The 484,974-nt window shown below is 35.9% G+C and overlaps 1 protein-coding gene across 1 annotated transcript; it reads right to left on the bottom strand.

Annotated features, from left to right (window-relative positions):
* Positions 1-208,340: 208,340 nt before the first annotated feature.
* Positions 208,341-484,215, bottom strand: LOC148956676 (uncharacterized). Its single transcript, XM_089091698.1, has 19 exons — positions 484,071-484,215; positions 467,907-468,026; positions 465,380-465,545; positions 454,742-454,908; positions 432,168-432,296; positions 367,416-367,538; positions 362,090-362,209; positions 326,563-326,667; positions 297,615-297,736; positions 292,789-292,943; positions 288,345-288,448; positions 285,775-286,026; positions 265,637-265,937; positions 262,596-262,811; positions 247,286-247,496; positions 240,279-240,431; positions 216,803-217,001; positions 212,651-212,934; positions 208,341-210,177 (listed from the first exon to the last, which is right to left on the bottom strand). Exons 1-19 carry the CDS (start codon positions 484,213-484,215, stop codon positions 210,133-210,135), a joined length of 3,117 nt encoding a protein of 1,038 aa, XP_088947824.1. The 3' UTR covers positions 208,341-210,132.
* Positions 484,216-484,974: the final 759 nt, after the last annotated feature.

Here is a 484,974-nt window from a genome sequence, read left to right as displayed (position 1 = left end):
GAAAAATCATACGGAATCTGGCAACTGAGTCTCTCAATCCCCGTAAAGCTCTTTTAAAATATACAAAAACTACTTATCTAGCACACAAAATTTCGTTTTTAATGACCACCAAGTCAAGAAAAACCACTCGGAATAAGGCAACGGAGTCTCTCCAACCCCGTAAAGCTCTTTTAAAAGATACAAAAACTACTCATTTAACACAAAAATTTCGTTTTTAATGACCACCAAGAAAAGAAAAACCACCCGGAATCCGGCAACTGAGTCTCTCAATCCCTGTAAAGCTCTTTTAAAAGATACAAAAGCTACTTATTTAACACAAAAATTTCGTTTTTAATGACCACCAAGTAAAGAAAAACCACACGGAATTAGGCAACTGAGTCTCTCAAACCCTGTAAAGCTCTTTTAAAAGATACAACAAATGACCACCAAGTAAAGAAAAAACTACACGGAATCAGGCAACTGAGTCTCTCAAACCCCTTAAAGCTCTATTACAAGATACAAAAACTACTTATTTAACACAAAAATTTCATTTTTAATGACCACCAAGTAAAGAAAAACCACACGGAATCAGGCAACTGAGTCTCTCTATCCCCGTAAAGCTCTTTTAAAAGATACAAAAACTACTTATTTAACACAAAAATTGCGTTTTTAATGACCACCAAGTGAAGAAAAACAAGACGGAATCAGGCAACTGAGTCTCTCAAACCCCTTAAAGCTCTTTTAAAAGATACAAAAACTACTTATTTAACACAAAAATTTCGTTTTTAATGACCACCAAGTAAAGAAAAATCACACGGAATTAGGCAACTGAGTCTCTCAAACCCTATTAAGATCATTTAAAATAAAAAAAAACTACTTAATTAACAAAAAACTTAAGATTTTAATTACAACCCATTAAAGGAAAACAACTCGGAATTAGACAAGTGAGTATATCAAACCCTGTAAAGCTCTTTTAAAAGATACAAAAACTACTTATTTAACACAAAAATTTCATTTTTAATGACCACCAAGTGATGAAAAACCACACGGAATAAGGCAACTGAGTCTCTCAAACCCCTTCAAGCTCTTTTAAAAGATACAAAAACTACTTATTTAAAACAAAAATTTCGTTTTTAATGACCACTATGTGAAGAACAACCACACGGAATCAGGCAACTGAGTCTCTCACTCCCATTAAATCTCTTTTAAAATATACAAAAACTACTTATTTAACACAAAAATTTCGTTTTTAATGACCACCAATTAAAGTAAAAGCACACGGAATTAGGCAACTGAGTCTCTCAAACCCTGTAAAGCTCTTTTAAAATATACAAAAACTAATGATTTAACAAAAAAATTTAGATTTTAATGACCACCTAGTAAAGGAAAACCACACGGAATCAGGCAACTGAGTCTCTCAATCCCCGTAAAGCTCTTTTAAAACTGTGACAAGCTAAACTACGATAAAGCACTACTCTCGTGGAACTCACTCCCCATTTAACTCAACCCCCGTGCAACTGAACCCCCTTGTAACTGAACCCCTGTATAACCGAAACCCCCGTGTAACTGTACCCCCTTTAACTGAACGCTCATGCAACTCAACACTCCATGCAACCCATCTCCCTCAAAACACATTTCAGTAAGTTTATCGTAATCTCGTGGACCTCAATCCCCATTTAACTAAACCCCCGTGCAACTGAACCCCCCTGTAACTGAACCCCTGTATAACCACCACACGGAATCAGGCAACTGAGTCTCTCAAACTCCTTAAAGCTCTTTTAAAAGATACAAAAACTACTTATTTAACACAAAAATTTCGTTTTTAATGACCACCAAGTAAAGAAAAACCACACGGAATCAGGCAATTGAGTCTCTCAAACCCCTTAAAGCTCTTTTAAAAGATACAAAAACTACTGATTTAACACAAAAATTTCGTTTTTAATGACCACCAAGTAAAGGAAAACCACACGGAATTAGGCAAATGAGTCTCTCAAACCCTGTAAAGCTCTTTTAAAAGATATAAAAACTACTTATTTAACACAAAAATTTCGTTTTTAATGACCACCAAGTTAAGAAAAACCACACGGAATCAGGCAACTGAGTCTCTCAACCCCCGTAAAGCTTTTTTAAAAGATACAAAAACTACTTATTTAACACAAAAATTTCGTTTTTAATGACCATCAAGTAAAGAAAAATCACACGGAATTAGGCAACTGAGTCTCTCAATCCCCGTAAAGCTCTTTTAAAACTGTGACAAGCTAAACCATTACAAAGCACTACTCTCGTGGAAATCAATCCCCATTTAACTCAACCCCGGGCAACTGAACCCGCTGGTAACTGCACCCTTGTATAACCGAAACCCCCGTGTAACTGTACCCCCTTTAACTGAACTCTCATGCAACTAAACCCTCCATGCAACCCATCTCCCTCAAAACACTTTTCAGTCATTTTCTCGTACTCTCGTGGAACTCAATCCCTATTTAACTCAACCCCCGTGCAAATGAACCCCCTTGTAACTGAACCCCTGTATAACCGAAACCCCCGTGTAATTGTACCCCCTTTAACTGAACTCTCATGCAACTCAACCCTCCATGCAACCCATCTCCCTCAAAACACTTTTCAGTCATTTGCTCGTTAAATTGACAATACTCTCCAAAACATCACTTGCGTATTATACAGTGCATGACAATGGCAACTCCTCTCATTCACAATTCACAAATCCCACTACCCCTTTTTTTGCAAAGGTTCATCAAACATCTCTGATTGTAAATTCAATAAAAAATTTTCCACTCCCTAATTACACCTTTTTTACAAATGCTAAACAAGAAAAAAAAACTGTCTGCTTTTCAAAAACTTGTCCGTTAAAACTCGAAACAAGACGCGCTGGTTTTATAATACAGGTATCACTAAAAAAAGACATTGAACTTTGAAATTGCGTAAATCTCTTGACAAAGAAAGAAATCGTGTAACGACCAGTAGAATAGGACTACCAGAAAAACCTGTTTGGTACGGGGGCCCCTTAGAAATGGTAGTTCCTACTCTACTAACGTGATCGGATTGAAGCTACCCCCCCCCCCCACACACACACACAAACATAAACGTCGTGTTTTCCTGAGATGTATTCAATAGATATTTTGAAACAGTCCTTTTATTCAAAATAGTCAAGATATCATATAACAAGGCTTTTTATGTTGATACAAAGCACCAGACCCTGAGGGTGATGGTTGTAAGTTTTGCCCCTGGGGCATTTGAGGTTCTTATGGAAAGGCTTGTTGTATAAGCTTTAAAGATGCTTCATGCGGTTGGAATTGCAGAATTAATAGTAGTAGTCTTAGCTTTAGTAGCAGGAGTAGTAGCAGCAGCAATAGTAACAGAAGTTGTAGGAGTAGAAGTATTAGTATTATGATGCAAATACTGTATTTTGGTTAGTTCAACATCCCCCTCAACAAGCGTTGTAAGTTTTAATTTCACACACGAAACTGTTCCTAAGATATTGCTGAAATGCCCTTTTGACAACCTGCATACGGATGGCAGGTCGTCATCCGTACAACAGAAATATTTTCTAAAAATTTCACCTTCATACCTTCATAGGTTGTTGATATCATAGCTAGCCAGAAGACACTGCGTGTATTCATTTAATGCTGCTTCTACGGTTACTGTAACTAACGACACTAGGGGGATTAACTTGAAACTTTTATAGAACGTTCAGGGGGAGTTTAAATTAAACGAAAAAACTACATGCATGCAGGTATTAAAAGGGCATATAAGTACTTTAGGGCATGAAAGGACATAGGCAGTGATGCTCTTTCATAGCTAGTAATATTATTAATATTTTAAAGGAGCTAATGTGATTGATAATTAAAAGTTCGAGTTCCCTCTTAAGAGTCAAAAGTGATTGGAGGGCAATCAGCCCTCCCCTTTAGCTCATAATTTTTCCAGACAATTCCAATCAAAATTTTAAGACAACCATTTTGTTCAACATAGCTGAATGGTCTAGCAACTATATCAATAGGATTATTGGGTAGGTCAACCCCTCACAGTTACGTAATGTGCACATTATGCTCAAAAAATAAACGTTGCTTTAAAATTAAATCAAGACACATTGTTTGTAGGCTGGTTGCCAATAAGACATCTCAGCAATATACCAAGAACAACTGAGGTTATTAAGTTCAAATTTTCGGGCTACTTCTATTACTGCTTCTGCTCTTAAAATTTTACTAAACCAAAAGAGTGTAATTGTATCCAGGCTGTGAAAAAGCATGGATATACTTTTTTGGGAATGGTATTAACTTTTATTTATCAGGTCAAATAGTTGATGTATACAACTAAATTAAACACTACTTTGTGAGTAGAGTACTAAGTTATACTTCTAGCAGACTATGTTCCTTCCTGTGCTAGTTGGGGAGATTACGTTCCTTGGCACCTTTCCAGAGCATGTACTTATGGATTTGCTCGGTTTATCTTCTCTCCTGTGCTATTTGCTTGGCTTATGTTCCTACCTGTGCTATTTGCTTGGCTTAAGTTCCTTCTCATGCTATTTGCTTGGCTTATGTTCCTTCCTGTGCTATTTGCTTGGCTTACGTTCCTTCCCATGCTATTTGCTTGGCTTATGTTCCTTCCTGTGCTATTCTAAGGGTTTAAAAGCGTGCAGTACGAGCGGGGATTCCCCACTGTTTCCTGCACATTGCGAAAAGCGAGATATTTATTATAAATTTGGAACAATATCAATCTATTGAAATGGTTAACGATAACAAACATGTTTTCAACCAGAGGGGTTTTTGAAGCACATTCAGCATGAAGTGTTTAATTTTTTTTTTTTTTGGCAACTGGCATTTTTTTCTGATAACAAGTACCATTCATTGCGGTCATAGCTCTAAAAAAAGGTTTTAGCATTGGCGAATTGGACCGTATGAAGGTGGAGAAAAAGAAAGAGGGTTTAGCATTTGCTAATTGGACTATACGAACGATATTAATTTCTGATTTTTTGGACAATTGCCTCAACTTGAGAGTAGTTTGTTATTAAAAAATTGGATGCTACAATCAGAATTGTTTGATTGAAATTTGCAAAAAGGGATAAGGGATTCGCGAATTGGACTGTACGAACGATCTTATTTGAATAATAGAGGAAAAAACAGAGCTAGATAACATTTGCGAATTGGATCGTATGAAGATGCAGAAAAAAAGGGTTAAAGTGATTAGCAGTTAAGGTAACCCTGAAGAGCATGTTAATTCATACCTTATTTATAATAAATTTGGAACAATATCAATCTATGAAAATGGTTAACGATGATAAAATGGTCTTATGACTTGACCTAGCTTTACTTCTTTGATGTGTTCCGTATAATACACAAGTGGCGTTTGAACAGTGTTGTCAATTTAAAATAGAGTCTAACGTTATAGTATACTAAAAAGTTGATACTAAGAGAGATGTAGATGGCAAGAAAAGAATTTTAATAATGGATTGCTTTACTTCTTCGATGTGTTCTGTATAATACACAAGTGGCGTTTGAACAGTGTTGTCAGTTTAAAATAGAGTCTAACGTTATAGTATACTAAAAAGTTGATACTAAGAGAGATGTAGATGGAAAAAAAAGAATTTTAATAATGAAATTCAGAACAAACCTTAGAAATCCTTGCAAATCAAGTAGTAAGGTGTATGTGAGTACGAACCATCAAGGATAATAAGCACCAATGACCCTAGCCAGCATAAACATCAACCCTCCAAAGGTCCCCTATCCCCAAACTCGAAGGGAACCCCTCTCCAACTTTATGCCCCCCCCTCCCCATTTTTTTTTTATTTTTTTTACATGTCTTCGAATGAGATGAAACATACTCAAATTTAGTAGTATTTTGTCGTGGTTTACCTTGTCACAGTTACATTCTCTTGATTTTTCAAAGTTCATTTTGGATTTCTTTCATTGAAATGCAAGAGTTGGAATATTTCAGTAGTGTTTTGTTGTGCTTTACCTTGTCACAGTTACTTTCTCTTGATTTTTCAAAGTTCATTTTGAATTTCTTTCATTGAAATGCAAGAGTTTGATTATTTCAGTAGTGTTTTGTCGTGATTTACCTTGTCACAGTTACATTCTCTTAATTTTTCAAAGTTCATTTTGTATTTCTTTCGTTGAAATGCAAGAGCTGGAATATTTCAGTAGTGTCTTGTTGTGCTTTTCCTTGTCAAAGTTACATTCTCTTGATTTTTCAAAGTTCATTTTGGATTTTTTTCGTTGAAATGCAAGAGTTGGAATATTTCAGTAGTGTTTTTTTCTGCTTTACATTGTCACAATTACATTCTCCTGATTTTTCAAAGTTCATTTTGAATTTCTTTCGTGAAATGCAAAGTTGGAATATTTTAGTAGTGTTTTGTTGTGGTTTACCTTGTCACAGTTACATTCTCTTGATTTTTCAAAGTTCATTTTGGTTTTCTTTCGTTGAAATGCAAGAGTTGGAATATTTCAGTAGTGTTTTGTCATGGTTTACCTTGTCACAGTTACATTCTCTTGATTTTTCAAAAATGAACTTTAAAAAATGAAAAATGAACTTTTTTTCGAAAATGAACTTTAAAAAATTAAGAGAATGTAACTATGACAAGGTGAACCGCAACAAAACACTACTTAAATATTCCAACTCTTGCATTTCTACGAAAGAAATTCAAAATGAACTTTTAAAAATCAAGAGAATGTAACTGTGACATGGTAAAACATGACAAAACACTACTGAAATATTCCAACTCTTGCATTTTAACGAAAGAAATCCAAAATGAACTTACAAAAATCAAGAGAATGTAACTGTGACATGGTAAACCACGATAAAACACTACTGAATCATTCCAACTCTTGCATTTCAATGTAAGAAATTCAAAATATTCTTTGAAAAATCAAGAGAATGTAACTGTGACATGGTAAACCACGATAAAACACTACTGAAATATTCCAACTCTTGCATTTCAATGAAAGAAATCCAAAATGAACTTGGAAAAATCAAGAGAATGTAACTTTAACATGGTAAACCATGACAAAACACTACTGAAATATTCCAACTCTTGCATTTCAACGAAATAAATTCAAAATGAACTTTGAAAAATCAAGCAAATGTAACTGTGACAAAGTACACCATAACAAAACACTACTGAAATATTCCAACTCTTGCATTTCAACGATAAAAATCCAAAAATGAACTTTGAAAAATCAAGAGAATGTAACTGTGACAAGGTACACCACGACGAAACACTACTGAAATATTCCAATTCTTGCATTTCAAGTAAAGAAATCAAAAATAAACTTTGAAAAATCAAGAGAATGTAACTTTGACAAGGTAAACCACGACAAAACACTACTGAAATATTTCAGTTCTTGCATTTCAACGAAGGAAATCCAAAATGAACTTTGAAAAATCAAGAGAATGTAACAGTGACAAGGTAAAGCACAACAAGACACTACTGAAATATTCCAACTCTTGCATTTCAACGAAAAAAATTAAAAATGAACTTTGAAAAATCAAAAGAATGTAAAAATCCAAAATGAACTTTGAAAAATCAAGAGAATGTAACTGTGAGAAGGTAAACCATAACAAAACTGTGACAAGGTAAAGCACAACAAAAAAAATTTCAATGAAAGAAATACACAATGAACTTTGAAAAATCAAGAGAGTGTAACTGTGACATGGTAAACCATGACAAAACATTACTGAAATATTCTAACTCTTGCATTTCAACGAAAGAAATCCAAAATGAAATTTGAAAAATCAAGAGAATGTAACTGTGAAAAGGTAAACCACGACAAGACACTACTGAAATATTCCAACTCTTGCATTTTAATGAAAGAAATTCAAAATGAACTTTAAAAACTCAAGAGAATGTAACCGTGACAAGGTAAAGCACAAAAAAACACTACTGAAATATTCCAACTCTTGCATTTCAACGACAGAAATTCAAAATGAACTTTGAAAAATCAAGAGAATGCAAGTGTGACAAGGTAAACCACAACAAAACACTACTGAAATAATCCAACTCTTGCATTTCAATGAATGAAATTCAAAATGAACTTTGAAAAATCATGAGAATGTAACTGTGATAAGGTGTAAAAAATCATGAGAATGTAACTGTGATAAAGAAATTCAAAAATGAACTTTAAAAAATTAAGATAATGTAACTATGACAAGGTGAACCGCAACAAAACACTACTGAAATATTCCAACTCTTGCATTTCTACGAAAGAAATTCAAAATGAACTTACAAAAATCAAGAGAATGTAACTGTGACATGGTAAACCACGATAAAACACTAATGAAACATTCCAACTCTTGCATTTCAATGAAAGATATTCAAAATAAACTTTGAAAAATCAAGAGAATGTAACTGTGCCAAGGTAAACCATGACAAAACACTACTGAAATATTCCAAATCTTGCATTTTAACGAAAGAAATCCAAAATGAACTTACAAAAATCAAGAGAATGTAACTGTGACATGGTAAACCACGATAAAACACTAATGAAACATTCCAACTCTTGCATTTCAATGAAAGAAATTCAAAATGAACTTTGAAAAATCAAGAGAATGTAACTGTGCCAAGGTAAACCATGACAAAACACTACTAAAATATTCCAACTCTTGCATTTTAACGAAAGAAATCCAAAATGAACTTTGAAAAATCAAGAGAATGTAACTCTGACAAGGTAAACCACGACAAAACACTACTGAAATATTCCAACTCTTTCATTTCAACGAAAGAAATCCAAAATGTACTTTGAAAAATCAAGAGAATGTAACTGTGACAAGGTAAGCACAACAAAACACATTTCAACGAAAGAAATCCACAATGAACTTTGAAAAATCAAGAGAGTGTAACTGTGACATGGTAAATCACAACAAAACACTACTGAAATATTCCAACTCTTGCATTTCAAAGAAAGAAATTCAAGACGAGCTTTGAAAAATCAAGAGAAATTCAAAATGAACTTTGAAAAATCAAGAGAATGTAACTGTGACAAGGTAAATCACGACAAAACACTACTGAAATATTCCAACTCTTGCATTTCAACGAAAGAAATCCAAGATGAACTTTGAAAAATCAAGAGTTTGTAACTGTGACAAGTTAAACCACGACAAGACACTACTTAAATATTCTAACTCTTGCATTTGAATGAAAGAAATTCAAAATGAACTTAGAAAAATCAAGAGAATGTAACTATGACAATGTAAAGTACAACAAAACACTACTGAAATATTCCAACTCTTTCATTTCAAAGAAAGAAATTCAAAATGAACTTTGAAAAATCAAGAGAATGTAACTGTGACAAGGTAAACCAAGACAAAACACTACTGAAATAATCCAATTCTCGCATTTCAATGAAAGAAATTCAAAATGAACTTTGAAAAATCAAGAGAATGTAACTGTGAGAAGGTAAACCATGACAAAACACTACTGAAATATTCCAACTCTTGCATTTCACTGAAAGGAATTCAAAATGAACTTTGAAAAATCAAAAGCATGTAGCTGTGACAAGGTAAACCACGACAAAACACTACTGAAATATTCCAACTCTTACATTTCAACGATAGAAATCCAAAGATGAACTTTGAAAAATCAAGAGAATTTAACTGTGACTAGTAAACCACGATAAAACACTACTGAAACATTCCAACTCTTTCATTTCAAAGAAAGAAATCCAAAATGAACTTTAAAAAATCAAGAGAATGTAACTGTGACAAGGTAAAGCACCACAAAACACATTTCAACGGAAGAAATCCACAATGAACTTTGAAAAATCAAGAGAGTGTAACTGTGATATGGTAAACCACAACAAAACACTACTGAAATATTCCAACTCTTGCATTTCAACGAAAGAAATTCAAGATGAGCTTTGAAAAATCAAGAGAAATTCAAAATGAACTTCGAAAAATCAAGAGAATGTAACTGTGACAAGGTAAATCACGAAAAAACACTACTGAAATATTCCAACTCTTGCATTTCAATGAAAAAGATCCAAAATGAACTTTGAAACATCAAGAGAATGTAACAGTGACAAGGTAAACCACGACAAAACACTAGTGAAATATTCCAACTCTTTCATTTCAACGAAAAAAATCCAAAATGAACTTTGAAAAATCAAGAGAATGTAACTGTGACAAGGTAAGGACAACAAAACACATTTCAACGAAAGAAATCCACAATGAACTTTGAAAAATCAAGAGAGTGTAACTGTGACATGGTAAATCACAACAAAACACTACTGAAATATTCCAACTCTTGCATTTCAAAGAAAGAAATTCAAGACGAGCTTTGAAAAATCAAGAGAAATTCAAAATGAACTTTGAAAAATCAAGAGAATGTAACTGTGACAAGGTAAATCACGACAACACACTACTGAAATATTCCAAATCTTGCATTTCAACGAAAGAAATACAAAATGAACTTTGAAAAATCAAGAGAATGTAACTGTGACAAGTAAAACCACGACAAGACACTACTTAAATATTCCAACTCTTGCATTTCAATGAAAGAAATTCAAAATAAACTTAAAAAATCAAGAGAATGTAACCATGACAATGTAAAGCACAACAAAACACTACTGAAATATTCCAACTCTTTCATTTCAACGAAAGAAATTCAAAATGAACTTTGAAAAATTAAGAGAATGTAACTGTGACAGGGTAAACCACAACAAAACACTACTGAAATATTCCAACTCTTGCATTTCAACGAAAGATATTCAAAATGAACTTTGAAAAATCTAGAGAATGTAACTGTGATATGGTAAACCATGATAAGACACTACTGAAATATTCCAACTCTTGTATTTCAACGATAGAAATCCAAAATGAACTTTGAAAAATCAAGAGAATGTAACTGTGACTAGTAAACCACGATAAAACACTACTGAAATATTCCAACTCTTTCATTTCAACGAAACAAATCCAAAATGAACTTTGAAAAATCAAGAGAATGTAACTGTTACAAGGTAAAGCACAACAAAACACATTTCAAGGGAAGAAATCCACAATGAACTTTGAAAAATCAAGAGAGTGTAACTGTGATATGGTAAACCACAACAAAACACTACTGAAATATTCCAACTCTTGCATTTCAATGAAAGAAATTCAAGACGAGCTTTGAAAAATCAAGAGAAATTCAAAATGAACTTTGAAAAATCAAGAGAATGTAACTGTGACAAGGTAAATCACGAAAAAACACTACTGAAATAATCCAACTCTTGTATTTCAACGAAAGAAATCCAAGATGAACTTTGAAAAATCAAGAGAATGTAACTGTGACAAGTTAAACCACGACAAGACACTACTGAAATATTACAATTCTTGCATTTGAATGAAAGAAATTCAAAATGAACTTTGAAAAATCAAGAGAATTTAACTGTGACAAGGTAAACCACAACAAGACACTACTGAAATATTCCAACTCTTGCATTTCAACGAAAAAAATTCAAAATGAACTGTGAAAAATCAAAAGAATGTAAAAATCCAAAATGAACTTTGAAAAATCAAGAGAATGTAACTGTGACAAGGTAAACCATAACAAAACTGTGACAAGGTAAAGCAAAACAAACAACATTTCAACGAAAGAAATACACAATGAACTTTGAAAAATCAAGAGAGTGTAACTGTGACATGGTAAACCATGACATAACATTACTGAAATATTCTAACTCTTGCATTTCAACGAAAGAAATCCAAAATAAAATTTGAAAAATCAAGAGAATGTAACTGTGACAAGGTAAACCACGACAAGACACTACTGAAATATTCCAACTCTTGCATTTTAATGAAAGAAATTCAAAATGAACTTTGAAAAATCAAGAGAATGTAACCGTGACAAGGTAAAGCACAAAAAAACACCACTGAAATATTCCAACTCTTGCATTTCAACGAAAGAAATCCAAAATAAACTTTGAAAAATCAAGAGAATGTAACTGTGACAAGGTAGACCACGACAAAACACTATTAAAATAATCCGACTCTTGCATTTCAATGAAATAAATTCAAAATAAACTTTGAAAAATTAACAGAAGGTAACTGTGATGAGGTAAACCACGACAAAATACTACTGAAATAATCCAACTCTTGCATTTCAATGAAAGAAATCAAAAATGAACTTTGAAAAATCAAGAGCATGTAAGTGTGGGAAGGTAAACCACAACAAAACACTACTGAAATAATCCAACTCTTGCATTTCAATGAATGAAATTCAAAATGAACTTTGAAACATCATGAGAATGTAACTGTGATAAGGTAAACCACGACAAAACACTACTGAAATAATCCAACTCTTGCATTTCAATGAAAGAAATTCAAAAATGAACTTTAAAAAATTAAGAGAATGTAACTATGACAAGGTAAACCACAACAAAACACTACTGAAATATTCCAACTCTTGCATTTCAACGAAAGAAATTCAAAATGAACTTTGAAAAATCAAGAGAATGTAACTGTGACATGGTAAAACATGAAAAAACACTACAGAAATATACCAACTCTTGCATTTTAACGAAAGAAATCCAAAATGAACTTTGAAAAATGAAGAGAATGTAACTGTGACATGGTAAACCACGATAAAACACTACTGAAACATTCCAACTCTTGCATTTCAATGAAAGAAATTCAAAATGAACTTTGAAAAATCAAGAGAATGTAACTCTGCCAAGGTAAACCATGACAAAACGCTACTAAAATATTCCAACTCTTGCATTTCAACGAAAGAAATCCAAAATGAACTTTGAAAATCAAGAGAATATAACCTGTGACAAGGTAAACCACGACGAAACACTACTGAAATATTCCAACTCTTTCATTTCAACGAAAGAAATCCAAAATGAACTTTGAAAAATCAAGAGAATGTAACTGTGAAAAGGTAAGCACAACAAAACACATTTCAACGAAAGAAATCCACAATGAACTTTGAAAAATCAAGAGAGTGTAACTGTGACATGGTAAATCACAACAAAACACTACTGAAATATTCCAAATCTTGCATTTCAACAAAAGAAGTCCAAGATGAACTTTGAAAAATAAAGAGAATGTAACTGTGACAAGTTAAACCACGACAAGACACTACTGAAATATTCCAACTCTTTCATTTCAACGAAAGAAATCCAAAATGAACTTTGAAAAATCAAGAGAATGTAACTGTGACAAGGTAAGCACGACAAAACACTACTGAAATATTCCAACGCTTTCATTTCAACGAAAAAAAATCCAAAATGAACTTTTAAAAATCAAGAGAATGTAACTGTGACAAGGTAAGCACAACAAAACACGAAAGAAACGAAACGAAAGAAATCCACAATAACTGTGACAAGGTAAACCACGACAAGACACTACTGAAATATTCCAACTCTTGCATTTCACGAAAGAAATTCAAAATGAACTTTGAAAAATCAAGAGAATGTAACTGTGACAAGGTAAAGCACAACAAAACACTACTGAAATATTCCAACTCTTGCATTTCGACGAAATAAATTCAAAATGAACTTTGAAAAATTAAGAGAATATAACTGTGACAAGGTAAACCATGACAAAACACTACTGGAATATTCCAACTCTTGCATTTCAACGAAAGAAATCCAAAATGAACTTTGAAAAATCAAGAGAATGTAGGTGTGACAAGGTAAACCACAAAAAAACACTACTGAAATAATCCAACTCTTGCATTTCAATGAAAGAAATTCAAAATGAACTTTGAAAAATCATGAGAATGTAACTGTGACATGTAAACCACGATAAAACACTACTGAAATATTCCAACTCTTGCATTTCAATGAAAGATTCAAAATGAACTTTTAAAAATCAAGAGAATGTAACTCTGACAAGGTAAACCATAACAAAACACTACTGAAATATTCCAACTCTTGCATTTCAACGAAAGAAATTCAAAATGAACTTTTAAAAATCAAGAGAATGTAACTCTGACAAGGTAAACCATACCAAAACACTACTGAAATATTACAATTATTTCATTTAAACGAAAGAAATACAAAAATGAACTTTGAAAAATCTAAAGAATTTAACTGTGATAATTTAAGCAACGACAAGACACTACTGAACTATTCCAACTCCTACATTTCAACGAAGGAAATTAAAAATAAACTTTAAAAGATAAAGAGAATGTAACTGCGACAAGGTACACCACTACAAAACACTACTGAAATATTCCAACTCTTGCATTTCAAGGAAAGAAATCCAAAATGAACTTTAAAAATCAAGAGAATATAACAGTGACAAGGTAAAGCACAACAAGACACTACTGAAATATTCCAACTCTTGCATTTTAACGAAAAAAATTCAAAATGAATTTTGAAAAATCAAGAAAATGTAAAAATCCAAAATGAACTTTGAAAAATCAAGAGAATATAACTGTGACAAGGTAAACCATAACAAAACTGTGACAAGGTAAAGCACAACAAAACACATTTCAAAGAAAGAAATACACAATGAACTTTGAAAAATCAAGAGAGTGTAACTGTGACATGGTAAACCATGACAAAACATTACTGAAATATTCTAACTCTTGCATTTTAACGAAAGAAATCCAAAATGAAATTTGAAAAATCAAGAGAATGTAACTGTGACAAGGTAAACCACGACAAGACACTACTGAAATATTCCAACTCTTGCATTTTAATGAAAGAAATTCAAAATGAACTTTGAAAAATCAAAAGAATGTAACCGTGACAAGGTAAAGCACAAAAATACACTACTGAAATATTCCAACTCTTGGATTTCAACGAAAGAAATTCAAAATGAACTTTGAAAAATCAAGAGAATGTAACTGTGACAAGGTAAAGCACAACAAAACACTACTGAAATATTCCATCTCTTGCATTTCAACGAAAGAAATTCAAAATGAACTTTGAAAAATTAAGAGAATGTAACTGTGACAAGGTAAACCATGACAAAACACTACTGAAATATTCCAACTCTTCCATTTCAACGAAAGAAATCCAAAATTAACTTTGAAATATCAAGAGAATGTAAGTGTGACAAGGTAAACCACAACAAAACACTACTGAAATAATCCAACTCATGCATTTCAATGAATGAAATTCAAAATGAACTTTGAAAAATCATGAGAATGTAACTATCACAAGGTAAACCCCGACAACACACTACTGAAATAATCCAACTCTTGCATTTCAATGAAAGAAATTCAAAATAAACTTGGAAAAATAAAAAGAATGTAACCATGACAAGGTAAAGCACAACAAAACACTAATGAAATATTCCAACTCTTGCATTTCAACGAAAGAAATTCAAAATGAACTTTGAAAAATTAACAGAATGTAACTGTCAAAAGGTAAACCACGACAAGACACTACTGAAATATTCCAACTCTTGCATTTCAACGAAAGAAATACAAAATGAACTTTGAAAAATCAAGAGAATGTAACAGTGACAAGGTAAAGCACAACAAGACACTACTGAAATATTCAAACTCTTGCATGTCAACGAAAGAAATCCAAAATGAACTTTGAAAAATCAAGAGAATGTAACTGTGACTAGGTAAACCATGGCAAAACACTACTGAAATATTCCAATTCTTGCATTTCAATGGAAGAAATTCAAAATGAACTTGGAAAAATCAAGAGAATGTAACCGTGACAAGGTAAAGCACAACAAAGCACTACTGAAATATTCCAACTCTTGCATTTCAACGAAAGAAATTCAAAATGAACTTTGAAAAATTAAGAGAATGTAACTGTGACAAGGTAAACCACGACAAAGCACTACTGAAATATTCCAACTCTTGCATTTCAACGAAATAATATCAAAATGAACTTTGAAAAATCAAGAGAATGTAACTTTGACAAGGTAAAGCACAACAAAACACTACTGAAATATTCCAACTCTTGCATTTCAACGAAAGAAATTCCAAATGAACTTTGAAAAATTAAGAGAATGTAACTGTGACAAGGTAAACCATGACAAAACACTACTGAAATATTCCAACTCTTGAACTTCAACGAAAGAAATCCAAAATGAACTTTGGAAAATCAAGAGAATGTAAGTGTGACAAGGTAAACCACAACAAAACACTACTGAAATAATCCAACTATTGCATTTCAATGAAAGAAATTCAAAATGAACTTTAAAAAATCCTGAGAATGTAACTGTGACAAGGTAGACCACGACAAAACACTACTGAAATAATCCAACTCTTGAATTTTAAAGAAAGAAATTCAAAATCAACTTTGAAAAATTAATAGAATGTAACTGTGACAAGATAAACCACAACAAAAATCTACTGAAATATTCCGACTCTTGCATTTCAACGAAAGAAATTCAAAATGAACTTTGAAAAATCAAGAGAATGTAACTGTGACATGGTAAACCATGACAGAACACTACCGAAATATTCCAACCCTTGCATTTCAACGAAAGAAATCCAAATTGAACTTTGAAAAATCAAGAGAATGTAACTGTGACATGGTAAACGACGATAAAACACTACTGAAATATTCCAACTCTTGCATTTCAATGAAAAAAATTCAAAGTGAACTCTGAAAAATCAAGAGAATGTAACTTTGATGAGGTAAACCATGACAAAACACTACCGAAATGTTCCAACTCTTGCATTTCAACGAAAGAAATTCAAAATGAACTTTGAAAAATCAAGACAATGTAACTTTGACAAGGTAAACAATAGCAAAACACAACTGACATGATCAAACTCTTGCATTTCAACGAAAGAAATCCAAAAATGAAATTTCAAAAAGCTGGATGATTTAACTATGACACGGTTAATCATGACAACACACAACTGAAACTTTCCAACCCTTGGATGTCAACGAATGAAACCCAAAATTAACTTTGACAAATAAAGAGAATGTAAGTTCGAAACGGTAAACAACTACGAGAAACTACTGAAATATTCCAGCTCTTGCATTTCAAGGAAAGAAATCAAAAATGAACTTTGAAAAATCAAGAGAATGTAACTGTGACAAGGTAAACCACGATAAAACACTACTGAAATATTCCAACTCTTGCATTTCACGAAAGAAATTCAAAATGAACTTTGAAAAATCAAAGGCATGTAACAGTGACAAGGAAAACCACGGCAAAACACTACTGAAATATTCCAACTCTTGTATTTCACGAAAGAAATTCAAAATGAACTTTGAAAAATCAAGAGAATGTAACTGTGACAAGGTAAAACATGACAAAAACCTACTGAAATATTCCAACTCTTGCATTTCAACGAAAGAAATCCAAAATGAACTTTGAAAAATCAAGAGAATGTAACTGTAACAAGGTAAAGCACAACAAGACACTACTGAAATATTTCAACTCTTGCATTTCAACGGTAGAAATCCAAAAATGAACTTTGAAAAATCAGGAGAATGAAACTGTGATAAGGTAAACCACGACAAAACACTACTGAAATATTCCAACTCTTGCATTTCAAGGAAAGAAATCCAAAATGAACTTTGAAAAATCAAGAGAATGTAACTGTGACAAGGTAAACCACGATACAACACTACTGAAATATTCCAACTCTTCCATTTCACGAAAGAAATTCAAAATGAACTTTGAAAATTCAGAAGCATGTAACAGTGACATGGTAAACCACGACAAAACACTACTTAAATATTCCAACTATTGTATTTCATGAAAGAAATTCAAAATGAACTTTGAAAAATCAAGAGAATGTAACTGTGACAAGGTAAAGCACAACAAAACACTACTGAAATATTCCAACTCTTGCATTTCAACAAAAGAAATCCCAAATGAACTTTGAAAAATCAAGAGATTGTAAAAGTGATAAGCTAAAGCACAACAAGACACTACTGAAATATTCTAACTCTGGCATGTCAAGGAAAGAAATCCAAAATGAACTTTGAAAAATCAAGAGAATGTAACTGTGACAAGGTAGACCACGACAAGACACTACTTAAATATTCCAACTCTTGCATTTCAATGAAAAAAATTCAAAATGAACTTGGAAAAATCAAGAGATTGTAACAGTGACAAGGTAAAGCACAACAAAACACTACTGAAATATTCAAACTCTTACATTTTAACGAAATAATTCAAAATGAACTTTGAAAAATTAAGAGAATGTAACTGTGACAAGGTAAACCACGACAAGGGCACTACTGAAATATTCCAACTCTTGCATTTCAACGAAATAATATCAAAACGAACTTTGGAAAATCAAGAGAATGTAGCTGTGACAAGGTAAAGCACAACAAAACACTACTGAAATATTCCATCTCTTGCATTTCAACGACAGAAATTCAAAATTAACTTTAAAACATTAAGAGAATGTAACTGTGACAAGGTAAACCACGACAAGGGCACTACTGAAATATTCCAACTCTTGCATTTCAACGAAATAACATCAAAATGAACTTTGGAAAATCAAGAGAATGTAGCAGTGACAAGGTAAAGCACAACAAAACACTACTGAAATATTCCAACTCTTGCATTTCAACGAAAGAAATCCAAAATGAACTTTGAAAAATCATGAGAATGTAACTGTGACAAGGTAAACCACGACAAAACACTACTGAAATAATCCAACTCTTGCATTTCAAAGAAAGAAATTCAAAATCAACTTTGAAAAATTAAGAGAATGTAACTGTGATAAGGTAAACCACAACAAAACACTACCGAAATTTTCCAACTCTTGCATTTCAACGAAATAAATTCAAAATGAACTTTGAAAAATAAAGAGAATGTAACTGTGACATGGTAAACCACGATAAAACACTACTGAAATATTCCAACTCTTGCATTTCAATGAATTAAATTCAAAATGAACTCTGAAAAATCAAGAGAATGTAACTGTGATAAGGTAAACCATGACAAAACACTACCGAAATATACCAACTTCTTGCATTTCAACGAAAGAAATTCAAAATGAACTCTGAAAAATCAAGAGAATGTAACTGTGACAAGGAAAACCATAACAAAACACTACTGAAACATTCCAACTCTTGCATTTCAACGATAGAAATCCAAAAATGAACTTTGAAAAATCAAGAGAATGTAACTGTGACAAGGTAAACAACGACAAAACACTACTGAAATATTCCAACTCTTGCATTTCAAGGAAAGAAATCCAAAATGACCTTTGAAAAATCAAGAGAATGTAACTTTTACAAGGTAAACCACGACAAAACACTACTGAAGTATTTCAGGTCTTGCATTTCAAGGAAAGAAATCAAAAATGAATTTTGAAACATCAAGAGAATGTAACTGTGACAAGGTAAACCATGATAAAACACTACGGAAATATTCCAACTCTTGCATTTAACGAAAAAAATTCAAAATGAACTTTGAAAAATCAAAAGCATGTAACAGTGACATGGTAAACCACGACAAAACACTACTGAAATATTCCAACTCTTGTGTTTCACGAAAGAAATTCAAAATGAACTTTAAAAAATCAAGAGAATGTAACTGTGACAAGGTAAAACACGACAAAAACCTACTAAAATATTCCAACTCTTGCATTTCAACGAAAGAAATCCAAAATAAACTTTGAAAAATCCAGCGAATGTAACTGTGACACGGTAAACCGTAACAAAACACTACTGAAATATTCCAACTCTTGCATTTCAACGAAAGAAATCCAAAAATTAACTTTGAAAAATCAAGAGAATGTAACTGTGACAAGGTAAAGCACAACAAGACACTATTGAAATATTCCATCTCTTGCATTCCAACGAAAGAAATTCAAAATGAACTTTTAAAAATCAAGAGAATGTAACTGTGACAAGGTAAACCACGACAAAATACTACTGAAATATTCCAACTCTTGCATTTCAAGGAAAGAAATCCAAAAAAAACTTTGAAAAATCAAGAGATTGTAACCTTGACAAGGTAAACCACTATAAAACACTACTGAAATATTCCAAGTCTTGCGTTTCACAAAAGAAATTCAAAACGAACTTTGAAAAATCAAGTGAATTTAACTTTGACAATGTAAAGCACAACAAAACACTACTGAAATATTCCAATTCTTGCATTTCAACGAAAGAAATCCAAAATGAACTTTGAAAAATCAAGAGAATGTAACTGTGACGAGGTAAGGCACAACAAGACACTACTGAAATGCTCAAACTCTTGCATTTCAACGAAAGAAATTCAAAATGAACTTTGAAAAATTAAGAGAATGTAACTGTGACAAGGTAAACCACGACAACACACTACTGAAATAATCCAATTCTTGCATTTCAATGAAAGAAATTCAAAATGAACTTTGAAAAATTAAGAGAATATAACTGTGACAAGGTAAACCACGACAAGACACTACTGAAATAATCCAATTCTTGCATTTCAATGAAAGAAATTCAAAATGAACTTTGAAAAATCAAGAGAATGTAACTGTGACAATGTAAATCACAAAAAAAACACTACTAAAATATTCCAACTCTTGCATTTCAATGAAACAAATTCAAAATGAACTTTGAAAAATCAAGAGAATGTAACTGTAACAAGGTAAACCACGACAAAACACTACTAAATTTAAGTATGTTTCATCTCATTCGAAGAAATGTAAAAAAAAATAAAAAAAAATGGGGAGGGGGGCAAAAAGTTGGAGGGAGGGGGTACCCTTCGAGTTTTGGGATAGGGTACCTTTGGAGGGTTGATGTCTCTGCTGGTTAGGGTCGTTGGTGCTTATGATTCTTGATGGTTCCTATTCACATACACCTTACTACTTGATTTGCAAGGATTTCTAAGGTTTGTTCTTAATTTCATTATTAAAATTCTTTTATTTCTATATAAATCTCTCTTAGTATCAACTTTTTAATATACTATAACGTTAGACTCTATTTTAAACTGACAACACTGTTCAAACGTCACTTGTGTATTATACAGAACACATCGAATAAGTAAAGCTATCAATTATTAAAATTCTTTTCTTACCATCTACATCTCTCTTAGTATCAACTTTTTAGTATACTATAATGTTAGACTCTATTTTAAATTTACAACACTGTTCAAACGCCACTTGTGTATTATACGGAACATATCGAAGAAGTAAAGCTAGGTCAAGTCATAAGACCGTTTTATCATCGTTAACCATTTCCACAGATTGATGTTGTTCCAAATTTGTAATAAATAAGTTATGAATTAACATGCTCTTCAGGGTTACCTTAACTGCTAATCACTTTAACCCTTTTTTTTTCTCCATCTTCATACGATCCAATTCGCAAATGTTATCTAGCTCTTTTTTTCCTTATTATTCAAATAAGATCGTCCGTACAGTCCAATTCCCGAATCCCTTATCCCTTTTTGCAAATGTCAATCAAATAATTCTGATTGTAGCATCCAATGTTTTAATAACAAACTACTCTCAAGTTAAGGCAAGTGTCCAAAAAATCAGAAATTAATATCGTTCGTATAGTCCAATTCGCAAATGCTAAACCCTTTTTCTTTGTCTCCACCTTCATACGATCCAATTTGCAAATGCTAAACCCTTTTTTAGAGCTATGATCGCAATGAATGGTACTTGTTATGAGAAAAAATGCCAATTGCCAAAAAAAAGAAAAAAAATACAACACGCCATGCTAGTAGAAAGGACCCTAGTACTCCCACGCCCACAATACCCCTTTGAATCCCGATCCGGACACTTTTTTTAAAAACTCCCACGCCCACACCATATATGGGCATAGAGTCCCTAGGGGGAACACGTGGTTAATCAAAGTGGGTCAATGACCTCTTTTTCCCAGGTCGATTTATTTGTTGTTGTTGATGTTTTGGCCAAGTTCATGCTAGGGGCGAATGTCAAGGTGTCCAGGAATAGGAAACAGTTAGATCACGTGCTTCCTTCTCAACCAATCAGAGACTCGGATACATCTCCTTTCTCAGCCAATCAGAGGCATGCTTATATATGGTTCTCCCCGTTACATAACAATTCCCCCTTGAGATTTCATATATAACGGACATGCATTGTGATTAAATTATCAGAAAGTATTGTGACACAATGGATATAACACTAAATATTATTGATGAGGTTGAAGCCTTGACAGCCACAATTAGCAATGTGAGTACATTTTTAATTTTTATTTTCCAAATAATATTATTTTCCTTGGTTACCCTCCAGGATATCTAAGTCCCCCCCCACAATACAAAACACCACCATGTTATCTTTATACTCGATAGAAAACATAAAATATGTTCTTTTTACCACATAAACCTAACCCATCCCCCACTGTTTTACAATGATAATTCTCATAATAGAAATAATTCTCTTTTTCGATAAATTTTGGCTTTTCTGTATTGTAATATTTTCTCTAACTGAGACATCCGTCGCTCTGTTGTTAATAAGCTGCTCTGGTTTTGACACAAGGCTCTCCAGCGCGAGGTTAAAATTAGCTGTCACCCTTTTTAAAGCACTTCCTGTACAAGGTTTCTCAGATCAAAATGGTTTGTTTTTCCTGTCTAATTAAAACAGTTTCATGCAGACAATTGCAATTTATTAAGCGCAGGCCTATGCAATCTCTATTTGAAGAAGTGAAACGAGTTATTTTCAAATTAAGGTCTAACAATATATTTAGGACATTGGCGAAAGGGGGGAGGGGGCCATGCCTCAATTCTATCGCCATCATTTAAAAATAAAAAAAACATAACTGTTTCTTCGCGTTAGGGCAGTAAGAGGACCGAGGGTTTCTAAAAAAAAGATAGCTTTATTATGTGTACATTTACATCCACGATTGTAATTTTTGCCTATAAGCTGCTAGGCTAACAATCTTTTTTCTATTTTAAAGACCTATAGAAGGGAAAAATTTAAAAAATTTTCTCAGCAAGGTAAAAATAGGGTCATATCTTGCAAATTTTACCTTTTGCTTTGCTTTTGGCGTAGGGGGGCTTTCTTAGTGATAAATGCGTTCTAGACAAAATTATGGTTAGGGGGTACTAATTTTCCTTCTGTAGAAAAGGGGGAAATTATTTTCCATACTAACTTTTTTCTCTTCTTTAAGGCAAATTGTGAAGAATACCCGTTGCCTCCCAGTAAGAGAGCTAGGGTCCAACATAAAACCCATGTGAGGGTGTCAGTTATACAATATGGCCGCTGTCCGATGCCCTCTAGCTCTACACTGCCTGCCCAAGCTTCATCGGCACAGGCAACATTACAGCCAGGCCGAAAACCCAAAAGAGAGTGGATGGATGCTTTCAATGCCACAGTTGCGGAAAATTGTGAGGTAGCTTGCCCGTCACCCTCTTATCCTACATTGTCGAGGGTCTCAGGAACTACACAAAATCATGAGGTTGCCCTCGAACACACGCTACCTGGACTATCCAGCACCCAAGTGCAGCCAGGATTTGCAAATGTGAGCATTTTGGCCTCTAGTTATAGAAATATATATCTATTTCTTCCAATGTTTTTTTTTTAGTCTTTTCTTTTCACCATTTTTCAACACTATAAAAGTGTATCTCAGAGATAATAAAATATTAACCCCTCGCCCCCAACCATTTTTTTAAATTTCTCTGCTCCCCCCTCCCTCAGAGATATATAAATATAATTTTTTTGTTTTTGCATGTCAAACCGCTCTTTTTCTAATCTTTGCTATTTTCTCTGTTCCCCCACTGTTGCTATCTCTTCGATATCTCATAATAATATTTTTAGGTAATTTCAATTTTACTGATATCTCTCCACTATAAAATTCAAAATGCTATTTTTCACAATTGAATATTATAGTTTTAGGGGAAGGACAGAGATTATCCCATTTATCTATTGCACATATGGATTCTAATTTGCGTAATATTTTTGAAAGCTTTCAACTTGCCATGATCTTAGGGGAGACATTGGCAATATGAGTTAACGGTTTCCCATTTAATTGTATTTTCCTGCTGAACAGTCTTGGAACAGAACATACGCGGCTTACAATAATTAAGCTAATGAGTCCTAGACAACCTGTAGGGAATTAGAGAGAGAAACGACTTGTGGTGTAAAAATATTTTTTTAGGACATTATGTAAATGGCTGGGAGCTGCGATGGCGGCCGGGAAGCGCCGGTAGGTCCGAGAAGCGCTGCGGAAAGCGCTGCGGGAAGCGCTGCGGGAAAGCACTGCTGGGCCGGCTCGGAGGGGGAGTATTAAATAGTGGAAATTGAGGGGAGTTTTTTGAACAAAATCAAATTGTCAATTCTATGTAATGTGTTTTGATTGTAAATATCTTATGTTAAGTTGGAAATTGGAACTTTCAGAATATCGATAGTTGTGGGGAACAGTGAATTAACCAAATGCTACTATGTGCATACTGCTACTACTACTAAGCGCGTTTTAAATAATACGTAAATAATATTCCAAATTTTAAAAACAGTAGGGGTGATTTGAACACTTTGAAAATTAGCCTTTTTTTCATTTATAGGTTGCATTGGTCCTATACTCGTCGTCATCATCATCATCATCCTCATCAGTTGGTGAAGGAGAGGAGACCATTCAGGACATTGAAATACCGGCTATCAACGAATGGCAGGGTATTATTAATTCTATTGAAATACCATCTAATATTGATGAGTTTTTGACTGATTTTTTAAATGTCGATTATAGCGCAGTTGAGCAGGGGGACTTGAGTCCAAACACCTTACAAATTTTAGAGGATTTTACAAACCAATTAACTGGGAACCCTCCCCCCACTGATAACATTTCTCCACTTCAAACAACTGAAGTGGAGCATTTGCCATACCCCAAATATTGTTGAACAATGTGGAGGGGGTGTTGATAATATACAAGAGGGGGAGGGGGGTAATGACCAATTGACAACATTTCCAGACTTTCAGCTGTCTAACACAACTTTAAATGCAATAGTTGTCTACACTGCGACTTTTGGGGATCCATTTAATTCACTTATGGGGGGTAAATTTGTGTTTGATCCCGTAGAAATTGTTCACGACTATGTAGATAAAATTCGTGCACTACTGGAGAACCAAATTCAGTTGTGGGGAGGTAGGGATTCAATTAAGGTTTCTACTGTTTTAAAGGTGTTTTATTTAAATGAGGGGAAAAGCGAAGTTTACCATCATTATATAAACTCGGAGATGCGCGTGATTTATCCGATTTTAGAAAATTTTGAGGGTTTTTTCATGTATTTTTAGGTCAAATTATTGCGCATCTTGAGAATTTCAATTAAAATGGGAGCCGCTCTGTATTTTTATTTGTTGAAAATTTAAGTGTAAATATCTGTAAATTTAAGAAAGATTTTATTTTAAGCGGGGGGCATGGGGGAGGGAGGGCAGTTGAACTAAAATATAATCCAGATTTAGTAGGTTATCGCGGTGTCCAGAAGATCTGTTTTGAAACAGATCAAAAGTGTTTCAAGTATGCTTTCATCATATCAGAATTTCAGCTTCTAGCAGATGACGCTACCAAGACGAATTTAGATGATTGGGCTGTACATGGGAAGGAAGGGTCCAATTTCCCAATTGTAGATTTCTCGTGTTTAGAAGGAAAATACCCAGTAACGCTAAGATCTATTGATATTTTTGAAAGGGCTAATGCCCATTTAAATATCGGTGTTACTGTGGTTCAGTATGAAACTGAATTTGAAGATGAGGTTCTTTTAAAAAAGAAGGGGGTGGTTTTCCCAGTAAGGGACCCGTCAATTGAATTAGTCAAACACTGGGTTTGGTTGTTGTATACACCACCATCTAGTGACTTTGCCAATTCAATTGGCCATTTTAATCCTATTACAGACATCAGTAAAGCTCTGGGGGAGGGTAAGAAAAAGGGGGTATGTTTCTACTGTCCGACATGCCTCACTCGATTTTGGACTGAATTAAAGTTGCAAAATCACATGAGGCATTTTAGACGGCAAGGCTACCAGGCAGTGGAAACGGTTTCAGGGGATAGGGCCATTTTACGCTTCAAAAATTTTCAAAACACCCTCCTCCAGTGCAACAAAATATCTTTGGATTGTGAAGCTAAGCTGATGGAGAGGAACGATCCTCGATTTCCAAACCGAGTCAAAGAACATCAATTTATTGCAGTGTCCTATGCTCATGCGCAAAGAGACAGTTCTAAAACCATGCGGTTGTTGGAAATAGTAGAAACATTGGATGAGGGGGAGTGCATGGTCAAGGCACTGACTAAACAAATTGGCACAGCTAATGGTGCTATTTCTCGATTGAGAAATACCCATTATCCTATGGTTTTGTCTGCAGAGGATCGTCTCGCGATTAAAAATCAAAAAATATGTTGGGTTTGTAAGGGGGAGTTTGAAGAGGGTGATAAGGGGACTAAAGGGAAAAGAGGGGAAAAGGGGAAATATCAGAGACCGGAACCACGTCGAGCAGGAACTCTCATCGGGGGTTAGTAATTTAATGGGGACTGCACATCAATCGTGTAATTGAAATGTTAGCCAACAGTTTTTTATCCCTGTTTTTATCCACAACTCAAACTATGATATAAAATTTATTTTACCGGCACTTGCGAGTATGCACAGAAGGGGAGGGGGAGTCGATAGTCCATGGGTAAACAGTTCATTTACCTATAACATTATTCCCAAATCGGCCGAGAATTTGTTGCTTCTCGAGCTGAAATGGCAGGTAGTAAATAATGGGCATACGTGTTGGAATAAAATAAGGTTTTTAGATTCCTTTAGTTTTTTCCCAAGGCATTGAGTCAATTGATTCAAGTGCAAAAAAGTGACAATTTTGATAGCTTTCCCTTACTTAAACAGCACTTTCCAGACAGTGAAATGTATGACCTGTTGACCTGCAAAGGTGTATACGCATACGACTCTTACTGTTCTGACGCTCGCTTAAGCGAGGTGAAACTAACTCCAATTGAAGCTTCTTACAATTCAATCACCAGCAGTGAATGCACAGCCGAGGAATATGAGTTTGCCAAGAAGGTGTGGTCTAAGGGGAATTTTAAAAATAGGTGGGATTATTGCAGACTGTACTTGGCTAGTGACGTTTTAACTCTGTTGGATATAGTCTGCAAGAACCCAGACCAAATCTATTCAGAGTTCGGGTTAGATATAGGCTACTATTTTTCCACACCCCATTTGGTGATGGATTTGATTTTAAAAATTAGTAGGGAGGAAATAGGCCTAATCACAGATGTAGATCAGCACTATTTTGTAGAGCATTCAATGAGAGGAGGGTATGTTTTTCATGGGGATCGCGTCTTGTCGACCGATCTGAGCGGGCAAAACAGCACCGGTGCAAAGTCAAATGCAGTGTTCTTGGACATGAACTCATTGTACCCCTTGGCAATGTGTCACTACTCTTTGCCGTGTGGGAACTATCAATGGCTTGAGAATCCTTGTGAGTTCTCCGACATTACCACCGTCGAGGATAATGGGCCACAAGGATGGTTCTTTGAAATTGACGGGCACATTCTTCTAGCGCTTCACGACTCCGTCAAAGATTTTATTTTTTCCCTGTATCAATTGACCCGTGAGCAGGGACTCATTGAGCCCCTACAATCGATCATTGGTTGAGGATATGGGGATGCAATGGACTCCCTCTAAGCAAAAACTGATAGCTGATTTGGACCCTAAGGAGAATATCGTTGTTCCCCATGTGCTTTTGCACTGGACGGTTAGCAATGGTTTCAAGATCACTAAAATACACAGGGTCCAGCAGTTCAATCAGAAACCTTATTTAAAGACATTTATCGACACTTTTGTCGATAAACGCTCTAGGGCAAACTCCAAAGTAGAGAAGGAAATGTACAAACTCATTCTAAGTTCAGCATTTGGCAAAATGTGTGAAAGCATACGTAACAGATCTCACTGTGATGTCGTGACTGATCCTCTAGAGTGTGCACAAACTATTGCCAACCCCAATTTTACATCATTAACGAGCATAGAGACTGGCATGGTTCTGCTACACAGGTGAAAGAGAAATGTGGTACTGAACAAGAATATAGCAGGAGGTAGTTCAGTACTAGAAATTTCCAAAAAGCTCATGTTGTCGTTTTTTTACAATGTGTGCAAGGTGCAATGGCCACAAGAGGGGGAGGTTCAAGTTTACTATGGTGATACAGATTCTCTTCTGCTAAAGGTAAATGGGACTGAAAATTTATTGGATGATCTAGAAAAGGGGGAACACATCAGCTCGCGGATGGATTTAACCAACTGGAATCAGACACTCTACCCCGAGTTGGGAAACGTCAAGCCCCCAACCAACTATTACCATCTATGCTTCTCATCTAACCATCTATGTCGCTTCTGAACTACGCTGACGATATATTGAATCTCAGCAGGACTGTCTCGGGTATAGAGGAAAATTTTGATATTTTATGTATTGAGTATAGGAAAATCGGATTGAAGTTTAATGCTGAGAAGAGTGAGGTTGTCGCATTTGGTAAATCGCGTAACCGGCCCTCCCCGAATAATGTTTGTATAGATGGTCATCCGATACCTCTATCGCCAAGTATCAGTTACCTTGGACTTCCGATTGGGAGTGATCTGAGGCATACCCGATCGCTTTTGCTAGAATTTGTTGGTTCGAAGCTTCGTAAGACATATGGTATGCTTGTTCCCTGTAAAGCTCGATACAAAAGAAGTATATTATCAAAAATTTACAATGCATTTGCTATGCCCCTTTTGCTTGCTTTTTCACCCTTTTGGAGTATATTAACTATCTCGGATAAGAAGACGCTACGACCGTTGTTTTTTTCGGTATGCCAAGTTCCTCCTTGGCATACCTCTTTGGGCCAGAAACCGGTGCCTGGTTTCTGTATATGGGGTCACAGATCCTTTTAAAGCAATCGCGGAACGGAGACTGCGATTTGAGAAGTCGCTGGATCCGACGAATACCTTGTTTAGTGCCTTTATGTAAATTGTTACCGTCTAAAGTTTTTTTTTTTTTTTTTTTTTCCTTTCTATTTAATCCGAGTTTACATCATGTGTGTATTTCGGGAAATAAATTTATTGATTGATTAATGTTAAAATCAGAGACGGGGAGTGATTTGATATCCAGGGGGGTATTCCCGGGTCCCAAAGTTTATTGCGTTGAAACTCATAGTGGGGATGAAAAGCAGGCGTGTAAAGGGGTGCCCACACACTTTGTAAAGAGCAATTTCAACATGAGCGTGAACAGAGACTGTGTAGAAAGTAGCCTAGTGCCGAGAGCACAAGTGCTTGCAATTCGCTCTCTACAGTATAGAAAGTATACTGTAAGAGTGGAAAAAAAATGTAATGTCGTGTATATCCGACAAAGTCTATGTGCTCGAGAATGGTGTGAGTGTCCTGCCTCATGGCCACTAACGTATTTCAGACCGAGTTGAATGCATAGACTATCACCATCAACTTGGTCTGGATAAATTAACCTAACCAACTAACCACCACCACCACCAACCCGTTCATAAATTAACTAACCATCCAACCCGTTCATAAATTAACTAATCCAATCTAACCACCTTAACCTAACCTAACCCAACCTAACCTGCAGTGACGACAACTATTGTACAGTTTTTTCCACTGCAGCTCCGGGGGGGGGGCCCTTCCAGCGGCCGGCCCCGGGGGTGGGGGGGCCTTCCCTGCGGCCACTTCCGGGGGGTGGGGGGTCCCGCCCGCGGCCTACCTTCGGCCCCGCAACCCTGAGGGGGACCCCACTTTTAAATTCGTAATGTTCAACTGTGCTAGTTCATGTTCCAAGTGTTTATCTGTTGTTTTCAAGTGTTTTTTTTTGTTGTACAGAAAAGTGTGCTACTCTGTACTAATGTACATAAAGTGTTTAAATACAAAAAGTGTTTAAAGACAATAAGTGTTGTTCTTGCTGTTGATGGACAAAAAGTGTTTTTTTTTATGTTGTACATATAGTGTCATTTTTATCATTGTTCATGTTGAACAAATATAGTTTCCATGTTGCAAATAAATGACCATGAAATATTCTTATGTTGTTGCTCTTGTTAACGTAGATAGATCAATGGGAAAATTATTACTACTAATTATTCATTGGACACGTATGATTTACAGTTAGTTGTGGTCCAACTTTTGTCAACAACAGTAGCATGTATCAATGTAAAAGACCGTTCAGATCGATTCTGTGTAGTCCCTCAATGTCGGGGAAAACAACACTCTTAACTAAAATAATTCAAAATTGCGATAAAATGTTTTTGAAAAAGCCGAAAAAAATCTACTATTGCTATAGTATTTGGCAGGAGTCCTATGATCAAATAAAAGCTATTGCAACAACCATACCAATACAATTCATACGGGGACTTGATGTTTTCAATAGTATTGAACCAAACTCGTGGCTGATTATTGATGATTTGGCTGAATCCATTGAACAGTTCTCACAGGAAATGCTACAACTGTTCACCGTTCACTCCCACCATGACTACATTTCCATAAACCTAGTTCTACACAATCTGTTTCATCAGAGCAAATGTATGCGAACCCTTGCTTTGAATCGCACCATTTATATTATCTATCGAGTTGTTCGTGATTCTAGCTCGCTAATAACTCTCAATAAACAAATATATCCCGGCGCCCCTAAATTTCTGTTGTCAGCGTACACTCAGGCGACTAGCAAGCCCTACGGTTACATTTTGCTGGATCTTAATCAGAGCACGCCCGAGAATCTACGTGTAGTCACCGACATTTTTGACAATGAAATTACAGTATATCTTCCGGTGAACAGTAGAAAAGACTATTAGTTGACGTTATGACACTGAAGAAACTACACGAACAACGGCATTTATTTTCCGTTTTAAGCACTTCGAAACCCTTGCTTAGGAAGGCCATACTCAAACATGGTGTTGACAATGATTTCATTAATCTAATATCTGAACTTTGTTTAAATTTAACTGAGGGCAATGTTCAACTGCCAGAAGGTGTTAGACAACAGACAAAGCAACATCGTTCCACTGTACGCGCCTTGGCTTGTAAAAACAAGGTAAAAATTTTTCAAATAAAACGTCTCCTTCAAGCGGGCGGTAGCTTTTTCACACTTTTACTGCCAATAATTGCAGGACTTGTAAACAGTTTTCTCTAGAGAATGGCAAAACCCTATAAATTGACACCATTGGAACTTGTCCTCTCGCCGTCGAAACATTTTGAAGACAATCTAAGCAAATTCATTAATGACGAGAACATTACCGATGATGAAAAACTACTTTTACTCCAAGATGCATTGTAACGTGTGGCCAAACATAGACCTTATTGTGAAAGACCCGCCGCAGCTGTCACCGATCCCTCTAAATAGAAATCCTCTTTTGTAGAATCTGCACAATCAAAGGAGAAGGAATTGAATTCGATTGTATCGAAAATTGGAAACCTATTGCCACTCACCAATCGAGAACAGAGTAAAAGAGTAATATCATATCTCTTGTTGGAAACTGGTGGTGATCAAGTTCAAGTCGACAGCACAGGGAAGTGAATTATAATTCAGGGAAAAAGTTATAATCTAGTTGATTTAATTTGTGATATGGTGACGAATCGTAAAGGACTTTTATCATTTGACAATAATCTATACACCTTTCTAAGTGTATCAAACTTTCCCAAAAGTCTTATTGGCAATAAGCAAATTCTAAAGAAACTAAGAGAATATAGTCCTCCAAGAACGACAACACCAACACCATACAAAAAAAAAAAAGATAATACAATATTTGAAAATACTAGCAACAGCAGCAATGATTTTGCAGCACCTCCGGATGCTAGTCTAAAGCGGATACAAATTTATTCACCCTCCAGTGTGCAAATGGAGAGTGGACGATCCACTGAATGCTTAGGTTCAAAATAGATGACGTTATTAAAGGTGTCTATGATAATTTTGGTGAAGTGGAGAATTTTAATTTTCCCAAAATACTGTCTAAAGCATTTCGTAATCGCAAATTTAAAAATTCGAAAGAGTAATTACAAAATGAACAAATATATACACTGCATCAGGATCACCGGCTTTGAGGCAAAAAAATGTTGACGATTTAAAGCCTTTTACCCTCTGCATATAATACAAACGGATATTTTAACCTTAGACACAATTCAACGGCGTCACAATGCACCCTACAAATATATTCTGGAGGCAATAATTATCTTTCGTCGCTATGCCTATGCCATTCTATTACGGTCAAAGAGAGGTGTTGAAGTTGCTCGGGCCATTGAAAGTATTCTTGGAACAGGATTCGTATAGAAAAATTCAATCGGATCGTGGCAGTGAATTTGTTAATCCCCATGTGCAAAAGGTTATATTGAAAAATAATGCAACACTTTATCATAGTCACAGCCCGATAAAGGCTGCATTGGCTGAACGATTAATAAGAACGATTCGTCTATTAATTTCAAGATATTGTATCCTGAAAAATACACCGGCTTTCATTCATGATTTTGATAAAATCATGCGGATATATAACCATCGACCTCATCGATCTCTGTCCAACTCAAGCCCTCGGGATGTTCACTGCAATGAAAATACATTTGATGCTTTTCTAAAGCAATATTCCAATGGTGAAAAAGAAAAAAAAATGTGAAGAAGAAATTCAATGTCGGTGATACTGTTCGAATTAATAGAACCACCAATATTTTTGAAAAGGGGGACTACTTATGGAGCACTGAACTTTTTAAAGTGTCTTAAATTTTGAACTACGAGACCACGGCGTATCGACTTCGAGAAACAAAAGATTATGACATTCTCGGCGTTTTTTATGAATTTGAAATGCAAAAAGTTAGAACCAGATGCGAAAGGTTTTACATCTACAAGAGATTAAAGAGACGTACACGTAGGGGCAAGAGACAGTTGCTTGTTCGCTGGCTAGGATACAACTCAGATATTGATTCTTGGGTCAGTGCTGAAGATATTAACAATGCTCAATGATTTCTATGTGACTTTCATGTACAATGTTTCTGATCCTCTCTACAATGAATTGAATAGAACAAGTGATTTTTGGACGAAACTCTCCCCCACCATCAAATTCGACGACGGAAAGTATAAAGTGGCTCTTGTCGACTGTATTCTCAAAAATACCTACGACATCCTGAGAAAGGATCGTAAATACGAAATAAAAATTAGACCCTATGATTGGGCCCCACCATCCTCAAGTGATCAAGAACAAATTCAAAAAATCAATTGGATGGATTATCCATATATTGAATTACCCTACGAGGAACTCACCTGTATGAATGATTTATGTCGTTCTATTAATAAAAGAATTTCCGCTCGTAAAAAAGGAGCTTTTCATTTCAACTATTCAAAGGAGGAGGGCAAGATCTACATTAGTTCACCTATTGCCAACGAAAAGATTATTCTCAATGATAACTTAAAGAACGTTCTTGGCTTTAAGCTCAATATAATCAATGGTAAAAGTGCCGGAAACACTAATTTCATTTTTGCTGACTACCCGCCTGCCTTCTCCACGGACACTTGTATATTTCTCTACGCTTCATTTGTGGAAACATCTCGGGTTGGTAATTCAAATGTTCCTCTCCTACGAGTTCTTGAACGAAAAACAAATCGAGAACATATTCATCACTGCAATATAAAGCATCTTCAATATATTCTCGTAAACACTTCCTATTTGGAACTCTGTCAGTTAACACTAAGAACTGAATTGGGTGATCCCATAGCAATTTCAAAAGGTTTGAATGTGATTACATGCCTTTTCGCCCCATCATTCAAATTCAATAAGATGTCTAATAAAAAAGTGGTATTCACCTGTCCTGATATTAACTGCTATGTTAATACTCTTGGCCCAAGACAACAGGGCAATGGAATGGACTGTTACAAGTGTTGCTTGTCACTGTCTGGCTACAGTCTTGGCAGTTGGTTTGCTAAGCTGTTTTGCTCTTCACTACCACTGGCTAGAAAATATCTTGTACCGGTTGCGACAGATTTTGCGTCCTCTACACTATACGGTTGGGGCTCTGGCAAGGATTTAAAAAAAAGTACTATGGAAAATCTTAGGTCCAGTTTGCGAGCCCTTGGCGAGAGATTAAAACGAAATGGTAAAGGCTTAAAAAGGTCGAGAAACAATGCATCACTCATCAGTCTCCAATCAGGTCGGAAACGAAAGACACCACCACTCTTGTCAAAAAAAAGAAGGAAAAAGTCGATACACGGTGTAAACAGAAGAAGAAGCCCCAGGAAGAGAACTTTTAGATCGAAACTGGATTTCTTCTCTTAAGATGTCCTACCTACCGCATAAGGATTCTCAACCTTTAATCACCGCCTCATTGAATCTATTCAATGATGAAAATGTTGATGTGAGTGTCAAGCATGGATACTATGAACAATTTTATCCACAACAATCACTCTCCGATAATATCCACTTTCAAATTTATTCCAATGAAGACTACTTTATGGACATATCTTCAACATTTATAGATTTACAAATGAAAGTCCGGTAATCCGATAATACAATGCCAATTCGGACCGATGGAATATCCTATGAAAATTGTATATTACATAATTTATTTCGTCAAATTAGTGTCTACATCAATGGCACGCAGGTGAGCACAAGCAACAATCTCTCAAATTATACAAGCTATATGCAATTCATGCTGATGACACCCAAGTCATACAAGGAATTGAGAGGCACCTCCAATGGATATGAATATATTACTAATACTGATAGTACAGATGCACTTAAAAATGCTACAACTAGTGAATTACATCTAGTTGGAAAAATATATCATGAAATATTTAATATACCCCAATGGTTGCCGCCCAATGTTAAAGTGGATATAAAATTGAAACTTGCACCATCCAATTTCATATTGAGAAAAGAATTTGCTGCCAATCCCAATGTAAGTCTCTCCCTCACCTCGGCAATATTCCATGTACGCAAACAACAGGTCGTGAGCTCTGTTGCTTTGGCCGTGGAAAAACTGAGAGCCAATGGAAATAATATTAAACTACTTGTTCCTCATACAATCACCAATCAACGTCATGTTGCAATAGGCTCACGCACCTTCACCGATTCATCCTTTATCAATGGCGAAATTCCGTCAAAACTCGCTTTGGTATTTGTAAAAAGCGCTAGTGCAATAGAATCGTGGACTGAATACCCACATAAATTCGAGATGTTTAGACTTTCATCTCTTGTGTGCAAAGTAAACGGTATCCCACTCTACAATCTATCTTTTGATAAATCCTATAGAACATTGTATGAGTTGACCATGAAAACCCTAGATAATGACTCGCAACTATTTTAAAATTGTATAAAAGAAGGAATGTCTACTAAGAAACTAGGTACCATTGTTTTGGATTTTTCAGTTACGCAGTATATTACCTGCGTGTTTACAGGGAGTTTGCGCTTGGAGTGCTAATTTACTAACATTGTGGCGGAACGTCTAACACACCCTGTACTAAATCAATATGAAAACTATTGGGAAATCACTCCCGAAGGCAGTGTTCTACTAGACTTGACGCCCTGAACACCAGTCAAGTAATCAATATATTTAATATGGACCCCTACATGTCCCAGTACAAATCCTATTGTCTACCCTCGGACTTTCATGGAAAAATTCAAAGTGTCAAAAATAGCTTAATTATTGTTAATAGAAGTCCGTCGACTGTGCTGACGGATCATTGGCTGTGCATCTTCCAAACAATGAAGACGATTGAATTTTTTGATCCTCTTGGTCTATCCTATACATTTTACACACCCCACATCAGCAACTATATTGAGAGCAGTGGGAAAACTATTATTAAAAATCGGAGGAGAGTGCAGGATCTGATGACTAAAAGCTTTGGCCTCCATGCACTACTATATTTTGTGTTCCGATGTTGTGGTTATACTTACAAGCAGTTTCTCAACATTTATAGTGACAATCCACGTCTGAACGACTTTCTATGGGGAAATATCCTCTCAGACCTATACAGTATTGATTTCAGTGCCCTAAAACTAAATTGCTTAACAAATGTTTGTGAATTTGTTTATTAATAAAATGCATATATATACAACAATGTCTTTAAATCTTCACTTTAGATTTCTTCTTCTTCGATGTATAGGCAACTGTCGTGAACCACTAATGCCGGTAAATCATTTGGATTCATTGTATATTGATCTTGATTGACTGCAAATTCAGGGTCACATTTTCCACAGTACAATGTAACTTCACTCTTGTCATATCTCTTTGTATAGTCAATGATACTATTTGCATTCATATTATGAAATTCGCGAGTTTCAATCTGTCTATTTGAAGCAATATTACATACAGTGTTTTCAAGTGATGAATCACATTCGGTAACTGCCAAATAAAAATCACTTGGTTTATAGTCATAGTAGGCAGTGTCGTCACATCGAAGACGTAGAAACCAAACTGTCTTGTTACTCCAACAGTTGAATCGTAGACCAGATTCCTCTTCCCAGAATAATTTAAATCCGCGACGATACCAATCTCGTAGAAATAAACTAAAATCACGTTTGGGATTCTTTCCAATCATAGTGGAGTAAGTATTCTCCCACTGATCACATTTATCATAGTGAGAATTGGAGCACAGGTGCCCTCTAGGATGAGAGTCACACACCTCCTCAAGACATGAATTACATCCTTTAATTTATACTGCATAGCCTCTATGTAATTTACAAGGATTACATAATTTACACTTTTCACTATAGTCATCAATAATTGTACAATTATCACATTGATTCCAACTGCCAAGAGTGTACATGCACAATGGACATGTATAGATCGTTATTGGTTTACGATGTCAACTCTCTCACAGCTAAAACGAAACTGATCCTCGTTCGATAAATTCAGTGAGGGGAATGGTGAGAGGAGTAACTCTGTGACGTAACCTCTTTCGAAGAAGGAGCTATCTACACTGAGTCCATTGGAAATGTTTTCAAAAGTATATCCATGATATTATTCTGCTTTGTTCCAATTAATATATCAATAAAATGAGTGTAAGCATTTGAATCACATTTTAAAAGTTTCATACAATAGTCCAATGGGGGAGAATCATTCCTCATTATATTGTCAAGTGTTCCCTGATGAGAGAATATCTTGCTTTGAAAAGATAACTCGAGAAAATCATCATCCAAAATCAAACGTTTTTCCATAAACACTAGATTTGATCTAATTCCCTCTTTTTCAAATTTATTCATTTTTCAATCCTTTCACTCTGACTGCTGACTCTAGACTGACCCTGATTCGTTAGCCCTAACCTAACCTGCCCCGAAAAGAAAGGGAACATTTCCGATTTCGAAACAATTTTATTGAATAATTACAACCACAACAATAATAAGCAAGTACAATTAGCGATACAGTTTATTGTCTTTGATATGTTTCACTAATGCACTTAAAGCACATTGAAGTCTATTCAAACGTGCTATATCGACTTTTGCAGCAAAACATAATTGATCCTCCATTTTAAATTTGCTCAAGGATATCACATATCTTGCATATACTTCATCCCATTCCAGACAAAGCCGTGATCCTCTCGTGATTTCCACCGCAATGTTTGGTGCTCTTGTATTATTACCATCAACTCCACTATCAACTTCTAAGAGGGTAAACATTCCACTCATCAACACACATATATATATCCAAATGAGTAAAGTCAAACTATTCTTCTCACTCCTTTGAATTCTATTCACAGACTAATAAAACTATAGCAAAAATCCTTTCCTCATATTCTCTGCGTCGCTAATATGTAAGTGAGCCTCTGATTGGCTGAGAAGGAAACACGTGATCTAACTGTTTCCTAATTCCGTTAGATCTTAAAATTCACCTCGAGCATGCACATGGCCAAAACAACAACATCAATAAATCGACCTATGGAAATGTAGGTCATTGACCCACTTAGATTAACCAATCATTATCCCTGGGGATTCCATGTCCATATTTGGTGTACTGACAGAGTTAGACTAAATTGTAGATGGCGGCAGGGGTGAGGGATCGGACCTCTCGACCCCTTTCTACTCATGCTGAATGTGCTTCAAAAACCCGTCTGGTTCAAAACATGTTTGTTATCGTTAACCATTCCAATAGATTGATATTGTTCCAAATTTATAATAAATTTATAAGAGTTGATGTTGTTAAAAATTACTGAAAAAGTTTCTCCGACATATAAATAGCAGACCAAACTATAAATTCCTAAAGGAAAACCGGAAAGATTCAAACTTTTATTTTCTTTTTCCTTGAAAAATACTTTGTCAACATAAAACAAACAGAAATTAATTAAAAACTTTCTCCACAAAATAAGTTTTCAAAATAAGCGAAGAACTCCATTAAACAAAAAATGAACAGAAATAGAATCGAACAATCCACCAAGCATACGACTACTACAAATAAGTGTCAATAAATAAATGAAACCCAAACCGAACAGAAATTAAAATAAATACCAGAGTCAAACTCAAAACAAGCAGAAATTATTATGAGTAGGGTTCAAAACTCCCTATGCTTTCTATAAGCCAGAATATAATTTGTAGTCTACTGAAAAAATTCTTATGCATGTTTTCACTTTTATTACTTTAAGAAATCAAAAATTAATTAAGGTTTTAAGGAATAAATATCAACATATGTGTATTAGACTGACAATGCACATTTTTTTTCATTAAATTCATTTGAATTTTTTTCATTAAAGTACAAATTATATTCTGGCTTTTAGAAAGCATAAGGGTTTTGAGCCCGACTCGTGTTAATTTATGCTCGTTTTGAGTTTGAATCTTCTATTTAATTTAATTACTGTCCGTTTTGGGTTTCATTTATTTATTGATACTGATTTGTGGTAGTTGTATGCTTGTTAGATTATTTGATTCTATTTTTGTTCATTCTTGGTTTAATGGAGTTCTTTACTTTTTTTGAAAAACTTATTTTGTGGAATTTTTTTTTAAATAATGTCAAAAAAGGCTATGAATATCAAGGTAAAACTTCAGGGAATGTTTAGGTTGATGTTAAGTCATATTAAAAGACAATATATTTATCTAGGTTATTATAATGGGGGTGTCTTCTTTATGTTAGGAGTGATTGAGGGTATTCCAACTGCGGACTAATTGCGACTGCGACAACTTATGACTATGACTACAGCTGCTTGCAAGTGCGAATACGAATGCGACTTGACATCCAGATTATCAGGAGGGGGTGTCTGCTATATCTTAGGAGTGACTAAGGGTATTTACTTGAAATTTTCAGGATCACTATTGCTGCTACTACTATGACTGCAACTGCGACTACTTACGACTACATTTATTTCTAAATGCGATCATGACTACTTGTAACTTTTTGCAAATTTGACTTCTTGGTATTTGGAATCCGGCTACTCACAACCAGGACTGCGACTACTTTTTGTGACCCTGACTTCTTGCAACTGCAGCTAGTTAAGACTTTGAATACTTCCGACAGCGACTACTTGCGAATGCGATAACCTATGACTATGACTGCAACTGCTTGCAATTGTGAATACGGATGTAACTTGACAGCATATATGTTTATTTTCAACTGGGACTACTTACAATTGTGACTGCGATTAATTGGGACTGCGAGTGCAACAACCTACGACTACAACTCTGGACTTTAACTGCTACTACTTGCGACCGTGACTACTGCTATTAGCTATACTGCTACTGCTTCAGCTGCGATTGTAACTGTAAATACTGCTGCAACTTCTGCCATTGCAACTATAACTATTGAACTAATCAAAAGAGCTTATCTATATCCTGCTTGTCAAAATGGCAAAGTGCTTCCAGATTGTCAAAAGGGCTTGCCTGTAATGTCTCAAGCGTGTGAAAATTTGCCTTATTTTCGTCTCCCCCAAGACATCTGATCCAAATTATGGGATGACCGTTTTGTTCAGCAAAGTTGAAAAGTGCAATACCTGTTTCTCCGGGGATGACATGACCCCAACAGCCCTTGCGGAAAGGGCTACAACTTATGGAATTCGCATATTGTTTACATATATACTTGTTATTGGGAAATATACGAAACGTTTTCGGGGGAGGAGGTATTTTTCCACGGTGAAAATATTCCATTGTTAGGGAATTTTCTGGGCGGGGATTTTCCAGGGTGAATTTTACACAGGGAGGAGGGGATGGGCAGGTATATTTGGAAGAACGGACAGATATTAAATAAAGAAATAAGTTTTTAAACTGAAATTAAGTAGCAACATTAAAACTTAGAAAGGGCAGAAATTATTCCGCATATGAGGGGGGCTACCCTTTCCTCATCTCTTGCTCCTTACGTTTATGTTTGACTTTTTGTATAAATTCCTTACGAAGGACTCATAAAGCACAGGAGTCGTTGAACTGGAATAAGAAGTTTTTTTTAAAGCACTAGAAAATTTTATTGTAACGAAAGAAAGTTGAGGAAGAGGCACCCCACCCATACACGGAATTATTTCTATTAGATTTAAAGTTTAATCATACTTCTAACTTTCAAGTGAGAAAAGTGTGTTTTTCTTATATAGTTGATTTCAGAAACGCCTATCGGTATTAGAAAAGTAAAAATCGCAGGACATTAGAGAGTGGCTTATAGATTCCAAGCAAGATGGGAGACCAAATATGGATAGCTTTTGGTGGGGTGTAAAACTCCCTGCTAGTTGGTGCACCTGTTAATTTCCACGTAGATTACTCAAGCCCTTTGCGGTTAGCGTCATGAAATTTCTTAGCGTTGCATTTCGACGGGATTTTTTCGTTGCTCTAGCATAAAGTAACGTTTATGCAAAAAAAGCTTCGTCTAAATTCTAAGAAAAAATTTTGCGTGTTCTAATCTGTTAGCTAGTCATAATTTAAGACTTAGCGCCTGAATATCTGTTCTCAGCTTAATTTTTCTCGCTTCCTGGTTTTTGGACAAATTTTATTTTATGAGCTAGTGATAATTTGGAACTTTTGAGTTTTCCTCTTAAAATTATTATAGCGGAATCGCAAGACCTTTGGAATACATCACAAAATTCTCTTTTTATTGGTTTTTAATTAGCTCACGGTAGTCGCGTTTAGAATTTCTGAAGTGTATTGAGATATATTTTTATGCGTAATTTTAACGTATATTTCTATCGGGTCAGAAGGAGGGCCTGGTTAGATGAAAAGGCTTGGAAAAGGACAAGGAGGACTTAGACATACGTTTCATATGACTAATAAGGGTAAAAGACACTAAAATTATGGGGAAAAGACTTTTGCTCTTGGAATAGGCTAAGAGATGTTAGAGGAACTTAAAGTTTCAGAGCCTCGGAAAAAGATTATGGTCTTGGAGGTATGTCGGATAGGACTAAGTAAGGGTGGAAGACACTAAAAACGTCTGAAAAGGACTTTTTCTCTTGGAATAGGCTAAGAGATGTTAGAGAAGTCAAGAATTTCAGGAATTGCACCAAGAGGCTTGGAAAATGACTAGAAAGATTCGGAGGTACGTTAGATGGGACTAAATAAGGGCAGAAGGTACTAAAAACGCCTAAAAAGGACGTTTGCTCTTGGAATAGGCTAATAGATGTTATACAAACTTAAAATTTTGGAAATTCCACCATGAGGCTTGGAAAAAATGGAACGGGAAGAAGCCAGGGAATTGAAGTCGCATGGATGAAAAGAGGGTTAATATGACCGAGAAGCTCTGAAAAGGCTAGGGCAACTCTTAAGCCAATGGAAGTTGCATGAAAAGGGAATTTAAGTTGCATCGGTGACAAGAAGGTTTGTGAGATCATGAGTCTTGGGAAAAGGCTACATCAAGTCTTAAGCCTAGGAATTGAATGGAAAGAAGCCAGGGAATAGAAGACGCATGGGGGAGGAAAGGTCTTATGAGCGAAAGAGGCATGGCAAAAGGCTAAGACAAGTCTTAAGCCACGGGTTGGAAGGGAAAGAAGCCGGGGAATTGAAGTTGCATGAGTAAAAAGATGGCTTATGAGACCAAGACGCTTGAAAAAGGCTAGACAAACTCTTAAATCTGGGAATGAAAGGGAAAAAAGGCAGGGAATGGAAGTCTTATGGGTGAAAAGACGTTTTATGGGAGGCAGGGAAAAAGGATAGAAAAATCTTTAAGCCAGGAAATGGAAGGGAGAGATACAAGGGAATGGAAGTCTCATGGGTGAAAAAAGACTTATGAGACAAAGAGGCTTAGAAAAATGCCAGAACAAGTCTTAAATCGGAGAATGGAAGTTGCATGGGTGAAAAGAAGGCTTATGATATCAAGAGGTTTGGAAAAAGGCTAGAACAAGTCTCAAGTCAGGAAATGATAGGGAAATAATCTAGGAAATGTAAGTCGCATGGGTAAAAATAGGGTTTATGAGGCCAAAAAGCTCGAGAAAAGACTAAAAGTCAGGAAATGGAAGTCACATGCACGAAACTATTGTTTATAATACCAAAAGGCTTGGGAAGAGGCAAGAACAAGGCTTGGGTCAGTGAATGCTAGGGAAAGAACCCAGGGAGTGGAAATCACATGGGTAAAGAGAGTTTTTACGAGAGTAATGGGGCCCCCATGGTTTCTACCGGCCAGTACCCTTGGAATACAACCGGTCTTTGTTTCTACCGGTCCCAGGTGTTACGAAAATGTTTATATTTTGAAAAAACACACCCTGTTCTCGTGACCAGATGTAGTATGGATGACGCAATTTTTTTTTTGTATAAGAAAAGAGTTCAGTGTGCCAACATCAAAAATATTGTAACGGGTGCTTTTAGACTATTGGATATTGAAAGTGCTTGCAATATTGAAATTGAGCTTAGAGTGCCTAAAGTAGCAGTGGAAATTACAAGGGTATCGTTAGGCAAATTCAAATCGGAGGAGCAATTATGCTTTGTGGCTAAAGTGAATATAATGCCTATACAGAGATTACAAAACGGATTAAATGCATTAGTGAAATATATTTAGGGAAATATCTATAAAAAAGGAGTAAGTTTGTTACTAGCGGAATTCGTGGTCTGTAATTGGTAGTGTCAAGATTAGAACTGGCAGAATATGAGAACCAAAAATTCTTACGGAATCTAGTAAAATTGGAAAAGTGGTTAATTTTAGATGATGATTTTCTTGAGTTATCACTTCAACGGAAGCTTCTCGAGAAATGCTTAACGATATAATGAGAACTGATTCCCCATCTTTGGACTATTACATGAAACTTTTACGTCGTGGTCCAGATACATTTACTCAATTTATGAGACAATATTAATTGAGACAAAACCAAATCATATTGTGATTTTGCTTTTAACCACTAATTAGACGGCCATTTTGTAAGTCAACAGAACTCATAACATGTTATTTTCCTGCATGAAGTATTGCCGAGGTGAGAGAGACTGCTACATCAGGTGCAGTGCCAAGTACTGTTCACAAAATAAAATTGGATGGTGCGAGTTGTAGCTTTATATCAATCTTAAAATTGGGAGGCAGCTACTGAGGTATATTCAATATCTCATGATTTAATTTACCAACTAAGTGCAAATCTTTAGTTGTCGCATCTCTAAGAATGTTGCTAGTGTCAGGATCCGTTTTATTTTCATATCCAATAGCCATACCTCTCAATTTCCTATAAGACATTTGAATCATACACAAGGACTGTATATAACATGTATAATTTGAAAGATTGTTGCTCGTGCTCACCAGTGTTCCATTTATATAGACACTTATTCATCTAAAAAAAATGTGTAGTGCACAATTTGGATAGGATAGCCCCTCGGCTGCATTTGATTTTTTATTGTTACGTCTCTTAACAATGACACGGAAATATATAAATGTTGAATTCAAATCTATGAAATAATTATCACTGGAATAAATTTGAAAATGGACGTTTTCAGAGAGCGTTTGTTGCGGATAAAATTGTTCAAGAAGTAACCATGTTTTACACTAACATCAGCATTTTCTTCATTGAACAGATTGCAAGAGTTAACTGAAGGATTAGACTCTTTATGTGGTAGATATGCCATTTCTTGGAATAGAAATCGTTTTTCGATCTAATAATTTTTACTTTCTTTTTCTTGTTTGATGCTTTTCTTTTCCGGGCTGAGTTGAGACCGATGATGATATCTTTCTCACATTTTTTACAACTTTCCCTATTTGTCGTGATTTCAATCGCTCGCTGGGGGACGCATGGCGGGGCTGATATTTTTTGAAACACTTTCTTGAAATTCCTTCCTAAAGCCCCAATCTTGTAGTGTAGAGGACGGGAAATCCACGGCAACCGGTGCAATAATTTTTATATCCAGGGGTAGTGCAGAGCGAAACAGCTTAGCAAATCAATTGCCGAGACCGTAACCAGACATTGACGAACGACTATTGTAATAGTTCATTCCATGACCCAATTATCGTGGTCCAAGAGTAGCAACATAGGAATCAATATCAGGACAAAAAATGAGTTCTATTAGTCATCTTACTGAATGGGTCAAGAATAACATGTAATTATGGTCAAACATTTTGTTCTTGCTAGAGGATAACCAAATTCATTTCTTAATGTTAACTAACAGAGTTCCAAATACGAAGTGTTGACCGGAATGTATTGAAGGTGCTTTATATTGTATTGGTGAATGTATTTACTAGAAATGTGTCGTTCAAGAATACGTAGGAGGGGGCATTGCTATTACCGACTCTCGACCTCTCGACAAAGGATTCAAAAGAAATGTACAATTGTCAGATGAGAAGGCGGATACATAGTCCACATAGATAACATGTCGCTTACCACTGAAATTCATTACTTTAATAATACGATCTTTAAAACCGAGAACCTCACGTAAATCCTCATTGAGGTAATTTTTTCTTTCACAAATGGGCTGGTAATGTAAATTTTCCTCTGTTCCGATGAATAGTTGAATGAGAATCCACCCTTTTTTTCGACATGCAATATTTTTGTTGATAACTCGACACAAATCACTCATATTGCTATATTATCTATAGGGTATAATTGCATAAAGTTAATCATCAGAGTCAAATTTGCCACTGCATCCTGTCGGAAAAGTCAAAGATTTTCTTTTATATCATATGTACGATCCTTTCTTAGGATAACTTATGTATTTCTAAGAATACAATCAAGAAGAGCAGCTTCATACCTTCCCTGAAATTCAATGGTTGGAGAGAGTTTTGTCCAAAACTTGCTCGTTTTATTCAGGTTTTCATAGAGAGGGTCAGATACATTGGACATGAAATTCACATAATAATCATTAGACATTGTGAACGTCATCATTGGCAATTCAAGAATCAAAATCAGAGTTGTATCCTAGCCAGAAAATAAGAATATTTCTCTTACCCTTGCGAGTTCAACTCTTTAATACCTTTGCTATTCACAATCACAAAAACTGCCAAGAGTCTCATCATCTTTCATATTTTGTATTCGATACTTTACAGGTTTACTGTCTAAGACCACTGACACTTTAAAAAGTTCTGCAGAACATCAGTAATTTTTTTTTTCTATTTTTCTATTTATTTGTTTTTAGAAAAAAGTAATTTCTATTTTTCAAAAATATTTTTTGTTCGATTTATCCGAACAGTATCATCAACACAAAATTTTTTTCTCCCAGCCTTTTCATTAGAATATTATTTAAGAAAAATGTCAAGTGTATTGTCTCTATGATGAAATTCAAGAGGACTAACATTGGACAAGAATCAATGAGGGTGTTGATTATAAATCATCATGATTTTATCTAAATCTTGAATAAATGAAGCAGCATTTTTCAATGTATAATCTCTTGAAATTCAAATTCCAATAGTTCGTATCAAATGTTCAGCTAATGCCACCATTATTGGACTATGAGTATGAAAGAGTACTGTATTATATTTCAGTGAAACCTTTTTTACTTATGGATTAACCAATTAACTTCCCTAATCTGTTTGAATTTTTCTATATGAATCCTCTTCAAGAATGCTTTCTATACCTACGGCATATGCATAGTGACTAAAACCCTTATTGCAAGTAAAATATACTGGTACGGTCTGTTGTGACATCTATGAATCTCGTGTAGAGTCAAAAGATCTGCTTTTAATATATGCAATGGAAAATAGTTTTATTTTTTTATGGTCCCGACCTCTAGTTCTATGGTTTAGATGAAGAGTGTAACTAGGCTCTTCTGTAAATACTCTTTTGCTATCTTCTTTTCAACTCCGGTGACTCTAGAAAGTTGAGTTGGAGAACTTAAACTTCCCACTTCTCAAATATATTCATAGACCCGTTTAAAATCTTGATCTATTTTGAACGTAATCGTGGTGTGATGCGCCCGCTATCCCTTTGCGTTTTAAACGAGATGGCAATATGCATTCGTTTAGTACACTTACCAGGCCAACTTAGCATATTATTCATTGATATATCTCGTGATATTTCTCCAAACTGCCTTAATCCTTTTAAAACAAGTTTATTGCCAATAAGACCTTTAAGAAAATTTGACGACTTCAAAAATGTATATAAGTGACTATCAAAGGATTCAAGTCTTCTAAGATTTGTAATCAAATTTGATAACAAATTAAATAAATTGTAGCTCTTGCCCTAGATTATGACTTCATTCTTTTTCTTGTCAGTTTGTTCATTTTTAGCAAGATATGTCAAGAGTATTTTACTTTGTTCATGATAGGATGGGGTTAATAAGTCTACAGCACTTGTTAATAAATCTTCTTCTTTCTTGACTTTCTCAAAGTTTCAAAACTTTCAGTATTTTCAGAAGTTTGATCAATGACATATACTTAGATTAGTCTTTCCTGGTAAGGATTATCTTTGTTGACACGCCGAAGGGCATTTTGAAGCAACATTAATTTTTTATAATCGGTAATTGTTTCATTATTCATAAATATCTCAAGATTATCTTCAAAGTGCTCTTTTGGTGTAAGAGCGATTTCAATTGGCGTAAATTTATAGGGTTTAACATTTTCTAGAGAATTCCTAGAGAAGTCCGGCGATTATCGGCATTAAGAATGAGAAGAAACCACCCACTGCATGGACAAAGCGTTTTCTTTTGCTATTTCCTTTCTTTTTGCTGGCTAGGGCACGTACAAGTGGACTATTTTACTTTGTCTGTTGTCTAACACCTTCTGACAGTTGAAAATCGCCTTCCGTTAAATTTAAACGAAGTTCAGATAGGAGATTAATGAATTCACTGTCAACACCATGCTTGAGTTAGCTTTTCTAAACCTCGGTTTTGAATTAGCTAGGACTGAAAATAAACGTTTGTTTTCATGTAGCTTCTCCAGCTTCAAGATAGCGACTAACGACCTTTTTTACTATTCATGGGTAAATATACAGTAATTTCACTATCAAAAATAACCATAAGGCTTATTAGTAGGTTGATTGTTTGCCGAGAGTAAAAAATTTTGGTGTGACCAGACTGTGAATAATTGTAGCCTTTCCTGAGACCATTCTTCAATAGGTTCAGCTAAATCATCAATAATTAACCACGAGTTTGGCGCGATACTATTAAATACGTGAAGTCCTTGTATTAATTTCATACTTGGTGCAATACTCTTTATTTTTGTCATATGACTCTTGCCACACACTATAGCGATAATAGATATGTTTCGGATTCTCTAAAAACGTTTTATCACAGTTTTTAAATATTTTCATTAGTAGTGATGTTTTGCCAGATATTGAGGATCCGCAAAGAAATGATCTGAATGGTGTTTTAAATTGATCCATAATCCTCCAATATCAAATCACAACTAACCAAACCTAAACTCAATCTGATGATTAGATACTCAAAAATAGAATGTAAACGGTTTTTTAATGTAAATTAATGCACAATAAATTAAACAAAAAACATTTAAAAACAGCCATATGAACATATTTACAATAGCAGTGGAAAACACTGAAAAATAAACACTTGGGGAGGCCGCTGCAGCGGTCAAAGGACAACCCGAAAAGTGCATGTGGCGGGCCGGCCACTGTGGCGACCATTGGACGTAAAGATTTGCACGTTGGGGCGCAATCTGTTTAATAAATACTCAAAAAGTATAATATGCATTTTTCTTTAATGTAAATAAATACACTATAAATCTTAAAAATAGACGCTTAAAAAATAATCACATGAACATATTTAAAATGGCAGTGGAAAACACTTAAAAATAAACACTTTGGGAGGCCACTGTGGCGGTCGAAGGCCAGGCCAGAAGGCGCATACAGCGGGCCAGCCACTGCAGCTGCCAGCGGAAGGAAAAGCTGCCCTTGGTGGGGCGGTACAAGAAAATTATAAAACATTTTTCAAATACCGCTTTGCGCAAGAAAAAATATAAGCGAATTACAATATATAAATGTAAAAACGTGTAAAAATGAATAGAAAATCACTAGTAAAAATACAAATTACTAAGCTGGAGACGGAATACACTATAATTTGTTCCTCCCTCGGCCATTGGAGCTTACACACATTGTAATAAAACTCCAACGTGAGTTTCTTTGAAATTTCTAAAAATGGCACTGCCAGCGGCAATTTTTTATTTAAAACTACTTTTATTTTCTTGCTATGCAAGAGGACCGTATTAGAGTCTATGATCATGAACAATGTAAAGTTTGGATCTGCGATGATTCGGGCACATTCTTTTAGATCGGTCGCAACGACTCCTATTGCGCTTACTATCGCACACCTTTCCAAAGGTCGAATTTAAAATAAGTTTAAAGATCTGTTTTTAGACCTTTTTTTTGCTTCACATCGTTTATTGATAAAAGTTTTAACAGACGTCTTCATAAAAGGCTTTTGATCAAATTAGAGGGCTCTATGAATCTTTGTAGCCTTGAAACTGTTGGACAGCATCCACCGCAAAAAAAAACTTGATGTACAACAAGATTCCTTTTCGGAACAAGGTTGGCAATAAGCTTTTGTTTTGAAGGCGTCCAATGCATATGCCCATCCTCTACCAAAGATAAATTATAGGGAATAAAAGAGTCCCTAGGCACCGGTCAATTTATGCACTAGAAAACAAAGTCCTTTACCGAATGATGAAGTTCCAAAAGAATTACACCATAAATTTCGAAAATCATCTGTGTGGTCCATTCTCTCAACAGTGTGAATATTTGGGAAATTCGGAGCAGAAGGATCGTCCAGCCATTTGTAATTCCCACTCGGCAAATGAAAGTGAGACATTGTCGACGGATAAAGGGACTTTACATCCAAGAAAACCGCATTCGACTTTTCACCGGAGCGTTATCCACTCTGGTCAGTTAGGATGCGATCCCCGTGAAAAACATACCCTGTCCGCATTGATCTCTCTACAAACAAGTGCTGATCCACGTCGGTGATCAGACTTATTATTGTATCACTTATTTTTAGAATTAAATCCATCACCAGATGAGGACTTTAAAAATAATAGCCTATATCCAACCCAAATTCTTCATAAATTTTATCCGTGTTTTTACAGACAATATCCAACAACGTCAAAACATCCCTCTTCAAGTACATTTTACAATAATCCCTCCCATTTATACACACACCCCTTAGCCCAAACCCTCTTGGTAATTTCCTAATCAGTAGTCCTGCATTGACGACCGCAAAGTGAATCATGAAACTCTTCATGGGCAAAAATATTTTCTTACATAGGCTCTAGGCGGAGTTGTAGTTCTCGTAAAGGTATATGCCCTTACACGTTAATAAATCATACATTTCATCACCTTGAAAGTACTGTTTGAGATGGGGGACCGATTAAAATCATCACTTTTTTTGTACTTGAATGAGTTAAATTAAAGATTTGGGTAAAAACTATAGGAATCTAAAAAAACAGATTTTATTAAAGCACGTATTATTATCTTCAATTGCTTTCCATCTAAACTCTAATCAACTTCCCAGATGATTTGGGTATGATTTTATAAGAAACAGAACCATTTACCCATGCGCCATCTACAACTTCGCCCTCCTGCAAACGTGCCATCGCAAGTAATATGAATTTCAAATCGTAGTTGGAATTGTCCATGTAGACTGGGAGAAAGTATTGCTGCTTAACATTTAAATTACACAATTTATGTGAAACCCCCCGTAGGTTACTCCCTCCCGATTAAATAGGATTAACTATATGATCAAGGTCGTGGACTTCCTTATTCCCACTACCCTCAACAATGTTTTTCTTACAGACACAGCATATATCTTAATTTTAATAGCCAACTCGTCTTCTAGTAATAGAGTAATTGAATAATGTGCGTTGCGCAGCCGTGAAATTACCTTATTAGCTGTTTTAATAAATGCAACCATAGCTGCGCGTACCAAATCTTGCCCATCCAATGCCTCAAATACATCTACCAATTGTACGGTATTACTAGGGTCATTTCGCGCATAGGCAAAAGAGATTGCAATGGATTCATACTCTTTGACACGATTCAAATTTGCTGGATTACACACATTCGTGAGCGCAGCTTCAATGTCAAATACTATTTTGTCGCTTTGCAAGAGCGTGGTCTGAAAGTTCTTGAACCGCAAGATGGCTTTGTTGCCCGAAACCTTCTCCAAGGACTGGTACCCATGACACTTGCAGTTTTTTAAGTGATTTTTCAAATTTAACTCTGTATAAAATCTAGATAAACACATTGAACAGTAATAGCGTGTAATTTGCTTCAACCTTCGACTTAAAAGCCTGCTAATATGTGAAACTGGAAAGAAATAACTAATTGAATCAGGATCTTCGGCAGGCTCGTAAAGAAGCTATACGCAGTGTTTCACTGACTCAACGGACGGAGCCCTCAACTAATAAAAAACACCCTTTTTGTCTGTAAGTCCCTCCTTTTCATACTCTTTGTCTTACTGCAACACTGTAATTCCAATCTTTAAATGTTCATTGGCACTCTCAAAATTGTCAACCCCCTTAAGTGTTACTGGATATTGACCCTTTAAACATTTAAAATCAACTTTTCAGAAAATTCTGCCCCCTCTTCACCCCCATGAGCTGCAGAACCATCCAAATACGTCTTAGTGGCATCATTCGTTGCTGGTTTATGCCCCACGACAGGGACTGAATACTTGAAACACTCTAAGCCTGTATCTAAAGAAAATTGTTGTACACCCTTACACGCCCTCAAATCGGCATTATATGTTGTCCCCTCTCTTTTCTGCCTCCTCCCGCCTCTTAAAACATTTGTTTTTCATTTGGTAATATTAACCTCTTATTTTTAAATATTCCACACAACCAACCCGCTCCCAATTTCATTATATCCCTCCATCCTATTAAAAATGTCCCCCACCCAATCCGAAAAAAATGTCCTCAAAATTATACAAGTCAGGGGGAAGTGTTTACATTGCCGTTTGCAGGTGATACAGATGCAAATCACCTGTCCTTGCATTTAAAAGATCATTTTAAGTTTATTTGATGTCTTTATACTATCGCGCTCTGCCGCCTCTCGAATATGGTTTTCAAGAAGTACCCAAATCTTGCTGACATAGAAGCGTACAATATCGATGGGATTCGTATGGATACTACCACTTGTAAGACTATTAGAAAGGTCTCTAAACTCAGCCCTAAAAACAAGAATATTGCGCAAAATGGTATTAGCTAAAAACAATTCAGGCAAAACAGGGGGTGAGCCGGCACCCCTTTGTTCCTCCATATCACTGTGATGGGTGGTTACTGTCTCGTCCTAACTTACTGGCACTTGATTTAACTGATTGTCCAAAAAATCAGCATCGAGGCCAGGTTCCCTCACTACAGAGTCTAGATCAAGGTTGGGGAAAAGTATGCTAATCGGGCTCACCCCCGCACTTAAATATCCCTCACGTTCACTTTCCTGTGGAGGCGTACATACATTATTACGAAATTATGATGGTGACGAAAACACATTCTCGATGTAAGTTTCTGGTGTCGGTATGTGAACCTTTGAGGGGTGTTTACTGTCTCGTCCTCACTTACTAGCACTTGATTTAACTGATTTTCCAAAGTGGTATCTGTTGAAGGTAAAACTCCTTCATTATTGATCGAGAACATGACGTCTGAAATAAATTCAGTTATCCAGTTGTTTTCTTGTAATCTTCTAGTTCTCAATTTGTCTGAGAACTACGAGTTAGTTGTTTCTGGGTGTAGAATTAGACGGGTTAAGACATATAGATATTTGGGGATTATTATTGATGAGCTTTTATGTTTCTGTAGTCATTCTGACCATCTTCGTATAAAATTAACCCAAAATTTAGGATATTTACATCGATTAAAGTATGTTTTTCCTTTTTCAATTATTAAAATCCTTTATCATTCTTTAGTAGAATCTTACCTAAGATATTGTCCCATTATTTACCTAAATACATATCCTGAGCATTTTAAACACCTCCAGACATTGCAAAATAAAGCCGTAAGAGTCCTTGGTATTTTCTTCCATCGTCCTGCAAGACTTCAAAATCTTTCTGAAACAAAAACTTTATTTTTATGTCTTCATATATTAGACCTTAATCAACTTAGGGAATTGCAATTATCGCTCTGGCATTATGATATTCAGTCTGATTTATTTTTATGAATCACAAATTCTTGTCAACCCTATTTGCTCAGTCGCTTCTTCGTCGGCTCGTTTTGGAGCGTATAGAATCCCTTTGATTAATTGTGAAAGAGATAAATTTTCAATAAGATACAAAATCCCTTCTATATTAAATAGGCTAAAATAAATATTAAATTTAAAAATCTTAATAGCCGATCACTTTTAAAGACTAAATTAGTAGAATATATTATTAACCTTTGATGACGGGGAGATTCTTCTTGATAATTTGTTCCTTAGCATTATTTTTTTATTTTGCCGTGCTGAGGTAGCCTCCTTTGTCCTTCTCCTTCAATATATTATGATGTTTTTTGGTTTATCTTCTTTATCTTTATTTTTGGAATACTTGAGCTCATTGTAATAATTGCTAGTCTTTCTTTCGAGCTTAGCTCCCTGTTGGTTTTATTTAATCATTTGTGTTGTTTATATTTGTATGAAATACAATTTGTCTTATCTTATCTAATAACTTACGCTCAACCTCAACATAAAACACTGACTAATCATATTTGAATATAAAAAATAGAACATCTTTTCTCGCGAAATCAAATGATTTACTATGCGCCAATTTTATTGACTAAGGACCTTTTCCGCACGATTACGGATATAAATAACACTCTTCTCCACAGAACACATGTTTTGCTAATTATAGGGTTAAAACCGCTAAGATAAGAGACCGCAATAGATTTGAGACGATTCAAATTTGATTGATCGTATGCCATTGTTTAAACGTAGATCTGTCGATGTGGGCAAAAAGATACCTTTTTCAAATAACAATATTTATTAGTGAAAAGATAATTTTTGAATAGATAAATTTATCACCGAGGGGTGAGGGGGGAAGAGGCTTTTACATGCTAATTTCATATAAGGAATAATATGAGCTGAAAGAAGATTATGGTCATCTTAATGTGTGGAGAGGGAGGAGGTGGGGGTATAGAAAAAGATGGTTATGCCATTTACTGACTTTCTTGGACATGCTTTTGAAATAATAGACAAGAAAGCTCTAATAAAAAACTAAGAGGAGCTCACCGTCATGTAAGAAGCTGCGCATTCGCATTTTAGTTTCCTGGTAGCATTTTTTTATAAATGATCTGTCTCTCTTGAAATTCAGAATGAGACTGTTGCTAGATTCCAATTTTATCTTCTATTTACACCAGCCTGGTCACAAAAGCATTGCTTGGGGCTTCTTTTTTATAGTAGGCATGGGACAAAGGAAGGATAATACAGGGGATATGGACTCCGGGGTGTCTTCTAGAAAACAATAGACATCTAGACTATATAACGGTTCTCTCTATACAAAAAATGGCTACGAATTATTAAAACCGAAATGGCCACCCTGATATATATGAAAATATTAGGCTAATATTGGGTTTAATGTAGAAAGAAGTATTTAATGGAACAGGAAGGGCTTTTAATGGGAAACCAAAAGGTTTTTGGGGGAAAGCATAGGTTTTTTAATGGAAATGAATGTTTTTAGGGGAAATCATAGTTTTTAAATCAAAATGAAGTTTTTAAGTGGAAATGCATATTTTTTAATACTGATGCACGATTGCTTCATCCATATTACACCTGGCCACGGGAACATTTGTGTCTCCTCAAAATATATACATTTTCGTAACACCTGGAACCGGTAAAAACAGGGAATTGTGGTATTCTGGGGGGTACTGGCCGGTAGAAACCATGGAGGCCCCACTACTTGTGAGATTGAGAGGCTTAGAAAAGGGCAAGAAAATGTCTTTAGTCAGGGAAAAGAATGGAAGTGGCGTTGGTGAAATGAGTTTTTATGAGACAAAGAGGCTTAGAAATGAGCTAGAACAAGGCTTGAGTTAGTAAATGTAAGGGAAGAGACGCAGGGAATGGAAGTCACGTGGGTGAAATCAGATCTTATGAGACCAAGAGGCATGAATAAAGGCTATAACAAGTCTTAAGTCTGGCAGTGGAAGGGGGAGTAGCCAGAGAATGGAATTTGCCTGGGGAAAAGAGGGTTTATAAGAACAAAAGGCTTGAAAAATGCTAAGACAAGTCTTAATTCTGGCATTGGAAGTTTCATGTTTGAAAACAGTGCTTAAGAGACAAAGAGGCTTTGAAAAGGCTAAAAGAAGTCTAAATCAAGGGAATGAAATTCACATGAGTGAGGATACAGTTTATGAGATCCACACAATTGTTAAAAAGCTAGAACAAGTCTTAAGCCAGGGATTAGAAGTCGTATGGGTAAAAAGAGAGTTTAAAGCGAGAGGTATAGACAAACGCTAGAGAAAGTCCTAAGTCAGGGAATGGAAGGGAAAGAAGCAGGGGACTGGAATCCTGCTTATTAGCAGGAGTCACTCCTTTCTTTCAGTTTATTTCGAACATGTACGTATTTTTGTATTTTTCCGAAAATGAACCACAGAAAGCTTCAAACAGCAACTTTAGTAAAGACAACTTTTTAGCAATTTTATTAAATAGAAATCTTCTCCTCTCAATTGCAGAAGAAGTTCAAAACCTGGAACTGAATCAAAATTGAGAATTCAAAATCGGAAAATTGAAAAATCAGAATGTATTACAATACTATATTCTTATTATATTATTGGAATTTAAAATTAGTCGTCAAAAGTTATTAATATATGGAAAATTGTTTAATTACGATGTTTCCTTTTTTCCCAGGGGTGATTGTATTGCACCAATCATCGTTGAACGTCGGGAGAGGGCTGATTTGAAAGAAAAGTACCGTATTTACTGCCTCTTTTAAATAACAAAAGAGATCGTGACGCAAAAAAGGGTATTTTATTATGCCATTTTATGCCATAAGACATCAAATTCATTCAGAGAGGTGCGAAATCTCAGAAAAAGGAAATTCTAAGATATTCAATCCACTTTTAATAGTCTCGAACCCCATACCAAAAGTTGGTAGTCAATGAGAAAATATTTTATTTTACTGTAAAATGTTTCCTTTAATTTGGGACCCCTGGTGGTTGAAGGTCTTCATCATGGCTGGGTAGTTTTTAAAAAAGCAAGTAGTGAGACGGTTCCAGACTCCAGAAGTCTCATAAGAAATAAGCTAACGATTTCTGGAACTCGGATATGGGGTGTATAAGTGGAGCTACTAGTCCCTCAAGATTTCGCACCTGTGCAATACAAGTACATGCCCTGTTTCCGTGACCAGGCGATGCAATCTTGTTTCAGAATTAGAAGTAACACAGCTGGCAATATTCCCATGAAATCCGAGATTCCCTTGACCAGGTGTAATAGAGGATGACGCCATCATGTGTAACCATAATAGATTTATTTAGGGTGACGTAATCATAAATGGATTTATTGGGAATAAGTTAATGATGGCACACACCTTAAGCAATGACAGCGCACATGTTGCATAATGATGGCATATCACTTATGTAATGACGACGTACTTCTTACGTTATGACAGCACACACGTTGCGTAATGACAGCGCACACGTGGGTGTTGTGTAACGACGGCGCACATCTCAAGTAATGGCTGCGCACACATCACTCTCACATAATACTTTTTTTAGATTTTATTTTCATCGAAACATTAAATGAGTTTTTTTTCTTACAAAGCGTTTTTTATCTTTCTTTCAAGGATTTTTTTCCTTTCTTTCAAGTCATTTCTTCTTTAGTTCTTTGTCCTCGTTAGGACTTGAAAAGTCAATTTCCATTCAATGGAACAACGCCCCAATCGCCAGGACCAACAGACTGTTTCCAATAGGTTGTCCTGGCTAATATTTTCTAGAAATTAATAAAAAAAACTTTCCGGAAAACAAGTTTTTCAAAGAAAAGTAAATCCCATTTTGAAGTTAAGCTCAGCAGATACAAATACCTTTTAAAATTCAAAACTCAAAACGACCAAACATCACTATTAAAGAATAAATGAAACCCAAAACGAACGGAAATTAAACAAACAATCATAGAAAAAAACATACAACAAGTAATAATATAAATGAATAACTATATTTTAAAGCGAGTAATGTTTAGATTGAATATGAAAATCAAGCTTAAAACTAAAAAAAATATTTTCCTATTGAAGTATAAATGAAAATTAAAACGAACAGAAATTAAATAAACAATCAATGCAAACAAACATACATTAGATACTAACGTAAAACAATAAATAAATCTTAAAACGAGTGAAACTTAAATCGAATATGCAAATCAAGCCTGAAACGAACAAAAATCACCACAAACAAGAATTTTGGTATGACCTCCTTCTCTCACTGTAAAAGTCTGAAACCTGCTGCGTCATTAGCGCTTTACTGAAAACCAATTTTATGACAAATGTTTTCTTTTGTACTTAATATTGAAAATAAACATTAAAATTATAGTAACACATTGAACTGATGTGCTTTCAGCAATTAATATCATTATACATCAATTATTCAGTTTAATTTATTAGCTCTTTTTAAAGTTGTTAAAGACGAATATAGTATCCTTACAAACAAGTGTTTGGATACTACCTCCTTTCCTAACTGTAAATAAAAACCAAAATCCAGCTGCGTCATTGGCACTTAACTGAAAACGGATTATATTACAAATATTTTCTTTCCCAGTTCTTACAGCATTGAAAATAAAAATTCAATTACAGTGAAATAAATTCTTGAACTGATGGTTCTTTCAACAATTAATATCATTATAAATCACATATTCGATTTGATGTTGTTTATACTTTCCAAGACTGTTCAAGACGGATATAGTTTTCAGTAAAGCGCCAATGACGTATTAGGTTTTAGACTTTTACAGTGAGAGATGGAGGTCATACCCAAACTCTTGTTTATGGTGATTTTTGTTCGTTTCAATCTTTATTGGCCTATTCAATTTAAGTTTCACTCGTTTTAAACTTTATTTATTATATTTACATTAATATCTATTGTATGTTTGTTTGCATTGATTGTTTATTTAATTTCTGTTCGTTTTAAGTTTCATTTATACTTCAATAGGAAAATGTTTTTTTTTGTTTTAAGCATGATTTTCATATTCAATCTAAGCATTACTTGCTTTAAGATCTATTTATTCATTTATATTATTACTTGTTGTATGTTTTTGCTATGATTGTTTATTTAATTTCTGTTCGTGTTGGGTTTCATTGATTCTTTAATAGTAATTTCTGGTCGTTTTGAGTTTGAATTTTAAAAGGAATTTCTATCTGCTGAGCTTAAGTTTAAAATGGTCTTTACTTTTATTTTAAAAACTTATTTTTTCGGAAAGTTTTTTTTTAATTAACTTTTGTTCGTTTTGATTGCAAAAAATTTCAAGTTCTTAAAAATTCCTTATTTCAAAATCAAACTAAAAAAAAAATTAAATATTCATCAATGTATCAAAACTGGTATTAAAGTAACAATATCAGAGTTAAAAATGGGTTTTTGTCAACCTCGGAGTTTTATTATCTGATGTTTGAACTATTTTTAACAAAATTGTTATCTTAAAATTTTTATCAGATGGGTTTGGGGAAAAAGGGCGTGGAGGAACTAGATTAATTTTCGGTCTCTTTCGACTATTTAAAAGTGAACTAGAAATTTCTATTTTCAATCAAATGAGCCCTCTCTGAAGTTTATACGAGTATCCCTCCCTTCTATAAGAACCATATATATCCTCAGAGTATAACTTACAACTCCTGTCCCTAGGCCCTTTGGGGCTGTGTCGACCCTGGAGTTATAAAATCTGATGCTTGAATTATTTTTAACAAAATGGTCACCTGAAATGTTTATCGGATGGGTTTATCCATCCAATACACCCTAAGGCGTGGAGAGCGGGAGGGGCTAGTTGCCCTCAGATCTTTTTACACTCTGAGAAAATGAATTACAAATTTTAATTCCCATCCAAATGAACCCTCTCTGAAGTTTATACGAGCATACCTTCCATAAGAACCATACATGCCTCCAGAGCAATACATACAACGCCTGCCCCGGCCCTGGGGGGGATTCGACACAGGAGTTTTTCTTATCTGACCTTTGAACTATTTTTAACGAAATGACCAAACGTAAAGGAGTTTTTGTTATATGATCTTTGAACTATTTTTAACAAAATTTCTACCTCAAATTTTTTTATCAGATATAGTTGGGGAAAAAGGGCGTGGGGGGAGGCTAGTTGCCCTCCTATCACTTTTGAATTTTAAAAAGGGCACTAGAACTCTCGATTTTAAATTGATTAATTCGCCTCTTAATTTTATATGACAACCCCTTTCATATGAAGTGCCTCTGGGAAAAAAATAAATGGAGTGTGGGGGGAGGCTAGTTGCCCTCCATTCACTTTCCGCTCTTAAAAAGTCCTTACTTTTCTGCAAGGCCGTAAACAAAACACGATTTCATATATGTGTATCAATGGGCTTAACAGTAGATCGTGCGATTTGCTCAAAAGGATGAAACTAATAATCAAAGGGGGGGGTAGTATACTTGGAAATAAGCACTTTTTTCATGATGAGTTTATAATAACCGTAAATTCAAAGGACAGAAGGAGCCTAATGTGTGAAAAAAAGTTCAGGGGAAGGGTGTCCCACCTTCCAACAGGATTCAGAAAAGGCAAAAAAAAAGGCTGCTGGCTTATTGAGAATTTTAATTTTAAGACCTAAGTAAGAAGAACTAAATGAAAAAAGAAAAAAAACTTGTTCCCCTAGAACAAAATATAAAAAATGACTAGAGAAGAGTCAAAAGAGTATTTTCCGGGCCATTTTGCTTGGAAGGGAACTTGTAACCTAAGATAGGGATCATTCAATTTGAAATTTAAAATTTTAGCGCCTTTTCTAAGGGCCAAGGGGATGAAAAGGTAATTATACAGCATCAGAAGGGGACGGATCTAGACAAAAATCTTGGGAGGGCCTAATGTGACAAAGGCACCAATAAGTAAAGTCTTGGGGGGAGGCCAGAGAGACGAGGGTGCCAATAATTGACCAAACTGACAAATTTATTTTAAAAAATAGTTAAAAAACAAGAAAAGACAACAAGGAATAAATACACCAGAAAAAATCTTAAGGGGAGGTCAGGGTCCCCCCCTAACCTCTCCTCCCTTGATCCACCACTGGTCTAAAGTCCCCATTTTCACCCTCTCCCTCCTACAGCTTTCATTATATTGAAAGTAAAATTTCTGACAATCATTTCCTTCAAAAGTCTTATGAGTATGCTTTTAGAGTTAATATCACCCCCATAACCAAGCAGTGGTGGATCCAGGGGAGCGAGGGGGCGCGCGCCCCCTAGCGTAGTCTAAAGTAGTGTAATTTACTTAATTAACTCAAGTTTGCGTGAATGAAACTTGCTCCTAACTCAAGTTTATCGGATAAACCTATTTTGTGCCCCCCCCCCTAAAGTTTCTTTATCAGATCAACCTGTTTTGCCCCCCCCCCCTAAAACAAATCCTGGATCCACCCCTGTAACGAAGGGGTAATAGCCCTAAATTATTTAAAATGCGTTTTGTTCCCCTGTCATGGTTGTTTTTAGTTGTCGAGTAGGCTAAGGAAGGTTTGCAAGGTCAAATACCAGTTTTTCCTAAACATATTTTCCAGAAATACTTCTTACACCTGATGAAATCAATTGATATTATGTAGAACCAAGTTTTCAAATTACGTGATAGATATTAAAATTGACTTGGTGGATCGAGGGGAAAACAAGGAGAAATGACGGGGAGGGGACAGAAAGACCTCAAGTTCTTATCATAGGGTGAGGGCATTGATGAATCCATCCTAAAATCATTTAAGCCATTACACGTATTGGTGCTTTACTGAAAACCAATTTTATTAAAAATATCATCTTTTGTACTTAATATTGAAAATAAACATTAAAATTATAGTAAAATCTTGAACTGATGAGCTTTCAGCAATTAATATAATTATACGTCAAATATTCAGTTTAATTTATTAGTTCTAAAGTTGTTCAAGACGAATATAGTTTCACTACAAACAAGAGTTTGGATAATGCCCCCTTCCTTAACCGTAAATAAAAAACGAAAAGCCTACTGTTTCATTGGCGCTTCACTGAAAACAAATTATATTACAAATATTTTCTTTTCCAGTTCTTACAGCATTGAAAATAAAAATAAAATTCAAGTGAAATAAATTCTTGAACAGATGGATCTTTCAATAAATAATAACAATATATATCAAATGTTCAATTTGATGTCGTTTATACTTTCCAAGACTGTTCAAGACGCATCGTTTTCAGTAAAGCGACAATGACGCAGTAGGTTTTAGACTTTTACAGTGATAGAAGCAGGCGATACCCTAACTCTTATTTGTAGTGATTTTTTTCGTTTCAAGCTTGATTTACATATTTAATTGAAGTTTCACTCGTTCTAAGATTAATTTGTTCATTTACATTAATATCTATTGTATATTTGTTTGAATTGATTGTTTATTTAATTTCTGTTCGTTTTAAGTTTCATTTAAATTAATACAAAATATTTCTTTTCGTTTTAAGCTTGATTTTCATATTAAATCTAAGCGTTACTCGCTTTAAGATCTATTTATTCATTTATATCATTACTTGTTGTATGTTTTTTCCTATGATTGTTTATTTAATTTCTGTTCGTTTTGGGTTTCACTTATTCTTTAATAGTAATTCTAGTCGTTTTGACTTTGAATCTTATCATGTTTTTGTATCTTCTGATCTTAAGTTTAAAATTGCCTTTACTTTTATTTGAAAAACTTATTTTTCGGAAAGTTTCTTTTAATTAATTTTTGTTCGTTTTTATTGCAAAAAGTTTCAAGTTTTTAAAAAGTTCCTTATTTCAAAATAAACTAAAAAAAAAATCAAATCTAATAAAAAATCAAAAATCTAAAAAAAAAAAGTATCAAAACTGGTATCAAAGTAACAATATCAAAGTGAAAAACGTTTGCCCCCTTTGGAATGAGCCCCCTTTGAAGTTTATACGACGACCCCTTCTATATGAAATGCGTCTGGGAAAAATAATAAATGGAGTGTTGGGGGAGGCTAGCTGCCCTCCGATCACTTTTTACTCATCAAAATTGAATTACAACTTTCAATTTCCAATCAAATGAGCCCTCTATGAAGTTTATACGAGCATCCCTTCCGTAACAACCACATATGCCCCCAGGGCATAACTTACAACGCCTACCCACGGACCCTGGGGGTCTGTGTCGACACCGGAGTTTTTGTTATTTGAACTTTGAACTATTTTTAACAAAATGTCTATCTCAAAATTTTTATCTAATGCATTTAGGGCTTGGAGGCGGGGGGGGGGGCTAGTTTCCTTCCAATCTCTTTTGACTCTTAAAAAGTGAAAATGTGCTTTCAATTTCCAATCAAATAAACGCTCTCGGAAGTTTATACAAGCATCCCTTCCATAAAAACGATATATGTCCCCAGAGCATTACTTACAACGCCTGCCCCCGGGCCATGGGGGGTTGCGTCGACACAGGAGTTTTCTTATCTGACCTTTGAATTACTTTTAATGAGATGGTGATTTAAAAAATTTTATCGGATAGGCTTGGGGAAAAAAGGGTGGGTGGGGGGGGGGACTAGTTGCCCTCGGGTATCTTTTGACTCTCAGAAAGTGAGCTAGAACTTTCAATTTCCAATCGATAAGCCCTCTCTGAAGTTTATACGAGCATCCATTTCATAAGAGCCATATGCACCCCCAGGACAACACTTATAACGCCTACCCCCCGGGCCCTGGGGGGTTGTGTTGACATCGAAGTTTTTTTATCCAATTTTTTAGCAATTTTTAAAAACTGGCTATCTAAAATTGTTAGCGGATGGGTTTGGGGAAAAAGAGCATGGGGGGGGCTAGTTGCCCTTAAAATCTCTTGACTCTTAAAAAGTGAACTAGAACTTTTAATTTCCAATCAAATGAGCTATGAAGTTTATACGAGCATCCCTTTCATTAGAATCATACATGCCCTTAGGACATAACTTAGAACGCCTTCCCCCGGGCCCTGGGGGTTGTATTGACACCGGAGTTTTTCTTATCCGACATTCGAACTAATTTTTTTTAACAAAATATCTATCTCAAAATTTCCCTCAGATGGGTTTGGAAAAAGAAGGTGTGGAGGGGGGCTTGTTGCCCTCAGAACTCTTTTGACTCTTAAAAAGTGAACTCGAACTTTCAATTTCCAATCAAATGAGCCCTCTCTGAAGTTTATACGAGTATCCCTTTCATAAGAATCATTTATGCCCCAGGGCATAACTTACAACGGCTTCCCCCGGGTCCTAGGGGTTGTGTCGACACCTGAGTTTTTGTTATCTGACTTTCAAACAATTTTTAACTTAATGCCTTAAAGGGGGGGCTACTTGCCCTTCAATCTCTTTTGACTCTCAAAAACTGAACTAGAACTTTCAATTTCCAATTAAAATAGCCCTCTCTGAAGTTTTTACTAGCATCCCTTCCATAAGAACCATACATTTCCCCAGGGCATAACTTACAACGCCTGCCTTCGGGCCCTGGGGGACTGTGTCGATCCCGGAGTTTTCGTTATATGGTCTTTGAACTATTTTCAAAAAAATGGCTATCTCAAAGTTTTTATCAGATGGGTTGGAGAAAAAAAGGGTCTGGCGGGGGGGGGGGCTAGGTGTTTTGACGATCTGTTTTGACTCTTAAAAAGTGAACTAGAACTTTCAATGTCCAATCAAATGAGCCCTCGTTGAAGTTTATACGAGCATGCCTTCCATAGGAACCATATATGCCCCCAGGGCATAACTTACAACGCATGCCCCCGGGCCCTGGGGGTTTGTGTTGACAATGGAGTTTTTGTTATATGATCTTTGAACTATTTTGAACAAAATAGCTAAATTTTTATCGGATTTATTTGGTAACAAAGGCCGTGGGGGGGGGGCTGGTTACCCTCCGATATCTTTTGACGCTTAAAAAGTGAACTAGAAAATCCAATTTCCAATCAAATGAGCCCTCTCTGAAGTTTATATGATCATGTCTTCCATAGGAACTATATATGCCTCAAGGACCTAATTGTAACCCTTGCCCTGAAGACCTTGGAGGGGGGGAGTGTCATGCTCAATGATATAATTTCCAGAACTTTCAACTACGTTGAACAAAATGACTATCTCAAAATTTTGATTGGATGTGTTTGGGGAAATGGTGGGTGTGGAAGGGGTGTTAGTTGCCTTCCAATCACTTTCGACTATTAAAAAGGGCACTAGCCATTTAAATTTCCAATCGAATGAGCCCTTTTTGAAGTTTCTACGACAACACTTTCTATAAAAACCTTGTATGTCCCCAGGGCATAACTTACAACCCTTGCCCCGAGGGCTGTGTTGGAGGGGGGGGTGTCATCCTCAAAGACCTAATTTCCAGAATTTTCAACCACGTTGAACAAAATGGCTATCTCAAATGTTGAATGGATCTGTTGGGTGATAACGTGGGTGTAAAAGGGGGGCTAGGTGCCTTCAAATCTTTTCCTACTATTAAAAAGGGCACTAGCCCTTTGAATTTCCAATCGAATGAGCCCTTTTTAAAGTTTCTACGACAGAGCCATCTATAAAAAGCTTATATACCCTCAGGACATAACTTACAGCCCTTGCCCTGAGGGCTGTAGTGGAGCGTCCTCCTCAAAAACATAATTTCTATCTGGAAATCAACTACGTAAAACAAAATGGCTATCCCAAATTTTGGTTGGATGTCTTTGGGGAAATGGTGGGCATTGAAGGTGTGTTCGTTGCCTTCCAATCACTTTTGATCCTTAAAAAGGGCAATAGAACACTCGATTTCCAGTTGAATGAGCCCCCTTTGAAGTTTTTGCGACGACCCCTTCCATATGAAGTGTCTCTGGGGAAAAAAATAATAATAATGAAACATTGGAGTCGTATGGCCTTTACTATAGGCAACGCTATAGCGTTGCCTCTGATTAGCCATGTCTTGATGCCTACTGCAAAATACTTGATCTTCAATTCAAAATCAACGCCGGGCTCCGGCATCCGCTACGCGGCAGGCTTCTATACATGGATTCTCATTGTCGCTTGTCTTCTAACCATAGACAATTTGAGGCAATTTGTTGTCTTTTCAAAGATATTTGATTATCAAAGTAAGTCCAATTTCTAACAACGATATCTACTAAGCTTCAAACTTTTGGTTTTCTTTTTCAAGTTTTCTGAATTGTTGTAATCCATTGCTAAAATATATACAAAATTTTTTGCAATTACCAGCGGCCAGGCCCTGACACTTGGCACGCGGAAGGCTTCTATATATAGATTCTCATTGTTGCTTGTCTTCTAACCACAGACAATTCGCTATCTTTTCATTTTGCAGTCTTTTCAAAGATATTGATTATTAAAGCAAGTCCTATTTCTAACAACGATATCTACTAAGCTTCAAACTTTTTTTTTCTTAAAGGTATTTGAATTGTTGTAATCCCTTGTAATCTCTTATTAAAATGTACAGATATGGTTGTCTGTTCTAAGGTATTTGATTATTGAAGCTAGTCCGATTTCTAACAACGTTATATACTGAGCTTCAAACTTTTGATTTTCTTTTTTAAGTTTTTTGAATTGTTGTAATCCGTTGTTAAAAAATTCATATATAGAAGCCTGACTGTAAAGTCAGATGATTTGAAGAGCTCATTCCGGTGGTTTTAATTTGGGGGAAGCCAAGAGACTGTGTCCCCTTAGATTTTTAAAGAAAACTTTTTACGGTATTTCAATTGAAAATGTTTTTTGGTATTTTCAATGAAAAAGTAAAAAAACGACAAATTTCACCCCCCTCCCTAGATATTGAAAATTTTATACCAAAAGGTAACTTATAAAGTTACCTTTTTATTGGGGTTCTTTAAGTTCAATATCTGTGAAGGTTTCTTGCATCTGTTCTCCAATAACAAGTTAATTACAATTACAATTTCATTAACAACTCCTTAAAAATCAAACTATTCAAAAAAGGAGTTCCACCTAAACTATTTTGACAGCATTTTCGTATTATTTACTATCCATGACCTAAGCGAAGCTTTAAGCCAACAGGACAATATGGAGTGATTAAAGGTTGAAACTTATGATTCTCCCAATTAACATAAACTTTTAAAATAATACAATTATTTACCCTTGTGGTAGTGTAGTGGAGTTAACCGTTCCTACGGATCGTGGGATTTCAGGTTCAGTCCCTCACATCGCAAGGGAAATTGTCTTTAAAATAATTAATCGCGTAATTTTTTTTAATTATTTTTAATGTATATACGGTTCATGTGCGATTTTGCCTGCATCATAGAAACTAAAAACCCCTACTGAGGCAAATATGATGTTGCTTTTTAAGTGTATTCATAAATATGACGTCACTCACATGAAAATTTTTTTTTTCCAAAATTAAGGTTCTTAACGAATTTTATGAAACTTCTGACCTATATAGATCGTTTCTTAGGCAATAAATTTTGTTGGCGTCGAAGATTGCGGTGGCATTGTTCTTATATTGTAAAATTTCTTTTGTTCTTCACTTTCATTTTGACTCGGCCTGATTTTTGCTGTCGCTTCTCTTCTAACAGCGCAATTTTCTGCTTTTCACTCCATTTTGACACGTTCTCGCGATAATCGCTTTCTCGCGATTGCTTGCAATTCTCACTGCCACTTATCTTTTAACTACATATTTCCTTGTTCACCTTGTGTTATATAATTAAGTTGCATATACAAGTTAGTATAGGCAAGAGTTCGTTCTTTTTTATAAGAAACTTGTATTAGTGACTACTGCATGAGATCCTCTTGACTAACACAGTCTATGATGAACTATATCGATCCTTTATGTAATAAAATAAAATTAACGTGTATAAATATTGTCGAAAGATAAACGTGTTACAACCTGCGATTATGATCATCATTCATCAAGTTTGTACATATAAATGCAGTTTTTTTTTGTAAAAAGCGATTCTATTTTAAAAAAAAATTTTGTTTTTTAATTACAAAAGGCACTAGATGTCGCAATTTCCTTTAGGATGAGCCATTGAACAGCTCTCTATGATTTTCCAGTGCCCAGCTATCTGAGTGAAAAAAAACGGAAAGAAAAAAAAGATGCCCTCTATGCAGAATATCGTATTTGCAGCCACTTTTCTTGATTTTCAAACCAATATGGGACTGTTAGTTTCTTATATGAGGGTGGCTGGACAAGGTGGTTCTATCACAAAAAAAGGTTTTCAAATATATATATATATATATATATATATATATATATATATATATATATATATATATATATAATTGACCATTTCCATGGTCAGTATGATTTATGTATATTATATTTTCTATATTATATATATAGAGAGAGAGAGAGAGAGAGAGAGAGAGAGAGAGAGAGAGAGAGAGAGAGAGAGAGAGAGAGAGAGATGCAGAGAGAGAGAGAGAGAGAGAGAGAGAGAGAGAGAGAGAGAGAGAGAGAGAGAGAGAGAGAGAGAGAGAGAGAGAGAGAGAGAGAGAGAGAGAGAGAGAGAGAGAGAGAGAGAGAGAGAGAGAGAGAGAGAGAGAGAGAGAGAGAGAGAGAGAGAGAGAGAGAGAGAGAGAGAGAGAGAGAGAGAGAGAGAGAGAGAGAGAGAGAGAGAGAGAGAGAGAGAGAGAGAGAGAGAGAGAGAGAGAGAGAGAGAGAGAGAGAGAGAGAGAGAGAGAGAGAGAGAGAGAGAGAGAGAGAGAGAGAGAGAGAGAGAGAGAGAGAGAGAGAGAGAGAGAGAGAGAGAGAGAGAGAGAGAGAGAGAGAGAGAGAGAGAGAGAGAGAGAGAGAGAGAGAGAGAGAGAGAGAGAGAGAGAGAGAGAGAGAGAGAGAGAGAGAGAGAGAGAGAGAGAGAGAGAGAGAGAGAGAGAGAGAGAGAGAGAGAGAGAGAGAGAGAGAGAGAGAGAGAGAGAGAGAGAGAGAGAGAGAGAGAGAGAGAGAGAGAGAGAGAGAGAGAGAGAGAGAGAGAGAGAGAGAGAGAGAGAGAGAGAGAGAGAGAGAGACGAGAGAGAGAGAGAGCAGCAGCAGCAGCAGCAGCAGCAGCAGCAGCAGCAGCAGCAGCAGCAGCAGCAGCAGCAGCACGAGCATATATATATATATATATATATATATATATATATATATATATATATATGGATCGGAGGTTCCACAAACAATTCCACAATATCCCAACACAACTTTTATTGAAATATAAGTCAAATATTTTAGAAATATAAGTCAAATATAAGTCACAAATTTTTAGGCGATTAGAAAAATTTCATTCTAGAGGGCCTTTAGATATTGCTGCATTAAGGAACGGACTAATGTTTTTCACCCTGTGTTCTTTTTTTGTAGAAGATGATGCTACCTCAGCAGCAACTGATTTGGCTCAAGTAGCACGCCACAGAGAAATAGGTTTAAATCGGCCCCAGCCCCAGAGATATGCATCCAACAGGACATCGACTGCTAAATATAATTTATTGACATTTTTCCCCAAGTTTATGTTGGAACAGTTCCGGAAGTACTCCAACTGTTTCTTCTTATTAATGCCTTATTTCAGGTAATTCGTTTTTTTCTTTTTCTTCTTGAATCCTCTATGACTCTTTCTACTCCTTTGACTTCTTTTGACTCCTTTGACTTCTATCTAATCCTTAAAATTTTTGGTATATAACCATAGCTGGGTATAAAGAAGAATTTTTGTAAGAAAAATTGTGGCCTGCATTTGAATATGCATTTGTACTAGCGAACAACTTGTTCGCTAGTTGTTCGACGCTAGTATCCGTCGATGGCAGTTCTTATTTTTTTGGATTTTGTGCAAATCTCGGATATTGGCGAATAACTCCCTTTTATGGTTGTTAGGTATTTGATTTTAATTCTTTTAATTTTCGGCTTTTATTGAATTGTATACATCTTTTAAGTTTTTGGTCTTTTTCTTTGGTTTTTTGGTTCACATTTTCACATTGACTTTCCGCATTTGTTTTTGGATACACTATTTCGTTTCGCGCTGAAGAAGAAAGGCAGTCGTCCTCTCGAAATATTCGCTTTGTTGTGTTTTTTTTTTTCAGTACTTTTATTTGGCCTATGAAGAACCCCATTTTTGCTCGTTTTTCTTTCTTTATGTGATGTCAGGCCAATGTGGTTTAAGAAATTATCTTAAATTTGAACTTTATATATTGCACATTAGGGGGTGGGGGTGGGGGGTGGGGGTGGTGGGACTGGGTAAAGCATTGTATATATTAAATACGTAACCTAACCTATATACTTTTCCCCCCTCTAAACCCCAAAAAAACACAGTTTAATATCGTATACGCAATGAAAACCTTGCTGTTATTGCCTGCTCTACAACAGTTTAGACGTGAAAACGGGTTTTATCATTGCCTAGTCTATAGTGACTAAGCCGAGAGGCCCGCATAAAAGGATTGTACCCTGTTTTATTACCGGGTATCTGTCTCTCCCGTTTGACTGTAGCATTTCCCGTTTGACATTCCGCATACAGTATATAGCAGTGCCCGCATAATGTAACAGTACCCTGTTTTTATTATCTTCTTAAATGTATTTCCTAATTCACAGAGTGACCAGTTTACCAGAAATCAGAGGGAAATCTCAAGTTTTGTGTGCACTCTGTCAATACCAGTCAATTAAGACAGAACTTTATTATAGTTTTGTTTTCAGGCATATCTTATAGAAGAAATAGATTTAAATTTTTGAAACTAGCACATTCGATTGAAACTGAAATATATAGTTCTTACTTTAAAATTAAAAAAATAATTGAAGAGTAGCCAGATCCCCCCCCCTCTTATGGTTTCCTGCAAGGCCGTAAAGTACAAAGATTTTCATTTTGTTATCCATGGATTCATAATAAATGTGGAATTAGCTCTGAACATTTAGGAATTTATCAAAAGGATGAAACAAATCCGCGAGGGAGGTGGTAGGCTGTCTTGAGATGGGTTGAATTTTTTCCTAGATCAGTCGGAAACAACCGTAAATCCCAAGGTCAAGATTAACTTAGTATACGAAAATGGTTCTGTATCACGGTGCCTCCTCCCCCCATGAATAGGGTCCAGTAAGGGTAAAGAAAAGGCTTTAGAGACGAATTCAAAGGTATTTTTCTAGGCTATTTTACATAGAAAGGGGACTTTCAACTTGAGATGGGAATCAAACAGTCTGAAATTACAAATTTTACTGCCCTTTTTAAGAGCCCAAGTGATTAGAAGGCAACGAGACAAACTCCTGTCCAATTTTCACCATATGTTGCCCTGCAACCGTCATCATCTTGACTGAAAAAATTTCATAGTTATTTTCTTCAAAAAGTCAAAAGGTCTAATAAGCATGCCTTTAGATTTGACATCATCCCTTATAACACAAGAGATAATAGCCCTGTATTATATAAACTACTCAGCTTTTTACTAATGGCTTTTTACTCTTGGCTATCCAATAATCTAAGATATCTAAAATCTGGATTACGAAGCCAAATCCTAGAGTTTTCCAAGTGTTGTCTGGAAATAAGTCTTGTACTTGATAAAGTTAATGGACAGTATATCTATCTCAGTTTTAAATTATCTGCTATATTTTGGAAATTGCAAGGAAGATCAATAGAAAACTTTCTACCCTCTCCCTCCTTTTCTTACTTTTCTGCAAGACCGTAAAGAAAACACATTTTCATTTGTTTATCCATGGGCTTAAAAGTAAATTTTGTGATTGGTAATGTCAATGGAAAGCATGTGTACCTAAGTTTTTAAATTACCTGCTATGTTTTGGAAGCAGCTAGAAAGATCGATGGGAAACTTTCTAACCATCCCCTCTTTCCTTACTTTTCTGCAGGGCCGTAAAGAAAACACATTTTCATATATGTGTATCAATGGGCTTAACAGTAGATCGTGCGATTGGCTCAAAAGGATGAAACTAATAATCAAAGGGGGGTAGTATACATGGAAATAAGCACTTTTTTCCATGATGAGTTTATAATAACCGTAAATCCAAAGGACAGGAGGAGCCTAATGTGTGAAAAACAGTTCAGGGGAAGGGTGTCCCACCTTCCAACAGGATTCAGAAAAGGTAAAAAAAGGCTGCTGGCTTATTGAGAATTTAAATTGTAAGACCTAAGTAAGAAGAACTAAATGAAAAAAGAAAAAAATACTTGTTCCCCTAGAACATAATATAAAAAATGACTAGAGAAGAATCGAAAGAGTATTTTCCGGGCCATTTTGCTTGAAAGGGAACTTGTAACTTAAGATAGGGATCATTCAATTTGAAATTTAAAATATTAGCGCCTTTTCTAAGGGCCAAGGGGATGAAAAGGTAACTAGACAGCATCAGAAGGGGACGGATCTAGACCAAAATCTTGGAAGGGCCTAATGTGACAAAGGCACCAATAAGCAAAGTCTTGGGGGGAGGCCAGAGTGACAAGGGTGCCAATAATTGACCAAACTGACAAATTTATTTTAAAAAATAGTTAAAAAACAAGAAAAGACAACAAGGAATAAATACACCAGAAAAAATCTTAAGGGGAGGTCAGGGTCCCCCCCTAACCTCTCCTCCCTTGATCCACCACTGGTCTAAAGTCCCCATTTTCACCCTCTCCCTCCTACAGCTTTCATTATATTGAAAGTAAAATTTCTGACAATCATTTCCTTAAAAAGGTCTTATGAGTAAGCTTTTAGAGTTAACATCACCCCCAATTCCAAGCAGTGGCGGATCCAGGGGAGCGAGGGGGCGTGCGCCCCCTAGCGTAGTCTAAAGTAGTGTAATTTACTTAATTAACTCAAGTTTGCGTTAATTAAACTTGCTCCTAACGCAAGTTTATCGGATCAACCTATTTTGGCCCCCCCTAAAGTTTCTTTATCAGATCAACCTGTTTTGCCCCCCCCCCCTAAAACAAATCCTGGATCCACCCCGGTAACGAAGGGGTAATAGCCCTAAATTATTTAAAATGCGTTTTGTTCCCCTGTCATGGTTGTTTTTAGTTGTCGAGTAGGCTAAGGAAGGTTTGCAAGGTCAAATACCAGCGTTTCCTAAACATATTTTCCAGAAATACTTCTTACACCTGATGAAATCATTTGATATTATGTAGACCCAAGTTTTCAAATTACGTGATAGATATTAAAATTGACTTGGTAGATCGAGGGGAAAACAAGGAGAAATGACGGGGAGGGGACAGAAAGACCTCTAGTTTTTATCATAGGGTGAGGGCATTGATGAATCCATCCTAAAATCATTTAAGCCATTACACGTATTGGCGCTTTACTGAAAACCAATTTTATTAAAAATATTATCTTTTGTACTTAATATTGAAAATAAACATTAAAATTATAGTTAAATCTTGAACTGATGAGCTTTCAGCAATTAATATAATTATACGTCAAATATTCAGTTCAATTTACTAGTTCTTTCTAAAGTTGTTGAAGACGAACGAATATAGTTTCACTACAAACAAGAATTTGGATAATGCCCCTTCCTTAACTGTAAATAAAAACGAAAAGCCTACTGCGTCATTGGCGCTTCACTGAAAACAAATTATATTACAAATATTTTCTTTTCCAGTTCTTACAGCATTGAAAATAAAAATAAAATTCAAGTGAAAAAAATTCTTGAACTGATGGATCTTTCAATAACTAATAACAATATATATCAAATGTTCAATTTGATGTCGTTTATACTTTCCAAGACTGTTCAAGACGCATCGTTTTCAGTAAAGCGACAATGACGCAGTAGGTTTTAGACTTTTACAGTGAGAGAAGGAGGCGATACCCAAACTCTTACTTGTATTCTTTACAAACTCTTTACTTGTGATTTTTGTTCGTTTCAAGCTTGATTTGCATATTTGATTTAAGTTTCACTCGTTTTAAGATTTATTTATTCATTTACATTATTATCTATTGTATGTTTGTTTGCATTAATAGTTTATTTAATTTCTGTTCGTTTTAAGTTTCATTTATACTTCAATAGCAAAATATTTTTTTTTTCGTTTCAAGCTTGATTTTCATATTCAATCTAAGCATTAGTCGCTTTAAGATCTATTTATTCATTTATATCATTACTTGTTGTATGTTTTTTCCTATGATTGTTTATTTAATTTCTGTTCGTTTTGGGTTTCATTTATACTTTAATAGTAATAGTAATATTTATTCATTTTTATTATCACTTTGTGGTAAAGCTTTCTAATTTAGTGAATTGTTAATTGAATAAAAATATATTAAGACGCAAAAATAAAGTTTCAAAATACAACTTTTTAAGATAAAGATACAAATCGTGGAATGTGTGGGCTTGGAGGGAGCTTGATCAACAACCAATTTCCTGGCTAAATGCGTCAATGTACCGGAAGGAGGTAGTTAGTTTTTCATATATACACCCCGATTTTTTAGACTGAAGCAGACTTTTGACTTGCCGGACGAACCTCTGCCCGTTTATTTTCTCATTAGAAATACCTTGGGATCTTGTCGGATCATTGTAAGTGTCTGTATCTTATTATATATTATTGTAGTTTTTGAGACTTGTGGTCTACTTGGGGCAGCCAGTCCCAGTAGCATATCTATATTTGTAATTATTATATGTAAACTAAATAAAAGCATTGTATTTAAGACAACCTCTCTGCGATCTAGCTCTAGCGCCTCGAACATACCCTGTCGGTATGCCTCATTAGTTGGGTCATAGCCTATGGCACGCTACCAAAGTTTAATTACCTTAGGGCCAGAGTTTATCTCCCCTATAAAGGGAGAATAAAGGCATCTACAACAACACCACTCAAATACCATAAATATACACCTCACAACAACTGGTGGTCGCTAGAAAAACTGGGTCGAGAAGGCTAGATAAACATAGTACATTGAAATAAAATGGCTTTACCAGAGGAAAAAATGACTTCCCTATCAACAGTACTTGAAATCGCAAAAATTATACCAGAATACGCGGGAAATTCAGATATAGATGAGTTCATCTAGAAATTAAAAATGTTCGACAAACTAACTGAATCGTTTGAGGATAAGGTCAAAGATTAATGCGTTGCAGCCAGATTAAAGGGAAGCGCCCTTAAATATTTTGAGGCAATTAAGGAAAAAGAACCCAAGAACATCAGTACTCTAATTGAATCTTTTAAAACAAGATTCATAGAGACAAGCATCTCCGAGAGGTTAAGAACAGAGGTAGTCACATTCAATACCTCAACTAGTATCAGGGAATATGCAAACAAAATTTGAAGATCCGTGTGTTTACATTCAGAGAAAGGCGGAGATGACGAGACAGTACAGAAAGTACAACTACATACTTGTATCCAAGGGTTACCAAAGAAGTTATAAAGAGTAATATTATCACGAAAACCTGAAAATTTAGAGCAGGCTATAATACTAGTCGAAACAGAGGTAAAAATTGACGAGGCTATGAAAAAATTTGATTTGACTTACTTTTTGACTTATGTCTCCTGCCGGGCGCTGCTCGGCGTAGAGAGTGACGTCTGCCTCCTCCATCCTCTTCGGTCCATGGCAAGCGTTTGCACATTGCTCAACCTGATATTTGTCATCGCCAGGAACTCGGACAGGCTGTCCGAGCCCAAGAAAGTATAAAATATGAAAGGGGACAGAAAAGGGTGAGTGTTGAGGAGCCAAATCGTGAACCAAGAAGGCGCGACAGAGGCCGAGGGTCGCCGTCTAGGGAAGTAGCTGACAGATTTCACGACCTTGAGAGATTAGCAGCTAATAATTATAGAAAATATGGGCACCCACTCCCACCAATGACAGATAGTTGGGGAACCAACAATGACAGATCAAAAATATTTAAAAGTAACCAGGAAACAAAAAAACAATTTAAGAGAAAATTTTATTGCTATTATTGTAGCAAACCAAACCACTATGCAGCAGATTGCTGGCATAGAATACGCAAAGAATGCCAGACGTACAAGACAAGACACCAGTTCAGAACGCAGGGGGAGAGAAATTTAGGAAGGCAGGGAACAAATAATACTTGGAAAACACCTAATAATATTCCTGAATTTAGGCGTAGGAGGCAAACCGTTGACAATACCCAGGGTCAAAATAGCAGCGCTGAAGAAAACTGTGATAATCCCAGAAACTTTTGGCCAAACAGTGGGCATTTAAACGGAGAAACCAGCCTGTAAGGGTCGACAGAGCTGTTTCCTTACAAAGACCCCTATATAGTTTAGAATGTTGTGATACAAATGCAAATAATAATAATCTACCAATTCTGCGTTGTTTTAAAATTGAATGTTTTCAAAATTTACCATGTTTACTAGATACAGGAGCATCTAAATCATTAATTCGAGAGGAAGTTTTTAAGAGGTTTTCTCCTAGTGTCAAAAATCGCGTAAGCAGATGCCAGAATACCATGACATCAGTGACAGGGCACAAGCTGACAATTTTGGGAGAATGTCCACTGAAATTTAGTGCAGGGGATAAAGAAATAAAAGTAACATTAATAATATGCAAGCAGCTATCATTTCCTTGTATTCTAGGAGTAGATGCCATCAGAAAATATGGGATCGTATGGGAACCCATATCTGATACAATAACCATAAACAAGACAAATGAAAATAATAGGCAAATTTGCGTAACAACAGATAACGAAAGTGACGATTCGAATTATGACCTAAAAATAAGCGGAAAATAGCCATAGAAGGGGGAACGACAGCTCAAATTCTAGCGACATTAAATGCAAAAGAAGGAAAGATTAAAACAATGGATGCCATGATAGGAGGGTACACCATAAAAGAATACCCAGTGATTTTCGTGGAAAATCAAGTCATAAAAATTGAAAATGGTATAACATTCTTAAAACTATCAAATCTAAGTAATAATAAAATAAAACTGAACCAGGTAAAACTTGGATCAGTAGAAAAGATTTCAAATTCGGAAATAAAATCTCTAAACAGTCCAGAATTAAGCGTACACTTCACTAGCCACGAACGTTTATCCTCATTAAAACTGCAATCACAAGAAAAGTATGGAATGTCAAAAACGGATTTTTTGAAACAATTTGATTTAAAACATTTACCGGAAAACGTAAAAACTAGGGTGGAAAATATTCTTTGGGATTTTAAATGGACTTTTGCAAGACACAAAGCAAATTACGGATTAACTCACTTAATCACGCACAAGATATCAACAGAGGGCCCTCCAATCAAAAAGTCACAGTATAAAACACATTATCATTTAAAGCCATGAAAAGAAAGCCAAATAAAAGAAATGTAAGATCAGGGAATAATTAAAGAAGGTGTTAGCGATTGCTGCTTTCCATTAGTAATAGTCAGGAAAAAAGATAACACCTGGAGATTATGTATAGACTTTAGATCACTAAATGCCGTCACGGTTAAGGACGTGATGAAGTTACCAAGAATTGATATGATTTTAGATTCGTTAGGGGGTTCAAAATATTACACTAGTTTTGATTTAATAGCAGGATATTGGCAAATCGCTTTAGATGCAGAAACAAAGCATAAGGCTACAGTAATCTTAGACGATGGAAAAACGTTCATATTTGAACGTATGCCTTTTGGCTTATCATTTAGTCCAAATTGTTTTAGTCGACTAATGAATTTGGTGTTAAAAGATAACAAACCAGGAAGGAAAAGAGAGACCTTGGCTTATTTAGATGATGTAATTTTGTTTAATGAAAACCTGGAAGACTACTTGATCGGACTTAGCAAAATACTGGAAAGGTTTGAAAAAACAGGCTTAAAATTAAAAGCAGAAAATTTAAAAATAATAGCAACAAAATTAGTTTTTCTTGGACACCTGATAAACCAGTGTACTATTTCACCATAATTTACAGTCATAAAAAATTTACAGCTTCCTAAAGATCAAAAAAGCTGCAGATCAATTTGTGGTGTGTTAAACTCTTTCAGACGATATATTAAAAATTATGCCACAATAGCATAACCTTTGACAAACCTTTTGAAAAAATCAGGCAAATTCGAATGTCCAGAGGACGCAAAACAAGCGCTAAATGAAACAAAAAGGCAATTATTACTGGCACCAATACTAAAACTACCTGATTTGTCACAAGACTTCTGTTTGCAAACAGATGCTTCGGGGTACGGTATCGGGGCCATATTATTAAACAAATTCTTAAGGAGTAGAACCAATAGTCCAATACGCGAGCAGTTCACTGTCGGAGGCAGAAAAAAAAATACTCGACAGTTGAAAGGGAATGCTTAGCAGTGGTAGTTTTTACAGAATATTTTCGACAATTTTTACTTGGAAAAAAATTCATTTTACGCGTAGACCAAAAATCACTAATTTGGCTACATACGATGCAAAATACTTCAGCGCGGCTTATACGGTGGATACTACGTCTGCAAGCATATTCATGTACCCCAATATATATAAAGGGCCGTACAAACATTTTACCAGACTATTTATCACAAAATCCAGATACGGAAGGAAATTTGATAACAACCATCCATAACGAACTGGGAGGGCTAGAAATACTGTCTAATGAAAATGTTTCGAATCATCAAGATAAAGATAATTTTTGTTTAGCGATGGAATCCTTTTTATCAAAAGGAACTGAACTTCCAGAGCACTTTAAATATTTTTTAAAGGACTTAGATAATTTTGATCTGGACGAAAGTAAAAATCTTCTAGTAAGATATCATAGACCATCACAAGAATATAGAAAAAATGACCTAAAAATTATTCCAGTAATTCCAAAATCTCTGGAAGGAGAAGTTTTACAGATGGCACATGCAACAAATGGCTGTCACATGGGAGAAGCAAAAACTATTGGGACACTGAAAGGGAATTTTTATTTTCCAAAAATGTACTCAAAAGTAAAAGCTTTTATACAGAGCTGCCAAGAGTGCGCCAAACAAAAGTCGCCACCAAGGACACCTAAGGCTGAATTAGGTCAATACCCCACCCCTTCAGGGGTAGGAGAATTAATGTCAATAGACATTTGGGGAACAGGAGGAAGTTTACCATTTTCCAGGAAAGGAAACAGGTGCGTACTAACCATAGTCGACCATTTTAACTCATATTTTACGATTTTCCAATTAAAGATGAAAAGACAAAAACCATTGCGAAAGTTTTGGTCAATCGCCTATTTCTGGAACACGGGATTTTCCCTAGAGTTTTACTTAGCGACAATGGGCCATGTTTTAGAGCCAAATTATTAGACAAAATTACAGAATATCTGGATGTTAAACGATGGTTTACCTCGTTTTATATGGCTGCAGCTAATGGAAAGGTTGAACGTAAGCATAGGGAATTAGCTTACATGCTGGGAATACAGACAAGAGAGGAAAATGAAAATTGGGATGAACATTTACCATTTGTAGTTTTTGCAATAAATACGGCTTTTTCACGAACCTTAAAAGAAACGCCATTTTTTTGCAACATATAAGAGATCCCAGAATTTGTTTAAAAGAAATACAAAATGACAGAATATATTACAACCTAGACCAATATAAGCAAGAGATGGTGATGCGAATGAAAAAAGCTATGGAACAAGTTAAAGACAATCTGGAAGATGCGAAAACAGAACAAAAAGAAAAATATGACAGAACAAGGAAAAATAAAACGAGTTACTGTTCAGGAGATTTGGTTTATGTTTACAAAACGAATCTGGAAGGAACAAAAAAGTTAGACCGAAATGGGATGGACACTACAGGATTATAAAAATTCTACCAAATAACTTAACATATGTTCTAAAGCATCAGTATAAGGAAAAGAAAGAAGTAGTACACCATAATAGAATGAAAAAGGGATCTTTTTTAAAACAGAGCCTATACTTTCAGAAGAAGAAATAGAAGACACGATTTCACCAGTATATATCAGAAGACCATATGAATTTTATGAACTTTTTAATGACCACAAAAGTTGGGAGGAGTGGAAGGAGTAATTAGCCCAGTCTTGGCAACAAACTCTACACAACAAACAAGAGAAAAAGGGAAATATTCGATGCTCATTAGATACTAGCGAGGAAGAAAATCAAACACAAAATAATGGTTTAAAATTAGATAAACCTAGGGAAAAATCCACAGAGGAAAAAAAATCGGAAAAAACTAAAGAATCATCTGATCTTTATACATTAGACTCACGTACAGTCTTAACGCAAAAATGGCTTTTGGAACAAACTCCATCTACCAGACGCGAGCAAACAGAATGTGACGCTGATAATTCTTCTACAGAAACCGATATAACTAAACCTGGGTCATCGTCAAGAAAACCCTCTTGAAGAAAACAATTATGGAGAACAGTAAAGAAACCAAAAGGGCAGCAACAGGTTCCTTTGTCAGCAGCACAAGTAGCTAAAACCATTATGAAGAAGGCCAAACATCAGGAGAAACAAATATTAAAGAAATTTTACGAGGCAACAAAACAGCACTTGGACTCAGAGCCTTGTAAACCAAATTATAGAGACCATGGAAAAACTTTCTAACATTATAAAGAAGAAAAGCAAAAAATTGGGGTCCAAAACTCGGACCAGGAAACGGAGAAAGGCAGAACAAGCGTAGCCCCCAGCAGATTAATATCTGAATAAAACGATTGTAACGAAAAAAAAATAATAAATAAAAATAAAACGAGTAATAAGCCTCTAAAGAAATATCTATATTTTATTTTTTAATCGGTATATAAATAACATCAAGTTTTCCTTCAAATATATATTGCCAGTAAAAATTATTACCGTCACGTTCTAACGCTAAATTATTAGCTCCGATCTGAAGTGACATCATAGGTTCCTGCAAACATTTTGTTTCCGACACGAGATAAAATTTCGTGAATGGTGTAGCCTACTGACAAGACTTGTCAAAAAGAGTAACCTTCAATAAAAGAAAATAAGTAAGCCCACGTAACTTTTAAATAGGTGTAGTGAACCTAATTAAATTATACATGTTTAGAATCAGCATTCAAAGGCGATTCTTTTGATAAGTATATTAAAAAAATATATTTTGGGGGGATAATAAAAAAACGAAGGAGGTTAGTCTGCTGAAATAGGGTCATTGGAAGCTAGCAAATTTCGAGTTGAGCTCAATCACTGCTGGTCTCTCGTTGTTAAGTACATGCAATGCATCTACTGACCTTTGACTCTTTGAGGTGACACTTTCAGTCGAATTTGAAAAAAATTGTTTTGGAGAAATTTAAGTATAATTATAATGAGAAAGGCGGCAAGAGTTTACATTAGGTGGCCACTACATGTACAAGCTAGCTGTAATCTTGTTATAAATAGTAGAAGATATGATAAATTAAACACTTACCTATAAGGACGGTAAATAAAAACCAGAAACCGTAGATAAAATGGGTCACAATTTAAAAAGTTAACACCGTGTAAAACAAAGTTTTCTCGGGTATAGTTAATTTCACATATTAAATAAATTCACAACACACCATTAACAGAAATAACAGGGCGACGACATTGCAGATAAAAAACACCAATAACAGGACCATTTGCAACTAGAAACGAAACTGCAAAGCGTCTTGTTATTGGGGGGATCCACCAAACTAACTGAATGGATATTGGAATCGGTCAAATTGGAGAAGGTTTGGCCTGAATGTTTGGGTAAAATCCGTCGTGCTAAAATAAATAGCAGTGAATGTTTTATCCGGGCACAAAACCCATAAACTTGTAGAATAAGGTACTAGTCAAAATATCACGAAAAGGACAAATAGCACTCAGTGACTGTATAAAACTAAGGCGCAAATTTAACTGAGGATAATTCCAGATGCGAATAATATAAAAGATTAGAGGGAAACCACAAAAAAACCTATCTCAAAACAACTTTTGGCACGACATAGGCATTAAATTTTGGTAAAATACCACAGACAAGGAATATGTGTCTGCGATGAAAACCGCACAATTTTGTGGGAATCAGGATATCGTAAAAATGTACATTTTAATGAATAAATGAGAACTAGCAAATGCGGGGCAAAGCTTAATTGAAAATCAGCTGGAAAAAAATACAGGTTGCAAAAATTAGACCCCCCCCCCCACCTCTTAAAAATATGGAGAAAATGAATTTGACCATAGAAGGGCAATCAGCATAAAAACTTGTTAAGGGTTTTTGAAAAATACGTGAAACATAAATATGGGCTTAGGAAAGACCTATTTTACTGAAAAAGCAGAAAAGACTTGAAAAAACCCTTAAACTCCATTGAAATAAAGAATCAAAAAAAGAGAAGGGTTCAAGTTGAAAATATAGTCAGACGAAATTAACAAAGAAAAGAAACTGAATGGAGTCAGTTAAACTCTGTTATACGCACTTATTGAACTTGCTGAACGAAACTAGTACGAAAAATGTACTAAATAGGTACAAAATGAGTATCATTAATAATACAGAGCTGTGTGCCATAATTACTGTGTGTTATGTGTGTTACAAATTACTGTGTGCCATGAAGGCCAGGTATTTTTTTCTGCAGAAGGGCCACATTTCTTATAAAAGAGTATCCCAAAAGAAAATTGTGGCAACAAATCGAAAAGTGTGAAAATAATATAAATAATTAATTATTGTGTGTGCAGGTTCATAATAGTCCTTTTAGCTATAGCCATGACAGGAGGACCTGGAAACGTTATAAGGAGCTACCAGAAGGCAGTCATGGTAAGCGAACCTTCAGAGTACAGGCAAAATCATTTGATAATGGTATAACAGGTATAAGGGGAACAGTAAAAATTTTTTTAGCTTATCAGATCTAAGCTGTAAATGGAGCTTTATCTAAAAAGGACATTAAAGCTGAAAAAAGAGAGATTGCAGACAAAAACTTTATAAAACTGTCTCAAGTACCAAAAAAAATCGAAAAGAATTAGAAAGCTTAAAAGTCTGAATAAACAAACAGGCTTATAAGCTAATGACAATTAAAGACACAAGTGGGTTCGAAATAGAACCAAAGTTTTAAAACAATATGTATATAGTCGTATATGGGAAAAGTTATATAGTTGTAACAAATGTAATTGAGAAAATATCTACTGTTATAAATATATTTCGAAAACCTTTTATAGACAGAGAATTGTATTAAAAAAAAAATTATAGAAACGTAAATAGAAAAGTTGTATTATATGAAATATTGCCAAGCCCTTATGTAGAGGCTAATCACAGTTATCAGCTATAGTGCATAAATCTATTTGTTGGAGTTGTTTTTGTTTTGTAAATATTTTAATTGTAGTTAGGACTTATCATATAAAAGTCTTGACGGACTTATTTAAAAGTTGTACAAAAAAAATAAATATTGCAGTGATTAAATAAATTATTAAAGTACATAATTATTATTTGTTTTTAACAATTAAATTATGTATCAACATAACTTTTGTTAATATATATATATATATATATATATATATATATACATATATATATCCTAAACAATCCTATAAAAATAGTTTATTAAATGTTGAGTATTTGTGTTTTTTTTTATTTTTATATAATTCAAGAAGTATTCTACATTAATACTTCATAAGTAATTAACAAAAAAATAATTGGAATTAGTTCCAATGCTTATCTACACCGTGTATTATTTTTTTAATGCTTTAAGTTTTAAATAGTAGTTAAATATCCTATCTAGTTTTGCGAATTTAAAAAAAAAATACTTGTGTAAGCTATTACAAAATGCTTATATATATGTATACTATGTTTTTTTCAACTTTAAGTTTTAACTAGTGATTTAATGTTATACGTAAATGTTTGACCTCGAGTCAACGTATTAATAATTTTTATTGTGAAATAATTTGTTTAGTATTAAGTTTGAAAGAATAATCCAGCAAGAAACATAATGTTTCGATTTAAGCGGGATTTTATTTTTGGCGTAATTAAAAGAGAGAAAAGTAAATAAAAGTAATTAAACTTCACGAAATTGAGTGTTTCTTTCTGCTATATATGTAAAATTTTATGCTTTATATGTATTCTAATGTGAATAATTATTTTAGATACAGCCTTAGCTATTTTTTTTGGAAATTAAATTTTTCATAACATCCTTTTGGAGCCATTTCTCAATCATTTCTTTGACGCATTTTTGGAAAGTAGCAAATTTCAAAGCCAGTTCAATTATATCCTGATACTATCATCTCATACCATCAGAAACCAAACCATACTTGATCAACTGATATTTGGAAACTATAGACTTTACTACAAGTTCATCAAAAGTGAGATAAAATCAGAACTTAATTTAGGCCTAGATATTAAACGGTAAAAAAATAAACGGTAGAAAAATAAACGGAGAAAAATAAACGGTAGATCAACCACATCATACAGATAAATTAAATTATTAAGGGGAATTATATTTACACTCAAATAATTCATAAACTTTTCTAATATGACTTGAAATCTAATTCAAGCAAAACAAGTAACATTATTTTTAAGCTACTTTGAGTAAAGTTAAAACAGAAGAGGCATATGAAGAGGGTGTAAGAGTAATTGTTAGTCATAAAGCCACAGAAAAAGGGGAGCAAGGATGAACTTCAAATTGAAATCCTTCGACAAAAAAAAGAACATGGCCTATATTGGACTAGAAACATGACCCTAAGGAAACCCATTGAGGGTATATGTACATAATGACCCAAAGATGGCAGCATAATAGCTGTAAAAAAAAAAATTATTAAGTTATTTTAAAAGTAAAATATTGAGAATTGGGACTATTCTTCTTCAAATGGGGAGTACTGTGGTAAAGCTTTCTAATTTAGTTAATTATTAATTGAATAAAAATATATTCAGACGCAAAAACAAAGTTTCAAAATACCACTTTTTAAGATAAAAATACAAATCGTGGAATGTGTGGGCTTGGAGGGAACTTGCTCAATAACCAATTTCCTGGCTAAATGCGTCAATGTACCGGAAGGAGGTTGTTAGTTTTTCATATATATATACCCCGATTTTTGAGACTGAAGCAGACCTTTTGACTTGCAGGGTGAACCTCTGCCAATTTATTTTCTCATTAGAAATACCTTGGGATTTTGTCGGATCATTGTAAGTGTCTGTATCTTATTATATATTATTGTAGTTTTTGAGACTTTTGGTCTACTTGGGGCAGCCAGTCCCATTAGCATATCTATATCTGTAATTATTATGTGTAGATTAAATAAAAGTATTGTGTTTTAGACAATCTCTCTACGATCTACCTTTAGCCCCTCGAATATACCCAGTCGGTACGCCTCATTAGTTCAGTCATAGCCTAAGGCACGCTACCAAAGTTAAATTACCTTAGGGCCAGAGTTTATCTCCCCTATAAAGGGAGAATAAAGGCATCTACGACTAAAACACCCAAATCTCATAAATATACAACTTCACAACAACTTGTTGTATGTTTTTTCCTATGATTGTTAATTTCTGTTCGTTTTGGGTTTCATTTATTCTTTAATAGTAATTTCTGGTCGTTTTGAGTTCGAATTTTAACTGGTGTTTGTATCAGCTGAGCTTAAGTTTAAAATGGCCTTTACTTATTTTTGAAAAATTTATTTTTCGGAAAGTTTTTTTTTAATTAATTTTTGTTCGTTTTTGTTATGGATTGCAAAAAGTTTCAAGTTTTTAAAAATTCTTTATTTCAAAATCAAACTTTAAAAAAAATGAAATCTTCATCAAAGTATCAAAAGTGGTATCAGTGTAACAACATGAAGATGAAAAAATTTTGCCCCCTTTGAAATGAGCCCCCTTTGAAGTTTATCCGACGACCCCTTCTATATTAAGTGCCTCTGAGAAAAAAATAAATAGAGTGTGGGGGGAGGCTAGATGCCCTCCGATCACTTTATACTCTTAAAATGTGACTTACAACGTTGAATTTCCAATCAAATGAGCCCTCTATGAAGTTTGTACGAGCATCCCTTCCATAACAACCATATATACTCCCAGGGCATTACTTACAACGCCTACCTTCGGGCCCTGGGGGCTGTGTCGACACCGGATTTTTTGTTACCTGAGCTTCGAACTATTTTAACAAAATGTCTATCTCAAACTATTTTATCTGATGCATTTACGGCGTGGAGAGGGGAGGGGGGGGGGCTAGTTGCCACCAAATCTCTTTTGACTCTTAAAAAGTGAACGAGAACTTTCAATTTCCAATCAAATAAACCCTCTCCGAAGTTTATACAAACATCCTTTCCATAAAAACGATATATGCTCCCAGAGTATTACTTACAACGCCTGCCTCCGGGCCATGGGGGTTGCATCGACACAGGAGTTTTTTTTATCTGACCTTTGAATAATTTTTAATTAAACGGCTATTTTCAAAATCTTATCGGATAGGCTTGGGGAAAAAAGGGTGGGTGGGGGGTGGGGCTAGTTGCCCTGGGATATCTTTTGACTCTTAAAAAGTGAACCAGAACTTTCAATTTCCAATCAAATGTGCCCTCTCTGAAGTTTATACAAGCATCCATAAGAACCATACACGCCTCCAGGACAACACTTACAACGCCTACCCCCTGGGCCCTGGGGGGTTGCGTTGACACGGGAGTTTTTTTTATCTTAATTTTTAACAATTAAAAAAAACTGGCTGTCTCAAAATTTCTAGCGGATGGGTTTGGGGAAAAAAGAACATGGGGGGGGGGGCTAGTTGTCCTTAAATCTCTTGACTCTTAAAAAGTGAACTAGAACTTTCAATTTCCAATCAAATGAGCTTTCTTTGTAGTTTATACGAGCATTCCTTCCATAAGAACCATATATGCCCCCAGAGCATAATTTACAACACCTGCCCCTGGGCCCTGGGGGTTGTGTCGACACTGTAGTTTTTGTTATATGATCTTTGAACCACTTTTAACAAAATGGCTATCTCAAAATTTTTATCATATACATCTGGGAAAAAAGACGTAAGGGGGGAAGGGGGTAGTTACCCTCCAAATTTTTTGACGCTTGAAAAGTGAACTAGAACTTTCAATTTCCAATCAAATTAGCCCTCTCAGAAGCTTATACGAGCATTCCTTCAATTAGAAACATACATACCTCAAGGGCATAACTTATAACCCTTGCCCTGAAGACCTTGAGGGGGGAGGGTCTTGCTCAAAGATATAATATCCAGAACATTGAGCTTCTTTGAACAAAAATGGCTATCTCAAAATTTTGATTGAATGTGTTTGGGGAAATGGTGGGTGTGGAAGGGGTGTTAGTTGCCTTCTAATCACTTTCGGATATTAAAAAGGGCACATGCCATTTAAATTTGAAATCGAATGAGCCCTATTTGAAGTTTCTACGACAATACTTTGTATGAAAACCTTATGTGCCACCAGGGCATAACTTACAACCCTCGCCCTGAGGGCTGTGGGGGGGGCTATCATCCTCAAAGAAATAATTTACAGAATTTTAAACCACGTTGAACAAAAGGGCTGTTTCAAAATTTTGATTGGATTTTTTTAGAGAAAGAGTGCGCGTGAGAGGGGGGTTAGTTGCCCTCCAATCACTTTCGACTGTTAAAAAGGGCACTAGCCCTTTGAATGTCCAATCAAATGAGCCCTTTTTGAAGTTTCTATGACAAAGCTTTCTGTAAAAAGCTTATATGCCCCCAGGGCATAACTTACAACTCTTGCCCCGAGGGCTGTAGGGGAGTGTCCTCCTCAAAAACATAATTTCTATCTGGAAATTAACTACGTAGAAAAAAATAGCTATCTCAAAATTTTGATTGGATGTGTTTGGGGAAATGGTGGGTGTGGAAGGGGTGTTCATTGCCTTCCAATCTTTTTTTACCTTTAAAAAGCGCACTAGAACTCTCGATTTCCAATCGAATGAGCCCCCTTTGAAGTTTTTACGACGACCCCTTCCATATGAAGTGCCTCTGGGAAAAAAAATAATAACAAGTAATTAATAAAATATCGGAGCCGTATGGCCTTTATTATAGACAACGCTATAGCGTTGCCTCTGATTATTATTATTATTTATTTATTTTTCACCAGAGACACTTCATATGGAAGGGATCGTCGTAGAAGCTTCAAAGGTGGCTCATTCAATTGGAAATAGAGAACTCTAGTGCCCTTTTTGAGCTTCAAAAGTTATTGGAAGGCAAATAACACCCCTTCCACGCCCACCAGTTCCCCAAACACATCCAATTAAAATTTTAAGATAGCCATTTTGTTCTACGTAGTTAATTTTCACGTAGAAATTATGTTTTTGAGGAGGATACTCCCCCCACGGCCCTCAGAACACGGGTTGTAAGTTATGCCGTGGGGGCATATAAGGTTTTTATAGAAAGCTTTGTCGTAGAAACTTCAAAAAGGACTCTTTCGATTGAAAATTTAAAGGGCTAGTGCCCTTTTTAACAGTCGAAAGTGATTGGAGGGCAACTAACCCCCTTTCGCGCCAACCTTTTCCCTAAAAAACCAATCAAAATTTGTTGCATTTTGTTCAACGTAGTTGAAAACTCTGGAAATTAGGTCTTTAAGGATAACAACCTCCCCACAGCCCTCAGGGCAAAGCTTGTAAATTAGGCCCTGGGGGCATAAAAGGTTTATATCGAAAGAGTTGTCGTAGAAACTTCAGAAAGGGCTCATTCGATTGGAAATTTAAATGGATAGTTCCCTTTTTAATAGTCGAAAATGATTGGAAGGCAACTAACACCCCTTCCATGCCCACCATTTCCCCAAAAACATCCAATCAAATTTTTATATAGCCATTTTGTTCAACGTAGTTAAAAGTTCTGGAAATTTCCCCAACAGTCTATAGGTCAAGGGTTATAGGTTATGCCCTGGGGGCATATATGGTTCTTATGGAAGGAATGCTCGTATAAACTTCTGAGAGGGCTCATTTGATTGGAAATTGAAAGTTCTAGTTCACTTTTTAAGCGTCAAAAGATATCGGAGGGTAAACAGCTTCCCCTCCCAAACGCTTTATTCCCAAATGCATCCGATGAAAATTTTGAGGTAGCCATTTTGTTAAAAATAGTTAGAAGGTTAGACAACGAAATTTTGGTGTCGACAAGACTCACCAAGGCACGGAGGCAGGCGTTGTAATTTATGCCCTGGGGGCATATATGGGTCTTATGGAAGGGATGCTCGTATTAACTTCAAAGAGGCCTCATTTGATTGGAAATTGAAAGTTCTAGTTTACTTTTTAAGATTCAAAAGAGATTGGAGGAAACCTAGCCCCCCCCCAACCTTCACGCCCTTTTTTCCTCAAACCAATCCAATAAGAACTTAAAGATAGCCTTTTTTAAAATAGTTCAAAGACCATATAACGAAAACTTCAGGGTCGACATAGCCCCACAGGGCCCAAGGGAAGGCGTTGTAAGTTATGCCCTGGGGGAATATTTGGTTCTTATTGAAGGGATGCTCGTAATAACTTCAGAGAGATTTCATTTTATTGGAAATTAAAATTTCTAGCTCAGTTTTTGAGAGTCAAAAGAGATTGGAGGGCAACTAATCCCCCCCTTCCCGCGCCCCCTTTTCCCCAAAGGTATCCGATAAAAATTATGAGATAGCCATTAAGTTAAAAATTACTCAAAAGTCACATAACAAAAACTCAGGTGTCGACACAACCTCCCAGGGCCCAGGGACAGGGGTTGTAAGTTATGTCCTGGGACATATATGGTTCTTATGAAAGGGATGCTCGTATAAACTTAACAGAGGGCTCATTTGATTGGACATTGAAAGTTCGAGCTAACTTTTTAATGGCAAAAAGAGATAGAAGGGCAGCTAGCCCCCCCCCCCCACGCCTTCTTTTTCCAAACCCATCTGATGAAAATTTTGAGATTTACATTTTTTTTTAAATTATTCAGAGGTCGGATAAGAAAAACTCCGGTGTTTATACAGCCCCCCAGGGCCCAGGGGAAGGCGTTCTAAGTTATGTCTTAAGGGTATTTATGGTTCTTATGAAAGGGATGCTCGTGTAATCTTCATAGAGGGCTCATTTGATTAGAAATTGAAAGTTCTAGTTTACTTTTTAAGAGTCAAAAGAGATTGGAGGAAACCTAGCCCCCCCCCCTCCCAGCCTCCATGCCCTTTTTTCCTCGAACCCATCCGATAAGAACTTTGAGATAGCCTTTTTTAAAAATAGTTCAAAGAACATAGAATGAGAACTACAGGGTCAAAACAGCCCCACAAAACCCGAAGGCACGTGTTATAAGTTATGCCCTGGGGGAATATTGTGTTTTTATGGAAGGGATGCTCGTAAAAACTTCAGAGAGAGCTCATTTTATTGGAAATTAAAATTTCTAACTCAGTTTTTGAGAGTCAAAAGAGATTGGAGGGCAACTACCCCCCCCTTTTCCCCAAAGGTCTCCGATAAAAATTATGAGATAGCCATTAAGTTAAAAATTACTCAAAAGTCAGATAACAAAAACTCAGGTGTCGACACAACCGCCCAAGGCCCAGGGACAGGGGTTGTAAGTTATGTCCTGGGGCGTATATGGTTCTTATGAAAGGGATGCTCGTAAAACTTAACAGAGGGCTCATTTGATTGGAAATTGAAAGTTCGAGCTAACTTTTTAACGGCCAAAAGAGATAGAAGGGCAGCTTGCCCCCCCCCCCCACGCCTTCTTTTTCCAAACCCATCTGATGAAAATTTTGAGATTTACATTTTGTTGAAAATTATTCAAAGGTCGGATAAAAAAAACTTCGGTGTCTATACAACCCCCCAGGGCCCAGGGGAAGGCTTTCTAAGTTATGCCTTAAGGTTATTTATGGTTCTTATGAAAAGGATGCTTGTATAAACTTCATAGAGGACTCATTTGATTGGAAATTGAAAGTTCTAGTTCATTTTTGACGATTCAAGAGATATCCGAGGCCAACTTGTCTCCCCCCCCCCCCCCCACACAGACCCTTTTGTCCCCAAGCCCATCCGGTAAAATTTTTACAATAGCCATTTCATTAAAAATAGTTAAAAGGTCAGATACGAAAAATTCCTCAGTCGACGCAACCCCCCAGGGCGCGGAGGCAGGCGTTATGAGTATTACTCTAGAGGCATATATATTTCTTATGGAAGGGATGCTCGTATAAACTACGGAGAGGACTCATTTGATTGGAAATGGAAAGTTCTTGTTCACTTTTAAGAGTCAGAAGAGATTGGAGGGCAACTACCCCTTCCCCCCTCTCCACGCTCTAAATGCAAGAGATAAAAATTTTTAGATAGACATTTTGTTAAAAATAGTTCAAAGCTCAGATAACAAAAAACTCCGGTGTCGACACAGCCCCCCAGGGCCCGGGGGTAGGCGTTGTAAGTTATGCCCTGGGGCATATATGGTTATGATGGAAGGGATGATCGTATAAACTTCATAGAGGGTTCATTTATTTGGAAATTGAAAGTTGTAATTTACTTTTTAGGAGTAAAAATGACTGGAGGGCAGCTAGCCTCCCTCCCATTCTATTTATTTCTTTTTCCTAGAGGTACTTCATATAGAAGGGTCGTTGTATAAACTCCAAAAGGGACTCATTCGATTGAAGCCCTGTGTACCAGTAGAGGTGAAATGAACCAAAATGGTACAATTGTACCACGTCTGGCATCACTGAAAGGCATTGCAATTAAATTATGTACCGTGCCTATTAGAGCTAAATTATTTTGATAAGTAATTCAGCTGATTCCTGCGGGCGGAATAAACCACCAGCAAGTCTAATCAGCTTTCAAAAATTGTTAATAAACTTTTACAGAAAATGTCTTCTTTCTTCAATTTTTTCCGATCTGATAGTTTTATTTATAATTATTTTTCTATAAAGAAATGTCAAAAATTATATTAACATTTGTTTTTGTATAACAACTTTAACGAATTTTAAATGATTATACAAGCAATGTAGAAAGTCGCAAAATATTTTCCAATTTTTCTTTTATAAAATCCAATTCAAACCGAGAGTAATTTTTTTACTACGGATTTGTGAAACTTTTTACAAAAGAATTGCTGAGTTCTGGATGCATACAAACAGGTTTGTCATTACGAGCTGTTTCTCTGACCTGCCATCACGGTCAGGTTCTGTGATACTCTTAATCTGATGTTTTGATTATCATTAAGATTCCTTAACTTTAGGGGGTTTTCTCCCCCTTTTTCAACATCAGGGAAATTTTCTCAGGCTCGTAACTGTTGACTGTTATTATTAATCTTTATGAGTGTTATATATTTGGAATCAACATGAAGTTCAAAGAAGGTAAATATATCACAAATGCTTCAATTGTGCATGGAACTAGAATAACCAGCTAGTTCAGAAAAAATTCCTTCCCCCTACGGAAAAAAAACTCAAATAAAATTCTTAAATTTCGAAAGTCTTATTTTCCATGGGGGAGTATTTTCTGGGAGGGGTACTTTCCACGGGGGGTATTTTCCTCAACAGGGGGAGGGAAGATTTTCTGGGGATGTTTTCCGCGGGGGGGGGGGTATTTTTCGGGGGAGGTAATTGTCGGGAAGGTAAACACCGGCCATCATTAAGGGGAAACTTTCAGCATGTGTTTAGAGGGGTATTGAAAAAACCCAAGGTTTCATGTGCACTCTGCTATTAAGGCTACTACTGCTGCTGGTACAACAGCTATTGCCACAACTCAAATTAAGGGTATTAAGGTGAAGCTTTCAGGAAATATTTAGGGGGTTTTGAATTAAGTCAAAGCACACTAGGAGCATCTATGTTGTCAAAAGGGTGTACCAGCAAATAGCAAAATCTATGCTACTTCTCTGCTACAACTACTATTACTACTACTACTACTACTACTGCTATTAATGCTATTATTGAGACTAATGGTATTAAAGTGAAATTTTTCTTATCCAACCTTTGAACTATTTTTTTTAAACAATATGTCTATCTCAAAATTTTCATCTGATGAGTTTAAAAAAAGAAGGCAGTGAGGGGGGGCTAGTGGCCCTCAGATCTCTTTTGACTATTAAAAAGTGAACTCGAACTTTCAATTTCCAATCAAATGAGCCCTCTCTGAAGTTTATACGAGCATCCCTTTCATAAGAACCAAATACGGCCCCGGGACATAACTTATAACGCCCACCCCCGGGCCCTGGGGGGTTGTGTTGACACCTGAGTTTTTCTTTTCTGACTTTTGAACAATTTTAAATTAATGGCTATCTCAAAATTTGTATCGGATGCATTCGGGAAAAAAACAGCTTGGGTAGGGAGTTAGTTGCCCTCCAGTCTCTTTCTACTCTCAAAAACTGAAGTAGAACTTTCAATTTCCAATCAAATTAGCCCTCTCTGAAGCTTTTACGAGCTTTCCTTCCATAAGAACCATATATTACCCAGGGCATAACTTACTTAGCCTGCCTTCGGGCCCTGGGCGGCTGTGTCGACCCCGGAGTTTTCGTTATATGGTCTTTGAAATTTTTTTTTAATGGCTATCTCAAAGTTCTTATCGGATGGGTTTGAGAAGAAAAGGGCTTGGAGGTGGGGGTGGGGGCTAGGTGCCCTCTAATCTATTTTGACTCTTAAAAAGTGAATTCGAACTTTCAATATCCAATCGAATGAGCCCTCTTTGTAGTTTATACGAGCATATCTCCCATAAGAACAATATTTGTGCCAAGGGCAGAACTTACAACGCCTGCCCCGGGGCCCTGGGGTGTTGTGTTGACACCAGAATTTTGTTATATTGTCTTTGAACTATTTTTAACAAATGGCTATCTTAAAATTTTTATCGGATGTATTTGGGAAAAAAGGACGTGGGGGTACCCTCCAATATCTTTTGACGCTTTAAAAGTGAACTAAACTTTCGATTTCCAATCAAATTAGCCCTCTCTGAATTTTATAAAAACATCTCTTTCATAAGAACCATATATGGCCCCAGGGCATAACTTATAACCCTCGCCCTGAACCCCTTGGGGGGGGGGGTGTCATGCTCAAAGATATAATTCCCAGAACACTAAACTACGTTGAACAAAATGGCTAGCTCAAAATTTTGATTGGATGTGTTTGGGGGAATGGTGGGAGTGGAAGGGGTGCTAGTTGCCTTCCAGTCACTTTCGATTATTGAAAAGGGCATATGCCATTTAAACTTCCAATCGAATGAGCCTTTTTTGAAGTTTCTGCCACAACGCTTTGTATAAGAACCTTATATGTCATCAGGGCATAACTTACAACCCTTGCCCTGAGGGCTGTGGGGAGATTGTCATCCTCAAAGATATTATTTCCAGAATTTTCAACCACATTGAACAAAATGACCGTCTAAAAATTTTGACTTGATTTGTTTGGGGAAATGGTGGGTGTGAGAGGGGGGTTAGTTGCCCTCCAATCACTTTCGACTGTTAAAAAGGGCACTAGCCCAATGAATCTCCAATCGAATGAACCCTTTTTGAAGTTTCTACCACAAAGATTTTTATAAAGAGCTTATATGCTCCCAGGGTATAACTTACAACTCTTGCCTCGAGGGCTTTGGGGAGTGTCCTCCTCAAAAACATAATTTCTATCTGGAAATCAACTACGTAGAAAAAAATGGCTATCTCAAAATTTTAATTGGATGCGTTTGGGGAAATAATGGGCGTGGAAGGGATGTTCGTTGCCTTCCAATCTTTTTTTACCCTTAAAAAGGACACTAGAACTCTCGATTTCCAATCGAATGAGCCTGTTTTGAAGTTTTTACGGTGACCCCTTCCATATGAAGTGCCTCTGGGGAAAAAAATAATAATAATAAATAATTAATAAAACATTGTGGCCGTATGGCCTTTATTATAGGCAACGCTATAGCGTTGCCTCTGATTATTATTATTATTCATTTTTTTTACCGGAGTCACTTCATATGGAAGGGATCGTCGTAGAAACTTCAAAGGGGGTTCATTCGATTGAAAATCGAGAGTTCTAGTGCCCTTTTTGAGAGTCAAAAGGATTGGAAGGCAACTAATACCCTACCACGCCCAGCAGTTCTCCAAACACATCCAATCAAAATTTCAAGATAGCCATTTTGTTCTACGTAGTTAATTTCCAGATATAAATTATGTTTTTGAAGAAACTCCCCCACAGCCCTCAGAGCACGGGTTTTAAGTTATGCCCTGGGGGCATATAAGGTTTTAATAGAAATCTTTGTCGTAGAAACTTCAAAAAAGATCCATTTGATTGGAAATTCAAAGAGCTAGTGCCCTTTTTAATACCACTAACAGCCCTCTCGTGCCCACCTTTCCCCCAAACACATCCAATCAAAATTTTCAGATAGCCATTTTGTTGAAGGTTGTTGAAAATTCTGGACATTAGGTCTTTGAGGATAACAACCTCCCCAAACCCCTCATGGCAAGGTTTGTAAGTTCGGCCCTGGGGGCATATAAGGTTCTTATAGAAAGTATTGTCGTAGAAACTTCAGAAAGGACTCATTCGATTGGAAATTTAAATGTCTATTTCCCTTTTCAATAGTCAAAAGTGATTGGAAGGCAACTAACATCCCTTCCACGCCCACCATTTCCCCAAACACATCCAATCAAAAATTTGATATAGCCATTTTGTTCAACGTAGTTGAAAGTTCTGGAAATTTCCCCCACAGTCCCTAGGGCAAGGGTTATAAGCTAAGCCCTTGGGGAATATATGGTTCTTATGGAAGGAATGCTCATATAAACTTCAGAGAGGGCTCATTTGATTGGAAATTGAAAGTTTTAGTTCACTGTTTAAGCGTCAAAAGATATTTGAGGGTAACCAGCTCCCCCCCCCCCAACCTTCTTTTCCCAAATGCATCTGATAAAAATTTTGAGCTAGCTATTTTGTTAAAAATAGTTCAAAGATTATATAACTAAAATTCCGGTGTCGACACAACCTCCCAGGGCCGGGGCAACAGCGTTGTGAGTTATGCCCTGGGGGCATATATGGGTGTTATGGAAGGGATGATCGTATACGGGATGCTTCAACGAGGGCTCATTTGATTGGCAATTGAAAGTTCTAGTTTACTTTTTAACAGTCAAAAGAGATTGGAGGAAACCTAGCCCCCCCCCTCCACGCCCTTTTTTCCTTAAACCCATCCTATAAGAACTTTGAGATAGCCTTCTTTTTTAAAAATAGTTCAAAGACCATAGAACGAAAACTTCGGGGTCGACACAGCCCCCCAGGGCCCAAGGGATGGCGTTGTAAATTATGCCTTGGGGGAATATATGGTTCTTATTGAAGTCATGCTCGTCAAAACTTCAGAGAGAGCTCATTTGATTGGAATTGAAAGTTCTAGCTCAGTTTTTGAGAGTCAAAAGAGATTGGAGAGCAACTACCCTCCCCCCCCCCCTCACGCTCCTTTTCCCCCAAATGCAAGGGATAAAATTTTGAGAAACCATTAAGTTAAAAGTTGCTCAAAAGTCAGATAACATAAACTCAGGTGTCGACAGAACCCCCCAGGGCCTGGGGGCAGGGGTTGAAAGGTAGATCCTGGGGCATATACGGTTCTTATGAAAGGGATGCTCGTACAAACTTAAGAGAGGGCTCATTTTATTGGAAATTCAAAGTTCGAGCTCACTTTTTAATAGCCAAAAGAGATAGGAGGGCAGCTATCCCCCCCCCCAAACGTCTTCTTTTTCCAAACCGATCTTATGAAAATTTTGAGATAGACATTTTGTTAAGAATTATTCAAAGGTCGGATAAGAAAAACTTCAGTGTCCATACAACCCCCCAGGGCCCTGGGGAAGTCATTCTAAGGTATGCCCTAAAGGCATGTATGGTTCTTATGAAAGGGATGCTCGTATAAACTTCATAGAGGGCTCATTTGATTGAAAATTGAAAGTTCTAGTTCACTTTTTAAGAGTCAAGAAAGTTAAGGGCAACTAGCCCCACCCCCCTCACGCCCTTTTTCCCCAAACCCATCCGCTACAAATTTTGAGTTAGCCAGCTTTTTTGGAAATTGTTCAAAAGTTAGATAACAAAAACTCTCCCCCCCCAGGACCCGGGGGATAGGCGTTGTAAGTGTTGTCCGGGGGTTGTATATGGTTCTTATGATTGGAAGTTGAAAGTTCTAGTTCACTTTTTAAAATTCAAAAGACATCCAAGGGCAACTAGCCCCTCCACCCACACACCCTTTTTTACCCAAGCCCATCGGATACAATTTTTATAAGAGCCATTTCATTAAAAATAGTTCAAAGGTCAGATGAGAAAAAATCATGTGTTGACGCAACCCCCCAGGACCCGGAGCCAGACGTTCTGAATAATGCTCTAGGGGAATATATAGTTCTTATGGAAAGGATTCTAGTATAAACTTCGGCTAGGGCTCATGTGATCGAAAATGGAAAGTTCCTTTTCACTTTTTAAGATTCAAAAGAGATCAGAGGGCAATTAGCCCCCCCCCCTCTCCACACCCTAAATGCATCAGATAAAAATTTTGAGATAAAAAATTGGGTAAAAATAGTTCAAAATTCAGATAACAAAAAACTCCGGTGTCGACACAGCCCCCCAGGGCCGGGGGGTAGGCGTTGTAAGTTATGCCCTAGGGGTTAATATGGTTGTTATGGAAGGGATGCTCGTATAAACTTTATAGAGGGCTCATTTGATTAGAAATCGAAAGTTTTAATTCCCTTTTTAAGAGTCAAAAATGATTAAAGGGCAGCTAGCCTCCCCCCACACTCCATTTATTTTTTTCCTAGAGGCACTTCATATAGAAGGGGTCGTCGCATAAACTTCAAAAGGGGCTCATTCAATTGGATATCGATAGTTCTATATCGATATCGATAGTATCGATAGTTCTGCCCTTTTTAAGAGTCAAAAGTGATCGGAGGGCAACTAGCACCCCCTCCCCCCACGCTCTTTTCCCCAAATACATCTGATAAAAAATTTGAGGTATCCATTTTGTTAAAAATAGTTCAAAGGTCATATAACAAAAACTCCTTTATGTATGGTCATTTCATTTAGAATAGTTCAAAGGTCAGATAAAAAAAAACTCCTGTGTCGAGACAACACCCCCCCCCCCCAGGGCCCGGGGTGGGCGTTGTAAGTATTGTTCTTGGGGCATATATGGTTCTTATGGAAGGTATGCTCGTTTAAATGTCGGAGAGGGCTCATTTGATTGGAAATTGAATGTTCTAGTTCAATTTTAAAGAGTAAAAAGATATCGGAGGACAACTAGCTCCCCCCCCCCTCCAAGGTCTTTTTCCTGAAACCCATCCGATAAGAAATTTGAGATAGCCATTTTTTTTAAATAGATCGTATCATGAAAACTTCGGGGTCGACAAAACCCCCCACGGCCCGGAGGCAGGCATTGTAAGTAATGCTCTGTGGACATATATAGTTCTTATGGAAAGGATGCTCGAATAAACTTTAAAGAGGGCTCATATGACTGAAAATTGAAAGTTTTCGTTCACTTTTTAAGAGTCAAAAGAGATCGGAGGGCAACTAGCCCCTCCCTCTTCACGCCCTATTTTCCTCAAACCCATCTAATAAGAGCTTGTAGAGAGCCATTTTTTTAAAAACAGTTCATCGGTTAGATAACAAAAAGTTTGGTGTCGACACAACCCCCCAGGGCCCGGGGGGCAGGCATTGTAAGCTATTTCCTGGGGCCATATCTGGTTCTTATGAATGGGATGCTCGTATAAACTTCAGAGATGGTTCATTTCAATGGACATTAAAAGCTGTAGTTCAGTTTCTCAGACTGAAAAAACATGGGAGGGCAACTAGCTCCTCCCGCCCTCTCCGTCTTTCGGTTTGTCGGATGGATAAATCCATCCGATAAAAATTTAAAGTGATCTTTTTGTTAAAAATAGTTCAACCATCAGATATTAAAACTCCGGGATCGACACAAAGCCCCCAGGGCCCAGGGACAGGCGTTGTAAGTTATACTCTGGGGATATATATGGTTCTTATAGAAGGGATACTCGTATAAACTTCAGAGAGGGCTCATTTGATTGAAAATAGAAAGTTCTAGATCACTTTTAAAGAGTCAAAAGAGACCGACAGTTAATTAGCCCCCCTCCCTCCCCCCCGCCCTTTTTCCCCAATCCTATTTTTTCATCAGACAACAAACCCATCAGACAACAAACCCATCAGACAACAAACCTATCAGACAACAAACCCATTTGACACAAACCCATCTTTTTACTTTGATATTTTTACTTTGATATCAGTTTTGACACTGTGATGAACATTTTATTTTCTTTCAAAAAAGTTTGATTTTGAAATAAGGAATTTTTAAAAACCTGAAACTTTTTGCAATCAAATACGAAAAAAAATTAATTAAAAAAAAAACTTTATGAAAAATAAGTTTTTCAAAGAAAAGTAAAGGGCATTTTAAACTTAAGCTCAGCAGATACAAATACCTGTTAAAATTCAAACTCAAAAGGACCAGAAATTACTATTAAAGAATAGATGAAACCCAAAACGAACAGAACTTACATAAAAATCATAGCAAAAACATACAACAAGTAATAATATAAATGAATAAATAGATCATAAAGCGAGTAATGCTTAGATTGAATATGAAAATCAAGCTTAAAACGAAAAAAAATATTTCCCTGTTGAAGTATAAATATAACTTCAAACGAACATAAATTAAATAAACGATCAATGCAAACAAACATACAATAGATATTAATGTAAATGAATTGATAAATCTTAAAACGAGTGAAACTTAAACTTAGATTGAGTATGCAAATTAAGCTTGAAACGAACAAAAATTACTACAAACAAGAGTTTGGGTATCACATCCTTCTCTCACTGTAAAATTCTAAAACCTACTGCGCCATTGGCGCATTACTGAAAACTATGTACGTCTTGAACAGTCTTGGAAAGTAAAAACTACATCAAATTGAATATTTGATGTATAATGATATTAATTGTTGAAAGATCTATCAGTTCAAGAATTTATTTTACTGTAATTTTATTTTTATTTTCAATGCTGTAAGAGCTGGAAAAGAAAATATTTGTAATATGATTCGTTTTCAGTAAAGTGCCAATGACGCAGTAGGTTTTAGACTTTTGCAGTGAGAGAAGGAGGCGATACCCAAACTCTTGTTTGTGCTGATTTTTGTTCGTTTCAAGCTTGATTTGCATATTTAATTTAAGTTTCACTCGTTATAAGATTTATTTATTCATTTACATTAATATCTATGTTTGTTTGCATTAATAGTTTATTTAATGTCTGTTCGTTTTAAGTTTCATTTATACTTCAATAGCAAATTTTTTTTTTCGTTTTGAGCTTGATTTTCATATTCAATCTAAGTATTACTCGCTTTAAGATCTATTTATTTATTAATATTATTACTTGTTGTATGTTTTTTCCTATTATTATTTATTTAATTTCTGTTCATTTTGGGTTTCATTTATTCTTTATTAGTAATTTCTGGTCGTTTTGAGTTTGAATTTTAACAGGTATTTCTATCTGCTGATTATAAAGATCCAAGGGCTAGCTGCCCTCGGATCTCTTTTGACTATTAAAAAGTGAGCTCGAACTTTCAATTTCCAATCAAATGAGCCCTCTCTGAAGTTGATACGAGCATCCCTTTTATACGAATCATATTTGTCCCAGGGCAAATCTTAAAGCGCCTGCTCCCGGGCCCTGGGGGGGGGGTTGTGTCGACACCTGAGTTTTTGTTATCTGACTTTTGAACAATTTTCAACTTAATGGCTATCTCAAAATTTTTATCCGATGCATTAGAGAAAAAAGGAGCATGGGGGGGGGGGGAGCTAGTAGCCCTCGAATCTCTTTTGACTCTCAAAAACTGAACTAAAACTTTCAGTTTCCAATCAAATTAGCCCTCAGTAGAAATGACCCTAGTACTCCCAGCGGGGCACCATATATGGGCATAGAGTCCCTAGGGAGAACACGTGGTAATGTCAGTCCCACGCCCACACCAAATATGGGCATGGAATCCCCAGGGAGAATGATTACGTAATCGAAGTGGGTCAATGACCAAATTTCCCAGGTCGATTTATTTGTTGTTGTTGTTTGGCAAAGTGCACGCTCGGGGCGAATGTTAAGATCCAGGAATAAGAAACAGGATCACGTGTTTAGAGATGAAGAGATTAACGCGGGAAAGGGTTTCATAGTAATTTGAAATGTGAAAGCGCAGGGATGCCAAAAACAAAAGGAACACGCTGAAGTTACGTTTAGGGGTTATTTGGGAGAAACCGTTTTAGACATTTTAGGGAATTATTTCGGCGAAACAGTTAGAGACATTTTAAAAGATGATTTTAGAAGAGGTTTTAGAAGAGGATTTGAGGGTGAAACTCTGTGGTCGTTATAATACACAAGTTCCATTTTAACAGTGTCGTGAGGTCCCCTACCCCAACCCCAAAGGGCTCCGATCCCCCTACCCCAACCCCGAAGGAAGCCCCCCGGTCCCCAAAGGTCCCCCGGGCTCCCAAACGACCACCCGGCCCCCAAGGGCCCCCCGGACCCCATTAAATTATCAGAGAGTATTGTACCACAGTAGAAAATACAATGAATATTATTGATAAGGAAACTTCCTCTACAATGATTAACAATGTAATTTCTGTTTTAGTACATTTTCATTTTTTATTTTCAAAATAAAATTATTTTCCTTGGTCACCCTCCAGCATATTTAGGTAAGTACTCCCTCCCACTCCAGTACAAACTCCTCCACTATGCAATCTTTATACTCGATAAAAAACGTAAAATATGTTCTTTTTACTACCTAATCCTAACCCCCCTCAAAACACTCCACTGTTTTTTCAAGTATAATTCTCGCAATTGAAATATTTCTCTTTTTTCGATAAAATTTTTGCCTTTCTGTATTGTAATCTTTTCTGTAACTGACTTCTGTCAATTCTTAGACATTTTGCCGCTCTGTTTTGACATAAAGCTCCGTGCTAGCTTATAAATAGTTTTGTCCCGCTTGTCCTGTTTTGTTTACATTAGCTGGTTTTAGGCAATCTAGGTTTTCAATGCATTTTACGTAATTCTGTGTTTATCTGAAAAGAGCGGAGAACTAATTTTGTTTGCAAAATTAGCGATAGATATTTAGGGCATTGGAATTCTATATTCTAAGTAAGAGCGAAACAAGTTATTCCCCCAAAAATAATTGCTAACAATATTTTTATGACATTGCTGAAAAGGGGGGCGGGGGATTGTTTTTCTCCATCAAATTAAAACGGTTTTTCAGACAATTGCAATAATTAAGCGCAGACCTACGCAATCTGTATTTGGAGAAGTGAAACGAGTTATTTTCAAATTAAGGTCTAACAATATATTTAGGACATTGCTGAAAGGGGGAGGGGGACATGCCTCAATTCTATCGCCATCATTGTAAAGTGAAAAAACCAAAACTGTTTCTTCGCGTTAGGGCAGTAAGAGGACCGAGGGTTTCTAAGAAAAAAAGATAGCTTTATTATGTGTAGTGCAGATACCATTTACATCCAAGATTGTAATTTAGGCCTATAAGCTGCTAGGCTAACAATCTTTTTTCTATTTTAAAAACCTATAGACGGGAAACATTTAAAAAATTTTCTCAGCAAGGTAAAATAGGGGCATTTCTCGCAAATTTTACCTTTTGCTTTGCTTTTGGCGTAGAGGGCTTTCTTAGTGATAAATGTGTTCTAGACAAAATTATGGTTAGAGGGTACTAATTTTTTTATTTTGTGAAATAAAAGTTATGCGTAAATTGAATAGCATTTGATTTCTGAGTTTAGTATATATCTCGCAAATTTTACCTTTTGCTTGGGGGAGCTACCACCCATCAAACATGACTTTAAATATTAAAGTTACTTACGTACAGAATAAGTAAATGTATAAATGCTTCGAAATTCATAGGAAAAATTAGAATATTCGCATTTTGTAGATTGTGACTTTAGCCTGAATTTCACACGTTGAATTTCAATACATAATTACCATAATTATTAAACTTATATCCAATTCAAAAATCGTACCAATTTTTCATGTGCTAATACTATTCAAACTGAACATTGGTATAATAATACTTTGAGTTATTTCTGAAAAAAGTTGAATTTATTATAATCAAACTATGATTTTCAGAGTTTAGGTTGCTTTCGACAAAGATTTATCTTTACTTACGGCAAATTTCCACAAGGTGATTGATCCATGGACCTTCTAAATATGATAGAAGCTACTACACCCTGCTTCAATCCCTTTTTACGTATTCAAACTGAATGTTCGTATAACAATGCTTTGAGTTATTCCTCAGAAAATTTACCCCTCCGAATATTTACTCAGAGGGGCGGGTGCTGAAATGTAAAACGTTACTTATTTGCCCATCATTTTCACAGTTTTCAAGTTGGGATCTTCGAACACACTCCCTCCTTCTCAGTTTATTCTAAGAAAGTGAGCTGTATTTGTCAGAATTTCATAAACATTACACATTTATTTAATTTAAGCACTTTTTTTCCGATATAATAATGTTTGGTGTGATTGACACAGAATATATTGGTCTGAAATGTAATAAGTGCTTTTCTACACAAAATTATGGCTAGAGGGTACTAATTTTTTATTCTGTGAAATAAAAGTTATGCGTAAATTGAATAGCATTTGATTTCTGAGTTTAGTATATTTCTCGCAAATTTTACCTTTTGCTTGGAGGAGCTACCGCCCATCAAACATGAATTTAAATATTAAAGTTACTTATGTACAGAATAAGTAACTGTATAAGTGCTTCGAAATTCGTAGGAAAAATTAGAATATTCACATTTTATAGATTGTGACTTTAGCCTGAATTTCACACGTTGAATTTCAATACATAATTTCCATCATTATTAAACCTATATCCAATTTCCCAAATTGTACCAATTTTTCATGTGCTAATATTATTCAAACTGAACGTTCGTATAATAATGCATTCAGTTATTTCTGAGAAAAGTCGAATTTATTATAAGCAAACTTTGATTTTCAGAGTTTAGGTTCCTTTCGTTAACGATTTCTCTTTACATATGGTAAATTTTCACAAAGTGATTGATCTATCGACCTTCTAAATGTGATAGAAGCTATTGAACCATGCTTCAATCTCTTTTTACGTATTCAAACTGAATGTTCATATAACAATGCTTTGAGTTATTCCTCATAAAATTGACCCCTCCAATTATTTACTCAGAGGGGTGGGTGCTGAAATGTAAAACGTTACTTATTTAACCGTCATTTTCACAGTTTTCAAGTTGGGAATTTTCGAACACACTCCCTCCTTCTCAAATTATTCTATGAAAGTGAGCTGTATTTGTTAGAGTTTCAGAAACATTACATATTTCTTTAATTTAAGCACTTTTATAGTTTTTGTTGAAGTTCTAGTTTAGTTTAGTTTTAGTTAATAGTTAAGAGCTTTAGCTTAGAGTCTTAGCTTAGAGTGTTTGTTAGAGTTCTAGTTTAGTTTAGATATAGTTAAGAGTTTAGAGTTTTACCTTAGAGACTTAGCTTAGAGTTTTAGTTTAGTTTAGTTTTAGTTAAGAGTTTAGAGTTTTTTAGCTTAGAGTTTTTATTAGAGTCCTAGTTTAGTTTTAGTTAAGAGTTTGGTGTTTTACCTTAGAGTCATAGCTTAGACTTTTAGTTAGAGTTCTAGTTTAGTTTAGTTTTAGTTAAGAGTTTAGAATTTTAGCTTAGAGTCTTAGCTTAGAGTTTTTGTTAGAGTTCTAGTTTAGTTTAGTTTTATTTAAGAGTTTAGGGTTTTTAGCTTAGAGTGTTAGCTTAGAGTTTTAGTTAGAGTTCAAGTTTAGTTTAGTTTTAGTTAAGAGTTTAGAGTTTTACCATAGACTCTTAGCTTAGCCATAGACTCTTAGTTTTAGTTAGAGTTGAAGTTTAGTTTAGTTAAAGTTCATAATTTAGAGTTTTAGCTTAGAGTCATAGCTTAAAGTTTTACTTAAAGTTATAGTTTGGTTAAGTTTTAGTTAAGAGTTTCGAGTTTTAGCTTAGAGTCTTACCTTAAAGTTTTAGTTAGAGTTCTAGTTTAGTTTAGTTTTAATTAAGAGTTTAGAGTTTTACCTTAGAGTCTTAGCTTAGATTTTTAGTTAGAGTTCTAGTTTAGTTTAGTTATAGTTAAGAATTTAGAGTTTTGGCTTAGAGTCATAGCTTAGAGTTTTAGTTAAAGTTATAGTTTAGTAAAGTTATAGTTGAGAGTTTAGAGTTTTACCATAGAGTCATAGCTTAGAGTTTTAGTTAGAGTTCTAGTTCAGTTTAGTTTTAGTTAAGAGTATAGAGTTTTAGCTTAGAGTCTTAGCTTATAGTTTGTGTTAGAGTTCTAGTTTAGTTTTGTTATAGTTAAGAATCTCGAGTTTTTAGCTTAGACTCTTAGCTTAGAGTTTATGTTAGAGTTCTAGTTTAGTTTACTTCTAGTTAAGAGTTTAGAGTTTTAGCTTAGAGTCTTAGCTTATAGTTTGTGTTAGAGTTCTAGTTTAGTTTAGTTATAGTTAAGAGTTTGGTGTTTTATCTTAGAGACTTAGCTTAGAGTTTTAGTTTAGTTTATTTTTAGTTAAGAGTTTAGAGTTTTAGCTTAGACTTATCTTAGAGTTTTTGTTAGAGTTCTAGTTTAGTTTAGTTTTACAAAGAGTTTAGAGTCTTAGCTTAGAGTTTGTTTTGAAATTCTAGTTTAGTTTAGAGTCTTAGCTTAGACGTAGAGTTTTAATTAGAGTTCTAGTTTAGTTTAGTTCTAGTTAAGAATTTAGTGTTTTTAGCTTAGAGTCTTAGCTTAGAGTTTTTGTTAGAGTTCTAGTTTAGTTTAATTTTATTTTAGAGTTTAGAGTTTTAGCTTAGAGACTTAGCTTAGAGTTTTAGTTTAGTTTAGTTTTACTTAAGAGTTTGGAGTTTTAGCTTAGAGTCTCAGCTTAGAGTTTTTGTTAGAGTTCTAGTTTAGTTTAGTTTTAGTTAAGAGCTTAGTGTTTTTAGCTTAGAGTCTTAGTTTAGAGTTTTTTTTGAAGTTCTAGTTTAGTTTAGTTTTAGTTTAGATTTTTATCTTAGACTTAGAGTTTTAATTAGATTTCTAGTTTAGTTTAGTTTTAGTTAAGAGTTTAGAGTTTTACCATAGAGTCTTAGCTTAGAATTTTAGTTAGAGTTAAAGTTCAGTTTACTTGCAGTTAAGAATTTAGAGTTTTAGCTTAGAGTCATAGCTTAGAGTTTTACTTAAAGTTATAGTTTGGTTAAGTTTTAGTTAAGAGTTTCGAGTTTTAGCTGAGTCTTGGCTTAGAGTTTTTGTTAGAGTTCTAGTTTAGTTTAGTTTTAGTTAAGAGTTTAGAGTTTTACCTTAGAGTCTTAGCTTAGAGTTTTTGTTAGAGTTCTAGTTTAGTTTAATTTTAGTTAAGAGTTTTATGTTTTACCTTTGAGTTTCAGTTAGAGTTATATTTTAGTTTACTTTTAGTTAAGAGTTTTGTGTTTTAACATAGAGTCATAGCTTAGAGTTTTAGTTAGAGTTCTAGTTTAGTTTAGTTTTAGTTAAGAGTTTTGAATTTTAGCTTAGAGTCTTAGCTTAGAGTTTTTGTTAGAGTTATAGTTTATTTTAGTTTTAGTTAAGAGTTTAGAGTTTTTAGCTTAGAGTCATATCTTAGAGTTTTTGTTTAAGTTCTAGTTTAGTTTATTTTTAGTTAATAGTTTAGAGTTTTAGTTTACAGTCATAGTTTAGAGTTTAAGGGATAGTTGTATTTTGTCGTAGCATTAGTTAAGAGTTTAGAGTTTTAGCTTATAGTTTTTGTTAGATTTCTAGTTTAGTTTAGATATAGTTAATAATTTTTATTTTTAACTTCTAGACTGATATTATAGTTTTAGTTTAGGTTATTTTTAGTTAAGAGTTTCGAGTTTTTTAGCTTAGAGTCTTAGCTTAGAGTTTTTGATAGAGTTCTAGTTTAGTTTCGTTTTAGTTAAGAGTTTGGTGTTTTACCATAGAGTCAAAGCTTAGATTTCTAGTTATAGTTTTATTTTAGTTTAGTTTTTTTTAAGAGTTTATAATTTTAGCTTAGAGTCTTAGCTTAGATTTTTTGTTAGAGTTCTACTTTAGTTTAGTTTTAGTTAAGAGTTTAGTGTTTTTAGTTTAGATTCTTAGCTTGGAGTTTTTGTTTAAGTTCTAGTTTAGTTTAGTTTTAGTTAAGAGTTTATAGTTTTAGCTTAGAGTCTTAGCTTAGAGTTTTTGTTAGAGTTTTAGTTTAGTTTAGTTTTAGTTAAGAGTTTAGAGTTTTAGCTTAGAGTCTTAGCTTAGAGTTATAGTTAGAGTTGAAGTTTAGTTTAGTTATAGTTACGAATTTAGAGTTTTTTAGCTTAGAGTCGTAGTTTAGATTTTTTGTTAGAGTTCTAGTTTATTTTAGTTAAGAGTTTAAAGTTTTATAATAGAGTCATAGCTTAGAGTTTAGTTTAGCTTAGTTTAGTTTTAGTTAAGAGTTTAGAGTTTTATCTTAGAGTCTTAGCTTAGAGTTTTTGTTGAAGTTCTAGTTTAGTTTTGTTAAGAGTTTAGAGTTCTACCTTAGAGTCTTAGCTTAGAGTTTTACTTAGAGTTGAAGTTTAGTTTAGTTATAGTTAAGGGTTTAGAGTTTTAGCTTGGAGTCTTAGCTTAGAGTTTTAGTTAGAGTTTTAGCTTAGTCTAGTTTTACTTAAGATTTTAGAGTTTTACCTTAAAGTCTTAGCTTAGAGTTTTAGTTAGAGTTCTAGTTTAGTTGAGTTTTAGTTAAGAGTTTTAAGTTTTACCTTGAAGTCTTAGATTAGAGTTTTAGTTAGGGTTGAAGTTTCGTTTAGTTTAGTTATACGTAGTTAAGAGTTTATAGTTTTAGCTTAGAGTATTAGCTTAGAGTTTTAGTTAGAGTTATTGTTTAGTTTAGTTTTAGTTAAGAGTTAAAGCTTAGAGGTTTAGCCTAGAATCTTAGCTTAGATATTTAGTTAGAGTTGAAGTTTAGTCTAAACTAGCATAACCACAAAATTGCACAATATTGCATAAAAATACAAAAACCATATGTTAGATTAGGCTAGGTTAGAAGTTAGTTTTCTTCACGTTTAAGTTAGGTTAGATTAGGTTAGTTTATCATGAGCGCTCATGATAAGCTAACCTAATCTAACTGGTAAAATGTCGACATGGGGGGATTTTCCGGCAAGTTAGGTTAGGTTAGGTTAGGTTAGCCAACGTACGCGCGCGTACGTAGGCTAACCTAACTTAACCTAACCTAACCTAACATAACTTGATCTAGCCTAACCTAATCTAACCATACTCGCCGGAAAATCCCCCCATGTCGACTTTGTACCAGTTAGATTAGGTTAGCTTATCAAGAGCGCTCATGATAAGCTAAACTAATCTAACCTAACTATAAGCACAAACTATAAGCACAAACTCTAACACTAACTATAAGCTAAGACTCTAAGCTAAAACTCTATACTCTTTACTAGAAGTAAACTAAACTAGAACTCTAACAGAAACTCTCAGCTAAGAGTCTAAGCTAAAAACTCGAGACTATTAACTATAACTAAAATAAACTAGAACTCTAACACAAACTATAAGCTAGGACTCTAAGCTAAAACTCTAAACTCTTAACTAAAACTAAACTGAACTAAAACTCTAACTAAAACTTTAAACTATGACCCTAAGGTAAAACTCTAAACTCTTAACTATAACTTTACTAAACTATAACTTTAACTAAAACTCTAAGCTATGACTCTAAGCTAAAACTCTAAACTCTTAACTAAAACTAAATCAAACTAGAAATCTAACTAAAACTATAATCCAAGACTCTAATGTAAAACTATAAACTCTTAACTAAAACTAAACTAAACTAGAACTCTAACAAAAACTATAAGCTAAGACTATAAGATAAAAATCTAAACTCTTAACTAAAATTTAACCAAACTACAACTTGAAGTAGAACTCTAAGCTATGACTCTAAGCTAAAACTTTAAACTCTTAACTAAACTAAACTACAACTATAAATAAAACGCTAAGATAAAACTATATGTTAAAACTAAAAACTCTTAACTAAAACTAAACTAAACTAGAACTCTAACTAAAACTCTAAGCTAAGACTCTAAGCTAAAAACTCTAAACTCTTAATTAAAACTAAACTAAACTAGAACTCTAACAAAAACTCTAAGCTAAGACTCTAAGCTAGAAAACTCTAAACTCTTAACTAAAACTAAACTAAACAAAAACTCTAAGCTAAGTCTCTATGGTAAAACTCCAAACTCTTAACTATATCTAAACTAAACTAGAACTCTAACAAAAACTCTAAGCTAAGACTCTAAGCTAAAACTCTAAACTCTTAACTATTGATAAACTAAACTTAAACTTTAACAAAAACTCTAAGCTAAGACTCTAGGCTAAAACTCTAAACTCTTAACTAAAACTAAACTAAACTAGAACTTCAATAAAAACTCTAAGCTAAGAATACAATATAAAAAATATAAGCTAAAAAAAAAAACTAAACTAGAAATCTAAAAAAAACTAAAATATATGCCTCTAAGCTAAAACTATAATCTCTTTAATAAAAAATAACCATAATATAAATCTAACAACAACTATAATATAAATATCTAAGCTAAAACACCAACTCTAAACTAAACTAAACTAGAACTCTAACAAAAACTCTAAGCTAAGACTCTAAGCTACAAAACTCTAAGCTATTAACTAAAACTAAACTAAACTAAAACTCTAAGCTAAGTCTCTAAGGTAAAACTCCAAACTCTTAACTATATCTAAACTAAACTAGAACTCTAACAAAAACTCTAAGCTAAGACTCTAAGCTAAAACTCTTAACAATTAACTAAAACTAAACTAAACTAGAACTTCAACAAAAACTCTAAAAGTGCTTAAATTAAATAAATATGTAATGTTTCTGAAACTCTAACAAATACAGCTCACTTTCATAGAATAAACTGAGAAGGAGGGAGTGTGGTCGAAGATCCCAACTTGAAAACTGTGAAAATGATGGGCAAATAAGTAACGTTTTACATTTCAGCACCCGCCCCTCTGAGTAAATATTTTGAGGGGTCAATTTTCTGAGAAATAACTCACAGCATTGTTATATGAACATTCAGTTTGAATACTTAAAAAGGGATTGAAGCAGGGTGTAGTAGCTTCTATCACATTTAGAAGGGCCATGGATCAATCACCTTGTGGAAATTTGCCGTAAGTAAAGAGAAATCTTTGTCGAAAGCAACCTAAACTCTGAAAATCATAGTTTGATTATAATAAATTCAACTTTTCTCAGAAATAACTCAAAGCATTATTAACATGAAATAACTCAAAGCATTAGCATATGTAAAATTGATACAATTTGGGAAATTGGATATAGGTTTAATAGTGTTGGAAATGATGTATTGAAATTCAACGTGTGAAGTTCAAGCTAAAGTCACAATCTATAAAATGCAAATATTCTAATTTTTTCTATAAATTTTGAAGCACTTATATAGTTACTTATACTGTACATAAGTAACTTTAATATTTAGTCATGTTTGATGGGCGGCAGCTCCCTCAAGCAAAAGGTAAAATTTGCGAGAAATATACTTAACTCAGAAATCAAATGTTATTCAATTTATGTATAACTTTTATTTCACAGAATAAAAAAATTAATACCCTCTAGCCATAATTTTGTCTAGAAAAGCACTTATCACATTTCAGACCAATATATTCTGTGTCAATCACACCAAACATTATTATATCTGAAAAAAATGCTTAAAATAAATAAATATGTAATGTTTCTGAAACTCTAACAAATACAGCTCACTTTCTTAGAATAAACTGAGAAGGAGGGAGTGTGTTCGAAGATTCCCAACTTGAGAACTGTGAAAATGATGGGCAAATAAGTAACGTTTTACATTTCAGCACCCGCCCCTCTGAGTAAATATTTGGAGGGGTCAATTTTCTGAGGAATAATTCAAAGCATTGTTATACGAACATTCAGTTTGAATGCGTAAGGGATTGAAGCAGAATGTAGTAGCTTCTATCGTATTTAGAAAGTCCAAGGATCAATCTCCTTGTGGAAATTCGCCGTAAGTAAAGATAAATCTATGTCGAAAGCAACATAAACTCTGAAAATCATAGTTTTATTATACTAAATTCAACTTTTCTCAGAAATAACTCATAGCATTATTATACGAACGTTCAGTTTGAATAATATTAGAATATGAAAAATTGGTACAATTTGGGAAATTGGATATAGGTTTAATAATGTTGGAAAGGATGTATTGAAATTCAACGTGTGAAATTCAGGCTAAAGTCACAATCTACAAAATGTGAATATTCTAATTTTTCCTACGAATTTCGAAGCACTTATATAGTTACTTATTCTGTACATAAGTAACTTTAATATTTAAAGTCATGTTTGATGGGTGGTAGCTCCCCCAAGCAAAAGGTAAAATTTGCGAGAAAGATACTAAACTCAGAAATCAAATGCTATTCAATTTATATATAACTTTTATTTCACAGAATAAAAAAATTAGTACCCTCTAGCCAGAATTTTGTCTAGAACACATTTATCACTAAGAAAGCCCTCTACGCCAAAAGCAAAGCAAAAGGTAAAATTTGCGAGAAATGCCCCTATTTTTACCTTGCTGAGAAATAGTTTTAAATGTTTCCCGTCTATAGGTTTTTAAAATAGAAAAAAGATTGTTAGCCTATCAGGTTATAGGCCATAAATTTAAAATCTTGGATGTATATGATATCTGCAGTATGCATAATAAAGCTATCTTTTTTTCTTAGAAACCCTCGGTCCCATTACTGCCCTAATGCAAAGATACAGTTTTGTTTTTTCACTTTACAATGATTATGATAGACTTGAGTCCTGTCCCCCTCCCCCCTTTTCGCAGTGTTCTAAATATAGTGTTAGACCTTAATTTGAAAATAACTCGTTTTACTTCTCCAAATACAGATTGCGCAGGCCTGCGCTTAATTATTGCAATGGTCTGGAAAACCTTTTTAATTTGATCTAGAAGAACAATCCCCCTCCCCCCTGTTCAGCAATTCCATAATAAAAGTGTTAGCAATTATTTTTGGAGAATAAAATTTTTAGCTGTTAAATAATATATAGAATTACAATGTATTAAATTTCTATCGCTAATTTTGCAAACAAAATTTGTTATCCGCTCTTTTCAGATAAACACAGGATTACGTAAAATGCATTGAAAACCTAGATTGCCTAAAACCAGCTAATGTAAACAAAACAGGACAAGGGGTGACAAGACTATTTATAAGCTTGCACGGAGCTTTATGTCAAAACAGAGCGACAAAATGTCTAAGAATTGACAGAAGTCAGTTACAGAAAAGATTACAATACAGAAAGCAAGAATTTTATCGAAAAAAGAGAAATATTTCAATTGCGAGAATTATACTTGTAAAAACAGTGGAGGGTTTTGAGGAGGGTTAGGGTTATGTAGTAAAAAGAACATATTTTATGTTTTCTATCGAGTTGAAGGATAGCATGGTGGAGAAGTTTGTACTGGAGTGGGAGGGAGGATTTACTTAATTATGCTGGAGGGTTATCAGTGAAAATAATTTTATTTTGAAAATGAAAAATTAAAATGTACTAAAACCGAAATTACATTGTTAATAATTGTAGAGAAAGTTTCCTTATCAATAATATTCATTGTAGTTTCCATTGTGGTACAATAATTTCTGATAATTTAATGGGGTCAGGGGGGTTCTTGGGGGCCGGGTGGTCGTGTGGGAGCCCGGGGGACCTTTGGGGACCGGGGGCTTCCTTCGGGGTTGGGGTCGGGGGATCGGAGCCCTTTGGGGTTGGGGTAGGGGACCTCACGACACTGTTCAAATGAAACTTGTGTATTATAACGACCACAGAGTTTCACCCTCAAATCCTCTTCTAAAACCTCTTCTAAAATCATCTTTTAAAATGTCTCTAACTGTTTCGCCGAAATAATTCCCTAAAATGTCTAAAACGGTTTCGCCCAAATAACCCCTAAACGTAATTTCAGCGTGTTCCTTTTGTTTTTGGCATCCCTGCGCTGTCACATTTCAAATTACTATTAAACCCTTTCCTGCGTTAATCTCTTCATTTCTAAACACGTGATCCTGTTTCCTATTCCGGGGTCTTAATATTCGCCCCAAGCGTGCACTTGGCCAAATAACAACAACAAATAAATCGACCTGGAAAATTTGGTCATTGACCCACTTCGATTACGTAATCATTCTCCCTGGGGATTCCATGCCCATATTTGGTGTGGGCGTGGGTTTGACATTACCACGTGTTCTCCCTAGGGACTCTATGCCCATATATGGTGCCCCGCTGAGAGTACTAGGGTCCTTTCTACTGCCCTCTCTGAGGTTTTTACAAGCAACCCTTCCATAAGAACCATGTATTCCCCCAGGGCATAACTTACAACGCCTGCCATCGGGCCCTGGAGGGCTGTGTCAACCCCATAGTTTTTGTTATATGGTTTCTGAACTATTTTTTTTTAAATGGCTATCTCAAAGCTCTTATCGGAGAAAGAAAGGGCTTGGAGGTGTGGGTTGGGCTAGGTGCCCTCGAATCTCTTTTGAATCTTAAAAAGTGAAATAAAATTTTTTATTTTCAATCAAATGAGCCCTCTTTGTAGTTTATACGAGCACACCTTCCATAATAACCATGTGTGCCCCCCGAGAATTACTTACCCCGCCTGCCCTCGGTACCTGGGAGGTTTTTTTGATACAGGAGTTTTCGTTTAATAACCTAGGAACTATTTCTAACAAAATAACTATCTCAAAATTTTTATCGGAGACATTTGGGAAAGAAGGACGTGGGGGGGGGGCTGGTTACCCTCAAATATCTTTTGACAGTTGAAAAGGGAATTAGTACTTTCAATTTCCAATGAAATGAGCCCTCTCTGAAGTCTATATGAGCATCCCTTCCACAAGAACCATATATTCCCCCAGGGCATAACCTATAACCCTTGCCGTGAAGACCTTGGGGTGTCATGCTCATAGATATGATTTCCAGAACATTCAAGTACTTTGAACAAAATTGCTGTCGCAAAATTTTGATTGGATGTGTTTGGGGAAATGGTGGGCGCGGAAAGGGTGTTAGTTGCCTTCCAATCCCTTTCGACAATTAAAAAGTGCACTAGCCATTTAAATTTCCAATCGAATGAGCCCTTTTTGAAGTTTCTATGACAACGCTTTGTATAAAAACCTTATATGGCCGCAGGGCATAACTTACAACCCTTGCTCTGAGGGCTGTGGGGGGGTTGTTATCCTCAAAGACATTCCAGAATTTTCCAGAATTTTCGACCACGTCGAACAAAATGTTTGTCTAAAAATTTTGATTGGATTTGTTTGGGGAAAAGGTTGACGTGAGAGCGGGGTTAGTTGCCCTCTAATCTCTTTCGACTGTTAAAAAGGTCACTAGCCCTTTGAGTTTCCCATTGAATGAGCCCTTTTTGAAGTTTCTAAAACTAAGTTTTCTTGGTTAAAGAAAGACCTAATTTCCAGAATTTTCAACCACGTTGAACAAAATGGCTATCTCAAATTTTGATTGGATGATTTTGGGGAAATGGTGGGCGTGGAAGGGATGTTCGTTGCCTTCCAATCACTTTTGACCCTTAAAAAGGGCACTATAACTCTCGATTTCCAATCGAATGGGCCCCTTTGAAGTTTTTAAGACGACCCCTTCCACATGAAGTGCCTCTAGAAAAAAAAAATAAATCATTAATAAAATAGTCGACCCGTATGGCCTTTACTATAGGCAACGCTATAGCGTTGCCTCTACTACTACTACTACTACTAACAACTCACCGCAACACCAAGCCGCCCGAGGCCAACACAGCTACGCACGCTCCTTCTCCATCCCAATCTATTCAAAGCCTCGCTTTTTACACCCACCCACAAAGTTTCCATTTCCTTTAAATCTTTATTTATGACGTCCTCCCAACCCAGTTTAGGATGACCTCTTTCCGTTTAGCCCTAGACGGTTGGCTGAAAAGAACAATCTTCAGCAATCGGTCATCCTTCATCCGCACAACGTGCCCTAGCTACCTCAATCTTTCTTTCATTATAGCCCTAGAGTTCGGTATTGAACCACATTTTTCGTACAGTCTATTGTTTGAAATACAGTCAGTCAGTCGGTTACCCAGAACAATCCTTAAGCAATTTCTCTGGAAAACATCAAGCAAATCTTCATCTGTTTTTCGAAGCGCCTATGCTTCAGAGCCATATTTGACTACTGTCGTCACTGTAGCTTCTAATATTCTAATCTTGGTTTGCAGACTTATCTTCCTATTCTTCCAAACTTTTTTTAATTCTGAAAAAACACCCTGAGCTTTCGCTATTCTACTTTTGACATCTTCACTGCTCCCACCATCTTTACTAATAATACTACCAAGGTAAGTTAAGCTGCCCACCTGATAAATCTTTTCATTACCCAACGTCACCTTTTCATCTTCACTTATTCTTAGCCTTAGTGACTTAGTCTTCTTAACATTAATTTTCAAACCTATTCTAGCACCCTGAACTCGCAAAACCTCTAAAAGTTCATACGTTTTGCTCACACTTTCCTCTTGGATGCTTAAATCATCAGCATAATCTAAGTCCAGGAGACTTTTTTCTCCCTAATTGATTCCGTGGTCTCCCATTGCCTTTCCTGTGCTCCTTAAGACAAAGTCCGTCAAAATAATCCATATAAAAGGGGATAGAACACAACGCTGCTTAACTCCTGATTTAATACAAAACCAGCTCCTAGCCTCATTTCCTAACTTAACCGCAGCAGTGTTATTCTCGCACATAGCAGTAATCACTTTAATGTATTTGTCTGGTATACCATACAAGGATAAACCATTTGCTATAGCTCTTTTATCAACATAATAGAACGCTTGCTCATAATCTATAAAACTAAGGACCAAAGGTGTTTGACACCTCAGGCACTTCTCAATTATTAACCTAAGAGTGAACGATGCATCCTGTACCTTTTCTAAAACCGCACTGTTCTTCTCTTAAAACTTTGTCTACGGCTTTCTCAGTCTAAAAAGTATCATATTACTAAGTAATTTGCTACCTACAGAGACCAGACTAATGCCGCGATAACTACCACACTCACTTTTATCACCTTTCTTATAAAGCGGGTTAATTAAGGTTTTCCTAAAATCGTTCGGTACTTCCCCTTTTTCAAAAATTATATTCATAATCTTCAGCAACTTATTTCTAACCTCAGAGCCATCATATTTAAGAAACTCATTTACCACCCTATCAGAACCTGGAGCCTTATTAGTTTTTAGTCCTTTTAGTACTGTCGCTAATTCCTCCTCACAAAACAAATCTTCGTCCACATCCAAGGTATCAGAAACTTTTTCGTTTTCCTCTACATCTCTTCCTTCAACTCTATCTTGGTTAAGGAAACTCATTTACCACGCTATCAGCACCTGGAGCCTTATTATTTTTTAATCCTTTTAGTACTGTCGCTAATTCTTCCTCACAAAACAAATCTTCCTTCACAGCCAAAGTATCACAAACTTTTGCATTTTTCCTCTGTATCTTTTCCTGCAAATCTATCTTGGTTTAGAAAATTCTCAAAATGTTCTGCCCATCTCTCTTTAACTCTTTCTTTATCGCTAATTGTGGCCCAATTCCTATCTTTAACTGGGCCAAGTCCGGATTGACTCCTCCCTCTCAAGTTATTAACATGCCAGTAAAATATTTTACTATTATGCCGTCTAGCTGCATCTTCCAGATCTTTGGTAACTTTACCCGTGGCCTCCACTTCACTCCTCCTTAGTTCATATTTTAATACTTTCTCCACTTTCTTTAAATTCCTTTTGTTTTCATATGATCTATCACTCAGATTATTGCCTCTGATTATTATTAATTAAAAAAAACAACAAAGAAAAGTAAAGACTATTTTAAACTTAAGTTCAGCAGATACAAATACCTGTTAAAATTCAAGCTCAAAACTACCAGAGATTACTATTAAAGAATAAATGAAACCCAAAACGAACAGAAATTAAATAAACAATCATAGCCAAAAACCTACAACAAGTAATAATATAAATGAATAAACAGATCTTAAAGCGAGTAATGATTAGATTGAATATGAAAATCAAGTTTAAAACGAAAAAAAAATATGTTGTGCAATTGAAGTATAAATGAAACTTAAAACGAACAGATATTAAATAAACAATCAATGCAAACAAACATACAATAGATATAAATGTAAATGAATAAATAAATCTTAAAACAAGTGAAACTTAAATTGAGTATACAAATCAAGCTTGAAACGAACAAGAATCACTACAAACAAGAGTTTGAGTATCACCTCCTTCTCTAACTGTTAAAGTTTCAAACCTACTGCGTCATTGGGGCTTTACTGGAAACCAATTTTATTACAAATATTTTCTTTTCCAGTTCTTACATTATTGAAAATAAATATAAAATTACAGTGAAATAAATTCTTGAACTGATGAACCTTTCAACAATTAATATCATTATACATCAAAATTTTCAATTTGATGTTGTTTATACTTTCCAAGACTGTTCAAGACGCATATTGTTTTCAGTAAAGCGTCAATGACGCAGTAGACCTTTACAGTGAGAGAAGGAGGCGATACTCAAAATCTTGTTTGTAGTGATTCTTGTTCGTTTCAAGCTTGATTTGCATATTCAGTTTAAGCTTCACTTGTTTTAAGATTTGTTTATTCATTTACATTAATATCTATTATACGTTTGTTTGCATTGATTCTTTATTTAATTTCTGTTCGTTTTTAGTTTCATTTATACTTCAATAGCAAAATATTTTTTTTCATTTTAAGCTTGATATTCATATTCAATTTAAGCATAACTCGCTTTAAGATATATTTATTCATTTATATTATTACTTGTTGTATGTTTTTTTCTATGATTGTTTATATAATTTCTGTTCGTTTTGGGTTTCATTTATTCTTCATTAGTAATTTCTGGTCGTTTTGAGTTTGAATTTTAACAGGTATTTTTATCGGCTGAGCTGAAGTTTAAAATGGCCTTAACTTTTCTTTGAAAAACTTTTTTTTGGAAAGTTTTTTTAATTAATTTTTGTTCGTTTTTGATTGCAAAAACTTTCAAGTTTTAAAAAATTCTTTATTTCAAAATCAAATTAAAAAAAAATCAAATCTTCATCAAAGTATCAAAACTGGTATCAAAGTAACAATATCAAAGTGAAAAATGTTTGCCCCCTTCAAAATAAGCCCCCTTCGAAGGTTTTACGACAATCCCTTCTATATGAAGTGTGCCTGGGAAAATAATAAATGGCTTGTGGGGGGAGGCTAGCTGCCCTCCGATCACTTTTTACTCTTAAAAAATGAATTACAACTTTCAATTTCCAATCAAATGAGCCCTCTATGAAGTTTATACGAGCATCCCTACAATAAGAACCACATTTACACACAGAGCATAACTTACAATACCTACCCAGAGACCCTTGGGGGCTGTGTCAACACCGAAGTTTTTGTTATCTGAACTTTGAACTATTTTTAACAAATTGTCTGTCTCAAAATTTTTATCTGATGCATTTAGGGCGAGTGCTAGTGAACCTCCAATCTCTTTTGAATCTTAAAAAGTAAACGAGAACTTTCAATTTCCAATCAAATGAACCCTCTCCGAAGTTCATAAAAGCATCCGTTACATAAAAACGATATATGCCTTCAGAGCATTACTTACAGCGCCTGCCTCCGGGCCATGGGGGATTGCGTCGACAAAGAAGTTTTTTTTATCTGACCTTTTAATTATTTTTAATGAAATGGCTATTTTAAAAATTTTATTGGATAGGCTTGGGGGAAAAAGGGTGTGTGGGAGGAGGGGGGGCGCTAGTCGTCCTCGTATATCTTTTGACTCTTAAAAAGTAAACTAAAACTTTTAATTTCCAATCCAATGAGCCCACTCTGAAGTTTATACGAGCATCCCTTTCATTAGAACCATGTACGCCACGAGGACAAAACTTACAACACCTACCCCTTTGGGGCTTGTGTTGACACCCGAGTTTTTGTTAGCTAATTTGAGAAAAATTAAAAAAAAACTGGCTATCTCAAAATTTGTGGCAGAGGGGTTTGGGGAAAAAAGGGCAAGGGGGAGGGCTAGTTGCCCTTAAATCTCTTGACTCTTATAAAGTGAACTAGGACTTTCAATTTCCAATCAAATGAGCCCTCTATGAAGTTTATACGAGCATATCTTTCATAAGAGCCATACATTTCCTTAGGGCGTAACTTACAACGCCGTCTCCAGGGCCTTGGGGGGTTGTATTGACACCGGAGTTTTTCTTATCCGACCTTTGAACTATTTTTTTTTAATGTGTATCTAGAATTTTTCAGCAGATGGGTTTGGAAAAAGAAGGCATGGGGGGGGGAGCTAGTTGCCCTTGGATCTCTTTTGACTATTAAAAAGTGAACTTGAACTTTCAATTTCCAATCAAATGAGCCCTCTTTAAAGTTTACATGAGTATCCCTTTCATAAGAACCATATATCCCCCAGGGCATAATTTACAACGCCTTCCCGCGGGCCCTGGGGGGTTTTATCGACACCTGAATTTTGCTATCTGACTTTTGAACAATTTTTACCTTAATGGCTATCTTAAAATTTTTATCGGATGCATTCAGGAAAAAAAGGGGCGTGGGGGGAGCTTGTTGCCCTCCAATCTCTTTTGACTCTCAAAACCTGAAATAGAACTTTCAATTTCCAATCAAATTAGCCCTCTCTGAAGTTTTTACGAGCATCCCAGGGCATAACTTACAACGCCTGCCTTCGGGCCCGGGGGGCTGTTTCCACCCGGGAGTTTTTGTTATATGGTCTTTGAACTATTTTTAAAAAAATGGCTATCTCAAAGTTCTCATCAGATGGGTTTGAGAAAAAAAGGGTGTGGAGGGGGGCTAGGTGCCTTCCAATCTCTTTTGACTCTTAAAAAGTGAACTATCAATTTCCAATAAAATGAGCCCTCTTTGAAGTTTATACGCGCATCCCTTCCATAAAACCATATATGCCCCCAGAGCATAACTTACAACGCCTGCCTCCGCGCCCTGAGGGAGTGTGTCAACACCGGAGTTTTTTTTATATGATCTTTGAACTAATTTTAACAAAATAGCTATCTCAAAGTTTTTATCGGATGCATTCGGGAAAATCGGGCGTGGGGGGGGGGGGGTAGTTACCTTCCAATATATTTTGACGCTTAAAAAGTTAACTAGAACTTCCAATTTTCAATCAAATGAGCCCTCTCTGAAGTTTATACGAGCATTCCTTCCATAAGAACCATATATGCCCCCAGGGCATAACTTATAACCCTTGCCCCCAAGACCTTGGGGAAATATCCTGTCCAAAGGTATTATTTCCAGAAGTTTCAACTACGTTGAACAAAATGGCTACCTCAAAATTTTGATTTTAAGTGTTTGAGGAAATGGTGGGCGTGGAAAGGATGTTGGTTGCCTTCCAATCACTATCGACTATTAAAAAGGGCACTAGCCATTTAAATCTCCAATCGAATGAGCCCTTTTTGAAGTTTCGACAACGAAGCTTTCTATAAAAACCTTATAGGTCCCCACGGCATAACTTACAAACCTTGCCCTGAGGGGTGTAGGGGTGTGGGGAGAGGGGTTGTCATCCTCAAAGGACTAATTTCCAGAATTATCAACCATGTTGGACAAAATGGCTATCTCCAAATATTGATTGGATGTGTTTGGGGAAAAGGTGGGCGTGAGGGGGAGGGGGTAGTTGCCCTCCCATCACTTTCGACTATTAAAAAGGGCACTAGTCATATAAATTTGCAATCGAATGAGCCAATTTTGAAATTTCTTTGACAAAGTTTTCTATAAAAAGCTTACATACCCCCAGGGCATAACTTACAACCCTTGCCCTGAGGGCTGTGGGGGAGTGTCCTCCTCGAAAACATAATTTCTATTTGGAAATCAACTACGTAGAACAAAATGGCTATCTCAAAATTTTGATTGGATGTGTTTGGGGAAATGGTGGGTGTGAAAGGGGTGTTAGTTGCCTTCCAATCACTTTTGACCCTTAGAAAGGGCACTAGAACTCTCGATTTCCAATCGAATGAGCCCTTTGAAGTTTTTACTACAACCCCCTTCATATGAAGTAACTCTGGAAAAAAAATAATAATAATAAAACATTGGAGCCGTATGGCCTTTACTATAGGGAACGCTATAGGGCCTCTGATTATTTTTTTTCCCAGAGGCACTTCATATGGAAAGGGTCGAGTAGAAACTTCAAAAGGGGCTCATTCGATTTGAAATCGAGAGTTCTTTTTTCGGAGAGGGCTCATTTAATTGGAAATTGAAAGTTCTTGTTCACTTTTTAAGAGTCAAAAGAGATTGGAGGGCAACTAACCCCCCCCCCCCTCCACGCCCTAAATGCATGAGAGAATTTTTTTTTGATAGACATTCTGTTAAAAATAGTTCAAAGTTCAGATAATAAAAACTCCAGTGTCGACATAGCCCCCCAGGGCCAAGGGGTAGGCGTTGTAAGTTATGCCCTGGGGGCATATATGGATGTTACGGAATTGATGCTCGTATTAACTTCATAGAGGGCTGATTTGATTGAAAATTGAAAGTTGTAATTAATTTTTTAAGATTCAAAAATGATTGGAGGGTAGCTAGCCACCCCCCACACTCCATTTTTTTTCTAGAGGCACTTTATATAGATGGGGTCGTCGTGTAAACTTCAAAGGGGGCTCTTTCGATTGGAAATTGAGAGTCCTAGTGCCCTTTTTAAGAGTCAAAAGAGATCGGAGGGTAACTAGCGGCCCCCAAGCCCTTATTTCCCAAATATATCTGATTAAAAATTTGAGGTAGCCATTTTGTTAAAGATAGTTCAAAGATCATATAACAAAAACTAGTTTACGTATGGCCACTTCTTTAAAAAATTTTCAAAAGTCAGATTAAAAACTCCTGTGTTTAACCCCCCCCCCCCCCACAGGGCCTGGGGCAGGCGTTATCAGTATTGCTCCGGAAGCATATATGGCTATTTTGGAAGGTATGCTCGTATAAACTTCGGAGTGGGCTCATTTGATTTAAAATTGAAAGTTCTAGTTCACTTTTAAAGAGTCAAAAGATATTGGAGGGTAAACAGCTCCCCCTCCTCCCATCCCTTTATTCCTCAAACCCATCCAATAAGAACTTTGAGATAGCCATTTTTTTCAAATAGTTCAAAGATCATATAATGAAAAATTTGGAGTAGACACAACCCCCCAGGGCCTGGAGGCAGGAGTTTTAAACAATGCTCTGGGGGCACATATAGTTCTTATAGAAAGGATGCTCGTATAAACTTCTGAGAGGGCTCATATGATTGGTAATTGAAAGTGTTCGTTCACTTTTTTAGAGTCAAAAGTGATCGGAGGCCAACTAACCCCCCTCTCCACGCCCTATTTTCCTCAAACCCATCAAAAAAGAACTTTGAGAGAGCCATTTTTTCAAAATAATTCAAAGGTCAGATATTAAAAACTCCGGTGTCAACACAACCCCAGGGCCCGGGGGGTATGCATTGTAAGCTATGACCTGGAGCCGTATGTTGTTCTTATGAAAGGGATGCTCGTATAAACTTAAGAGAGGGTTCATTTGAATGAAAACTTAAAGTTATAGTACATTTTCTCATAGTGAAAAAACATCAAAGGGCAACTGGCCCCTCCCTTTGGGCTATCGGATGAACCTTTGGGTTTATCGGATGGATAAACCCATCCGATAAAAATTTGAGGTGACCATTTTGTTAAAAATAGTTCAACCATCAGATATTAAAACTCCGGGGTCGACACAACCCCCCAGGGCCCAGGGACAGGAGTTGTAAGTTATACTCTGGGGATATATATGGTTCTTATAGAAGAAATGCTCGTATAAACTTTTGAGAGGGCTCATTTGAATGAAAATAGAAAGGTCTAGTTCACTTTTAAAGAGTCAAAAGAGACCTAAGGTTAATTAGCCCCCCCCCTCCGCCATTTTTCTCCAAACCCATCCGATAAAAATTTTCAGATAACCATTTTGTTAAAAATATTTCAAACATCAGATAATAAAAACTCTGAGGTTGGTACAAACCCATTATTTCACTTTGATATTGTTACTTTGATACCAGTTTTGATACTTTGATGAGCATAATTTTTTTTTAAGTTCGATTTTGAAATAAGAAACTTTTAAAAACTTTAAACTTTTTGCAATCAAAAACGAACAAAAACTAATTAAAAAAAACAATTTCCGGAAAATTAGTTTTTCAAAGAAAAGTAAAGGCCATTTTAAACTTAAGCCCAGCAGATACAAATGCCTGTTAAAATTCAAACTCAAAACGACCAGAAATTACTATTAAAGAATAAATGAACTCCCAAAACCAACAGAAATTAAACAAACAATCATAGCAAAAACATAGAAAACGTAATAATATAAATGAATAAATATATCTTAAAGCGAGTAATGCTAAGATTGAATATGAAAATCAAGTTTAAAACGAAAAAAAAATTGCTATTGAATTGTAAATGAAACTTAAAACGAATAGAAATAAAATAAACAATCACAGCAAACAAACAACAAGAGATATTAATGTAAATTAATACATAAATCTTTAAACGAGTATAATTTAAATTTGATATGCAAATCAATCTTGAAACGAACAAACATCACTACAAACAAGAGTTTGGGTATCACATCCTTCTCTCACCGTAAAATTCTAAAACCTACTGCGTCATTGGTGCTTTACTGAAAAATATATTCGTCTTGAACAGTCTTGGAGAGTATAAACAACATCAAATTGAATATTTGATGTATAATGATATTAATTGTTGAAAGATCCATCAGTTCAAGAATTTATTTCACTGGAATTTTATTTTTATTCTCAATGCTGTAAGAACAGCAAAAGAAAATATTTGTAATCTAAATCGTTTTCAGTTAAGCGCTAATGACGCAGTAGGCTTTTGGTTTTTATTTAGAGTTAAAGAAGGAGGCAGTATCCAAACTATTGTTTGTAGTGAAATTATATTCGTCTCGAACAACTTTAAAAAGAGCTAATAAATTAAACTGAATATTTGATTTATCCTGATATTAATTGCTGAAAGCTCATCAGTTCAAAATTTTACTATAATTTTAATGTTTATTCTCAGTATTAAGTACAAAAGAAAATATTCGTCATAAAATTGGTTTTCAGTAAAGAGCCAATGACGCAGAAGGTTTTAGACTTTCACAGTGCGAGAAAGAGGTGATACCCAAACTCTTTTTTGTAGTGATTTTTGTACGCTTCAAGCTTGATTTGCATATTCAGTTTAAGTTTCACTCGTTTTAAGATTTATTTATTCATTTACATTCATATCTATTGTATGTTTATTTGCATTGATTATTGATTTAATTTCCGTTCGTTTTAAGTTTCATTTATGCTTCAATAGCAAAATATTTTTTTAGTTTTAAGCTTGATTTTCATATTCAATCTAAGCATTTCAGTAGAAAGGCCTCATGAGCTCCGACGAGTACCACGTGGTTTATGGTTTTCTCACTGAGAATGAAAAAACAGGAATTTTCTCACTTGAAAAACCAGGAATTTTCTCACATTGATGGATGTTTTCATGGATGGTTATGTGTGTTGGTCAATTTATTTGATGTTTTTCATGGATGTCAACATCAAAGTATGGATGTTTTATGGTTCGTTGTCAGTGAGAATGTAAAAAACAGGAACTTTCTCACATTTATGTCTGTTTTTATGGTTTTTGTCAGTGAGAATGAAAAAACAGGAACTTTCTCACATTTAAGGATGTCAACAGCAATTCATGTTCATGTTTTATGTCTGTTCGTTGTCAGTGAGAATGAACATGCTCGACGCGAATGTTATGAGATTGTTTGGCGAACCTAACCTGTGAACTTGTTCTACATAATCGACGGGGAAATTATTGATTCACGAAGGGGGAATTAAGAAACATTAAGGTTTCTTTGATCTTTAGGCGAACATAACCTGAGAACTTGATTTACATAATCGCTAGGGGAAATTATTGATTCACGAAGGGGGAATTAAGAAACATTATGGATTCTTTAATCTTTAGGCGAACCTAACCTGAGAAATTGATTGACATACTCGGTGGGGGAGAATGTATTGATTTACGAAAGGGGGAATTAAGAAACAAACATGGCTTCTTTGATCTTTTGGCGAACCTAACCTGAGAACTTGATTTACATAATCGCTAGGGGAATGTATTGATTCACGAAGGGGGAATTAAGAAACATTATGGCTTCTTTAATCTTAGGTCTGAGGGATAAACGTTCTTTAGGTCAGAGAGAAAAATTAATATTCTATTTTTAAATAGGGCTTCATTGATCTTTAGTGTCAGGAATCATAAATGACATCACTTGTTATCTTGGAATTATGTGGGAGTCTAAAGAGATAGAAATTCTATTTTTAAATACGGCTTCACTGAGCTTTAAGTCGGAGAGATAAATTGATATTCTAACGAAACCTTAATAGTTTAGCTAGGAACATTTATGAGATAAAGAGATGAACGTAGGAAAGGGTTTCCTAGAAATTTGAAAAGTGAAAGCACAGAGATGCCAAAAAACAAAAGGAACACACAGAAATTACTTTTAGGGGATTATTTGGGCGAAACGGTTTTAGACAGGTTATGGAATTATTTCGGCGAAACAGTTAGAGACATTTTAAAAGATGATTTTAGAAAGGGTTTTAGAAGAGGTTTTGAGTGTGGTCGTTATAGTAAACAAGTTCTATTTGAACAGTGTCGTGAGGTCCTCTACCCCAACCCCAAAGGGCCCCGATCGCCCTACCCCGATCCAAAGGGCTCCAATCCCCATATCCCAATTCCGAAGGAACCCCCCCGTTCCCCAAAGGTTACCCGGGCTCCCACCCGGCCCCCAGACCCCCAAAGGCCCTCCCCGGGCCCCGTCTTTCGTTGATGTATGTTGTCTGAAACCTATGATTTGGGGTGTATGGGTTGCTATTTTTGACTTGTCTGAGTTGGATTTCTTAGTCTTTCATTAGTCTGTGTTGTCTGAAACCTATGATTTGGGATGGGTGGTTTGCTATTTTGACCTTTCTCAGCTGGATTTCTTAGCCTTACATAGGTGTGTGTTGTCAGAAAATTATGATTTGGGATGTGTAGTTTGCTATTTGGACTTTTCAGAGCTAGAATTCTAAGTCTCTCATAGGTGTTTGTTGTCTGAAACTTCTAGTTTGGGATGAGTAGTTTGCTATTTCAGACATTTATGAGCTAGGCTTTCCTAGTATATCGTAGGTGAATGTTGTCAGAAAATTATGATTTGGGATATGTAAATTACTATTTCGGGCTTTTCTGAGCTAGATTTCTTAGTCCCTCATAGGTGTTTGTTGTCTCAAACCTATAGTTTGGGATGAGTAGTTTGGTATTTTTGACTTTTCAGAGCTAGGTTTCTTAGCCTTTCATAGGTGTGTGTTGTCAGAAACTTATGATTTGGGATATGTAAATTACTATTTTTGACTTTTCTGAGCTAGATTGCTTAGCCTTTCATGGGTGTTTGTTGTCTGAAACCTATAGTTTGGGATGAGTAGTTTGCTTTTGGACTTTTCAGAGCTGGATTTCTTAGCCTTTCGTGGGTGTGTGTTGACGCGCGCTTACGTAGGCTAACCTAGCCTAACCTAACTTAATCTAACCTAACCTAACCTAATCATACACCTAACTTTTTGTCTGTCTCTCACCTAACCTAAGCTAACCTAAGTGAAGCGTACGTAGGCTAACCTAACCTAACTTAACCTAACCTAATCTAACCTAACTTAATCTAGCCTAACCTAACCTAACCATACCCCACAGAAAAGGTTAGGTTAACTTATCATGAGCGCTCATGATAAGTTAACCTAACCTAACTTAACTTAAACATGTAGAAATGTTTCTATTTATTTATTAATATTTATTTATACCTAACCTAACCTATTTTTTTGGAGGTTAGATGAACGAGTTTGAACGATTGTCTTTAATAATAGAAGGAGTCACTCATTTTCTAATTTAAAAATTTGATGGGTAAATTCATAAGACAAAGGAGCTAAAATTTAATTTAAAATTAGAATAGAACTTTGAATTTTTCATCTCTTTGAGAAAAAACCAGAACTGAAGTGGAACCTTTTTTATTTTCTTGGAAAAATTAGAAGAGAACTTTGAATTGTGTATGTCTTTGAGGAATTAAGAACTGAAGTGGAAGCTTTTTTCATTTCCATTGGTAAAATTCAGAATTGATTTAACTTTTTTTACCTTCTTTAAGAAAATTCAGAAGAGAACTTGAACATTTTGCACTTCTTCGATAAAACTCAGAATTAAAGTGATGCACTTTATCTACGTGTCGAAGATTCAAAATCAATGCATAAGCTTTTCTATCTTCTATGAAAAATTTGGAACAGAACTTTTAAATTTTTCATCTCTTTGCAAAAAAACGGAACTGAATTTAAGAAAATTAGAATTAAAGTGAAACTTTTTATCTTCACTTGAAAATAATCACAATCATAGTTTAACTTTTCCTATCTTTTACAGAAAAATTTAGAACTGAACTTTAAATTTTTTCTTTGAGAAATTATGAACTGAAGTGGAAGTTTTTTCATTTTCATTGGTAAAATTCAGAATTGACCTAACTTTTTTCTCTTCTTTAAGAAAATTCAGAAGAGAACTTGAACATTTTGCACTTCTTCGAGAAAGCTCTGAATTAAAGTGGAGTTCCTTATCTTCATGTTGAATATTCACAATCAATGTATAACTTTTTCTATCTTCTATGAAAAATTTGGAACAGAACTTCAAATTTTTCATCTCTTTGAGAAAAATCAGAACTAAATTTAAGAAAAATTATAAATAAAGTGAAACTTTTGATCTTCATTGAAAATAATCACAAGTATGGTATTACTTTTTCTATCTTCCACCGAAAAATTTAGAATTGAACTCTAAATTTCTTTATGTCTTTGTGAAATAAAGAACTGAAGTGGAAGATTTTTGTTTTCTCTGAGAAATTAGAATGGAATTGTGTTCTTTGGTAAAATCCCGAAGAGAACTTGAACTTTTTTATCTTCTGTGAAAAATTTGGAACAGTGTTTAAAATTTTTCATCTCTTCGAGACAGATCTGAACTAAAGTGGAAAATTTTTATATTATTTGGAAAAATAGAAATGATCAATAACTAATTTCTTTTTCATTGAGAAAGTTCAGAGGAGAACTTGAACTTTTCTTCATTTCGTTGAGAAAATTTTAAATTGAACTAGAACTTTTTATCTTCCGGGAAAATATTCACAAGTATGGTATTACTTTGTCTATCTTCCACCGAAATATTAAGAATTGAACTTTAAATTTCTTTATGTCTTTTGTGAAATAAAGAACTTAAGTGGAAGATTTTTATTTTCTCTGGAGGAATTAGAATTGAATTGTGTTCTTTGGTAAAATTCCGAAGAGAACTTGAACTTTTTTATCTTCTGTGAAAAATTTGGAACAGTATTTAAATTTTTCATCTTTTCGAGAAAATATTCACAGGTATGGTATTACTTTTTCTATCTTCCACCAAAAAATTAAGAATTGAACTTTGAATTTCTTTATGTCTTTGTGAAATAAAGAAGTGAAGTGGAAGATTTTTATTTTCTCTGTTTAAAATGTAATTTAAGATTTTTGTTTTTTCACATACAGCAGATATACAAAACTTTTTTTAACCAATTTGATAGAATTGCCACTTGAAATAGAAATTTTCATACTCATTGGAAATATTCACAACACTTGTCCTAATTTTTATTTAGTACTCCAAACATTATAGACTTGATCTTTAAATTTATTTCTGTCTTTGTGAAATAATGACCTGAAGTGTTAGATTTTGATTTTCTCTTGTGAAATTAGAATTTAATTGTGTTCTTTGGTAACATTCAGAAGAAAACTTGAATTTTTCTTCACTTCGTTGAGAAAATTTTAAAATGAACTGGAACTTTTCATCTTCGGGGAAAATATTCACAAGTATGGTATTACTTTTTCTATCTTCCACCGAAAAATTTAGAATTGAACTCTAAATTTCTTTATGTCTTTGTGAAATAAAGAACTGAAGTGTAAGATTTTTATTTTCTCTGGTGAAATTAGAATTGAATTGTGTTCTTTGGTAAAATTCAGAAGAGAACTTGAATTCTTCTTCACTTCGTTGAGAAAATTTTAAATTGAACTAGAACTTTTTATCTTCCGGGAAAATATTCACAAGTATGGTATTACTTTTTCTATCTTCCACAGAAAAATTTAGAAATGAACTTTAAATATCTTTATGTCTTTTTGAAATAAAGAACTTAAGTGGAAGATTTTTATTTTCTCTGGATAAATTAGAATTGAATTGGGTTCTTTGGTAAAATTCAGTAGGGAACTTGAACTTTTCTTCACTTCTTTGAGAAAATTTAAAATTGAACTAGAACTTTTTATCTTCCGTGAAAATATTCACAAGTATGGTATTACTTTTTCTATCTTCCACCGAAAAATTTAGAATTGAACTCTAAATTTCTTTATGTCTTTGTGAAATAATGAACTGAAGTGAAAGAATTATGTTTTCTCTGAATAAATTAGAATTGAACCGTGTTCTTTGGTAAAATTCCGAAAAGAACTTGAACTTATATATTTTCTGTGAAAAATTTGGAATAGTATTTTAAGTTTTTCAATTCTTCGAGACAGATCTGAACTAAAGAAGAAAATTTTTATATTATTTGGAAAAATAGAAATGATCAATGACTAATTTCTTTTTCATTGAGAAAATTCAGAAGAGAACTTGAACTTTCCTTGACTTCGTTAAGAAAATTTTAAATTGAACTTTAAAGTTTTTCATCTCTTTGAGAAAAGTCGGAACTGAATTTAAGAAAATTTAGAATTAAAGTGAAACTTTCTATCTTCATAGAAAATAATCACAATCATAGTATAACTTTTCTTATCTTCTGTGGAAAAATTAGAACTGAACTTTAAATTTTTTATGTCTTGGTAAACTTAAAACTGACGTGGAAGCTTCACCTACGAAATACTAAGAAACCGTAGCTCAGAAAAGCCTGAAATATCCAACTACTCATCCCAAACTAGAAGTTTCAGACAACAAACACCTATGAGGGACTAAGAATCCTAGCTCTGAAAAGTCCAAAAAGCAAACTACACCTCCCAATTCATAATTTTCTGAAAGCACACACTTATGAAATGCTAAGAAATCTAACTCAGAAGAGTCAAAAATAGCACACCACTCATTCCCAAATCATAGGTTTCAGTCAACACACACCTACGAAAGGCTGAGAAATCCAGCTCAGAAAAGTCAAAAAATAGCAACCCACACATCCCAAATCATAGGTTTCAGACACCACATATCTACGAAAGACTAAGAAATCTGGTTATAAAAAGTCGGAAATAGCAAATTGCATACCTCAAATCATAAGTTTCAGACAAGACACACCTATGAAGTACTAAGAAACCATAGCTCAGAAAAGCTTGAAATAGCAAACTATTCATCCCAAGCTATAGGATTCAGACAACAAACACCTATGAGGGACTAAGAATCCTAGCTCTGAAAAGTCTATAAAGCAAACTACAAATCACAAATCATAATTATCTGACAGCACGCACCTATGAATGGCTAAGAAACCTAGCTCAGAAAAGTCAAAATAGCAAATTAACCATCCCAAATCATAGGTTTCAGACAACACATACCAATGAAAGGCTAAGAAATCCAGCTCAGAAAAGTCAAAAATAGCAACCGACCCATCCCAAATCATTGGTTTCAGACAACACACATCAACAAAAGACTAAGAAATCTAGCTTAGAAAAGCCCGAAATAGTAATTTACATATCCCAAATCATAAGTTTCAGACAACATTCACCTACGAAATACTATGAAACCTTAGCTCAGAAAAGCCTGAATATAGCAAATTACACACCTCAAATCATAAGTTTCAGACAACACACACCTACGAAATACTAGCAAACCTTAGCTCAGAAAAGCCTGAAATAGCAAACTACTCATCCCAAACTATAGGTTTCAGACAACAAACATCTATGAGGGACTATGAATCCTAGCTCTGAAAAGTCCAAAAAGCAAACTACAAATCCCAAATCATAGGTTTCGGACAACACACACCAACTAAAGTCTAAGAACCTTATAAACCGAATCATAGGTTTCAGTCAACACACACCAGGCTTCAGACAACAGACACCAACAAAAGAATAAGAACCTTATATCCCAAATCATAGGTTTCAGTCAACACACACCAACAAAAGACTAAGAAACCTAACTTAGAAAAGCCCGAAATTGTAATTTACATATCCCAAATCATAAGTTTAAGAAAACATTCACCATTGAAATACTATGAAACCTTAGCTCAGAAAGGCCTGAAATAGCAAATTAGACACCTCAAGTCATAAGTTTCAGACAACACACACCTATGAAATAGTAAGAAACCTTAGCTCAGAAAAGCCTGAAATAGCAAACTACTCATCTCAAACTATAGGTTTCAGACAACAAACACCTATGAGGGACTAAGAATCCTAGCTCTGAAAAGTCCAAACAGCAAAACTACAAATCCCAAATCATAGGTTTCAGACAACACACACCAACGAAAGACTAAGAAATCTAGCTTAGAAAAGCCCGAAATAGTAATTTACATATCCCAAATCATAAGTTTCAGTCAACACACACCCAAAAGCCCGAAATAGTAATTTACATATCACAAATCATAAGTTTCAGTCAACACACACCCACGAAAGGCTAAGAAATCCAGCTCTGAAAAGTAAAAAAGCAAACTACTCATCCCAAACTATAGGTTTCAGACAATAAACACCCATTAAAGGCTAGGAAATCTAGCTCAGAAAAGTAAAAAATAGTAATTTACATATCCCAAATCATAAGTTTCTGACAACACATACCTATGAAAGGCTAAGAAACCTAGCTCTGAATAGTCAAAAATAGAAAACTACTCATCCCAAACTATAGGTTTGAGGCAACAAACACCTATGAGGGACTAAGAAATCTAGCTCATAAAAGCCCTAAATAGTAATTTACATATCCCAAATCATAATTTTCTTACAAAATTCACCTACTATATACTATTAAATCCTAGCTCATAAAAGTCTTAAATAGCAAACTACTCATCCCAAACTAGAAGTTTCAGACAACAAACACCTATGAGAGACTAAGAATTCTAGCTCTGAAAAGTCCAAATAGCAAACTAAACATCCCAAATAATAATTTTCTGACAACATACACCTATGAAAGGCTAAGAAATCCAGCTCAGAAAGGTCAAAATAGTAAACCACCCATCTCAAATCATAGGTTTCAGACAACACATACCAATGAAAGACTAAGAAATCCAACACAGAAAAGTCAAAAATAGCAACCCAAACACCCCAAATCATCGTTTCCAGACAACAAACAACACCTAACGCCGGGGCCGGGGGAGGGCCTTGGGGGGTGTGGGGGGCCGGCTGGGAGCCCGGGGAACATTTGGGGACCGGGGGGTTCCTTCGGAATTGGGGTATGGGGATTGGAGCCCTTTGGATTGGGGTAGGGCGATCGGGGCCCTTTGGGGTTGGGGTAGAGGACCTCACAACACTGTTCAAATAGAACTTGTTTACTATAACGACCACACTCAAAACCTATTCTAAACCCCTTTCTAAAATCATCTTTTAAAATGTCTCTAACTGTTTCGCCGAAATAATTCCATAACCTGTCTAAAACCGTTTCGCCCAAATAATCCCCTAAAAGTAATTTCTGTGTGTTCCTTTTGTTTTTTGGCATCTCTGTGCTTTCACATTTCAAATTTCTAGGAAACCCTTTCCTACGTTAATCTCTTTATCTCATAAATGTTCCTAGCTAAACTATTAAGGTTTCGTTAGAATATCAATTTATCTCTCCGACTTAAAGCTCAGTGAAGCCGTATTTAAAAATAGAATTTCTATCTCTTTAGACTCCCGCATAATTCCAAGATAACAAGTGATGTCATTTATGATTCCTGACACTAAAGATCAATGAAGTCCTATTTAAAAATAGCATATTAATTTTTATCTCTGACCTAAAGCACGTTTACCCCTCAGACCTAAGATTAAAGAAGCCATAATGTTTTTTAATTCCCCCTTTCGTGAATCAATACATTCCCCTAGCGATTATGTAAATCAAGTTCTCAGGTTAGGTTCTCCTAAAGATCAAAGAAGCCATGTTTGTTTCTTAATTCCCCCTTTCGTAAATCAATACATTCTCCCCCACCGATTATGTAAATCAATTTCTCAGGTTAGGTTCGCCTAAAGATTAAAGAAACCATAATGTTTCTTAATTCCCCCTTCGTGAATCAATAATTTCCCCCACCGATTATGTAAATCAAGTTCTCAGGTTAGGTTCGCCTCAAGATCAAAGAAACCATAATGTTTCTTAATTCCCCCTTCGTGAATCAATAATTTCCCCGCCGATTATGTAGAACAAGTTCACAGGTTAGGTTCGCCAAACAATCTCATAACATTCGCGTCGAGCATGTTCATTCTCACTGACAACGAACAGACATAAAATAGGAACATGAATTGCTGTTGTCATCCATAAATGTGATAAATTTCCTATTTTTTCATTCTCACTGACAAAAACCATAAAAACAGACATAAATGTGAGAAAGTTCCTGTTTTTTACATTCTCACTGACAACGAACCATAAAACATCCATAATTTGATGTTGACAACCATGAAAAACATCAAATAAATTGACCAACACACATAACCATCCATGAAAACATCCATCAATGTGAGAAAATTCCTGGTTTTTCAAGTGAGAAAATTCCTGTTTTTTCATTCTCAGTGACAAAACCATAAACCACGTGGTACTCGTGGGAGCTCATGAGGCCTTTCTACTCATTTCTCGCTTTAAGATCTATTTATTCATTTATATTATTACTTGTATGTTTTTTGCTATGATTGTTTATTTAATTTCTGTTCGTTTTGGGTTTAATTTGTTATTTAAGAGTAATTTCTGGTCGTTTTGAGTTTGAATTTTAACAGGTATTTGTATCTGCTGAGCTTAAGTTTAAAATGGCCTTTACTTTTCTTTGAAAAACTTATTTTTATGAAAGTTTTTTTTTAATTGATAACAAGCAATACCAAGGCTAAGTATGTTGAAATGTAAACTTCAATTTGCCCTTTATTGAAAAAAAAATTTAGATGTTTTCAGTTTTTTAACTTTAATAAATCTAAAATTATCTAGACTTAAGGAATAAATATCACTATATGTAAATTAAACTTTCAAAAAAGTCGTTTGGTGCTTTTTCAATAATCTTGCTCGTGATGGTGTTTTTTCTTTTCGATATTATGAGAAATGGACGTTCAAATCAAAATGAAGTTTGTTCTTGTCATCTGTAGGCATGAGGAGTATCTGCCCTTCTCGTCTTAGTTTCTGCTCGTTTTGAATTCAAATCGATTATCTATTGTGGTTTCTGTTCATTTTTTGTTTGCTTTATTTATTGATGATGATTTGCGGTAGTTTTAAGTTTGAAAAGTTATTTGACTTTATTTATGCTCTTTTTTGAATTAATATATTTCTTTACTTTTTTTGAAAAGATTATAATACGGCTTATTGGTAGCGGACCTCAAATCCTGCGGAGCAGCTGCAATTCCTTTTTTTGAAGGTAGTTTATACGGCAAATGGCTGTCCAAAGCCTGTAATCTCTTTCTAGCGGCCGTAGTCACGTGTTTACATGGCAAACTCCTATATGACCTACTACGAACGCTTTTTTCTCACACCCTTTTTCTTGTATGTATGCATATGGGTTCGATTAACCTGAGAGGCAATCCTTTAACCTGATTCTAACCCACGTATCTATTTCAAGGCATTGTTTCCTGGCTAGGAGACATACCCCCCCCCCCCTAAAAACTTCATCAAGCCCGTTATAGGTACTTCCTGGAGGATTTCTTATGTAACCCCACTCTCTTTTCCTATAAGGTAAACTCCCATGCGACATACGACGTCAAGGGACATGGGGCATACTACGACCTTGTATGGGACCTTTTTCAAGACATTGTGTAGACTATTTCTCAATTCCTTTTTAGTTTTTATAACAACAATTTTACTTCCCAACCTTATTACTAGGGATTCATTGCGCTAATGTTGTTATACTATGCCCTTCTTGAGGGATATCCTATGTAACCCAAAAAAATTTCGATTCAGTTTGAAAAAGTCTGCTGCGTGTTAACATGGATGATCACATTGGGTTATAAACATCTGTTTATTGCGACTCTTCTAAATGTAAGTGGCATTATCATGATTTCAGCAGTTCTTATGAGCCTAATACAACAGATTTAGATATCGTGGACTCTAGAATAGACGAGAAGAATCTTGAAGAAATGAGGAGAAGAATCGTGGTTGATATGAAGAGAAATTTATACAGGGCACATGGAAGATCACACAAAAAGAGGTTCGTTATGTCAGAAAAGGAACAGGAACATCGAAATAATACACATAGAAAAAAGGGATCACTCAACAGAGATATCTGGAAATCATAGGCAGCGCAATAGCGCTGCCTAAGTAAAGAACGATGTTGGCGCAATGTATTATCTATTTTTTTTCTTTTAGACCAGAGCACTTCGTATCGAAAAAGTTGTCGTAGAAACTTCAAAAAGGGCTCATTTGCTTGGAAATTGGAAGAGCTTGTGCCCTTTTTAATAGCCGAAAGTGATTGGAAGACAAATAAAATCCCTTCCACGCCCACCATTTCCCCAAACTTCAAAAAGTCAAAAGCAATTGGAGGGAAAGTAACCCACCTCTCAAGCCCACCATTTCCCCAAACACGTGCAATCAAAATTTTGAGATAGCCATTTTGTTCAACGTAGTTTTAAGTTCTGGAAACTATGTCTTTGAGGATGACAATTCCCTCAAACAGCCTTCTAAGCAAGGGTTATAAATTATACCCTTGGGGCATATAAGGTTTTTATAGAAAGTGTCGTCATAGAAACTTCGAAATGGGCTAACTCGACAGGGAATTCAAAGGGCGAGTACCCTTTTTAATAGTCGAAAGTGATTGGAGGGTAAATAAACCCCTTCTCACGCCCACCGTTTCCCCGAACACATTCAATCGAAATTTTGAGATAGCCATTTTGTTGAACGTAGTTGAAAGGTCCGGAAATTATGTCTTTGAGGATGAAAAACTCCTCGGAGCCCCCAGGGCAAAGGTTGTAAGTTATGCCTATGTGGTATATAAGGTTTTTATAGAAAGCGTTGTCGTAGAAACTTCAAAAAGGGCCATTCAATGGGAATTGAGAGGGTTATTGCCCTTATTAATAGTCAAAAGCGACCAAAAAAGAGGCTGAGTCTTTTTTTCTGAAAAAAATATCAATATAAAACGAACAGAAATTAATTAAAAAGAGTTTTTCCACAAAATAAGTTTTTCAAAAAAAAAGCAAAGAACTCCATTAAATCAAAAATGAACAAAAATAGAACCAAATAATCTACCAAGCATGCAACTACCACAAATTAGTATAAATAAATAAATGAAACCCAAAACAAACAGAAATTAAAATGAATGACAGAGTCAAACTCAAAATGAGCAGAATTAATATGAGTAGGGCTCAAAACCCCTGTGCTTTCTAAAAGCCAGAATGTAATTTGTACTTTAGTGAAGCAACTCTTTTAAATGTTTTCATTTTTATAACTTTAAGAAATTGAAAATTAATTAATATTTTAAGTAATAAATATCAGCGTGTGTATATTAAACTGACACTGCACATTTTTCCAGTAAATTCATTTGAATTTTTTTCAGTAAAGTACAAATTATATTCTGGCTTTTAGAAAGCTAAGGGGCTTAGAACCCTACTCATATTAATTTCTCCTCGTTCTGAGTTTGACTCTGTTATTTATTTTAATTTCTGTTTGTTTCGGGTTTCACTTATCTATTATTACTGATTTGTGGTAGTTGTATGCTTGGTTGATTATTTGGTTATACTCTTGGTCTTTTTTTTTTTTTTTTTTTTTTTTTTTTTTTTTTTTTTTTTTTTTTTTAGAGCCATAATGGAATTTTTGGTTGTGTTGTTTTGTTAGCCCGTCGGCGGGGGATATTGTTTTGTATTTGTCTATTTATATTGAAATATATGTTGGATGTTGGAGTTGGCCTAACGAACCGAAAGATTCCTTGTCGTGTGGTTTTTGTAAATTATGTGTAAATAAAGTTATACTCCTGGAAAAAATGGAGTTCTTTACTTTTTTTGAAAAACTTATTTTGTGGACAATTTTTTTTAAATAATCATTAGAACGATGTTGGCACAATGTAGTATCTATTTTTCCATACCAGGGCACGTATCGAAGGAGTTGTCATAGAAACTTCGAAAAGGGCTTATTCAATTGGAAACTGCAATGGATAGTGCCCTTCTTAATAGTCGAAAGTGTTTGGAAGGCGACCAAAACCCCTTCTACGCCCACCATTTCGCAAAAGACATCCAATCAAAGTTTTGAGATAGCCATTTTGTTCAGCGTTGATAATTTCAAGTTAAAAATTATGTTTTTGAGGAGGACATTCCCCGACAGCCCTCAGAGGAAGGGTTGTAAGTTGTGCCCTGGGGGCATATAAAGTTTTTACAGAAAGCATTCTCATAAAAACTTCAAAAAAAGCTGATTCGATTGAAAATTCATAGGGCTAGTGCCCTTTTTAATAGTCAAAAGTGATTGGAGGGCAACTAACCCCCCTATCACCCCCAGCTTTTCCCCAAACACATCCAATCAAAATTTTGAGATAGCCCTTTTGTTCAACGTAGCAAAAAATTCTGGAAACTAGGTCTTTGAGGATGACAACCCCCCCCCCACAGCCCTCAGAGCAAGGGTTGTAAGTTCCGCCCTGGGGGCATATAAGGTTTTTATAGAAAGTGTTGTCTTAGAAACTTCAAAAGGGCTCATTCGATTGGAAATTGAAATGGCTAGAGTCCTTTTTAATAGTCGAAAGTGATTGGAGGGAAACTAACATCCCTTCCAAGCTCATCATTTCCCTAAGCACATCCAGTCAAAATTTTGAAATAGCCATTTTGTTCAACGTAGTTGAAAGGTCCAGAAATTATATCTTTGAGCAAGACACTCCCTCCACAGTCTTCAGGGCCAGGGTTTTGAGTTATGCCCTAGGGGCCAATAAGGTTTTTATAGAAAGTAATTTCGTAAAAACTTGAAAAAGGGCTCATTCGATTGGATATTCAAAGAACTAGTGCCCTTTTTAATAGTTGAAAGTAATTGGAGGGCAGCTAACATCATTCTCATGCCCACCATTCCCCCAAACAAATGCAAACAAAATTTTGAAATATGTATTTTTTCAACGTAGTTGTAAGTCTTGAAAATTAGGTGTTCGAGAATGATAACCCCTTAGAGCCTTCAGGGCAAGGGTTTTAAGTTACGCCTTGGAGGCATAAGGTTTTTATAGAAAGCGTTGTCATAGAAACTTCAACAAAAGATCATTTGATTGGAAATTGAAAGGCTAGTGCCTCTTTTAATTGTCGAAAGTGATTGGAGAGCAACTAACCACCCGCTCATGCCCACCATTTCCCCAAACACATCCAATCAAAATTTTGAGGTGTGTATTTTGTTCAACGTAGTTGAAAATTCTGGAAATTCAAAGAACTAGTGCCCTTTTTAATAGTTGAAAGTAACTGGAGGGCAGCTAACACCATTCTCATGCCCACCATTCCCCCAAACACATGCAATCAAAACTCCGGAAGATTATTTTTTTGAGGATGACAAATCCCTCAAACCCCTCAGGGCAAGGGTTGCAAGTTATGCCCTGGGGGTATATAAGGTATTAATATAAAGTGTTTTCGTAGAAACTTCAAAAAGGGCTCATTTGATTGGGAATTTAAAGGGCTAGTGGCCTTTTTAATAGTTGAAAGTGATTGCAGGGCAACTAGACCCCCTCTAACACCCACCATTTCCCAAATACATCCAATCAAAAGTTTGAGATAGCCATTTTGTTCAACGTAATTGAAAGCTCTGGAAACTAGGTCTTTGAGGATGGCAACCCCCCCCCAACAACCCTTAGGGCAAGAGTTGTAAGTTACGCCCTGGGGCATGTAAGGTTTTTATAGAAAGCGTTGTCTTAGAAACTTCAAAAGGGCTCATTCGATTGGAAATTGAAATGGCTAGACTCCTTTTTAATAGTCAAAAGTGATTGGAGGGCAACTAACATCCCTTCCAAGCTCATCATTTCCCCAAACACATCCAGTCAAAATTTTGAAATAGCCATTTTGTTCAACATAGTTGAAAGGTCCAGAAATTATATCTTTGAGCAAGACACTCCCTCCACAGTCTTCAGGGCCAGGGTTTTGAGTTATGCCCTAGGGGCCAATAGGGTTTTTATAGAAAGTAATTTCGTAAAAACTTGAAAAAGGGCTCATTCGATTGGAAATTCAAAGAACTAGTGCCCTTTTTAATAGTTGAAAGTAATTGGAGGGCAGCTAACACCATTCTCATGCCCACCATTCCCCCAAACAAATGCAAACAAAATTTTGAAATATGCATTTGTTCAATGTAGTTGTAAGTCTTGGAAATTAGGTCTTTGAGAATGATAACCCCTTAGAGCTTTCAGGGCAAGGGTTTTAAGTTACGCCTTGGAGGCATAAGGTTTTTATAGAAAGTGTTGTCATAGAAACTTCAACAAAAGATCATTTGATTGGAAATTGAAAGGCTAGTGCCTTTTTAAATTGTCGAAAGTGATTAGAGAGCAACTAACCCCCCTCTCATGCCCACCATTTCCCCAAACACATCCAATCAAAATTTTGAGGTGTGTATTTTGTTCAACATAGTTGAAAATTCTGGAAATTCAAAGAACTAGTGCCCTTTTTCATAGTTGAAAGTAATTGGAGGGCAGCTAACACCACTCTCATGCCCACCATTCCCTCAAACACATGCAATCAAAATTCTGGAAGATTATTTCTTTTGAGGATGACAAATCCCTCAAGCCCCTCAGGGCAAAGGTTGCAATTTATGCCCTGGGGGTATATAAGGTATTAATATAAAATTTTGTCGTAGAAACTTCAAAAAGGGCTCATTTGATTGGAAATTTAAAGGGCTAGTGGCCTTTTTAATAGTTGAAAGTGATTGCAGGGCAACAAGACCCCCTCTAACACCCACTATTTCCCCAACTATATCCAATCAAAATTTTTAGATAGCCATTTTGTTCAACGTAATTGAAAGTTCTTGAAACTAGGTCTTTGAGGAAGGCAACCCCCCCCCCCCACAGTCCTCAGGGCAAGGGTTCTAAGTTATGATAAGTTACTTTTTAATAGTTGAAGGTGATAGGAGGGAAACTAACACTCCTTCCACACCCACCATTTCCCCAAACACATCCAGTCAAAATTTTGAAATAGCCATTTTGTTCAACGCATATGAAAAGTTCAGAAACTTTCTTTGAGCAGGACACTCTCCCTGCTCTAATAGTTCTAAACTTCTTTGAACTAAAAATAGTTCAAAGTTCTTTAGAGAGGGTTCATTTGAATGGAAATTAAAAGTTGTAGTTCATTTTCTCAGGGTGAAAAAAGATCGGAGGGCAACTAATCCCTCCCGCCCTCCACATCGTTGGGCGTATCGGATGGATAAACCCATCCTAAAAAATTTCAGGTGACTGTTTGGTCGAAAATAGTTCAACCATCAGATGTTAAAACTCCAGGGTCGACACAACCCCCCATGGCCTAGGGACAGGCGTTGTAAGTTATACTCTTGGGATATATATGGTTCTTATAGAAGGGATACTCGTATAAACTTCAGAGAGGGCTCATTTGATTGAAAATAGAAAGTTCTAGTTCACTTTTAAAGATTCAAAAGAGACCGAAGCTTAATCTAGTCCCCCCACGCCCTTTTCCCCCAAACCCATCCGATAAAAATTTTTAGACAGCAATTTTGTTCAAAATAGTTCAAACATCAGATAATATAAACTCCGAGGTTTACACAAACCCAATTTTTCACTTTGATATTGTTACTTTGTTATCAGTTTTGATACTTTGATGAATATTTGATTTTTTTTTAAAATTTGATTTTGAAATAAGGAATTTTTAGAAACTTGAAATTTTTTTGCAATCAAAAATGAAAAAAAAATTAATTAAAAAAAGCTTTCCGAAAAATAAGTTTTTCAAAGAAAAGTAAAGGCAATTTTAAACTTAAGCTCAGCAGATACAAATACCTTTTAAAATTCAAACTCAAAACGACCAGAAATTACTATTAAAGAATAAATGAAACCAAAAACGAACAGAAATTAAATAAACAATCATAGCAAAAACATACAACAAGTAATAATATAAATGAATAAGTAGATCTTAAAGCGAGTAATGCTTATATTGAATATGAAAATCAAGCTTAAGAAGAAAAAAATATTTTCCCATTGAAGTACAAATGAAGCTTAAAACGAATAGAAATTAAATAAACAATCAATGCAAACAAGCATATGATAGATATTAATGTAAATTAATAAATAAATCTTTAAACGAGTGAAACTTAAATTGAATATGCAAATCAAGCTTGAAACAAACAAAAATCACCACAAACAAGAGTTTGGGTATGACCTCCTTCTCTCACTGTAAAAGTCTAAAACCTACTGCGTCATTGGCGCTTTGCTGAAAACTATATGCTTCTTCAACAGTCATGGAAAGTAAAAACAACAAATTGAATATTTGATGTATAATGATATTAATTGTTGAAACATCCATCAGTTCAAGAATTTATTTCACTGTAATTGTATTTTTATTTTCAATGTTATAAAGACAAGAAAAGAAGACATTTGTATCATAATCCGAGTTCAATTAAGCGCCGGTGACGGAGTATGCTTTGGTTTTTATTTACAATTGGGAAAGAATGCGGTACCGAAATACCTGTTTTCAGTGAAACTATATTCGTCTTTAACAACTTTAAAAAGAACTAATAAATTAAACTGAATATTCGATGTATAATGGTATTAATTGCTGATGGCTCACCAGTTCAAAATGTTAGTATAATTTAATGTTTATTTTCAATATTAAGTACAAAAGAAAATATTTGTCATAAAATTGGTTTTCTGTAAAGCGCCAAAGACGCAGTAGGTTATAGACTTGTACAGTGAGAGAAGGAGGTCACACCCAAACTCTTGTTTGTGGTGATTTTTGTTCGTTTCAATCTTGATTTGCATATTCAATTTAAGTTCCGCTCGTTTTAAAATTTATTTATTCATTTACATTAATATCTATTGTATGTTTGTTTGCATTGATTGTTTATTTAATTTCTGTTTGTTTTAAGTTTCATTTGTACTTCAATAAGAAAATATTTTTTTTCGTCTTAAGCTTGATTTTCATGTTCAATCTAAGCATTACTCACTTTAAGATCTATTTATTAATTTATATCATTACATGTTGTATGTTTTTGCTATGATTGTTTATTTAATTTCTGTTCGTTTTGGTGTAATTTCTGGTCGTTTTGAGTTGAATTTTAAAAGGTATTTGTATCTGCTGAGCTTAATTTTATAATGGCCTTTACTTTTCTTTGAAAAACTTATTTTTCGGAGAGTTTTTTTTAATTAAAAATAATAAAACATTCGAGCCGCCTTTACTATAGGCAACGCTGCAGCGTTGCCTCTGAAATCATCTACTCCATGTGTGAGAAATTCCCAATTTTCGGGCAAGCTAGAATGACGTGTTTCTTACTCCTGTGATAATTGGCACGCAGACGGAAAATATCTATTTCCAGAAATTGCACCTGCTCATTAAGTAATGCTTTTAAAGGAGTGATACCAAATAAGATTGTTGATTATTCCTAATGTATTTTTAGTAATAAAGGCGAAAGGGGACTACAAGATGCCTAAATTGTGTAAACTCTTAGGTATTGAAGATTCGTCCTAAACAATAAATCTTAAAAACACAGATCTTCGTAAATAAAATTTCTATTAATTAAAACAAATTTACAACATTATTAAAACAAACAACAAGCAGTTAGAAAACACGACAAATATAAAATAAAACGTGAAAAAGCTTATAAGGAATAAAGTATAAGAAAAAGGAACCATGCATTAAAGAAAAATACATCCTAGCAATCATTTTCAGACGGGCAAGGTTGATATTAGATGCAAATTTAAGCAATATTGAGGTATTTCCGAGAACCCTTAACGAAAATATAGCATTTTTGTGCCAAGACTATGAATATGACCCACCACCGTGACAATATGCGACAGACTCCACCCCCTAGCAATCATTTCTAGAGGCCGGGGATGATATTAGAGATAAGTTTAAACCATATTAACAGCTTTTAACGAAAGTGCATCATTTCTCTTAGTATATGTGAGATTTTCACTCCTCCCTCCACAAAAAAATTCTTTTAACAGCTCCACCTTAACTTATGAGCTCTAGAATATGTTACCTCAGTAGTAATGTATCAATGCTTCTGAGCAGAGTGTCCCCCCATATAGCTACAATGCTTCCGAGCAGAGTGTCCTCCCATATAGCTATAATGATAAGTAGCGGACAGTACACCTGCCATACAAGCAGACAGTGTAATGACCGGAATTCAACTGTAATGGGATCAATTTTCAAAAACCTAAAAATTTTCCAACTAAAGTTACCCAAGTAAAAGTAAAACCACCCAAAATATGAACTTGAAGAATTAAAGTAACCTACAGATCGAGCAAGACTCAAGCGTCCAATTTAACATAGTGAAACAAATGTATCTAATTTAAACATACATTGTAATAATCTTTCCCACAGAAAATCTAATAAATAAATCCGCCTTTGTGTCGCCAATATATGCAATAACTATCAGTTTGACCAAATTTTATATGACAGGCGACTAACAATGTAATTTAAACCTTAAGAGCTTGAAATACCAAACCATCAAGAGATGGTAGAATTTATTACACAAAAAAATATAGTCACTCGAAATACAAAATATTTTTGTATAATCTAATTGCATCATTCTGAAAAATAACTGTGCATCTCAATTTAATTAAAAAGCTCATTAGCGAAAAGATACAGTGTAAAACTTTGTTCGTTCTGAAAATATCAGAATAAACATCTCAGTGTAATTAAATCGTATTGTCCTTTAACAGTTTTCACAGAAATAAATCATCAGCCTTCCAGGAACTAAGTGACACCTTACAAGCCAAAAGATACAGTGTAAAACTTTGTTTGTTCTGAAGAATTCCAAAGTGATATCTTAAAAGTCATAAATCTTAATGAAACCCAAGTAGCTCATTGGTTCATCATTACCCAATAGTAATATAGGCCATATAGTATAACCAATAGAATCTGTAAAATATACTTGTTAGTAACGCCCGAACATAACCTCTGGCGAAATTGGGAAAAGTAGATATCTAGAACTTAGCAATTTTGAGTCAGTCTTCACACAGTCTTTTTACAGTCTTCTTACAGTCTTTGTTGAGTCTTTTTCAGTCTTAAGAGAGTCTTATGCCAGTTTTGTTACAGACTATCATGTGAATTTTATGCAAACCTAAAAACAATTTTATTGAACGTTAGTTGTATTGTCCAAGTGGACCATTTTGACTAAGTGTCTTTGACTGTAAAGTGTCTTGATATTACAATCAAACTCTGTACCGGTTACGTAAGTAAAAAAATAAACACATTACTTTCTTATTTTATTCCCTTTATGCTAGAATTTCTCAAGGTAGATAGTCCTTGTGGCTCCACTAACTCTCAAGGGAACCAGGAACCCTTCAATTTCAACTCAATATGGTCATTAATATAAGCTCCCTATTTGAACCACTAGTTTAAGCTCCCCACCCAAGAGATTACGTCCCCACTCAGGTATGCCGCACGCAAACCGTCAACTAAGAGTTTAACAAAATTTCCCCATTCAATTAATTAATTGAGATTTCCATATGAGGAAACATCAGAAAATATAAGAACAAATCACTTTTTTTATTAACCCCCCCCCCCTCATTAGAATGTTTTATTGAAAACCCACGTTAGAAGCTACTTTTTTATTAACCCCCCCCCCCCCTCATTAGAATTGGCGCAGTCCGGTTTAAAGGAGCGAAAACACAGGGACAATATTGAGAAATATTACGCATAGGGAAAGTGTGATATTTTGTGCATGCCTTAAAGTGCCATATTTTGTGCATGCTTTGAAAGTGCTATATTTTGTGCATGCTTTGAAGTGCAATATTTTATTAAGCCTAAGTCCCATTAAAATAGTAACAAAAATATAATTTAGACGAGTCAAAATTGATTTTTATCAAAAAATCAAAATCAGTGCCAAATTTTAATTTATTTTGAAAAAAAAAATGTCGTTAGATCAAAACGAACAATTATTAAAGCAAAAACTCATTGCAAAAACAGTGGAAATTTCAAAATCGCTTTCTTCATATAACGGTGATTCAGATGTAGATGAGTTTATTATCCAATTAAACCAATTCGTAGAAGTAACTCAACGAGCTTAAAATCATTAGTAGGCATGTTATTAATGAGACTTAAGGGGCAAGCATTAACATTTCTAAAACAAATAGAAAATACAATAGGGGAAGATAACAACCTTCCAGTAAACTCAATAGAAAAACTGCTAAAAGCGTTCCAAGAAAGATTTGTTGAAACTAGTTCAACACACAAATTAAAGCACGGAACTGTATGTTTCGACGAAACCCAAAATGTTAGAGAATATCAGCACAAAATAATGGTGTCCATTGAAGCTAAATACAGAAAAGAAGCTGGTCCTTTATGTAATAAAATTGTACTAAATGCTTTCATGCAAGGATTGAGCCCCAAACTGTACCGAATGTTAATATAAAAAAATATTCAAACATTAGAGCTAGCAGTCCAGGAAGTAGAGAGAATGATCGAAATTGACTCAATTGTGGCAAACCACAATAAGTCAAGAATAAATAATGTAGAAAATTCAACTCCGGGACGATTACGAGCAATTTCCCCAGGATTGTTTTAAAGAGATAATTTACCCAAACCGAACCAAAATAGATCTCCAACCCCTACAAGGCAAAAAACGGTGCGTTTCGTACCCACGAACACGACAAACTACGTAAATAACCCCCCAGTTATATGCTATGCATGTAATAAACAAGGACATATCGCCAGGGAATGCCGTACGAGAAGAAACTATATGCCAACAACCCCCAGTTTTAATAACCGTTTGTTCGGGAGAACAAATTTAAATGCCAATGGGTCAGGAAGCTATAGAAATAACCCCCCACGTCCCAAATCGTTCCACAACCCGTACCAACAAGGATTTGCGTATTCAAATTCTTCCCAATATACGCCTCCCCAACCCTATTCAAATCCATCCCTCAACCGACAAAATAATTATCGGTTCCCCAAACCAAATCCGCGACAACACTCGTACCAATTTAATTCAAGGACAGTGTATCGGACTAGATTTAACAGGAATACGAGCGATAACAGAGGATATTTTTTCCCAACGGGAAACGAAAGAAATTTTTCGGGAAACGAAAGAAATTATTCGTCGATACAAAACGATCAAATGCCGCGAGCCGTCGGCACAAGAAATTTTAACCCACGCAATAACATGTGGCAACCAAGAAAATCAAATGTCAATCAACTCGGAACTTCAATTGCTAATGAACCCAATTCACTTCCCTCCGAACCCTAATGTCAAACACCTATTTATCAAATAAATGCACAGGGAAACGAATTAGGCCCCCAAGAAAATTAACCGGGACCCTGGAGGCCATTATTTTTTATAGGTCCCTTCTAATAATTTTACCTTCCTTTAGTGACAATAATGACAAATTACCTATATTAAATAATTTTAGTGTTGCAAGTATTAATTTCAAAGCGTTAATAGATTCCGGTGCATCAGCTAACATAATAAATTCGAAAGTATTTAATAGACTACCAGTATATATTAAGTGACGGAAAAACTTCAATATTCCGAGTTTAACAAGTGTCACGGGTCATAGGCTGGAAACTATAGGGTCCATACGTCTAGATGTGACAAAAGATAATAGAATCTTTCCTACAAACTTCATAATCTGCAAAAATTTCCCATATGAGGCTATAATTGGTGCTAATTTTCTAAAATCTAATAAAGTTTTATTAGATATAGCAAATAACAGACTCGTGTATCCATACGATCCTATTCTCCAACGCGTGGAGAGAGGGGAAGCAACAGTGAATAGAATAAAATCTTTTGTACCCTATATCACGCCTTTTGGGAGAAAATCAAGTAGCAAATGGATCGAGTCAATAAAAGCAAAAATAGGGAAAATGCAGGAGTATAGACAAACAGAAATAAAGAAAATAGCTGAATTATGGAATGAAATAATAAATCTAAATACTATTGTAAGGGGACAGGACTTTTATTTACCCTTACAACCAACCCCAAAAGTGGAAGACTTGACGTAACCAAGCGCCAATCTTAATTTAATAGAAAATGACTCGAAAGAAAAACACTATGGATTCACGGTGCGTAAGACAAAAATCCCCCCAAAAACGATGCAAAGAGTTCAAATCTCACAAATGGTCACCCCTGTAAATGACAATTCCGAAATTTGGTTTGCATCCCCGTGTAAAGAAATCCCAGAAAATCTGTTTTGTGAAGAACAAATCATTTCATATGAGAAAGGAGAAGGTTTTATTTGGTTGACTAACACACATGAAAACGATACGATTACATTAAAAAAGGGAACATGCCTCGTTGAAATACAAGTTATTTCTGAACACGAGTTAAACAAATGGAAAAACTCCAAGGAAAGCTTAGTTAATAGCATCGGTGTTAGCAATCCAAAAAATAGGTACCCCCTAACAAAACCCCAATTTTTGGAAAAATTTAAATTAGATCATATCCATGATACGCAATTAAAAGAAAAATTATGTGAATTGCTCTGGGATTTTAGATATATTTTCCACTTGCGAAGAAGATATTGGATTGATACCGTTCTATGACCATTCTATCCAAACTACAGGGTTGCCTGTAGCTAAACAGCCCTATCGCATCCCTTACCCCTATAGAGATTGGTTAAAAAATAAAATCTGGGAATTAGAAAGAAACAATATCATACGGCCAAGTATAAGCCCGTATTCAGCCCCCGTTATACTAGTGCCAAAAAAGAACAACGACCTCAGGCTTATAGTAGACTATAGAGCCTTAAATAAGCAGGTAGTTAGTGACAAAGTTCCCCTGCCCCGAATTGACGAAATTCTGGATTCCATTTCAACCAAGAATAAAATTTTTATATCTCTTGACCTCACGCAAGGTTATCATCAGATTAAGATAGCAGACAATGACGTCTATAAAACGGCCTTTTTGCCGAAGGAATGTGGTTCTTATGAGTATTTGAGAGTACCCTTCGGACTCAAAACTAGCTCAAGTGCATTATGTAGACCTCTGTTACACTTATTACGAGGTATAGAAAATATTATCCATTTTGTGGATGATGTGATTTGTGTGGGAGAAACACCAGAGGACCATTTAAACACATTAGCCAAAGTTTGTGAAAAATTCAGAGAGGGCAATCTAAAATGTAGACCTGAAAAGGTAAATCTACTTCAGTCCGAAATAAAATTCTTGGGAATGATAGTGACACAAGGCCCAATATCACCGGACCCTGAGAAGATAAAATGTGTAGAGAATCTTAAGCCGCCAAAAACTATGAAACAACTAAGAGGCATTATTGGTTTATCAAATTATTTTAGAAAGTTCATACGCAACTACGCCCAAATTGCCAAACCCTTAACGGACTTGACTAAAGGGGACGGCAAAACTATCACCTGGTCGAATGAAGCACAAACTTTATTAGATACTCTCAAGAAAGCAATTACTTCTTAACCAATTTTGTCGTTGCCAGACTTTGAAAACAATTTCAAATTCGTGGTTACCACTGATGCTTGAGCTTTAGGTATCGGTGCAATCCTTTCCCAATTAATCCCCGTGGAAAACTACCCCGAACCCTTACAGGAACCCCCCAAGTGTATAGAAAAAGTCATATGCTATTCAAGTAGAACTTTAACTAAAGGCGAAAGAAGTTATTCAGACACGCAATTGGAGTTACTTTCTATAATTTATCATTTAGATAAATTTAGACATTATTTAGTAGGTTGAAAATTTAAGTTGCGTTCGGACCATAAAAGCTTACAGTACCTGAGTACATTCAAAAATCCAACTGGAATCTTAGCTAGATGGATAATGAAAATCCAAGACCTGGATTACGAATTTGAACATGTGACAGGTAAACAAAATGCCCCTTGCGATTACTTGAGTAGATACCCTGAGAATAACCCGTCAGACAATGAAACTAAACAAATAAATGTCATTAATCCCAGTAAACGAAAACACAAGAAGAATAAACCGAAAATCCTAACAGAAGAAAATGAAATTACTCGTAGCCCCTTATCCCTAGCTAACATTAAAAGAAACCAAGTTAAGGAAGAAATGTCTTTGACTATCATTAATTATTTTGTGAATTCTGATAATCTCCCTAATAAGTTCAAAGCCCTGAGACGGGAAATAGACAATTTTTATTACGATTTGAACGAGGAAATCCTCTTCAGGGTAGTAACAGGCGAAGCAGATAGAAATCAAACCTTAATAGTCCCAGTACTACCTCAAAGCTTAATAATACCTGCCTTTGAGTACTTCCATTCGGAGATAGGTGGGCACTTAGGAATAACCAAAACATTTCACAAGTTAAAACAGTATTTTTATATACCATCAGCGTTAACAAAGCTTAAGGATTTTATAAGTACATGTGAAGCGTGTAATTTAAGGAAAAATCCCCAAACGTACCCTAATCCCCCGATGGGAAGATTGCCAGTAGCAAGGTTTCCTTTCGATATTGTTTCATTCGACCTATATGGTACGAGTGGAGGACTACCTGTTTCTAATAGAGGTCATACTTGCGTTCTCTCAGTAAAAGACCATTTTACCGGCTTCACTTTTGCCAAAGCTTTGGAAAATCAAGGCGCATACGCCACGAGTAAAGCGTTAGAAAAAATATTTTTAAAATTTAGCGTTCCTCGCCAAGTTATTAGCGATAACGGAACTAATTTCGTTTCTAAGGTAACAAGAGATTTAACGAGCTTCCTTAAAATCGAAAAATTATTAACCTCCCCCTACCATCCCCAAGCTAATGTAAAAATAGAAAATTGGCACACAATATTTTCCAATGTTTTGAGTATTTATACAAAGGACAATCGAAACGATTGGGATCTATATCTACCTTACCTAACCAATGTAATTAATACCGCATATTCAGAAACGACAGAAGAAAAACCCATTTTTTCTTTTGTTCGGACGCGATTTTAAAATACCTTATCAAGAAATAATAGAATCAAGACAATACTACAACAATACAGAGGACTATAAGCAGGATTTTATAAATAGGATGAGAAAAACCTATAAAATGGTTAGACAAGAGTTAGAAAAATGTAAGATGAACCAAGAGTTGAGAAACGAGTCCAAAACCAAAGGAAATATAACTTTTAAAGTGAGAGATTGTGTGTATCTAAAAAATGAGGCAAAGCTAGAAGGCAAGAAACTTTCCAATAAATATTCGGGACCCTACAGAATAATCAAAAAATACGACAATGATTTTACTTTTAAAATGACAAATCCAGACAATGGAAGAACATACAAGGCACATGTTAGCCGTATAAAAGGAGCCAAATACCCCGTTACGTGGGCGCCCGAACCCTCAACTTCACATTCATCAAACGCGGAAAATGAGTTCCCTAAGTCAAGACTAGCCGACTTAAAACCTTTCAATTTCAAACAAAACTACTTTGAGAACCATAGCGAAGAGGAGAATTTCGAAGAATTTTTGGCCATGAAAAACCTAGTCATCCCTAAAAGAAAATCCTTAATACCTGTACCAATAAGAACACCAAAAAGCCCAAAGAGTTCATCTTCAGAAAGTTCGGAAGAATTAGATTATACGTTGTCCCCAAAAATCCAATTTTTCCCCGACAGAATTTCAACCCCATGTCCCCAAAAAGATTTCCTGATGACATGGTATCCCCAGAAACCCCGATAGAAAGATCCCTGTCGTTACAGGAGGAATTAAACAGAGCTGTGGAAACCCCAGGTGCAAAAATGAGGAAAACTCCACCTAGGGACACAAATAAAGGAAATACAAAAAACTTGAGAGAAGCCATGGACACTATTAACTACCCTATAAAAACAAGGCAAAGCACTTTGCCTTGGACCCAGGAACACCCTGAAGATGAAAATCTAAAACAATACCACCACATAACGGTATCCAAAGTAAAACCCAAGGAATCTCACTCCTGGAAACACACCATGCTACGAAATATACCTCACCCCCCGAAGATATGGCATTCAAGCAATGGAGACACTCCCCAAAAATATTTGACTCCTCCCAGAACTCCTAAGAATCTTTTAACTCCCCCGAAACAGGACTTCAGCATGAGGAAATGGAAAATAAACCCTCTACTTCAAAAGAAGATGAAATATATGAAGCAAGGGCAGGTGACACTCCGAAATTCTGAAGGACCACCCCAGAAAGCCCTAACGACGAATCTTCAGGAACTAGTTCTACTGAATCCGACGATGAGCCCCAAGAAGCACAAAAACAAAAACCTACTTCGGCTACCGCGCATGCAAAACAGGCTAAGGCAAAAGGCCAGAAATTCCTTTTGAAACAATACAAGAAATTTGACCTAATCTCTATGGGAAAGTCAAAAAAGAGTAAAACGCCAGAAAGTGAACAGGAAGTTACCGCCAAATCTGGCAGAATAAGTAAGAAACCAGATAAATAGAAATATGTCTAGGAATCAAGTACCCCAAAAAAAAACCCTTATAAAGGAATATTATATCGAAATGAGCAGTTTGAAAAAAAAAACCTTAAAAACAAGAATGTATGAGTAAGACATTACAATGAAAGTCACCCATAAAAGGTCGAAACAAGTTAATAGTTAATTTTTCCAGATAACTGAATTCCGGCTTGATAAAAACCCCAAAGATAGAAGAAGAACAAGAATTGTTCAACCCCTCCTCCAAAAAGAAAAGTACCTAGAGCCACCCCGTTACAAACAGAACAAATATGGATCAACTATTTCAAATACGATCGAAACTATATCACACTAATCCTTGGAAACTATGTCACACCAGTAACTTCGTTATGCGTTCCAAAAATTCACAAAAAAAAACTAATGGTAATTTGTTAGACTTGTTTACGTGTTCCCCCGACAAAATCAAATTGCTTTCTCTCTTTAAAGTAAATATAAGGAATATAATTCGATTAACCCCGTGTACTGCGTCATATCCTAGAAATTGTTTTGTAATAAATAATCCAAAAATATCCAATCCAAACCACGTAAGCGCAACACACACACAAAAAAGAACGAACTCCAATGCAGTCCAATAATTACAAAGGCTAAAATGATGAAATTTGGTCACCCCCCTTTACCCCCGTGCGTTTTCATTTGTTTTTCCTCAAAAATGCACGCACTAACCAATTAATACAAAAAATATCCTTAATACCGATAGAAGGCACAGTTGTCACATTAAGATTGTTTACTTGCTCCGACGTGCACCATGCGTGCTAGTTGGCCTTCACTCAAACTCAAAGAGTAGGAGACACGCTAGTTCTCCCTTAAATGTTAATACAATTTCTTTTCGTTTCTTAGAGAAGGGTAACTAATCATTATAAGAATTCTTAATCAATTAGAAGCACAAAAGCAGGCCTTACTAATCCTTCAAATCCTTTCTTGTATTTAAGAATTCACAAACCAATTTTCCAAAGTTGGGGTAGTTAAATTATATTTTTTTTTTGCAAAAGTAGACCGTCATTTTCGCAATAACTTGTTATCGTCATTAGTATTATTACGATAACTAATCATAAGACACGCAATGTTCCATTAGAGCATTGGCGCAAATCAATATCCCAAAATGTAAAAATAAATCAAAATTGTAGAACTTAAAATACTAATTTTGATATGTAGACTTCAACCTATAGAAATGCGATAGGACATTTTGATAAGGGATAAGTCCATAGGTAGAAACCAAAGATTTTCTCTTTTGTTTCCTCTTTTAGAAATCTCAATATGGTTATTTATATAATTGATCATATATTGATCATAGATTGATGTGGTATAATCCAGAACATATAAAATAAGTATAGTATTCTCTTTCAAAAAGAAAAATATCGTCAGAAATTCAACGCAAAATAACCTTAAGCGCAAAAAATAAGCCAAAATTGTAGAATTTAAGGTGTTAATTACGTTATGTGAGTTTCAACCTGAAATTCCTTAATAGGAAGTATATCCACAGATATAAACGAAATTCGAGGGCAGTTTAATTCTTAAACTATAAAAACAAGCCCAACAAATACGTAGAACAAATACGTAGTGGCCCAGCCTATTTTGTGGTCTAGCTTATTCGGTTAGATGAATTTCTCGAGTGGCATAGTCAAATATTGATTCACATATCCTCTGAGTCAAGAGTGACAAGCATTAAAGAAAAACCTTCCATAAAGCAAAAATACGCGAAAATAGCTATCAAAGTTCCAAAATACCGTACCTGGGAGTCACAAGTAAGATAGAATTAATACAAAAAAAAGGGGACGCATATTGATTAATTTTTTCAATTTTTGATGACCAACTATAGAGAAATATATTTAACTGATAAAAAAAATTTGTTGTACCATAGATTAAAATCGTAACCAACGATCAGCTAAATGACACATTAATTTTGCAATAGTTAGCAAAAACAGTAGTATGCTTACATTCGATAGGCAAAGGGCAAAATATTCGTCAAAAACCCTAAAGAAATTGCAGCAATGAATTCAACCAAGATTACCTTAAAGCAAGTCAAAACATACAAAAGAACCACGCAACTAAAGTATAAGAAATAACCTGTAAAAAAAAACTTTTTCCTAGGTCAGACAATTTCATAACTTTGGAGAGGTTTTGAACTGTGATTGGAAGATAATCACGACCAGTAAAACCAAATGCGAAGCTAATATTGAATAAAATTATTCACTTAGGATCCAGCAATCAGTCGTATATTATATATATATATATATACGAGACAAGTAATTTACTAAAACAGCCTACCAGAAGGGTAAAACATAAAACCAATCAGTTAATTCCTAAAGTATCGTAATTCCCAAAATATTTAAACGACAATCACATAGCGTGTATCGTAAAAGTGACCCATAAATTCACTGTGGCGCTATAAAAAATGGCAATGTGCAGTTAGGCTAATGGCTATTTGACAATAGCAGATATATTCTGCTTCAGAAATGTAATTCAATTTCTGTGGGATCTCTTAAAGGACGCAAACAGCGCAACATATCGCTAAGACGAGTAAGACTAAATTAAACCAATATAGGCCTGTCAAAATACAGACTAATAACCAAAATAATTCAGAAATCAATTAATGCAAAAAAAAATAACCAATTACTGTAAAAAAAAAATTCTTCCAAAAATTATAGTAATTCATAAATACACTTATGACAAGACAGTATTTAATAGATTTTACTAACCTTGTAAGCCAGTTACGACCTCAGGTCCCTAATAATCCTTAACCCCCCGAGAAATATAGCATAGTAAACCACGTGTTATTCACAAAATTCACGCTTTGCGAAAGCACGGTATTCAAGAGTTCATAACATACATATTCACTAGCGAGCATATGTACTTAACTAAAATTAATGAAATAAAAACATTTATAAGAAAGTATGAACGACTAAAGGGTAACTTCTAATGTAATCAAGCGAAAGTTGTAACCATAAAAGACAGGAAGTTAACAGATTCCAACACCGATAAAGCACTTTTGCTCTTTGTTCAGAAACATGTTTCAAAAAAAAAACTAAATTGGTAGATAGAATAAAGATAAATTTTGAAACTTTCTCTTTAAATCGAGCTCCTATAGAAGGTTAATCTAGAAAAGATTATCACAATAAAATACTAAAGAAAAAGAATCACAGATACTATAAATAATATTCTAATCAAATTTATGAGCCCCCCCCTAGTCGCGCGGCACCTTAGTGCGGCGCCTTTATTGCATCAAACGTAAATATATTTTAATTTTCATTTGGGAAATATAAAGGAATTAAGTTTATATGCCTTACGACAAACTACAAAACCTTTAGGTAATACCACAATTGATAATAGGTATCTCTGCCACGTGCCAATAACTCTGCCACGGGAGAAGGATGATTTGACACCTTAGAAGTAAATGAGTTACACTTCAACTCACTTAACTCCCATTAATTAAGGATATACAAAGCTGAAGAAAATAAAAGAATAGATACTTTAGTCGCGTCACAGCTAAATAAAATATAAAGATAAATGAAAAAGCATTACAGTTTAATAGCTGAATTTTTGAAAGCCTTAAGAAATAAGTCTATATTTTCAAAAAAAGGGGCCTTAATGAAATTAGTTGAAACTATGGACATTTTAAAAAGATTGTTTAAAAAGAAAAATTTGCCTCATTAACTATAGATTACTTAAGAAAAAAATTTTGTCATAAATAATGATTCAACAAATATAGAAATCGAATGCCACATTAAATTGTAATAGAAAACTTTAGAGTTTCCCTCAAACTGATCGACAGATATTGCATTAAGCAAAATATGCTAACGAATAATATAATACAACCCTTTACTCAACCACTTAAGCTCAAAAACACACTCAAACCAGGTAAAAGATACTTTTAGCTAAAAATCAGTAGTAGTACCCCTCACGCTTCGGACGGTAACAACAAAATTTTTTTCTATTTCTCGTTAATTAATAAAAGTTCAGTATACATGGCAATTCTAATTCATATAAGCAAAATAAAATAATAGTCAGCGAAAAACCCCATGAAATACTCTGAAAATGGAATAAGAGCAATAATTCAAAGGTCTATACGATATACGATAATGAAGACGGATGAACCCCCGAACATAGGAGGTTTGATTCAGGAATGTGCATGGTGTATATTATCCCACCGTGCAATCACTTGACTTTCACCCTCTGTTGAGAAAAAGTTACATGGATACGAGACTTGAGTGCACAACAAGACGTTGCTTGGCAAGCACTACAACTGCCTATTCGTCAAAATTCTTAAACAAATGGCCCTCCAGTGTGGCACAACCCAGGCCTGCATCTCCCAAACCAATTATTAGTGTATTTAATGCACTTAAATATACCTGAAAGCGGCAAAATAATATACTATTTGAACTCAAATTTCTCAGCTCAAATGTTTCATCATGGGAAAATTATCGACTTCTTGATATGCTTACATCTCCAAGTTCTAAGGCGGATCTGCCGGATGATGCACCCATATTGAAACTAAAACCCAGTAGTAGTGGAAGAAATTTTATATATAAATAACTTAGTTGAAATAAATAATAAAAGAACCTCCCAATATTACCTAAAGTGTTATATTTATGTAAACTGATTATGATGGTTATTCAAAAAGTACATTATATAAATAAACTAATGAGTATCAATATTTATAAAACTATGAATTAGAGTGAATATCACGGGAACTAAACTCATTATTAATATATTGACAAAAAAAAGGTAGTTTCTCTAAAGTCTATATACTTTTAAGCCTAAAAAACGACCGCAAAGTCGTTAAACTAGAGTACGTAACTTTAGGGAATCGAATTATGTTCGACTACACAAATAGCTAGGTGCAAGGTGGCACCGGTGAAAAAGTAGTTTAACTTCGACCTGAAGTTACCTTGTTTTCCATTCAGAGTATATATTCATTATTAGTTAATATGGAGCTTTAGACGACTCGAATTATGTTGAACGAATAAGTACCCGATGTATTGAGGAAATGCCGGTGAAAAAGAAGTTTGACCTCGACCTAGAGTGACCCATGATCATTACAAATCTTGAAAAAAATTATTAACTAGACAAAGATCAATAGAAACTACCTTTCATTTCAGAACAATGGCCAAAGCAATTATTGACACAGAGTTCATATGTATAAAGCACGCCAAAGAAAATGTTATATACTCAGCGGCAATTCTCATTGTGAGTAAATCAGGGGAAGAAGTCCTCGCGAATAAATGGAACGTCAAAAACGATTCAAGAAAATATGACGAAAAACCATATAGTTTCGGAATACAATTGGCAAATAAACCCAAATATCGATCCGTAACAGGAAAATTGGGAATAAAATACAATGCGAGAAAGGATTAGTACCTTCAATATATGTAGAAACCATGTGGCTAACGATGTTAGCTGTTAGCGTAATAATACATTCTATATTCAAAACCCAAAAGAATAAAATCAAAAAAATTAGGAATAGATTACATTGCAAGATAAATTAACACATATTAATTTTAGAATTAGACAGGAAGGTGCGATTAACGGATGCCATCATAATTTTCATTGTTCACGCAGTGGCCCAAGACGTTATAAAGCAGGGAGTCATACCTAAGCGTGGGAACTACCCCCAAAATAGTCATAATGTATGAGAAATATGAATTCTCCTATTCACAAGGAGACCGGAGATTATCAAATACGAGAAACCAATGTGGAGCGTCTTCAGCTCATTTCAAGTGGAATATTTAGTCGTTTGCGATACTGGAGCTCATTGATTCCCCCAACCATGAGAATTTTGTTGATCCAAGTTATGGAAAATTTATGAGACCACGGAGACAGGACCCGAAGAAAGATCACATTGTGCCAAATGAGACGCAGAACATAAACCCAGAATTCCCTGATAAACCTTAAGCCAAAAAAGTAAGGGAGGACATGATCGAGCGAATGGGAGTAGAGGTCCTCATTTGTGCCATGTCCAGTCCCAAATTTCCACTTATTCTTTTTTGTGCAAACCCATGCAGCTGCAAAAATATATTTTTAAGCAGCATGGACGCGCATAAACAATAAAGGCTTGAAAATTTATAGTAAATCAAGACCTCTCATAAAACCCTATAACCTACCTCGCATTTAGTTATATAGTAGAAAGGTAAATGTTAAAGTAGATGAGTGTTGAATAACATTTAAAAACGTATTGAATATTAAACGTGTGCCAAATGCACATACATATATAAGTATACATATAATTACCAAATCTTGAGAATCTTATATATTGTTATTTTTCGTAAACATAATCATTTTTCTTATGATTGCCTAGGTTACTACGAGATGCAACCTAGTATAGTAACCTAGTATTGCTGCAATATGCATGTAAAAGCACGAAGATTGATACTCGTCTTGTCTTTGAATTTAACCGTACCCACATAAAAATTGATATTACTAGTACGACTAATCACGACTATCAGTTGAAACAATAGTCCCCTTATAATGTTGTATAAATCGTATATTATTGCTCTATGTGTTTTAACCTGTGTAATTATAAAGAGCATATGATTCTGCCCAGATATTTATATTCTAGGAAGCAGAATAACCAATGCAAATTAATTATTGATGTACCAGTATGCAACACGGATACAGGCCAGTAGCATCTACTCATCATTCGTCAACCACCGATAAGTACTCACCAAGAAAACCCCTGAAGACAATACCCTGACGACAACCCAAATCACCAAAGCCTAGTACCAGGTAATTTTATCTCAAGCAATATCGGAAAACCGAGAACCCCATATATAAGTATATATCTGAATTAATGATTACCTAGAGAACCACTCCGACCAGTCATGTCGTAAAACTCCTTAAATATCCGTCAAATTGCTATCCTTAGACGGCAAGGTCCTTAAAATTTGATGTTTGGAACACCAAGGATAACCCTAGAGTCAATCCCTCAAGGATTATATATCTTAAGCCCAAAATCAGAGACAATATGTTGAACCAAGATCAAAAGCTTAAGTTTTGACTCTATACAATCATTATTAGATGTCGCAAACCCAAACCACCTCCATGAGAAGAAGAACCAAACATGATCAATTTAATGAGAAATAAAAACTGTACGTGCTAAAATTTTTCACAAAATGAAGTGTTCAGAGAAGAGAACCACCCGGTTATTATTATTTTAATTTCCATAATTAAGCACTCAATGATTCTGTGTCATTTGACCGGTAATCAAGGACAATGCGTCGAGCCCAGGCCCTAAGATCACGTTTTGATCCTGACATAGATAACGTTAAATGTCGTAACACAGCCCAAAGTCCAAATGAAAGATGGACTGAACGTAAACAATTTACGGGAAACACAGACTGTACGAGTAGTAGATTTTCCCGAGGATAAAGTGTTCAAGAAGAGATACCCAGCCCAGCGATTAAGATACCCATTTCATGTAATCAGTTCCCCAAGAGTATGTTCCTAGTATACAATACAAGAAGGACTGAACGTGAACAATTTACGGGAAACACAGACTGTATGAGCATTAGATTTTCCCGAGGATAAAAAGTACCAAGAAGAGATACCCAGCCCAGCGATCAAGATACTCGTTTCATGTAATCAATTCTCCAAGGGTCATGTACCTAATAGACATTGCAACATCCCTGTGACATCAACCCCTCGTATTTGACATGACAAACCATGCATGGACAATTTTGTGCAACAGTCATACTTATGAACAATGTAAACGCTTATCCCAAGCAGCAAGTGCCAAAAAGATGAAACACCACGAAGACAAACTATAAACAATTAGCTGACACAGTAAATAGTTCAACGGAAACCCAAAATAAAGTAGCAACGTATGTGAATATTATAGACACGTAGAATGATGAAGTAAGTGTGAAGTCTTATATATCTAACTTGTAACTTTAATGAATACTGAAAAACTTATCAAAAAAAAAGATGAAAACCAGTGCAAGCTACCTTATCCCAGTGTTGCAATCAGATATTAAGTTAAAAGATATTAATGTGTAAAACTTTTTTTTCTTGCAAACTATTTTAATTCATACATATCAGTGTATTGTAGTTAGATATTTTAGATGTAGTTAGATGTTTTTGAAGTCAGATACTTATCGTACCAATATAGCGTCAGGTGGAAGCATAAACTAACATTAGAAGTAGCGAATATGTACCACGTTAAGTAATAAAGTAATTACAAAAGAAGAACTTAATTAGTTAAAACCAAGCAGAAGTATTAGCATATCAGGTGAAGGAATTTTAATATTAGGTGAAGGAATAAAAATATAATCGTATCATTATAGCGTCAGGTGTAAGTATAGTCAAGTATTAGAAAAGGCAAATATTTACCATTTTCAGTGATAAGATAGTCGCATCAAGTGAAGGAATCTTAATATTAGGTGGAGGAATAATAATCATCATATAATCATATAACATAATATATTAGTCAATAAAAACTAGTTAGCCCTTTCGCCAAATAGAGTAAGTAGGAGATGGACTTTAAAGTAATGTCTTTATATATGTAATCTCATAAAGCAATCGGGAATATAAAATTTTTTTTTTGACAATTTACCTAAGCTGAAATAATTCAAGTAATAAGTACCAAGTTAAATTCTTTTAAAGAAAGATCAAAATTTAAAAGAGTAGAAGGAGTAGGATAACACAACGATGAGGACATCGTTAAGAATGGGAAGGATGATATGTAATGAGATCAATCTTCAAAAACCTCAAAATCTTCCAATTAAAGTTACCCAAGTAAAAGTAAAACCACCCAAAATATGAACTTGAAGAATTCAAGTAACCTACAGATCGAGCAAGACTCAACCGTCCAATTTAACATAGTGAAACAAATGTATCTAATTTAAACATACATTGTAATAATCTTTCCCACAGAAAATCTAATAAATAAATCCGCCTTTGTGTCGCCAATGTATGCAATAAATATCAGTTTGACCAAATTTTATATGACAGGTGACTAACAATGTAATTTAAATCTTAAGAGCTTGAAATACCAAACCGTCAAGAGATGGTAGAATTTATTACACAAAAAAATATAGTCACTCGAAGTACAGAATATTTTTGCATAATTTAATTGCATCATTCTGAAAAATAACTGTGCATCTCAATTTAATTAAAAAGCTCATTAGCAAAAAGATACAGTGTAAAACTTTGTTCGTTCTGAAAATATCAGAATAAACATCTCAATGTAATTAAATCGTATTGTCCTTTAACAATTGTCACTGAAATAAATCATCAGCCTTCCAGGAACTAAGTGACACCTTACAAGCAAAAAGATACAGTGTAAAACTTTGTTTGTTCTGAAGAATTCCAAAGTGGTATCTTAAAAGTCATAAATCTTAATTAAACCAAGTAGCTCATTGGTTCATCATTATCCAATAGTAATATAGGCCATATAGTAGAACCAATAGAATTTGTAAAATGTACTTGTTAGTAACGCCCGGACATAACCTCTGGCGAAATTGGGAAAAGTAGATAGCTAGAACTTAGCAATTTTGAGTCAGTCTTCACACAGTCTTTTTACAGTCTTCTTACAGTCTTTTTTGAGTCTTTTTCAGTCTTAAGAGAGTCTTATGCCAGTTTTGTTACAGACTATCATGTGAATTTTATGCAAACCTGAAAACAATTTTATTGAACGTTATTTGTATTGTCCAAGTGGACCATTTTGACTAAGTGTCTTTGACTGTAAAGTGTCTTGATATTACCATCAAACTCTGTACCGGTTATGTAAGTAAAAAAATAAACACATTAATTTCTTATTTAATTCCCTTTATGCTAGAATTTCTCAAGGTAGATAGTCCTTGTGGCTCCACTCGCTCTCAAGGGAACCAGGAACCCTTCAATCTGATTTCAACTCAATATGGTCATTAATATAAGCTCCCTATTTGAACCACTAGTTTAAGCTCCCCACCCAAAAGATTACTTCCCCACTCAGGTATGCCGCACGCGAACTGTCAACCAAGAGTTTAACAAAATTTCCCCATTGAATTAATTAATTGAGATTTCCATATGAGGAAACATCAGAAAATATAAGAACAAATAACTTTTTTATTAAACCCCCCTCATTAGACAACCACCGTAAAAATTCGTGATGTTTCTGTTCAAAGTGCGTGATGTTTTCATGCTAGTAATTCGTTTCCTTTGTTTGAAGTTGTGAAATTCTTTTTGTAATTTAATTTGTTAGGCGTGGTTGACTTATGTTTAACCTTGAATACGGGTATAAAAACTCTGACAATTTGTTATCTTCTCAGTTCAGAATTGGCATTTGAGATATAATGATGAATTCAAACAAAAGGAATATTAACGAAAGCTACACACAAGAAGTAAGTTATTCTTTTATATTCATAGTGTGTAAAGAAATTAATTCTATTAAAATTTATACAGATCCCATTATAGTTAACTGATAGTTAAATATTTTTTGAATCTGGATCTCCAGAGGTCAGTAAAGAGCAATATCAAAACATGAAAAAAGTATGTAAACACTTTATTTAAATGGATTGCGAGCTGAGCACATGAGTTAAATCATACCTAATTTTTATTCCGGCTCAAAGTTCCCCACAATCGTTCTCCACCGGCCCAACGTGCTACAGTCATCCCCCCCTCCCTCCACCCCATCCCTCTAACCCCCTCCCTCCAAAATCCCCCCTCCAACCCCTCCCCCCCCCCATTTTTTTTTTTTTTTTTTTTTTTTTTTAACTTTTTTTTTACATCTCTTAGAATGTGATGAAACACACATAAAACACAAGAAGTTCATATTTGATATTTTCCAACTTCAAAATGGGAATGATATAGATATGTGTGTCGCAACTTTTACTATTAGAAAAATAATATTTGTAGTGATCATTTTTTTTTTTCTGACAGTTTTTTTTTAACTTTTTTTTTCTGGCAGTTTTTTTTAATTTTTTTTTATGACAATTTTTTTTTGTTTTTTTTCTGACATTTTTTTTTTATTTTTTTTCTGACATTTTTTTTTAACTTTTTTTTTACATCTCTAAATCATATCAGAAAAATAGAATGAAACTCAATTTAAATTAAAATTTTTAAAACTTATTCTTGTGCATACTATTGATGAGGACTGATGGTTCTCTTTAAATATTTTTTTATGAAAAAAAAACTTTTTTTTTAGGATTTTTCAGAGCTCCCCCTACCCATTAAGAAGATAAGAAGGGGTGAACCAACACCAGTGGTCAGCAGACTGACGGTTCTACAACATGGTCGTTGGTCGAAACCATTGATACCATCAACATTAACCGTAAACCCTCTAATAGCCAACTATCCAGCTCCCCCATCCAGCATCCACAGCAATATGTCACAACCATCCGGAACCATCGTACACCAACCAGCTGTCAACTGGTCAATTCCTACATCCAACACTCACTACAAGATAACACAACCACCCAGACCCATCATACACCTGCCAACTGTCAACTGGTCAACTACCACACTCAACATGCAAACCATACCCCCATCCAATGAAGCTGATGTGCTCATGGAACCAGTCACCTCTCTCCGTGATAACGTAAGAAAAATTATATCCTCTTTCTCTCTCTCTCTCTCTCTCTCTCTCCCTCTCTCTCTCTCTCTTAACTCTGTATATATCTATCTCAGTGTGCGTGTTATAAAAAAAACCACAATTTAAATTTTATGATCTAGCTTGAATTAAGAATTTAAAAAAAAAGTAATAAAAGGGTAGCCGTTCTACAGATTTAGATCATTAAACACTGAAAATATTTTTTTCAGCTTATTTTAAGTGTCACATCACCATATAAAAATAAAAATATGGCATAATTTCTCTTTCTTATACCAGTTTACACTATAATAATCATATTAAACACACACACACACACACACACACACACACAAACACATACACACACACACACCCATACACACACACTCACACACACACACACACACACAAACAAACATACACAAACATACACAAAAAAAACCTACACAAAAACACAATAAAAAAACCAAACTAAAAAACACAAAATAAAAAACAAGAAAACCCAAACAAAAAAAAACTAAAAAACACACACAAAAAACCACACTCAAAATCTTACACACACACACACACACACACACACACACACACACACACACACACAACACACACACACACAAATACACACACACACACACAGACAATCTAAATGTTAATTTTCCGGTAAATGAAAAAATAACTTCACATTCATTTTTTAGATAAATGTACAGGAACTCCCACCACCAACACAATTCGAAGATAATATCCATGACGAATCAGAGGACTGGATTACAAATTTGTTAACCGATTGGTTTGGTGATGATTGTAGTCGTAGTAGTAGTATGCTTCTCAGTCCTGATACACTCGAGGGTTTGTTGAGTGAGTTGGGGGATTTCACACCACGCAAAAACCCCATCATTGAGCAAATCGGTGGAGGACAAGAAATCCCCGTAATGCCACCTGCGATCCCCAATTTTAATTTAGTTGACTCTGCCTTGCACAATGTATTAGTTTATAGGGCTGAGTTTGAGGACCCACTTAATTCAATAACATCAGGTAGCATCATAACGGATCTGGTAGAAATAGAACACTCCTATGTGGGCAAGATTCAAGCTCTTCTTGAAAGAGTGATTCAGGAGGGTGGATGAAGGGATGGGATTAAGGCTGCCATCGCACAAAAAATAATTTATGTCAATGAAAAGGCGGATGAGGTGTATGGTCGTTATTTACGTACTGAAATGCTACCACTTCATCCGGACCTGAATAATTTTGAGGGTATTTTTATGGAATGGGTTGACAATATAGTAACAAAATTAGATAACTATACTGAGTCGGGTAGTGGGTCGGTGGTTTTATTTATTGGGAGTTTGGATATTAATGTGGGTAAATATAAAAAGAACTTTATTTTAAGGGGAGGTGGAAGTGGGGTGGTGGGGGAAGAATATAATGAAGATTTAAATGGGTGTAAAGGTGTACAACACTTCAATTTCGATACAGGGCTTCAATGCTTCAAATATGCATTTCTTGTGGCAGCTCACAAGCCTCTGCAACGGTATGCTACTAAGACACTGTTGGACATTATGCAGCTAATGGGAGTCCAAATTTCCCTAAAGTAGATTTTAATTGTTTATATGATCAATATCCAGTAACACTTAATGGGATAACTATTTTTGAGCGGGCTAATGCACATTTAAAAATTGGTGTTACTGTGCTACAATATGAAACAGAATTGGAGGGGGGTGACCGTAAAAAGGGGGTTGTATTTCCAGTGAGGGCTCCGTCCATTCAATCAGTGGAACATTGGGTTTGGCTCCTTTACAAGCCAGCCAGTGATCCCGATTCAATTGGACATTTTTTTCCAATACCAAACATTAGTCGGGCTCTGGGGGAGGGTAAATGGAAACAACGGGGGGGTAAATGTCATTATTGTCCAACATGCCTTTCTAGATTCCGGTCAAAAATTAAGTTAAACAATCATATGAAACATTGCAAGCGTCACGGATGTCAATCTGTGCAAACGGTTAGCGGTGACAGGGCCATCTTGCAATTTAAGAACTTTCAAAACTCAATCCAACAGAGTAACATGGTGGCCTTAGACTGCGAAGTCGCTCTCATAGATGTGTATGATCCATTGATATCAAAGCTTGTTAAAAAAACATGAGGTCATTGCATTCTCTTATACTCAAGCCCAGAGAGATTCGAGTAATTCCATCCAATTGGTAGAAGTAGTTGAGAGATTTGGTGGTGAGGATTGTATGCTCTCAGCCGTGACAGCACTCATTAAAACAGCAAATAAATCGATATCACGGCTGCGAAATACATCCTATCCAATGACTCTATCGGCAGAGGACAAGTTGGCCATTAAAACTGAAAAAATATGTTGGGTTTGTAAGGGGGAATTTGTTGCGGGAAACGGAAAAGAGGGAAAGGGGAAAGGGGGTACGGGGAAAGGGGGTAAAGGGATGGTCCGCGACCACAATCATTTGGGCAACCCGATTGTATCGGGATTGAACACTAAACATTTTTCCAATTTGACTAGATTCCGTAAGATCTTCTGTTTCTCAAATCCAATCATTCTTGATACTCCCACTACCAACTATAGACTAAAATAACAATCGCAAGTTTCTACTTTGTGCATAATCTCAATACCTATTGGACAACACCACCACCACCACCCACCATAGAGAGAGAGAGAGTGGAGTAAAAAATCATCTAGAGTGTCTAATCAAAAAAAAAACATTATAAGAAAAAATATTTTCATTGACAGAAATGTAATAAAAGAATATATTTTCACTCTCCTTGCGTTAGATGAGTCAATCCATTTTCCTCAATGTGCTTCATAATAGCATTCAATCCATGCTGTAGTCGTGATAAATACATTATATTCACTTTTGTGGCAAAGCATAATTGTTCATCTGACTTAAATTTACTCAATGATATAACGTATCTGCCAAACATCTCATCCCACTCACATGTTAGTCGGGAATCGTTTCCAATTTCAACTGCTATATTGGGGCATCTAGTCTTCACAACATCACTGTCGGCTCCTTCGAGGTGTAATAGTGTGAAACTACTCATTCTCACAATATTTGAACGTTTATTTCTCCAATTTGAAATAATGTAAACTGTTCAAATTCAACTTATTGACTGAGATACTAACTCGGTATTGGACTTTTTATATCCACGCTCACTTGCATGAAAACATCACTAGCATGAAAACATCACGCACTTTGAACCGAAACATCACGAATTTTCACGGTGGTTGAATTCCGGTCATTAGACTGTCTGCTTGTATGGCAGGTGTACTGTCCGCTACTTATCATTATATCTGTATGGAAGGACATTCTGCTCGGAAGCATTGTAGCTATATGGGGGGACACTCTGCTCGGAAGCATTGATACATTACTACTTACCCCATGCAATTCAAACCACAGTGACGTTATTGACTGCCCCTATGACAACCCTTTCATCATTCGTAAGACACTTTCAGACATTTCTTGTTAAAATTATACTTCAATCCGGTGATTAAAGTTTTTGTAAGCCAAGTCTATCATAATAACATCTAAAAAACTCCTCACCGGAACCATGGAATTACACACCTGCACCCCTGCCATCCCCTTGGCACCACCCTTCATCACCCCAATGCCATTTTCATCCCTTTCCCACCGAAACAACAGTGGGAACTCGCCATGTCATTGCTGGAACGTGATACTCCAAGCCATTGACGCTACAGTGCCCCACTTTTACTGCTCTGTGTCACCCTCTGACATAGCCCCATCACCCCCAAGGCATTTTCAGACATTTCTTGTTAAAAATCATACTTCAACCCATTGATTCAAGCTTTCGCAAGCTAAGCCTATCATAATAACATCTAAAACACTCAACACCACCATGGCATTACACACCTAATCCTCCGTCATCCACGTGGCTCCACCCCTCATCACCCCTAGAGCATTTTCAAACCTTTCCTTTCGAAAATTAAGCTTCTGGCTCTAAATTAAACACTATTTTATTATTATTATTATTTGAGCAGCGGGAACTCGGCATTTCATTGCTAGAGCGTGATATTCCAAGCAATTTACACCACAGTGCCACACTATTACTGCTCAGTGACACCCTCTGACATTACATCACCATCTTCAAGACATTTTCCAGACATTCTTGTAGATACACACGTGAAACCTACACACTTAGATTCGTTGATGTGCTGTATTTGATGCTGTAAGTTTTACAAAGACGCGTCACACCCTTTGGAGGTGTTTTCCCCTTTTTCAAAAATCAAATTTGCTCCAATAAAATACAAAACTTAGATTACAGGCAAACTTCTCGAAGAATTTTCTACTGATACAGTAAATAACCATGATTTTCTAAGATTTTTTCCTGAGTTTTCACAAATTGTGAAGTTCTTTTGACTACTACGTCATACTCATCAATTTTACCAGCTTTAATTTTCCATTTTTTACGTATGTTCATTGAAAAAGCAACAAATTCTACATTTCTTGTAGATAAATGCATGAAACCTTCGCACTAAGATTCTTTGATGTACTGTATCTGATTCTGTAGCTCTTACCAAGACCTGTTACACTCTTTGGAGGTGTTTTCTCATTTAAAAAAATATCAAATTTGCTTCAATAGAATGCAAAACTTAGATTACAGGCAAAATTGTCAAAGATTTTTTCACTGATACAGTGAATAACCATGATTAAATAAGAGTTTTCACAAATTGTGAAGTTCTTTTGACTACTACATCACACTCATAAATCTTACCAGCTTGAATTTTCCATTTGTACATATTTTCATCGAAAAATCAACAAATACTACATTTCTTGTAGATAAACAAGTGAAACCTTCACACAAATATTCTCTGATGTAATGTATCTCATGCTCTAACTCTTATAAAGACCCTTTAAACCCTTTAGAGGTGTTTTTCCATTTTTTCTAAAATTAAATTTGCTTCAATAGAATATAAAACTTAGATTTCATGCACAATTGTCAAAGATTTTTCACTTATACAGTCAATAACCATGATTTTCTTAGGTTTATCCATGAGTTTTCACAAATTACGAAGTTCTTTTGACTACCTTACACCCATAAATTTTACCAGCTTGAATCTTCTATTTTTTAACATATTTCCATCGAAAAAGCAGCGAATTCTACATTTATTGTAGATAAACACATGAAATCTTCACACTAAGATTCTGGGATGTACTGTACCTTATGCTGTATTTTTTATCAAGACCTGTTGAGACTTTGGATCTGTTTTCCCATTTTTCAAAAACTAAATTTGCTTCAATAGAATACAAAACTTATATTACAGGCAAAATTGTCGAAGATTTTTCACTAATACAGTGAATAACCAATGATTTTCTAAAATTTTCACTGAATGTTCACGAAATTGTGAAGTTCTTTAACTACAGCATCCCACTCATCAATTTTTACAGCTTGAATTTTTCGTTTTTACATATTTTCACCGAAAAAGCCACAAGTTCTACATTTCTTGTGGATAGACTTGTAGATAGACGCGTCCACACTAAGATTCTTTGGTGCACTATATCTGATGGTCTAGCTTTTACCAAGACCTGTTACTCCCTTTGGAAGTGTTTTCCCCTTTTTCAAGAATCTAATTTGCTTCAATAGAATACGAACTTAGATTACAGGAAAAATCGTCAAGGATCAGCACACAACAAGTACCATGAAGAAAATAATTTTCACGAGGAAAAAATCAATTTAAATATCCCACGAAGAGAAAAATCAATCTGTAACACGTTTCACGAACAAAAATCAGCATTCAAGATGTTCCACGAACAAAAATCAGGACGCAACAACTTCCTTGAACAAAATAAGTTTCAGTAGGAGAAAAAAAAAATCAATTTTTGAGTTTCACGAGGAGAAAAATCAACATGTAACAAGTTTCACGAACACAAAATCAGCATGGAACAAGTTCCACGAACAAAAATATGCATGCAATAAGTTCCATGAATAAAATCAGTTTCACGAGGAGAACAATCGATGTACAAGTTTTGCGAAGAGAAAAATCAACATGCTGACAAGTTTTACAGAAAAAAAATCAGCACGCTGTATGTTCCACGAAGAAAACAAAATCAGCATGCAAAAAGTTCCATGAGTAAAATCATTATCGCGAGGCAGAAAAATACATTTCCGAGTTTCACGAAGAGAAAAATCAACATGCGACAAGTTACATGAGTAAAAATCAGGACTGAACAAGCTTTACGAGTATAAAACAGCACGCAACAAGTTCCATGAAAAAAATCTGTTCCAAGAGGAGAAAAATCCATGTTTGAGTTTCACAAAGAGAAAAATCAACATGCGACTAGTTTCACGAGCAAAAATCAGCACGAAACAAGTTCCACGGACATAAATCAGCACGCGATAAGTTCCATGAAGAAAATCAGTTTCAAGAGGAGAAAAAAACCAACGTACAAGTTTCAAGAAGAGAAAATCGACATGTAATCGTTTCACGGACAATAACCCGAATGCAACAAGTCCACGAATAAACAATCGGCACGCGAGAAGTTCCACAAAGAAAGTCAGTTTCAGGAGGAGAAAAATCAATGTACATGCTTCATGAAGAGAAAAATCAGCACCCAACAAGTTTCATAAACAAAAAAACAGCATGCAACAAGTTCCACGAGATTGTTCTAACTGGGGGTGAGAAGGGGTGTAAGTGGAATAGGATATCATAGGAATAAGATAATAGTCAAAGAACTTCACAATTTCATTAAGTGTCAGGGGAAAATATTAGAAAATTATGGTTGTTCACTATATCGGTGAAAAATCATCGACGATTTTGCTTGTAATCTATGTTTGTATTCTATTAAAGCAAATTAGATTTTTGAAAAAGGAGAAAACACCTCTAAAGCGTGTAACGGGTCTTGAATTAGAACACCAAATACAGTGCATCAAAGAATCTTAGTGTGGAGGCTTCATGCGTTTATCTAGAAGAAATGTGGAATTTGTTGCTTTTTCGATGAAAATATGTAAAAATAGAAAAAAATTCAAGCTGGTATAATCGATGAGTGTGACGTAGTAGTCAAAGAACTACACGATTTTGTGACGAGTCAGTGAAAAATCTTAGAATATCATTTGTTATTCACTTTATTAGTGAAAAATCTTCGACAATTTTGCCTACAATCTAAGTTTTGTACTCTATTGAAGCAAATATTATTTTTGAAAAAATAGGAAAGCAGCTTCAAAGGGTGGAAAAGGGTCTTGATAAAAAGTACAGCATCAGATACAGTACATCAAAGAATCTTAGTGTGAAGGTTTCATGCATTTATCTACATGAAATGTAGAATTTGTTGCTTTTTCGATAAAAATATGTAAAAAATTGAAAATTAAAGCTTGTAAAATTGATGTGTATGAGATAGTAGTCAAAAGAACTTGACAATTTGTGAAAACTCAGGAACAAATCTTAGAAAATCATGATTATTCACTGTATCAGTGAAAATTCTTTGACAAGTTTGCCTGTAATCTAAGTGTTGTATTCTATGGAAGCAAATTTAATTTTTGAAAAAATAGGAAAACACCTCCAAAGGGTGTAACAGGTCTTTGTAAAATTTAAAGTATCAGATGCAGCACACCAAAGAACTTTAGTGTGAATGTTTCAAGCGTTTATCTACAACAAATATAGAATTTGTTTCTTTTTTCGGTGAAAATATGTCAAAATGGAAAATTCAAGCTGGTAAAATGGTCCACCGTGATGTAGTAATTAAAATAACTTCCCAATTTGTGATAACTCAGGGAAAAAATCTTAGAAAATCATGGTTATTTCCTGTATCAGTAAAAATTGTTAGAATTTTTCCTGCAAACTAAGTTTTGCGTTCTATTGAAACAAACTTGATTTTTGAAAAAATGGGAAAACACCTCCAAAGTTGTACCGGGTCTCGGTAAAAGTTACAGCATCAGATACATGACATCAAAGAATCTTAGTGTGAAGGTTTCATGCATTTATCTGCAAGAAATGTAGAATTAGTTATAGCATCAAATACAGCACATCAAAGAATCTAATTGTAAAGGTTTCACGTGCTTATCTGCAAGAAATGTCTGAAAAATGTCTTGAAGGTGATGATATGATGTCAGAGGGTGCTGCAGAGCAGTAATAGTGTGGCCCTGTAATGTGAATTTCTTGGAGTATCACGCTCTAGCCATGAAATGCCGAGTTCCTGCTGTTTAAATAATAAAAAAACAGTATTTATTTTAGATTAAGAAGATTATGTTTGGGGGGGAAAGGGTTGAAAATGTTCTAAGGATGATGAGGGGTGGTGCCAAGTTGACGACGCAGGGACAGACGTATATTGCCATGGTGGTGTGGAATGTTTTGGAGGTTATTATGATAGGTTTGGCTTGTGAAAACTTGAATCAATGGATTGAAGTATAATTTTTAACGATAAATGTCTGAAAATTTCTTTGGGGTGACGGGGCGATACAAGAGGGTGCCACAGAGCAGTAATATTGTGATACTGTGGCGTGAATTGCTTGGAGTATCACGTCCTAGCAGTGACATTGCGAGTTTTTGCTATTCAAACAATGAAAAACAGTGTTCAATTAAATTCAGAATCTTATTTTCTGTGGGGAAAGGTTGAAAATATCCAAGGGGTGATGAGAGGTGGGGCCAAGTAGATGGCAGGGGGGCAGATTTGTAATGCCATGGTTATGTGGAGTTTTTTGGAGGGTATAATGATAGGCTTCGCTTGTAAAAACTCGAATCACCGGATTGAAGTATAATTTTTAACAAGAAATGTCAGAAAATGTCTTAGGAATGATGAATTGGGTGTCAGATGGGCAGTCAATAATGTCACTGTAGTATGAATTGCATGGAGTAACATGTTCTACAGCTTAAAAGTTAAGGTGGAGGTGCTAAAATAATTTTTTCGTGGACGGGGAGTGAAAATCTAACATGCACTCAAAGAAGTGATGCGTTTTCATTAAAAGCCCTTAATGTGGTTTAAACTTACCTCTAATGTTATCCCCGTCCTCTGGAAATGACTGCTAGGGGATGGGGGCTGTAGTATATTGTCATGATGGTGAGAAATATTAATAGTCTCGGCTCAAAAACGCTGTATTTTCGTTAGGGTTCTCGGAAATACCTCAATATGGCCTAAATTTGCATCTAACATCAACCTTGCCCGTCTGAAAAGGATTGCTAGGATGTATTTTTCTTTAATGCATGGTTTTTTGTGCTTATACTTTATTCTTTATAAACTTTTTCGCGTTTTATTTTTTGTTTGTCGTGTTTTCAACACGACAAACTGACAAACTAATAATACTGTAAATTTGTTTTAATTAATAGAAATTTTATTTACAAAGCTCTGTGTTTTTAAGATTTGTTTTTTATGACGAGTCTTCAATAGCTAAGGGTTTACACAATTTAATCATCTTGTATTCCCTTTTCGCCTTTATTACAAGAAATACATTAATAACAATCAACAATATCATCTTGTATCACTCCCTCTAAAAAGTATTATTTAATTAACAGGTGGAATTTCTCGAAATAGAATTTGCATAATTATCTCAGATGTAAGAAACCCATCATTCTAGCATGCGCGAAAAATTGGAATTTCTCTCACATTGGGTAGGTTATTTTCAGAATATATTAGCCAGAACAAAATATTGAAAGTAATCTGCTGGTCCTGGCACTTAGGGTTTTGTTCCATTGGATGTAGATTGACCTTTCGAGTCCTAACGAAGACAAAGAACTAAAGAAAAAAATGTCTTGAAAGAAAGATAAACCAGCCTTGAAAGAACGAAAAAAACTCTTTGAAAAAAAAACACCTTGAACGTCTCAACGAAAAATAAAATCTCGAAAAATATTATGTGACAGTGATGTGTTTACTGCCAGTACGTAAGATGTGCGCTGTCATTACGCAACACCCGTGTGTGCGCCGTCATTACACAACGTGTGCACCGTCAATACGTAAGATGTGCGTCGTCATTACGTAAGATGTCTGCCGGCATTACGCAACATGTGCGCTGTCATTGCGTAAGGTGTGCACAGTCATGAAGTTATTCCCAAGAAATCCATGTATGTTTAAGTCACATTTAGTCACACTACGATGGCGTCACCCTCTATTACACCTGGTCACAGTGTCATGGGAACCTTGCCAGCTACATTCCTTCTAATACTGAAACAAGATTACGTCACCTGGTCACGGAAACAAGGCATGAGCTTGTATTACACAGGAGTAACGGCTTGAGGGACTAGTTGCTCCACTTATACACCCCCTATCTGACTTCCAGAAATCGTATTCTAATTTCCTATGAGGCTTCTAGAGTCTGGAACCCTCTCACTACTAACGCATGACCTGGGTGTTCTGCTAGATTTAGATGAACTGGTATATCAAAGAGACTGGCCAGCAGATCACAGTAATTAGCCTTAAGTAAAAAACGGCATTTTTTACCTTAAGTAAAATGGCTATAATTGTTAGCATTATGTAGTTTGTTAGGTTAAAAATTTCTACTAGAGTTAGATGGTTGACGTAAGTGTAAATCTCTTTTTAGTTCTTTATTTGTATGCCTTTTATATTGGCAGATGTAATGGCTTACGTAAATTCCAAAGATAGACGATAAACGTTGGTATATGGTCTTTATTTAATAAAGTGAGAATACACATAGAGAAAATAAGGTAGCACAAGAACAACTAGCTACGACGAAGACGAAAGATGGACGGCCATTCCAAGTATACAATTGGCCCCGACCCACCAATATCGGAAGTCCCTGTGATTGGCTGTTCACTGGCCTGAGAATAAGAAATTCACACGATAAGCTTTGGCCCTCCCGGAAGACCCTCTAGAGAAGCTATTGTTGACATATTCATTGCTAACTCTGTTAGTAACGAGACACCAGGAAAAGGCTTCTCGAATTTATGTTTCAAATACTTTACAGATTCTCCCTCCTGTTTTAAGTTAAATTTCCCAAATTTGGCTTATCCCCTTCTAATTAAACCCTCAAACTCTAATTGAATTCAAAACATTCCCTTCCCAAATTATTCACTTCTCACCTACTAACATTCTACAGCATGAACTAGTAAACAATAACATAATACAAACACTACACAATACTCGCATAAGTAAAAACTTACATAGTATAAACGAACCACACTAACAACAGTAGTTGGAAACTGGATATTTTAACACTTCATTTTTCTTTGTATACTTTAAAATAGACTTGTTCCCCATCCCCTGAATTTGATGAGGACAAGAAAAGTTGGGATTATGTATAAGCTTCGGATTAGGGCAAAAGGAAGGAACGAGAAAGTCTGATGAATCCTGGAAGTACCAGCGACAAATAAATGAAATTGCATAAACTTATAAATGATGGAATAGATGTTTCAACCTATACAGTTTTATTGGCCTACCCTGCTGCAATGACGTCAAGGTATTATTACCAATAAAAGCCTCGGGGTTATACTGCTGCAGAACGCCTGGGTTTAGACCTATTTGGGTTCGCTCTACTAACTTGTGGTTCGACAAATGGCAGTACTACTGTTGATATCTCTACATAACTATTAGCGCTACGCATTAAAACCATCCCGTGAGGCATCAACCTCATCCTACTGGACCTCAAAACCAGCCCCCTTTCCACCTTTTTTTATATCTCTACATAACTATTAGCGCTACGCATTAAAACCATCCCGTGAGGCATCAAACTCATGCCACTGGACCTCAAAACCAGCCCCCTTTCCACCTTTTTTTATATCTCTACATAACTATTAGCGCTACGCATTAAAACAATCCCGTGAGGCATCAACCTCATCCCACTGGACCTCAAAACCAGCCCCCTTTCCATCTTTTTTTCTCATCCCACGGGACCTCAAAACCAGTTCCCTTTTCCTGGGTATTCAAACCACCCAGCGAGGCATCAGTACCATCTCGCAGTGCAACAAAACCATCCCGTGAGGCATCAGTACCATCCAAAGGGGACCTCAAAACCAGCTCCCTTTTCCTGGGTAGCCACACCGGCCTGCGAGGCATCAGTACCATCTCTCAGTGCAACAAAACCATCCCGTGAGGCATCAGTACCATCCCACGGGACCTCAAAACCCACTCCTTTTCCATGGGTAGCCAAACCGCCCTGCGAGGCATCAGTATCATCTCGCAGTGCATTAAAACCCTTATCATTGAGTCCAAATTTCACCCTCGTCAGTGCAGAAGGAAATTCATCGGAAAAAGAAGACGTGTCTCCTTTCCCCACTATCTGTTCTATCTCTTCGTATTATTTTGCAACCTTGTACGCATCACCTAAACAAAAAAAAAATTTCTGCACTATTCTCTAACAAATACCGTTTGTAGTACGGTCTGATATCCTCCTTGAATAAATTAAGAGAAAGTCTTCCAAGGACTACACCATCATCCCTGGCTTCTAAGGACACCCTACATGACCTTCCTAATTTTTGCATCCTTCTATAGAATAGATATACCCTTTCATCCTTAAATTGAGCCACGCCTACAAACTCTGCAACCATTTTGCCTACTATTTTGCCTGGAGCATATGCTACAAGTAATCCACGTTTTAAACTTGACAAATTTATAATCAAGGGAGTCAAATAAAAGAAATGGAAATATGCCATTTATCCTCCACTGTTTTACAAAATCAAAAGCAACCTTTTTTTATATCCAGATTCCGCCGGATCAAATATAGAAATAGTAACTGACATATTGATATCAAAATTTGAAAAAGCAATTACTCTAAAAATTTAAATATTGATTTTAAACACCATTTTTTTAATTACGGACGCTAGATTTTGGGTAATAAACTTCAGTTCTAACGACAAGGGTCTAATAAAATTTACTGGGTTGTTTAGCCGTTTAGCACTTACGAAAGATAGTCTGTCCCAAATCCAATTGCAGTTGGTCTCAATTAAAGCACTAGCATCAAATGGAGTCACAATTGAGAATTAATTTTTGATTATCGAATTCAAAATGTTAAACATTGGTTGGAAACTGTCAAATACAGACGTCACACGTCGACTGTATAAAATCAGGTAAAAAAAAACACCAAACGTTGAATGGCTAAGTGAAGGTAGAAATCAACCGGAGACTTTCAGTTGTAGAAATTTGAATTAGTAGGTATAAGCTATCGCGAGAAAATCCATATTAGACATTGTGTAACAGCCTATTTCAAAATGTTCATTTAAAAGAAGGTGTTTTTCAAGAAGGCGCTTTGAATAGAAGAAAGTTTAATAGCTCGTAACGTTTCGATGTCTTATTAATCAGTCTTTTGCAGTATTTTCGGCTCAATATCACAAGTAATTTTGGAAGCGGGCGAAATAGCTCTTCAATATATTGCCAGTATTTAGCGTAAGATGTTGTAAGTACTTATAACGGTCACTCAAATGTCACTTGGAGGTTTCTCCTAGTGATATATGCTCCACTAGTTTTAACCGCTTGCCACCACTCTGTAAATCTCTTTTTATTTGTATGCCTTTTATATTGGCAGATGTAATGGTTTACGTAAATTCCAAAGATAGACGATAAACGTTGGTACATGGTCTTTATTAAATAACGTGAGAATACACATAGAGAAAATAAGGTAGCACAAGAACAACTAGCTACCACGGAGGCGAAAGATGGATTACAATTCCAAGTATACAATTGGCCCTGACTCACTAATATCGAAAGTCCCTGTGATTGGCTGTTCACTGGCCTGAGAATAAAAAGTTCACACAATAAGCTTTGGCCCTCCCGGAAGACCCAGGAAAAGGCTTCTCGAATTTATGTTTCAAATACTTTACACGAAATTGAATATAATATGCTTAATCGATTAATTTAAAGATACTGTCTCTTGCAAATTCATCTTTATATCTCCTTTGTAAAGTACCATATGGCACCTTTGGGTGCCATTTCTGGATTGGAAAGGCTGGGGAGGATAATGAGGGTGCTATTGTAATCTCTATGGTCGATTATTCTTATCTAGGGGCTTACAGCTGTCCTTATTTTATACTTAATCTCCACACATCCATCTCCTAGTAAAAGAAAACTAAAAAACGCGCTTCGGAAAAAAAACTACTTAAAAAAATGTCATTTATTTATTTATATTTTTAAGGATGCAAAGATGTAATGTAATATAAATGTAATTAGTATTTACGTATTAATTCAAAAAGACATCAATGATGATACACTCCTCCAGCCTCCAACACTTTATTTACTTAAAATTTACTATTTTCTGTAAAATTCTAAAACCTAGCACTAACTGCGAAGTGCCGATTTCCACCGATTCGTACCATAAAACAATTTTCTTGGTTGAAATAGGGTCAAAATATTGCCAAGCATACATTCTTAAATAATCGAACCCCTATACTTTTTAAAAGGTCATTGACAAACCCTTCCAGTTTCAGATGCAGTGATGTATTTTTCCCCCATATATACGCAACCTCCGCAAAAGAACCGTCCTAGCCGAGTGGTTAGCGCACTAGACTTGGAATCCTGAGAACTTGGGTTCGAGTCTGGGGTCAGTTGGAATGGGGTCAGTTAGCTCAGCTTGAGTAGACCCATCTCTAAATGGGTACTTGGAGAAATCTGGGGGGGAAACACGGGAAGCGTCGGATGATTTGCCCGACAGTTTATATAATTATCCAGTATGATCTTTCCCTATCTCACCCATTATAAAAACCCGGACCAAGGTGCGAGTGCTCCAGAGAACGTTTTTGCAGATAGAAACATAGGCAGCATCAGATCTTTTCACGGGTAGACAAGTCAGACTGTGATCTATTCGGAAACAAGTGGAAACCCGCTATTACGAATAATGCACTTTGTTGGAAACAATCGGAAACAGAATAACCCGCTAATGCAGAAAGAAGTGGGAGGAGCTTTTTTTTCGCACCGAGAACGAAGACCAGAAATGATATGCGATAAACTAACTGGATAATTCTATGAACTGTGATTTGCCCCAACCACGCATTGTACTCCTGGCTCAAGAAAGTGAGTAGTATGCGCCTTCTGGATTTGCTCGGTGGTATAGCAATTTCAACGTTATTCTGTAGAAGCTCTACACCTTTTCATAGAGCTTCAGAGCTCCCTCACATGGCCTTATACTTCTACGAGACATATAGGTAAACATTTTTTTACAGGGCATATACACCTTTTCAAAGAGATTCAGAGCGATATACATTTGCAAAAAAGGGGTAATTAGTGATTGAATAATTTTTTAACGTGAAATCTCTGAATAAAATATTTTTGGAGCATGTACTTGACGATGGATAAAAGGGTTAAGGTGATTAGCAATTACGAGCAAGGATCCCTCCACTGGTTCCTGGCAGTAGGCTACGCATATCAAATTGCTGTACTGTGGGTTAGTGTAGAGTTGGAATATTTCAGTAGTGACTTGTTGTGCTTTACCTTGCCACAGTTACATTTTCTTGATTTTTCGAAGTTCATTTTGAATTTCTGTCGTGAAATGCAAGAGTTGGAATATTTCAGTAGTGTTTTGTTGTGCTTTACCTTGTCGAAGTTACATTCTGTTGATTTTCATAGTTCATTTTGAATTTCTTTCATTGAAATGCAAGAGTTGGAATATTTCAGTAGTGTTTTGTTGTGCTTTACCTTGTCACAGTTACATTCTCTTAAATTTTCAAAGTAAATTTTGAGTTTCTTTCGTGAAATGGAAGTATTGGAATATTTCAGTTGTGTCTTGTTGTGGTTTACCTTGTCACAGCTATATTCTTATGATTTTTCAAAGTTCATTTTGGATTTCTTTCATTGAAATGCAAGAGTTGGAATATTTCAGTAGTGACTGGTTGTGCTTTACCTTGCCACAGTTAAATTTTCTTGAATTTTCGAAGTTCATTTTGAATTTCTGTCGTGAAATGCAAGAGTTGGAATATTTCAGTAGTGTTTTGTTGTGCTTTACCTTGTCACAGTTACATTCTGTTGATTTTCATAGTTCATTTTGAATTTCTTTCGTGAAATGCAAGAATTGGAATATTTCAGTAGTGTCTTGTCGTGGTTTACCTTGTGACAGCTACATTCTCATGCTTTTTAAAAGTTAATTTTGAATTTCTTTCGTGAAATGCAAGAGTTGGAATATTTCAGTAGTGACTTGTTGTGCTTTACCTTGTCACAGTTACATTCCCTTGATTTTTCGAAGTTCATTTTGAATTTCTATCGTCAAATGCAAGAGTCAGAAAATAGGGATCTTAGTCCACCAGCCTGAATGGTGGAAATCGACTAGATCGGTATTATGGTCTTAGTCCACCAGCCTGAATGATGGGAATCCAATAGCTAAGTATTGGGGTCTTAGTCCAACAGTTTGTATGGTGGAAATCCACTAGCTCAATATTGGGGTCTTAGTCCACCAGCCTGAATGGTGGAAATCCACAGCTTTACCTTGTCACAGTTATATTCTCTTGATTTTTCGAAGTTCATTTTGAATTTCTGTCGTGATATGCAAGAGTTGGAATATTTCAGTAGTGTTTTGTTGTGCTTTACCTTGTCACAGTTACATTCTGTTGATTATCATAGTTCATTTTGAATTTCTTTCATTAAAATACAAGAGTTGGAATATTTTAGTAGTGTTTTGTTGTGCTTTACCTTGTCAGAGTTACATTCTCTTGATTTTTCGAAGTTCATTTTGAATTTCTGTCGTGAAATGCAAGAGTTGTAATATTTCAGTAGTGTTTTGTTGTGCTTTACCTTGTCACAGTTACATTCTGTTGATTTTCATAGTTCATTTCGAATTTCTTTCATTGAAATACAAGAGTTGGAATATTTCAGTAGTGTTTTGTTGTGCTTTACCTTGTCACAGTTACATTCTCTTTATTTTTCAAAGTTCATTTTGAATTTCTATCATTGAAATGTAAGAGTTGGAATATTTCAGTAGTCACTTGTTGTGCTTTACCTTGTCACAGTTACATTCTCTTGATTTTTCGAAGTTCATTTTGAATTTCTGTCGTGAAATGCAAGAGTTAGAATATTTCAGTAGTGGCTTGTTGTGCTTTACCTTGTCACAGTTACATTCTCTTGATTTTTTGAAGTTCATTTTGAATTTTTGTCGTAAAATGCAAGAGTTGGAATATTTCAGTAGTGACTTGTTGTGCTTTACCTTGTCACAGTTACATTCTCTTGATTTTTTTATGTTCATTTTGAATTTCTTTCGTAAAATGCAAGAGTTGGAATATTTCAGTAGTGTTTTGTTGTGCTTTATCTTGTCACAGTTACATTCTGTTGATTTTCATAGTTCATTTTGAATTTCTTTCATTGAAATGCAAGAATTGGAATATTTCATTAGTGTCTTGCCGTGGTTTACCTTGTCACAGCTACATTCTCATGATTTTCATAGTTCATTTTGAATTTCTTTCATTGAAATGCAAGAATTGAATATTTCAGTAGTGTTTTGTTGTGCTTTATCTTGTCACAGTTACATTCTGTTGATTTTCATAGTTCATTTTGAATTTCTTTCATTGAAATGCAAGAATTGGAATATTTAATTAGTGCCTTGTCGTGGTTTACCTTGTCACAGTTACATTCTCATTATTTTTCAAAGTTGAATTTGAATTTCTTTCCTTGAAATGCAAGAGTTGGAATATTTCAGTAGTGACTTGTTGTGCTTTACCTTGTCACAGTTACATTCTCTTGATTTTTCGAAGTTCATTTTGAATTTCTGTCGTGAAATGCAAGAGTTAGAATATTTCAGTAGTGTTTTGTTTAGCTTTACCTTGTCACAGTTACATTCTGTTGATTATCATAGTTCATTTTGAATTTCTTTCATTAAAATACAAGAGTTGGAATATTTTAGTAGTGTTTTGTTGTGCTTTACCTTGTCAGAGTTACATTCTCTTGATTTTTCGAAGTTCATTTTGAATTTCTGTCGTGAAATGCAAGAGTTGTAATATTTCAGTAGTGTTTTGTTGTGCTTTACCTTGTCACAGTTACATTCTGTTGATTTTCATAGTTCATTTTGAATTTCTTTCATTGAAATGCAAGATTTGGAATATTTCAGTAGTGTTTTGTTGTTCTTTACCTTGTCACAGTTACATTCTCTTTATTTTTAAAATTTCATTTTGAATTTCTTTCGTTGAAATGCAAGAGTTGGAATATTTCAGTAGTCACTTGTTGTGCTTTACCTTGTCACAGTTACGTTCTCTTGATTTTTCTAAGTTCATTTTGAATTTCTGTCGTGAAATGCAAGAGTTAGAATATTTCATTAGTGGCTTGTCGTGGTTTACCTTCTTACAGGTAAATTCTCTTGATTTTTCTAAGTTCATTTTGAATTTATGTTGTGAAATGCAAGAGTTGGAATATTTCAGTAGTGACTTGTTGTGCTTTACCTTGTCACAGTTACATTCTCTTGATTTTTTTATGTTCATTTTGAATTTCTGTCGTAAAATACAAGAGTTGGAATATTTCAGTAGTGTTTTGTTGTGCTTTATCTTGTCACAGTTACATTCTGTTGATTTTCATAGTTCATTTTGAATTTCTTTCATTGAAATGCAAGAATTGGAATATTTCATTAGTGTCTTGACGTGGTTTACCTTGTCACAGCTACATTCTCATGATTTTCATAGTTCATTTTGAATTTCTTTCATTGAAATGCAAGAATTGAATATTTCAGTAGTGTTTTGTTGTGCTTTATCTTGTCACAGTTACATTCTGTTGATTTTCATAGTTCATTTTGAATTTCTTTCATTGAAATGCAAGAATTGGAATATTTCATTAGTGCATTGTCGTGGTTTACCTTGTCACAGCTACATTCTCATGATTTTTCATAGTTCATTTTGTATTTCTTTCCTTGAAATGCAAGAGTTGGAATATTTCAGTAGTGACTTGTTGTGCTTTACCTTGTCACAGTTACATTCTCTTGATTTTTCGAAGTTCATTTTGAATTTCTGTCGTGAAATGCAAGAGTTGGAATATTTCAGCAGTGTTTTGTTTGGCTTTACCTTGTCACAGTTACATTCTGTTGATTTTCATAGTTCATTTTGAATTTCTTTCATTGAAATGCAAGAGTTGGAATATTTCAGTAGTGTTTTGTTGTGCTTTACCTTGTCACAGTTACATTCTCTTAATTTTTCAAAGTTAATTTTGAATTTCTTTCGTGAAATGGAAGAATTGGAATATTTCAGTAGTGTCTTGTCGTGGTTTACCTTGTCACAGCTACAGTCTCATGATTTTTCAAAGTTCATTTTGGATTTCTTTCATTGAAATGAAAGAGTTGGAATATTTCAGTTGTGACTGTTTGTGCTTTACCTTGCCACAGTTACATTTTCTTGATTTTTCAAAGTTCATTTTGAATTTCTGTCGTGAAATGCAAGAGTTGGAATATTTCAGTAGTGTTTTGTTGTGCCTTACCTTGTCACAGTTACATTCTGTTGATTTTCATAGTTCATTTTGAATTTCTTTCATTGAAATGCAAGAGTTGGAATATTTCAGTAGTGTTTTGTTGTGCTTTACCTTGTCAGAGTTACATTCTCTTAATTTTTCAAAGTTCATTTTTGAATTTCTTTCGTGAAATGCAAGAATTGGAATATTTCAGTAGTGTCTTGTCGTGGTTTACCTTGTCACAGCTACATTCTCATAATTTTTCAAAGTTCATTTTGTATTTCTGTCGTGAAATGCAAGAGTTGGAATATTTCAGTAGTGACATGTTTTGCTTTACCTTGTCACAGTTACATTCTCTTGATTTTTCGAAGTTCATTTTGAATTTCTGTCGTGAAATGAAAGAGTTGGAAAATTGGGGTCTTAGTCCACCAGCCTCAATGGTGGAAATCCACTAGCTCAGTATTGGGGTCTTAGTCCACCAGCCTGAATGATGGAAATCCACTAGCTCAGTATTGGGATCTTAGTCCACCAGCCTGAAGGGTGGAAATCAACTAGCTCAGTATTGGGGTCTTATTCCACCAGCATGAATGGTGGAAATCCACAGCTTTACCTTGTCAAAGCTATATTCTCTTGATTTTTCGAAGTTCATTTTGAATTTCTGTCGTGACATGCAAGAGTTGGAATAGTTCAGTAGTGTTTTGTTGTGCTTTACCTTGTCACAGTTACAGTCTGTTGATTTTCATAGTTCATTTTGAATTTCTTTCATTGAAATGCAAGAGTTGGAATATTTTAGTAGTGTTTTGTTGTGCTTTACCTTGTCACAGTTACATTCTCTTAATTTTTCGAAGTTCTTTTTGAATTTTTTTAGTGAAATGCAAGATTTATACTATTTCAGTAGTGTTTTGTTGTGCTTTACCTTGTCACAGTTTCATTCTCTTGATTTTTATATCTAATTTTGAATTTCTTTAGTTGAAATGCAAGATTTGGAATATTTCAGTGGTGTTTTGTTGTTCTTTAACTTGTCACAGTTATATTCTCCTTATTTTTCAAAGTTCATTTTGAATTTCTTTCGTTGAAATGCAAGAGTTGGAATATTTCAGTAGTCACTTGTTGTGCTTTACCTTATCACAGTTACATTCTCTTGATTTTTCGAAGTTCATTTTGAATTTCTGTCGTGAAATGCAAGAGTTAGAATATTTCAGTAGTGGCTTGTTGTGCTTTACCTTCCCACAGTTACATTCTCTTGATTTTTCGAAGTTCATTTTGAATTTTTGCCGTAAAATGCAAGAGTTGGAATATTTCAGTAGTGACTTGTTGTGCTTTACCTTGCCACAGTTACATTCTCTTGATTTTTCGATGTTCATTTTGAATTTCTGTCGTAAAATGCAAGAGTTGGAGTATTTCAGTAGTGTTTTGGTGTGCTTTATCTTGTCACAGTTACATTCTGTTGATTTTCATAGTTCATTTTGAATTTCTTTCATTGAAATGCAAGAATTGGAATATTTCATTAGTGTCTTGCCGTGGTTTACCTTGTCACAGCTGCATTCTCATGATTTTCATAGTTCATTTTGAATTTCTTTCATGGAAATGCAAGAATTGCATTTCCATGCAATTCTTCATTTTGATGCAATGTTCATTTTGAATTTCTGTCGTGAAATGCAAGAGTTGGAAAATTGGGGTCTTAGTCCACCAGCCTGAATGGTGGAAATCCACTAGCTCAGTATTGGGGTCTTAGTCCACCAGCCTGAATGCTGGAAATACACAAGCTCAGTATTGGGATCTTAGTCCACCAGTCTGAATGGTGGAAATCCACTAGCTCAGTATTGGGGTCTTATTCCACCAGCCTTAATGGTGGAAATCCACAGCTTTACCTTGTCAAAGTTATATTCTCTTGATTTTTCGAAGTTCATTTTGAATTTCTGTCGTGAAATGCAAAAGTTTGAATATTTCAGTAGTGTTGTGTTGTGCTTTACCTTGTCACAGTTACATTCTGTTGATTTTCATAGTTAATTTTGAATTTATTTTAGTGAAATGAAAGAGTTGTAATATTTCAGTAGTGATTTGTTGTGCTTTTCCTGGTCTCAGTTAAATTATGTTAATTTTTTTAAATTCATTTTGAATTTCTGTCGTGAAATGAAAGAATTGGTATATTTCAGTAGTGTCTTGTCGTGCTTTACCTTGTCACAGCTACATTCTCATGATTTTTCAAAGTTCCTTTTAAATTTCTGTCGTGAAATGCAAGAGTTGGAATATTTCAGTAGTGACTTGTTGTGCTTTACCTCGTCACAGTTACATTCTCTTGATTTTTCGAAGTTCATTTTGAATTTCTGTCGTGAAATGCAAGAGTTGGAAAATTAGGATCTTAGTCCACCAGCCTGAATGGTGGAAATCCACTAGCTCAGTATTAGGGTCTTAGTCCACCAGCCTGAATGGTGGAAATCCACAAGCTCAGCATTGGGGTCCCAGTCCACCAGCCTGAACGGTGGAATCAAAGTTCATTTTGAATTTCTTTCATTGAAATGCAAGAGTTGGAATATTTCAGTAGTGTTTTGTTGTGCTTTACCTTGTCACAGTTACATTCTCTTAATTTTTCAAAGTTCATTTTGAATTTCTTTCGTGAAATGCAAGAATTGGAATATTTCAGTAGTGTCTTGTCATGGTTTTACCTTGTCACAGCTACATTCTCATGATTTTTCAAAGTTCATTTTGGATTTCTTTCGTTGAAATGCAAGAGTTGGAATATTTCAGTAGTGACTTGTTGTGCTTTACCTTGTCACAGTTACATTCTCTTAATTTTTCGAAGTTCATTTTCAATTTCTGTCGTGAAATGCAAGAGTTGGAATATTTTAGTAGTGTTTTTTTGTGCTTTACATTGTCAGAGTTACATTCTGTTGATTTTCATAGTTCATTTTGAATTTCTTTCATTGAAATGCAAGAGTTGGAATATTTCAGTAGTGTTTTGTTGTGCTTTACCTTGTCACAGTTACATTCTCTTAATTTTTCAAAGTTCATTTTGAATTTCTTTACTGAAATGCAAGAATTTGAATATTTCAGTAGTGTCATGTCATGGTTTACCTTGTCACAGCTACGTATCTCATGATTTTTCAAAGTTCATTTTGAATTTCTGTCGTGAAATGCAAGAGTTAGAATATTTCAGTAGTGACTTGTTGTGCTTTACCTTGTCACAGTTATATTCTCTTCATTTTTCGAAGTTCATTTTGAATTTCTGTCATGAAATGCAAGAGTTGGAATATTTCATTAGTGTTTTGTTGTGCTTTACCTTGTCACAGTTACATTCTGTTGATTTTCAGAGTTCATCTTGAATTTCTTTCATTGAAATGCAAGAGTTGGAATATTTCAGTAGTGTTTTGTTGTGCTTTACCTTGTCACAGTTACATTCTATTGATTTTCATAGTTCATTTTAAATTTCTGTCATTGAAATGCAAGAGTTGGAATATTTCAGTAGTGTTTTTTTGTGCTTTACCTTGTCACAGATACATTCTCATTATTTTTAAAAGTTTATTTTGTATTTCTTTCTTTGAAATGCAAGAGTTGGAATATTTCAGTACTGACTTGTTGTGCTTTACCTTGTCACAGTTACATTCTCTTGATTTTTCGAAGTTCATTTTGAATTTCTGTCGTGAAAGGCAAGAGTTGGAATATTTAAGCAGAGTTTTGTTGTGCTTTACCTTGTCACAGTTACATTCTGTTGATTTTCATAGTTCATTTTGAATTTCTTTCATTGAAATGCAAGAGTTGGAATATTTCAGTAGTGTTTTGTTGTGCTTTACCTTGTCACAGTTACATTCTCTTAATTTTTCAAAGTTCATTTTGAATTTCTTTCGTGAAATGCAAGAATTGGAATATTTCAGTAGTGTCTTGTCGTGGTTTACCTTTTCACAGCTACATTCTCATGATTTTTCAAAGTTCATTTTGAATTTCTGTCGTGAAATGCAAGAGTTGGAATATTGCAGTAGTGACTTGTTGTGCTTTACCTTGTCACAGTTACATTCTCTTGATTTTTCGAAGTTCATTTTGAATTTCTGTCGTGAAATGCAAGAGTTGGAATATTTCAGTAGTGTTTTGTTGTGCTTTACCTTGTCACAGTTACATTCTGTTGATTTTCATAGTTCATTTTGAATTTCTTTCATTGAAATGCAAGAGTTGGAATATTTCAGTTGTGTTTTGTTGTGCTTTACCTTGTCACAGTTACATGCTCTTAATTTTTCAAAGTTCATTTTGAATTTCTTTCGTGAAATGCAAGAATTGGAATATCCGTTCTTCAACTGAAAGTAAGGAGCAACATCAAAACTTAAACCTTGGATACACAATACAGATACTTTATTCAAGAAATTATGAAAAAATCGCAAGTAAGTAACAAACTCTACGCTTTTTCTGCATCAATTGTCGGATATGTTGAGTAAAATATGCAAAGTCGACATAGCTTTATTTCATTTTTTAAGGTTAATTTAGACGAGGTTTGCGGGGGGGCACGTATCCGCGTCTAAATTAACCTTAAAAAATGAAATAAAGCTATGTCGACTTTGCATATTTTACTCAACATATCCGACAATTGATGCAGAAAAAGCGTAGAGTTTGTTACTTACTTACTTACATTTTTTTCCATAATTTCTTGAATTAAATTTCTGTATTGTGCGTCCAAATGGGGAATTCAAGAAAGAGTTTGTTACTTACTTGCGATTTTTTCATAATTTCTTGCATAAAGTTTCTGTATTGTGTATCCAAGGTTTAAGTTTTGATGTTAATCCTTACTTTCAGTTGAAGAAACGATATTCCAATTCTTGCATTTCACGAAAAAAATTCAAAATGAACTTTGAAAAATTAAGAGAATGTAACTGTGACAAGGTAAAGCACAACAAAACACTACTGAAATATTCCAACTCTTGCATTTCAATGAAAGAAATTCAAAATGAACTATGAAAATCAACAGAATGTAACTGTGACAAGGTAAAGCACAACAAAACACTACTGAAATATTCCACCTCTTGCATTTCACGACAGAAATTCAAAATGAACTTCGAAAAATCAAGAGAATGTAACTGTGAAAAGGTAAAGCACAACAAGTCACTACTGAAATATTCCAACTCTTGCATTTCACGACAGTAATTCAAAATGAACTTTGAAAAATCATGAGAATGTAGCTGTGACAAGGTGAACCACGACAAGACACTACTGAAATATTCCAATTCTTGCATTTCACGAAAGAAATTCAAAATGAACTTTGAAAAATTAAGAGAATGTAACTGTGACAAGGTAAAGCACAACGGAACACTACTGAAATATTCCAACTCTTGCATTTCAATGAAAGAAATTCAAAATGAACTATGAAAATCATGAGAATGTAGCTGTGACAAGGTAAACCACGACAAGACACTACTGAAATATTCCAACTCTTGCATTTCAAGAAAGAAATTCAAAATGAACTTTGAAAAATAAAAAGAATGTAACTGTGACAAGGTAAAGCACAACAAAACACTACGGAAATATTCCAACTCTTGCATTTCAATGAAAAAAATTCAAAATGAACTATGAAAATCTATATAATGTTACTGTGACAAGGTAAAGCATAATAAAACACTACTGAAATTTTCCAACTCTTGCATTTCACGACAGAAATTTAAATTGAACTTCGAAAAATAAAGAGAATGTAACTGTGAGAAGGTAAAGCACAACAAGTCCCTACTGAAATATTCCAACTCTTGCATTTCACGACAGAAATTCAAAATGAACTTTGAAAAATCATGAGAATGTAGCTGTGACAAGGTAAACCACGACAAGACACTACTGAAATATTCCAATTCTTGCATTTCACGAAAGAAATTCAAAATGAACTTTGAAAAATTAAGATAATGTAACTGTGACAAGGTAAACCACAACAAAACACTACTTAAATATTCCAACTCTTGCATTTAAATTAAATAATTAAAAATTTAAATATGAAAATCAACAGAATGTAACTGTGACAATGTAAAGAGCAACAAAACACTACTGAAGTATTCCAACTCTTGCATTTCACGAAAGAAATTCAAAATGAACTTCGAAAAATCAAGAGAATGTAACTGTGACAAGGTAAAGCACAACAAGTCACTACTGAAATATTCCAACTCTTGCATTTCACGACAGAAATTCAAAATGAAATTTGAAAAATCATGAGAATGTAGCTGTGACAAGGTAAGCCACGAAATGACACTACTGAAATATTCCAATTCTTGCATTTCACGAAAGAAATTCAAAATGAACTTTGAAAAATTAAGAGAATGTAACTGTGACAAGGTAAAGCACAACAAAACACTACTGAAATATTCCAACCCTTGCATTTCAATGAAAGAAATTCAAAATGAACTATGAAAATCAACAGAAAGTAACTGTGACAAGGTAAAGCAAAACAAAACAATACTGAAATATTCCAACTGTTGCATTTTACGACAGAAATTCAAAATGAACTTCGAAAAATCAAGAGAATGTAACTGTGACAAGGTAAACACAACAAGTCACTACTGAAATATTCCAACTCTTGCATTTCAACGAAAGAAATTGAAAATGAACTTTGAAAATTAAGAGAATGTAACTCTGACAAGGTAAAGCACAACAAAACACTACTAAAATATTCCAACTCTTGCATTTCAATGAAAGAAATTCAAAATGAACTATGAAAATCAGCAGAATGTAACTGTGACAAGGTAAAGCACAACAAAACACTAATCAAATATTCCAACTCTTGCATTTCACGACAGAAATTCAAAATGAACTTCGAAAAATCAAAAGAATGTAAATGTGACAAGGTAAAGCACAACAAGTCACTACTGAAATATTCCAACTCTTGCATTTCACGACAGAAATTCAAAACGAACTTTGAAAAATTAAGAGAATGTAACTGTGACAAGGTAAAGCACAACAAAACACTACTGAAATATTCCAACTCTTGCATTTCAATGAAAGAAATTCAAAATGAACTATGAAAATCAACAGAATGTAACTGTGACAAGTTAAAGCACAACAAAACACTACTGAAATATTCCAACTCTTGCATTTCACGACAGAAATTCAAAATGAACTTCGAAAAATCAAGAGAATGTAACTGTGACAAGGTAAAGCACAACAAAACACTACTAAATTTTCTAACTCTTGCATTTCAATGAAAGAAATTCAAAATGAACTATGAAAATCAACAGAATGTAACTGTGACAAGGTAAAGCACAACAAAACACTACTGAAATATTCCAACTCTTGCATTTCAATGAAAGAAATTCAAAATGAACTTTCTGAGTATTTTTAGTTTTCTCTCCAAAATTGACCCCCCCCCTCCCCTGTTCGCAGAAATGGGGGAACGAAGGGCCTCTGAGCCTTGCCCTTGAGGCAGATCCCATTTATTTTCGATTCTGAGCTTTTTTTATTTTCCCTCCAAAATTGACCCCCCCTGCCCTCAGAAATGGGGGGACGAAGGTCCTCTGAGCCTTCCCCTGGAGGCAGAACCCATTTATTCTCGATTCTGAGTATTTTTGATTTTCCCTCCAAAATTGACCCCCCCAGCCCTCAGAAATGGGGGAACGAAGGGCCACTGAGCCTTCCCCTTGAGGCAGATCACGCTTTATTTTCGATTCTGAGCATTTTTGATTTTCCCTCCAAAATTGACCCTCCCCTCCCCTGCCCTCAGAATTGGGGAAACGATGGGCCTCTGAGCCTTGCCCTTGAGGCAGATCCCATTTATTTTTGATTCTGAGCATTTGATTTTCCCTCCAAAATTGACCCCCCTCCCCTGCCCTCAGAAATGGGGGGACAAAGGGCCTCTGAGCCTTCCCCTTGAGGCAGATCCCATTTATTTTCGATTCTGAGTATTTTTTATTTTCCCTCCAAAATTGACCCCCCCCTGCCCTCAGAAATGGAGGAACGAAGGGCCTCTGAGCCTTCCCCTTGAGGCAGATCCCATTTATTTTCGAACCTGAGTATTTTTGATTTTCCCTCCAAAATTGAACCCCCCCTCCCCGGCCCTCAGAAATGGGGGAACGAAGGGCCACTGAGCCTTGCCCTTGATGCAGATCCCATTTATTTTCGTTTCTGCGTATTTTTGATTTTCCCACCAAAATTGACCCCCCCCCCGCCTTCAGAAATGGGGGGCCGAAGGGGCTCTGAGCCTTGCCCTTGAGGCAGATCCCATTTATTTTAGATTGTGGGCATTTTTGGTTTTCCCTCCAAAATTGACCTATCACGTTAAAAAATTATCCAATCACTAATTACCCCTTTTTTGCAAATGTCAATCAATGAATTCCGATTGTAAAAGCATGTTTAATCATGTTACCTAACCCACAGTAGAGCAATTTGATATGCGTAGCCTACTGCCAGGAGCCAGTGGAGGGATCCTTGCTCGTAATTGCTAATCACCTTAACCCTTTTATCCATCGTCAAGTACATTGTCCAAAAATATTTTATTCAGAGATTTCACGTTAAAAAATTATCCAATCACTAATTACCCCTTTTTTGCAAATGTCTATCGCTCTGAATCTCTTTGAAAAGGTGTATATGCCCTGTAGAAATGTTTACCTATATGTCTCGTAGAAGTATAAGGCCATGTGAGGGAGCTCTGAATCTCTTTGAAAAGGTGTAGAGCTTCTATAGAATAACGTTGAAATTGCTATACCTCCGAGCAAATCCAGAAGACGCATACTACTAAAGTGAATCAGGAGATCGGTACTTGCGCAACGTCGATCATTGGTTCAGAATGCAATTCTTTTATGCAAAAGGGAAGGTTATTATAAGTCAAATTTTAAGAAATTCTAATATTTTATCCAGTATTTTGTGTTTTCGTACAAGCTATTCAGGAAAGGCAGGTAGATATTTCTTGGGGGGATTGAGAGCTCCAGAGCCTGAAATCACACTATGGAAAATATTCAAACCCATTGTTAGGAAGGTCCTTCAGAACAATATGGAGAGGGATAGAGGTAAATTCAGTACCTAGTCTTTTTAGCACCACCCCTCTTCGGGTTACATCGATGTTTTAAAGCACTTTTTCCTTTACATCGCCTTTAATAATAATTAACAATTGACGAAAATAATATAAATGCTATTTAATAAAATTATGTATTCTTAAAGTCACCAAGCAAAATCTTTACAAAAAAAAGAGATTCAATCACGTTTTGTTAGAGAGGTTATTATCGATTATTAATTGGAAATCGGCGCCTAGATGTCGCTTGATTCTTTGCATTCTTTTTTTACATTATTAATTTTTATTTACGATTAAAAGAGTATACTAGATCGAGTCTTTTTTACGCATTTTCCACTTTTTTTGAAAAGAATATTGCTAAATCTGGCAGAATTTTGTCTTAAAAGGTTATTACCCCTAAATCACAAAAGTGATAGGTGAACCTTATCACCGATTCGGCCTTGCGTTTGATTTGCTTCCGCATAAAAGACTGAGGAAAACACTGCAAATTTCATACTCTCGCGTCATCGGAAAGCTGAACAATGATAATCAAGTCGTGATCAGCAATTAACAAAAGTTTTTTTTTTAATGTGCTTTTTGCAGGTTTCCAAAATATTTGTTTAGAATGGATTGATAAATATGGGGGAAATTCTTATGAAACATAGGCCGTTGCTTGGCAGGGGCCATAGGTTGGTGAATCCTGGTGTTTTAAGGAGATCTGTATAATTTGGTGTTATACACCATACATATGAACAAAGCAGCCTAAGTTCGTGCTGGTTGCAGTAGAGGGAGGGTATACTAAGAAAGCATTTAAATAGCAAGCAAAGAATAGTTCAAAAAAGAAGCAAAATCGATGTTTTAAAATTTATAGGAATCTGCACCCCTCAATCCAGTTATATTGCTTCAATTTCTCCTAGAAAAGTGATATTTGATGTAATTTTTCATTATTATTATTATTATTATTATTATTTCCATGCTCTTAAACACGCTCCCGAAAGGAATGGAACACCAATTCGTGGTGAGTTTAGAAATAAATAAAAAATACATAAAACTTTTCCGCTTTATGTATAAATCATGGTTGTCGCTCCATTAAACTGCAATGTAAGATTTGTGACCAACAAACCGACTATTAAAGACGAAAATGTACAATAATATCTTGTAAAATTCACGTATGTGTATTGCATTTTAAGATCACTCGTATTGTCGAAAACTACCATTCTTGTCAATTCGCGTTTTCCATGTTAAAATACTCATTGAATGACCGTCATCTTCAATAAACTTTCCGGTCTGTGGAAAAATTTACTAAGTGAGGATTAAAGTATTCCAATTGTGATTTACCAACAGAGGCAGTTGTAGGGGGGCAAAGGGGTTTTTGCCCCGGGCACAGAAATTTTAGGAATGAAAAATTTAGCAAAAATGATCTAACGGTCATAATTATTTGGATTTTTTGAAATTAATTTTTATTAAAATAAAATAGAGGGCAAAGTTAACAACTGAAAATAATTGATAAACTATCCATAAATTAAAAAATAATTAAATATTGATAATTCAGATAATTAAATAACTTAAATTCTAAATTAGAAAATAATTAATTAATAAATTAGAAATAATTTTAATAAGAAATGAAAATTGTTAAAATTTCGATTGCAAATTTTGTGGGAGATAAGGGGAGGGCGCTAATCAAGATTTTTCCCTGGTGCAAGAGATACTAGAACCGCCACTGATTACCAAGAAACAATGCCCTCCCTAGTTCATATTTGATTTTCATAGAAGTATGCATGAATCTGCTGATAAGAAATAGATAATGGCTTATAAAAGACTGTTCAATGTCGGATTATTTTTCTTATTACATTTTATGTAGCAATTGCAATGCTTTTCCTTCTTCATGAAGAAACGAAATAAAATCTAGCTTTCTTATTTTTGTGTATATGAACAATTTGTCATACAATGAAAAATTTCCACAAAACAGAGCATTTTAATGGTTGGTTCGGATGTTTATTATTGTTTGCTCATATTCAGCAAAATGTTGGCTGCGTCAGAGGTTTATTCTTAAATTTTCTTTTCTTGTTAGAAGCCAAATGTAGAAATTGGATAAAATTTCTACTTGCTCAAAGCCGATAGGTTAACCATATTAAATATACCCAAACAACCCTTTAAAACACTATCAGTGGTAAATTTAACTGACCCTTTATTTATAAGCTTAAATTCATTTATAAGAAAAAATAAATTGTACTAAATTGAAATTCCCACTTGGGAATTCCAAATTCAGTTATTAAGACCTTCTTAGGCTGCCAAAAAAAACCGTAAATGATTGCAGTAAGCACTGTTGAACCAACTCCTATGTCCGTATCTTATGAGTAAAACAGGTAAACAGTGGCTTATTTTACTCCTGTAAAGTAACCATCAATATGAATTAGGGCAACTCTGCTCCTCAACTTTGATTTCAGCCTAATAATATTAACCAAGTATCCTTTCACCGAAATTGAGGTCTGCTTCTTAGGTGAGTGTCAGGCGGGGGGGGGGGGGGGCGGGGGGAGCGTGTGTCCACCCATGTTTTAAATAATGCTTTTTTCGTTCTATTTTCGTTCAAAACAGCCTTTTTTTTTGGTATTTTTATCGATTGAAATTGAAAAAATGACTGATTTACCTCCCCTCCCTCATATTTTGAAAAGTAGTGGTTCTCTTTCCATACATGTTAGTGTCAATTTTTCTAATTGTTTTTAGGGCTTGTACCATTAGTACTTAGTCAAAATAATTACTGGAAAAAAATAGTTTTTTTTTAAGGTTTTTGTAAGCTACCTGCCATATTCAAAAGAATTAAACAGCGTGATTTATTAACTTTCGACTTTATGGTATGCTAGTATCAGAAATGACGCTTCCTTTGTATAAATACCATTTTATGGCCTAATTAAGTGAGTGTAGCATTGTTATGACAGGCTTAATATGTTTGGAATGCTCTATTGAACCCATGACATAATCTTTGGTACCCTTTAAGTTTGACGCAAATGACTCACAAACTGGGGAACGGGCATTCACCTTTTTTTAGAATCATCAGAGAAGTTATACTTTTAATCAAATTGTCCTATTATGGTGCTAGGCTAATCCCCCCCCCCCCAAAAAAAAGCTCCCCTTAGAAAATCACCCCCTTCGCAGAACATACCCCCACATGCAAAAATTGGCAGCAAAAGTGAAAGAATGGCAAACAAAAATAATTACGAAAAGAAGAGATTTTTGAATATTCTACCTATATCCCAAAATACATGCAGAATGTATAATGTAGAACATCTATAGGCTATTATTAGTTTTTATATTTCTATTAATTTTAATTCTTTTTTCGTGTTTTGTGGGCTGAGCAATCATATCAGGGCAACAAGAACGTTAAAGAAAATAATTTAAAAATTTTTAACTAGTGGCCACGGTAGAAAAGTTACCTTATGATGGAAGTACACATATATGACATGCTGGGACCAGGGGCGTCGGTTTTTTGTTTTCTTTTGGGGGGATCAGGGCAGTTGCCTCCCCTGTAATTTGAAGAAAAAACATTATATAGCCCATGCCCCTTGACTATCTGAATGGACCCTTCTTGTCCTCCCCCCAATAAAAATGCTGTAGCAACATCGATGGCTGGGACTAAAAAGGACCAGCAATTACTTTCTGCGAACTTGGTCAGGCACCGACCAGAGGTGTCACTTGCAAAAATACTTGGAAATGGAGCAATGGATTTAATCGACTGGCTGGTAACTTTTACCGACTGATTTGGGATTGCTATTAGAATTACGTCAATTTTTTTCTTTATCGACTGATCTTCTTTCATTGATTCTACGTCAATCTATGTGCCCTAATGGATAAGTTGAGCCAGTAAAATAGTGGTGCAAATCGTTCAGTTCTTATTATGTCCAACTCACTGAAAATATTGGAGGAAGAACGTCCCCACTCCCTCCATGCGTGGTGCACTTGTTGACAAATATAGTGCGTGATACCAGTTCAACCCTTTCGATCGAGAACACATTCGCTGAGCCTAGATCAGTTCCCCCGTCTGAAGTACCTTTAAGCGGCAATTCTTTCCTAATTTTATTTGAATAACATGGAATCAAAATCTAAGTCAGCACCAAGCAAATTTAAACTGACAGAGCTCCTTATTCAAATACGCAAGCAATAGCGAAAGTTTTCAAAAATTCCTCAAGCCCTGATCACAAAAACGGTCCACTAGGCGTACATCGGAAGTTTTCCCGTCTGAAGTAGGCTACCTTTATTTCTATGGACTTCTTAGGGACGTATACGCCACTGTCGGTATGAGTTTCTTTTAAATCGATCGGCTGTCTCAGAATTTTTTATCGATAGCCACTTGGTTCTCCATTGGACAAAATCGCGGTTTGATGTCACAAAATGGCAGAAAACACCACTTTCCTGCAGCAAAATTTTTTTGGTCACCTTAAAAGGGTTCTAAACCTTAAGTTCTGACCTTTACATCCCATGATTTTCATGTTTTCAGTCATCTCAGTGGCCTTCTCAACTTCTCAGCAGTTTAAGACCAGTAGTCCAAGATTTTAAGGAAGCTCATGATAACTTTTTTGAATAATACCTTGCATCCTTAACGGATTTCCAAATCATGTATCTTTTACCAGTTTGCTTTTGTGAAGACCAATAAATATTCCTTATATTAGTTTAGCTTTACTGATTCATGGGAATTTGTTTTCAAGTTAGTTAAAAGTACTGCCACCACAATTTAGTGCTTTCACAAAATTGTTAATTAATACTTAGTTTCACACACCACCGAAGCAATAATTGAGTGACTTGCTATTTGGCCAGTTTTTTCTTGTATGATTATTACTTCTATCTCTACTTAGTCTACCACTCTAATATCACAAGAAGCAGAAAAAAATTAGTACAGCCCTAGTAAGCCAAAGCTGTAACCCAAGTAAGATAGCAAACACTTGAAATCCCAAGTATATACCATTAAAAATTGTGTACTTAATAGTAAGAACTTCATATTCTCTTAATTTTCTGTCATAACAACTACAAGGGCTAAAGAAATATATGAAAATTTGTTCTCATAATGCTGTAACACTTTTATTCCATGAAACAACGTGAATCCTCAGGTATATGCTTAAAGCCCAGTGACGGGAACCAAGTCTCAATATCATCGTGGAAAACTAGTTCGTCCTCCTTATAAAACAAGCCCACGAGTTCCTCCTTTAGGTAGCCTAAATGCACTCATTTCCTTCTGATTTAGCTCAACATCCCTCTCAACATTCTCTGAAGTTTCATCTTATCACCCTTAGCTTTTAATTGTATCCCCTTAGGCATGGGGATTAAATCTTTTGAGTAATTTGCAGAATTTTTTTTCAAAATTATGATAATTGTTGAGGAGGGGTATCTAAACAAGGCAAATAGGGATGCAATGGCTGTCCTCTGATTATTTTCGAACATCTCCCTGAAATTCCCTGAAAGTGTCAACTTAATACTTTCAGCCACCTTTGATATATTGCTGATACACCCTTTTGACAACTAATGCATACATTTTTTTTTTAGTTGCGAGTAAATGTAGTCGCACTTACAAGTAGTTGTAGTCACAATCACGAGTAGTCACATTTACTGTCACAAGAAGTAGACGTCGCAAGTAACCTAAGCGGGGGTCACAAGTAGTCACAGCAGCAATCACAAGTTGTCGCAGTTGCAGTCACACTAGTAGTGGCCCTGAATGTTTCAAGTTTATGTTCATTAGATATTGTTGACGTGTTTTTATTCTGTTAGATTTCTCCCTCAATGTTTCCTGAAAGTTCTCTCCTCAATACCCTTAGTCTTTTTGGAGACTGAGGATTGAACGTGCCCTCCTTTCAAAACAGCAAACCTTATACATACACAATGGATAACAATGGATAAAATTCTTTCTTAATACCCTTAGCCTTTTCAGATACACCTAGGATCAAACAGTCCTACCTTTTATAATAATAAATTCTGCTTGTAAAGATGGGCAAATTATATAATTGACATTTCCTATCCTGGGGTCGGCGGGGGCATGGCATACCAGGAGGCATGATTGTTAGAGCTTTAGCTTATTTCGAACAAATATCTTTTCATGGGAGGAATTTAAAAAGGGCAAGGCTTGTTGCCGTCTGACCACTCTTCAACATCCCCCTGAATTTGTCCTGAAAATTTCGACATTGTACCCTCAACCGCTCATTAGATATTGTTGACGTGTTTTTATTCTGTTCGATTTCTCCCTCAATATTTCCTGAAAGTTTTCTCCTCATTAACCCCTTAGTCTTTTTGGAGACTGAGGATTGAACGTGCCCTCTTTTCCAAACAGCAAACCTTATACATACACAATGGATAACTTTAATAGCTTACAAACGTTACCTAGGCTGTGGAGGGTATGTTATCCTTACTACTTCACTTACTTAGGTCCCGACCATCCTCGTGGGGGGTTTTGTGGCTACTCCTCTTGCTAGCTCATGCATAAGGGCTCGGTACATTGCTCTGTCCGGTGCGATACGTGATAAGTGGGCTATCTTGACGTTGTCGAAGTGGAAGTTCTCCATCCATCATCTTCGTGGCCTGCCTCGTCGACGAAGGCCATGGAGGGATCCTTTGAGGGCAATTTTCGGGAGGCGGATTGGCTCCATCCGCTTGACGTAGCCGAACCAGCGCAGTTGTTGTTTCTTCATTTTACTCAGAATGGTTTCGGTGGACTGGAGCCTCGGACGAACTTCCACATTTGTGATTCGGTCATTGAGTTTGATTTTAGCAATACGACGGAGGCATCTCATCTCAAAAGACCCCCTTGGTCCGCGCCTCCTACTCAATGGAGGTACCCAACATATATGTAGGACGTTCGCCTATCCGCCACTTGGGGACACGCTAGTCACCTGGGGGAGGCCTCTGCCGAGAATATGACTCAGCAGTGACTCACCATTGAGACATCCCCTCAACGTGCTCTGGAACTTTCCACTTAATACCCTCAGCCATTCTTAACATATAGCAGATATCCCTATTTGACAAACAGGACGTACATTGTATCTTTTGATTTGGTCCAACATACCCCGAAGTTTCACCCTAATTCCTTTAGCCTTTTTCGGATATACCCAGAATCAAACATTCCCCCTTTTCTTAATGACAAATACTGCATACAAACACCGGGCAAACTGAATAATTTACAATCCTTGAGCAGGGGGCTTTTTCAAAATTTTGATAAATGTTTAGGGCATGGGTATCTAAAAAGGGGAAGGGAGCTGATCAGCAACCAGCCCCCCTCCATTTGATTTTTTAGTGGTTACCCTCTGATTATTAAAAGAGTTTATCCCTTAAAATACTTTAAAGTTATCAAATTAACACCCTCTTCCGTCCCTTTGATATATTTGATGTGTCCTTTTGACAACCAGCATGCAAATAGTGTGTTTCGATATTGTTCGAAATACCTCTAAAATTCCCTTAAAGTTTCACCATAATACCCGAAGCCTATTTTGTGATCCAGGATCAAAGATGTACCCTTTCCGCAAACAAAAGAAATTATAAGCAAAACAATCGGTATCTTCCATAACTTAGATATTAGTACACTAAAGGGTAGTTTATAAAGGAGCCCATAATTAGATCTCTAATTAGATCTCGAGCCCATAATTAGACCTCTAATTAGGTCCATGTGTCAGGCCCAGCCTTTCCATTCCAAAAATGTCAAACAAATTGTGCTTTTTAGTGTACTATTTGGTACTTTATGACGGCCTTCCCGAGTCTAATATATATAAAAAATATAAGATTTAAGAATTAGCTTTGGGGCTTAAGTTTTCCAGTATAAGGATTCAACAATGGTAATTTTAAGGGTGTATTTTTTTATTTACTAAGATGTCATTTTCAAATCACATGCAACTGAATGACGCAATGCACGGGGCTGTTGGAACAATGCGTAGTTCAACTGCAAGATTTAGTTCTCTACGATGGGCGCGGGAATTAATGGAAGGGGAAGGAGGATATACAATTTAATATTAACGGTAAAGCTGTCAAAAAATCCGAGCCTATTAGACTCACCATCAACCACCTAAAAGCTTGTCTACAGTACACTACTGTCGTCTGCAGCAACTAATTGCTGACAGCCTTATTAAAAACTGAGTCCAATGATGTTTATTTGAGTCACGTGCATAGTTTATTTAGGTATTTTGTAAGGTTTGGAATTTAACTGAATCATGTGTTTTCTAAATAGTAACTTTTCTTCGTATTCACTTGAAGAAAAATGTCCCATTGACGACTTAGGGAAGGAATGGGCTATCTTTACTTTATAACTGCTTGGTACATTCCCCCCCCCCCCGTCCATAAGATGGAAGAGCGCATGCACTTTTGGTCCCAGGACTGGGACAGCTGGGCTACTACACATTCTGTAAATTGTTAATTCAGAATAAGTGCGTCGGTAGGCTCAGCAGTGTAAGATGGCCACCAACTTTTGATTCCTTAACAGCTCCATAAACACTAGATTTGTCTAAGACTCAACTTTGATGTGTTTTATAACGTTACTAAAAATATAATTTCTATAAATTTTATTTCGTTGTAACAGGTTAATAAAACAACAAAGGATAGAGCGTTTTACTTTCTTTCTTTGGCTCAGAATCAACTTTAAAAAAGCAATGAAAAGTAGAAGAAGAAGGATAAGGTATTGAAAAAAGAATTGATTTTCATCTACGTCTTCTTATAGTAACATAATAATAGAAGGTCAAGACAATCTTAACAGTGGAAGCAGCTCAAGTTTGACCAAATTAATTAACAAACATGATCCAATTAATGGTCCAGCCTCGGCTTAGGTTCATTTTTGTGATGGCCCCTTTCAACACGAAAGACTTGATTTTTGCTTAGACTAACGGGAGAAAATTTGGAACACAATCATCAGAATTTTCAGACATCTTTAGAACACATTTAGGCTTAGGCCTTTCACAAGTATTCCAATACAACTTTCCCCAAAGGTGATTTCAGAGGAAGGTTGAGGCAGTATTCACCCCGGGTGCACAAATTTTAGGGGCGAAAATCTGAAATAAATAATCTAACATTTATAATCATTTTGTATTGAAACTTTATCGTTATTAAAATAAAGTAGAGGACGTATTAAAATAAATTAGAGGACGTATTAAAATAAAGTAGAGGACGTATTAAAATAAATTAGAGGACGTATTAAAATAAAGTAGAGGACGCATTAAAATAAAGTAGAGGACGTATTTGGCAGTATGTTACTTGCTTATTGTATTACTCAATTCTTACTGTAAATACAAGCAAGTTGAAGAGGCCGGAACTGCCACTGCTTCTCCCCTGAAGAATAGCCCATACCCGTTAACTATCTGGATGTGGAACCCTTCTTGACCCCTCCCAATAAAAATGCTGGAGCTACGCCCCTGCAGGTTTTTGCTGATTTTCCCTTGCCAATGTTTAACCCACTACACGGATTCCCTTGGTATTCATTGCAAAAGCGTTTACTGGCATCCTGTTGAGACATTTTGTGTCCTTTAACGCCTATCATTACCAATATGGCAAAAGCTGCATAAGCCCTATGGACCATGTGAGGGTATTTTTCTGCATTTCGCTTGTTTTAGTCATTCTTTAAAAGAATTATGTGTATTGTGTATTATTTGTTGGTCGAAATAAAACTATTGAATTGATTTGAATAATCGGGAAGCCTATGCTGCCTGATAAATGCATGAACTTAGTTTTAAAGAATCCCTTTCATAATTTTTATCATTACCGCCACGTCATTGATCTCGTCATAGTTACACTTATGAACTAGCCAAAAGGACAGTTTGGACACTAGTGTCCTAACCCAACATGGGACATGTGTTATCAAAAAATTCAAAAGCTGTAAAAAGACTTTTTTTCTAAATTGACCCTCTTCTAAAAGGGAAGTGTCCGTTATAGGTCCTTTATCCATGAATCAAAACATATGACTTGAGGTCAATAAGAAAACAAATTTCTATAGTTGGATCTCATATTGCTTTTCCAGTATCCATGAAATATTAATGATATCTTCAAACAGTTTGCGATAACCAACTGTAAAAAGCGACTCAGCCCAATAGTGATCGAAACTCTAAAAAATGCATTCTCATACCAAGTGATGCATCGAAAAAATTGACTTTTTATGCTGACACCAATTTACACAAAATGTGCCTTACTTTTAAAAAAGGATGAGAACTAAAAAGCCAAACGATCTTAGTGAAAATTACACCGTCAGATTCAGCATATCAGAGAACCGTACTTTAAAGGTTTTAAGCTCCTACCTACAAAAGTGCGGAATTTTGTATTTTTTGCTAGAAAAAAAATCACGGTAATAAGTACATAAATTATTCCGTAGATGAGGGAGCTGCCTTCTCCTCAATCTCTCGTTCATTACGCTAAAGATTTTTTAGTCCTTTAAAAAATGTCTTATTCTTATTCAATGTGTCTTGGGTTTCAGAAGTTTTTCTTAATTTAGTTTGTCAAAAAGTCAAAATTTTGCGTAAAGAGTTAGTAATTGAGGAGGGGCAGCCCCATTATGTGCGGTATAATTTTTTTTCGTTTAAAATTTTAATGTACATCTTTCTTTTAAGTTGAAAAAACTTGTTGTTTTTTATTGTTGTTTTTTTATTCAAATAGATAAGCATTAGAATTATCATCATACCGCTTTTCCTGTCCCCAGAAACTCACAAACGAGAAAATTAAGTGTCCAATGTTTATTATTTTTACTACCCATAAATGAATAAATTACAATATCAAAAACATGAGTATCCATACCATCTACCGGAATCTCAGTTGTCGTCAAAATCTGGCTTTTTCATGAATTAAGCTAATTCAGAATTTCTTTTCTTCATCAGAATTTACCAGAATTTTCTTAATCAGAAATTACCAAGTAATTTTAACTCACGCCTCCACTTAAAGGTTATACTTTACTTAGAAATGATAAAAATGCCCGTCAAAATGTTAGTTTGTCAGTTCGATGTGATTACTTGGAGGACAAATTGCATAGGCAAGAGTTCATAGAAAAATATTTTTCTAACACTGTAAATCAAACAGATATTTAAAGCTTAGTGTTGAGGCTTAAAAGACCAGAGAAATATAGGAAGATTGAGTTCCAGGCACTAAAATTCAGTCTCGTTCTGTTAGATTCCCTGAAAAAGAATATTACGCATCTCTACCCTAAAGTGGTTGGGTTGTATTTAGCTCCAAATGGTTTAACTAGAATGTAAGATTTTACTTCCCATCATGCTTGGTTCGAATCTAAAACCCAATTCGATCATTGTGCGGATGAAAAGACTTCCCCTCCCCTTCCCCATGAGTCAGACTGCAGGGAACGACTTTTTGATTTTGTCCTTGTTTTTTGCATGCTACCAAAATCCTTTTATCGAGAGAAACTGGTAAGGCTCTAACATTTATTTTGTTGTTATGGAAAGTGTGAACCTCTGGCCAGATTGATGAATATAATATTACATTTTAAAAAGCTTGCAAATATTTCTTGCCTGAGGCCAAAAAGGATGATTTTGGCTTGTCTTTCAGTCAAAACTTACCGTGTGTGAGCTGAAGCACAGTTTAGTTCTATGCCAGATATCAGAGAGGATTATGCGAAGTTGTTTGACCAGGCTTCTGTTTTTTTTAGCAACATTTCTGCTTTAAAATGGAGAGCTCCATTTGGGTGGTCAATTAGGGTAGGCAGCAGTTTCAAATTGAAACAAGATTTGATTCTAAAAGTCCTTAAAATGCCAGGGACATCAAAATCTTTTTTGTCCCTGGATCCATCTTAAGATGGATATATATATATATATATATATATATATATATATATATATATATATATATATATATATATATATATATATATATGTATATATATTCATTGCTTTAAGATTGTGAATTTTGTAGGACAGATCACATTTTCGTCATTGTTGCTAAGTTGAACAATGAAAATATATACAACAAATTTCATTCGCTATATTTTACAACAAATTTCGTCCGTGAAAACCGAAAAATTAACAGTATATTGAATTCCAATGACAACCCGATCTTTAAAGGAAAGCTACATCTTCTTAAGCTGGGTGGTGCTACATGTTTTTAGCTTATTTTTTGCTAGTCTCACCCACTTGTCTGTGTCAACATTTGACACCCACTAGAAGAATAAGCTTCTTAACTGCTTGTGGAGGTGCTTTACTTAACAAATCGATTTCTGGGTGTTTCTTATTTTTAAAACACACTTGGTTGTGCAAGTTTACAAGTGACCAATTCAAAAACAGACTTCCTTCCACTGTCTTTGGTATTTTTGAATTTACAATGTTTTGTAACTGCAGTGACCAAATATTTTCTGATTGCAGTAAATTCTAAATTAGTGTCATTTTTTTCTGTCAAAAAGTCGTTAATGAAATTTCAATATATTGAATTGTTTGGAGAAAATCATTGCTCTGATGGACCCTGGGAAAACCGTATTACATCACAAATAGAAAGCAAGTAATTATCCCATCACCAGCTTCTTTACAGAAAGACAGTTTCTGTAGAAACTGTATCTTTCGTGCCTTGTGTGTACTGAAATTTGCAACTCTTTTCAACCCATTTGAGTTGAGAAGCAAATTTTGCCCTTGTCCTCCCCTTCCCTGTTAAATAAAGATCAAAGCTGGTTTTAAGCTGAAGCAGCACATCTTAAAGGAACGTGTTATATTTTTCTTTTAAAGATGTTTTTTCCTTGGGATAGACAGTTTAAAAGATTTATAGGGTTATATTTTTTTTAATACGCAATTGACGGCAAAAAAATAAAACCGAAGTATTGCTTCCCAACACTTTATCCGGCGCGAACGGCCAAAGGTTACTGCGACCCTTCGCACATTCTAAGAAACATAAGCCTTGATTCAGTTTACTTTTGAGCATCGCCTATATATATTTGTGAAACTTCTGAATGATTGATGTAAATCAATATTTTATAATAAAAAAAAAAAGCAGTCGGAATGTGGGATTGTCATATTTATGTATTTTCCAAGACTTTTTCGTAGTAGTATAGAAGAGATCCCGATTTTTCGACCTAAGACCCCAAAGAAATAAACTTATGGTCTGCATGAGTCTGCCCTAAATAGGAGCGACTAAAAAAACAAATATTGGTGAATTAAAAAAAAGCTACGGAGTTTGTAAGCTTATTTCTTTATCTAAAGACTTATTTAGCCAAGTCTCTTTTTTCTTATTTTTAGGGGAAAGATGTTAGTTTTTTAGTGATATGAAACAAGGACAGTGAAAAATTGCTCATACCAAAGCGAAGGAAGGAAAATAAAGAGAGGAAAATGGAGAAGATTGTATCAGGAGCGCCTTTTAATATATAATGAAATTGCATGGTCAATGCTCGACATCCAATTTTTTGGATCCGTTGCGCTGAGTCAAACAAATATTTTCAGCTCTTTTGCTTATTTCCTTCACTGTAACTGAAAAGTTACAATTATATATTATACATATTAGATACTTTTTCTTTAACAAAGACTTCTTTCTTTCTTTGGTAGAATGTGTCAGTTATGTGAATGCAGCACAAAATAAAAAGAGAATAAGGAACGGACTACACTACAGTCAAGGAAATAAATAAAAAAAGTGAATCAAGAACTCCTTTTAATCATTTTGGAGATAGTTAGAACTGAACTATAAAAGCTGGATGTTTTTTTTTTATCCAATGCACCGAGTCAAACATACTTTTCCTTTACTTATAGTATAGTCGATCTAAATTAATTTTATGGGTTACCTCCAACAAACTGCAAAATTTTTATTTTTTTATTATTCAAACCGGGATAAAATTTTGTTTAAAAAACATATATGACATACAAAAAATCGGCCAAAATTGATCGTGCTGAAATTGACGTTTTTTCGTCTTTTCTTCTAAGATAAAGACATAAAAAAAAGTAACTTGTGCTTTTAAAAAGTCGGTGGTAGGGAAATCTTGTTCGTAGATCACGAGAGTGGACTTGTCTCAGGTCTTTGAAAACCCCTGAGGTCCTTACCCCCCCCCCCCATACACACACGTGCGATATAAAGTGTGCATTAATATACGTTGGATATTTGGTGAAAAATTCTACAAAAATTATTAAGAGTGCCATCTAACCTTAATGTCTCAACTAAGAATTCCTAGTTTGGTTGATTGATCCTTTCAAAAGTTAAACTGCAAAAACTGTATTAGGAAGGTCAATTTTGTTTTTCTAGCATTTTGGACATTGGTGTGTTAAGCGACAATGTATTAAAATCTTCTTCATTCAGCTTTGGAAGAAGGTAAGATTTCAAACTTAGATGTACTTTGGCCTACGTCGTGGCATCACAAGCAACCTAGGCCAGGTTGGAGTCGAACGATTCAGTCAAGACCGAGACGGAATGGAACAAGACCATCCCGGTAAATGCAATATTTTCTTTTTTTCTATGATCGATCTACCTTCAAGCAAAGAGAATTGTATCCTTTCTATACTGGAATTCATTGCGCATCTGACTGAACGGTATGGATTTACTTCAGTCGTAACCTTTGACCAGCCGTTGTGATGGAAGCCCATCAAGATTATTTCTGCAAAAGGACCTGGAAGAAACGTTACAAAAGTAGGGATTAGACTAGGAGGATTGCACACTCTCATGCGTTTAGTCGGTGCCATTGGATCTTTGATGGATGGATCTGGACAAATACAAATCTTTGAATTGATGTACGCTTCCGATACAGCTCCTCATCTTCTAATTGGTAAGGCTATTTCTCAAGTACTATGAGCCAATACTATTGTATAAGCAGCACTTAATTCGATTCTCACAAAGGAATTTATAGACGAGGATTCAGATGCAGAACTTGAGTTGAATACAGAACTCTTGCATTAACACGATTGAGCTTAGTAAAATCAAAGATCTATACGTGAATGGAAAGGATGGACGAGTTTCTCTTGATCACATCTCCCAGAAAACCTTGAAAACCATCCCTTGAAAACCATCCAAGCTAAAGCTGATGCTGACTTGCTTATTGTCCTTACAGCGGTTGGATCTTCGAACACTTGGGATACTGTAGCTATCGGTGACGATTCCCACTTGTTGATGTTGTTACTGTATCATTGTAGTCCTGAGCACAAGGTCTACCTGTACATGAAGCCTAAGGCATCGAAGCCATTATTAAGAAGATCGGGACTGAAACCTCCGAACTTCTTCCTTATGCTCACGCGATTCTTGGCTGCGACACAACTTCCCGTCTACATGGACTTGCCAAAATGATTGCGCTTAAACCGCTGAGAGACAAAGAACAGTTTAGGGAAAATACTTCAACGTTTTCTAGAATTGATGCTTCGAAAGAAGAGATAAAGCAGTGGGAGAGGCTGCACTTTCTATATTGTACGGTGGAAAATCTACTGATAATCTTGACATTTATCGACACCGAGTCTTTGACACCGGTAAATCGACGTGGACGAGACTTTCTTCTCTGCATTGACAGTCCATTTTTTTCTGTATGGATTCAACTTTGCGTAATGTTGTTCTCGGGCCTATATCGAGATTTTATTTATGGGCTTGAGGAGGCGAGGGGCTGAACATGAACATGAACATGAACAGGGGCTGAACATGAACGTTCAAAACAAAAACAAAGTGCATATTCGTGTTCTACCTGCAGAGAAAACTGGTCCATTTCACCTTATCCAATTTTGGTCGATTTTTTGTGTGTTATAGATAATTTTTTTCCAGTTCGAATGGTACCAAATCAAAAGTTTTGGCTAAACCTTTGATTGACTGTACTACTAATGCATCAATTGGTTCTTGAGCAGTTTCCTTTTTTATAAATTAAATTTGTTAGCCAAAATTTTTTCGTTTCTGTGACAAACATAAACAAGGAGGGCAAGAAAATTATTACAATCAAGAGGGAGAAAGCTTACCATACTTTTTAACATAGTCGAAACTACACAAAAAGAGTTCAACATAAAATTTGCTCTCCTCTCCTATTCTGATCCAAACAAACTATATTCCTACATTTTGCAAACTTGGAAAATTATTAATATAACATCCCTAAAGAACTTAAATGGAAATAATATAATCAAGTTACAAACAACAGTTTTAGCATTAAGATCTTATAGAAAACTACAGACGAGCCACCAATTCGAGGAGAGGAGGGGGCAACTGCCCTTTAATGTTCGAATAAAACACCCCTGGCCATGTTAGAAACGGCCAAAGTATTAAACAAAATACTTAATCCAACATAAATTTACTTTCATTATTAGAGATATTCTGAAAATGACCGAAGACTGAAAATGAACGAGACTTTATCGAATGTATTAAATATTTGTACTAATCATTCTATTCGTAAATATACCTTTCACAAGGGATTTTCTCTCGGATGGCAGCCTATGAGGGCTTTATAGCCAAGAAAATGACTCAATTTTGCTCTGGGTTAGATTCTGGTGGGCTTGAGCGACGCTGTGCTGTTATTAAAGGGTCAGTTTTGCTCCAAATTTGTTCTAACTTGCCCACTTTTTAGAAAGAACATTTGAATATTTTAATATTCAAGTTCTTTTAAGCTTAGTAGAGCAAAGCCACGTTTTCAAGACGGAATACTACCTCCAAAGTGTCCGTAAAAACTCCATAGATTGGTGGAGGGGGTCATCATAAGGGTAAGATATTTTAAAGCAGACTAACTACCGAAAATAATTTCCTAAATTTATTTAAACAACCACGTGGTGTGCAACACAAAGCGAAAGTATTTTTACTGATTAAACAAAACAGTGAAATTTTCAAGAGATAAAACCAAGAAAAACTTTGTTGTCGTTACAAAAATTTAAATGCCTATTTTTCAAGGCCGTATCCAGGGGGGGGGGGGGGTTTACCGGTTTTTAACCCCCCCCCCCCCCGAAATTTTTGACCGACTCGAAAATAAGTCGAAAATTAGTAAAACCTAGGTAAAAATCAGTAAAATTAGTCGAAAACTGAGTCAAAAATTAGTAACCCCCCCCAAAGTAAAAAATTAGTAAACCCCCCCCCCCTGAACAAAAATCCTGGATACGGCCCTGCTATTTTTACATACTTTTTCCTATTTCAAAGGATGAAAACCTCACACTTTCCCAGCAAGGCCATATCCAGGGGTGTTAGGGAGTTTGAATCCCCTCCCCCGACATTTTAGTCTGATTTATAAAAACATAACAAAAGGAATATAAAAAAATTTTTGATGTGTTTTTAAAGTTTTATTTTGTAAAACTCCTCCCAAAAAATCCTCTTGCAAACCCCCCTTCCCCCCTGAAAAAAATCCTGGACATGGCCCTGCCTCCTACGCAGTATATTTCAACCCCTCAGCATATTCCACTGTTCTACATACATTACCTTTCTAGCTTTCATAACACACTCCAGGCTCTTACACTCGAATTTTTCGGAAGGGGCATCATTGTGAAAAATACAAAACGTACTCATTATACAAAAAAATAACAGTAAATTATAGATACCTTAGAAAAATTGATATTTGATAGAGGAGAGATGGCAGCCTTGCACGAAGTTCCTCAACAGTACATGTCTAATGCTCCAACAGAAAATACATCATTGAAAAAAAAAGTTTCCCTACTTTTTATTCTGGGAAGATCTCTTGCGATGAGAATTAGCCCCTCCTCCTCTGGGTGACCAAGATTTCACTAAAATCGCAAAATTTGTCACTCCTGAGAAAATGAGAACTTTTTTCCAACCACTACTCCCTCTAGAAAAATATTTACTGGTGTTTACTTTGCCTACTCCCGACCTAGTAAACTTCACGCGGGTATTCCTGGCTCTTACCTGAACCAACAGTGAAAATTCTTTAAGAAACATGGGAGACGATCAGCTCCAACCGATGTCACTCGCACAATTTAAGACTAAAGCCAAGGAAATTTGGAGAATGTAAATTATAAACTAGTTAGACTTTTGAGCTTTCAACTTTTGGTAGGCTTAACCATATTAATTTACATTTTAATTTATGACGTTTATAATTAGTTAATGATGTTACATAATTACCATATGACTGCATAAGTGGTTATTTTAAGTAAATATTCCCCCCTTGAATAGGTGATAGTTTCAATCTTTTCCGTTCAGGGTCAATGATTTGTATCATTGAACTCTTGTTTGCATGCTAAAATAGTCATAAATATAAATGTTCTCGTGAATTATGTCTACTATAGTAATGATGCTGCAAGAATGGGTGAAGGTATGGAGGTCAAGGTTTCCTACCTGCGTTGTTGGAAGAACTATAGGCTAGGCCTTTATTTTTCCTCCAGCCTAAGCAACTTTATCCAGGTCAGCTAAGTTTTCCAGCTCACCGTTTGAATTACTAGAAAAGTATATTTCAAGGATAACTATTTAATTTGTCAGGAAAGAAACTAAAATGCTTGTTTCGCCTCGATTTTTTGGTTAAACTTGTAAAAAAAAAGTAAGTGAGGAGCGATATTGAAGTGTAAAATAAACAGGAACTATTCTTTATATGAGAGTAGCTGCTCTCTTTTGAACCCTTCGCTCTTTACTTTAAACTTTTAGTGTTTGTCTCTGTTCTTTAAGTACAGACTACTGCTCCAACAAAAGGGCCACAGACAGGGCTGTTTTCGGGGGGGGGGGGTAAAAAATTAAAAAACACATAAAAATTTGTTTATATTCATTTTCGTTACGTCATGACGAGTTGAACAAAAATTTTTGGGGGGGGGGTCAAACCCCTCCCCCCTGTATACAAACTTGGTCATTGTTGACTTTTTTTGAGAAGGTTGTTAGGAAGACAAAGTTTTTTTTTCATTTAAGTTTAGTTCTTCCACTTTGTAGATGCTTCCATGTACATATGTGGAAAAAAAACATGTACCTATGTAAAAACCTTGTTCTAAGGCTTTTGTAGAATAGCTGCCTTTTTTGGATATGGTAAAGCATTTATAAATAAGGTATTCGAGGAATATCATGGCTAGTCGAAACTCATTTTTATTAGAAAATGTTACATTGCAGCGAAGAGGACAGAAACAAGTGAATGACAATCTGAAGTCCATAGTTGATTTGTAGATACAAAAACATTATTAGAGGATCAAAATTTTTCCACGTGCCATTTAGCGTTAGATTTTGGATTATAGTTGCTTCTCAATAGTCTCAGAAAATAACTAGGCGCTTCAAGTTTCCGACGGCGTACCGCCACCGACCGTGTCAGCGGCGGTGCACTGAAGCCTCTTCGGCGGCGGTGCACCGAGTGTTTTACGGTGGCGCACCACCGGTTTTTGGCGCAACTTTGGGGACTAGTCTATAGAGATAAATCGAACGCCATTCATGCCGAAGGAACTAAAACGAAAATATAAATCACTTCTTATGCCGAAAAAGTTCTAAAATCGACAAGACCTAGACGTGAATACCCCCCCCCCCCTCCCCGATAAAAAAGATGAAGAAAAAATACATCGGTAGTGATAATTTTTATCTTTGAAACAATTTTCATCTTTGAAACTATACAATTTTTTTAAAGTTAAGTCACCTGTATTTTCCAAAATTTTCGGTAGTTTATTTGTGCGTCTATCTACAGGCGAAACAGAAATGCAGCACAAAGGTAAGCAGTATTTAATAAACTGTATTCACAAAACAATATACAAATAAAACTAACCCAGTTTGCACTTTAACCATCAACACTTGGCCTATATCTTTATGTTAATTAAAAAAAACTAGAGAAAAACCAGATATGAACCAAAATTCTGATCAAATTAGGACTGCCAATGGATGATCAATGGAGACATTAAGACTGCCAAACTTTAAAGAAAAATAACTGCCGAAACACTGGGCCTAGTTTTTTTATTTCTTGCATTTAAGAACTTCTTGTTCTTAATACATTCTTGCTTACTTGCACCAATTTAATAATCAAACGAAGTTTCAGAAAAAAATAAAAGCATTAGCAAACATAAGTTTACTAGAAAAAATTCAATTCAATGTAACGTATTTTTATTTTTAGGCCACATTTTCCTTTGATATAACAACAATATAGGATAAAACATCAAAGGAATTTATTCATGATACCAAAAAGTTTACTTGGGGGATAGGGGAAGGGGGACTACATTCTATTACAAGTTGTTCAAGTTTTGCATGAGTTTGTACTGTGTTACCCTAAACTCGTTCAGAATGTTGAGTCCTTGTCTCACGGTCAAAGGACACTCTCCTTCTCTGCCTTACCCTCTGTAAAAATTTGTTCAATAAAAATTAGCAAGCATCAAAACAATAATACAACTGTTAACTATCATTTTATGACTTAAATATATTCCTCTTATAACCACCTCACTTTCATCATGAGAAGAATACAGAAAAGAAAGTAATGACCTGACATTCATTGATGCAAGTGACCTTATCTTACATAATGTCGCCTAGCTGCAATCTTAGTGTCTTCACATATTCTATCAATTTCCAGCCTACAAACTAGTTTGGAGGCCGTATAGGATGACAAAATTGAAGGGAAGCAAAAGTGGACTCAGACTGTTTTCAATATTTTAAAGGAGTTGCATGTCAATTTTTTTTAATTACCTTTTTACTATTTCGAAAATATTAAAAGGCCTGCCCAAAACCAAGAGCCCTAGCTCATTGTAACTTAACCTGAAAATAGTGAATCAAAATAATTCAATTTAAAGTAATGAAATATATTGAAAAGACTAGAAAAGCAATTTTCCAATGAAAATGCCCTTAAAAATATTGTCAAAATTCGGAGGGGGTAGGGGAGAGGGTAGAAAATACTAGTTTAGCCAAGTTAAGAACGTTTACATACTGGGATTTTGTAGTTTAATCATTTGTTTTAATTCTCTAAATAATTACTTGGTGAAAAAGTTGAAAAGAATAATTTTCAAACCTCTACAAAATTGCGAGTTAAGCCCTTTTGGTTTTGTGCAAGTCAAATGTGAATTATGAGAAAATAGCAATTAAATGCATTGCTCATAATATCTTGGCAATAGTAGAAATAACAATTGATTTATAGCCATTTACCCATCAGTATTCGTAAATAAACAGTTGATAAGTCAGACTCTTAAATTCTCTATTAATAATTCTAGTATTTTATTTTGGAGATTTTTCATTTCAAAGAAATGCAAGGGAGGGAGGTTTTTTGCCTGTGATGGAAAAGTGCCTAATGTAGTTTATACATTAGAGTTGGAGGTTATGACATCATGCACAAGTTCTGAAATTACATTCTTCATACAAATTTACAAAAAATTATTCAAATATATAGAATTTATAGCACCATCAAATAGATTACATCTTTATGTACATTAATATCCATCTCACTTATTACAATCACAGCTATCAATAGACGCGAGATCAGGAGCAAGACGAGGAGCAATCTTCTAGATTTTCTTTGTTTGCAATTAAACATATTCATTAGTTCCTGGTCTTGTCAGTGGCTCCATTGTCTGTAAAAAGTGCAATAATTACAATAGTTCAAAACTAACTATAAAATTCAAACCTGCTTGCTTTTTCAATCTGTTAGTAGATTAGACATTTAAAAAAACGATATAAATACATTTATTATATAGCCAAGTTTCTTTTCGTTTGGCTGTGAGTTTTGGATTTCGAAAATTTAATATAACACCAGAATTATTGAAAATGTGGATAATTAGATTACATCTAATTTTTATTTTAGATCATTATAGCTTTTTATCAATTAAACGTGTTCATTGGTTTGCTTACGATTGTATTGTCAAAATAATAGAATGTCAGAATGATTAAATAAAGTGAAAACTCCTTATACGATTAAATGCTCGATTTTCGAATATTCTATTATGTTAACTTTAATAGTGTCATCAGTGAGCAATTCGATCTTACAAACTAAACACGTACTTACTGGCTCTTCGAGGTTATAAATGTTTCATTAGGGTTGATTTAAAATATTCAACATCAACTAATCTACCTTACTTAGCTTTAACAGATTTTGTACTACATTTTGAATCACCCCACTTAAAGCAGGTCTTATTTGCCGATGAAACAAAACAACGAGCGTGTGCAGTTCTTGAAGGCTCTTTAAAACTGGGTATCTATAAAAATTTTCGTTATCTTTTTCCTAGACACACCGAGCATAGTGAAACACACTTAGAATGAAATATTACATTTCTAAATTGAAAATCCAGTGGATGTTATTTAAAGTTTTTGATTATTTTATCTAATCACGGCTAAATTACTTTAGGAAACGAATCAAGAAAAAAAAACCAGACAAACGTCCTCGAGAGTCATTGCTAGCGCACATGGTATCAAATCGACATTTCAGCTGCTGGGTCTTTGGCAGGGATAAGACTGTCATCCAAAGTTGCTGTAGTGGGGATGGATCCTTGGGCCCCATGCTGCCAAGTGCTGCCATCAACCTCCTGTGATACCACATAGTCAGTAAAAGGATCATGTTGTATACGAATAATATTCATATTCTTCTTTCATAGGGGTCATTTTACTCAGTTAATTCAGCATCCAAATGGCTTAGACCTGTTATTGCCCGTCTACGGCTGTTTTGTGTTGATTTTGGTAGTTTTTAGCAATTTTAGTGCATATTGCAATGGTAGTGTTAATAAAGGAAGCAGTTTTATCCCTTCTTATACCTTTATTCGTCTGTTATTTCTTCCTTTTTCGCCCTCTTCTCTCTTTTACTTCAATTCTCAGAGTTTTTTCACTATTTACATGCTTAATAATAATAATGGTTACTTGAAAAATTACCTTTTGAATTTTTGAATCTATGCCCGGTTTCTTTTTTTTTCTTTTTGTGGTCTACCTCACCTCGTTTTCAAAATTGTTATTATTTTGTTTATGCCTCCATCTACTGATGAAAGAGAAATACATTAAAAACATATTTAATAAACTATATATTCGCAAAACCCTAAGCCAGTTCTCGCTTTTATCACCAATATAGAAAAGGAAAATTCCGGTGTAATCGCCAAAAAAATATCGACCCAATTCTGTTTTTTTTATTTCTGGCATTCAACACCTTCTTATCTTGATTCCTTCCTTTTTACATACAACGCTCAAATAATAAAATGAAATTTCATAAAAAAAAGATAAGAGCATCTAAAAACTTAAATTGACTGAAAAAAGTAAAATTTAAACTTACTAAAACATTCTTCTTTTTAAACTTCGCACCATTTTCATTGACTGTATCGTCAACAAGAAAGGAGCAAAAACTTACGGTCTATAAATTTTACGGGGGTAAACAAAATTTAATCAGGGGGGGGGGGATATTGAAAAAGGATTACGTAAGAAATTATCTGGATTGCTATATTGTTTGATCGATTCGTGAAAAAAAAAAACAATTCATCTACGTGCTTCAGTTTTTTCTCATCTTGTCAGACACGGACTCTTTTTTTTATCCATTAATTTTAAGGCCCAGTTGATAATGTCTGTTTTTACATTTTGTATAAAACGCATAGCAAACGCAACCCACATAGACTTTTGATCAAAATTTTTAGACAACTATTTGATTTAGCATAGCTGAAAGGTCCAATAAACTATGGCTTTGGGAATGATAGGACTCTATATAGTCTCTGGTGAAAAAGTTGCTAATTACACACTTTGTCAAAGCATTTGATATTGGGAAATGTACGGTTTTTTCTAGGGGATAGATATCCCAAGGGGTGGGGGAATTTTCATGCATGATTTAAAAAACGGTCAGAAACTAAATGAAAATAAAGAACTTTTTTCAACTCCATATATGAGGGTGGCTGCCCCTTCCTCAATCCATGCTTTTCACGCTAAAGTTTGGCTTTTTGTCACAATCCTTTAGAAAAGAGTGCTCAAACACAAGGGCCGTTGAACTTGAATGAGAAGCATTAAGAACTTTAAGAGTTTTACATAAATTCAATTCACATATAAAGATTGAAAAAAAGACAAAATATGGAGAAGGCTTACATCTTCGGGCACAGAACCAGCGTAAGGTCTTCCATTTCGCATACTTCCATTTTTCTGCAAGACTATCCTATCTTCAGTTGTTTTTCTATAAACAGGGTTATCAAAATTCATTCCAGAACCTCCTTTTCTTAAGATGAATTTATAAATAGCAAAGCCAGCAACAACCAAAACAGCTAAGAGAGCCATCAAACCCAGAATAAGCGGTAACGATGAGTTTTCACTTTCGATTTCTTCAGTAGATGATGTTGCATTCTCCATACCAAGCTGCTGCTTTTGAATTTCTTCTGAAATGAGAGTTTTTTTGTTTTCATTCTACAAACTTTGACCTTTAACATTCCATTTCTATACGTTATTCTTATTTCTCTTTGGAAAAAAAAAATGTTTCATGATACACTGAGTATAGATATAAACGTATATATATTAAAACTAATTACTGTCCATTACAGATGGTATTTAGGAGAGGAAGGGGCAAATATTATATGCGGCATAAATATTGTTGTACACACAGAATCTGCCCTTAGAATCTGGAAGGTATTGTATGAAATCTACTACTTCCACATTCCCCCTGATCCTGCAAATTTCTCTGACACCTTCACTAAAATTCAGACCTGTACATACCTATAAAAACAACTATATCATTTTTTACATGAATTATAGTCAATTGTAGGTGGGAAAACACACTAATAAAGCACTGCAGACACTACACACGAAAGAGAAAGAAAGAAAGAAAGAAAGAGAGAGAGAGAGAGAGAGAGAGAGGGAGAGAGAGAACATCTAACCGTTGTGAAATTTTCTGGTCATGAATAAGTTCACTGAGCATAAAAAGGTGTGTTAATGGCTCCTAACTGATATGACCCAAAATCAATAGACTTAGCACGACTTTTCTGAAAATGATTAGGTATAATTATCGTTACACATATATTTTTCTGACCTATTTTTGTCGTAATGTACAGTTTGTAATGATATCCTGGCAGAAACAGAAGAAGAATGAAAACACGATTTTTTTTTTCTCTCAGATTGAAAGCTAACTATACATCAAAACTAAACTGGTCTGTGGAACTCGGCATAAATAGAAATTCAATCAGCACAAGATAAAGAAATCTGAGATAAGAGATGGCTGAATCATCAAACAGCTGCTTTATTATTTTGCGTTTTTGTGGGGGGGGGGTGGACTCTAGACAATACTAACCAATGGAAAACCAACCAGCGCAAGTTCTCCGCATTTTGAGATGGTTTTCAAACTGAGGGTTTTTCCAATTAATGAAAATTTTCCGCAAACTTAGAGTTAGTTTTTTCAAAGGATTTTCGGAGTATTTTGGGCATATTAGGCAAAGAGCATATCAACAACAGTACAACATATTTGAAATGTTCTCTTTCCTAGAAATAAGGAACAATCAATCTACCTTTTGAAAACTGGGTTCATCATTTCAATGAATGGAAATGAGATTTTCATTCACAAAAGAAAATTAAAAAAAGCAAAGAAATTTATAAATTAGAGCGTAAAAAACATTTTTTTGTAAAATTTTTACTCTTAAATAGCTCGAAGCTCAAAGAGGAGGGGCCCTTTGGGAGGGTCAAAATCTTTAAGGAATTTATTGAGATTCGATCTTAGCGCACTCTGATGACATGTCGATACCATCTGGTCTCTTTCCAATGATACAGATATTGAGTTGCCCTGTATCACACTTTTATCGATCGACGATACAATGTGAATGATTCCTGTACATCTAAAACCTTGTTTTTAATGTTCGCAAGTCAAATACTTAACATTTCTAGAAGTTAAACTGTTTTTCGCATTTTTACTTCACATAGACTATTATTAATTTTCAAATTTCAGCAAACCAACTCTTTCATATTTCAAGAAATCTACACAGTTTTACAGATTTACATTTTTAATTCTTGATCTTTCAACATTTCAATAACTTGAGTTTAATATAATAATAACAAGAATAATAACAAGAGTTTAATGTTTCTTCATAATTTCAGAATTCTAATGCAGTTAATGTCTCCATTTTAACAACTTAAGGACTTCATCTTTCAAAAAGTTCACTTTTTTCCCATTTGCGCTGTCCTAACACTTTTAAGTTCCACAATATGACAACTCTTAGCCTCAATATTTCAACATTCATCATCTCTTTTAATTTCAAATTCTAAGACTTCTAATGCTCGCATTTCGACCAGTCAATGGCTTCATGTTTGTTCTTTTTTACAGAGATTTGTTGAATTTGTCAGCCATTTTCGACAACTTCCGAGTATTTAATTACTTCCTAAATCTATCAATATGTGCACCTCTAATGACAGTGCAGTAATACAGCAGCAAAATTACCCCCTCTTGCATAAATAGAACAACTTAAACGGGGGATTGGGCACAGTAAAATATAAAACACACTATTATTGGAAGACTTAATAGAGCAGCGTTAAGAAGTTTATCATGGCTGCAGTAATTTAGATCTGAATCTTAAGTTACCCGTGGCTGTGGTAACTTAAGAAATATCTGTGTTATGTTCTTACATAACTTTTCAGTTCCACTTTTGAACTAAGATAATCAGTTTTTGGAATATCGACACCCAGTTCGAAGACTCACGGTCACCGAGAGGATTTTTTGACCCGTATAAGTATTCTTAAAGTAGTTTCAAGAAATAAAGACACTGAATTCCAAAGAAAAAAATGCTGTGAGTTATATTTACGTGGGTTGAAAAACTAAGATTTCTCAAGTCCAAAGACAGAAATGACGACAAATATGGGGTTCGAACTAGAGGTCCACTACAGCCTATAACCTACTATACAGTCATAATTACAGAAGACAAAACCAGAAAAAGCTCATAGGTGCTGCAGGTTGTACTGGTTTGATTTTAACCCAACAACCGGAAAAAATTGCAGGTGTTTTGAGTGTTGTATTACGCGTCAAAGTACAGAAAATCTATCTTAGTACATTTTAGTATGGACTGGGTCCAATTGGCTTAAGAAAAGAATTAGTGCTCGATAGTTTAAAATTTTTTTGTTTAGAAATAATGTCCATTTTAGCGACCATCGGTAAAGTTTTTATTATTCTTTTTATACGGTTCTTGGCGTTTATATGGTTTTTATACGTTTTTTTATACGTTTATACGGTTTTAATCTCAGATCCACCCATACACCGAGTTAGAATTATATTTGTTACTTATATTTTTACTTAGGGAAGGATCTAAACTTACTTTAAAAACAGGAAAGTTGTCCTTTTTCAACATTTTTAATCTGAAAACCCGAAATACACCGAATTTCAAAGATTGAATTCGGTAGATGGATAGAATTTGATATAGGCCTATTAAAACTGTAGGAAAGCAGAAAAATAGCATAGCGAAACAAGCAAAGGGAAAATAAACCTTAAGTGTATGAGCTTGTCTAGCAAGACCGTATCCAGGGGGGGGGGGGTGTTCAACTGCTTCCCCTGAAATGTTTGTCTGATTCGTAAAAACATAAAAAAAGGAATATAAGCTAAATTTTGATGCGTTTTTAAAGTTTTGCAACCTCTTAATGAGAGATTTGGCAAGGTGTTAATGGGTTTTTTCTACAAGTGTGTCCACAACCCTCCCACCGATGAGCATACTCTTCTTGTGCCGTGGTTTGGCAAAATAAGCTTGGTTTTTATACGGTTCCTCTTCTTTCAGTTTAAGGATTCATCAATTTTGGCTCTTACTTAAAAATAAGCTTATTAAATGCATAAATACGGGTAATAATAGCTGAAGTAGCAGAAAAACAAAATAAAGCATGTTTTTTTTCATTTGGTTCCCTGTTTTAACTAATTTATATGTAGAAATCTTAAGTGTTTTTGAAAATTCGACGGAAATTATTTGTGCCAAATTCAAAGCTTTTTTTTCGGAGAAGAAAGTGCAATACTGCAAGTACAATCTTCTGAGTAGGTGCCTGGTTTGCCTTCCTGCTCAACAGTTGCCACATTTATTCTTCTGTGATCTTGCATTTCATACAAATATACTTCACTTTTTTTTTGGACCAAAGTTTTTTTTTTAATTAATTGCAGAAAAAAAGGACCGAGAAATGAAGATTTATCAGTTTATTACTTTCCTTTGTTGTAAATATATATCAATGTTATACTAATAAAAAAGGCATAAAAGATACAAGTGGCTATGAAATGGGGTTATTCCAACTACTCACCTTCATCTATGCACGTTAAGTTGTCATGTTGTAGAGCTGAGCCACTGGGGCAAACACAAACGGTGCTAGGTAAGTTATTCTTTATGGGCTGAGGCACACAAAAATGGGAACATCTGCCGTTCAAAGGCTGACATAAATTTGGACCAATTGGCTGACGATATTGGTGATAAACATGTATAGCCATGGGATTTTGAAGAGTCTAAAATAAGATAAATAAAAAAAAACAAAATACAGGGACGGTGTAATAATTACGTCAAACTAGTTATCACAAAAGACGATATTAACATTATATATTAAGCTAACTTATATGTTAAGCTAATACATACTAAATTAACGGAACACCAACACAAAAGAAGAAAGCCCCCCCCCAAAAAAAATTAAGAAAACTTGGACGAACTAAAAAAAGGGAGAACGCGCAACAGCTTCTCCTTCCCTACAATCGAATCTCCTGGAAATAAAAAAACTGGTCTGATGCCAGGATGGTCAATTTCAATGCATCCAAAACTAATAAGCTACTCATCACCCAATCAAATGTCTCGCATCAACGTCGCAACTTTGTCTTCAAGAGCAAAGCTTTGAATTAAGTGGACAAACTTCGTTTCTTGGGAATTCATATCTCTTCAAGCTTCTCGTAGGGTGCACATCTCGAAATGCTTCGGTTCAATTGCGCGGAAAAAATCGGGGTGATTCTTCGTTCTAAGGATATGTTATCATACAGCAAGCTTACACCTATTTATAAGTCATGTAACAGGCCTTTGCCGAAAATGGCTGTATGTTTTTCACGCAGGGGCTCCTAAAACTCAACTGGCACCGCTCCAGACGACAAGGGTTGAAGCGGAGCTGTAGCACCAATCAGGTAACTTCGCAACCTCTTAATGAGAGATTTGGCAAGGTGTTAATGGTTTTTTTCTACATGTGTGTCCACAACCCTCCCACCGATGAGCATACTCTTCTTGTGCCGTGGTTTGGCATAATAAGGCGGCAAAATGAGGTCGGGTTACCTACACGAAAAGCCATCCCTGATTCTTCCGTCCGAATAGTTAGCATTCTATAAACCCGTATCGAAAGATTAATCTTTCAAAAAACTAAAATAAATATATTTTCCCAATAGCCTCTGAGGAAAAATCGTGAGGGGTTTAACCACAAGACATTAAAGATACAGTGGCAAAGACGTTTTTGAGAAACTGGACCTTTCTAGTCTCTCATTCAGAGAAGAGTCATTGAGTGGGAACTAAAGAAGTAAGATCACGTCTCAGGCTCTACTTGTCTCAACGAATTTGGATTGGGGACCCAATTCAGTTATGAAAATAACAAGGGAAAAACTGAAAATACTGACATTTTTACGAATACATAAAGTGTTCATCCTTCCATGTGAATTTGGATGAACCCATCTACCTCTGAAAAGATATAAGTTTAACTGTGAGTTCAAAGATGGATCTTCGTCTTTTGTTGCATGTTCGTGCTCTTAGTCATCTACCAGTCTTCCCAAAATCAAAGATATCCCTTCATAGATACAGATAGATACATAGGGGTGAATCTTATAAATGGTAAATCTAGTAATTTCAGTTGTTATGCGTCCGTATTCTAGGCCATCTTTCATTTCCTCCACAAACAAAAACATAATATTGATCGAATTTTGCTGTTTTTATTTTGTTTGGTGCTTTATATGTATATAACACACACACACACACACATAAATATATATATACATATATATATATATATATATATATATATATATATATATATATATATATATATATATATATATATATATATATATATATGTATATGTATATATATATATATATATATATATATATATATATATATATATATATATATATATATATATATATATATATATATATATATATATATATATATTATTGGGATGTAAAGTACGGGGTCACCACTTATTGGTGCAAAAATGGCGCAAAAAGGGTGTTATGCCACTTTTTGGACCTTTAACTTTTGCCTCGGCTTGTCTTTTGTCATTAAGAAAGACATGTCTCCGAACCTCCAAAATATATATATATATATATATATATATATATATATATATATATATATATATATATATATATATATATATATATATATATATATATATATATATATATATATATATATATATATATATATATATTAGTACCGGGAGCAAGGCGGCTTCGCCGTCGGGCCCCGACACTCGGCACGCGGCAGGCTTCTATATATAGATTCTCACTGTCGCTTGTCTTCTAAACGCAGACAATTTGAAAACTTTTTTGATGTCATGACGTCCAAATGGACCTTAAATTGGAAGTGGTGCCCTTGTAAAATTACTTTTTTTTATTGGACCTTTAACTTTTGCCTTGGCTTGTCTTTTGTCATTATGATAGAAATGTCACCGAACCTTTGTTTCTTATAATTGTTCAGGTGGTGGGACAAAAACTTTGTCCCACCACCCCTAACGTAGTCTAAAGTAGTGTAATTTACTTAATCAACGCAAGATTGCTTTAATTAAACTTGCTCCTACCGCAAGGTTATCGGATCAACCCCTTTTGTCCCCCCCCCCCTAAAAAAATCATGGATCCACCCCTGGGCATGGTAGGCATTGATGACCTTATCAATGTAGAAATCCGAAACCCAATCATCATCGCTATCATTTTCCATTTGTTTGGTTTGTTTTACCTCGGCTTATCTTTCGTCATTATGAAATACATATCGCCAAACCTTTGTTTTTTCAACTGCGGTATGGTAGGCATTCATGACATTATCCATGTCAAAATCCTGAACCCAATCACCCTCGGTATCATCTTTAATTATGATACGTTTAAATTATTAATGCCCTGGTGGATTTTGATTGACTTGCACACATGTTTGGTATTGCATGTCTTCTAACCACGCGTTTCTTTGCTCTTCATTTTCATTTTCGACTTGCTCACATGCTCGGTGTCACATGTCTTCTAACCGGGTGTCTGCTCATTTTCATTTTTGACAAGCCACCACTGTTCTTCTAGCTGCGTGTGTATTTGCTCTTCGTTTTCATGTTTGACTCACTCACTTGCTCGGTGTCGTATGTCTTCTCACCGCGTATGTCTTTGCTGTTCATTTTTATTTTCAACACGCTCTAGTTGCCGTTTTCGCACATCTTCTAACCGCGCGTGTCTTTGCTGTTCATTTTGATTTTCGACACGTTTTTGGATTTTGATTACTTCAGATACTTTAGCAATGGCCTTTTCTTTAGCTGCCCGTATTGATGTTGTCGAAACTGATGGTCCAGGTTGTCGATTTTTACAATAAGTAATGCTTCACTTTTTTACACGTGTTTTAAGAAAAAAAAAACATGAAAAAAATATTTCTTTGTTTTTTTTTTTCCAAAACGCAATAAGGACAATTTGTCAAAACAGGACGAAGGCAGTTGAAAGGGGCCAGAGAGAGGGAAGTTTTTTAATTCGAATTAGTGAGACATTGCAATACAGTGCTCAAAGTTTACTTAAAGAAAATGAATTTACAGAATAATAATAAAAAAAGCCACGGTGGAAATCATACATCTTTTGTGAAATATTTGGTTACTAATTTTTCCTTTTAGAATCCTACAACTTCGGACATTAACTTCAAATTTATAATATTCCAATAAAAAAACCAAAACCAACAATATATAAGAACAACGCATTTAATCAAACATCCCTTGTTCCGAAATGGGTCATTTGCGATATACGAAACCCTTGCTCATGAGGCTACATGGGTTTTATTGCCTTCGAAGTCAAATTATTATGAATTTTCCGACCGTTCTGACTGAATTAGGATCCAATGCCACAGGGGGGGGGGCTGGAGTAATACCTGGGAGACAAATGAAATTAAAAGGGCTATCACCTACCCTCGATCGTTTCTTTTTAATTTAAAAAGGGCATTAGGTCTCAAAATATGTGGTCAAATGAGCCTACTCCCTCTTCAACTTTCTGAACAGATATTTTGTATAATAAAGCCCGAATAAAAAATAAAAAGCGAGAACACATTGCTGTGTACCAAGTGTAATCTATCACTTTGACTATGATTCGGATTCAGACATTAGATCGAATCGAGCAATTTTCTTGTACAAGTGGAAGGTGTTACTAATCGCCTTCAAACACTTTCTGCTTCAATCACGTATATAATAAAAAAAAACCTCATGAAACTTCAAAATAAAATAAACAACCTCAAGAAAACCAAAGTTCAATAACACCACCCCCCCCCCCCAAAAAAAAAAACAACAACAGACAAATCAATGCAGCATAAAATAACAACTTAAGTCGTTGGAGAAATCAAGGACAACGACTTGACTGCCCCCAGTGGAGAAATAAAACATAACGTAGATCATAATTTCCCGTTCATTACTTTTTAATTAAAGCTAGCAAACCGTTATTGCGACCTTTAGAGCCAGAATCGTACACACAAACAATAAAGAAAACGATATTTTCAGCTTGAGGACCTTTTTCCAGTTTCAATTAATTTTAGATCATCAAAATGAGATTAAAAGGCTGAATTTGTTTTGTTCAAGAGAGCAGTGATAATTTATGGATAATATACCTATTTTTCCTTTTCTCTTCCTAATAGCTTCTAGAAGTTAGATTCCCTTACAAGAGTCTTAATTAGAAAGACGTTTAAAATTCTAAGACTTTCTTAATTAAAGATAAATATATAGCATGGATACTTAAGAAGAATCCGAAAGTATGTGGCCGACTTACATGAAAAAAAACTGAATCATTCATCATCAAAATGAGTCTAAGCTCGAATATTTCCAGTCTTTTTTCTCTTGTATATAACTCCCAGACAATTAAAGAAAGGCGGAGCATTGAAAAGGACAAAACAACCAATTTTATTAATAAAACAATGACAACCGACATGTAAGTGCTTCCTATGCAAAAACGTCAAATCACTTATAAATCAATAGCTGGGATACTTCACAAGGAATATATCAACTAACTTATTCGTCATTTTCTCTTACAAGTAACTCCTAGAGATTAAAATCTCAAAGAAAATCCTTAATTAAGTCTTAGATAAAATACATATAAAATTGTTTCCCTCTGTCATAATTAGGCATAGATATTTAAAGAAGATTAAGAATTGAAAAATATGTGACTGACTAAGCTAAAGACCTCAAGCAGTGAGAAAGAAATATTTTTATAATTAGTCCACATAATAAAAACTTCTACGTTCTTAAGATTTTCTAAGCTTTTGTCGGTTTTCAACATAAAGGTACTACCAGAATATTGCTTGTCAGTTGACTATAACCTGAACCTACAGATACTATAAGAGATGCAATAGATACTAACAGGCACAGGCATCAAAGATACTAAACATACTTAAGGTGATAATACTAAATACTAAAGATACGGAAACTAGACCAGACACTACAGAAAAAACAAGTAGATAAATAGCCATCAGGTATCTAACAAGAATGGAGGTAATCAACAGTGGTTTGAAGAAGCATAAAAAAAGAAAAGAAAATAGGGAGGCTTGCCTGTTTCAAAGGCCTTCGGCTTTGCTGGTGTTATGGAAGAGAGTAAACGCAAGGAGCTCACCAAAACACTACTGTCTCTAGTGCATAAAAATAAAGAAAAAATTATGGTTTTCAAGCGGTGAATCTCAGCAGCAGTTCAATTAGAAACAGGGGGCTACTCCTTGAGACAGATTTTTGAAAAATGAAGCTTAGACTATGTAGAGTGAAGCCAAAAGGGACCTTTGAAATATTGTTGATGTGTGGTTTCTTAGCCATATCAACACAATTAATTTATTCTGACTCAGTGAAGTTTTGGGCACATGGAAATAAAACTGTGTGATGAAAATTTGAAGAATAATAGTACAAGGGCTTGAAAAGTTAAGAGGAAAGCTTTATGCTCACATTGGTCCGTATAATACAAAGGTTTCGTATTATTTTAAGAGATTCATAGGACAACCTGAAGCAAACCTGCACGACAACAATTCAGTTAAAAGGAGGTTGTTAGTCTTTGCCCTGAATGTAAACACATCAACCTGAATATAACAACATCAAAGACAATCTCAATTTACTTGTGTTTATCATGTGATTGTGTTTACTTGAGGTTGTGTTTATCATTGCCGGCACAGAAACAAAAATCAAGCTTAGTTCTACATGGAGGGAAACAAAATAGAATTTTTTAAATACAATTAATTCCTGCTGTTTCTCGACCATATTGACACTATCGAAAAAAATTGATTAAGACTTTGTGATTCCTTGGTCACAGTGAAACAAAAGTTAGATGATCGAAATTTCAGAAACAGTATTAGAAGAACCCGAGAAGCTAAGAACAAAAAACTAATTGTGTTTTCAGTAGCCGTAAAACAAACATTTGTCCTTCTTTTTTTTTAATTCATAGGATATATTAATTTAGCCAAGGGGAAATAGTTAATCGTTGCTCACTATATTAACACTCATCACACTGAATATCACAATATCGAACTACTTCAATGTATTATGATTTTGTGAAGCATTGCCCATAGATACAAAAACATCATAGCTAACACGTGGCTAACTTATTAGTCAGAAACAGTGCGATATTCTAGCTGTACTACACATTTGCGTTGGCAACTGCCTGCGTGGAATCTCACCAGGATTGGGCTTCTAGAGTTTCCTGGTCACATGATAACATATCAAAAGATATTAAAATATTTGTGAAGAGAGGTCAAAATTTAGTAAGTAAAAAATTGTGGAACATGTCTTTCCAAAAAGTAATGTTAAGTTTCAACCTGATATGTGCGGTATTTCTCACCAATATAAATGTCATACCAGGATGAGGCATTGTAATAACCGTGATTTCAAAAAAGACCGCCAAAAGATCAGGTCGTAATAAAGCAAGGAATTATGGTTAAATAAAGTACAAAAGTTTTTTATATCACGAAAAAAAAAACAACGTGGGTATTGGACACTTCTAAGGTGAAATGTACCCTCCTCCCTAAGAAGAACTAAAAAACAAAATACAAGGATAAAAAGAATGTTTCAAACTGCAATTATTTCAAATTAAGTTACGTCAAACTAAGTCAATTTGCATCTTTTTCTAAATAGATATGACACTTTCTGAAAACGAAACAGCTGAGCAAGAACTTATTTTTACGGAAATCAAGCACAACTCTGGAGGATGAAAATAATATTTCGTTATAGACATAAATACAGTGCATTACAGTTATTTTTCAGCTCCCTGCTTTGAAAAATAAGCTTGCCTTAATCTTACCTTATTAGAAGCAGAAATTATTCTTATCACTGAAATAAAATATTGAATTTTAATGATGGTTTTACTAAAATGGCAAGAATGAAAATTTTACTGTCGAAAAGGCTAGAATCACAGCATTTTATGACCGACAAGCTATTTTAAAAATTGCCTTTTATATTTTCCAATCCTTAGGAATCATGGAGATGACACCATTACTGACAGAGAGACTAGGTGAATAAACTACTTGATAACTTTTTATGCTCTTTATAAATATAATAATCATTTGAATCGCAAATTCACCCCCCCCCCCCCCTTGGCTCATACATAACCCTAATCGATACATTCCTGTGTTGTTTTGCATCTGCCGATGCTTTGTATTTTTTGTGAAAGGGTTCCTTAATCCTTCAAGACCATTAGACCTATATCTGATAGTAAGAGAATTGCAGATCTGTTGGATATTGAATATTATTTTAAAATGATTTATGAATGCAGATAACAATGGAAGTAAACATGATACCGAGATTAATAGAAACATGCACCGTGTTACAAAGTAAGACTTTTTTGTTTATATGTTCTTTTTCATAGTTTTGTACCAACCCATATCCTAGAACCTATATTGGACCATCAGGAGGAGGGAGGTTGCATTTGCAAGTGAAACATTTATTACGTCTAGGCATCGAAGTGTGCGTTCACCTTTCCCTGTACCAGTAAAAGAATCATGTATATCTTTACCCACTCATCTTTTCCAATGAACCTTTTCTTAGTACTTCACAAATGCTCTTTAATATTTCATTTTCAATTCAAACCTTAGCCAGAAACGGGACAAGTGTACCAAGAAGCTAAATGTGTCATTGCACGCGAGCATATGGTTAAAATTGAAGAGAATTGATCCGTGGCGATTTTTCTCAGGGAACTTCAAAACGTTTTTTTTTTTTCAACATATAGGATTAAAATTCTTCAAGTGATTCTCAGACATGCTGGGTGTAATAACCATTTTTTTTCGTTAGGGCTATCGGGGAGCGAGCGTCACTTCCCGGTGAATGCTAGATTTGAGTCATTGAATGAAATTTTGTTCACAATTAAAAATGTGTATAAAATGTCCTATTTAGGGCAATAGGGACATATAGAATAAATGCGTATTTGATGTACATAAGATGTTTAAAATGCGCATAAAAATTTTGGTCTAAATGACCGATCGGCTGAATTATGAAAATCAAAAGAATTTCTTCCCATTCGCGCAGCTTTCTCTTTTTGTTAATGCAATTTTGTTTTTGGAAAGTTAAAATATAACGTCTCTAGGAAACAGCTTGAAGACTAAACGTATTCAAGAATTTTTGCTACTAAGGTGTTATTGAGTTCCGGATTTTGTCTAAATTTCGTTGCTATTGTTACAAGTTTCAAAGACAACTTGTGAATACTGTAAGTCTCTATTAATCGAAAGTTTACTCTTTTCTTGGAGTCCAGAGTACTGATGTCATTAGTCTTTGAGAAATGTATTTGATTAATGAAATACAAAAGTGGCGGCACCTATGCTTTGAAAATATTGCACACGATTTGATAAAATAACCCAAAACAGGATCACCTCCTGAAAAGACACTCTTCTAGGCCTTGACCAATGCTGCTTGATATCTTTTTGACTCTACCTCTCTTTGCCCCCTTATTCACAGTTGTTACCACAATTGGTAAACAAAGAATGTAAATAAAAGCATTAAAAGGCTTGGATCTAATACAAAGTTTCCTCGAATTACATAAAAACTTAGGGGGAGACTAGCCCCCTATTATACTAATATGCAGGTATTTGGAAATTGTATAGCAACAATATATTCAATAACTTTAAATATGTTTAACAGCACACACACATTTAGAAAAAATATTTCTCTGTGTATCACTTTTTATAACTACTGTTTTATTTTCGTCGTGACATCACGACCTAAATCTGAAAGCCCATTACAGTTCAGTATTATTGGCCAAGACCAGAAGTCTGTGGCAGTGCACACCGATGAGCTGAATTCCCCACTCCGAGTTTCTTTAGAGCAGGAATTAACTGTTAATCAGTCCAACCCCCTCCCCTTATGTTTAGCAATCCTACAAATTTCCTTATATGGGTCATTGCTGCCCCCCGATGACGAATTTAAGCCTTACTTCTACCGATTTGAAACTAATTTGAAAGAAAAGTTTAATGAAAGAAAGGGGAGCATATTCGATTTGCAAAATTTTTCAAGCGAGTGGAAATATGGTTTTAAAACTTTAGCCCTGACTAGGATTTTAATTTGATAGTTAAGACGTGTAATAGTGGTTCAAATCGAAAAGAATTAATGAAATGTTAATACACGCCTGCAGGAGCGAATGGATTCTTAGGGTCAGGTCCGAAATCTCTTAATCTTAATGATTCTTCCCACAATTTCTTAAATTTTCCATATATTTCGCATATTAGAAAAAAAAAGAACAGCCCACCAACTTGGAAAAAATTCCTACGCATATGACTCTCTGATATAATTAAATAAAAAAAACAAGTTTTTTTAACTGAAAGTAAGGAACGACGTTAAAACTTAAAACGAACAGAAATTACTCCGTATATGAAGGGGGCTGTCCCCTCCTCAACGCCTCGCTCTTTACGCTAAAGTTTTTTTATTTTTTAAACAAATATAGGTGTTATAACTTCAAACATTTGAGTTAATAGCTAGGCGGTGAGGCGGGGCGAGCCCCCGGCCTATACGGACTACTTTCTGTTCGTGTTATGTTTTAACGTCGTTCCTTACTTTCAGTTAAAAAACTTGTTTTTTTTATTTAATTTTTGAACGTTTTTGAATTAATGCAGGTTTTGATTTTGGCTCACCGTACATGAATAATTAAAACAAAATTTGCATATTATATTTGGTTAAATGGCTTTCTCGAAACTTGTTTAATTTTATTTACGAACGTTTTTATTAGTAATAAATATACGTAACTTAGAATTAACTTACGTAACGAACTTCTATATTCATAAATTTTTAACACGTATATTAGGGGATTCGCCCCCTAGTCAATACCCTGCTCTTTAAACTATAGTTCGAATTTTTTTTCCAGTTCTTTAAAAATGACCTCTTAATCACAATCAGTTGATCAGTTGAAAAACTTGTTTTTTTTTTTTATTTAATTCCTGATTTTTTTTTAATAATGCTGGGAAATCCGGCGCCCCCTTCATATCAATGTCCCTTCCCCCGTGAAAACTTCCTTCATGGAAAGATCCTTCAATACCTCCCCCGCCCCTCTCCTTCCCCCACCTCCCAGAAAAAAACAACTCAGCAAAATTAATTAAGAAAACAACAAAAAAAAAATATAATATAAAAAATATTAAATTTAATAAAAATAATAACACACCCTGGAGCCTGTGGGGGATTAAATCATCCTAAAAGTCATATTTTATAATATTTTCGACCATGCTGAACAAAATAGCTATCTCAAAATTTTGATCGGGTGACTTTGGAAAAAAATGAGCGTGAGAGGGGGCCTAGTTGCCCTCCACTTTTTTGGGTCACTTAAAAAAGGCACTAGAACTTTTAATTTCCGTTCAAATGAGCCCTCCCTCGATATTCTAGGACCACTGGATCAATACGATCACCCCTGGGGGAAAAAAAAAACAACAAACAAACAAACAAATAAACACGCATCCGTGATCTTTCTTCTGGCAAAAAATTCAAAATTCCACATTTTTGTAGATGGGAGCTTGAAACCTCTACAGTAGGGTTCTCTGATACGCTGAATATGATGGTGTGATTTTCATTAAGGTTCTATAACTTTTAGGGGTCTTTCCCCCTTTTTTCGAAAATCAGCCAAATTTTCTCAGGCACGTAACTTTTGATGGGTAAGATTAAACTTAATGAAATTTATATATTTGAAATCAGAATTAAAATCTGATTCTTTTGATGTATCTATTGGTATCAAAATCCCGTTTTTTAGAGTTTCGGTTACCATTGAGCCGGGTCGCTCCTTACTTACAGTTCGTTACCACGAACTGTTTGATTAGTAGAGAAAGTCAAAAGATTCATAAATCGTTATAAGAAAAAACACGAAGTTGGAATTTTTTGTAAAGAAGAATAGTAATTTTTTCCAAGGGAGAGAAAAATTTAATTCTACATCACAAGATGTCCTGTGTTTTTTTCCTTTTTGAATTGCTTCAAAGAAATAAAAATCTTCAAAGAAGCCTTTTCTAAAAGTAGATTAAATAGCATTTGCATTGTAAATTCCTTCAAAAGAAAGAGAAAAGAATACTTAATATATGTTTTAAGAGAGAATAGCGGAGAGAGTAACTAAAGTAAAGAATTTATAGCTTCCAGCATTTGCTTTAAAAAGACAAAAGATAAAAGGATCAAAATCCTCCAGAGCCATTGCTGGCTCATAGGGCGTTTCAGTTAATGGGTCTTTTTTTTTAACAGGGACAGGTAGTAAGCTTGTTACCCAACCTTGCTGGGTAACAAGGGTAACTGGTAACCGGACCCCTAACCGTGGGCCCTGTATTACCAAGCAGAGCATCAATCCACTTTGATACAACATATTTTTTTGCATTGAAAAACGAGTTAATATTATCAGCCAAATGCAAATAATTGTGGCAACTGTTGGAATTTTAAAATTTGAATCAAACTGTTGGTGGCAACGAACTGTAAGTAAGGAGCGACCTGGCTCAATAGTAACCAAAACTCTAAAAACAGAATTTTGATACCAATAGATATACCAAAAGAATCGGATTTTTATGGTGATTTTAAATATATAAGTTCCATCAAGTTCAGTCTTACCCATCAACAGTTACGAGCCTGAGAAAATTTGCCTTATTTTCGAAGAAGGGGGAAAACACCCCCTAAAAGTCATAGAATCTTAACAAAAATTACAAAATCAGATTCAGCGTATCGTAGAACTGTACTGTAGAGGTTTCAAGCTCCTATCTGCAAAAATGTGGAATTTTGTATTTTTGCCAGAAGAAAGATCATGGATGCGTGTTCATTTGTTTTTTTGTTTGATTTTTTTTTTTCAGAGGTATCCTATCGATATAGTGGTCCTAGAATGTCGCGAGAGGGCTCATTCGAACGGAAATTAAAAGTTTTAGTGCCCTTTTTAAGTGACATAAAAAAAATTGGAGGGCAACTGAAACCCCTCCCACGCTAATTTTTCCAAAAGTCACCGGATCAAATTCTGAGATAGCCATTTTGTTCAATATAGTCGAATAATCTAATAACTATGTCTCTGAGGACGACTTAATCCCTTACAGCCCCGGGGAATGGCTGCAAGTTACAAACTTTGCCCATTGTTTCCATATAGTATTGGTTATTAGGAAGTTTACAGACGTTTTCAGGGAGGATTTTTTCTGGTGGGAGGGCTCGAAGGGAGGGGGTTATGTGGGAAGATCTTTCCATGGAGGAATTTTTCATGGGGAAATAGAATTTTTTATGAAGGGGGCATCGTTTTTCTCAGCATTATTTAAAAAACTATCAAAAATTAAATAAAAAAGCAAGTTTTTTTCAACCGAAAGTAAGGAGTAAAATCATAATTTAAAATTAACGGATCTTATTACGTGTATGAGGGGGTTCATCCACTAGTCAATACCCCGCTCTTTACGCTAAAGTATTTTTAGTACTTTCAAACGATTTATTCCAATTAAACGGCCTTTGTGATTCAGGCGTCATTCTTAAATAATTGGAACAAAATTCGAACTTCAGCGTAAAGAGCGAGGTATTGACGAGGGGGAAAACCCCCTCATATACGTGAAGGTTTCTGTTCGTTTTAAGTTTTAATGTTACTCCTTACTTTCAATTGAAAAAACTTGTTTTTTATTTATTTAATACTTCTCAAAAACGTTCTAGTATAGGTCACAAGAACTATCGTTTAGGCTTGAAGAAAACTTTTGTTATCTACCCTTTAAGCGACATGTAAGAAAATATTGTCAAGTGAGGATTACAAAGTGAACATTGCGCTTTATCTTCGTTCTCAAAACGAAAGAGCATATCTTATTGTTTTTTCAAAAGTAGTTGGAAAACTCAAAAGCAACACAATTTGGACAATTAATTATATTTGCCATTGATAAGACATATTAAAATATAGGCCACTAAATCCTTTCAGAAAATTATTTGCGTCAGCAGTAAAAGAGCGATAATGTACAACTATATCGTCAAATCCAAAAAGCAAGGGCTTACATCAAATTTATTTTGAAAAGAAGTTGGAAAGTTAGAAAGAGCCCTCTAGAGCCGTGAATCCCAACGTGGGGTGTAGGCCACATCAGTGGGGCATGCCAGCACTTTGGTGGGTCAAGGGCAGGACATGGTCAAGGACATTTGGCAAGGGCATTTGGTGGGTCAAGGGCAGGGCAGCACGCTCTGGCTGACTATACTTTGGAGCCTTAATTTTGAAAAAATACGTTTTTCATGTGAATAGCCTCACATTCAAATTCACTTAAAGATAAAAAAAATAACCATAATAATAATGCAATAACGCCATGCATTGTATAGAAGGTATTTTATACAGACGATATTTTTCATTAGCATAAAAACTGTTTAGAGGACGACCTGAAAAACACCAAATTAATGGCTTTTTTAAGCTTCCTTCAGGCGAATACATCTAAATTTTGAATGAAAAAATTTAAATATCATGAGGATCAGGATTTTAGAAATACTTAGGTGAGGCATGGCCCAAAATCGGTTGGAAACCACTCATCTAGAGGGTCTTTATTTATATTAAAGTAAAAGGGCATAATATCAAACAGTTCGTGGTAACGAACTGTAAGTAAGGAGCGACCCGGCTCAATGGTAACCGAAACTCTAGAAAACGGGCTTTTGATACCAATAGATATATCGAAAGAATCAGATTTCAATGCTGATTTCAAATATATGACTTTCATCAAGTTTAGTGCAACCAATCAGAAATTACGCGCCTGAGAACATAAGCCTTATTTTTAAAGAAGGAAGAAAACAGTCTCTACAAGCCATTGAACCTTAACCAAAGTAGCACCTCCGGATACGCTGAATCTGTTCAGCGTATCAGAGAACTCTACTACAGAGGTTTCAATCTCCTATCTGAAAAAACTTGGAATTATGCATTTTTTGCCAGAAGAAAGATCACGGATGCGTGTTTTTTTGTTTTGTTTTTTCTTTTTTTTTCAGGGGTGATCGTATCGACCCAGTAGTCCTAGAATATCGCGAGATGGTTCATTGGAACGGAAAATAAAATCTCTAATGCCATTTTTAATTGACCAAAAAAAATGGAGGGAAACTAGGCCCCCTCCCACGCTCATTTTTTTCCCAAAGTCACCCGATCAAAATTTTGAGATAGCCATTTTGTTCAGCATGGTCGAAAATATGATAAAAATGTCTTTTAGGATAACTTGGTCCCCCAAAGTCCCCAGGGGGAGGGCTGAAAGTTATGAACTTTACTCAATTTTAACATATAGTATTGGTTATTGGGAAGTATACAGACCTTTTCAGAGGCGATTTTTTCTGGTAGGTGGGGGAAGGAGAGGGTCGGGGGCTATATGGAAGGATCTTTCCATGAAGGAAGTTTTCATGGGGGAAGGGAAATTGCCATGAAGGGGGCGCCGGACTTGCCAGCATTATTTATTTGTTATTGGGAAGTATATAACCATTTTCAGGAAGGATTTCTTCTGGAGGGGGGGGGGGGGCTAGAGGAGGGGGTTACTCTGGAGAATATTTCCGTGGAGGATGTTTCTTTGGGGTAAGGGACATTTCTATGAAGGGGACGCCGGATTTCCAAGCATTATTTAAGAAACGATCAGAAATTAAATAAAAAAAAAAACAAGTTTTTTCAACTGAAATGTAAGAAGGAATATTAGAACTTAAAACGAACAGAAATTATAACGTATGTGAGGGGGTTCTCCCCCAAGTCAATACCTCACTCTTTACGCTACAGTTTTTTTTTAGTGCTTTCAAAAGAGCGATCTATTCTAATTAAACGGCCTTTGTGATTCAGGGGTTTGTTAATCAAATTTTTTTTTAACTTTTAACGTAAAGAGCGTGGTATTGACTAAGGGGGGAACCCCTTCATATAAGTAATAACATATACGTAATAAAAAAACAATAAAAAAACAAGCGATACGGCTCAATAGTAATCGAAACTTTTAAAAACGAAATTTTGATGTCAATAAATGTATCAAAAGAATGTGTTTATAATGCTGATCCTAAATATATAAATTTTATTAAGTTTAGTATTACTTATCAAAGGCTACGAGCCTGAGAAAATTTACTCGATTTTTTAAAGAGGAAACATCCTTGTAGGGGAAACATCCCCTACAAGTGAAAGAATTTTAATGAAAATCACACCGTCAGATTCAGCGTATCAGAAAACCCTATTACATAGGTTTCAAGCTCATATCTGCAAAAATCTGCAACTTTGTATTTTTTGCCAGAAGAAAAATATACGAATATTGAAGTTAGTTACGTAAGTTAATTTGTAAAGACACTCATTTAGCAAAATAAAAGTAAAATTTTTATGCAAATGAAAGGTGAATTAATTAAAAAACGATCAGAAATTAAAAAAAAACAAGTTATTTAAAACTGAAAGTAAGGAGCTACATTAAAACTTAAAACGAACTGAAACTATTCCCTATATGAAAGGGACTGTCCCCTCCTCAACGCCTCGCTCTTTACGCTAAAGTTTGACTCTGTCTCACAACTTTATTTTTTTAAACAATAAAAAACTTTAGCGTAAAGAGTGAGGCGTTTAGGAGGGGAAAGCCCATTTCATATACGAAATAATTTTTTTCCGTTTTAAGTTTTAATGTCGCTCCTAACTTTCAGTTTAAAAAAATTGTTTTTTTTTATTTAATATAGGAGAAGGGGTGATACGCCGTGATTTAGATTTTTTAAATTTAAAATTAAGAACTTTTTTAATATAAATTCGCGAGAAAAAAAATTACAAATAGCCTAAATCCTCATTTTCACTGTTCCGTGAAATTATGAGGCATGTCCTTTTTACTTGGGCAGTATATTCCGACTAAGTCTCAGTTTTAAAGTCGTCTAGGTATCGTATCAACCTCAACATCTTCAGAGATGTGCTCTTCTTGAGCTCCAAATACATAAGAATAGCACAAATAGTCTTAAATGCCCTAATTTCTTTTGAGTACTTTGCATTGCTTCAACCTCTCTTTTCTTAATAATATGATATCGGCTGCAATTATTTATGACCTTATATTTGGGGACCATTCATGAGAATATTTCTTAGTGGAAGTGTTCATTCTTACTAGTATTTTCTAACCGTTTATTCAACTCCTTTCCCACTTCAAAGATAGACTCTCCAGTCCACCTATTTTGTTACGACTCTTATTGAGAAGATGAATAGCCATAATTATCCCATGCAGTTACAACCATGATCACCATGAAGAAGTAACTTTCAGTAATGTAGAATCGATGGTATATCATACATGTACAACGTATAAACAAGCAAGCTCTAATGACACGGAAAAAAAAAACTTTTCTAGAGTTAGGGCCATTCCCAAAGGAATTCGTTCTAAGCGGAAAAAGCTGACAGAGCAATAAATGTTTCTAAGACACTAAGATTTCTCCCAAAAAATGTCTCTTCTAAGTGGATAGGTTGCTACACATTTTTTAGGTTTACTGCATGAGAAATCATGGATTAAATACGACACCCTGAGCTTTGCTTATTTTCGCGATACTGCAGGAATGTAGCATCGTCAAAAATTAATTTTGTAGCAATATTTTTGCCCTTGGGATCTCTTTCCCATCAGATTCTACTGTATTAATCAGATTCAAGTTTGAAAATTCAAATATCAGATTCAAAATTTGCCGATTACACAAGATTATTTCTGGTAGTGGCAACGAGGGGGAGGGGTATAGTATAAAATCACAAAATAAGCACATTATATATTATGATATATCTCATACCAGAGGCACCTGGGCCCTAAAAAAAGACAACAAAGCGAAAAAAAACACTCACAAAACAACGAAACAACAGCCCCGTCTCCATTAAAATGTGCCTATCATTATTAAAATTATCTTCGCTTACTCTGCCACCATTCTTCAAAATCTTTCTCTGGAATGCTTTTCCATACGGACACTTCCTCGCACTCTTAATATTCAACTGACAATCGTTCTTCAAATTTTCACTCATTCTTTCCCTTGTACTTCAATCCCAAAACCTCTTCCTTCAAGTCATTTTTATAATTTTCCATAAAGCGCTGTAGATTCACATTATCCCCACACATCAGACAAAAATAAGGACTACTTCGTGACCTGAACCTCCTTAAATAATTCCCCTTTTTTTCTCCAAGTGGCACAAAATTCCACTGGCGGCAATAACGCAATTAATACACTCCTAGTAAAGCCTGAAGGTAATACTCCTCTCTCCATTTCTGCTTGACCTTTACATAAAAAGTGAGATATTTTGGTTGCATACAATTGCATTTTTATTAGGCATGAAAAGGTAAATGCTGGGAATATTGTCAATGTAATTTGAGAGACACTGGTAAGACGGTCTATCACTCATTACACAAGTTTGTATAAAAAAACATGGGTTCACACACCAAGACTCAGTTTTCAAAACTTTCTATTTGCTCTTTTACTGGATGAAAAGAAAAATAGAAAGTTTGAAGCGTTGGAATTTTTGTTAGACTCTGTCAAATATTTAAAGTCTAGTATTAACACACCAAGACAGTTGCACACAACAGTTATCCAGTAACCAAGTCAAATTAAAGCTTGATAATTACAGCACGAACAAGATTAATTAATCTCAAACAGCAGCTAATTATATAAAAACTGGCAGCAAGTTTTGTCGGACGAAAGGCATTAAAAAGAAAAGAAGTAAAAGTGTATACTCGTAAGAGGATTGGAGGGAAATGGTTGCCCCTTCCAATATACAAATTTTGACAGTTTTTTAGCTAGTAATAAATAAACAAATAAAATTAATCGGCAAATTAAACTATTATCCCCTTAATCCATACTCCCCCCCCCATAAAAAAAGAAAATTTCCCTGAAACTTTAAACTTGATTCTTCTTCCGTGACCCAAAATATGGTTGACTTACCAGAAGTCCTTATTAAATTCATTACATTCTTAATTAAACCTACTAATTGTATAATGAGAAATATTCACTGTATAGAAAGGATTCAGGTACCCATCGTAAAACGTCACACGATTATTTTCAAAGATAAGGGTTATCAACATATCCAATTATATAGGTAAATATTCAGCAAAACTAAGTGTAAATGGCCTAAGATTAAATCTTCATTCTACACTTCAAGAAAACAGGGCTATCGAATAGGGAAGGGAAGAAGGCAATTGCCCCCAACCTGATTTTGAAAAATACCCTATTTGTGAATTTTCATTTCTTAAAAATGATAAAAAACACCCCCCTTTCTTTTTTTTTATCTTCATAAAAAATGAAAAATTATAAATTCGCACCCCCAGTAAGTAACAAGTCAGGAAAATAAAAGATAGCAAAACAGAGTTGAGAAGTTTCGAACATATAATGTTTAATTAGCATTTTTAGACGTTTAAAAAATCGTGTATTTTACATTATTATTTAACCGATATTTTGATTACAAAAAAGGAAACAGAAGATACAAAACTTGACTTTAGAGAACTAAAACATGCCAAAATTATAGAAAAATACCAAGACACAGAGATCGAGCAAATTCTAATTCAACAAAACTCACTGCCATCTAACCTCGAATTGAAAACTAGGCCACAATATGCTTTGCAATTTTTCAAAGTCTTTTTGTCATTTCGTTAAGTGGTTTTGCTATGGGAGAGTTTCTTTATTTTAACCGTATGTTTTACTGAGTGTTTTACATTTATTTTTAGCAGCATTTTGAAAGACTCATTTTCAATAATCAAACTATAATCATATTTAAACAAGAATCGGAATTGGTATATTTAGAGACCTGTATTCGCAGAGTATTGGTTCTTCCGTCACCCTTTCTCATCCAACGTCACCGAACATCGTCATTGGGCAAAATTTCTCTTATCTGATATTTTAGAGTGGAATTGAATTAAAAAAACCACCAATTAATAATGAAGCAAAACTGGTAATATAATAATAATAATAATAATCTGTATTTAAAAGCCAATTAAAGCCATATACAAAAAGACAAATACTAAAGAAAAATTAAACTTCATTTGACATCCTTCCCATCAATACAAAATTTCCTACTGCCACAATACAACGGGGAGTCCTAGACCTCATTAACTCGCAAAGCAGCCTATCTTCCCCCTCCTGGATAATTAATCCCCTTAAATGAGAGAGTTGCTTACACCGGAGGAGGAAATGGCCCAACCCATAATCATTTTCCCCACATCTCAAGCAACTACACCCAGCCTCCGGACCTTCCCTCATTTTCCTTGCAACCTTATCATAAATTGGAAGACAATTTGATGGAATCTGAATCCAAATCCTCAGATATTTAATGGGCAATCCCAGCTTGAAATAAAACTCCTGACCAAAATTCTTTTTTACTTCTCTATACGAAGTAAGACTCGGAGATTTGTCCACAGCTGCTTGCCATAGTTGCACTTCTTGGTCTTCAAGTCTTGCACTAAATTCCTTGAAGAACTTTTCATGATCTTCTATATAGTTGGCTAAAATCCAGGGCAAAATGTCAGCAATTTAAGAAGCACGCTTCACATTCATTTACTAAAAACCCAGGCATCAACTCAAAGGAGACAACCAGTTAGTTTTGAAATCCCGCTGACTTGCAGTAAATAACAATTGAAACAATTAACATTACTTAAAAAACATAGACCGCTTGTCTTCTATTATTAACTAAAAAATAGTTGTTTTTTTACTTATTAAATAAAAAAAAGTTTTTTAACTGAAAGTAAGGAGCACCATTAAAACTTAAAACGAACAGAAATTATTCCGTATATGAAAGGGGCGGTCCCCTCCTCAACGCCTCGCTCTTTACGCTAAATTTTGTTATGTTTAAAAAATAAAGTTTTGAGAAAGAGTCAAACTTTAGCGTAAAGAGCGAGGCGTTGAGGGGGGGACAGCCCCTTTCATATGCGGAATAATTTCTGTTCGTTTTAAGTTTTAATGGCGCACCTTACTTTCAGTAAAAAAAACTTGTTTTTTTATTTAATTTCTGAAAGTTTTTGAATTAATGCAGGTTTTGATTTTGGCTCACCGTACATGAATAATTAAAACAAAATTTGCATATTGATTTTACTTTTTTTGGCTAAATGGCTTTCTCGAAAGTTGTTTAATTTTACTTACGAACGTTTTATTAGTAATAAATTTACGTAACTTACCAATTAACTTACATAAGAAGCTTCTATATTCGTATATTTTTATTACGTATATTAGGGGGTTCAAAGGCCGTTAATTAGAATAAATAACTTACGAAAGTACTAAAAAAAAAAAAATTAGCGTAAAGAGCGAGTTATTGACTAGGGGGCGAGCCCAATCATATACGTAATAGTTTATATTCGTTTTAAGTTTTGATATTGAAAGGTTTTCAGTTGAAAACTTGTTTTTTTTATATTTGATTTCTGATCGTTTTTTAAATAATGCTGGGAAATCCGGCGCCCCCTTCATAGCAATGTCCTTTCCCCCACGGAAAGATTCTCCCACGTAACCCCTGCCCCTCCCCACTACCAGAAACAATCCCCCCAGCAAACGTCTGTATACTTCCCAATAATCAATACTAAATGTAAACATTTGGCAAAGTTCATAACTTGCAGCCCTTCCCCCGGGGACTGTGGGGGATTAAGTCATCCTCAAAGACATAGTTATTAGATTTTATTAGATCAGATTTTTCGACATGCTGAATAAAATGGCTATATCAAAATTTTGATTGGGTGACTTCGGGAAAAAATGAGCATGAGAGGGGGCCTAGTTGCCCTCCTTTTTTTTGGTCACTTAAAAAGGGCACTAGAACTTTTAATTTCCGTTTGAATGAGCCCTCCCGCGATATTCTAGGACCACTGGATCAATACGATCAACCCTGGGGGAAAAAAGACAAATAAACACGCATCCGTGATCTTTCTTCTGGCCAAAAATACAATTCCACATTTTTGCTGATAGGAGCTTGAAACCTCTACAGTTGGGTTTTCTGATACGTTGAATCTGATGGTGTGATTTTCGTTAAAATTCTATGACTTTTAGGGAGTGACTTCCCCCTTCTTCGGAAATAAGGCAAATTTTCTCAGGTGCCTAACTTTTGATGGGTAAAACTAAACTTGATAAAACTTATATATTTGAAATCAGCATAAAAATCTGATTCTTTTGACGTACCTATAGGTATCAAAATTCCGTTTTTTAGAGTTTCGGTTACTATTGAGCCGGGTCGCTCCTTACGTCGATACGATCTATTGGGCCGATTCGTTACCACGACCTGTTTGATAGGTGAAGAACAAATAAAAATCTGAAATTAACAAATATTACTTCGTAGTAGAAGGGTGATCAGGACGTATACTTCATAAAGGATTCCGGATTAACTCCCATAATCTGTTTCTAAATGCTAGATAACTTTTTTTCTATCACCATGGAAATTTTTTTTTCTATTTCACATGATTTTCAATAGAAACAACATCATCAGCATCAACATTTTTTTTTCAAGACCACAAGGAAAGAAATTAGTGAAAATAAAACGCAATAAGAATCAATAAAAAGGAGACATAATAAAAGATGAAAACAAATCAAGTTAGGTTGTAGTGTATAGTGCATTTACATGAACCTTTCTGCATCATATAGTACAATTCACTAAAATAAAAGAGCAATGCGTCATTTCTTCCCTGTCTAATATCTATATTAATAAAATAACACAACAGGTAACGCGATTTTTGAGTCATTGACGCATTCCGGGCCAATTGAAATACATAAATACGACTAACAAAACGTAGTCAATATATTAACAGGAAAAGGGATTAATGGTGAAGCTAGTATTTTCTTGCCTTGACGAATCAAATTAATTTATAAAAGAAAAAAAACTTTCTGATTTCTATCCTGAATTCTAATCTATTTCTGATTTCTATTCCGTCTCAGGTTTTTGGCATTATGTCTTTGTGTTGTATTGGCATTATGTCCAGTTTGATGTGCGAATAGTCCTGGTGATCATTGTTTTTTATGATTTTTGAGTATTTATTTGGAATAATATAGAATATTACAATATTTACTAAACCTTCTCTTAAAGCATCTAAGCGAAAGTTCTTTGGGATAGCTTCCAGTCATTCCACATGGTGACTGCACGTCAATGAAAGCTCTCATTTAGGTAATCCTTGCAGGAAGTTTCTTACTGTAGGTAGTCTTCAGAACCAGCACAATGGCGAGTACATTTCTTTGGCTTAATTACAAAACAACATTACTGTGTTAATTGGCGAAAAACTTGCATATTATCTAACAGTTTTTTTTGTGTGTTTTTTTTTACCATAGCATTTGATTGACAAAGATCCATCGTGGATTTCTTTGCACGGGTCTCCATCACAGGTTGTGTGGCCAAAAAGACACAATTATTCACACTAGCCGACAAACTATAATCGAGTGACCGTCGTTCCTTTTGATGTTTTTTTTTTTTTTTTAGAGTGATCATATTTTTATTTTATTTTCTCGTTGGTTGACAACAAACTATTTTCTTTCTTTTTTTGAATTTGCATTAAGTCATATGCTTCTAATGCAAGCTACATGTTTAGGATGTAGACAGGTGACTGACACGCTTCATGTGACTGCTAGTTTTCAAAAATTCAGAAACAGTATTTTCGTGGGGTCTTCGAAAACATTAAAAGTAGGGTTTTTCAAACTCCCCAGAATTCCGATTCCTCAGTACTTCAGGATAATAGGAAAGATCCATAGGAGTTCCTTGAGACAAAATGAGATTACTTCATGTCCTATTTATTCATTTATTTAAATAGCTATCGCGACACTAAAACACGAATACAAATTATGCTGCTTGCACACAACCTGACCAAAAACAGGTCAGGTTGTGTTTTGACAGGTTGTGTTTGTCACATGTAATACGATGGAACAGATATAGAGTATATTGTGTAGAGGTTTCCGCAAGGATAAAAGGAGTTGAGAGACATTTTAGACCTTTTCTAAAAATGGCATTTCTATGAAGTTACACTAACTTTTAAAGTGAATTATATCTTGATTTTAATCATTGATACTATTTTCACTCTTCACATTTTATTGTTTATTAGCATTATACATTTATTAATAAAAAAACAAATTGAATTTATTATTAAAATAACTATAAAAAATTTACCACTAACTTCTAACTTAATTAAATTTGCATTATTGCTGCTAAGGATTGTCACGGATGATAACAATATTAATAAAACAGGTCAAAGTGCTACTTACGAAATGTGATTCAACGACAGGTTTGGCATCCTTCCCAGTGAACTTGTTTGCTTTCATTATCGTGTGAAGAGTCCAGTCTGACCAATAAAGCGTATCTTCGAAAGTTGTAATACTAAACGGATGCCCTACTATGTCCTTCCTATTTCGGATTATCTAGGGGGAGAATAAAAGAGCTTACATAGACAAGCCACATACTCTGCACAGTGATGTCCGTTAGTTATCAAGACACCTCATTTGCATTAGACGAATAAATGATATTTACGTATTGTTTTATTGTTATTAATATTACAATAGCACATATATGAGAAAAATATAGGATGTGAAGAATCCTTATTTCAGAAATATCATTAAGACCAAATAGCCGACAGAAAACGAATTAGCCTTATTTAATGAATATGCTCCTACTTTATACAAAAGAAGATTTTTTTTTTAATTCAAGACAGAATAAAAATAAATTTAAATAATAAAAATAAAATAAATAAAAATAAATAAAATAAAAATGATAGTAATTAAAATGAAATTTAAAATTGAAAAAAAGATAATTTGATATCTCAAACTCTGGAATTTTATTACTGTGGTTATTTTTAGGTTTTTTGACACTAGAAGAATAAATCAAAATAGGTAGCACTAACTTTAAATCCCTTAACTTCTCCCCTTAAAACCAATAACTCTTAGCTCGAAGTCCCGCCTGGGATTCTGGGCGCAACTATGAATTTGCTTCTGCGCTTGCTCTTTTGTAATAGTTGTTTTTGGTGATTTTTTCCTCTGGTGTTTTCCTCCGGCCGAAAGCATCGAATCAGGAGATCGGTACCTGCGCAACGCAGATCATTGGTCAACATACAAAAAAGTAAGTTTTGTCTTAGAGGAGGTTATAAAAGAAGAAGAAATCCATCAAAGCATAAAATAGTACTCCATTACCAAACTAGTACTCTTCAATATTATCAAATACTAATAATTATCTAAAATATTATCCCAACAACTTCAAATAAGTCCATTAGTCGCCATTATAATAACAAAAAAACACCACGGCTTGTTAGCAAAAACTCTGGTATATTCTCTTTGTGAGGATCGAAAACCTACTCGTTGTTTAGCTGGAAAGACTCACTCGGTAGGATAGCATCGGGTGCTCGTTGTCTTACATTATATGAGTGTATTCTGTGCTGTACTGAGCGAGTCAGCAAGAGCTTGCTTAGGAGAATGGACAAAACGGGTACCCGTTTTTTACCTCTACATGATTGTTTTCATAAGGAAGGATTTAAAGGAAACTGGAACTTCAGGGGAGGGGGTAAAAAGTGAAGATTTGAATATAGATTAGTGTGGCAGAGGAGCATGCTCAGCTATGTTGGTCTTATGCAGCTGTAGGTGTATATCATTTTAAATCCCTTAATTTGGATTTTGTAACACCTTCGATGTTGTAACACCTTCGTGAGTGCTAAATTAATATTACGTGGTTTACTTTGAAAATTCGGCAAGACTTGTTCGCGAGTTTTTGGCAATGATTAAAAACTATTTAAATTCTACTACGCTCCATCTGGTCTTTAAATAGAAGCACTTTCATTTAACGGTAGTTTTTTTTTACAATAAATAATGTACGCCTTCGGTGGCGCTATCATTGAACTGGGTTAACTTCATTTCACTGCTAAATTCATGAAAAACCAGCAGCAATCATGAATTTAAAGTAGAGAAAGTCATTCCATTCCGTACAACTATCCCGATTGAACAACAGAACTATTGATGTTGAAGAATTATTACAAATCTCTACTAGAAGCGATCCACTGTGCTTTTTTTAGTCCGGTCATGTCCTTTTTAGGACATATCTTCTCTTTTGCTTTTTATCTCCATCGCCAAGGTGGTTTCTTACTACTACTAAAGAATTTTGGTTCCTGATATTTCTTACCACCAAAAAAGAATTTTGTAATGTCTAGTTTGTAGAATTTCAAACAAGGAAAAAGTCACCCCGACATAACTAAGTTTTTTTGTGTGTTTTTTTTTAGTAACAATGCAGATTTTCTGTAGCTAATAAGAGAAAATAAACCAAGAGCCAAGTCATTTATTTTTTTCTCCTTTTATAACATTTTTCCAACAATATATGATCAATGTAACAATTGATGGTCTCCCTTTATTACCTTTTTTTTCACCGTAGTTCTATTTTTTTTTTTTTTTCTTCAACACTGAGAACAGGCAGTGAGATCATTCCGAATAGCTACCGTTTATTTGCTATTATTGGATTTATCCATTTTTGTTTGTGAAGGTAAAAGCTTCGAAATCTTATTCTTCTTATTCGTAATTATTTCCTACTGTTATGCGAATCAGAAGTAACGGATCTTAGAAATTTTACGAATTTATGTTGCAGTAGCAACACCCCCCCCCCCCCCAGACACACAAAAATATATGCAATAGTCAAACGACTTATTGCCATTATTACCATTCTTTGCTAACATAAATCGTTAGTGTTGCTTAGTACTATTAAAACAATACAACCCTGCCGTAATTTTTTATTAATATAATTGTATATTACTCGCTTTTATCAATTCTTCAGCTCTCTTAGCCATATCATTTTTTGTTCGCGTGCGTGATTTATAAAATCTGGGATGTTTTCAATGTGTATCTTCTATGTCTATACGAACCAGAAGTTGTCGATTTAAGAGGTTTTGCGTTTTCCAGTGCATTAGGAATCAAATCCAAGATTAAAAATAAAAATATACTAAAGTCCAACAATTCTTTAATCTTTCCTGGACTCATAAATACAAAATTAAAAAAATAGAAAAAAATTGAAAAGTGAAAAACGAAAGTGGAAAGCAATTGAAAAGTAAAAAGAGAAAAACTGAAAGTTGAAAGAAGAACACTATATACGCTTTATATCTAGTTATCTTACACATCTCATTAGTATCTCCTACTACTACACGAGTCAGAAGTTGGTGATTCTGTAAAATTTACAAATTTCCATTGCAATAGGAAAAAAAAATGGCAAATGTCCATGAAAAGAAACATGCCAAGGTCAACATTCATTTTTTTTTTCAAAGAATCATGTGCACAAAATTTAATTTGATCATCTTATATATATAAAATATCACGTTCGCATCTCCAGCTGTTACGGATTACAAGTTAGTGCTTTTATAAGTTTTGCGAATTTTCATGCTATTAGCTACTGCATATACCAAGTGCCCATAAAAAAAGGGTTATACTGAAGTCCAGCAAATCCTTAATTTTTTTTTTCTAACAAAAAAACGAAAGTAAAGAACAGTAGAAAATATCAAAGAAAAAGAATATTAAACAATAAAATAAAATCTTTATCGAAGGCTCGAGATAGTCAAGCCAAAAACTATAAGAAAAAAACATGGAAACTTAATTTGATATATTTTTCCAAGACCACAATGCCTTTTCTATGACGAAACAAATAAGAATTCCAAATAGCGATAGGTCCTTTTATTAGGCAGTGAAACAAATATATACAAAAGCTTTAGATATTTCGATGACACAGTCAGTCATCATCATCAGTAGAGTTACTCTACTTATTATGATGACTGACTATGTCATCCAGATATCTAAAGCTTTTGCATATATTTGTTTCACTGTCTAATAAAAGGACCTCTGCTGGTTATGAGGATTTCTTTAGAGAAAAAAAAACCATTTCTTTGGGGAACATTAAAAAAAAATTGATGCTATTGTTTTTTAATTAATTTTTCACTTATTTTAAAAGGTCGATCGAATTCAAATTCAAATTAATTTATTTAACATAAAAAATACAAACAAATTTACAGCAGCCATCTACAAAAACCCGAAGGTTTGTTTACGATGGCTGCAAATCCATTATTATAAAGATCTACATCCACATAACAATTATCTCTTTGCAGGGAAAAATCAGCATTTGAATTAAATCAACATAAAGAACATCTCCTACTCTAAAAGAATTACACTCTATAAATCGCAAGTAAGAAATATCGCCCATCATCCTTACAACATCAACTATATAAAAAAAAAAAAAAAAAAAAAGAGATACTTCTAACTAAATCAACTATGACAAAATCAATAAGTATCAGCTAGGCTATAGAGCCGACTCCGTGCGCTTTGGCTGGGTAATTTCACGAAAATGCGACCTTTATCTGTCCAAACAATTTTCATACCAAACATTAATCAAATTCAAATTTCTAATCATTCAAATTATAACCCAATAGGTAACGCTTCAATCTACTCTTGAGCTGGCTTACATTATCAGCTTGTCTAATAGCATCCGGGAGGGAATTCCACACCCCCGGTCCCGCAAAACGAGGCAGAAACGCAGCACGTCGAGTATTCCGGAGCTCAGATGCAAGGTCACTCGCATGTATAGTCTCCTAACCGTGGTAAGATGAATTGGCTTTTAAAATTTCCGAAAATACCTCCAGTGAACACTTATTTAAACATTGATAAATAAAAATTGCTAACTGATAATCCCGTAACTGACAAATATTTAAAATTTTCAAGCTTGTAAAGTAATTCAACGTGCTATTTTCAAACTGAATATAATTACCTAAAATACGAACTATTTTATTCTGTAAAGTTTGGATCTTTCTAAAACTTTAAATAAAACTACTAGTCTTTAGCACATGAACTTACGATAAATATGGGTTAGTAATAGGAAGATATGCAAAAAGTAAAACATTATAGAGTATTTGGGTTTTGAATAACTTTATCTTACCCATCACCCTCAAGATTTTAATTTCCACAAGAGCATAATATTATTTCAAACTTGAATTAAAATCAAGACTAAACCCAATGCATTTAGCATCATTTATATGCTTTAAAAACTCACTATTACAAACAAATTCATTATCTAAAACACGTGAAACTCAATTTCTACAAATCTGTTTTTGAAATGTTCACTATCAAATAACTTGAATTTTTAAAACTTATCATTTCAGCGAGGGCCTTATTTGTCTTCTCAATTAACTGGTTCAGACAAGTAGCTGTAATCGTAAACACCGTGTCACCAGCAAAAGACGTTATCAGTGCATCTTATATATAAAAACGCATGGTATCAACTTAAATTAGATAAAGAAGTGGGCAAAGCACGGAACCAGCTTCCTAGTTTCTTTCGATAATATATATTCTATATACTACTTTAGTTCCAAAATTATCAAATTTTGGAAATAAACACATTTTTTCTCAGTGCTATATTCATTCCTGTTATTTTTTATATCTTTCATTATTCCACTATTAATGTTCTTACAATTTTCAATTATTTTTAATAATCACACAACGCTGTTTTTATCACTTATATAGTTTACTACAGTTCATCTCATTAGCAAAATAAAAGGGAAGTATTTTAGAAGCTATTCTTCCTCTATCTCTATCCATGTATCTCTATCTAAGTATTGTCTCTATCCATCTTGTCCTTCCTGCACATGCATATCATTCTTGTTTCCTCCGGGAAGTAGTTTCCTTACCACTAGGCTTAAAGGACTAAAATATCCCCTTCTATTCTGATTTCTATTTTCTTCGGTGAAAATGTTTTTTAGCGTAATTTTGTACCAATACCGACAAACAAATAACATTTCCAGAAAATAGAAGGGTAGTTAATCAACAAATTCTTATTATCAAATTTAGAAAATACTCCTTTTAATTAATAATATTTTTATTTTTTATTTTTATTTTAACAGTCAGTTACCTCTTTCGTTATTTCACTATTACTATTTTATTGGTTTTATTATCTTATATATTATTTATACAATCTTTTTTTTTTTTTATCGCCCCTATTGTTTATTTACAGTTAATAATAGCCAATGCTGTTATTAACTTTGAGAAAATCTATTAGAAGTTCAATAGATATCCATGACACTTCAAAGCAGCAATTTTCAGCTGTTATCCTCTGTTTCATTTCATCCGAATCATTTTTTACTTCTTCAGGAAAGAGTTTCATTACTTCAAGGACAGAAGGCTCATGTCATTCCTCCTATTAGATGAAATACATTATGCAGTATTTCAATAGCCGTAAAAAAGAAATCATCAAAAGTCAGGCAGTTTAAAAATTTTCCCTGTGGGTCATAAAGGCAAAATAGTCAGTGAAAAATTGCTTAAAGAAAAATTAGGTTACGACTTTCATAGTATAAACTAATAATGGCTAAACTTTTTATAAGTGAATTAAAGCGTTAGTGGGTGCTGAATGGAAATAAGAAGAATATTGAACAGTAAAGAGCATAATAAGATGGTTAAACAAAGGATAATGAAAAATAAGGAAGATACTCAACCTAATTAAAAAACTTTTATGCCACCGGGGAAAAATTACCTTAAGTCGTATATTACTTTTTTACCACCGAAAAATAGCATTGTATATTTCAGCTAGTTGGACAAATGGCACAGAGGTTTCTTAGAGGAAACAACTTCCTGGAAGAGATAATTAGGAAACCCCCCAGTTAGGAATTAAAAATTGACATGAAGGCCCAGAGAAGACACTTGGAGTAGATTGCAATTACAGGAGGTTAGGTGCCTTATTGAAAGCCTTGTTGAGAATCTAAACATATTTTAAAATCAAAAATTAATTTGACAGGTGCAATAAGGTTTTATTACATCAAATCATTCCTTTTCCTTCTTGGCTTCTTCCTTTGACTTGATGTTTTGATTGACGATTTACCATTGTATCCTTTTTATAAGACTTAGAGCAAGATAAAAGAAAGACTAATAAAAGATACAAAAAAATTAGAAACGATATAAGAAAAAAATAGAGTAAAAAGAAAATTCAACAAAAATGATATTTGAGCAGTAAGAATCCATTGTATGTAATACCGTATGCGGGAGGGGAGGGGAACTAATACAGGACATCAGTATCGGGTCCTTTTTACGCTTTTTTCTAACTAAATTGGAAGATTTCGATTAAAATGGTCATATTTCTTAAGTATTTTTGAAAAGGTTTCAAATTTTTACGATTTAGGTACTATCCTAACTTTTAAAAGGTTTCAAACCATCTGCTACTCCCCCTATCTGGCTACAAATTCTATTCAATCAGATAAACTATTTTGATCAATCCTTACAATTCGTTTGTCTGAGCCATCATAGTTGCAAGAACCGATGAGATGTAGTTTGGCGTCGATCCAATAAACTTTCTTCTGAACATAGTCTAATGTAATGCCGTTAGGCCATGCTACGTCTTTGTCGATGATAGTCTGTCGATTCGATCCATCCATGCCAGCCCTTTCAATTTTTCCCGCAGGATTACGACCCCAGTCTGACCAATACAGCCATCTATAAATAAGTAGGGATTATAAATATCGAATTGTTGCCATTTAGTTAATAATTTAACTGACCTTTTTTAGTTTCTACTTCTTTTGACGACGGGGGCGCGAATAGGAGAAAAAAAATTCATGTTTCTCCTCCTTTTGTTGGCAAAAAACTGTAAACTACTACCAACAGTAGGCTTAGAAGTAAATAAGTTCAACAGTAAGCGTGGAAAATGAGTTTTACATCTCAGCTGAGATTTACCATATTTTAGTGCATTTAGTAAGTCAGTAGACTGTGTTTAACTAAAGATCTATTCACATAAGTGTTTGGAAAAATTTTGGTGGAAAAAAAAAATTAAACATGCTTTAGGAACAATAAAAATGATCTTCTGAAAAATTCTATACTTTCAAACCGTAGCCTTTAGGTTTACTCTATTCACAACAGTGTCTTAGCTCTTTTTTTCGGCCTCTTTTTTTATTTTTTTTTGAAATATTTTTCATTTTTTTTTTATTAGGAATTTTAGGAATATGAAGGAATATGACAGACCTGATGAAGTTATGATTGTAAGCATTCAAAAGTTGAAATTTCTTGTCGAAATGGGCAAAAGCGTCTCAATTAACTCAACAAAGTTTCCGAACTGAAAAAAATACTATGCACACACAGAAACAGACGAAAAAAAAAAAAAAGTATTTTGAAAAATATATCGTGAGTGAAAACTTTTACTAGCTCAAAGCTTAAAATTCCACAAAGGAGAAGCAATAAGGCTTTCAAAAAGAGACATATTTCTCCAGAAGTTGCGTTTTCTTAAGGAATGATATGATTGGCTAATGAACATACGTCAAATGAAAAACGATGAAATTAAAGCACAATTTTCACCATGGAATTACACAATCTGTATTGTTCTCTTTGATACCAATAGCAAATGAAGAAAAAACAAGTTTTTTTCATATGAAGTTAAAGAGTAAAATTAAGGCTGAAAAAGATTATTCTGTATATGAAGGGGCTGTCTCCTCCTGAAACACCTGCTCTGCACATAGAGGTTTTACTGCTGCCTTTCTAGAAGCATTTTTAGAAGCAAAAAATATAATAAGTGTGTTATTGCAAGTGTTTTATTTACCAAAAGCATTTAAAAACATCTAAACGGACAATGTTATTATGTGAAGCAAATGCACTTCTATGCACCCTTCACTTATTTAGTCGTTGCTAAGAACTGTTTTTATTCCATTCCATTTCCACTTGTGTTTGAAAATTCGTTTTGAAGCATTGGGGGCAAAAAGTCAAACTTTAGGATAAAAGGTGGAGAATTGAGGAACGAACTTAACTTATATACAGAATAGTTTCTGTTCCTTTTAAATTTTGTTGTCACTCTTTTCTTTCATTTGAAAAAAAAAGTTTTTTTTATGTAATTTCTACCCGTTTTTAATACCATGCCCAAAGTTTCACTAAATAAGAGGGGGCTTAAACCCCTCAGTCCCCTCATTTAACCTAAAATTTAAGAAGAGCTCATTTGAAGCATGTAATTTTCAAAATAAATTATTTTTTTCCAAAACAAGCTTTTGTCTCTATAATAAGAAAGGTCCTTTATACCCCCTCAGTGCCCATACCACACGATTTATCCTATATTTACCTATGTAACATTATTTCTAATGAAGGATGGTCAGAGGTCAAATCTACAATGATTTCACTTATTCATTTAATTCATCCGAAGCATCATTCGCATGAAATTTGAACAAAATGAGCTCAAAACGCTTTTTGGACCATAGCTTCTAGAACTTTCACTCGATAACATTTCGGCCCAGTCCGGACCGAGATCACGGTTTTGCAGAAATATGGCTAAAAAATGCTTGCTCTTTTAAGGGAACTAGAAACTTTCGGTCGAATGAGCCCTCTCAAAAGATTCTACGAATTCTGGTTCAATACGACCACTTCTGATATATATTAATAAAAATAGAAAAACAAATGGGTTTAGAGTTTTCATTTCTGTTGAATTTGATTATATGGTTTTCACCAAGATGACACTCCTTTTTCGGCATCTTTACCCTTTTTTTTAAACTGTTCAAATTTTCATGTGCTATTTAAACTGATGAGCAAATTCAAGATTAATGGATTTTGCGTAAATGAATCGACTTGAATTACCGATCCAAGCACAATGAGGTGCCAATCCAAGGCTCTGTCAACTATGAGGGAGGCTACAAATCCCCCCTTTAACCCCGTTTTTACACTCAAATTTAGTACCCGAATGACAAGAAAGTTTCTTTAAAAGCAATAATCATCCCTAAAAAGATGTGCCTCTTCTTAGTGTCCCAATCATGACTGATGATTTACGGCTTAAAAATCCCGACATTTAGATTTCAGAGGAGTTGTACAGAAGAATACTGAATGAAGAAAACATATCTTTCTACCTCAGAGCGATAGCTGCAATATTTTTATTTTTTTTTAAAGGAGAAGGTTGAGCAAAATCTTACATTTGATACAAAAAGGAAGACTACACAAAGCTCTAGTTGAGCCTGCGAGACGAGAAACTGAAAAAGTCAACACTAAAACAGAGCAAAAGGTCTACACTTTGGATTTGCAGGCGGTGCTTTTGTTGTCAATCATGCATAGCAGAAAAGAATCCCTTCTTTTTGATCGCCCCTCGTATATTTCAATAAGACTTTCACCCCATTTGATGCTATGGAGCAGAATCTCAATCTTTACGGCTTGTGGAATGAGGCTTTACAACAACGTGACGCACCGTGATATTGGCAGCTCGTGTCACAAGGTTATTAGGATGAACCGTGATGTGAAGTTATTTCTGTTCTATGCTGATAATTGTGGTACAAACTACAAAAATTGTGCCCTTTACAGTGAGTTTATGATACTTGTGAATCCGAAAGGTGGGCCTGATAGCATTGTCATCAACTAACGAGCGATGGGTCACACCCCAATGACTGCAGACTCAGTGCATGGATCTATCGAGTCCAAGTTTCAAAATAGAGGTGAAAAGCAACAAGCATGTCAAAGCTGTGAGGATGTGCTTAGACGATTTTTGACGGTGGAGTTCCATCAAATCTCCATCCCTGGTGATGAAAAACGTTGGAGTCAAAATTGATAAAAATTAGCAGAGTCAGCGAACTTTGACATTTATTTTAGTTGCATAATCGACACGATTACTGTCTTAAGCCAATCCCAACAGTTTTTCACTTAAGACTCTGTGTCTAGTGTTGGGCAATGGGTGAGAAAAGTGCCTCAAAACTTGAGAAACTTTGAAGACTGTTATCTCGGAACAATGAAAAATGTATATATGCGTTTTTACTTTGGGAAGCCGAGAAATACAAATTACTTTTAGTGGCGTATTTAGTGGGGAGGGGGGGAGTATTCTTTCCAAGAGCATCCAAAATCAACTAAATGTTTTCTTCTTTTCTAACGGTCTCTTTCAATTGAATGAAATTGCTGAGTTGTTATTATTTCTTTTTTTTTTTTTGTAAATTTAATAGAAAAAAATATGTTTCCTTTGAAGACCCTAGTAGCTTCTCGGCATTTTCCTTTGTATTCCGAAATTGAATGTAACTATAATTAGAGGATCTCCCAAAATCGACAAAAGCGCAGTTGAAGATGTTTTAAAATCATAAAACTCTTTTCCTTTGAAGTTTCAGTCTCTCTTATTCCACAGAGGAAACTAAACCACAGAGGAGAAAAAACCTGGACAAAAGTTTTCTGGGTGATTGAAGACAGTGTATATGTTTACAATCAGGGAAATGTTCTGCGGCTCATGGCTTAAACATATTAAATTATTTTTCATTGAAGAAAACCCTTAAAACAACTCCCCGTTGCATTTCTCTGAAAAACTTTTCGAATTAAAACTCTATCGAATTAATTACTATTTATCAAAGAGAGAGAGAGAGAGAGAGAGAGAGAGAGAGAGAGAGAGAGAGAGAGAGAGAGAGAGAGAGAGAGAGAGAGAGAGAGAGAGAGAGTAGAGAGAGAATGAGAGACTGAGAGAGAAAAAGAAAAGAGAGAGTGATATATTCAAATTGTCTTTATATTGTGGGGTTTGTAAATTTACAATATATCTCCCCATCTTGGAAAACTGATGTCTATAAATGCACTTTCTCATATTATGGCCTACCCCTCACAAAGTGTCTCCTAGTCGCCTCCTCTTAATATCAGATATGTGTGCTTCTGTGCAGCGTTGCCAACGCTTTGAGATAAATTGTACCAGTTTTCCGACCAAAATTGTACCACAAAAGATTAATTTGTACCATGTGAAGAGTAGGTTAAAAATTCGCTGCTCGCGTCGCTTTGTGACGCTCGCCGGTAGTTATTTTTAATTGATTTCGCTGAAAATGAGAAAAGGTTCTTGGGTAAGAGCAGGAAAAATAAACCCAAGGTAGTAGCAACCTCATAGCTTGAAATATGAAGAATGCTTCTATAGACTCTCTCACATTAACAAAATAGCCGACCCAAACCACTAAAAGCATTTTAGAAGAAGGTTTCAGTAAAATTTCTGAAAGCGTTCTCGAATCTGATTGTCGTGGTTATGCCTTCCTTTAGAAATTTTGGGCATTAAGGCTAATAATGGATAAAGTAAGGAGTCCAATAACGTAATGTCAACAACTTATAATCACCCTATAGGATGAGTAACGAGCACCAGAAGCTACACACAAAACATATCAGCAATCACGCTATGACAGTGGCGAACACTACGGATTCCCATTGGCCCACGAGCTAGGCTACCCACCGACTATTTACGCGTTGAACACACAATTCACTGGTCATTCTACATAAGTTCTTGGTCGATTCTACTAATCAGAGCTAAATTAATTTAACAGAAGTATTTCGACTATATTGGACAAGAAATCAGGTTGAACCGCACAAAGGTAATGAATCTGTAACATTAAAAAAAAGGGGAACATTTATGCTAGTTGGTCATTTTTCTTTTGTTTCTTCTTGTAGCCCAGCTTTTCATATCCCCTTCTGCAACTTTTCCACTTTGGATGCAGAACCGTTTTCAAAAGTGGTTTTCAGTTCTTTGAGATGATCCGTTTTGCACTTAGAAGCCCGTTCAAGGTGGTGAAACCGAGACGATTTCTAATGCTGGTTTTGTTCAGATTGAAAGCTGAGAAAGTTCGCTCAGCAGCAGCGGAAGCGTTTGGGAGAACAAGTAGGCTTAAAATGAAATGCCCGAGCAGAGGAAACCGCTTAGACCTATTAACATCTTTTTGCCAGCTGGATCTGAGTCAATCGAAGTACCAATCTCAGAGCAAAAGGGTAATCTCTTTTACTCTTGGAAAATATCTTCCAGATCATTGTCAATCAGTATATTCAGAAACTGTGCCAGAAGCGGTGCTAGGTTTGGCTGATTTTACTATACTCACATAGAATAGCGTGGATGAAGAATAAAAATCTTGGAACGACAATTTGTCTATCTGCAACAGAAATCTGACACAAATTTAGAAGACGTACTTTTAGTAGAGAATAGTTGGAAATGAGTGTTGATAAAAATTTACCAACCAATCTTTAACCAATTTGTTGCAATTTTAACTTTCCGCTTCTGAACTACAAGTGTGGTGCTAAAATCAAAAGAAACCCCATGTCAATAAAAAAAAACAGGCTTTGTTATAGAAAGATGTGACTATGGTGTGGCTTGGGCATATGTCAAAACTTAAACAAATATTAATTATTGTCGATGAATCCATGAAATCAAAAACGTCTGAAAAAAAAAATGATAATAAATTAAAGCTTAAAAACAACAGAAATAGACACAAATAGGATTTAGGCTGCAGTATCCCAAATCCCCACACCCCATAAAAAAAAGTGTTGCACTTTACTGAGGACGATATATATTTTAAACAAGTGTCTAGAATAAAAAAAAATCAACATTGAAAACCTACAATACTGACCAAATTTCAAGAGAAAAAAAAACAATTTTTTGACAGTAATATATTTGTGACAAAAAAAAACTAAATTAATTTCAGAATGACGCCTACTTTCGTCACAGTATATTTTAATTCTAGTCAAGACTTTTAAATTGATAAATAATTTTTAAAGGAATCTGTCCAGTTTCCAGTAAACAACAAATGACACTTCAACCTTTAGGTTGGTTTGGAGGATAGCAGCCCCACCCTTATCTGTGGTGTTCTGCTATATAATTTTAGTTGCCATTTTTGTGGTATATTCTAAACCATTTTAAACGCCCTGGGTATAAAACATTTTAATTTGAAAACGTATGCTCTTCAATTTTGTAAAAATAATCTAGGCTACAGTCAATCTGCTTTCGAGATGGAATTCAAAGTATTTCGTATAATGATGAATTGAACACCTTTGGGAAATCTTTTAGAAACGAAAACAGCTATAGCTTAAGGCTTAGAAACAATAGAGCCATCATAATGAAGAATCCTTATTTCTTTGGAGATAAAACAAGTTTTAAATAGGCTACTTTTCAAACTTTATGACCCATGTATAAGTTCTGAACAGGCTTCAGTTTCTTTTCAGTGGGGCACAACTTACTAACAGACAAAATTATTCAAAGTACAATTTAAATACTTATTTATAAAAAAGTAAATAATGCGTTTGCTTACCAATAACTTGCTTGAGTGTAATCTTTGAAAGGTAAAAATAATAATCCGGCGAATTTTTTACTAAAACGTAATGGACAAAAGGGGAGATGAAAACATTAATCAACTTTTGCGCTCCACTGCAAATATATACTTTTTAATAAATTAATAAAGGTATGTCGTTTTTCACAATTACTTTCCCTTTTGTTCTATACATGCAATTTTAGTTTATTTGTATTTTCCACTTTCAAAGAGACTGCATTTTTTTTTACATCTGACGTCATTTATACAGCATTTTCTGGGGATAGCACGTGTATTTTATCCGACAACCAATCCAAACCGTTTCAAGTGGTGATCCTTCTAGCCTCTGACGTCATTTATGACCCGTAAAACGCTAAAAATAAGTAATCTGTGTTTGTGAGATATAAGTGATTTTGGAAGGCTCGAACGCACTGAAATAAAAACTAAATACCAGTTACATTTTTGTTGTGCAGAACAAAAGCCAACTTCCAGAATTTCAAGAGCGTACAATCACGAATCATAAGTTAGCCTTTTCACGGAAAATGTAAAGTATTCTCGGCAAATTACTTTAAATACCTAATACACGACCACTCAATGAAGATAATTTACTTAGCCGAGTACCATATTAAGTGAACTAGTAAGTAAATTCGTAAACCTCATATTGAGAAAAACATGGTGAAAAAACCCCAGAAATTTAATGGTCAGTTTAACAAAAAACCCACTAAAATGAGTGCTAACCTAGAAAAAAAATGCCATTTCGACAGTTGGCATAAATTTCGCCGCTATTGAATAAATACAGCTGTTTTCTAGCTTGAAAAACAATATGTTTTTCTAAACCCCATACAAATTAGATTATTTTAGAATATTTTAAAAACAAAATCTATTTTGTTATATTCTTGCAGAATATTTTAAAAAGAAAAGAAGAGAAACATATTATGTCATACAGGGCCGGATCGGGACCGATTGTAGTTTTCTTCGCTGGGCCCTTTCTATATATTAAATTATTGAGTAAAATTCTAATATATATATATATATATATATATATATATATATATATATATATATATATATATATATATATATATATATATATATATATATATATATATATATATATATATATATAGTACCAGGAGACCAACGGCTTACGCAGCAGGCTTTTAAATGTTGAATCTCATTGTCACTTGTCTTCTATCCGAGGCTGTTGTCCCAGTGAAGCAACAAGTTGATTTAAATGATCCTCCACTTCCTGCATTTTCATGCAGCCTTTACCATAGTTGTTTGTGTCTCAAAATATTTCTTCCAAGAGATCCAAGGGGTATACGAGAGATCCCATGATCTAAAGGATGTGCAAGGGGCTCTTTAGCAGCTTCATCGAGGTCTAAAAAGTACATTTGGCCACATAAATTTGATTCAAAATTACCTTCAGGGGTTTGTGATTGATGTGCAACTAAATTGATTTTGTGATAAATTTGTCCATCTACTTTGAAGCTGAAAACCATTACGATTATTTATGGTTTGATCACCGCTTGCGTTGAATGAAGCTAAAGCAAAACATCAATTCCAGTTTCGTATTTGTTTTTGGAGCTCTTTAAAGAGCAAATGATGTCCTATAATAGGCCAAATCCATTCATTTGTAAATTGTGGAGGTGGCAATGCAATTCGACCAAGCAGGCAGCAACCTTCAAATAAATTATCTTGTTTGCTACTTTTCCTGCGGGAAAGTAGCTGACTTCACAGTGAATATATACAATATTGAAGGGTCCTAATGATTTGTAATTAAACCTTGCGTAGTTGACGGCATCTTTGTAGTTTTTTACTGGGTTTTGCGCCTGTGGCGCCAAAGATTGCGATGGCATTTTTCTTCTCACGTAATATTACTTTCTTCCGCACTTTCATTTTGACTTGTTCTGATTCTCGCTATTGCTTGACTTCTAACAGCACAATTCTCTGTTCTTCACTGTCATTTATGACACGTTCTGATATTTGTTTTCGCGTGTCTACTAACCCTAAAATTTGTTGTTCTTCACTTTAACTTTTGACACGTTCTGATTCCCACTGTTGCTTGTAATTCTTACTGCCGCAGGGTTTCTAACTACACATTTCATTGTTCTCGCTGTCTTATTACTTCTAACTAAATTATTTCTTTGTTCTTCATTTTCATTTTTGATTCGTTGTAATTCCCCCTGCCACTTATCTTTTAGCAGCATATTTCTTTGTTGACTCGTTGTAATTGTCATTTTCACAAGAATTATAATTGAAAATTTCTTTGTTCCTAATTTTTGTTTATCATTGCTTCAGACATTTGCTTTAATGCTCCTTGGCTTAGCTGCTCGGATTGGTCTTGTCACTTTTTATGGTCTAGGTTGTTCATTTTCGAGCGTGCATTTACATCTCTCATGCTGTTCTCTTTATTTTGTCTCATTTGATGACCCAGTTTGTTCCTTTTGAGCTTACGTTTTTGTCTTCTTTTGTCCTTTTTTTTCCTCATTTTTAGCTGTTGTTAATTTACTTTTTTCTCCTCTAGATATTATGAAAATCCTAAAAATGCCCTTTAAAATTTACATCACCGAATATGAATAAATGAATTTGCACGTTTCTGAGCTTTTTTCAATAAACTGGTTTTAAAATTGTTTGAAAATCTAATTTCCTTGCGTCTTCACTTTCAATCGACATAACTGATAAACAATTTAATCTTTCCCGATTCATTGCTGGTATAAGATAGTTTTGTTTTATTGATTGGTTTTAGCCTGGAAAATGATCTCTCTCCAGAAGCAACGCTTACTGGAATTGTTAAGAATATTTTACAATTACGAGAAAATCTTTTGTTCATTTTGATGGCAGCGCGGGGCCCTTTCAAATACGGGCCCAATTGGACCCAATCGTTCCAATTGCCCTTTACCCGGCCCTGATGTCTTATTAACAAGAAAATAAACTTGCGTCATGTCAGTATTAATACGAATGACAAAAATCCATTTTCAACTCAAAATTTTCAAATGTTTTACGAAGGGAAAGCTTTTTTCAGCCCCTCTTCCATTCTGGTTTGCACGTAAGTGAATTATTTTTATTTTTAAATCCCAATATTGTGGACCAAAATTTCCCATTAGAGAATTGTTCATACCTTCTCCTTTGTTCAAGTATACCTATTATATATGATTTTTTAAAATATTATCACAATTTATTTATCTAATATAATATAATTGTTGTTGCATTGGCTGTGGTATTTTCTAAGCTATTCCAAATTTTTAATTATTGAATATTTTAGTTTTGAAAATTAATGTTCTTTCATTTTAAGCAAAACAATCTAGAGTGTAACAAAGCTCCTTTTGACTTGTCTCACGCCAATCTACCGTATAATAATCCATTTAACACCGTTTGGGAATTTCTTAAAAACCCAAGCAGCCACAGTTTACATTATAATGTAACCGAACAATAAAACAATTCTCATACGTCGTAGATGAAACAGATCTCGGAGAGGCAATTTTTCACATTTAATGACCCATAAAAAAAATGAGCAGGCTTCAGATTTCTTCCAATTTCTATTCAGTGGAACGCGACTTAGTAACAGACAAAACAGTCCATAGCATCTTCTAAATACTTGTCTACAAGAACATTAATGGAAACTGAATATCCGCTAGACATTTTTGTTACGTCAACGATTAATATTATACGACAAAAAATTAGAACGAAAGAAAGGAAATTTATTATGTTCAGTTATCAAGATAATAAACTAACACTATGTTTTTAACTGCAATTGTTTAATATAAGTACTTTATGCACGTCTTCTTTCTTATGTTGAAAATAATTAAACATTTTCTAGAAGGATATTCAGCATTACAAGTACAACAGAAAGGATGGAAACTCAATTGTGATGAAAAAATTCCCCTAGAGACTTTTACTTGCTTTGCCACATAGTCAGATCAGCAAGGAGACTAGCCTCAGAGAAACAAAACTGGTTATAAATTTGTTATTTTGTAACACGCCAAGCTAATGCAGCATCAACCTCGCTGTTGCTTGATGATTATAGCCTCATGTAGAGTTCATTACACAGCTGCTCTGAATAAGGGAAAAAGGCACTACCTCTATACGAATCGGCCATATTGCTACCTTCATCAAAGCCAATTCCGAAAAACATGATTATTTCCAATTCGAATTCGAAGCATGGTCTAATAATTTGCTCCGCAAGTTTTACCCCAGTTAAATCATTTGTGGCGTCCTAGCACGAAAATCGTTCTTCAATCCAGTTATTGTTGCAGGAACAAGGTGCACTTTTGAAGTTATATTACTCGTCTCATTAGCCCCACTCTGTATTTTCCAGTCTGTTTAAAATTATGTTCCGAGTGACATTTCCAACAATGTTGATGATGTTTTTCTGTACTTGAGGAGACCCACTACGCGTTTGTTGAGGGCAATTGAAAATGCACCTCCAATTTTATGTTTCTCCTATTTAACATCAATTGCAGCAAATCGGGGGGGGGGTGACTTTTTCACGATGACCACATCTTTCCACGCAGTCTTGTAAGTTCAACTGCAGGTCAATTGGAATGTATTTTTTTTTCTTTAAACAGCATCATCATATATTTGCGTGCATGGCACTGTCTTCGTCATGATATTTGAAGTCAGCAAGATCGTCTTTTGGTCAGATCCAGCTTCAAAATTAAGTATCCAAACCTGCTCAGGTCTCGGATTCACCAAACAAGAAGCAGTATTTACAGAATGTGATTACGATAAATATATATGTGCCTACAGCTTCGACGACGATAAATATATTAAACAAATCGGCTTTTTTTTGTTGGAATTCTAAATAAGTAAAATCTATCCAATTTAATGTTGCGCACAAAAAATTGTAAGTCTGAGAAAATTTGCTGCTGGATTTTAGAAAAAGCACCTTTAAAAGGTAAAGTGAAATGACATCGTTTCTATACAATCCTAAAAAGGGCTTATCCCAGATTTGCCTCTCAATTACTCAGACTATCTGTCTTGGATTTTTCTACAATTAGCCATGTCTTGATGCCCTGCTGCAAAATACTTGATTTTAATTCAAAATCACCAGATTTTCTTCCTATAATAGAACAGCCATGAATAATTTTTTAAGGGAGGGGGAGGTGTCGAATAGGGACAAAATTCTTCTATCAATTGATGTTTAAATGGTTTGAGTTCAGTGGCGGTTCTGGCCTCTTCTGCGCCTGGGGCAAAATCTTGATTGCCTTTTTTGAATGATTCTAACAACAAAAATGGATAATTCTAGACCCGCTAATTCTGGAAACAACGACGTTTGGTTACCAGACCCTCTACATTCTACACAACTACTTCAAGATACTCATATTTTTTTCTTTGCTTCCAGTGCCTGTACTGTAAGTCAATATAAAGCAAAATGAATGCAAGCATATTGAGCGGAAGGTTTACTGACTGTTGATTTGATTTATAAAAAAAAGAAACTTCATTATAGTAGCCTACTCTGTGCCAATGAACTATTAAGTACTCTATTTAATTATAATTTGGAAATTCAGTAAGGTATTGCCACAGTTCATATAATTATCCAGTAAGCTTATTGCAGATCATTTCTGGTCTTCGTTCTCGGTGCGAACAAAAAGCTCCTCCCACTTCTTCGTGCAGTTATTAATAGCAGGTTTCTACTTGTTTCCGATTGTTTCACGCCTGACTTGTCTACCCGTGAAAAGATTTGACGCCGCTTATGTTTCTACGTTCTCTGGAGCACTCGCACCCCGGTCCGGGTTTTTATAATGGGTGAGATAGAGAATGATCATACTGGATAATTATATGAACTGTGGGTATTGCTGTCTATAGAACTAAATTGTTCCATGCTTAATGATTGCAATCTTTTTCTAGCCTTAAAATGTTAAAAAGATGCATAAGCCTGCAATGACAAAAAAACATCCATTAATAATCTCTTTAATTAGGGTGGTTTTGTCAGGAGTAACATGAGTGCCTAGTTTTGCTGCAAAAACGGGAGCACCAGGAGCCAAAACACAATTTTTGGAGCCAAAACACCAGGAGCCAAAACATCCATTAATAATCTCTTTAATTAGGGTGGTTTTGTCAGGAGTAACATGAGTGCCTAGTTTTGCTGCAAAAACGGGAGCACCAGGAGCCAAAACACAATTTTTGGAGCCAAAACACCAGGAGCCAAAACATCCATTAATAATCTCTTTAATTAGGGTGGTTTTGTCAGGAGTAACATGAGTGCCTAGTTTTGCTGCAAAAACGGGAGCACCAGGAGCCAAAACACAATTTTTGGAGCCAAAACACCAGGAGCCAAAACATCCATTAATAATCTCTTTAATTAGGGTGGTTTTGTCAGGAGTAACATGAGTGCCTAGTTTTGCTGCAAAAACGGGAGCACCAGGAGCCAAAACACAATTTTTATCAACCATACGCACAGTTTCGATGAATTAACAAACAAAAGATTGTTGCCCATTTGGTGCAGCCATTACGATATTTGGAAATATATTTCATTCAAGATATCACAGAGTCACGCTATATCAAAAACAAAAAAAAAAGGTCACACCAGTTCTAACCTGACCAAAGTAATTAAGTATGCAATAAGAGAGGCTGTAGTCTCGAATACAGACTGTCTGAAAACCCTTGTCTAATTGTGTGAGATAGATCTTAAAAGTGCAGAACTTGAATAGATGCATGAAAGAAAACAGCAATTTATAATAGAAAAGACATTTCGTTGCTGTGAAGCACTTCCAATGAATTATAGAAGCAAACAAGAAAAAATCGAGACGATTCCTTCAAGGAAGAGATCAAGCCCCACAAAATTTTTATTGTGGCATAAAACAGGGGCAAAATTTGTGGAAAAATTTTGTTTACGCCTCTGCAGAACAGCAAAATGGGTCATTTAATATGTTTACAAACAGCTAACATTTCAGTTTTGAAATTTTAGCTTTAGAACTAAAAATGAACAGTTTCCGTCGAGACATTCATAACGTAAATATGAAAAGTGAATTTAGTCACCAAAAGTAAAATAAACAGTACCGCAGGAGGGTTCTATCAAGGAAGGGTTAAAAGCCCTCCCCTCCCTCCTTAGTGATTTTAAAGAGAACTTGTCTTATAAGCTCTTGCCTGAGTTTCTGCTGGAGCATGACTACTGTTCAATGTGTGTTGCAATGCAGGGAAAGAATGATGTCCAGTAAAATGCATTCGATATTTCAAGTGGTTGATAGTTCTATCGAATTGCTAGGCATCTATTTGAATTGCTAGGCATATTCAGAGCTATTCTAGTTTAATAAGTTATTTTGGGGTTTAGAAATTCATAAATTAACGATTTTACTTGGTTAGTGTCTTCAATTATTTCTAATTTGTTTTAATAAACTAAGAATATATAATGAAAGATAAATACAATAAAGTATAAGAAACATGACAGAGAACACAAATACGCTTTGCTGTCTAGGGTTTTAGCAAAAGAAAGATTAAAACGGTTAGGACATATATTCTACAGACTACCTGACGGTTTAATTTTGACAATCCTACTGGAGTGAAGCGAAAAGCAAGACGAGCTCAATGTGCAGTAGAGAGGAGTTACGAGAAAAGTTTCAAGGAAGGTGGGGACTCCAAAAGAAAGACATGAGCAAAGGTCTCAGTAGAGTGTAGTAGCGGAGAAGTGGTAATAGATGAGCTGCTATCGGGTAGCTGTGCGCCAAGAGAAGCTTTAAGCGGTAATAGTAATGTCAGTGAATCACTTTCCTTGCTTTTGAAGTAGTCTTCTTTTTTCCCTTCTCCATTTCGTTTCTTTTCCATTGCTTCCGTTTTAAGTACTCTCAGAGAGAGAAAAATAGACACAAAAACGCAAAAAGGATGAAGGAACAAAAGAGCAAGAAGAAAAGGAAAATCAGAGCCGTAAAGATGGTTAATTTACCAGCGATCACGAAAAGAAAGCAACAGAAATATATCTAATTTATTGTTTTTTTACGATAGGGGGAAGGGTTAGGACCTGAGATTTCCGTCTTTACCCCGATTTTTTCAGTAGACCAGAAAACAAGAATCAATTTCGACAAAACTGAAAACTTTATACTTTCTTTAGTGTCCTTGATTCGCCAAGTAGGGATATCACCTAAGGGTCATATTGTTTTGGCCTTTGTGCATTGTTTTGTTGATTAATTGTATTCATTTACGCTTCCTTTGGTTATTTGTTGCGTAACTAACCAGAACGAGCAGTAATAACTAAATATAAGGTTAAAATACAAAATACACGAAGCCCCTTTGCTGCATTCGCAGGTAATTTCATGCAGCAATGCCTTTCCTTCCTAACGCAGCATTTTCAGGTTGTATGCAATACAGTAAATATTTTAAATTATTCGACGGCAGATCCCTTTTGATGTTTTTAATTCAGAGGTAAAAATAAGTCATGGAAATTATTGAAAAGAGATTTTGATTATTCTGTTTGTGTTCTGTCCTGTTCCTTTCAAGTTTTTAGTAAATTCTAAATTTACCCTAACATATTTTCAATCTTTCAAGCTTCACCAAAAAGATTTGAGAGAAACAGATAGTTCAAAAATAGACAAAAAATCAAATAAGTGTAAAAGATGGAAACAAAACTAACCCGTCTAAAGGGTTTACTGCAAGGCTTCTTGGTTCACGCAACTTGTCAGAGATAACTACTCGTCTGATTTTTCCATCAAGAGTTGACATTTCAATAGTCTTTTTAGTATTATCTGACCAATATAGGTGATTGTAAATCCAGTCGACTGCAAGACCATCTGTTGAGACATCGCCATCTATAATTACTTCTGGACGGTACCCTTCGTCTAAGGGAGATCTAAAAACAATATTCTGGTGATCAACGAATCATACTAAAATTTGCAAATCCCAATTTTGTTTAAATATTTTAATTAGCCCCAAACCTGTTTAACAGACGGACATCACATGGCCTTTTTGTCATATCCCCTTCGCCTCTAAAATCACAAGGTTCATACAATTTGCTGCATGATTTCTTATTTTCATACAGTTCACCTAATTGTTGGGTATTTTTCTATATTTGGCCCCAAAAAAACTGTTTGCCCCTCACTCAAAAGTGAATTCTTAAGAAGAACAGTTCATACAAAACTTATAGCGAAAGGGCAAGGGAAGGAAACCCAGAGATTCAGAATTTCATTTGAATGTTTTAGTTTAACAATACCCATCTGATTAGATGGGCATTCTCCTCCCCCTCCCCCTTTGGGTTCATCCCTCTTCCCCAAAAAATATCAGGTTATCTGCAATTAGCCTAAAAGTTTCTTGTTTTCATACAGTTCGCCCAATTGTTGTGAATCTTTTTATAATTGGCCCCCAAAAAAACTGAAGGCTCAAAAATTAGTTTTTACACATAACAGTTCATGCAAAGAAAAAAAAATGCATAAAGTCTAGAGAATGAATGACAGTGATGAACGATGTAAAATTTGCCCCATAGTTTCTTGTTTTCATGCAATTCACCCAATTGTTGTGAATCTTTTTATAATTGGCCCCCAAAAAATTGACGGCTAAAAAATTAGTTCTTACAAATAACAGTTCATGCAAAAAAAAAAAAAGGTGCAAGAAGGAATGGCAGTAAGAGAGCGAGGGACGAATATCCAACTTTGGTGGTTGTCAATGCAAGATGGTATGCAGGAATTTTTCTGGGGGGGGGGGACAGGGTGTAACATTGTTTTTTTATAATCTAAATAATTTAATATTTTCGAAAATTAGGGATTTCATGCGGGTAGGGATCCGAGGCCTCCCAATCTTAACTCCATCCCCAACCCCCTGCGAACGTCTATAGTTCAAACCAGGCTTGGTAATTGAGTTATCTCTCAAGAATTTTTCAACTTGACATAATACCTTTTAAACTGGACTTATTTTCAAGCTAATTTAAACTCACATGATTAAGTCTAATGTACAAGTACATTTTGCATTCACAGTCATATTTCAATTCACGATCAAAAAATATTTTCATAGTAAACCAAATACGCGTTTGACGATGGATTTTTGGCAATTTTACCAATTTTCGGTTTTCCAGCAGGAGACAGTTGCATCACCTATGGTCTTTTGTGTGAGTCTTTATTTATCAAGTATGACTACGGCTTCAAAGAAAACATGAAGAATTTAAATTTAATTTGACTAGTTTCACTAAAATTTAGGTTTATAAAATTTAACTCAAATTAAGTTTAATAAAATGAGGAATTTAAATTTAAAGGAACTTTTATGCTGTTTGCGATGGCGTCACTGTAAGGAATAGTCCAAAAAAAATTCTGCATAAGAAATAATATAGTTTTCCATATGTGAATTTTTTCGTTCATTTTTCTCTTTTTATTTTTCTTTGTACATAAAATTTGCGTCTTTTATATTATTTTCCTGCTGTTTATTCAAGATTTTTTTCTTTTTTTTTCTGATGAGGGTTTCCAGATGTGAATTCAAAATCGTCAGTATATTCCACAAGGCCGTACCCAAGATTTTTTTTTTCGGAGGGGATTTTACTAAAAAAAAAATCAGGGGGGGGGGATTACACAAAAAAAACTAAAAAAACGCATACAAAATTTGTTTATATACATTTTTGTTACTTTTTTTACGAGTCAGATAAAAATTTCGGGGGGGGGGAGTTCAAACCGGGTACGCCCCCCCCAGGATACGGCCCTGATATTCCATTGTCAGTCTTGATTAAAAATTTACCTGTTACTTATATGTTTCTATATTTTCATATATACTCCTTTTTTAGGGTCTTAATCTAGCTTTTGATAGTATAGCCTACTGTAGCCTAATTGATACCATCTGTGCGTGTTTGTTTTTTTCAAGTTATAAAACCAGGTAAACCAAATTGTTATTTGAACGAATAAACTCACACAGGTCTATCAAAAACAATTCATCGAGTCATTTGCTGCATTAGATTTTATACTTATGCTCCTTTCGCTTGGTTCCCATAGTTATTAAAGCTCTTTAGATTAAGGTTGCATCTAGGAAGAACAAGATGAATCCTAGCTCCTCTTATATCCACTCCTCTGGGACTAATGGAAGTTTTTCTTGAATAGAAGAGGCTCATAGGCCAACTCTTCTTGGATTATTGAAAAAAAAATACTGTCTTGGTGTTTATGATCTATGAGCCCTTTCTTATGAAACAGTATTTGGGTTGGTACTTTTTCTTACATTTTTTTCTTCAGTATTGTTTTGGGAAATCTGTTGGTGTGTTTTGCTTCATATTTCAAAGATGGCAGCATAAGCACGCCATAACTGCATTGTCATTGCATTTATATTGTCATAGTCACCGAACTGAGTATAGACCCAGGCCTACAATACATACATCATCAAACTGAGGCTCAAACGAGGCTCACAACATAGACCAAACTTGCAAACGAAAAGCTGCAGAAAATTGCTAATAAACTGCTTTTTGGTTTGTTTGTATGTTGTTCTTTTGTTTACATTGAGGGTGCTTTCGGATACTATCTATTATGAAAAATCTTTGGATTCCATTTTTGCACAAAATTTTCCCTTTTTCCAGAATCGTTCAAACAGACATAAGGTGCTTAAAATACAAGGAGATAAATACGATAAACAGAAATAGGATAGAATATAAATATTGTAATATGACGCTTAGGTGATAGATAATAGTATACAAAGATAAAATAAGATACTTACCTGTATATACGATCTGTATGAGAATCTGACCAATAGAGCATGCCCGTTTTGAAGTCATAGTCGATAGCGCATACACTTTTTGTGTCATTTACCAACTGCGTCATGTCCTGTCTGTCCAAAGATATCCTTCTAATGTCCACTTTATGTGCAACTAATAAAGAGGCATGTCCTTCAATGGCCTTGCACTTCCTTTTATCATTAGGATCCTTTTTGTATCCGTCGACGCAATCACATTTGAAGGATCCCTTCTCGTTTATGCAAATCTGTGAGCAAATTCCCACTTCAAGGCACTCGTTTACATCTGGAAAAAGGATTCTCTTGGATTTCATGGAATTTTTATTTAAAGCGACTGGGAATTTAAATGTTCATTCAATTCAAAAGATAACTTATTTCTTTGTTTGATTCGACCCTTAGAAACTTGATCCTGGAACAACAGGATCACACACAGGAGGTTTTTATTCTATATAAGAGTATAAACAGTAGAATATGTATACGTAAATGTTAAAGTGTGTAAATGTTAATATGCAGGAATATTATTAATATTTAAGACTGTAAAACTATCAGGACTATTGACATGTCATCTTTTGAAATGATGGTTTGATAAAATCAAAAAGAATTATCAAATTAAATATGACTTGGAGAGTTTTCCTATCAGATAGCAGATAATTATTCTTCATCACTATTTTACCCTACAAAGCTTAAAACTTACCACCAAAAATAAAATGAACACTCAGAAGTTATCTCAAAAACAAAACTTAAATTCAGATACACTTATACTTGGAAAACATCGATTAAGAAGTCAAATAGTTGTACTAAGAATGGGATAATTTGCATTATTCGCGCTTAATAAGGCCTTGATTTTTGTTTACAAAATCACATATACGATTGATCCGTATTTCCCCTTAATTCTTGCAATTTTTAATAGGTTACATATTTTTTGCATATACCGTACAAAGGATTATCAAAGGATTAGACGAAAGATTATCATAATTTATTCCGAGTCATTATGAATAATGTCAAAGAGGCGATTTTCGACTTGGACGAACTAACAGACGATGACAAAAGGAGTGATACTATTTATCAGATATGTGGTGTGCGGCTGTTCCTCATTTGTCTTTTCAATATGTTAGTTTTTCCGTTTCTGCCTGCATCATCGGCTTTAGAAACTTGCAGGGGGGGGGGTATATCATGATGTAATTGGATTTATTGTTTTAATTTACTGTGGAATAAACCTATCCATCATAAAATTGCCGCTCTCCTCGCATGGTTTTCGTCTTTTGTGCGTATTTGTATTCGTTTAACTAAATAGCCATCGCAGCACTCATCACTTGTTACATACATTTAAAAAATATGACACGAAGAAGTTTACAAATCTGTTCGCATGGCGCTTAACGGATGGTAGGTTGTTGTGATGCTTAGTAATTCTTGTTTGCTAATAGCGCTTTCCCGAATCTCACTATTAAACCATATTGTCGAGCGAATAAAGTAGGCTAGTTCAAGAGCTCAAGGGTACTTTTATTGTTGCTGAAGCGGGGTCCGAATTTTATTTTAGTAGCACGAAGAAACAACTTTTGATAAAGGGCATTCAAGACCCATTTCGCGGTACATTGAACCCTTTTGCGCCCACTTGTCGACAGCACTTCAGACTCACCCACCACCAATTCAAATTAAAAATACCAACAATTCAAGGCCGTATCCAGGGGGGGGGTTACCCGGTTTGAACCCCCCCCCCCCCCCGAAATTTTTTACCGACTCGAAGATAAGTCGAAAATTAGTAAAACCTAGGTAAAAATCAGTAAAATTAGTCGAAAAGTGTGTCAAAAATTAGTAAACCCCCCCCCCCAAAAAAAAGTCAAAAATTAGTAAAACCCCCCTGAACAAAAATCCTGGATACGGCCCTGCAACAATTGTATACATCTATTATAGTAAAAGTAAGCAATTTTGTAATAGTAAAGGGGGGAGATTTTTTCTGATATTTTTTTTTTTTTTTTTAGAGCCTGCTGACACCTTTGCCCGTTTACGCCGTTAACCCATTTTCCACCCACTTGTTAACAGCACTTGTATGAACCATTTACAGCTTCATGTGTGTCTACAGGGAGGGAGGTCAGGCCCCCTCCCTACAGAGAAAAAACACCAATGCGTGTATTCATGAGCGGTTGATAAAAATGCTCTATAAAATGAGCACAACCTAAGATCAGGAGTAAAAGTAATTAATTTTCTTTAATTAGTCTGCTTATTTTCCGATAGTCCGCTTTGATAAAAGGGGAAAATGTTACCGATACTTAAACGATTGAGCTAGATTGAAACCGACTACCGAAAAGCATGGAGTATTAAATAAATCCCCCCCCCCCCCCAAAAAAATGACAACAAACGGATAAACTGTCAAGAAAGGTTCAACCTAATTAGTCGACCCTAAGATAAGAAGGGCACGAAAGCCATTCAGTTCGTTTCAGGTTTCTCTTCGTTCTTCTGATGCATGCAAAAATAGCTTTCTTTCTCTCCTGGTAGTCTCCGATGTTCAAAGGACAAACGATCTGGAAAACCACTCGAGATTCTTTTTGCAAAATGGAGACCGGATCTCATAGGATGAAGCACGGATCTTCATTTATATGGAACTGAACTACGCTAAGTTGAACAAAATGAACAAATGCTTTTGTTAAAAAGTTAGAATTCCCAAGGAAAGCTACCAAAGCTATGAAACATCCAGAAGAGCAATAATTTTAAATGAAGACTTGGCGGTGATGCACCAGAGATTTAATTTATTTTATTCAATATAGGAGAAAGCCACAGGCTTGTCGCAATAAAAATGTAATTTAGTGTCACTGCATACTATGTTGAAGCGATAAACAGGTAAAAAGCCATAAATCGTTCAAACTCATAGAAACGGCATGTTTCATTTCTTCTATTTTTGTTCTTTTCCTACAGAACAGGCTTGTTTCTCACATGGTAATCCCACTGGCTCAGAGTAAGGGCAAATCAAGAAGTTCCGAATTTTTTTTTCGTAAGAGGAATAGCAGATCTCACAGAAGAAAGCCCAGATCTTCCCTATGTGAATGCCTTGACTAAAGTGAATTATGGTTTGCAACAATACACAATTGCTTCAACAAAAATGCTTTCTATGAGCACTTAGTAACTTTCTAATATTACTGATGAAATAGTACATTGTATCTATGGAAACATCTTAGACGAGGGGCTTTCATTTTTTATTTTCTTATAAAAGTGACAGATAGCGTGTGAGATATTTATTGTTTAATTCTCCCAGGAAGGTTTTTCTTTCTTTTGAAAAAAAAATTAAATATTGAGTAGCTTGGCAGTAGAGCTGCCACTTCTGGGATGTACATAAGGCCAAAGAGAAAAACAGAGTACTCTAATATGCCAGGGGCGCCAATTAGGATTTTGAAAAATCGCTTTCTTGGTGTTTTAATCAAAAAGAGAAAAAAATACCCCGCCCTGAAATAAATTTTTTGTATCTTTATTTCAAAAAAGTAATAAATTATAATTCTTTCTCCTGTCCCAACCCCAGCCCTCCGCTAGTAGGCGCCAATTTCCAGTACTTCCGTGCTATAATCTATCAAATTTTGGGCCAGAAAATGGAAAACAAGATCTGAATATTTTTAACCCCGTAAAAGGAACAAAAAGTTTCTGTGTAATAACGCTTCAGTTAACCCAGTTTGGCGAGCTTTTCATTGAAGAAAAAAGAGAAAAAAAGGTAAAGCCAGATTTTGTGTTTAATCGTGGCTTTTACCCTTTAGAAATTGTATAATAAAAGAGGAAATCTATTAACCATCTTACAATGGGTGCTCTTACTGTTTTTTATCACGCTAAGAAAAGCTGACAAAGGGCACTTAACAACATTGAATACAGAAGTTGTGTCAAGCTAAACAACCTTTAGACGTCACTGTGGGAAATTCAATTAGCCTTTCTTATTGAAAGTAAAATTCTATCAACGCTCATTAGAAAATTCCTGGAAAATAGGACTCGTTTGTGTTCGTACCTAAAAGAGAGTATCCATTGCTTATTTTGACCAGTGCATAAGCGATTACCTTTTATTAATTCTAATATAATTTCACTAGAGTAGAAATGTTGTTCAATTGACCAATTGATCAACCACTCATTTTTACCAGCGAATAAGTGAGAACATTTTATTTGTTTTGAACATAATTTTGCCAACCGGAGAAATTTTGTTCAATCAATGCAAATTAGAAGCGAACTAAATATTTATCAGCGTAGGAATAATACTTTTATTTTTTTGGGTACCATAACATTCAACAACTGCAATTCAGTTCGCCTCAGAGCTAGCTCAAGCATTGGGGCATTGAGACTTTCGGGGTATTTTTGGGACCATTGGGATATTTCGGAATATTTTTACCACTGAAAAAGCAGGAACAGCCGACCGATTTTTTTTTTTTTTTTTTTTTTAATTATTTTTTTTTAATAGATTTAACCCTACACAGGCAATTGTTGTAAAAAAACAAATCTGTACTTTTCGAGCTTGGACTGCCATCTTGCTGTGAAAAAATACTGCTTTTATCAACATCTTTCGTTGGGGCTGAAAGATGGCAGTCGATTGATACCTTCGGGGAGCTGCTGTGTGACATGTGCCCTAAACAGTGAGTCACCAAACCAAGGGATAAGAAAAACGAATAAAAAGGTAGGCAATTTCTAAGCTAGAAACTGGAAACAAAACGAAAAGGTAGGAGATTCCTTGCATGTCATATGCGTATAAAATATATACCGTTTAGAATTACTGTAGTTGAAATTCACGAAATAAGCAAGAATTTGGATCAGTAGCAAGATAAACTTCCTCCTGTTGTAAAAATACAACATCGGACGATCGTGGCTCAAAATTATGAAACAAACAACTAAATAAGAAAATAAAAAGGGTGAAGAAAACAATATAATTTTACATCAGCTATTATGTAGGAGGAGTCCCTCCTACATAGTAGCTCAAAGCACCCCTCAGGAATGGTGGATCATTGAGTAGCCAGGGTGTTTCATATGTCTAATTTTTGTTTTCTTTCTAGATGGCGGAATATTACGACAAACTAAGAAAACGAGCTCAAAATCGCCGAATTGACGCAGAAGAGGCGGCCAAGTATATTTTTGACATTCGAGAAGACATGTTGTCTGATTTGTCCGACGATGGTGATGACAATGATCCAGACTTCCTGTCTCCAGAAGATCTTATCGATGATCCTGATGCAGACTTGTTGCCTCTACTGGACAATCTCCACTTCTTCTTGGAACAGGATGACGTGGAGGCTAACACTGAACCCAGTGACGATGACTCGGGGGAAACTCCACCCTCCAGTCAGCAACAGCAACCGGTAACAGCAAGTACTGGAAAATCAAAGAAGAAGTCGAAAGTCCAAGAAAAATTCGACTGAAGAAAAGTAGAGATAGAAAAAGTTGATCTTTCTTAGGAAGGAGAACCTTGCCAAGTTCCAGGCATCTTGGAGACTCCAGTGAAATACTTCCAAAAATTCTTTGACGATGAACTTCTTGAGCTGATAGTTGAACAAAGTAACGTCTTTGCACTTCAAACTGAGGGATGCAACCTCTGCCTCACTGCCGAAGAGCTAAAAGTTTTCATGAGCATTATTCTATTATTGGGAGTGATAAAAGTTCCCTATTATCGAATGCACAGGGAAGCAGCCACCAGATACCCTCAACTTGCCGACAAGATGGGCCAACAAAGGTTTGACAAGATCAAACATTTTCTTCATTTCAACGACAACAATAAAGCTAAGAAACCTGGAGAACAAGGATTTGACAAGCTATACAAGATTCGACCCGTCCTGAGTCATATCCGTTCCAAGTTTCTTGAAGTCAGCCCCGAAGAACACCATTCAATTGACGAGCAAATGATTCCTTTCAAGGGGTGAAGCAACTTGAGACAATATCTACCGAAAAGCCGACGAAGTGGGGAATAAAAGTGTTCACAAGAGCCGGTGTGTCAGGTTTTGTATATGATTTTGAAGTTTACCAAGGGAAGGGAACTCTTGTTGAAGATGACATAGAGCCAGATCTTGGAGTTGGAGGCAACATAGTTTTACGGCTGATGAGTACCTTGCCAGAGAAAATGAACTACAAAATTTACTTTGACAACTGGTTTTCGAGCTTGAAACTAATGAGTTTGCTCAAAATTAAAGGATTCCCTTGTATTAGTACGTTGAACAAAGCGTGACTGAAGAGCTGCCCGCTCCTCACAGATGGTGAAATGAAGAAACGAGAGAGAGGAACGTCAGATTACAGGACTGACATTCATTCTGGCGTTATTGTAGTGAAATGGTTAGATAACAACACGGTTTGCTTGGCTTCAACGTATGCAGGAATAACGCCACAGGATACGTGCAGACGCTGGAACGTTAAGGATAAATCCAGGTTTTAAGTTTCAAGGCCAGCCATTGTTTATTAGTACAACCGTCATATGGGTGGCGTAGATTTAGCAGACATGCTGGCGGAGATGTGCCGAACTAATCTTCGGACACGAAAATGGTATATGAGAATCTTCTGGTGGCTTATTGACACAGCAGTCTGCAATAGCTGGCTTCTTTTCAGGTCAGACGTCAAAGCGCTGACTTCAAGGACAGACGAACCGATGATCTTGAGAGCCTTCAGGTCTGAAGTTGCTGCAGGGTTGTATGCCTCGGCGCGTGTGATACCCCAACGTAAACGTGGTAGACCATCCGCAGATGTTGAAGATAGTCCCAGCCCCAGCCCCATTCGAAGTCGCAATCGAATCTGACCGGCAATATCTGCTCAAGCCGATGGACTTGATCACTGGCCGAAAAAGACTGAAAAGCAGAGCCGCTGCAAAGAGTGCAAATCGGGATATACCACTTTTGAATGCGAAAAATGTGACCTTCCACTGTGCCTTACTGCCAAAAACAATTGTTTTAAAGCCTCCCACACCAAGTGAAAATGCCCCATTTTTATATATTCGAGAGGCTAATGTCGTATTTTTACAACATGGTCTAAAATTTACAATTTTGAATAAATCATGCAAAAATAAAATTTTTCGTCAATAGTCTGACCTAGAGATTACATGGGAAGCGTTGTAGATTTTTCCTGGTATTCGTTCATATAGTGGCCTGTCAAGGGTTAAAAAGATGTGAACCAAATACACTTCAATATCTGGACTTTTTTCTTTAGGAAATATGACACTCAGGTGATAAACGAAATTCAGATCCCGTCAGATCCTAACTCAAATATTTAATTCTGTCTGAAAAAGTTTTAATAAAATACTAAACATCTTGGCAACAGTTCTGTCACTTCCGCAACTTCTCTAATTTTAATGTCACGCGAAACCTTCTTGGCAAGGTTTTTGATTAGCGAAGAACTGGTAAACCTCTTTGCGAATATCTTTTCTGAGAAAACAACCCAATCGCTATTAGAGATAGTGTTGGGCGGTAATTTGATTATACGATATATCAATATATGGACATTTTTACATTCGATAATCGATATATCGATTTTGATATTTCTTATCATTTATTTTTTTTAGCTCAGGTTAACTTTAGGGTTTGGTAAAATTCAGTAACAAAGCAATTCAATAACAAAACAAGCAATTAACACAATTTTTCCCAAATTGTTAATAAAATACAGAAAAAATTCTATTACATGAATGAATATTACAAAAATCCTGATTTGGAATTCCTCAGGATCAGGATAATGAAAAATAAGTCACTGGCTATTTTTGGCTATTCAAATCAGCAACGTGTAAATATTTTCCACTGAGAATTAGTAGAAGAGGGGGATTTGTCCTCATTTAAGGGATAATTTTAGTTCGCTTTAAGTTTTAATATTGCTCCTTCCATTTAGTTGAATTTTTTTTTTTTATTTAATTTCTAATCGTTTTTCAAATAATTCGAGAAAATTTACCTTTTGAAAAAAGGCGAATGGCGATTGGAAAATCCCCCCAAGCAAATTCCTCCTTGGAAAGCTCCTCTCGCGTAAGATCCCCTCATCATTCAGACAATTCCGTCCCTGCTGAAAACTCACCCAAAAAACTTCTTACGGACAATTCCGCCAAGAAAATCATTTTTAGCCTACTTTCGTTTGAAAAAAGACTAGTTTTTCTTCAAAACAGTTTTTCAAAAACATTTCGGACATTTTTCCTTCGTTGAAAATTTTTACTGGAAATTCTCTCAAATAGCGACGAAGACCACACTGCCTTTCCATCATAAACAAATAAGTAGAACAACAGGGAAATGTTTATACAAGACAGTGGAACGCAACTTTAAATGAATATTTCGACCCTATATCCAAGGGCCGTACTCAGCAAAACATACGAAGAGAATAAAAACAATATAAAAGAAACTTACATTAAAATTCAATCATTAAAACTAAAAAGTGTTTTTAAAAAAATGTTTTAAAACAGCCCTAATATCATTACTTCAAGGAAGTTCATTGAGGACTCATTGACTGTCCTGATTGAACTTCCTTGAAGTAATGATATTAGGGCTGATTTAAAACATTTTTTAAAAAACACTTTTCAGTTTTAAAGATCTAATTTTAATTTGATTTTCTTTTATATTGTTTTTATTTTCTTCTTTTGCTTTTCGTAGGATGGACGTTGTGTATACGGTCAAAAAATTAATTCAAATTTGTATTTCACTGTCTTATATAAAAATTTCATTTTTTCTCTACTTATTTGTTTATGGAAATTCTCTCCTCCCAATGTCTCAATGGAAAGTTTTTCCCCGTCAAATTCCCCCATGGAGAATCTCTCCCACGGAAAATCTCCACCCACCCCCACGGAAAGATCCTCCGGACAATCGCAACTCCTTTGAAAATCTTCCCTGGGCAATTTTCTCGGAATACCTCCATGTGTAAAATTAAATTTGCAAAGATAAAGTAAATAAAATAAAAACAATTTTGTATAAAAATTCTAGTAAATTCCCCCGTGCATAGTTTACCTTTGAAAGTTCTTCCGCGGAAACTTCCCTCCCCATGGAAAATTCTCCCTTGGTAAATCCTTCCACATCAAATTCACTCTCCCCCAAAAACATCTGTTTACTTCCCAATAACAAAAACTATATGTAAACACTAGATAAATTTCATAATGGCTATCTCAAAATTTTGATCGGAAAAATTTTTGACTTTGGTAAAAAAGGAGCATGGGAGGAGGAATATAGTTGCCCTTCAATTGGTTTTGTTGCGAAGTGGGGAGCTAGAACTGTAATTTCCGTTCGAGCGAGCCCTCTCCCGATTTTACATGACTATTAGTTCGATACGATCATCCTTGCAAAAAAAAAAGAAGAAAAAAAACAAAAAAAAACAGAGCAAATAAACACGCACCCCTGATCTTTCTTCTGGCAAAACATTACAAAATTTCACATATTTTCAGGTGGAAGCTAGAAACCCTTACAGTAAGTTTTATAATTTTTCTATAATTTTTATTAAGATGAATTGACTTTTTAAGGGCGCTACCGTCCTTTCTAAAAAATCATACAAATTTTAATATCTATAAAATCAGAATGATCGTCAACACTGTCTTCTTCAACACTTTGAGTAAAGTGCAAATTATGTTCTGGTCTTTAGAAGGTATAGGGGGAGGGGGTGTCAGCCCTTCTTCTTCTAGTTTATGCTCATTTTGAGTTTCACACGGTCGTTTATTGTAAATTATGTTCGTTTTGGGTTTCTTTTGTTTATTTATTGCTGTTTGTGGTAGTTTTAAGCTTGAAAATTATTTGAATTTATTTCTACTCATCTTTGGTTTACTGTAACTCTTTACTTGTCTTTGAAAAACTTCTTTTGTGGGAAAATTTTCCCAAAAAGAGCATTCTAAATCTTTTCAGTTTTCCTTTATACGGATCTAGATTTTGGCTTACTATTTATAAGTTGGACAAGATTTTTCAACAATTTCTAATAATATACGCACTTTTGAAAGAGTGGACACACATGGTGTCTCTTGATTTAGTTTTACGTCTCCTCAATATTCCCTAAAAAAAACAAAACTTCATACCCTATTCTGTTTCAAAAACGTTGTATCTATGTTATTTTGGCCACCTGGATGCACTTACACTCTTTTGATTTAGCTCAAAAGTAAGAGCAGAAGGTAGTGACAGTAAAGCCCTGAGAGTTTCAACTTAATACCCTTCGTCGTTTATGAGATATTGCTCAGAATTCTTCTTGAGAACCAGTATGCACATAGTGCCTTTTGATTTAATTTCAAAGCAACATAAGTTTACTGTGAAAGTTTCTACTTTGTGCCCTATCCTAGTCATAAGATATCCCACCTGAATATCTTGAGGTAGTCATGGTAGCAAAAGTAATAGTAGGAGCCTTAGGAGTAGTATTAGTGATAACAGCAGTAGTAGTGGTAGCATTAGCAGTAAAAGGTAATTGTATTCATTAGTGCATTTTTGGTCTAGTTCAACATCCCCTTCTCATGTCCTGATAGTTTCGACTTAATAGTTTCGACTTTCGACTTTAAGCTGTTTCTGCAATATTGCTGATATGCCCGCAATATTGCTGTCACGCCCTTTCAATAACCAACTTGAACATAATGTGTTTTATTTTAGCAAAAAATCTTCTTCAATAGGACCTGAAAGTTCGACATTAACACCATTAGTCTTAGTAATAGTAATACTGGGTCTAAGCGTTCCCCCCCCCCCCAGAAAATACCCTCTGCGGCTGGTTGGTTTCCAGTCACTTTTGACTTATAAAGAAAGGAATAGAACTCTCAATTTCTGATCGAACGAGCATCCTCCGAAGTTTCTAAAACCATGAGGCGGAGGTGGGGATGAGGAAAGGGCAGCCCCCTCGTATACAGAATAAATTCTGCTCATTTTGGGGTTTAATCTCACTCTTTACTTTCATAATAACAGCATAGACCAGAAATGTTCAGAGATATAAAGAGGGATTAAATATCAATTTAACATTTTTGATCCACTTTTTTAAAGTTCCCCCCTCCCCACCGAAAAAATACCCCCCCCAAAAAAAAATTAAAGTCCTGAATAAAGCCCTGGGATTATAAATCAATTTCTAACTCCACTCTCTTGTCTCTTTCTTAGAACTAATTCTGTATTCAAACAGTTCGTGGTAACGAGCTGTAAGTAAGGAGCAACTCAGCTTAATAATAACCGAAACTCTAAAAAACAGACTTTTGATATGAATATCATAGGCAGCGCGCTAGCGCTGCCTAAGTAAAGAACGATGTGGGCAAAATGTGTTTTTTTTTTCAGTCAGGCATTTCGTATCGAAGGAGTTGTCGTAGAAACTTCGAAAAGGACTTGTTCGATGGGAAATTGGAGTGGCTAGTGCCCTTTCTAATAGTCGAAAGTGATTGGAGGGCAACTAGCCCACACCCCATGCCCATCATTCCCCCAAACACATCCAATCAAAATTTTGAGATAGCCATTTAATTCAGCGTAGTTGATTTCCCGATAGAAAATATGTTTTTGAGGAGGACACTCCCCCAGAACCCTCGGGGCACGGGGTTTAAGTTATGCCCTGGGGGCATATAAGAACGATGTTGGCACAATGTACTATGAATCCTTTTTTTCCTTTAGAGCAGGGAACTTCATATGGAAGGGGTCGTCGTAGAAACTATAAAAGGGGCTCATTCGATTGGAAATTGAGAGTTCTAGTGCCCTTTTTAATAGTTAAAAGTGATTGGAGGGCAACTACCCCCCACGCCCATCATTCTCCCAAACTCATCCAATCAAAATTTTGGGATAGCCATTTTGTTCAGCGTAGTTGATTTCCAGATAGAAAATATGTTTTTGAGGAGGACACTCCCCCATAACCATCAGGTCAAGGGTTTTAAGTTATGCCCTGGGGCCATATAAGGTTTTTATAGAAGGCGTTGTCGTAGAAACTTCAAAACAGGCTCATTCGATTGGAAATTCGAAGAGCTAGTACCCTTTTTAATAGTCAAAAGTGATTGGGGGGCAACTAGCCCCCCCCCCCCACGCCCATCATTCCCCCAAAAACATCCAATCAAAATTTTGAGATAGCCATTTTGTTCAGCGTAGTTGATCTCCTGATAGAAAATATGTTTTCGAGGAGGACACTCCCCCATAACCATCAGGTCAAGGGTTTTAAGTTATGCCCTGGGGGCATATAAGGTTTTTATAGAAGGCGTTGTCGTAGAAACTTCAAAACAGGCTCATTCGATTGGAAATTCGAAGGGCTAGTGCACTTTTTAATAGTCGAAAGTGGTTGGAGGGCAACTAGCCCCCCCCCACGCCCATCATTCCCCCAAACATATCAAATCAAAATTTTGAGATAGCCATTTTGTTCAGCGTAGTTGATCTCCCGATAGAAAATATGTTTTTAAGGAGGATAATCCCCGACAACCCTCAAGGCAAGGGTTTAAAGTTATGACCTGGGGGCAAATAAGGTTTTTATAGACGGCGTTACCGTAAAAAATTCAAAAAATGCTAATTTGATTGGAAATTCAAAGAGCCAGCGCCCTTCTTAATAGTCGAAAGTGATTGGTCCTATTCGTCCCCCCCTCCATGCCCATCATTCCCCCAAATACATCCGATCAAAATTTTAAGATTGCCATTTTGTTCAGCGTAGTTTATTTCCACATAGAAAATATGTTTTTGAAGAGGACACTCCCCCACAACCCTCATAGCATGGGTTTTAAGTTATGCCCTGGGGGCATATAAGGTTTTTATAGAGGGCGTTGTCGCAGAAACTTCAAAAAAGGCTCATTTGATTGATAATTTAAAGGCCTAGTGCGCTTTTTGATAGTCGAAAGTGATTGGAGGGCAACTAGCCCCCCCCCCACGCCCATCATTTCCTCCAAAATATCCAATCACAATTTTGAGATACAAATTTTGTTCAGTCTAGCTAACTACCATATAGACAATTTGTTTTTGAGGAGATAACTCCCCCATAGCCCTAAGGTCAAGGATTTTAAGTTACGCCCTGGGGCTATTATAAAGTTTTTGAAGAAGGCGTTGTCATAGAAACTTCAAAAAAGGCTACTTCGATTGTGAACTCACAGCGCTAGGACCTTTTCTCATATTAGAAAGTGATTGGAGGGCAACTAGCCCCCCCACGCCCATCATTTCCCCGCCCACATCCAATCAAAATTTTGCGATAGACATTTTGTTCAGCGTAGATGATTTCCAGATAGAAAATATGTTTTTGAGGAGGACACTCCCCCACAACCCTTGTGGCAAGGGTTTTAAGTTATGCCCTGAGGGCATTTAAGAACGATGTTGGCACAATGTACTATGAATTCTTTTTTTCCTTTAGAGCAGGGCACTTCATATGGAAGGGGTCGTCGTAGAAACTTCAAAAGCGGCTCATTCGATTTAAAAATTGAGAGTTCTAGTGCCCTTTTTAATAGTCAAAAGTGATTGGAGTGCAACTACCCCCTCCCCACGCCCATCATTCCCCCAAACACATCCAATCAAAATTTTGAGATAGCCATTTTGTTCAGCGTAGTTGATTTCCAGATAGAAATCATGTTTTTGAGGAGGACACTCCCCCACAACCATCAGGGCAATGGTTTTAAGTTATGCCCTGGGGGCATATAAGGTCTTTAAAGAAGGCGTTGTAGAAACTTCAAAAAAAGCTCATTCGATTGGAAATTCAAAGGGCTAGTACCCTTTTTAATAGTCGAAAGTGGTTGGAGGGCAACTAGCCCCCCCACACCCATCAGTCCCCCAAACATATCCAATAAAAATTTTGAGATAGCCATTTTGTTCAGCGTAGTTGATTTACAGATAGAAAATAAGTATTTGAGGAGGGCACTCCCACACAACTCTCAGGGCAAGGGTTGTAAGTTCTGGCCTGGGTGATATGAAGTTTTCATTGAAAGCATTTTCGTAGAAACTTCAAAAGGGCTCATTCAATTGGAAATTAAATGGGCTAGTGCCTGTTTTAATAGTTGAAAGTGATTGGATAGCGACTAACGCCCCTCTCACGCCCAGCATTTTCCAAAACACATCCAATCAAAATTTTGAGATATCCATTTTGTTCATCGTAGCTGGAAATTAGGTCTTCTAGGATGATAACCTCCTCAGAGCCCTCACTGCAAGGGTTGTAAGTTATTCCCTGGGGGCATATAAGGTTTATATAGAAAGTTGGTGCATAAATCATAGGCAGCACGATCGCGCCGCCTAAGTAAAGAACGGGGACACTCGAGAATGAGACAAGAAACGGGGACTAAGTAAAGAGGAGGACACTCCCAACAATCCTCAGGGCAAGAGTTTTAAGTTATGCCCCGCGGGCATATAAGAACGATGTTGGCACAATGTATTATTTATTAATTTTTTCCTTTAGAGCAGGGCACTTCGTATCGAAGAAGTTGTTGTAGAAACTTCGAAAAGCGCTCATTCAATTGGAAATTGGAGTAGCTTATGCCCTTTTTAATAGTCGAAAGTGATTGGAAGGCCACTAACAACCCTCTCACGCCTACCATTTCCCCAAACACATCCAATCAAAATTTTGAGATAGCCATGTTGTTTAACGTAGTTAAAAGTTCTAGAAATTCGGTCTTAGAGAATGACAACCACCCTAACAGACCTTAGGGTAAGGGTTCTAATTTATGCCCTGGGGCATATAAGGTGTTTATAGAAAGCGTTGTAGTTTCCAAATTGGCAAAAATTCGATTGGAAATCGAAAGGCCTAGTGCCCTTTTTAATAGTCGAAAGTGATTGGAAGGCTTGACATTTTTGTAGTAAAGATCGAAGTGGCAACAATGTATCATTTTTTGTTGTTGTTGTTGTTTAGACCAGGGCACTTCTTATCGAAGGGGTTGTCATGGGAACTTCGAAAAGGGATCATTCGATTGAAAATAGAAAGGGCTGATGCCCTTTTTAATAGTCGAAAGTGATTTGAGGGCAACTAATCCCCCTTCCACTCCCATCCTCCCACGCCAACCCTCCCATTTCTGCTCTTAAAATTTAATCAAATCAAAATAGCGTAAGTGTATCCAAGCTATCAAAGTAAGTAAACAGATTTTTTTTGCAGATGGCATCAAATTTCCCATTTCATGTCATCAAGAGGAGGTATAGAACTAAGCTAGACAGCGCTATTCTTGTCTAGCCTCTCAAGAGGACTCATGCCTCTAAAATCTGATAAAAATTTTTCTTCAGTTTAAACATAGTTCGTGAAACTATAAAGTCTTAAAAAACGAAAAAGTGTAAACTGTTATTTTCTTTTTCACCGAAAAAACTATGTCAATATAAAACGAACAGGAATTAGTTTAAAAAACTTCTTCCAAAAAATAAGTTTTCAAAGAGAAGCAAAGAACTCCATTAAACAAAACATGATCAAAAATAAAATCAAATAATCTACCAAGCGTGAAACTACTACAAATCAATATCGATAAATACATGAAACCCAAAACGAATATAAATTACAATAATTAACCGAGTCAAACGCAAAACGAGCAAAAATTAACACAAGTTGGGTGCAAAACCCCTATGCCTTCCCAAGGGCAGAACATAATTTGCACTTTACTGAAAAAATATAAATGTTTTTACTTATATAGTATTAATAAATCAAATAAAATTATCATTTTGATTATTAAATATAAGTATCTGTATATTGAACTAACAATTCACATCATTTGTATTTTTTCAGTGAAGTGCCAATTTTGTTCTGGCCTTGCGAGGGAATAGGGGTTTTGCGCCCAACTTATGTTAATTTCTGTTCGTTTTGAGTTTGACTCGGTTAATTATTGTTATTTCTGCTCGTTTTGGGTTTCATTTATTTATCGATGCTGATTTGTGGTAGTTTCACGCTTGGTAGATTATTTTATTTTATTTTTGCTAATTTTTTGTTTAATGGAGTTCTTTAGATTTCTTTGAAAAACTTATCTTGTGGAAAAAGTTTTTTAAATTGACATACCTCAAAAGAATCAGTTTATATACTGATTCCAAATATATTAGATTCATTAAGTTTAGTGCTTCCCATTAAAAGCTACGAGCCTGAGAATTTTTGTCTAATTTTGTAAATAGGGAAGAAATGTCCCCTAAAATCCAAGGAATCTTAATGAACCCCACCATCAGATTCAGCGTACCAGAGAACTCTACAATAGAAGTTTTAAGCTCCTATATACAAAAATATGGAATTTTGCTATTTATGCCAGAAGACAGATCACTAATGCGTTTTTTTTTTTTTTTTTTTTTTTGATGGGTTATAGTATTGAAATAATGGTCCTAGAAGATCAGGAGAGGGTGCATTCGAACAGAACTTCAAAGTTCTAGTGCCCTTTTTAACCGAACAAAAAGATTGGAGGGCAGCAACTAGACCCCCTCCGACACCGAGTTTTTTTTCCAAAGTTATTTGATCAAAATTTTTAGATTGCCATTTTTTCAGTATAGTTGAAAAATCAAACAACTGTGCCATGAGAGGTAAAATGACCCCACAGTCCGTGGGGAGAGGCCTGTAAATTATGAAATTTTCCCATTGTTTACGTGTAATATTTGTTATCGAGGAGTAAACAGACATTTTTAAGGAGGGGGGGGGAAGATTTGTGCTTGGGGTGAATTTCCATTCCATAGGGAGAATATTCCTTGGGGAGGGACATTTTCGGGGGAAGGGGGATTTTCGAGGGGAAATTTTACACTGGGAAGATTTGACAGAATTCCTATATGAAATTCTTTTTAATTGGCCTACATTCTCTTTGCAAACTCAATTTTGCATGTAGAGAAGTTCCGAAGGAAATATCCGGGGGCTATTTTCCGCGTATTTTGATTTCTGGTAAAAAGTTCCACGGAAGGGGGCATTTCCGGGGTATCCAAAAACCAATTAGAGATTAAAGTCTTTTTCAAATAAAAGTATGCTAAGGAGAATTTTTCAGGCTAAGTCGTCCGCAAGAGATTTTACGGGGAGAGGGATTTTCAGTGGGGATGGAACTGTCTGCAGGGAAATATAAGGGGGGGGGCACTTTACATTGGATGGAATTTCCACGAAGGAGTTTGCCGTGAGGGGGGGGGGTATATTTTCATGGAGGGTGAGCCAGATTTACCTGCATTTTTTGAAAAGCGATCAGAAATTAAATTAAAAAAACAAGTTTTTTTAACTGAAGTTTTTTTGCTCCTTACTTTCTGTTAAAAAAAAGTTTTTTTTTAAATTTAATTATCTTAAAGCTCAATGAGAGTTGGGATGTTATTTAATTAAAATGCACCCTTTCCCTCCCTCCATCCCTTAACTCAACATTACCCTCAACATTTTCTCAAAATCTCTTCTGAATATGCATAGCCTTCGTAGTAGTAGTAGCAGTTGAAGTAGTGGTAGTAGTAGCATACATATAGTACATTTTGGTTGGACTGACATCCCCCTTAACATGCACTGAAAGTTTCAACCTAATAGTCATAACCGCTCCGGGGATATAGCTGTTAGACCCTTTTAATAGCCTGCATCCACTTAGCGGCTTTCGACGTAGTTCCACATCCTCCTCCACATTTCCAGAAAGTTTCACTGTAATAGCCTTAGCTTCAGTGTTAGTGCTAGTCGTCGTCGTCTCAGTAGTAGCAGTAGCAATAGCAGCAGCAGCTGTATTAGTAGACATAGTTATTGAATCGTTTTAACTATGCTGAACAACATGGTTATATCAAAATTTCCATCTGATGTCTCTGGGGAAAAGGAGCCAAGGAGGAGGGGGGGGGGGGGGGTTCTGGTCGCCAACCAATCACTTTTGACTCATTATACGAGCACTAGAACCTTCAATTTCCAATCGAATGAGCCCCTTCCGACGTTTCTACTACAACTCATCACATACGAAATACCTTGGTGAAAAAAAAAATAATAATAATAATACATAGTGGGCACTTCGCTCTTTACGTAGGTAACGCTATTGCGCTGCCTATGATTAGCACAATAACATTTTCTGGCCTGAAAAAAAAACGATCTAAATAGGTCAGGACTTTAAGGAAATTCGTTGTTTTTCCCAGGGATGGTCGCATCGAAATTTTGATTACATTTCGACATCACGCGGAATTCCCATTAGAAATAGTGGTTCATGTTAATTTTTATCAATCAGGATAACTTGAAAAAGTGGAAAGTGCAAAAGAAGATCCTCCTGAATTAAACTTATAGCCTCAATTAACTAAAACAAAATTAAATAGATAAAAATTACAATTTTGTAATCAGTTTTGAATAGTCACTGCGGGATATCTTTAGACGAGCAGTTACTATATAAATCATGATTGCAGTTATCTCTGCAACCTAGTAAAGAACGAACCACGGCCCACAGCATCCAAAATATAAAAAACACGTTTTAAATAAAACTGGCTGGTGAGGAAAAATTGCCATTTGTAGCTTTTTGATGAATGATAACCCCTATGGTAGCTATTATTTCGATTAGTATTTTTAGCAAAATGTTATTTTGAAAACCAATATATGGGGATTTTGAAAAATGGCGTGAAACCCCTCGAAAATGCTATGGATCAAAATATTTTCCTCTTATATAGAACATTCTAAATATTCACTTGTTTAGAATGTCTCGATAAAAATATCGAACCGGCAGTTTGTGAATCCGCACTAAAATTATTTCCCTTGTTTAGAGCGTCCTAAAACTTCTCCTGTTTAGAATGTCCCGGTCAAAAAAATATCTGACCAGCATTTCTGAACCCACAATAAAATTAATTTTCCTCTTGTTAAGACCGCCCAAAAATCTTATTGTTTAGAATGTCTCGATAAAAAAAAATATTTGACCAGCAGTGTTTTAACCAACACTTAAAACAAAACCAACACATTTTCTTATTAGAACGTTCGAAAAATTCACTTGTTTCGAATGTCCCGATAAAAAAAATATCCGACCATCAGTTTGTGAACGCACGCTAAAACTAATTTCGTCTTGTTCAAAATGTCCTAAAATTCTCTTGTTTAGAATGTGCCGATTAAAAAATATTCGACCGAGAGCTGGTAAACCCAAGCTAAACAGTATTTATCCCTTGTTCAAACGTCATAACAAATCTCGTCCGATGTAATTTGTAAGAAGATACAGATAATAAAAAGAGAAATAAAATTTAATACGATTCTCAATGAAAAGCTGCCAACATATAGCAACAGTATATCTGTCGACGGAGACTTCTTGTAGAAACAAATTCAAAGATTTGAGTTATTTGAGTTATCTGCAGACTGCCTTTGTTTAAGAAGATGAAGACAAAAGATGATAGGTGACATTAAAGAAGGGAATTTGCGAAATAATGTGTGGAATCACAACTGAGATTCAAAGCTAAGAGACATCTTCAGACAAAATTATATTTAGGTAAAGAAGATGCGACGCCTTATATCTTGCAACAAGAGAAAATATTTAAAATACAAGATAAAAAGCTCTTTTTCAATAATTTCAGTAATTTCCAATAATTTCCTATAATTTCAGTAATTTTTTCAGTAATTTCCTTTACAACAGTTCGTTGGAAGGAGCTATTCACCAAAACTCATTTTTGTTTCTTCAAACTTTGATCTCAAGATAAATCTCATCGTTAAGAGTCAATCGAATAAAGAGACGGAACATAACAAGCGTTTTGATGTGCCTAACACCATAGATAACATTTGAAAAAGCAAATTAAAATTGTTATTAAAAACATTAGCTTTAATATTTATGGATATATATATATATATTTAGCCCTGCAATAGTAACTGATACCAGGCTTTCAACGTCGTAAATAGTTAGTAGGAAAAAATTATATCTTTTTTATTTTTATTTTATGATCCAGGAATTTATAACTACGCCCTATCTAAAAAAAACCATAATCTTCAATCAATTAAAAAAAAGTTCTATCAGACATATAAATATGCATCTTATAGTGATTTCTGAAAAAAAATAATCATATTGTATTTTAAGAATTTATACCATATGCTTTCATAATAGTAATAATAATGACAATGTTAAAAAATATATTTAAATCTACTAGAGAGAACCACCTATTTAACTTACGCACAGGATTTACTTATGAATTACTCCACATAAAGTGACCAAATGCTGACTCACCTTTTTTTTTCCACGACCAAAAAATTGACCCCGGATTACCTACACCTCACTAGGTCTAAATAAAACACGGTGTAGCCCTTCATTAGGAAAATACCATACAGAACAAGTATACTGCATCCTTGTCCCTTTGCACAATGTGTCCAATGACCAACTGATTCGTAAATGGAAGGAATACATTTTTTCTTATTTCTTTCCAAATAAAATGTAGAAAATTACTTACCTTCACAGCTGCTGTTTCCTTGAATCTGATATCCTTTCTGACATGCACATTTAAACCCAATAGGAGTATCAATGCAATTGTGCTGGCAGCCACCATTATTCACTAAGCATTCATTTGTGTTGCATCTACCCGCTGGCTCATCTGACCAATCACCACAATCGTTGACCTTGTCACAAACTTTGTCACTTTCTATACACGTGCCATTGTTGCACATAAATTCACTATCAGGATGGCAGCTAGAGGCAGAGGTAGCTGAAACAACACACATTGTTAAGAATAAATCGGTTACATATACAACCCAGTTGAACAAAGAAAAAAATTAAATAAAGCCTCCTATTCAACTGAGGTCGGTGTTTGTAATGAATTTAAACGTTCACACATATATATCAACTTCTGAGCCATATTCACCTATTGTTTTTAGCCTACTAAGACACTCATTTAAAACTGACTTAATTGAAATTCAATCATACATTCTTAAATGTAATATTATTTTGGGAAGGCTAAATAACAAGCTTAAATAACATCATAATAACAGTATTTCTTAGTTATTTTATTTGTATTATTAATATTGTTATATTGTAAAGTATTTGGAATATAAATTCGAGAAGCCTTTTCCTGGTGTCTCATTTCTAACAGAGTTGGATATGTATATGTCAACGAGAAGTTCTCCAGGAGTCTTCCGGGAAGACCAAAGCTTATCGTGTTAACGCTTTCCTTCCCAGGCTAGTGAATAGCCAATAGCTGGAACTTCTGTTGCAGGAGAATTCGGCCAAGCGTAAACTAGTAAAGTGAGTCCATCTTTCGCCTTCGTCTAAGTTGTATGTTTATCTGTTACGTTCTTCTTAACTGTACGCTCAGTTCCTACCTGCACTGACTGTACGTGAATTTTCACGATATTGAATAAAGACCAATACATCGAAGCAAACGCTATTGACTATCGTTGAGAACTTAAGTAAACCTTTACATCAGCCAATATAAAAGGCACATAAAGTCAGAAGTAAATTGTAAAATAACTTTCAAGCTAAATGGGAGAGAACAAGACCCTAAACAGAAGAAAAATTAAAAACTAATATAATAATAAATTATCAATAACGAATTTTAATAAAAGCGATACCGAATAAATTTTGTTTATATTTCTTTAAATGTCCTTTGAATGATGCAAACCTGAGTTTTAGTCGAATTTTGTTTTCTGAGCATTACATATATGATAACAAAAAAATAAAATATATATGATAACAAAATACATATATATATATATATATATATATATATATATATATATATATATATATATATATATATAACTCAGGTTTGCATCATTCACTACCATATATAATACATATATATATATATATATATATATATATATATATATATATATATATATATATATATTATATATATATATATATATATATATATATATATATATATATATATATGTGTGTGTGTGTATATATATATATAATATATATATATATATATATATATATATATATATATATATATATATATATATATATATATATATATATATATATATATATATATATATATATATATATATATATATATATATATATATATATATATATATATATATATATATATATTATATATATATATATATATATATATATATATATATATATATATATATATTGAAAAATCAGCAAAAAAAAGATAAAAACATATTTCACTAAACCACTTCAGAAAGCGTGGCTTTTCTTAGCCACGTTTAGTTAACTTGGGAAATCAACAGTTTGTAAATGTTCTAATTTTACGGATAAAAAGCGGTATAGAATTTAACCAATTAGTGTTGTTTATTTTTTTCATGGTTCAGTGTGGCAACACTGACGAAAATGTGACACTGTCCTCAAAACTTCAGAATTTTGGAAGAAAAAATGCTAGAAAATCGCGGTCTTCAGATATGAATAGACCCAGTTGGAGTCCAAAGGCCAAAAAAAGTTACCACTTTGATGTCCTTGATTACTCAAACTTTACAAAACAAATGATGGAGACAAGTCACAAAGTAGATCATTAATGATTTTGAGACCTACTTTGGAAATGGGGTTGGTCTAGGCAGGTGAATTTAGGAGTGTAGTTCTAGACCATGAGACCAAAATATGATAATCTAAATTTTACAGGTTTTTGAGGCTTGATTGTATCTTATAGGGGAAAAAAATATGTTTTAAAGTATATTTGAGTGTTTATTAACATTAATTTTAGCAGATGCAACCCGTGAGTGCTGTACTCATATATTCTTTGTCAATCTTAAGGTCGGAGATTTCCTGTTCTGGCGATTTGTCAAAATAATATTAAAGTTCGGGCTTTCCAGCCCTCCTCTCATGAAAATTTTGAAATAATGGGCTAAAATATTTCGCATTTTCCATTTCAAAATTCCTCACGTGATTCTCTATCTGTTTTATTTTCTTTGTTCCTGTATGTTCATTTTACTTTAAAGAAATAAACCGAATTACGACTGCTTTTTGAAAAGAGGATCGTAACTGGAAATGTTTCGGTATCAAGAATACAAGGCCAATCATAAAACAATTATAGTTTCAGTTTACTTGGGCAATTTTCTTCGTCCGTTCCATCACTACATTCTTGCTCGCCACTGCATTTCAAATGGCCCGGGATGCAATTACCATTAACACATTTGAACTGGTCCAGCCTAAAAAATAAAAAGCTACTTATTATTTGAGCTTTTTTTCAGTGAAAAGATGCGGAGTGTTCTAGAACACCCCAAATATATCGTATCGTAATCTTTGCAATTATTACAAAACGTTCGTAAATGATAATAATCTCATAAGTATGAGATTGTGAATATAAGATAATAAAGGCTCATAAGTATTACGAAGAAATAGTTAAATTTGTGTTCTATTCAATGCCGTCACTAGAATTTGAGAACATAAAAATCTACGAATTTCGATTCTCTGGCTATATTTTAATAAAAAAAAACAAATAACAAAAGATTTGGAAGCATTGCATCTGTCATGCAAAATGAGGTGATAAAAATGAAACTTTTCTTCTTCTTCTCTCTCTCTCTCTCTCTCTCTCTCTCTCTCTCTCTCTCTCTCTCTCTCTCTCTCTCTCTCTCTCTCTCTCTCTCTCTCTCTCTCTCTCTCTCTCTCTCTCTCTCTCTCTCTCTCTCTATTCTTTCAGTCAGAACCAGATGCTCTAGAAAAGTTACAACCCTTTTCTATAACAGTTACGAACAAGCTACTCTGTATATCATCAAAGGGAAAGAGAGGGTGAGCCAACCTATGCTGCCACTTATACCGTATATGCTGCGGTATAATACCGCAATTTAGAGGATAACACAGCACAAATTTTCTCATTATAGTGCATACCACGATTATACAGCGCAATGGCTTCGATTACCGTACATATGGTTTAAATGGAATTTATAGCGAGTAATGTCACCTCATCATGGAAAGCAGGGTACGGAGAAACGGGGGTGGAATTCCAACTAATAAGAAATATGGGCCTTGAAAATCTGGATGACTTGGATAAAGCGGTTTATTGGCGCCATATTATTACAATGAAATATCCTGCAAAAAAGTCATGTTTCCAAATATTTTGAAAAAGCTATTGTATATTTTTTGATTGTCAATGTCAAGTATCATTGCCAAGCACCTTTTCAGTGTTTTAAAGGAAGTTAACACTGATAGGCAAAATAGTCTTAGTTGAATAGCTCTTTCGTAGACATAAAAAGTCAAATTAGGCTGAAACGTCAGCTACAAGATAGTTTTAGCCGTGACAAGGTGGAGTTAGAATAGGGACTTACTAAGCGAGTCCTTAAAGTACAACTTCAAATCACTGCATTGTTATGAGTCAGAATATTCTTTATAGTGCGGCCAAAATAGGCGCTGGCAAATCTCATGACAGGCTGTCTAATTCCAGTTGACCTTTGTCTGCCCTTCTAAATAGTTCTTTTCAACGTTTACATTTCCTTTAATATGATGATTACTATTAAAACTTAGTCATGATCATAGCAACAGTATTTTTTGCTAGCCTTTTCCTCTTCCACATTTTCCTCTCATTTTCCTGACAACGCCATATCTGAGGGCCCTTATACTGTTATACACTATTCCTCCAATAAAAGTTAAAAAGTGAATTTTGACATAAAGAGATGAACACAGGGTCACAGAAAACCCAGTAGGTGTATATGGGACCAGATGCCATCTTTTCAATCCTAGTTGTCACGTATCCAAACATCTTCAACATTTGGTTTCGATGCATACTTCAGTCATTTTAACTAGAGATTCTCCAATGGTGGAGTCAAGCTTTAGAATAAGAGAGGGGACAATTCATCTAGAAACAAAATTTTACCTCTGTGTTGGGTGCTTGTTATTACAGACAAAGGCATCACTAACCCTTTTCCTTTGGGGAGGAGAGAATACTTGGATACGTCCAAAATAAAAATCATGCAGATCATTTTTTTAAGCAAATAGTACACTCCTGCAAAATATGTATTCTAAATGATAACCAAGCATGTCTCAAGGCTCTTCAGAATATAAAGAGCCGGCCAAAAAGCAAGTTGGAATGTTATGAAGCATCGAATAGTGTAGCATCCAAAGGAAATAGGATTACTCTGATGTGGGTCCCTGACACTCGTGTAGTGAAGGCAATGAGATAGCAGATAAAGCAGACAAGGCTGAAACATCACTAACAGGCTATTGATCAGAACCCTTCATTCCCATCTCTTAGAGGTGGTGGAAAGCGGAGATAAAGAGGTAGAGCATTGAAAGAGTAGAACAGAATTAGCATAGGAAGGTGGGATGTGACGAAACAAAGAAGGACTTCCAAAGTTTCATCTCACGCTGAATAAATGCGTACTTCGGCTAAAAAGGTCAGAAATATGAATGGTGACAGAAGCCATAATTTGAATTGGAAGTATCGGGAAGCCCCTTAAGCGTATAAGGGATGGCTGATTCCCCGTTTTAGCAGAAATGAATAATGCCCATGGAAACAAGGAGACATCCAGCAGAAGAATGTCCAGCAAGGAGTAGACATCGGCTGGAGTTTTTTTTTATAAGTTAAATATTGAGCTGTAGAAAACAGTAGAGGAAGGAAGTTCGACACCTGGCAAAGTTTATGACAAGAGTGAGGGGACCTAATCTTTTTATGGTTCCTCCAACCAACAATTAGTTGGTTCTTTTTTTCAGTTTTTATGGCGTGTGGAGGCAATGCGCATGTGAGGCCTGAGCCTCGACCTAGAGTAGGTCGAGGCCTAGACCTACTAGGCCTGAGCCACGACCTAGAGTACGTAATGGCTGGGTCTGCCCAGCCATTCAATTAATTTCAAACATTCCCGCAAACCGATGAAACTATGTTATTCTTTACGTGTGCATCTTTAAAACCTATTCTAGGAACGCCCCTAATGTAACACTATCACTAAGGCACGATAGGTCAACAATTAAAAAAAGGAAACAAAATAGCATTGGTGAATGTCATTTTGCATATATGATGTGGCGGAAACAGTTTTTAAATTTAGCATTGTTATCTTTTACATAGCGTCCAGACTATCCGGTATCTTAGAAAATGGAAGGAAGAGCCGGGATTGTGAAGAACTGTGAAGTGCCAGAAAAGGGAGGCCAAATGCGATAAATAAATTTATGATGTGGTATAAAGCGGAAAAGAATAGATATTCATACTCACAATTTTCAGTCCCAGTTTTCTAGAAAACGGATAGATTGGACGAGCCACTAGTGATTAAGATCAGATGAGAATGCCGGAAATCGGCAAAAAAAAATTTAGCATTAAGGACTGTATTTTCCCCTTGCATTGGGGGGGGGGCAGGGATACCCCTTTTCCTTGCCATTTTCCACCCTTTTTTTTAGCAGATTTCAGGGTGAAATCTACCTCTTAAAAAAAATAAATAAATAAAAAAAAAGAAAAAAGAAATAGTTACAAGACATTTATGGATTTTTACAAAAACTGACCTTTTTTAAAATAGCAACGACCTAGGCAAATTAAAGGAATCAAAATTCATGGCAAATTTTGCTCCATTTCGGTGGGAAGGATATCACAAAACACTGCTTTTTATTTTGACCGGCATCACTTTAGATATGCCGGTCGAGTGGCAGCACTCGGCTCAAATATTGAAGCCCCAGGAACATCAAATTGAAAGTATTTTTTCCCAGGGACTCCAGCGGAACCCTTTCTTGTTTACAAACAAGCTCGACAATCGTTTGTAACACAAAATGCAGCTGATCGTCGAGAAATACAGCAGCCAATAGGAGCCTATTCTGCCTATTAAATAAATATAGGCTTGTGGGAATATGTAGCAATTAAGTAATAAAAGTGGCATTTTTAAATACGAAGGAAATGAGGATTCTATTGGTATATCAATAGTTAACTAAAGGAATAAATATAACAGAATTGAATTGCCTAATTGATTTTTCGAAAAAGACATTTTTTTTTAGGTAATTCAATTCACTAAAAAAATTTAAGTTTTTAATCTTGAACAATGTTAATGATATCCATATTTATGCATATTTTGAATTTATGGCAGCGTTAGTCTTTTGCTATAGCAACCAGACAAGTCACACTTACTGAGCTCCATAAAGATAATTTCTTTCGCTAATATTCTACTGAATATTCACACACGTTCTTAATTTTCAAACTTTACGCCTGCTAGGCGTATCACTAGCTAAGAGGTTATGTTATATATGGATGTGTTAGTTTCCATTTTATCCAACTTAAAGAATCAGATTCCATTTTTAGTTGGTACTTTAACAAATAGACCCTCCCTTTTCTTTTATTAATACCATTAATACCAAAAGTTACTCCAGTAAATAGAAATGCAACAAATGAACTCATACAAGTTAGTTCCTGAGATTAGAATTCGGATCAGGGTTGGAAATTCATATTAAAATTCCTTATTTGTTCCTGGGGAAAGTTGTTGTCTTCCCATTTTTGTTCTACTGTGGATTTATGTTCGGTTATAATAATCACTAACAACTCACCGCTGGAAATAAATACAATTACACGACGGTAAAAATTAACCTGTAATCATTTGTCGGGAAATTTTTTTCGTCAGAAGCATCAGGACAATCGGGTTCACCATCGCACTTCCAGTTCATATGAATACAATTGACGTCATCTGCACAAAGGAATTCACCTTCAGAACATCTTGTGTCGTTTGAATTTTCAGGACAATCCTGCAAGGAAACGAACTCCCAGAAAAGCTTCTTTAAAAACTAATAATCTCCAGGATAATTTTCCTGTTTCTTTCAGCCAAAACAATAAAATACGATGTTGAGAACTTTAGGATTAAGGGAGGATTTACCTGTCGGAATTTGAATTTCACGATATACGAATTTTTTTAAGATTTTAGCGATTTTGCGTTTCTACATATCAAAAATTATTTTCGTTTTAACACTGATAAAATTAAAAAACAGTTTGTCAAAAAAAAGCATAGAGAGCAGTATTAGCACTTAAAACAAGTATATTGAGAAATAAAACATAAAAAAATTACATGAGTAAGGAAATTAAATCCAAAATGAACAGAAATTCCACCAAAAAATGAATTCAAACTTATAATAAGTGCAAATTACAAATTGCCAAATGTGTTACAGCTCTTTCGAACCACTGAAAAGAGTAATTTTTTCATTTGGTCTTTACTAGGTTAACGATAATACGTTGACAATGATACAAACTATGCGCGCTTTATTATGTTTGGTCTTACAACTCAAAAAAAAATTATTACAAAGGTTCGTCGGAGAATCCTCCTTTTCAAGATATTTTCTAGTACAAATTGTTTAATAATTAGTTTTTTTCCACTAACTGAGGCATTAAAAACGTTAATCTGAAGAAAAAAAAATATAAAAATTAATGACTTCAAATTTGGTACCAGAAACTAGAACTGAAGAAATCAGACTTTCTTTATCTCTGTTTCATTTCGGCACAAAAAAAAATTGAAAGCCATTTCTTCTTAAGGCTAAGAGCTTTTAGAGAAGCCCAGACTCACTTTACAGGAGGTTCAGAAACTCGTGTGTCCCCTAAAACAAAAACCATTACTTAAAGACATCCAAATTCGACAAATTCTTTGCCAAATGAATTCTTAAAAACACACATTTTCTTTGTATAAAACACACACAAAAGAAAAAAAACTTCCCTGTTGAAATATTCCGGTGAAGGCCAACTTGTCTTTCCTAAAAAGAACAAGAAAAAAAAAAAAAAAAAAAAAAAAAAAAAAAAAATCTAGAAAATCGTCCGTATTCAACAATGTTGCACCCCTTTTCCGCACGTGTAACCAAGGATAACTCAGAGATAAACTCTGGGTGGGATAACTGATGGACTACTTTCACGGATTAATTTCCTCACATCATCAATTATTACAAAACTTTTCAATTAAAATTTTATCGTTTAGGGTGAATTGTGACAAGGAAATTTATTCTTCTTTTCAGAGAGATCGTTCTTTCGGATTTCATTTTTTTAATTTACCCCTGTCGTATAAATCAATAATGAGGAATAATATAGCAAGTGATGACTATGAGAAAACAGGAAAGTGATAGGTAATTAGTGTGATTGTGCTAAACTGGACCATGGTCAATTATGGACAAATAAAAGCAGAATTCAATATGAGTAGCTAAGTAATTTGTTATAATATGTTATTCATAGTTCACGTATGTTATTGGTTTGCTATTAAATATTTCTAACAGTACAGCAAATTCTTATAACGAATTAGTTGACAACTTCTCTATTAAAAGTTTTTGCTCAAAAATCTCCGTGGATAATTAAAGTGGAGATTAGAGTTGAAAAACCGGATAATCTACTCTCTTTAAGAGAGTAATAATGATGAATGTACACATTTATTGAGCCGTTTTCATTTTCTTGAAAGAGGCTCAATAAATTTTTCTGAAAATTAGTACACTAATATTTTTTTGCTTGAAAATATAATCTAGATAAGCCACGACTTGGGAGATCCGTTTTTTCCAGGGGTGATCGCATCAAACATTATTTGGTATCAATGACGTCATGCGAAAATAATGCAAGATGACGATTCGTTATAATAACATCAACCTGAACAATAAAATGTCCATAATTCAAAAAGACAGGAACCTGGACGATCCTAAAAGACAAGACCAATCCAAACCCCTAAAGTAAAAGGCATGGAAAAAATGTCCGATGTAAGTATCAACGAAAATGAAGTAAAAGAAAATCTGCGGTTAGAAGACATGGAACAACAAGCATCACGATGAATCACAAATGAAAGAGCGACACCAAGAATCACATCGAACCACAGACAAATGTATATACAAAGGAATTTGCAATCAAAAGAACAGCACTGTCGCGATGTCCGACAGCAACTAGCGATGGCACAGAATCCGGTACTAAACTACAAAGATGCCGTAAACAGCGCAAGTTTTAATTACACGTCATAAGCATTCTTCAATGTTGTATGTATTCACTGAGGAGCCCACCATTTAGTTGAAAAGAGTAGCAAATAAAGGTGATTCATGTGGATATTGCTGCTTGCATGGTCGAATTGTATTGCCATTCGACTGTTTCCAAATGAATTGGTTCGCATTTTTTTTTACGAAGTCACTCACTCGCAATTTGATTTCAAAAACAAATTCGACACATAAATATATTTTTTTCGCTTCAGCTTCATTCAACGAAAGTGATGATCGAACAACCAATAGTTATAAGATTTTTAGCTTCAAAGCAGCTAGACCAGTTTATCTCGAAATTCATATTGGGACACATCCAATACAAACCACTCAAAACGATTTCAAATCAAATTCATATAATCAAGTGTACTTTTTAGACACCAACGAATGTTGTTAACGAACGCGGAGCACATCCTCTCAAACGGAATCAGTCGTGAATTGACGGTTAAATTGGAAGAAATATGGCAGGGCCAGAACATTTATAACAAAAGAAACACGAGGATGCCAGAAGCTGAGGATGATGTAAATCCACGTATTGCTGCGCTGGGACTACAACTTCCAAATATGCAGATATACCTACAATTAAACCCACAACAAACATTCACAAGATACACACTTACGCACATTTGTACACGAATACACACGGAAGCACATATATGCTGGATTTGATCGTGTTGTTTTCTTCAGGATCATCCCCCTTTTCTATACTTATCTAAATTTTCTTATGCTAATAACTGCAATGGATAACCTAAAGATAATAAATAATGAACAATAATAAAAAGAGAAATTATTTTTATGCACCTAATGTTCTAGATTCTACCTGTTTTTTAGTTTTTTGGTTCCAATGAACAAGTTTCGCTCTTTACTTGCCCTTCATTACCGTGAATGGTTTGAACAATTAAGCTAAACACATATCATTGTAACATTTTAAATCCCTAAATTCTACAGTGCTGACATGATCAACTCAAGCATAAGTTTTCCCATAATCTTATCACAATATAATGCTTGCCTCAGCTAAAATGAAATGGGGCACAAACATCATGGGAATTATCTAATAAAACTCCAAAGATAGTGGATTAGTGGATAATAGGCGAATATGCAAAATGGAAAACAGCTGTTATATAAATTGAAAAAAATTGGTTTTAAGCAAAGAAAATGCTAGTACCCCATCTTGATACACAAGGGAAACTGTGATCTGCCTCTTTCTTTATTTGCCTTCTTCATCCTTTTCACTGCTAGAGGAGCACTGAAATAACATAGATTTTTAAGGGTTAATTTGAAAGATAATTTTTATGTCTATGTGCTTTCTGATAGTAAAAAATTTGCATTAAAATAAAACGAAATTTTTGAAAAAAGTACATCTTCATATACCAGACGATTCAACACACGTAACGTTGGACAAAATAATATAACACACATGTTTTGAAAAGTTGCTTCTATGAAGCATGATGCCTCATGTGAGTGATTAAGCTGCCTTTTCCCTGTGGTTTGACCTTGACTATGTTCCAGCTAAGAAAAGGCCAAAAGTTTTTCTCTGTAGCAGCGCTGTTTGCAGTACTGTTCCTGAAAGGCAAACTCGTGAAAGGTCTACCCTGACGCCATGACATTTACAGACAATTAGAATGAACGTTACAGCACAGACAGCTTTGGAAAGTAGCCAGTAGGACTGGAATCTACTCCGCAGCCTGATTTCCTGTCGTTCGTTCTTTGCTAGGTTCCAGCAAAGAAAAAGCCGAAGGCTTTTTCCTGTTTCAGCGCTGTATGTAGTCAAGGTTCTTTTTATGAAAACTCGAGAAAGGTCTACCCTGACGCCATGACGTTTAATGACTTTTTGAATGTGTACCACTGTCCAGAAGGCTCTAAGGATTTGTCAGTAGGACTATAATCTATCAGACAAAGCGTCAAGTTCCAACATGCTTGCCAAGTACCCTAAGTGATACAAGAGTATTTTGAGGAATGGCACTAATTTCTAGCTGATAGGAGTCTTGGCTCCCTTTTCCAAGATTTTGAAATAGGACTTTTTAGGGCATTTTTATTATAAATTAATTTAAATGAAGCAAAATGGGCAACATAGATTTAAAAAAAAAAACTTTTTTGTATCATTATAAAGAAAGACTCGAGCAAAAATATTTACTTCCCCCGGACATTTTTACGAATCGGTTTGCCACTCGTTTTACGATTGGCCCAACATCTTTTACAAAAAACTTAAATGCTGGTTTACCAACTTTACCTTACTTTACTTAAAATTTGTATTATATTTCGAAGTACATAGTTTGTTGCAAATTACCAACTTAACTTGTGTAAAAAAAAACTAGTGTACTTGCAAAAGTATTTCTGTATATTCACTAAATTTGTGGTAAATATATTTAAAGTAAAGCGATACTTAAAGTTTGTTGTATATTCACTATAAAAAATACATTGTAGAAGAGAGTATACCAGTTCATCAGCAAAATCAGGGCAGTCCTTGTCTCCGTCACAGTGCCACCTCAAAGGGACGCAATTTCCACCACCACAATCAAATTGTTCAGATGTGCATGTTTTCTGGGGACAGTGATCACCTATTAAAAGAAACCAAAATCAAAATGATGAAAAGAAATAAATTATAGGCATAAGATACATAAATACATAGTAGCATGTCCCAATCAACATCTATTAAAGTGAATTAAAAAAGAGTTACACTACTAGTCTCTTTACATTAATAACTTTATTTTGGCATTGAAGTTGAGATGCTATCTCCTTCTTCCATGAGAAGCACTTATTTTAAACTTTAGAAAAAAATATAACAGTTTCAGAGCAAGCATTGTAAATGAAAAATATTTCAGTAATTTTATTTATTTCATTCATTTTAATTAATCTTAAAATTACTTTCTAAATGAGAAATATTTTCCAGATGCTCAGACGAAATGTGTTCTCTAGATAGACCATCCTTACGTTCCTTTTTTTGGAAGTATTTTTGGAAAAGAATAAATTTTATTTATCAGATGAAAAACATATTTTTTATTGACTAGGTCCAGACATTCTTCTGCTTCATTAAAAAGCTTCTCCTGGACTACAATATAATCGCTTTTCGAGCTAAGAAAGCTAGTTACTTATAAGCCTCTTAATTGGAGACTTTTCTACTCTTGACAACCAGCATAAGAGTAAGCTAGGATATAAATATTATTTAGCACCCAATATGAAAGAAAAACTGGAAATATTTTTCTCTGCAAAAGTATTACTTTGAAAAAAAAAATAGTTAAAAAAACAGAAAAATTCAAGTGAAAATTGGCAGCTGTCACAAGATTTGGAAAGTTTATAAAAAGAAATGGGAAGTTTAAAAAAACATGGAATTGAATAAGATATTTGGTATTTATGTACAAATTCAACCGAGGAAAATGACTAAAAGCAATACTGTACCCATAATCAACACGCCCTCTTTACTTACTTTTGATAGGAATCATGGAAGCTACAAATATGTTTGATTTTACACATGATAAAAACACGATCTATTAACATTCCAATTGTATCAAAAACATGTTGTATCATACATGTTATATCACAACAAACACAAATTACTGTCTCTTCGCCCTTTTAACAGCCCCTCCACCGCCAAAAATAAATATTGAAAGTTTAAATCGATCACGCAGCCACAAAACAGGTTATACTGAACAAACCAAGTATAACAATTGATACCTTTCAACGATGGCTGCTAGCTGCAAAAAAATATGACGTCTTTTGAGGAGGAGCCGGCGTTTCCCCCCGGAAAATTGCCCCGTGGAAAATCCCCTATGGAAAATTGAAAGACCTCCCTCCTGCCCTCTAGTTAGATAGTCTGAAGGCAAAGGGCTGCAGGGATAAGGAAAACAATGAGTGGAAAATTAGAGGAACGTTTCTTGTAAGACCTATCTGTTAACAGGGGATAATTTCCGTAATTTACGGTAGAAGCTCCTGAAACTGTGTCAGTCATACCAAGATAAATATTATCGTCAAATCTAACTAAGAATGGTTTTTACGAAGCTGCTGCAGTCCAGTGCAGGGTTGCCACCGGTGAAGAAAAAATCCCTAGATTTTGGAGATTTTGTGGTTGATTTAGTGATTTTTATCAATAATCTAGTGGTTTATGTGCTGACTTAGTGATTTTTTACTTTAAGCAATGTAAAAAATCACTAGGAATAGTGATAAACCTCTAGGGATGGCAGCCCTGGTCCAATGACTATTGGACTCTCCTTCAAAATAGGAGGATTGAAGCCTGAGTCGTTCTATGGTAATGATTTAGTCGTTCTGTGGTAATGCAGTAATGATTAATCAACAATTGATTGTTTTCTTTGTGTTTTTTTTTTCGTCTTGCAAAGTATGAGAGATTTTTCAAGAGGGGTTGTGGGTGAGTGCTGCAAGTATTGTTGAATGTGTGTGAGTTTTTTTCTTTGTTATTTTTCTTTTTGTTGGCATGGCCCATGTGGCTTTAAAGCTTTAAAAGTCTCTCTATCTATTACGTGCGCTATATTATGTGCGTCCTTCTATGATACTATGCGTATTCTTATTCTTGCAATTGTTATGTTATTTTATTGTTATGCATTATTTTTGTTATTATTATGTGTGTTTTAATCATGTGTTATGATTTTGTGTAGGCCTAAACGTGTTTGTTTGTTTTTTTTTTTTTTTTTTTTTTTTTTTTTTTTTTTTTTAGCAATGGCCCAAAGAGGCTTCTGTAAAATTTTCCAAAAGTTATGCCCTGGGGCATATATGGTTCTTATGGAAGGGATGCTCTTATAAACTTCAAAGAGGGCTCATTTGATTGGAAAATGAAAGTTCTAGTTCACTTTTTAAGAGTCAAACGAGATTGAAGGGCACCTATCCCCCCCCTCCACGCCCTTTTTTCCTTAAACCCGTCCGATTAGAACTAAGAGATACCCATTTTTTTAAAAATAGTTTAAAGACCATATAACGAAAACTCCGGGGTCAACACAGCCCCCCAGGGCCCAAGGGCAGGCGTTGTAAGTTGTGCCCTCGGGGAATAAATGGTTCTTATGGAAGGGATGCTCGTAAAAACTTCAGAGAGGGGTCATTTGATTGGAAATTGAAAACTGTAATTCGGTTTTTGAAAGTCAAAAGAGATTGGAGGGCAACTAGCCCCCCACGCCCCTTTTTCCCCAAATGGATCCGATAAAAAAATTGAGATAGCCATTAAGTTAAAAATTATTCCAAAGTCAGATAACAAAAACTCGGGTGTCAACACAGTTTCCCAGGGCCCTGGGGCAGGCGTTGTAAGTTATGCCCTGGGGCGTATGTGGTTCTTATGAAAGGGATGCTCGCATAAACTTTAGAGAGGGCTCATTTGATTGGAAATTGAAAGTTCAAGCTCACTTTTTAATAGTCAAAAGAGATCCGAGGGCAACTATCCCCTCTTCCCATGCCTTCTTTTTCCAAACCATCTGATGAAAGTTTTGTTAAAAATAGTTCAAAATTCGGATAATAAAAATTCCGGTTTCAATACAACCCCCAGGGCCCGCGGGAAAGCGTTCTAAGTTATGCCCTAAAGGCATGTATGGTTCTTATGAAAGGGGTGCTCGTTTAAACTTCATAGAGGGCTCATTTGATTGGAAATTGAAAGTTCTAGTTCCCTGTTTAAGAGTCATGAGATTTAAGGGCAACTAGCTCCCCCCATGTCCTTTTTTCCCAAATCCATCCGCTACAAAGTTTGAGATAGACAATTTTTTAAAATTGTTCAAAAATTCGATGACAAAAACAGCGATGTCAACACAAACCCCCAGGGCCCGGGGGGTAGGCGTTGTAAGTGTTGTAATATCAGGCGTTGTAATATCACAAAGTTATTTCGCACTTTTAATAAGGTTTGGAGTTTTTCGTTTAAGCATTTATTAAAATCCCGTTCAAGCTTGGGGTCTTTGGAACCGAACTCTGTAAAGTAATGCCTTAACCATTCTTCTTCTGGAATGTCCGATGAGCACGTTTTTCCACTGGACTGGGATCTCTTCAAGAACCTACACATCGCTTTCAGGTTTTTGGAGGCTTGCTCTGGAACCTTGTCAGCTTCTTCGCTTTTCAGTTTTCTGTTGGATTTAGGTAGTACATCTTTCTGCTCTGAAATAGTTGGAAGATCATTCCAGTTCTGGGCTTATCGGATTCCTTCCAGATATTATATCACAACGGATTTCTGTACGGATTGTACCCAGAGACCCGTTTGAGCAGGACACTCCCCACACAGTCTTCAGAGCAAGGTTTATAAGTTATGCCCTGGGGACATATATGGTGCTTATGGAAGGAATGCTAGTATAAACTTCAGAGAGGGCTCATTTGATTGAAAATTGAAAGTTCTAATTCACCTTTTAAGCGTCAAAAGATATCAGAGGGTAACCAGCCCCCCCCCCCCACGCTTTTTTACCCAAATTCATCTGATAAAAATTTTGAGATAGATATTTTGTTAAGAATAGCGAAAAGATCATAAAACAAAACTCCAAGGTCGACACAACCCCCCAGAGCCTAGGAGCAGGAGTTGTAAATGATGTCCTGGGGTAATATATAGTTATTATAGAGGGAATGATCTTTTAAACTTAAAAGAGGGCTCATTTAATTGGAAATTGAAAGTTCTCGTTCACTTTTTAAGAGTCAAAAGAGATTGGAGTGCACCTAGCCCCCCCCTTCCAAGCTCCTTTCTCCTTAAACCCGTCCGATAAGAACTTTGAGATAGCCATTTCTTTTAAATAGTTCAAAGACAATATAACTTATACTCCAGGGTCGACACAAGCCTCCAGGGCCCGAGGGCAGGCATTGTAAGTTGTGCCCTGGGGGAATATATGGTTCTTATGGAAGGGATGCTTGTAAAAACTTCAGAGGGCTCATTTGATTGGAAATTGAAAGTTCTAGTTCGGTTTTTGAAAGTCAAAAGAGATTGGAGGGCAACTAGCCCCCCACGCCCCTTTTTCCCCAAATGGATCCGATAAAAAAATTGAGATAGCCATTAAGTTAAAAATTATTCCAAAGTCAGATAACAAAAACTCGGGTGTCAACACAACCTCCCAGGGCCCCGGGGCAGGCGTTGTAAGTTATGCCCCAGGGCATAACTTACAACGCTGGTTCTTATATATGGTTCTTACGAAAGGGATGCTCGTATAAACTTCAGAGAGGGCTCATTTGATTGGAAATTAAAAGTTCAAGCTCACTTTTTAATAGTCAAAAGAGATCCGAGGGCAACTAGCCCCCCTCCCTACACCTTCTTTTTCCAAACCCATCTGATGAAAATTTTGTTAAAAATAGTTCAAAATTCGGATAAGAAAAACTCCCGTGTCAATACAGCCCCCAGAGCCCGCGGGAAATCGTTCTAAGTTATGCCGTAAAAGCATGTATGGTTCTTATGAAAGGGGTGCTTGTATAAACTTCATAGAGGGCTCATTTGATCGGAAATTGAAAGTTCTAGTTCCCTTTTTAAGAGTCATGAGATTTACGGGCAACTAGCTCCCCCATGCCCTGTTTTCCAAAACCCATCTGCTACAAATTTTGAGATGGACAATTTTTAAAAATTGTTCAAAAATTAGATAACAAAAACTCCGGTGTCAACACAAACCCCCAGGGCCCGGGAGATAGGCGTTGTAAGTCTTGTCCTGGGGGCGCATATGGTTCTTAAGAAAGGGATGCTCGTATAAACTTCAGAGAGGGCTCATTTGATTGGAAATTGACAGTTCTAGTTTAATTTTTAGGAATCAAAAGAATCCAAGGGCAACTAGCCCGCCCCCCCCACACCCTTTTTCCCCAAGCCCATCTAATTTTTAAAATAGCCATTTCATTAAAAATAGTTCAAAGGTCAGATAAGAAAAACTTTTGTGTCGACGCAACTCCCCAGGGCCCGGAGATAGGCGTTGTAAGTGATAATCTGGGGGCATATATAGTTCTTATGGAAAAGATGCTCGTACAAACTTCGGAGAGTGCTCATTTGATTGGAAATTGAAAGTTATAGTTCACTTTTAAAGAGTCAAAAGATATCGGCGGGCAACTAGCCCCCCCCCATGCCCATTTTTCCTCAACTCCATCTAATAAGAACTTCGAGATAGCCATTTTTTTAAAATAGTTCAAAGATCATATAATGAAAACTCAGGGGTCGACACAACTCCCCAGGGCCCAGAGGCAGGCGTTGTAAGTAATACTCTGGGGGTATATACAGTTCTTATGGAAGGGATTCTCGTATAAACTTCAGAGAGGGCTCATATGATTGTAAATTGAAATATCTTGTTCACTTTTAAGAGTCAAAAGAGTTCGGAGGGCAATTAGGCCCCCCCTCTCTCCACGCCCTATTTTCCATAAACCCATCCAATAAGAACTTTGAGAGAGCCATTTTTTCAAAAAGGTTCAAAGATCATATGACGAAAACTCCGGGGTCGACAAAATCTTTCAGGCCCCGGGGCAGGTGTTGTAAGTTATGCCTGGGGGCATATACAGCTATTGTGGAAGGGATGCTCGAATAAACTTCAGCGAGGGCTCATTTAATTGGAAATTCAGAGTTCTGGTTCGGGTTTTAAGAGTCAAAAGATATCAGAGCGGAAACTAGCCACCACCACCCCCCCCCACGCCCCTTTTCCCCCAAATGCATCTGATAAAAATTTTGAGATAGCCACGTTGTTAAAAATAGTTCAGAGGTCAGAAAAAAAACACTCCGGTTTCGACACAACCACTTAGGGCCCAGGGGCAGGCGTTCCAAATTATGCCCTGGGGGCATATATGGTTCCTATGGAAGGGATGCTCCTATAAACTTCAGAGAGGGCTCATTTGATTGAAAATAGAAACTTCTAGTTCACTTTCAAAGAGTCAAGAGACAAAGCGACAAAGCGTAAAGCACTTTTACACAGTGAGAGAAGGAGGCGATACCAAAACTCTTGTTTGTAGTAATTTTTATTCGTTTCAAGCTTGATTTGCATATTCAATTTATGCAAATCGTTTTATGAATTTTGCATATTCGTTTTAAGATTTATTTATTCATTTACATTAATATCTATTACATGTTTTTTTGCATTGATTGTTTATTTAATTTCTCTTCGGGTTAAGTTTCATTTATACTTAAATAGCAAAATATTTTTTTTTTCGTTTTAAGCTTGATTTTCATATTCAATCTAAGCATTACTCGCTTTAAGATCTATTTATTCCTTTACATTATTACTTGTTGTATGTTTTTTGCTATAATTGTTTATTTAATTTCTGTTCGTTTTGGGTTTCATTTATTCTTTCATAGTAATTTCTGGTCGTTTTGAATTTGAACTTTAACAGGTATTTGTATCTGCTGATCTTAAGTTTAAAATGGCCTTTACTTTTCTTTGAAATACTTCTTCTTCGAAAGTTTTTTTTTAAATTAATATGTTTAAAAGACCATCGGTATTTGGTACACCGACTTGGTATTATTTTTATTCCAGGTCGCCCTCTAGGCATTTCTTATGCTAATGAAAAATATTGTCTGTATAAAACACCGTCTATACAATGCATGACGTTATTGCAATACTATCATGTATCTTTTTTGATCTTTCAATTAACATGAATGCGACGTCATTCACATGATTTTTTTCTTCAAAAATATGTGTCTTAAGTATAGTCAGCCAAAGGGTACATGTCCTGTCCATGTCAAACCAAAGATTCCCATGCCCCAGGGGAGGGGCTTACCCCCACGATGGGAAACACGGCTCTAAACGAACTTACCGGCAGAGGTAATCCCGGAAAATCCTTCCCTTGGCGCGTTCAAGAGAAGGTATAACAAGTACCTCAGTGTTAGAAAATAGGTAACTACCAGGACTAGCGACAAATTGTCATTTGTGATGGAGCCATGAAGCCTGTATTAAAAAAAAAATCCCAAACTCAAAATTTCCCAAACCAAAGACCCATCTAGTTATGTTTTTTCAGACCAGAAAATCTCAGTGTGTCAGTTTTCAAAAAAAAGATATTGAACCTTGTTGGGGTTCCACCCCTGTTTCTTTTCTTTTCAGATAAATGACCCTAGATTCAAGAATTTTCATTCAAAGCTAGATTCAAGCTTTGAAGTAAATTCTATTTTGGAGTTCCTGGTCTGAGCCATTGAAAGATAAAATTAAGAAAAAGCAGAATGAATTTTGAATGTTGATTGAAAGGATTGGCTAGGGCTAAGCAAGGGTCCATCCCTACGCAAAGCTTGTGTACAGAACGAATATTATTTTTGAGTTAGTCCACATTTAGACCCCGGCTGGGGAAATCTATTCTTTTTGTTATATGTGTGTGACCTTTGGAAGATTACAAGTAAGATATTTTCTACAGCTGTGTAGACTAATTTTTCCAGGAACCCAGACAGGGTAGGAAAAAAGTTACGAGATACCGTCATTATTGTATTGACAGGGGGGTTCGTTACCTCCAAGGATATAGTTAGAGATTTTTATAGTGGTGACCCGGGCTGGGTACACCCTTGGCCTTAGAATTTGCCCATTGGACCGCTCGATCACGTTATCATAACCTGGGGCACGGTATATTGTAAATTGGGTACTAACACACCCTATATTAAAAGAACCGTTGGGGTAAACGCGGGCTTCCCATTATAATATTTGGCGCCACCAGGGGCTTTCCCCTCCAGTAAGTGGTGTAACACCATTTTTGCGCCAATATGTGGTGACACCCGTACCTTACCACCCGAATAAACCTTTTTTGAAAAAATACAGATATATAAATGTATACACAATTGCTCGCTTAAAGAGAAGTAGATATGTGTAATTGTCATTATTGGATTTGGGTTTTAGGATGTTTGACCTTTCTTTTAGCTTTATCATGAAAAACTCAAGAAGCAAATATATTTGCAGAGCTATTGAGCTGAAAAACTCAAATTGCACAAATCTTTCTGGAAATATTGAACTTCAATTTACCGAATTTTGTCCCTTTTTTACAATGCTATCTTACTTCTTTTAGGTATAATCTTAAATTCTTAATCTGAAACGTTCATTTTTCGTATCGTTGATTACCTTAGGAATGATTTTAGAACCATATTCTGTTTTTGTGGCACTCATTTTATGCTCGTTTTATTACAAAGGTGTTGAAACCAGAAATTGTTCACCAGAATCATCAAGGACGTGCGACGCTGCTAATCTAATGCGTGAGGAGCAGACTGAAGAGGAGCGGACAGAGTTTGAGAACCGGAGGGAAGCCCAAGAACAAGAAATAGAAAACTTGTTAAAAGTGATATTGAGTCCTCTCTTACCACTATTAGAAAATAGGAGCCCCAGCTTACAGAGCAAGTCGAAAGATACATCTTTGTATGAATCCACTTTATTGAAGAGAACGATGGGAAATAATAAAATACCACCAACAAACAAAGATATTTCCCAGATCAACCATGATAGGTATTTGGATCGATACGTACATTTGTTAATTATGCTGCCCCTACCATTTGTTGCAATATTGTGGTGGAAAATTAAAAGATATCTAAAATCAAAAAACCATGATGATATGGTTGGTGCGGGGAGAAACGGATTTAAAAACCATGATAGGGTTTCATGCTACGCAAACTCAGCTGTTCAGTGTCTCTTCAGCATAGAAGATAACCTATTCAACGTCCTTCCTCACTTACGAGGCCCTGTTTCAAAAGAAATAGAACGACTTGCATTTTCATCTTTTGGGAAAACGGAATCAACGAAACAGCTTAGGAAATTACTTCCGTCTGGATTTGGTTTTGAAGAATCAGTCTGTCAGTGTATATGCGAATTTTGGGACACTTTGTTAAATTGTATTGATGATCAAAACGTACCGATATGTGGCGATCCATTATCATATCAAAGCCCACTTAGTAAAATATTTCATTTTGAAAACCGGAAATATTTGGTATGTGACATCTGTCAATGGAGTGAAATTGAAGATCACCAAATTTCGGGAAAAATTTTTTATTTGGCTATTCCAACATTAGGTAAGTGTGATATTCCTTTCAACGGGGTTCTTAATCCCAGTCCAGTTGGCAGATATTGCCCAAATGGACATGGGCTGACGTCTCACACAATATTTACCAAAACCAGTACCTTTCTTGCATTGAGTTTGAATAGAAATGGATCCGGTTCCAAAAATAAAGCCAAAATTATAAATATTGATCTTGATAAAATCAATTTGGAAGCTGAAGAAGAATCTAGTGTTATAGATAGCTGTTACCATGACCTCTTGTTATCATCAGTCACGTATAAAGCTGTTGCTGTTGCAGTGCACTTGAATTCATTGCATGATGGCCATTATTTTGTATATAGAAGGACGCCCAAAGGGGGATGGTACTGTTATAATGATCAAATGGTAAATAAAGTTGATCTTAACGACATAAATGGTTTTGATAAAAGTCATCTGTTGCCGCAAATGACTTTTCTGGTCCTTGAGAAGTGTTAAGTTTTTGAAAAAGCCACATAAATAAACCCATGTGTTGGATAATCTCTAATGCAGTCATCATTAACTAGAGAGTGCAGAGCGCTTCGCCCAGGGCCTGGCACTAGAAAAGTGGCAGTATTTTTTTTTATGTTATTCTCTAATCACGCATTAGCATAATTAGCCTGTTATTATTTAGTGTTAAGTCAGGTGGTGGCAAATCCATAATTTCAATTGAATTAAGAAATTCTGGCAAGAATTGAATACTTCCTTGCTGTTTATTGTGGTTGCAGCGGTAGCTGAAACCTACTTAAAGACCAACATGGCCTATAGTATCAAACAAAAAGCCTGAAACCCCAAATTGGTGTCGGATCCAAACAATGAGTACACCATTGGAATCACCTTGGCCGAAAACCCTATCCAAAAAACAAACAGTCCCTTGGCTTGAACAACAAGGGAAATCCATTGGCTTGAACAACAAGGAAAATCACTTTTTTTCAGGGAAGCATTTTTTTTCTCGGTTTTTGTCCCTTCTCCACATCTAGCGGAGCACTGGAACATCAGCGACGTCATTACTTACTCCCTCCATTTACCCGTGCCGCAGCCATTTAAACATTTGCCTCTCAATTACTTGGACTATCTGTCTTGGCTTTTTCTCTTTCTACAATTAGCCATGTCTTGATGCAATCTACTGCAAAATACTTAACAACTTCAATTCCCGCCATTTACCCATGCCGCAGCCATTTAAACATTTGCCTCTCAATTACTTGGACCATCTGTCTTGGCTTTTTCTCTTTCTACAATTAGCCATGTCTTGATGCAACCTACTGCAAAATACTTGATAACTTCAATTCAAAATAGAGGTCGAGGCCAAAGGCCTCGACCGACTCCGTTGATTTTGAATTGAAGTTATCAAGTATTCTGCAGTAGGTTACATCAAGACATGGCTAATTGTAGAAAGAGACAAGCCAAGACACATGGTCCAAGTAAATGTTTAAATGGCTGCGGCACGGGTAAGCCTTTTTGACGGTTCATGTTAAATAAAATTGCTACATCTACTCGGTTTTGTAATTAACCAAACATAAAATTTAAAATAAAGCCAATTTTTTGAGAAAAACTGCATTTTCGTATACAAGATGATGAATGACGTCATAAACGAAGGATACAACCATAAATGACGTAAAAAATGTACATAAGACAGCATAAAAATGCAAGATTTTACGGCCAATTAATACGCTAAAAGTAAAGGATGCGTACAAAGAACTAAGTGAGTGCCAAGACGACTCGATAGTGATAGTCAAAGTGTTATTTATAGTGAAGTACATTTTAAAGTTTCTGCTGATGGGAAAAAAATTAGAAATTTATTTGGTAAGAGCCTGCACAATGTGGCTGAACTCAGGGATAAATATCCCAGAATGTATTGTGATTGTTGTGAGCAGATAATCGTGTTTGCCAAAAACAAACACTACCCATAGTAACTGAAACATTAAAATAAAATCCAACTTTTGACAAAAACTAAATCATCATATCCGTGATGATGCAACACACTTATCTTTCGACAAGATAATATAATAATATTGGGCCTTATTTGACTGACTTCGCTGCCTGATTCTCTGTGGTTGTTCTTACACTATTCCAACTATTTCCTGTGTGTAATGTATTTATCGTGGTTGCAGCGGTATATTGACTAAAACTGTGTTGTTACAAACAACTTTTGTGAATAACTTCCATGATGGTGAATACAAATACCTTTTTATTGAATGCCGACAATTCTTCAAGTAAGCCCAGCACCATTTGCTTCAAACTCAATATTTATTAAAAGAAAAAAAACTGGACGATCAAACGTGACAAACCAATTCGAACAGCTAAAGCAAAGGACATAGAAAAAATGTCTGAGCTAATAATGAACGATGATAAAGCGCAAAGAGATATGGGAATAGAAGACATACTGCAAGCTAGACCACGAAACGTGACAAGACTAATCCGAAAAGATAAAGCAAAGAGCATTAAAACAATGTCTGAGGTAATGATGAACAAAAACAAAGAACAGATAGATGCACGGTTAGAAGACATATGTATATCTTTCTACTTGATTTTTTTCTATTTATACGAGCAATAATAGTGTAGCCTATATATGTCTTTTTCTCGAAAACGGCTCAATATTATTTTTTTTTGAAAATTGGTATCCTAAAATTTTCTGGTGTGAAAAACGATCTAGATAGGTCACAAGTTTGAGAAAATTCGCTAAGAGCCTTAAATTTGGAAAAAAATTCTTATGAGCAACATCATATTTATGAGCATATTTAAGAGCATACATTCCATCAATTTGGAGAAAGCTAGGAAAGAAGTCGTTTGTCTCTATGACGTCATGCAATGTTGTACAGGATTTTGAATGAATCTGAATAGCTAAGGCAAAAGACATTGAAAGATGCCTGAGGTATCGAAAATGAAGCGAAACGAGAACTGCGGCTAGGACATGCGAAAACAAGCATCAAAACGGATCCCCAATGGAAATAACGGACAAATAAATCTGCGATTAGAATATAAGCGACAGGGATGATCACATCGAATCGCAAATGAATTCTGAGATTAGAGAGCAAACAGTGAGGATCACAACGAGTCCCAAGAGAATACGTTTCAAATACATTTGAAATGTTTCCGCTTTTTTCACTGTTATTTAACACAAGAATAGCAAGACTTTCAGGAATGAATATCAGTATATATATTAAACTGTAAATCCACATTCATTTTTTTTTTCAGTAATCTTGAATATGATAATCTTGAATTGTGATTTCTTTTTCGATATTATAAGAAATAAAAACACTGCTCGAAATGAGGATTATTTTCAGTAAAGTGCAAATTATTTCCTAGTCTTTAGAAGACATGGTGGGCGTCAACCCTATGCCTCTTTGAAGCTCTAAACTTTTCTGTCTGTGAAAAACTTCTTTAGTGGAAAAGTTTTTTTTTAATACTACGCACAAACAGCTACAGCGCGTAATGTCAAACTACAATATGGAAACTAACACGTTTATTTAGAGTTTATGAATCAGAGGCTTGAGGTTTGATTCCTATTTAAGTACACACGACTGACTCTAGCTATTCCTAAGCGTGCTTTCACAGCTTCTTCCGGCTCCACTCTTTGCTCTAACTCCTCTTAAATGCACCATCGAAATTAAAAGCTAAAGCTACAATATGTACAAATAGCTACAAAGCGCAATATCGAACTACAACATGAAAACAAACAAGTTTCCTTAAGTGTATGTGGTAGCAGTAAAAGTATTAACACCAATTGTAGTATTAGTACTAGTATGCACACAGCGTCTTTAGATTAGTTCAACATCCCCCTTAGAATGCCCTGAGAATTCCAACTTGATACCGCAGACCATTCCTGGGATATTGCTGATAAGCCCTTTTGACAGCATGTATGCACAGAGCGTGTTTAGATTTGGGTCAAAATCCCCCCAAATTTTCCCTGAAAGTTTCATCTTCATGCCCTTAGCCTCGGCAGTAGTAGTAGTCGTAGTAGTAGTAATAGTGGTTGTGGCAGAAGCAATAATAGTAGCAGTATGCACAGAGTCCCTTTTGGCTAGTTCAACATCCCTGCCAACATGTGCTGAAAGTTTTAACTTAATGCTCTAAGCTGTTCCTGAAAAATCACATTCTTTTGGCAACCTGAATGCACATATTGCTTTTTGATTTAGTTCAACACCACCTAAATATTCCCTGAAAGCTTCACCTAAATACAATCAGCCTCAGTAGAAGCAGTAGTAATAGCAATATTAGTGGCAACATGCACATAGCGCCTCTTGGTTAGTTCAACATCCCCTTCTACATCCACTGGACGTTTCAACTTAATACGCTAAACCGTTCCTAAACCATTGCTTATTTGCCATTTGGACAACCTTTAAAGGACATACATATAGTGTGTTTTTACTTAGTTGAAACTCCCCATAAACATTCCCCGAAAGTTTCACCTAAATACAATTAGCCTCAACATTAGCAGTAATAGTGGTAGTAGTATACATATGGTTAGTTCAAAATTCGCCTCAACATACCCTGAAAGTTCAAAATTCATAAAATTTGAATTCGCCCTAAACAATTTCTGAAATGTTCAACTTAATTTCACAGCCTCTGTAGTAGTTTCAAGAGAAATAGTAGTAGTAGCAGCAGTAGTCGTAATGGAGTAATAGTAGTAGTAGTAGTATCGTGCACATATTCCCTTTTGCTCAATTGATGATCCTCCTCACCATTCCTTGAAAATTCCAACTTAATATTTTAAGTCACTTCTGAAATACGGCCTTTTGACATTCCACATGTATATGGTGTGTTTTTATTTAGTTCAACTCTCCCTCAACATTTCCTGAGAACTCCACCTGAATGCTCATGGCCTTTTTTGACACAAAAGATCAAACATGCCCCCCTTTCCTGATAACGAATCTTATATGTAAAGAATAGATAAATAGCATAACTAGCAGCTTTTGTCCCAAGAGCTGTGGGAAGGAGGGGGGGAGCGTATCATCCCCAAAGACATAGCAATATTGTAGCTATGATTGCATAGCTATGACATAGACATAGCTATGATTGTAGCTATAGCTGTTAATTTCGATGAAACAATTAAGAGGCGTTAGAGCAAAGAGGGGAGCTGCAAGAAGCTGTGAAAGCACGGCTTCATCAAACAGTCCGTGGTAACGAACTGTAAGAAAGGAGCGACCCGGATCAATAGTAACCGAAACTAAAAAAACGGAATTTTGATACCAATAGATACATCAAAAGAATCGAATTTTTATGCTGATTTCAAATATATAAGTTTCATCAAGTTTAGTCTTGTCCATCAAAAGCTAAGTGCCTGAGAAAATTTGCGTTACTTTCGAAAGAAAGAGGGGAACACCCCCTAAAAACCATAGAACCGTAATGAAAATCACACCATCAGATTCAGCGTATCAAAGAACCCTACTGTAAAGGTTTCAAGCTCCTATCTGCAAAAATGGGGAATTTTGTGTTTTTTTTTGCAAGAAGAAAGTTTGTGTTTTTTTTTCAGGGGTGATCGTATCGACCCAGTGGTCCTAGAATACCACAGGAGGGCTCATTCGAACGGAAGTTAAAAGTTCTAGTGCTCTTTTTAAGTGATCAAAAATGGAGGGCAGCTAAGCCCCCTCCCACGCTAATTATTTTCCAAAATCCACCCGATCAAAATTTTGACATAGCCATTTTGTTCAACTTGGTCGAAAAATACAATAACTATGTCTTTGAGAATGACTTAATCCCCAACAGTCCCGGGGGAAGGGCTGCAAGCTATGAACTTTGCCCAATGTTTACATATTGTATTGGTTATTCAGAAGTATAGAGACGTATTCAGGGGGGATTTTTTCCGGTAGTTGGAATCACCTTGGCTGAAAACCCTATCCAATAAACTTACAGTCCCTTGGCTTGAACAACAGGGGAAATCCATTAGCTTGGAACAACAAGGAAAATCACTCTTTTTTTCAGGGAAGCATACTTTTTTGGTTTTTGTCCCTTCTCCGCAGCTAGCGGAGCACTGGAACATCAGCGACGTCATTACTTACTCCCTTCATTTACCCGTACCGCAGCCATTTAAACATTTGCCTCTCAATTACTTGGACTATCTGTCTTGGCTTTTTCTCTTTGTCTTTGTCAACAGTCCCGCGGGAAGGGCTGCTAGTTATGAACTTTGCCCAATGTTTACATATAGTATTGGTTATTGGGAAGTATACGGACGTTTTCAGGGGCACCTTTTCTGGTAGTGGGGGGTGGGGGTGGGGGCGGAGGTTACGTGGGAAAATCTTTTCGTGGAGGAAGTTTTCATTGTGGAAGGGACATTGCTATGAAGAAAGTGCCGGATTTCCCAGCATTATTTAAAAAACGATCAGAAATTAAATAAAAAAACAAGTTTTTTTTTTAACTGAAAGTAAGGAGCAACATTAAAACTTAAAACGAACAGAAATTATTCCGTATATGAAAGGGGCTTTAGCCTCCACAACGCCTAGAAGAACGCCAACGCCTAGGAAGTACCTAGCGATTTTAAGAAACCTTAATTAAACTCCTTTGTTAGAAAGGTGATAGGAACTTGGTAATTATAGAGACATGAGCTTGGTTTAAGTAGGAAGAAACTTAGTAAGATGATACTTTTTAGACTTAGAGATGATGCATATAAAGTTTTAAGACAAGAACAGCATTGTTTTAGGACGGGGAGAGGATGCAACTTCCAAGTTTTCCCTCTTAGATAAATAATTCATAAGCGCCTGAATCACCAGACCCCTTGAACAATAAGTTTTATTTGATCACGAATAGGCGTTTGACCCAACCAATAGAAAAGCGTTAGTTATGGTCCTATCATTATATGATGCACCAGACAAATACATCAAATTGAATTACTGCTATCTGCAAGAAAAATATTACCGAGGTAAAGGCAGTAACTCCTTCTTGCCTTTACTATCTGCAAGAAAATATTTCCCAGCATTATTTAAAAAACGATCAGAAATTAAATAAAAAAAAGTTTTTAACTGAAAGTAAGGAGCAACATTAAAACTTAAAACGAATAGAAATTATTACGTATATGAGGGGGTTCGCCCCCTGGTCAATACCTCCCCCTTTTCGCTAAAGTTTTTTTTAGTACTTTCAAAAGAGCTATCTATTCTAATTAACCGGCCTTTGTGATTCAGGGGTTTTTGATTCGAACAAAATTCGAACTTTAGCGTAAAGAGCAAGGTATCGACTAGGGGGCAAACTCTCTAATATACGTGATCAAACTTACGAATATAGAAATTTGTTACGTACGTTAATTCGTAAGTTACGTCAGAATATCATTTCGAGAAAGCCATTTAGCCAAAAAAGTAAAATTAAAATGCAAATTTCGTTTTAATTATTCATGTACGGTGAGCCAAAATCAAAATTAATTCAAAAATGTTCAGAAATTAAATAATAAAAAACTAGTTATTTTAAGCTGAAAGTAAGGAGCGACATTAAAAATTAAAATGAACAGAAACTATTCCGTATATAAAAGGGGCTGTCCCCTCCTCAATACCTCGCTCTTTACGCTAAAGTTTGAATCTGTCACACAACTTTATTTTTTAAAACAATTAAAAAATTTAGCGTAAGGAGCGAGGTATTGAAGAGGGGATAGCCCCTTTCATATACGGAATAATTTTTGTTCGTTTTATGTTTTAATGTCGCTCCTTACTTTCAGTTAAAAAAAACTGTTTTTTTTTATTTAATCAAAGAAAGTAAACAGTTTTTTTTGCGAATGGTTTCAAGTTTTCTATTTCCGGTCAACTAGAGGAGGTATGAAACTAAATTAAACACTACTTTTTGTGTACAGATTTTTAAAAGGGTGTGTGTTGTCAAAAAATTTCTGAAAATTTTCTCCAGCATACAAATAGCAGGCCAAACTATAAAGTCTTTAAAAAACGAAAATATTTAAAGTATTATTTTCTTTTTCCCTGAAAAGACTGTGTCAATATAAAACGAACAGAAATCAATTAAAAAACTTTTCGCACAAAATAAGTTTTTCAAAGAAAAGTAAAGAACTCCATTAAACCAAAAATTAGCAAAAATAAAATCCAATAATCTACCAAGCATGGAACTACCACAAATCAGCACCGATAAATAAATGAACCCAAAACGAACATAAATTACAATAAATAACCAAGCCAAACTCAAAACGAGCAGAAATTAACATGAATAGGGCTTAAAACCCCCTATACCTTCTCAAGGCCTGAGCATAATTTGCACTTTACTGAAAAAAAAAATACAAATGAATGTGCATTGTCAGTTTAATATACATATACTGATATTTAGCAATCAAAATGTTAACATTATTTGATTTATTAAAGTTATAAAAGTAAAAACAATTATATTTTTTCATTAAAGTAAAAATTATGTTCGGGCGGTGGAAAGACATAAGGGTTTTGAGCCCTACTCATGTTAATTTCTGCTCTTTTTTAGTTTGACTCGGTTGTTTATTGTAATTTCTGTTCGTTTTGAGTTTCATTCATTTATCGATGGTGATTTGTGTTAGTTTCATGCTTGATAGATTATTTGATTTTATTTTTATTCATTTTTGGTTCAATGGAGTTCTTTACTTTTCTTTGAAAAACTTATTTTGTGGAAAAAGTTTTTTTTAATTAATCATACAGAAGAATTGAGTGTCCTAAATAAAGATATTAGCAAAATGGAGTAGTTTCTGGAGGTTTTGAGAGTTCAGCATTACCTTGATAACCTTGATAACCGTTACCTTGACACGGTTATCAAATGAGTCCAGTGTTACCTCTGTATAGATGCCATAGCTCTGCTGTGATGTTGACAAGTTTTGGTCTGGTGAGTTTGGTCGCGGAGCGCATCTACCATCCACCGTAAGTAAATTGGCAACTTCTTTTGGTGACCAGGGGGAATCAACTTTTGGGGGGGGCGATGTTTTGTTGAGTTACAAAATAATCCTTTAGATATTGCAAGTATAATTAATAATTCAGTTGGAGGTAGAAATCAGAAGAATAATGATCATAATTCGGCTGATAAAAGTATGTTTCGCAATTAAATGGTTCTGCCTCCTCTAAATGAGATGGTATTTTCTCTGTGCTTCACCATTCATTAATATTCAGGGACTTTGCTCGTCTTTTGATGAGCTGAAACGGATCGTTAGCGGTGGAACTCCTCATATTATTGGATAATGTGAAACTTTCCTGGATTCAAACAAGGATATGCTTTTAAATATTCCAGGATATAGGATGGAAAGGCTGAACAGAGAACAGATGGCGAGAGGTGGCATTTCCCTTTATATTGCAGATCGTCTTACATACAATGTCCGAAGTGATTTGAGCAGAAATGAGGAAGGAATCTTTGAACCCATTTTTATTGAGGTTAAGTCAGGGAGTAAGGATTTAGTAGTGGGTTTGGTTTACAGGTTCCCTAGTGGATCTATTCCTTCGTTTATGAAAATTCTGGAAGAGGTTTTGGACTCCAAAAGCATCCCTGTGAAATAATCCTTATGGGCGATTTCAATCTCACCTGCTGGATCAAAATTCTGCTTCAGCTATAGATTTTTTGTCGATGATGTTCTCTTCGGGAACTCTACCTTCAGTTTGTATACCAGCCCGAGTTACTGAAACGCATGCGTCTGTTATTGATAATATTGTTTCGTCACTAGATGTCTAAGGTAACTCGGTACTGAGTAGTCATTTTTCTGACAATTTCCCAATTATAGCCCGATATAAGAATGCTGATCAAAGGCAGCGTATAGCATCTCCATCTAATCTCCCATTTTTCCGTTTTAGTGATACTGAGCCTACTTAATTCTCGTCTGACTGATCAGCCATGGGATAGTTTGGTTTCTAAATCATATTTTAACTGCTCTTTGGTTTCTTTTATGATTTAGTAAAAGAGGATATACTAGAGGTTTTCCATCAGGGTCCAGTGCCCCATACTTAAAAAAGGATGGCACCGCTTAATCCATGGATGACTTTAGGTCTCCATAAAAGCTGGAAAAGGAAACATTATTCATGGAAGCTTTACAGGGCTTCATCATCTGTAGCTCATCATCAACGGTTCATATAGGAGTATATTTAATTCTCTGTGTTGGAAGGCTAAGTATCAGTATTATCATAGGAAACTTTCTGAATGTGAAAAGGATCTTAGGAAGTCATGGTATTTAATTAATTCGGTTCTTAGACCTACTCCCCCTCTGCCTTCAGTTCCAACAACGCTGTAAAAACAAACGCTGTCGATGGTAAAACCATCCATGGAGAAGAAGATGTTCAGCTAAAGCTTACCTCTTATTTTGCTAATATAGGGAAGACAACTGTTTCCTCTGCAGCTTCTCGTTGCGATTCCAGAGCCTATCATGGACCCTCATGTTTAAAGTCAATGGTCTTGAACTCTGTTTCTGAGTTTGAGGTAGCTCGTATCGTGAATAATCTTAAAGGATCATCGTCTTATGGGCCAGACAGAACTCCTACCAGGGTTATCCGTGCCTTTCTGCCAGCTATTCTGTCACCATTGGCTAAGCTTGTCAATCTGTCCTTCGAGATAGGAATTTTCCCTGAATCTCTGAAGCGAGCTAAGGTTATAGTGTTGTATAAAAGTGGTTCTCGGAGTGATCCTGCTAATTATAGGAAAATTTCTCTCCTATCTGTTTTCAGTTCTATCTGTTTGAGAAGGCTAAGCTATCCAGGCGTCTTAGTTTTCTGGATGCAAAAGAAGTTTTGCATAATCTCCAGTTTGGATTCCGAGCGAATCACTCTACAGAGCATGCTTGCGCAGCTCTTTTAAATTTCATTCATTCAGCAATAGACTCTGGTCATACCCCGGCAGCTTCATTTTTGGATGTTCGTAAAGCTTTTGATTTCATGACTCATCGGATTCTTCTTTGGAAACTATCGCATATTGGTGTAAGATCAGATGCCTTCTCTTGATTTGAATCATACTTTTCTGGTAGGCTTATTTCAACTGATCCGCTTTTCGGAGCCCTTCGGAAGTAGGTTTTGGCGTCCCTCAGGGATTTATTCCTGGCCACGTTTTATTTCTAATTTATGTCAATGATCTAACTTCGGCAGTCAGATACACCAGGCCTCTGGCATGCTGCAAGCTTTGTCATCCTGATGTTCGTTCGTGTGCCAATACTACTTCGAATGAAGATTTTCTCGTTGTTTTTGCTGATAACACCACTCTTGGGACCCTTGGGAAGACGAAATATGATATCAAGTCTAACCTTGTGACAATATTCGAGAGAGTTATTTCATGGTTTGATGCGAATTACATGGCCTTGAATGTTTATAAGTCACATTTTCTTATTTTTTCTCGAATCGGTATAGCTTTCCCTCAGCTTACACACCTTCAAGTGTCACAAGGCTCCTTGTGTAGACCAGAGAATCGGATGGTCCGATTTCTTGGCATCCTGCTTGGTGAGAACCTTTCATTTAGAAACCATATCGCCATGATTAGGGTTAAGATCCCACGGAGTTTGAGTATCATTCGAAAACTTGGACACACATTTCCTGAATTTATTCTGAAGCTTCTCTTTTTCTGCCTTGTCCAGTCATATGTTTTGTATTGCCCATTATATGGATGTCTACTTTTCCTTCTACACTGCAGTCACTTTCTGTCATGCATAATAAAGCACGGTGTCTGGTTATGGACACAAACCGTTCATCACCAACACCACTCTTAAATCTACAGTCTATTTACATTCTTTCTTGTGCTTCTTTCTTCAGCTTCATGGCAATCTTCCAAAATCTCTTCAAAAAACTCCTGTGTTTATTTCTGATTCAGCTCCATATAGCCTTCGTTCTTCACATAATATCTACATTCCTCCTACCTCTACTATTCGGTCAGATTTCAATCCCCTCATTGCTTGTCAACAGGTCTGGAATTCCCTACCTTTTCAGTGCAGAGATGCCACTCGTTTGGGAATTTTAAAAGGATTCTTAAGGACCATTTGGTTAAGAATAAAAAGAACAGCATTTTGTTTTTATTGATTTATAATTGTATTTTTTTTTTCCTCTGAGGAGGTAATGTCCCGTGAATGTTTATTTCATGGTGTATGGTTGTCTCCTGTGCGCTTTGACTCTCAGGCCTCAGGTATGTTCTCTCTTTAATCTTACCTTTATAATCTTTTTAATGTTTAGGTATATGTTATTTGCCTGTTGTTCTCTTTTTTTGGTTGTTGCTTATTTTATATTTTGTTTTAATCTCCCTTTTATCCCTGGCCATGAAGCCTTTTGAGGGGGAATAAGAGTAGGCTATTGTATTTCCCTATTGAATTTATAGGTCAATAAAACTCTGAACTCTGAACTCGTCTATCCATATAGGGCCAAACGAAAAGCAAGTCGTCCCTGAATGGGGAAGAAAGAGGTAGAACGAAGGAGTCAAAAGAAACTAGAACCTTCGAAAGGGGAAGAAGAGTAAGGGTTTTAATAGATAGGGCTGGAGGAGTGTGTGTAGCTGTTTTGGCTTCATGCGGCTTGATGGTGATTTATTTCACCCCCCCCCCCCAATTCACATGAATTTTTAATTTGTTTTGTAATACACTTGTTTTCCCAATAAACTTTTACTGTTAGGATTAATCAAAATAAGTTTACAATCCCTTAATCATCTTCAGATGGCGATTCTTCCTTACTTGGCCGTTTTTTTTGTGTTTTTTATATTTTTCAAAACGCGTTTTTACATTTTTTTTTCATTAATATGGGCTGGAATTCGTTCTTCATTAGATTATATCTGACGTCGTAACCATGATTAGCCATGAGGTACATAGTGTTTCCATAACTTACATTTTCCACAAATTTTCTCTATTTTTAGTGTTTTTTTTCTAAGTTTCCCATCCTCTGCCATGGAAAAAGATTGTTGTGTACAAACCCGCAAGGATATATTGCACTTTTATTTTGAACAGATGGTTGATTATTAGATATGTATTTTATCTACCCAGTAATTAATTTCTTTTTGTCAATTTTTAATAAAATAAAACTCAGTTTAATCTCCATGCTATCATTCTATGGACTTAATATTCCATCTTGTTTTCATCTGTGTTTAGAAACATTGCCCATAGAAATGATTTAAAACTTTAATATAGCCTGCAGCAAGAGAGAAGCAAACGTGTGATTACAAAAGCGATTCATGATTTGGGTACCTCAGAGATTTGTCTTCGAAGTAAATTTATTAGCAATTTACTTAATGAACAGTACAAAATTAAAAAAAAGAAATAATGGGATTATGTTAACCTAACGGGAATAACCGGGATGAAAAATCCGAAAGTTAGGTAAAAATGAAAAAGCGAGAGAAGATTCTCTGTAGAATTTAAAAAGCGTGAGGTGTTTTTTCTTCACCATAAAATTTTCACTTACAATAGAGTTTTTATTTAAGTATTTAACCCGGACAGTTTCTAGGGTTTGTGACACCTGGGGCGAAATCAACATTTTAGACCGAAAAACTCAAGAGATTTCCATAATAATACTACGAAAAGAGCGGTCTTGCCGTGAAAGAAAATCAATTTCATATATAATTTGTTGTGATAAGTTTTGTCGTATGTCTTCTAACCGAATACTTCTTTATACTTCATTTTCGTTCATCATTACCTCAGACACTTTCCATGCCTTTCCATTTAGCTGTTTGGATTCATTCATCATCTTGTATCATTTTGCATGACATCATAAATGCTAAAAAAACTTCCTTTTCAGCTTTTCAATTTTAAGTCATTAGGGGGAAAGCAACAGTTTCAATTGAATTAAGAAATTTTGGCCTGAATTCATTTCCTCCTTCCTGTTTATGCTTCACATAAACATAACTTTTATAGGATTTGTATTCTCTTGGGGGGCTAGCGACAGTCTAAGCATTAATTTTAATTAATTATTTTTACAACGGCGCTAAAATAATACGTTCCTTCATTTCATTGTCATTTGATCTGTATTCTACCTCAGATTTCGTTGTGCAGTATTTTTGTTTGCGATTCAATGTGATTCTCTCTGTCGCTTTTTTCATGCTTTTTGCTTTAGCTGTTTGGAGTCATTCACCATCTTCTATAATTTGGCATGCATCATATTTAAGTATAGTGTGATTCTTTAGTTTTAAGTCATGAATGGCAACCCAGCAATATCAATTGAAATAAGAAGCTCTGGCGTGAATTCAATTCATCCTTCCTATTTATCCTTCACAGATGCATAATTCTTATAGAATTAATGCTCTATTGGGAGGCAATCGATAAGTAAAATCAATAAAAAAAGCATTAGTTCTACTTAATTCTTTTTTGAGCGGCGCTAAAATGACATGTTCATTCATTACATTGTAATTTCGATTATAGTACAGTCAATCTAGCGTCAAATAGGACTCGACCGCAAACAAATTGCAACAGAAATTATTTTTACACCATCTTGTAGAGAAAAAGAAACTGTACAACATATAAAAAGTTGAGAAACCCAGCGGGGTGAAAAATAAGTGTTTTTTAGCGTTTTCCGTTTTTTTTTTGTTGTTTTTAGCGGAAATTTTCCGTTATCCTAGAGCTTAGCATTTACTTCATGGGAGACATGTTTCTGAACTAGTTTTGTGTGCTGAATTCGAATATCATATCAGATTCAAGTTATGTCCCACCGTTAGTGTTTCACATTCATCACCAAACAAGAAATTCGTATTTCGTGGCCATATTTCCCTTTTTTATCCTTTGGGGCGAATGAAGTCAGGAATAACGTCGCCCTATCGACTGAATACTATATTTTCGGAAAGTTCCGTAAATTCTAAGATTGTCGTTGTTGGAACCCTTGGTCCCAGTTTTGTCAGATAAATGTCCCTCCCCGATTCATTTCTTTGGGCCCCTTAATTATTTTCCTTCCTTTTGTAATAAATGTTAATTTTCCTATTATTTTTTGACGCCATTTTGGGTCCTCTTAACTGCGTACGTGTTTAATTCACCACGAGGGAAAAAGTGCGCAGTTAGGGAAATTGGCCAGTATATTAGGAGCCCTGGAATTGGTTGGAAAGATTCATTTACCACCCCTAGTAACCCCACCGCGTGCTGCGGTTAGCGGGCTGGGAGAATTTGTCCTTTTTTAGTTCTTTTTATACGTGTAACTGTGAATATAGTAAGAATTTTTCTATGTACCTATTTTACTTTTCAGCTTAGGCCGAGACTAAAGGGTTAATTAGAAAATCTTATCGGTAAACTTTGGCTTTAAATGTGGCCATAGACCACATCGCGATACCTCATTGACACTTTAAACTCACTTGGGCTTTGTTCTTCATACTCAGAAGTAACGATGTTTGAAAGAAGTTCAGCGGTCCATGCAGTAACTGACCTGGATGGAATGATGTCTCAGGGATTCATCCACCATATCGCTGACAACGTTGACCATGCCATTTACACCATTGACGGCAGGAACACCTTCCATGGCATGGGGATCATCGCCTCAATAACCCCCACGCCCAAGTATTTGCCGAGGAAAATTCCCCGAACAAGTCCGTCAACGGCAGACATAAGAGACGCATACAAAATCCGTGTGCTTCATGTCAGATGTGACGACAGTGTTCTTTCAAAAATCAGATACGTTCGTATTCCTGACTTCACTGCACTGGATCCCAGTGCTAGTCTTGATACTCTTTGACTTTCGTCGTGATATCTGAAGACTCCAAAGCCGGGATGGAATGGGACATATCAGACTGTCATGGTTGGAAACCATCCGGGGAAAGCGTCTGTAACGTTTCTCCCAATGATTGACCTGTCTGCCAGTGATGACACCTGTGTGTTCTCTACCTTGATGTTCATCGCAGACCAAGCTAAACGCCATGGATTCGCCCCAGTCGTGACCGTCGATCAGCCATTGTGGTGGAAAGCTATGAAAATGGTTGAGGCTTCTGAACCAGGAAGTGAGCTCTCAGCAGTAGTTCTGAATCTCGGTGGGTTTCACACAACCATGAGCTTTATTGGATGCATAGGATACACAATGGAAGGATCCGGTCTCCGCGAAGTTCTGGAACTTGCATATGCCCCAAACACCGTTCCCCATCTCCTAAGTGGAAAGGCTATTTCACGAGCTGTTCGAGGTCTCTTGCTAGTTGATAGTGCTCTACATGTCGTGCTGCTCTCCGAGTTATTTGAGGATGATCCCTGTTCAGAACCTGAAACAAAGTTAGGCACCAAAGAAGTTGCAGACCTTAAAACACTATACAGCAAGCATAATGAATGGAGAGGCAACAATGACGGAGGTTGAAGAAAATCCTGCACTCAAGCGGATCAAAGGTTTCGTCAACCAGAAGATACTTGATCTGTCTCAGCACAGAACTTCAAAGCTGTGGTTTCAGCTTATGAATATGGTTGGGATACTTCGTTCTTTCATCAAAGCTGAGCGGATGGTGCTTTGGGACTTACACCTAAAGTCTGTGTCTGAAATGCTACCTTTTCTTGCGGCCTGTGGTCCCAACAACTATGCCAAATCGTGCCGAATATACCTTCAGAAGATGGTGAAGCTTGAAGAAACCCATCCTACTGTTCACAGTTCATTCCAACAAGGAATGCACGCCGTCAGACGATCTGATCGCTATTGGGCTGGCTTGTCGACGGATCTAGTTGTTGAACAAGAGCTTATGCACTCGTTGAAAACAGCAGGCGGACTGACTAGGGGTACGGGCATGACCGAAACCCAGAGGTCACTGTGGGTTTTAGCACGCCCAACCTGCTCTGCTGTTAACCTCCTAATGGAAGATCTGACGCAAATTCTCTATGGGATAAGCGAGCAGCACAAGGAGAACGCAGGCCCCAGACAAGAACGAGACTTCAAGGATACGCAGGCGATGGTCACGTACTTTGAAAATGGCTCACCATTCGGAGGGAATACCCAGCTTAGAAGCATTGCTACCGGTTTGACTGCATATAAATCTGCAAACGTTGACTGTGCGAAGGCTGTCGGGCTAAAAATCCTTGATGCTATGACTGGAAAAGTGGCGAAGTATTTTGTCTGCCGAAGAAAGGAACAGGCAGTCCAGATAACAACAAAGCAAACAGCTGGAGGAGATTACAAGCGACTGGATCCAGCTCTGCTATTCCAACGCTTCATTGCGTTAGCCAAAAGGACAAGACTTCCTGAATCAGAGTGCTTCCGGTATGAACTTTGTTCGTATCCCGCTGCTCTGTTTGACAGCTCATTTATGCCGAGAGTGCCGAACAAGGCCGAATTCGCCGAGGCCATTGCACTTGCATGCAAACTCGAAGAAATTCCGTGTGTGCTGAACGACGGGACACACTACGTACTTGACGGCGGATCTCTATTGCACCCAGTCCCATAGATAAAAAATGACACGTATGCGGGTATCATACAGAGCTACTCTCTGTATATTTCGCGGAAGTACCCTGGCGCAACTGTTGTTTTCGATGGGTATGATAGTGGACCTTCCATCAAAGATATAGCCCATTCGTATCGTAATCGAACGATTGGTCGCGAGGTTTTCTTCACGAATGACATGCGTCTGAAAGTTAAGAAAGAAGAATTTCTCGGGAACAAGAAAAACGAGTCAAGATTCATTAGTGCGCTTGCAGTTCATCTCCGGCAAAAAGGCTATTTTGTAGTCCAAGCCCCCAGTGATGCAGACGTGCCTATTGTAAAAGCTGCTATCGAATCAGCTAAACAGAAGGTAACTGCCGTTATTGGAGAAGATACGGATCTTCTGGTCGTTCTCTGCTACCACTGTAATGTCTCCACTAACAAGGTGTACTTCGCCCCAGAGCCAAAGAAAAATAAAGAGCGAAGGTGCTGGGATGTTCATGAAATGAAAAAAAGATTAAGCCAAGAAGTATGTGGTCTGATCCTCTTTGCCTATGCATTCCTTGGGTGTGATTCTACATCACGTGTCCACAACATCAGAAAAGGTCTTACCCTGAAAAAAGTGATAGAAGGCGAAAGTTTTCGAGCATCTGCCAAGGTCTTTATGAAGAAGGCAGCAACAAAAATCGAAGTCAAGGAAGCCGGAGAAGACGCACTTCTTATAATATATGGTGGAAAGAAGGGGGAAATCTGAACGAGCTTCGAAAGCAGCTCTTCGAAAGAAAGCTCGTCACAGCAACGGCTTTTGTTCACCCAGAGCAGCTACCTCCCACATCCAACTCTGCAGCATTTCACAGCTATAGAGTTTACTTTCAGGTACACGCCTGGAATGACGACCGTAATCTAGAATTGGACCCTCAAGAGTGGGGCTGGAAGGACCGAAATGGTACATTCTACCCTGTGATGACTGCACCTCTGCTCGGTGCACTTGTGTCAGAAACGGCATGTCTTGCACTCTCGCGTGCAAAACTTGTCAGGGAGCAGAATGTGATAATTCTCCCGAATCAGAAGATCTCGTCGACGATCTCGACAACGAAGTTTCAAACTACACTGCCAGTGATTAATGTCGCAAGTCATTTGAAAAGTTGCCTGCTTTTTACCAATGTGATTTTTGTTACCTGTGATTTTAGTCAGTTAATACATTAAGAGATGATTGATTATTTTGAAGAAATCTTTTGGTGATGAATGTGAAACACTGTCGGTTGAACATATCCTTGATTTGATGTGATATTCGAGTTCATCGCATAAAACTACTCAAGAAATGTGGTCAAACGACTATGTTATAATAGAATCGCGAACTTTGTGAATGGTGATGAATGTGAAACACTTTTGGTTCACCGTATCTTAAATCTGATGTAATATTCGAGTTCAGCACATAAGACTACATCAGAAATGTGTTTCCCATGAAATAAACTCTAAGCCTTGAGAAAATCGAAAATTTAGGCTTAAAAACAAAAAATAAAACACAAAACGCTAAAAAACACTAATTTTGCACCCCGCTAGGTTTCTCAACTTTTGATATGTTGTACAGTTTTTTTTTTCTCTACAAGATGGTGTAAAAATCATTTCTGTTGCAATTTGTTTGCGGTCAAACCTTTATATTGACTGTACTATTAGTCCTCTAACCGCATTTTCGTTTTCAACCTTTTCGTTTGAAGTTCATTATAATTCTTGCGTCGCTTGTTCCATGCCTTTTGCTTCGGCTGTTCGGGGTCATTCGTCATCTTGTATAATTTCGCATTCGTCATAGTTACCAAAACAAGACGATCACCCCGAGGAAAAAATGATGTAAGTTAATCTTTAAATATATGTGAATGTGAGGTCATTCAGATTAAAAATAGTTTTCCAGAATTAAGGGTCTAAACGAATTTTCCCAGAGTCGTGACCTATTTAATTAATTTTTTTCAGGCAAGAAAATCTCACTGTGACAATTTTCAAAACAAAATTATGGAGCTGTTTTCGAGAAAAAAAAAATATTCTTACATTAACTACTCTATAAACGATTGCTATAGTGGGAAATATTCGGTTGAAGGCGAAAGAACTGAGGTGCAAACGTCGCAAATAGAAGTACTTACTGTTTAGTTTTGATTTTAGTGTGTAGTTAGATGTATGTAATCACGACTTTTGTACATGACCCTTGGGTTTTCCAATACAAATTACCTTATATTGTAATAATATCGTATGCATAAATCTATAACTATTGCTCGCTTAAAGAGAAGAGAAATATTTTTTGTTATTAAAGGCTATACCTTCGTCTGACCCATCTCCACAATCATCTTCTCTATCGCATACCCAATGTTTTTGAATACACCTGCCATTTTTACAAGTGAACTCGTCGGTTGTACATGTGCCGTCTGCAAGAGAAATCGCGATATAAAAAAAGACGTAAATTGTAACATGTTCAGTTTTATCAGAAGCAAGATGAACACTATATTTACGTATACCAAAAGAGCATTATATATAACAAATTCAGCTCACACTTGCACATGCTTTATCTGAAATGAATCAGGCAATTACGCAGGGCGGGCATGGGGAGCACACAAAAATCCAAATAAGAGGTCCAAGAAATTCGAGAAATTGTATGATTTCTGTACATGGGCTTGTACTGAATGTTCAACAGGAACGCATTGATTGTCACATGCTGACACACTGATCCGAAAATTTTTAGAGGAAACGGTTCAAAAGTAGTACTCAATAAACACACTTTTTACCTCCCCTTACACCCCTTCTAGGGGAGACTTGTGTGCACCTATGACTTAAACGGGGCTTTCTTAAAATTTAAAAGTTAAATTGGGTCATTTTTCCATTTGTGATCTCTCTGTAGAGCTTTTGTTTTCCAATTACAAAACAACAGCGAAAGAAGTAAAAACTATTTTTAAACTAAACACGATTTAGTTTGAAGATTGACGGAGCAACTTGAGGATATTAGTGAATAGTAATTTCCCAGCCTTGGGAACAGTTTTCTTTCTCTTCTTCGTGTAGAACATTGGCCTCGATTTTCCTTGCATTTGGAGGGTTTCAGTTTGAAATTAGATTAAATCTCCTTCCACGTGGTTTGAAATTGATTCAAGGCGAAGAATCAAAGGGTCCCTTCCGAGAGAAAATAGGGTTATCCTATTATTTTAAATCATATACAGGTTGCATCAAATTTCGGGGGAAAATTGAATGCATCATTTTAAATATCATTCTGGAAATTAAGTTTTTGTGAAAAAGGGAAAGAATGTGTGAACATAGCAAAAATTTTATTAGAAGGGAAATGAAAGATACCAAAATTTAGCAAAATGAAGTTCAATATAAGGAAGTTCATTAGAAGAGAAATGGAATACACCAAAATTTGGTAAGATGAACTTCCCCAGGAGTAAAGTTAACTCCCAGCGGGAAGTACGGAAACGACATCTCAGAGGAATTAGGAGGGATCACCCAAACCAAAGATTAAGAAATTCGTAAAATACGAAAAATATATTAGTTAAATTAAGCTTTCTTCAGCCATCAGGAAAATATTTGGATATTGTCCCACAAAAAAATTAAACCAAGATACATAAATATCCCCAGTTTAGAGAAAGCATGAGAGAAAAATAAACAGACGTGAACTGCTTATAGTGTAAATTTTTATTTCGGGAAAGTTTCAATAAAAATTCTTTAAAAAAAATAAGTGTCTGATTCCGAAATAATTGCCTAAAATTTAAACTGCAATCTAATGTTTTACTTCTTCAGCTGAAAGAAAAAACTTTACAAATATAATAAACCCATAAGAAAACCATGCCAGCTAAAGACGACTTGAATCCTGATGACAGTTGCAGCAATAGCTGCAACCTAGTAAAGAACATACCACAGCCCGTAGTAACCAAACGTTTAAAAAATGTCTAGTAAGAAAATATTGAATTTTGTAGCTTATTCAGGGATGGTAATTATTATTTCAATTAGTCTTAATAGTAAAATATTGTTTTGAAAGCGAATTCACAGGAATTTGAAAAAAAGAAGCCTGAACCTCTCGAGAATGGCGTAAGATGGAAACGAAAAGACACCATTGGAAATACCACTACTGTCAAAACCCTATTTAGCGAACTTACAGTCCCCCCCCTTGAACAACAATGAAATCATTTTTGCATGAGTAGCTCTGATTGTCCTCCTTTATTTTTCTGCTTTTTTTTTTCTTCGTCACTAGCGGGACTTTGAAATATCAGAGTTGTTTAAGGGCTCATTTAAAAGGCAATTTTTGCATATTATAATCTACTTGTATAAATTTGACTTGACAATACCATCATAAAGTATCATATGGCGCCCAAAAAGTGCACTCTGTGTGTCATTTCAGGACTGGGAAGACTGAAAAACGAAAAAAGTTTTAGTATAATCTCCATGGTTGAAAACCCTTTGCCTGATGTTTACAACCCCTCTCTTCTACTTTCCTCCTCCCAGCCCCCTTGATATTTTTCATAAATCGTCTGCGGACTAACAGAAGACGTCTTGGTACTGGGTTGGGAATCCTTTGTTCGAGTGGCACGGGTTCGATTCCGGGCGTGGCTGGTTATTTAATTTGGAACGGGGGTCAGTGCCGTAACTCTGTAAGCTCAGCCGGAGTTAATTGGTCTTGACAACGCCCTCATAAACTGCTCTACAGCAGAAAAATGACACTTTTTTGTGCCATATATGGATTTGAAATGCTAATAAGCATGAAGGGTGTATACTCTCCGTCCCATCTCCCTAATAAGCTTCACGAATCCTGGACTGAAAAGGGGAAGTAGCAGTCCACTGTAACATTGTAGAGATATGTTTAATAGCTCATATTAAAGCTCTTGTTCAGATCTATATCAAACAGATCGTGGTAACGAACTGTAAGTAAGGAGCGACCCGGCTCAATAGCAACCCAAACTCTAAAAAAAGAAATTTCGATACCAATAGACATACAAAAGTAAATAAAGATCTATGCTGATTTCCAATATAAAAACTTCAATAAGTTTAATATTATCCCTTAAAAGCTGCGAGCACTGAGAAAATTTGCCTGATTTTCGAAAAAAAGAGGTAAACACCCCAAAAGTCATAGAATCTTAATGAAAATCCAACCATCAGATTTGGCGTATCAGAAAACCCTACTATGGAGGTTTCAAGCTTCTATCTGCAAAACTGTGGAATTTTGTATTTTTTGCCAAAAAAAGATCACGGATGTGTGTTTATTTGTTTAGTTTTTTTTATTTTTTTTTTATTTTTCCCAGGGATAATCGCATCGATCCAGTGGTCCTAGAATATCGGGAAAGGTCTCATTCGAACGGAAATTAGAAGTTCTAGTGCCCTTTAAAGTGACCAGAAATATTGAAGGGCGACTAGTCCCCCTCTCACACCCCTTTTTTTTCAAAATTGTCCTATCAAAGTTTTGAGCCATTTTGTTCAGCATAATTTCACCATTTCACCAAATTTTCACCAGGATTGAATTTTCTAGGGGTTAAATCCGTGGGGAGGAGAGATTTTTCCGTGGAGGTGGAGCCAGATTTCCTGGCATTATTTAAAATACAATCAGAAATTAAATTTTAAAAAAAAACAGATTTTTTAACTGAAAATAAGGAGCAACATTTAAACTTCAAACGAACATAAATTATTACGTATATGAGGGGGATTGCTCCTTCTCAACACTTTGCTCTTTACGCTAAAGTTCGAATAATGTCCCAATTTTTTAAGAACGACCCCTGTCACTATGTTCGTTTCATTAGAACAATAAAAAGCTTTTTCTGAAAGTACTAAAAAAAAATTAGTACTTAGTAAAGAGCAAACCATGGTCCATAGTAACCGTAAATCTAAAAACACGTTATGAAAAAATGTCGAGTGTGAAAAAGTGCCATTTGAAGCTGATTTAGAAGTGGTAAATACTTTTTCGATTTAATTAGACTATGCTTATTTTAATTCGATTTAATTTAATGATTTAATTAACTATCTTCGTTTAATTAGAACAATAAAAATCTTTTTCTAAAAATACTTAAAAAATTAGTATAGTAAAGAGCAAACCAAGGCCAATAGTAACCGTAAATCTAAAAACACGTTAAGAAGAAAAATGTCGGATGAGAAAAATTGCCATTTGAGGCTGATTTAGAAGTGGTAAATATTTTTTTCGATTAATCTTAAAAGCGAAAGTCTATTACGAAATGAAATTTACAGGAATTTTACGAGACAAAAAACCACTCTAAAATGCTCTTATTTTGAGCCTTCGCAATTTTCTCCTCTTGTTTATCTCTGGTTCAACACACCCATACATTCCGTTAGGGTAGAAATTTGAACTGATTCGATAGAACAAAGACAAGAAAGCTTTATAGCTTCTTTGGCCTTCGCTTTCCGGCTCGTGAATTAAGGCCTTAAGTTGTAGCTTAAATTATATATTGAACTTTTTGCTGACTTCTGTTTTGTTGGGGATTTTTTATAAACCTTTTTTGTCAAACGATTTTAGGTCTTCTAATATGTGGAAGTCGAAGAAGTAGAAATAACGAAAAAATACATTTTTTCTGAGAAGCTCCAAACTTTGCGTAATAATGCGAAAGAAAAATTGAAAAAGTAATGATATATATTTTTTTAATTATATTAACTGCAAACCCAAAATTAGCTTAATGTCCCTTAGTTCTCTAAAATCTTTATATATTTCATATAGGATAATATCAGAGGCAACGCTGTAGCGTCGCCTATAGCCATAAGGCTTTAATTTTATTATTATTATTATTTTTTCCAGAGGCACTTCAGATGGAAAGGGTAGTTGTATAGACTTCGGAGGGGGCTCACTCTATTGAAAGTCTGAAATCCTAGAAACCTTTTTAAGAGTCAAAAGGGATCGGAGAGCAACTAGTCCCCCACGCCCTCTTTTCCCTAAATTCATGCGATCAAAATTTTAAGACGGCCATTTTTTCAAACAATCCGAAAAAACCGATTCCTATTGATTCGCAAAAATGGCCATAGAATGATTGCTTCCAAAGTCCAAAACCCAGAACGAAACACAAACGTGCATAGTGCAACTTGCATAGTCATAGGCAGCGCAATATCGCTGCCTAAGTAATAACGATGTTGGCACTTCGTATCGAAGTGCCTTCGAAACACTTCGTATCGAAGGAGTTGTCGTAGAAATTTCGAAAAGGACTCATTCGATTGGAAATTGGAGTGACCTGTGCCCTTTTTAATAGTCGAAAGTGATTGGAAGGCAACTAACACCCCTTCCACGCTCACCATTTCCCCAAACACATCCAATCAAAATTTTGATATAGCCATTTCGATCAAAGTAGTTGAGAATTCTAGAAATTATGTCTTTGAAGAGGACACTCCCCCCAGAGTCCTCAGGGTAAGGGTTGTAAGTTATGCCCTGGGGGCATATAATGTTTTTATAGAAAGCGTTGTCGAGGAAACTTCACGTAGGGACAGTACGAATTGAAATTGAAAGTGCCAGTACACTATTTAACAGTAAGGAGTTATTAGACGGCAGCTAACGCCCCTCACACACCCACCATTTCCCCAAACTCATCCAATCAAAACTTTGAGAAAGCCATTTTGTTCAACGTAGTTGAAAGTTCTGGAAATTAGGTAATTGACGAGGAAACTCCTCCCACAGTCCTTAGGGCAAGGGTTGTAATTTAAGCCCTGGAGGAATATAAGGTTTTTATAGAAAGCGTTGTCGTAGAAACTTCAAAAAGGGCTCATTTGATTGGAAATTCAAAGGGCTAGTGCCCTTTATAATAGTCGAAAGTGATTGGAGGGCAACTAACCCCCTCTCACGCCCACCATTTCCTAAAACACATCAGAACAAAATTTGGAATTCAGCGTAGTTGAAAGTTCTGGAAATTAGGTCATTGAGGATGACAACCCCTCCCCCCCACCACAGCCCTCAGGACGAGGGTTGTAAGTTATGCCCTGGGGGCATATAAAGTTTTATAGAAGACGTTGTCGTAAAAACTTCAAAAAGGATTCATTCAATTGGAAATTGAAACGGCTAGTGCCGTTTTTAATAGCTGAAAGTTATTGGAGGGCAGCTAACCCCCCTCTCACGCCCACCAATTCCCCAAACACATCCAATCATAATATTGAGACAGACATTTTGTTCAACGTAGTTAAAATTTCTGGAAATTATGTCTTTGAGGATGACAAACCCCCCACACCCCTCAGGGCAAGGGTTGTATGTTATGCCCTTAGGGCATATAAGGGTTTTATAGACAGCTTTGTCGAAGAAACTTCAAAAGGGCTCATTCAACTAGAAATTGAAAGGGCTAGTGCCCTTTTTAATAGTCGAAAGTGATTGGAAGGCAACTAAACCCCCTCTCACGGCCACCATTTCCCCAAACACATGCAATCAAAATTTTGAGATATCCCTTTTGTTGAATGCAGTTGAAAGTTTTGGGAATTGGGTCTTTGAGGATAAGCCCCCACCCACACACACACACCCATCAAGGCAAGGGTTGTAAGTTATACCCTTGGAGCATATGAGGTTTTCATAAAAAGCGATGTCGTAGAAACTTCAAAAAGCGCTCATTCGATTGGAAATTGAAAGGCCTAGTGCCCTTTTTAATAGTAAAAAGTGATTGGAGGATAACTAATCCCCTTTCACGCCCACCATTTTCTCGGACACATTCAATAAAAATTTTGAGTTAGCCATTTTGTTCAACGTAGTTCAAAGGTCCAGAAATTATGTATTTGAGGAAGACAAACCGTCCACAGCCCCCAAGGCACAGGTTGTAAGTTATGCCAGAGGGGCATTTAAGGTTTTTATAGTAAGTTTTGTAGTAGAAACTACAAAAAGGGCTCATTCAATTGTGAATTGAGAGGGCTAGTGCCTTTATTAATAGTCAAAAGTGATTGGAGGGCGAATAACCTGCCCCCCCCCCGCCCATCATTTCTCCAAACATATCCGATCAACATTTTGATATAGCCATTTTTTGGAAGGAAGTTGAAGGGTCCGGAAATTATGTTTTTGAGTATGCCCTCAGGGCATACTCATAGCCCTCAGGCCCACATAGCCCTCAGGGCTAAGATTGTAAGTTATGTCCGGGGGGCATATAATGTTTTTATACAAAGCGTTGTCACTAAAACTTCAAAAAGGGGTCATTGAATTAGAAATTGAGAGGGCTATTGTCCTTTTTAATAGTCGAAAGTAATCGGAGGGAGAATCATCCCCGCCCCATGCCCATCGTTTCCCAAACATTTCCGATCAACGTTTTGATATGGCCATTTTTTTCAACGTAGTTGAAAGGTCCGAAAATAATGTCTTTGAGGATGACAACCTCTCCCCATTGCCCTCAGGACAACGGTCCTAAGTTACGCCCTTGGGGCATATAAGGTTTTTATAGAAAGTTTTGTCTTAAAAGCTTCAAAAAGGGCTCATTCGATTGGAAATTGAGAGGACTAGTTCCTTTTTTATTGGTCGAAAATGATCAGTGGGCAAATGCCTCCCCCCCCCCATGCTCATCATTTCCCCAAACACCTACAATCAAAATTTTGAGATAGCCATTTTGTTCAGCCTATGAGAAAGGTTTGGAAATTAGTTTTTTGACGATAAAGAATCACCCCATATTTTAGGGCAAGTGTTAGAAGTTATGCCCTGGGGAGATATAAAGTTTTTATAGAAAGCGTGGTCATATAAGCTTCGGAGGGGGCTCATTGGATTGGTAATCAGACGCTCTAGTGCTATTTTAAGAATAAAAGTGATCGGAGGGCACCTATCCCCTCCCCTTCTCACACACGTCGTATTTTCCCGAAATGCATCTAATAGAAATCTTGAGATGGTCATTCTATTCAAAATAGTCTAAATATCATATAACACGGCTTTTGGGGTTGAAAAAAACCCCAGAGATTAGGGGTAAGGGTTATAAGTTATGCCCAGTTTGATATTTAAGGTTTTTATGGAAGGGATGGTTGTTTAACTTTAGAAGAGGCTCAGTCTTTCTCCCTGAAAAAGACTATGTCAATATAAAACGAACAGAAATTAATTAAAAAAACTTTCCACAAAATATGTTTTCAAAAAAAAGTAAAGAGCTCAATTAAACCAAAAATGAACAAAAATAGAATCAAATAATCTACCAAGCATATAACTACCACAAATCAGTGTCAATAAATAAATGAAACCCAAAACAAACAGAAATTAAAATAAATAACAGAATCAAACTCAAAACGAGCAGAATTAATAGGAGTGGGGTTCTAAACCCCATGCTTTCTAAAAGCCAGAATATAATTTGTACTTTACTGAAATAAATTCTTTTAAATGTTTTCACTTTTATAAATTTAAAAAAATAAAAAATTAATTAAGATTTTAAGGAATAAATATCAACATATGTATGTTATTTGAAGGTTGGTTAAGAATGTTTGAAAAAATTTTCTGGGGTATATATTTTTATTTTTTGGATATTTTGGATTTTGTTTAAGTTTATTCCATTGGTGGCACTATATAGGGGTATGCCAGATTATGGCATGTCGCGCTCAAATTGCCTGGGTAATGAAATTTAAGCGCAGAAACCCATTTAGGCAATGAGTTTTCTTCTGACGAGCCCCGATATATGGTGATCACCTTGGGAATATAATGTTTTTGTAGATTTAAGGTGCTATAGCTAGGTTTTGGAACATTGACGTATGCTTATTGATGCTGATTTTGCTCTATTTTGGACTTGAGTTTCGGATTGTCGGATTGGTTATACTTTTTTGTCCTGGGGAACTGGATGGATGTGTTGGGTCTAGACCTTGTTCAAGTGCTAATTTTTTTAATTTACTAAAGTTGGAAGACAGTTTTTTTTTTTTTTTTTTTTTTTTTTTTTTTTTTTTTTTTTGCCAGGTGATTACCGTAATACACTATTAAAATTATAGTAGCATTTTGAACTGACGAGCTTTCAGCAATTAATATCATTAATTGCTTGATATTAACAGCAATTAATATCAAATGTTCAGTTTAATTCATTAGCTCCTTTTTAAACTTGTTAAAGACGAATATAGTTTCTTTACAAACAAGTGTTAGGATACTGCCTCCTTTCCTAACTGTAAATAGAAACCAAAAGACTACTGCGTCATTGGCGCTTAACTGAAAACGGATTATAATACAAATGTTTTCTTTTCCAGTTCTTACAGTATTGAAAATAAAAATATAATTACAGTGAAATAAATCCGTGAACTGATGGATCTTTCAACAATTAATATCATTATACATCAAATATTCAATTTGATGTTTTTTATACTTTCCGAGACTGTTCAAGACGCATATAGTTTTCAGTAAAGCGCCAATGACGCAGTAGGTTTTAGACTTTTACAGTGAGAGAAGGAGTTCATACCCAAATTCATGTTTGTGGTGATTTTTATTCGTTTCAAGCTGGATTTGCATATTCAATTTAAGTTTCACTCGTTTTAGGATTTATTTATTAATTTATTTTAATATCTATTGTATTTTTCTTTGCATTGATTGTTTATTTAATTTCTGTTCGTTTTAAGTTTCATTTATACTTAAATAGGAATTTTTTTTTTCGTTTTAAGCTTGATGTTCATATTCAATCTAAGCATTACTCGCTTTAAGATCTATTTATTTATTAGTAGAGGTGACCCTATAACTCCCAGGACTCACCCCTGCTGCCACCTACAACTTTTATACATAGTTTATGTCTGTTTGTTGTCAGTGAGAATGAAAAAACAGGAATTTGGTCGCATTTATGGATGGTTTTATGGATTTTGTCAGTGAGAATGAAAAACAGGAGCTTTGTCACATTTATGTCTGTTTTCATGGATGGTTATGTGTTGGTCAATTTATTTGATGTTTTTATGGATTTTGTCAGTGAGAATGGAAAAACAGGAACTTTGTCACTCCCTTCTTGTTGTTGTTCGATGCAGGTGTTATGAGTTTCCGGGAAACAGTATTTGTTGTTGTTGTTCAAGCCAAATGTTATCAGTTTCCAAGGTAACAGTATTTGTTGTTCTTGTTCAAGCCAAATGTTATGAGTTTCCGGGGAACACCTGTGCTGTCAGTCATTAATCAAATTGTTTCCGGGAAACAGTTAATTAATATCTGACAGATGACGTAAAGTTAATTAATGTCTTTGGATTTCGAACAGAAATGTTTCCGAGGCAAAGTCTAGATCACACATGACAGATGATGTCATGATTGATTGAATTGTCTCCGGCGCGAAGTTTATTAATGTCTGGAGTTCTTCCAGAAGAATCGTTTCCGAGGCAAAGTTTAGATCTTAGCGACGAATTGTTCTAGCGCGGGAATCAGGTTTCCAAATAATTGAAATGCGCCAGCGCAAGGATGCCAAACAAAAGGAACATGCTGAAATTTCGTTTAGGGATAATTTTGGCGAAACCGTTTTAGCTATTTTATGGAATTATTTCGACGAAACAGTTAGAGACATTATAAAATATGATTTTTGAAGAGATTTTAGAAGAGAATTTAATGGTGAAACTCTGTGGTCGTTATAATACACAAGTTCCATTTGAACAGTGTTGTGAGGTCCTCTACCCAAACCCCAAAGGGTTCCAATCCCCCTACCCCAACCCCGAAGGAAGCCCCAGTACTCAAAGGTCCCCCAAGCACCCAAAGGGCCCCCAGACCCCAAAGGCCCTCCCCGGGCCCCCAAAGGCCCTCCCCGGGCCCCCAAAGGCCCATCGAGCTCCCAAAAGACCACCGGGGTCCCAAAGGCCTTCACCCGGTCCCCAAATGTCCCCCAGGCTCCCAACTGGCCCCCCGGCCCCCCCAAGGCCCTCCCCCCGGCCCCCAACGTCCCCCCGGCTCCCCAAGGGCCCCCGCCCCCCAAAGGCCCGCCCCCCGATCCCCAAAGGTCCACCGGGCTCCCAAAGGACCAATCAGTCCTCAAGGGCCTCCAGACCCACAAAGGCTCTCCCCGGGCTCCCAAAGGACCACCCAGCCCTTGGTTTAGTTTTAGTTAAAGTATAGAGTGTTTTAGCTTAGAGTCATAACTTAGAGTTTTTGTTGAAGCTCTAGTTTAGTTTAATTTTAGTTAAGAGTTTGATGTTTTACCTTTGAGTTTCAGTTAGAGTTTTAGTTTGGCTTAGTTTTATTTAAGTTTTTGTAACTTTAGCTTGGAGTCTTAGCTTAGTGTTTAATTTAGAGATGTTATTTAGTTTAGTCTTATTTAAGAGTTTAGAGTTTTAAATTATAGTCTTAGATTATATCTTCCTTTAGAGTTTACGTGTAATTTTTTTAAATTTAAGAATTTATAGTTTTACCTTAGAGTCATAGCCTAGAGTTTTACTTAAAGTTTTAGTTTGACTAAGTTTTAGTTCAGAGTTTAGAGTTTTAGCTTAGAGTCTTAGCTTAGAGTTTTTTTTTGTTATAGTTTTAGTTAATTTTAATTTTAGTTAAGAGTTTGATGTTTTAACATTGACTTTAAGTTATAGTTATAGTTTAGTTTAGTTTTAGTTAAGAGTTTAGAGTTTTTAGCTTAGAGTTTGTGTTGAAGTTCTAGTTTAGTTTAGTTTTAGTTAATATTTTAGAGTTTTAGCTTAGAGTCTTAGCTTAGAGTTTTTGTTACAGTTCTAGTTTAATTTATTTTTAGTTAAGAGTTTGATGTTTTAACTTTGAGTTTCAGTTAGATTTCTAGTTTAGTTTAGTTTTAGTTAAGAGTTTAGAGTTTTTAGCTTAGAGTCTTAGCTTAGAATTTTTGTTGAAGTTCTAGTTTAGTTTAGTTTTAGTTAATAGTTTAGATTTTTAGCTTAGAGTATTATATTAGAGTTTTTTTTAGAGTTCTAGTTTAGTTTAATTTTATTTTAGAGTTTAGAGTTTTAGCTCAGTCTTAGCTTAGAGTTTTTTTTTGTTAGAGTTCTAGTTTAGTTTAATTTTAGTTAAGAGTTTGATTTTTTTAAATTTGAGTTTCAGTTAGAGTTTTATTTTAGTTTTAGTTAATAGTTTTGTGTTTTAACTTAGAGTCTTAGCTTAGAATTTTAATTTGAGTTCTAGTTTAGTTTAGTTTTAGTTAAGATTTTAGAATTTTAGCTTAGAGTTTTTTTGTTAGAGTTCTAGTTTAGTTTAATTTTAGCTAAGAGTTTGATTTTTTACCTCTGATTTTCAGTTAGAGTTCTAGTTTAGTTTTAGTTAAGAGTTTAATGTCTTACCTTAGAGTTTTTAGTTAGAGTTCTAGTTTAGTTTAGTTTTAGTTAAGAGTTTAGAGTTTTTATATTAGATTTTTTATTGAATTTATATTTTAGTTTATGTTTAGTTAATAGTTTATATTTTTATATTATAGTATTGTCTTATATTTTTTGTTATTTTTCTTTTTTTTTTTTATTTTATTTTATAGTTTTATTTCTTAAATTTTAGTTTAAGTTAGAGTTATAGTTTAGTTTAGTTTTAGTTAAGAGTTTAGAGTTTTTAGCTTAGAGTCATTGCTAAGAGTTTTTGTTCAAGTTTTAGTTTAGTTTAGTTTTAGTTAAGAGTTTAGTGTTTTAGCTCAGAGTCTTAGCTTAGAGTTTTTGTTTGAGTTCTAGTTTAGTTTAATTATAGTTTAGAGTTTAGAGTTTTGGCTTAGTCTTAGCCTAGAGTTTTTTTTGTTAGACTTCTAGTTTAGTTTAATTTTAGTTAAGAGTTTAATTTTTACTTTCATTTTATTTTAAGTTAGAATTTCATTTCATTTTCATTTAAGAGTTTGTTGTTTTAACTTATAGTATTAGCTTAGATTTTTAATTTGAGTTCTAGTTTAGTTTAGTTTTAGTTAAGATTTTAGAATTTTAGCTTAGAGTTTTTTTGTTAGAGTTCTAGTTTAGTTTAATTTTAGTTAAAAGTCTGATTTTGTACGTTTGAGTTTCAGCTAGAGCTCTAGTTTAGTTCTAGTTAAGCGTTTTATGTTTTACATTAAAATCATAGCTTATACTTATTATTTAGAGCTCCATTTTATTTTAGTTTTGGTTATTAGTCTAGAGTTTTAGAATATATTATTAGATTAGAGTTTTTTTTTAGAGTTCTAGTTTATTTTAGTTTTAGTTAAGAGTTTAAGAGTTTTTGTTGAAGTTTTAGTTTATTTTAGTTTTAGTTAATAGTTTAGAGTTTTAGCTTAGAGTCTTAGCTTAGAGTTTTTGTTAGAGTTGAAGTTTAGTTTATTAATAGTTAAGAGTTTAGAGTTTTAGCATAGAGTCTTATATTAGAGTTTTTGTTAGAGTTATCGTTTAGTTTACCTTTAGCTAAGAGTTTAGAGTTTTATCTTAGAGACCTAGCTTAGAGTTTTAGTTTAGTGTAGTTTTAGTTAAGATTTTAGAATTTTAGATTAGAGTTTTTTTTGTTAGAGTTCTAGTTTAGTTTAATTTTAGCTAAGAGTTTGAATTTGAACTCTGAGTTTCAGTTATATTTCTAGTTTATTTTTAGTTAAGAGTTTAGAATTTTAGCTTAATGTCTTAGCTTAGAGTTTTATGTTAGAGTTCTTGTTTATTTTAGTTTTGGTTAAGAGCTTAGAGTTTTAGCTTAGAGTCTTAGCTTAGAGTTTTTTTTCTAGAGTTCTAGTTTATTTTAGTTTTAGTTAAGAGTTTGGAGTTTTACCTTAGAGACCTAGCTTAGAATTTTAGTTTAGTTTAGTTTTAGTTAAGAGTTTAGAGTCTTAGCATAGAGTCTTAGTTTAGAGTTTTGTTAGAGTTGTAGTTTATTTTAAATGTAGTTAAGAGCTAGGAGTTTTACCTTAGAGACCTAGCTTAGAATTTTAGTTTAGTTTAGTTTTAGTTAAGATTTTAGAATTTTAGCTTAGAGTCTTAGCAGAGAGTTTTTGTTAGAGTTCTAGTTTAGTTTAGTTAAGAGTCTCGAGTTTTTAGCTTAGACTCTTAGCTTAGAGTTTCTGTTAGAGTTTTAGTTTAGTTTACTTCTAGTTAAGAGTATAGAGTTTTAGCTTAGAGTCTTAGCTTATAGTTTGTGTTAGAGTTCTAGTTTAGTTTATTTATAGTTAAGAGTTTGGTGTTTTACCAAATGATGTTCATTCTCACTGACAACAAACAGACATAAACTATGTAAAAAAAGTTGTAGGTGGCAGCAGGGGTGAGTCCTGGGAGTTATATGGTCACCTCTACTTTCATTTATATTATTACTTGTTGTATGCTTTTGCTATGATTGTTTATTTAATTTCTGTTCGTTTTGGGTTTCATTTATTCTTTAATAGTAATTTCTGGTCGTTTTGAGTCTGAATTTTAAAAGGTATTTTGTATCTACTGAGCTTAAGTTTAAAATAGCCTTTACTTTTCTTTGAAAAACTTATTTTTCGGAATTTTTTTTCTAATTAATTTTTGTTCGTTTTTGATTGCAAAAATTTTCAAGTTTTTAGAAATTCCTTATTTCAAAATCAAACTAAAAAAAAAAAAATATTCATCAAAGTATCAAAACTGATATCAGAGTAACAATATCAAAGTGAAAAAATGGATTTGTGTCAACCTCTGAGTTTTTATTATCTGATGTTAGAACTAGTTTTAACAAAATTGCAATCTCAAAATTTTCATCCGATGGGTTTGGGGAAAAAGGGTGTGGGGGGACTAGATTAAGCTTCGTTCTCTTTTGACTCTTTAAAAGTGAACTAGATCTTTTTGTATTCAATCAAATGAGCCCTCTCTGAAGTTTATAAAAGTATCCCTTCTATAGGAACCATATATATCCCCAGAGTATGACTTATAATGCCTGTCCCTGGGCCTTGGGGTGTTGTGTCGACCCTGGTGTTTTAATTTCTGATGGTTGGACTGTTTTTAACGAATGGTCACCTGAAATTTTTATTGGATGGGTTTATCCATCCGGTACACCCAAAGGCGTGGAGGGCGGGAGGGGCTAGTTGCCCTCCGATCTTTTTTCACTCTGAGAAAATAAACTACAACTTTTAATTTCCATTCTAAAGGAACCCTCTCTGAAGCTTATACGAGCATACCTTCCATAAGAACCATATATGCCCCCAAAGCAATACTTACAACGCCTGCCCCAACCCTGAGTGGGGGGGGTGTCGACACAGGAGTTTATCTTATCTGACCTTTGAACTATTTCTAACGAAATGACCATATGTAAAGGAGTGTTAGTTATATGATCTTTGAATTATTTTTAACAAAATGGCTACCTCAAATTTTTTATCAGATGTATTTGGGGAAAAAGGGTTTGAGGGGGGAGGTTGCCCTCTGATCACTTTTGACTCTTCAAAAAGGCACTAGAACTCTCGATTTCCAATCGAATGAGCCCCCTTTGAAGTTTATACGACGACCCCTTCTATATGAAATGCGTCTGGGAAAAAAATAAATGGAGTGTGTTGGAGGCTAGCTGCCCTCCATTCACTTTCGACTCTTAAAAAGTGAATTACAATTTTCAATTTCCAATCAAATAAGCCCTCTATGAAGTTTATACGAGCATCCCTTCCATAACAACCATATATGCCTCCAGAGCATAACTTACAACGCCTACCCCCGGGCCCTGGGGGGCTAAGACGACACCGGAGTTTTTTGTTATCAGAACTTTGAACTATTTTTAACAAAATACCCATCCCAAATTTTTATCAGATGCAAAAAATTTTATCAGAGGGCGTGGAGAATGGGTTTGAGGAAAAATGGGCATGGAGGGGGGGGGCTAGTTTCCCTCCGATCTCTTTTGACTCTTAGAAAGTGAACAAGAACTTTCAATTTCCAATCAAATGAGCCCTCTCCAAAGTTTATACAAGCATCCCTTCCATAAGAAGTACATATGCCCATAGAGCATTACGTATAACGCCTGCCTCTGGGCCCTGGTGGGTTCCGTCGACACAGGAATTTTTCTTATCTGACCTTTGAACTATTTTTAATAAAATGGCTATTATAAAAATTTTATCGGATGGGCTTGGGGAAAAAAAAAGGTGTGTGTATGGGGGGGTCTAGTTGCCCTCGGATATCTTTTGACTCTTAAAAATTGAACTAGAACTTTCAATTTTCAATCAAATGAGCCCCCTCTGAAGTTTATACGAGCATCCCTTTCATAAGAACCATATACGTCCCCCAGGACAATACTTACAACGCCTATCCCCCGGGCTCTCGGGGGCGTTTTTGATATCGAATTTTTGAACAATTTCCAAAACACTGGCTATCTCAAAATTTGTAGCGGGGGGCTAGTTTAACTCTCTTGACTCTTAAAAAGTGAACTAGAACTTTCAATTTCCAATCAAATAATCCCTCTATGAAGCTTATGCAAGCATCCCTTTCATAAGAACCATACATGCCCTTAGGGCATAACTTAGAACGCGTTACCCTGTTCCCTGGGGGGTTCAATTGACACCAGATTTTTTTCTTATCCGACCTTTGAACTATTTTTTACAAAATGTCTATATCAAAATTTTCATTAGATGGGTTTGCAAAAATAAGGCGTGGGGGGGGGAGGGCGAGATGCCCTCAGATATCTTTTGACTATTAAAACGTAAGCTCGAAATTTCAATTTCCAATCAACTGAGCCCTCTCTGAAGTTTATACGAGCATCCCTTTCATACAAAAAATATATGCCCAAGGGCATAACTTACAAAGCCTGCCCCCGGGCCCTGGTGGTTGCGACGATACCTGAGTTTTTGTTATCTGACTTTTGAGCAATTTTTAACTTAATGGGTATATCAAAATTTTTATTGGAGGAATTTGGGGAAATGAGGGCATGGGGGGGACTAATTGCCCTCCAATCTCTTTTAACCCTTAAAAAGTGAACTAGAACTTTCAATTTCCAATCAAATGATCCCTCTTTGAAGTTAATACAATCATCCCTTCCATAAGACCTATATATGCCCATAGGGCATAACTATATTCCCCCAGGCACAACGCCTGCCCCCGGGCCCTGGTGGGTTGTGTCGACCCCGGAATTTGTGTTATATGATCTTTGAACTATTAACAAAATAGCTATCTTAAGATTTTTATTGGATGCATTTGGGAAAAGAGGGTTTGGGGGGTGGGGAGCTGGTTACCCTCCAATATCTTTCGACCCTTAAAAAGTGAACTCCAACTTTCAATTTCCAATCAAATGAGCCCTCTCTGAAGTTTATACAAGCATTCCTTCCATAAGAACCATATATACCCCCAGGGCATAACTTATAACCCTTGCCCCTGAAGACTGTGGGGGAGTCTCCTGCTCAAACATATAATTTCCGGAACTTTCAACTACGTTGAACAAAATGGCTATATCAAAAGGAACTAGCCAAACTATATCAAAAAAGGGAACTAGCCATTTAAATTTTCAATCGAAATGAGCCCTTTCTGAAGTTTCTATGACAACGCTGTCTATACAAAACCTTATATACCCCCAGGGCATAACTTACAACCCTTGCCCTGAGGGCTGTTGGGGAGTTGTCATCCTCAAAGACCTAATTTCCAGAACTTAAAACTACGTTTAATAAAATGGCTATCTTAAAATTTTGATTCGATGTGTTCGGGGAAAAGGTGGACCTGAGAGGGGGGTTAGTTGCCCTCCAATCACTTTTAACTATTAAAAAGGGTACTAGCCCTTTGAATTTCAAATCAAATGAGCCTTTTTTGAAGTTTCTACGACAAAACCTTTTATAAAAACTTATAGGCCCTCAGGGCATAACTTAAAACCCTTGCCCTGAGGGTTATGGAGGAGTATCCTCCTAAAAACCATAGTTTCTATCTGGAATATAACTACGCTGAACAAAATGGCTATCTCAAAATTTTGACTGGATGTGTTTGGGGGAATGATGGGCGTGAGGGGGGGGGGGGGTTAGTTGCCGATCAATCACTTTCGACTATTAAGAAGGGCACTAGCCCTTTGAATTTCCAATCGAATGAGCCTTTTCTGAAGTTTCTACGACAACGCCTTCTATAAAAACCTTATATGCCCCCAGGGCATAACTTAAAACCTTTGCCCTAACGTTTGTGGGGGAGTGTCCTCCTCAAAAACATATTTTCTATCTGGAAATCAACTGCGCTGAACAAAATGGCTATCTCAAAATTTTGATCGGATGTATTTGGGGGAATGATGGGCGCGGGGGCCAGTTGCCCTCCTATCACTTTCGACTATTAAAAAGGGCACTAGCCCTTTAAATTTCCAATCGAATGAGCTTTTTTTGAAGTTTCTACGACAACGCCGTCTATAAAGAACCTTATATGCCACCAGGACATAACTTAAAACCATTGCCCTGAGGGTTGTGGGGGAATGTCCTCCTCAAAAACATGTTTTCTATCTGGAAATCAACTACGCTGAACAAAATAGATATCTCAACATTTTGATTGGATGTGTTTGGGGGAATGATGGGCGTGGGGAGGGGGGCTAGTTGCCCTCCAATCACTTTCGACTATTTAAAAGGGCACTATCCCTTTGAAATTCTGATCGAATGAGCCTGTTTTGAAGTTTCTACGACAACGCCTTCTATAAAAACCTTATATGCCCCACGGGTATAACTTCAAATCCTTGCCCTGAGGGTTTTGAGGGAGTTTCCTCCTGAAAAACATATTTTCTATCTGGAAATCGACTACGCTGAACAAAATGGCTATCACAAAATTTTGATTGGATGTGAAATAATAAATAAATAATAAAACAGTGGAGCCGTATGGCCTTTACTATAGGCAACGCTATAGCGTTGCCCCTGATAAAAAGTCAATTTAAAGCCCCATAAAACTTTAACGCAAAGAGGAGAGGGTTTAGGAGGGAGAAATGTACAAATAGAGAACGAGGCCAGAAAGAGCAAACAAACGGCAGGTATCCGGGACCGATAGTCCCAGTCCATCCTCAGTCCCAAAATGGGCGAAGAATAGAAGGAAAATGACTAAAATTGAGGTGAACAAGATAGAACTAAAGGAATTAAAAAAGACGGAAAAGAACAGAAAAGGCAGTATTATTCATCTTTGATTGATTTTAATTGATTAATTAAATAAACGAATAAGGTATAAAACACACACAAATTTTCAGTCATAGGTAAAGCTATGAAGTGTTGACAAAGCCGTCACGGTGAAGAACATGTTGAAACCTTCTTAGGGAAGCCACGAAGACGGCTTTAAAAATACATGTAAAAAAAAACACAAAAAAAACATACAGAACTACGAGGAGTAAAAATAAATAAAAACCACAGAGAAAAATAAACTAAACTGAAAAGAACCAAAGCAAGAGTAGATAAAAGATAAAATCTAAAAAAAGACCGAAGCTTAAAGTCAAAAGGACAACACATAAAAACAAAAATACAAGAACCAATACCAGACATGAAAAGAAAAAAAGGTGTCTATTTGGAAAAAGCACGATTTCTAAATGTTTTTCTTATGGTTGTTTCAAAATTATGAAGTTTTTAAGGCAGTCCCACATTTCCGTCCGTATTGTCGGGTTTAATTATGAAAATTAAGTGTCCACTTGATAAATTTAAACGTCCAGATTTCTCTTTCTTTATTGAGATTTCCTCATTTTATGAATAGGAATGAAATTTTGTGTCATCAATATGAACAAAGTAGCTTGGATTATCAAAACTGTGGAGGGCTACCACAAAACTGAAAGTTTCCGGCTTATTTTTGGAGCTTCGAAGAATTTCTAAGATAATTCAAAGATAATTTATGTTTCCGCGGAATGTCTCCAAGCTGCCTGTGAGTCCAAACGTCCATGCTCCTGCCAGTAGTGAATCAAATAATTTACCAAGCATACAGCTACCACAAATCAGTATCAATAAATGAATGAAACCCAAAACAAACAGAAATTAAAATAAGTCAAACTCAAAACGAGCAGAAATTAATCTGAATAGGGTTCTAAACCATATGCTTTCTAAAAGCCAGAATATAATTTGTTCTTTACTGAAAAAATTCAAATGATTTTATTGAAAAAATATGCATTGTCAGTTCAATATACATATGTTGATATTTATTCCTTAAAATCTTAATTAATTTTTGATTTCTTAAAGTTATAAAAGTGAAAACATTTAAAAGATTTTTTTTCAGTAAAGTACACATTGTATTCTTACAACCCTTGCCCTGAGGGCTGTGAGGGGGGGGAAGAGTTGTCATCCTAAAAGACCTAATTTCCAAAACTTTCAACGACGTTGATAAAACGGCTATAATTTTTATTGGATGTCTTTGGGGAAAAGGTGGGCGTGAGAGTGGGTTAGTTGCCCTCCAATCACTTTCGACTATTAAAAAGGGCACTAGCCCTTTCAATTTTCAATCAAATGAGCTCTTTTTGAAGTGTCTACGACAAAGATGTTAATAAAAAACTTATATGTCCCCAGGGCATAACTTATAACCCTTGCCCTGAGGGCTCTGAGGGGTTTGTCATCCTCAAAGACCTAATTTCCAGAACTTTCAACTACGTTGAACAAAACGGATATCTCAAAATTTTGATTGGATGTGTTTGGGGAAAAGGTTGGCGTGAGAGGGGGGTTTAGTTGCCCTCCAATCACTTTCGACTATTAATAAGGGCACTGGCTCCTTTAATTTCCAATCGAATGAGCCCTTTTTGAAGTTTCTACAACAAAGCTTTCTATAAAAAACCTTATATGCCCCCAGGGCATAACTTACAAACCTTGCCCTGAGAGATGTGGGGGGAGTGTCCTCCTCAAAAACATAATTTCTATCTGGAGATCAACTAGCCTACGTAGGACAAAATGGCTATCTAAAAATTTTGATAGGATATATTTGGGGAAATGGTGGGCGTGGAAGGGGTGCTAGTTGCCTTCCAATCACTTTCAACTATTAAAAAGGTCACTAGCCATTTTAGTTTCCAATCTAATGAGCCTTTTTCGAAGTTTCTACGACAACTCCTTCGATACGAAGTGCCCCGGTCTAAGGAAAAATAAATAAATAATACATTGTACAAAGATCGTTCTTTACTTAGGCAGCGCGATTGCGCTGCCTATGATATATGCAGCCCACAGCCGCCAAAAGTTTATTCTATAAATTAAGATTGTTTCTCCTTCTTGACAGAGCATATGTACACGGAAGGTTAGACAACGGATTGCAGTCGAAAATTTGACGAACATCAAGAGATATTTTTTGTGCTGAGTTAGCTCGTTTAGCATAAAAAGAGGACCAAACATCAGTAAGAAAAGCTTTCAGGCAGATAGATGGTGAAAAGGATAACTGTGTAAAGTTTCAAAGAGACTGGCTATTCTTGATGTTACGATGATAAGCTGCCAGAAATTGGAGTAAATGAAATTTTTCAGTTCGAAGAAATCAAACACTGGTCATTCGTTTCCTTGATCTATATTTTTTTTTTTTACCGTACTGATGACGTACTGATGGGAAACACCGGCAGGGAGTAGGCTTCTTACTCTCCAGTAAGGCTAGGAGATCACTAATCGCAGCAACACCCATCTCAGAACGTTTGATCATGATCCACCTGAAAGGCTCACCAGCGAATCTTACAATCATCCAAGTATATGTACCCAACTCTAGCAGAGATGATGAAGAATCCGAAAACTTTTATCTCCAACTTCAGTGTCTAGTGGACTCCGTACCAAAAAAAGATATAGTCTTTGTCATCGGGGACGTCGGTGACAACCCATCTGGCAACGAGGACGTGATGGACAAATTTGGCCATGGCCAGCTGAACAAGAGAGGTGAGCGCCTAATGGAATTTTGCCGAGATAGTGATCTTGTTATCACTATCACATTCTTCAAACACAGAGCCCGACGTAAAACAACCTGGACATCCCCAGATGGAAGGACTCAGAATCTAATAGATTATATCCTCGTATCTAGACGCTGGAAATCTTCCATCACAAACACAGTCACTTTGGCTGGCGGCGACTTCGATAGCGACCACTCGCTTGTTATGACTGACTTTAAAATGCGTCTAAAAGCGGCCGCGAAACTCTCCAGAAAGCCTCCCAGATTCAGAGTAGTCCTCTTAAAAGACCAAACTACTCGACAAAATTACACCGCTACTCTTTCCGAAAGAATTTCTGAACTCCTCTCTACATCCCCGCTAACTCTATCAAAAGATGACATCGACAATCTTGTGAAGAGTAGCTCGCAGGTTATATGCGATGTCGCCCAGTCGACCCTGGGAGTCCAAAAGGCGGACCAAAAACCTTGGATCACGGATGAGATAATCTCATTATGTGAGGAAAAACGCAACCACACTAACAAACTAGATAGAGAAAGTCGGGATATGTACAAACGATTGAAACGTGTGGTAGAGAAAGCCACTCGCCGTGCTCACCGCTCCTATATAAGGGAACAATGTGAGCAATGCAAAATGGCATTCAAGAAAGGTGACTCCCACTTCATGTACAGGCGAGTGAGGGAACTAGCCAAAAAAAGGGACTGAAAGCCTGTACCCTCCTTGATGAAGATGGTAACCAGATCCAAACTACAGACGGGATCCAAACCAGATGAAAAAAGAACACTTTGAGAGCAAATTATACTCAACGATCCTCCCAGACCCATCGATGCTTAACAGCTTCCCCACAATCGCCGTAGACCCAAGCCCACTCCCACTTCGATCTGAGATAGAATCGGCTATCAAGGGTTTAAGGACAAACAAAGCTGCAGGCTCAGATGGAATCCAACCGGAATTACTAAAAGTAAATTGCGACCCCCTTGTTGACCTATACCTAAAAATAGCTACTGCTACTTGGGAAGAAGGTCACTTCCCCTCCTCATGGTGTGAAGCCATGATGGTTCCAATCCATAAGAAGGGCTCAAAAGCAATCTGTGATAAATACAGGCCTATAAGCCTTACGAGCCATGCCACTAAAATATTCACTCGAGTAATGCTGGAGCGTATAAGAGCTATATCTGCAACTGTGATTCCTGAATATCAGGCTGGTTTCCGCCCAAACAGGTCAACGATTGATCAGATGTTTACGGTACGTCAGATTATGGAAAAATATCTTGAACTCGGACGTAGTATTTTTCACCTTTTCATTGACTTTAAGCAGGCTTTCGACCTCATATGGAGAGAAGGTCTATGGTAATTTCTTCTCCATTTTGGTATACCACAGAACTTAGCTTGGTTGATCAGAGATATGCACTCAAAATCCAGAAGCCTCATCATGACGGAAGGAGGCCTTTTCAATAGCTATGAAACATCAACTGGTGCCCTGCAGGGTTGCTTGCTTTCAACGGAACTGTTTAACTCGTTCTTTACCGCTGTCTTCTCAATCCTTAACAACTCATCAGGTGTCCACATTGGGGGAATATCGATTGATAAATTAGCTTATGCAGACGACATAGACCAAGTAGCTGAGAACCTTGGGGATCTTCAGTCCCAGGCCGACAACATCCAATCAACCACCAGCTCCTTTGGAGGAATGACCATCAATTCCTCAAAGAAGAAAGCCATGCTCTGCTCGTGAAAGTCGGAAAACCAAGAAACCTTAAGCCTCCAGCTCGGTGGTGACAACATAGAATGGGTCGAAGATTTCACCCATCTTGGTAGCCTTATAACGTCCGATAACAACCACTTAAAAGATATTAAGAGGTGCCTGGTGCTTACATACTCTAGCTTTAAAGCCTTGATGCCGGTCTGGAGGAACAAGAAATCGTCGACACTACTGAAAACAAGTGTCTTCAAAACACTGATTATCCCCATTGCCATGTACGCCTGTGAATCATGGACCCTCAAAACAGATGACCAACGTCGCCTAGCCGCATTTGAATCAAAGTCACTCCGCCGTATTGCTGGCATTACGCACCTGGACAGGATCTCTAATATTAGGTTGTTTGAAAGCCTCAAGATCAAACACACCATACTTGATAAAATAAAACTGCAACAACTTAGGTGGCTAGGCCACATCCAGCATATGGAAAATTCTCGTCTGCCAAAAGTATTCTTCGACGGTCGCGTGCATGGTTCTCGCCCCAGAGGTCGGCCCCCTAAGAGATGGAAAGACAACTTCTCTACACTCAACCTGCCGCAACTTTTACGCCTGACTGAAGATAGATGCTCATACAGACGCCACATCAATAACATAGTGAATGAAGAGGCCCCAAAACGACCTTCGAGGACGGATGGGACTTAAGTCAAGTAAGTCAGATTAGGTATAGATTCGCACCAGGATATTTGCTCTTCAGTAGGTAATGCTACTTTGCTCTTTTTAACTCCAACTTACCGTGTGCAAGCCACAGTTTATTTCAAGGTGGAGGGGCCCTTTCTCTAACATTTGCACAGTTTTGACTATTATCCGTGGTAAATTGTTGAGCAACAAAAATCCTAATAATTACACAAATATATACTCTTAAATGCGAACTTTGCAATTTTTAAAAATTTGTTTTTTTGAAAATTTTTGAAGTATATTTTTAGAACAATTTTCTCTGCCGAAAGTAAGGAGCTATATTTAAACTTAAAAGAAAGAAATTAGTCCGTATACTTCCTCAACCCCACGCTGGTTACGCTAGTTTTTAGTGCTTTAAATAAGCTTTTTATTTCAATTCACAGACCCTTGTGGTTCAGCAGCCGATCATATAGGATTGGGACAAAAGGTAAAACTTTAGTGTAAAGAGTGAGGGGTTGAGGAGGGGATAGCCTCACTCATATACGGAGTAATTCCTGTTCTTAGTCCCATAAACTCCGAATTTCTTGCTGTTATATTATACACTATTATACTTACAATTATATAAATTACAATTATATAAATAATTGCAAATTGATTGGTCGTTTCCCAATTTTTTAGATTTTCTGCTTGAAAAGTAAAATGCTTGATTGTAATTAAAATTTGAGACACAATTGGAATAATGAGTTAAATTTTTCGATGAACAGTAGTTTTCTTGATTAAGTTTAGTAATATTTGTACTACAGAATTTACCGTGGACAGAGATCATTTTTTCATAGCTTCGGATACAATTGGCCCGAGCTGCTCCGTACTTACAATTCATTACTCGTTACCACGAACTGTTTGACAAGAAGACCAAAGATCAAAGAGCAAGTCTTTCAGCATATAAAGAAAGGAATAATTTTCACTAAGGGAAAATGTTCGTTACAAATAAGTTCTTGCTATGAACTTCCTTTGCAGTTTTGAATTTTAACAGTAAGTTTTGCAGCATCATTTTAGGTGCATTAGATGATTAAAGAGTTCTAATTTATCATCGTCAACTCTGGATTGAAGAGCTCGGGATCGAATATTCTGAAGATATTATTTCAATATACAGACAAGTAATCTCGGTGACAAGTCATCTACAAGCAGTTTAGCGACCATACCTGCAAAGCTTAAACGTGGGAAGCGGCACTATGGATTGGCACTATGGACCCATACCCTTGAGAGGTTATACCCGATTCTGCTTAGGATATGTATAAAGTAAACGACGACGGTACTTATGTATTATACTGTGAACAAACCAGTTTACGCTGTGTAAAACCCGAGAAGAAACCGGTTTTATCTGTCTGTATTAAGAAACAATTAGCCTACGCTCAGTGGAAAACATGTGCGGGTGACATAATACATTAGAATTACATTATTTGGGCTATATATTTGCATATTAAGGAGGTGGGTACGTTAGGTTACCCCGATACCACCTAAGAAACAAATATATAGCCCAAATTTGTTTCTAAAGTATTACATTTTCATCATGTTTTGGTCATTTTCATTAGGATTCAACTATGCTCAACAAAATGGCCGTCTCAAAATTTCCATTAGACGCTATTGGGGGGCAAAATGGGCGTGAGAGGGTGCTAGCTGCCCTCCAATCTTTTTGGTTACTTAAAAGGGCACTAGAACTTTTACTTTCCGTTCGAATGAGCCCTTTCTCGATGTTCTATAGGATCATTGGTTCGATATGATCACCCCAGAAAAAAAACACACATCCGTGATCTTTCTTTTGGCAAAAAAAAAATTACAAAATTCCGCATTTTTGCAGATTTGAGCTTGAATCCTCTACAATAGGGTTCTCTGATACGCTGAATCTGATGGTGAGATTCGAAAATCAGGCAAATTTCCTCTGGTTCTTTTCCTTTGTTGGGTAACACTAAGTTTAATTAATATTATATATTTGGAACCAGTATAACAAGCCAATTCTTTTGATATATGTATTGATATCAAATTTCCGTTTTCTAGAGTTTTGGTGACTATTGAGCCGCGTCGTCCCGTCGTTCCTCACAGTTCGTTAGCACCACTGTAGAACATTCTCTCTACTGTGCACCACTAAGTTAGCACCACTGTATGTTATCTCTACCGTGGTTAGCACGAACAAGGACGTACGCAAGGGGGCCTACGGGCCCGCCCCCCCCCCTCCGAAATCTCACAATTTTTTTCATTTTCCCATAATTTTCTGATTTTTCTCACAGAATAATGGGTTTGAAGGATTTGGCCCCCCACCCGAAACAAATTCCTGCGTACGTGCCTGAGCACGAACTGTTTGAAAACAAAATTGTCTCACGAGGATCCGTGTCTGTTGTATAGGCTGTCTGTCCATACGGCCAACGAATAATCAATTTTCCAGAATGGCACTATAAATGTTATTTAATGAGAGGCTGGCCTGGACTATAACCCCTAAATTTTCAGAAGAATTTCAAGATTTATCGTCATAACTTTATTGACTTTTACAAAATATGAGACACTGGAACTGCGTTAAAAGTTGTTGAGTTGATCTTCCATTTTCCTCGTCCAATGGACTTCTCTTTTCAGTTTGAGTCAGTTGAAATGATAACTCAGTCATGGCGATTTTTGATTTTTGACGATTTTTGACAACGACATTCGTTGCCATATTTTTTTTTTTTTTTTTTTTTTTTTTTTTTTTTTTGCAATAAAATCGTTTTGCAACTTTGTTGGTTTATCTCTCATTCAAAAACCTTAAAAAGTTATGGGTAGAGAGTTAAACATATTAGCTCAGACTAGCCTAAACTTCAGGCTAATGTGTCAGATTGGAATGCAGTTTTAGAAATTAGTCAACAGTACTATACTGCTAAATAGTTTGCTATAAGAATTGAGATACATTTTCCCTCTAAAAATTTTTAAGGCTTTGGAACTAATTTGGACTAGATCTTAAGACCAGGACCTTCAAATGAGACTTATTAAACTTTGGCGTAACCAATTTGATGTACTACCAATTCAAATCAAAAGTATATTTATCAGAAAAGTTTGACCTATAATTGCCTACACAGCACAAATTGAAGCTCACTGCCACACAAAAATGATCGATAGAACACAGTAAATGCTAAATAAATGCGTATGCAACACTAGAACCATCGCCATAAGGCTAATCAGTTTCAGATAATTTTTAAAGCCACGATCAAGTGAGCAATTTGTTTGTTTGAACTCGAAAATAGATCAGGTAGGGTTAGCGTACTTTTCTGTTTTATTTATAATACACGGTAAAACGAGATCGATTAATCGTGTTCATGATCAATCAATCAATGATTAACAGCAAAAGAGGACTTTTGACTGAAATATTCCTTAAAGTCTAACCTTTTAGTAAATTATAAGTGCCCAAATACTTCGCTGCTACGATTGAAAAAACTAATACCTCCAAAAAAGAATGACGCACAGTTCTGATTAGACTTCCACACTAACAAAGGGAAAGAAAGATCTCGCGGCTGCTTTCATGGGGACCAACTTGTTGCCGCAAGTCTGCCTATTTTCATTGACAATTCAGATGAAAAATACAGCTCTTTTTATCTAATCTGATGGAATCCCTGTCATGATTGGTCACTTTTCTGGTATACAACAAGTTCTGTCGAGGCAATTGTGGCACTTCGATTTGAATAGCATAAAGTGTCATTACCATAGATCTATTTTTGAGTCCGGTGATTGAATTCAGAACTTAAGACAAGTGTTCTGTTTCTCTTCCAATCTTGAAGAATTGTGCAGTTTAAATGCAATTCACAATTCGCCCTGTCGGTGACGTACACGACCTACGTTTAGTTGAGCATTACAAAGTCGAGAGCCAATCGAAACCATGTCGAAAGAGGGGCGTTAGTTGTTCTCCAATCACTTTCAACTATTAAAAAAGGCCCTTTTCAATTTCCAATCGAATGAGCCCTTTTGAAGTTTCTACGACAACGCTTTCAATAAAAACCTTATATGCCTAAGGGCAAAACTTACAACCCTTGCCCTGAGGGTTGGGGGGGGGGGGGGTGTCATACTCAAAGACCTAATTTACAGAACTTTCATATACTTTAAACAAAATAGAGATCTCAAAATGGTGCTTAGACGTGTTTGGGGAAATTGTGGGCACGAGCGCGGGGTTAGTTGCCCTCCAATCACTTCCGGCTACTAAAAGTGGCACTAGCTCTTTTAATTTTCAATCGAATTAGCTCTTTTTGAGGTTACTACGACAACACTTTTTTATAAAAACCTTATATGCCCCAGGGTATAACTTACAACCCTTGATTTGAGGGCTGTGAGGGGGTTGTCATCCATAAGGACATAATTTCCGGACCTTTCAACTACGTTGAACAAAATATCAATCTAAAAATTTTGATTGCATATGTTTAGAGAAATGGTGTGAGAGGAGGGTTAGTTGCCCTCCAATCACTGTCAACTATTAAAAAGGCCACTATCCCTTTGAATTTCCAATCAAATGAGCCCTTTTTGAAGTTTCTACGACAACGCTTTCTATAAAAAGAAAGAAAATTTCTATAAAATTTTCTGTGGGGGAGTATCATCCTCAAAAACATAATTTCCAGACTTTTTAGCTACGTCGAACAAAATGGATATCTCAAAATTTTGATTGGATGTGTTTGGGGAAATGGTGAGTGTGAGAGGGGTGTTAGTTATCCTCCAATCACTTTCGACTATTAAAAAGGGCACAAGCCCTTCTAATTTCCAATCGAATGAGCTCTTTTTGAAGTTTCTGCAACATCATTATCTGTAAAAACCTTCTATGCCCCCAGGACATAACTTACAACCCTTGCCCCGGAGGCTATCACCCTCAAAGACCTAATTTCTAAAACTTTTAACGACGTTGAACAAAATGGTTATCTAAAAATTTTGGTTGAATATTTTTGGGGGAAAAGTGGGCGTGAAGGGGGGTTAGTTGCCCTCAAATCACTTTCGACTATTAAAAAGGGCACTAGCCCTTTGAATTTCCAATCGAATGCTGCCTTTTTCAAGTTTCTACGACAAAGCTTTCAATAAAACCTTATATACCCCCAGGTAGACCCCGGCGCCGCGCCGGTGGATCAACCGAACGCCACCAACGAGAAACCCGGTAGACCACCGCCGAAGTGTCACTACGCCACCCCGCAGGCGCGCCGTCGCACCGCAGAGGCGGTGGCGTTCGGCTGACTTTGAATTAATTTTGCGGCAATTCTTTGTAGCGTCAACCGCAAAGTCGGAGCTTTTCTTTCTCGTGTGGTTTAGTATTTCGATTTTCCTGATTAGAAATCAAGCAGGGCTTGCACTATCCCCGAATTTTCGGGTATTCCCCGAAAATCTATGCGTCACCCCGAAAAACAATTTGGTTCCCCGAAAATCACCCAATCACGGTGCCACCCTTAGCGATTTATCTTCACTACTGTCTTGTTCGTTAATTTTCGTCTCTTTTGTTACTTTGCATAAAAACCAGACAGATGCAATTGCAATATACACAGTTCTTCATATGTTGACAAAAAAAGTATTGTCTTTATGAAATGAGATTAAATCATTTCGATTGCAGTTTCCCAATTGCTATTTCTTACATCATTTGCAGTCAAGAATTTTATTTTTAAGTTAAATAGAACGCATTCACTACTATACAGCTTCAGTTGGATTTTAAAATTGATAATCGACAGATTGTTTCTACAGCTGAATCGTAAGTTTGCAGAATTTTGCTTTCTATTGCTGTTTCTAGATAAGATTTTCTTAACGTTTAATACACAATTGTCGAACGCCTGATAGATTAAAGAAAATACAATCTTCTTTCAAACCCCACCCCCCAAAGAAAAAAAGACTCTTCTATTGAGACAAAATTTAGCTATAGACTAAGCTATGTACAAGGTTGGGGAATTAAAGATTGAAACGGAAGCTGCCCCAAAAACAAGATTCATAAAAAAAGTAAATTATTACCTATAGGGGCGGGGGATAGGGGGGCTATCATTTTTAAATGATAATACCTATTTTTTTTATTGAAAGCAAGGATGCCAAAAAGATAATTAATTTTTTCATTTAAAGTGGAGACGGAAGAAAATGACATTAAATTCCCTGGGAAACCAATGAAATATTTTGATAGACCCAGGGCCCCCCATTGGGACTTGTTCATTGTCTTGGGTATTTTGGAATCTCTCATATGCCACTGGCCTAATTTGGCTGTTGTGTGTGCTACCTTTTAATTGAATTCTTTGGATCTTATTGAATGACACTGCGAATCTATGACTCAGTTTTCAAGTAATTTGAGGTATATCTGAATAATTTCGACATTTTTGTTGTTAACTCCTCCAGGGGGAGGGGTTAACCGGTTTGAACCCCCGCCCCGAAATTTTTGACCGAGTCGAAAATTAGTCGAAAATTAGTAAAACCTTAGCAAAAATTAGTAAAATTATTCAAAAACCGAGTCGAAAATTAGTACCCCCCCCCGAACAAAAATCCTTGATTCGCTCTTGTTGTACCCCTTTACTCATACCCTCAATTTTTGTTCAAGGAAAACTAAGCCGTTTAACGTTATTTCGCGTGTTTGTTTGAACCATATAGTGACCTAGTTAATTATTAGGTAAATTATTTTTTTAATGTAAAGCTGAGACGGTATCCTATAAAGCGTGGTATCCAGAGGGGGGGGGGCTATCACATTTAGATGATAATACCTCTATTTTTTTGAAAGCAAGGATGCCAATAAGTTAATTATTATCTTTAATTTAAAGCAGAGACAGCATCATATCAAGATGGTATCCAGAGGGGGGGCGGGGGCATAGGGAGTTATTATATCTAAGTGATAGTACCTTGAATTTTTTTTTTACTGAAAGCAGGGATGCAAAAAGTTATTTTTTTAATTTAAAGTAGATAAGGCATAAAGTAGATAAATATTATATTCAAGGTGGTATCCAGAGGGGGGGTTAGGGAGGTATTATATTTAAATGATAATATCTCAAATTTATTTATTTTTTAAAGCAGGGATGCCAAAAAGTTAATTATTTTTTTTTATTTAAAGCAGAGACGGTATCCTATCAAGGTGGTATCCAGAGGGGGGGGGATAGGGAAATATTATATTTAAATGATATATCTTGAATTGTTTTTATTGAAAGCAGGGATCCCAAAAAGTTAATTATTTTTTTAGTTTAAAGGAGAGACGGATCTTGTAGAACATTATATGGCTGCTTTAAAAAAAATACAAAAGGGAGTCTTAATGAAGAGGAGAAAATTTTACAAGAATCTGCCAGTTTGGTCGCTACTAATAACTATCGGGTACAGTATTCTCTAAAAGTGTACTTTAGTGAACAGAGAAAACAAATTTATAAACTTAAGCTGTGATTTGAGAAAGACTAATGAAAACATTAATGTTTGCGGTCAACATTGATCGCACCGGCGGCACGCAGCCGCTGCTGTTTTTGGCCCCATCAACGCCGGTCTTCCCTCATCGGCGCGGCACCGGGGTCTACCCCAAGGGTATAACTTACAACCCTTACCTTGAGGGCTGTGGGGGGAGTGTCATCCTCTTAGACATAATTTCCGGACCTTCCAAATACTTTGAATAAGATGGCTATCTCAAAATTTTGATTGGATGTGTTTGGATAAATGGTGGGCGTGGAAGGGGTGTTAGTTACCTTCCAATCACTTTCGACTATTAAAAGGGCACTAGCCCTTTCAATTTCCAATCAAATGAGCCATTTTTGAAGTTTCTAAGACAACACTTAATATAAAAACCTTATATGCACCCAGGGCATAACTTAAAACCCTAGCCCTGAGGGCTGTGGGGGGGGGGTGTCACCCTCAAAGACCTAATTTTCAGAACTATCAACTACGTTGAACAAAATGGCTATCTCAAAATTTTGATTATGTGTTTGGGAAAAAGGTGGGCGTGATAGGGGGGTTAGTTTCCCTTCAATCACTTTCGACTATTAAAAAGCGCACTAGCCCTTTGAATTTCCCATCAAACTAGCCTTTTTCGAAGTTTCTACGACAACACTTTCTATAAAAAAAAAACTTATATGTCCTCAAGCCATAACTTACAATCCTTGTCCAGAGGGCTGTGGGGGAGTGTCATCCTCTATAACCTAATTTCTATCTGGAAATCAACTACGCTGAACAAAATGCTATCTCAAAATTTTGATTGGATGTTTTTCGGGAAATGGTGGGCATGGAAGGGGTGTTAGTTGCCTTCCAATCACTTTCAGCTATTAAAAAAGGCACAAGCCACTCCAATTTCCAATCGAACGAGCCGTTTGCGAAGTTTCAACGACAACTCCTTCGATACGAAGTGCCCTCGTCTAAGACCTAGAAACCAAAATAAAAAAAAATAAATAATACATTGTGCCCACATCGTTCTTTACTCAGGCAGCGCTATTGCGCTGCCTATGATATTCTGCTGTGGTATAGTTCCTGATTCGTTCAGTACTGGAGTCATAACCCCAGTATTAAAAAGGGGAAAGCCCTCGGACCAATCTTTTTCTTTTAGGCCAATTACGGTGTCACCGGTTTTGTGCAAAGTTTTTGAGTTACTAATTATTGACGAGATATCTGATAAGTGTTATACACCGGATAAGCAATTCGGCTTCAAGAAAGGAGTAGGCCGCGACTATGCTCACCATTTGATTGCTAATTTACTTGTACATGCTCATGAAAATAATGAGGAATTATATTTTGCTGGGTTAAACGTATCTAGAGCTTTCGACTGCTTCATATCTAGAGCTTTCGTACATCTTCATATCTTATTGACTGCTTATAAGCGTGGAGTTAATATTTCTGTCATCAAATCGATACGTGATATTTATAAAAAGTTAAATACCAGAAACAAGGTCAAGGGAATTAGACAGGGCGCTGTTGCTTCTCCACCCCTGTTTAATAATACTGGCATTGCGCCACAACAGGATGGTCTAACCAAATGTATATTTAAAGGTATTGATGTTTCGCTAGCTAACTATGCGGATGACATCCGTCATATTAGTAGAGCAACCTTTGGAATTGAAGAAAATTTTTGAATTCTCGATAGGGAGTATAAATGTATTGGTCTTTGATTTAATGAGAGTAAGACTGAGTTCCTGGTGTTCAATCGCCGTTCAGATTGTCCGACATATGTTCAGTTAAGTGAACATGTTATTAAAGCACAAGATACACTGACGTATCTTGGTGTACCGATTGGGTCAAATCTTCGCCCCACGCGTCAACTTCTGAAAGATTTTTTTGCCAGAAAATCTAGGAATGCGTACGGTTTAGGCTACTAGTTGCGTTAAAGTTTAAATTTAACCGCCGAATCTTAGCTAGCGTTTATAATGCATTTACTGTCCCGCACCTACTCGCCCTTGCAGCGTATGCGAAATATTTGCTACGGCTACCTCCCTGGACTAACAGCTCCCTATCCTCGCGGTACGGAGTTGCTAGTCCAGTGTCCGCGGAGCAGAAAAGAAATTAAACATATCAAAAGAAGATTATTGGTGAAAGCACCTCTGAAATTGTCCTTCGTTGATCATGCGTTTGTTCTTCATATAACTGCCCTTATTTGTTTTTTCTTTTCTTGTCAGTTCTTCTTTGTTTTGGTTTTGTTTGTATTTGTCAGAATTTATTTGATTCTTTCCCTTTTCTTTTTTTATTGCTCCATCAGTGTTGTATTTTACATTTATGATGGGGAATAAATTTATATTATATATATATATATATATATATATATATATATATATATATATATATATATATATATATATATATATATATATATATATATACTACTCTCTCTCTCTCTCTCTCTCTCTCTCTCTATATATATATATATATATATATATATATATATATATATATATATATATATATATATATATATATATATATGTGTATATACATATATATACTATATATATATATATATATATATATATATATATATATATATATATATATATATATATATATATATATATATATATATATATATATATATATAGGGGGGCTACCTCTTCCTCAACCCTCGCTCTTTGCACTAAAGTCTTAAAGTTCTTTTAAAATACTTCTCATTCAAATTCAATGGCCCTTGTGTTTGAGCAGTCTTTCAAAATAAAATTACGACAATTAGCTTAGGTTCACTTGAAAAGTACGTTGTGGGTACATTCTTATTAAATATTTTAATATATAGATATGGTATTTTGGTCGGGTTAGGTTAGCTATTATACATAATATGTTCCGGGCGCCCCCCCCCACCTTCCATAATTTTGTTATTAAAGTATTATACTTTCATCAGCTTTTGGTTATTTCATTAGGATTAACCTAACTTCAATTATCAAGTGTGTATTGGCTAACAAGGAAGTACTGGATAATTTTTTGGAACGTTTGAAACGCAAGAACTTAAAATCTTTTCGATTTTTTGTTCCAAAAATATGCACATGATATTTCTAAATATTACAATTTTATTCAAAGGGTCGTTGGTCAAGGGGTATTATTCTCTCTTAGGGTGCGAGAGGTCCCGGGTTCGAATTCCGGACGACCCCATATAATGAATATTGTGAGCCTGTGAGCATACACAGGATCACAGCATTCATTTATGCAGTAACGATTAAGAGAAATTTTCAATGGCTTGATCATTGCCAAGTCTTAAAGCCCATTTTTGATGAGATTTTGCAAGCAACCCTGCCCCCTCCTTGTCTCTCACAAAATTTTCAGGCCAAATCTTAACAAAATTACTCTCAGTTAATTAATTAATCAATAATTTATTTTTCAATTATCTTCAAACTTATCATTTATTATTTAATTAATATTAATTACTTTAATTGTTTTAGTTATTGTTATTTAATAATTTGTTATTATTAATTAATTGATTAATTATTTTCATTTATTAGCTGCGCCCTCTATTTTTTTAATAAAATCCATTTTATTTCAGTTTATCCCTGAAAAAAAAAAATACATCCGAATACAAATAGACATAAAGTGCAGATATTGGTATATTTTAAATGCTCATAACATGTTATTTACAAAAAAAGAAAATGCCTCTTAAACTCTCTCCGCCCCCCCCCCCCCAAAAAAAAATTATAAGGCAACTCAATTATCTAGAGTAGTAGCTTTACGATTACAAAAAGATTGGTTTTGTCTTCTGTTCATCGATTCAGTTTTTTTTTTTTTTTTTTTTTTTTTTTTTTTTTTTTTTTTTCTAGTGAAAAATGGTGTTAATAGAGAGGCAGACATGAAATAACTGATTTCGCTTCCTTCAAACACACTAGAAAACCATCGCTGCTGGGATTGGAAGTAATCACGAAGACCAGACTCAGTTGTGGTGATTGGAGGCAGGGCATTTAACCCCTATCTAATAATTTACCCCCTCCCTATATTTAGATAAATAAATTGTATTTGTTGAAATTGCTTTTTCTGTACCTGCAATGAAATAATCGTTCTTTAGTTACAGTTCGTTCCCAAGAACGGTTTCATTCTCAACCCGCATCAAATGCCAATAATTATATCATGTTCAAAGTTAAGTAATCTGTAACCTATGTCCTCTCTTCATCAATCATTGTTATTTATACGGCTAGTACAAAATATCAGAAAATAGCAGAAAACCTGCTGGTACTATATGTTTGCTAAAGAAAACTTCCATACAATACGTGAAGTCAATAGCCTACGCAAAAACTCGTGCTTGTACGGTCACAAAAATTACTGCGTGCAATTTATGGAAAGCTTTGAGCCTGTGAACTTTATTAGCGCTGTATGAACAACAAGCTTGTCACCGAAATCCAGAGATATTCCCAAGAATTTTGCTTTCCATAGAAGCCAGCACGACCCAGATATACAGGATTTACTCTATGAAATAGGATTTAGCCTACTGCACATCAAGTGTTATATTAAAAAAAAGCGAAAAGGACGGCATACTTAGACAGTGAAATTAATTTAATTTTAAGGTTAGTCTACTCACTGCAAATTGCTTCGTCTGATCCATCAAGACAATCATTGGTTTGATCACAAAGCCAAGCAGAGGGTATGCAGTTACCAGGCTCGGAGGGGCAAGCATACTCGTCTTCGTTACAACTCCGCGCTGCAAGCGAAGCAACCATGTTAGTAAAGCAATTCCTATAAATCTTGTCTATTTCAAAACGGATTAAGTAAAAAAAGCCACCCATATAAAGGGTTCAAATATAACAAACAGTTTTCCAAAGGCTCCCAAAGCTACACATTTTTCTTCTTTGTTTTGTCTCTTTTCCTAAGATTAATTAAAAAAAACTTCTTCCACCAAACAAGTTCCTCAAGAAGAAATAAAGAACTCCATTAAACCAAAAAATGAGCAAAAATAAAAATACAATATTCTACCCACCGTGAAACTACCACACATCAGAATTGGTAAATAAATGAAACCCAAAACGAAGAGACATTAAAATAATTAATCAAGTCAAACTCAAAACGAGCAGAAATTAACATAAGTTGGGCTCAAAACCCCTATGCCTTCCCTAGGCCAGAACAAAATTTGCACTTTACTGAAAAAATATAAATGTTTTTACTTTTATAACTTTAATAAATCAAATAATATTAATGTTTTGATTGCTAAATATCAGTGTATGTATATTAAACTAACAATGCACATTCATTTGTATTTTTCAGTAAAGTGCAAATTTTGTTCTGGCCTTGGGAAGGCATAGGGGTTTTGCGCCCAACTTATGTTAATTTCTGCTCGTTTTGAGTTGAGTCGGTAATTTATTGTAATTTCTGTTGGTTTTGGGTTTCATTTATTTATCGATGCTGATTTGTGGCAGTTTCAGGCTTGGTAAATTATCTGATTTTATGTTTGTTCATTTTATGTGCAGTTGAGCTCTTTTCTTTTCTTTGAAAAACATATTTTGTGGAAGAAGTTTCTTTAATTTATTTGTGTTCGTTTTATATTGACATATTCTTTTCAGGAAAAAAGAAAATAAAACGTTATATATTTTCGCTGTTTTAAGACTTTTATAGTTTGGTCTGCTATTTGTATACTGGAGAAAAATTTTCAGCAATTTTTAACAACATACACCCTTTTAAAAATCTGGACACAATTAGTACTGTTTAATTTAGTTTCGTACCTCCTGTAGTTGACCTGCAAATGGAAAACTTGATACCATTCGCAAAAAAATCTGTCTACTTTCTTTGATAGCTTGGATACACTTACGCTATTTTGATTTGGTTAAATTTTAAGAGTAGAAATAGCCCCGAAAGTTTGAACATAATACGCTCAGTCGTTCTTGGGATACTGCTGAGATGCCTTATTGGACATTAGCATTATCACAGTGCATTTTGATTTAATCTTAAGGCAACATTTATTTTTTACACATAATAGGCAAATGGGAGGGTGGGAGTGGAAGGAGGATTAGTTGCCCTCCAATCACTTTCGACTACTAAAAGGGCACCAGCCCTTTCTATTTTCAATCGAATGAGCCCTTTCCGAAGTTCCCACGACAACTCCTTCGATACGAAGTGCCCTGGTCAAAACAACAACAACAACATAAAATAATAAATTATACCCACATCGATCTTAACTATAAAAATGGCAAGCCTTCCAATCACTTTCGACTATTAAAAGGGGCACTAGGCCTTTCGATTTCCAATCGAATGAGCCCTTTTGGAAACGACAACGCTTTCTATAAACACCTTATATGCCCCAGGGCATAAATTACAACACTTACCCCAAGGGATGTTAGGGTGGTTGTCATCCTCTAAGACCAAATTTCCAGAACTTTCAACTACGTTAAACAAAATGTCTATCTCAAAATCTTGATTGGATGTGTTTGGGGAAATTGTGGGCGTGAGGGGAGCGGTAGTCGTTCTCCAATCACTTTCAACTATTAAGAATGGCACTAGCCCTTTCAATTTCCAATCAAATGAGCCCTTTTGAAGTTTCTACGACAAAACTTTCAATAAAAATCTTATATGCCCCCAGGGCATAACTTACAACCTTGCCCTGAGTGTTGGGGAAGGATGTCATTCTCAAAGATCTAATTTCCAGAACTTTCTCCTACGTTGAATAAAATGGGTATCTGAAAATTTTGATTGGATGTATTTGGAGGAGTAGTGGGCGTGAGAGGGGGGTTAGTTACCCTCCAATCACTTTCCACTATTACAAAGGGCACTAACCCTCTCAATTTCGAATGCTCATTCAATTGGAAATTGAAAGGAAAAAAAAATCAAAGGAAATTGATTTTTTAATAGTTCAAAGTGATTGGATAGCAACTAACGCCCCTATCACGCCCACCATTTTCCCAAACACATCCATTCAAAATTTTGAAATATCCATTTTGTTCAAAGTAGTTGAACGTTCTGAAAATTAGGTCTTTTAGGATGATAACCCCCTCAGAGCCCTCACTGCAAGGGTTGTAAGTTATGCCCTGGGGGTATATAAGGTTTATATCGAAAGTTGATGCATAAATCATTGGCAGCGCGATCGCGCTGCCTAAGTAAAGAACGGGGAGACTCGAGAACGAGACAAGAAACGGGGACTAAGTAAAGAGGAGGACACTCCCCCCACAACCCTCAGGGCAAGGGTTTTAAGTTATGCCCTGGGGGCATATAAGAACGATGTTGGCACAATGTATTATAAAGAAGTAAGAGTTTACAAGTCTATCAATAGCGGTGATACCATACAATGGTTACACTGTCATTCTTTCAGATTTTTGCCATAGAAACGCAGTGGAAAACATTTCTTCTGCATTCCCATTGTTTTAATGTTTCAAGGGAAGTCACAGATTTTAAAATCATTCGATATCAGATCCAACTTTATCCATTTACTGATTTACGTTTTTGAGCTTTTCACTTTTTTTTTATTGTTATTGATAAATCCGCTGAAAAATGCTTTGAAACTTGAAAAATAGAAGATCCGCCATCTCTGTAGGCAAATTTTAGTCGTTCTTTATGCAATTAAATAAAAAAAAGTCTTTCAACTGAAAGCAAGGAGCAACATTAAAAATTAAATGATTCCTGATTGATCTAAATTTTAATATTGCTCCTTACTTTCGTTCGACAAAACTTTTGTTTTTGTTTAATTTCTTATCGTTTTTCAAAAAATTATATGAAATTCCCCTCCGTGGAAAATACCCTCCACGGAATGTTCTTCGAAATTTCTCCCACGTAAGCACCACCCCCCCCACCCCAGAAAATTCTCTCCGGATAATTCCATCCTCGCCGAAAATTCCCCCTGAAAAATTCTCCTTACTTTCATCTGAAAGAAACTTTTTTTTTATATCCGATACTTCTTTCAAATCATGCCCAAAATCCTACCCCCATGGAGAGCATCCCCCATAAAATTTTTCCAAGCAAAATTTCTCCCGTGGAAATTCCCCCAACGCAAAAACAACTTGTTTTTTTTTTATTTAATTTACGATCGTTTTTCAAATCATGCCGAAAATCCCCCTACCATTTCAAGTATCCGTCGGAAAAAATTTTCAACGGAGAATTTCTCTAGTGGAAAATTCCCCCACGTTAAAATATCTCCGGGTAATTCCTTCCCTGCACAAAATTCTCCCAAAACATCTCCACATGTAAAATTGAGCCACCAAAGAGAAAGTGAGACAAATAAAAGGAATTCTATACATGAATTCTGGCAAATCCCACATGCAAAGTTTCCCCTTGAAAATTCCCCTCAGAAACTTCCTCCCCACGGAAGTCTCCCCATGGATAATCCCCGGCAGAACATTCCCCCCACCCAAAAAATGTCTCTTCATAACAAATAATATATGTGAATAATGGGCAAATTTCATAACTTACCGCCCTTTCCCCAGGGGCTATGGGGGTGGAAGGGGGGGGGTTGTGTCACCCCCAGAGGCATAGTTATCGGAACTTCCAACTATGATAATTTCTTAAACCACATTGGCCTGCCATAACATAATGAAAGAAAACTATCAAAAATGAGGTTTTGAAAGGCCGAACGAAAATACTGAAGAAACACACGAAGCGAATATTTCGAGAAAACAACCGGCTCTCTTCTTCAGCGCGAAGAAAATAATATAAGGAAGGAAAATGCCAAAGAAAAAAACAAAAAAACAAACACGGAAAGTCAACAAAACAAATTAAAATCCAATGAAAAAAAAACAGCCAAAAATGATAAATAAAATTCAATAAAAGACAAAATTTAAGAATTAAAATCAAATACCTAACAACCATAAAGTGAGTCATCTGCCAATATCCGCGATTTGCACAAAATCCAAAAATTCTGAACTGCCATCGGCGGATGGCAGTTCCGCCGATGGTGTTGTTCGTCAGTATCAGCCGATGGCAGTTCGGAATTTTTGGATTTTGTGCAAATCGCGGATATTGGCAAATGACTCACTTTATGGTTGTTAGATATTTGATTTTAATTCTTATAATTTTTTCTTTTAGCCTATTGAATTTTATTTATCTTTTAATTTTTTGGCTGTTTTTATCATTGATTTTCATTGGTTTTGTTGACTTTCCACGTCTGTTTTTTGTTTTTTTCTTTGGCATTTTCTTTGTTTATATTATTTTCTTCGCGCTGATGAAGAGAGGTGGTTGTTCTCTCAAAATATTCGCTTCGTGTGTTTCTTCAGTATTTCGTTTGGTCTTTAAAAAGCCCATTTCTGATCGTTTTCTTCCAACTATGCTGAACGAACTGGTTATTCAAAATTTACATTTTTGTAGATAGGAGCTTGAAACCTCTACAATACAGTTTCTTAATACGCCAAATCTGATGGTGTGGTTTTCATTAAGATCCCTTGACTTTTTGGGGGTGTTTTCCCACCTTCTTTCAAATACCAGGCAAATTTTCTTAGGCTCGTAGCTTTTGATGGGTAAAATTCTACTTAATGAATTTTAACTATTTAGAATCAGCAGAAACAGACAAATTTTAGATTTATCATTTGTTTTAAAAATTCTTTTGTTTTTAGAGTTTCGGTTGCTATTGGGCCGGATTGCTCCTTAATTACGGTTCGTGCCACGAACTGTTTGAAAGTCTATGTAACATCATGATCCTTGGTGAGTGGATTGATATGAAACTAACAAATCCAATGATTTAAATATCTTGCTTTTAGGTTTTTTGCTCAAAGCTTTCCCAGTAAAGACGTTCCCGAGGCATTTCTTTACGAGAAATCCCTATCTACGCTATCTTACAAAAATATTTAATGGTCTCAATAATAAAGGAACAGAAGAGAGGCGGCAAAAGAAATTGCACATGCACAATAAATAACAACAAAAGTTATTTATCAATTCGGCAGCATACCAAGCAAAAACAGATAAATAAGGCAAACTTAAACAAACATAGCGCTTACAGCAGTTTTCCTCGTCAGAGCCATCAAAACAATCCTTTGCGCCATCACATCGCCATCCTACAGGAATACATTTCATTGGATCAGAACAACGAAACTCGTCTGCGCTGCATGAAGCAGGTACCTCTAGGTAAGAAAAAGCGTGCAAACAAAAAGATAATAAGAGAAAGAGGCAAGAAAAGTCCGAAATTTTAAATTTTTTTTATTTTAAACATTAAATGACCTATGGGGGTGAAGACCATTAAAAACACAAAGCGACCAGCAGATATTTTGGACTAATATTCACGGTCCGTCTTTGGCACGGAACGAAGAGAAGAAGGCGAAATTGCAATGCAAAATCTGAAAAAAAGACAATAAAAGCCAATGAAGCAAAGGTACAATCGCCACAAACACAAACCATCCGATTAAAATTGTTGATATATTCATTTTGTTCAAAATAGTCCAAATGTCGAATAAGTGTATCCCAAGGGTTGGCAAAAAAAAACACAGCACCCGTGGCAAGGGCAGTAAGCTGTTCAAGTTGTAAATTGTTAACATATAATGTATTTAATTAGGAAAAGAGGGCATGTTTGATCCTGGGTCTCCAAAAAGGCTTAGGGTATTAAGGTGAAACTTTAAAGAAATGTTGAGAGGAATGTCGAACACAATCATAGCCCACTCTCTGCTTGCTAATTGTCAATAGGGAACATCAGCAATATATAAGGAACGGCTGAGGGTATTAAGTTAAAAACTACAGGACCTTTTGAGAATCGTTTCAGAGTAGTTGGAGGGCTGCCACCCCCTACCCTCCCATATCTTTTTTAGCTACCCTCTAGCCAAGAACAATAGATAAAAATTTTGAAATAGCCATCTTGTAGGGAAGGCGGAAAAACCTTTTCCGCCTTCCCTAACCAATAAAGCCTAAAGCTTGTTGCGTCATTTGCGCTTTACTGAAAACAAAACATACTACCAATATTTTCTTTTTCATTTACAACATTGATAAATAAAAATAGAAATTACAGTGAAACAAAATCTTGGATTGCTAAGTTTCCAGGAAGCAATATCATTATATATTAAATGTTCAGTTTATTCTAATTAGTTCTTTCCAGTTATCTCGATTATTAGAGTGATTTTCTATTTACTCGCTGTCGTTGTTTTGAAAAATAAAAACAATGTTTTCAAGAAAACACAAATGACAACAAGTTTTGTACTTTAACGGTTAGGGAAGGGGGAAAAGGGACAGTAGCCAAATTCCTATTTTTAGTAATTTTAGCTTGTTTCAAGTTTGCCTTAAATATTCAATTTAACTTTTGCTCCTTTTAAGATTTTTTATTCCTCTTTATTAGTACCATTACCTCTATGTTTGCTTTGACCGTTTATTTTGATTTCTGTTCACTTTAGGCTTCATTTATTTTTTAATAGTAATTCCTGGTCATTTTTAATTGATTCTTGCTTAATTGATCGCATCTGTTCAGTTAATAGGATGAGTTGTGAATATCAGTTTGACAAAAAGTACAGCACATCACCTTTTGCATTTACCACGGGGAATCTCTTCTCTTGTCTGATTTAAAATAACAATAAAATTGTGCATCAGGTATTTATTGGAACTAACTTTTTCAGATTTTAAAAACACCTGGGCAAATTTTTCAATTTGGAGCTCCAGAGTACATAGACCATTGTCTCTCAAACTTCAGATCGTTCGTGATCCCATGGAAAAAGGATCACAAGTAGCCAAAAGAAAATAATTAACTCTTATACACCAAGTACTTTTTACTTTTTAATTAATACATATCAATCAAAACTAATGGAAAATTAAGATCTTTGGACAAAATAGACAATTTACTCAAAATATTGGTTAACATAAGATGTCGAGAGGTTATTGTTCAATAATTTTGGATGGGGGTCCGCGACATTAACAATGATGGAAAAGCAATGGTATAGATCGAATTATTATTAAGCTGATTAATTGGTATGATTAGCGTGGAGGCAAAAAAAAAACTTTCACCGCAAAATAGTGCGTATTTACAATTTAAGCCTTATGAAATACTTCAAACAAGATATACCTGTTCTGCTTAACCAAATGCACCTCCTTAATTTTGAGACGAAAAGCCAAACATATTACACAGCCGAACAATCAGAAGCAGCGCTCTAGTGTTGCCTCAGCAAAGAACCATATACCCTCAACCTGTTATTTGTTTATTTATATTTTCATCCCAGTCACTTCGCATGGAAGGGACCGTCATTGAATCTTAGGAGGGGAATCTTTTAATTGCCGATTGGAAGTCACAGCGCCCTTATTATGAGTCGTTACCCGGCCCCTCTACACCCCCAAGTCATCCGATTAAAATTTTAAATTAGCCATCTTGTAAAGATAGTATAAACGTCCAGTGAATATGCCTCTGGGGATGACACGACCCCACAGCCTCAGGGGCAAGGGCGATGAATAATAAAAAATGGCCAACTGTTTACACATACGTTCATAAACGATAAAGAGAGCTTCTTTGATGTTGAATGTACGATTGCCTCAAAACTTTCAAGGGTAGTTCTAAGGATCAAAACGACCAAACATTTTGTTGTGTGTGTGTGTGGGGGGGGGGGGGAGGACATAAATATACAAGTTTATTTTTCTGATCAGTTTGAAGCTTATAACGGCGAAATCCTTGGGCTTTCCCAGGCACCCTCGTATGTAAGGGATGGCAGCAGAAATTGGGGATGGGACTCTACTATCCCCAAGTTCTACTGCCCTATTTAGTGCCGAAAGTGATTGAAGAGCAACTAGTGTCTCTCCTTTACCCTTTTCGAGTCCCCCCCCCCCCCGTAACCTTCAATGATCGAAATTTTGTAATTTTTATTTTATTCGGAGACGTCGAAAAGCCTAACAAGTATGCCAACGTTGCCAACATCACCCCACAACCCAAGGGGTGATAGGGGAAGGCGTCATAAGGTCATAACATCTAACCGTCAGGAGCACTAACGTCAGGAAATTGACAAAATCCGTCATAACATCGACAAAAAAAATCCGTAGAACCACTAACCGTCATAACATCTACAATTTTGAAAGTTTAGTTTTTTGGGGTTTAGGGGGGAAAACGTACCTAGGTAAGGTTAGGTTACATATTTAATATATGCTATGCTTTATCCACACTCCGCTGATGTGCAAATATATAGCCGAAATTTGTTTCTAAACTATTATACACTTATTACTATTATATAAACTTATAAATGTTTTTAGATGTTCTGACGGTTAGTGGTTCTGACGGATTTTCCTTTTAGATGTTAAGACGTTTAGTGCTTGTGACGGTTAGTCGAAATGGTAGCACCCCCTTGACATAATCATATGACGGTATGTGTTTCCGAGTTTTCAAATTATCTGCAATATCCTGAAAATGTGGATCTAGTTGAAACTTTCAGGGACAAAATAAAAAGACGTAGGAGAATGAAGAAAATAACAGGGTAAATCAAAGCCAGTGACAAAAGATGATTTTTCACTCTCTTTTGCCAAGAATCATTATTATCAAAGAAACAATAGCTCCTTTATTTCTTCGTTCTTCTACGTCTTTTCGCCTTGTCATGTTTAGCCAGTGTGGTCTCAGAAATTACAAATTAACTTTCAGGAAGTGTTGAAGTTGGGGGAGGGGGATAATTTTGAGGATATTTTTAAGAATTGGAGGGGAAGGAGACGATGTGGCACAAGGTTTCAAAATAGCGTATCTTCATTTTCTCAAGAGAGCTTGTGGGATCAAGTCGAAACTTCTAGGGATTTTAGGGGTTAAGTGGACCTCAAATTCTTACTTGGTGAGGAGCAGAGGTAAACGAATTAAATTATGTATCCAGGTTATCAAAAGGGCACATCAACAATAATTGAAGAACGACAGGGAGATCAAGCTTAAACTCCTGCAGAGCTGAGGCGGCAAAGGACAGGACAAGGCCACTTCATATTATTTTTTTCAGAGGGAGGGAATACGGGGGCAAAACAATGTGCGTTTCCAATTCGCCTAACGCTTTTGGCATCATTAATACCAGTAGAACTTTGAATCTATGCACACATAAGTTCTGTGGTAAATCAGCATATTTGCCCAGGTTATCGAAATAGCACCTCTGCAATATATAGGAAACAACTGAGGGAATTGAGTTAAAACTTTCAGGGAGCATTCAGGGAGGGCAGGAGCCATTCAAATATTAATGTGGGGAAAACGAAAAAGAGTGATAAAGCAAGTTGTCTCCTTAATAATTATTTCAAACATTTCGTGGTAACGAACTGCATGTAAGGAGCGACCCGGCTCAATAGAAACGGAAACTCTAAAAAACGGAATTTTGATGCCAATAGATATATAAAAAATGGCTTATTGTGCTGATTTCAAATACAAAATGTTCATAAAGTTTAGTTTTACCCATTAAAGGCTACGAGCCTGAGAAAATTTGCCTGGTTTTCGAAAAAAAAAAAAGAAAAAACCCTACTGTAGAGGTGTCAAGCTCCTATCCGCAAAAATATGGAATTTTGTATTTTTGTCAGAAGAAAGATCAAGGATGCATGTTTATTTGTTTGTTTGTTATTGTTGTTTTTTTTTTCAGGGGTAATCGTATAGACCTAATGGTCCTACCATATCGCGAGACGGCTCATTTGAACGGAAATTAAAAGTTTTAGTGCCCTTTTTAAATGAACAAAATGTTGGAAGGCAGCTAGGCGCCCTCCCCCGCCTAATTTTCTCCAAAATCACCCAATAAAAAGTTTGAGGTAACCATTTTGTTCATCATAGTTTAATGGTCCAATAACTCTGCCTTTGGATATGACATGACCCCTCCCCACAGTCCCAGGGGAAAGAGAAAGGTCTTTAAGTTATAAAATTTGCCCATTGTTCACACATAGTATTTGTTATTGGAAAGTATGTATGCATTTACGAATGCGGGATGAATTTTCTGCTGGGGTTTTTTCCAGGTTGAATTTTCCAGGGGGAGGGAATTTTCCAGGAAGTGAACTTGTCAAGGGAAATTGTACACTGGGAAAATTTGCCAGAATTCGTAAACAAAAATTCTTTTTACATGTCTTGCTTTCTCTTTTCCGTCTCAATTTTAAGTGCAGAGTTATTAAGGATAATTGTCCGGGGTAAATTTTCACCGGAATTTAAATGTAAAGAGGATATTTCTGTGGGGAGGGGATATTTATGTGTACATATGATATATATATATATATATATATATATATATATATATATATATATATATATATATATATATATATATATATATATATATATATATATATATATATATATATATAAATATATATATATATATATATATATATATATATATATAATTATATATATATATATATATATATGTATATATATATATGTATATCTACTATATATATATATATATCTGACTATAAAAATAAATATATATATATATATATATATATATATATATATATATATATATATATATATATATATATATATATATATATATATATATATATATATATATATATATATATATATATATATATATATATATATATATATATATATATATATATATATATATATATATATATATATATATATATATATATATATATATATATATATATATATATATATATATATATATATATATATATATATAATTTAACTTAAAACAAACAGAAATTATTCCGTATATGAAAGAGGCTGTCCCCCCTCAACGCCTCGCTCTTTACGCTAATTTTTTTTTTATTGTTTTAAAAAATAAAGTTGCGAGACAGAGTCAAACTTTAGCGTAAAGAGCGAGGCGTTGGAGGGAGGGACAGCCCCTTTCATATACGGAATAATTTCTGTTATATATATATATTTATATATATATATATATATATATATATATATATATATATATATATATATATATATATATATATATATATATATATATATATATATATATATATATATATATATATATATATATATATATATATATATATATATATATATATATATATATATATATATATATATATATATATATATATATATATATATATATATATATATATATATATATATATATATATATATATATATATATATATATATATATATATATATATATATATATGTATATATATATATATATATATATATATATATATATATATTTATATATATATTATTAATTTATTTTTTTTTATATATATATATATATCAATAATTTTAAATTAATATACGTCGGTGTCCCACTTTTTCCGTTTCTTCTGCTCAAAAATTAAAAATTTGGATCTAATAAAAATTATATATATATATATATATATATCACACACACACACACACACACACACACACACACACACACACACACTACACACTACTATACATATATACATATATATATATATATATATATATATATATATATATATATATATATATATATATATATATATATATATATATATATATATATATATATATATATATATATATATATATATATATATATATATATATATATATATATATATATATATATATCAATAATTTTAAATTGATTAGTGGTGTCCCACTTTTTCCGTTTTTCTGCTCAAAAATTAAAAATTTGGATTGTAATAAAAATTTGGGACAAAATTTGAATGTTTAATCAATATTTTCGGCAAACAAAAATTTTGATAAATAAGTTCTTAAAAATGTTTTCAGTGCAGAATTTAGGATTGACGAAGAGGAGTATTATTGTTGTATTGATGGACGTTCTGCCTGATTTCTGATCTTCTACGTAGCCGAAACCTTCGCAACCCCTACAATAGGTTTCCCTGATGTTTAGATATAAAAATAATTAAAAAAAAAACTTTTTCCACAAAGTAAGTTTTTCAAAGAAAAGTAAAAACCTCCATTAAACAAAAAATGAGCAAAAATAAAATCATATAATCTAGCAAGCATGAAACCGCCACAAATCAGCATTGATAAATAAATGAAACCTAAAACGAACAGAAATCACAATAAATAATCAAGTCAAACTCAAAACGAGCAGAAAGTTCAACATAAGTTGGGCGCAAAACTTTTCATGTTTTCCCAAGCGTCAGAACAAAATTTGCACTTTACTGAAAAAATACAAATGAATGTGCATTGTCTACGTAGTAATCAAAATGTTAATATTATTTGATTTATTAAAGTTATAAAAGTAAAAACATTTATATTTTTTCAGTAAAGTACAAATTTTGTTCTGGCCTTGGGAAGGCATATGGGTTTTGTGCCCAACTAACGTTAATTTCTGCTCGTTTTGAGTTTGACTCGATTATTTATAGTAATTTCTGTTCGTTTTGGGTTTCATTTATTTACCGAATTTCCAATCGAACGAGCCTTTTTTGACGTTTCTACGACAACACCTTCTATGAAAACCTTATATACCACCAGGGCATAACTAAACACCCTTGCCCTGAGGGTTTTGGGGGAGTGTCCTCCTAAAAAACATATATTATATCTGTAAATCAACTACGCTGAACAAAATGGCTATCTCAAAATTTTGATTGGATGTGTTTGGGGAAAGGATGGGCATGGGGGGGGCTAGTTGCCCTCCAATTACTTTCGACTATTAAAAAGGGCACTAGCCCTTTGAATTTCCAATAGAATGAGCCTTTTTTGAAGTTTCTACGACAACGCCTTCTATAAAAACCTTATATACCACCAGGGCATAACTTAAAACCTTTGCCCTGAGGGTTGCGGGGGAGAAACCTCCTCAAAAACATATTTTCTATCAGGAAATCAACTAGCCTACACTGAACAAAATAGCTATCTCAAAATTTTGATTGGATGTATTTGGGGGAATGATGGGCGGGGGGGGGGTAGTTGCCCACAAATCCCTTCCAACTAGTAAAAAGGGCACTAGCCCTTTGAATTTCCAATCGAATGATCTTGTTTTGAAGTTGCTAAGACAACGCCCTCTTTAAAAGTCTTATCTGCTTCAGGGCATAGCTTAAAACCCTTGCCTTGAGGTTTTTGGGGGAGTGTCCTCCTCAAAAACATATTTTCTATCTGGAAATCAACTAAGCTGAACAAAATGGCTATCTTAAAATTTTGATTGGATGTGTTTGGGGGAATGATAAGCGTGGGGGGGGCTAGGTGCCCACCAATCACTTTCTACTATTAAAAAGGGCACTAGCCCTTTGAGTTTCCAATCGAATGAGCCTGTTTTGAAGTTTCTACGACAACGCCTTCTATAAAAGCCTTATATGTCCCTAGGGCATAACTTAAAACCCTTGACCTGAGGGTTGTTGGGGAGTGTCCTCCTCAAAAACATATTTTCTCTCTGGAAATCAACTAGCCAACGCTGAACAAAATGACTATCTAAAAATTTTGATTGGATGTGTTTGGAGGAATGATGGGCGTGGGGGGCTAGTTACCCTCCAATCAATGTTGACAATAAAAAAGGACACTAGCCATTTGAATTTCCAATCCAATGAGCCTTTTTTTAAGTTTCTACTACGACAACGCCTTCTATAAAAAACTTATATGCCCCAAGGGCATTACTTAAAACCCTTGCCCTGAGGGTTGTGAGGGAGTGTCCTCCTCAAAAACATATTTTCTATTTGGAAATCAACTACGCTGAACAAAATGGCTATCTCAAAATTTTGATTGGATGTGTTTGTGGGAATTATGGGCGTGAGGGGGGGGGGGGTTAGGCGCCCTACAATCCCTTTCGACTATTAAAAAGGGCACTAGCCCTTTGAATTTCCAATCGAATAAGCCTGTTTTGAAGTTTTACAACAACGCCTTCTATAAAACCTTACATGCCCTAGGGCACAACTTAAAACCCTTGCCCTGAGGGTGGTGGGGAAGAGTCCTCCTCAAAAACATATTTTCTATCTGGAAATTAACTACGCTGAACAAAATGGCTATCTCAAAATTTTGATTGGATGTGTTTGGGGGAATGATGGGCGTGGGAGGCTAGTTGCCATCCAATCAGTTTCGACTATTAAAACTCGTACTAATTCTGCATATGTCCCAGCAAATTAGCCTTTTTTTTGTTCGACACAATGACGCCGTCTATAAAAACATAGCGTGCACTCATAGTATAATTTGATCGCATTGCCCCGGCGGCTGTTAGGAATATTCCTTCTCAAGAAGATATTTTCGATCTGGAAATCAACTACGCTGAACAAAATGGCCATCTCAAAATTTCGATTGGATGTGTTTGTGGGAATTATGGGCGTGGGGGGGCTAGGTGCCCTTCAATCACTTTCGACTATTAAAAAGGGTACTAGCCCTTTGAATTTCCAATCGAATGAGCCTGTTTTGAAGTTTCTACGACAACGCCTTCTATAAAAACCTTATATTCCCCTAGGGCATAACTTAAGACCCGTGCCCTCAGGGTTGTGGGGGAGGGCCCTCCTCAAAAACATATTTTCTATCTGGATATCAACTAGCCTACGCTGAAAAAAATGTTTATCTCAAATTTTTATTGGATGTGTTTGGGGGAATGATGGGCGTGGGGGGGCTAGGTGCCCTCCAAACACTTTCGATTATTAAAGGGCACTAGCCCTTTGAATTTCCAATTGAATGAGCCTGTTTTGAAGTTTCTACGACAACACCTTCTATAACAACCTTATATGCACTCAGGGCATAACCTACAACCCTTGCCCTGAGTGTTTTGGGGGAGTGTTCTCCTCAAAAACATATTTTCTATCTGGAAATCAACTACGCTGAACAAAATGGCTGGCTCAAAATTTTGATTGGATGTGTTTGTGGGAATTATGGGCGTGGGGGGGGCTAGGTGCCCTCCAATCACTTTCGACTATTAAAAGGGCACTAGCCCTTTGAATTTCCAATTGAATGAGCCTGTTTTGAAGTTTCTAAGACAATGCATTCTATAAAAACCTTATATTCCCCAAGGGCATAACTTAAAACCCTTGCCCTGAGAGTTGTGGGGGAGTGTCCTCCTCAAAAATATATTTTCTATCTGGAAATCAACTAGCCTACGCTTAACAAAATGGCTATCTCAAAGTTTGATTGGATGTGTTTGGGGGAATGATGGGCGTGGGGGGGGCAAGGGGCCCTCCAATCACTTTCGACTATTAAAAAGGGCACTAGCCCTTTGAATTTCCAATCGAATGAGCCTGTTTTGAAGTTTCTACGACAACGCATTCTATAAAAACCTTATATGCCCCTAGGGCATAACTTAAAACCCTTGCCCTGAGATTTGTGGGGGAAAGCCCTCCTCAAAAACATATTTTCTATCTGGAAATCAACTAGCCTACACTGAACAAAATGGATATCTCAAAATTTTGATTGGATGTGTTTGGGGGAATGATGGGCGTGGGGGGCTATTTGCCTTCCAATCACTTTCGACTATCAAAAAGGGCAATAGCCCTTTGAATTTCCACTCGAATGAGCCTTTTTTGAAGTTTCTACGACAACGCATTCTATAAAAACCCTATATGCCCCCAGGGCATAACTTAAAACTCTTGCCCTGAGGGTTGTGGGGGAGTATCCTCCTCAAAAACATATTTTCTATCTGGAAATCAACTACGCTGAACAAAATGGTTATCTCAAATTTTGATTGGATGTGTTTGGGGGTATGATGGGCATGGGGGGCTAGGTGCCCTCCAATCACTTTCGACTATTAAAAAGGGCACTAGCCCTTTGAATTTCCAATCGAATGAGCCTGTTTTGAAGTTTCTACGACAACGCCTTCTATAAAAACCTTATATACCCCTAGGGCATAACTTAAAACCCTTGCCCTGAGGGTTTTGGGGGAGTGTCGTCCTAGAAAACATATTTTATATTTGGAAATTAACTAGCCTATGCGGAACCAAATGGCTATATCAGAATTCTGATTGCATGTGTTTGGGGGAATAATGGGCGTGGGGGCTAGTTGCCCTCCAATCACTTTCGACTATAAAAAAGGGCAATAGCCCTTTGAATTTCCAATCGAATGATCCTTTTTTGAAGTTTATACGACAACGCCTTCTATAAAAACCTTATATGCCCCAAGGGCATTACTTAAAACCCTTTCCCTGAGGGTTGTGGGGGAGTGTCCTCCTCAAAAACATATTTTCTATCGGAAAATCAACTACGCTGAACAAAATGGCTATGTCAAAATTTTGATTGGATGTGTTTGTGTGAATGATAGGCGTGGGGGGGGGGGGCTAGATGCCCTCCAATCACTTTCGACTATTAAAAAGGGCACTAGCCCTTTGAATTTCCAATCGAATAAGCCTTTTTTGAAGTTTCTACGACAACGCTTTCTATAAAAACCTTATACGCCCCTAGGGCATAACTTTAAACCCTTGCCCTGAGGGTTGTGGGGGAGTGCCCTCCTCAAAAACATATTTTCTATCTTGAAATCAACTAGTCTACGCTGAACAAAATGGCTATATTGACATCTTGATTGGATGTGTTTTGGGGAATGATGGGCGTGGGGGGGCTAGTTGCCTTACAATCATTTCCAATTATTAAAACGGGCACTATTCATTCCAATTTCAAATCGAATGAGTCCGTTTTGTAGTTTCTACAACAATGCCTTCTATAAAAACCTTATATACCCTCAGGGCATAACTTAAAACCCTTGCCCCGACGGCTGTGGGGGAGTGTCCTCCAGAAAAACATATTTTCTATCTGGAAATCAACTACGCTGAACAAAATGTCTATCTAAAAATTTGGATTGGATGTGTTTGGGGAAATTATGGGCGTGAGGGGGGGCTAGGCGCCCTCCAATCACTTTCGACTATTAAAATGGGCACTAGCCCTTTGAATTTACAATCGAATGAGCCTGTTTTAAAGTTTCTACGACAGCAGCTTCTATAAAAACCTTATATTCCCCCAGGGCATTATTTAAACCCCTTGCCCTGAGGGTAGTGGTGTAGTATCCTCATCAAAAAGATATTTTACATTTGGAAATCAACCACGCTGAACAAAATGGGTATCTAAAACTTTTGATTGGATGTGTTTGTGGGAATTATGGGCGTGAGGGGGGGCTAGGCGCCCTCCAATCACTTTCGACTATTAAAAAGGGCACTAGCCCTTTGAATTTCCAATCGAATGAGCCTGTTTTGAAGTTTCTACGACAACGCCTTCTATAAAAACCTTATATGCCCCTAGGGCATAACTTAAAGGGAATGATGGGCATGGGGGGGGCTAGGTGCCCTCCAATCACTTTTGACTATTGAAAAGGGCACTAGCCCTTTGAATTTCCAATCAAATGAGCCTTTATTGAAGTTTATACGATAACACATTCTATAATAACCTTATATACCCCCAGGGCAGAACTTAAAACCCTTGCCCTGAGAGTTGTGGGGGAGTGCCCTCCTCAAAAACATATTTTCTATCTGGAAATCAACTAGCCTACGCTGATCAAAATGGCTATCTCAAAATTTTGATTGGATGTGTTTGGGGGAATAATGGGCGTGGGGGGCTATTTGCCCTCCAATCACTTTCGACTATTAAAAAGGGCACTAGCCCTTTGAATTTCCAATCGAATGAGCCTGTTTTGAAGTTTCTACGACAACACCTTCTATAAACACCTTATATGCCCCCAAGGCATTACTTAAAACACTTGCCCTGAGAGTTTTGGGGGAGTGCCCTCCTCAAAAAAATATTTTCTATCTGGAAATCAACTAGCCTACGCTGAACAAAATGGTTATCTCAAATTTTGATTGGATGTGTTTGGGGGAATGATGGGCGTGGGAGGGGGGCTAGGTGCCCTCCATTCACTTTCGACTATTAAAGGGTACTAGCCCTGTGAATTTCCAATCGAATGAGCCTGTTTTGAAGTTTTTACGACAACGCCTATAAAAACCTTACATGCCCCTAGGGCATAACTTAAAACCCTTGCCCTGAGGGTTGTGGGGGAGGGCCCTCCTCAAAAACATATTTTCTATCTGGAAATCAACTAGCCAACGCTGAACAAAATGGTTATCTCAAATTTTGATTGGATGTGTTTTTGGGATTGATGGGCGTGGGAGGGGGGCTAGGTGCCCTCCAATCACTTTCGACTATTAAAGGGCACTAGCCCTTTAAATTTTCAATCGAATGAGCCTGTTTTGATGTTTCTACGACAACGCCTTCTATAAAAAACCTTATATGCCCCCAGGACATAGCTTAAAACCTTTGCCCTGAGGGTTGTGGGGGAGTGCCCTCCTCAAAAACATATTTTTTATCTGGAAATCAACTAGCATACGCTGAACAAAATGGCTATCTCAAAATTTTGATTGAATGTGTTTGGGGGAATGATTGGCGTGGGGGGCTTGGTGCCCTCCAATCTCTTTCGACTATTAAAAAGGGCACTAGCCCTTTGATTTTCCAATTGAATGAGCCTGTTTTGAAGTTTCTACGACAACGCATTCTATAAAAACCTTATATGCCCCCAGGGCATTAAATAAAACCCTTGCCCTGAGTGTTGTGGGGGAATGTCCTCCTCAAAAACATTTTCTATCGGGAAATCAACTACGCTGAACAGAATGGCTATCTCAAAATTTTGATTGGATGTGTTTGTGGGAATTATGGGAGTGAGGGGGTGGGGCTAGGTACCCTCCAATCAATTTCGACTATTAAAAAGGGCACTAGCCCTTCGAATTTCCAATCGAATGAGCCTGATTTGAAGTTTCTATGACAACGACTTCTTTCAAAACCTTTCAGGTCCCTAGGGCACTACTTTAAACTGCCCTGTGGGTTGTAGGGAACGGTCCACCTCAAAAATAAATTTTCCATTTGGAAATCAACTAGCCTACACTGAACACAATAGCTATCTCAAAATTTTGATTGGTGGTGTTGGGGGGACGAAGGGGCGTGGGGGGCTATATGCCTTCCAATCACTTTCGACTAATAAAAAGGGCACTAGCACTTGGAATTTCCAATCGAATGAGCCTGTTTTGAAGTTTCTACGACAACGCCTTCTATAAAAACCTTATATGCCCCTAGGGCATAACTTAAAACCCTTGCCCTGAGGGTTGTGGGGGAGTGTCCTCCTCAAAAAAATATTTTCTATCTGGAAATCAACTACGCTGAACAAAATGGCTATCTAAAATTTTGATTGGATGTGTTTGGGGGAATGATGGGCGTGAGGGGCAAGTTACCCTCCAATCATTTTCGACTATTAAAAAGGGCACTAGCACTTTGAATTTCCAATCGAATGAGCCTGTTTTGAAGTTTCTACGACAACGCCTTCTATAAAAACCTTATATGCCCCCAGGGCATTAGCTTAAAACTCTTGCCCTGAGGTTTGTGGGGGAGTGTCCTCCTCAAAAACATATTTTCTATCGGGAAATCAACTACGTTGAACAAAATGGCTATCTCAGAATTTGGATTGGAAATGTTTGTGGGAATGGTGGGCATTGGGGGGGCTAGTTGCCCTCCAATCACTTTCGACTATTTAAAAGGGCACTAGCCCTTTGAATTTACAATCGAATGAGCCTGTTTTGAAGTTTCTACGACAACACCTTCTATAAAAAACCTTATACGCCCCTAGGGCATAACTTAAAACCCTTGCCCTGAGGGTTGTGGGGGAGTGCCCTCCTCAAAAACATATTTTCCAATCGAATGAGCATATTTTCCCCCACAGCCCTTGGAATTTCCAATTGAATAAGCCTGGTTTGAAGTTTCTACGACAACGCCTTCTATAAAAACCTTATATGCCCCTAGGGCATAACTTAAAACACTTGCCCCGAGGGTTATGGGGGAGTGTCCTCCTCTAAAACATATTTTCTATTTGGAAATCAACTAGCCTACGCTGAACCAAATAGCTATCTCAAAATTTTGATTGGATGTGTTGGTGGTAATGAGGGGCGGGGGGGGGGGGGCTAGTTGCCCTCCAATCACTTTCGACTATTAAAAAGGGCACTATCCCTTTAAATTTCCAATCGAATGAGCCTGTTTTGAAGTTTCTACGACAACAACTTCTATAAAAAACCTTACATGCCCCTAGGGCACAACTTCAAACCCTTGCCCTGAGGGTTATGGGGAAGTGCCCTCCTCGAAAATATATTGTCGATCTGGAAATTGACGCGATTACGCTGAACAAAATAGTTATATCCACCTTGTGATTGGATGTGGTTGGGGGACTGCTGGGCGAGGGGGGCTAGATGTCCACAAATCACTTTCAACTATTAAAAAGGGCACTAGCCCTTTGAATTTCCAATTGAATGAGCCTGTTTTGAAGTTTCTACAACACATTCTATAAAAACCTTATATGCCCCTAGGGCATAACTTACAACCCTTGCCCTGAGGGTTATGGGGGAGTGCCCTCCTCAAAAACATATTTTCTATCTGGAAATTAACTAGCCTACGCGGAACAAAATGGCTATATCAAAATTTTGATTGGATGTGTTTGGGGGAATAATGGGCGTGGGGGGCTAGTTGCCCACCAATCACTTTCGACTATAAAAAAGGGCACTAGCCCTTTGAATTTCCAATCGAATGAGCCTGTTTTGAAGTTTCTACGACAATGAACCTGTTTTGAAGTTTCTACTACAACGCCTTCTATAAAAACCTTATATGCCCCTAGGGCATAACTTAAAACCCTTGCCCTGAGGGTTATGGAGAAGTGTCTTCTTCGAAAACATACTATCTATTTGGAGATTAACTAGCTTACGCTGAACAAAATGGCTATATCAAAATGGTGATTGGATGTAGTTTGGAGAATAATGGGCGTGAGGGGTGCTAGTTATCCACCAATCACTTTCTAATATTAAAAAGTGTACTAGCCATTTGAATGTCTAATCGAATGAGCCTTTTTTGAAGTTTATAGGACAACACCTTCTCTGAAAAACATTATATGCCCCCAGGGCATTACTTAAAACTCTTGCCCTGAGGTTTGTGGGGGAGTGTCCTCCTCAAATTCATATTTTCTATCGGAAAATCAACTACGCTGAACAAAATGGCTATCTCAAAATTTTGATTGGATGTGTTTGTGGGAATTATGGGCGTGGGGGGGGGGCTAGTTGCCCTCCAATCACTTTCGACTATTTAAAAGGGGACTAGCCCTTTGAATTTCCGATCGAATGAGCCTGTTTTGAAGTTTCTACGACAACACCTTCTATAAAAACCTTATACGCCCCTAGGGCATAACTTAAAACCCTTGCACTGAGGGTTGTGGGGGAGTGTCCTCCTCAAAAACATATTTTCTATCTGGAAATCAACTAGCCTACGTTGAACAAAATGGCTATCTCAAAATTTGGATTGAATGTGTTTGGGGGAATGAGGGACGTGGGGGGCTAGGTGCCCTCCAATAAATGTTGGTTATTAAAGAGAGCATTAGCGTTCCTAATTTTCAGTCGAATTAGCCTGTTAATAAGTTTCTATGAAAGTGCCTTCTATCAAAACCACGTCTGCCCAAATGACACAACGTAAAGCCTTTGGCATGAGGGTTATGGGGGAGTGACCTTCTAAAAAACATGTTTTCTATGTAGAAATCAACTAGCCTACGCTGAACAAAATTGCTATCTCAAAATTTTGATTGGATGTGTTTGGGGAAATGATAGGCGTGGCGGGGGGCTAGGTACCCTCCAATCACTTTCGACGATTAAAAAGGGCACTAGCCCTTTGAATTTCCAATCGAATTAGCCTGTTTTGAAGTTTCTACGACAACGCCTTCTATAGAAACCTTATATGCACCCCAGGGCATAACTTAAAACCCCTGCCCTGAGTGTTGTGGGGGAGTGTCCTCCTCAAAAACATATTTTCAATCTGGAAATCAACTACGGTGAACAAAATGGCTATGTCAAAATTTTGATTGGCTGGGTTTGTGGGAATTATGGGCGTGGGGGGGGGCTAGTTGCCCTCCAATCACTTTCGACTATTAAAAAGGGCACTAGCACTTTGAATTTACAATCGAATGAGCCTTTTTTGAAGTTTCTACGACAATGCCTTCTATAAAAACCTTATATACCCCTAGGGCATAACTTAAAACCCTTGCCCCGAGAGTTGTGGGGGAGTACCCTCCTCAAAAACATATTTTCTATCTGGAAATCAACTAGCCTACGCTGAACAAAATAGTTATCTTAAATTTTGATTGGATGTGTTTGGGGGAATGATGGGCGTGGGGGGGGGGCTAGGTGCCCTCCAATCACTTTCGACTATTAAAAAGGGCACTAGCCCTTTGAACTTCCAATCGAATGAGCCTGTTTTGAAGTTTCTACGACAACAACTTCTATAAAAACCTTATATGCCCCTAGGGCATAACTTAAAACCCTTGCCCTGAGGTTTGTGGGGGAGTGTCCTCTTCAAAAAAATATTTTCTATCTGGAAATAAACTACACTGAACAAAATGGCTATCTCAAAATTTTGATTGGATGTGTTTGGGGGAATAATGGGCGTGGGGGCTAGTTGCCCTCCAATCACTTTCGACTATAAAAAAGGGCACTAGCCCTTTGAATTTCCAATCGAATGAGCCTTTTTTGAAGTTTCTACAACAACTCATTCTATAAAAACCTTATATGCCTCCAGGGCATAACTTAAAACCCTTGCCCTGAGGTTTGTGGGGGAGTGTCCTCCTCAAAAACATATTTTTTATCGGGAAATCAACAACGCTGAACAAAATGGCTATCTCAAAATTTTGATTGGATGTGTTTGTGGTAATTATGGGCGTGGGCGGGGGGGGGCTAGGTGCCCTCCAATCACTTTTGACTATTTAAAAGGGCACTAGCCCTTTGAATTTCCAATCGAATGAGCCTGTTTTGAAGTTTCTACGATGTGTTTGGCGGAATAATGGGCGTGGGGGGCTAGTTGCCCTCCAATCACTTTCGACTATAAAAAAGGGCACTAGCCCTTTGAATTTCCAATCGAATGAGCCTGTTTTGAAGTTTCTACGACAACACATTCTATAAAAAGGGCACTAGCCCTTTGAATTTCCAATCGAATGAGCCTGTTTTGAAGTTTCTACGACAATACCTTCTATAAAAACCTTATACGCCCCTAGGGCATAACTTTAAAACCCTTTCCCTGAAGGTTGTGGGGGAGTGCCCTCCTCAAAAACATATTTTCTATCTGGAAATCAACTAGCCTACACTAAACAAAATTGCTATCTCAAAATTTTGATTGGATGTGTTTGGGGAAATGATAGGCGTGGCGGGGGGCTAGGTACCCTCCAATCACTTTCGACTATTAAAAAGGGCACTAGCCCTTTGAATTTCCAATCGAATTAGCCTGTTTTGAAGTTTCTACGACAACGCCTTCTATAAAAACCTTATATGCACCCCAGGCCATCACTTAAAACCCCTGCCCTGAGGGAGGTGGGGGAGTGCCCTCCTCAAAAACATATTTTCCATCTGGAAATCAACTACGCTGAACAAAATGGCTATGTCAAAAGTTTGATTTTATGTGTTTGTGGGACTGATGGGCGTGGGGGGGCTAGTTTCCCTCAAATCACTTTTGACTATAAAAAGGGGCATTGGCCCTGTGAATTTCCAATCGAATAAGTCTTTTTTGAAGCATTTATGACATCGACTTCTATAAAAAACCTTACATGCCCCTACGGCGTAACTTAAAACCCTTACCCCGTGGGCTGTGGGGCAGTGTCTTCCTCAAAAACATATTTTCTATCTGGAAATCAACTAGCCTACGCTGAACAAAATGGCTATCTCAAATTTTGATTGGATCTGTTTGGGGAAGGAGGGGCGTGGGGGGCTAGTTGCCGTCAAATCACTTTCAACTATTAAAAAGGGCCCTAGCACTTTGAATTTCCAATCGAATGAGCCTGTTTTGAAGTTTCTACGACAACGCCTTCTATAAAAACCTTATATGCCCCTAGGGCATAACTTAATACCCTTGCCCTGAGGGTTGTGGGGGAGTGCCCTCCTCGAAAACATATTTTCTATCTGGAAATCAACTAGCCTACGCTTTACCAAATGGCTATCTCAAAATTTTGATTGGATGTGTTTGGGGGAATAATGGGCGTGGGGGGCTATTTGCCCTCCAATCACTTTCAACTATTAAAAAGGGCAATAGCACTTTGAATTTCCAATCGAATGAGCCTGTTTTGAAGTTACTACGACAACACATTCTATAAAAACCTTATATGCCCCCAGGGCATTACTTAATACCCTTGCCCTGAGGTTTGTGGGGGAGTGACCTCCTCAAAAACATATTTTCTATCTGGAAATCAACTACGCTGAACAAAATGGCTATCTCAAAATTTTGATTGGATGTGTTTGTGGGAATTGTGGGCGTGGGGGGGGATAGGTGCCCTCCAATCACTTTCGACTATTTAAAAGGGCACTAGCCCTTTGAATTTACAATCGAATGAGCCTGTTTTGAAGTTTCTACGACAACACCTTCTATAAAAACCTTATACGCCCCTAGGGCATAACTTTAAACCCTTGCCCTGAGGGTTGTGGGGGAGTGCCCTCCTCAAAAACATATTTTCTATCTGGAAATCAACTAGCATACGCTGAACAAAATGGTTATCTCAAATTTTGATTGGATGTGTTTTGGAGAATAATGGGCGTGGGGGGCTAGTTGCCCTGCAATAATGTTCAACTATTAAAAAGAGTAGTATTCCGTTGAATTTCCAACTAAATGTGTCTGTTGTAACGCTTTTACGACCATGCATACTATAAAAACCTTACATGACCCCAGTGCATAGATTACAACTCTTGCCCTGAGGGTTGTGGGGGAGTGTCCTCCTCAAAAAGGTATTTTCTATCTGGAAATCAACAACCCTACGCTGAACAAAATTGCTATCTCAAAATTTTGATTGGATGTGTTTGGGGAAATGATAGGCGTGGCGGGGGGCTAGGTACCCTCCAATCACTTTCGACTATTAAAAAGGGCACTAGCCCTTTGAATTTCCAATCGAATGAGCCTGTTTTGAAGTTTCTACGACAACGCCTTCTATAAAAACCTTATATGCACCCCAGGGCATAACTTAAAACCCTTACCCTGAGGGTTGTGAGGGAGTGTCCTCCTCAAAAACATATTTTCAATCTGGAAATCAACTACGCTGAACAAAATGGCTATGTCAAAATTTTGATTGGATGTGTTTGTGGGAATTATAGGCGTGGGGGGGGGGGGCTAGGTGCCCTCCAATCACTTTCGACTATTAAAAAGGGCACTAGCCCTTTGAATTACCAATCGAATAAGCCTGTTTTGAAGTATTTTCGACAACGCCTTCTATAAAAACCTTATATGCCCCTAGGGCATAACTTAAAACCCTTGCCCGGAGGGTTGTGGGGGAGGGCCCACCTCAAAAAAAAAATTTCTATCTGGAAATCAACTAGCCTACGCTGAACAAAATGGTTATCTCAAATTTTGATTGGATGTGGTTTGGGTACTGATGGGCGTGGGGGGGCTAGGTGCCCTCCAATCACTTTCGACTATTAAAAAGGGCACTAGCCCTTTGAATTTCCAATCTAATGAGCCTGTTTTCAAGTTTCTACGACAACGCATTCTATAAAAACCTTATATGCCCCCAGGGCATAACTTAAAACCCTTGCCCTGAGATTTGTGGGGGAGTGCCCTCCTCAAAAACATATTTTCTATCTGGAAATCAACTAGCCTACGCTGAACAAAATGGATATCTCAAAATTTTGATTGGATGTGTTAGGGGGAATAATGGGCGGGGGGGGCTATTTGCCTTCCAATCACTTTCGACTATTAAAAAGGGCACTAGCCCTTTGAATTTCCAATCGAATGAACCTGTTTTGAAGTTTCTACGACAACGTATTCTATAAAAACCTTATATGCCCCTAGGGCATAACTTAAAACCCTTGCCCTGAGGGCTGTGGGGGAGGGTCCTCCTCAAAAACATATTTTCTATCTGGAAATCAACAAGCCTACGCTGAACAAAATGGTTATCTCAAATTTTGATTGGATGTGTTTGGGGGAATGATGGGCGTGGGGGGGGGGGGGGCTATGTGCCCTCCAATAACTTTCAACTATTAAAAAGGGCACGAGCGCTTCGAATTTCCAATCGAATGATCCTGTTTTTAAGTTTATAAGACAAAACCTTCTATAAAAACCTTATATGCCCCCAGGGCATAAATTAAAACCCTTGCCCTGAGGGCTGTGGGGGAATGCCCTCCTCAAAAATAAATTTTCTATTTGGAAATCAACTAGCCTCCACTGAACAAAATGGCTATCTTAAAATTTTGATGGGTGGTGTTAGGTGGCCTAATGGGCGTGGGGGGCTATTTGCCTTCCAATCACTTTCGACTATCAAAAAGGGCAATAGCCCTTTGAATTTCCAATTGAAAGAGCCTTTTTTGATGTGTCTACGGCAACGCCTCCTATAAAACCTTAAATGTCCCAAGGCTATAACTTAGAACCCTTACCCTAAAGGTAGTTGGAGAGTGTACTTCTGATACACATATTTTCTATCTGGAAATCAACTCCGCTGAACAAAATTGCTATCTCAAAATTTTGATTGGATGTGTTTGGGGGAATGATGGGCGTGGGGGGCTAGGTGCCCTCCAATCACTTTCGACTATTAAAAAGGGTACTAGCCCTTTGAATTTCCAATCGAAGGAGCCACTTTTGAAGTTTCTACGACAAACACCTTCTATAAAAACCTGATATGTCATCAAGTCATCACTTAAAACCCTTGCCCTGAGGGTTATGGGGGAATGTCGTCCTCAAAAACATATTTTATATTTGGAAATCAACTAGCCTATGCTGAACAAAATGGCTATCTCAGAATTTTGATTGGATATGTTTGGGGGAATGATGGGCTTGGGGGGGGCTAGTTGCCCTCCAATCACTTTCGACTATTAAAAAGGGCACTAGCCCTTTGTATTTCAAAATTTTGATTGGATGTGTTTGGGGGAATAATGGGCGTGGGGGGCTAGTTGCCCTCCAATCACTTTCGACTATAAAAAAGGGCACTAGCCCTTTGAATTTAAGCCCTGAGGTTTGTGGGGGAGTGTCATCCTCAAAAACATATTTTCTATCTGGAAATCAACTAGCCTACGCTGAACAAAATGGTTATCTCAAAATTTTGATTGGATGTGTTTGGGGGAATTATGGGCGTGGGGGGTATTGGGGGACTAGATACCCTCCAATCACTTTCGACTATTAAAAAGGGCACTACCCTTCGAATTTCCAATCGAATGAGCCTGTTTTGAAGTTTCTACGATAACGCCTTCTATAAAAACCTTATATGCCCCTAAGGCATAACTTAAAACCCTTGCCCTGAGGGTTGTGGGGGAGTACCCTCCTCTAAAACATATTTTCTATCTGGAAATCAACTAGCCTACGCTGAACAAAATGGTTATCTCAAATTTTGATTGGATGTGTTTGGGGGAATTATGGGCGGGGGGGGGGGCGCTAGTTTTCCTCCAATCACTTTAGACTATTAAAAAAGGCACGAGCCCTTTAAATTTCCAATTAAAATAGCCTTTTTTGAATTTTTAACGACAACAACTTCTATAAAAACCTTATCTGCCCCCAGGGCATAACTTAAAACCCTTGCCCTGAGGTTTATGGGGGAGTGCCCTCCTCAAAAACATATTTTCTATCTGGAAATTAACTAGCCTACGCTGAACAAAATGGCTATATCAAAATTTTGATTGGATGTGTTTGGGGGAATAATAGGCGTGGGGGTGAGCTAGTTGCCCACCAATCACTTTCGACTATAACAAGTGCACTAGCCCTTTGAATTTTCAATAGAAAGAGCCTGTTTTGAAGTTTCTACGACAACGCATTATATAAAACCTTATATACCCCTAGGGCATAAATTAAAACCCTTGCCCTGAGGGTTGTGGGGGGTGTCCTTCTCAAAAACATATTTTCTATCTGGAAATTAACTAGCCTACGCTGAACAAAATGGCTATATCAAAATTTTGATTGGATGTGTTTGGGGGAATAATGGGCGTGGGGGGCTAGTTGCCCACCAATCACTTTCGACTATAAAAAAGGGCACTAGCCCTTTGAATTTCCAATCGAATGAGCCTGTTTTGAAGTTTCTACGACAATGAACCTGTTTTGAAGTTTCTACGACAACGCCTTCTATAAAAACCTTATATGCCCTAGGGCATAACTTAAAACCCGTGCCCTGAGGGTTATGGGGGAGTGCCCTCCTCGAAAACATATTTTCTATTTGGACATTAACTAGCCTACGCTGAACCAAATAGCTATATCAAAATTTTGATTGGATGTGTTTGGGGGAATAATGGGCGTGGGGGGCTAGTTGCCCACCAATCACTTTCAACTATAAAAAAGGGCACTAGCCCTTTGAATTTCCAATCGAATGAGCCTGTTTTGAAGTTTCTACGACACCGCATTCTATAAAAACCTTATATGCCCCCAGGGCATAACTTAAAACCCTTGCCTGAGGTTTGTGGGGGAGTGTCCTCCTCAAAAACATATTTTCTATCGGGAAATCAACTATGCTGAACAAAAGAGATATCACAAAATTTTGATTGGATGTGTTTGTGGGAATTATGGGCGTGAGGGGGGGGGCTAGGTGCCCTCCAATCACTTTCGACTATTTACAAGGGGACTAGCCCTTTGAATTTCCGATCGAATGAGCCTGTTTTGAAGTTTCTACGACAACACCTTCTATAAAAACCTTATACGCCCCTAGGGCATAACTTTAAACCCTTTCCCTGAGGGTTGTTGGGGAGTGCCCTCCTCAAAAACATATTTTCTATCTGGAAATCAACTAGCCTACGCTGAACAAAATGGCTATCTCAAATTTTGATTGGATGTGTTTGGGGGAATGATGGGCGTGGGGGGGGCTAGGTGCCCTCCAATCACTTTCGACTATTAAAAAGAGCACTAGCCCTTTGAATTTCCAATAGAATGAGCCTGTTTTGAAGTTTCTACGACAACACCTTCTATAAAAACCTTATATGCCCCCAGGGCATAACTTAAAACCCTTGCCCTGAGAGTTGTGGGGGAGTGTCCTCCTCAAAAACATATTGTCTATCTGGAAATCAACTAGCCTACGCTGAGCAAAATTACTATCTCAAAATTTTGATTGGATGTGTTTGGGGAAATGATAGGCGTGGCGGGGGGCTAGGTACCCTCCAATCACTTTCGACTATTAAAAAGGGCACTAGCCCTTTGTATTTCCAATCGTATTAGCCTGTTTAGAAGTTTCTACGACATCGCCTTCTATAGAAAACTTATATGCACCCCAGGGCATAACTTAAAACCCCTGCCCTGAGGGTTGTGGGGGAGTGTCCTCCTCAAAAACATATTTTCAATCTGGAAATCAACTCCGGTGAACAAAAGGGCTATGTCAAAATTTTGATTGGATTTGTTTGTGGGAATTAGGGGCGTGGGGGGGGGGCTAGCTGCCTTCCAATCACTATCGACTATTAAAAATGACACTACCCATTTAAATCCCAAACTAATGAGCCTGTTCTGAAGTATCTGCGGCAATGTCTTCGAGAAAAACATTAGATACCCCTAACGCGTAACTTGAAACCTCTGTCCTGAGGGTGATGGGGGAGTGTCCTCCTCAAAAACATATTGTCTATCTGTAAATCTACAAGCCTACGCTGAACAAAATGGATATCTCAAATTTTTATTGGATGGGTTTGGGGGAATGATGGGCGTGGGGGGGGGGGGGCTAGGTGCCCTCCAATCACTTTCGACTATTAAAAAGGGCACTAGCCCATTGAATTTCCAATCGAATGAGCCTGTTTTGAAGTTTCTACGACAACAACTTCTATAAAAACCTTATATGCCCCTAGGGCATAACTTAAAACCCTTGCCCTGAGGTTTATGGGGTAGTGCCCTCCTCAAAAAAATATTGTCGATCTGGAAATCAACGAGCCTACGCTGAACAAAATGGCTATCTCCAAATTTTGATTGGATGTGTTTGGGGAATAATGGGCGTGGGGAGGGCTTGTTACCCTCCAATCACTTTCTACTATAAAAAAGGGCACTAGCCCTTTGAATTTCCAATCAAATGAATCACTTTTGAAGTTTCTACAATACCTTATTTAAAAACCTTATATGCCCCCAGGGCATTACTTAAAACCCTTGCCCTGAGGTTTGTGGGGGAGTGTCCTCCTCAAAAACATATTTTTTATCGGGAAATCAACTACGCTGAACAAAATGGATATCTCAAAATTTGGATTGGATGTGTTTGGGGTACTGATGGGCGTGGGCGGGGGGGCTAGGTGCCCTCCAATCACTTTTGACTATTAAAAAGGGCACTAGCCCTTTGAATTTCAAATCAAATGAGCCTGTTTTGAAGTTTCTACGATGTGTTTGGCGGAATAATGGGCGTGGGGGGCTAGTTACCCTCCAATCACTTTCTACTATAAAAAAGGGCACTAGCCCTTTGAATTTCCAATCGAATGAGTCTCTTTTGAAGTTTCTACTGCAACACCTTGTATAAAAAGGGCACTAGCCCTTTGAATTTCCAATCGAATGAGCCTGTTTTGAAGTTTCTACGACAATACCTTCTATAAAAACCTTATACGCCCCTAGGGCATAACTTTAAAACCCTTTCCCTGAAGGTTGTGGGGGAGTGCCCTCCTCAAAAACATATTTTCTATCTGGAAATCAACTAGCCTACGCTAAACAAAATTGCTATCTCAAAATTTTGATTGGATGTGTTTGGGGAAATGATAGGCGTGGCGGGGGGCTAGGTACCCTCCAATCACTTTCGACTATTAAAAAGGGCACTAGCCCTTTGAATGTCCAATCGAATTAGCCTGTTTTGAAGTTTCTACGACAACGCCTTCTATAAAAAACTTATATGCACCCCAGGGCATACCTTAACACCCCTACCCTGAGGGTTGTGGGGGAGTGCCCTCCTCAAAAACATATTTTCAATCTGGAAATCAACTACGCTGAACAAAATGGCTATGTCAAAATTTTGATTATATGTGTTTGTGGGAATTATGGGCGTGGGGGGGCGAGTGGCCCTCCAATAAAATTTAACTATTAAAAAGGACGCGAGCCCATTAATGTACAGATGAATGAGTCTTTTTTAAGTTATTTACGACATCGACTTCTATAAAAACATTACTAGATCCCAGAGTATAACCTTCTGCTCGTACTATGAAGGTGATGGGGGAGTGCCCACCTCAAAAATAAATTTTCTATATGGAAATCAACTCGCCTACGCTGAACAAAATGGTTATCTCAAATTTTGATTGGATGTGTTTTGGGAACTAATGGGCGGGGGGGGGCGCGAGTTGCCCTCAAGCCATTTTTGACTATTAAAAAGGGTTATTACCATTTAATTTTAAATTAAATGAGCTTTTTTTGAAGTTTCTACTTCAGTGACTTCTGTAAAAACATTATATGCCCCCTGGGTATAATTTAAAACACTTGCCCTGAGGGTTGTGGGGGAGTGTCCTCCTCAAAAACATTTTTTCTATCTGGAAATCAACTAGCCTACACTGAACAAAATGGCTGTCTCAAAATTTTGATTGGATGTGTTAGGGGGAATGATGGGCGTGGGGGGCTATTTGCCCTCCAATCACTTTCGACTATTAAAAAGGGCACTAGCCCTTTGAATTTCCAATCGAATGAACCTGTTTTGAGGTTTCTACGACAAGACCTTCTATAAAAACCGTATGTGCCTCCAAGGCATAACATAAAACTCTTGCCCTGAATGTTGTGGGGGAGTGTCCTCCTCAAAAATATATTTTCTATCTGGAAATCAACTACGCTGAACAAAATGGCTATCTCAAATTTTGATTGGATGTGTTTGGGGGAATAATGGGCGTGGGGGGCTAGATGCCCTCCAATCACTTTTGACTATAAAAAAGGGCACTAGTCCTTGGAATTTCCATTCGAATGAGCCTGTTTTGAAGTTTCTACGACAACACATTTTATAAAAACCTTATATGCCCCCAGGGCATAACTTAAAACCCTTGCCCTCAGGGTTATGGGGGAGTGCCCTCCTCAAAAACATAGAAATCAACTAGCCTACGCTGAACAAAATGGTTATCTCAAAATTTTGATTGGATGTGTTTGGGGGAATAATGGGCGTGGGGGGCTAGTTGCCCTCCAATCACTTTCGACTATAAAAAAGGGCACTAGCCCTTTGAATTTCAAAATTTTGATTGGATGTGTTTGGGGGAATAATGGGCGTGGGGGGCTAGTTGCCCTCCAATCACTTTCGACTATAAAAAAGGGCACTAGCCCTTTGAATTTCCAATCGAATGAGCCTGTTTTGAAGTTTCTACGACAACACATTCTATAAAAAGGGCACTAGCCCTTTGAATTTCCAATCGAATGAGCCTGTTTTGAAGTTTCTACGACAATACCTTCTATAAAAACCTTATACGCCCCTAGGGCATAACTTTAAAACCCTTTCCCTGAAGGTTGTGGGGGAGTGCCCTCCTCAAAAACATATTTTCTATCTGGAAATCAACTAGCCTACGCTAAACAAAATTGCTATCTCAAAATTTTGATTGGATGTGTTTGGGGAAATGATAGGCGTGGCGGGGGGCTAGGTACCCTCCAATCACTTTCGACTATTGAAAAGGGCACTAGCCCTTTGAATTTCCAATCGAATTAGCCTGTTTTGAAGTTTCTACGACAACGCCTTCTATAAAAACCTTATATGCACCCCAGGCCATAACTTAAAACCCCTGCCCTGAGGGATGTGGGGGAGTGCCCTCCTCAAAAACATATTTTCAATCTGGAAATCAACTACGCTGAACAAAATGGCTATGTCAAAATTTTGATTTTATGTGTTTGTGGGACTAATAGGCGTGGGGGGGGGGGGCTAGTTGTACTATAGTCATTTTCGACGATTATAAAGGGTACGAGCCCTTTGAATTTCCAATCTAATGTACCCAATTTGAAGTTTTTACAACAGCACCTTCAATAAACACCTTATATGTCCACAGTGCAAAATTTAGAACACTTGCCTTGAGAGTTTTGGGGGAGTGTCCACCTCAAAAATAAATTTTCTATCTGGATATCAACAAGCCTACGCTGGACAAAATGGTTGTCTCAAATTTTTACTGGATGGGGTGTGGGGGCTAATGGGCGTGGGGGGGCGAGTTACAATATAATGACTTTTGACAAAAAAACAGAGTATAAGCCATTTGAATTTTCAATGAAATTATCCTTTTTTCAAGCTTCTAAGCTATCGCCTTCAATAATAACCTTATATGCACTCAGGGACTTCCTTAAAACCCTTGCCCTGAGGGGTGTGGGGGAATGCCCTCCTCAAAAACAAATTTTCTATCTGGAAATCAACTACCCTACGCAGAACAAAATGGATATCTCCACATTTTGAGGGTAGGGGTTTGGGTGAATTAGGGGCGTGGGGGGCTATTTGCCTTCCAATCACTTTCGACTATCAAAAAGGGCAATAGCCCTTTGAATTTCCAATCGAATGAACCTGTTTTGAAGTTTCTACGACAACGCCTTCTTTAAAAACCGTCTATACCCCCAGGGCATAACTTAAAATCCTTGCCCTGAGGGTTGTGGGGGAGTGTCCTCCTGAAAAACATATTTTCTATCTGGAAATCAACTCCGCTGAACAAATAGCTATCTCAAATTTTGATTGGATGTTTTTGGGGAACTGATGGGCGTGGGGGGCTAGTTGCCCTCCAATTCCTTTCGACTATAACAAAGGGAACTATCCCTTGGAATTTCCAATCGAATGAGCCTTTTTTGAAGTTTCTACGACAACGCATTCTATAAAAACCTTATATGCCCCCAGGGCATAACTTAAAACCCTTGCCCTGAGGGTTATGGGGGAGTGCCCTCCTCAAAAACATAGAAATCAACTAGCCTACGCTGAACAAAATGGTTATGTCAAAATTTTGATTGGATGTGTTTGGGGGAATTATGGGCGTGGGGTGCTAGTTGCCCTCGAATCAATTTCGACTATAAAAAAGGGCACTAGCCCTTTGAATTTCAAAATTTTGATTGGATGTGTTTGGGGGAATAATGGGCGTGGGGGGCTAGTTGCCCTCCAATCACTTTCGACTATAAAAAAGGGCACTAGCCCTTTGAATTTCAAAATTTTGATTGGATGTGTTTGGGGGAATAATGGGCGTGGGGGGCTAGTTGCCCTCCAATCACTTTCGACTATAAAAAAGAGCACTAGCCCTTTGAATTTAAGCCCTGAGGTTTTTGGGGGAGTGTCCTCCTCAAAAACATATTTTCTATGGGGAAATCAACTACGCTGAACAAAATGTCTATCCCAAAATTTTTATTGGATGTGTTTGTGGGAATTATGGGCGTGGAGGGGGGGGGCTAGGTACCTTCCAATCACTTTCGACTATTAAAAAGGGTACTACCCTTTGAATTTCCAATCGAATGAGCCTTTTTTGAAGTTTCTAAGACAACACCTTCTATAGAAACCTTACATGCCCGCAGGGCATAATTTAAAACCCTTGCCCTGTGGGCTGTGGGGAAGTGCCCTACTCAAAAACATATTTTCTATTTGTAAATCAACTAGCTTACGCTGAACAAAATAGCTATCTCAAAATTTTGATTGGATGTGTTTTGGGAAATGATGGGCGTGGGGGGGGGCTAGGTGCCCTCTAATCACTTTCAACTATTACAAAGGGCACTAGCCCTTTGAATTTCCAATCGAATGAGCCTGTTTTGAAGTTTCTACGACAACGCCTTCTATAAAAAACCTTATATGCCCCCAGGGCATAAATTAAAGCCCGTGCCCTGAGGTTTGTGGGGGGTGTCCTTCTCAAAAACATATTTTCTATCTGGTAATTAACTAGCCTACGCGGAACAAAATGGCTATCTCAAAATTTTGATTGGATGTGTTTGGGGGAATAATGGGCGTGGGGGGCTAGTTGCCCTCCAATCACTTTCGACTATAAAAAAGGGCACTAGCCCTTTGAATTTCCAATCGAATGAGCCTGTTTTGAAGTTTCTACGACAATGAACCTGTTTTGAAGTTTCTACGACAACGCATTCTATAAAAACCTTATATGCCCCTAGGGCATAACTTAAAACCCTTGCCCTGAGGGTTATGGAGGAGTGCCCTCCTCAAAAACATATTTTCTATTTGGAAATTAACTAGCCTACGCTGAACAAAATGGCTATATCAAAATTTTGATTGGATGTGTTTGGGGGAATAATGGGCGTGGGGGCTAGTTGCCCTCCAATCACTTTCGACTATTAAAAAGGGCACTAGCCCTTTGAATTTCCAATCGAATGAGCCTGTTTTGCAGTTTCTACCACAACACATTCTATAAAAACCTTATATACCCCCAGGGCATAACTTAAAACCCTTGCCCTGAGGTTTGTGGGGGAGTGTCCTCCTCAAAAACATATTTTTTATCGGGAAATCAACAACGCTGAACAAAATGGCTATCTATAAATTTTGATTGGATGTGTTTGTGGGAATTATGGGCGTGGGGGGGGGGCTAGGTGCCCTCCAATCACTTTCGACTATTTAAAAGGGCACTAGCCCATTGAATTTCCGATCGAATGAGCCTGTTTTGAAGTTTCTACGACAACACCTTCTATAAAAACCTTATACGCCCCTAGGGCATAACTTTAAACCCTTGCCCTTAGGGTTGTGGGGGAGGGCCCACCTCAAAAACATATTTTCTATCTGGAAATAAACTAGCCTATGCTTAACAAAATGGCTATCTCAAAATTTTAGATTGGATGTGTTTTGGGGACTGATGGCCGAGGGGGGGCTAGTTGCCCTCCAAACACTGTCGGCTATTAAAAAGATGACTAGCCCTTTGAATTTACAATCGAATGAGCCTGTTTTGAAGTTTCTACGACAACGCCTTCTATAAAAAACCTTATACGCCCCTCGGGCATAACTTTAAACCCTTTCCCTGAGGGTTGTGGGGGAGTGCCCTCCTCAAAAACATATTTTCTATCTGGAAATCAACTAGCCTACGCTGAACAAAATGGTTATCTCAAATTTAGATTGGATGTGTTTGGGGGAATGATGGGCGTGGGGGTGCGAGGTGCCCTTCAATAACTTATGACTATTAAAAAGAGTACGAGCTCTTCAAATTTCCAATCGAGTGAGCCTGTTTTGAAGTTTCTACGACAACACAGTCTATAAAAACCTTTTATCACCCGAGGACAAAGCGTAACGTCTTTTCCCTGAGGGTTGTGGGGGAGTGTCCTCCTAAAAAATATATTTTCTATCTAGAAATCAACTAGCCTACGCTGAACAAAATTGCTATCTCAAAATTTTGATTGGATGTGTTTGGGGAAATGATAGGCGTGGCGGGGGGCTAGGTACCCTCCACTCACTTTCGACTATTAAAAAGGGCACTAGCCCTTTGAATTTCCAATCGTATGAGCCTGTTTTGAAGGTTCTACGACAACGCCTTCTATAGAAACCTTATATGCACCCCAGGGCATAACTTAAAACCCCTGCCCTGAGGGTTGTGGGGGAGTGTCCTCCTCAAAAACATATTTTCAATCTGGAAATCAACTACGGTGAACAAAATGGCTATGTCAAAATTTTGATTGGATTTGTTTGTGGGAATTATGGGCGTGGGGGGGGCTAGCTGCCCTCCAATCACTTTCGACCATTAAAAAGGGCACTAGCCCTTTGAATTTCCAATCGAATGAGTCTGTTTTGAAGTTTCTACGACAACGCCTTCTATAAAAACCTTATATGCCCCTAGAGCATAACTTAAAACCCTTGCCCTGAGGGTTGTGGGGGAGGGCCCTCCTCAAAAACATATTTTCTATCTGGATATCAACTAGCCTACGCTGAACAAAATGGTTATCTCAAATTTTGATTGGATGTTTTTGGGGGAATAATGGGCGTGGGGGCTAGTTGCCCTCCAATTACTTTCGACTATTAAAAAGGGCACTGGCCCTTTGAATTTCCAATCGAATGAGCCTGTTTTGAAGTTTCTACGACAACGCATTCTATAAAAACCTTATATACCCCCAGGGCATTACTTAAAACCCTTGCCCTGAGAGTTGTGGGGGAATGTCCTCCTCAAAAACATATTTTCTATCGGGAAATCAACTACGCTGAAAAAAATGGCTATATAAAAATTTTGATTGGATGTGTTTGGGGGAATTATGGGTGTGGGGGGGGGGGGGCTAGGTGCCCACCAATCACTTTCGACTATTAAAAAGGCCACTAGCCCTTTTAATTTCCAATCGAATTAGCATTTTTTGAAGTTTCTACGACAACGCCTTCTATAAAAAACCTTATATGCCCCCAGGGCATAACTTAAAACCCTTGCCCTGAGGGTTGTGGGGGAGTGTCCTCCTCAAAAACATATTTTCAGTGTGGAAATCAACTATGCTGAAAAAAATGGCTATCTCACAATTTTGATTGGATGTGTTTGGGGGAATGATGGACGTGGGAAGGGGGGGGGCTTGTTGCCCTTCAATCACTTTCGACTATTAAAAAGGGCACTAGAACTCTCGATTTCCAATCAAATTAGCCCCTTTTGAAGTTTCTAGGACGACCCCTTCCATGTGAAGTGCCCTGCTCTAAAGGAAAAAACTAATAAATGATACATTGTGCCAACATCGTTCTTATATGCCCCCAGGGCATAACTTAAAACCCTTGCCCCGAGGGTTGTGGGGGAGTGTCCTCCTCAACAAGATATTTTCTATCTGGAAATCAGCTACGCTGAACAAAATGGCTATCTCACAATTTTGATTGGATGTGTTTGGGGGAATGGTGAGCGTGGGAGGGGGTGGGGGGGCTAGTTGCCCTCCAATCACTTTCGACTATCAAAAAGGGCGCTAGCCACTCCAATTTCCAATTGAATGAGCCCTTTTCGAAGTTTCTACGACAACTCCTTCGATACGAAGTGCCCGGGTATGGAGAAGAAGAAGAAAGAAAAATAAATAATACATTGTGCCCACATCGTTCTTTACTTAGGCATCGCTATTGCGCTGCCATGATTGTAAAAACCTGCTTAAATACATTGAAACATTGTAAATAAATAGTAAAAGAAAAATATTACCATTTAAAATAGGTGAAAACAATTATCCTAGTAGTCCTTACCAATCCCCCCCTCCCCTCCAATATATTTCTTGGCGGGGATTTTGATATCCCGCCTTACCTTTCCACCACTTTGCCGGTTGACGCGTGAATGTAATATTCTACGTTACATAAAAAGAGATTGTTGCAGTGGGATGGGCACTATTACCCCTCCCCCAGCATAATTTATAAGCGTGTTGACTAAAAAACATCCCCACTAATCAAGATGGATTATATATCAATTTTTACCTCCTCGTCCCTTCCCAAGAACTCATTTTACATTTATCTGGACGCTCAATGAGAGTTATGATACATGAACATTAAAATGTACTCTTTGAGGCATTTAAACCAAACCCCTGCCAAAAAAATGACCCATCACCCCACATTCATAATAGCTTTTTTTAGCTTCTTTTTAGTAGCTTCATAATAGAAATTTTTATGGAATATGAAGTAAATTAGCTTATTTTAGTAAATTAAGCTTATTTTATTAAATTAGCTTATATTAGTAAATTAGTTAGCCTAAATGAAGCTATGAAGATTTAAAATAAACATCAGAGACAATTTTATGCAACAAGAAGGGATATACCACCACGCAGTCCCCTCATTCAAGCTTAGTCTAAATGAAGGGAGGGGATAGATGAATTCATACCCTCCCCCCCCGGTCCAAAACAGCCGACAAGTAATAATAGAAATGAATAAATAGATCTTAAAACGAGTAATCTTAAACTGAATATGAAAATCAAGCTTAAAACGACAAAAAATATTTTGCTACTGAAGTATAAATGATACTTAAAACGAACAGAAATTAAATAAACAATCAATGCAAACAAACATACAATCGATATTAATTGTAAATGAATAAATAAATCTTAAAACGAGTGAAACTTAACTTGAATATACAAATCAAGCTTGAAACGAACAAAAATTACTACAAACAAGAGTTTGGGTATCACCTCCTTCTTTAACTGTAAAAGTCTAAAACCTACTGCGTCATTGGCGCTTTACTTGAAACCAATTTTATGACAAATATTTTCTTTTGTACTTAATATTGAAAATAAACATTAAAACTATGCATAACAACAGCAATTAATATCATTATACATCGAATATTCAGTTTAATTTATTAGCTCTTTCTAAAGTTGTCCAAGAAGAATATAGTTTCACTACAAATATGAATTTGGATACTGCCCCTTTCTTTAACTGTAAATAAAAATTAAAAGCCTACTGCGTCATTGGCGCTTAACTGAAAACGAATTATATTACAAATACTTTCTTTTCCAGTTCTAACAGCATTGAAAATAAAAATAAAATTACAGTGGAATAAATTCTTTAACTGATGGATCTTTCAACAGTTAATATCATTATACATCAAATATTCAATTTGATGTTGTTTATACATATAGTTATGCATTGTTATGCATATAATTTTCAGTAAAGCAGTAGGTTTTAGACTTTTACAGTGAGAGAAGGACGCGATACTCTTGTTTGTAGTGATTTTTGTTCGTTTCAAGCTTGATTTGCACATTCAATTTAAGTTTCACTCGTTTTAAGATTTATTTATTCATTTACATTAATATCTATTGTATGTTTGTTTGCATTGATTTTTTATTTAATTTCTGTTCGTTTTAAGCTTGATTTTCTAACATTATTCGTTTTGAGATCTATTTATTCATTTATATTATTACTTGTTGTATGTTTTATACTATGATTGTTTGTTTAATTTCTGTTCGTTTTGGGTTTCATTTATTCTTTAATAGTAATTTCTGGTCGTTTTTCGTTTGAATTTTAACATGTAATTGTATCTGCTTAGCTTAAGTTTAAAATGGCCTTTACTTTTCTTTGAAAAACTTATTTTTCGGAAAGCTTTTTTTAATTAATTTTTGTTTGTTTTTTACTACAAAAAGTTTAAAGTTTTAAAAATTCCATATTTCAAAATCAAAGTTTAAAAAAACAAAAACAAATGTTAATCAAGTATCAAAACAGGTATCAAAGTAACAATATCAAGGTGAAAAATGGGTTTGTGTCAACCTCGGAGTTTTTATTATCTGATGTTTGAACTATTTTTAACAAAATGGCTATCTCAAAATTTTTATCGGATGCGTTTGGGGAAAAGGGCGTTGGGAGGGGGCTAATTGCCCTTCGGTCTCTTTTGACTCTAAAAGTGAACTAGAACTTTTTACTTTCAATGACATGAGCCCTCTCAGAAGTTTATACGAACATCCCTTCTATAAGAGCCATATATATCCAGTGTATAACTTACAACGCCTGTCCCTGGGCCCTGGGGGGTTGTGTCAACCCCGGAGTTTGAACATTTGATTTTTGAACTATTTTTAACAAAATATTCACCTCAAATTTTTATCGGCTTGGTTTATCCATCCGATAAACCCAAAGGCGTGGAGGGCGGGAGAGGCTAGTTGACCTCCGATCTTTTTTTACTCCGAGAAAATGAACTACAACTTTAATTTCCATCCTAATGAGACCTCTCTGAAGTTTATACGAGCATCCCTTTCATAAGAACCATATATAGCCCCAGGGAAAAAAGGCTATCTCAAAATTTGTATTGGATGGGTTTGGGGATAAAGGGCATGAGGGGAGCTCAGGGCCCTCCGATCTCTTTTGACTCTTAAAAATTTAATTAAAACTTTCAACTTCAATTCAAATGAGCCCTCTCTGAAGTTTATACAAACATCCCAATCATAAGAACCCTATATGCCCCCAGGCATAACTTCCAACGCCTGCCTCTTCCAACACCGCACCCTGGTTGGTTTTGTCGACACCGGGTTTTTTTTAATCTGAACTTTGAACTATCTTTATTATAATGGCTATCTCAAAATTTTTATCGGATGCATTTGGGGGAAAAGGAGTGTGGGGGGGATAGTTGCCCTCTGATCTCTTTTGACTATTAAAAACTGAATTAGAACTTTCAATTTCCAATCAAATGAGCCCCCTCTGAAGTTTATACGAGCATCCCTTCCACAACAGCTGTATCTGCCCCCCAGGCATAACTTACAACGCTTACCCCGGGCCCTGAAAGATTGCGGCAACCCGGGAGAACTCAAAACGAGCAGAAATTAACATAATTTGGTCACAAAACCCCTATGTCTTCCCAAGGCCAGAACAAAATTTGCACTTTACTTAAAAAAAATATAAATGTTTTTACTTTTATAACTTAAATAAATCAAATAATACTAACACTTTGATTACTAAATATCAGTATATCTATACTAAACTGACAATGCACATTCATTTGTATTTTTTCAGTGAAGGGCAAATTTTGTTCTGGCCTTGGGAAGGCATAGGGGTTTTGTGACAAACTTATGTTAATTTCTGCTGTTTTGAGTTTAACTCGGTTAGTTACTGTAATTTCTGTTCGTTTTGGGTTTCATTTATTTATCGATGCTGATTTGGGGTAGTTTCACGCTTGGTAGATTATTTGATTTTATTTTTACTCATTTTTTGTTTAAGGAAATCCTAACTTTTCTTTAAAAAACTTATTTTGTGTAAGACTTGTTTTTAATTAATTTCTGTTCGTTTTAGTCTTTTCAGAGAAAAAGAAAATAATACTTTAAATCTTTTCGTTTTTTACGACTTTATAGTTTGGCCTGCTATTAGTATGCTGGAAATAAATTTTCAGCAATTTTTAACAACATACACCCTTTTAAAAATCTGGACACAAATAATACTGTTTAATTTAGTTTCAAACCTCCTCTGTTTGACCTGAAATAGAAAACTTGATACCATTTGCAAAAAAAATACTTTATTTGATAGCTTGTATACACTTACGCTTTTTTTATTTGTTTAAATTTTATGCGAAGAAAGGGTAGGTTGGGGGTGGTAGGGTGGGAGTGGAAGGGGGATTAGTTGCCCTCAAATCACTTTCGACTATTAAAAATTGGCATCAGCCCTTTCTATTTTCAATCGAATGAGCCCTTTTCGAAGTTTCCGAGACAAATCCTTCGATACGAAGTGCCCTGGTCTAAACAACAACAACAACAAAAAATAATACATTAAACCCACTTCGATCTTTACTATAAAAATGTCAAGCCTTCCAATAGCTTTCGACTATTAAAAAGGGCACTATGCCTTTCAATTTCCCATCGAATGAGCCCTTTTGGCAACGAAAACGCTTTCTATAAACACCTTATATGCCCCCAGGGCATAAATTATTACCTTTACTCTAAGGTCTGTTAGAGTAGTTATCATCCTCTAAGACCGAATTTCCTCACCTTTCAACTATGTTAAACAAAATGGCTATCTCAAAATTTTGATTGGACGTGTTTGGGGAAATGGTGGGCGTGAGAGGGGTGTTAGTCGCCTTCCAATCACTTTCGACTATTAAAAGGGCACAAGCCACTCCAATTTCCAATTGAATGATCGCATTTCGAAGTTTCTACGACAACTTCTTCGATACGAAGTGCCCTGCTCTAAAGCAAAAAATTAATAATTATTACATTGTGCCAACATCGTTCTTATATCCCCCCAGGGCATAACTTAAAACCCTTTCCCTGAGGGTTGTGGGGGAGTGTCCTCCTCTTTACTTAGTCCCCGTTTCTTGTCTCGTTCTCGAGTGTCCCCATTCTTTACTTAGGCAGCGCAATCGTGCGGCCTGTGATTTACACAACAACTGATTACATAAGCAATGTAAGCCCCCAGGGCATAACTTACAACCCCTGCAGTGAGGGCTCTGAGGGGTTTATCATCCTAAAAGAACTAATTTCCAGAACGTTCAAGTACGTTGAACAAAATGCATATTTAAAAATTTTTATTGGATGTGTTTTGAAAAATTGTGGGAGTGAGAGCGGCGTTAGTGGCTATCCAATCACTTTCAAGTATTAAAAAAGGCACTAGTCCTTTCAATTTCCGATTGAAGGAGCCCTTTTGAAATTTCTACGACAACGCTTTCAATAAAAACTTTATATGCCCCAGGGTATAACTTACAACCCTTGCCCTGAGGCTTGTAGGGGAATAGAATGCTATCCACAATGATATTCTTTCTAAAGCTTGCAACTGAGTTAAGTCAAATGGCTATCTAAAAATTTGGATTGTATCTGCTTGGGGGAAAGGTGGGCATGAGAGGGGGTCGGCTACCCCAAATCATTTTCTACTACAAAAGAGGATACTAGCTCTTTGAACTTCGAATAGAATGAGCTCTTTTATCAGTCTCTACGACAAAGATTTTTCTACAAAAAAGACGTTCAACTACGTTGAACAAAATAGATATCTAAAAATTTTTATTGGATGGTTTGGAAAATGGTGGGCGTGAGAGGGGCGTTAGTCGCTATCCAATCACTTTCAACTATTAAAAAAGGCACTAGTCCTTTCAATTTCCAAGTGAATGAGCGCTTCCGAAGTTTCTACGACGACGTTTTCAATAAAACCTTCTATGCCCCACGCCATATCTAACAACCCTAGCCCTGAGGGCTGTGGGGGGACGGGTTGTCATCCTTAAAGACCTAACTTCCAAAACTTTCAACTACGTTGAATAAAATGACTATCTAAAAATTATGATTGGATGTGTTTGGGGAAAAGGTGGGCGTGACAGGGTGGTTAGTTGCCCTCCAATCACTTTCGACTATTAAAAAGCACACTAGTCCTTTGAATTTCAAATCGAAAGAACCTGTTTTGAAAATCCTACGACAACACCTATAAAAATCTTATATGCCCCCAGGGCATAACTTAAAATCCTTGCCCTGAGGGTTGTGGGGGAGTATCCTCCTCAAAAACATACTTTATACCTGGAAATCAACTACGCTGAACAAAATTTCCATATCAAAATTTTGATTGAATGTGTTTGAGGGAATGATCGGCGTGGGGGAGGGGGGCTAGTTGCCCTCAAATCACTTTTGACTATTAAAAAGACCACTAGAACTCTCAATTTCCAATTAAATGAACCCCCTTGTGAAGTTTCTACGACGACCACTTCCATATGAAGTGCCCTGCTCTAAAGGAAAAAATAATATATAGTACATTGTGCCAACATCATTAAAACCCTTGCCCCAAGGGTTGTGTGGGAGTGTCCTCCTCAAAAACATATTTTCTATCTGGAAATCATCTACGCTGAACAAAATGGCTATCTCAAAATTTTGATTGGATGTGTTTGGGAGAAGGATGGTGGTGGGGGGGGGGGGCTAGTTGCCCTTCAATCACTTTCGACTACTAAAAAGGGCACTGGCCCTTTTAATTCTAAATCGAACAAGTTTCTACGACAACGCCTTCTATAAAAACCTTATATGCCCCCAGGTCATAACTTAAAACCATTGCCCTGAGGGTTGTGGGGGAGTGTCCTCCTTAAAAACATATTTTCTATCTGGAAATCAACTACGCTGAACAAAATGGCTATCTCTAAATTTTGATTAGATGTGTTTGGTGGAATGATGGGCGTGGGTGGGGGCTAGTTGCCCTCCAATCACTTTCTACAATTAAAAAGGGCATAAGCCCTTTGAATTTTCAATCGAATGAGCATATTTTAAAGTTTCTATGACAACGCCATCTACAAAAACCTAATATGCCCCCAGGGCATAACTTTAACCCCTTGCCCTGAGAGCTGTAGGGGAGTGTCCTCCTCAAACACGTATTTTCCATACGGAAATCAACTAAGCTGAACAAAATGGCTATCTTAAAATTTTGATTGGATGTGTTTGGGGGAATAATGGGCGTGGGGGGGGCTAGTTGCCCTCCAACCACTTTTGACTTAAAAAGGGCACTAGCCCTTTGAATTTCCGATCGAATGAGCCTTTTTTGAAGTTTCTACGACAACATCTTTTATAAAAACCTTATATGCCCTCAGGGCATAACTTAAAACCCTTGCCCCGAGATTTTTGGGGGAGTGTCCTCCTCAAAAACATATTTTCTATCTTGAAATCAACTAAGCTGAACATAATGGCTATCTTAAAATTTTTATTGGATGTGTTGGGGGGAATGATGGGCGTGGGGAGGGGGCTAGTTGCCCTCCAATCAGTTTCGACTATTAGAATTTCCAATCGAATGAGCCTTTTTTGAAGTTTCTACGACAACGCCTTCTATAAGAACCTTATATGCCCTCAGGGCACAACTTAAAACCCTTGCCCCGAGGGTTGTGAGGGAGTGTCCTCCTTAAGAATATATTTTCTATCTGGAAATCAACTATGCTAAACAAAGTAGCTATTTTAAAATCTTGATTGGATGTGTTTGGGGGAATGATGGGAGGGGGTCTAGTTGCCCCCCAATCACTTTCGACGGCCACATCGTTCTTTACTTAAGCAGCGCGAGCGCGCTGCCTATGATTGAAAATAAACATTAAAATTATACATAAAACAGCAATTAATATCATTATACATCAAATATTCAGTTTAATTTATTAGCTCTTTCTAAAGTTGTTCAAGACGAATATAGTTTCACTACACACAAGAGTTTGGATACTGCCCCCTTCCTTAACTGTAAATAAAAACCCAACTCCTACTGCGTCATTGGCGCTTAACTAAAAACAAATTAAATTACAAATATTTTCTTTTCCAGTTCTTACAGCATTGAAAATAAAAATAAAATTACAGTGAAATAAATTCTTGAACTGATGGATCTTTCAACAATTCCTATCATTATACATCAAATATTCAATTTGACATTGTTTATACTTTCCAAGACTGTTCAAGACGCGCATAGTTTTCAGTAAAGCGCCAATGATGCAGTAAACTTTTACAGTGAGAGAAGGAGGCGATACCCAAACTCTTGAATGTAGTCATTTTTGTTCATTTCACGCTTGATTTGCATATTCAATTTAAGCTTCACTTGTTTTAAGATGTATTTATTCATTTACATTAATATCTATTGTATGTTTGTTTGCATTGATTGTTTATTTAATTTCTGTTCGTTTTAAGCTTCATTTATACTCGCTTTAAGATCTTTTTTATTCATTTATATTATTATTTGTATATTTTTTACTATGGTTGTTTGTTTAATTTCTGTTCGTTTTGGGTTTCATTTATTCTTTAATAGTAATTTCTGGTCGTTTTGAGTTTGAATTTTAACAGTTATTTTTATATTCTGAGCATAATTTTAAAACGGCCATTACTTTTCTTTGAAAAAATTATTTTTCGGAAAGTTTTTTTTAATCAATTTTGGTTCGTTTTTGATTGGAAAAAGTTTTTAAAAATTCCTTATTTCAGAATCAAACTTTTTATTAAAAAAAATCAAATGTTCATCAAAGTATCAAAACTGGTATCAAAGTAGCAATATCATAGGCAGCGCGATAGCGCGATTTATTTTATTTTTTTTTCTTGGTCTTAGATCAGGGCCCTTCGTAAGATAAGATAAGATAAGTTTATTCTTCATTATATATACACATACAATATTACATGCTATTATTCCCCCAAAGGCTCATTGGCCTGTACAAAGGGGGAAGACATGAAATGCTTACTCAAAAATGAAAAACAAAACACTTACTCACATACAAAGGAGAAGAAAAGAAAATATAGATACAATGAAAACTATAGAAAAAATAGAATAAATAAGCTAAATTAATTAATTAGATTAAACAGACTAAAAAAAAAAAAACATAAACCAAAAAAATAAAAAAAAAAAAAAAAAAAGAAATAAAAACATAAATAAAAATAACATCTACGAAGCCAAAAATTTTTAACAATTTTTTTTTTCTTTTTTTTTTCCTAAACAAACCGAATGAGTGGCACCCTCGAGCTGACTCAGGCAACTTATTCCAAACAATATGACACGCCATTAGAGATTAAAATCTGACCTTATACAAGGAGTAAAGAAGGACACTAAGCCCCAAGACCTTTTTTGTATTTATTCCTTAGGAGCATTACGGAGCATACACACATGCACCCATAAATACGCACAAAGTCCTGAAACTATTTTCGAAAAGATAATTGGTGGAGTTAAATTAAAACGTAGATTGTTATTCAATATCACTATTCTCTATTGTTTTCTGGTGTTGGTAATGAAATTATAAATATACTTAAAATCTAATGACTGTTTATTGTCAAAAGTTTTACTCGTTTTTATACTTTCTTGTCATTTTAAATATAGCTGGAAATGCAATGTAGTCAAAGAAATTATTTACGATGTACAAATGGACCACTGAAAATTTTGGCCACAAATGCATAAATATCTTGCATACATATTGTGTATGGTTACATCGATAAATGAAGATTCTTTACCTGGCTAGACACTTTTTTAACTGAATTCACTGCATATAAAAAATTGATAAGAATCATGAAAACTCGGCACTTGTCAATTCAAAGAAACACACCCAAAAATAGAACTTACGTTAATCCTAATGATGTATACCAAAACATGGTGATAATATAATACTTTCTAAACAAAATTATGAAAACTACGATAAAGAATTATGGAAAGCAGGCCACGCACAACGCATTATAATAAATACCTGACCCAACTTAACCTAGCTCCTAACCATCTCTGTATATTAAAAAATTAATTAAAAACGTCTCACATAAACCCACAACATCAGGCTCTCCATCAGAACCAATTTGTCTTAAATTATCAATTGACGAGGAGAGACCCTGAATGTTAAACTTAAATGCTGTCAAAGAATAATTTCCTTTGGTAACCTCCTCTCCCCCCCAAATCCGAAACATATTTACTATAACAAATAGGGTTTATATTAATCGGACTTTGATTAGCCTGACCCACATAATTATTTACAATACTAATTACATCGAAAGGATTATATTCAAACTCCAAAGCCGACTCTCATGGCTTAAAAAATTCACAAAAACAGGTTTTACTTGGAGTCTATTAAAGTCACCAGATGAACCAAAAAGAAATCTTTACTTAAATCAATTGCAAAAGAAAAACCTGTCAAAGGATTACAAACAATCAAATAACTAATTGGACAGCAGGTATTATCGGAATGAACCACTAGCACTGAAAGAGAAACAAAAATGAAAAAATAAATAAAGTAAATAAATGAAAATCAATGAACTGTGGAAGGCATTTACAAAATAAGAAAAATACTAACAAGTCACATACTAATGCATTCATGCGAATAGTTAATTTTACATATACGAGTTTCACCCGGAACTTTGGCTAGAACTTGTCCATGATCAGACCAAACACTTCTTGGACCAAAGGAGCTGCGAGCCGCGTTTAATAGATCGCGACGCATTTTAGTTAGGTTTTCAGACACAAATACACCTGACTTAACCAACTTACTTTTTGCTGCAAACACTTTTCGAGCAATATCCAAGTTTGAAAATTTTACCAGGATGGGGGCAATTTTCACATTCTCAGTGTGAGTAGCAGGCTGACGGAACCGATAAGCCTTTAAGAGGTCCATTTTTTTTTAAATCTTGCAAGCCCATTATTTTTGTTATCACTTCAATAAGATTATCCATCAATTCCACATTGGGGTTTGGTTTCACACCGTAGAAAATTAGGGTGTCAAGTAAGGTATCCTGCTCAAGTTGGTCAACCCTGTCCTCTATTATAGAAATTTTATTTTCAAGCAAGTTCACAGCTTTATAAAGTCTTTGAAGGGTTGATTCAATTTTTTCAAATTTAGCATTATATTCAAGGGAAATAGAATTATAAACTTCGTTCACAATATCTTCACTGATAATTTCAGAAGCTCGGCGATCTTTCATTGTGTCTGATACGACACGAGAAATGTCATTCATTAAGTTGGACTTAGTGTTTATTAGTTCCTCTTGAGTTTCATTTATTATTTCCTTTAAAGTTGATGCTGCTGCGGAAGTCGGAGTTGACGGCGCTAGGCTGGATTTTACTTTAGTTTTTTTGGGTAGAGACAAGTAGGTTTTACTCTTAGTCTTGAAAATATCAGGGAATAGGCGCTGCTCTTCAAAAGCCTTATTTACATCTTTATCTGTTCTTGTACAGGCTTCTTTAAAGTGCTCATTCCAGTTGCGGATATGAGCTTCAGCTATAAAATGCTCAGAGTGGGTACCGTAGCAAAAGACTAGGTATCTAGCTTGATTTTTATGGTCTTTGGTGGTTTTAATAACTACTGATGGCCATAAGGGGTATCCCTGAACAGAAGCTAGGACAAGGTCAAACTCTTTGTATTTTGCCATTATACAATCTACAGATACGAAGGGGGGGGGGGCCCTAAAGGTAACAAGCTTAAACTAAAAAATTTTACAATCTTCCACCCCAAAGTACACAAGTTTGTAATACGTGCTTAGTTGCTTATACAAGTTCAACAAATTTCAGCAAGAACTACATCCGATTCAATTGAAAACTTGTTTAGCTCTTCACTCCTTGAACTCTGACAATGAACTGAACAACTCCGTATCGAAGGAGTTGTCGTAGAAACTTTGAAAAGGGCTCATTCGATTGGAAATTGGAGTTGTTTGTGTAAGTTTTAATAGTCGAAAGTGATTAGAGGGCAACTAATCCCCCTCTCACGCCCACCTTTTCCCCAAACACATACAAATGAAAGCTTTGTCGTAGAAACTTCAAAAAGGGCTCATTCTATTGGAAATTCAAAGGGTTAGTGCTATTTTTAATAGTCGAAAGTGATTAGAGGGCAACTAATGCCCCTCTCACGCCCATCTTTTCCCAAAACACATCCAGTCAAAAATTTTAGATAGTCATTTTGTTCAACGTAGTCAAAAGTTTTAGAAATTAGGTCAGTGAGGATGATAGCCCCCTCAGAGCCTTCGGGGTAAGGGTTGTAAGTTATGCCCTGGGGGCATTTAAGGCTTTATAGATAGTGGTGTTGTAGAAACTTCAAACAGGGCTCATTCGATTGGAAATTAGAAGGGCTTGTGTCCTTTTTAATACTCGAAAGTGATTGGAGGATTACTAACACCCCTCTCACACCCACCATTTCCCCAAGCACATCCAATCAAAATTTTGAGATATCCATTTGTTTGAAGTAGTTAAAAAGTCTGGAAAGTATGACTTTTAGGATGACACTCCCCCCAGAGCCCTCAGGGCAAGGGTTAAAAGTTATGCCCTGGGGCATATAAGGTTTTATTTATAGAAAGCGTTGTAGTAGAAACTTCAAACGGGAATCATTCGATGGGAAATTTAAACGGATAGTGCCCTTTTTAATAATCGGAAGTGATTGGATGGCAAGTAAGCCCCCTCTCACGCCCACCATTTCCTCAAACACATCCAATCAAAATTTTGAGATAGCCATTCTGTTCAACGTAGTTGAAATGTCCTGAAATTATGTCTTTGAGGATGACCAACCCCTCACAACCATCAGGTAAGGGTTGTAAGTTAAGCCCTGGGGCATATAAAGTTTTTATGAAAAGTATTGTCGTAGAAACTTCAAAAAGGGCTTACTCCACTGGAACTTGAAAGGGGTATTGCGCTTTTTAATAGTCGAAATCGACGAGAGGGCAAATAGCGCCTTTCTACCAACAGCTATTTCTCCGAACATGTCCTATCAAAGTCTTGAGATAGTCATTTTCTTCAAAGTAGATGAAAGTTCTGTAAACTAAGTATTTGAAGATGACAACCCCCCCCCCCGTCCCAGCCGTCAGGGCAAGGTTTGTAAGTTATGCCCTGGGGGCATATAAGGTTTTTATTGAAAGCGTTGTCGTAGGAACTTCAAAGGGACCCATTCTATTGGAAATTGAAAGGGCTAGTGCCTTTTTTAATAGTTGAAAGTGATGGGAGAGCAACGTTCGCCCACCATTTCTCCAAACACATTGAATAAAAATTTTGAGACAGCCATTTTTTTTAACGTAGTGGAGAGTTCTGGAAATTAGGTCTTTGAGGATGACAACCCCCTCACAGCTCTCAGAGCAAGGGTTGTAATTTATGGCCTGAGGACATATAGAAAGCGTCGTCGTAGAAACTCAAAAGAGGCTTATTCAAGAGGAAATTGAAACGGTTTTTGCCCTTTTTAATAGTCGAAAGTGATTGGAAGGCTTGATATTTCATAGTATAGATCAATGTGGGTACAATATATTATTATTTTTTTTCTTTTTTGGAGTTGTCTTAGAAACTTTGAAAAGGGCTCATTCAATTAAAAACAGAAAGAGCTAATGACATTTTTAATAGTCGAGCGTGATTGGACGACTACTAGTTCCCCTCGCACGCCCACCCTCCCATTTGCCCATTATGTTTAAAAACTAAATGTTGCCTTAAAATTAAATAAAAATGCACTGTATTAATGCTAATTCCCAATAAGGCATCTCAGCAGTATCCTAAGAACGACTGAGGGTATTAAGTTCAAACTTTTGGGGCTACTTCTGTTCTTAAATTTTACCAAATCAAAATAGCGTAAGTGTATCCAAGCTATCAAAGAAAGTAAACAGATTTTTTTGTGAATAGTATCAAGTTTTCTATTTCAGGTTAACTAGAGGAGGTATGATACTAAATTAAACACTACTATTTGTGTCCAGATTTATAAAAGGGTGTATGTTGTTAAAAATTGCTGAAAATTTTTCTCCAGCGTACAAATAGCAGGCCAAACTTTTTCCCAGAAAAGACAATGTCAATATAAAACGAACAGGAATTAATTAAAAAAAACTTTTTCCACAAAACAAGTTTTTCAAAGAAAAGTAAAGAACCCCATTAAACCAAAAATGAGCAAAAATAAAATAAAATAATCTACCAAGCTTGAAACTACCACAAATCAGCGTTGATGAATAAATGAAACCCAAAACGAACAGAAATTACAATAAATAACCGAGTCTAACTCAAAACGAACATAATTTAACATGAGTAGGGCTCAAAACCCCTATGCCTTCGCAAGGCCAGAACATAATTTGCAATTTACTGAAAAAAATACAAATGAATGTGCATTGTCAGTTTAATATACGTGTACTGATATTTAGTAATGATTATGTTAATATTATTTGATTTATTAAAGTTATAAAAGTAAAAGCATTTATATTTATATTAGAAATGATGTTTTTCAGGAGGACACTCCCCCAGAGCCCTCAGGGCAAGGTTTGTAAGTTATGCCCTGGGGGCGTATAAGGTTTTTATAGAAAACGTTGTCGTAGAAACTTCAAAAAGAACTCATTCGATTGCAAATTTAAATGGCTACTGCCCTTTTTAACAGACGAAAATGATTGGAAGGCAACTAACACCCCTTCCACGCCCACCATTTCCCCAAACACATCCAATTAAAAATTTTGAGATAGCCATTTTGTTCAACGTAGTTGAAAGTTCTGGAAATTATATGTTTGAGCAGGAGACTCCCCCCCCCCAAGGTCTTCATGGCAAGGGTTATTAGTTATGCCCTGGGAGCATATATGGTTTTTATGGAGGGAATGTTTGTATAAACTTCAGAGAGGGCTCATTTGATTGGATATTGAAAGTTCTAGTTCACTTTTTAAGTGTCAAAAGATATTGGAGGGTAACCAGCCCCCATGCCCTTTTTTCCCAAATGCATACGATAAAAATTTTGAGATAGCTATTTTTTTTAAAATAGTTCACAAAGATCATATAATAAAAACTCCGGTGTCAAAACAACCCCCCAGGGCCCGGGGGCAGACGTTGTAAGCTAAGCCCTGGGGGCGTCTATGGTTCTTATGGAAGGGATGCTTGTATAAACTTCAAAAAGGGCTCATTTGACTGGAAATAGAAAGTTCTAGTTCCCTTTTTAAGAGTTAAAAGAGATTGGAGGGCACCTATACCCCCCTCCACGCCCTTTTTTATCAAACCCATCTGATGAGAACTTTGAGACAGCCATTCTTTTAAAAACAGTTCAAAGACCATATTACAAAAACTCCAGGGTCGACACTGCCCCCCAGGGCCCGAAGGAAGGCGTTGCAAGTTATGCCCTGGGGGAATATATGGTTCTTATGGAAGGGATGCTCGTGAAAACTTCAGAGAGGGCTAATTTGATAGGAAATTGAAAGTTTAGTTCAGTTTCTGAGAGTCAAAAGAGATTGGAGGGCAACTAGCGCCCAACCAACGCCCCTTTTTTCCCAAATGCATCCGATAAAAATTTTGAGACAACCATTAAGTTAAAAATTGTTCAAAAATCATATAACGACAATAAGGTGTTTACACAACCCCCCAGGAACATGGGCAAGGTGTTGTAAGTTATGCCTTGGGGCATATATGGTTCTTGTAAAAGGGATATTGGTATAAACCTCAGAGAGGGCTCATTTGAATGGAAAGTGAAAGTTCGAGTTCAATTTAGAGATCCGAGGGCACCTAGCCCCCCCCCCCCCCACGCCTTCATTTTCCAAACCAATCTGATGAAAATTTTGAGACTGACAAAAAAAAATTGAAATAGAATAGTTAAAAATAAAATAGTTCAAAGGTCGGATAAGAAAAACTTTGGTGTCAATACAACCCCCCAGGGCCTGGGAGAAGGCGTTCTAAGTTATGCCCTAAGGGCATGCATGGTTCTTATGAAAGGGATGCTCGTATATACTTCATACAGGGCTCATTTGATTGGAAATTGATAGTTCTAGTTCACTTTTTAAGAGTCAAAAGATACCGGAGGGAAACTAGCCCCCCCCCCACATACCCTTATTTCCCAAAGCCTATCCGAAAATTTTTTAAAAAAGCTATTTCATTAAAAATAATTCAAAGGTCAGATAAGAAATACTCCTGTGTCGACGCAACCCCCATGCCCCAGAGGCAGGCGTTATAAGTGATGCTCTGGGGGAATATATGGTTCTTATGGAAGGGATGCTCGTAAAAACTTCAGAGAGGGTTCATTTGGTTGGAAATTGAAAGTTCTAGTTCACTTTTTAGGAGTCAAAAGAGATTAGAAGGTACCTAGCCCCCCCCCTCCAGACCCTTTTTTCTTAAACCCATCTAACAAGAACTTTGAAACAACAATTTTTCTGAGAAATAGTTCAAAGACCATATAACGAAAACTCCGGGGTTGATACAGCCCCCCAGGTTCCGAAGGCAGGCGTTGTAAGTTATACCCTGGGGGAATATATGGTTCCTATGGAAGGGATGCTCGTAAAAACTTCTGAAAGGGCAAATTTGATTGGAAATTGAAAGTTCTAGTTCAGTTTTTGAGAGTCAAAAGAGATCCGAGAGTGACTAGCCCCCCCCCCCCCACGCCTTCTTTTTCCATACCAATCTAATGGAGAAGGCGTTCTAAGTTAAGCCCTAAGGGCATGTATGGTATTTATGAAAGGGATGCTCGTATAAGCTTCATAAAGGGCTCATTTGATTGGAAATTGAGAGATCCGAGGGCAACTAGCCCCCCCCCCCCCCACGCCTTCTTTTTCCAAACCAATCTGATTGTCAAGGCGTTCTAAGTTATACCCTAAGGGCATGTATGATTCTTATGAAAGGGATGCTCGTATAAACTTCATAAAGGGCTCATTTGATTGGAAATTGAAAGTTCTAGTTCACTTTTTGAAAGTCAAGAGATTAATGGCAACTAGTCCCCCCCCATGCTCTTTTTCCCCAAACCCATCAGTTACAAATTTTGAGATAGCCAATTTTTTTTTAATTGTTCAAAAATTAGATAACAAAAACTCCTGTGTCAACACAACGCCCCAGGGCCCAGGGCTAGGCGTTATAAGTGTTGTCCTGGGGGCGTGTATGGTTCTTATCAAAGAGACAATCGTATAAACTTCAGAGGGCTCATTCGATTTGAAATTGAAATTTTTAGTTCACTTTTTAAGAGTCAAAAGATATCCGAGGGCAACTCATGGTAAGACAATTCATGGTAAGATCCTCTGCCATACCCTTCGACCCACTCCCCCCCCCCCACTAACCGAAAAAATCCCCTCTTTAAGCGGCGGTAAATTCCCCGAGAACAACTACTGTACGTTAGCATCGGTTGCAGTTCATAGCAGTCAGTCCATCTATTGGAGACTTTGGGGGATCGAGGCATCATAAAGGGCAACTTCGCTATGTGTTCGACCCTATAGAACAAAATTCCACTCTAATTACTTGTATTAGGTGGTTTTGGGGAAAAATGTGCGTGGGAGGGGGCCTAGTTGCCCTTCATTTTTTTTTGTCACTTAAAAAGGGCACAAGAACTTTTAATTTCCGTTCGAATGAGCCCTCCCACGATATTCTAGGACCACTGGGTCGATACGACCATCCCTGGGAAAAAAAACAAATAAAAGACAACAAACAAATAAACACGCATCCGTGATCTTTCTTCGGGCAAAAAATGCAAAATTCCACATTTTTGTAGATAGGAGCTTGAAACCTCCGCAGTAGGGTTCTCTGATACGCTGAATCTGATGGTGTGATTTTCATTAGGGTTCTATAACTTTTAGGGGGTATTTTCCCCTTTTTTCGAAAATCAGCCAATTTTTCTCATGCGCGTAACTTTTGATAGGTAAGACTAAACTTATATATAAATATATAAACTTATATATTTGAAATCAGCATTAAAATCTGATTCTTTTGATGTATCTATTAGTATCAAAATTCCGTTTTCTACAGTTTCGGTTACCATTGAGCCGGGTTGCTCCTTACTTACAGTTCGTTACCACGAACTGTTTGAAAGTCTAAAACCTACTGCATCATTTTCGCTTTACTTAAAACTATATGCGTCTTGAACAGTCTTGGAAAGTATAAACAACATCAAATTGAATATTTGATGTATAATTTTTCATTTTTGAGTAAGCATTTCATATGTCTTCCCCCTTTGTACAGGCCAATGAGCCTTTGGGGGAATAATAGCATGTAATATTGTATGTGTATTTATAATGAAGAATAAAACTTATCTTATCTTATCTTAATGATATTAAGTGTTGAAAGATCCATCAGTTCAAGAATTTATTTCACTGTAATTGTATTTTTATTTTCAATGCTGTAAGAACTGGAAAAGAAAATATTTGTAATATAATTCATTTTCGGTGAAGCGCCAATGACGCAGTAGGCTTTTGGTTTTTATTTACAGTTAAGGAAGGGGGCAGTATCCAAACTCTTGTTTATAGTGAAACTATATTCGTCTTGAACAACTTTAGAAAGAATAAGTTTCATTTATACTTCAATATCAAAATATTTTTTTCCCGTTTTAAGCTTGATTTTCATATTCAATCTAAGCATTACTCGCTTTAAGATCTATTTATTCATTTATATTATTACTTGTTGTATGTCTTTTCCTATGATTGTTTATTTAATTTCTGTTCGTTTTGGGTTTCATTTATTCTTTAATAGTAATTTCTGGTTGTTTTGAGTTTGGATTATAACCGGTATTTGTATCTGCTGAGCTTAAGTTTAAAATGGCCTTTACTTTTCTTTGAAAAACTTGTTTTCGGAAAGTTTTTTTAATTGATTTCATGAAAAATCAAGTGAATAAAGTCAGTTAAATCCAACAATAAGGTAAGTGTCCATATTAGCCCTTTATCTTGTATAAACTACGGGACTTGTCAGGAACGACCGAATGGCAATACTTTCTATATGACACCGAATGGCAATACTATCTTCACAACTGGGAATCTTAATACACAGTTTTTTTTTATACTTTTCAGTTAATTGGCTGTCTCAGAATTTTCAATTGACAATAATTTGGTTCTCTCTGGGGCAAAATCCTATTTTACTGCCGTAAAACGGCAGAACACGCCACTTTCCCTTGGCACAGTCTTTCTGGTTACTTAAAAAGGGCACTAGAACTTTTAACTTTCGTTTGCATAAGCCCCTTCGCAATATTTTAGAGCCAATGGTTCGACACGATCACTCCTGTGGACCCTACCCCCTGTAAAAAAAAAAATGAAGAAAAGAAAAGAAACAAACGGAGGAATGCAATCTCTCTTCTGGGAAAAAATGCAAAATTCCATATTTTTGTAGGTAAGAACTTAAAAGCTCCATAATAAGTTTTTCTCAGATATGCTGAATCTAACTTACAATTTTTTTTAATGTTACTTTAATCTTTGGGGGTGTTTTGTCCCTTTTTCGAAAAATCACACGAATTTCCTGAGGCTCGTAGCTTGTGATGGGTAACATTAAATTTAGTGAATTTTATATAATTTGAAAACAGTATGGAAATAAAATTCTTCTGATGTATTAATTGTAATCAAAATTCCAGTTTTTAGAGCTTCGTACACGATTGGCCCAAATTACCGTTTTACTGTTTGATATGGTTACCACGAGCTGTTTTATATGGCCCTTAAAGTTACGTTTTAACGTAAAGCTTCGTTTGAAAAACTTCTTTTAATGTAAACTTTTTCTTAATTAGCGTATCAAAACAGAATTATGTAATGAATTTTAGCAAGTTTTAGAAATTCAGACACTAATATAATATTTTTGTTGTCTGGGCAGTACTTGGCCCAGAATAAAAGCATGTGGCATGTGCCAAACTTGAAAAATTTTATGCAGTGTAATGGAAAAGCCATTATGATTATATGTCAGAAATTTACGTTAGCAATTGTCGTTACTTTTCAACATTAAATTAAAAAAAACAAGTTTTTTTTCAACTAAAAGTAAAAAGCAGCATCAAAACTTCAGATCAACAGAAATTATCCGTATATGAGGGGAGCTGCTCCCTCTACAATACCTCTCTTTCCACGCTGAAGTTTTTTAGTACTTTTAAAAAAGCTTCTTGTTCTAACCAAACGGCCCTTTTTTTAAGGACTCGTTCTGAAAGAATTTTGACAAAAAGTCAAACTTTAGCGCAAAGAGCGAGGTATTGAGGAAGGGGCGGTCCCCCTCATATACAGAATAATTTCTGTTCGTTTTAAGTTTTAATGTGTCTCCTTACTATCATTTGAAAAACTTTTTATTTAAATTAATGTTTTATTCAACGCATATCATTTCCTTTTTTATTTAATTTTTTAATTTTAATTCAATTTTTTTTAATTTTTTTTTATTGTGTTAATTTCTTTTGTTTCGTTTTTTATTTAATTTCTGATCGGTTTTCAAATAATGCCGGGAACCCCCCCCCCCTACATGGAAAATTCACTACCCTAACCTACAATTCCTGAATGGAAAATTCTCAATACCACCCCCGGACAATTGCATCCTCGCCGAAAATTCTACCTAGGAAAATCTCGTGCGAAAATTCCGCCTGAAAAATTCTCCTTCGCATACTTTCAATTTGAAAAATATTTCAATTATGAGCGTTTATCAAATCATACCCAAAATCCCCCTCCTCTACGTGGAAAAGTTTCACGGAAATCCCCTACCCTTCCAGTGGAAAGTTGCACCCGCGGAAAGTTTCCCCATGGAGAATTTCTTCAGCATCTCAGGCTCGTAGCTTTTAAGGTGTAACACTAAACTTATTGAGTCTTACATATTTGGAATCAACATAATAGGCCCATTCTTTAGATATATCTAATTATCTATTGATATCAAAATTCCGTTTTTAAGAGTTTCGGTCATTATTGAGCCACGTCGACCTTACAGTTCCTTACCACGAACTGGTTTGTAGCCTATGTTGATATTGAGATTCTATATTTTAGAGTTTCGGTTGAAAAAATATTACCACTGTCACACTGATAGCCTGACAAATTAGATTCCTATTCTTCCCAGCGATAAAATGACAAAAGAGATGGTTCTAAATAGTTTCAAGAGCGTTTTCTGTGGAATGCTTCGTGCCATTCAAAAAGTACATCACTGTCATACGAGTAGGGCACTCAAATTCATAATGTTCCTCATCAGATAACATGGCTTGTATGTTTTTTTAAATAATTCCAAATAAAAGAATGCAGCTAAGGAGCCCTTGCTGCCGATAATTGAGGAACTAGACCGATTATTTTCAATTTAGGCACAAATGATGAAAGCAAGGGACTTATAGAATTATATGGACATGGTGCACCAACAGTACAAGCCAAAGGAAAATATAAACGTGACAGCTTTGTGGGTTTGTGAAAGTGAAAATTACAAAATGTCAGTGGCTGACACATTAATCAATCGACCAAACTGACTTAAAGAATTAATCCATGAGAATGTTAGTGTAGAATTTAGCGAAGCCTCATTACGAAAGGCAGAATAGAACAAGAGAATCCTCAGAGCATTTGATAAAAAAAAAAGAAGGTATAATTATAATTCTACCAAAAATAAACATTTCGGCTGATAAAACAATGACATTTCAAAGAAGCTGTACGATGCCCTAAGATGGTCGATCCTGCTAGATACCTACACTGAAGAATGGTGTTTATATCAGCCACAAATTAGTTCATTTTCCCTCTTTTTTTCAACGTTTAACTTAAACTGGTTCCTTGGCAAAATCAGCAAGTTCAGGTCTTTTCGCTGTGTCTGGTCAAAAATTATATTTTGAAAAATTTGGCAGTTAAGCGTTTTTTTGTTGTTGTTTTTTTTTTTTTTTTTTTTTTAACTATTCCACTAACTCCAACTGCTGTCTGCAATAGTAACAGCGTAGGTTCAAAGGAAGGATACGATATCTAATTTTTAAGGTCGTAGAACACCTGATCACCCATAAGAAAAACTTAAAATCTGGCCAGGATGGATATACAAACACACAGACACTAACCTCGCTCTGATTACCTGGAGGATGAAAGACCCAAGGAAGAGTGCCTTAGAAATACTTTCTTTCATGTTTCTTTTTTTTTCAAATATTTCGAACTGTCTCCTTAAGAAGATTACTGTAAGGTCATACGAGGACTTCATTAAAGTAAAGGGTCAACAAATGTATTAGACACACTAATAAACTGGGTGAAAGAATAGCAGCATATGGGTTTCGCCATTGTGCTTGGCGCCGCGATATATGTTAGTTAAGATCCCCCAGGATATTTTTGGAAAATTCTGCAGGAACTTCTTTGATAGGAACATGTTCAACGCTTTAATCTTATCATACAAGTCAAAAAACCCTTTTATCAAGCTTTAAATTCTTTCTAGGTTGCAGCAACAGCTGCAACGACAGTCTTCTATTTCAATATCTACCAGAAATTTCTTTTCTATTTTCAGATTTCAAGATGAATAATTTTCATAAAACTCAAAAGAGTTTGTCACTGACACTAAAGGGATCTAGAGGCCACAACTTTAGAACGGTGGAAAAACAACAATTTCCATCAATTACCTTCTACACTTGCAGCTCTAGAACCATGGAACCTTTTGATTTATTAGACAGAGCTTTGTATTCCTCTGTTTCCACCAACCTACAATTTTTATCAATTAATACTAAAACAATTTTATTGGAAAAATAGACAGCAATAGCGGGATTTTTTTTTAGGGGGCGGGAAATAATTGAAAAGATTTAAATCTCAAAATTAGAATAAGAAGTGCACATAAATCGAAAAATTTGGGAATTTCAGCGGGGGGGGCTCCAATGCCCCTTCCCCTGTGTACATCCCTAACTAGCAGTCATCAGGCTCATAATAAGAGCTAGTGTCGCTCAATTAATAAACAACTTGAAAGTGAAACAATTTGAATTCCCTGTTGCACTTATGGGGGCAAAAGATGTCTGGACTCACTGATGTCTGAAAAGAATTAATTATTTCTAGAAAAGAAAATTTCTTGATAGACCAAAAAAAAAAAACTATCATGTCCATGAAAACAGTGTTATGAAGTAGAATAATGTAAATTAGTTGTGAATAACAGATATTTCCAGATGCAGAATCATTAGATATCTTAGTTATGAACTATAAAAATGTTTTTGCAAATGTTTAGTGAGGGCTCAAGCGTTGTTTTTACTTGCAGGCAAACCCTACGCTTCGAATTTTTTGCAATTATCGCTTTAAATTAAACTACCAAATTAAACAGTTGAAATCCTTTGAAAGTAGTTTAAAAACTGCTTTCTAGAGGAGCTATCCGCTGGGAACTTGTTCCATATGGGAACTGATCACCAGATGAAGCTTCCTGAAATATTCACACAAGTTTCCATGTGTAAACCTCTTTTTAGGTTCTTTCCATATACCCTTATTGTATTGGCAGATGTAATGGTTTACGTAAATTCCAAAGATAGACGATAAACGTTGGTACATGGTCTTTATTAAATAATGTGAGAATACACATAGAAAAAATAAGGTAGCACAAGAACAATTAGCTACGACGAAGGCGACCGATGGACTGCCTTTAGAAATGCACGACGAATGTAACTTTCCTGGAACGGAAGTTCCAGCCCTGGGAACGACCCCTTTCCCACGACTAGCTTTAGTCCCAAGAGCTCCCCCCTGGACCGCTATCGTTGACGCATAAATGCCCAACTAACTAAGAAATGAGATACCCGGAAATGCTTCTCAAATTGATGTTAAATACTTTACAGATTCTCCCCCCTGTTTTAAGTTAAATTTTCCAAATTTGGCTTATCCCCTTCTCATTAAACCCCCAAACTTTAATTGAATTCAAAACATTCCCTTCCCAAATTATTCACTTCTCGCCTACTAACATTCTACAGCATGAACTAGTAAACAATTACATAATACAAACAATACACAAGACTTGCATAAGTAAAAACTTACATAGTATAAACGAACCACACTAACAACCGTAGTCGGAAACTGGATATTTTAACACTTCACTTTTCTCTGTATACTTTAAAATAGACTTTTTCCCCATACCCCTGAATTTGAGGAGGACAAGGAAAGTTGGGATTATGCATAAAGTTCGGATTAGGGTAAAAGGAAGGACCGAGAAAGGCTAATTAATCCTGAAAATACCAGCGACAAATAAATGAAATTGCATAAACTTATAAATAATGGAATAGATATGTCAACCATTGCAGTTTGATTGGCTTACCATGCTGCAATGACGTCAAGATATTATTCCCAATAAAATCCTCGGGGTTTTATTGCTGCGGAACACCTCGGTTTAGACCTATTTGGTTTTTCTCTACTAACTTGTGGTTCGACAAATGGCAGTACTACTGTTGATATCTCTACATAACTATTAGCGCTACGCATTAAAACCATCCCGTGAGGCATCAACCTCATCTCGCGAGATATTACAACCAGCTCCCTCTCCCTGGGTAGCCAAACCGCCCTGCGAGGCATCAGTAACATCTCGCAGTGCAGCAAAAAAAACCATCCCGTGAGGCATCAGTCCCTTCCCACGTGACATCAAAACCAGCTCCCTTTTCATGGGTCGCCATACAGCACAGCGAGGACGCAGGCCCATCTCGCAATGCAACAAAAAAACCCTCCCTTGAGGCATCAGTACAATCCCACGGGACCTTAAAACCAGCTCACTTTTCATGGGTAGCCAAACCGCCCTGCGAGGAATCAGTACCATCTCGCAGTGCAACAAAAAAAAAACCCAACCGAGAGGCAACAGTACCAACCCACGGGACCTTAAAACCAGCTCCCTTTACCTGGGTAGCCAAACCCCCCTGCAAGGAATCAGTACCATCTCGCAGTGCAACAAAAAAAACCATCCCGTGAGGCATCAGTACCATCCCACGGGACTTCAAAACCAGCTCCCTTTTCCTGGGTAGCCAAACCTCATTTTTGTAACTTTGTAACAAATTTTGTAACAAACTTAATTATTTTTCCATTTTCTGACTTTGTGAATGGCGTTACAACGTTAAAAAAAAAGGGGTCAATTAGCGATCCTATTACTTGGGACTGTTGAGGCTGTTCTATTGGAGGATTAATTGGGGTGGTGCTCAGGGGAGTGGGAGGGTTTGTTGGGACCCATGTCTTGATCTTTTGAAGGTAATCATAAAGTTCATCTTGATCGAAATCAGGATCATTTGAGTCAAATAAAAGAGATGGAACTATGCCATTTCCCCTCCACTGTTTTACAAAATCAAAAGCAACCTTTTTGTTATATCCAGTTTCCGCCGGATCGAGAATAGGAATAAAAACTGACATATTGAGATTAAAATTTGAAAAGCAGTTATTCTAAAAATTTAAATATTTGTTTTAAACACAGCTCTTTAATTACGGACGACAGATTTTGGGCAATAAACTTCACCTTTAACAAGAAGGGTCTAATAAAATTTACTGGGTTGTTTAGTCGTGCTAAATCACTTACGAAAGGTCGTCTGTCTTACATCCAATTGCAGTTGGTCTCAATTAAATCACTAGCGTCAAATGGAGTCACAATTGAGAATTAATTTTCGATTATCGAATTCACAATGTTAAATTTTGTTTGGAAACTTTCAAATGTAGATCACACGTCGACTGTATAAAATCATGTAAAAAAAAACACCAAACGTAAAATGGCTAAGTGAAGGTAGAAACCAACCGGAGACTTTCAGTTGTAGAAATTTGAATTAGTATGTAGAAGCTATCGCGAGGAAATCCATATTAGGCATTGTGTAACAGCCTATTTCAAAATGTTCATTTAAAAGAAAATGTTTCTCAAGAAGGCGCTTTGAATAGAAAAAAGTTCAATACCTCGTAACATTTCGATGCCTTTTTATCAGTCTTTTGTAGTATTTGCGGTTCAATATCACAAGCAATTTTGGTAGCGGGCGAAATAGCTCTTAAATATGTTGCCAGTATTTAGCGTAAGATGTCGTAAGTACTTATAACGGTCACTCAAATGTCACTTGGAGGTTTTCCCCTAGTGATATATGCTCCACTAGTCTTAACCGCTTGCCACCACTCTGTAAAACCTCTATTTAAGTTCTTTCCATATACCCTTATTGTAGTGGCAGATGTAATGTTTTACGTAAATCCAAAGATAGACGATAAACGTTGGTACATGGTCTTTATTAAATAACGCGAGAATGCACATAGAGAAAATAAGGTAGCACACGAACAACTAGCTAAGACGAAAGCGAGAGATGGACTGCCTTTAGAAATGCACCAAGAATGTAACTTTCCTGGAACGGAAGTTCCAGCCCTGGGAACGACCCCTTTCCCACGACTAGCTTTAGTCCCAAGAGCTCCCCCCTGGACCGCTATCGTTGACGCATAAATGCCCAACTAACTAAGAAATGAGATACCCGGAAATGCTTCTCGAATTGATGTTAAATACTTTACACAGGTGAAGGAAATCATTGCGAGAAAATTTACGACGAGTTACTCTCGTAGCCTAAACTCGGGCAGGGTTCACATTGAAATCTTCTCAAAACGTGAGCAAAACATATACTGTGAAAAAGCTGGGACGTGGCAAGACGTCCCTGAAGACACTAAAGAGATTTAGTAGGATGATCATCGGCAAGGGCGCCGGCAGAAAGTTTTCCAGGAGGGGGGCCGCCGCCAAAATATCAGTGGTGGCTGGGTGGCAGGGAGTATACTTCAGGATATTTTTTGTAGGAATAAGTTTATTTTTAAATTCTTTTAGGAAAAAACTCTCAAATAATAAGAGCAATTAAATTATATGCAAAATGAAAGAAAAATCAAACAAACGAAAAAAAAAACGTCACAGGAGAATCTTATCAAATAGTTTGTGATAAAAAACTGGAAGTAAAGAGTGACTTAAACCAATATTCACCAAAACCAAAAATGGAATTCTCATGATAATTGCTTAGCCGACAGATTGGCTTTTTATGCTGATTCTAAATATATAAAATTCTTTGAGTTCATTGTTACCCACCCAAAACTAAAAGCTTGAGAAAATTTGCCTGATTTTTTAAAAAGAGGAAACAAATAACAATAAATAAATAAGAAAGCGATCTTATTGAAAATCCCTATATTATATATATCATATCAGAGAGTCCTACCGTAAAGGTTTCAAGCTCCGATCTTCAAAATGTGGAGTTTCGCATTGTTTTTCAGAAGAAACATCGTCGATGCAGGTTTATTTGTTTTTGTTTTTCCCAGGGGTGATTGTATCAAACCGAAGCTCCAAGATAATTGGGAGGGAGCTCATTCAAACGTAAATTGAACGCTCTTTTATAAGTTACCATACAGGTTGGGCCAGGGGAAAGTTTAGTTTTCTGCCATTTTAGGGCACCAAACAACGATTTTACCCCAAAGAGGACGAATTTACAATCAATTTAAAATTCTGAGAAGCTAGTTCATTTATAATTACCAATAGCTATAATTTGGGCTTCCCAGTTGCAAAAGAAGTAATGCCACATGGTGGCCGTACTGGATTCAACCAAGTTGATTCACTTTGTAATAAAATTAGGCAACGTTTGATGGTCTGTAATTGCGTATGAGCAATAACGAGGGGAGAGTGAGTAATTGTTTAGTTGGGGATAGGGTAGATTCCTAAAAAAGTAGGCTACATTTTAATGGCTAACTGCTTACTCTTCATTAGGCTTCAGATAAATGTTGAAAGAGGTAGGGGAAAAGTAAGAATTAATTAAAGTGTTTCTCTATACAGCTAAAATATTACATTCCCATATCTATCAGCACAGAGGTGGAAAAGGCAAGGCAGGCCATCATCAGCCCCGCCAGGAAATTTCTTTGGGGTGGCAAATACTGCTAGAAACTTAGTCTTCAACAATTTTAAATGGTAATATTTTTCTTTTTCTATTTATATGAAGTACTTTGATGTATTTGAACAAATGTAGGTAGTGTATTTATCGACAAGAAAATCCAATTGTAGAGCTTGTGATGGCTTCAGTTATGCAGAAGATCGAAAGTCTAACAGAATTCCCATACAAGCAATAATACGCCTTTTCATCCAACCGAAATGCGTTAGTAGTAATAATATTAACAACGACTTTTTACCAAAAAATTACTGTTCCCAATTTTTTAAGTATATTTAAGTTTTATCCAAAATTGAAATTGCAAAGTTAAACGTAGGACGGTACTAATCAATGAACAATTATTGATTTGCACATTTTAAGAGCAATTAACCAAGGATTTAAGAGACCGGTACCTCAAATTATATCAAACAGTTCGTGGTAACGAACTGTAAGTAAGGAGCGATCCAACCCATCAGCAACCGAGACTCTAAAAAACGGAATTCTAAAGGCAACAGATTTATCAAAACGACCAAATTTTTATGCTGATTTTAAATATATAAGTTTTATCAAGTTTAGTCCCTACTATAGAAGTTTCAAGCTCCAATCTGCAAAAATGTGGAATTTTGTATTTTTTGCCCTAAGAAAGATCACGGATGCGTGTTTATTTGTTTTTTCTTTATTTTTTCCCAGGGGTGATCGTATCGAACCGGGGGCCCTAGAATATCGCGGGAGGGCTCATTCGAACGGAAATTAAAAGTTCTACTGTCCTTTTTAAGTTACCAAAAAAATGGAGGGCAACTAGGCCCCCTCCCACGCTCATTTTTTCCCAAAGTTATCCGATTAAAATTTTGAGATTGCTATTTTGTTCAGTATGGTCGAAAAATTATGTCTTTGACGATGACTTAATCACCCACAGATCCCGAGCGAAGGTCTGTAAGTTATGCCCATATTATAAGTTATGCCCAGTTATAACTTTGCCCAATGTTTACATATAGTATTGGTTATTGGAAAGTATACAGAAGTTTTCCAGGGGGAATTTTTTGGTAGTGGGGAGGGGGACCGGTGTTACGTGGGAAGATCGTTCCATGAAAGAAGTTATTATGGGGGAAGGGACATTGTTATGAAGGGAGTGCCGGATTTCCCATTATTATTAAAAAAAAAACGATCAGAAATTAAATAATAAAAAAAAATTCAATTGAAAGTAGGGAGCAACATCAAAATTCAAAACCAACAGAAATTAATACGTATATGATTGGGTTCGCCCCCCACTCATTATTTCGCTCTTTACGCTGAAGTTATTTTTTTCATCAGAGCTATTTATTCTGATTAACGGCCTTTGTGATTAAGGGATCATTCTTAATGAATTGGAACAAAATTTGGACTTAGCGTAAAGAGCGAGGTATTGACTAGAGGGTGAACCCCCTAATACACGTAATAAAAATATACGAATATGGAAGTTCGTTACGTAAGTTAATTCGTAAGTTACGCCAGAACAAAATTTCGAGAAAGCCATTTAGCCAAAAAAAAGTGAAATTGATATGCAAATTTCGTTTTAATTATTCATGTACGGTGAGCCAAAATAAAAGCTGCATTAACTCAAAAATGCTCAGTAATTAAATAAAAAAACAAGTTTTTTAACTGAAAGTAAGGAGCGACGTTAAAACTTAAAACGTACAGAAATTATTCCGTATATGAAAGGGGCTGCCCCCTTCTCAATCCCTCGCTCTTCACGCTAAAGTTTGACTCTGTCTCACAACTTTGTTTTTTAAAACAATAAAAAACGTTAGCTTTTTTTGTTTTTTAAACAAAATTTTAAACAACATTGTTTTTTAAAACTTGTAATACAAATGTATACTTTAAACTAAAGACTTTAGACTAAATTAGCTTTTGTTTCAAAGAATTATGATGCGTAAGCCTTTTTTATGTATGATCACTCCCCTAGCTATTCCTTAGTTTTACAGTTTTTCTTATCCCTTGTTTTCTCCCCTAGCTTTCCTTATCTTGGAGTAAGTTGCTAAATAAAATGCAACGCCTTTAATCAGCTTTCTTTTATATTGATGCACATACAAAATGCTATTCACTAAGATTCAAAGCATTGTCCCCAGTCCACCTCTTAATTTTTTTTTTTTTTTTTTTTTTTTTTTTTATTGAGAGCTGTAATTAGGTCCTTTTATACTACATTTTGCCGCGATATTTGTAGAGGTAAAGTGACAAAAACAATCATCTGATCATAAACTTTTTTTATAAGGATCCGGTGGATGTCAAAAAACCAGCTTGATTTGAATCTAATGTACCTTTTTAGATTAGAATATTTTTATTGAAGCGCAAATATATATACAATCTTGATCTTGGTAGCGCACATAGCCTACCAGGCGGCATACTTGAGCGCAACAAATTCAACACAAACAAAACAGAGGCTCTCTTAACTAACTTTTCAAACAAAAGAATTGGAACTAATCCCGTACATATTTAACTTATATAGTTCTTCAGTAACATCTGAAACAATCGCTTATCAGAATGATCCCGGATTTTAGCTGGAATTGATCTCCAGATTCGTGGCCAAGGGGGTGCTACCATTTCGACTAACCGTCACAAGCACTAAACGTCATAACTTCTAAAAGGAAAATCCGTCAGAGCCACTAACCATCATAGCATCTAAATAATTTTTAAGTTCATATAATAGCAATAAGTATATAATAGTTTAGAAACAAATTACGGCTATATATTTACACATCAGGAGGGGGAGGGGGTGGTAAAGAATAGCATATTTTAAATACGTAACCTAACTTAGGTACTCTTTCCCCCTAAACCCCAAAAACCTAAAGTTTTAAATTTTAGATTTTATGACGGTTAGTGGTTCTGACGGATTTTTTTGTCGATGTTATGACGGATTTTGTAGACGAAATGACGTTAGTGCTCCCAACGGTTAGATGTTGTGACGCCTTCCCGTGGCCAAGTATGACGAACGCCAAAGCGCATTCTCAATGTTCGATTAATTTCACATGAAAAATCGGATCTATGAGTTGTCGGGTAATCGTGGCAACGGGAACTAGTTGGGAATATCCTAGAAAACTTCAAAGGAAACATACTGCATAAACGGTCATCGCAACTATTAAAAATAAAAGTTGGTCCGAAGAAAAAGTCCCACGAGTCCCGTAGAGATGTCTAATTGATGAACTATAGTCAATACTCAAAAGTTTTCTCATTAATTTATTTTGAAGTATTTGAAGTGATTTAAAAACAGATAAAATGTTAGCAACCCTTACAGAAACGCAACAAAGAACAAATAGCTGAATGAACGAATAATAGACGCTTTTTAGAATGTTATTTGAGAAAAATGACAAAGGCGTGATAGCATACCAGTGCTTCTGGAAACTTTAAAAGATAGTAATCTTATATTTTTATGAAACGACAAATTTTTATCCAGAATAACACGAAGGACACAGACATGAGGTACTCCGTAATTAATTGGGAAAAATATCAGGGAGACTTTGAGATTTACCAATACACCCGAGCCGTCTCCCAGAAACATTAAATGCAAAAAAATATGAAAGCATGTGATGAAAAACTGTGGCACTTAAGCTTAGAAAGAAGAAAGGAATGTCACCAAGGCTTCGTCTAAAGCTTTGGCAGCATCAAGAAAAATCCCCAAGGCATGATGACCGTGATCCAATGAAAAGGTAAATTTGATTTACCTTTTATGAATACAAATTTGGAAAAATGTATGATATTAGCCTATTATCCAATAAATATCTTTGCAAATGTCAAATAGTAATTTTTTCCGAAATTTTTTTTTCTAAAAACCAAAAGCCGAGACACTCCTGAATAATTTGAAGAATTAAATGAACTGACAGCTGTATGTACTGGTATAACATTGACTGCTTTTAATAGCTCTGGAGAAACCCCACGGTCAATGATAGATTAAAAATATGTAGCAATAAAGGTGACTTAGTTGACTATCTGCATTACAGTTTGAGCTCAAAATCCAAAATTCATCAGCAGAAAAACTGTTTAAGCTTTACAATATTTTCTTTTTTATCTCTTGAGGACCAATCTCGGAAAAAGTAAACAATCTTTTGGCAAACTTTCTGAATTGATCATTACCTCGAACAGAAGAAAAATTCAACAGCTTATTAACAGCCAATGCAAGCGTAGAGCCAATGTTACTAAAATAATTACCATGGGTATGTTTATTTATCTTCGGTTCTCTAATTTTTTCCTATTTATATCGAGGCAATCAAAATTAGTACTTTCACGAATACGAGCATGCATTTTTTTTATTTATCAGTTTCCATGTCTTTCATATATCAGATTTGTATGCCAGAAAGTTATAATTATAATAATTTCTCTTCGCATGTCTTATGATTGAATTTAGCTTATTCCTGTAAACTATATTTAAACGACTTAGGTGTCTGCAGTTTTGAATATTTCCTAGATTTTTTTTATTTTCCTGTTTAATGGCATCAAATGTCTTCTTTTAAACATGGGTCATATTACTGTGCAAACTTTCCGTGAGAAACTCGTGGCATCGTAGCTCATACCGCAGTCGAATCATTTACTCAATAAAATCGGAGTGCAGCATTTGCATTATCTCAGACCTAAACCGAACTCCAATCACGATCATCAATTAACTGCCGAAGGACTTCATAATCAGTCCCTAAAATCATGATGAATTATATACTTTATGATACAATTACAGATAATATAATGAATAAACCAAATTTTTCAAAAGAATCATGCTTAAGCTAACATCCAGAAAAGTTTGGTATTTCTTTCTTAATCCCTGATTTAGCGGCAAAGCCTCAGGTAAGTAACAGAATCCTAATACAGTCCCTAACGATATTGAAATATCATTTCCCTTGTACGCTATCTAAAATTTTCTGTAATGTTGAACTTACTACACAGATTTGAATCTTCGTCTTCGCCTTCCTCACAATCGTTTTCGCCGTCACATTGCCATCTTGTTGGTATGCATTTACCGTTTTTACACTTAAGGTGGCTATCCCCGCAGAAATCATCGGTTTTAGCTGAAAAAAAAGTTATGCCTTTTTCAAACAAAGAAATTTGCATAATAAATAAATAGAAAAATTAAACTTATTAGCTTTCAGAACGAAAAATTAGACATTTGGACGAACAACCATTCGCTTTTAATGTTCCTTTAACATACGGTAACAATAATATATACAAAAAATACTTTTAAAAAAATAAATGTGACGAAAAAGAGATTTTGACACTAAACATGTCCTGATTCATTGATGCAAGTTGTAGAAAATCAAAACAGAAGAAAAACAAAAAGATGAACAGTGATAACATAAAAGCGGACAGAAAAAAGGCAAAGCACTTTTTCGGAAAAAAGCTTATTTTTTAAATCTACGGATAAATAATAAATAATTTACTGATAACAAGCTGAAAAGAGCAAATACCTAAATAATTAAAAAACAAAATATTTTAAACGATGCACAAACATACAAGCAATGTACTGGGAAACTAGGCTATAAGACTGTCATTTGATACTTCTTAAGACCTAAATGATTTAAGTTAACAGTTGATACAATTGTATCCCTAATTTAAGAATTTAGAATACCACAAAGAGTGCTTACAAAAATTGTCTGTTATCTTAATATCCCTCTCTGCGTATTTTAAGTTAGATTATAATAAGGTCTCTAAAATGTTGTTATTTGGACATCAACCAAAAGGGGACATGAGATCCTAACCAAGTTTGGTTGGAATTAAGAACTATGCTCATAGTCATACAGTTCTAAGGTCTGCACCATTCACCTATTCAGGGAGAACGAGGTTTGGATCCCCCGCCGGTCCCCCCCCCCACTCAGGTTGGAACAAGATGCCTTCTCCCCTGAAGAAATTTGCTGACGAATAACGTGTTAATGGATAGAGAAGAGAATAAATACGACAGTGTTTGTATTTCTTACTCATTCACTTTCTTCTTAAACATGATTGTGAATTCAAAGATTTGCAGAATATCTACTGCTTAAACTTTTTACTTGGACTTATTCCAATTAATTACGCATTTTTTTTTCGTCACCGTTAGTCCCATTTCATAGCTCAAACCATTCAGAGCTCAACACTACATTGTGGTCCTGACATATTCCTATTCCTTTGCCTATTTGCTGACATTTTAAAATCCCTCTTCATTTGTTTTATGACGTTTACCTTACCAATGATTAGAAAAAAAGAATAGCTAAAGAATTATTTACATTTTCGTATCTCCGCTTTCTTCTTTAATAAGATATTGAATCCAAAGATCATCAGGATATCTGCTCCTGACACTTTCTAATGAATTATATACAAAACGGAGTTTTTATCTCTAGGCTCTACATCATGTTCCTGACAGCCAAGGCGAACAGTAGCAAAAATTTATGACATAGACTATATTAAAGACAAATTTGGAGGAGGAAGGCAGTTTTCAGTGAGTAATAATTGTTTTTAACTTTCATTAATGTCTTCCATCAAAGTTTCTTATTTTATGTACTTATGCTAAATTACAGGACTTTCAACTTATATTTAAAGAACATTGAGAGGTCTAACTACATTTCTCCCGTTTTAGTTGTAATATATAATCCTCAAGCATGAGATATCGGGCTAAAGAAGATTACTATGTAAAACTAGAGGCGCCTATTCACTAATATGTAGGGAGAGTGGCAAAATATATTTTCAAAACCTGGAGGGAGGAATGTTGTTACTTTTTCAATGCTTTCAACAAGCGTATAAAAAAGGCGTTTTCAATGAAAATACAAGAACAACTCCAAAATCTAAGGAGGAGGTAAAAAGTTTGCCCCCTCCGAAAATGAAGCGCCTGTGCATGACAGCTTCACATAGGATGAATTGCGAGAACATAGTTCGTGTGAGTGAGTCGAGCCAACTTTCAAATCAAGAATCTAGGAAATTTTCCGGCCAAAGGCTAAAAGCTTATTGAATCATGGTAATAAAGTTGAAAATAGATCTTGTCAATGGCAATAAAAACCCTAAAAAACGGGAAGTTGGCAGTAATGTTAGTGTACACCAAAAAGTTTGCTTTCTCCATTGATTCCAAATATGTAAAATTTAACAAGTTTAAAACTAGAGGCAAAAGGTATTAGCGTAAGCAAATCTACATAAACATTTTCAAAATGAAGTGATATGCCCCCAAAAGAGCTACCATCTATAAGAATATTTTACCATTAAATTCAAAAAGGCAAAGAACCCTAAAACGGATGTTTAAATCTTATATTAGACTAAAACATCGTATTTTCCCCAAACGAATGGTTTTAAATACGTTTTTTTACATGCCTCATCGTATCGAGCCAGTGATTATACAATATTAAGATATATATATATATATATATATATATATATATATATATATATATATATATATATATATATATATAGCGCTGCCTAAGTAAAGAACGATGTTGGCACAATGTGTTTTTTTTTTCTCCATACCCGGACACTTCGTATCGAAGGAGTTATCGTAGAAACTTCGAAAAGGACTCATTCGATTGGAAATTGGAGTGCCTAGCGCCCTTTTTAATAGTCGAAAGTGATTGGAGGGCAACTAGCCCCCCCCCCACGAATATCATTCCCCCAGACACATCCAATCAAAAATGTGAGATAGCCATTTTGTTCAGCGTAGTTGGTTTACAGATAGAAAATATGTTTTTGAGGAGGAAACTCCCCCACAACCCTCCGGGCAAGGGTTTTAAGTTATGCCCTAGGGGTTTGTAGGGTTTTTATTGAAGGCATTGTCGTAGAAACTTCAAAAAAGGCTCCTTCGATTGGAAATTGTAAGGGCTAGTGCCCTTTTTAATAGTCGAAAGTGATTGGAGGGCAACTAGCCCCCCCCCGCCACGCCCAGCATTCCCCCAAACACATCCAATCAAAATTTTGAGATAACCATTTTGTTCAGCGTAGTTGATTTCCAAATAGAAAGTATATTTTTGAGGAGGACACTTCCCCAAAACCCTCAGGGCAAGGATTATAAGTTATGCCCTGGGGGCATATAAGGTTTTTATTGAAATCTTTGTCGTAGAAACTTGAAAAAGGGCTCGTTCAATTTGAAATTCAAAGAGCTAGCACCCTTTTTAATAGTGAAAGTGACTTGAGGGTAACTAACCCCCCTCTCACGCCCACCTTTTCCCCAAACACATTCAATCAAAATTTTTAGATAGCCATTTTATTCAACGTAGTTGAAAGTTTTGGAAATTAGATCTTTAAGGATAACAACCCCTCCCCCACAGCCCTCAGAACAGAAATTACAATAATTAACCGAGTCAAACTCAAAACGAGCAGAAATTAGTATTAATATAAAAAATACAAATGAATGTGCATTGTCAGTTTAATACACATATACTGAAATTCAGAAATCAAAATGTTAATATTATTTGATTTATTAAAGTTATAGTAAAAACATTTATATTTTTTCAGTAAAGTGCAAATTTTGTTCTGGCCTTGGGAAGGCATAGGGGTTTTGCGTCCAACTTATGTTAATTTCTGCTCGTTTTGAGTTAGACTCGGTTGTCCTAATTATTGTAATTTCTGTTCGTTTTGGGTTGCATTTATTTATCGATGCTGATTTGTGGTAGTTTCACGCTTGGTAGATTATTTGATTTTATTTTTGCTCATTTTTTGTTAAACAGAGTTCTTAACTTTTCTTTGAAAAACTTATTTTGTGTAAAATGTTTTTTTTTACACAGAAAACAGTCCGAATTTGATTCTCTCAATGACCTCCGAATTCATTTATTTGCCAGAAAAAAGAACTTAAACAGCTTAGCCCCAACAGATGTTTCTTTCGGATATCAAGTCAAGAGATCTATACTTCAGTGGAACATTATTCTTCAGGCTGTGATTCCTAAGCCCTATATCTTCAACCCACTTGAGTTTGGCTGGACCCATCACGACATTTCAGGAGTCAGTCCAGTGACTTCAGCGCTGACCCCCTGGCCTCCATCTGTCAACAAGACTTCAACCTTTTGTTACTGTAAAACTGTGTGTGGTAAAAAGTGCCCTTGTTTCAGGATAAATTCATGCGAAATTCTTGGCGCATAGGATGGACGATGTGGTCCCGATAGTGACGATTCGGACAAGGATTAGCGGGATTTTTTTTGTATGTTTGAGGAAAACCGTTGGGATATGCGGAAATTGCATTTTGACAGGCTTTACCTGTAGCTTTACTTATAGTAGTTAAAATAATAAACACTCTTTAATAATGTTACAGGTTTAAGCTTTCAGCTTCTGTCGAGCAGGGTTCTTCCGTGTCCGTTTACTACCTTGCAAAGATTGTAAGTTGACTATAATCTGGATTTACAGCTATATTTGTAAGAAAATCGGAGCTTATAGCAAATTAAATAGCATAGAGTAACTAAAGTTGAAACACGATGACCAAGTTAAAACTACCGTTGGACTCGGCGTCAAAATTTGGCATAAAAACATGTCTTGCAATACCATTATTCAAAAACAAAATGTTAGGCCTACAAATAAGTAATTAGCCTAAAACAAAAGAAGTTAAGATTGGGCTGCGAAGTCTTATCAGCAGATAAACTGAAAATCAGTCAGCATTGTAAATACATTTTGAATTTAAGACAAAAAAAAAGAAAAATAAGGTTGATACTTGGTTGAAAATAAAATTAATATTCGGATTGGGCGTTAAATTTTAGCATAAAAGATGTGTCACGTCATCATTTTGGAAAAATGAATTTTTGTATATATTTTTTGGCCTATACTTTTTCAAATAACTCTACACGGCTTCACGGAACAATTTAAGCATTGAACTTTACGGCAATGTGAACCTAAATACGGAAGGTAAATTCTGGAAAAGAATGAAAAACACAAAAAATATAGAAAGGTCCGAGATACGTGGTTTAGTTGAAAATGAACCTTTGAATTTTGAGATTTTCGGGGAAAATTAATAAATATTAGCCTATAGCTCCTGGGCTATGCAAGATATCGGAAATAATTTAACATATTCTATGAGAAGACCACATTAGGACCAACTTGGGATGTCGCACCAACTTGGGATGTCGGGTTTTTCGCTACAAGTCGCCCCCCACTATCACACTATAACTGCGCTAAGTCCCCCAAAACACTTTTCAGCCATTTCTCGTTAAAATTTTTATTTCAAGTCATCCACATGGGTTTTTCGCTAGCAACTCGCCCCCCCCCCTATCATACTATAACTACGCTAAGACATCCTTCTGCCAATCAACCCATCTCCCCCCAAAACACTTTTCAGGTATTTCTCGTTAAAAATTTTATTTTCAAGTCACTCATATAAGCTTTACGCGAGGAACTTGGACCACAGTACAATACTATAATTAGTCTATGACATCCAGCTCCATCACAATTCGAATTGTTTATTATACATGACGAATTAACGAAGTAAAGCTATTTATTATTAAAATTCTTTTCTTACCATCTACATCTCTCTTAGTATCAACTTTTTACTATAGTATAACTTTAAATTGACAACACTGTTCAAACATCACTTGTGTATTATACAGTACACATCGAAGAAGTAAAGCTAGGTCAAGTCATAAGACCACCCCTTCTTTTCTCCACCTTCATACGATCCAATTCGCGAATGTTATCTAGCTCTATTTTTTTCCTATTATTCAATTAATATCGTTCGTATAGTCCAATTCGCAAATGCTATCTACCGACACATTCATATCAAACTATTCTTGGCTAAAGGCAATTGTCCAAAAAAATCAGAAACCGCTGTTGATAGCACAAACTTCAAAGAAATGGAACAGTGGATAACGCATGGGTGATAGACAGCTTTACCTACAAAATCATTCCTAAATACGCAATTTGGCAATCTCTAGTTTTCGATTAAAAAAAAAAACAGTCTAATTCTCTTATACAATCACAACCATACTCTCAAAACGTGTTTGACCACTTTATAGGTAAAGGTTTGCCAGATTTTTTAAAATGTCCACGTGTAACTGTAGTGTCTCAGGCGTAGGTTTTCCTGTCCCGTTTCTTGTACCCTTTCATGTACCCCTCAAATCTTATACACTCTTACTACTCCCGTATAACCGAACCCCGGTGCAACTGAACCCCCGTGCAACTGAACTCCCGTGCTACTGAACTCTCGTGCTACTGAACCCTCATGCAACTGAACCCCCCTGTAACTGAACCCTCGTGCAACTAAACCCCCGTGCAACTAAACCCCATTTAACTAAACCCCCGTGTAACTGAACCCCCTTGTAACTAAACCCCCGTGTAACTGAACCCCCGTGTAACTGAACCCCCGTGCAATTGAACCCTCGTGCTACTGAACCCTCGTGCAACTCAACCACCGTACTAACATTGGGTAAAACACAATAGGGTTACGAACCATATTTATTTAACTGTGGTATAGTTATTTAACCTTAAAACTGTTTTCAATAAAATGGTCGTCCCAAAATTTAGATCGGATGTATTCGGGGGAAAAATGGGGTAGGGGGGAAGCCCTCCGATCACTTTTAACTCTGAAAAAGTGCACTGGAAATTTTTATTTCGAATCGAATGAGCCCCCCCCCCCAAAGTTCATACAAAAAATTTTCTACAAAAACCTTATGTGTTAGCAATGAACAACTAGCTTAACTTACAGCCCTTGCCCCAGATACTGCTGGTGGGGTTGTTAATCCCAAAGACATAGTTATTTGATCTTCATACTATTTTGAAAAAAATGTTTATTTTTATTTTGATGGTATTTATTTGGGGGGGGGGTGTCAGTTAAGAGGGAAAGGCTGTTTGTCCTGTGATTACCTTTGATTCTTCGAAATTGAACTTGAACTTTCAATTTCCAATCAAATGAGCCTCCTTCAAAGTTTTTACATATATACCTTCTATACAAACCTTAAATTTTAACAATTGGTAACTTGCAATAACATACAGATTGCTGATACAGGTGTATCAGCAAATTTTTCGGAACAGCTTAGTATATCAAGATGAAATTTCTGGGGCATCTACCTGCTACTACTGCTATTAATACTGCTGCTACTACTACTAATTCAACACTATTATTACTTCTACTACTCCCACTACGACCTCTGCTACTATTAAACTAGCACTATTAAGGCTATGCATATCAAGATGAAAATTTGACAGAAAATTTGAGGTAGAACTTGAACTAAATCAAAAGACACTATGTGCATGCAAATGGAACTTCTCAAAAAGGGATTTGTGTATTAAGTTGGGACTTTCAGAGAGTGCTTAAAGGGAAAATCAATTCACCAAAAGGAAATATGTGCACGCTCAGGGCTGGATTTACCATTAGGTCCCTAGGCCCGGACCTAGAAGCGCATAATGCTAGCGGGAGCAATAAATTATCACTGAATAATTTTTTCTTGACAAAAACTGGACTGATGTGATTTATCGTCGCCAGGTGCACTCTACCGCCACGCTGCCTATTCACAGAAAAGTGACTTTAAAACAACACAGGAATTCCATGGTCACTTATAAACTGTCAGATGTCTCCCAAGAATGGTAGCTGAGAATTCGTTGCACGGGGGTTCGGTTATACGGGGGCTCAGTTGCACGGGGGTTCAGTTACATGGGGGTTCAGTTACATGGGGGTTCAGTTACATGGGGGTTCAGTTACACGGGGGTTTAGTTAAATGGGTTGAGATGCACGAGGGTTCAGTTAAAGGGGGTTCAGTTGCACGGGGGTTCGGTTATACGGGGTTTTGTTACAGGGGTTCAGTTGCTTGGGGTTCAGTTACACGGGGGTTCAGTTACAATGGAAAGGTATGGCGGGTGTTAATACTGTGCCATCTGTTTCAAATTTGACCCAACAGTATAGCACGGAATTCTAATTTTTTGGGGTAAACAAACATACTTTTTATTACTTTTCTTTTCAAGTTCTTTACATTTTTTTTTAACGACGTGTCAGGTTTCAGATGGAATGGAAGCATGGCTTTTCATGGATATAGTAACTTTGATTACAGGTTTAGCCATTTCTCTGTTATTAATTAAAAAAAAAACTTTCCGAAAAATAAGTTTTTCAAAGAAAAGTAAAGGCAATTTTAAACTTAAGCTCAGAAGATACAAATAACTTTTAAAATTCAAACTAAAACGACCAGAAATTACTATTAAAAAATAAATGAAACCAAAAACGAACAGAAATTAAATAAACAATTATAGCAAAAACCTACAACAAGTAATAATGTAAATGAATAAATTGATCTTAAAGCGAGTAATGCTTAGATTGAATATGAATATCAAGCTTAAAACAAAAAAAAATATTTTCCTATTTAAGTATAAATGAAACTTAAAACGAACAGAAATTAAATAAACAATCAATGCAAACAGACATACAATAGATATTAATGTAAATTAATAAGTAAATCTTAAAACGAGTGAAACTTAAATTGAATAGGCAAATCAAGCTTGAAACGAAAAAAAATCACCACAAAAAAGAGTTTGGGTATGACCCCCTTCTCTCACTGTAAAAGTCTAAAACCTACTGCGTCATTGGCGCTTTACTGAAAACCAATTTTATGACAAATATTTTATTTTGTACTTAATATTGAAAATAAACCTTAAAATTAAAATAACATTTTGAACCGATGAGCTTTCAGCAATTACTACCATTATACATCAAATGTTAAGTTTCGTTCATTAACCCATTTTAAAGTTGTTAAATACGAATGTAGTTTCCCTACAAACAAGCGTTTGGGTACTGCCTTCTTTCCTAACTGTAAATAAAACCAAAAGCCTACTGCGTCATTGGAGCTTAACTGAAAACGGATTGTATAACAAATATTTTCTTTTCCAGTTCTCACAGTATTGAAAATAAAATACAATTACAGTGAAATAAATTCATGAACTGATGGATCTTTCAACAATTAATATCATTATACATCAAATATTCAATTTGATGTTGTTTATACTATCCAAGACTGTTCAAGACGCATACAGTTTTCAGTAAAGCGCCAATGACGCAGTAGGTTTTAGACTTTTACAGTGAGAGAAGGAGGTCATACCCAAACTCTTGTTTGTGGTGATTTTTGTTCGTTTCAAGATTGATTAGCATATTCAATTTACGTTTCACTCCTTTTAAGATTTATTTATTAATTTAAATTTATCTGATGTTTACCTCGGAGTTTACTATTTTTAACAAAATTGCTATCTCGAAATTTTTATCGGATGGGTTTGGGGAAAAAGGGCGTGGGGGGACTAGATTAAGCTTCGGTCTCTTTTGACTCTTTAAAAGTGAACTAGAACTTTTTATTTTCAACCAATTGAGTCCTCTGTGAAGTTTATAAGAGTGTCACTTCGATAAGAACCGTATATAACACTAGATTATGACCTGAAACAACTGTTCCTGGACCCTTAGTGGTTATGTCGACCCCGGAGTTTTAATGTCTTATGGTTGGAATATTTTTAACAAAATGGTCACCTGAAATTTTTATCGGATGGGTTTATCCATCCGACACCCCCAAAGGCGTGGAGGGTGGGAGGGGCTAGTTGCCCTCTGATCTTTTTTCACTCTGAGAAAATGAACTACAACTTTTAATTTCCATTCAAATGAACCCTCTCTGAAGTTTATACGAGCATACCTTCCATAAGAATCATATATGCCCCCAGAGCAATAGTTATAACGCCTGCCCCGGCCCTTGCGGGAGGGGGGGGGTGTCGACACAGGAGTTTTTCTTATCTGATCTTTGAACTATTTTTAAAAAAATGGCTACCTCAATTTTTTATCAGATGTATTTTGGGAAAAAAGGGCTTGGGGGTCAGTTGCCCTCTGATCACTTTTGACTCTTCAAAAGGGCACTAGAACTCGATTTCCAATCGAATGAGTCCCCTTTGAAGTTTATACGACGACCCCTTCTATATGAACAGCCTCTGGGAAAGAAATAAATGGAGTGTGGGGGGCGGCTAGCTGCCCTCTAATCACTTTTGACTCTTAAAAAGTGAATTACAACTTTCAATTTCCAATAAAATGAGCCCTCTAGGAATTTTATACGAGCATCCCTTCCATAACAACCATATATGCCCCCAGGGGATAACTTACAACACCTGCCCACGGGCCCTGGGGGATTTTTTTCGACGCCGGAGTTTTTTGTTATCAGAACTTTGAACTATTTTTAACAAAATGTCTATCTCAAAATTTTTATCTGATTCATTTAGGGCGTGGAGGAGGGGGAGCTAATTGCCCTCCGATCTCTTTTTACTCTTAAAAAGGGTACTAGAAATCTCGATTTCCAATCAAATCAACCCTCTCTGAAGTTTATACGATCATCCCTTCCATAAGAACCATATATGCCCCTAGAACATTACTTACAACGCCTCCCCCAGGCCCTGGGAGGTTGCTCCGACACAGGAATTTTTCTTATCTGACCTTTGAACTATTTTTAACGAAATGGCTATTATAAAAATTTTATCGGATGGGCTTGGGGAAAAAGGGTGTGTGTGGGGGGGGGGGGGGAACTAGTTTCCCTTGGACATATTTTGAATCTTAAAAATTGAACTAGAACTTTCAATTTTCAGTCAAATGAGCCCCCTCTGAAGTTATACGAGCATCCCTTTCATAAGAACCATACATGCCCTTAGGGCATAACTTGGAACGCCTTCCCCTGTGCCCTGGAGGAAGCTATTGACACCGGATTTTTTCTTATTCGACCTTTGAACTATTTTTAACAAGATGTTTATCTCAAAATTTTCATCAGATGGGTTTTGAAAAAGAAGGCGTGGGGGGCTAGCTGCCTTCGGATCTCTTTTGACTATTAAAAAGTGAGCTCGAACTTTCAATATCCAATCAAATGAGCCCTCTCTAAAATTTATACGAGTATCCCTTTCATACGAACAATATATGCCCCAGGGCATAACTTACAACGTCTGCCCCCGGGCCCTGGGGGGTTGTGACGACACCTGAGTTTTTGTTATCTGAATTTTGAGTAATTTTTAATTTAATGGCTATCTCAAAATTTTTATTGGATGCATTAGGCGGGAAAGGGGCGTGGGGGGCTAGTTGCCCTCCAATCTCTTTTGACTCTAAAAAAGTTAACTACAACTTTCAATTTCCAATCAAATGAGCCATCTCTGAATTTTATACGAGCATCCCTTCAATAAGAACCATATATTCCCCAAGGGCATAACTTACAACACCTACCCTCGGGCCCTTGGGGCTGTGTTGACCCCTGAGTTTTCGGTATATGGTCATTGAACTGTTAAAAAAAAACCATCTCAACTTTATTCTCCGATGGGTGTGAGGAAAAATGGGCGTGGAAGGGGGGGGGCTAGGTGCTCTCCAATCTCGTTTGACTCTTAAAAAGTGAACTAGAGCTTACAATTTCCAATCAAATGATCCCTGTTTGAAGTTAGTACGAGCAGCCCTTCTATGAGACCCATATTTGCACCGAGGGCATAACTTACAACGCTTGCGGGTTGTGTCGACACCAGAAATTTTGTTATATGGTCTTTGAACTATTTTTTACAAAACAGCTATCTTAAAATTATTATTGGATGCATTTGAGAAAAAATGGTTTGGGGGGGGGCTGGTTACCCTTCAATATCTTTTGACCCTTAAAAAGTGAAGTAGACCATCCAATTTCGAATCAAATGAGCCCTCTCGGAAGTTTAGACGAGCATTCCTTCCAAAAGAACCATATATGCCCCCAGGGCATAACTTATAACCCTTGCCCTGAAGACTGTGGGGGGACTGTCCTGCTCAAACATAGAATTTCCTGCTCAAACAAAATGGCTATGTCAAAATTTTGATTGGATGTGTTTGGGGAAATGGTGGGCCTGGAAGGGATGTCTGTTGCCTTAGAATCACTTTCGACTATTAAAAAGGGAACATTTAAATTTCCAATTGAATGAGCCCTTTTTGAAGTTTCTACGACAACGTTGTCTATACAAAACCTTATATGCCCCCAGGGCATAACTTACAACCCTTGTCCTGAGGGGTGTGGTGGAGTTTTCATCCTCAAAGACCTAATTTTCAGAACTTGAAACTATGTTTAATAAAATGGCTGTCTCAAAATTTTGGGGAAAAGGTGGGCGTGAGAGGGGGGTTAGTTGCCCTCAAATCACTTTCGACTATAAAAAAGGGCACTAGCCCTTTGAATTTCCAATCGAATGAGTCTTTTTTTAAGTTGCTACGAAAACGCCTTCTATAAAAACTTTATATACCCCCAGGGTATAACTTAAAACTCTTGTCTTGAGGGTTGTGGGGGAGTTGTCATCCTCAAAGACCTAATTTCCAGAACTTGAAACTACTTTTAATAAAATGGCTGTCTCAAAATTTTGGGGAAAAGGTGGGCGTGAGAGGGGGGTTAGTTGCCCTCAAACCACCTTCGACTATTAAAAAGGGCACAAGCCCTTTGAATTTCCAATCGAATGAGTCTTTTTTTAAGTTTCTACGAAAACGCCTTCTATAAAATCTTTATATGCCCCCAGGGTATAACTTAAAACTCTTGCCTTGAGGGTTGTGGGGGAGTATCTTCCTCAAAAACATATTTTCTATCTGGAAATCAACTACGCTGAACGAAATGGCTATCTCAAAATTTTGATTGGATGTGCTTGGGGGCATTATGGGCGTGGGGGGGCTAGTTGCCCTTCAATCACTTTCGACTATTAAAAAGGGCACTAACCCTTTGAATTTCCAATCCAATGAGCATTTTGAAGTTTCTACGACTACGCCTTCTATATAAACCTTATATGCCCCAGGGCATAACTTAAAACTCTTGCCCTGAGGGTTATGGGGGAGTGTCCTCCTCAAAAACATATTTTCTATCTGGAAATCCAGCTACGCTGAACAAAAAGGCTATCTCAAAATTTTGATTGGATGTGTTTTGGGAAATGATGGGCGTGGGGGGGCTAGTTTCCCTTTAATCACTCTCAGCTATTAAAAAGGGCACTAGCCCTTTGAATTTCCAATCGAATGGCCAGTTTTGAAGTTTCTACAACAAGGCCTTCTATAAGAACCTTATATGCCCCCAGGGCAAAACTTAAAACTCTTGCCCTGAGGGTTGTGGGGGAGTGTCCTCCTCAAAAATATATTTTCTATCTGGAAATGAACTACGCTGAACAAAATGGCTATCTTAAAATTTTACTTGAATGTGTTTGGGGGAATGATGGGCGTGGGGGGGGGCTAGTTGCCCTCCAAACACTTTTGATCCTTAAAAAGGGCACTTGAACCCTCGTTTTCCATTCGAATGAGCCCCCTTTGAAATTTCTACGACGACCCCCCCCCATATGAAGTGCCTCTGGGGAAAAAATAATAATAATAATTATAATAAAACATTGGAGCCGTATGACCTTTACTATAGGCAACGCTATAGCGTTGCCTCTGATTAAGTCAAAAATGCCTGTCTGTTATTAAGTCTAAAAGGGGTTATAAAATTCATTTATATCATTATTCTTATTTTTACAGATCTTTTTTTCCGGTTCATAATCTCACAAATCTGAAGTCGATGCATTTGATGCAAGCTGCTTTCTTTTAGTGGCGGATCCAGAGGGGGGCGCCCCCCTAACGTAGTCTAAAATAGTGTAATTTACTTAATTAACGTACGTTTGCATTAATTAAACTTGCTCCTAACGCAAGTTTATCGGATCAACCTATTTTGCGCCCCCCTCCCCCTAAAAAAAATCCTGGATCCGCCCTTGCTTTCTTTATAAAAATATATTTTTTTATGAAAAGAAAAAATTGCGATCCTAACCTGCTAGACATCCTTTTCTGGTGACAGAAGTTTTTTCTAAAAAGTAGAAGAAAAATTGATCACAATTTTATGTTTCTATCAGGGACGTACGCAGGGGGGACTCCGGGCCCGCCCCCCCCCCCCAAAAAAAAAATTTCACGATTTTTTTCCTTTTCCCATAATTTTCTGATTTTTCTCACAGAATAATGGGTTTGAAGGATTTGCCCCCCCCCCGAAACAAATTGGGCCCCACCCCCAAAACAAATTCCTGCGTACGTGCCTGGTTTCTACTAATCCAAAACAAAAATCTACCCCTCTCCAAAGAAAAAAAGGACCATTCTCTATACGGCCGAACTTCCACGTTCGATTTGAAGTCTTAATTCTGTTTTCAAAGTCTATTCCATAAATCCTATCTTCCAATACTAAAAAAAACATGAATATCGCTTCATTGCATTGACCCACGAAGCCATAATAGTACACGCTTCACGTCAGCAAAATACGATTTCAACATACACCTGATCCGCATAATTACTGGCCAATTTCCGACTTTTTAATTGCCTTTGAGAATGAAGAACGAGGAAAAGGACCCGACTGGTTGCATGTGGAATTTTGAAGAAGGGAAACATCATTCATAAAAGCAATTCTTATGGTTTATATGGCGCGAGGTACAGTTGGGAATGATGCAACAAATTAGTGAATTTTTTGAAAGAAAAAATAGTACAAGGAAACATTTATAAACACTGAAAGACCAGTAAAAACTTTGGGGGTAAAAAGATAGAAGAGATTTCTAGGAAATATTAAACTCTCGTAGCTATTAGCAACAGAACCGACTTTAGGGGGGGGGCAGGAGAAGGGGACAGAAGGTTTCTCCAAATTGGAAGGGGGGATTCAAACCGGTACGTGAGGTCTAAATAAAAAGGGGATAGTGTAGGTCAAGCAGTTTTCTCCCTATTTTGACTCATTCTCTTCATCCATTCGTGTCCGTACACGGGAATTTCATACATGACAAATTTTGATAAAAATAAATAAAATATCAGCCTTCCTTAGAATACCTGGCGCACTATTTTTTTTTCCTTTCGTACCTTTTCCGTTACACCTCTACCACTATTTAAAAGTCAGTATGTGTTCTTTGCTCGTTGGAGTCTTTTTGGGAGCTTGTTGGGAATTCAGTGGACTAAGTTAGGGAAAATATAGTTTGTGCTATATATATACAAATTAGGGGGTCCTTTAAGGAGAAGCGCTTATAGAAATAATGAAAATAATCCTAAAATAATTACACATATCATTCCTAAAAGCGCATCATTTTACTTTACCACCCACCCCCCTCAGTGTACATAAATATAACATAAATGCACTATAGGTTTCCCATGCCCTTTGCCGTACGTCACTCTTTTGTTACTACTTAGTACCCGTAAACGACTAAAAAATCCATTTAAAATAAGGGTATAGGCCTAGTATAATCGAAAAGGTACTATTTTTTAATTAGTATTTGAAAATGTGGTTCAATACCGCTCTCTAGGTCTATAATGAAAGAAAGGTTGAGGTGGTTAGGGCACGTTGTGCGGATCAAGGATGACAGATTGCCGAAGATTGTTCTTTTCGGCCAACCATCTAGGGCTAAACGGAAAGCAGGTCGTCCCCGTCTGAGGTGGGAGGACGTCATAAAGAAAGATTTAAAGGAAATAGGAACTTCGTGGGCGGATGTAAAAAGGGAGACTTTGAATAGATTGGGGTGGGGGAGGAGCGTGCGTAGCTGTGTTGGCCTCAGGCGGCTTGGTGCTGCGGTGAGTTGTTAGTAGTAGTATTTGAAATTGTAGTGTAATAAGCAAAAAAAAACTTTTGAATTATCATTAAAAGAACTAAGTGCTATGAAAATTTACAAAGTAGGTTCTTCTTGGTAATAAAGAAAAAATTAGCATGGCTGCATCATGACATCTTGCGATTGTCAAGAAAGATAATAAAAAAGGGAAAGATAGGAACTTCGAGCGATCGATTGAGTGTGTAATCATAGGCAGCGCAATAGCGCTGCCTTAGTAAAGAAAGATGTTGGCACAATGGTTTTTTTTTTTTTTTTTTTTTTTCTTGGTTTTAGACCAGGGCACTTGGTATCGATGGAGTTGTCGTAGAAACTTCGGAAAGGGCTCATTCGATTGGAAATTGGAGTGTCTTGTGCCCTTTTTAATAGTCGAAAGTGATTGGAAGGCAACTAACACCTCTTCCACGCCAAAAATTTCCCCAAACACATCCAATCAAAATTTTAGATAGCCATTTTGTTCAGCGTAGTTGATTTCAAGATAGAAAATATGTTTTTGAGGAGGACACTCCTCCACAACCCTCAGGACGAGGGTTTTAAAATATGCCCTGGGGGCATATAAGAACGATGTTGGCGCAATGTATTATTTTTTTTTTCCTTTAGACCAGGGCACTTCGTATCGAAAAAGTTGTCGTAGAAACTTCGAAAAGGGCTCATTGGATTGGAAATTGGAGTGGCTTGAGCCCTTTTTAATTGTCGAAAGTGATTGGAAGGCAACTAACAACCCTTCCACGCCCGACATTTCCAACATATAAGGTCTTAAATAGAAAACGTTGTCGTAGAAACTTCAAAAAAGGCTCATTCGATTGGAAATTCGAAGGGCTAGTGCCCTTTTTAATAGTCGAAAGTGATTGAGGGCAACTAACACCCCTCTCACGCCCACCTTTTCTTTATTGAAATCTTTGTCGTAGAAACTTGAAAAAGGGGTTATTCGATTGGAAATTCAAAGGGCTAGTCCCTTTTTTAATAGTCGAAAGTCATTTGAGGGCAACTAACCCCCCTCTCACATCCACCTTTTCCCCAAACACATCCAATCAAAATTTTTAGATAACCATTATATTCAATGTAGTTGAAATTTTTCGAAATTAGGTCTTTAAGGATGAAAACCTCTCCCCCGACAGCCCTCACGGCAAGGGTAGCAATTAATGCCCTGGGGGCATATAAGGTTTGACAGAAAGCGATGTTGTAGAAACTTCAAAAAGGGCTCATTCAATTGGAAATTGAAAGGCTAGAACTCTTTTTATAGTCGATTGTGACCTCTCTCACGATCACCATTTTTCCAAACACATCCAATCAAAATTTTGAGATATTATTTTGTTCAACGTAGTTGAAAGTTCTGGAAAATAGGTCTTTTAGGATGATAACCCCATGAGAGCCCTCAAGGCTAGGGTTGTACGTAATACTCTGGGGGCATATAAAGTTCAAATAGAAAGTTTTTGTACAAATTTAAAAAAGGGCTCAATTGATCGGAAGTTTAAATCGATCTTTTTCATAGTCAAAAGTGAGTGGAGAGTAATTAACCCCCCTCTCACGCCCACCATTTCCCCAAGAACATCCAATCAAGGTTTGTAGATATTCTGTTCAACGTAGTTGAAAGTTCTGGAAATTATGTATTTAAGGATGACAAAACCCCCAGAGCCCCCAGGGCAAAGGTTGTAAGTTATACCCTGGGGGCATATAAGGTTTTTATAGATAGAGTTGTCGTAAATGCTTAAAAAGGGGCTCATTCAATTGGAAATTGAGAGGGCTAGTGCCCTTTTTAATAGTCGAAAGTGTCTGGAGGGTAATTAACCCCCCTCTCACGCCCAAATTTCCCCCAAACACATCCAATCAAAATTTTCAGATAGTCATTTTGTTCAACGTAGTAGATAGTTCTGGAAATTAGGTCTTTGAGGATAACAACCCCCCCCCCCAGCCCTCATGGCAAGGGTGTTAAGTTATGCCCTGGGGGCATATAAGGTTTTTTTAGAAAGCGAAAGTGATTGAGGGCAACTAACACCCCTCTCACGCCTACCTTTTCCCGAAACACATCCAATCAACATTTTGAGATAGCCATTTTGTTCAACGTAGTTTTAAGTTCTGGAAATTATGTCTTTGAGGATGACAAGCCCCCAAAGCCCTCAGTGCAAGGGTTGCAAATTATGCCCTGGGGGTATATAAGGTTGTTATAGAACGCGTTATCATACAAACTTCAAAAAGGGCTCATTCCATTGGAAATTGAAATGACTAGTGTCCTTTTTAATAGTCGAAAGTGATTGGAAGGGAACTAACACCCCTTCCATGCCCACCATTTCCCCAAACACATTCAATCAAAATTTTAAGATAGCCATTTTGCTCCACGCTGTTTAAAGTTCAGGAAATTATACCTTACAGCAGGACATTCTCCCCACAGTCTTCAGGGCAAGGATTATAAGTTATGCCCTAGGGGCATATAAGGTTTTTATTGAAATCTTTGTCGTAGAAACTTCAAAAAGGGTTCATTTGATTGCACATTCAGAGGGCTAGTGCCCTTTTTAATAGTCAAAAGTGATTTGAGGACAACTAACCCCCCTCTCACGCCCACCTTATCCCCAAACACATCCAATCAAAATTTTTAGATAGCCATTAGGATTATAACCCCCTCAGAACCCTCAGTGCAAGGGTTGTAAGTTATGCCCTGGGGGCATATTTTGGTTTATATAGAAAGTCGTTTTATAAATTTCAAAAAGGCCTAATTTGATTGTAAATTGAAATTGCCCTTTTTAATAGTCGGGAGTGAGTGGAGAGTAATTAACCCCCCTCTCACGCCCACCAGTTCCCCCAAGAACATTCAATCAAAGTTTATAGATAGCCATTTTGTTCAACGTAGTTGAAAGTTCTGGAAATTATGTATTTAAGGATGAAAAACCCCCCAGAGCTCCCAGGGCTATGGTTGTCAGTTATGCCCTGGGGGCATACAAGGTTTTTAATAGTCGAAAGTGGTTGGAGGGTAACTAACCCCCCTCTGACGCCCACCATTCCCCCCAACACATCCAATCAATATTTTCAGATAGCAATTTTGTTCAACGTAGTAGATAGTTATGGAAATTAGGTCTTTGAGGATGACAACCCCCCCAACCCTCGGGGCAAGGGTTGTAAGTTATGCCCTGGGGGCAGATAAGGTTTTTATTGAAAGCATTGTCGTAGAAACTTCAAATGGGCTCATTTGATTGGAAACTGAAAGGGCTAGTGCTTTTTTTAATAGTTGAAAGTGGTTGGAGAGCGATTAACTCCCCTCTCACGCCCACCATTTATCCAAACACATCAAATAAAAATTTTGAGATGACCATTTTGTTTAACGTAGTTAAGAGGTCCGGAAATTAGGTTTTAGAGGATGACAACCACCCTAACAGCCCTTAGGGTAATGGTTGTAATTTATGCCCTGGGGGCATATAAGGTGTTTTTAGAAAGCGTTGTCGTAGAAACTCAAAAAGGCTTATTCGATCGGAAATCGAAAGGCCTAGTGCCCTTTTTAATAGTCGAAAGTGATTGGAAGTCTCGACATTTTTATAGTAAAGATCAATGTGGGTATTTTTTTTTTTTTTAATACAAATGAATGTGCATTGTCGGTTTAATATACATATATGTAATCACGATATTTAGTAATCAAAATGTTAATATTATTTGATTTATTAAAGTTATAAAAGTAAAAAAGATTTACACTTTTTTCAGTAAAGTGCAAATTATGTTCTGGCCTTGGGAAGGCATAGGGGTTTTTAGCCCAACTTATATTGATATCTGCTCGTTTTGAGCTTGACTCGGTTATTTATTGTAATTTCTGTTCGTTTCAGGCTTTGTTTATTTATCAATGCTGATTTGTGGTAGTTTCACGCTTGGTAGATTATTTGATTTTATTTTTGCTCATTTTTGATTTAATGGAGTTCTTTACTTTTCTTTGAAAAAATTATTTGTGGAAAGTTTTTTTAATTAATCCCAGAGTAAGGAGCCTCAAACGCAACACTCCTTTCGTCATGTAGAGGCTATTTGCTAACGTAAATTAGACTATAGTCGAATCAGCCACCCAAAATAGTATCGCATTCCCTTTAAAACGGGTTATAAGTTAAATTCGCCATCACTGATAATCCATACTCTATCGAATGTAAAAATAAGTAGTCCCACTAGAGGACTCGTCTTTTGATTTATCTTCGTTCAAAATTTTTTCATGCAATCAAACGACGATAGAAATTCATGTTCGTAGGGTGGAAATACGCTACGAATATCAACCGGTACTATATCTTGAGGTGTCCTTACGAGCGACACTTTAGGCCTACAACTTAGAAGCGGAGATTTGTTGACCAGAGAGAGAAACTCTCTAACTCGGGTATCAGATATTAAACCTAGTATGTCCCCTGGATTATGACCTGGACAAATATGTATAAATCCAAAATCCTGCCACAATATAGTTTCGTGGGGAGGGGGTCAGATTAGTCAACGATTTTACCAAGCAGCGACCTCGCCGCTACCCCTTGTTTTAGGTATGTTTGTTCAATGTTTTTTTTGCATCTTAATTTTTTTTAAATCGAAAAAAATCATTCCCCCCCCCCTACATTTTCGTGAATTAGCGCCACTGGTCAGAACGTAGACATTTATAACATCGACACTTTATAACATCTAAAAAAAAAATTATAACATCTAAAATTTTAAAACTTTAGTTTTTTGGGGTTTAGGGGGGGGGGAAAGGTACCTAGGCTAGGTTAGGTTATGTATTTAGTACATGCTATGCTTTATCCCCACCCCCCTGATGTGCAAATATATAGCCGAAATTTTTTTCTAAACTATTATATACTTATTACTATTAATTTTGTTTTACATAACGAAATCCGTCAGAACCACTAACCGTCAGAACGTCGACAGTCATAACATCGACACGTCATAACATCTCAATTTTTTTCAGATGTTTATGATGTGTCGATGTTATGACTGTCGACGTTCTGACGATTAGTGGTTCTGACGGATTTTCCTTGTCGAAAAAATTACGTTTAGTGCTTGTGACGGTTGTTCGAAAGGGTAGCACCCCATTTCGGGTATATTGGGTAACTATTTACAAGCAAATTAGTTCTCTTAAGCCGTTGTCAATTTATGGAGGCCTTTCGGACCAGATAGAAACCTCTTGAGAACCAAACACGATGCCGGAGAACAAATCGATCTAATAATTGAGCTTTATAGGGCGAGCTATAAATTTTAGTCCGCCAAAAATGGCACGTAACGCCTTTTGAATTATCGTAGACGATTTTGAGGTTTGATGAAATCGACGGTTTATAGAAAAGTCCGAGTAAAGGCCTCTCAACAAGTAAGTTAACAACCATCCTATCTCAAGGATGGTTTTAAGGCAAGTAACACTAATTTGGTTTGGAAAAATTACCATTGCGGCGTCACGGCACTTGGGAAGACAGATGTTAGCCGGAATTGCGTTTATTTTCGGTCTATTATTTTCGTTTTTTTTCCCTTATTTAAATAATAAGGAAACCACGGGGCCTATGTATCTCAAAATGGAACAAAACGCATTGACGGAAATTCAAGCTTTTGAAGTCAGCTAGAAGAAAAAAACGCTTATTGTAATCAGCTCGTTGTTAGATTTTTCTATTATTATGAATTTTTAGGAACAAAAGCTTGTGATCATAATTTTCTTCCACTTTTTAGTAAAACAAAAAAAAACAGAATAGGAAGCATAGCAGGTTAGAATCGTAATTTTTATCTTTTGCTATAAAAAGCATCTCTTATAAAGAAAGTAGCTTCCATCAAATGTATTGATTTCAGATGTTTGAGAATATACAATAGAAAAAAATAACTTTAAAAACAAAAATAACAACATAAATGCCTTTTCCAACCTGCTCCGGCACTACTATCTACGGAAATGTAGGGAGGGGGAATATATGTTTCAAAATCTTTAGGGGGAGGGGGGCAATCTTTTCAAAGAAAACACCAAATAAACTATTTAATTTAAGTTTAGTCGACATGTTTTCTTTGACTGATTTCAAAATTATGAATTCTTGACAAAAAAACGATTTTATATTTTTCTTACAAAGAAAAAATAACTTAAGCTTCCTGTTGTTACTGGACCAGCGGGTTTTCTCAACATAACAATTACCAGCTAAAGGAATTCGACCTAAAAAATAGGTTAGGAAAAAAATTTATAGAAAAATGATTGATTTTGTAAACTGATTTTGGCAAATTAATTTTGTAAATTAAACCAATTTGATCGTCGCGTCAAAAGTTAGTGCAGTTTGTACATTTGGGTCACAAGAGTGTTTTTCACAATTTTGAAGAACAAAAATCAAAAGAAAAATACAGCATAATTGAGAGTTTTTTAGTACCTACAGCCGAACCCTCCTCTAAATCTAAAAGCCCGAACTTCGATATTTTTTTCATTTTGGACCAAAAGAATGGGAGTTACTCGGGCAGCATTGCTTTTCAATTTTTTCCAATATTAAGACAGTATGGGCTTGCAGGCTCTAAACGAGGTTATCTCATCAGGAATACAAAATGCAATAAACAGTAAAGGGAAACAAGTAAATCGAAAAATTATCATTAAATGAGATTGTCAGATATAGATAAAGGCTTACCAATGTATTGCTTCTGACATCATGATTTTCTGAGGTAGGATAACAATTTAGTTAATAATGTTCCGACTTTGCATTTTCGTCCGTCCTAGTGGTGCAGCCCATGGGAAGAATTTGCTGACCAGAACCCTATCCCCCGATGTGAAATGCAACCCAAAAATAGACATCTTAGATCGTCTAATGGTCGTATCAATGCATTTATAAGGGTCTATCGTACTTAAGAGTGAGCAAGGTGCGCATGCAGGAATCTACTTTAAGGGATGAACAAAAATTTGAAAAAAAAACAGGTGAATTACATAAAAAAATACAACGGAAGAAGTTGCAACCTATAGGTGATCAAAGGCATATTTTTTTAAGATAACTTTTTTAATTCTTCTTTTTAAGCAGCCTGGGTTAAAACGGAGAGCTTGTCTGGAAGGTTAAAAAGGAAAACAATTAATTTGACAAATTACCATTAAGTGGGCTAGTCAGATACATATATAGATTAGCTGCCGAATTGTTCCGAATACCATAGTTTCCTTTCTCAACAAATGCAAATCTGGGTATACCATTACCAGGTAAAACCCCTCGCGATGAAGATAGCCCAAACCCTATACAAAAGGCCTTTGAAATTAGAAAGCTGTATATAATACACACAGATATCATTTCGAAACTGAAACTATTGCAACGTATTTACTTTTATATATGTGGGCATTCGATCACCTTTAGGTCATCAGGAACATCGATTAATCTAAAATATACGCAGAATTCAATTACGTTTCATCAGATTTTTGGCAGAAATTCGAGATCTGTTTTAAGAGAACATAGCTAAACATAGGAAATCAACCCGATCATGATTATGAACAGCAAGAGAGAGTGGCCCGTGTCAGTAGAAATTCTGTTAAAAACGGAATTTTTGTGCTGATTCCGAAAATGCAAAATAAACCTAATTTAGTTTAAACTTACCATAAAAATTTATTTGTATAACGAAACCTGCATAATTCTTGAACAATTGAGAGAATACTCTTATCAAGGGAAGGGAAATTATGAAACTCACCCCATACGGTCAAGCCATGTTTTTCGTCACGTTCAGTGGCGTAATTTCGTCGAAATCCTGGGGGGGGGCAAAGTTGGAGCCACTTTTCCCAAATCAAGTGAAAATGACAGTAAAAACTAAAAACAAGCCATTTGGTACCATAAAGGTACTATTTAGTGCTATAAAGGTACTTTATAGCACTATAAAGGTAAATATGTACTAAAAAAAACTGATCGGTTTCTGTTGAATTATGATTGTTTATCTTAACTTTGCCATGATTTTGGAAGAAACTAAATTTCAGCTGGAGGGGGGCGAACTGGGGTCTCGGGGCGGGGGGAAACGAGATCTGGGAGGGGCAGTGGCCCCCCTGCCCCAAAGCAAATTACGCCCCTAGTCAATTTAGTGCAACCCTTTAGGTCTAGTCTATAACAACCATGCACACAGACAGCATTAGAGCTCTAAATCAGTTTCTTCATTAATTCTTCATTAATTAAATTAATTAAAAAGTTTTAGTCGAGATGCAGCAGGAAGAGAGCAAGTTCCTAGAGTATCATAGTTCAACTCTTCTAAATTTTTTTTCTCTCGTCTTCTTTGCTGTCTTATTTTTATGTTATTGATTATACCAATTAATAAATGATTTGGATCACTTCATGCACGCCATTTGATGCAGCGGCTAGTCATACTTACCTGATTTTACTGTGAATTTAGAAAATAAAAGAATTAATCTCTCTCTAAGGTTGGCATCGTAATTTGTTTTAATTACAAAATTTTCATAATTCTGGAAAAGGGATCTTGAAAATGGAGAAAAATTCCAAATAAGAAAAGGGATCTTGATGGAAATCACATCAATAAATTCAAAAGGCCTGAGAGCTATGATGTCGTGGTTTCCAACATCTATCTATCAAAGTACAAGATTTTGAATTTTTCTTGAGAATATTGTCAGAGATGCGTGTTTTTCTTTTTAGGAATGATTGCACCGAATCACTGGTCACATGATATCAGGAAAGGGTTCATCTGAACACAATTATAAAGTTAGATAAAATTATATTAAATAAGCGAAGAGGTGGCTTCACACCAACTTGTCATGTTATGCCACAACTCTAGGTTTTTGACTCAGATATGACATGAATTAAAACCATCGAAAAGCTATTTAATTGACGTCCCAGATACGGAGCCTCCCTGGCTGATAAGCGTTTGTGCTTTTTCTCCTTAGCATATTAAATATATAAAAAGTTTTTTTTTACTGAAAGTAAGGAACGACATTAAAACTTAAAACGAACAGAAATTATTCCATATATGAAAGGGGCTGTCCCCTCATCAACGCCCCGCTCTTTACGCTAAAATTATTTATTACTTTAAAAAGTAGAGTTGTGACAAAGATTCAAACTTAGCGTAAACAGTGAGGCGTTTAGGAGCGGACAGCCCCTTTCATATACGGAATAATTTCTGTTCGTTATAAGTTTTAATGTAGCTCTTTACTTTCAGTTTAAAAAAAACTTGTTTTTTTATTTAATTTCTGAACGTTTTTCAACTAATGCAGGTTCGAATTTGGCTCACCGTACATGAAAAATTAACACGAAATTTGCAAAGTCAATTTTGTCAAGGTTTCACCCGGTGTACAATTTCCTCTAGAAATTTCACCTCCATAGATCACCCTCTCAGTGTGAAAATCTCCCTGTTTAAAACAACCGCTCCTCCCTCCGAAAATACTTCCCTCGAAAAAATATCCGTATGCTTCCCTACAATAACCAATAAAATTTGTAAACAATAGGCAAAGTTCAAAGCTTGTAGCCATTTCCCCGTGGGCGTGAGGGGTCAAGTTATCTACAAAACCGTAGATAGTAAATCTTTCGACTATTGTGAACCAAAATAGGCTACCTCAATTTTTGTATCCCAAGACTTTGGTGAAAGAATGGGCATGGGACGGAGGCTAGCTTTCCTGCAATATTGTGGTCAATTAAAAATGGCCCTACCATTTTTGCTTTTCGATTAAATGATGTCTCTTCGGATTTTCTACAATCACTTGTTCGATACAATCACCCCGAGGGGAAATTACACATTTTGTATAATAAGCGTAAAAATTCTGCAGTAGGGTTCTCTGATAAGCTTAATTTCATTGTTGGATTTTAATTACGACTCCTAGAATTTTAGGGGGATTTCAGCCTCAATCAGAAAATTAGGCAGATTTTCTATATTTACTTTCTATGTAGTATCTATATTTACTTACTAGTATATTATAGATATGGTATATATTTACTTTCAGTTAAGAAGTGGTGTGCTATCTATATATTTGAGGGTAACAAAACCGAATTCTGGGCTAACCAGACAGGTTTCTGGGCAAATACTTGTATGGAATACTGCGGGTACACCATATAGGCCTACGGCGACCTGAATTAAATTTAAGCTAGATAAAGTGAAATCGTGTCACTATTCTAGTTTTTCTAAGTCCGTCTTGCCTATAGCTTAATATATTCAAATTTGTTGCCAATAAAATAGGCTGTCGTGATGCAGAATTTCACAGTTTGAAAATCTCATTCCACGAGTACAGAATTAAAGTGGAACTTTGTCTCTCTCGAGGAAAAAATTCAGAAGAGAACTTGAACTGTTCTTCACTTTCTTAGAAAACTCAGAATTAAATTTGATCTGAATTGGAACTTTTTTCTCTTCTTTGGAAAAATTCAGAATTTGAACTAACTTTTTTCTTCTCTCCTGAAAGAAAAATTTAGAAGACATTTTGAACATTATTTCACTTCTTCGAGAAAACTCAGAATTGAAGTGGAAGTTTTTCTCTTCATGGAGAGTATTCAGAATCGAAATATAACTTTTTATGTAACATATTTTTTATATTAATATTCTACATGTCATTATTTCAATAAAAATATTTTATGTATTGCTTTGTTGGTTTTTGGAAAATATTGGTAAGGTCATAGTAAATTTAGTTTCAATAACTCTGATTTTGCATAAACTATTCAGATCCTTATTATGAATTCAAAGAAATTAAAACTGTTTTTTTACAAGAATCAGAATTAAAGTGGGACTTATACTCTTCTTAGGGAAAAATTCAGAATTGAACTATAGCTTTTTCTATCTTCCACGAAAGATTCAGAAGAGAACTTGAAAAAAAAATTCTCTTCACTGAGAAAATTCAGAACTGGAATATAAATATTTTTCTCTTCTTTGGAAAATTCAGAATTGAACTATAACTATTTTTTTCTATTCGTTAGGAAAATTCAGAAGAGAACTTCCGATTAATGTAAGCATTATGACGAAAAGCTGAACTTAACCGTAAAGAGATCTGATTATATGAAGACAGTCTTCTTCATATTTAGAATAACTCTCAATATCCAAGACAAGCACAAATTGAAATAAAAAGAACAACAGTTTTTGCTTTCAAAAGAAAGCAAACAGTGGCGTCTAACTGAAGATAAGGTGATGCTGCCACCCCATGTTTTCTACTGTTTACGTTGAAGTTTTTTATTCTCATATATTGTTTTTTCAAGAATCAATGTTCTAATACATGAACAATGTGATAAAAAAAAACGTTTTAATCACAAGATAGCATCGACAGCAAAAATCATTTGCTCTCACAAAGGACAAAGCCAAGTCCTATCAAACACCCCACTTGGCCTTCAATCGTACCTATTAAGTCAATGGAACTAAAGCTTCAGCTAAAAGGGTATTTTTGACAATTCCGTGTATTCTTGCTTCACACTAACTTTATTAGGATGACAAGTTTTCTCATTACAATAGCTTTGTGAGCCCTTCCTCTACATCGGTTGGTTCGGGCATAATCCCCAAAAAGCATAACTAGTACCAGGACGCACCCAGGATTATTTTTGGGGGACACGCCGCACGCGCACCATAAAGCATCGATTTTTACTATAGGAGGATAACCCATACGATTTTCACAATCTTTTTTCCTTTTTCTTCTTTTTTTCCCCTTTTCCTCTTTCTTTCGTTTTCATAGTATGATTGAAATTTCCGGAAACCTATAAGTTCAAAAATCCTTTTTTTGGATATTATATATATATATATATATATATATATATATATATATATATATATATATATATATATATATATATATAATATATATATATATATATATATATATATATATATATATATATATATATATATATATATATATATATAATGTAACATTTCTACTTACTTTTAATTTCTCTCAGCTGGCTCCTTTTTCCTCAATAAAAATTTTCAAACTGAGAAGATTCACCTAATCACCTTGGGTGGTTGGCTTTTGTTTTGATTCCAATAGATTCCCAAACATCACAAATCTAAGTGTCATTATAGCTTCATTTTTAGTTGATAAGATTTGATACATAGAAAGCTGATTTTTTCAACCTTTAGACGCCGGAAGTGAAGTGTCTGTTTATGAAAATAGGTGACTGCTTGTCTGTCTCTCAGAAGACAAGCAAAATTGTAAATTGTAAAACAGACAAGCAAAGATTGTAAATTGTCATATGTTTACGATAAATTTTTTTTCCTGAACCCATGAAAAATAAAAAAAAGTTTTGTTTACTATAAATCATGACTTTTTACTAGTTTTTACTAGATTTCGGGAAATTTACTAGATCCTCTAAATTTACTAGATTTTTTTTTTTACTAGATCTAGTAAAATCCTACTGACGGTGGCAATCCTGACGGACACCCAAAGAACAAAACTAGGACAATTACTCTTGATTCTTATTATGTTTGGTTGAGATTCGACTGCCCCTTCAACTAGAGGTCCTGATATCAAAAAGGTAATAGTCCGTCACCGAAAAATGTCAAATCGGGTCTGACCCCAAATAAGCAAAAGTAGGACATTGATATTTAATTCCCAACAAGTTTTGTCACAACCTGTTGTGACAAATATGGTGATGATAAGAATTTAGAAACACACTTAGCCCATGGAGTTTGACCAACGTAGGACACTTACTCCCACTTCCCAACAAATTTGGCTAAGAACCGGCAACCAATTCAGGTATAGACAACTAGATGTCATAAATAACAAGAATTTGGGAGCCACGCCGCCTCATAGAGGTCAGAAGGGATGCGTATTTTAGAACAGCCTCTATCGAGTTTAATCGGCTACAAACTAGATCAAGCAGTTCGTAGTAACGAACAATAAGTAAGGAGCCAAACTATGTAAGTTTGGCTCCTTACTAAATAGTAACCAAAACTATAAAAAACAGAATTTTGATATCAAAATATACATCAAAAGAATTGGCTTTTATGCTTATTACAAATATATAAGATTAATTAAGTTTAGTGTTGCCAATCAAAAGCCATGAGCCTGAAAAAATTTCCTTGATTATAGAAAAAGGGGGTAAACACCCCCAAAAAGCCAAGAAATCTTGATGGCACCATCAGGTTCAGTATATCAGGGAACCTTACTCTAGAGGTTTCTAGCTTCCATCTGTAAAAATGTGAAATTTCGCCTTTTTTGCCAGAAGAAAAATCACGGATGCGTGTTTAGTCGTTGTTTTCTTGTTGTTTTTTTTCCCTGGATGTGATGGTATCGAACACCAATGGTACTAAAATATCAGAAGACGGCTCATTCAAACGGGAATTAAAAGTTCTAATACCCTTTTTAAGTGACCAAAAAGATTGGTGGGCAACTGGCCCCACTCCCGCGCTCTTTTTTCCCAAAAGTCGTCCGATAAAATTTGAGATAGCCATTTTGCCCAACATACTTGATAGGTCAGCTATACCTTTGGGGATAACATGATCACCACAGCCCCTAGGGAAGGGACTGTAAGCTATGGAATTGGCTCATTGTTGCGTAGCCTATAGTGCTTTTTATTGGGAAGTATACAGCTATTCTTCGGAGGGGGGGGGGGGGGTCCGTGGGTAGAATTCTCCATGGGAAGGGTAGTTTCTGGGGTGAACTTTTTCAAGGGAAAATTTTACACAGGAGGATTTTGCCATAATCTTATACGGAATTCTTTCTATTTGTCTTACTTTCTCTTTGCCGAATCTATCTTACATGTTCTGGGGGATCTGTCCACAGGAAATTTTCAGTGGGGTTAGAATTGCCTGGAAGATTTTTTTGTGAGAGATTTCCGCAGGAAAACTTTCCAGGGGGGGGATTTCCGGGAGAACTTTACACGGAGGGGGATTTCCCACATGATTTGAAAAGCCACCAGAAATTGAAGTCTTTTCCAAATGAAAGCATGTTAAGGAGAATTTTTCAGGAGAAATCATCCGCAGCAAATCTTCCGGAGAAACTCAGCGAAGATAAAATTCCCTGGGGGAATTCTCCTGGGGGAGGGTATTTCACGTTGGAGGAACTTTTAATGGAGGAATTTTTTATATGTGGAGGGAATTTTTCTTGGAGAGGGAGCCGGTTTTCCCCGCATTATTTGAAAAACGATCAGAAATTAAACAAACAAAAAAGTTTTTTTCAATTGAAAGTAATTAGCAACATTGAAAATTAAAACGAACAGAAATTATTCTGTATATGAGCAGAGTTGCCCCTCCTGAGACCTAGAAGAGATACGAGATCTTTTTATCTTAGGATTCTAAAGGATATTTCCAAGTTCTGTAGAAGTCCGGTGTAGCAAGTTCACTTTGGGAGCTAGGAGATTTCGTTTTACTTTTTGTTAATACTATTTAGCAGGTTAGAATAAATTAGTTTCGGTTTTTTCTGAAATGACTAGAAAAACATCAAGCTTCACAGAAACTTTTCTTTTTTGTTTTCACGGTTCAAAAAATAATTCCGAAGTTCTATCTCTTACGGTTACCCACCTTAACGTAAAAAGCGATGATCAGGATAAAAAAAAAAGAGACCAATAGCGATACTCCCCAAAACATTAAGATGAGATTTAAAAAGCGACCTGGTATTTTATCTTTTTATTATCGTTATTTTTTTTTTTTTTTTTTTTTTGTAGTCATTGCTTTTAGGTACCGAACCAACGATAAGAGGGTAGGGGGCAGGCCCATACACATACATCTCTTTGGTAAGGGGGTAAAGTTTTGGGGGCACAAACAAAGAAACTACAAATCATAAAAATATGCAAAAGTTTATAGTAAAATCTCATTCTTTCAGGTCCCAAATACCCCCCTGTATGTGATTGGCTAGGGATAGTTACCTCGCCTGAAAGCTAAAAAAAAAAATCGTAAAAAAGCAGGATTATAAAATGTTCGGAAAATGAATAAAATTTTTCTAGAAAAATACGTTTTAAAACCATTGCCTCCCATTGAAGAAAAAATAAAGATTACCATACCCTAGATAAAGTTATACAGGGCCTCCACTTGTACGACAAGTCAGCCATGAATATTTTCTTTTCATTTGATTTTTTCTTATTTCTTTTTTTATATCTTTGCTCTAAGTTTTTTGATTGGATAAATTATTTTGTATGAAACTTTCTTTCAGTTCCTTCTTTTGTAATACGGATGAAATTGTTCAGAGAATAAATTTAAGAGATCTAAATTTCCTTTCATGACATAGATGTGCACGGTTCCTCTCTTGTCTCCTGGCACATATCCACCCCAACTTTTGTAAAAAGGAAAAAGTGATTCCGTCTTCCTCCATTCTAAGCATCTGTTTTTATTCGTTTGACACTTGAAATTCATATGGAACAAATTTTCTACTCTACTCAGTTTTCTATTTTCCATGTGCATGCAATCTTGTTGTCATCTCTTCTTTGAGGGCATATATTTTTATTTCCACGTTTGCTTCTGACGAGACGTGTAACAAGTCGCTAATATTTTCCCATTTAATTTGTCCGCAGCTAATGTCTGTAAGCCTTTGCAATTTCTCATTCATACAAAAAAGTCAAATAATGAATGGAGTTGAATTCTAAGTGTTTTATTGCTTTTATTACTTCATTTATGATTGCTTCTTTCATTTGTATTGTTTCTTTTTGTGGATTTTGCTGCATTTGTTTTTTCTTCTTTGTGTTATGTGAGTCCTTCGGTAAATGTGAAATAAAGTTTCAAACAGTTCGTTGTAACAAACTGTAAGCAAGGAGCGACTCGACTCAATAGTAACCGAAACTGTCAAAAACAGAATTTTGATATCAATAGATATATCAAAAGAATCGGCTTAATATGTTGATTCAAAATGTAGAAGATTCATTAAGTTTATTTTTAAACATCAAAAGCGACGAGCCAGAGAAAACTTGCCTGATTTTTGAAAAAAAAGGGGGAATTAAACCCTAAACGGCAGTGAATCTCAAAGAAAATCACACCTACTGTAGACAACCCTACCGTAGAGGTTTCACGATCAAATGTTCAAAAATGTGGAATTTTTGTTTTTTGCCAAAAGAAAGATTATTGATGCGTGTTTTTTTTTTTTTTTTTTTTTTTTTTTTTTTTTTTTTTTATAGGGGTTATCTTATCGAACCAGTGGTTCTAGAATATCGTATGAGGGCTCATTTGAAAATAAATTGAAAGTTCTAGTGTCATTTTTAAGCGACCAAAAAGATTGGAGATGAGCTAGCCTCCTCCCACGCCCCTTTTTTCTTAAGTGGTTCGATAAAAATTTTGAGATAGCCATTTTGTTCAGCATGGTTGAAAAATACAATAAATATGTCTTTCAGGATGACTCAATCCCCCACAGTCCCCAAGGGAAGGTCTGCAAGTTATGAACTTTGCCCAATGTTTAGGTCCAATAACTATGCCAGTAGAGATAGCATGCCCCCCACAGACCCTGGGAAGGGCCTTGAAGCTATGAAATTTGCCCGTTGTTTACGTATAGTATTTGTTATTGGGAAGTATGCATACATTTTTCGGGCGTGGGGGGGGTGAATTTCATACTGGGGGATTTTCCATGGGAAGAAATTTCCATGGAGAATGAAGTTTATGGGGGATGAACTTTTCAGGGGAAATTTTCCACAGTAGGAATTTGCCAGAATTCCTCTACGAAATTAAATTAAAAAACAAGTTTTTTTAACTGAAGGTAAGGAACGACATTAAAACTTAAAACGAACAGAAATTATTCTGTATATGATAGGGGCTGTCCGCTCCTCAACGCCTCACTCCTTACGCAAAAGTTTTTTATTATTATGGTTTAACAGAGTCAAACTTTAGCATAAAGAGCTAATGAAAAGATCCTCCCACGTAACACCTGACCCATCCCCCCCCATCACCAGAAAGAAATCCCCAGTGAAAACGTCTGTATACTTCCCAATAACCAATATTATGTGTAAATATTGGCCAAAGTTCATAACTTGCAGCCCTTTCCCCGGGAACTGTGGTGGATTAATCATCCTCAAAGACATAGTTATTACATTTTTTCGACCATGTTGAACAAAAGGGCTATCTCAAAATTTTGATCGGGTGACTGTCGAAAAAGATGAGCTTAGGAAGGGGCCTAGTTGCCCTCCATTTTTGTTCACTTAAAAAGGGCACTAGAAATTTTAATTTCCGTTTGAATGAGCCCTCCCGAGATATTCTAGGACCACTGGGTCGATGCGATCCCCCCTGGGGAAAAAAACAACAAAAAAATACGAATCCGTGGTCTTTCTTCTGGCAAAAAACACAAAATTCCACATTTTTGCAGATAGGAGCTTGAAACTTCTAAAAAAGGGGGTGCTTCCCCCTTTTTCCGAAAATAAGGCAAATTTTCTCAGGCGCTCAGGCAAATTTTCATGCATCTTTTGGTATCAAAATTCCATTTTTTAGAGTTTCGGTTACTATTGAGCCGGGTCGCTCCTTACAGTTCACCTTACTTACAGTTCGTTACTACGAACTGTTTGATAACACTAAATTTGATATTAGAATATACCAACAACGCCAGTCAGCGTCAACTAAAGACGAAAGGTTTTAGAAATTTCGCAGAGATTATTTGACTAAGATCCCTGACAATAATGTATGTAGCAATAGGGTGTTGCTAGACCAAAACGAAACCTAGTAGATTGAGCTTTCTCTTCAAAACTTTTTGAACAAGAATACCTTCTGTACAAGTAGGGCCGGATTTAAAGCTTTGACGCTTCTAGGCCGAAGCGTTTTTGCCGGTCCATTTTTGCGAGTATTTTCGGGGAAAGCCCCGAAATTTCAGGGATATTAAAAGAACTGAACAGAACGCATCTGATGAGCCAAAAGAAATGAAAGAGTGAGGTGCTACTGAAGTCTCAGCTGCCATTCTCGGGCTGCCATTCTCGGCGACAGAGTGCATTCGGCACTTTGACGATAAATCACACCAGTCCATATTTTGTTAAGAAAAAAATCACTCAGTGTTAATTTATTGTGCTCCCTGGCATTGTGCGCCCCTAGGCCCGGACTTAGTGGGCCTATTGGTAAATCCGGGCCTGTTTACAAGTAGTACGCAAGCCGCGTACTTGCCCCCCCCCTCCTCCCGACCCCATTCAGAAATTTCTTGGCGGCGGAAATAAGAATCGCTGCAGTTTTTCAAAGATTGCTCGAGATTAAGACTGACAAATAACAATATTATTCTCTAAAAAATAGGTACATTTATTTAATCCTCAAATGAAAAAAATCTGAGGCGCCATAATTAGCGTGTAAAAAAAAACATGAAATTAAGATTTTTTGACGAGTAGGGTATGAAACATAGTTCACACCTCCTGATCTAACATAATTCAGGTTTCCAGAATTAAATCATTCAAGTCGATGATATTACTTATCCCTCGAAGCTTTTCTAAATTCGACAAATTACACAAAAAACAAGAAATGGCAAATAGCCACTATTTGTGCTAAAATCAGCGCATTTTTCTCCGGCAAATGTGCATATTACAAAATACAACAAGAATGGCTGACATTTTTATGACATTCCTCTTTTGCAGCTACACCTGAATCGTATGATTTCTCAAACTGCAAGTAAGAAAATTTGTGTGCTAAGTATTCGGCGTGGTTAAGATAATATTGTACTAATATCAAGATTTAGCAAGAGCTAATTTAACCCAATCAGATTTTTCATGGAATTTTCTGATTGGCAGAAAAATTATATGAAAAGTTTGGATTGGCTCAAATTGGCGTTAGTTAAACCTCAGTTCTAGTAACCTCTCACTGTGAAGGGGCCTTTCTAGATTTTAATCAACAAAGACTAGTGAATTAAATCAATACAATTCCCGGACAAGAGCTGGAGAACAGGTCCGGCATCAGGTCGCTTAATGCTATTGGACATGAGACAGAAGGTATGGAGTCGAAACTAAGAAAAGGATCAGCAAGGGTTATCAAAGGGAAAACTTTAGTGTTGTTTGTTTTTTTTTGTTTTTTTTTATTGCACCTTGGGTGAAACTGACAAACTTTACTAAAAATGTCCTCTTTTTTGCCGTTTTGAATCCTTTTTTTCTGTTCAGATCTAACCCTCACTAGTTATGTTTTGTTTTTGTTTTTTCCAGAAAAAATGTACTCAAGCTTTTCTGGCTCATATCCTCTTGTTAACTGGGTATATCTTTTCGAGTCGATTGAGTTCTCCTTTGCTTTACTTTCAGTCAAAACAGCAGCCCTGTCCAAAAATTTAACTTGATAAGACACATGACTGTGCTTGCATTGGTTGTGTTTGCTAATTCAATTAATGCTAAAATGTCTCAGGTCAACGCAAGACCCCGCTCAGATCATCAGTAAATGTGTTACATTAGCCGTGATCAACAAAGGCAGCTGGTGATCTTTTTTATATTTCCCTTTTTATTTGCGGGTGTCTATGGGAAAAGAGGTCACCAGCCGATTGAAAAAATCCTTAATCGACCCTTCAATCTTGACCAAAACTAATCTAACACACTGTTTTTGATCAAAATGATTGAGTCATTCAAACCTTCTATCAGTCATGGTAAACACTCAAGCGTCAAACAGGTTCCTAGATGGTCAATTATGCTTGAGGCAATCGATTGACGGAAGCTTTTGATCAAAATGATTGACCGTCTAGGACCTCCTAGACGTACCTAGGCCCTCCTCCTTAAGTACATAGATTGAAGGTTCTTATTCTACAGCTGCTGCATAGCTTAGCCAATTCTCCCCTGTTTGGGCAGTGTTCACCAATAAAAGGCATTGCTTAAAAATAAACAAAGTACTCGGCTACCTAAGTTACTAAATAAATAAAGAACGTTATAATAGCCTATGATTTAGCTTTTTCTTTTAATTTTCGCTTACCTTCACAAAGTAAGCCATTGTTGCAACAGAAGTTTTTTCAAGGCAACTGAAAATACGTAATCCATAAGTTTTCAGACTTCGTTTGAAAAAAAATCCAACTTTCCCTAAAAATCCTTACCTTATCCCAGATCCCCTAGAGTATCTAGGTTCAAATAAGTTTCCCTAAAAGAAGCGATTTTCGTCTAAAATAATGTAATCCCCCAGAAGTAGAAGGCCAGAACATTTAATAACTGTAATTCGTATTCTGTTTGTTGCTGTTTGCTTGTTCTTGTTTTCTGTTTGTTTTTTGTCTTTTTTTTTGTGTGTGTCCGTCTTTTTATATATTACGGTTTATCAATAAATAATAATAATGATAATCTGGGGAAAATCTGTTGGTTAAGTTGCATAAAGCTACGTTCAGATGTTGGAATCAGCAATGGACCAAGTCTTTGAGTCTTCAAGTAATTGGTCAAAATATTATGGGCTAACGCTCAACAACGTTGAACACAGAAACTTGATCCAAGACTTTGTTCAGCGTCTGAACGCAGCCTGGATTAAAAACAAACCTGGACAATTTTCAGGTGACTCGTCACCCTTATCTGCGCAGTCCCCTTCGCCATCACATAGCCAAGATTGTGCTATGCAATGTCCGTCGCCACAGTCAAATTCATGAGTTGAACATTGAGCTGGAATGAAAATTGTTGGTTAGAATGTCAAATAGGTTATCAATGCCAAAACACGACGTGTTTTTTTTTTTTTGTTCATAAAGCCCAACTTAAAATACGTCTCAAAAGAAAAGTGCAATCATCATCTAAAGCCAAAAGTAGGTCTTGGTATCTATTATGATTGGGGACTCAACAGTTTCAGAAATATATATATATATATATATATATATATATATATATATATATATATATATATATATATATATATATATATATATATATATATATATATATATATATATATATATATATATATATATATATATATATATATATATATATATATATATATATATATATATATATATATATATATATATATATATATATATATATATATATATATATATATATATATAGCCTACATTTGTGTTCCTGTTTTTCGCAATAAACCTAACAAAGAACCAGGATAAGGCACACATTAGGTTATGGGAAAAAATCCTATCTCTTACTGACTTGAAACAATTTGGGAACCTAAAATCCACCTCTACTTCCCATTACCTCGTTTCTCTTATTGATCACATCGGGAAACCCCTCGAAAAGCCTAATTCCTGGCTAAATTTAATTTCCATTGACCTTCAGAAAGCATTTGACGTTGTTAATCACAATGTTTTAGTTGAGAAACTTGCTAGCGAATTCAATATTGACCACTTATTGGTAAAATTTGTTGCCTTCCTTTTAACAAATAGATCCCAGGTTGTCAAATACCAGATCCATTATTCAAATCTTCTCCCTGTCCACAATGGCATACCCCAAGGTACTCTCCTAGGTCCCCTCCTTTTTTCAGTAATGATCAACAGCCTCGCAAAGCAATTTCCTGAGCGATGGAAATTTGTTGATGACCTAATGGTTGTTGGACTTGCTTCAGAAATTTAATAAGTGACCCTATGAGTATCCTCAATGAAATTGGAGACGAGGCCTTAGACTTAGACATGACACTAAACGCCTCTAAGTCTATGATAATGCCCATTTGTTTCCTCAAATCCTCGCCCTATTTTCTTAATCCTATCCCTCCTGAAATTTCTGTGTCATCATTTAAACTACTTGGCGTCACAATTTTTTCAAATTTAAAGTGGGATATCCACGTTAAAGACATCAGCCATAGAGCTAATGTGTTTATCGCCCTCCTTAAGCTCCTAAATAAATTCAGCGTCAGTAGAGGAGGGGGTACCAGCACAAACAGGACCACGTGGTTTATGGTCCATACATGGGCATAGAGTCATTAGGGGGAACACGTGGTTAATAGGGTCAATGACCTCTTTTTCCAAGGTCGATTTATTTGATGTTTCTATGTGTAATAGCTCCGGGACGAAGGTTGCACATGCGCAATGAATTCTAACGGGGACAATGTTATTGATCTAGGACTCGAGGGGGACGTGAATTTCCGAGGACTTGATTGCGTAATCGATCACGAATGTCATGGTGTCCAGAAATAGTATTTGTTGTTGTTGTAAGTGCACGCTCTCAGCGAATGTTATGATCCAGAAATAGTATTTGTTGTTGTTTTGGTCATGTACATGCTCGAGGCGAATGTCATGGTGTCCAGAAATAGTATTTGTTGTTGTTGCTCTCGAGCCAAAATGTTAAGACTTTCCCGGAAACAGTTAGATCATGTGTTTCCTTCTCAGCCAATCAGCGAGCCGGATACATCCTCCTTCTCAGCCAATCAGAGACCTGCTTACATATGATTTTCCCCGTTACATAACAATTCACCCTTGAGATTTCGTATATAACGGACATGCAATGTGATTAAATTATCAGAAAGTATTTTGACACTGTGCAAACAACAATGGATAAATTTGATGAACTTGAAGCCTTGGCAACTTCAATTTACCATGTAAGTACATTTTTTATTTTCAAACGAATTTTCCTTGGACATCCTCCAATATATTCAGCTAAAACGTAAATATATTCCTTTACCCCAAATCCCCCCCCCCCAAACCATACAAACATCATTATACTCACTAGGAAAACATAAAATATATTCTTTTACCCTCAAACCTAACCCCATCCCACCATTGTTTTACAATCCCAAATTCTCGCAAAAAGAAATACCATTTTGATAAATTCCTTCCCTATATATTTCCAGCTAAATCCCCCCCCCCGCCTCCCACTCTAATACAAACTCCACTATGCAATCTTTATAGTCTTTAGAAGACTATAAAATATGCTCTGTTTAACCATCTAAACCCCCCACTCCTTACGACTTTAATTCTTGCAATAGAAATAATACTCTTTTTATCGATATTTCAAGCTAAAGTGACCGCTGACTTCTGTCAATTTTTATTGAAAATGCCGTTCTGTTTTGACACAAGACTCCAGTGCGTGGCTAAAATTAGCTGTCACCCCTTTTACAGCACTTACTGTAAACGCGGTCTAAGATCAAAATGGAACTATTTCTCCTGTCAAATTAAAGCGGTTTCATGCAGACAATTGCAATTTATTAAGCGCAGGCATATACAATCTCTTTTTGGAGAACCAGCGAAATCTCGTTATTTTCAAATTAAGATCTAACAATATATTTAGGACATTGGCGTTTGGGGCAGGGGGCCATGCCTCAATTCTATCGCCATCTATGTAAGGTGAAAACAAACTGTTTCTTCGCGTGAAAAGTAAGGGGGGTGAGTTTAAAAAAAAGATTCATTGCTTTATTATGCGTAAATTGAATAGCATTTTTGCCATATCTTTCGGTGGAGGGAGGGGGTATTTTTCCATGTCTTTTCTGAGGGATATTTTCCGTGGGGGTTATTTTCCGTGGGCTGTTTTTTCTGGGGGTAGGGTAATAGCCGGCTTTTGAATGGCTCAGTGAGTCGTAATTCTCAGATTCAAAAAAGGATGCAATTAGTATATTTCACGAGATTTTTTATGTTGTGCTTTCTTAGTGATAAACTAAACAAAATTATATGGATGAGGTACTAACGTTCTTTCTGTGAAAAAGGGGCAAATTATTTCAATACTAACTTTTTCCCTTCTTTTTAAGGCCAATTATGAAGAATGTATGGCGCCGCCCGCTAAGAAAGCCAGAGATGACAAGACAGCCCCATCAGTGCCAGCCCCAATGCAGCCTGGGTTTAAGTTAAAGAGAGAGTGGACGGCTACCAACCCTACCGAAGCTATGCAAGATCGTGAAATAGCCGGCCCAGTCGCGCAAGAGCATAGCGACGCCACCCCGTCCACCTTCCACCACACTGTACCTGGACCCGGCCCAGGCGCGCAAGAACATAGCGACGCCACCCCGTCCACCCTCCAACACACGTTACCTGGACCATCCGGCACCCAAGCTCAGAGGGATTATGCAAATGTAAGCATTTTGTCCTACCTTTCTATTTCTTCCAATGTTTTTTCTTTTTCAATCCCAATATAAACATATCTCTGTGAGATATTAACCCCTTATTACATATCTAAATGTAATTTTTTATGCAGAGAAACCGCTCTTTTCTAATCTTTGCTATCGCTTCGATATCTCATAATCGAATATTCTTAGGTAATTTCTATTATTAATCACTGCCTTTGAAACTCAAAATGCGATTTTTTCTAATCTTTGCTATTTTCTCTATTGCTATCACATATATTTTTAGGTACCTTTGAAACTCCGTGAATGCTCTTTTTTACATAATTTTGAGAGAGATTATTCCATCTGTCACACATTGTCGTTCTAATTTACACTGAATATTTCTATTGTGCCATGTTTCGCTCTTACATAGAATAAAAGAGCTGCAATGTCCTAAAATATTAATTTTGCAGACAATTTGTTCTCCGCTATTTCAGAAAACACAGAATTACGCAAAGGCCATTGAAACCGTGATTGACTAAAAACCGCTAATGTAAAACAGGGAAAGGAGATGGCAAAATTATTTATAACCTCGCGCAGGGTGCTTTATGTCAAAACATAGCGGTTTAATACATAAGAAGTGTATTGGGAAAGTGACTTAACAATTCTCAACATGTTGAAGTTCAAACTCGTTCATCTAACCTCCATAATTAACAACTCATGTGTTCACCGAACCTGTAGAAAGGAATTAGAAATATTTCAACTTTTTTGAGACATTATGTAAATGCCTGGGAGCCGTGGAGCCGGTGGGCTAGGGAAGCGTTGTGGGAAGCGCTGCGGGATCCAAGAAGTGCCACAGGGGTACTCTGTGGCTCAGAAAAGTGCCACGGGTCCGGGGAGCATCACCAGGGTGCGCCACGTGTGAAGGAAGGGGTGGGGGACTTGCCCCGGGTCAGGGAAACGCCAAGGGCTCGAGAAGCATCGCGGGAAGCGTGGCGGGCCCCGAGAAGCGCCACCGGGATGCGCTGTGGCTCCGAAAAGTGCCACGGGTCTGGGACGCGTCACAGGGGTGTGCCACGTGTCAGGGAAGCGTCACGGAGATGCAGTGTGGGAAAGTGTTGTGAAAAAAGACAAATTTAACAAATTTAAAATAAGCTATTTTTTCTTTGAACAAAATCAAATTGCAGCCTTCCATGTAAAGCGGCATTTTAGATTGTATTTATATTATATTAAATTGGTTTTTCTTTCAGTTGTATTAACCAAATATTATTAAGCAATAATAATCCAAATTTTAAAAGCAGTAGGGATGATTTGAACACTTTGAAAATAAACTATTTTTCATCTATAGTGTCATATCTTAGATTATCTTCAGTTGTATTAACCAAATGTTATTAAGAAATAATAATCCAAATTTTAAAAGCAGTAGGGATGATTTGAACACTTTGAAAATAAGCTATTTTTTCATTTATAGGTTGTCCTGGTTCCATACTCCCCATCTCCCCCCTGCTCGTCAGTTGGAGAAGGAGAAGAAGATGCACATGTGGAGCTCTCCAACAATTCACTATGGGATGATTTACACCAAATTCCAGATAATATTGATGAGTTTCTAGATGATTTTTTAACTAATTTAGATAATAGCACAGTTGAACAGGGGAATCAATGGCAGTAACGTTTGCTGGTTCTTTGTTTTTCATCAATTCATCTTTATATTCCATAGTGATATTTTCTACCATTGCCCTTTTTATTTTTCTGGAAATTTGACTGTTTATTATCACATTATTACTACACAGGTAACAGTTTCGGCATGTAGGCAAGATATGGTTTATGATATTAGTAGAAGAGTAGGCCTTTCTTTTTTTGATCTTCCATTGAATGCTAATACATGAAAGCTGACGATAGGATGTATCAGGAGTTGTCCTCTATCATCAACGATATGTTGGCATTCTCTTTGAGTGCAATCATCTCTTGAGATCTCAATCTCGCATATCCACCAACATAAGAGTTGAATTTTTTCGGTACTCCAAAGAAATCTAATTCATTACTGTCATGACAATGCATGCATACATTTCCAATAGTACTACCACTTGTACTTGTTTCATAGTTTAAATAATTCTCCTTTTCGGCATTCAATGCTACAATAACATTGTCATGTCAACACACTTTATTAAAGTACTCCATCTTCACTTTTTTAAAGCTATGACATGTGTTTATCGTTCCACAGTGTAAAAAATACTGATTTAATACATGCAATAGACTAGGTAGTGTCGATAGCCAGCCATAGAGTACCAGTGGGAAAGCCACATCGTGTCTCTGAGCAAGCATAGAGTACAATTGTTATAGCCATAAGCATATTTCACGTCATTTTAAGATACGTAAAAAAAAAGTTGAATAATTTCGAAGCTTAAAAAAATAATTTGTTTTTTATGAAAAAAAATACTGAATTAGAACCATCAGTCCTCATCATTAGGAGTATAGGTATGCACAAGAATATATTTTTTCAGATTTTGTGTGGTTTCGCAAGAAAATAGCTCGTCTTTAACAAACTTAGCCATAGCTAATTGAAACTTACTATAGATATCTTCATTTTTAGTTCAATTGCGTAGATAATAAAGAAACATTTGACATTTTTTTCTGATTTTGTGTGGTTTCGCAAGGAAATAGCTCGTCTTTAACAAACTTAGCCATAGCTAATTAAAACTGTCTATAAATATCTTCATTTTTAGTTCAATTGCGTAGCTAATAAAGAAACATTTAACATTTTTTCTGATTTTGTGTGGTTTCGCAAGAAAATAGCTCGTCCTTAAAAAATTTTTAGCCATCTGCGATTAGTTCAGAAAGAAGCAATAGTCTGATTATTCTGAAGCATTTCAAGTCAGATTTTTACCGGGGTATTAAATAAGTACCATTTTTACACCACCTTCAAAACTTAATTCCCCCTTTTCGTATTATATTAACTAAATACTGGCTCCCATACTTCAGATAGAGCAGCCAAAATAGAGCTTAGCCAATTCTAAATTTAATCTTTTTTTTAATGTTATTAATTAAACTGAAAAAAAAATTAATATCTAAAAAGCCCCCGATAAATATTGGCTAGTTTGGTGTGGCATAGATAACGCAATTTTTTGACTAATAGCAATAAAGTAACATAAGAAAAACAATCTGTCAAGGGACAATAACTAATTCAGAAGGAAGTAAAAGTCTTTATATTCTCAAGTATTTAAAATCATATGTGTGTAGTAATGTTCAATTAGTATCATTTTTACACCCCCCTCTCTAATTAATATCCCCTTTGCACATTATTTTAATTAAGTACTTGCCCCATTCGGACTTGTTCATTGTCTTGGTTAATTTACGATTTCTTATAGGCCACTGGCCTAATTTGGGTTTGTGTGTACCCCATTATTTTTTGTGTGGGTTCCACTGTAACTGAATCCCCGTGCAACTGAACCCCAAGCAACTGAACCCTTGTGCATCATGCCCTCGTTCAGCTGATCCCTCTTTAACTGACCCCTCATGCAACTCACCCCCCCCCGTGCAACTCCACCCTATTTAGCTAAACCTCTTGTAACTGAACCACCTTGCAAATGAACCTCTATGAAAATGAACCCCCCGTATAACCGAACCTCCGTACAAATGAATCTCCTATTCAAATGAACCTCCGTATAATCTAACCCTCGTATAACCAAACCCCCGCACAACTGAACCCCCTCAGCTGTCTGATAAATGGATCTTACCATAGAAGTTACAGCTAGCTGGCTACAAAGTGTTCGTGGGGCATAGTGAATCACGCTTTCTCTCCTCAAATTCATGTCAGTGCTGCCAGTCTCATGATTGAGCTTTGGTCGTTCTTGGCTTGACGCCTGAATATAAAAAAATCAATGTAAATAAAAATCAATTTTTAGTTATTCACTAGATATTTAAATACGATGTATAAAAAAGAAATACAATTTCAACTATTAGCTACATTTGAAATTTATTCAGAATATTAATGGTGGGCACCCATTCCTCTAACTCCTCTTCTTTTTTTCAATAATTACCCCTTAAGTAAATACACATGCAGACATACAATGATCGTCTCAACTATATATGGCAAGGAAGATAGTTGCTATCTGTTGAGTTAAAAATAAAATTGTTAGAAACGCTATTTCACCGAGATATCTTTGTACCTGGCCATCGGCTTAGAAGCTAGCGAAAAATATACCATCTGAAGCATTTCAAATCAGATGTTTACTGGATATTAAATAAGTACCATTTCTACACATCCTTCAAAACTGAATTCCCCCGTTCCTAGCATTATTTTTAACCCCAATTATTAAGTTCGGTTAAGCTATGAATGCATATAGCCATAAAAGTGCAGTTTTTGACGCATCAGTCACACACCCTCCCCCAACAATGCCACAAGAATGAGCCACAAATACATAGAAATATTTAGAGCCGATGAGCCTATAACTGTATTGGAATGCCTTAACATACATTTTTAGATACTATACATGAAAAAAAAAATACAATTTCAACTATTATTTTATTCCGAATATTAATTGGGGGCGCCCCTTCCCTCTACTCCTCCTCTTTTTTTTCTCTACGATAATGACCCCCTGTGTAGATATACTCACGGTTATAAAATGACCGTATCTATAAGTTTGCTTAATTAACAGCGCAGTGAGATGTTATCTCACAAGAAAACAGCCTTCTACTGAACAGAACTGTTGTGAACATATGAATCTTATCATAGCTCGCATATTTTCAGAAAATTCACCTTTCTGTGTAGAAACTCAAAATGATAGATAGTTCTGTATAAAACTCATAATGCGAGATAGGAAATAAAAAAAGTTTATATAAGTCGACGAATAAAGTATGTTTACTAACTAATATAATTCTTTTATTGTCCATTAGAACGAGCAAGTTGATTCTAATAGGTTTATTCGAAATTCTATTAATGAACTGACACAGAATGAACTATTCACTTATATATATATAGCAAAAAAAAGAATGATTATAACCAACTTTAAACTGGTAGTTCTAGAAGGAGACCATTTTTTGAATTCGCAATTTGATATTTTATAGTTTTTGGTTAAGAAAAAAAAATGTTAGTATGAAGGCACGTAAAACACCAGTCTCTTTGCATTGTGTAATCTCAAGTGTACTCTCAAAACGTGTTTGTTCACTTTATAGTTCTTTGATACAAAAGGTTTGGTAACTTTTTGCAATATGTACGTCAAACTGCTCTATATATTCTTGTAGGCGTCGCGGTGCATACTAGCTTACTACTCTTCCTTTTGACAAAAATATTAAAGTCCACATTTTTTTAGATAAAAGCTTGTAACCTCTACAGTAGGTGTTTTTGACATGCTGAATCTGATGGTATAATTTTCATTTACATTCTATGACTTTTAGGGGTTATTTTATCCCTTTTTTGAACATCAGGCAAATCTTATCAGGCTCGTAGCCTTTGATGAGTATAACTAAACTTAATGACACTTTTATATTTGGAACCAGCGTAATAAGTTAATTCTTTTTATATAGCCCATCTATATCAAAAGATATTTAATTCCAAATATCATGGGAACTAACCCCTGGCCCTCACTGCATACCCCTTCCCAAAAAAGACTTATTAACGACATTTTATTCCAAAATTTCTGAGGGCTGACTCCTGGCTCTCCCTCCATTACCTTATCCCCCCCTCCCCCTAAAAAAAGCTTATTAACGATATCCTTAAAACAATATTCTAAAAATCACAGGAGCTGACTCCTGGCCTTCTCTCTATGGCCCACCTGAAATACTGTTTTTTAACGATATTCTATTTTAATAACCATAGAAGCTGACCCCTGGCCCTTCCTTCACGGCTTAACCCCCTCCCACCACGAAAAATAAAGAAAACAACACAACTACCTATTAACGATATTTTCTGACAAAATTTTGATAGCTGTTTCCGGGTTCTCCTTCCTTGGCCCGACCCCCCCCCCCCCCCAAAAAAAAAGAAACAACTTATTAACTATATTTTATTTTGAAAATCATGCGATCTGTCAGGCCATTGACCTTTCCCTCCCCCCCCTCTCCCCCCCAAATATATTAACGATACATTAATTTGAAAATTGTGTGAGCTGACCCATGGCCCTCCCTCCATGACCCCCCTCCCAGTAGAAAAGTCATTAGCATTTATATTCCAAAAGTTTTGGTCGGAAGATTTTGAGAAAAAAGGGCATGGGAGGAGACTTAGTTGCCATCCAATATTTTTGGTCACTTACAAAGGGTACTAGAACTTTTAATTCCCCTTTGAATGAGCCGTGATCTTTCCTTTGGCAAAAAATACAAAATTCCACGTTTTTTCAGATAGAAGCTTGAAACCTCTACAATTGTTTTTTTTTCATACGCTGAATCTGATATTGTAATTTTGTTTATAATTCTATGACTTTTAGGAGTTGTTTTAACCCTTTTATGAAAATCAGGCAAATCTTCTCAGGCTTGTAGCCTTTAATAGATCTAACTAAACTTAATGACACTTTTATGTTTGGAATCAGCATAATAAGTTAATTCATTTGATATAGCCTATCTATTAGTATCAAAATTTAGTTTTCTAGAGTTTCTGTTCCTATTGAGCCGTGTCACTCCTTAATTGCAGTTTGCTACCACGAACTGTTTAATATTTTGGCTTTTGTTTTAATCCCAGACCATCAAGAATCCAAAGTTTTCAATTTGTTTCTTCTTACTTTCAACTGATAAGTCATACCTGTTACGTGTAGTTCGAGGTTTTTGTCTGACTCTCGGAAGCTGGAAGTTTGTGTATACGAACATGGCGCCAACTTGTTTGTTATCTTGACTTTGGCGAGTAAAATCAGGGTGAATAAAGTCATTTATAGATGAAGAATTTTTAAGGCATTTGCAGTAAGTTTGCTTAAGAAAAGAGCAAGCAACCCCGGAAAATTCAACATAGAACATAAAAATACGTAGATTAAAGTCTTAGCACCCAATTGGTGATGAGTGACATTCTTTGTATGAAAGTATTTTGTTTTATGTCATAATTTTGAAAAATGTGTCCACTTTATGTCGCAAATTTCTAAAATGAGTCCTTTTTTGTCCTATTATGTCATTATGTCCCGATACCGAGGAATATGAATGAATTTTTTTCCCGCTAAATACAGAAAAAAACGTCTCTAGTGGAGTAATAAATGGAAAAAACGAGCAATAACTAATAAGAAACGCACAAGTCTGTCTTGTATGTACTGTCCTGTACAGGACAATAAATAAACACTAATATCGCAGAGCATCATTAAGTTCATTTCCCATTAAGCTCGTATATAACCTTTATACTCTTTTCTGAACAACCGCTTACGGGTCGGGTATATTGTATCGGTTACTAATCGCTGTGTCACGCTTTCCAAGGAGGATCTCGTTAGAAAAATCTACAAAACCGGAAGAACCAAGAACGCACCGTACGTTTACTCTTATCAGATAAAAGAGGTCAGAATGGAGATAGCGCTAGCACATGTGGTGTAACCATCGCCGAAAACAGCTGGGCCCGAATCTGTCGACTATATGAAGCTTTCAAAAAGACAGGCATACCGTAAGCTTTTCGGACTTTGCTCTGTCTTGAAATTGGTCTGTCTTTCAATGAGACTAAAACTGAGTTTACTTTGTTTAATCGTAAAGGAAGTAATATGACCCCCGAAGTAAAACTCGATGACAAAATAGTAAAACCGTCCTCAAGCACAGTGTACCTTGGTCTTCCTATTGGTTGTGAAGTCAATACATTCTTTTTTAATTGATGATTTTGCTAGCAAAGTCCGATAAACTTACGGTATGCTTGTCTTTTTGAAAGCTTCATATAGTCGACAGATTCGGGCCCAGCTGTTTCTGGCGATGGTTACACCACATGTGCTAGCGCTATCTCCATTCTGGCCTCTTTTATCTGATAAGAGTAAACGTACGGTGCGTTCTTGGTCCTTCCGGTTTTGTAGATTTTTCTAACGAGATCCTCCTTGGAAAGCGTGACACAGCAATTAGTAACCGATACAATATACCCGACCCGTAAGCGGTTGTTCAGAAAAGAGTATAAAGGTTATATACGAGCTTAATGGGAAATGAATTTATTGATGCTCTGCAATATTAGTGTTTATTTATTGTTCTGTACTGGACAGTACATACAGGACAGATTTGTGTATTTCTTATTAGTTATTGCTCTTTTTTCCATTTATTACTCCACTAGAGACGTTTTTGTCTGTATTTATCGGGAAAACAAATTAAATAATATTACTCGGTATCGGGACAAAATGACATAATAGGACAAAAAAAGGAAACTCATTTTAGAAATTTGGGACATAAATTGGACACATTTTTCAAAATTATGACATAAAACAAAATACTTTCATAAATAGAATGTCACTCATCACCAATTGGGTGCTAAGACTTTAATCTACGTATTTTTATGTTCTATGTTGAATTTTCCGGGGTTGCTTGCTCTTTTCTTAAGCAAACTTACTGCAAATGCCTTAAAAATTCTTCATCTATAAATGACTTTATTCACCCTGACTTACTCGCCAAAGTCAATATAACAGACAAGTTTGCGCCTTGTTCGTAGACACTAACTTCCAGCTTCCGAGAGTCAGACAAAAACCTCGACCTACACGTAACAGGTATTATGACTTATCAGTTGAAAATGAGAAGAAACAAATTGAAAGCTTTGGATTCTTGATGGTCTGGGATTAAAACAAAAGCCAAAATATTAAACAGTTCGTGGTAGAAAACTGTAATTAAGGAGTAACACGGCTCATTAGGAAAAGAAACTCTAGAAAACTAAATTTTGATACTAATAGATAGGCTATATCAAATGAATTAACTTATTATGCTGATTCCAAACATAAAAGTGTCATTAAGTTTAGTTATACCCATTAAAGGCTACAAGCCTGAGAAGATTTGCCTGATTTTCATAAAAGGGTTAAAAAAGCTCCTAGAAGTCATAGAATTATAAACAAAATTACACTATCAGATTCAGCGTATAAAAAAAAACCAATTGTAGAGGTTTCAAGCTTCTATCTGAAAAAACGTGGAATTTTGTATTTTTTGCCAAGAGAAAGATGACGGCTCATTCAAAGGGGAATTAAAAGTTATAGTGCCCTTTGTAAGTGACCAAAAATATTGGATGGCAGCTGAGCCTCCGTCCATGCCCTTTTTTCTCAAAATCGTCCGATCAAAACTTTTGGAATAAAAATGCTAATGACTTTTCTACGGGGAAGGGGGCCATGGAGGGAGGGCCATGGGTCAGCTCGCACAATTTTCAAATTAATGTATCGTTAATATATTTGGGGGGGAGGGGAAGGAAAGGTCCATGGCCTGTCAGCTCGCATGATTTTCAAAATAAAATATAGTTAATAAGTTTTTTCGTTTTTTTTTTGAGGGGGGGGGGTGTCGGGCCAAGGAAGGAGAACCAGGAATCAGCTATCATAATTTTGTCATCAAATATCGTTAATAGGTAGTTGTTTTCTTTTCTTTCTTTTTCTTGGTGGGGGGGGGTTAATCCGTGAAGGAAGGGCCAGGGGTCAGCTTCTATGGTTATTAAAATATAACATAGTTAAAAAACAGTATTTCAGGTGGGCCATAGAGAGAAGGCCAGGGGTCAGCTCCTGTGATTTTTAGAATATTGTTTTAAAGATATCGTTAATAAGCTGTTTTTAGGGGGGAGGGTAAGGTAATGAAGGAGAGCCAGGAGTCAGGCCTCATAAATTTTGGAATAATATGTCATTAATAAGTCTTTTTCGGGAAGGGGTATGCAGTGAGGGCCAGGGGTTAGTTCCCATGATATTTGGAATTAAATATCTTTTGATATAGATATGCTATATAAAAAGAATTAACTTATTATGCTGGTTCCAAATATAAAAGTGTCATTAAGTTTAGTTATACTCATCAAAGGCTACGAGCCTGATAAGATTTGCCTGATGTTCAAAAAAGGGATAAAATAACCCCTAAAAGTCATAGAACGTTAATGAAAATTACACCATCAGATTCAGCATATCAAAAAAACCTACTGTAGAGGTTTCAAGCTTTTATCTAAGAAATGTGGAATTTAGTATTTTTTGTCAAAAGGAAGAGTAGTAAGCTAGTATGCACCGCGACGCCTACAAGAATAAACAGTGCAGTTTGACGTGCATATTGCAAAAAGCGACCAATCCTTTTATATTATATACCTATAAAGTGAACAAACACGTTTTGAGAGTATAATTGATATTATATAACGCAAGCAGACTGGTTTTTGAGGCACTTTCATCATAACATTTTTTTTTCTTAACCGAAAACTAGAAACTGTCAAATTGCGTATTCAAAGAATGGTCTCATTCTAGAAATACCGGTTTACAGTTGGTTATAATCATGCTTTTTTTTTGCTATATATATTAAACGAATTGTTCATTCTGTGTCAGTTGATTAATAGAAGTTCTAATAAACCTATGAGAATCAATTCGCTCGTTCTAATGGACAATAAAAGAATTATATTGGTTAGTAAATATACTTTATTCGTCGACTAATATAACCTTTTTTATTTCCTAGCATTATGAGTTTCACACAGAATTATCTATCATTTTGAGCTTCAAACAGAAAGGTGAACTTTCTGTAAACATGCGAGCTATGATAAGATTCACATGTTCATAACAGCTGTTTTGATTAGAAGGCTGTTTTCTCGTGAGATTACATTTCACTGCACTTTGAACAAACTTAATGAGACGATCATTGTATGTACGCGAGTATATCTACAAAGGGGGTAGTTATTGTAGAGAAAAAAAAGAGGAGGAGTTGGGGGAAGGGGCGCCCCAAATTAATATTATGAATAAATCAACAGTTGAAATTGTATTTTTTTTCATTTATCGTATTTTAAAATTTATGTTAAGGCATTCCAATAAAGTTATAGGCTGTTCAGCTCTAAATATTTTTATGTATTTGTGGCTCATTCTTGTGGCATTGCCGGGGGAGGGTGTTTGACTGATGCGTTAAAAACTGGACTTTTATGGCTCTGTACATTCACAGCTTAACTGAACTTAATAATTAGGGTTAAAAATAATGCTAGGAGGGGGAATTCAGTTTTGAAGGATGTGTAGAAATGGTACTTATTTAATATCCAGTAAACATCTGACTTGAAATACTTCTTTAAAAATCACTACCTGGAACATGAATGGTTCACTGATTAATAAAAGACCTCTTCTGTGTCAGCTCATGGCTGAACGTGATGTGCTAGCCTTACAGGAACATATCCTATCGAAAGAAAGACCGGCTGCAACTTGATGGTTTGGTTAAAGGTTTCCGTGTTCCTGCATTATTTAGTAGGAGACTAAGACCGTCCAGTGATTTTGCTCTACTTGTTCGTGCCGAACTTCTGTCTATACCAATTTCGTCTTCTGATTTCTTTTTGTCAGTTCAGCTGCTAGACGTTGCTATTTTTTCTACATACAAGCCAACTGATTACCGTCACTTTAATTCAGAGTAAAAGTTCAGCATAGCGTTCAGTAAACTTGCAAATGCTGTGGCAGAATTGCAGAAACAAGGCCTTACTGCTATTGTTGTAGGGGATATGAATTATAAACTTAGTGATACTAAGAGCTCTTGGACAGAGATCCTTCTTTGTTCTTATCCCCAACTCAGTGTAATGAACAACGACCTGGCCGTTAAGTATGTACATAATAGTGGGTCTACATCCAGCCTTGACTTTTTCCTCTCAACAAAATAGATTGCAATTTACCTCTCTTCCCGTGTTAACAATGCAATCAGTGTTTCTCACCACTTATCTGCGTCGAATACGTTCCGCGTTGGCTCGAGTAATCCTTGTGTTCCACTGGAGAATAATAACTGCTAGGTAATGGAACAAGAGTGGGAAAAAATTGATATCCTACCTTCCATTCAGTGTGTGATAATATTTTGTCTAAAATAAAAGTGCCTTACCCCCTAATGTAGCCAAGCTCAACCTTTAGTCAGGCTGTCAAGAAGTTTTTGCTGACTACCTATAGCTCTGAGATCGTGCAAGCGTTGAGAGTGGTAGAAATGGCGACTTTGACTACGAGAAAAGTGTGCATCGGATCTGAAATACCAAAATGGAATGAAAAACCTAAGCTTCATGAAGTCTGTAGTCAATCACGGTTTTGGTTTCTGTTGTGGTGTGACAACAGTAGGCCTAAAGTGGGCACAGTTAATGAAATTAGATTGTATACGAAACACACATTTGCTAAATGTTTAGCTCAGCATATTGCTTGTATTATAAAAGAAAACGGTACTCGTATCGAAATCAAACCCTCCCTGATTTGAAAATTTGTAAAAAAATAAAAAAGAAGTGATAAGCGTTCTGACCCTACCCATACAATCCCCTCAGATATTATAACCATACAGCCACAGATATTATCATCTCCCTTTAAATATTTCTTTTTTACTTTATTGATGGCATCACAAACACTGGAGACGGATACTACGAAACCTGTACTTACAGCAGGCTCAGAGAGCCTTTTGTCGTGTTCCTTTTCAAAAGCCTGTTCAAGCTTAGAATCAGGTGTCGAAAATTTGGAAGCGTAGCAGTCAGACCACTCGTCCTACGAGGGGTTTGTATGGGTAGGTTCGGAACGCTTGCCACTTCTTTTTTTTTACAAATTTTCAGATGAGGGAGGGTTTGATTTCGATACGAGTACCGTTTTCTTTTATAATACAAGCACGATGCTGAGCTAAACATTTAGCAAATTTGTGTTTCGTATACAATCTAATTTCATTACCTCTGCCCACTTTAGGCCTACTGTTGTCACGCCACAGCAGAAACCAAAACCGTGATTGACTACAGGCTTCATGGAGCTTAGGTTTTTCATTCCATTTTGGTATTTCAGATCCGATGCACACTTTTCTCGTAGTCAAAGTCGCCATTTCTACCACTCTCAACGCGTGCACGATTTCAGAGCAATAGGTAGTCAGCGAAAACTGCTTGACAGCCTGACTTAAGGTTGAGCTAGGCTGCAATAGGGGGTAAGGCACTTTTATTTTAGACAATATATTATCACACACTGAATGGAAGGTAGGATATCAATTTTTTCCCACTCTTGTTCACGGTCACGGTAATCAGTTAAAAAAGTCACGTGACTTTAATCAAATTAAAGCCACAGAGCTCTGTGACTTTAATTTAGACAAGTAGAGCAAAGTCACCGGACGGTCTTAGTCTCCTACTAAATAATGCAGGAACACGGAAAACTTTAACCAAACCATCGAGTTGCAGCCGGTCTAGTCCTTCTTTCGATAAAATATGTTCCTGTAAGCATAGCACATCACATTCAGCCATGAGCTGACACAGAAGAGGTCTTTTATTAATCAGTGAACCATTCATGTTCCAGGTAGTGATTTTTAAAGAGCGACTCATTTTAATAGCTTCTGGGCTACAGGGTAATTATAAATGTAACACGGGTGGTCAGTCTTACCACAGAGTGCATACTCCAGAGGCAGCTGGCAGGGAGTGTCCCTAGAGTTTTTATGCGGACCAGCACACTATGAGCATTTCTCTGAATTGACACAGTTAGCAGCAGTGCAGCCAAATGCCTGAAATTTGTAACATTGAGGGGGCAGGAACTTGTATTCTGACACTTGTAGCCACTTGTTGCCAATCTTAGATGTACTTTCTATTGCTTTTAGTAG

Source organism: Artemia sp. Qi Xiang Cuo, chromosome 1 (assembly GCF_049724085.1).
Source record: "Artemia sp. Qi Xiang Cuo chromosome 1, ASM4972408v1, whole genome shotgun sequence".
Taxonomy (NCBI): Eukaryota; Metazoa; Arthropoda; class Branchiopoda; order Anostraca; family Artemiidae; genus Artemia; species Artemia sp. Qi Xiang Cuo.
This window is presented reverse-complemented; position numbering and strand designations above follow the sequence as displayed.

Excerpts from the sequence above, each read along its gene's own strand:
- LOC148956676 (XM_089091698.1), bottom strand. The coding sequence starts at position 484,215 with ATGGCGACTTTGACTACGAGAAAAGTGTGCATCGGATCTGAAATACCA. Across the intron at positions 367,539-432,167 it reads CGAAGATTCAAATCTGTGTA|AGGTACCTGCTTCATGCAGC; the intron begins GTAAGTTCAACA and ends TTTCTTACCTAG. Across the intron at positions 265,938-285,774 it reads AGGAAACAGCAGCTGTGAAG|ATGTAAACGAGTGCCTTGAA; the intron begins GTAAGTAATTTT and ends TCCTTTTTCCAG.